The sequence below is a fragment of the Suncus etruscus genome, chromosome 2, assembly GCF_024139225.1.
Source record: "Suncus etruscus isolate mSunEtr1 chromosome 2, mSunEtr1.pri.cur, whole genome shotgun sequence".
Lineage (NCBI taxonomy): Eukaryota > Metazoa > Chordata > Mammalia > Eulipotyphla > Soricidae > Suncus > Suncus etruscus.
Window position 1 is genome coordinate 116756437 of NC_064849.1, and position 576716 is coordinate 117333152.

The following is a 576716-nucleotide window of genomic DNA, read 5'->3' on the forward strand; positions in this document are numbered from 1 at the left end:
CATGCTATCTCTCCGGCCCCAGAAGTACATTTTTTGATCCCTGTTCAAAAGTGTTTTATTATGTTATATCTACCACTAAAGTTATTTCTACCACCAGTGTCCTCCACCTCCACACACAGTGAGCAAATTATTGTTTTTTTCTATATGCATCACAATTCTGCCTTATTTATAAGAAAATAATGAAATCTTTATGATATATTAATCTCACTTAAAATGAACTAAGAAATATCATCAAACATAGGTTTATCTCTTATCTTAATTAAGCCAAATTAAACATAATATATCTCTTATTTAAGCACTGTATAAATTTCATTTGCTGTAAACTGTAAACTGTGGTTATATTCTATTTACAGTAAATGGGAATTGATTCAATTGTGACATGACTGGACATATGTTTTTAAGTGCCATTTAAATAGAAATTATCATTCTACCAGCTCTGTAAATTTATATTATAAAGGTAACAAGATTAAGTGATATTGGTTAGTGAAATTTTTCAATAATCTAGAAGAGAGTTGACAACCAAAAGAGATCAGATTTTGGATTTGATTTAAATAGTCAATTAGTTTTTCTAAGTGATTAGGTCCAGGGGTCCTCAAACTTTTTAAACAGGGGGTCAGATCACTGACCTTCAGACCATTGGAGGGTCTGACTATAGTAAAAACAAAACTTATGAACGAATTCTTATGCACACTGCATATATCTTATTTTGCAATGAAGAAACAAAATGGATACAAATACAATATGTGGCCTGCGGGCCATAGTTTGAGGACCACTGATAGACTATGAGGAGGTCAGCCTTGAATACAAAATGTTTTGCTTCTGCTATTAAAAGCATAAGCAGGAGTGATGTATTCATGGGCAAATGTATTTTGACAGATTAAACATAATAATACCTGCTGACCACTCAGATGGACATGGAGATCAGTAAAACACCTGCTGTTATAATTCAAGTAGAGGATCATCTACTGACAAGTGATAATGATCCTATAGAGTCATCTGTCTAGAGATGATATTGAAAAGATGAGGCTAGCTTAACCTCTTCTTTGAGGGAATATAACTAGTCTGAGTCCTAAATATGCCCTCAATTAGTGATTGGAAATTGTGCAAAATAGAAGGAAAGAAATTGAGTAGAAGAGTGCAGTGTTGTAGCAGAATAAAAAGGTATAAAAGGCCGAAGTTCAAGTTTTAGAACCAGAGTGATAATACAGGGTGTCGGGCACTTGCCTTTTACAGAACTAAACTGGATTGATCTCCAGTACCCCCAAATGGTCCAAAATCTAACCAGGAATGATCCCTGAGCATAAAACTAGGGGTAAACCCTGAGTACCATAAGTGTAGCCCCCCCCCCCAAATGTTAAGTAGCAAATAACTTTTCAGCAGTAGGAAAAGCTTAAAGAAAAATACATTAATTTTAGCAAATTTAAGATAATGGATAACTTCAATCAGTGTAATTGTAATCTGTTACAGTGGAACTGTAATCAGTGTGATCTAATAGGATTGTATTCAAAAAGATAATGGTGAATTTATAAATAAAAACCCTTACAGATAAAATATACAACACAAAAATGTGTTCAAACTTATAAAATATAAAAATACATTTACTCTTACTTATAATGGGTAAAATATAAAATAAATAATATTTAAATACTATAAGAAAATATGTGAAGACTAAAAAACAAAAATAAATGATATCTTTGAAGGAAAATATTTTGATTGCTAGAGAAGAAATCATCTGTAAAAAATAACTCATAAATGTACTTAGTCATATAAAAGAATTATACAGTGCTATCACATTAAGTAAACAGAGCTTCTTAAAAATATAAGGGAGAAAAAAATAAGAGTAAAAATCACTAATTTTATTGATAGAAACAATACCTACTAACCCTATTTATAAATAAATAGCAGATATGTCAAATGTGATATGAATCTATAACCTATTTATTTAGATTCAGTTAGTTCAGCAAAATAACACCCACATTTATTTTAACTTATCAGTAATATCAATATCATAAGTAGACTGAATTTTATTTACCTGTTACAGTATATTTTAGAATATTTATTGTAGACAGTAAAATATCAATCTGGTGACATTGTCTTAACAAAGCATCTTAAACTGTATGGCATACTATAGAAAATATTCTTTTATGATAGAAAATAAAAATCCAAGATCAATGTACCGCCAGAGTTATTTTCTTCAAAGGGTTGTAAGAAAGGGATTTGTTTCAGACCAGTTTACTTGTCTTCCTCTTCCTCTTGTCATTATTTTCCATCTGTGTATGTTTCTTTATTTAAGAATTTTATTCATATAAGATTAAGATCCACCCTGGTGACTTTTTAAAATTTCCTTATTTGCACAAGAACCCTACATAAGGAACCTACAGAAGCATAAGACCCTACAAGGATTACATTCTAAGGAAAGTATTTTTTTAAGAAAAATTCAAACTTATGCACTATCTAAGTATCTGACATAGTGGCCACAATTATTTTCAAAACTTGTTCTGCTGACTGCACTGATATTTGCTAATGGTTGCATTGATGTTTTCTTGTCAATTGACTGTGTGAGTCTAGTCATTTGTTTATTTAGATATTTGGTTTGTTTTGAGTTAAATTGATTTGGGGGGCATAAACCCTCAGATACTGAGACCTCAGCTTCAGTATGATAAGGGTACGCTACAATCCTTTGGAACCATCCCCTTAGTCCAATAAGTCTAATCCTTTTTGAAAATTACTTATGTCACGCTTAAAAGCCAGTATCACATTCTTCTGAATGATATCCAAGTCTTTCATTCATTTCACATGAGCACAGTCCATCTCAAAATGAATAAAGCACATTTTATTTGCTAAATCCAATATTTCCACAGTTGTTTAAGAACAATCCTAATGTGTCAAAGACTCCATTATATCACCTAACAAGGACTGCACACCTTAACAAGAGCAAATCATAGCATACATGGCAGGTTTGTGAAAATATCTCTCCACCCTAGTTCAATTAGTTGGCAGATGTTAATAAAACCCTATTATTAATTTAGAATTATTCATCTAGCCCCTTTTCTAGAATGTCATAGGTATCAGATTTACAATAATGTTAACCATACTTTTCATGAAAATATCATTTCAACACCACACCCATCGTCAGAGTGCTAAGTTTCCTTCATCAATGTCCCAAAGTCACCACCAGCCATCCTCTTAGTCCCAAGTAAATTCAGTCCTGTGGAAATAACTCCAGCTCTAATACCTTTTGCCATTTTTCCTTATTATGTTTCCTCACATCACACTTATGAGAAATATTTTATTTTATTGTGAAGTTGATGAAACTTACACACATATCCAGTTAAACTTCTGAAATTCCATGAAATTGTAAATTCATTATGTTGATAAAAATCTCACTAAAAGTTGTAGGGTTTTTTTTTACAGGTATTTACATTTTTAATTTACTAGTATAAATTCTTTTTGTTTTTGGCCACTACCTGGAGTCTAACTCGTAGGTCTGTGCTCATGGATCTTTTGTAGTTGTGCTCTGGGGGACTGTATAGGGTGCCAGGTATAAAACCTAGATTAACCACTTGCACCCTGCCTGCTGTACAATATTATAATATAAATAATTCTTTGCGATTCCTGATTCTTTTGGTTCTTTTGCTTACTGAATCAGATCCACCAGAGATAATTAAGTATATTATCTACTGAAATTTACTTATGAACATTTATAATTTCTAAATACCTTCATACCAATATTCAGATTATGATTTAAATGACTTTGAACCATTTTATAGCTAAGTTGATGCATCAAACTAACCATCATCAATATGTTTTTCAGAACTGAGGTTGCTAATTTGTCAACTTCACTAGCAGTTCTATATTCTGAAGATCATCTTTGCCTATCCATACTCTCCTCATCACCCTCTTCCTTTAAATGGTGGACTCCTTTGTACTAATAGGAACCATATCTAATTGTGACTATCACCCTTGTTAATCTCTATACGCCCCAAATTCTTTTTACTTCACTACACTATTCACAAGTTGTTAGGTGGTAAGTTCGCTTGTTTACAATTTGTTTATTTGACAAATTTGTGTGTCACTTGGCTGCTGAGGCTCATATTTGTACAGCACTATATGCTGAAGAGTTCATTGTTATGACTGTCACATAATAGGAGCTCAATTAATATTGACTAAATGAGTGACTGTCATCAGAGGTTATTAGACTGAGAGACAAAGGCTACTTGGTTTTTGTTGTTTTTTTGTTTTGTTTTGTTTTATTTTTGGGTTACACCTGGCAGCGCTCAGGGGTTACTCCTTCCTCTATGCTCAGAAATTGCTCTTGGCAGGCTCAGAGGACCATATGGGATGCTGGGATTTGAACCATCCTTCTGCATGCAAGGCAAATGCCCTACCTACATGCTATCTTTCTGGCCCCTACTTGTTTTATTTTCCTGAAGTTACCTTAGATTGAGAGTTTCAGTTAATCAAAAATAGTGGTTTTGAATGAATAAAAGTTTAGTGTAAACATGAATAAATTATAAATTTTGAAGAAAATCTCTTAGAACTAGAAAATTTTACCTCAGGTCTACAATGTCAGTTTTCCCCACTATAAGTCATGTTTATTTGTATACAGATCCCTGCCTCAGTCTTATATATAATATCTTACCAAATTAATTCTCACTATCAAAGGAACATTTGTGAGAATTTCTGCTGTGATATTAAATAGATATCAGAAAAATAACATTGACAAAATTTTTGAAGAGATTTTAGTAAGTAGCATCACAACAGGCCCTAAAGTAAATTATATTATATAGCAAAATGAAGTAATAAAGTAGAAACTTACTACTTGGCCTAAATCTTATCCTCTACCATAACATCTCATAAAAAATCGAGAGTCTTCCAAATTGCTCATTATTTTATTCATTCACTCTTTTCCAATTAATTCCCGTTTCTTTCCTTTTAAATAACATGTTTAACAGCTGATTACTTTAGCTTTATTTTTCTTTGCTTGTAAAATTAGGCACAATGCCTCTATATTAAGAGACCTCCTCATAAATTGAAAAATTTTTGTGGCATTTCTTGGATACAAATATTTTATCTTCACTTCCTAACTAACCCAGTATTTCTAAGTCACCAGTCAAAAAACCCTCAAGGAGATATATATATATATATATATATATATATATATATATATATATATATATATATATATATATATATGTTTTAGTGTCTTTGCATCATTCTTTTGTCTTAGGATAAAGCAATTAGTAACTGCTTATTATCTTAGAAGAGCTTTATAAAATTTAGGGAAAACTGAAAATTTTAGATGGTAATAAAACAATATCTCAAACAGAATTTCATGGCTCTTTAAGATATAATGATTCTTGATGGAGAAAAAGAGTGTGGCTGAGTTATATACTATTCCACATATAATCTGAAAAAAAAAAAAAAAGAGGTAATCATTTTCATTTGATATTCCTTCCATTATCTCTTATCTAAGCAACTGACTTCTGGTTTTATTTGGGGGGGGGGTTTCACACCTGGCAGCACTCAGGGTTTATTACTGGCTCTATGATCAGAAATCACTCCAGGCAGGCTCGGGGGACCATATGGGAGGCTGAGATTCGAACCACCGTCCTTCTACATGCAAGGCAAACATGCCATCTCTCTGGCCCCCTAAGCAACTGATTTCTAATTTCAGTCAATGTTTATAATCTGTTTGCTATGGAATCTTCAGTAGATGATGATATGCCCAAGGTTAAATAGAAGAACAAATTTAACTTCTGTTTAGTCTAGAAAAACGTGAACTTCTGAAACTATGATTAACCTATGAAAAAGTTTGCAAATGCTGGAAATATCCTGCCCCTCACGGAATATTTTCTCTACTATGAAGCATAAATACTTGCCTGTGATAAAAATGTGAGGTGAGAAAATGTTAAGTTTCCACAATTCAAATAAGAACTAAGTCTTTACTTAAAATGTTTTTGTGTTTTTTGTATCAAAACCAAATATTCTTTGTACTTTGCCTTCAAAATGCACTTCAAATTCTCATAATATTATCCATAATTTCTGCACCTTATTGAAAATTTGTATTTAAATATGCCACTTGCTTTGTTATTTTTACTCATAAATTACCTTTCCCTAAATTCAAGTATGAATGCCTAAAGGGCAAAGCACCACTCTCAATGTTTTTATTTTTTCACAAATATTTTTACCATTATCTAGTAGACCAATAATAGTGAGTTATGGTTAATATCATTTTATTATTCACCAATATTTTACTTTATTTACAACTAGACTGTACCTCCTAATCTTGCCTACAGGAAAATGTATCCCTGTTACATGTTGTATCTTTTTCAAATAGGCTTCATTCAAACATTTTGCTTTCCTTGCTTGCTTTTTTTGCCTTCTGGTAAAAATGAGTCCTTAAGAATTAGCAATGCCACCAGATAGAAGGAGCTTATATTCCTGAAATAGTAATGTTGAGGAAACTACAGACTAAGGACATTTGCCTTGATCCAATAAATACACAGTAAATAAACATTGTGCTTAATTAAGTTGTAACATATGTGTAGGTCTACTGGTAATAGAGTTACTAGGAATCTATTGCATTTTGTAGATATTCTTGTAGAAGGAGCTTGAACTAAGTTTAAAACTTAGTTCTACCTCAATAATTTGAAGATGTTATTTTATGGATAAATAATGTCTTTATCCTGGCAGGGGATAGGGAGGAGACTTATGAGAGGGACACAACACTTCCAACAGCAACTATCAACAACACTGCCAACATAACAACCACGTGATTGTGTTTTATGTTCTGGCCCAGTGATTCTATGCTGATTAGATCCAGCTCCAAATAGGGTTATACCCAGTAGTACTAAGGGGGATGTAAAGAAGGTGTCAGAGTATAAATTTGGGGGCTCAAACATGTTAGACATGTACTCCAACTGTGAGCTATTTCTATGACTTCTTGTAATTAGTTCTTGATGTGCTAAATTTATCTTTCAAGAGACTCCAGAAAACAGATTAAAATAATTTATTTTAATGTTCAATCTGTAACAACTATAGTTAAAATTCCTTAAAGAAATACGACTGGGTATGGACCAGAGTGGTGGCACAAGCTGTAAGGTGTCTGCCTTGCACACTTTAGCCTAGGACAGACTGTGGTTCCATCCCCCAGCATCCCATATGGTCCCCCAAGTCAGGAGCTATTTCTGAGTGCATAACCAGGAATAACCATTGAGCATTACCATTGGGTGTGGCCCCAAATCAAAAACAAACAAAAATATATGATTGGGTAAAGAGGAAGTGTTAAGCTAAATAATACAAAAATATATTTTAAAATACTCCTTGAACTTCATACCTGGCATAGGGCTTAGATTTTAGTTTAAGAGTACATAAAGACTTTACATACACTAGGCTGTGTCTAAACAGATAATTAGGGATACATCATTATGCTGCTATTCAGGTCAAAGTTATTCTCATTTCTAGGCTAGGTTATTCAGTACATAAGGAGTTAGTTTTATCTTCATTGAGTATTGCAGATTAATTTACAAGTTGTTGAATTAAACAGTGGCTACAAATAAAATTTAAATTTGTTTGATTTGGTTATACTTAGCCATCTATTTCTACTGTTGAATCCCACATTATCCTAAGAGTTCTCTATACATAGCAGAATCCCCAACTGCATACAACAAGCAACATGAGACTAAATATAGAAAAACTTAAGCAGGTATCTCTACGGTGAATAAATCTTTGACATAATTTTATATTGTTTTAAGTTCTTGCCTTATATATTTATTTCAATTTGGCAAATATACTATGCTCATATTCAGAATTTGAACATATGTATATTAGCACCTACTTGATTTATTTTATGCTTGTGAGTCAACTTTTTTATTTTAAAAATAGAGGCATGAGAACCTGGAGAGGTAGCACAGTGGGTAGGGCATTTGCCATGCACTGACCCATGTTAGTCCAAGAGATCTTATATGGCCCTGGAGCTCACGAGGAGTGATTCCAAGCCTAGAGCCAGGAGTAAACCCTGAGCACTGCCACATGTGGACCAGAAAACAAACAAACAAAAAAGAAATAGTGACAAAAATAATATTTAAATAATAAGCTATTTTTTGTCAAAAACAGACTTGCCCTTATTTAATTTTTTATATAAAGGAAATATTGACTATTTTTGCATAGTAGAACTTTCTCAGTTCTTCACTCACTTCTAAAAACACAGGAAAAATGTATATATAAGTACTAAAATAGTATAATTTCAAAAACAAATTGAATAAATAAATTAAAAATCCTATTATCCATAAATAATAAAATAGATAAATAGTTGAATAATACATATGCATACATATGAACACATATTTAGAATAAATCTATATTGTAAAAATAAGCAAAACAAAAAATATGAACCAAAAAGCTTTATATTTTTAAATGTACATTCTGGTATAATGTTATATCAACTTAAAATAATAATAAAGCAAAATAAATAATAATAAAGCAATATTTTTTATTTTAAATTGTTCATTGACATGGATAATTGGAGTATGTCAGCTATATTTATGGGTTTTTGTATTGGTACAATAGGAAGGTACAATATTGTACATTAGGTACAATAGCAATTAATGTGACTTTAATTCAAACTCTTCAAAATATTCAATATAAAAATATACTTATAATATGGTATATTCTAGATATCCACAAAAGCAGGTATTTTTACTTTCTATTATTTAACATATTTTTAGAACTAATTATAACTTCTGATTCACATCCCTAAGTCAACAGTTTTTATGTTACTAACATATTCAATGCAAAACCAGTATGAAATATCCAATACTAGGATTGTCATAAAACAACAGTAGATGCATACATTTCTAAAGTAATAAAGAACAAAATATATTAAAATCTGAATATGAAAAGGATAAAAATGAAGTATCATAAAAATATTTTAGGGCCAGAGTGATAACAGTGATAGGGTGTTTAGGGTGTTTACCTTGCACGTGGCTGATCCAAGATGGACCTTGGTTCAATCCCCGGCATCCCATATGATCCCCCAAGCCAAGAGCAATTTCTGAATGCATATTCAGGAGTAAAGCCTGAATGTCACGGGGTGTGCCCCACAAAGCAAAAAAGAAAATAAATATTTTAATTATTACCAAAAATTAATTGAAATTCTATTTATCAATCATAGGATTTAAATTAATTTTTGATCATTTAAAATCTTAAGTAAAAACATCAGCTTTTGTGGAAGGAGAAAGAGAGGGCTAAGGAAAAGAAAAAATAAAGTGAAAGGAGGGTCCCTACTTGTGTAGCTAGCTAGCCATTTCTACTGCTGGAGAGAGAGAAGATCTTAAGGCCTTTCCTATCAAAAGTAGAATAGAATCAGATGCAGTGTCAGGAGCTGAGAGCTTCAGAGCATCCTCTCAAGTTGAGAATAAAGATGGGATGCTCAATTAAGAGGTTGAAGGCATACTATTCTCCCTTATCATGACATAGTATATTTATTGTAACTGGGACTCTAGATTTGCAATTGCTTTACAATTGCCTCAGTCCTACTTCCACATTTATTAAAGATGTGGCCACAGTACAACTGTATTATGCATGAGCATGTAGCATAGTCAGCTGAAGTGGAAAATTACAATAAGCCACATTAGAGAACAGACACCCTGTGAGTTCATAAAATATCTATGGATGTCTCACTTATGACATCCATAAGGCTCCAAATTTACTAACTAAAGCAAGGTGCACAAAAATATATATGTCCCCAGAACTGTAGTGAGAAATAGTTTACCTGCATTGAATAGCAAAGAAATTAACCTTGTGCCTGTACTAAAGAGGGCAAAAGGAATGATTGGAGTGAATCACAAAAGAAAAGGACCCTTGTCTAGCTATTCATATATGACAGAGTATAAAATAGGAGTGTTTTGCATCTGGGGACTTATCTTAAGGAAGTCAGGCATTTCAGCAAGAAAGAGATGCAATTAAAATCAGAAAGAATTGATTTATCCAGTCATTTTTAATTTTCCCCAAATAGAAGCGCATTTTCAGCATAAGTTAGGAAGATTACCCAAATATGAGATGTCAAGAATTGTGATGAATTTATATCCTGGTAAAGGAGAATGGCTATGAAAGGAAAGCGAGTGTTTCTTGGAAGAAGAAACTGGCAAGAATTTTAGATTTCATTTCCAGATCTAATATATTTGCTTAGGGCCAAATGCAACATTTTGTTTCAATAAGGCTCCATCCTTAAGTTCTTTGAGGAGAAGCTTGCCTCCTGAATGGGACTGAAATCTCACAATGTGAGCCAAAACACTCCAGTCCTTTCTGGAGTTAATCAGAGTGAAAATCAAGCCCATCAAATTTCTAGGCTTCATTTTGACAGCACATGCACCCAAGGATAAGGCCAGAGATGGTGTATGTAGCTAAGCCAGCACACTTTGCAAGGAGGCTAACCTCTCTATGACCGGCCTACAGAATTTGATTATTCTTCCTACTTCCTCTAAGGTCATTCAGGGAAGTCTTCCAAGAAGGACAAATGAGAAGCTGCCATTTTTACTTGAACATTGTTCATTTTTTCTGAATCATGTGAATATTTTTTTCTTGGTCATTTGAGCTTTCTACTTGGATCGTTCATTCTTAAAATGATGATAATTGTTTAATATCACAATTAAAAAAACCTATGAAAATTTAACTTAACTATTTAGAACTTTGTTGGAACAAATTAAAATAATAACCATAATTGTTCAACATTTAACTAAGATTTCGTATTGAAATTATAGAGGATAAAAATTTATCCAAGGGCTTTCTCCAAAGCAGAAAAAGTATAGGCAAAAATGAGGCAGAGATGTAGGAAAGAAATATTAAAGTATGAGAAATCCTTTGCTCTCAGTACATTATTCACTTTTTGACTCAATTCTCCATTTCCTATCTACATGCTCTTATTACTTTTTTCATATAAACTTATTTTAAATTGATGTTTTAATTGTATCCAAAGAAAGGCTAGGGGCCTAAATGGCCTAACAACAGGTATGGCATTTAGCTTACATGCTTTTACCCTAGCATTCCATATGGTCTAAGCTTGTTAGAAGTAATTTATGAGTACAGAATCAGTAGTAACCTCTGAGTTACAGAAAAGTGGGGGGGGGGCAAAGAAAATTTAGGAGGTATTTTAAATTGTATTACTTTAAAATAGTAAATGCAGGGAACACCTCTAATCACACTTTAGATATGTCTTTTTATTTGGGGGGGTGATATCATCAGGAGTAAGTGCAGGCACCCTTCCCCATATTTTTCTTCTTTTAGGAGGCTTGGCATCTGAGTACATACCCTAAAAGTCTTTGTATCAGGAATAATGCTTTGAATTTCTGGACAACTTCATTTTTTATGCTCTAATCCCTAATGTAACAGAATGTACAGGTGACAACAAGAATTACTAAACCTTTTATCACTGTATTAATGACTTCATTGAAGATATAGTAATTTTTATAAATGTACTTGCTACTATACTCTTCCTTCCTTCCTTCCTTCCTTTTCTTTCTTTCTTTCTTTCTTTCTTCCTTTTCTTTCTTTCTTCCTTTCTTTCTTTCTTTCTTTCTTCCTTTTCTTTCTTTCTTTCTTTCTTTCTTTCTTTCTTTCTTTCTTTCTTTATTTGGTTCTTTGTTTCTTTCTTTCTTTCTCCTTTCTTCTTCTTCTTCTTTCTTTCTTCTTCTTTCCTTCTTCCTTTCTTCCTCTTCCTTCCTTCTCTTCCTTCCTTCCTTCCTTTCTTTCTTCTTACTTCTTTCTTTTCTTTCTTTCTTCTTTCTTTCTTTCTTTCTTTCTTTCTTTCTTTCTTTCTTTCTTTCTTTCTTTCTTTCTTTCTTTCTTTCTTTCTTTCTTTCTTTCTTTCTTTCTTTCTTTCTTTCTTTCTTTCTTTCTTTCTTTCTTTCTTTCTTTCTTTCTTTCTTTCTTTCTTTCTTTCTTTCTTTCTTCACTTATCTGAAAAGAAATGTATGATCAACTCTGTCAACTATATGATAAATTTTATTTTAATGAATGTATTAATTAAAATAAAATACTGCATGCAAAAAAACTGAAAGTATTAAAATCGTCAGCATGTATAAAACAGTTTTCAATAGCATTAGCACAATCAAAAGACCTCAGAAATATTTATTTACTTTGTAATGCAAATTTAGGTTAAGTTCAAAGTTAGGTAGCTAGATTGGATCTGAAATTTAAAATTTTTCCAATTTTCAGTAGATAATTCCTTAGCTTTCAAGAGAAAACTAATATTCATTTTAACCATGTGGTCCTGGGACATTTTCTAAATCTTTTTATACTTTAGTTTCATAAACTATGCATTGAGAATTATAAACATACTATTATTTCCAATAATTACATTTCTGTGGGACCTCTGCTCAGGGATTATTTCTGTCTCAAAAGTCACTGCTGGCAGTGCTCAGAAAATCATAGGTAATGCCAGGGACCAAACCTGGATTGGCTGCTTACAAAACAAAGTATATTATCTGTTGTCCTCTCTCCTTCTTTAATCCCTTATATTAATTTTTAAGATTGTTGTGAGGATTAGAGAAATTAATATATTAAATTATATAGAAGTGTCTGAAAGATGGTGAATACACTTAAATACTGACTCTGACTTTCAATTAATTTATTACTTAAAATACTTTTAAAGTAAGTTTTTGAGTGTTTATTATAAATGTGGAATTAGGTAGTAGAGAATCTTCAATGAGATTTAAATTTTTTTCATTTTACAAAATGATATTTTTAATATAATTTTTATTTTAATTATAGTGGCTTATATATCGTTCACAGTAATATTCCAGGTACATATTTACATTGAATCAGGGGAATTCCCACCACCGAATTGTTGTCCCACATCCGCTCCCATCCTGCCTCCCATATCCTCCACTCTCTCCTCAGGGGCTGATAGAATGCGTGGTTCCTTCTGTGTCTTTTATTACTTAGTGGTCTTATGACTGTTTGGTCTTGGTGCCTCCATTATTGTCCCCTCTAATTGGGAGGCGGGACTAGAAAGTTCAAGTTATGTGGTTTTGTTTGAGGAAGAGAAAAATAATATAATGGGGTAAAAATCGACTACACCGACTATGAGGAGAGTCATTCTAGAGGCTCTCATCCTTGGTTTGAGGGACAAAGGGGAAAAGAAGAAGGTGAAACACCACAACAGCTCAAAAAGAGGAATCAAATAAGCTATCCAGTGAGCACTGCAGCAATAAAAATATGCCCCACATAGTTGCCATGGCCTTGAGATAGGAAATATGACACGGCGCATAGAGGAAGAAGAGAAAAGAAGAAAGAAAATGTAAATATATAAATTTAAAAAAATGGAAAACTACTTCAATATCTACCCCAAAACAAAGAAATTGACAAAAACTAGATAAAAAATAATAAAAAAATGAAAAAGAAGCAATTTTTTTCCTCTTTAAGTCCACATTACTTCTTTGATTATATAGTTTGTAGCAATGAAGTAGACAGCCTTTGGAAGAAGGTCTATAATTCTCTCTTGCTGTAAACTGGACACTGAGATCAGGATGTGCTACTTATTGCTATCATAATTATAGAAAACTGATCAGTTTGGAGTGTTAGCACAGCGAGTAGTGCATTTGCTTTGCATACTAGCGGATACAGATTCAGTTCCTATTTCATATGGTCCCCTGAGCCTGTTAGGAGCAATTTCTGAGCACAGAGCCAGGAGTAAATCCTGAGCACCATTGGGTGTGGTCCAAAAATAAAATCAAACAAACAAACAAACAAAAAAGACCCAAAAACTTGATCAGGAATATATTGAACTAACACATTAGTCTAGAGAACAATGCTTTTCCATTACTCATGCATCACTTCAAATACCATCTCCTCAGTGGAGTCTTCCCCAAACCCACCCATCAGAAGTAATTGCTCCCTAATCAACGTTCCAATGTAGCTTTGTTTATACTTCACTTTTGACATTAATCATATCAATCCTGTGCAATTATTCATCTACTACACTAGACTGCAAACTCCTTGAAAGCAGTGTCATGTTTTTATTAACCTTTGTGTTTCCACAGTTAAGAATACCTCACAGCAGTTTGAGAGGTACACATTATCTGCTGAATTCAGAGATCTCATCTAAAAATAAGTGAAAATATAATCTTATAATTTTAAAATGCCACATTTATGGAATTTATTTACTTGGGATTGTGTTTGGATTGTATAATTCAGAGTGTAAAATTATTTATAAAGTATTTGTCTAGATTTTGTGGATCAAAACCTTTTAAAATTTCATAATAAGTATATAAAATATACTTATTTTATTGTATAGGTAAGAAAAATTGATGGTTGCAAAGGGCAATTACACAGGCAAGGTCACACTCTGAGTGGCAGAAATATAATATAAATCCCAATACTATCTAATACTATGCCATGGAAAAAAGAATGGGTCACCTGACTTGTATTATTCAATCCCCCAGAACATATATTAATCCCTACTGAAACCAGCACTGATTTCTGGAATTCATCACTTTTGCCAGAGTTCCACAGCAGTTTCTTAACAAAATTTTAGTTCTGGGTGTTTTAATGATTAATGGCACCATTACAACAATTGCTTGTACCATCCCACATTAGGAGATAATGCAAACCCCACCATTAGCCCTATGAAATCTTTGCATAGGTAGACATGAATTTGTATAGTTGCCTTGCTTTGTTTTGTGGCTATCCATGACTTGCTCGTACATCTGTTATGATACACCTTAAGTAGGCTATCACAACAATATCTATACTGGTAGAACTGGTCTGAATATGCTCATGGGTTTGGCTTCCAACTCATTCTCCTTAGAACTGCAAGATGAACCATCTCTTTTCCAACTAGATAGCCAACCACTCTTGCACAAAGGTGATGCATTAGTACTGAGACAAGTCTGTTAAATTCCACTGTGACCTTCAAAGGCTGTAATAAAATTAAAGCACACAGAGTGATTCTTTAAATACGCTGCTTTTGTCAATATTTTCAATAATGCTTTTTTAGCAAAGCCATTTTTTTTAATTCTCTTAACTTCTTTCTAACATCCTATATGTTCTTCCTATGGCTGCAATTTTTTGCCATATCTGACATAGGTAGCTTTTTAATCCTAAGAAAAATGGGAGTTTATTTTACTGTGTGTATAGTGAACAAGTTGAGTTCCTATTAATATAAAATCAAAGTAGCGAATATGGTAACAGTGTTTTTAAATTTTTTAGTCTTCTCATTTCCATATCCAGCTACAAATTTCTATTTTCTCAAAATATTATGGCTACCTGACCAAACTGTTGGAACTGTTGGAAGTTTTAAAGTTGTGAACAAATAATGCATAAGCCATTTCCTACTTGCAACTTTCAATCAATGCAAAATTAAGATAATCATGCAAAAGGGGACTATTAATTGCCCTGGGAGATGTAAAATGATCATGATTAAAAGAAAGGTTGAAAATATAAACTCTCAATATAAATGCCAGCACCCTCCTCTTAAAAACTAAACAGGGCCTCTGAGCAGACAAGTATAGAGCTGCTGGGCAAATGTTTTTAGCCTCCTGGAATCCACTCCCCATAGAAGCCAGGTCAAGACTTATTTATAGTGATTACTACTCAGAGCAGAGAAGCAGCTCCCTAGACAGCCCTACACTTCTTTCTCAGTGGGCTTGTTCAGCTCCATTTCCTGGAGAGAGCATTTCCTCCCAGGAACTTCATTCACATGCTGTGAGCTTTTATGTGTCAGAAGCATGACATGATTTGCAGAAAAATTATGGGAACTGTGGAAGAAAACTCAGAGAATCTAGTAGCTGCTTTTCCCTATGGGTTGTTTTCTCCAAAGAGACTCTGTCCTAGATCTTCAAATTCCAATAATGTAAGGTTTGACACTGATGAGACTTTCCAATGGAAAAGCATCAAAGGCATTTTCTCTTCCTAGTCTTCCTGTTCTCATAAGTGTATGTCATGTCTAGGTTTCATCTGGGGAAGGGAACAAAGTGAGGAAGGGAAGAAATAAATACTGTAAATGCACAGAAAGCCCAAAACTTCAAAAGCACTTTCATTCAGATAGCAGCAAAGTTCTGTGAGCTGGAAAAATACATCTGGTCTTGGTCATTGTTAATCTGCCATAACCCTCTAAAGATAAACTAAAAAGTAGTTCTTTCCTAAAGTTCCTATAGATTTAGACATCACTGTTACATAGATGTTGCGTGACTATGAATAGCTTAACCAAATACTGTAGCATGAAAAAAAGGTAAGTGAGTCAAGTTTTGGATTCTAAACACCATTTTCTTCTCAATTTTAAATTGCCACATTCATTCCATAGTTCAGTTATTTTCCATCTGTATGATGAAAGTGACAAAGATTTGGATAGACAGCACTATTTTTTGCAGTAAAAATAAGAATCATGTAGAGAATGCATTCAACTGTGTACACACTAACTATAAAAGATAGCATTTCTGAGATCTGGGTAAATATGTAGGAAGCTTTTCAACTGTGAGGACTTCTAATATCTAAGATTTGAAAGGATGATGAACCAGTTATCCTGGTTACATCTGGAATGTGTGTGTTCATGTTTTTATGACTGCATATAAATCCAACAGCTTCATATACTTTTTTTCAAAGTACTTAATTTAACTAGTATGGCCTCTTTTTAACTTGACCCTAATCCTCTTCCTTTATGGGGATATTTTGGCATTGTCCACATCTGGTCATTCTCTTTAGCTCAAATATATCCTAGTGTTGAATGGGTAAAGAATTCCTACTTACTTTCAATTGTAGGTTAATTTTGTGTTATTTTTAGGAACAAAGGTATGTTACATTTATTGAATCTTATTCAAAGCTATCTATTTTTCAAACCAACACATGCTCCCTATCATCCCACTGCCCTGCCTAGTTTCTTCAGCAGCATGTTCTCTCAAGTTTATCCTTTCCTGCACTGGAACACATATAGAAAGCATGTTTTGAGCACCGTAACTAAAAATAGACATCCCTATCCAAAGGCATCTATCTACTCTTGTTTAACCTGATATATTTCAGAATATTCTCAGTATGTGGGAGCATTTAGCTACCAGAGTGCTAGATGTCAGAGGATTACTTGAAGAGATAATTTATTATTAATAGGCAGCCACAGATTTTGGTAACACTGAGTTCATTTCTTTTGAAACACATAGGAAATACTTGGTGACATGACAACGGGCAAGAACTCTGCACTCACAGTCTCTGTTGCATGAGAAAGATTCATTAGAAATAGAAATATGGGGGCGTGTCTCCTTGTCCTTGCTGTCTCTGAACTGTCCTGCCCAGCAGGTGCCACCTCCTACTCAATTGCAAACAAGGAGCTCAATAGTTCTTCAGTCACAACTCTGTTGACATAATCACCAAGCAAGTTTGGAGCCAAGTGGCCCAAATGCCATTCTAAGTTTGTAAAAACCTGCAGGGATATATTGGACAAAATGATTCTGCAGAGGCCAGCATGCAGGTTTTGCAAACAGTGAAATCGGGTAGAATTCATTTCTAAATGATTGTAAGTGGGCTCGGAGGATCCCTTAAATATAAAATTGATATGATCAATTGAGAGAAGGAAAATTATGATGGTTCTGAGCATCATCAGAGGACTTATCTATCCCTTTTACAATTTAATTTACAAGACAATTGTACATTCTTCATAATATCCTGTTTATGCTTCATTCTTACTTGCGATCTGCCAAATATTATTTGCTATGCTTCAAAATATGTTGTCTAAAAGCCAACTTGACTACCTTATAGAAACAGGCAACTACTAACCATCGTAGCAGCACAACTTCCTATATAGGAACATGTGGAGCAAAGTCATAGAACAGCAGGAAGGGCTTTGCCCTTGCACCACTGCATTTGCCTTGAGGATGACCTAGGTTCAAACCTTGGCATACCACATGGTCCACCTAGCCTGCCAGGAGTAATTCCTAAACTCAGAGCCAGGAGTAACCTCTTAGCACTGCTGGGTGTGGCCTAAAACCAAACCAAAACAAAACAAACAAAAAAAAAAGAAACATGTAACTCCTTCAAACTGTACCAAGTTCAAAAGAAAAGAATTAAAACAAACCTTTTATTCCCAGTGCTAAACTAACCAACCTAGTATATTATCATAGGTTTATTTTATTTCTAAGCATATTTTATCAACTTTCAATATATATGAAATCAGTTATTTATTGCAAAATTATATAAAAAGCTACTTGCAGACTCATAAGAGCATAACTTATGCTTTGTATAAACTAGCTAAATGTGTGCAAAATTTGAATAAATAATGGCATTATTTATCATCGCTATATCTATTGTGATATTTATACTAAATTATACTACTAAATTATACTACTTTGTAAAGTTAAATTTCTATCAAAATTGTATTATTAACTGCCATTTAAAACACATTAAAGTATTATAATTATGCACTAGAAATAGTAAGTTAGTATTTGCAGAAATGTATCTTCTACTGGAAAATTTGGAAACAGACAGTGGAAACTACCAAACACTCAAAATAAAGTATAAATTTTTTCATAGTTTAGTAAGATATATATGGCCCATTCAAGTGCTGATTAGGATGATCCTGAAAGAATTCATCAATGTTATTATATTTTAGTTACATTACAGATAATCTTAAGTTCTAAGTTAATTTAACTCAATACCAATCAACTTATTAACATGTTTAACAAAATAGAGAAAACAGGTAAAAACACAAGAGTAAAACTCTTATAAAGTCCTAAAGATATCAAACTTTAAGATTACAATCACAGATTATAGTTAGTGCAGTAGAAGTTTCTTAAGTGTTTTAAAAACAATGATCTTAAGGTACTGTGACAAAGAATAGAAGAATGAATCAGAGAAATAGAAAAGTAGCAGATAAGATGCTTGTCTTACTCACTGTTAGCCCAAACTCGATGCTGGAACTCCATATGGTCCCCTGAGCCTACTAGCAGTGATCCCTAAAATTCATTCAGGGCACCATTGTTGATGGTGATGAAAATGACAAGATTATTTTAATTAAATGTTGGCACATAAAACTAGGATTTGTGTATTATTTGGACAATGAACAGGAATATATTTCTTCTAGATATGCCTGTATTTAAAAATTAAGCTAACTGAACTCAAATGCTATTTAATATCTTTCCCAGACTTTAAAAGATGTTCCATGGTTTGGTGAGTAAACAGCATCTTATAGATCCCAATACTCTGTGTTTTTTTTTTTTTATTATTATTTCTTATGCCTTGCAAACGGGTTAATTTACAAGCATAGATTTTATTTACTTATTTATGTTTGACTTTTGGGCCACACCCGGTGACACTCAGGGTTTACTCCTGGCTATGTGCTCAGAATCGCTCCTGGCTTGGGGACCATATGGGATGCTGGGGATTGAATTCGGGTTCGTCTTTGGTCAGCTGCATGCAAGGCGAACGTCCTACAGCTGTGCTATTGCTCTGGCCTCATAGATTTTATTTTTTAAAAATACTTTTCTGGAACGTTGGGGAATGTGAACTTGTAACATTGCCTGAAACTCTATTATTAACAATCTTGTAAATCATGGTGCCTAAATTAAAATTAGGGGGAAAACACTTGGTGGTGGTGTTGAGAAGATGAAATTCTTGCCACAGCTCTCATTTCAAATACATGTTTGTCTATTAGCCCAGTTGCTCATATCTAGAATGATCATAGTCTCAATTTGTCTATGGCAGTCTGAATTTGTCTATCATCTATGTGTTCTTCTATTTTAACATGCCCTGATTTAATAATAAATTTCATTGTCAATCTACCTATACATAATATACTAAATATAATAAGTCTCAAGAACCAGAGGTAGTATAGGAAGTAAGACATTCGCTTTGCATGCAGCTGACCTGGGTTCAATCTCTGCCACTACATATGGTCCCCTAATCCCTGCCAGGCATGATACATGAGCACAGAATCAAAGAACAGCTAAGCATGGCCCTAAAAACAAACAAAAATGTCTTAAAAAATACATGTCAATTTACTCAAACTCTTATTTGTGGTCTATCTGCTTCTCGGAGAAACCCTTAGATAAAAATTTTGCATATGAACATTCTCTTTTTTTTTTTTTTTTTGTCTTTTTGGGTCACATCTGGTGACACTTGCAAAGAATGTCAATTATAGAACACCTTCTTATCTCCAAAGGCCAATAAAACTTTTGGTGATAAAATATATCTTTTATTCTATGTAATATGCTATTCAGTTTAATTTAATTTACATGGTATATTTCCAAGAGTCATTACTGAAATGCTCCTTTCTCATTATGCGAAAAAATATAACCTTCATCTGAATGAGTGTAGCACCAAGAATGTACAGTCAGCCAGAAGACAAGGGTGGTGCAATCTAGACTCACTCAGTTCTTTAGATGACACATGCCATGCTGGGGAAAGATAGTGTAAATCTTCCATATTCCAACCTAAGCACACTAAATAAATAGCAATACAAGGTCAAAATACTTAAAACTTGTGTTCTTGGGAAAGAGGATATGCCTCCTTGAAGTAGAAACATTCAAATGCAACATTCTCCTGTTAGCAGCAATATCAGTAAGTTGTTTAGTTATACTACAGCTCATTTCTAAATACTAAATTCTTACTCAAAACAGCTAGACCAAATGGGGTCTAGAAAATCTAACTTGAGCTTCTCTGTTGGAAAAAAAGAAACCAAAAGCAATGTCTTCACATTGTTACAGGGATTTTATTCCTGTTTAGTGAGTAGGTTAGGCTATTATTTCTTTCAAAGAAAAATTAAATCACTTCCCATTTCTGGTTTTGTTACTAAGGTATTTTATTCATACTCTTTCTTGTATATTATAAAGCTTTATTATAAATTAGATTATGTGCTAGTCTATTAATTTAATTTAGAATTTTTCTTTCAACCCTTATCTAATCATGAGCCCTGATCATTAGAGCTTGAAGATTTTGTGTTCCTGGCATAAATATGACAAGGACATTTAGACATCTAGTCGGTTCTATTTGACTAGGTTTCTGATATTTAAAATAGGAAAATTGATTGTTTCCTCCCAAGCCTGAGATAAAAATGGAGTATAATTCTCCTCCTCTTAGTTTACCTTTCAACAAATAAACTTCAATGGATTTTTATACACTGCTCAGATCTAAACATTATTTCCTATAAGTTGGACTGGACCAAGGCATAAAGTATCATGATGAGCAATTCTATTATAATATATGTTTCAGAATCTTGGGCCTCTCCCTCCCCATTCCAAGTTTAAATAACCCATCCACCCTGGGGTGGCATTTTCAATATTCAGTGGGATTTTCCATTCCACATGTGGCTGATGCAGAACTATTAAGTATTCACTACTCTCCACATGACTGGAGAGGCTTAAGAATTATCTGGAAAGAAACCATACTCTCTTGTATACTAATAAGGTATTTCACAGAATAGCATTAGATGCCCTTAAAGAATTTTTTTTATTTCTCTAATTATAGGTGTTATGTTTACTTTAAAAATGTCCCTATACCGACCAACAACAACAACAGCAGCAGCAACAAAAAGCTCTAGCCTAGTTTTTGGTCTACTATCTGTTCAGCAAACAAGATCTCAAATTCCAGAGGTCTGACTGAGACAACCGCAACTGAATGGGTCTTCCGGAAACATAACAAAAGACTTTATCCCAGGCTTCATCCTAGGAGCAACATAATGACCAAGACCACCAACTGCAGAAGATGGATTAAAACGACACTGAAGAAGCATAACTGCTAGAACCACAAAGAAAGACTTCATAAGCTCCATTCCTTGAGTGCACAGCCACCAAGATCTCTAGATACAGAGTTCTGATTTTACCATCCAAAACAAAACAGAAGTCTTCCATACACCACGAAAGCAACAAGGGGAGCGTAAATGATCATGCAAGGAGTCTATAGTTAATCCCATGACAGTATACTTCAGGGGTGGAGAAACCTTATATCTCCTAGGCCAAGGAAATTCCCTCTATAATATTCCCAATAGTTACTGTGCCTATGCAGGGGGGGGGGGGAAGAAAAGGGAAAAAAAACAAAACAAAACAAAAAACAATCATTTTTCCACATATTTATTGATTTGATTGATCGATTTTTTTGACATCTTTATTTTGGTGTAGAGATTGAAGTTGATATCTCCAATATTATTTTATTTTATTTTATCTTATCTTTTTCTTTCTTTTTGCACTCGAGCATGCTTTGATTTCAGAACCGAGACTATTGTGTGGTGCCTGTCTTTATTGCTGTAGTGCTCACTGGTTATTTAATTTGATATTTCTTTCTGTATTGTTGTGGTGTTTCAATTACCTTTTTCACTTCCTCTCTCAAACTGAGGTTGAAAGCCTCTAGAGGTACTCTGCCCATTTTCAGCGTATTTGACTTCTTTTTTTTTCTCTTATTGTGTACCCCAATCTATTGCTTTTCTTTCCTTCAAACAAAACCACATACCTCGATTTATCTAGCTCTGCCTCTTAAATAGAGGGGGAAACAAGGGAGGGTTACAGGACCAAACAGATATATGATCACTAATAGTAAGCCAGACAAAGAGGGGTCCACCTACTCTAACAGCCCGGGGGGGGGGGGTGATGGTGGAGTATATGGGCTGTAGAAAGGGAACTGGAATGGGGGGAGGACAGACATATTTGATGATGGGTATTCCCCTGATTCAATGTAATTTGTACCTAAAATACTACTGTGAAAGATATGTAAGCCATTATGAAAAAAAATTGTGTTTTAATCAGAAACTTTCTTTGACTTACATGTATTATTATATTATATTAATTATATTAATATGTTACTATATTATGCTATGTTAGTTTACCTCATTATGTTAATCAATTTTGTCTCTTGAATAAATTCTTACAATAAAATAAAAGAAAAAAAATGTCCCTATACTTATTCTAACCTCAAATGTGTATGTGAGGTATGGAGTTCTATATAATCTGTTAAGGTCATTTCATTTTGAAGTTGCATTGATTCTCATAAATGTTCTATACTGCAGGGTTTTTACTCTCTACTGATTTTTCTGCAATGTCATAATTTTTATAACCATAGAGTCTTAATTTTGCTGATCTGTTTAGGTTTTTGGGGGGGAATCACAACCAATGCTGTTGAAAAGATATTTCTGGCTTAGAGCTCAAGTCACTCTTGGTGGTGCACAGGAGAGCATGATAAACTGGGGATTGGATCTAAGCTACTTATATACAAAGCTGTACTTCAGTCTTCTATTTTTCTCACTAGCCCTAAAATAATTTCTGTTAAAGATAGTTTAATATTTGCAAACTAGACAATATAGGCAGAAATAAACAAATTCTTTATGTTTGGGTACTATAACAGTTCAATTTTAAACTGAATGTTTCCAGAAGTAATAGCAAACCACTTTAGTTAGAATTGTAATAATATTTACCCTGAATTGCCACTTAATAGAAAAATAAAAGACTATTTTCTATCAGCAAATTGCTGAAAACATTGAGATATAATGACAAAGGAATTCCTCATTTGAACGAAGTTATATCAAATCTACTATATTTCTTGATCTAAGGCTAATGAAACACATCAGGAACGGTATTACAGAATATGACCTTCTTGAACTAGATACATGTAATTATAGTTTTCTTCAATAGTGTGCTTTGATAAGGAATTAAGTGTCATATTTCAAATACTTAAGAAATACAAATTTTATTCAAGTAGAGATACATTATAAATCAAGGTCCTTTATCTTATTATTATGGAACTAAAATTTTAAAATTGAAAATAACTGTCAAATGTTTTTATATTGTAATATTGTAGAACTGTTGTGGAACTTTAATAATATTGTAAAACCTTTAGGAGAAATGGGTCTTTATTTCCTCAATTATGAACTCAGTTTTTTTGCTATAGCAATAATTTTAATCTAATGTTTCTCATATGCAGTACTACTACATTTTTTTTCTTGGACTTATACATTATCATATATTCACAAGCTAAAACTTTTGAGGTGCCAGTAGAATAATGCCCTTTCCAGCCAATTGTAATAATAAAAGAATACTTATAGATACTTATAGATACTATGCCAGAACAATAATAGAATAGAACAATAGAACAATTCCAGCCAATTGTAACAATAAAAGAATACTTATAGATACTATGCCAGAACAATAATAGCACAGTAGCTAGGGAACTTGCCTTTCAAGAGGTTGAAGAGTGTTTGATCCCCAGTATCCCATGTAGTCTCCAAAGCACAACCAGGAGCGATTTTAAATGCAGAAATACAGGTACCATTAACCTAAGTATACTGAGAAAGGGTAACAAGGATAAAAGGAGAAGAAGTGAGAAAAAATATTGAGAATCAGGAAGAACTGGGGCATTGCACATATGGTACCAATAAAAGCATATGTTGTGGCTGCCACATTGGGTGGTAAAAGGTAAGCATGAAAAAGGGGCAGGCACAAGGGTTATGCCAGACCACCTTCTTGAGTTTGTTCCTTGAGAATTAAATCTGCAACTATAACTGATCATGTCAAATAATTATTTAAAAAGTTATATATTTAGGGGTTGGAGTGATAGCACAGTGGAAGGGTGTTTGCCTTGGATGTGGCTGATCCAGAATGGACCTCGATTCGATCCCCAGCATCGCATATGGTCCCCCATGCCAGGAGCAATTTCTGAGTGCATAGCTATGACTAATCCCTAAGTGTCACTGGGTGTGGCCCACAAAACAAAAAAAGGTTATATATTTAAGCAAGTAGAGTATCAACAATATTTTTGTAGAATAATTGAGTCAATTTTATGGGTTATTTTATTTCTTTAGGTATAATACGTATTATTTTTTCAATATTGATGACATTTTGCTTTTTTTCATATCTACTGGAAATAGGCCATATCCTTATGTTATCATAACTTCATGCTATAGATATTTTTTCTCAACAAGTGCATTAGTATCCTAGTTGGTTTCTAGCTATACTTGTTCTTTCATCAAAATACTAGCTTTGACTGACAAAATTTGAAAGAAGCAATTTATCTGTTTGCAGTCTATTTCAGGCAGAGCTATCTACTTCAAGAACAAAACACTTGACCTACATATAGCTTCCTTACACCCTGTAGGAGAGCCACAAAAGTTGGGCCTTTAATTCTAATAGAATCAGTAGTGACTTTCCTAGGAAAGAGAAATTTAAATAGATTGATGCTCCAACTACAGCATTTTGTTATCTTCTATTGAGTTCTCTGATAGTTCTTTAAAAGCAAGTAAAGTAACACAATAAGTAACAGAGCCCATTAGATTCTGAAACAACCCTCATTTTTTTTCACGCAAGAAACCACCTCTTGCTATATGTTATCTATTCTTAGTCTCTTCCAAAATAAAGAATAGAGGAAAATTTGGAGCCAGAAAAATAGTACAGTGGGTAGGGCACTTGCCTTGCACACCACTGTCCTGGGTTCAACCTCCAGCATCCCACATGATCCCCTAAGCCTTGCCAGGAGTGATTCCTGAGTGCAGAGAAAGGAATAAGCACTGAGCACTGCCAGATATGTCCCAAAAGTAAAACAAGATATAGGAAAATTTGAGTTAAGTTTCACAGATATTTATGATATTCACTGTAAACTAAGCACTTACATATAAATCCAACCTAATTAATAGAAAGTATTTAAAGGTCTAATACAGAGTAATGTGTGTGTGTTTGTGTGTGTATGTGTGTAATAGAAACATCATTTGGAATCATCCCCAAAATAACTACCCTGAGCTTATCTGTGAAACAGAGGAAGCTGGTTGTTCAGATAGAGACAAGACGAGAAGCAAGAAGAAGAAAGAAAGTCACAGGGTATGTGACCCAGCCTACAATCGTTAAGTGATAAATGTGTGAGGAGATAGAAATTGATACCAGAAGTTCCCTCACAGGGATGGTGACATTTTTTTCTGTAGATGATAGGAAATTGATGAAGGGTTAGATTAAGTGACAGAGTGGTGTTTATGAGAAATAATTCCAGTAGCTAGGTGGAAAGTGGTTTTAAAAGTGATTTAGTGAGGCCAACCCGAATTCTATCCTCAGCATCCCACATGGTCCTCATGAGTTGCTAAAATTAATTTCTGAGAATAGAGCCAGGTGAGGCCCCTGAGCATCGTTGGATGTGATGCCCTGTGCACTCTCCCCCCAAATAAAAGTGATTCATCCAAAGGTAAGTAAACTAGTTAGTGGTAGTTTATTGCAATTTGTGCAAATCAGAAATGGCATAGGTCTTTCTATGGAAGAGGAATAAAGAAGCTGTTTAAGAGATATTTAATAGCCTGGCTCAATGACTAGATGAACTTCGAGATTTTAGAGCTGGGACCAAGAGACAGCACAGCGGTAAAACGGTAGAGTGTTTGCCTTGCATGAGGCCAATCCGGGACTGACCCAGGTTCGATTCCCTGGCATCCCATTTGGTCCCCGAGCCTGCCAGAAGCGATTTTTTTGAGGACAGAACCTGGGGTGATCCCTAAGCACTACCGGATAAACTCATGAATTGAATTCATGATTTTAGGAACTGTTCGTCATTATGGAGAAAGGTGGGAATTAGATTTCTTAAGGACAAATTAAGTTAAAGTATACTACCTGAAAACAATTCATGTCATGATAAGCACTAAGTCAAAAAAGAAAAAAACTAAGATCAACAGAGGAGTACATGGGATGAGAGCAGGTTGTGGGAAGGATAAATATAAAATCAGTATCTAAAAAGTAAAATAATGTATATGAGTAATATAAATATACCTTTATTATAATTTCCAAAGATTAAATATGAAGCATGTATGTAAATCTGCACTTGGTTTAAATGAGAGTATTTAGACCTATTTAAGAACTCTACTAAAAAGTAGCATTTGACACTGAATCATGGACATAAGACTAAATAGAAAGTAGAAAAAGATAAGGATAGAAAAATGTGTAAAAAAAACTAACCTACATAACAGCAGAAATGCTAAAGTGAAGATTTTAAGAAAGGACAGGGATATAGAGAGGTAGAGAAAAATTCCTGGCATAGGTGAAACCTTGAGTTCAATCCAATACTGCATGACACCCCCTTAGTACTTTTGGGTGACGTGTATATATATATATATATACATATATGTATATATAATATACACTTATATACATATATATATACATGAGTGTATATATACTATATATGTATATATAAAATAAATGGAGAACAGAAAAGATGTTAAAAAGCATTGTTAGACACTGAGAAATAATAAAGAGATCAAGAGCTGGAATACTGGCTCCATTATTTTGTTGGGCTCCTGCTACTACAAATGAGTAGCTGTATGAACTACTTTACCAGCTTCCTTGCCTGCTCTTGAGTCTTAACGTCCTGAGAGAGGACAGTAAAATAGAGGAAATGTTGAAATAGTAACTCTCTCATTAAGTGAGTTTTTGGATTTTTTTTTTCCTGTGTGGGTTTTTGCTTTGATTTTCTGACTACATCTCTCAGTGTTCAGCAATTACTCCTGGCTCTCTTAGTTATTTCTTTTGGTGGTGTTTAAAACTGTATGTGGTTCTGGATATTAAGGCTGGGCCAGCCACATGCAAATCAAGCTACCTACCCACTGCAATGTCTCTCCAGTCCCTCTCATTACATTTTATGAGAATTAAGTGTTTATGTGCATAGAAGCTGCTAAGAACAATGTCAGCTATAAGATAAGTATAATTTAATGTTGACTCTTATTAATAATATCAGAGATGATGCTTGTTGAATATAGTGATATCTCTTAATGTTCTGCCTTACTAGTTGTTTTGAGAGGAGATTGGAACAGAATGAAGTTTGGGGAGGTCAAATAAATGGTTTTGAGGAACTTACTCTAATTTATTTATAGCAAAGTCAAATGGCAGTCCTACCCTACTCCATAAGGTGCAGATACTTTGATATGACAGGTAATCCACAAGGAATGCCCTGTGCTCATAGCAGCACCATGATGCAAGAGAGACTACCTGTTCTTCCATTGGAAACTTACTTCCCAGTCATTTTGCAACTGCAGTCAACAGGACAGAGAAGAGTTGAGATATGTTGTGTATTGGTGCCAAAGTTTTCTGAAAAGACAATGTAGTATTCTCAATCAAACAAAATACAATAACCATAATTTTATTTAATTAAATTTAGTCTATTTAGCAAAGTATTGGGAAAAAGAGATCATCTTTGGCAGTTGCAGACAGACTGTGAAATATTAGGCATACAAGAACAAATTTAATTCCATTGCACAGACTCTGCAAATCAACATTTAAAATAAATGAAATAAAGCCTTTGAAATAAACTACTGCTGAGTCCTAACATTGACTGCCATACACATGCAAAATGATCCAGTTTGAAAGGATTATTTCTGCACTGAAATATCAAGGTCATATAGCATTTGCATTAGTGTATTTGATCGTCTCAAAATGCTGATGCGGGAGAAAAGTAACATTTACAATCTACAAGACAAGGGAAAGTCTACTATCAAATGAATTATTTTAAAGAGAAGAAAGAGAATATAGTTTTATGTTGCCTTAGTTTGAGATGATGCAATGAATGAAACTAGAATAACTCTTTTGAATAATGAGATTTTTAACAAGAATCAACTGCTCACTTAGAAACACATGTAATAAAGCTACAGATTAAAGATATCATTTCATGTATTAACTCTATTTCTACCTTTTCCAGGACTTTCCAATTACGATGCTTTCAGCTTCTCAGAGCTTATGAGTTCCCTGAGAAGTGTAATATATGTTACATTTCATTAAAATTTTATAGTGTGAGTACTGTTGGCACACATGTGGTTTGATTTGTATTTAGTTTAAAAGTAGTATCAGACAGGATGCTTGTTTTCTGGTTTGTTGCTTTGGTTTTCAGGCCATAATTGCTGGTGCTCAGGGTGACTCTGCACTCCTGATAGAGTACAGGAACATCATTTGGGGTTTTGGGTATTTAACCAGAGTTGGTCCTATGCAAGAAAAGCACCCTACCTTCTGTATTATTGCCCCACCTCCAAGATTCCTTCTTAAATTATAAATTTTATCTTTCTTTATGAAAAATGTTACTGGGGAGAAAAGAGAAAACTCAAATTTGTAATTTGCATGTTTGAGTATTATTTCCTCCTAATGAAAATTAAGCACCCCCAGAGATTATCACAATAAAAATAGTTTAACCTGTTAAAATATCAGTCAGCAACAACATAGAATGAATTTCACTGTTCAGTAAACATGTCCTTATTTTCTGACAATCTCAAATGTGCTTCTCATCTCATTTCAAATATCTGTCTCATACTACGGCCACTTTTGAAATTCCTAAATTTCTTCAACTGACTTGCCTTTTTTTCAATTCTTTTTAAGCAAGCATGGTTAATATAATTGTGATAATGCAATTTTATAGTTCTCAAACACTTGCAATCAATATTACTGAGACCTGCACTGTGTTCAACATTTCAGGGTATTCTAAAGAATGATCCTTGTATTCAAATTGCTTACATTTTAGAGAAGAAAAAACAGAATATGTGTTAAATTACAAGTTATAACCACTCTGCAACAAACTCTAATTCAGTCTCTGAGTTTTTTTTGGATAAGAAGATTATTTCCATAACAGATAAGGATTTATTAGGAATAAGTTCATAAAACACAATGTTTTAAATAAAACATAAAAGTATCTGAGACAAACATATACATCTATTTTTGACATATAGCTCTAAAATTTAGTTTTCACTATTGTAGCTTTTTAAATATTATGTATGCATCTTCAATTTTTTGGGGGGGTCACACCTGGCGGCACTCAGAGGCTGCTCCTGGGTCTACACTTAGAAATCACCCCTGGCAGTCTCGGGGGACCATGTGTGATACTAGGATTTGAACTATTGTCCTAGAAAAAAAATAAAATAAAATCTATTTCCCATTTAGGTTGCTTATGTTAAATTGACTAGTCTTTCAAAAATGACCTTCTCAGATAATAGACATTTTCTAAGATCAGGTAATATTACTAACACCCGTTCTTCTGAGTCTATGATTTTCCTTGAGTTATCTATCCTTTGGCAATATAACTCTCAGAGCATAGTAGCTCCCAAATGTTCTTTTCCAACTGAGTTCTTTCTGAGTTTTATATATAAGAATGCATTTACTTTCTGTCTTACAATCCCTTAGATTAAATCATTTTCCTAGCCTACCTTTTATCCCAATTCTTCTCTCCTTTTCTGGGTTCTCATTTTTAATAACACTTCAGCTCCAAATTTGGGTTAACCAAATTGGGTTGACCAAACTCGAATCATCCTGATATCTACTTCTATGTGATTATTAGGGATTCTTACAAATCATTAGGGAATTTTAGTTATTTGAGTACTATTAAAAAATAAAATATTTTTTCAAAGAAAAGTAGTGCAGGGTAATTTATCAATTAGATTGGAGATTGGCATAATTAACATAAGGAGAAAAGGTCATATTTTATAAGTAACTATAAAGATAGAAATTAAGAAATAAGTGGGTAATTTTTTGGAGATAAAATATGTGAGAGAAAAGAGAAAATTATAAAGAATCAATAGTACAAGTTATATGTAAATATAGTATAATGAATTATCAGCTTGATGTGTTATCACTAGCCATTTTAGCATTTTTAATTTATGACATTCAATAATCAATATCTTGAATTTCTCTTTCTATACTTTGCTTCCAATTATCCTAAAATTAGTAGTAGATTTGCTCTTGTACTCACTTTATTCCCATGTTATTTCTGTGGTGAGTAACAGGGGAAAGTCTCAGGTTCTCTTAAAGGATATGAACTTTATTATTCTTATGCTTTACTTTGAATATGACTTTATATGCAAATAATCTTCATGAGTAGGAAAGTCTACCATAAATTCAAACTGTAACTTTTATGACATCAAATAATTGTTGGCTAACTTTAGTACTTATCCTTAATAGGTGCACTATATTAGGTTAAAGAAATCATGAAAGTAATAATAAGAGCAAACAAGAGCTGAGAATCTTTCAAAAAATTCACAAATAAGAATACAATTTGCTTATTGATTGGAGTGTTGCTAACAGGTACCAAGAGGATATTTTAATAGTTGGATAAGCCTGCATAAAAAATAGGATTAATTCTCATAGAATTTAAATGTAGCTAAGACAAGTTAGTAAAATATCCCTTTGAAAAACTAATCTTTGAAGCTTGAATATACCATGGAAAATAAAAATTACATAGCCACAGAGAAATAGAGGTCAGAGTTACTAGCATGAATGCTATGGATGGCATTTAAGGAAGCAATGTGTTCAAATTTTATACATGATAAAATTTGAGCAACTATTTCTGAACTGCAAGAAAAAAAGGTGTATAACTTAATAATGAAAAATTTAAGTAAAACATTATATAAATATCATATGCCTAAAAGTTATGTGAGATGTGACATTTGAATACTGCTGCAAAAACTTTCACTTAATTTTTAAAAATTTGATCCTAATGAAGTATATGTATTCAAAACAAAATTTAAGAGAATTTCATGATCACAAATGAATAAAATAAAATTAAAAGAACATTTTAACTTGCTTCAGACTCATATAAGTATAAGGACTTCCAACTAGAAATTCTAATTTTTTTCTTGCAAACATACTATATGGCAAACTTCAGATGTACTAAACTATCATTGCTTAAGATTAAGGTACAACTGCTATAAAATAGAAGGGTGAAATCAAACTAAATATTCTTGATGATGGGATCATTTCAATGCAGTGGCTTTATTTCTGAAATAATTCTAAATTTAGAACTAGTAGTTCTGGCCAAACCTTAGGTCATCATCTTCAGTCATATTTTACTATATTTACCTCATTCATCAAATTCAACTATACTTTGGAGTATTCTGAAAAATTCTCTGTCAGACTCTAAGATTATGTTTTTTTTAACAATATTTTTATTTAAACACCGTGATTACAAACATAACTGTAGTTGGGTTTTAGTCACAAAAAGAACAGTCCCCTTCACCAGTGCAACCCATCACCAATGCCCCCCATCTCCCTTCTCCCACACCCCCTGCCTGGGTTAGAGACAGGCATTCTACTTCTCTCACTCATTAACATTGTCATAGTAGTTAGTGTATTATTTCTCTAACTACACTCACCCGTCTATGAAGTGAACTTCATATCGTGAGCCGGTCCTTCTGGCCCTCATCTCTGGGCATTATTAAAATATTGTCTTTTATTTTTCTTAAAACCCATAGATGAGTGAGACTATTCTCTGTGTGTGTATCTCTCCCTCTGACTTATTTCACTAAGCATAATAGTTTCCATGTCCATCCATGTATAGGAAAGTTTCATGACTTCATCTCTCCTGACGGCTACATAATATTCCATTGTGTATATGAACCACAGATTCTTTAGCCATTTATCTGTTGAAGGTCATCTTGGTTGTTTCCAGAGTCTGGCTATTGTTAATAGTGCTGCGATGAATATAGGTGTGAGTAAGGGGGGTTTGTATTGGATTTTTGTGTTTCTAGGGTATATCCTTAGAAGTGGTATAGCTGGATCATATGGGAGCTCAATTTCCAGTCTTTTTTAGGAATCTCCATATTGTTTTCCATATGGGCTGGAGTAGAAAGCATTCCCACCAGCAGTGAATAAGAATTCCTTTCTCCCACATCCCTGCCAGCACTTATTGTTCTTGTTCTTTGTGATGTGTGCCAGTCTCTGTGGTGTGAGATGATACCTCATTGTTGTTTGATTTGCATCTTCCTGATAATTCGTGATGTGGAGCATTTTTTCATATGCCTTTTGGCCATTTGTATTTCTTCTTTGAAAAATTGTCTGTTCTTTGATAAAGGGCCAAAAAAAATGCAAAGTGGAGCAAGAAAAGCCTCTTCAAAAAGTGGTGTTGGGGGGGCCAGAGAGATAGCATGGAGCTAAGGCATTTGCCTTGTATTTAGAAGGAAGGTGGTTCGAATCGTGCATCCCATATGGTCCCCCGTGCCTACCATGAGCGATTTCTGAGCATAGAGCCAGGAGTAACTCCTGAGTATTGCCAGTGTGACCCAAAAACCAAACCAAACCAAAACAAAACAAACAAACAAAAAACAACAACAAAAAGTGGTGTTGGAGCAACTAGTCAGCCGCTTGTAATAAAGCAAGCTTGGACCTCCATCTAACACCATGCACAAAGGTCAAATCCAAATGGATTAAAGACCTGGATATCAGACCCTAAACCATAATGTATATAGAACAGCAAATAGGTAAAAACACTCCATGACATCAAGACTAAAGGCATCTTCAAGGAGGAAGCAGCACTCTCCATACATGTGGAAATAGAGATAAACATATGGGATTATATTAAACTGAGAAGCTTTTGCAGCTCAAAGGAAATAGTGCCTAGGATACAAAAGCCACCCACAGAATGGGTGAAACTATTCAGCCAATACCCATCAGACAAAGGACTAATATCTAAGATATACAAGGTACTGACAGAACTTAACAAGAAAAAAGAAATCTAACCCCATCAAAAAAATGGGGAGAAGAAATGAACAGAGAGTATCTCTGGGATTACTTTAAAAGACAGTCTAAGTAACTGGTCCAAAGACAACCAGTTAAATAGAACACCATATACTACTTAGCTACTGATATATAATATCTTTATAATTGAATAATCAAGCAATGTATAGGTGATTTGTAAACATGTATGATAGAGAATAAGGACTGTCTTTTTTCTTCTTATTTTTTATTTTCTGACTTCTCTAATAAAAATGAGCAATTATATCCACCCATTGTAATTTTAATTAATAAACTCAAACACAGATATATGAAATATGTTCTGCATTTATCTTACTGAAAATAAAACCAACTATTTTACCTTTAAGAACTTAGTATGGGAACCTGAGCTATATATAGTGCAGCAGGTAGAGCATTGAACTCTCTCCTGCTGCCAACCCAGATTCAATCCTGCATTCCATATGGTCACCTGAACTGCCAGGAATGATTCCTAAAGTGCAGAGTTAGGAGTAACCTCTGAGCATTACTAGTTGTAGCCCCTTCAAAAAAGATATTTAATAAAAATATAAAACAAATAGATAATATTCATTACTTACCTTAAAAAAATGAATGAAACTGGAACTGAGAGATAATTTAACAGGCTACATCCATATTTTGTATGCTAGAGACCCTAATTTGACCCCAGACATCACATGGTCCCTTGAGCAAAAAGCTGAAAGTTGCCCCTAAATACTGCTAGGTGTGACTTTAAAATATTAATCAACCAATGATAGATGAGTGCATTCTGAAGTATTCTATTCACAATAGAATACTGCAGCTAAAATAAAATCATACGATTCACTACAACTTGGATGAAGTTGGAGGATATCTTGTTAACTGAAGACAGAAGAATGACAAACCACAAGATAATTTTATATATCATAGATAAATATTAGACTATAGGAATTAAGTTATCTATTTTGGGTGGACAGTGCATGCTGCAAAAAAAAGGTCTTCAAGAGTAGAAAAAGTACAACTATTTTCTCTCAGATTTTCACACTGCCTAACATACTATGTTCAGACAGCCTCAGTCTGCTTGGAAATGACTGAACAGCAATGTTATGTTTAGAGCCTTAGACAGGAAGCCAGGGCACACAGAGATGAACTTTTGAATTTTCTGTACCCTTTCAGTTCTCTTTCGGAACTGTGTCTTTGCCAGGAAGTATTCCTCAGTAGGAACTACATTATACAACTTCCCATTTTAGTTTTCAACAAATATCCCCATTCTCCTAAGCTTCTATAAACAATATTTTCTCCCCAAAGAATCCCTTAATAGTTCTCTAAAGCTCTATTTTCAATCCTTTTAAGTATTCCTTTCCTAAATATGTAATATAAATATACTCATGAGACTGAGATACACCTGAGATAAAATATATCTACATATACATTTAGCTATATCCATTAATTTTCCCTTATTGACTTCTGTTGCCATTCATAGCAGCATGCCAAAAATATTCAGATGCTCCCTAGTTCCTCTCTGGGAAACACCATTGAGTAAAACTCGTTCTCAGCAACATTTATGAGGCTATATTTTAATCCTTCCCCAACCCCCTGATTGGTGTCTGTCCTGTACCTATTTACTTATACTACTTCCTATACCCTTCCTCCAAGTTCTCCTAGAACTAGGCTCTCAACCTCCAACAATCTTGTGAAAATACACTGGAGCTGTCCTTTGTTTCCTCTGTCTGATGTTTAACTCAGCTGGCCTGGTATGCCAGTTTGTCTTGTTTCTCCTCTTGGTATGGGTATTTTTACATTTTCAAAGGAATTTTCATCAGTTCTAATATAAACAACTGATTTAAATGGATTATAGGATAAAATACCTCCTTCAGAGGCATTATAGAGACGTTAAAGTGAAATCGGGTCATGTGCTAAGACTTTGGAAAAATAATAAAGCACTCAGCCGATCTAAGAGCTCTTGTTTTTATTTCTGTCACTGGCAGGCAAATAAAGAGAGCATTTAGTCAAATAGATTTCTTTATACCCCTGAAGGCACAGCAGTTAGGCAGGCACTATCAATGTTAAACACAGGAACTAGGAACACAGGTGGTGCTCTAGTTCCCGGAAAAGTGCAATTAGAGGAAAATTAAAACCAGGATGGAGCTGGAACACAAGATGTATACCTGCAGGACTTATACAGAAGTCTGGGGAAGACATTTGAGATCATCAGTATGGTTTTGTTTTCTGAATTTATTAGGGCTCTAAAAAATGATCGCCAGAAAGCACACACAAAGAAATCATCTGAATTTGGGATCCTTGAAAGCACTATATCTGAAGATCACTCTGTTCCCTCAAAAGAGTAGCCTGGAGAAGGTGATGCTCACAGAGGTGGGAAGAGAACAATGAATGATGTTACTTCTGCCATTACCTACCATTCATTCATAGACATGTTCTATGTTGATCTTTTCATCTGAAAATTATATTTTATTTTAAAATATTCATATTAAATATTTATTTTAAAATGTATTTTAAAATACATATTTATCCTAGTCATAAGAACAACCACATAATCAAGAAATCATTACCATCATCTCCAAAATATAGACAAGATTTCAAAAAGAGTAAATACACTGAATCCAGCAAAGGAAGAATAGTGGCACAGCAGGTTAAATTATTGAGTCAACTTTTGAATGACTCTGTGTGTCTGTGGCCTTCATCATAGTTCTTCCCACCTAGAATAAAGTAAACCTTTCTACCTGATTGACTTTGTCTTTAGCTCTATAAGTTTTACAGTCAAAGGAATGTGTGAAGAAAAGACAATACACCTTTCTAAACAGGACCTACTAGATCCAATATGTTTACACTGACTCTCTTATCATTTTAGATATCACCCTGAGCTTGTTGCCTCCTCAGTTTTCTCCTTAGAATGATTATGCAAGGAGCTTACTGAATTCTCTCTGATAATTAATTGAATCAGTAGTTTGAGATATATTCACCTAGAAATCCTAGACAAGTAGTCAAAAGTCTTCCAGCTGAGACATAGACATTTGAACAAATCAGTTGTGATCAACAGAACCATTTCCCTGAGAACCTGGGTAGTTGTTATTCATCCAAAGTGCATATTGGTTTCTATACAGCTTTACTGTGGAAGAACCAACTATTACAGAAGCAAAACCAGGAGTAGGATTTCAGAATCTTGTGCTCTTCTTTGATCTTATATATATCAAAGATACTAGAGGAATTGAGTTTTAGAAGAGGAGTAGCCATCATAAGTGGATGTGTAAAAATAAATAAGATAGAAACTAAGTCAATTCACAAATCTTTGTAAATTAGTTTGAATCATAGTGGGATACTTCAGCAAACCCATAGATAAACCCATAGATAGTCAGTGTGAGAGAGAAGCAGATGTAATAAAAAAATATATATGATATATAATGTAGTTATATATAATCTTATGATATATGTTATATCATATAATTTATACAATATATATTTTATAACTACATATACATTAAAATATAATATAAATTATATAATGTGTAATTATATTGTTTTTGTTTTCTTTTTATAATATTTTTTATTTAAACACCTTGTTTACAAACATGATTGTGGCTGGGTTTTGTCATATAAGATGACACACACCCCCCATCACCAGTGTAACATTCCCCTCACCAATGACCCAAATATCCCTCCTCCCCTCCCCGCCCCTATCTGTTTTGGGTCACACCAGCAGTGCTCAGGGGCTACTCCTGGCTCTATGTTTAGAAATCGCCCCAGCAGGCTCTGGGGATCATATAGGATGCTGGGATTTGAACCACAGTCCTTCTGCATGCAAGGCAAATGCCTTACCGCTCTGCTATCTCTCCAGCCCCATATTATATGTATTTTTTTATATATTTTTATATATCCATTAGACCAGCCTTTTTCAACCACTGTGCCAGGGCACACTAGTGTGCCATGAGATATTGTCTGGTGTGCCTTGGGAAAATTTCTAATTTCATCCATAACATGTGGCTTCAGCTCACAAATAGAACAATCATTAGATTATTTCATAATAAAATAATTATAAAATAATTCCTTTGTGTTTATTTTATTCCTATTCAAGAAAATTACTTTATATATAGTTAATATAGGTACAAAGTTAAAATTTTTTTAACATTTTCTAATGGTGGTGTGCCTTGTAATTTTTTTCCATGAAATAAGTGTGCCTTTGCACAAAAAGTTGAAAAACACTGCATTAGACAACAAGCAGATGGGAACTATGGCTGTATGCACATCATGAATTTGGCAGTTTCTATGGATTCCATCTCTAAATCTGGAACACCTGGCCATGAAGATTGAAGGGAAGCAACTAAGTAACACCAAATGTGGAACTCAAGCTCGACCTGATTTTCTATACATTAATGTTGGTGCCCAGAAAACTTGCCTTCAATAAAGTTTAATTCATGATCAGTCACCATATAAGCAATATATAATCTTAAATATAATGAAGCCAAATAGTTCTCAATATTCTATCCTTTTCATTAAACCATTGTGGAGTAGACATTGTAATATAATAATTTTAAATTGTTATATTTCAAATGTTTGTAAAATAGCTTAAATTATGTAATAAGATCACAAAATTATTTCCTGTTTGATATAATGTGTATATTTTGCTATTCTGCATCTTGGAGGTCTCTAGTCATCAAAGATTTGGGGTAATGAAAAGGACTTTGAGACTCTATCCAATCTCTATCTATTGGGGAGGAACATGAACTTCTGTGAACTACCTCCTTAGTTGATTCAGAGGCTAATTTAACAATAAACAGTATTTTCTGATATAGAAAGAAAATCCCTACATCTGAAAGTACAATGCTGAAGAAGATTCTAGATTATGGAAAGATTAGATCATCTTATCCCAAGCTGTTGTAATCAAGAATACTCTGTAGCAGTTTCTAGAGGGTTAATGAAGCCAGTGTTTCCCTATAGATGGAATTCTTAACAGTATAACCTATTCATCTGACCTGGACGAAATACTTTTAAGAAGTGAGAAGCTAGAAAGATAATAAAATTTGGCCTTACATATGATTGACCAGGGTTTGATACTAGGTACACCATATGGTCCCCCAAGTATGACCAGGAATAATCTTTTAGTGTAGGTTCAGGAGTAAGTCCTGAGTATTGCTGAATATGACCAAAAATAAAAAAGAGAGATCCTTGCAATGGGACAGAATACTACTCCATCAAAAAGATACAAAATGGCATAGCCATAATTTGTACCTGACTTTAATTAAAAAAAAAAGAGATGGTTGAGCTGAGAAAGAAAAATCATGCAGAGAAAAATGACCATCTGACACTATATACCCTATTCTTATTTCCATCTTCTTTTCAATTATAGATGCTGCATAATAAACTAGCAATATAGTTTTTTTTAATTTATGTTTCTTTCACTTAAATAAGTACATTTAATGCAACCTAACAAAATCAGAAAGAACTGCAGAGATAACACAAACATTAGAGTACATGATTTGCATGAAACCTGGGTATGATCCCAGGCACCACATAAGCACTATAGGGAATAAGAAAAAAAGAGAGATGTGTGGAGAAGGAAAATAAAATAAAATAAGGAAAAAACAAAGGATAATCAAAACAAGTTTTGGGGAATTCTTTTTTCTTTTTGGGCCACACCCCATGGCCCTCAGAGGTTATTCTTGATTATGCACTCAGAAATTGTTCTTGGCTTGGGGAACCATATGGGAGTGGGAGATAGATCCAAAGTCCGTCCTAGGTCTGCCGTGTGCAAGCAAAATGTCCTACCGTCGTGCTATCACTGCAGTGCCAAGTTTTTGAGGAATCTACAAATAAACTTATCTTCATTCAAGAATAGATAACCAGGAAAACTGAATCTATGAAAAAGTTTCTGTAACATGGAGTGAGATAGACATAACATGGAAGGATGAGTAAAGAGTTATTTCTGATGTTTCATTCCAGAGAATGAACACTTTATTTTTGTGTTTGTTAGTTTGCTTTGAGGACCACACATAGTAGTACTCAGGAATCACTCCTGGCTCTGCACTCAGGAATTATTCCTGGCAGTTTTCTGAGAACTATATTAGATACTGGGGATTAAACTGGGTTGGCCACATGCAGAGCAAGTGTCCTGTGTGCTATATTATTGCTCTGGCCCCAACAAGTAAATGTTTTAGCTATAAATGTTTTGCAGTAAAATAATTGAGAAAATGACAATATAAAATACTTTGCATTTTTTTGTTGGGAGGGGGCCACACCCATCGGTGCTCAGGGATTAATCCTAGCTCTGGGTTCTGGAATCACTCCTGGCAAACTCAGAGGAGGAGGGGCAGAGATCATATGGAATGTCAGCAATTGAACCTGAGTTCCACATGCAAGACAAATGCCCTACCCATTGTACTATTGATCTGTTTTACCTTGTAAATATTTTTTTTAATTTTAAAGAAAAATTTTAGTGTGGTACAATTTCATGAAAATACATAAGCAAAAACTTGAAATCATGTGGACAGCTTGCGCACAGCTTACCCAGGCTTAATCCCTGACATCACGTATGGTCCCCTGAGCTTCACAGTGGTGATTCCTTAACCTACAGTCAGAAATACACCCTGAGCATCACTGGATGTGATCCATAAACAAAAACAGAAAAGAGAAAGAAAGGGTTTTCACTGGTAAAGTTAAGGCAAAATTTTAATTTTTGAACATGGAAAATCAAATATTTTTTAAACTTTTTCTAATTATTCTTCTGGTAACTTTCTTTCAACTTATTTAAAAATTAAAATTAAATTTTAATTTTAATTAAATTTTAATGTAAATTATGTTTAATTTATTAAATAGGGAAACAGACAAAGAAGGAATGAAAGTGGAAGTATTATAGATGTAAATTATATATATATGTGCTTTTTATTGAAATTCATCTTTAGTCCTGCCTTAAACTGTCCTTCAAGATATCAGAACTTCCCAATATTGCCTCTCGCACATTTTCTCTGGCTAACTGCATTTAGAAACTTGACTCTATAATAAGAACACTCGGTATGGGAGCTTTAAGCTTTTGTCTTCAAAAATGGCATGCCATGTTCTGGCAGCAAGTACAATAGAGGAGCACATGGAAGTTCAAGACAAAATGCAAACCCCAATCCCAGTGAGTCTCCACCATTATTTCCTAAGAGCACTTACTTCTAAGATAAATATTTAATAATTAGCCTTACCAAAGATAGTCTGGAGCATTTTCACTGTTCCATATGGCCACTGATCCTATTACTTTAAGTTTTATCCCTAAGAAGCAACTGTTAGCTAGCAAGCAACCTTGATTTGGGATAAGAAGAAAACATATTCATTCTGAATAACAGGTGAAGAATAACCACACAAAATTTAAGTTGGCAGTCTATTAGCAATTCCAAGAAAAGTAAAGTGGATTGTTTGCTTCATGTCTAACCCATATTAAAAAGACATTAGTTTGGGGTCAGAATGGTGGTGCAGCAGTAAGGCATCTGCCTTGCATGTGCTAACCTAGGACGGACTGCATTTCAATATCCCAGTGTCCCCAATGGTCCCCCAAGCCAGGAGCAATTTCTGAGCACATAGTCAGGAGTAACCCCTGAACGTCATGGGGTATGGTTCAAAAACTAAAAAGATTAAAAAATAAAGGCATTAGTGAAAAGAGTGTTTTTGTTTCTCCTTGTTGTCCAGCTAATTTATACGTTCTTTCTGATCTTAAATTTCCTTTGAAAGATTTTTTTATCCCAATAGAGTGAAAATCCCATCATGCTTCTTAAAGAAAAGGACCGTCAATATTGACAACTTATACTCTTACTTGGTTACTAGTTTTTTTCTCCTTTGATCATATTTGCTACTTTGTTTTGTGACATAATACAATGTTTGATGTTCAATGAATATTTGTAATTTTGACTCAATTGTAAGTATATTTGAAGTTTATACAAATGCAACACTATGCAAAAATGGTTGTCATTTAGTATTTTCACTGAACCCCCAAAGGAGTCTTTGAATTTTGTTTTTAAGAGGAATGGCCTACATGGGGCGAGAAAGGGGGCAACAAATGAGGCGTTAGGTGTTACATTAATTGAGTTTTAGTAAATCCTCATCGAAAAGCTGTTGAAATCCCAAATAATCTGCACAGTTTTAGTCAAGAGACCAACATACTTTCAACAACTTCAGAAAATATCACCTGTGCCAACCATGAGATTAAAAATATTTTCAGAATGTTAAGGCTTTGCATGCTCTAACATTTGCCAGGAATTGAATTTCCAAAAGAACTATTAGTTTTGAAAAAGAAGTATGGGTTTTCTGACAAGTAATTCACCCAGATTGTGAAAAAAACAAAACAAGTAAAACATCAGTTGATGGCCCCTTGCTTTTTCCATGTTGACATGCCAACATTTCAACTACAAATTTTGAGGATTTGTAGATTTATCTGGCAAATGCATGCTTCAGCTTCTCTTGGAAACATGCTATTATGTTACAGAGAAAAAAATAAATAAATGCTCAAATTTTTACATTTTCCTTAATAGGAAAAGGATACTTGGAAAAACAGACTGGAAAACATTAGATCCTAACTCTATTATCCATAGAACTGAAGAAAAATATGGATTCAGAAAATGTGGAACTTTGGAGGGTTTGACATCAGTTTGGGGGAAGTCCCCAATCACCCTTACTTACTCTTGTTTTGTAGTCAGTAAATGTCTCTAAGTGATGGGCATTACTGATTTTGTAGCAATATCAAGAGGTGTTTTTTTCAGAACCTCTGCAGGCTGGTATCAATTATATTCTAGTTCAAATCAAGTAAGTTTTATGTCTTATGTCCTCTCACAAACTGTTTTTGTAAGATTTTGCTAAATGACTACAAATTTGTAAATTAGATTTATACAGAACTAAGACCAAAAGGTAAGTCTCAGACCACATTGTACTTTAGAGAGATGATCAGCATTGTCAAACCATGACTATCCAGGTATGGACTGCTATTGTTAGCTACTTATTGATCCACAAAATAGACAATGTCTTAGGAACATATCTGGAAGCTAGACGGGATTTATCACAAAGGATACATACAGAAAAGGAGATATCTATGTGGTTCTTACTAAAGAAAAAAAATTCTCTTTCCAGCCATGATTCTGAAATTTCTTTAGGTCACTTGCTACCTCAGGTCCCAGTGATGAAAATCTATCTACTTTCTCACTCTTCCTTCTTTCTCCTACTCTAATTGCAGACTCTTCCAGTCTAGCTTTTTACTAATGTTCACTATGGTCTGAGAACACAAAAATACAGAAAATGTATGTTTATTCAAAATATCTGTACTCAAGATCTTCTTAAAGGAAGTATAAAAAGCAACGATGAACAATCTCTTCTTCACAACCGAGATTTTGTTCCTATAATGAACCCCAACAAAATTCTGAGAGCCATAGATATAGAATTAAGAATGAGGAACAACGGACTTGATCATCAAAATTACTATAAGTTTCTTAGAAGAAAATACCTTAGTTTTATTTTTTATTTTCCAATATAATTTTAGAAAGTTTTAAATTACATCAAGAAATATTTGTACTAGCATGTTCCTGTGTTAGAATTTTGTCACAAAGGGGATGTGAAGTGACACCCCAGCAATGCACAAGACATATTCTTGGCTCCTATCCCCAGGGATTACTCCTGGCAGCGCTTGAGGACACTATTGGGTGCCAAAGACCAAACTCAGGTCAACTTCATTAAAAGCAAGCACCTCTTTCTAGTCCTGAGAACAGATTAGATTTTTTTCCCCATTTCCTTCATTTTTTCCTATCTCTAATAGGACATTATATGTAGCACTTCAGCTGAATTAGCATTTAAAATATCATCTCAAAATCTTCCCCATTCACCTTCACGTGAGTCCTATCTAGAAGTCCAAGAACCAATGCCTCTGTGTGTTTATAAGATTGCAAGAACTGGGGTGGAGCAGTGGTGCGAAGTGGTAAGGTGTCTGCCTTGCTGGCGCTAGCCTAGGATGCACTGCGGTTCAATCCCCCAGTGTCCCACATGGTTCCCCAAGCCAGGAGTCATTTCTGAGCACATAACCAGGAGTAACCCCTGAGCGTCACCGGTGTGGCCATAAACAAACAAATAAATAAATAAATAAATAAATAAATAAATAAATAAAAGATTGCAAGAATTCTAGTATTGTACATACTGCTAAGATAAATTAAAGATATGGATTTAACAGGAGATAAACAGGTAGGACACTAAGTATTATCTGAGTAAATGAAAGAAAAATAAGCTGTCTGTTTTGTTTTGTGTGTTGCATAGTTATTAGTGATAAATATTATTTCTTGATGCTTTACCTTTGTGCTAAACATAGTAGAAGTAATCCAGAGTAACCCTGGACTACAAGACAGGAATAACATAATCTATATTATAGACCATTAGACTGTGTCCAACATTGCTCAATAGACTCCTGCTGTCATGTTACTAATTTTTAAAAATTTTTTGAGACCATCATGAATTACAAGTCTTTTATAGTTGTTTTTCAGGCATATTGTAACAGTGAATTAGCGCCATTCTCACCACTACTGTTGACCTCCTTCCACCAGAGTTCCCAGCATGCATCCCATATCTCCACCTTTAGCCCCCGGTCTACCAGTGTAACAGGTCCATTTTGTGTTTAGCCTGTTGTAGTTTGGGTCTCTTGATTCTATTGTCATGACTTTGGCTTTGGTATTTATTTATTTTTTGTTTGTTTTGTTTTTTGTTTCTTTTGGGTCACACCCGGCAGCGCTCAGGGATTACTCCTGGCTCTACACTCAGAAATAGCCCCTGGCAGGCACGGGGGACCATATGGGATGCCGGGATTCGAACCACCGTCCTTCTGCATGGGAGGCAAACGCCTCACCTCCATGCTATCTCACCGGCCCCTGGCTTTGGTATTTAATTCTGACCATTTTATTTTCTACCCAATGCACCAGAGACTATTAGGTTCCCAACCACTTTTGTTTTTCCTTTTCTTTTCTCAATTTTTAGAAAGACATGAAAATATGAGGAAAAACAAAGTGATTTATGTTCCAAGGTTCTATGAAAAAGGCATAAGTCCCTATCTAGAAGATATAAAGAAAATTTTAAAAAGGGGGGTCTGGTATGGCAGGTTTTTTGTTTGTTTTTGCACAGGAGCAGTAAACATTGGTGAAATTATAAAGACAATTATCTTGGCCTAAAAGAAAAACTGTGTTTCTACCCATGAAGCATACTGTCGTAAGACTGACTACTGGCTCCAGGCATGGTAATTGTCCAACCTCAAGGTCTTTCTTTATGGTCTTAGGAAAAATTCTACTTGCAGTCATTGTAGTCAGTCTTCTTTCATTAGATATCTTGGCTTTTGCACAGATCCTAGGACGAAGACTGGATGTCATGGAATGTCTTCTGATTACATCTCACCATTAGGTGGTGAAGTAGGTAGGCCTGTCCTTAGATCAAGTTGTTGCTATTTCCTCATCTTCAGGGTGTCATATGATCCTACCCTGAAGTAAGTTGGCACCAGGCAGTTGGGGGTGGGGATTTGATTTCTGGTACTGGTGCAGAAAACTGTGGCAGTTCTAAGGTTGGGATCTGAGGTTCAGGGTTGGACAGTCTATGTCTGATCAATTGAAGCCTAAGTCAAGTACCCATGTCATGTCACCAATTTATTTTCAAACATTAACTTTACTAGTTTCTGCTTTTAAGACTCAGGAGAAAAAAAGACATAACACATTGAGTAATTTTATGTTCCTGTGTTGTTTTAAGTGGTAACTTAAACTATAGTCACCCCAATTGTAAAACCAATACAATTAATTTTAAAGTTCTTTGCATGATCTTGTAGATTTTTCTTAAGGTTTTTCAATGTAACTTAGTTAAATCCCATAGGCTACTTTAAAACCTATTTCTTTCAAGGTTAGGAAGCGTCAGAGACTTAAACCCATTAAATTTCACAGCTGTGGGGGATGATATGACCTTAGATGACTCCTGATTTCCAAAAAATGTATTTAATGAATTTATATGTGTGTATGTATGCAAATATGTATGTCTTACAACTTTCCACAGAGAGCCACAGCTCTGTACCAGACCTTTACTCAAAATTCCTTTGAAATGTGATCAATCGAACGGCCAACCTACCATAACTACTTGAAATACTATCAACAATAAATTTCTTTGCCTACAAATGAAGAAAGTATTTATTGGTGAATCTCTGAAAATTTGACTTATCATGAGTCCTAGTCATCAGTATTGGAGAGGATAGGGAAAAAATGGATACCCTCTTTTAAGAAATACAAAACATTCTTAATATTCTAGAAACAGTTCCAAAGAAGTCTTTGACAAGTAATTTTCCAAAGGGGCATTGCTATCATGTATTTCTGTACTTGGTTGCCCCAGCTACTAGTCACTATCATGGATGAGCTTCTCTTTCACATTCAGCTACAGGACAACATCTTGGCCACTGACACAAATAGTTATCCCACAATCTAAGGGCTAAGAGTAAAACTTTTCTCATACATATCTTAATCACAAAGGATATGCATCCCATGATATCCATGATTTTAAAAAGTAAGAATGACACAGTTGGTATTTGCCTACCTCAATGGAATTTGTGTATTTAGAAGTCAGAAAGCTTTGCATGTTGTTAAGAGTTTCATACCCAAAACTACCTGGCAAATAAGACAGGTTAATACATGAATCATTATGAAATAATTCAAATACCTTAATGATCAGATCACAAGTGGAAAGGATATGTATGCTCTGATTAAAACTCTGTTGTATCACTCACAAGTATAGAACCCTTCAAGTTGCATTTTGTCAACTAATTAAAATAAAAACACTGCTATCTTCCTGAACCTTTTAAGTGCATAGTGTTGAGAACTATTTCTCATTCTCTATTTAATGTGTCTAAGGGGTGAAAAAAAAAGTGTGGGTTTATACCTTTAAAACATTAAATTGTTTCTTATTTCACACCAGAGTAATTAAGGAGGGCACTTGCCTTGCACAGCCAGCCTAGATTCAATCCCTGGCAACCCATATGGCCTCTCAAGCACCACCAGTAGTGATTCCTGAGTGCAAAGGTAGAACACTCCCACGTGCATCCTCCAAAATATTGTTTCCTATTTCACATGTGTCTATTATTTAAATATTCCACTGGTTTGATAGAAAACATATATTGTACTTGTTTAGTGGTGTGAATTCAGCAAAAGGAAGCTACTTCTACCAATAAACAATTTAGCAATAAATGTCAAATTTATAGAATATTGAGTTTTTATGTTTTATTTTTTTTCTGTACATTTTCTCTAATGATTAATTAAAGACAACTATGATCAGTTCTTGTCAAATCACAAGCATGTGGCTACTACCCACGACCCTGAAAAACACAAATAACTTGTGATTCATTATAGCCAGAAATACCACATTTTGGGGGATCAGAGAGATATCATGGAGGTAAGGTGCCTTTCATGCAGAAGAACGGTGGTTCGAATCCCGGCATCCCATATGGTCCCCTGTGCCTGCCAAGGGCGATTTCTGAGCGTAGAGCCAGGAATAACCCCTGAGCACTGCTGGGTGTGACCCCAAAACCAAAAAAAGAAAAAAAAAGAAATACCTCATTTTATTTTTTATTTGGACTTTACTTATTTGAAGATATCTGTACAATTAAGTTGTTGGCGAATATAGCTTTTCTTGTACTGTCATTTTTGACTAAGAGAACAAACTGTCTGCCAACAAGAAATACCAAAGCCCCACCCAACGGTAATCATCACTCGGTAGCTTGACACAGTGATTTACTGGAAAGATGATTATCTACTTCAGGGAATAACCTTTTTAACATGTGAAATCCAGATGGTTTAATGAACAAAAGTGCAACCTTTTCAGCAGCACATTGTTTAAATAAAGTCATGGAAGGCTAGTAAATCGAGTGCACTATTAAATGCAACTACCAGCATATGGCCAACAGGGAGAGGACTGGGAAATGGGTTGTCAAGTTTGGCAAGTCTAATTCTAGCAAAAACAAAATTAATTTGTAATAGTAGTGATTAACTTGGAGACCATTTCCCCAGGTTCACTTGAAAAATGAAACCCAAGAGAATCACTTTCAAAGGCTCTTAGAAACAGATTTTCTTGGAGTTGGTTTCTTTAAAGCAAGAAAAAGAGAGGGACCTGGTAGGATCCTCATGAGATGATTTTGGCAGGTTAGGAGTCCTCTTTTGCCAGGGAGCTTCATATTTGCCTGCCTGTGCAGGTAATTGCTGACTTCAGTGAGGAAATAAGGTAATGCCTGCAGCAGGTAAAGAACCAGCTCTCCAGCCTTTCTCCCTCTTCCTATATTTCCACTCCCTTCTTCTTGACATTCTTTGCTGCCAAGAAAAGCATGTACATGAGACAACAAAAAAGTAACTCCATGACTGAAGTGAGAGCAGCAGCTGTGGGTGTAGATCTGATAGGAAAGTGTTATTTTTTACCATGCAACTTCCCTTAATATTTTCCCTTTTCACACACACACACACACACACACACACACACACACACACACACACACACACACACACACCCCACACACACACACAGAGAGAGATAAAGCACATTCTTTAATCCCCAAGAGAAAATAATTGTTGTAATATGAAAAATACCCAAAATCTAAGAGTGCTTACTTGTTAATTAATGTTACAAAGATCTTGTTTCTAAGATGTCTGTGTCTATTCTCTCTTCTGAGTTTAACTTAGGTGACAAGAATCTATATTTATATTTCAGTGTTCACATTTCTTCTCGTTTTCATAGACTGTGCTGTTTTTATCATTATTACTTAAGACTTCCTAAGTTCCTAAATTGACAATAGACTGAATAGGAACAAAGTTCTCTGGCCTTCCAAAATTTTGGATCTCAGTTTTAGGATCTGCCACTGACTAATGGAAGTCCTTAGATAAACTCTTTAGTCTTTGAATGGTGAATGGTATCATTCACTTATGTAATGTAAAAGAATTTTCTAGACATTTATTTCCAATTCTTTGTTTCCAGGTGATGGTGATTTCTTCAATTCAATATGAAATAGTTTACTAAGCTTTATTACTGAAAGTTTTCATAAGAAACAAATTTGCAAAGCTATGAAAGATGTGAAAGGATTGTACAAATAATATAAAACTGCAAAAGTACAAAGTGATAAGGGCAATAATTAATGCTGTCTCTGTGTTTTGTTATTCAGACCATTTATTTGCATTTAGCCAGTGTTTGTGAATCAAAATTTCAAGAAAGTTTCTAATAGTGAAATGTCAGTTCTGACTGACAAGTGTGACTGAAAAACGTTTAATCTGGAATTCCTGAAAACCTCTGAAAAATTAATGGACTGCTTGGTCCTATGAGTGTGCAAGAAGGGTCTAATCCTGCCATGCAGTCCTGCATTGCATGAATATGCTGGAAATTGAAGTGCTACTGTTTGCTGTCTAACTTGAATCACTAAAAAAAAAAAAATGTCTTTCTCAAAAGATGTCTAAGAATTCACTTTGATGACAGACACGCCCTGCTATTTTACAAATCTCATTTGAACAAAACGCTGAGAAGAGTTTCTTACCCTATTTCCTGTTTGAGTCAGCAAAAATCCTGGAACATTAGGTGTTGCTTACTTTCTCCAAATATTGTCTCAGCCTGATTACTAATGCAAGTACAATGGTTACCTGCTCATTCATTAGTATACCCCGCATTACAACATACGGTTTGCCAAAAACCACTTATCATAGTAACATTTTTTAACTTTAGTTATATTTTAAATCATTTAATTTTTTTCACTATTTACCTAACTCATTGATTTTGCCAAGATTTCTATTAGCTGTACCTTGATCAAAAATTGCAAATATTTTGATAAAGGGTCAGTCTTATTGTGATTATAATTCTAAGATACATAGCTTTTATTTCAAACTAGTGTTTTTTTTTTTTTTTTTTAGAAAATACTTTGTTTTGTTTTATGTTTTTGAGCTACATCCAGCAGTGCCAAGAGGTTACTCAGGCTCTGAACTCAGTAATCACTCCTGGCAGGCTCAGGGGACCATATGGGATGCTGGGAATTGAACTCAGGTTGGCTACATGTAAGGTAAATACCCTGCTCACTATACTATCTCTCTTCCTTTTTAGTAAATACTTTTGATGAAATATTTTCTTAGTCTTTCTTCTTAGTTAGAAAGAATAAGTAAACTGGCCATTACAGACTACAGTGTAACTGGATACATTTGCAAAACTATAAGGGATTACTCAGTGTGGTATTAGCACAAAGTAGGGGAGACAAGGGATTGGAATGTGAGACTGTCTAGAAGATGAAGGGTTGGTAAAAAGATGAAAAGGGTTGGAAGGATCTTTGTGGTGGGAAGTCTGGTAAAGGGCAAGTATGCATTTGGATAAGGGAATATGGAGGCTGAATGCATACTTTCCCTTCAAAAATTTAACCACTCCCTTTCCTATTAATGTATGTCCATTGATGAAAGAATAACTTCCAACTACCCAGGCTTGCAACCTTTGATTCATCTTTGAGTCAGAGATGCATAGAATTTTAGAGCTGGAGAAAGTCTTAAAGGATATAAATTCTAATTCCTCTTCTTTTCAGACAAGGACAGAGTTGAAAATGATCCTGAGTTCTGAAGAGTTCACATCATAAGCACAGAGCCATTAATATTCTATCTCCTAAATCCCTAACAAATATTTTTTTACTGCACTCTGCCTACTTCTTTTCTCTTTGTCCTATTGCCAATTGAACATTAAATTTTATTTATTCTTTATTTTAAAAAAATCTCTTAAATCTATCTTTTCCTTTTAGCAACTATCTAAATTCTACTCAAGCATCACTTTCTTAAAAATGCCCCTATATTGATGCTCCATTCTATTATATTCATTATGGTTATGTGTATCTTCCTTTGTCATTATTACATATCTCATAAGTCCCTTCTTTAAATATTCATGGCATAGAATAATTTAAAAGTGTTTCAGTTTTTTAGGGCTGGAAAAATAGCATAGCGGTAGGGTGTTTGCCTTGCACGCAGCCAATCCTGGATGGACGTCGTCCTAATCCCGGCATTCCATATGGTCCCCTGTGCCTGCCAGGAGCAAATTCTGAAGGCAGAGCCAGGAGTAACTCCTGAGTGCCAAAGGGTGTGACCCAAAAACCAAAAAAAAAAAAAAAAAAGTGGTTTAGTTTTTAAATCTGATAAGCGTGTATTAATCTGCCTAATCTTGCTCTACCTCTGAAGTCAGGTACATTACTTTCCCACCCTGAAATTTATTCTTCTTGTCAATAAAATTAAATTTTTAATTATAATTAAAAAATAAATAATATCATAGATAACATAAAATTACATGATGCCTATCATTTTCCTAAATATAAATCATTTTCTAAATGTGCGATTTTCCTTCCTAGTATTCATGACCCTTTGTAATGTGTCTCTTTCTTCCCTTCCCACCTTGCTGGTGAAGTTTAACCCTCACCAGACAATGAGATATTTTTAGTTTATCTAATGTCTTTGTTTGTCAGTATAGGCAAGACTAGGCCATCATTTAAAGTTAATAAATTCTAGTTATTATAACTTTATACTGAGTTCATATAATGACTTTCCTACAGAGATGATCTCAAACCAAAATACTGTAGTACCAGATGTTAAAGGCATTATATTAATTGAAATATTCAATGCACAGTCAAAGAAAGTGCATTGTAATCTAACTAAACTCATAAATTTTATTTTATTTTGCTCATTAACTAGATAAAAATGTGCCATTCTATGGTCAGTCATATTTATTAATTATTGAAACTAATTATTTTCTTTAATAGAGAATCTATGTCTTGCTTTAATTTTAAGACACATTATCACTGACTTAGTAGACTTCCAGGTTAACTAATTAGCACCTTTTAGTCCTTCAGAGATATTGTTAGAGTAACAATAAGGCATAAAATATTTATTTTGAACAAGATTGAGAAATAATATGGTGTTTTATTAAGATGAACAAGAAAATAGAAGTGTTTTCCTTTCCACTATGTAAGCTGTACAATGAGATTCTCAGACATGACATCATCAGTTTCTGGTTTCACAATGAGGAATCTTAGTCCAGAGACATGGTCAGGGAAAAAGGATGAGTTGGTGCAACTAAAACCACGAAGGTCACTCCTCTAACATTTAAACTTTTTAACCCTGGAGAACAGTTGCTTTAGAAATATATGTTCACTTGAAATAAGCTGCCCAGAAATATAAATCTTTTCTTGGGAACAAAGAGAAGATTAACGTTTAAATGAAGCAAAATATTCAAGAGTTATCTGACTTATAATACATAATTATAATAAAATGTGAACTACTATATTTCCATGCAAATCTTTGCTTTAGCATCAAGGAAATTGAAGTCATTAAAGTAGTATAAAGAAATGGCTAAGTTCTATTGTTTTTGAATATTTATAAAGTACACCACCATTTTTAATGTAGTAGGAAAGATACAAATTTTTGAGTTTCAGAAGCAAACTTTTAACATTTAAACATTTAACATAAAATGTTAAACATTTAACATTTAAAATGTTAGTGAAGTTTACTACATTCAGATTCAAGAATTTTAATAGGGGCCCGAAGAGATAGCTTTGCAGCGTTTGCCTTGCAGGCAGCCCGATCCAGGACCAAAGGTGGTTGGTTCGAATCCCAGTGACCCATATGGTCCCCCGTGCCTGCCAGGAGCTATTTCTGAGCAGACAGCCAGGAGTAACCCCTGAGCACCGCCGGGTGTGGCCCAAAAACCAAAAAAAAAAAAAAATTTTAAAAAAGTTGTTATGGGACTGGTAACACATAGCTGCAATTCAATGGAAGAGGAATGGTAAAGGAATAGACTTCATAGCGTTCACAGTTCACAGTGCATTTTTATAAGCAAAAGGTATGTTCCCTCCCCACTTAAATGCATAACAAACAAAAAAAAAGCACAAATACCACTTTCACAAATCTATCTATATAAAAAAATCTAAAAGACATCAAATATCTTCAAATTTAATCAAATCTACCAATTGATGGATGCTTCCTGCTTCTTGTACTGGTTTACTATTTACTCCCAACCCAAGTTTTATCCCCTGAATCATATAAAATCCCCAAGTACTACCAAAAGTGATCCCTGAGAACAGTACAGGAATAAGTCCTTAACAGAGCTGGGTGTGACACAAAAACAGAAACAAAAATAAAGAATATACATCCATTTCAAATTTTAACACACAAAGAAGAGATCATGTATATTAATAACACAAAAATAATTAAAATGTTTATAACTACAACCATAAAAACAGTATAAATAAAATAAGCTCAAATTAACATCTGAAATAAAGCTTGATATTATCTTAACTTGGCTAAAATTACTTGGAAGATTAGAAACAGACACAAACACAAACCCACAAAAACACTATTAATGGCATTACAACTTAGTATTATTGTTCTCAAGTGAAATGTGACAATATTAAGAAATAATTATAAAGGCCCAGAAAGATAGTGCAGTTTGGTTTGCACATGGCTGACCCTGGTTAAATCCCTGGCACCCTATATCATCCCCCAAGCATGGGTAGGAGAGATTCCTGAGTACAGAGCCAGGAGTAACCCTAAGCATGCACTGCTGAGTTACACTTGGTGGTCCAAAAAACAAACAAACAAAGGATATAATTTTAATTTTTTGCTTCATTTTTATTTCTATTTATTTCTTCTTCTTCTTCTTCTTCTTCTTCTTCTTCTTCTTCTTCTTCTTCTTCTTCTTCTTCTTCTTCTTTTCTTCTTCTTCTTCTTCTTCTTCTTCTTCTTCTTCTTCTTCTTCTTCTTCTTCTTCTTCTTCTTCTTCTTCTTCTTCTTCTTCTTCTTCTTCTTCTTTTTCCTCTTCTTTTGCGTTTTTAGGACATATCTAGTGACACTCAGGTGTTGCTCCTGGCTATGCTTCAGAAATCACTCCTGCTTTGGGGGAACATACGGGACGCTGAGGGATCAAACCGCATTCCATCCTAGGTTAGCGCATTCAAGGCAAATGCTCTACCATTTGCACCACTGCTCCAACCCCCATTTTTTCTTTTTTAAACTATTTTATTTTATTTTTATAAATAAATAATTTTATTCAAGCACCTTTATTATAAACATGATTATAGTTGGATTTCAGTCATATAAAAAACACCTCCTTCACCAGTGGAACATTCCCATCACCAATGTCTCCAGTCTCCCTCCTCCCCTCCCCCTGCCTATATGCAAAACTGACATTCTATTTCTCTCACTCATTAACATTGTCACCATAGTTGTCAGTGTAGTTATTTCTCTAACTGCACTCACCACTCTTTGTAGTGAGCTTCATATTGTGAGCAGGTCCTTCTGTCCCTCATATCTATTGATTCTGGGCATTATTACAGTAATGTCATTTATTTTTTTTAAAACCCATAGATAAGTGAGACTATTCTGTGTCTATCTCTCTCCCTCTGATTTATTTCACTCAACATAATAGATTTCATGTACATCCATGTATAGGAAAATTTCATGACTTCATCTCCCTCAAGACTGCATTTTGGTTGTTTCCAGAGTCTGGCAATTGTACATAGTGCTGCAATGAGTATAGGTGTGAGAAAAAAATTTTTTGAATTGTATTTTTGTGTTCCTAGGAGTGAATCATATGAGAGTTCAATGTCCAGTTTTCTTAAGAATCTCCATATAGTTTTCCATAAAGGCTGGACTAGTCAGCATTTCTACCAGCAGAGACTAAGAGTTTCTTTCTCTCCATATCTCTGCCAGCACTTATTGTTCTTGTTCTTTTTGATGTGTATCAGTCTCTGTGGTGTGAGATGGTACCTCATAGATGTTTTGATTTGCATCTTTCTGGTGATTAGTGATGTGAGCATTTTTATGTGACTTTTGACCATTTGTATTTCTTCTTTGAGGAATTGTCTGTTAATTTCTTCTACGTATTTTTGATGGGTTTAGTTTTTTTTTTCTTATTAAGTTCTGTCAATACCTTGTATATCTTCGATATTAGCCCCTTATCTGATGGGTATTGGTGAATAATTTCTTCAATTCTGTGGGTGGATTTTGTATCTTAGGCACTCTTTCCTTTGAGATACAGAAGCTTCTCAGCTTAATATATTCCCATCTGTTTATCTCTGTTTCCACCTGTTTGGAGAGTGCTGTTTCTTCCTTGAAGATGCTTTTAGTCTCAATGTCATGAAGTGTTTACCTACGTGTATATACCTTGTGGTTTTGGGTCTGATATTCAGGTCTTTAATCCATTTGCATTTGACCTTTGTGCATGGTGTTAGTTGGAGGTCTGATTTTACTTTTTTGTAAGTGGCTGACCAGTTGTGTCAACACATCTTGTTGAAGAGGCTTTTCTTGCTCTATTTTTTATTTATTGCCCCTTTATCAAAAATTAATTGATTGTATGTCTGGGGAACATTCTCTGAATACTCAAGTCTATTCCACTGATCTGAGGGTCTGTTTTTATACCAATATCATGCTGTTTTAATTACGTAGTTTTGTAATACAATTTAAAGTTGAGGATAGTGATGCCTCGCATTTCTCAATAGCTCTAGCTCTTTGTGGGTGTTTATTGTTCCAAATGAATGACCATGTAGGTTTCATTCCAGGAATCTAAGGATGGTTTAATATACATAAATCAATCAACATAATACACCATATCAACAAAATGCAAAATAAAAACCACATGATCATATCAATAGATGCAGAGAAAACATTCTATAAGATCTAACACCCACCTACTCTAGCAGCCCAGGGGCATCACGATGGTGGGGGATACGGTCTTCAGAAAGGAAACTGGGGTGGGGGGAGGACATATTTGGTGATGGGTATTCCTCTGATTCAATGTTAATATGTACCTAAAATACTACTGTGAAAGATATGTAAGCCATTATGATAAAAAATTGTGTTTTAATCAGAAATGTTCTTTGACTTACATGTATTATTATATTATATATTATGTTACTATATTATGTCATGCTAGTTCACCTCAATATGTTAATCAATTTTGTTTCTTGAATTCTTACAATAAAAAAAGATCTAACACTCATTCTTGATAAAAAAAAAAGAAACTCTAGTCAAGATGAAAATAAAAGGAACTTTCCTCAGTATAGTCAAGGCCATATACCACAACAATGGTAAATATGATTCTCAATGGAGATAAACTAAAAGCCTTTCCTCTAAATTCTGGTACAAGACAAGGCTGCCATCACTCACCACTCCTATTCTATATAGTGCTGAAAGTTCTTGACACAGTGTTAGGTATGATAAAGATATCCAGGGCATCTAGATAGAAAAGAAAGACATCAATCTCTCTGTTTGCAGATGACACAATACTATATTTAGAAAATCCTAAAGACTCTACCAAAAAACTTCTAGAAACATAAGATTCATATAGCAAATTGGCAGGCTACAAAATTAACATGCAAAAATCAATGGCCTTTTTGTATGCCAATAATGATAGAGAAGAAATGGACATTAAAAAAAAGGCAGTCCCATTTGCATCAATATCACACAAACTCAATTATCTTGGAGTCAACTTGACTAAAGAGGTGAAGGACTTATACAAAGAAAACTACAAAACCCTTTTTCAAGAAATAAAAGAGGACAACAAAAATGGAGACTCATACACTGCTCATAGATTGGTAGGATTAACGGCACTAAAGTGGCAATAATTCCCAAAGTATTGTACAGATTAAATTAATTTGATTAAATTCATCTTTCTAAAGAAACCCACAGTATTCTTCAAAGTGGATCAAACAAACCTGAAATTCTATTTTATTTCTTATTTATTCTAAGAAAACTTTAGAATTAGCCAAAGTACAAAATTTATATGTCAACAGATGAGTGTCTAAAGAAACTGGTACATATACACAATGGAATACTATGCAGCCATCAGGAAAAATGAAGTTATGTAATTTTCCTATACATGAATAGACCTGGAAACTTACGCTGAGTGAAATAATGATATGAAGCTTACCATAAAGATTGGTGTGTGCAGTTAGAGAAATAATTACACTAACAACTATCATGACAATGATAGTGAGAGAAAGAGAAATAGAATGCCTGTCTCAAATAAAGACAGCTGGTAGGTGAGGTGGGAGATTAGGAACAATGGTGGTGGGAAGGTTGCTATGTGAAGGTGGATGTACTTTTATGACTGAAACTCAACTACAAATATGTTTGTAATCGTAGTGCTTAAATTAAAAGTTTATTATAATCAAAAAAGGGAAAAGTTAATTTGCAAGGGGGAGGGTGATGCCAAAGATTGAAAGCACTCAACCAACCACTGCACTCCATCCCAGGCCCTTCCAGTTTAAAATTTATCTCCGTCTTTATTTTCCTTTCTATTTCTTCCTATTGCTTTTGTTGTAATGGTTGGTGGTGTACTTGCTCCCAGCCGGGGTGCTCAAAAACAACTGTACGCTTTAGTTTTGGTGTTAGCATATATGCCTGTCAGAGACAGTAATCATTTGGTGGTTGTGCTAGTGAACTTCTTGTTATAGAGTGCACATGCTTGCCAAGGCCACACTTCCTGGCTGCAACACTGCCATATATTTAGTATTGCTACACACCAAAAATCACAGAGCTGCCAGGGTATTCAGGAGGCTCTCTGTTCCAGAGCTGCTCAGTGTGTTCAGGAGGCAATAGAAAAAAAATATATATATATATATGTCAGATTATTAGTTGGTATATTTCTTATAATGATCAAATATTCAAGCACTAAAACATTTGTCTATAATTAATGTTAAAATAAATTACAGTTTGCAACATGATAAACTGTTATGCAGCCACTCAAAAGAACCCCATTTTAGTTATATATGGAAAATAGGGACCTGGTCACATTTTACTATGAAAATCACATAGCTGCAAAATTAAATATTCATGAAAATTTTTAAGAGAGTGCAAAATATAAAGTTGTATCTACTTGTATTGTATCCAGAAGACAAGATTATTAAATATTGACTATAGGTACCTCTGTATGATAGAATTAGAAGTATCTAATATAAAAATATGTGGGCAATTTATATGTCAGCTGAAATATTATGAAATGGTTGTAATGCTTTGTTATTTATTTTCTGGACACTGAAAATGATATTTAACTCTTCAACTGAGAAAATGCAGACAGGGTAATGCTAAATAGCTTGAAAGGCTTTGAAGAAACACCAGTGACCTAATAAACAAATAAGGTGTGGTGGGAACCAAAGTGGAAAATCAGGATCCCAGACACCACCTCACAGCATGTTCTCTGTAATAGGACATGCTAAGCCAATCTCAATCAAAAAGAGCATTAAAAACTACAGAAGACTAACCCTGACTAAGAAGAAAAGGAATGTCTCACCACAGAGTAAGATGAAGAAACAGAAAAGTAGTTTTCCTGTCCTCCAGGTGGAGAGGGCAACCATATCTTTTAATTCCATTTGAGTTTATCAAGACTCACTGCATAGCAAGCATAAATGCCTCTACCTTCTAGTCCTGTAAATTCCAATCATGGAAACACTTGAATTAGCTAAAAGTTTTATTCTTTCCTATAACATATCCAACATCCCAGATTTGGTACAGTAGCTCAACAACAGAATCTGGTACCTGCCTGCTTCTAGCCTTCTGTAAACAATGTGATTAATGTCCTATAATTATAATATGCTTTGTCCAAGCAGGAAGGACAGAAGGAAATGAGAGGGGAAGAAAAGTCATGCTAAGGAGAATTGATGCATTGCTTGAATAACTTTGCTATTCCTAGATTTTTGTGCAAAAAGGTGGGCTGTTGGTCATTTCTCTGCCCAGAATGATGTCACATGATCATGTCTTGCTGTCTGGGAAACTAGAAGTATAATATTTTACCAAAGCACAGAGCTTCTCCTTGCTGAGTAATAAAGAAAATGGAAGAGAGTGGAAAATTGGCAGGCAAATCACTATTTACCACACCCTTTGACCCAAGTCAGTCATTACCAAGGGCAGACATTAGGAGTGAGCCTACAGGTTACTTCTCTAACCAATTCCTGTGATCTGACCTAACAGATTCTTTTCTAAGTCTAGAATTAATATTTTAACTTCATAGCAGAAGAACCTAATGCAAACTTAGTTTTTTAAAAATGATATATAGAATATGCCTAGAATGCTTTTATCTTCTATTATAGAAGCAATTAATTTTACCCATGATTCTCTCTGTTCATTCTTGCTCATAATCAAATCCAAAGGTGACTTGGCTTCAAGGTTTCAATATTGGTAAACAACAGAGAGGGCTCAAGTGTTCTCTATTTTGTCATTATTTTTTTTGAAATACAGTAAATCCCTAGCTATAGAAAAGATGATTATTCTTTGATACAATGAGGATGAAGCTAGAGGACATCATGCAAATCAAAATTAGTCTGAGAACAGGGATGATAATATTGAATGATTACATTCATTTGTGGTACATAAAGAAACAAGTAGAAAAATATATAATATCAAATGATAAAAACACTTGAATTTCAACTTTAGAACTGAGGTACCAAACACTGAAGCACAGAGTAGCAGAAAGAGGTGAAGCATGATTATTCAAAGAGCTACCCAATTATTTATTTATTTATTTATTTATTTATTTATTTATTTATTTATTTTTGTGGTTTTTGGGTCACACCCAGCAGTGCTCTGGGGAAACTCCTGGCTCCAAGCTCAGAAATTGCTCCTGTCAGGCACAGGGGACCTTATGGGAAGCCGGATTTGAACTGATGACCTTCTGCATGAAAGGCAAATGCCTTACCTCCATGCTATCTCTCTGGACCCCCAATTATTTATTTTTAATCAAATTCACAGTACTATGGTGTTAAATACATGTAATTGTTTAATTGCAAAGCATCCAGGCTCTATTTTGACTGAACAATCAGACTTAAAGTATTATCACTTTATATCTTGAAGCACGTTATTTGACTTATCTAAAAAATGAGGGAAAATATTCAGACCTCATAAATTTTATGATAACTAAAAGAAACTCTGAATGTATTGATCTGCTGATGTTCAATAAGTGATTAAAAATTGATTCTTCTTTTTTCTTTGCTTTTTATTTTCATTTTAATTTGTTATACCGGTCATGTACCAGAGAACTACTCCTGGCTCTGCACATACACATAACTCCTGACAGTGTGAGAAAACAGATAAGATGCCGAACATTTGTACCCATTTCAGCTGTGTGTGAAGTAAGTGCCTTACCCACTGCATTACCCATATCTCTGGCCCTACTATCTGCTTTTTAAATATATCTGTATAAATATGCTTATATATTTATTGTATATAACTGACTTTATTTAAAGACCAGGTATGACATAGTTGACATAGATGATGAAGCCATTGCTAAAAGCTCTTGTTGCTAGTTGATCATTTTGTAACTTCTCTTGTTTCTGAACATTAGGTGGCTTCAGATACACATTGGAGTCTAATGGGTGTGTTTTTACAGGGACAATAGTATTTAAAAATTGAAAAACATTAAGAATCTGGAAATAACCCAGATGCTCAACAAAAGGTGAGTGGCTAAAGAAATTGTGATACATCTACACAATGGAATACTATGCAACAGTCAGAAAACATAAAGTCTTGAAATTAGCTTACACATGAATGGCCATGGAGATTATTATGCTGATTTTAATGAGTCAGAGGAGGAGAAATAGACATCGAATAGTCTCACTCATCTGTAGGATATAAGAAAATAAAATGCAATATGGTAATAATATCCCAAGTCAATAGAAATGAGCATCAGGAAGACCTGTTTATGATACAAAGCTTGCCACAAAGATCATTGAGTGCAGTTAGAGAAGGGTCAACTATGAAAATAATAGTTGGGACTGATCACTCTGGACAAGAACTTGGTCCTGAAAGTGGATATGGTGACATGTATGGCACCCCTTCATTAACAATAGTGCAAATCACAGTGTCAGAAAGGAGAAAGAGAGAGAGAGAGAGAGAGAGAGAGAGAGAGAGAGAGAGAGAGAGAGAGAGAGAGAGAGAAACAATGTCTATTCCAGTGGCAGCTGGGTGGTGATAGAGGGTAGAAGGGAAATGGTGGTAGCAGGAAAGTTGCATTGGTGAAGGGTGATGTACATACTATAACTGAAACCTGACTATGTAACCATGGGGATTAAATAAAACTATTACATAAAATTTTAATTGGAGTTGCCACACATTCTGTCTCTTAAAGGGCATTTACAAATCAGTACTGTCTAAAGAGCAGATGTATTTGTGCAGAAACAAACTCTTGTTGCTGATGCCAATTATTAGTTAAGAAACAAGGTTAAGGTAGTTTGACAGAGACTAAGCAGTCAACTATTAACTATTACAAATGTGCCGTTTCTTAGGACCCAAATGAGTTGTTTGGGTTTTTCCCATGAAAGACCTAGTCCGTTCTTATTGACTCTGTAATTAATATAGTAACACAGAAAATGAGGACATAAGAGAAGACACTTATAACAAAGCATACTCATTATGTCTTAGTATGTGTACTGGCAGTTCTGAAAGCATAGAGGAGGAATATCAGTTGAGCAGTATGTGTCACAGAGAACTATATGGAGTAGAGATAGAAGATTAAGTCTTAAGCTGGGGGAGCCAAAAATACTTTCAAGTTCTATTAAAGCATACCTGCCTACTCTTTGAAGGTCAATTAGTAGATCAGACATAATAGGTACATAGTACTTAAGTTTTAATGTACAATTTTTTAAATTTTTATTTTGCCCAAATTGGATTACAAATCTTTCACAGTAATTTTTAGGCACATAGTGACATTGAATCAGGGGCTTTCCCACCACCAATGTTGTCTTTCCTCCACCCCTGTTTTTAGCATGCATCCCATATCAACCTCCTTTACCCCCGGGTTGCAAGTATAAGTGGTCCCCTTTGTGTCTAGCATGTTGTAGATTGGATGTCGATTCTGTTGTTGTTGGCTTTGGATTTGTTGTTTAAGTCTGATCATTTTTTATTTCTACTTAATGTTCGTAAGACTGTCTGGTCTTGGTACCCTCCATTATTTCCCTCTCAATTTGTGATAAATTGCTTATAAAGTTCATTTACTGCTGGGGTATTATAAAATAGTGCCTCAGATTTTAGATTCATATAGATCATGCTTCAAGAATTGCTGTCATTTTGTTGACTTTTGATTACTCAGTTGGTTAGTTAGTTTTGGGATCACACACAGTGATGCTCAGACCACACACATGGTGCCAGAGATAAAACCAGGCAAGCTCCAACTGTACTATCCATTCAACCCTCGCTGTTGACTTCAAACAAGGTTAATTTTACTTCTTGTTTTTTTTTGTTGTTGTTGTTTTTTGGGTCACACCCGGCAGTGTTCAGGGGTTACTCCTGGCTGTCTGCTCAGAAATAGCTCCTGGCAGGCACGGGGGACCATATGGGACACTGGGATTCGAACCAACCACCTTTGGTCCTGGATCGGCTGCTTGCAAGGCAAACGCCGCTGTGCTATCTCTCCAGGCCCCTAATTTTACTTCTTGAAACTAAAAATATTTTATTTATAAAATTTATTTATAAGAGAGCTAGAGCAATAGCACAATGGATAGGATGTTTGCCTTGCATGCAGCCAACCCAAGTTCTATCCCTGGCATTTCATATGTTTTCCTGAGCCTGCCAGAAGTACATTCTGAGTGCAAAGCCATGAGTAATCCCCGAGTGCTGCCGAGTGTGGCCCCCCATATGTATTTGTAACAACAAAAACAACAATAAAAATAGAAAAATCATGAGACTAATTTTTATTTTTAAAAATGCTAATTTTAGATATAAAAAGTTCTCATTCTGCGATTAGATTTTATAAGTATAATATAGTAATAGTATATTTTGTCTTTATATTCGAGCATTTTAACTTCCTCTTTCATAATTATTCTACATCAAAGAGACATAGATAGTCTTGTCATGGACTGATTCCACTAATTAGGATGTGTTCTCAGCTAAGTTCTGCACATGAATAAAGCTAACTCTTTTTTTTTCTTGATGCCATGAAATTTAACATCAGGAAGTTAACTAGTATTTGAGCACAAAAACGAACCCTAAACCCAGGATATTTTTGAAACCAAAGCTGTTATGTAAAAGTCTGCTATTTAGAAGCATTCTAAAATTCGACTATGATGTCAACAACACATTTTGAATATCGTTATCAAAATCTTTTCTTTTATGATTGTGATAGTAGTGTCGCTGAAAGATCATGATGAAGGCAACTATTTGAAAGTAGAATTTACTTCTCAGCAGCTTAAATTAAGTAAAAACATCACATATTTTTATTTTTATATACTAATTAAAATATGATATTGCTTCTATATTTTCAGTTCTTTTTTTTTTTTTTTTTTTTTTTTTTTTTTTGTTTTTAGGCCACACCCGGCGGTGCTCAGGGGTTACTCCTGGCTGTCTGCTCAGAAATAGCTCCTGGCAGGCACGGGAAACCATATGGGACACCGGGATTCGAACCAACCACCTTTGGTCCTGGATCGGCTGCTTGCAAGGCAAACGCCGCTGTTCTATCTCTCCGGGCCCATATTTTCAGTTCTTATCTAAAAGGATTCAATAAGAGAGATTTGTGAGGAGAGACATAGTACTCAAATACTCAAATACTAATTAAGGCCTGGTTGGGTCTATCTCCCTTAGCATTGCTAGCAGTGATCCCTGAGCACAGAATCAAGAATAATCCCTGAACATAGGTCCCAAAACACATTATTTTTTAAAAACAAATATTTTTATTGTTTTGGTTTACACAGTACTAGACTTGATGGCAGAATATTTGAAGATTAAAGCAGGATTTCTTCACCAGTCTTCTACAAGATGAGTCTTCTAATCATGGTTTTCTATATCTTTTGGGGGCACACCCTGTGCTGCTCAGGGTTTACTCTTGACTATGCACTCAGAAATTGCTCCTGGCTTGGGGGACCATATGGGACACTGGAGGATTGAACCGAGGTCCATCCTAGGTCAGACACGTGCAAAGCAAACGCCTTACCACTGTGCCACCACTCAGGCCCCGTTTTTCTATATCATTTTTTTTAGAATTAATATTTGCATAAGCTCTTAACTTTCATCATATTAATGTGTTAAGGTAAATTTTTGAATCATCTTATTTCATATTTATAAAATTAGTCAATAATTGGTATGATACTCATAGCTACAGAGCCCTGTAAAGTTTATATTCTTTCTTTAGTTCTCACTCATAAATAGATGAAAGAAATATAATTACAATAAAAACACACTAGTTTTAGAAATGGAGTGATAGTACACTGGGTAGACTATTTACCTTACATGGAACCTCCTATACAGTGGTCCCTAAGCACAGAGCCAGGAATAAGCCCTGAACACTGCCAGGTGTTCCCTCCTCCCTCAAAAAATACAGTTGTTTTATAAAAGAAAATGCTAATCTGTATTTAAGTAACAAAATAATGATAAAGCCCCTTGTATTTCCTTGATTGCAAGAAAACAAATCTTATTATTTAAATTATAAGTAAACATTCAGACTAAGATATCAGCTTATCTTTTCCCTTTTATATAATAGCCAAATTAAATTTTTGAAATTGTAAAACTACTTACAATGCTTAAAAATCAAAACAAAGTATGTATTACTTTATGAGTTCACCTCTAAATATCCCTTTTAGTAAAATGCTGAATAAATTAAATGAAGTATTGAGAGGGTAAAGTTGTCACTTTGAGAAAGTTATATGAATTTCATTCTCTCTCTGAGAATCAGGTGCTAGAGTCATAGTGTCCTGACTAATTATCTAGAAAAGGTCAAAAAAATATAAACCCCAATTAATCAGGAAACTGCCTACTGAAGTGTCCGAGAGAAAGAGAAACTTGAAATTTTTATACATGAGGTGCATATGTTCATTTCACCTTATATTGAAAGAAAACACTCTGGGTGGAAACGTCTGACATGGCAATAATTTCTATGAGCATTTTATGAAAGATAAGAGAAAATTTTCATCTAAGAGGCATGCGACATAAAAAAATGTTGTAGGCTTCCCAAGATATCTTCCTGATTCTGTCTTTAATCAGCCCGGTAAGGGCAGTCATTGTGTTATTGATAGCACATTTCCTCCATCTAGCACAAGAAAGGTTTTTCTAACATGTATCTTCATAGTTAAAACATTTTGTCTTAAAGTTACAACTTTAATTACAAAATAATGAGAACTTTTATATAAGTGACTTTGAAAGAGTACAAATTTACAGAGAATGGTCCATTTCACAATTTATTGATTAATTCTTAAGTACATTGATTTTTTTTCCAAGGTCATGATAGCAACATTAAAAGAGCAGAGTCAGTTCATGACTAGAGAATGTCAGACCTAACTAACATTTTTCCCCAAATTCACAAATAGGACCGCTATAAATGATCCCTCCTTACCCAGCAGAATTTGATTTGGAAATTAACAGCTGCCTCTGTGAAGAATTCTAGCCCCATGAGAAAAAATAATTTATTAGAGAAGCAGCTGCTAATTACACCATTGTAGTCCCCTAATCTGTAAATGCTTCTAAAGTACAATAGTCTCTTTTTTGTATACACTATTCCAAAAGTAGAACATTGCATTCTGAAAGAGACTCCAATTTTGTATTTAAAATGCAGTCCTAAAGTGTCCTAAAAAGTTCAACAGATACCTGATTCAATGACCTGTATTTAGTGCTCTCAGAATGATAGTTTTGAATGTGTTGTACTAGTTAATCTAAACTCACAGTTTTCTTTTCTTTCTGCTGCTTCCCTAAACCAGTGCATTAATACGGGAATAAGGAAATACTAAATATTTCCTATGCCATTCATTACAATTTATTAAACAAATGGCTTCCTTTCCACAGCATGATAGAAATGGTCAGAAAGCCATCACCATAAGTCTAGTCTCCAGTTTCTATTAAAAAAGTTCTCCATTTGGGGCTGAAGCAATAGCACAGTGGGTAGGGCATTTGCTTAGCACGCAGCTGATCCAGGTTCAATTCCAGGCATCTCATATTTTCTCCTGAGCCTGCCAGAAATAATTTCTGAGCTCAGAAGAGAAGTATCACCTGAGTGCCATTGAGTGTGGTTCAAAATCAATATATATATATAATATGGAGAATATTTTTATATATATATTCTATTTTTACAGCAGATAGGACATTTGTTTTGCACACAGCCAACCTGCATTAGATCCTTGGCATTCTATATGGTACCCAAGCCAGTCAGGAATAATCTCAGAGTGCAGAATAATTAGTAACCCCTGAACACCATTGGATGTATCACAAAAAGCAATAGTAATAGTAATAAGAATAATATAACAAAACTTAATTAAAAATAAATAATTCTCCATTTGTTTAAACTTATTTGAGTTTTTTATTTAAATACTTTAAATAGATTTTTTAAGGTTTTTTGTTTGTTTTTAAAATGTGGATGATTCTTCTCTTCCTTAAAATTTAGGATTTGCTCCATTATAGACTTTTGTTGTTTTTTTTTTTTGTTTTGCTTGTTTATTTTATTTTTGGCCATACCCATTTGATGCTCAGGGGTTACTCCTGACTAAACGCTCAGAAATTGCCCCTGGCTTGGGGGACCATATGGGACACCGAGGGATCGAACCAGGGTCCTTCCTTGGCTAGCGCTCACAAGGCAGAGACACCTTACCTCTAGCGCCACCTCACCGGCCCACATTATAGACTTCTATGAATATCAAACACTACACTATTTTTTAAATAGAAATAAAATTTATCTATACTTTATTTTTTATAAATTATTTTTATTTAAACACCGTGATTACAAATATAGTTGTAGTTGTATGATTACAGTCATGTAAAGAACACCCCCCTTCACCAGTGCAGGATTCCCACCACCAATTTTCCGGATCTACCTACTCCCCACCCCACCCACACCTGTACTCGAGACAGGCTTTCTTTTTCCCTCATTCATTCACATTGTTATGATAGTTTTCAGTGTAGTTATTTCTCTAACTGCACTTATCACTCTATGTGGTGAGCTTCATGTCATGAGCTGCACCTACATGGGAAGATAGGGGGAAATAAGGGTTGGGACTGAGGCAGTAAAATATTAGAAATGAGATTTGTAGGGCAGTATCAAGGTCACAATACAAGATGGATGTTATGGATATATAAAATATATGCATACAATAATATCAATAGGAAAACAAGGAGAAAAAAATTCCAGTGACTGTCCCAACATAAACCAGTGCTAGAACGGCCTGCCCTCCTCCCTCCTCCAGGCCTTCCCTGGGTGCCAGCTCAGATGGCCAGAAGTGGGTTCAGGTGGACTCTTAGTGGTCTTCAGGCTTCCCCCCTACCTATCTATACTTTAATTGATTAATTGAACTATAATTCAAGTAGAGTGTTCCAGGGAAAAAACAAACAAACAAACATGTCATCTCCCTGAATCTGACTAGTGGCTCTGAGCATTGCCAAGGGCTCCACTTGCCTGACTTTGTATTTTCTTTCATTTAAAGTCTCTCACTCTGCACACCACGTCATCAATAGTGGGCTAAAAACCGTCTTTAAGTGTTTGTTTCATTTGGGAGTTTTTTGAGTCTTCTAGATAGTAATGTCCCAATGAAGTACTAGATTATTATTTATGAAAGAATGAGCTTTTTTTTAAAACAATAATAACCTTTCAGAAATTTCTAACTACTTTGTAACTGCATGATAACCTGGTGATGAAAGCAGTTATTAAAAGTCTACCTTTTCCAAAGAAAAAGAAAGAAAAGTAGCTAAAATAATATTCAAAGTCTTTAATATATGTGTAACACATATTCTATATGTCTATAAATACAATATACAATAGCAAATAGATTATTTGCATAATTTAGTCTGTTGATCTTAAATATAACCCAGGATCAACTCTTGGAAATCTAATAGAAATTAAACTTTTTTGATTCTACATCAGATTCACTAAATCAGAAGACCTAGGGTGGAAAACTATCCCCATATTATAATAAGCATCAAGTGATCTGAAAGATGCTTTATTTTTACATCTATAGTTAGCCTTTACTTACCTGGGGTGTTGAAATGAATAGAAGCATCCTATTTTACAATTGTTCTGTAAAGAAACTTTTTAATATCATCTGTATCTCTTGAACTGTACCCAGAAAGGAGCTAAGCTAATGATTTTGTTGATTGATTCCAGAGACTTATTCAATTTTGTTCTGAGAATTGTGTTTGTTCTGACATTTATTTGGACTTGGCTACCATCCTAGAATAGGAACTTTCTCAGATTCCATAGAATTTAATAGTTCACTGTCAGAACCAAGATGATGAAAACACTGATAGCCATTAACAACTGCCAGTATTCCTTAATGCTGTTTTTTATACCAACTGAGAGCACAAACTTTTATTTTCTCTTAAAGCTCTTATGTAAATGTTGCATCTTTGCATATTTTCAGCTGGCCGTGTATGCTAACTCAACTCATATGTAGCTCTATTTAACTAATTTTCATAGCAAACATCAGGGCAGGGAGCTTTGATAATTCTCTTTTATCCTCTATCTCAGTGTTTCTCAATTGGGGTCATCCTTAAGATATTCCAAGTAAACCACAGGTGAAAACTGCATAAATTAAGTGTATGGCAAGAGATTAAGGAAGCAACTGATAGAAAAAGAACAAAGTTAGAAGCTGACCATGGTTGGGAAAAAAAAATGTTGAGAAACACTGCTTTTAAATCAAAGCAAAAAGCTTCAAACAAAAATATCCACTATTTCTAGAGAAGTATCTCTCAGAAAGTACTTATTAAGTAAGCATCCCTAAAGGATAAGAGAAATTACCCCTGCTATATTAAAGAATTATTTCTCAGGATATGAGAGGACTTCTAAAATCAACTCGGAAGAAAACCTTAACCTTACTTCTGAATGTCCCTGAACCTACCAGTTGAAAGCTGTGTCAGACAACAGTACAAAGAATCCTTATAATTGTACTTCCCTGTTTCTTGAAGAGGCTCCTGGTCTTTACTGACTGAAGGGATAAGAGAAGTGGTTTACAATTTTATTTGTACTTGAGAATCCCCTGGTAATATGTTAGAAGCTATATGATTCACTTCTCTATAGAAATTTTGTATTGGTAGGTCTTAGTAAAGTAAAAAAAAAAAATCAAAGTTTGGATCAGTGTTCAGAAAGATTCTGATTTAGAGCTGTGGATTACATGACAATTAAACACTTTTTAAAAATAATTTTTATTGTGACCAAAGTGGATTACAAATATTTCACAGTAATATTTAAGTTACATAGTGACAATGAATCAGGTCTATTCCCACCAGCAGCGTTGTCCTCCCTCCACCACTTGTTCCCAGCATGCATCCCATATCTCCCCCTTTGCCCCTTGAACTGCTACTATAACTGGTCCCCTTTGTGTATAGTTTTTTTGCAGATGGGTACTGATTCTGTTGTCATGGACTTTGGGTTTGGTGTTTAAGTCTGATCATTTTTTATTCCTATTCAATGTTCATATGACCATTCGTTCCTGGTCCCATCCACCACCCCCACCCCCTCAGTTTATGAGGCAGAACAAGATGATTCAAGTTCTGTGGTTCTGCTGGAAAAAGAAAAAACAGATGGGAAGAATCCATCTATAGGCTATAAATATCAATTTTAAAGAAGAAAGGAACAAAGAAGAAAAACAAAACAAACAAAAAAAAAAAAACAAAAAACAAGAAGTGACTGGAGCTGTGGCGCAAGCTACGGTAGGGTGTTTGCCTTGCTCACACAACCCTAGGACAGACCACGGTTAGATCCCGCAGCGTCCCATATGGTCCCCCAAGCCAGGAACGATTTCTGAGCAATTAGCCAGGAGTAAGCCCCAAGCGTCACTGGGTGTGGCCCAAAAACTAAAAAAAAAAAAAATTAAATTAAAAAAGAGCAATGATAGAAACATTTTTTAAAAGAAAACAGGTTCACTATAACTACTTACCTGACACCTGAATGAAGTAGCAGGAAGAAAGATTTATCACCAGTTTAGAACTACATTAAGTGATTGTGCAGGTGGTAGCATGAAAAATGCTTGCATGCAATTATGCAAATATTGACATATTATTGTTTGTTTAGTAAATGTAACTGAATATATAGCCAAACTTGTGTTTGTCACTACAATACTCTGAGGGACAAAGTATTTTCAGTTATGAAAAAGGCAGGTATCAACCATATTAATATCAAGGAGTTAAATATAAATACTACAAAGGGAACCAGAGAAATGGTAAATTGGATAAGGTGAATGCCTTGCAAGCAGCTGGCCTGAGTTCAATCTTGGGCACCTCACTTGGTACCTGAGCTCTCAGCCAGGAATGGTCTCTGAAAGCAGAGCCAGGAGTAAGACTTAAGAACCACTGGCTCTGACATAAAACCAAAAATCAAAAAAATAAACGAAAGGAAGTGACCAGAAAAGAAAAACAACAACAACAACAAAGAATTAGCCTGGTAGCCAGTCTAGTTCCTGGTAAAGACAGGAAATAAATAGAAAAGGTTGAAGCCTAAAAACATTTTATACACTTAGATAAAACTTCTACTGATTTAGAACTACTGAGGGATAATGAAGAAAATCACAGTATTATTTTTGTATCCTCGTTTGAAAACAGAACCTCAAGCAATATAAAGTCCTCCTGATAATTGGTTAAATCAAAATACTTTAAATTTTATTAAATGTACAGTCAGTGCTTGGGAAGGAAGTCCTTCCTTCCTGGGAGCCGGGAGGTTCTGACAGCATGGCGTTTGGCAGCCCTCCGCCATGCCAAGGCCTCTTCAACCAGGCCTAGGAAGGGGTGCGGGACATGGGTCACCCCAGCACCCCTCTACCTCCTTCTCCAGAACTCCAGGGGCTTTATGACTTACGAGGGAAGTTTCCTTATTAAAACTGTCCATCGATATAACAAATATTTGGATATCATTGTGTTTCTGCTTGTCATAATCTGAAAGACATCCAGGAGCTCGTTTGATTCCTTTACTTCCTCACTCCCATCTCTTGTTACCCCACATTTAACCATTTTTCTGTACTAATGATTTTTGTTTTGGCCAAGGTGGATTACATAGCTTTCACAGTAATTTTTGGGTGGAGTCTGAAGCTTCAGCAGGCAACACATCACGGCAAGGTTCCATGCTCTAGGCTTTTTGGCCAAGATAAGGTGAAGTTGCAGCCTCGGCTGCCTTCCACAGCCTTCTCTCTCCTTCCTCCCCGTCCCCAGGGTTATTCCTGGACACCTGCTCAGGGTCCCAGCAAGTGGGTTCCGGCGAGGTACAATTTAAAAAGAGACCCCGGGCTTCCTTGTTCCTGCAAGGGGCTGGGAGGGACTTCTGAACTTTCAACTTCCAGCAATTAGGAAGCAAACGCCTCTTAGGGAGTCGGAAGCTTCATCAGGCAACAAGGGAAGGACATGGCTCATTTGCTCTTAGCTTGTCCAAATCACAGACCAAAGTGGTGTTTCGGAAACAACCCCCCTCCCTTTTGACTATTTCTAAAACATAAAAGGGACACATGTATCTCCTTTGTATATCTCAGATATATTTCCTTAACATCTATAACTCTTTTCGAACATCCTCATATAGTAATAATTTTGCCCACTGAACTTATTTGATTGCTTGATTTTTCCCCCCTTTGAGATCTGTTTTATAAGCAATACTGGTAGAAGAGTATCTCTATAGATTTCAAGTTTGAATCAAGTTACGGGGAATGTTGGACTTTATTCATCGGCTTCCAGATGCACCAACAATATCTTGTGGCATTGCTTCTCTTTTGCATAGGCACATTAAAATGGGAAAATAATATATATATATGCAAACAAGTTCTTATCTAATAGAGATGGGAACACAAATTTGGTAATGTAATTAGGCCTTTTACCCTGAATATTGGCATAATGATTTGGCTTAGGCCGCAGAAGAATGGACATCACCCACACACACCTGAACAATGGATGCCATCTATGGAAACAACCGCAATTGTCTATAACATTACCAGGATCCAAGCCTCTACCAGAGAAGACCTACCACTGCTCTGGCATTGACTTACTCCAAAGAGTGCTCCCAACACCCAGACGACTCAGCAACAGTCTGCATGCAGGGCAGATCCCTCCGCATTTAATGGTATGCTGAAACTAGAGGATGCTCCACATCAGCCTAACATCGATGAAAGAAATGCACAGAATCCAGAGTCTTTAAATATAAGAATCTAATACCAACAATAGCTAAAGTGTAAAAAAGTTTCACTGGGACCACGGAATATGACTCGGGTTTGATGGACTGGTATGCCTGGAACCCAGAGTTGGTCTTATGCCAATAAACTTCTGGGGTGAGACCTTTTTGTAATCAGACCAAGGATTTTTTTCCATTTTCTCCATTTTTCTGGACCTATACAAACAACAGCAATTGCCACTATCACACCTTTACTGTATTTTTTTACTCTTATCCTTCAAGGAAAAAAAATACAACTTACTGAACTTAAAAACAAATAACTGTAGTAGAATGCCTGTCTCTAATACAAGCAGGAGATGGGAAGTGGGGGAGGGGTAATGTTACACTGGTGAAGGGGGGGTGTTCTGGTTATGACTGTAACCCAACTATGATCATGTTACTTAAATAAAAAATATATTTAAAAAAAGAAATATATTTGTTCAAAAACAAAAGACTAAAGAACAAAAATGGAAATGTATTCTTAAATCAAAAATTTTACATAGATTATTGTGAATATGGTCATTTCTATTTTTTTCAAGTAGTCTGTATTTTACATATTGTCTACAATTAACTAACTTATATTTATCATTAGAGAACTTTGAAAACAAAATTAAATAATATTCAAAAGTAGAAGCTGAAACTATTCATATAGGTAATTATGAGAAATGTATTAATTTTAAATATAGGTGATTTTTTTTTTGTTTTACATTTGATTTGGTTTTTGGGCCACACATGGTGGTACTCAGGAGTTACTCCTTATTCTGCACTCAGAAATCAACCCTGACAGGCTCAAGGGACCATGTGGGATGCCGGGGATTGAGTCCAGGTATGTCCTAGTTCTGCCATGTACAAGGCAAACCCCCTATCAATGTGCTATCTCTCTGGCCTTTAAATATTGTTTCTAAAACTTTTACAGATATTCCTTAAACCATAGTACAAAGATCCTTCATTTATTAATCATTCACCCCATAATACCTTTCTACGTATTTAATTATTCTATAAAGTATTTTATTTTCATCATTTTGGCCATTTATAAGAAAGATAAACATATTAATGTATCTTAAGTACTTAGAATTTGACTCTGGATAAGCTTTCAGTTAATATTGGCTATTACTCTGGTAATGGTTTTATCTAAATAGTTTTTATATCATTCATTTGTGAGTCATCAGTGTCTTTTAGAATCAGAGACAAGGAACTCTTTCTAAAGTAAACTTTTAGATAGTTGAACATTTCTACTTATTGTAAACCTTTGCTTTATGCTGAAGCACTTATCTGTAATTTCCATTTTATTTCAGCACAAGTAAAAATAGTTCTTCTCTTCTACATGTGATTTCTTGATATATGCAGATTACTGGATTTGCTTCTCTCAGGCTTCTCTTCTTCAAGATATGCAATTCCTCAAATTAAATATATCCAGAATAGTAACACCCACCTTCCTCTTTATACAGCTCTATCACACAATTTCTGGAAATTTCTCTCTCCATACCCAGGTTACATATTTGCTTGTTATCTTTTAATACTTACATGTGGAAAAGACTACTACTTAGTATTGGTATCATGAATTAAATACAGGATACATCTAGATACAAGCCTTTTTATGCTCTAGTATTTTTTAAATTATGAATTAAGAATAGTAGTTTGGGGGTGAGGTGGCGCTAGAGGTAAGGTATCTGCCTTGCAAGCACTAGCCAATGAAGGACCGCGGTTCGATCCCCCTGCGTCCCATATGATCCTCCCAAGCCAGGGGCAATTTCTGAGCACTTATCCAGGAGAAACCCCTGAGCATCAAATGAGTGTGGCCCGAAAAACAAAAAAAAAACAAAAAAACAAAAAACAAAAGAATGAAAAAAAAGAATAGTAGTTTATTTATATTTTGATTTTTAACAATTACATCATCAATTTTAAATTTATTCTGTCAAAATTCAACTAGAAAAGCAGAAACCATTGCATTACCTTCAAACATGGGAGACAATAATAGGAGAAAGTGGATTAACATGTAATGAAAGACCTTCAAAACCAAACATAAGATACAAAAGGAAGTAATAGATTAACAAAAATTAGAAGCCACTACCATCCCCAGAACACAGAAGAGTCAGAACAAGGAAGGCACAATAGAAGATATGAATCTAAACTTAGCAAGAGCTATCTATGGGAATGCAAACCACAGGATACAAAGAAAGGAGAGTTAGAAAAACTTTCTACTTACCAGTTTTCAGTCAGATCCCAACCTCTACAAAGAATTATCAGAAACTAAGAACCAGGGACTCTGCTGAAAAGAGTCCTTGAGGGAAGCAGTGGCTGGAAGAATTGAGAAAAGGTCTGAGAACTATTTGACTATAGTCTCTGGAGAATCACATTATACTTCTAATCTATATTGTTTGTTATCAAGATAGACTTAGATCATTTTCACATTTCTCATAAAAACATTTTAAATTTACATTTTAGGCCCATGATGCTTTTAATAGTTTTTTAAGCCAATAGTTTTTGGAAAACAATATGGATATTTCTCAAAAACTAGAAATTGAGATTATATATGACCCAGCAATACCATTCCTAGAAATATAACCTAGGGAACCCAGAAACACAATACAGAAAATCCCTTTGCATTCCAATATGTTCATTACATCACTACTCATAATAATAGCCAGAATCTGGAAACAATCCAAGTGTTGGAGAATAGATGAGTGGGTAAAGAAACTTTTGTATATCTACACAATGAAGTTCTATGCAACTATTAGGAAAATGAAGTCATAAAATTTGCTTATACGGGGCCAGAGAAATAGTACAGCAGTAAGGCATTTGCCTTAGATGCAGAAGGACCGTGGTTTGAATACCGGCATTCCATATGGTCCCCCGAGCCTGCCAGGAGCTATTTCTGAGCATAGAGCCAGGAGTAACCCCTGAGTGATGCCTGATGTGACTCAAAAACCAAAAACAAACAAAAAATGTTTGCTTATACATGAATAGATATTGAGAGTATTATGCTGAGCAAAATGAGTCAGAGGGGAGAGATAGGTATAGGATGATGATCACACTCATTTATATACAAGGCCAGGAGGACCAGTCCATGGTATGAAGCTCGCCACAAATAGCAGTGGAGTGCAATTAGGATAGAGAAATGACAACTATGAACAATGATAGTTGGAAATTATCACCTAGAAAATAATTGGGTGCTGAAAGGATATAAAGTGATATCCATGATACCCTCAGTAACAATATTGCAAACTACAGTGTCTAAAAGGAAGGAGAAAGGGGGAGACAGAGCGCGCGATCGAGAGAGAGAGAGAGAGAGAGAGAGAGAGAGAGAGAGAGAGAGAGAGAGAGAGAGAGAGAGAGAGAGAGACCCAGAAATGAGGGGGTGGACTGGAGACATCGATGGTAGGAAATATACACTGGGTGAAGGGTGTTGTACACTGTATGAAACTGAAACATGAACCATTTGTACCTGTGAGAAATAAAAACTATATTATGAACAGTCTTATAACCATGTTGTTTATATAAAGTAATTTTAAAAATTAAAGCAAACTTGATTTAGAAATTTGGAGAAAAGGTAAGATTAGATCTCTCTCTCTCTCTCTCTCTCTCTCTCTCTCTCTTTTTTCTTTTTTTTTTTTTACAGAATTTGGTTATAAATGGGAGTAGAAAGATGAACAGCAAGTACCAAGAGGGGAGTTTTTGGTTTTTTTCTGTTGTTTGTTTTGGGGCCACAACCAGTGATACTCAGATCTTACTTTTTGCTCAGAACTCAGGGATCATTCCTGGTAGTGTTTGAAGGATCATATGGAAAGCTTAGAATTGAACCCAGGCCAGCTGCATGCAAGGCACACACTAACATATAATTGCTCCAGCTCCCTATTTGTTTTAAAGAACAGATCTGAAATTTATAAAAACAACAAAATTGGGGCCAGAGGGTAATAATGCACAACGGACCCAGGTTTTATCCTCAACATCCACCTAGTCTCCTGAATACCACAGGAATGATTCCTAAACACAAAATCAGTAATAAACCTCGAGCATTCCTGTGTGTGACCAAAAATACCAAAAACATCCAGAGGTGAAAAACACTTTTATGACATCATCATAAACATTTGATAAAGGACTGACATAAAATAATTTTAAAAATATTCATTGATTTTGGGGCCAGAGGAGTAGAGCAAGCTGTAAGGCGTCTGCCTTGAGTGTGCTATCCTAGGAAGGATGGCTGTTTGACCCTCCCTCCTCCCTGACCCATATGGTCCCCCAAGCCAGGAACGATTTCTGATCGCATAGCCAGGAGTAACTCCTGAGTGTCACTGGGTGTGGCCGAAAAAACAAAAATAAATAAATAAATAAATAAATAAATATTCATTGATTTTGCTAAGGGGATTTAATTGATGTCTTATTTTTAATTATCTAGATGTATAAATTACTAAATAAAATAGTATCTTGGATTATTTTTTTTTAAAAGAAGACAGGATCTACAAGTGAGAATATGCATTTTTTTTTCCAGCTCAGGCTGCTGTTACTTTTTCCCTTATGCTCTAGCCTGACCAAGCTTTATTATCTTCTACTAAATGATAAGATAAAATACTTTGTCAAATATCTTTAAGAGTTTGGTAAATATTTTTCAGAATCTGGGGCCAGAGAAGTGGCACTAAATGTAAGGCATCTGCCTTGCAAGTGCTTGCCTAGGACAGAACGCAGTTCAATCCCCTGGCATCCCATATGGTCCCCCCAAGCCAGAGGCAATTTCTGAGTACATAGCCAGGAGTAACCCCTGAGCATCAAACAGGTGTGGCCCAAAAAAACAAAAACAAAAAAATATTCCAGAATCTATATCACTAATTTTCTGACAGTGTAGAAAATGAAAAACTATTCCATCAAATCTGATAGTGATACAAATTGGGGGAACATGGTTTCTCCAAACCACTAAATGTACCCAACTGCACATGACTATATGCTGAATCCTCCAATGGGGCCACTCCAAGGGGGCAAAGTATGAGACATGGCAAAAGATGATGTTCTTAACTGATTGTGGCTCAAATTATTTTAGAGACTTTACAAAATGCACATTCTTGTGAATGTGTTTTTCTCCTTTGAAAAACTGTGGAAGAGACAATTACAAGCCAACTTTTGCTAATTTCATGATGAAACCACATATGAATTTAGACAAAATTTTTAGTAATCACTCCTGCAAAGCAAATAGTACAAACAGTTTCCATTGTGCACTGTTGTACAGATCTAATTTCTTGCTCAACCAAATCATATCTTGTAAAGAAAATCACTTGTCCTAACAAAAGCAAATAGGAACAAATGGTTTTGAATTTGGGACGCCTTGGCTAGCGCTTGCAAGTCAGATACCTTACCTCTAGCGCCACCTCACCCGCCCCGGTTTTGAATTTCTTGTCTAATTTTAAAATCATTTTAAATTTTGCTGCATAAAAATTGGGGCCGGTAGGGGCCGGGCTGTGGCGCTAGAGGTAAGGTGCCTACCTTGCCTGCGCTAGCCTTGGACGGACCGTGGTTCGATCCCCCAGTGTCCTATATGGTCCCCCAAGCCAGGAGCAACTTCTGAGCGCATAGCCAGGAGTAACCCGTGAGCATTACCGGGAGTGCCCCCCCCCAAAAAAAAAAGAAAAGAAAGAAAATAGCAGATAAATAAATCGTTAGTAAAAAAAGAATATGAGTAACTAAGAAGTGACCAATATTTACCTAAAGATATAAGCTTAAAACTATGGGGCCGGGCGGTGGCGCTAAAGGTAAGGTGCCTGCCTTACCTGCGCTAGCCTAGGACGGACCGCGGTTCGATCCCCCGGCGTCCCATATGGTCCCCCAAGCCAGGAGCGACTTCTGAGCGCATAGCCAGGAGTAACCCCTGAGCGTCACCGGGTGTGGCCCAAAAACCAAAAAAAAAAAAAATTGGGGCCGGTGAGGTGGCGCTAGAGGTAAGGTGTCTGCCTTGCAAGCGCTAGCCAAGGAAGGACCATGGTTCGATCCCCCGGCATCCCATATGCTCCCCCCAAACCAGGGGCAATTTCTGAGTGCTTAGCCCCCCCCCCAAAAAAAATCAGCTATTTCAGGAGTTAGTCCTGAACAAAGATGGCAATAGAGCTAAACAAGATAGGCCTTTTAAATGAAAGTACAGAGATAATATATACATTATAGACATTATGGGGTTTGCCTTACATGCATCCAACCCAAATTTAAACCCTAACATTACATATGGTCCCTTTAGCCTAATGTTGCCTACATCTTCTCCTCTCTAACCATCCCTCACCCCCCAAATAGGAGTGATGTTTGACTTAGCAAGAAGAACCCTCAGGATTTTTATTATTGTTTGTTTTTCTTTATTAAACAAGGCAAATAGAAACCAATATAGGGTGTAAAAATAATCGTGCATTAAATATTTTAAAAATTAATATCTAAAAATATTTAGCCTAACCATTGTTTCTTAATAAAGAAGAGCTTGTCTAAAAATAAGTCAAAATTTCTGATTTAGACTGTGGGTTTTATGAAAAATAACAAACCCTCCAAAATGTTGTAACTCAGACCCATGCTTGACCTATGTTTAATGGTTTAAAATTGTCTCCTGAAAATAAAATTTTTGCTTTAAAAATAAGTTGGGGATCTCAGAGAGATGGCAGAGCAGTAGATTGTTTGCCTTGCAAGTGGCCAGCCTGGGACAGACTTGGGTTTGGTCCCTGACATCCCACATGGTTCCCTGAGCCTGTCAGGTGTGATTTCTGAGTACAGAGCATCCTGAGCACCTCCGGGTGTGTTCCCAACACCAAAACAAATAAATAAATAAATAAATAAATAAATAAATAAATAAATAAATAAATAAATAAATGTTTTTTTAAAAAAATAAGTTGGAAAGAGAAGGAGGGTGGAGTTGTGAGCTGGTCTCTTCTAGTTACATGCGACAAAAGAAAGATTCTAAAATGGTTGATATTGAGAAAGGCAGGAAGATTTCTGTCCAGAAGTTTGCTCAGTGCTAAACCGTGAAGAAGGGAGGCAAGTCCAAAACTGCTCTATTTGGGCAGAAGACTGGTCAAGCCCCTGGATTTCTTACACTGATGCTAACAAGAATAATGCTATCACCTGAGGAGATGACACATTGATGGAGTAATTGGAGAATCCCAAAAAGAACATCCCTGGAACAAAATGATCTTTGTGGGCATTAAAAAGACTGAAAGAGCAAAGCTGATAGCTTACCTCAAAAAAGCTACTAATGAGTAATAGTTGGCACTGCCTTATTTATTACAAAAATGTCTCATGTCTTGTTTATGTATGCCATATTTAAATCCATCTCATCCATCAGAATTCAGACTAAGAGTGGCTGGTAGTATATTTTTGTGGACAGTCCTGATTTAAATAAGATTGGCTATTTAAATGACAATGATCAACTTTTTGAATTTTGATAATTATAGGTCAGTAAGTGCAAATCATTACTACTCCCTTTGAAAGATATTATTAAATTTGGTTGGCTACATTCACCTTTCCAAGAGATGGGGATTGCCATCACATACCTGTGGGAGACCAGTTTTCTATTCAGATTTATATAACTGGATCTATTAATATATCTAAAGATTGAGGAAGACCCATCTGTATGATTTAGGTTGTGTTCAATAGCCTGGTAAAGGGAAAAATTTGAGAATAAGCTGACAGTGACCCAATACCATATTATTCTTAATTATTCCAATTAAAAATTCCCTGTCTCTAAAATGTTGCCTTTCACTTAATGAAAAATATTTTAGTGTGATGTATGTATAATATCAAATAAAAATAGCTAACATTTAAAGTAAATGAATAAATAATAAAAATAGGTTAGACACCAAGAATAGTAAATCACCCCAAATTTAATTTTTTAATTTTTAAAATTTATATTAGGATCAGAGAGATAGTGTAAAGTGGAGGGCACTTGCTTTTAATGTAGCTATCCTGAGTTTAATCCCTGCCATCCTCTATAATTTTCTGAGCCCACTAAGCATGATCCCTGAGTGCAGGACCAGTAGTAAACTCTGAGCACTACTGGGCATAGTCCCAAAACAATTTTAAAAATTAAATAAAAATTTTGTAACTAAAAGTCACAAATTATAGTGAGATATATATATATATCTTTCCTAAAAGATAAAATAAAATATTACTTTAGCTTTATTTACTATTAATATATCTGGAAAAAAGTCTGTAGGTATGTGAAGTCTGGAAACCAGTTATGTCCCTCTTAAAATTGTATTATTAAGTTTAGGCAATAAGATTAGAATGGAGCTGACATTTATAATTTTGATGCACATAGTTCCCAGAATGAAATACTCAAAACTCTTTACTACTGTTCTTTTATTTCTAGTCTGCTCTTTCCTCCAGTCTGCACCCCTCCATTCCCCCAGTGCTTGGTAATCTGAGTTCTGTGATTCAAGCCAATTTAGTTTGGCCCTTATTTTGTTTCTCTATATGCCACAGATAAATGAGGTTAGTATTTCTTCTCCTTCTCACTTATTTTATTAATGTGATACCTTCTGGGTCTGAAAAAATATAATTTAGTGGTTAAGGCATTTGCCTTGCACATGGCCAATCAGTCTGGTTCCATCTCTGACACAGTATATTGTCCTCCACAAGAACCACCAGAAGTGATCTTTATGCACAAAGACAAAAGTAAGCCCTAAGTACCTCTGGGAGTACCCAAAAGTAAAGAGAAACACAAACTATGATACCCTTTAGTTCCATCTAAATTGCAGTGAAATTTAAGATTATTTTTAAATTTTGAATAACAGTCAATATTTTCGGAAATAAAATGAAATGGTAAGAAAACCTGAATAAAATGACTCACAAGTAAAAATGATATTCTAGGTTTTTAATGTTGAAAAATGATAAATACCTATTTTATATAGTGGCACAGTCTGAATCAGCTTATCTAAATACTTTTTCATTTGCTTAAAACCACCCACCAGCAGAGACAGATTTTGCTCATCACATAATAAATTTTCAAATCTCTTTAAATTTGTTAAACTGTCAGTTGACTCTAATAAAATATAATCAGCATAATTTCTTACAGCTTGATAGTTAAACACCAAATATGGTTATTTGATTGATGCTGATATTTTAACTGCTGGGTTTAAAAGACAAATTAAAACCTTAAGACTTGATAGCTTAGAAGCATGAAATCCACAGTAAAATATAAAATAAAACCTATGTCATTTTAACAGAAGTATTATTTTGTCATTTTAATAATACTTTGAGTTTTTTCATTCACATATAAATATTTCTTTTAGTTAATATGTATTTTAATAATATTGTATGTACATTGTGCAATTATTTTATTATATTATATTATATTATATTATATTATATTATATTATATTATATTATATTATAAATATTATAATTATTTTGGTATGTTTGCCCATTATTTGATCTTTGTTGTTTTCTGTAACATCTTTAAAATTTTATTCACTGCTAGTGGGAATGCTGTCTAGTCCATCCTATATGGAAAAAAATATGGAAATTCCTCAAAAAACTGGACATTGAGCTCCAATATGATCCAGCTATATACCACTCCTAGGGATATACCCTAGGAACACAAAAACAATACAAAAATACCTTCTGCACACATATATTCATTGTAGCACTATTTAGAGTAACCATAATCTGGAAACAGCCCAGATGGCAATAACAGATGAGTGGCTAAAGAAACTGTGGTACATATGCAGCAATCAGGAAAAATGAAGTCATGAAATTAGATAGACATGGAAACTATTATGCTGAGTGAAATAAAGGGGAAATAGAAGACACAGAATAGTCTCACTCATCTGTGGCATTTAAGAAAAATAAAAGGTATTATTATTATAATACCCAGAGACAATAGGCTGGAAGGACTGGCCCACGATATGAAGCTTTACCACAGAGTGGTGAGTGCAGTCAGAGAATAACTACACTGACAACTATGGTGACAATGGTTATGAGTGAGAGAAATAGAATGCCTGTCTAGAATACAGGCAGGAGGTGCAGAAGAGGGAGATGGGAGGCATTGTGGTGGGAAAGTTGCACTGGTGAAAGCGTGTGTTCTTTTTTCTATAACTGAAACCTAACTACAAATATGTTTGTAATCATGGTGCTTAAATAAATATATTATGAAAAATAAATTTAGTAAAATAAAATTATTTCTTCTTCATAAAAACTATACTTTTTAAACAGTACATATTAGCAATAATTGTATAACCAACTCATAACCTAAAACCATTGACTCATCACTATGGATAAATATAAAGAAAACACAAAATGTATTTTGGTCTGAGAAAATAGCATCCAATGGTTTCAATGGACCCAAATAGAGGAAATGTTCAATTTTTTAAATTGGCTGTAAGTAGGGACATTTGTACAAATATATTGCACAAAGCACTTGTAACAACTTGATTCTATGTGGTCTTGTTTATCCAAAAGAGGTCAAGAAAATTAATACTCTGTTCAGTTCAGCATTTACATAGTGATAATAACAAAGTTCTTGTCTGTATGATATTCAATGTTTGAGGATAGAACAAGATATATATTAACATATTCATCATTATACTTTGTAATAAAGTTGACACTCATTAAGAATAAAAGGATATTGATGCAATGAAATCATTTGAGACAATTTTAATAGCTCAAGAGTTTATTTCCTCAACCAAAACCTTTCCCTGCTAAAGCACTCTTTGTATTTAAACATAATGTTCAACGTCTGTATGTAAAAGGAAGATGAGGCTTAATTTTTGAAACCTTTTTTTTCTATCAAAATATCCCTATTAAGAAGATTCTTCTTCAGACCAAACCATGCAAACTTAACTAACTAGGCCTACCTCCCAGTTAGAGGGGGAAATTAGGGAGACACCTAGACCAATCAGATGCAAGACTACTATGTGGAAGGATAGATACATAGGGGACCACATATTCTAGCAGCCCTGGGGGTGAGGGAAGTGGATATGGGAGATAGGACAAAAACGGAGGTGAAGGGAAGACAATTTGGTGATGGTAATCCCCCCCTGATGTTATGTAAATATTTAACTAAAATATTATTGTCATCATGTAAACCACTATGATCAAAATAAAAATTATAAAAAAAATAAAAAAATAAAAAAAAATAAAAAAAAGAAAAACAACTTTGCTACACACACAAAAAAAAAAAGAAGATGCAGTAGATGCAACTCAGAAGATGTTAAAAAAATCATTTTTTGTTTTGTTTATGATGATAGAAATGTCTAGATTCTTATTCTCACTGCAATTTATTTATCTTCCGGGGTATGTTAAGAAAAAAGAATCAGCTATCAAATCTGTCTTGCGCAGACGGTAATTTCTTCTCTCTGTGATACTGAATTTTTTTTAATATGCTTGTTCTCTGTTATAAAGTGAGTTCCTTAATGGTTATTACCATAACTCATTATGTATAGAGTACTTTCTAGTTCAAAGTATTTCAAAGAGTTTACTAGTCAATTTTAATTGTATTTTATGTCATTGTATAATTATTTTCCTTTGATAAAGAAAATTAGTAACAGAGACCTGCAGGCTTTTTTTATGCTGCACCAAAAGTATTGCTTGGGACCAGAATTAAGACAGTAGTTAAATATCCTATTGACCCTGGTTCAAATCAACAGTCCCCTGAGAATCCTCAGGGGTTATTTCTGAGCACAGCTGTGTATGCCTCAACTCTCATATACCACAACTTTCCACCAGCACAGTTAATCTAGTTGCAGAGGGGGAAAAAAAACAACTTGGTTAAGGCATTCAGCACTATAAAAAAAAAAAAAACAACTAAGAAATCTATACATACTTTTAGAAATGTTCTAAATAAATGTACTGTAGTTATCTAAGATAAGCCTGTCACAAAACTTCAGATTTAGCTTCTGCCCATGGACATGTAGTAACTCATGGACATGAGATGAGAAGGAAGCCTACCTTTTTCATTATGAAGATGTAAGTACATTCAATAATGTATTTTAAAGTTTCTGTAAAACTTATTTCATGTTCATTTTACATTCATTTATCCCAACTTTTCAGATTAAGAATTTGATTCCCAACAACAACAAAGAATTTGATTCCCAGACTGAATATTTTAAAGAAATAATAGTTGATTCTGAATCTCGAGTCTGATAACAAATATCATAGAATTGTTTTAGAAAATTCTCAAAAGATTCCTATACAGTAATACATATTTATACTAATACTAATTTATACTAATACTAATTTTATACTATACTAATGTATAGGGGATATTATAAAATTTCCTACAGATATGTCATGAACGTGTCTACTCAAACATTAGTTTTTAAAAAAGCTCAGACTTTGGACACAGTTCTGATTCTGGAACCAGTATGCTTTACTATTTAATTAGATGAGGGAACTAAGTTCAACATGATATCTGCCATTTATATTATTCCCTGATTTGGCTACATTGACCTTGATACTGGGTAGACAGGAAAACCTAAAATTATTCTTACTTACTACTCAAAGATTAATAATACTTCAATGACAGAAAACAGTGCAAAATGGAGATATGTGTGGTCATGCCTTAAACTTCATGATATTAACATCTGAAGTTTCCAGATGGCTTGGAGGCAAAAGCAATACATTGCTTATGACTAGATCTCACAATTCTTTTTGAATTTTTTATGGTATCTAGGAGTACTCAGTGGTGGATCTGGTGAAGCCTGGAAAATTTTTAGAAGATCAAAAATAACAGAAAAAAACATGTGCCCTCTAGCTAAAGCAATTAGAAGTAGGAGAAAATGTTAATAAGATAGCTGCTTTGAACTCCATACATTAGTAAAGAGAAAGAAATTGTACAGGACATTAGAAATTGAAGGTTTTGTAATAACAAGTTGAAGTGAGAGTCCATAAAATCAACTTCAAAAATCCATTTCACTTTATGTTTAACTGCCAGCCTCCTCCACACTACAAGGCAGGGGTGGTATAAGAAAATACAAGCTATGAATTAGTCACTTAACAATATCCTTTGTATGCTAACTCTCAAAAGTAGCATTTTAAACATTTCTCACTGTACTTTTTTGACTTCATGTCTTTGATTTTTGTGTTTTCATTACATGTGGGCTTGCTGTACATTATCAGTAGTTTGTCATACTGTGATTAGCAAGGCCAAAGTTTATCTCTTTAATACAGCATATAATTGTCTTTAGGCAAAAAAAAAAAGTAAATTGACATTGTAATTATATTCAAAGCTAATACATAGGCTTAGGAAACAGTCCAAAGAAAACAGGGCAACACAATAGCAGCCATGTTGGTGCCAGGAAAGGGTTAGGCAAAAGGGGATCCTACACAAACCTAACTATTTTGTTCTACATTTTGTTATGTGTTTTCAGCCTTTTTAGGTGCCTATCTATGAGAAAGTTTTATTATTACCCTTCATATTTATGACCATTTCTAATGACATAGACTAAATCAGAGTCTATCTAATGACACAGAATAGACAGAGTCTAGATCAATGAACTATTTTCACTTTGTCTTCATATTCTGCTTAACACACAGAGCGCCATGATGAGTGAACCATTTTTTGCTTCTTTGAAGATCCATGATTCCTAACAGAAGTGCAGGTATACAACCTGAAGGACAAATAGAGATAGGTTAAAGAGGATACATTGAGGAGAAAAGTTACACACTCATTCACGTGTATGTGTATGGTTGAATGTGTCTTGAAAGAGGGACACAGATTACTTTGCTAGATATCAACAGTATCACTGTAACATGAATGGTCACACACAGTAGAAAGCTAAGACAAAAGAAAAATAAAGAATCAAAATTAAGATTCATCTTCTGAGTTTCCACCAATCATATGGAGGTTAACAATCCTCTAATATATGGTAGCCCACGTCTGAGATTCACTTTAGAAGTGCACTCCCCAAGGAGCTGAGACAATAGCTCAGGGGTTGGGATGAATGCTTTGCATATACAAGAACCAGAGCTCAAGTCCTATAATCAAACTACCCCAACACCAAATGATAATGCTCCTAATTATTCCTTAGAACACACTTGTGTGACTCTGGTGACTGCTAGCACAACTGGATTCAAGCAGCCTGCATCAGCAGGCTAGCTCTGAACTGTCCAGTCTTGTTACTCACCTAGAATCAGAAGTGATTCTGTGATCATTTGATGTCTGCTTGAAAGGCCCCAAAACATGGCTGGAATAATCAGTGATGAGCCAACCTTCTTTGGCTTTATTGAAAGAATAAACTTTATATCTTCATATGGTAATTCTCAAAAAAAATTTAAAGAAAAAAACCTCCTTTGTCATATGTTTTGTTTATGACACCCATAGTAATGATTAGTAATAATACAGTATTGTGTTGGTTACTTCACATTGTACAGATATTTTAAATCTATTACCTAGTCTAATTCTCACAGGGTTTCTGCTATTAAATGATCATGTTAGTAGCCTTGGTTTGCAGAGAATACAAACTCTGTAAAGTATTTAATCTAAGTCAAACCAGTTAGTAAATAACAAAGCCAATGCTTATGGTTTCAAGTTAGTTCTTTTGTCATAGTTCCCTGTTATCTTTTCAATTGTGGTTGAGTTTCTGAAAAAAAAAAAAAAAAATCCCAAGGTTGCTAGGAAAATTCTTTAGGTTTAGCTTATTCCAATGGATGCAGGAATAGCATGCTGAACTGGGCTGAGGAGATAACTCAAAGACCAGAGTGTCATACAGGAACCCAGTTTCATCAGATTGACCTTTATTGTCTCTCAGTCTTGCTGGGTCCCAGCAGCACTGGGCTTAGTATCAGCAGGAGTGAAACCAGGGCCCTCTAAGCACCTAGGAAGACATCAAAAAGTTTTAATTAAGTGGCTTAGTTTTTATTTTTAAGTTTTAGTTGAGGTGAACAAATAAATGATTATTATTTTATTTGCACTCAGGTTTTACTGATGAACACGTTAACTTCTTTGACAATCAATTTTTTTGCCTTTCAAATGTAAAAGGTATTTTTTAACCCAGTGATAATAGTAGAATGAAGAAATTCTGACCTCGAAACTAATGTGTGTAATTTTTCTTTAATCTTGTTTTATTTTGTTTTGGGACCACACCAGACTGTTCTCGGGCTGTGTGCAGGGTTATTCTGGGAAATGCTTGAGGAATCATATACAATGCTGAGAACTGAAGCAGAGTTGTCTGCTTGAAAGGCAAGGAGTTTGTCCCTTGTATATCTTGTTAGGAAAGATGAAGCTAATGAGATGCTCCAGAAATAGAGATAAAAACTTATATTGAATACAAATAAATGTGATTTTTATTTTGGTATTTGGGCCACACCCAGTAGTAATCAGGAGCTATTTTTTGGCTCAATGCACAGAAATTAGTCCTGGCAGGCTTGGGGAACCATACAGGATGCCTGGAATCAAACCCAAGTAGGCTGCATGCAAGGCAAATACGCTACACACTGTCCTATTACTCTGGCCCCACATGAATGTGAAAGGTTCAAATTCTTATATTAAATTGAAAATTATTTGCATTATTTAAATTAAAAAAAAATTAAGTGGGTAAGTAGTAAAAGAACTTTCCGGTGTTACACATTCTCCCATTTTACAACTGAAAGCCGAAGCCCTATATGTTCCATTAATCTTCATTTTACTTGGATTCTATAGGCTAAGAATATTAATGTTATGTACCTTGCTTACTGAAGATAACAATGGTATCATTAGATATTTGCTCAGAAGGAAAAAAAAAAAGAAGTAGTATTAGATGATAAAGCAGGCTTTGCTCCAACACTTATTTCAAGTGTCACTTTGCTCCATAACCCAGCAAAGTCAGAACAGTTCTGCTGGCCTCGTGACTGTCGCAGCAGTGACAGTCTTCATTAGTCAGTCTGGCAGGTCTTCCACTCAGGGGAACTCTAGGATGTATAATCTCTCCAAAGAGAGCCTGAGGTAAAGCACCCAGACAGCTAAAGCGTCTTAATGAATAACTCTGCTTCAATAGGCCGGTGTGAAAACTATTAACCATGGAGACAGTGATAGCTTGCAAATTTGATCTGGTTTGTGTATTCTTGAGAAGTCATTTTTAGATAAGAAATGCAAACTTTTGCACTGACTTGGATTCTAAAGCACCTGAGCCAACAAAATTTGGCCCTAGAAGGTGCTAATTTTGACTGTCAAGATTAAAATGACACTAAAGCATTTTTTTCTGAAATGTACAAATAAGGAATTTCATGAATGATAGTATACTTTGTTAACTGTTTCATAGAAAATAAACCTTTTGTAAATTATATTAACATTTTTTATTTTTCTTCTTTTCAGGACAATGAATTAATCTATCACTGAAATACTTAAACATCTGCCTTTTATTACTTGTCTTACAAAAGCTGTCTAAATATTTTACTTAGCATTAATAAATATGCTGTACACCTAAAATTAAAAAATTAAAGAACATATAGATGTTTATTTTAATTGTTATGAGGAAAAGCAAGTCAAAATGAGTGAGATATTATCTCATATCAGTAAGAATGGCCTTCTACCAAAGAAAGGTTGGAAACAACTACTCTTGACAGGGATGGGAGATGTGATTAAAAAAATAAACTCATTCATTGTTGTCTGGTTTAGTATATATGGAAATTAAGATGGACATTTATCAACAAAATAAAAATAGAATTCCCCTATGATATAATGATTCCACTTATTTGCATCTACATCCTGAATATACACACACATTAATCTGAAATGACACATACACACCAATATTCATTGTAGCACTTAGTGCAATAGCCAGAATATAGAAGTAACCCACATGTTCAACAGAAGAATGGATAAAGAAAGTGTGTGATACAGTAGTCTTGTAGTTTGTTTTAGTCTTGTAGTAATTTGGATGAAACAGGAGGAAATTGTGTTAAGCAAAATAAGTCAGAGAGGACAAATATTGGATGATCTTATTTATATGTGGTATATAGAAAAACAAAAGGTAATTGATAGCATCAAACAATATTTTAGCTTTGTTTTACAAAACTGATATTACTAAGTGTGAGAATGGAGTGAGGATAAGGAAGATGTGGACTAGATATAACCAAAGGACGCTAGTGGAATGTCTTGGCCATTTTGGTGGTGGTGTCATATAGTTAATTGTAGATAAAAAATATAAGATGTGTGTCAAAAATAATAATAAGCTATGTTCTGACATAATAAAATATACATGGGACATGAAGTTATTGTCATGATTATGCATGTAAATCATTATTCTTATCCTCAGATAAACACTTTTTTGGATTAACAAAAACAGAAAACATAGCTAATAAAAACATTACATTTCACTAAATTTTTTGCTTATTTATTTTCTTAGATAATGAGAGTTCTAGCTCAGCACTCACAAATGTTCACTCTTCCTCTTGGTACCTGTCTTATATTTTGGAAATCTTGTTTAAGAATGTGTTTTGCTTTCTAAAGTGAATGGTGTTCTTTCACTAACATTTAGGAAACTGTACTTTCAGTTATCTTTATGGCCTCTTAAAACAAGCATACTTTTGGAAATAACCCACAATAACTTCAGTAGATGGGAAAATAACCAATGTCAAGATGCTTTTTACTTTATTGATCTAAAAGTTACTTCATGTTGACAAGAAACTTGTCTCTACAAACACTCAATACATTCCATTATCTGACTACTCCTGTGGCAATTGTGGTATTTAAATAATGTCAATAAGTTTGTGGCATCCCTGTGGGGGGGAAAAAGCCACCAGAACACAAAGAATTTAAGATAAAAAATATGATGTTAAAAAATATTACTTGATCCTCCTTTTTTATTGTTTGATTGTTGGGCCACACTGGTACCTCTCAGGGGTTACTTCTAGCACTGCTCGTGGCAGTGCTCAGAGGACCATATGGGATGCTGAGTCTCAAATCTGGGTTGGCCACATAAAAGCAAATGCCCTACCCACTGTACTCAGGGTCCCACTTGGTCTTTTTGATGTTGAACTAGTAGGAGTAGAAAAACAAGAGGGTCTTTCAGCTACTAATTCCTGAAACTATTTAAATAATATAAAAAAGTCTCTTATTTGTAATTATGGTTCTTAATTGTCATCCTTGTTTTTTCTTCTTTACATTATAATTAATAGATATCTTCAAAAATCAATTTTTACTCTTTATTTATAAACATTAAGAAAAATAAACTTAGAATCTGGTAATTCCAATGAAAATAAATATTTATGTCACTAAAGCAAACCAGCTGTTATGTGCCTGATATGATGAGCATTTTTACTTTTTATTCATAGCTAATTCCATAAAAAGTATCAATACAACTGCAATCCTACTTGCATCAGTACATTCACTATGTTCATAAGTTCTAGATAAAACTCCTTTGATTATATAGAAACTCAGAAGATTGCTTTATAACTTCCTTTCTTAGATAAATAGGAATGACATCTTTGAATGTTTACATAGTATTGGTATTTCAGCTAATCTTGACCAAACAAGCTAGTGGGTATATTTAAACTTTCATTTCCAAAAGTGTTTCACCACACTCCACAGAATTCTTTAAAAGGTCAAATTGTGAGATCTATATCTCAGAACACTTTCAAATTCATTCATTTTTCCTTTGGCTTAGCCAAATAGAAGAAATCACTTTTACTTAAAGCAAGGTTGTAGTTCTATTTAAGTCCTTCCTCTTTGAAGGCACAGTGAAATCATTTCACTGTTTAGTAAAGTCATATACTTCCAAGTGGAAATGACAAATAATTGATTATGAGTCAGAGTCTATAAAACAGTAGTGATTAGAGAAACCATATCCTTCCCCAATGCTTCTTTCATCTTCACTTTCCAGATGGTACCTGTGTCACTGACTTCCATTAATACTTTTTTTTAGCTCTATTGTGTGGTCTTAACAGCACATAAAGTGAAAAAGCATGAAAAATATGTAGTAGAATCTGAATAAATATATATAGTCTGAACTCATCAATAAATATGGATGCAATAAAAGTTCTAGATCAACTTGTTATAAAATTTCACCTTTTTACTTCAATTATAATATTCACACATTGGTATATTTGAAATAGTAAATGTGGTTTTAATATTGGGTCTAATAGGTAGAGATTCTTTAACAAGAAGGATTAATTTTATGCTATTGGCTATCTTAAACTTTTATGTGCTTAATAGTGTTCAAAAATACTTCACCACTAACAAAACTATCATGTAATCTAAACAATTTTATTTATGCCTAGACTGACAGAGGTTTCATATACAAAAAAGAAGGTATTTTCCTATATCACTGTCTTCATGTCATATCAAACTCCATTAATTATTCATAACATCTGAGTAATGTAGCTCACATAGCCTGTCACATCCACATCCCCATGTTCGAGTGGTTATTGCTACTATGGAGTGAGTGTATACAGGCTAGTAGTAACTGATAGTTAGATTTTCAAAATTTGTGTAAGCTAACCGATAATTAAACTGCCAATGAAATATAAAACTTACAATTATATAAATAACAAAGGCAATACATTCTATCAAAACTCATTAAAGTTTTACTACATTTTACTATTGTTGATTTTTGTTGCAAGTCAGCCCCTGAAGAGGTTGACTGATGGAGGGATGGAGGATGAGGCCTTTCTCTTCCAGCTCGGAGCATGCGTCTGCCACCCTGTCTAGCCTACGGTTCTGAGGTGAAACGGCGGGTAAACAGCTCGCAGGCATTTAGGCTCGTGGAAATATTAGCTTTATTCGGTAGACAAGACTGAAGTCCAAAGACTCAGCTTCAGTTCCAGCAAAAAAGCCTCGGCCTTCCACAGACACTTGTTTTTATCCCCCAGAGTCAGGTACCACCCAATGGTGGGATCAGATACCAACCAATGGTGGAAGCAGAATCAGGTACTACCATAGGGTGGGGGCAGAATGCCAGGTCACACCCTAGGGTAGGGCACAATCACCAATCAGTTTAGGGTGAGTAACATAGTAATCCCCCAAAATATTTACATACACAACAGATTTGTGAAGCTTTTTTTTTTTTTATTGTATGTGGATATACACTTGAATGTGAGTTGCTGTGTATTTCTTTCCAATTTCACATTCAGGGACATCATAATAGTACTTCAGATCAGCTGTGTTGTAAGTGTTTACACCATAGGAACCTGCAAATACAACATATTGGGTTTCTTTATACCTCTAGTCTAGGAGAACTAGATGCTAAACATTTCATTTTCAGGGTTTTGATTTAGTTTTTGAGACATTAAAACATCTTCGATAGGAATTGTTATGTTCATTAAAATTTACATAATCCTGCATATATTTACCAAAGAAAAAAAAGAAATAAAGTGACATTTTAGGAAGCAAAAATAGATGGTAGATATGAAGATACTTGGGGCTGGCAGAGAGCCAGCGGCTAAAACCATTGCTTCAGTCCCCATATTCCCATTATCATAGGCTTTGTGGTTTATATGGTGTACAGAGCACAGATCCCTGAGCACAAAGCCAGGAGAAAGCCCAGAATATTGCCAGATGTGGATCACAAACAGCAACAACAAAAATACACTTGCCTTGCATTTGGCTGCAGCTGTAACTTTAGTTCAAATTTTGGCACCTAATGTGGTCCCCCAAACACTATTGGGTATGGGTATGGTCACACCCTGAATTAAAATTTTAAAATTAAATCTAAGTTCATATAATCTTGCATTTTACATATCCTTTCTGTTTAGTACTAGGACCATTCAAATCAGATAATCAATATTCTAATAAAACTTTTTTGTACATATTCAGTGTAGGATTCTAACAAAGATCATCTTGCTATCATTGAGAGAGAAGTATAGAGAAAGTGGTAACTTTATTTTGAGACCTGTTGCATGTTTTATTGTATTCCTAAATTATTTATAACTTGCATGGTTGTATTAAAATATCAAATTTATGATAGATATTTCATAGCATTTTATAGCACAAATTGTTCAGTAATTAATGTTTATCTTAACTTGAAAGTTGTTATTGTATGTCAATTATTAAAAACCATTTTATTCTCTCTATATATATTATCATGCTAATAGTAGGACAGAAGTTATATATTCAACTAAATTTCAAATATTGATGAACCATGATATTAGATTCTAACACTATCTGTATGTTTAACTTTTCAATTTAAGTTCACTAATATTATCCAAATGTAGCAATTCAAACAAAAAAGATATTTCTCATTACTAATAAGGCATAAAGAAGTACCAGGACAAAACATGAATCTAAACATGCATGCATAGACTAGAATCTCTTACGAGGGGAAAAAAATGGAATCTACAGGTTTATAGAAGAATTTATTTCAAGCCTCAGAGATATATTGACACTCATGCATAAAACTGTGAGTTTATCTATCATCTGTAAAACCAATAATTTCCGTTAAATTCCTTCTCTTTGAATCTTCAAAGTGATGTTTGTATTCCTGACTGGACTATGACTGTCACAGAAGGAAGGGCTGGAAGGGGAGAATGACTCAGCTATTTTCTTTACCAGGTAACCAAGGTAACTACTTTTATTGGTGTGAAAAAGTCAGGGAAACAACAGCCCAGGGAGCAAATATTTACTGAACACCTTTGGTGTGCAAGCGTTTCATTATCATTTAATCATCACAGACGAGGAAGCTGAAGTGAGATGAATTTACTGAGATCACATTGTTAATAAATGGAGTAACTGGAATTTGAACTCAGAACTGATCTTATAGCTTTTCCACTAAAGAGATTTTGTTTCTCTAGAAAATAAAGGTTACATTTAGAAATTATCCCTCAACAGTTGAGTGAATTAAGATATAAAAAAATAAATATCAAAAAACAAAATCTGAGATCTTGTTTATTGCAATCCTCTGTTTAAACAAAGGTGTCCATTCCAAAATCTCAAAACTATATAGCTTTAAAAATTTCCTTTTATATGCCAGGCCTTAGGATGGCTGATAACATTAAGTGTTAAATAAAAGCACATCTATAGAGGCCACAGATGAGATTCAGTAATAGAACTTGTGCTTGCATGATTGAGACCATAGGTTGAAACCTTAACATTACATACAGATTTTATTTAAAGTAGTTTTAATAAAATTCTTGATCCTCAGGTTTGCAAAAATAATTTATTTCAGAAATGTTTGTTCTTCTTTCCCCAGGCATTAATAACAGTTATATTTTACAGAGATGTGCTCAGTAAAAAAAATGATGCTGGGTAGAAGGCTGTAACAAGGCCAATCCTTCTGCACCCCTTGTTATGTTATCCCAAGGCTGGTTACTCCCAGTTTTTATTCTCTCTTGTGATGTGAGCATACATAGCCACTAGCTTTCTGGATCTATTTGACCTCCTCCTACAAGTTGAATTCAACATGCCTTGACTTCATTGTTTTCAATGAAATTAGTCTTTTCCATCTATGCTTTTAAATTCTTTCAACTAATAATCTTCAAATTATACTATATACCCCAATAACTACCACAATATTATTTCCTTGGGTTTCATTTTTACATCCCACTAAAATAAACTTTCTAAATTTCTCCCAACTTATCTTTTATTTATTTGTTGAATATTCAACTATTGATGTCAAAAGCTACAAAGTATTTAGAGGATATGAAAATAAAGCAGATGGAGATAATGTCTGTTTGTTAATATTTTTATTAAATTTTTCTCATTTAGATCATGGTATTAGGTTGTTTCTCTTCATCATCTTCCCCATTCATCTCAAATAAACCTTATACAACTGAAACACTAGATCATTCAAAAACTTTTTTTTTTGGGGGGGGGGGTTGGGTCACACCCAGAGTGCTCAGGGGTTATTCCTGACTCTATGCTCAGAAATCGCTCCTGGCAGGCTCAGGAAACCATATGGGATGCCAGGATTCGAACCACTGTCCTTCTGCATGCAAGGCAAATACTCTACCTCCATGCTATCTCTCCGGCCCATTCAAAAACTCTTTTGGAAACTATTCATGGCCTTTATTCAAAGCCTAAAGACCTTGGGGTGGCATATAGAGCATAGTATGTCTATTTCCTTAAGACCTTATTTATTTTACTTTAGACTTGCAGAACCCACTGCTACTACAAACTACTTCACCTTTGGTCAGGTATCTGTTTATATTATTCCCACTGCCTCTAATTTCCTTCTCCAACTCACATTTCTACTCCACTCTCCCCAAATCCGAATCAATTTTCAAATTAAAAATTCAAATTACAAAGAAAATGAACTTCCTCTCTAGTATCTGGAATCTAAGCACCCCATGCCTGGGGCTCCTTCCTTATGAATCCTAGTCTAGGTTCCCACAACACCCAATGCATACCTTTAGCATTGCATCATAGCACCTATCAGACTAATAGGCAAAGGCACTGTCACATTCATTCCTATGACTTCCTTGAGGATTGGGAGAGGCTAGAGCTCACTAAACTTCAATATCCTAAATGTGGAATACAATAGCTCCACAATTTATGTAAGAATGGAAAAGCATGTATTTTTGAAATTGGGAATAATTATACTATCTTATAATTTGAAGCTCAAGAAAGGTTTTTAGGGGTTTTTTTGTTTGTTTGTTTTGTTCTGCATTGGGAGGTTTCTTTGTGGGGGAGGGGTGAAAGAAAATAACTTTTTTTTCTCCTCTTCAAAGTAGAATTTACTTTTGCATATTCAGGTATGTAATATACTTGGATAATGTTGATTATCTGGGGACTTGGGGGAGAGGTGTTGGGGGCCACACACACAACAGCGCTAAGGGGTTATTCCTAGCTCTGCTCTCAGAAATTACTCCTGGCAGGCTTGGGGCACCATATGGAATGCTGGGGATAGAATCCAATCAATGTCATGCAAGGCAAATGCCTTACAGCTATTGCTCCAGTCCCTTATTGTCTGGTTTTCTTCAGATACTGGTACAAGGGAGGCTAGAAAGACTGTACAATGGGTTGGACACTTCCCTTAAACATGGTGGATGCAGGTTCAATCCCCAGTACCCTACATATACCCACAAACATTGCCAGGAGGGATCCCTAAATGCAAAGCCAGGAGTATGCCCTTCGTACTGCTAGGTGTGTCCCCAAAATAAACAAATATACTATTTTAAATCATTGAACAAAGACTCAATCTGTACACTTGGCCAGAGAACTCCCACCTGAATGGAGTTAAATTACCTTTGAAATGATTGGAACTCTCTACATTTCTTTAATTAATAAAGTATTCTGGGGACAGAGCATGTAATAATTTAGAAAAATATGAAAGTGCAGCACTATCGCCACACTACACTCTACCAAACCCTAGGGAAAGTTTACTGCACAAACTTACTGCTTTGCTTGGAGTAGTGTTTTTTCCCTTTTAGTGGGATTACAATTAATTTAAAAAATTTAATTAATTAATTAAAAATTAATTTTAAAAAACCTTCTACAGGTCAATTTAAGTTCAGGATGTGCAGCTTTTTACATGTCAAAATGAATCTACTTTGGGGCCGGTGAGGTGGCACTAGCCAAGGAAGGACCAGGGTTGGATCCCCCGGCGTCCCATATGGTCCCCACAAGCCAGGGGCAATTTCTGAGTGCTTAGCCAGGAGTAACCCCTGAGCATCAAATGGGTGTGGCACCCCCAAAAAATGAATCTACTTTTAGATAATTTGTAATGTTAAAAGATGAACTTAGAATAATTTGAAAATGGTAAAAGAGTAATTTGATATGGTAAAAGTTGAACTTAAAAGTTATAACTTGAGTCCCCATGCCATTCTTCCTCTACTGCTCTACTATGCACTAAAGTAAATGACTTCTATTTTTCCTTTTGGTTTTTGGACCATACCTGGCAGCGAGGCTCAGGAATTACTCTGGGCTCTGTGCTCAGAAATCTACCCTGGCAGACATGGGGAACCTTATGGGATGCTGGGGATCAAATCCAGGTCAGCCAAGTCTTGCAAGGCAAAAGCTGTATTTCTGTGCTATTACTCCAGTCCAGTAAAGGACTTACTTGTGCTTCTCACTACAAGAATTATGTTCTAGTCTTGCCAGTAGCACTAGAATTGTCTAGGTAGTTTTAAGTTGAGTAATACATTTAGGTCATAATATTATAGTAATTTTTTCACTATGTTAAGATAAACTTCCTGTAACTATTGACTCTTTAGAATGCAGATGTTTACACAGAAATAATTCAAGATGCCAATCAAATGAAGTTTGAGGAAATACTCCAGAGAGGAACCTAGTTTAGGGTTCAATAAGAGACCTATGTTTTTGTTGTAACTAGTGCTACTTTTGCTATATTCTTTTATTTAAATAGACCTAGCTAGGGTGATTATATTATCAGGTGAAATGACTTCCTAGAAGCTATTAGAAAAGCTAAGGTTCTAATTTTCTGGTATGCTACTATATGCAATGCCATGCCAGAGAGCCAAGAGTCCATGATCAATGAATGCAGTGACGTGTAATATCAGACAAGAGACTATCAGTTCAGCTTTTCCAAACTTTATTGCCAACAGTTTAAAATGGTCAACATAAAAAAAAACTTGATAATAAATACTGCTCTTTGGGCTGTAATAAATAAAAAGTTTATTAACAAGGAATGCACTTTTCCAGCCACAAGTGTCTTTCAAAAATTAACCAAAAAAAATTATATATGGCCATAGTTCACAGTTAAGCAGCCAAAAGCTGCTCCAATTACACAACGTGGGAGCTTCCTCCCTTCTCCCTCCCCTTCAGGAAGTAAATTCACAGTTCCATGTCCTCTGTCTGAAATGCTCTCAACAGAGAGAAGTTGAGTATATGCAACTTTCTGCAAAATAATCTGAAAAAACAAAACAAAACAAAACCTTTAAAAACAGGTACACAAAGGCAAACTGCATTCTGGTTCACTCTAGGATTGTCCAAAGGCAAAGACTGTATGTCTTAGTCAGCTCTGTCTCCATCCAGTCAGCAGGCCACAGAGGAATTGTTTTCGTACCACCACCTGTCCATCTTCTTCAACATGCTGTAACTCATCCTACTGGCTTCCCTGTAGATCTCACAGTGGAAAAGAGGAGTCCCATAGGGTCCGTTCAAAAGTCTTTAGTTACATCTCTGTAAGAGCATGTTCAGAGCATATTCCATTCGATTTTTCAGTTCTAATGAACAGCCAGACATAAGCAGGGTTGTCAGTCTGAATGTTGTAGATATTCTGTCCTCATTGATATAAGTGAGAAGATATTCTTCATTTTGGTTACAGATGATTATTTTCGTGTGGTCATGGTAGAAATTCACCTTCAAAAAAAATAGACATAGGCATTAGGTTTCTCTAAATATTCAAAAGAATTTACATGCAATCAATAATGCAATCTATTGATTGGATTAAAAAAAAACTTGTCTAGATCCTAAGCATGCACTTTCCTAAAGGGGATATTTACCTGGAAGGTGCCATCATTGAAGAGCATCATTAAGGCCTTATCAGATTTTAACCACTGAAGGAGGTAGAGCCGAGGTCTTCGAATATCAGTAACACTGGGAAGATCTCCACCCTGGAAAAGAACGAGAATTGCACCCATGAAGAATTTTCAGTATGCACTCATTCTTCTAAGCAGATACCTCTCGTTCTAAAGGAAGCTTCAGAAAGTTCTAATTTTCCTGTCCCACTCCTCCCCTGAGATCCTGATGCAATTAATCTGGCAAAGGACATAAGCATCTGCATTTCTAAAAGGCTTTAATTCAAGGTTGTGTAGATGTTATTTGTATGTAGACTACACTTCAAATTTCACTATTCATGAGCCACACACATACAGTACTTACATCCATGAGGTTCTCCTCCATGTAATGAGAGAAGTACTTCAGCACTGTCACTTGACTGATGAATTGTTCGGGGGCATCTGTCGCTGGGAAAACAGAGCATTGGCCAAGCTCTGCATAATAGTGAACAGTTCTAAAAACAGGAACAATAAAGAAGAGGGGAAAAGAAGCAATTAGTCACTGTTCCAAGATTTCTTTTGTGCAATATTACAGAAATTACAGAACTTTGTCAATTGGATATACATACTTTTTGTCAGGAAGAAGGCTCATGTGAGCACCATTGTTGAAAAGGACCCCAACGGTGTGGTCTGAGAGCTGGTACCCAAAGCCGTATTTGTTCGAGTAATCGACCCACTTGGTGACCCACTGAAAGGATGTGCTCAGCTGCTCTTTGGGAATGCTGTCCGCTTCAGGCATGTTTTCTAGACATCCCCGAAGGACTCTTGCCACTGTGTCTGCAACACTTCCCATGGTACTGTCTTCCAGGCCTGAAAAGTCAAAGACAATTATAAAATGATTAATAACAAAACCTAAAGCTTTAGGAGACACTGAGTTTCCTCCACTGATTCTATACAGAGAAATCAAATCCTCCCTTGTCTTTTTCTAATTCCTCAAGTTTTGCTTTTGCTTTGTTAAAGCCATAAAACAAATTGACTTCAATCATTTAGTATTGAGTATTGGCAATTATAGTTTCATCATGTAAAAATGCAATTGACACTTACATTCACTGCTACTGCTACAGCTGCCAAGAGTCCCTCTGACTATCATTCGAATAGCATCTCCAATCTGCTGCTTGTTTTCTACTGCAGGTGCTCCAGATTTGGTAACCGTACTGCTAGGTGGCTGGAGCTCCTAGAAAAGAGAAGAGCCAGACAAGGAATCAATCAAAAATCCATCCATTCCAGGTGGAGAATTCCAGGGTAATATGAGATTGTGGCACTTTTTTAGAAAAATGTATCAAAATACGAGTCAGGTAAAAATAATGTCGAGTAACTCAACTGCAAACATTGTTAATCTAAAAGACAAGCGTCTTCTTTTTTAGAGTTAAGGGGAATGCATTAACGATTTCGCAGTTTAACTGTGATAATAATAGGTCTAGGAATAATTAATAGGATGGAAATGATAGAAAATGTGTTTCTTTTCTTCATTTTAAGCATACCTCATCTGCCCTGTGTTTGCTAGGTTGCTGAGTTATTGACGTCTTTTTCAAATCATGCCTAAGCTTGTAAATTTCTTCATCTTCTTTGGGCACTCTATCTGCAAATCAAGGAAAAGAATTATGAGCATCATACTAACCTAACAAGGTAGGAACAAAGCCAGTCATATTTCCTCCTTTTGCATTAACAAGTTGCTTATGGACATTCAAGGCTAAACAGTGTTTTTATCATTGCCATCAGTTGCAATTATGCCACAAGCACGCATTAGTGCATATGAAACAAAAAGCTAGCAATCACAATTCACAGTGTAGATTTATTTATTAGGCCATAAAATGGTCATTAGTATATAAACAAATCTGGTGAATTGATGCCAGTATGAAAGTGTTTCTTAACTTCTCTAGTATAAATATAAGACGGATATAGAAGAGGGAAAGAAATCACAGAACTTACTATGTGTGTCAATATATCTGGCTTTGTCTTTTTTGCCACCAAAGAGAGCAGCCGCTGCTTTCTTAAAGAAATTCTTAGCTGGGCTTGACAAGTGGAAATCTGGTACTGTATGACAACAGCTAGAAGAAAGTCTGTCTGGCGTGAAACCCTGTGGAATATCAGAAAACATTTTGAGTAACCTGCTGGATAACTGCATGTTAATAAAATAATAATAAACCAAATTATAAAAAGCAAAACTAACTTGCAAGAAACACACGAACCTGCAAAAAAAAATCGTGCCGAATGATGTCATCCAAACTGGGCCGATCCTCTGGATTTTTAGACAGCATACTAGCTATTAAATGCTTCGCAGGTGCTAACAATGACGATGGCATTGTATACCTTGCTTCTCTAATACACCTGTAGGTTTCTTTCAAATTCGTAGTTTCAAATGGGGGTCTTCCTAGTAACATTGTATACCTGTGTGCAACAAACACTCCATTATGAATGATCATAAGACAACTCTTTTCTAGTGTTTCAATCTAAATCCAAATTTTCTTTTTTATCATTTAGAGCATTTACTTACATGACGCAGCCTAAAGCCCAAATGTCTGATTCACAGCCATGCCCTTGTTTGTTGAGAACTTCAGGGGAGAGATAATTTGGGGTGCCACATATCGTTCTAGAAAGACAAAAGATGGTATCTCATTGAAACTTATTTTTTTAAGACTTCGTTTTTTGGACAAAATCTAAAGCACTACAATGGATTTCTATTTGGAATCATGTGGGCTTTGAACTTGGCATTTCACCTAGTCGTTTGTAAATGTTTTAAATGCATGTACAAGTTTTTCAGCCTATATGATAGTATATCTAACTGAGGCCAGGTACATAAAGTTATTTTTATATATTTTCGGCAAAAATAAGTCAGATTTCTTTCATAATCAACTTTTAGCTGTAAGATACTTTGTCTAATCCATAGAGGGCACTATATATTTCCTCAAGTGAACACTTATGGTTTATACATTTTATTATCAACTCTCTCTGAAACACTAATTGAAAAATCATAAGGGCACATTTGATCTCCACAATACTGTTGTAAAATATATATTGCTTTTTTGGGGGGGTTAGGGGGAAGGGCACATCTGGCGATGCTCAGTGGTTGCTACTGGCTCTACAATCAGGAATCACTCCTGGCTTAGTCAGGGGCAGGGGTGGAGTTTGGACCATATGGGATGCGGAGATTAAAACCAGGATTCGGCAAGTTCCTGATGCACTGTACCATCTGATATGTATTTCTGATGCTTACCTCCTTCTGTGTTCCAAAGGTTCCAGCCTGGCTGCCAAACCGAAGTCCCCGACTTTGAGCTCCATGGCTTCATTAATAAAAAAGTTCCCTAGATGATAAAGTAAAGCAAAACCTGAATCCCTTGAAAGAGATATTCTAACCAAGCATATACACAATCAATTTGGAAGCAGGCAGTCGCTTGTTTAATATTAAGGTTACACATTCAAAAGCAAGACTGCATCAACAAGATCCCATATTTACATGCATTAATTAATTAGCAACATTAATATAGCAAAGAATTAAAGTTAAAAATATTTCCCAGTGTAACGCAAAAATAATTGGGAGTTCAGGGCTTACCTAGCTTGAGATCTCTGTGCAAGATTTCTTGTTCATGTAGGTACTTCAATCCAGACACAATCTGCCTGAGGTAGTATCGGACTTCGGGCTCTGTCAACACCTTTCTTGCTTTCAAAATATGAGCCATGGACTAGGAGGGGGAAGCAAAGAAGAAAAATCTGTCACAACAGTGATCAAAAGCAGCGGTTTCCTTTTGCATTGTGAGTGAAAGTTAATATTGCATTCTAATACACTCACACAACTGCACAACTCAATATTGGATAAAATGCAATTTGAATTCTATATAGCTGGTGTAGGTTTTTTTTTTTGGGGGGGGGGAGTGAGTAACTCTACTAAAATGAAAGTGAATACTTACCCTTCTACTACAGTACTCCAAGAGAATGTAAATGTTCTCTTTGTCCTCAAAGTAGTGGTAGAACTGCACAACATGCTTATGATGAAGAATCCTGTGGAGCTCTATTTCTTTGTCAATCTAAAAGAAAACGCAAGAGAAGCCTTCTTAGTCTACCTTCACCCTCTGCAAAGCAGGTGCTTACACATGCAGAAGACATTTTCTTAAGAGGGAAGGGCCATCCCGGCACACAAAGAAAATACTTTACTCAACAGTCATACACACCTTTTCCCTTTGATGAGGTTTAGATACCCGGCTGTGAGGAATAATTTTGGCAGCATAGACTTTGTTGTTTGTCAAATCTGTCATCTCATAACATTTTGCAAAGCCACCCTGGAAGGAAACAAAAGCCGTGACACAAAATTGAGTATGGCAGTCAAAAGATGGACCGCTGATATTAAAAAAAAATATATATATATATATATATATATATAGTTAAAGTCCTCTGGGGTGGGGTGATGGGGGGCACGGGAGAGAAGTGTCCAAAATATTCAAATATGAGACGACTGGGAGGGCAAAAGGGCATGGTTCGCCTGCCTTTTATTTGTTTATTTATTTATTTTTAAAGAGCTTATTTAGGAAGGGGAAAAAGCAATTCCTGAAAACAGCCAGTCAGTAAATACAATTTTCTGTCTCCCCCTGGTACAAGAGGAGCTAGCTCTGTGCTGGGTGGGGGGCTTGGGGTCGAGCTGATAAGAAATCCTATCTGGAGACGTTGTCAAGAAGCAATGTTTTCCAGGGAGCAGGTGGAGGGAGCAAGGGGGGTGTCTTAGAAAGACCTCTCATCGGGCCTCCAGATTCATTGGGGGGGATTAAGGGGGTGCAGCAGGAGACTGGCAGGGATGGAAAGAAAGAAATGCCCATCCCGGCGCTTGCAGCCAGAGCGCAACAAAAGCCAGCGGAGGGGCAGGTGAGCGGGGTCTCCAACGTCCTGCTCGCGTGGAAGGTTGATTTTGGGGGGCCGCTAGGAGCCCTCCGGGGCTGCCCTCCCTGTGATCCCTCCCTCCCTCCCTCCCTCCCCTCTGGGTGCAACGCAGCCCGTTCGCCCGCTCGTCCGTCACCTTTCCCAGCACTTTGCCCCGGCAGTAGCGCTTCCCCGTCGTGGGATCGACGATAATCCGTGAGATCTCGGCGCCCGAGTGCGAGTGGTGGTGGTGGTGATGGGGGGCCGCCCCAGTCTGGCCCGGCGCCTGCGACAGCTGCGCGTCCTCGAGGGGCTGCTGAGCCCGTTTCTTCTTCGAGTCGCCGCCGCCAGCCTTGCCCAACGCCTGTTCGCACATCTTGGTGCCGCCGGCGGGCTGGTAGGTGATAGTCCGCAAGAGCTCCATACGGGGTGGTAGCCTCCGGGGCGCCGCAACGGTGCGGGTGCGGGCCGCTGTCACCGACCGCGCTCCCGAGCTGGCCCCGACCGACCGACCCTGGCGCTCAACCACCCTGGCGCCCGACGACTCCGTCCGTCCACTTGTGCGAGTGCGTGCGCTCGGCCAAACCTTATATAGGCCCGCCCGGGGTGGGCGGGGTCAGGCGACGTCACGAATAAGCCACGCCCACACCGCCGCCTGCTCCTCCCGGGACCCAGCTCCGGCTTCCAGGAGGACCCGCCACCCGCGTCTCTTTCTCACTCTCGGGTGCAACTTGCAAAGGAGAGTGCTGCAAGGCCCGAGCGGTGGTGCGCGGCGGTAAGGCGTCTGTCTGCCTTGCCCGAGCTAGCCTAGGACGGATCGCGGTTCGATCCCCCGGCGTCCCATAGGGTCCTCCAAGAAGCCAGGAACGATTTCTTGAGCGCAGAGCCAGGAGTAAGCCCTGAGTGTCACCGGGTGTGGCCCCAAAACCAATCAATCTAGAGAGTGCTGCAAACAACCGGGGCTCAGAGCGGTGGGAGCCGGGAGCCCTGGTTTCGACGTGGAGGTCCGGATCACCTTAGATCACCTGTCGACTCTAGATAGATCAACAACCCCATTCTTCGAATGCTCGGGCTTTGGGGCTGAACACTAAGCTTAGTCCCAACCCCGGCAGCGAGGGGATGGGTAGTGGGGTCTTTGCTTCAATCGTCGCAGGCAGGTTCCTGACCCCCACACAGTGTCTCTCCTCCAGTGTCAAGGCGAGAATGTGCCCAGATAGCTTTGCACGGGCCTGAAAGCCTCAGGCCGTCGTGGAGTGAATTTCTGTGCTGCTGCCCAAGGAGACTGCCGCCCACCCGGCTCTGCTGCGTGCACCCTCATCACCACCCCGGCTCATCGGGGAGGTCGTGCATGGCATCAAAGGAGGGTGTTCGAACTCACCCACCGCTGCTTCTGCAGGAGGGGGCCTTAGGACGAACCGCTAAGCGGGCTCCAGCCCCTCTGGGGCGCGTGGGTCCCAGCCCATCACCCAAGAGCTGGCATCTGTCCGAGGTCAGGCCCTTCACCTTGGAGAGGGAACTGACAAAGTTGCAAAGGGCTTCGAGAGTCTGGAAGAGACTTAGAAACAAGGGTGCCATCTCGTGGAATGTGCCAGAAGCACACCAGAGGTGTGAGTGGCAGTCATGAAGAATTGTTTGTCTTTTCTTTTTTTATATAACTTCATTTATTGATTGATTGGTTTTGGGGCCACACCTAGCTGTGCTCAGGGGTTACTCTTGTCCCTACACTCAGAAATTGTCCCTGGCAGACTGGGGACCATATGGGATGCCGGGAATCGAACCAGGCCCCTCCAGGGTCGGCAGCATGTGAGGCAAATGCCCTACTGCTGTGCAATTTCTTTTTAACATTGAATGAAAATAAAATATTCCTTGCACTAATGGTTTAACAATTGAACTTTTTATTTCCCACGCATCTCCAAATGATTTGTGCAGAGTACCTGTAAACGACTCGGCAAGCCTCATGGCTGCTATTGGCAAATGAATTAAATTGTTCTCCTTCTTTCAGATTTGACTATTCAAATTGTTAATACAGAAACACTTTCTTTTTGTTGTTGTTGTTGTTGTTGTTTGTTAGATCGACAACCGTGTGATATTTGTGTGTAGGGCATCATTTTAGCATATTTAAATGTATTATTTAATCCTACAAGAATCTCAAGTAAAAAATAGTTAACATTATACAAAGGAAACTTAAAGCTTGAATATTTTAACTATTCTCTGCACTTTATTAGACCATCGAATTGTGCTTCTTTTTGTAGCACACAGGTATTTTTGAGCTGCATTCGGAGGATGTGTTAGAGTGTTTTGATAATAAATTCCAATGCTATTTAGAATTCCAGAAATACAGATATCAAATTAAGGGTTATATGGTATCAATTAAGCAAATATTTACAAAAGACAATCGGTCTCAAACACTTCCAGTATAGTTCAAAAACTTTTATTGACAATACAGGACAAAAAAGGAAAAGTCCCTTTTCCTCTTTCATTCTTTTAACAGTTCAGGGCAAGTCCAGGCATGTTTCTCATGAGGGAAAGTAGACTTTACCCAGGGGTGGGCTGGGAGTTACATAATCCTCCCTTTGATTCAGCAAACCCAGAGAAACCTTTTCTTCCTAGATTTACCCTAACAATTCCCTAGCCTTAAGTTAAAAAAGTATGTATTAAAAAATGTAAAAATTACAAAAAAAAAAATTCACCAGCCTGAGTAGATTTGCTGGTTTAGGAAACACTAACTTACAATCTAGAATTATTGTTTACCATGTTTTTAGTTGGTTAATTGATAATAGCTAGCTAGATTTTCTTGGTTTTTGTTTGTTTGTTTTTGTTTTGGGGCCACACCGGGCGGTGCTCAGGGGTTACTCCTGGCTGTCTGTTCAGAAATAGCTCCTGGAAGACACGGAGGACCCTTTGGGACACCGGGATTCGAACCAACCACCTTTGGTCCTGAATCGGCTGCTTGCAAGGCAAACACCGCTGTGCTATCTCTCCGGGCCCTAGCTAGATTTTCTTATGACCTTCTTCTTTTAGATGACTATGGATAGGTTGAATTTTTTTTTATTATTTAGCTGGTTATTAAATGTTACTGTATATATTTTAATATTCTGTTACAAATAGAATATTAAAGTTCTATCATAATCAACACTCTATAGACTTTTGAACATCGCATATAAAATTCTGATGCAGGTATTTATGGTATGCAGATATTTAACAAGATTAACACTGTAGTGTTACAATTTCTTCTTGCCAACTGTGGAAATCTAACTTTTTTGTTTGTGGTGCCACCTTATGGAAAGAAGCAAGAACATACTCCTCAGATAAAAGGAAATAAAAGTACTTTGCAATGGAAAGGAATCTTTTATTATAAAACATTTCTTTGTAGTTTTGTATATGTAATGAAAATACATTTAAATCCGAGTAGGATTTTTAGTGAAACATGGACAGCTGATTATCAAGTTTGAGGGGGATCTGGTCTGATCAAGTTAGAAGTGGAGTCCAACCTGAAAGTTCCATGCTAGGACCTTTCCATTTGTTTTTAGGGCCAGAAGATGTGATACTGCTCAAACACTGCATTGGCAGGATCTACCCGGTCATCTTTAAGGAGAGAAAAATAACAGATTTTTTTTTAAAATGAATGAAAGGAGGGATGAAAGACTATCTACAATCTATCAAGACTCATAGTCAAGTTGTAGCACTCAAGAAAACTTGATCCTGAAAGGGAAGATGACTTCACAGAGTTGGAGCTCATGCTTGCAGAGGTCCTAATTTGATCCAATTTGACTTTGGAGCACCAAAATCTCCTGGGTGCACCCCTAATAGCCCCAGCACTATGGTCTGAGCAGCATCATACTGAACCAGAGTAATGAAACTTCCTTGAGGAGTCCTTGAGAGACCCACGTCCATAACAAAAGAGAATAAAGAAGGAAAAAAGAAAAAGAAAACTTGATTTTATTGTGCTACTAGAAAAGAATAGAAATAGATTTATATATTGTATGTGTATATTTTGAACATCTGCAAAATATGATACGACAAAAATGCATGATAGGACTGTAAGGAATGCTCACCATAAGAGTTAAAAGCAGTATTTACTACTAGGATGAGATTTACTTTCATAGTAATTCTCAAATATATGATGGTTTTCTTAATTATATATACAATGCTGTATGTTGCATTTCTAGGATTAATTCACCTGCAAACTAGAGACTGTTACTCTACTCTTTCCCTTATCTTCTTTTGATGTGGTGATGATAGGATCACACACACATTCTTCTGTGATGCTCACACTTCCGTTGGTGGTGGTATTGTTACATATCAAGTTGCAGGGCTCACAGGTTTGTCCCTGGCTCTTGCAGAGTGTCTCAACACTTTAGTTGTGATGCATGCACTTGATGAGAAATTCGCATGCGAAAGTGGCTGGAAATCTCTTGCTGCACAAGGGAGCTGCCATTTATTGTATGCTGGGGGAACTGGGCATTGAATTCACAGCCATTTTTGTATGCTGGGGGAACTGGGCATTGAATTCACAGCCAGCCTTGTGTTTGTAAGGCAAACACAGTTAGCTAGCTATTTGAGCCATCTTCTACTCCAGAGAGGTTTTGAATCTTCTGACCACCTAGTTCACCTATCCCACTTACTCTTCTGACAACTTCCAGTTTGGCTCTAGTGAGTCTAGTTTCCGTTTTGTTAAATCCCTTATGTATAAAAAAAAATATGCAGCACCTGTCTCTACCTGATTTAGTTTATTTAGTATAATCCCCTCAAATTCCACCCATTTAGGTGCAAATGAAATGATTTCACATTTTATGGATAAATAACATGCTGCAGCATGAGGATATACACATATACATTCAAAATATAAGCAAATCACACATTTTAATCTATTTATTAATGTATTTTGTTTCGATGTCTTATCTTTTGTTTGTAAAATCTCCTCAACGTGCCTTATTTCCAACCCCAGGTGAACGAAACTAAAGCACAGTCTCTGTATGAAATGATCCTGACCAGGATTAGGGTGAAACACTTGTAGTCTGGCAATTGGGGTCTCAATCTCGTGGCCCGTGGGCTGTTTCTGGCCCTTTGTACAACATTTTGTGGCCCTGCCCTTAGAGGAATCTTTTTTTGTTTTGTTTTGTTTTGTTTTAGTTGTTTGGGTCACACTCCCCAAGTTCAAGGCTTACTACTGACTTTGCACTCAAGGATCACCCTGACTTTGCCTCCTGCAGGCCCCCAGGTAAATTGAGTTTGAGACCCCTAATAGCGTATCAAGAGCGAGTTGCCTGACAGAATGGTTGTTTTTATTGAGTACAGAGACCACGCCTAGGTGTGGTGTAAGAACAAATAGCTCATGCTATCCTGAGCCAGTCATGCCCAAATTTACACATAAGACAAGCTCTGTTTGGGGGTAAAAACAAGTGGTAAACAAACAGATACAAAGAAACCAGGGATGGTCTTTATTTTGGGTAAAGTAAGGTGTAATCTAACACTTGTGAATAAAGTTACAATAAACATGAAAGTACATTTTTTTATTTCAAATGATAATTTTATTTCTCCATGGTGTTACTAAAATCAGCATTTAAGGATTTACTGGGCTGTGGTTGGTGCTAGGTGAACCTTCTCTGTAACTGTTTAGGTTCACTGAGCTTGTTGGATTACCATGAAACTTTCCCATAAGATTTCCTGTGATATTCTTGGACTGACACTACTATAAAATATTGAGGTGTCATGAGTGCGTACAGCATCACAGCCCAGGATTTATAGAGGTAAAATAAATGTGGTGTCCTGGGATTTTGATAAAGTTAAAGCGCAGAGCTGGGTTGTTTCTGTCAGAGGGTTTAACATGTAGGGCTGGGCTGTTGTAGTTTATCCAGGTAGGGAACTTTGCTCCCACCTTTCTGAGAATGCCACAGAGGTATCAGCTTGGACCTGGCTACTTAGGAAGTCTTAACTGCCCTTATTTTCTTTTGGATCTTGGTGGAGGAGCCTGGAAGTATTACTGAGGAGAAGAATGTGGCTGTAGGCAGGGGCTGCTGAGTTTTCTATGGTGGGGTATTTGTGGTGAGGCTTGGCCTAATCCTCTTTAAAAAGAAAGTCTCAGAGTTATCAGACCTGTAGTCCTATCTCACCTGAAAGGATTTACTTGCTCATATTATCTGATTTCGGTTGCAGAGCTAAGCTGTTTCTGTCAGAGGCTATATGGTATGTGTGACCTTGGGTTGCAAGTAGTTCATGCAGAAAGGGGAATCTGTGCCCTTCTCCCTTTCTAAGCATGTCACAGAGGTATTAGCCCTCACCAGGCCCTCTGGGAAGTATCAGCAGCCAGTATTCATTTTCACAAATTCTTTTCTTAAGTTAAGGGTTTTCATTCCAGAAATAGAATTACTGTTCTAATTATTTGAGAACTTGTCACACTATATTCTACAGTGAATAGAATTTAACATAACCAATTTTGTTTTGGAGCCATTCCTTAAGATGCTCAAGAATAACTACAAGTTCTGCATTCAGAAATCACTCCCTGAAGGTGCATGGGGAAACATGTGGGATGCCAGGGATCAAACCTGTGTTCGGTGCAAGGTAAATGTCCTATCCTATCCACAACTATACTATCACTCTGGTTCCTTGAATAGAGCTTTTTTAATTTAATGTAGTTCAATTCCTTAGTTTGGTTTTGTTGCCTTCACTCTTGCTAGATTAAGAAAAAATACCCCAAACCTGAGGAGTGGTGGCGCAGAGTGGTAAGGCATCTGCCTTGTCAGGGCTAGCCTAGGACAGACCTTGGTTGGATCCCCAGGTGGCCCATATGGTCCCCCAAGCCAGGAGCGATTTCTGAGTGAATAGCCGGGAGTAACCCCTGAGCATCACAGGGTATGACAGAAAAACAAAAACAAAAACAAAACAAAACAAAACAAAACAAAAGACCTTACATGGATTTTAGGTCACGCATTTAAAATTTTAGTAAGTTTGTAATTTACTTTTGTGTATGGTGTAAGACTTTGGTGTATTTTTTGCATACAATATTCAGTTTTCTCGACACCACTCATCATCCAAGAAAGATAGATTTGTTCAATACGGAGAACTTCTTTAACATACATAAAAGCTGTATAATAAATTATTTCTATATTTAAATTAAAGTAATGACGTGATATATTAAAAGATATCTTAAATTAAAACTCAGGGTATAAATGGATAGATGTATAAAACTATATGCATGACCAGTATATAATTAGTATGCTAATATAGAAGTAATTATAAAATTGATGACCATATATAATTTATAGTAAAAAGACCACATGGAAAAATGAAAGACACAAACAAGTTTTTCGTATAAGAGGGACTTCTTATAGCTAATAAACAAGAGGAGATTCTTAGAGTCAATAATATTCAAGGAAAGGCCAAAAAAATTATATAAACTGATTCAAATGGTGAAAACTATGAAGATTAAAAATACTAAATCCTCTATAAAGTGTCGACTAAAAATTTACTTATAAAATTTTTTTGGAAACTAAATTAATTATTTATATACTCTTCTATCCAGCAAGAACAGTTTAAATATTCCATAATATTCATAACAAAATATTATGTAAATATCAATGAATTATAGACATCCCTGTCAACATTAGTAAGTTTTAATATTGAGTCCTAAAAGACAAACCAACAGTTAGCCTTTGGTAAAGTTCAAGAACTAAATCTAAGTGTTTTAAAGTTTTATTTATATATGAATAGATTTAAGTCACTATTTTTAAAAATCAAATAAATGTATTCCCTTGTGAGTGGGTACAAGAGGGGATAAAATAGAGGTTCAACTAAGATAACACAATGATTTATTTCTTGAGTTGTATTGTGAGAATATGTAAAAGTAATATGTATGCAGGGGCCGGAGCAGTGGCACAGCATTAAGGCATTTGCCTTGTGCAGCTAGCCTAGAAAGAACTTCACGGTTCAATCCCCTGGCATCCCACATGGTCCCCCAATCCAGGAGCGATTTCTGAGTCCATAGCTAGGAGTAACCCATGAGTGTCACTGGTATGGCCAAAAAAAAGAAAAAAAAGTAATAATATGTGGAGCTATTGGCAGTTATCATTCCATAAGCAAAGGAGTATAAATAGTCCAAGTGAAAAACAAACATGTTGGTTGAAGAAATAATTTAAAAGGATGAGTTCATTTTTTTTGAGATAAAGAGAGATATAAGATAGAGGGGATAAGGAGAGAGAGAACATTTATGATATTATAGGAAGAATATAAGAGCACTAATTCCATTCATGATGGTTCTACCTCTTGTCATTATTTTACAAAGCTCTGGCATGAGTTCATTCTTTACATGAGAGAAGCTCAGGTTTGATTCCCAGCATTGGATAATCCTTTAGGAACCACTAACTTGGAGAGACTTTTAGGCATTGAACAGGGAATAGCACTGCCAAGTTTGTCCCCCATTCCTGACTGAGGACAAAATGAGACTTTTTGATATACTGAATTTAAGAGACTGCAGGCTCTGGGATGTGCATCTTACGACCATGTCAAAACATCCTACATTTCAATATCAAGGTAAAAAGAGGCCAAATCTCATTTTATAATCACAATATATTTAGTTTATACTATTATATTTAACATTTTAACTCTTTGAAAATAGTTAATTTTTGAAAATAAGGGTAAATGTTAAATATTGTTTATATTATACTCATTTTGACATACTGGTCTTTTGTAAATAATTAAAAAGCCATCAACAAATTCTGCCAGCAAGCTTTGATAAGGATGTATATTATCCATTAATCAAAGTACCTGACAAAGGTCTTTTTACCCACTTACCTACCTCCTTAATTACTTTTCTTTTTATCTGTTTTCTGGCAGGTTTTTTTTTCATTATTTTAACCATTTATTGTTATACAGTTTAGCAGCATAAGCATGTAATATTGCTGCACAACCAATAAGCTAAATGAAATTTTGATTTTACAATATTATGCCTACAGTTCCCAAGCTACATATTATATATATCCCCATGTTTTGTTTTACAAGTTAAATTTTACTTCTTGATCTTTTATTCATCCATTTTATCATCTTCCACTACCTTTTTTCTCTGGCAGCAATGCAGTTTATCTCTGGATTTATGAATTTGTTTTATTTTGCCTGCCTGCTAATTTTGCACTTTAGATTCTAGCTATAACTGAAATCACAACTTATTTGTGTTTATCTGTATGATTTGTTTAATAAATATTATACCCTCTAGATCCATTGATAATGTCAAAAATGTCAAAGCTTCATTTTTCCTTATGGCTCAGACATATCTATTGTGGATGTGTGTGTGTGCGCATGCACACACATACATGCTCATATATTCTCTATCCATTCGTCTGTGACTAAATCTTGCCATATTTGAAAACATTTTAGACATTGATGTTTATGGTCCACTAAGCATTTTGTGCTCTTCACTTAGAAAACATACACATTATACTATGGAAGCAGATGTAAAACAAGATCAAGTCAGGTCATCTGGGATTTTTTTAATTGCAAAGTGAAGCTTATTTCTAACTTTCTGGCAGTTTTTGAGAGCAATTTTCCCCCTTCATTGCAACACAAATACCAACATAATTTATTGCAGTAGGTTTATAGCTCCCTCTACTGGTACATAGTATAAGTATAAGCATTGTAAAACTGAAAAAGAAAAATGACTTTCTGTACCTTTCATGTCTGTTTTTTTAATCATATAATTTTCTATTCTTCTTGCTGAGCCTATTCAAGTGTTTTTAAATTACTCTCTTTAAATAATCTATTCTTGATTTGTTGGGGCTTTTTTTGGCTTTTTGTTTTCGTTTTTATTTGTTTTTTTATTTTTCTGTCACACAATTGACACTCAGGGGTTTCTCCTGGCTATGCGCTCAAAAATCACTCCTGGCATGGGGGACCATATGGGACGCCAGGGGATAAATAGTGCGCACAAGGCAGATATCATACGGCCTGCGCCACCACTCTGGCCCCAGAGTGTTGGTATTTTTTAAACAGTTTTTTGGCCCTTTAATCTTTTCTTTTTTGATTTAATTTAAATATAGTTTTTCTTCTGTTCACTTTTGGTTTTGTTTGTTCCTCCTTTTTTTTAGTTTTTTGGGTTTAAGGTTGTTTTTTTTTTACACGAGAGATTTTATAAATGATATGAGACTATTGTAGTGTTTATGAACTGCTTTTTTGTTTGCTTGTTTTGTTTGCTTTTTTTACTTTTTAGTTTTCTTTTTTAAAAAAGCTTTATTTTAGGCACTGTGGTTTACAAAACTGCTAATGGTGGTTTCATGCATAAAACATTTCAGCACACACCCTCCACCAATGATCGATTGATTACTTCCCCTGCTACTGAAGATCAGTTCTCAGTTTCTGCTGTACCTTTGAGCATTTGTTATTCCCCTACTGTTTCTTTGTGTCCTGCATACTAGACTGATCATTTGATGTGTGTCCCTCTCCTTTTGACATGCTAAATTATCATACTAATACTCTCCAAATTCATCATGTAGTACAAATTACCTGAGTTCATTTTTTCTTATAGCCAAGCAGTAACCATTATAGTTTCTTTATCCAGTGATCTGTTCTTGAATGTTTGGTTTGCTACCAGATTTTCACTAATTTAAATATTGCTTCAATGAGCATAGGAGTGAAAATGTCTTTTCTGAGTAAATTGTTGGCACCCTTGGGAAGTATCCATATTGTTTTATACAAGGCTAAATCAGTCAACATTTCCACCAACAGTGGATGTGGGTCTTTTTTCCTCAAATCCTCAAAACATGTCAATGTTGTTGTTTTTTTTTTTAAGTTTTTGAGTCACACCTGACATTGCTCAGGGGTTACTCCTGATTCTGCACTCAGGATATTACTCCTGGAGGGTACAGGGTATCATACAGGGATTAAACCTGGGTCAGGTGTATGGAAGGCAAGCACCTTACCAGTTATACTATCTTTCCAATCCCAACACTGTTTATTTTTGTTCTTTGCGCTGTTCTCACTTGTGTTAAATAATATCTAATTTCCATGATAATACATGATGCAGAAATCAGCTGAATGCATTATGGCTTTCTATTGGTAAGCTGAGTTCAGATAACACAGATTTAAAGTAGTTATTGCTATATGGACTGACTATAATTCTACACTTTTTTCTGAATGTTTATATTTGCTATTTCTTGTGCCATTTCTATATGGTTTTTAATTCGAGTAGGTCTTATTGATAATGCTCCCAGTTTTATCTTTTCTTATTTTCTCTGCTCCAGATTTTATTTTGTGGTTATCAGAAAAATTATATTAGATGTAATATAATATTTTATATTATGTTTATTATATGTGTTTATGATATTTTATTTTTACTCTTTTGTTTATTTTATTTATATTTGGATAATGCCACTACTATTATTTTACTCTTGCAATGCTGCTACACAACACCCACCAACAAGATGCTAACATTCCTCCGCCATTTTCTTAGATTTCCATCCCACACTGTCCCTTTGGTATCTTAAATCACAATTCTATTGACAATGTTTCAGGATTTGTTTCTATTGAAAAAATTTAATTCCTTGATTTGCTTCTTTACATTCCACATATTAGTGAGGTTAGCTGGTATTTTTCTTTTTTCTCACTCATTTTTTTTTAACCAGGAATTCCTCCAATTTCATCTATGTTGTTGCAAACTCCAAGATTGCATCTTTCATTATAGTTGAGTAGTATTCATTCATTGTGTATATAGACTACTATTTATTTTTCTATTTGCTTATGAATTTATGTCACCATCCCAGAAGTGCATAGGGTTGACTCCTGACTCTGTCCTCATGGATTACTCCTAGCAGTGCTCAGGGAACCACGGACAGTCCTAAGGATTGAACCCAGGTCTGCTGCATTAAGGTAAGTGCCTCACCTGCTATACAATCTTTCTAGTTCAAGACCAAAATTTCTTCTTCCACTCATGTTGTCATATGTTGTCAGGCAGTTGGGTTGTTTATAGGTCTTGACTGTTACAAATAATGCTTAGATAAATCTTGGTGTACACATGTTCTTTAGGTTAATTTTTTTTGTGTTCTTGGGGTAGATCCAAGAGTGAAATTACATGGTTATATAGTATTCCCATTTTTTATTTTTTTTAGATTTCCAACTGTTTCCCATAGGGGCTAAACTGAACACTCCAACTAGAAGTGAAGTGAGAATTCCTTTTTCAAAACATCCCACTTTGTTACTATTTCTGGTCTTTTTTTTTTTTTTAATATATAGATCATTCTAGTTGGTGTGAGGTGATAAGATATTTTGTCTTGATAATATTGACTGGTCATATTATAGTGCAGATATGGTGCTGGTTAATTTCATTTACTTTTTATCCCCCATCTTGGGGAGGCTTTATTTATATACCATATATGAATGCCAATTTTTAGGATATTGTTTTTGGCAGTTAAGATTTTCTCTTTTGGAATTGTGAATTTGGCATCCCATTCTTAGACTATTTGGTTTCTGCCTGATTGTGTTACTTTTACATGTCAATTTTTTTCTTTTCCTAGCAGCCTTTAATACTATTTCTGTTTGATTTTTGAAGTTCTAACAATAAAGTGTCTTGGCATCTGCTTTACACATTTTGGGAGTTGGGTGTTCTGCCGGATTCCAAGATTTATATATGTATTTATTCCCATCCTTAGACTTGGGAAGTTCTCAGCTATCATTTTATTGATTATGTGCTCCAGCTCCTTTTTTCTCACCTTTTGGTATTTCCATTATCCTAAAATAACTTCTGTTAATAGAGCTTGTTATTTCTCAGAGGATATTTTCTTTATTTTTTCCCTATCTTTAAATCTCTTTCCTCTTACATTTGAGTTATTACCAGAATTTTAACTTGTTTCACTTACACATTCCCCATGAGATTGAGCCTATTACAACTTTCCACAGTTTTAAATATCTTTCTTTCTTTCTTTTTTATATATGTTTTGTATATCTAATACATCTGAAGCTTTTTTTTTTAAAAAAAAGAATTTAAATCTCTGGTGAAGAACCATTGTTCATTCCTTTTATTTCATTATATTTCATTAATGTTTTGTTCTTTGTTAGTATATATATGATGTATTGCATTTATTTTATTCAAAGTAGTTAGTTAAAATTAATTTTTAGCTTCCCCCATTTTTATTATATTTACATTAATTTCTGAAAAGCTTTCTTTCTTATTCATTCACTGAGATGGAAATTGCAGTATTTGCATATGTTTACACTCTGGTTTGAAGATGTGTTGTTTTTCTGGATTTTAGAGATGTGTGTGTGGAGGGGGAATTCTTAGGGGGCAATTTGGATTTTTGTTGTTTGCTTGTTTATGTAGAAAAGCAATTTATTCTGTTATAATACATATTTAGTTATGGGTACACAGAGAAGGGTCAATTTAAGTATTCTTTAAAAACTACCCAACTTAGGACAGGCAGCCTAATTCTGCTTTTTCCTCCTTCTAATGACCAGTTCAGTTTTCTGTCTGAGCTCAATAGTCCTCTTCCTAGGCCCCATTGCATTGGCACATCTCTCTCTTTCTCTTTCTCTCTCTCTGCCTGTCTGCTTGACTGTCATTCTCTCTCTCCTTTGTCTCTATATCTCTGTCTGTCTCTCTCTGTCTCTCTCTATCTCTGCCTGTCTGTCTAACTGTCATTCTCTCCTCTGTGTCTCTGATTCTGTCTCTATCTTGTGTCTCTCTATCTCTGTCTCTCTCTTTCTCTTTCTAGGTCCTGGACTACCTGCTAAAATTTTGTAATCTAAAACTAATGTGATGATTACTGATACTGATCAGTGATTGTATGGGGCTCCTGCCAGCTCTGACAGATTCCTCCAGCCTGATTCTTTGTCTAACTACAGAACATGCCTTTGTAGCTACATTGCTCTTTCTCTGCAAACCTAGAGAAGTCTCCCCAGATTTCAGAGATTTGCATGACCCTGTTCAGGGAGCAGATTCTGCTTGGATCACAAAACAACGCAACTAAAATGATCCTCTTTACTCTGCAGGGGAAATCTAACTTGAGGCTCATATTTTGAGGTTTCACACTGAATTTTTGAGGACTTCGGAAGGATTCCTGTGCAATCCCATGGATCTCAAAATTTCCAACTTTCAGAATCCAATCAAGGTCCCAGTCTTAGAAGCTTGAGTGAATCTTTGCCACTGGGTGCCCATAGTTCTGCCATTGCCCTGCTTGGTTATTTTTTTTTTCCTGTTGTGTTATCAAGAACATTTTTTATCTAAGCAGCACAAATTTGACCTTTTCCTTTTTCTGCCAACATCAAGAGCAATTAGCTTTCAAAATGCAGGTTTGAGTAGACATTCTTTGGTGATAAATGGGCATATATTGTTTGTCATATTTTTTTTTTATTTTGTTTTGTTTTGTAAAGAGTATTTTCCTGCCAAAGTCGTAGTTTTCTACTGCTGGTCTATGGCCTGATGTTAGTCTGCAGAAATTTCCTCTTGTAATAAGAAAAAATAACATTCTGACACCAACATGTGTCAGCTTTGATGTGACATCCTGACAATGAGAAAATGGCAACACCTTGATCTAAGAGCAGGTTGTCTTACCTCACCAACTAATGATGAATTGAAATTAGAAGACATGTCATCCTTTGATCTTTGCAAAAGCCAAGATTGCTAACTTCAGAAGTCTGACTGTGACAACCATGACTGGGCAGAACTTATCATCGGACCAATAAGAAAGACCCTAGTCTAGGCTTTGGCCTACGATCTGTAAAAAAACCAAGATCTCTAATTCCAGAAGTCTGACTGAGACAACTGCAAATGAGCAGAACTTCTGGAAACATAATGAAAAACTCTGGGCCCGGAGAGATAGCACAGCGACGTTTGCCTTGCAAGCAGCCGATCCAGGACCAAAGGTGGATGGTTCAAATCCCGGTGTCCCATATGTTCCCCCTTGCCTGCCAGGAGCTATTTCTGAGCAGACAGCCAGGAGTAACCCCTGAGCACCGCCGGGTGTGGCCCAAAAAAACAAAAAACAAAAAAACAAAAAAACAAAAAAAAAGGAAAGAAAAGAAAGACTCTATCCTAGGCTTTGTCCTAGGATCAGGGCAAAAACCAAGACCAACAACTACAGAAGACTGATTAAAACAACAATGATAAAACAGAACTTCTAGAACTGTAAAGAAAGACTTTGTCCTAGGCTCCATCCGAGGACTTGTGCAAATACCAAGATCTCTAGTTACAGAGGTCTGATTTTATCATCCACGACTGAGTGGAAGGTTTCCAAACACCACTAAAGGACCTAGGGAAGAGTAAAAAACATGTACGGAGCTTGTAGTTATTCCCATGACAGTATACTTCAAGGGCAGAGAAACCCTGCATCTCTTAGGCCAAGGGAATCCCTTTCTAATCTCTCCAATATTTACTTGCCTATGCAAAAAAAAAAAGAAAGAACAAATTTTTTTGTTATTGTTGTTTGTTTTTTGTTCTTTTTGCTTTGTTTTGTTTTTATTTCGGGATCGTGGTTATTGTTTAATTGTTGTCTTTATTGCTGTGGTGCTTTTCGATTTTTAAAATTTTTTTTGTACTGTTGTTTTTCTTCCTTTTTCCCTTTCTTCTCTTAAATTGACATTTATAGCCTCTAAAAGGATTCCACCTGGTTTTTTGTTTGATTTTTGCCTCCCCATTTTTCCCTTCAAACATAATGACAAAACTTAAATAATCTTGTTCTGCTTCATAAATTGAGGGGGAAGTAATGGGTGGTACCAAGATCAAACACTTCTATGAACATTGAGTAGAAATAAAAAAATGATCATACTTAAACAACAAATCCAAAGCCGACAACAACAGAATCAATACCCAATGTACAACAAGCTAGACACAGAGGGGACCTCCTATACTAGCAGCTTGGGAGGCAAAAGAGGGGGATATGGTATGCATGCTGGGAACAGGGGTGGAGGGAGAACAACATTGGTGATGGGAATGCCCCTGATAGGAATGCTCATCGATGTACCATGTACCTAAAATATTACTCTGAAAGATTTGTAATCCACTTTGGTCGAAGTAAAAATTATTTAAAAAAATAACTTATTGTCACTCCATGATAGTATATGTTGATTCTGTAGCAGTAACTACAAATATTTATATATTATAGACATATAAAGTTGACAAATAGGTATTTTTATGATAGATTATGAGTTTTGTTTTACCTTAATGGTCTGTAAAATGTCTCTCCTATTTTCACTATCTGCAGAACTGAAAAGATTGAAAGGCATAACACTGTTCCTCCATGTTCAGTGGGGAATTGCCTATAGGATTTTACCTCAGATTGAGAGGATTTGAAGAAATATCTTTGCATACAAATTTAGGGACTTGTTGTTATGCTGACTATAAACTGAAAATCTCCAGTGAAATGTGAGCTTTTCAGCTTTTCAGAAAGAAACATCAGATTGATAAAGAATAATAGATTTAAGAGTCTTTTACCTAAGAGGTGATTTAAAAAAGTAATTATGTGAGGTGGTTGACCTTTTAATGCAATGATGGGTTTTCACAATATACACATACATTGAATTATTACATTGAAAGTATATATAGTATATATTGATAAAATCTTAATAACAGTAAAACCATGTCATGGGCAAATTCATGGAATTACATAATTGTAAGTTAAACAATGGACTGCTGAACTCTGTTGTTTGTTTTTGTCATTACAAGGTTAGTAAAGATGTCGACTTTCAACAAGTAGACAAGTATTTTCAAGCCATCTCCCAATAACTAAGCAGACCTGCTAGAGTAGTCAATCATGAACTCAAGGTCTAGGTAGCTTTTAATGATAAATTACATAGTAAGTGTGTTATATTAGTGATAACTTCGCAAGTGTGAAAAACTGGGCATGACAAGAGAGCTCATTGCCAAACTAAGATTTTGTTTAACCAGAAGAGGGCAGCCTTCTCTAGGTTTTCTGTTCAGTCTTTTTTTTTTTAAGAGAAAATTAAAAAGAATATATAATTATTTTATTTAAGCACCATAGTTACAAAATTGTTAATGACTGAGTTTCAGTCATACAATGTACACCACCCTTCGCAAGTGCACATTTCCTGCCACCAATATCCCCAGAATTTCTCTCATGCTCTTCCACACTCTGGGGTAAGTATTTCATCTCTCTCTCTCTCTCTCTCTCTCTCTCTCTCTCTCTCTCTCTCTCTCTCTCTCTCTCTCTCTCTCTCTCTCTCTCTCTCTCTCTCTCTTTGACACTGTGGTTTGAACTACTGCTAATGAAGGGAATTCATACATATCACTTTATTCACTTTCAGCACCCTGTTCATGACCAAACAGCTCCAACTTATTTTCACAACTGTTCACTACCCTTACTGCAGTCACCACTCTTCCTACAATTGACTGGTCCTCTGTATCCTCATCTCTATTGACTTTGGGTAATATTACCATTCTATCTTTTATTTTCCGTATATCCCACACATGAGTGAGATTGCTTTATTTCTATCCTTCTATCTCTGATTCATTTCACTCAGAATAATAATCTCCATATCCATTCACATATAAGCAAATTCATGACTTCATTTTTCTTAAGAACTGCAGAATATTCCATTGTATAGATATACCACAGTTTATTTAGCCATTCATATATTGTCAGGCACCTAGATTGTTTCCAGATTATGGCTATTTTAATAGTGCTGCAATGAGCACAGGAATGCAGAGGGCATTTTTGTATTATGTACTTGTATTATGTAATGTGTATTGTATTGTGTTCCTAGGGTATATCTTTAAGAGTAGTATTAATGGATCATATAGAAGCTCAATTTCTAATTTTTTTTTTTTTTTTTTTTTTTTTTTTTTTTTTTTTTTTTTGGTTTTTGGGCCACACCCGTTTGACACTCAGGGGTTACTCCTGGCTATGTGCTCAGAAATCGCCCCTGGCTTGGGGGGACCATATGGGACGCCGGGGGATCGAACCACGGTCCGTTCCTTGGCTAGCGCTTGTAAGGCAGACACCTTACCTCTAGCGCCACCTTCCCGGCCCCTTAATTTTTTTTTAAAGAATATCCATATTGTTTTCCAAAAAGGCAGGACCAGTTCACATTTCTACTAGCAGTGAATGAAAGTCTCTATCTCCCAGCATCTGTACCAGCATTGGTTGTTTTTGTTTTATGTGATGTGTGCCAGTCTCTGTGGTATATGGTGATATATTATTATTGTTTTGATTCGCATCTCCCTGATGAATAGTGATGTGGAGCAGTTTTTCATAAGTCTTATTTTGCCCATCTGTATTTCTTTGAGGAAATATCTGTTCATTTCTTCTCCACATTTTTGAATGGAGTTAAATGTTTTTTTCTTGCTAAGTTATATTAGTGCCCTGTATATCTTAGATATTAACCCCTTATCAGATGGGTATTGGGTGGATAGTTTCTTCCATTCTCTGGGTAGTCTTTGTATCCTAGTTACTGTTTCCTTTAAGGTACAGAAGATTTTCAGTTTAATGTAGACCTATTTGTTTATCTTTGCTTCCACTTGCTTGGAAAATGGTGTTTCATCCTAGAAGATGCCTGTAGTTTCATCATCATGGAGTATTCTACCTATGTTTTTCTCTATGTACCTATGTTTTCAGCTCTGATATCAAGATCTTTAATCCATTTTGATTTGACCTTTGTGCATGGTATTAAGGAAAGGTCTGTATTCATTTTTTGCATGTCATTGGTCATTGCATGTCCAATATTATTTATTAAGAAGGTTTTCCCTGCTCCCCTTTGTATTTCTTTCTCATCAAAGATTAATTTATTGTAAACTTGTGGGTTCATCTCTAAATATTCAGGTCTTTCTATTGATCTGATGGCTTTTCTTTATTCCAATACCATGTTGTTTTAATGACAACTGCTTTATAGTACAGTTTAAAGTTGGGTCTATTGATGTCTGTCTCCTATCTTCTTTTTTTGCCAAGGTATGCTTTAGCTATTTATGAAAGTTTATTGCTCCTTATGAATTTCAAAAGAGTGATTCACTTCTTTGAAAGATGTCATGAGTATTCTCATAGGATTGCATTGAATCTGTACAATGAACCTAATCCATTAGCAGGGTATATGTTTCTATTTCCTTGTGTCCTCTTTTATTTCTTGAAACTGTTTTTTAGTTTTCTTTGTCTAGGTCTTTCATTCTTTAATTAATTGATTCCAAAGTACTTGGTTTTCTGAGGCACAGTTGTGAATGGGATTATTTTTAGCATGTTTTTTCTTTTTCATCCTTATTTTATTATTTTCTGATTATCACTAATGTTGCTGTCCAATAAAAGGTACAGATAGATACCAGGTAAAGTGAAAATGACAGGATATAATTTGTAATATATTTATTGTAATGACAAAGCAATGCAACATGAATCCAATTTCATTTTATACACACATCACTGGGCAGATTTTTGGAAAATGAGGGGCTTACAAAGTGCAGAGTGAATATTCAATCAATTAAGCAAAGTGAAAACTTAGAAAAACTTGGAAGGAAAAAAAAAGAAAAAAAAAGAAAAACTTGGAAGGGGTGTGTTTGGTAAGATGGTGAAACCCATCTAAGTTTGAAAGATAGAATCCTATCTTCTTTCAGAATCTAGCTGTCCATGTTGGCTGAAATAAAGAGTAAATTCTTTAGACTGCATTAAGGTTTCTTGAACAGGTACTTTAAAAGCATCAAGAAGCATCACTTAACTATTCTACTAAATAGGAGTAGTTAAATATTCTGTTCGTGTTTGTTTAAGTCTTTACTGCCAACATTAAAATCTAATTAAGAAAAAACTGATTCGTTTGCTTAAGAAGATCTTTGTCACAAGAGAGGGGATTAATAATAGTTTTATTAACAAAATCACAAATATATTACCTTATTTTACCAGTAGAGAATGTGAATGTTTGTCAATGACTTATTAACTGTTAATCCACATTAGCACTGCACTGTATCTCAGAAGAATTTGGGAAGCAACTCACTAAATAGCGACACCTGAAGAAAACTGATTTAACTTTGCCCTTTTACTGTAAATATTTCTCAGGAGTTGAAGTGCTAACTTATGTTTTTCTTTTCCAGTTTACATAGTACCCTTTTATTAATCAGAACACCAATGTATCCTTTGGCAACTCATGTCAAGACAGAAGTGAAGTGGTTAGTCTCATTGTTAACAGGTGAGTTTTCCCTGACTCATCAGAGCACCATGAATTTCTAGACAAGTAGTTTTTCTAAGAATGGCTTAAACAATTGACTCTAGCCCATTGCTGATTCTGAGACTTCAGAACTATTAAATAGATGACTAAAATAATTATTGGCTGATCACTCTAGAGTTGAGGATTCCTGCCTGGGAAAAGCAAGAAAGAAGTCTGAGCAAGAGGAGAAACCAGTGCTCATGACATTCTTGAACCCCCGAATCTATTCTCTTCACATTTGTCTTGTTCTAATTTATTATGGACTATAGGAAGGTATTAAAACGAATTTAGTGTTTATCCCTGTATTAGTATGTGTATATTCATGTACAACTAGTTTCATTGCTAATAAAATTAAATATTTAGACTCTTCAATTATGTCGGTCAATAAATTCACTTGTGTTAGTTTGAATATGAATTTCTCTTTTACAAAAAAATAAAAAGAAGACATCCAAGAAATCTATACCTATTCAGTAAAGTCTGACCTAAGGTTGAAATAATATAACTATTTTTATTTTATGCACATATATTTATGTATCAATAAGAGTTTTGATTTCAAGTAATATATACTGTTTAATCTGATTTATATCTTAATGCTTCATTTTAAGAGTCCTTTTAGGGTCACAGTATAATTAAAGAAAAGATTCAGAAATACTCCATCCCAAATTCATCACTCACTGTACATATCCTTCACATTACATTTGACTCAGTGTTGTACATTCTGTGGGTTTACCAGAGGCCCTCAAACTATGGCCCATGGGCCACATATTGTATTTGTTCCCATTTTGTTTCTTCACTTCAAAATAAGATATATGCGGGGCCGGAGAGATAGCATGGAGGTGAGGCGTTTGCCTTGCATGCAGAAGGTCGGTGGTTCAAATCCCGGCATCCCATGTGGTCCCCTGAGCCTGCCAGGAGCGATTTCTGAGTATAGAGCCAGGAATAGCCCCTGAGCACTGCCAGGTGTGACCCCCAAAAAACAAAACAAACAAACAAAAAACAAGATATATGCAATGTGCATAGGAATTTGTTCATAGTTTTTGTTTTTACTATAGTCCGACCCTCCAATGGTCTGAGGAACAGTGTACTGGCCCCTGTTTAAAAAGTTTGAGGAACACTGGTTTGGACAAACTTAAACATACTTCCATGGCTATAGTATCATTTTGCTGCTCTAAAATCCTTTGTGCTCTCCTTATTTATTCCCTCTCTATAACTTCAAACCCTGGAAAATGTTGCAGGTCAGCCCTGGATGGGGCTGGATGATGGTGGGATGGAGGATGAGGTCTTTCTTCTCCAGCTCGGACCACCATGCGTCTGCCACCCTGTTCAGCCGGCGGGTCTGAGGGTTCAGGATAGCAGCAGGTAGAAAATTCACAGACAGTCAAATTTCAGGAGATATCAACTTTATTCAGTGAATAAGGCTGAAGAAAAAGCCCTAGCCTCCCTCATACCCTTGCTTATATAGATAAGAATCTGGTACCACCCTAGGGTGGGAGCCGAATATCAAATAAGGAACAATCCAATATTCTATCACCAGGTCACACCCTAGGGTGGGTACAATAATTTATTAGGGTAGGATCAGTATGGAAATGTTTTCATATATAATAGAAACTTCTGATCTTTAGAGACATCTTCATAGGTTTGTCATTTAGTTGGAATTCTAAAAGATGTTTCTTTTTGGGGTCTTCAGTAATAGTACACAGTAGGCAGAGTACTTATTTGCATGTGGCCAAACTGGGTTCAATCCTCAACATCCCATCTGGTGCCCGGAGCACCTCCAGGAATAATTCCTGAATACAGACAGGATAATTTCCTAAGCAACACAAGATGGCTGTAAAACAAAACAAAGGCAAAAATGTTGCCTTTTCAAATTGGTTTCTCTCTCATAGACATTTAAGTTTCTTCCATGTACATTTATGACTTGATTGTTTATATTTCTTTTATTTTTATTACTAACAAATATTCAATTATGTGAATGTTCCATAATTTACTCACTGCTTTCTTCAAAGATATGTTAAGTGTGAGAAATAAAAAAATGCTATTAACATCTCTGTGCATGAATTATTTTGGGGGGGGTGTTTAATTCCATTGGTAAGAAATAAGAAGCATGATTTCTGAATTGTATGTTAGCAGTATTTCAGTTTCATAGGAGACATCCAAAACTTTACACCCCTTTCTTTTTTTTTCCTTTCTTTTTTCTTTTTCTTTCCTTTTCTTTTTTTTTTTCGGGCCACACCCATTTGATGCTCAGGGGTTACTCCTGGCTAAGCTCTCAGAAGTTGCCCCTGGCTTGGGGGTGGGGGGACCACGTGGGATGCCGGTGGATCGAACAGCAGTCCTTCCTTGGCTAGCTCTTGCAAGGCAGACACCTTACCTCTAGCGCCACCTCTCAGGCCCCATACCCCTTTCAAGCCTAAGAGAAGAATATCCTAGTGGATTTGACCCTGACTATCTTGCACTTGGCTTATCTTGACAATGTGCTGCCCCTTCGTGTATAGAACTTCTCCTTGCTGTACCCTGAAAATCAATACCATACAAGCAGAAAATCCCATCACTGGCTCTGACCTTGTCTCTAACTGTTCATCCAGGTCTGGCCCTCATTCTACATTCTGTCAGCTTCCTGACAGAAAGCTGTATGTTTTCATGTCACTTCTGAACCTCTCAAGAGATCGTCATCTCACAAGGGAATCTTGCCATGTTGTGTTATCTGAGCCTGTGCTTATTCTCCATTTTGTATATTTTATGTGTGTATTATATATTTATATATGTTTAATTATGTATGTTTAATTTATTTATGTTTAATTCCCCCCAAATCTTGTTTTAACCCATTTTTCTCCAAAAATAAACCCTCTTTCACTAATTCAGTCAGCATTTATTGAACTCTGTCCATATGACATGGCAGACATTATTAGAACTAGAGCAGTGAACAAGAAAGGCACAGCCTATGTGCTCATAAATTAACTGTACAGGTGAAGGACAAAGAATAAATACACATGAAAGTATTAGACAATACAGTACGCTATCATAAAAATAACGGAGGGTGGTGTGGGAGGAAGGGAGAATGTGAAAGGGGGGTAAGAATGAGATAAATGCCTGGGAAGATCTTGAAGAATAATTCTTCGTTAAATTAAGCAGCTTGTGCAAGGCCTTGAGGCAGAAAGAAACCAGATGCATTAAAGAACAAGAGAGAAGCTAATTTGTTTGTGATCTAGATAGTGAGCAAGGAAGCTGTTGTAGATGATTACAAAAGAGATGGGTCAGATTATGAAAAGCCTAATCACCCATAATGAGGTTTGAGGTTAAATTCCATGAATATAGGGTGTCATTTACTGACTTTTCTTGTTTACTTTATATTTGTTTAGTTTATATTTATATCACAGTGCCAGCAGTGCTCAGGGGTTACTTTCCACTTAGTGCTTAAGGGTCACCACAGCAGTGCTTGAGGGCACATGGGACAGGAGACAGGTGTCAGGTGACAGGTGAAAGGCCCAAGTGCTCTCCCTCTGAATCACATATCCCTGAACCCTCAGATCTTAAGTAGGGCTAGATAGTGTGTTTCTAATATTTGATCAGTATCAGTCTATAAGCTTTGTATTAAGGCTTTATTAGGCTTGAATAAATAATGTTATTCAGATAAATGATGTGATGTATGCTGAAACAATAATATGTCCTGGTATATAAAGAAAAGTGGGAAGATTACATTTAGAACAGTTTACTAAACCCAGCTCAAGACTTCATTTTCATCATTTTTCATAATAGTCACAGGGTCACCTTATTCATGACCTATTTTAAGCACATCATTCACTTTTATGAAAAACGTAGAGGGTAAATCTTAATCATGGGCTTCATTATTTTGCATTTTAGTCTCAAACTTAGATTTTTACTCCATCTCTATTAATTACCCAAAAACTTAATGTTTAGCTAAATTCAAAGCAGGAGTTTTTTTCCTACTCTTTAAACCTACCAACCCTTTCTCCTAGGGTCTCTGTCTTTTGTTTAGGTCATATATTCTGCACTACATACAGGTTTGACTTTGCAACATTACAATAAAACAAATTTTAACATCAAAGTGATTTTATTACATAATTAAAAAGTAAGAGGGCAGAGTGTTGTACTTTGACAGTTTCTATTACCTGCTCTAGATTCAAGCCACATAGGGTCTGAGATTGAATTTAAGCTCTAGTTTAAACTTTATGGATTCTTCTGTTTCATAACTGGACTTGCTCAAAAGGAGAAGTAATAATCTGGCTAGGTATTTTTCCTCATATCAAACTAGTGGATAATATCTATCCCTCTGTTTGTAAGTAAGAAATGACCTCTAAAAAAAGAAATGACCTGAAAAATAAAGGAAATGACCTATGTAGAGAATTCAAGAATATTCAAGAGTGCCCTCAATATAAATTTTTTAATTTGTTTTAAAGCCACACATAGCAGTATTTCAGAGGTCACTCCTAGTCCATGTTTGCAGGTTGCTTCTGAAAGTGCTTGGGGGAATCATACAGTGGCAAGGATCAACCCCAGGGCTCCTGTCCATTGTTGTAAATATTAACATACTCAATATTTTAGTCAGCATGGAAATTCCTGTTTTTAACACCATACTTCTCTGAAAATTCTTGAGCACTTTGTAGACAATTTTTACTTGAGATGTTATCTCTAACATTGCTTTTTTTGGTGAAGAGTAACAAAGTAAAAAGTTAAATGTTTTACTTAAGAGCATATAGCTTATAAACATAACTTTAAAATAATCATTAATTCAAATATAAATATAAATATAAAATAAAAAGATAGGTGCTGATAATAGCTAATAAAGATTTTTCAGTACACAAAATACAAAAAAGCTGCTCATATATATTGTCCCTTAGAAGTTTTGCTTTAATTTTTGTGATGTGGATTCCATACATTATTATTTTTAAATAACAATTAACCAATTCAACTTCATTGTGTAGTTGAGGAAATCGGAGGCCTCTATCAAATGACTGGTCTAAATAGTTGATATTAGAGATAGGGATATATTTTTAGGTGAAGATATAGTTTTAAAATTCTGGAAAATTGGGACTGGAGAGATAGTACAACTAATATGGCACTTGCCTTGTGTGCTGCAGACCTGGATTGATCCCTGAGACACCATGTGGTCCCCAGGAATGCTCTTTAAATGCAGAGCTAGGAGTAAGCCCTTAGCACTGTTGACCCCCAAAACAATTAAATAAAATTTTGGTAATAAACTAATAAAATTATATATAATTGGGCCGGAGCAGTGGTGCTAGCCTACGACGGACCACGGTTCGATCCCCTGGTGTCCCATATGGTCCCCCAAGCCAGAAGCGATTTCTGAGAGCATGGCCAGAAGTAACTCCTGAGCATCACTGGGTGTGGCCCCAAAACAAAAAAATATATATAGTAAAATTAGATAAGGCTACAGAAGATATATATGGTTTAAGAGAGAAAAAATAATTTTGGCTTCATGCACTATTAATGTAATCTCTATGGGAGTACAGAAAATAGGTTTCAGTAAAGCAGGTCTCACTGGAGAATCACCCTGGCTTACTGGCAGCGATAACCATTTATGTCTACGATTTCTGGGTAATGCCTCAACTTCTAGGTAAATATCCAGTGTTTATCTGAAGAGAATGGGGTTCTAAAAATATTCCCAACAGAGAAACAAGGGGACTCTATCAGGACACTAGTAGACTAGTCCTCTGCCCCACTCACTCTGTTACTGTTTGTAATTTTATAATTCACTGTAGCAGTGTTTGGAAAGAAAAACTATCTAAGGCAGTTATTGTTGTCTACCTCTCCTAATTCCATATTTAGAACCAGTGTACAATTGAGATCGCCCAGAAGGTTAAAACAAAGGGCTTAGAATAATACTTTGGGTGGGGAAGTTGGGCCACGGTCGGCAGCACTCAGGAGTTACTTCTGGCTCTGGTCCCAGAAATTGCTCCTATCAGGCTCAGGGGACCATATGGGGTGCTGAGGATCAAGCTTGGGCTGTCCTGGGTTTATCATCTGGAAGACAAAAGCCTTACCACTGTGCTATTACTCCTGCTCTAGAATAGTACTTTCTTTAGTTGTGTTAGCTCCCCCATTTTCTGTTCTCTGCCAAAGTTGAAATAGCAATAGTTATTGTGCTTCTCAAAATTTATTTAAAAAGTTGGCAGAATCAAACAATGACTCACTCACTTGGTCTTTATTTTTATTCTTCATTTATAGTACTATTGAATTCAAATGTATAAAATAATTTGTTGATTATTTGACTCATGAAATTGTATGCACAATTTAAGGTGAATGTTATATCTTTCCTAGAAATGCTAACTATGGAGCTTCCAATATTATTCATGAAATAAAATGTCTTCTACTATTTTTTCATTTAATTACTAAGTTTCTCAAAGTGCATTTATTTAATATAAAGGAAGAAAAGAGGAAAGAACGGGTGAAGGAGAAGCAGTGAAGCTGAAGCAAGCTTCAAGCCCTGTTATCTGATCTGTGTAACAATTAAGAAATAGTTATGATGAAAATAAAAGAGTTGGACTAAGAGGAAGTATATACTAAGCATGATAGCTTATTTAAACAACCTCTTCTGTACATGATAGTCATTTCACATTATTGGTTTCTTGTTGGCAGAATTTGGAGAAATATTAGAATTTCCCAATCTATTTTTGCCTTACAGATAAGAAAACAAGACTGAGAAATTGTGATACTTGCTCAAGCGCCAGAATTGTTTCCTTTAGGTATCATTATTTAATATCCATGTGTTTTTAGGTTAAACATCATTTTATTGCAATGCATTCCTAAACACAAATTGTAACATAAAAGTTCTTATTCATAATGCAAAAGTAAAACTCCCCTGTTTTGCTGGGTAGGAGCTCAGAATTTATTAATGTCTTCCTTATTTCTTGCTTTCAGCAATATCAACCTAAAGACTCAGGTCTTTTTCAGCTACTGAAAAAGTTATAATTTTTCCAACTCAAAGTCTGCCTATAATTTGGCTATAAACTTTACTGCCCAAACTGAAATGGCCTGCTTATGAAAGAAGATGCTATCCAAGTGAATTAAAAATAAAATATTTTTATAATAAGAATGACCTTATTGTTTATTCCAAAGCTATTTTAAAACTTACAACATAATTGACATAAAGTAATTAAATCCATTGGGGGAGGCCAAACCCAGCTGTGCTCAAAATTTATTCCTGACTTTATGCTCATGGATTTCTTCTGGTAGACTTAGGAACCATATAGCATGCCTATGAATGAATCTGGGTCAGTTGTGTGCAAGGCAAGAGATTTATTCATTGCACTTTCTTTCTAGCCTGAGAGATCAAAGCTTAAATAAATACTTATTATTCGACTATAAGTACTCAACTATAAGTAAAAACGAAACTATTCAATTTGCTTCTATGTAGATGGAATAAGAGAGTAACCTGCCATTCAGTGGGAGAGGACAACTACAAAATGATATATCCTATATGTGGAATATAAAGAAATGGGCAATAACAAATGTCCAATGGGAATAGTCCCTAAAGTTGGCCTCCATAACTGTTTGCCACAGGCATGGTGATGTGGAGTGGTGGTGGGAAAAAAGAAAATTTGGGACATTTGTGTTTGGACAAAGTCACTTTTGTTTGCTGGACATTTTATGACTGAAACTCCATTATTAATAATACTGTAAATCACAGTGCCTAGATAAAAATGGAAAACAACAACAAAAGCACTTTATATAAAAAAAATACCTACCTGCCTCCACAGTTTCTATTATCTCCCATTTTCCCATTTTCTAAACCAAGTCATCCAAATTACAACATTACAACCAAGAAAAATAAACTGTCTCTAAACCTTCTAGCTACACAAAGCACAAAGGAAAAGAAGCAGAAACTATATACAATTATTTAAAAGAGAATTATGTGATGACAAATAAAAATGTGTCTTGCTAGGCCAAAGACAGGGCATTAGGAAAATAAACAGCTCAAGACTTTGCATTTGATCCATACAACTGGTAACTCCAAAAACATATTTTAAATATATATACAAATAATATATATAAAATATATTTCTCCCATGACCTCTGATCATTAAAATACCTATTAAATTGTTTTTTTCCATGTAGAGAAGAGGTCAAAGAATACACTTCCATTTTATTTATGTATTGAAAAATAAATGATATGGGGTAAAACATTTTTCTATATATGAAAGTTAAATCTATATGAGCACCCATTTATTCTGCCTTCCAGAATAGATCACATGATTATATATATATATATATATATATATATATACACTATTTACATATAGACTATCTATGCTAAATTACATGTAGATTTTGAAAATGAGTGTGTTTTTAATAGGAAAATAGCTAATGTAGCAGCAAATATACTGGTAAAACCATAAGAGCATGTTTGAGTTCATAGGTTTGCAATACTATTACCTCCCTCCAGACACTTCGTTTGAAATGCTTCTATTATTTCTTTTTTTTTTTTTTTTTTTTTTGGTTTTTGGGCCACACCCGTTTGACGCTCAGGGGTTACTCCTGGCACACCCGTTTGACGCTCAGGGGTTACTACTGGCTATGCGCTCAGAAATCGCCCCTGGCTTGGGGGGACCATATGGGACACCGGGGGATCGAACCGCGGTCCTTCCTTGGCTAGCGCTTGCAAGGCAGACACCTTACCTCTAGCGCCACCTTCCCGGCCCCTATTATTTCTTGACTTTTCTATTCCATGATGCTTATTCCATGATGCTTTTCTATTCCATGATGCCTTCCTTTCTCTAACTACCCTCAGCTGAATGGATCCTTTACTTGCCCACTCATCCCTTTGCATAGACATGCCTTTTTCAGACCTTACCACCTTGATCTGAAGAGATACATTTAGACAATAGCTTCTTACTGTAGGTTTTAGGTACAACATAAGGATTCATAATTACAAACTCATTGGTTAGCACAATTCCTGTTACAGCTTCAGTGCTCAATCTATATGGAAATTATTGTTTGATTACTTTTTGGTATCTCAGTAACAGTCTTTTAAACCAATTGGCTTACATTCAGAATTAATCTTCTGTGATTAATTCTGATACAATTTAAAAGGCAAATTTTCCATTACTTTGTCATTTTATTTGTCTAATTCAGCAGTTTCCATTTACTGTTGCACAGGAAAGTGTCAGATATCATTAAGCAGTTCTGTTTAAAAATGTATTACTCCACCTAATAAGATCAATAGTCTATGATTTATTTTGTTTCTTGGTTTGGGATTTGGGGGCAAACCTGGAGATTATCAGGGATTATTCTGTCTCTGTGCTAAGGGATCACTCTTGTTTGTGCTCAGGGACCTATATCAGAGATCAGATCAGGGTTGGTCACCTCAAGTTAAGCCCCATGACTTTTGTACTATATCTCCAAACCCCAATATATGGTTAGCATAGAGTCAGGTTACTTAGGGTGGCTGGTTTCTTGTACTCAGCTTTTATTTCCTCTTCTCTAAAAAATGTTGATCAGCAATCTTCCCCTATTGGGTTGACAGGATGTATCGAGTATGCACAAAGGTTTTAGAATACAGAGTAAGTGTTCAGAATTTTATGACTACTAATATTAAATAAATTTGAAATTATTTTTATATTTTGTTTTTTTCCCTTAATATAGAACTTCTCACAGTCATTAATATGTGGAGTCCTCATGAATCTCAAAGTAAGAGGTATTTCCCAAGTATCCTCTATGAAAATTTTACTACAAAATTTCAGAATTGCTTACAATTCAAAATGTCTCAGGAGGAGTCAGAGGGAGAATACAGTCAGTAGAGCACTTGCCTTGTACACTGCCCACCCTAATTTGATCCCTGGAACAATACATAAAGTCTCCTGGGCTTGCTACAATTAAGCCTTTAGAATTTTGGGGAAAAAAGAGACAGAGTTCAATAAGATTCAGGTATATTGGTGGTGTTATGGAGTACATAAATAAATATACAAACCACAGAATCAACAACACTGAAATTATGAGATCCACACTTTAGAAATAAAACTTAATAAGGTGCCTGTTATAATGGCAGGCTTTGGGTTGGGACTGGGAGAAGGTAACGGGATACACTCTGGTAACACTGATGGAGATAAGTTGACACTGATAGGGAATTCGTGCTGAAACATTGTATGTCTAAAACTCAACTATAAATAACTTTGTAAATCACAATACTTTAAATAAAATAATTTAAAAAAGAATTGAGCCTTTAGCAAAGAGTTAATAAGTTAATAAGCCCTGAGTCACCAGGTATGCCACACTATATATGTATATATATGTATATTCAAATATATATTCAATATATATGTATATATGTATTCAAGTACATATAGTGTATATGTGTATATATTCAATATATATTGCATATATTTAATGAAATTTTACTTTGTCAATTTAAAATATGTTTTTCCTCTTCTGAGATAAATTTGGGGAAAATTATTTAATACAATGGGTATAACCAGGGTTATTCAGGAACGGTACATAAAATAGAAACATTCTTGCAGTTATATAGGTAAACAAATCAATAAAATAAGACCCATGTCTCACTACATATGAAAATCTTTTAACATTTTTGAAATGCAAGTGAAATAAGGTTTGCTTATTCTATTGTAGGGAACTCAACTATTACCAAAAAAAAAAAAAAAAAAAGAATTCTAGAAGATGGATAAATAGTACAAGGGTTCAGGCATTTACCTTCTATACAACTGAATGTAGTTTTATCTCTGCACCACATAATCTGGAGTACAGATCTGGGAGTAGTCTCTGGGTGCAACCCTAAAACCCCAAAATTTAAAAAAATAAAGCACTATCTAGTCTCCTTGTATTAGTTTTTGTTATCATTGGAGAAAATTGCTCAAGGTGTAAGGACTCACTTCCTTATTCAAAAACTGGGGCATTTATCTCAATTCTGGTATATCTGATAAGAATTTGCTTTAGATAGAGTCAGGAAACATTGCAAATATGAAATAACCTAAAAGGAGGAGGTAAAGAAACAACTTATCAAACTGAAAAAGAGTGAGAATTAATTTTTCAAGCAAATCAGGCTTAAAATACAGCCAAACTGACAAGAGAACTTGGCATACCGATTTCAAGGTAAGAGCCTGATTTAAGGTATATTGGTAATAAAAGAAAACTATAAGTAAAAGCAAGTTTGTTTTTGATAATCTATGACTATCTTCACAAACAACTTTTAGGTGTCAATAAAATTTTAAAAAAGCAATTTATTAATTGAGTGATACTAATGTCCTTTGCAGGGTGTATGTTCATAAGGAAGAGTTTGCTTTGTTTTCTTATCTTCAAACAAGCAAATATATGACTTTGGAAATTGTAGAATCTTGACAATTTAAAAATAATTTTAAAGTCATTTTAAAAGAAATAACTGATTGTTCCTATGTAAATTGTAGGAACTATGAACTGTTTTTCAAAACCAAAAATATGTCTCCTTTCAAGTTGGGCAAAGTGAAACTTGGTTATGTATTAAATTGGTTTTAAAGAGCTGCTGTTTGATACATGATTTTCATTTTAGTAGCCTCATAAGGTCTTGACTGTTATTTTTGAGAATGGAAAAGGATGAATTTAATTTTCTATAAAAAGTCTTATCTTTATTACACTGAGTACTTCCTGTCAAAAACCTTTAATATGTTGAATATACTGAAATATATACTCTATAGATAACAACAAAGATAGCAAAAATAAATTTTTCTGTAATTGAGAATGCAATTTATTGCCCTCAGGGAACAATAGCAAACTTCTATTCTATTACAAGCCTTACACCTTTAAAAATACTTAATTAATTTAAATTTTAATTTTAATTCAAGTATGCTGACAACTAATTGCTGAAATAATACCATAAAATGTCTTTCATGCAATTTGTTCACTTTTGTTTAAGAAAGTAAATGATATTTTGATAGACTCTTTGAACACAGCATTTTATCTGGCCTCGTGAAGAAAGGACTTTCTAAAACTTCCAAAAAATTAACAGATATCTAGATCTTGAGTTTCTGTATCTAGTCTTATTAATTAAATGTGTACATTAAGGGCACTTTATATTGAATTTTTATGTAAAATGCCAAATTAAAATTTGCAATTAATGTACTGTAACCTTGAACAAACAGAAAGTCTAGTAAATAATTTCTATCTCTCCATTAAAATTGAAAAATCTTGATATAGAAAACATAAAATTATCTTAATTGAATGAAATTTAGCTAGATATTTTATTATGTCAAAGACCTCTCCTTTTAGGTGTAAACTATATCCTTTAGACATCACATCTTTTTAACTATTGACTTAAGCAGTTTGATGCTGAGATTTGGAATATTGTTTGATTATAACAAAAAATAAAGTGCCTATACTGTGTAGGTGTTTGTTTTGTCCAGAAACACAAAGATAAAAATATCTAATTCCTGATCACAATTGAACTAGGTAAGAAGACACTCAAGTTTCTGTAATTTTAATGAATAATAATTAAATAAGAAAATTAATGATTCACTGATCATTCTAAAAAGGAACGGGGAGATCTTCAAAGAAGACCATAGAGACAATATAAAAATTGTACTTGACCTTTTTCTCTTATATATACCTTTTGCTTAATGTATTAGTAGAGATTAGAACACTTGTATATTCAATGTAACATATATGAATATTGTGTTTCCCAATTAAACTAGGTTTTTGGATAGCAGATCATTCAACCTCCTATATATTCTACAACAACTTGTTTTTTATTTTGTTTGATCCTCTCCTCACTCATTGCTATTTCATTTTGTGACTCAACAGTTGAAACGGAAGTGGATTTAAAGAACATCACCCTGAGACAGTACAATTATCCACTGATAAATTTTTAATAAGAAGCCTTATGTTCAAAGAGAATGAGAACAAATTTTCAAATCTAAACCCACTCAATTGCACAGGACTTTGCCAAATGATCTTGTAGATCTGAAAAATAAATGTGTGAAAGAAAGTTCAAAATCACCTTTGAACAATACCATACAAGGAATTACATTGATCTATACCTGTGAATTCATTCAGGAATATACCATTCAGCAACATTGCTTGTGCTAAAATGATAAAAAGTTGTGCAAACACTAAAGTGGTCATTTATATAGGAATTTCTCTTTTTTTATTTTTGGTAATGTGTATAATTGGGTGCTTTTGGCACTGGAAACGCCACAATACAAGAAAATTTACCTTACCAACTATTTTGCAATTGGAAAGGAGAAGGAAACCCTCCTCTAATTCCCGTATTATTAAACCAAAGCAGAAAATTTTAGTTGAAACTGAAGTCTACATAGATGCTAATGGAGAAAATAAGGTAGAAGGAAACTATGAAAATGTGAATGTGCGCTCTTTTAAAACTGAAGAAGAAAAAGATGATAAACTATATGAAAACTCTCAGCAGCCTAATTTTGAGGAGCATGTATATGGAAATGAGACTCAAACTGAATATTGTAACTTCCAGAAGACTAGTGCTTCTGAAGATTGTCAAGATGAAGACATCTATATTCTTCCTGATGCATATTGACATTTTATTTTATTTTATTTTGGTTTTTGGGTCACACCCGTTTGACGCTCAGGGGTTACTCCTGGCTATGCTCTCAGAAATCACCCCTGGCTTGAGGGACCATATGGGACACTGGGGGATCGAACCGCGGTCCATCCGCTTGCAAGGCAGACACCTAACCTGTAGCGCCACCTTCCTGGCCCCGCATATTGACATTTTAAATACTGATTTTAATTATCTAATAATAAATGTTCACTGGATACCTATTGTATTAATATCATTACTAATCAAGTTATCCTGATAAAACTCAGTGGACTGCTATCTTTATCCTTTACAGAATTGTCTCTGTGTATTCCAATGCATTAAATTTCGTTATCTTTTCTCTCCTATCTCTGGAATAAATCTATTTTGTGTTCTATTGATTTATCTCCTTTTATGCATGTCTTCAATTTTTTCTGCCTCAGGTTTATTGTCACCTCACCAAACTAATCTTTCTAGTTCAGTTTATACTTATTCAATGAATTCTACTTATAGATTATATGTATATATTAATCTTCAGATTAATTTTATAGATTATTCTTCAGAAAGTATTTCCTAAAACATCACTTTCTTTGCTCAAAACCTTTAATTATTGTCATTATTTAAAACAAACAAAAATGTCTGAAGTCACCTTTGTAATATATTTAGAATTTTGACATCAGAATTCATAATTTTCCAATTGGTTCCAACTTTCTTCCAATGACTTTGCTCATTGTAATCACTCACCTTTCTGATTTTATTAGAATCATCTCCAAGTCTACCCAACATACGCCCTTCACAAAGCTTTGATAACTTCTTCTGTAAATCTTTTATCATTCCAATAAATTTTATTTTTATATATTTTTCTGCTTGCTTAATTCTTGGGACATTTAATTATATGAATGTTTTCTATGGCATTTTATTTCTTAATGTTATGTGAGGATGTCTTACATCCCTTGATAAATAGTAAATATTTGCCTAGATCAATTTTAGCTCAATGCCTAGCATCATATGGGGTACTCAATATTTTTTAATTAACAAGAGTTTATATATATATATATCTTGATAAGTAGTATTGAAAAAAATCTAATACATTCATTCATCCAAGAACTATTTTTAGTACCTTCTACCTAATTTTTACTGTGTTGTGCGTATGGAAAGTGGTAAAATAGTAGAATAAGATAAATGAAGTAGGTACTGCGGAATATGAAACAAGACAAAAACAAGTAAATATTATATTTGTTTTTGAATGTTATCTCTAAGCCCACTCTTGAATAACATAGTTTTGGGGTTGTTTTTTGTTTGTTTGCTTGTTTGTTTTTTTGTTTGTTTTTTGGTTTTTGGGTCACACCCGACAGCGCTAAGGGGTTACTCCTGGCTCTATGCTCAGAAATTGCTCTGACAGGCTCGGGGGACCATATGGGATGCCAGGATTTTAACCACCACCCTTCTGCATGCCAGGCAAATGCCCTATCTCCATGTTATCTCTCTGGCCCCTGAATAACATAGTTTTTAATTAGTAGGACTAGAACTCTGAAAACTGTATTTTCCTTTTGTCAGGTATACCTATACCTATACTAGGTTGTGCTAGTAGAGGAATAGGCACTAAAGTGGAATAGGAAAAAACAATTTTTTTAAGGAGCTCTTTCTCCTAGTCCTCAGCAAGTCTTTTGCCATGGAATTTATACCAACATCAATGAGAGTTGCTGATTAGTCATTTCTTCCTGAACTCTGAGAATCATCTTTATTGCTACCAGAGATCTTTACTTCAGCGAAGGAGCATCTTCTCCTTAGAATATAAGAACCAGTACCCCGGCACCCTCTTCCAAGATCCTAAGATAAGAGACAAATGACACCCTCAACTGCAAATCTTACAGGGCAACTTCTAGTTTAATATTTTTTTGTTTAGTTTTGTTTTAGGACCATACCTGGTAGTACTTAGGAGTTACCATTTCTAGCTCTAAACTTAAGAATTATTCCTGGCAGGGTCAGGGGAATCATTAGGAATGCCAGGGATCAAATTCAGATCTGTCATGTGCAAGGCAAATGCACATACTATCAGTATAGAGTAGAAGGGAAATTGATCTTTACTTTTTTGGAGGGTGTTTGGACCACACCAAACAGTGCTCAGGAGGTACTCCTGGCTCTGAGCTCAAGAATCACTCCAGGCTGGCTCACAATGTCATATGGATGCCAGTAATTGAACCTGTTGGCCACATGCAAGGCAAATGTCCTACCCATTGCGCTATCACTCCAGCCCCTGATTTTTTAATTTTGACATCCTTATTGAAGTAAAGGCACATGAAAATGGATTCTGTAATTAGAATTTAATCAAATTAAGCTTTAGCACTTTTCCAAAAAAAAAAAAAAGAAAATAATCTTTAAAATTTATTTATCTTGACATTTCTAAATAGATCCAAAATAGAAATATTCAGTTTATTAAGGGTCTATAGTACACTCGGTAGGGCACTTGCCTTTCATGTGGCCAACCACAGTTCAAGATCCAGGTTCAATCACCAGTATCACATATGGTATACTGAGCTATACCAGGAGCCATCCCTGAGAACAGAGCCAGGAATGATCCCTAAGCATCACCAGGCCCTAAAAAATAAAAAACAAACACAAAAAAATATACAGTTTGTGGTTGATATATACTTTATATTTAAGGGAAACAATACTAGATAAATATGTTCATTTTAATTCTGTCAGCATTTTTAAATATTTATATGAACACATATATAATATAATATATATTTAATATATTATAATATATAAGCACATAGAAAGAAATGATTGGGAACCACGTGAGATTTGAAGGGGAGAAATTCAGAAGACATCTCAATCTTGAGCTCTACTACCACTCTTGTGTGGTTGATAATGGCTGATATATTGACAGATATTTATCACTAATTAGAATAAGTATCTGTGTTTTGTCTATTATTTTTGATCAGAAAGTTTATATAGTAAGATACTATATAGAAATATGTACTTCAGTCATCCTTCACCTGATTACTTTGTCAAAGAGGACAGAAGTGAAGAGATTGGGACTGCCTCCCAGGTTACCTGGCAGATAACTCCAGGCTCTGCTAAGCTATAATGCTGCTCAACTGACGAGTTGGGGGCTACTGAGACAATACCCTGCTTCCTACTAGTTCTGATGTTGACTTTATGATTTTTAGTGACTGTTCTGGGCGAGGAATGTAGATTAATAATAGATCACTTGCTGTATGTGTGTGTGTGTTTGTGTGTGTGTGTGTGTGTGTGAAACCCTAGATATCTGCCAATTTTTTTTTCAAAAATAAAAATTTCTTGTTCTTTTTCAATTAAAAATGTATTTGTACTTACTTTATCAGCAGTTCTTTGCTTTGGGGAAAAAGACAGAGGGAAATAAAGATTGCTGTCTCATTTCTATTTGTAGTGTATATATACTTTATAGTTTTAGTGTGCGTGTGTGCTCGTGTGTGTGTGTGTGAGAGAGAGAGAGAGAGTAAGAGAGAAGCAGAAAGAGAGAGAGATGGGTGTGTGTGTGTGTGCACACTATGCTGTGCTCAAGCTCTGAACTCTGCATTCAAGGATAACTTCTGGTTGACTTGGGAAGCATCATGGGTAACCAGGCACTCAATCCTGACCAGCTGTGATCAAGGCAAGTACTTTACTAAATGTACTCTCTCTCTGGACCCCATATACTCTCCATTCTTTACCTGCTTCTATTATCTATTACCTTTCTCTCTCTCCTCTTATATATCTTTACTATTATATATCCTTTCTTCCTCATATCTTGTCTCCCTCTTTCTTCTTCCTCCTCTCTCCCCAGCTTTATATTCCTATGTTGTATCTATTATTACAATATTTCTCTTTCTTCTTAAAATGCAAAAGATTATATTTACATATATATATCTTGAGAGTTAGCTGTAATAAATTTGTCTATACCTGTTGAGAGCAGCAGTTTCTATCATCCTATGTTATTTTAATAGCAAAAGTAACCATATGTACCACAATAAAAAGAGGAAGGATATTGAGGGTAGAGAAAGGAGGTGGTATATCAACTGTAATGGCCATGTTTTTGTGTATATTCATAGAAACATAGGCAATTTCACATCTTTCATCTTCTTACTAGACTGTAAAACTCTAAGACCAACATTCTACAACAATGAATACTTATTGTCCTAACCTTGATCTCAGTCTGAAATGAGCTATTTCATCTTAATTGGCTCTTTACTCAAAATAAGGATAATAAGAGTAGGGTACAATCCCTAATCTATTACTGCTCTCTACTACAAATGGCATTTGCTTAGTTCATTAAAGCATTATTTTATCAGCTTGAAGTTACTTTTCAGAGCAGACATTTAAGGCCATATTTCTATATCCATCCTCTAGCTCCTCATATGGATGATAAACGTCTTTTCCCATAGATACTATCATTTAACTGTTCTAGGTTAATTTTCATTCCTCCTAGACTGATTTTCAGGATGCTACCAATATATAGGCCTCTGAGTATTTCCATCAGATTCCTTCCAACTTATGTTAAGCTATATGTAGGATAGTTCCATATGTAGATTACACTTGCAAATAAAGGGAAAAAGTAAGTTCCCATTCTAATCCTTAAACTAATACTCCTTGTACCTGGAAAAATAATTGGTGACTTAGAATATCTACATTGCAAACAGAGGGCCAGGTTTAATTCCTGGTGCTGCCATAGGTACCACACAGGGGCAAGGCAACTCTGCTCTCTGAGACTGGAAGCTTTGCTGTCTGTGAATCCAGGTATCAAAAATTATTCCATTAGCCACACCACAACTAGATATATGTAAGCACCACAAATCAAAGAGGTCTGAGCACTATTGATGAGCACTGCTCTGTGTTCATCAAATACCACAACCAGGAAGTGTAGGCCCCTATGATCACTGCCACTATAAGGGAAGCAAACTTTGAGGAACATCGCTAAGCATAAGAGCACCACAATTTATGTGGGGTCCCTGGCAAACACCACAGCAAAACGTGTGCATATCACAGTCAGGTGTATATGCCACCTTCTGTAATGACAATAACAGAAATAATGAGGAGAAGGAATGGTAGATTTAAATAAATACTTTTTAAAATAAAATTGACATCCTCTCAGCTTCTAGGCCAATCAGAAAACTTAATGCAAATCCTTTCCTTCTTTAGAAGAAGAATGGTAGCTATTTTAAAGTGTGTCCTGATTTTTGAATTCCCCATAATAAATGGTGAGTTATAGAACAAAAGTAGGATGGTGTTTTGCTCCTTTGGTGAAAATAAGCATCATAAAATCATAATGTCTACTTATGTTACTCTTAAGAAATGAGGACTGGAAAACAGAAGTACAAAAGTGTGTTCAGGTTTTAATGCTACTGATTGTGAAACTTATCTCTATTAACACAAGACAGAGTGGTTTATATAGAATCTGTGCTATTTATTTATTTCTTACCTGTTTGGTAGACTATATCAGTGAGATCATGAGAGTCTGGAATTTTCCTTGGGAGATTTAAAAATAGAATTTCAAGATTTAGTGGCATTTAGAAATAAAATGAAATAATATTGGGGTAATGTTACATAAAAATAGGGATGGCCAAAATAATAGTAAAGCAGATAGGGCATGCAGCAGACTCGGTTTGATCCTTGGCATCCCATATAATCCCCTGAGCTTGCCAGGAATAATTTCTGAGTGCACAACCAGAAGTAACCAACAACTGCTGTCAGGCATACTCCTGATCCAAGAAAAAAAAAAAAGAAGTAAAAGAAGGCAGATTATCAAAACTTTAGCAGCACAGAATATGTCCTGTTCTGCCCCCCTGATATGAAAGTGTCTACAACCTGACAACAGTTTCTGTGAAATAAAGGTTGTTCAAATAAAAGCTTCAATACTGAAGACCTCTTGTGGTTGTTGTGTTAGTATCATATCAATCCACAAGGACCCAGAAGTAACAATAAGACAAGACTCAGAGATGAAAGGAAATGAAAGTTTGATGATTATTTTTAAAAGTTTGAAATGTCCCATTGTCAAAATCATCAGCCTCAAGCTATCATGGTTTCAGTGCACCATGTACTGAATGACTACATCAAAATCCATGCCTGATTCAAAATCTGCATCTCTGAGATTCCTAGTCACTGATGCCACATGGTATTTCCTTTGATCTTCTCTTGACTTCTGAATTCTGAGCTAACTTAGTTCACTTTAAGAATATGATTGCTACTTATTTTAAATTTTAAGATAGCTATATTAAGGAAAATAGTAATATTAATAATCCAATAAAGTAAAGTAATTTCTGTTATGTAGCAAGTATTTGTCAAGTGTTTATGGCACGTCAAACACTGAATTAATATAGGAAATATAGCAGAACGGTTGATCTGTGGAGACACACAACCTACAGCAGTAGATTGACAGTACAAAGCCATTCTGATGAGGACAAGCCACAGAACTAGACTGAGATAATGATATGGTAAGAAAACACAGTGTAATGAAGGAGTAATCAGACTTGAGTCAGCTCTTGGGTTAAGACTGAAGAAAATTTGGGGCTTAAGAGATAGCGTAAGCCTTGCTTACTATGGCAGGGTTAGCCTTGCACACAGCCAACTTTGGTTCAGTTACCAGCATCCCATATGGTCTCCTGAGCCCCATCAGGAGTAATCCTGAGCACAAAACCAGGAGCCAACCCTGAGTATGTGGTGTGTGACTCAAAATAAACAAAAAATAAGGTTTTCTTTATCAAAGTAACAGATAAATAGAAACTTAAAGGAAAAGTCGAAGGGAAATGAGTAAAGAAGCTAAGGAAATAATTTTCTGAAATGCAGGGGTAGCATATTTATGAAGGCAATGAGAATAGAATGTGTCCAAGAACTTAGAAGATAAGTAGTAGGCTAGAGTGGCAGTCCAATAGATAGGATGCTTGCCTTGAACTTGGCTGACCCATATTCAATGCCTAGAAATCCATAAGGTCCCTAAGTCATGCCAAGGGTGATCTCAAAGAGTAGATTCAATAATAAGCTCTGATCACCACCATGAGTTCAAAACCAAACAAACAACAAGAAAATAAGTAGTGTAGATCGTAATGGAGGACAAATGAATGCAGTACCTAGGAGAAAGTCAGATAGCACTGGACTTCATGAGAGGTTGAGGACTTTAGATTTTTATCCTAATCAAGCTGATAACTGTGATAGCAGAGTATGGTCTGAGAAACAGAAATGATGCAGATATTTCCACAAACCAAATCTTTTTTTTTTTTTTGGGGGGGGGGGCACAACCGGCGGTGCTCAGGGGTTACTCCTGCTGTCTGCTCAGAAATAGCTCCTGGCAGGCACGGGGGACCATATGGGACACTGAGATTCGAACCAACCACCTTTGGTCCTGGATCGGCTGCTTGCAAGGCAAACGCCGCTGTGCTACCTCTCCGGGCCCACAAACCAAATCTTTTACTGACAAATAATTTCTAAACTAAAAGATGTGGGAAGCAGTATTCCAAGTCATAAGTCATAGGACTTAATTTCAAGAAGCACATGCCTATGAGTTATAAAATAACCTATGCTGATTTTTTAATAAGGCTTTCTTAGCTTTTTAATTTAAATTCAGCTCCTATATTTTTGTCTTTTGTGATTATCCAATAGATATGGGAATTAAACAAATAAAAGAAGCTCAAACAAAAGGAAGTGCAAAGGATGGTAAATTGCCAGATGCAATCAAGACCAGGGAAGGTGTGAGTGCAGCTATTGACCTATGCTGTTACCATGGGAACCAGAGCTCTGTAGTCCTGGAGTGCTTTCCCTTTTAAAAGATAGATTGGCTTTAGTGAATAGTTAAGACTGCAAAATTATAGGACTTGTAACATCCACTTCCACGCATATTCTAAGTTCTTATTAGTGACAGAAAGTATGGTTGGCCAGATCTGAGAGGCACACTTCAGAGGCTGTCAAAGTTGGGAGGAGGAAGCTCAGGAAAGAAGAGTGTTTAGCTTTTGCCTCAGGCACAGCTCCACTCTATTCTAGGCTGACATATCAATTGCCATACTTAGAATTTAGGAAAAGGAATAAATTACATAATTTTACCTATTCACATATGCTTTCTGGAATATTAAGTGATTAGATCTGAAGTTCATCCACTACCTGAAGTACATATAAATACACATTTTTCTTCTTTCTGTGTGTTTTGAGAAAACAATAGTCCATTTTATACTGAGTCATGAGCTACACAGATAAATTCTGTTTATTTTCTTTTTTTTTTTTTTGTACTTTTGGTCACACTGGGTGCTAGGAGCTCTTCCCTCAATATATGTAGGTGTTAGAAATAAATCTAGCTCTCTTTGAGCTAACTACATAGCCCTAATTTTCTTTCTTAAATCACTCACAACCCCATGACACAGAAGAATGTTGTAAACGCTTTTTCATAGACAAGAATATAAGTGATACAGAAGTTCAATTTTAATCAAAGAACTTGAGTCAATATCAAAATTGAGGTGCTATTTGAACCAGTTATTCTGATAACAAAGTCTTGTTAAGATTATTTTACTATATTATTATTTCTATTACTATTATTTTTAGTGGACAGTTATATTTCTGTCCTACTGTATAAGTTGACTCTTATATCTTAAAAGTAAAGCAATGAACCCAAAAAACTATGTAGCTTTTTGTAAATTAAATTACCAAGACCAGAACTCAGCAACTTTAACGTGATTTGTTCTTTGTTATTATGATGTATCTTGTCTTTGTTATTGCATGTAAAAATATAAACGTTATTTTTTGCTTGCTTTTGCAGTGATGGGAAATAAACCTACCTGACTCTCCTATATGTAAGGCAAACACTTTACCCCTGAGCCACAACACTAGAAAGTTGTCTCTTTATTTCTTCTTCTTCTTATTACTATTATTATTAATAATAATATTATTATTTGGTTTGTGGGCTTAGTAATCAGGGCTTATTCCTGACTGGCCTCAGAAATCATGCTTGGCAATGCTCAGGGGAGCGTAAGGTGTCTAGGGATCAAACCTGAATCGACTATGCAAGGCAAGTGCCCTTTCTGCTCTGTTATTGCTGAAACCCTAGGGGATGTTTTTTGAAATTTAAGTATTCCCTCAAAGCATTCCTTTGAGTCTCAATCTTATTAAAAAAAAATAGAAAAGAACTTGCTTATTTTTTATTTTAGCTGCACATTCTCTTCTCTACAACTGAAAATGCTGATGATTGTTCCAAATGTTTAGCAAAAATAGTCCTAAAGGAGCAGCATATACAGATTTCTTCATGCTTGTGGCTTTTTCATGGCCTGAGTTCAATAATGAAGGCAATCAATCAAAAGTGAAATGTGCAGGATGTTTCCTTTTCTGGTCATCATTTCTTAAAATTGTACTCTTTTATCATAAGGCCTCATCTGGCAGAATTTGTTTAGGCTATATACACTTTTAACTTAATTATCTGAAAAGAAAAAAAGTAAAACCAACAGAACAACATTAGGGATGAGAGAAAGAGAAAGGAGAAGGAGGGGAAATGTTTGTGATCACTTCAATTCAGTGGGAAGGCCAAGAACTCATTTAAAGGAACAGCTAATGACAAAGTCAGTATCCCCTAGGGGCTGGCAGAGGAAAGGCCTAGAAGCTATTTCAGTCTCTTTGTTCCAGGAGATCAAGAATATTGTGAAGCATCTGAACAAGGGCAAATATGAAAGAACATTTAAGAGAGAACTTTTTTTCTAAATCAAAGAATGAAAAAACAAAGGCAAAGCAATCTTTACTTTTTTCAGGGGGAGACACATCCTGTGGTGCTCAGGTGCTATTCCTGGCTCTATGCTCAGGGATCACTTCTGGCTGGGCTCAGAGGATCAAACCTGGGTCAAACAGTATGCAAGGCAAGTGCCTTACCTGATATACTATCTTTCTGGCTTCTACTTTTTAATTTTCTAGGTCAACCAATTAAATCTTAGAGCAAAGATAGGGAAGGACTAGAAAAGTATATGAAAGAGAATTAGGAAAAAGTTAGGTATAAAAAGATGCACAAAAAGGGGTCAGAGAAATAGCATGGAGGTAAAGCGTTTGCCTTGCATGCAGAAGGTCAGTGGTTCAAATTCCGGCATCCCATTTGGTCCCCTGAGCCTGCCAGGAGCGATTTCTGAGCATAGAGCCAGGAGTAATCCCTGAGCGCTGCTGGGTGTGACCTCAAAAACCAAAAAAAAAAAGGCACTAGAAGAAAGTTTGAGATGAGTTCTAGAATTCTCTTGATAGTAATTAAAAGAGAAATTTTGGGGACAGAGAGATCATTCAAAAAGCTAGAGCTGTGTGTGAGCAGAAAATTGCTGCTCAATACTGCTGAGAGTGGCCTAAAAAACAAAAGAGAAAGATGGAGATATAGGGAGGGAGTAAAAAGGAAGGGAGTGAATGTGAGAAAGACAGAAACAGTGACAAAGAAAAAGAGAAAGAGAGAATTAACACAGATATCTAAAGAGATGTATTGACTTAGACATCTGAAAGGCAGGGGCATGGAGAAGCTTGACATTGCTCAGCAAATGAGCAAAAATATACCAGTTCTGATGCTTTTTCTTATGTTCAAACAATAAGATGAAGCTATTTGTTGCTCTTTTCTGTTTGTTTGTTTGTTTGAGGAGGGGCACACTCAGCAATGTTCAGGACTTATTCCTGTCTCTGCACTCAGTATCATTCCTGACATGTGAAGTGCCAAGATCAAACCTGGGTAAGTCATATGCAGGACAAGGGCCCTAACCTTTCTAATCACTATTGCTACTTTAATATACAATATAGGTATGTAAAAGGGACCTAAATTTTACTCTTTAATGTAAGTTATTTCTTTCTTCTGTGATACTAATTTTAAAATTGGATTAATAAATTTATTTATAATTAAATGCTTGAGTTTATAATTGTTTATGCTTTTACAAACAATGGGATAGCATTTTGTAATGATTAATATTTTTCTGAGTGTTTTTTTTATTTAAACATCTTGATTACATATAAGATTGTGATTAGGTTTTAGTCATGTAAAGAACACCCCCTTCCCCAGTGCAACATTCCTACCACCAATGTCCCAAATCTCCCTCCATCCCACCCCACCTCCACCTGTACTCCAGACATGCTTTCCAGTTCCCTCATTCATTCACATGATTATGGTAGTTCTCTGTGTAGTTATTTCTATAACTGCACTCACCACTATTTGTGGTGAGCTTCATGAAGTGAGCTGAGAAGTTCCAGCCCTCCTCTCATTGTCTCTGAGGATTGTTGCAAAAATGACTTTTATTTTTCTTAAAACCCATAGATGAGTGAGACTATTCTGCATCTTTCTCTCTCCCTCTGACTTATTTCACTCAGCATGATAGATTCCATATACATCCATGTATAGGAAAATTTCATGACTTCATCTCTCCTGACGGCTGCATAATATTCCATTGTGTATATGTACCATAGTTTCTTTAGCCATTTGTCTGTTGAAGGGCATCTTGGTTCTTTCCAGAGCCTGGCTATTGTGAATAGTGCTGCAATAAATATAGGTGTGAGGCAGGGATTTTTGTATTGTATTCTTGTGTTCTTAGGGTATATCCCTAGGAGTGGAATAACTGGGTCGAATGGAGCTCAATTTCCAGATTTTGGAGGAATCTCCATATTGCTTTCCATAAAGGTTGTACTTGACAGCATTCGACCAGCAGTGGATAAGAGTTCCTTTCTCTCCACATCCCCAGGACTGATTGTTCTCATTCTTTATGATGTATGCCAATCTCTGTGGTGAGAGATGGTAACTCATCATTGTTTTTATTTTCATCTCCCTGATGATTAGTGATGAGGAGCATTTTTTTCATGTGTCTTTTGGCCATTTGTATTTTTTTTTTTATCAAAGTGTCTGTTCATTTCTTCTCCCCATTTTTTGATGGGATTAGATGGTTTTTATTTCTTGTAAAGTTTTATCAGTGCCCTGTATATTTTGGATATTAGCCCCTTATCTGATGATGAGTGTTGGGTGAATAGTTTATCCCACTCAGTGGGTGGCTCTTGTATCCTGGGCACTATTTTTTTTGAGGTGCAGAAGCTTCTCAGCTTAATGTGTTCCCATCTGTTGATCTCTGCTTCCACTTGTTTGGAAAGTGCAGTTTCCTCCTTGAAGATGCCTTTAGTCTCAATGTCATGGAGTGTTTTACTGACATGTTGTTCTATATTACTTGGGTATTAGGTCTTTAATCCATTTTAATTTTACCTTTGTATGTGATGTTAACTGGGGGTCTATGTTCGCTTTTTTGCAAGTGGCTAACCAGTTCTACCAGCACCACTTGTTGAAGAGGTTTTCCCTGCTCCACTTAGGATTTCTTGCTCCTTTGTCAAAAATTAGGTGATTGTATGTCTGGGGAACATTGTCTGAGAACTCAAGCCAATTCCACTGATCTGAGGGTCTGTCAATACCATGCTGTTTTGATAACTATTGCTTTGTAGTACAGTTTAAAGTTGGGGAAAGTAATGCCTCCCATTTTTCTTTTCCCTAGTAGTGCTTTAGCTATTCGAGGGTATTTATTGTTCCAGACGAACTTCATAAGTGTTTGATCCACTTCTTTGTAGAATGTCATGGGTATTTTTAAGGGGATTGCTTTAAATCTGTATAATGCTTTGGGGAGTATTGCCATTTTAATGATGTTAATCCTGCCAATCCATGAGCAGAGTATATGTTTCCATTTCCATGTGTCCTCTCTTATTTCTTGGAGCAGGGCTTTATAGTTTTCTTTGTATAGGTCCTTCAAGTCTTTGGTCAAGTTGACTCCAAGTTATTTGAGTTTTTGTGGTACTAATGTGAATAGGATTGCCTTCTTAAACTCCATCTCTTCCCTATCATTATATAAAAGGCCATATATAAAAAGGCCATTGATTTCTGTGTGTTAATTTTGTAGCCTGCCACCTTGCTATATGAGTCAATTGTTTCTAGAAACTTTTTGGTAGAGTCTTTAGGGTTTTCTGAGTAGAGTATCATGTCATCTGCAAACAATGAGAACTTGACTTCTTCCTTTCCTATCTGAATTCCCTTGGTATCTTTTTCTTGCCTGATTGCTATAGCAAGCACTTCCAGTACTATGCTGTAGAGGAGCAGTGAGAGTGGACAGCCTTGTCTTGTACCAGAATTTAGAAGAAAGTCTTTTACTTTTAGGCTTTTTAGTTTTTTGCGATTGGCTTGTGGTAGATGGCTTCAACTATATTGATTATTATTATATTCCTTTCCCATCTTGCTGACAGTTTTGATCAAGAATGGGTGTTGGACCTTATCAAATGCTTTCTCTGTGTCTATTGATATGATGATGTGATTTCTATTTTTCTTGTTGTTGATATTGTGTATGATGTTGATAGATTTACGAATGTTAAACCATCCTTGCATTCCTGGGATGAAACCTACTTGGTCGTAGTGTATGGTCTTCTTGATGATGCATTGGATCCTTTTTGCCAGGATTTTGTTGAAGATCTTTGCATCTGCATTCATCAGGGATATTGGTCTGTAATTTTCTTTTTTGGCAGAATCTCTGTCTGGTTTTTATATCAAGGTGATGTTGGCTTCATAAAAGTTGTTTGGGAGTGTTCCCATTTTTTTCAATTTCATGGAAGAACCTGGCTAGGATTGGTAGTAGCTCCTCTGGAAAAATTTGAAAAATTCATTAGGAAATCCATCTGGGCCTGGACTTTGCTTTTTGGACACATGTTTGATTACAGTTTCAATTTCCTCAGTAGTGATGGGGGTGTTTAGATATGCTACATCCTCCTTATTTAACTTTGGAAAGTTATGTGTCCAAGAATTTTTCCATTTCTTCTAGGTTCTCATGTTTAGTAGCATAAAGTTTCTCAAAGTAGTCTCTGATTACCCTTTGGATCTCTGCAATATCTGTCGTGATCTCCCCTTTTCATTTCTAATACGAGTTATCAGATTTCTCTCTTTCTTTGTGAGTTTTGCCAATGGTCTATCAATCTTTTTTATTTTGTCAATGAACCAACTTCTGCTTTTGTTGATCTTTCGGGTTGTTTTTTGGTTTTCCAATTCATTGATTTCTACTTTCAGCTTTGTTATTTTCTTCTGTCTCCCTATGTTTGGTTTCTTTTGTTGGTAGTTTATAGTTTTTTGAGCTGCGTCATTAAGTTATTCAGGTATGCCCCTTCTTCCTTCCTGATGTGAGCTTGTAGAGCTATAAATTTTCCTCTCAGAACTGCTTTTGCTGTGTCCCATAGATTCTGGCAGTTTGTGTCTTCATTATCATTTGTTTCCAGGAAAGTTTTGATTTCCTTTTTGATTTCATCTTGGACCCACTGGTTGTTCAGTAGCAAGATGTTTAATTTCCAATTGTTAAAGTTTTTCTTCTGTGTCCCTTTGTAGTTCACATCTAATTTCAGAGCCTTGTTGTCAGCAAAGGTAGCCTGCAAGATTTCTATTCTCTTTATTTTTATGGAGGTATGTTTTATGTGTCAGCATATAGTCTCTCCTGGAGAATGACCCATGCACATTGGAGAAGAATGTGTATCCAGGTTTTTTGGGATGAGTGTCCTATATATCTACTAGTTCTCTTTCTTCCATTACTCTTTTCAGGGCTAGTATGTTTTTGTTGGTTTTCAGTCTGGTTGACCTATCAAGTGTTGATAGGGCCGTGTTGAGGTCTCCCACAATTATTGTGTTATTATTGATTTCTTCTTTCAGATTTGTCAGTAACTGTATTAGATAATTTTCTGGTCTCTCATTGGGTGCATATATGTTTAATAGTCTGATTTCTTCCTGTTGCACATATCCCTTGATTAGTACATATTGTCCATCTTTGTCCCTTACCACTTTTCTGAGTATAAAGTTGGTGTCATCAGATATTAATATGGCCACCCTAGTTTTTTTGAGGGTGTTGTTTGCTTGGATGATTTTCCTCCAGCCTTTGATTTTGAGTCTATGTTTGTTCTATTTAGATGTGTTTCTTGTAGGCAGCAGAAGGTTGGATTCATCTTTTTGACCTATTTTGCCACTCTGTGTCTTTATATTGGTGAATTTAGTCCATTGACATTGAGGGAGATGATTGTCATAGGATTTAATGTCATCTTTGTAGATAAGTTTGCTGTGTTTGTTGGTCTCTCTTGTCTTAGAGTAGACCTGTCAGTTTTTTTTTAAGGCTAGTTTTTCATCTGTGAAGTTTCTGAGCTGTTGTTTATCATGAAGCTATGTATTCTTCCTTCAAACCTGAACACTGAGTCAGGTAAGGTGAAGTATTCTAGGTGAGGCATCATTTCATTCAGTCTTGTTACAATATCCCACCACTGTCTTCTGGCCTTGAGAGTTTCTTGTGACATGTCTGCTGGAAGTCTTAGGGATGCTCCTTTAAATGTAATTTCCATTTTTGATCTTGCTGCTTTCAGTATTCTATCTCTATCTGTGGAATTTGTCATTGTAACGAGGATGTGTCTTGGGTTGTTTTTCTTTGGGTCTCTTTTAGCTGGTACTCTTCAGGCATGCAGGATTTGATTGCATGTAGTCTTTAACTCTGGGAGTATCTCTTTGATGATGTCTTTGACAGTTGATTCTTCCTGGAGATCTCCTACCTGGGTCTCTGGGACTCCAATGATTCTTATGTTGTTTCTGTTGAGTTTATCAGAGACTTCTATTTTCATCTGCTTGCATTCCTTGAGTACTTTTTCCATTGCTTGTTCGTTTGTCTTAAGGTTCTTTTCTAATTTCTTCTGCTGTGTTGAGTTTTCTGCATCACATCTTCCAGTACTCTGATTCTCTCCTGAGCTGCTGTTACCCTGCTGGCGAGGCCATCCATTTAGGCTTTCAGTTGAGCTATCATGTTTTTCAGATCTGTTATTTCGGTTTGGAGTTTTCTGATTTCTGTCTTTGTGTTCTGTTCAGATCGATCTGCTTTCTTTGAGTTCTACAAACATCTTCTATATTGCTATTTTAAATTCCTCGTCCGAGAGGTTAATCAGATGGTTGAAATTTTTTAGGTCATCCGAGCTTTCGTCTTCATTCTCTGTGCATGGTGTTTGCCTGCGAGGTTTCCCCATTGTCAAGCTTGTAGTGTGGTTTTTCCTGCGTGTTGTGGTGGGGTTCACTGGTTAGAAAGAGTGCGCTGCCGTGAAGCCTCAGGTATTCAAGAAACACAGACAGGCACAGGAGAAATTTCCCTTGAAGTCCTCAGAGTGATCAATGCAGGGCGGAGCATCTGCAGGCCAGAGAGTTCAGCTTAAGGGTTGACAACCCCCACAGCCAGACTTTACTCACTGGGCAGCTTCAAGATGCAGTTTTTTGGGGTGCACTTCCTAGGCCTCTGAGGAGACCTTCAGGTATTCAAGAAACACAGACAGGCACAGCGAAAGTTATTTCTAATAAAATATAGTTCCAGGATATCAATCATTTAAGGAAACCTTGGAGGAACCAGAACTCTCTTAAGAATAATTCTTATTTTATTTTTTATAATAACCAGTATTGCTTAATATGGCAATATCTTCTTTACTCATGCATATGTAAAAAGAAATCTGGGGATTTAATTAAGGTTGTAGCACTTTTTTAATAGAAATAAAAGGGGCAATAAAAATGATAAATGTCAAAATGTTGGTTGAGTTCATTCTTGTTCTTTCTCTAAGCCCATTCTAAATATGAAGTTATTTATAAAGTTTTCTTGACTACCAGCAGTCCAAATAACCCACCCATTTCTTGATGACTTTCTTTAATTGTTAATTTAATGACTTTCAATTGAAGACCTATTAACTATTAAATGCCATTTACATATTTACACAAAGAGTTGCTAGCTATAAACTATTTAGTTCATTGTGGTACATACTAAATTCTTAATGGTGAATAAAAGCATGTACATCAGAATTAATGAAATAAATGTATTTCAGTTTCTCTTAGTATTTTTATAAGACATTTCTGACAAATATAGATTTTTCAAGCAGAAGATATTAAGCAAAGGAGAACTGTTGAAAGGTGTGAGAAGACAATGATAACAGAAATAGTAGGCAGTTTTACTCCACTGATGAGTAGCAATTGCAAGAATCCATACCCTCCCGACAGCCGATAGCAGAAAGGCTAAAAGGAAACAGAACAGCCTTGCAATCACAATCACTCTACACAAGATTGCTGCTTGGGAACTGAGTTCTGTCAGCAGGAACCCAGGAAGTGATATTTACTGTCAAGGTCATCTCAGCTAGAGGTATCAGCATCAGGTGGAAATAACAGCATCTCCTTTTATCCCACCTTCTAGTCTAACAAAAATGACCTGAAATGGTAGTTTGGGAGTCTGAGAAATATAGTGTGCACGTTCTTATCAGCCGTATAGAGAAGGTAAAAATAATGATTGTGGAGTGGAAATGTAATGCTCATTTCCATACTTTCATCATGTCCTGATTTATGAATTTCTTGCATTGATCCAGAGACATAGCACATCTCTCCAATAAGGTGCTTGCCTTGCATGCCATTGACTAAATCTGGATTTGATTTCCAACATTCCATGTGGTCTTTTGAGCTTGCCTGGAGTAAATAGTGAGTGCAGAGCCAGGAGTAACACCTTGAATAAGGCCAGGTTTGACCCCCAAAATGAATTTCTTCTTTTTTCCTCCAAATCACCTTTCCCTCTAACAGGTCTTCATCAAAAAAATACAAGGTATAGTGTCAACATACTTATTCTTATTTTCTTCATCACCATCTATTTGCACTGTTAGGTCTGCACAAGAGAAGTGGGGAATCAAAGTATCTGCTAAAAATAAATTAGAAAAAAAAATTGATCCAAAAGGAGATGCAGTAGGGTGTTTGCCTTGCGTGCAGCCGAACCAGGACAGATGGTGGTTTGAATCCTGGCATCCCATATGATCCCCTGAGCCAGCCAGAAACAATTTCTGAGTGCAGAGCCAGGATTAACCACTGAGTGCCGCTGGGTATGACACCCCTCCAAAAAAGGAGATATATAGGTTTAGGATTAAACCTTTTAAAACAAAGAAGACTAGGTGAAATATCTCAGAAAAATAATTGTCCCCTCTATGCCCAATCTTTCAAAAATACAAAGACAAGGCATATGATATATTTTAGATATTTGTTTGCTTTTTAATTTTTTGGTCACCATGCCTACCCCCACTAATAAAGATTTAAATAGAAAATAAATATTTTCCCAAGCCAACAGTTAGTAACAGAATGTGACAAAGCTATCTCTAATGTGCAGCTATTCAAAGCATTTAAATATGCTCTATTTTATTCACTTTAATAGAAAAACAGATATACCTGTTTCAAAAGGAGATTAAATGACTAAAGATTATAGAACAATGGAAACTGGAAGACTCATCTAAACAGCAAGCACAGTAGAAAAGTTACATTTAAATTTAATTTATAAAGAAATTCTATTTTATTTATTTGCTTTTTTTTGCCATACCCACAGGCACTCAAGATTTAGTACTGGCTCTGTGCTCAGGGATTACTCCTGGCAGAGTTTGAGGTACCATATGTGGTGCCAGGGATTGGCCACATGCAGCCTCAATAATTATATTTTATAGAGAAAATTAATTGCATTAATTACATTTTTTGCTCTTTTAAATGATTTATTATTGTTTTCTTCTTATATATAATCTTTATATAAGCACCATGATTACAAGATTACATGACTGTAGTTGGGTTTCAGTCATAAATAGAACACCCCCCTTCACGAGTGCAACATTCCCCCCACCAACTCCTCTCCCTCTTTTCCCACCCCTACCTGTATTTGAGACAGGCATTTAACTTAACTAAACTTAAAGTTTAGTTTAAAGTTTAGATAAATATACCCTATTTTTGCTTTTAATTTCTATTTTCTCTCTGTAACATTTAATTTTTTTGGGGGGGTCACACCCAGCAGTGCTCAGGGGTTACTCCTGGCTCCACACTCAGAAATCATTCCTGGCAGGCTCGGGGGACCATATGGGACGCCGGGATTCGAACCAATGACCTTCTGCATGAAAGGCAAACGCCTTACCTCCATGCTATCTCTCCGGCCCCGTAACATTTAATTTTTAAGCCTACACATAGTACTCTACAAATATACAGCGTTTGGAATATATTTATATGATAATTTATGTACTTGATTGAAAATTGGATTCCAAGAGTGCAAAGCAAACTTTTCACCCTATAATTAAATTCCAAAGCCATAGACTATTCTATAACTACTAGATATTTTGTGAGAAATTTGCATGGCATTGATTGTTTTTGTTTGTTTTGGGCTTTGGGTGAAGGGTCACACAGTCGTGTCAAGGACTTATTTCTGTTCTTGTGCTTAGAGATCAATTCTGGTGGGCTTGGGGGACCATATGAGTTTCTGGGATTGAACCTGTGTGGGTCATGTGCAAAGCAAATATCCTAATCACTGTACTATCTCTTCAGTTCATGGCATTGATTATTAATAGACATACTTTAGAAGTAGTGTGAAGTCTTTCATACCTTTCCTATGGTTCAAGCTGATGATGTTGCTTATAGTGCATATTTTCTGCATCTATCACCCAGTGTTTCATGGGCATGGCACACCTGCAGTTTTACAGGTCCATCTGATTAAAAGGATCCATACTAGCTTTAGTGCTCTGCTGTTGTGCCTTAAAATCTTAAACATTTTTCAATAAGAGTTTTAATCATTTTGCACTAGGCCTTTAATTTTCTCTCTTTTTTTCAGTTTCTCTTGTTTAGGTAAAATGAGTATAATTATGTTGAAATTTATGGTTTTGATGTTGCAAGTTATTGTACCTTCAACACTATCAATATTAGGTCTATAAATTATATATCCAATCCTCTTCATACCAGTTAGGTAGAATTTGGGGTGTACTAAAGGGGACTCAGAGGCTCCTCCTGGTTATTCTTGCAGTACCACACAGTCCTGGGGATTGAATTGAACAATTTCCCTGGTATCTATTTACCCCTCATTTGGGCAAAAATTTAAATGCTTATTATTTTATCTTCTATTCATCCACAGTACAGGAAAAAAGCTTTGTTTGTCCTTCCAATGGAAAAAAAAGTGTATTAAATTCAATAAATTTGCCATCCCCACATGAAATTTATGCCTAATACAAAATTTCTCATCATGTATGGAAAAATCTGCTTAAAATGGATATCATAGTTGACTAAAACACCAGATTTCTTTGATTTTTCCTCAAACTAAATACAAGTCATTTTAAAAAGAACAAACCAGTCCTCACTCAAGACTCTAGGATGTTAATTTCATTGGACTGTTAAATTTTATGATGTAAGCCTAGTTCCCAGATATTAATGTAATAATGCTTCTTCAGGTATCAAATCCAATGTCATGGTATCCACCTTCAGGGAATCAACATTTTCACTGGCATCCACAGTGTGTACAAGAACAGTCAACTACTCAGAATCAAATTCAACTGATATCTCTAGGGAAGAATTAGCAGAACAAATTATTTCTAATTTTATCATCACCTGTCCTTTGCCTATTTCTTGTAATAACTGTAAGTTCTCATTTAATTATAACAAATTTTCCTTTCATTATAACAAAATTTTTCTTTCATTTCCCTATGTCTTATCTTTATTACAGTGGTTACTATTTCTCTATTGAAGCATATCACTTTTGTGGAGAAAGAGGTCAGATCACAGAGACAAAGTAGAATCAGAAGGACCATCTTGACTAATTTCTGGAGGGTTACTGGCACTGTCATGACAATGCACTGGGTTCTGAAATATTTCTACCTGCGAGTTGTCTCTGAGGTATAAAGCCCAAAATTTGAAAGGTCTTCAAGGAACTCAGAACTATAGACAATCAACCAAAAATGAATATCTTGTCACCAAAGTATGCAAAATAAAACTGAAAAAATTCAAAATTAGTACCTATTATTATATTTGTTTGTTACTATTATAATCATGAAATTTAGATCTCATTTTAAAATAGTTCTTCCTCACTCACAATATATTACTGCAGAAAAATTGTGACCATATTTTCTTTCTTTATAGTTTATCTTTTTAGTTTTTTAGTTTATTAATTTTTTTCATTTTTAGATCAACACCTCTCCATTTCTCTCTTTTTCAATCTGCTTCCCTCTTTTGAAGTCTTTTATCTCTTTTTTTTAGATCACTTAATCTTGGCACCAACTGCCATACAGGTGATTTTCTTTTTTCTTCTTTTTTTTTTAATATGTATTGAGATCAATGTGAATTACAAGTCTAGTGCTAGATTAATCTCAGCTCCTTAATTATCTTGGACAAATTGTTTAATTTCTTATACTTCAGTTGAAAAAAGAACATCAAACTATTGTCTATACGTGGTTGACTTGGGTGGATTAAAATACTTGTGACAGTTTCTGTTTGGGAAATGTTAGTTAACCTGCAAAAAATTGTTTTGCTTTTGCTTTCAATAGTAAGAATGACTTATATTTTTTCCATCACAATTTTCATTTCCTACACTTCTTTTATGTTCTCTGATAGTTTTTTTTTAATAACCTCTTGTCATGGTTTGTGGACACAATATCTTCTTGAATGTCTCTGAGTTGCTATTTCACATTCTGTTCCCAGAATGATCTTAATTACTTCCTGAATTGTTCTCAAAAGGTCTTTATTTTCTTCTTTGCTTTTTGTCTAAAAATCTTACTTAAAAGATCTGCTGAGCATTGGTTGACTATTTTATAGTCCAGAATAGGTATCAGAGAGGATAACTTTGGGTACCTCTAGAGTCTTACATTCACCTAATTACTATTAAGTAAGGGGCTAGAGAGCTACACACTGGATATTATGTTGGATGTCACCCAATTCCAGGAATCACTGAATGTGGCTTTGATGTACCATCATTCTTCTCATTGGTAACTCTGTTTCTTCCAGTCTTGTTTGTTAAACTTCAGTTCTCTTTGTGTTACCTCTCAAAGATCAATGCTTGTGTTCTGATAGAACTGACGAGGTAGTGGAAGCCCGTCATTCTTTATACACTTTCCATTAAACCGCCTAACTTTCTATCTCCTTTCATTTGGGCTTTGAATAGGATAAAGCAATCCCAAGACACTTTGGGGGGCAAACTATTCACTGTTTTGGTGGTAGCATGAACAGAATGCAGTATAGAAGAATACATCCTCTCATCAGTTTTAGTCTATACCATTTGTATTTTTTTTTTATTTTTTTTGGGCCACATTTTGATACTCTGGGCATGGGAGGAGGTAGCAATGTATTTTTAAAGTGATTCTTTGTTTTATTTCAATTCCATTTTGAATGTTTTTTCCTAATTCATTAGCTCCAAGTAGTTTTCCGGCATAAAATATTATATGTGAAGAGGAACACTTACCAGTAAAAATGTTTGCCTGAGAGTGCAAATATTAAGAAGTAGTGTGACCCCTCTCTCTCCGAAGTTACATCTCAAGAAGTTATTCATTGACTTCCTTCCTTATTCAGTCTCTAACTTGTTAGTAATTTATAATTTGTTAACATTGGTAAATGTATATTATTATTTCAAAATGATATTCTTCATTTTCCTTCCTCCCAAGACCTTATTAAGTCTCTTATGGGTTAGGCACAAGTATTTTTTCACAGCACAATTTCATAAATCCTGAAACAGAGCTATCCCTAAGAAACTCACTTGTTATTTTTTTACTAGCATAAACAAGGCTTTGTATTCATTTTAAAGTATGGAATAAAGAATGTGGAGAAAAATTAGAAATTTATATGTTTATTCTATATAATTATATTTTTTTTGTTTGGGGGCCACACCACCTGGTAATGCTCAGGATTGAATTCTGGTTCTTCACTCAGAGGACCATATGGAATTCTTGAAATCAAATCCAGATTAGCCAGGAGCAAGGCAAGCACCCTATTTACTGTCTCTAAGATCCTACCCTTTAGAATGTTTTTATTCCAAGTTCATTTACTTCTTATAAGCTTTTCTATTTTGGTCACCTGTAAGTAGAGTACACTAAAGTCCACTTATGTTGTAAAAGGGAAAGGAATCAGTAAGAGTAATATAGAAGAAAGATTTTTTTTCACCACTTTTACCAAAGGGTCTTAGTCTTTCTTTCCTATTTTCTTAGGTCCTTCTTGAATTGGTGAGAGATGTTGGTGAGAGAAAAGTAATTTTTATTACAAATTTTAAAAATATGGAAGCTTTTAAAAAACTTACTTTACATTTTTATTTTGACAAGAGTGGAAAATAGAGTTACATTTCCTAGGATATTGCACACTATCTCTTTTATATTCATCAAAGAACCTCCTATGGTACTAAATCCATGAAACTCAGATTCCATTGCTCTTTGAACAAGTCAGTTAGGTGAGAGAAGAAGTGACAGATAAGAACAAGCCTTATTAGACAACAAGCCAACAAGTTGAAAGACTAATGCTCTAGAGTACTATTTTGCCTGCATAGTCAAAAAAAGCACTTACATACAAAAATGGCAAATAGTTTTGTTTTGTTTTATTTGTTTTTGATATTATTTTTCTTCTCCTTTTCTTCCACTTTTTTCTTTCTCTTTCACTCTTGTGGATATTATTTGGTGATTTTTTTAAGTAGTTGATGCCAAATTTTTCTTCTCTTTTCCTTAACCTTTTTATCTCTAACAGAATACCATAACTGGAATCATTTAGCCTCATAAATTGACGGGGGGGTGTGGAATGATGATACAAGGACCAGTCATATGAACATGTAGTGCAAATAAAAAGTGATCAGACTGGAAAAAAAATGGCAAACTAATTTTAGAAAAGGTAGGTATCAGGGTGGTCAGTATATTTCTTTACATACTGGTCCCCTAAAGCAAACTCCACTGTGTTTGCAATGTGTTCCCTCCAATGGCTCTGGGGGAAAGAAAGACAGGATAAGAGTAATATTCTTTACATTCTTAATAGCTCAAGCCTAGAAGAAATTGGGGTTTTACCTCTAAATATTGTGTCCATTTCTTAATTCCCTTGGATCGAGTTTCAGTGGCAACTCAGTAGCATATACAAATAAAGTGAAGAAGAACTAATGTCTATTTCTCTCTTATAGACTTAATTTATCTTTTAGTCACTCTAAAATTCCCTGTCACAAGAAGACAGTTTCTTAGGACTATCATGTTTTAGAGCAAAAGCTTTCAGGGCTAAAGCTTTTCAGATGACATAGCAGTTGTTCTTTTTTTTCTTTTTTCTTTTTTTCTTAATGAGTCTGACAGCCACTAGAGGCCCTCCAAGTCCAGAACTCAACAATGGAATCAGAATGCTAAAGAGCTCTATGCAGCTTAGTTAGCCCAGAGGTAACTCTGGGAGTGATTAATCTCTCTGAAAGCTCGTATCTGCCATTCACATTCACAACTGGCATATTAAACACCTGCAATCTGTTATGCAGCCTACGTAGCTCTTTTCTGTTGAGCACTGTCAGAAACCAACAATCTTTTCTATGTTTATCTTTTGCTTTTTATTATTTTTCATCATTTTTCCCCCCTGAATATTCTGTCTTAAAATAAACTCTCAGTGCTCTATCTCTTGTTAGGATGATCACAAACCAGCAAAGATAATTCTGCTCTCTTAGTGCTGAAAATACTCATTGCTATTCAGCAGAGGGTCCACAAAAAGATTATATTTCTGTCTTCTGTCCCATGATTAGTAATGCTGAGCTTTTAATTCACTCAGTCAAATTGGTGATTGAGATTGAGAAACCCAAGTTACTTAAACCCATGTAATCTTTCTTGCTAGTTATCTGTGTACCCAGAGATCTAATAATTCGATGGTTCAAAGCAGAATGTCTTGCCCTCACATAAACTCCAATAACAGAGATAATCTTGTGTATACTTGATTATATAAATATCAGAAAAGAGTGGGGACAGACCACCTTCTTAACCTACCATTGCTGGCAAATTTATGGACCAGAAGAATATCTTAAAACCAAATCTTTTAAGTTAAGAATAAGAAGGGTACCAGAATATCTTGCATAATAACTAAGTTTCCTACTAAAATTTATTCATCTGCATATGACCCACAGTAGATATATTCTCAATTGATTTTTAACACCTCTTTAAAGATAGCATCATTTTATATATGTTCATAAATTATAACATGCTACTTATACATAACATATATATCTCATAATAAATATCTATTATCCTGAAATCAGTAGATTATCAAATTAATCTTCTGACTCAAGCACTTTGCTGCCACTTCATTAGCATTTGAATAAATTCTATCTTCCTATTTAAGAATTTCCCCTTATTCAAAAATTTCCTTTTTTTCCTTCCTATTCAAAACTTTTCTGATGGGGCACAGGGGGGATTGACCTCAAAAGGTTGGAGTACAAATTTAGCATGTGAGAACTTTTTCCTAGTTTGATTCCTGAGACCTCAGGTCTTCAAGAACTACTGGGAATAGTTCTCACACCTACTGTGTCCATCCCCCAAAACAAATACCCCAAAATGTTTTGATGCATTTTCCACTTCTTTCAAAGAACATTTTACCCAAAATCCCATAGTTTCTGCTTGAAAGTCTCCCATTTGTATTTGTGTCAAGTTTCGGAATTCAGGGGGTCGGAGCAGTGGTGTAATTTTAGAGCGCATAGCTAGGAATAAACCCTGAGCGTCACCGGGTGTGCCCCCCCCCCAAAAAAAAAAAGAAAGAAAATGTTTAGGATTTCAAAGGTGCCAGAGCGATAGCAGAACTGGTAGAATGTTTGCCTTGCATGAAGTCAACCAAGGTTTGATCTCTGGCATCTTATATGTCCCCAGCCTGCCAGGAGCAACTTCTGAGCACAGAACCAGGAGTAATCCCTGAGCGTCACCTGGTGTGGCACAAAACCAAACCAAAAGGTTTAGGATTTTGGGGGCAAGGGGGTAAAATTTTTGGTATTATTTTTTGCCTTTGTGGTCACACCCAGTGGTTCTTAGGGCTTAATCTGTTCTCTGTGCTCAGGGATCACTCCTGCTGATGTTCCAGGGGTCAACTGGGTATTAACTGTGTGTAAGACAAATCATTAGACTTGGTTCTCTCTCTGAGACCTATGAAACTTAGCTTTCAAATCAAGTTCTCTGGGTTTTTTTTTAAGAGTAGGAGTGAGTCCAAGGCAAGAAGAACAAATTATCTTCGAGAGTGGCAATTTTTGGGTAAGTCTGGTTAACAAAATTAAGTTCTCTGAAAGAATAACATGTGAACTACCATTGATTTCTATGTCAGGCTCACAATGGAACTGAAAAATACAGCATATAAATTATGATGTTGAAAATTTTCATTATTAGCAGTTTACTTTAACTTTCCAAGGTGACAGACATTTGTATCTCAAGAATGTAGAATATGCCAAATCACTGCTCCTGTACTATAAAATTTAATGCAATGATCAAACATTTTATTAATGCCATATTTCAGATTTGTCTAAGATGTTTTTTGTTTGTTTGTTTGTTTGTTTTGTATTTGGGTCACACCCAGCAGCACTCAGGAGTTACTGCTGGCTCTATGCTCAGAAACCGCTCCTGGCAGGCTCGAGGGACCATATAAGATACCAGGATTTGAACCACGTCCTTCTGCATGCAAGGCAAACACCCTACCTCCATGCCATCTCTCTGGCCCCATGTCTAAGATGCTTTTAAGTAGAATAAGAATTTGACGTATTACTCTAATCAAGGAGCCTTAACCTATAAATTCTTGAACTTTGGTAGCTCAAAGCCATAATTCTTCCCAGCCTACAAATTCTTAAGGGCAAGCTCATATATCTGACTTTTTGACTACAAACTCTCCCCATCCCCAAGCAAGGTAGGGGCCTTCCTAGCTCACATACTGGCACAACCTATCCTTCTTATGACTGTGCCAGGGTGGTAGTAATGAGCAACATCACCATCTTGTGATTTGTGCAGTTTATCTCTAATCAATGGGCACTCTGGTGTAGAATAATATGCCACAGCAGACCCCAGTTAGGCATGTGCAGATCAGTGACCTTGTGCAGCAACAGCAAGAAGGGATATATTTCGTGGTATTCATTGATCAAAGGATTTGCTGGATTTGCTGACTGCATTCAAACCCTGCCCTGATTAAGCTTTTTCAAAAAGCCACTATTCTTTACTGCCTGCCTCCCCTGTGCTCAGTCAGACTCAATCCTTCTTCCTTGTACTTCCACAAGCCCTTTCCTAATAAATTTTATCCTGGAAAGAGAGTTCTGGTATGTCATAGCTTCTTTTTCATTTGTTATTTTTTTGTTTGTTTTGTTTTGTTTGTTTGTTTTGGGTTACACCCAGCAGTGCTCAAAGGCTACTCCTGGCTGTACACTCAGAAATCACTCCTGGGCAGGCCCGGGAGATTATATGGGATCCTGGGATTCAAACCACCATTCTTCTGCATGCACGGCAAATGCCCTACCTCCATGCTATCTCTCTGGCACAATAGCTTCTTTTTTTTTTTTGCAAGAAAAAAAAGTATTTGTTCAGAATTCCTCCTGAAGAGGATTTTTATATCTTAAAAATTAATGTAAATCTAGTTCCTGGCAAAATATTTAAATATAAAAATTTTTATATTTAAATATAAAAAAGCAAAGTGAACTAGATCTGAAGCAAATTTAGATAAAGAATGCCATCCTGTCCCCTAACAGGCTGTGAAAATCAGGAGGGGTTAGAGAAACAGGAGAGTAGGGAAGGTGCTGCTGGCCTTGTAGGTGGCTAATCCAGGTTTGAATCCTCAGCACTGCAAAGAGTTTCTTGAGGTCCCCCAGGAATGATCTCTGGGCACACATGTGTGGGCCCCAAACAAACAGAAAGCAAAAGAACAGTTCTGTCTGTGTTTCTCAGGCGTTCCTCTTTTTTTTTTTTTTAATTGTTTTTGTCTCTGCACTCCTGGCCCTGAACTCAGGGATCAATCCTGGCAGTGCTCCAAGGACCATACAGAGTTCAGGGGATCTAATATTTGTCAGCCACATGCAAGGGAAACATTCTATTCACTATACTATTTCTCTGGCAATAGAGACATTTTCTTTTTAACATTAAAAAAATTCAATGTAAAGAACCATGACTTACAAAGTTATTGATTATTTTTCTTAGGCATATAATAGCTCAACACCAATCCCACCACCACATCCTTCAACCGTGCTCTCACACTCCATCAATCCCCCATTCCCACATCCACCCCCTCATCCTTTCCCCCTACCTGTCACCTTGACAGTCACATTACAAAATTCTGTGGTTGCAGCTTAGATCTCATGTTTCCAGTGTTTAGGATGTAGAGCTGGGCTATTGTCCCACATCACCATGATGATTGAAACCCTAACCCTGTTCTCCCATTCCTTCCCTTTCTCATCTTCCTTCCTTTCTTATTTTCTTTCCTCCTCTGTCCATATCCTTCCTAAGCTCTGGGATGTTTTATGAAAAATCTTGTAACCACAATGTTTAAATAAAATAAATTTTTTAAAAGAGAGGATGTTGGGCAAAACTTTCAAGTGCATTAAGTTTTTGAGTTGAAAACTCTGGGGTCTTCTTCAGAGTAGGTGTGGACAGCCTCCCCACCCTTAATACTTCCCAAAAGCCCAATAGCCACAGTTATATCTCACAGTTGCAGCCAGCATCAATTTCCACAGATCTTGCAGTGACACCTCCAAATTCCTCACTACTGACAGCCCAGTAGGAGCACAGAAAATTAGATGAGAAAAGTACCACAGAAGCCACCTAAGCTCAATAAACAAAAACAATAGCAAAGAAGCCTCAACTAGCAGCAAAAAGCTCAGTAAATCATCAGACAGTGACTTAAAGATGCCATTGTGAGATGAACAATTTTCACAAGTTTTAATTTTACTAAAATATTTTCAATAATTTTATTAGGGGCCGGGCGGTGGCGCTAAAGGTAAGGTGCCTGCCTTGCCTGCGCTAACCTTGGACGGACCGCGGTTCGATCCCCCGGTGTCCCATATGGTCCCCCAAGCCAGGAGTAACTTCTGAGCACATAGCCAGGAGTAACCCCTGAGCGTTACTGGGTGTGGCCCAAAAACCAAAAAAAAAAAAAAAATTTATTACCTATTTAGTTTTAACAAGCAATATAAAATAAAAGTTGGTTTTTTGGGGGGGGAGTTTTTTGTCACTCCCAGCAGTGCCCAGGAGTTACTCCTGGTTCTGTGCTCAGAAATAACTTCTGGCAGGCTGAAGGAAGGCATATGGGATGCTGGGGATTGAACCTGAGTTGGCCACACTGTGCTATCACTTCATCCTTAAGAGAAATTATTTTGTGCCTATCCAGGGGACAGGCTTGAAAGAGGGTGGGAATTGGGACAGCGGTGGAGGAAAGGTCACACTAGTGTGGATTGGTATTGGAACACTTAATATCCCAGACAACTGTATATGAACAGCTTTGTAAACTATGGCATTTAAATAAAGCAATAACAAAAAAAAATAGGTGGAGGGTAGGGCACAGTGGTGTGGATTGGTATTGGAACAATTAATATCCCAGACAACTATATATGAACAGCTTTGTAAACTATGGCATTTAAATAAAGCAATAACAAAAAAAATAGGTGTTTGTTCAGAATTTATCCTGAAGAGGTTCTTATATTTTAAAAATTAATGTAAATCTAGTTTCTGGCAAAATATTTAAATATAAAAATTTTTATAAACAAATGATTTTATTACTTTAGTCTACATTACAAACTTGGAAATGTCTATTCAACTTCTCTTCTTAAGGGGCCAGCGCAATAGCACAACAGTAGGGAGTTTGCTTTGCAAGCTGCTGACTTGGGACAGACCTGGGTTCAATTCCTGGCAACCCTGAGTCTGTCTGGAGTGATTTCGGTCCTAAGCCTCCAGTAAAGTCACTTTAAATATTTTTCCACTCTATAACTTCCGCATAGGCAGAGGGTGTTAGCCTAAAGATAAAACCTCAAAATGTACTCTGTAAAGAGCAGGACCCTCTTTGTTCAGCTGAAATAGAGGAACTAGGTGGGTCCAAATGTTCCATCAGATAAGGACATGTTCCACCAGACAAGGATCCCCTGACACAAAGTTGAGTCAGCAATAAATTGGTACATCCACTCTAAGCATGATGTGACTTTTTTGTTTGTTTGTTTGTTTTTGGTCACACCCAGCAGCACTCAAGGGTTATTCCTGGCTCTATGCTCTGAAATATCTCCTGGCAGGCTCAGACCATATGGGATGCTTAGATTCGAACCACCATCTTCTGCATGCAAGGCAAATGCTCTACCTCCATGCTTTCTCTCGGGCCCACATGATGTGATTTTTTTGGGGGGGGGGGCCACACCTGGCATTGCTCAGGGGTTACTCCTGGCTGTCTGCTCAGAAATAGCTCCTGGCAGGCACAGGGGACCATATGGGACACCGGGATTCGAACCAACCACCCTTGGTCCTGGATCGGCTGCTTGCAAGGCAAACACCGCTGTGCTATCTCTCCGGGCCCGATGTGATTTTTGATGTGATTTCTGTTTAAGTGGATGAAATGCTTGCATTATTGTGCCAGTCAATAAAATGCTTGAATTATTAAAGCCTGTAAAGCTCTCTATATATATTGTTTGAAGATTTAACTCAGGGTCCTTGTCAAGACTTCCTTGGTGGAATGAGACTTGTATCTCGACTAGTCAAATAAAATCCCGTTTGCATCTGGCATTATTAGAGGTGGTCTCAGATTCTCAGCGCCGACTCGGTGGTCAATTTGGACACTAACATTTTCTTAAAACACTACTAGTCTGATGTTATCTAAATTCAAAGGAAAACATTGGTGTTTGTGGATTCCACCTTGATTTGGATAAATTTGTACAAAATTGACCTGTACAAAATTTGAAAGACCTTTTAGACTTCCCAAATGTTAAAAAAAAATGACTTGTGCATTAACTTTAGTAACCTGACCCCTATAATTGATAGTGAATAATTGAGTACTTGGTTTATAAATGGTTTTCTTTTTAAAAAAGTTTATTCTTTGTTTTTTCTCTTTTTTCTTTTCTTTTGTTTTATTTTTCTAAATAATATCTTTACTTAAACACCATAATTACAAACATGATTGTAGTTGGATTTCAGTCATAAAAAGAACAACCCCCTTTACCAGTGCAACATTCCCATCACCAATGCCCCCCACCCCGCCTGTATTCAAGACAGGCTTTCAACTTCCCTTACTCATTAATCATGTTATTATAGTTCTCAGTATAGTTATTTCTCTAATTGCATTCACCACTCTTTGTGGCAAGCTTCATATCATGAACTGATTCTTCCGGACCTCATCTCTGGGAATTATTTCAATGATATCTTTTATTTTTCTTAAAACCCGTAGATGAGTGAGACTATTCTGTGTGTGTGTGTGTGTGTGTGTGTGTGTGTGTCTGACTTATTTCACTCAGCATATAGATTCCATGTACATCCATGTATAGGAAAATAGAAAGCCTCTTCAACAAGTGGTATTGAGACAACTGGTCAGCCACTTGCAAAAATTGAACTCAGATCTAACACCCTGCACAAAGGTCAAGTGAAAATGGATTGAAGACCTCGAATCAGACCCAAAACATAAGGTATATAGAACAACATATTGGTAAGACATTAAACTAAAGGCGTCTTCAAGGAGGAAGCAGCACTCTCCAAACAAGTTGAAGCAGAGATAAACATATTAATAACATATAATAAGCTGAGAAGCTTCTGCACCTCAAAGAAAACAAAAAATGCCCAGGATACAAAAATTTATTCTTGTTTTTTGTTTGTTTGTTTTTTAGGGCCACACCCAGTGATGCTCAGGGATTACTTCTGGCTATGCATTCAGAAATCACTCCTGGCTTGAGGACCATATAGGACGTCAGGGGATCAAACCGCTGTTCGTCCTAGGCTAGCGCTGGCAAGGCAGATGCCGTACCGCTTTGCACCACCACTCCAGCCCCAAAAGTTTATTCTTAAAATCAAAGATTCATATAGATTGTTTTCACCAGATGCAGACGTAATGGCTTTGGCAGAATATAGTAATATAGTATAGCCAAATGCTGTACACTAAAAGATCATTGGAAGGGCATTTGCCTTAGATGCAGCTGATTTGTGTTCCATCTCCAGCATTCCATATGGTTCCCCACGACCATCAGGAGTGATTTGAGTGCAGAACCAGGAGTAACTCCTGAGCATTTCCAAGTATGGCTCAAAAACAAGCAAAATTAATCTGAAAAATTGACATTGATTCACACTAGCTGCTGTTTTTGTGAAGTGGTAGATGCTGTTGCTGGAAAAGTAAGTGTAAAGGATAAGAGAAAATCAATGTTTTTATATTTTCAGCTTTAAAATATGTAGAGGGAAGAATTATTGCAGAAATTTTACTCTTTTTAACTTGACTTACTGTAGGTGTGATACAAGTTATCTAAGTATTTATAATGCCCATATTAACATTAGTGGTAGTCTGTTTGATGAATCACGTATGGAGCTGAGCATTTAAGGATTTACTTAATATTCAGACAAAATACAGACACAGATAGATGCAGACACATGGTTTATGAATCACAACTTCTTCCAGAAAGTATAGTTAAATTTCTGCAGAATGATAATGTTAAATATTGGTTACCGAGGGATATAAAACTTTATTACTAAAACTGGGATGCACTTATAAATTAAAAGTAGTCCTAATGTATAATAATTTGTACAAAGAACTGCTGTTAAATGCACTAATGGCTGCTCTATGACACTACTTCATCTTAATAACTCAAATTTGCAGGGTTTTTTTTGTCATTGAAAGCATGCATTTATCAAGTTCTTAGCAAAGATCACAGTGTCCTAGATTAATTTACATTTAAGGATAAGCTTTATTTAGTTATTTTTTGGGGTCACACCCGGCAGTGCTCAGGGGTTATTCCTGGCTCTATGCTCAGAAATCGCTTCTCGCAGGCTCGGGAGACCATATAGGATGCCGGGATTCGAACCACCGACCTTCTGCATGCAAGGCAAATGCTTTACCTCCATACTATCTCTCCGGCCCCAGATAAGCTTTACTTTTGTAATAAAAATTCTATCTTTCTCAACACTAATCCTAAATAAGGACATGAAGTTTAAAAAAAAGTTCTATCTTCCAAAGACATAGATATATTTTCCTTTCCACATAACTAAAATGCATTTAAGCCCAGATTAAAATCATCTAGAGAATGACACTCAGTGATGGTTAAAAATCATTACTTTGTGCTGTATATATTTTAGCACAATAATAAGTGAATACTTTTTAATTACCTAGACACAGAGTATTAAAACAAATGAATATTAGGAAAATAACTGAACCCAAACCCAAGATGTTAGGATTTAATTGCTTCTGTGAGTAAGGCATATGTGTTTATTAAATGCTCTACCAATTATTACAATTTGCCTCCAAGGTTACTCATTCCTGACCTAGTTGATTCCTCTCTCTGTTAGCCTTTATACCTGGCATGTCATTTTACACTCTGATGTCATATCTATGCCTAATCACTGTTTTTATCTTTTCACTCCTCTATATCAGTTTCTTCACCTGCTCTCCATCATTGCATCATTATCAACTATTTAGACTGCACCTTCTTAAAACAGAACAGACTCTGTTGTGTTTAGTAGCCAAAATTTCACATTCATTTTAGTGTTGAGATATACTACATGGGATTAAAATGGAGCAGGATATCTGAGTTAGGTTTTCCAGATATCAGCATTAAGGCCATTACTTGTATATGTTTGTATATGTTTATTCTAGTGGGAAACTGAAATTCCAATAACATTTCTTTGCAGGAAGTGAATCATTTTTTAAGTGAATCATTTTAAAAATACAAATTTTTATAAGGTGAAGGACTGACATGGGATTACCTTTACAGTTTTTATAGGAACACTAACTAAAAGGAAGATTTAACAGGAAATTGACAGAGAGAACTTGGGAATTCTGGGTATCTCCAGGAACACCCAAAAGACCATATTAGGAAGTAAAAATGATGAAAATCACCTTTATTTACTTTGCTATTTTTCTATAATAGTCGAGTATAGCATGTTAATGGGTGTATGTGTGTGAGAAAAAAGAAACATGATGTTTGTATATATGTAAAATATGCGTTAAATGGAAATATTTGCACTTAAAATTTTAAGGTTTCAAAGATTAGATAGTTCTTACTTAAACAACAACCATCAATTCTTTAATTCAAACATTTTTTTAATTGATGGCAAAGGAGAACTTGCTCAGTCAAATATAGCAAAAACACTACAAAAAATACCCCTAAGATTTTAGGCCAGGGGAGTTGCTCAAAAGACTAGACTAGACTAGACTAGACTAGAGTTGCTCAACAGTCAGAGGACTCAGTTCTATCCCTAGCACCACCTAGTCCCAAGAGCAAAGCACCAGAAGTAGAGTTCCTCTTCCTCCCACCCCCAAACTGTTGGGTAAAGCACAAACCAAATAAACAAAGCCCAAGCTATTATGGTAAGAGCATATACAGCAAGATGAAGGAAGAGGAATTTACATTTAAATACATGTATGTGTTTATTTATTATTTAGAGAATGATAAAATATGGCACAAAATCATGAAGTCATTCATTGAGAACAAAGATTAATTTCTCAAAGGCATTTGACCAATCTTGGTTCCAATCCAGCAACTAAAAGTTCCCCTGGCATTGCCAGGTGTAGGCCTAATGTCTTCTGATTTCCTCCTGGGTCGCCTAGTAAATCCCAGTACCAAAGGGCCAGAGCAGCAGCACATCAGCAGGTCTTTTCATTGGATACCTGGCCCAGCTGATTGAGTATCTCCAGAATGGACCCCTGGGCTGCCTGAGTTGTACTCCTCCTGAGTCCCACCCAACCCTATGAGTTTAAATAAATTTATTTCTTTTTATTTATTTATTATTATTATTATTTTTTTGTGGTTTTTGGGTCACACCCGGCAGTGCTCAGGGGTTATTCCTGGCTCCAGGCTCAGAAATTGCTCCTGGCAGGCACGGGGGACCATATGGGGCGCCGGGATTTGAACCGATAACCTCCTGCATGAAAGGCAGACGCTTTACCTCCATGCTATCTCTCCGGCCCCAATAAATTTATTTCTAATAGAAAAATTTTCCTCTATCTTCTTGGAACATCTGACTTATTTTGAAAATTAAACTAACAAAGACAAATCAACAAAAGGAAAATGTACACATTTTGTTGAGTTTTTTTATGTATGTGGAAGTTTTTAAAAAAAAGAATGAAGAACACCAGATCAGGAAGTTTTCCTACATTTCAGACAAAGAAATAATAGATTTCAAAGAACTGACAAAGGCAAAGGAATTTGAGCTACAAATATGATGAACTAGTAAAATATTGACTATTATTAACCAAATATTTATACAAATATCTTGGCCCCAAATCCCTTGTATTGTATATGAAGAATATCTTCCAACTGGTCCAGAGAAATACATTTAAGGTGAGAGATTCATGAATTTTTTTCCCTTTTTTTAAATGAACAATGGTGAAAAGAATTGAGAGAAGTTCAAGCATGAAGTTCATATTTTATAGATAGCTAAGATTGAGAAATTCAAGAAACAATTGAAAAGTTATTTGTAGATGTTGGAACATCAGGATGTTTAAATTTTTCCTTTTAGTTATCTGAATTTTAAAAATATTATACTCACAGGATTTTTATAAAACATTTTCTCATTTTTATTATTGATATAAAGCTAAATCTTAAAAGGTTTTGCTTTTATGTCAGATATATATATAAATTATTTATATCATTTTATAATTACTGTCGCACTTGCATGACCTGAAATTGATTTATAATTGTACAAGTCCTATGGGGCTTTGGAGATGTCTCAAAATGGAGGAGTTTGTGCTGTGTATATGGGAACATCATATTCAATTTCCAGCACCGCAGGCTCTCTCAAACATTGTTGGGTATGGCCAAGAAACAAATAAATACAAAAGCAAAATAAAATAAGTATAGGTCCACATCTAAACAGAACCCCTAAAATACCATTAAAATTTCTACATGTGAAGTAAGTGGTAGGCTTATAGAATAATATGAACAAATGAATTCTCTTTCAGCTAAGTGACACTCTTGGTAAAACTTAAAAAAATGTATCAAGGTCTTAAGAACTTTAATCTAGATTTCAAAAATGTATCAATATTTCAAGCTTAAAGAAGACAGAATAAGGGTAATTTTAAAAAATGTCTGCAATTATCTCTATCTTTTCCCAGGGACAACTCAGCAAAGATTGAAAATGTGACTAGAATATTATCAAAGGTGGTGGCAATATAGCCACAACAGTGAAATGAACCAGGAGTCACCCAAGATAGAAGCAGACATATTTTCAAACAAGCTTGTTCTTCCTTTGCAAAGGGAACTGGGTAAATCAGATAAATGCCACACTCGTAATTCACAGTGACACAGCTTTTATACCAGCCCGGTCAATCTAATTATCTCAGACAGGAAAAATGGGAAGAGTGCATGAGGACATATAAGGCAGTTTTCCACTAGCAAAAAGAAATATAGAAATGCCACATCACTGCCTTTTGGGTAAGCTCATATGCAGTCAACTGAGCTTCTAACTCTTGTCCCTGAGCCCAAATTCATCTTTTCTAGACTTTGGCTCCATATCCATTTTGAACAAGAAGAGTTATTATTTAGTTTTGTTCATGCTACACCATTATTCAAAATTAAATTATTTGTAGATATCTGAATAGCTCAATAAAATTAATAGCCAATTCTTAAGAAAGAATTTACAATATACTGACACTATTTTACATCATGTGTAATTATTCACTTACTTCATGCTCATAACTCAAGGCAATTGGTAATCTACTACATTTCACACACGAGTAAACAGGCTCAAGGAGATTAAATAACTTAAGATCATATGATCAGTAAAGAGCAGAGGTGTGTTACAAACAAAATCTCTTTCTAGCACATCTATAAGCAAAAAATTAGATGTGTTAATGTTTTGGGTTGTTCATACAGCTCCAACCATGAAATAGAATCAAGTAAGTGTCCTCAAATTGAGACAGATGATCAGGAAAACAAAAATGGAAGAAGAATAAAGAAAATATATAAAATCATTAAAAGCAAGGTTAACAATTGATAAATGAACTATAAGACATCCATCATATCTAAATTTACAGAAAGAGGAACAAAATACTCACTGAACTATAGCAACATGGATGAATATAACATTATAAGATTATGCCAGGTGATAGAATGCCAAAAAATTGATTCAGAAAATAGCTTTCTATATGATAAAATATAGATGTCATTCTGAAAATGCAAAATTTGGGACTGAAAAATTGGCATTGACTATACAGTTTTATAGGATAATTTGGGATACTGAATCATTTATTTCACAGGTGGAAAACTGTCCAATTTGTTTGTATTCCTGAAAAAGAATCCATAAAGACCACAAAAATTTCTTTCTATCTGCCATAGATGTGAAAACTGTCCACTCTCTACTTTTAGATCTTGTCCAGAGTGCCTTGCAAATTGTCAGCTCCTATTATGGAGTCTGACAATTTTAATTTTTTCCTATAAGTTCCTGCTATGTCTATCTAGCTTGCTTATTATCATCATCAATAATAATAATAATGTATGTTTAAAACACAATTTTATATATAAATTGCAATATTTTTATTTAAAATACATATTGGAACCTAAACCAACTTCATGATTTATCTTAAAAAAATTTTTTTTCACTAGTCTTTTTTACTCTTCAGCAAATATGCATTGAAAACAGTGTGCATTTCAATTAGGAGAACATTGGGCACACATATAGCAATCTACATTCTGACCTTGAGGAAACTCAAGCTTATTCCATCCATTGAGTGATGCCAATTGATTCTTACTGAAGAAATCTGAGGAAACATAAATAGCACAGAGCATTTAATTTTTTTCTTTTAGGTATACCCTCCAAGCCACTGTAAAATAAATAATAAAATGTTACTTATATGAAATATAAGTAATGTGATAGTGTCTGTATACTTAATAAAAACAAGAATATCTCATTTGTACCTCAGAAGTGATCTTACTGGAAAACAAACTCATGCACTTATTTATTTGACAAAAAATTATTGTCTATGATTCATCCTGACGTATGATGACTAGCTTGTCAATTTTGTTTGTCCTCAGTTGTTCAATCAAGCATTAATAGGTATTACTGTGAAATGTTTGTAGATATGTATAAAGTCCATAATTAGTTGGCTTTTAGTAGGGTATTATCCTGAACATTTGAGTGAAGTGAATCCGATTCAGAGTTGACAGACTGTAACAGTAGAGCTGTAGCTTCACTGAAGAGAAAATTTTGCTTATTTATTGATAACACTTCCAGATCAAGCTTAAGAGTTTCTATCTGCCCTTCCTGATGCCAATCTCTGTCGTTTTAAACTTGTCTAGACAGGCCTTAGAATGAATCACATAAGCTATCTCCTTTAAAAAAAAATAAGCTCTTGATATATATTTTCTACTCATTCTGTGATTGGAACTAAATTTTGTTTAATACACCCAGAGCATTTCTGGGTGCAGTCTAAGTCCTCCTACCTATAGAAAAGAGTCAGGGTGGTCTGGCTACTATAAGCAGCTCCTCATCTTCAAGTGCTAGGATAGAAGTACCGGCTCCGTTTGGTATACTCCTCAGAAGAGTGGTCTTGAGTGATGCCTCCCTACTATAAAACATTTTTTTAATATTAGGATATGCACGTAATATACTTGGCAATGTATGTACTATTTGTGGAGCTGTTTTCTTTTAACTAAAAATGCAGAAACTCTATGATCACAAAACAAACGTCTCTTTAGTGTTATAAAAGATTATCCAAGAACTCTAAAATTAAATCCAGCATACCATTTCTCATACTGCTACAGAATAGAGCTACTTACCTTTGGAAAGAGCCTGGTAGCATGATGGACAAGCATGTAATCCTAGAGTCCTCTCACCTCAATTGGAACCCTGATGGTTTTTATTACAAATAAACATATTCCTTAAACTTTCTAAGATTATTTTATCTATGAATAAAGATCAACTTGGTATCTACTTTGCGGAGAGATAGCACAGCAGTAGGAAATTTGCCTTACATGTGGCCAACCCAGGAGGGACCCGGTTCGATTCTCAGCAACTGGCCTGCCACCAGCGATTTCTGAGTGCAGAGCCATAAGTAACACTTGAGACCCACTGGGTGTGGCCAAAAACAAAACAAAACAAAACAAAAAATCACTCAATCAATATACAAATAAATAAAGTTAAATTTTTTAAAGAGCACATGTTAAAAGCTTATAAAATATTATAGGACATAGTACTAGATATACTGTAGACTTTTATCTCTAAATAATGTAGTGGGCTTAACTTTGTTTACTGCCCATGGTTCATAAAAATGAGCCAACAAAGAAGCTGTTATTTAACCTACAAATTATTTACAAGCAAGACCCATGGGGATTGGGGGGGCAAGACTCATTCTCAAGTATCCACAATGCCTGAATTCCAGAAATTGTTTGAATTGCATGCATTAAAGTAAAAATTATTCTGCAAATTTCAAGATAATGAAAATGTTGAGTAAATACCACTTTTTGGCTTTAAGTGTTATATTAGAAAGTACTTCCTACATTATATATTCCGAAATAAATAATTAAATTCCTCAAAATCTTGCCTGATTTTTATCTTGGTTCTAACTTTTCTTTCTTCTCTCTTTCTTTCATTCATTCTTCCTTTCTTTCTTTCTTTCATTCATTCTTCCTTCCTTCCTTCCTTTCTCTTTCTTTCTTTCTTTCTTTCTTTCTTTCTTTCTTTCTTTCTTTCTTTCTTTCTTTCTTTCTTTCTTTCTTTCTTTCTTTCTTTCTTTCTTTCTTTCTCTCTCTCTTTCTCTCTCTTTTTCTTTCTCTCATTCTCCCTTCTTTCTTTCCTTCCTTCCTTCTTTCTTTCTTTCTTTCTTTCTTTCTTTCTTTCTTTCTTTCTTTCTTTCTTTCTTTCTTTCTTTCTTTCTTTCTTTCTTTCTTTCTTTCTTTCTTTCTTTCTTTCTCTCTTTCTTTCCTTCCTTCCTTCTTTCTTTCTTTCTTTCTTTCTTTCTTTCTTTCTTTCTTTCTTTCTTTCTTTCTTTCTTTCTTTCTTTCTTTCTTTCTTTCTTTCTTTCTTTTCTTTCTTTCTTTCTTTCTTTCTTTCTTTCTTTCTTTCTTTCTTTCTTTCTTTCTTTCTTTTCTCTTTCTTCTTTCTCCTCTTCCTCTTCTTCTTCCTCTTCTCTTCTTCTTTCTTCTTATTATCCTTTTCTTTTTTCCTCCTCCTTCTTCCTCCTTTTCCTTCTCCTTCTCCTCCTCCATCTTCTTAAAAATTACTTCTGGCAGACTCAGGGGACCATATGGGATGTTGGAGATCAAACCCAAGTCTGTCCTGGATTAGCATCATGCAAGACAAAGGTCCTAATGCTGTGGTATCACTCTGGTCCCCCACGTGTATTTTTCTAAAGGAATAAGCTAGGAACCTAGTGAAGGAATAATGGAGTAAATGGACCTGAAATTCAATTCACTTGAGTTAAACTCAAATAGTGTTAATGTACTTGTGAATGAATGCTAAATTCCAAACCAGTATCTCTTTTGATGGATGAAGATAATATTTTCTCAAGTAGCTTCTTCTAAAATTTAGAACAACAAAAACCCTTCCTATGAATCCATTTGTAATGACACCTAAAGAGAAAATGGTTGAACATAGAGTTCTCACAGTTGTGTCACCAGTTGTAACAGGTGACTTGGAGAGAACCAATTATTGTGGTATGTTAAAAGCAGCATAAATTAAAAGAGCCTATGAATGATCAGTCTGGAATGATCATTTCACAGGGTGAGTGCTCTTATATTCAAACATAATGTTCCATTAGTCAAGAGGTAAAAAACTGAGAAGAGAAAGTACATTTAACTGCACTCGTATAACCCAAATAGAGCTCACAGGAACAAAGCATGGTGCAGTGAGGAAGGTTATTACTCTGTTTTTATTTTGCAGTAAGATGTGGTCAACTCTGCCTAGTTTTCTGGTTACTTTATAATATTCAACTCTCAAAATCCAATATATCCAAAAATCCCCATAAGTTCTGAGGAAAATGAGTAAGTTGGTCACTAATTCTCAGGCTAAGTCAATCTTACCTCCCACATACAGTGTAATTTTTGGTTTCAGAAATCTCTCAAAAAAGCAATTCCTCAGCTTGAAATTCAGAATTTGAGAAAAGGTATGTAGAATCATATTAGTAAAATAGCTTAAAAACTGCTCTGTAACATATTAGCAGTTTCATAGTTAATAATAAATTATATGGGCACTTCAACGATTTCATACATACTACCATGTCATGAAGAGAGATTAGACTGCAAGTCACATTGCTGTGATGACAAAAGCTCTGAGCACCTTTGGAACCCATACAAGTACCCATTTGAGTCTATGAAAGAGGCCTATTAAAAACCTCCTGAAGGTGGTGGTAGCTAAGCTGACATTTTAAAATAAATAAATAAATTCTTGACTTAGGGCTGGAAATTGCTGGCTGAAGCTTTATGTTGTGGAGGAAGGTTAGACATGAGTTATTTATGAGCTCAGAGACAGGATAGAATGTAAGTTCTTCCTGGGTCTCTGGACTCCAGTGATTCTCATATTGTTTCTGTTGAGTTTATTGAAGACTTCTATTTTCATCTGTTCACATTCTTTGAGTCATTTTTCCATTGTCTGATCAATGCCTTAAGGCTCTTTTCCAATATCTTCTGTTGTATGGAGTTGTTATGTATCTCATCTTCCAACTCACTGATTCTGTCCTCAGCTGCTATTACTCCATTGGAGAGACTTTCCATAGACTTTTTTATTTCATCTACCAAGTTTCTCAGACCTGTTATTTCAGTTTGGAGTTTTCTGATTTCTATCTTTATATCCTCCTGATTCTTGTTTGTATTTTACTTGATCTATTCTTTTTTGAGTTCTATGAACATCCTCCATATTTCTTCTCTAAAGTCCTTATCTAAGAGACTAACCCCTTATCTGAGAGACTAATTAACTCCTAATCTGAGAGGTGGTTGGCTATTTTCGGATCATCAGAGCTGCCATCTTCATTCTCTATGCCTTGTGTTGGCCTGTGTTTTTTCTCTATTGTCATGCTTGTAATGTGGATTTTTCTATATGTTATTATGGTAGTGTTCATTAGCTAGAAGATGCATGCGCTGCAAAAGCTTCTTTGGCTCCACTGTTTGTGGGCAGGACAACTCACCTCTGAAGAAAAGCCCTTGGGGAAAGATGGGCAGAGAGCATCCAGTTCCAGGGCACAGGAGGTTGTCCACGAGATTAGGCAGTCCACAAGGTCTAGCCGTCGATGGTGAGCCTATGGCACTCGTGCCAGCAGTGGCACGCTAAGGCCTTGGAGCTGGCACACAGGAAGGGATCTGCAATTAAGATATGCCACCCGGTGGGAGGCGAGTGTGCCGGTGTCTGCTTTGCATCTCACCAGGCAACAGGGCCTGACTGGCCATTGGGAGGACTGGGCATTGTGCAGCAGTTTGGGCACTCGGGCTCAATAAGGTTAACCATCACTGGTTGGCAGTTGGCAGAGGGGGAAGGACATTGCTGCACCTGGCCAGAGAGGAGGATGTAAGTTCTGAGTATAGCTGAATGTGGCCCCCCAAACCGAAAATGAATGAATAAAGGAATAAAGTCAATTAATGCCAACCTTTAAACTATAGCTCAATATCTTATTGAAGAGGTATCTATTTGCACAATTTTTAAGTTTCCTGTTGAGACTTGTTTGTAAAATAATGTTAATACTACCATGTAGAATATACTAAGGTAGAAGAATTAATATAGTCAAATTGCCTACCAAAGAGTAATGAAGTAATATTAGCTGTCATTAATTCTGTGCTTCCCACTTCTCTGAAGCAGGATTCATTGAAATCTTCTATCTGGTAGCGAATAATTGTGAATATATGTATATATATGTATATATAGATATATCTTATAGAAATAAAATTCATTTTTTTCAGTTGGAGTACTTTAAATATTTTTGAAAAAAAGAATCTTACTTATATTGGTTATTTGTGAGGTTGCAAATGTCATAGATATGGCTGAGTTGAAACAAATTTTTCCTTTCATTAAGAAAAAAATCAATAACATCATGGGAATGTTTAATTTCTTTCAAAGGTAACACAAGATAATCAATAGCATTTCTCAGCCCGGATACTGTATAAAACTGAAATCAAAAGCAGTCATAACACAGTGAGTCGGCCAGAGGTAAAAGGGCCCAAGCCAGAAAATCTCCTGCTTGATTGTAAATGGCCTAAAAGTATCTAGATCTGACATGTTCTCCTTATCCTTTTGCTGTGTATTGGGGTATGATTTGTAGAAGACAGTCAATGACTTCCAGGGGTATTCTTAATTCTTGTACTGTCATAGGTTTTTTTTTTCTTTGAAAGGAGGGAGGTGGTTTCAGTTTAAATCCTAGCACACGCAGTTAACAGTGGTAGAAACAAAATGTCTATTTTGAATTTAATATAAATCATCATCATTATTATTGAATTCTTTTAATTGCTCTTTACTGTTTTTAGCTCAATTTTACTGTTTAAAAGAGCTGTCAGAGACCCAGTCTTAAAAGAAAAAGGAAGTAAATAAACAGTAATTAAAAGCAAACAACAAAGTGAACACTGGTAAATATTAGGGAAGCAGAGTAAAATAAAAAGTGCCAAGCAATAATAAACAGTGGTGAGAGACAGTGAAAGGAAAAAATAATGTGAGAGATCAAGATAAGGCCACTAAGTTAAGAGCCCTCACTGCAGTCCTCCCTCTGATGTTGAGGAAGTCACCTTGTCCTCGGGACCTTGGTGACTCTCCTGCATTCTAAAATGGTGATTTAATCACATTCAGTTGTGGTGCCCTTGCCTTCTATAGACCATATTCTATCTTTAAAGCTCTTTTGAAAATCAAAAAGATTGGAGAGATTTTACAGGGGTTAAGGCACTTGACTTGAATGCAGGAACTCTGCCTAGAGTACTACTGAGTAAACTCCCATTCTCCCACCCTCACAGTCTTTTTCAAATCATATTCTTCATTCTGGAGTGATATTATAGCAGGTAAGATACTTGCTTTGCATATCTGCTTGTCTTAGTTGCCAGTATCCATATGGTTCCCAGAGCACTGCCAAGAGTGATTCTTGACTACAGAGCCAGGAGTAACCACTGAGCATTACTGGGTATAAACAAAAAACAAAAACAAAACTAATATTCTTATGCAAATGGAAAAGACTTTATATTTCCATTTTCTTTTTTTAAATGAGTCAATAGATTACATTAAGTTATTGTGTGGTTTTAATTTTTAAACTATATTATATTTTTTAATAAGGTACTACTTACTGTGTAGTTCTACGGACAATTTTGTGTAGTTCTAAACACAGATTTCCCCATTCAACTAATTTTACTATTGTTGTCAACATTCTTTCCAGGTGCTGGCAGAAGATTAAGAGAGGTCACTCTTGTTTGTTTTCTGTGAAGATGCAAGTAACTATCCACAGGGAGAGACCATGCAGGCCTATGATATTGAGGGGAATATAGTTGAATTTTTTAAAAAATACTCTTAATGATAAAACAATATAAGCATAGTGACCATTGAAAATGCTCACTTCTATTTATGCTCCAGGGTCCTTGAGCAATTGTAAGAAGAAAAAGAGAGATACAAAAAAAATACCCTCTATTTTCTGACAAATCAATTGATATAGGATTTTGATTGCTGTTGAATTACAGATATCTCTGGGGATGGGTATATTTTTAATTTGCAAAGTGTAAAAGTATTCCCTGATAGTCTCCCTGCTATTTTGTAGAAGAGGCAACAGTTGGCTTTCCATACTTGTTCTTCTTGTCTTCCTTTGTAATAGAATGTCTGATTTTCAGTAGGGCACATATTCACCTTGAATAAGGAACTACATTTCCCAGTCTCATTTGCAATTGGGTATAATCAGAAGATTAAGCTCTAGGCACTAAATATAAGATCAATTGTGAGAAAGAGAAGGAAGTAAGTGTAAAAGGAATGGGAAGGGGAGGAGAAGAAGAAGGGAGCCAACTGTGGGAAAAGGAGAGAAGAGTAAGTAGGAGGGTAGGGAAGTGGAGGAGAACAAAGAATAAGGAAAGGAAGAGACAGGAGAAAGAAAAAGCAAAGGTATACTTAACGCTATGTGGGAGAGTTGTGAGGGAGAAATAAATATTCTTTGTTTTTCCAGAAGATAAATTCAAGACCTGGCACTGCTATCAGACTACTGACCTTAGGAATAAAATTCATAAATAGTAGCTTGATGGCCTTTCTTCAAGTAAAGCTATAATGTCTTCTGCTCTGACAGGGAGACATTCAGCTTCAAACTATTTTTGTGTTTAGTTGATATCTGGCTAGTTTGTTTTTATTCCTTCCATCCATTTAAATATCCAAGTCAGACACAAGAAACAGGACAGAACTACACTTCTAAAAACATTTGTAATTAATTCAGTTTTTATGGAATCCTTCCACAAGTAATGAGCATTCTAGAAAACTGATCAGTTATATCATATTAGTAAAATTAGGAAATTTAACTACCTTAAAAGCGAGGAGATAAATTTCCTAAAGAATTTGTAACAGTTAAATGTGTGTAAAACATGTAAACAGTTTAATATTTGAACTATTTAACAGGTTATTTATGACTAAATTCTAAGAATTTGAGAACGTACTGATAGTACAAAATTCACAAGAACTTCTGAAGAAAAACAAGCTCTAACTAGCTGTGTAAAAATTTTATTATGTGAAAAGCAGCAAATTCTATTAAGCCACTACCACAAGAGATATTGCTAAGTTTCTATTAAATCTAATGAATCTAATGAACAAAACCCAACAATAATATAAAACAATTTAAAATTAAAAGGCCGTTGTGGATATGATGGGTTTTCATTTCGTTGTTATGTTACCGAGTCAAAACTGAACTTTCCTGAAGTTTCTATCTTTGAAATTAACCTTCCACACAAGATACAAGGTCTTTATTTCTCGGAATTACAGCCAAAGAGCAGTTGCATTACAATTGCTGAAGTGTTTGTTTAAAATCAAAGCTAATTTCCCTGTGGCCTAGAGCTCCAGAAGTTAAAGCACTTTCCTTGCATCCAAGCACCGCATATTGTTGCTGGAGCACCACCAGGGGTCACTCCTGAACACATAGCCAGGAATAGCCCCTGAGCACTAATAGGCGTGGCCCCACATGAATGAATAAGTAAATATACTTAAATACGTCAATATATAAATAAACAACTCCCGCCCTCCTCACATTCAGTGCTTTAGAATTCGTAGACTTGCGTCTTTAATATTAAAATAAAGATAGAATTTTAAGCACACTTAAGTTTCTGATTCTACTCTTTCCTCTAACTGCAATCTATTTTCAAACTGATTTAACTTACTGTTTGCAAGTCTCTGTGTCAATAATACTAGATTGACATCTTTTCCATTCTGTCTCCACTGTGATCCTTTGTACCCCTTGCAAAAAGGCAGGAAGGAATCGTTGCTGGACTAGGAAAGGGAAAGTGGATGTCTGGAGATAGGTACTGAGAACTCAGAGATTTACAAGTATTCGCGAAACGAGGATAAAAGATGTAGAATCAAACAAAGTACAGAAATGTCAACACCGTTTTGGAAGTAGACCGGGAGGAGGAGAACGATGCTACAGCAAGGACGGTTCAAGACTGGAAGAAAGGTTAACTTAATAGAGATCTTTGATCTCATTCTGTGACGCTGTTTCTGGGCTCTGGCAAGGAACGTGTGCGATTTGTAATGGGACTTACGTGGGGGTAAATAACCCGGGGCCCTATCAGCTCTCAAGCTGGGGCCCGCAGCCTGCCCCCCTGCACACTAATGACTGCAGGTGCCCGGGGAGGGGCTGCCCTGGCACTTCCTGAGCCTCTCAAGCCCTTTCTCTGCAGCTGCCGCTTGAAGACACCATCCACGTTTTCCCTCTTGAGGAAAAAGCTCCATCTCTCCAAATCACTGCTTCTTGCCTTCCTTCCTTCTCCTACTCCGTTTCTCCCTCAACCAGCCTCTATCTACCCCCTCCTGTCCCCAACCCCAGTCCATTGTGCTGGGCCTTGCTCAGTCCAACTCCGCTTGCTGCCCAAGACCTGAAATCCTCCGGCGGGGCAGGTGGGGTGACTTGGGAGAATTTCGGAGCCCACCTCGACTTGCAATGGAGCTGTATGGAAAGGTAAGTTCTTTCGCATGTGCAGCTTGAAATCTCGCTTCCAGGGATTTAAAGCCTGGGGGAGGGGGTTCCGCGCGGGTCGGTGCGCTTTCTTCAATGTCATAGGCGCTAGTTGAAATCACTTTTCTTTTTGTGCAGACTGTTTAATCGCGATTATGGGTTTGTTGAGGGAGAGAGTAAAAACCATCTCACTCTACGGTCTGACTTGTAGAAACTTTCACCATTCGGGATGGGGGTAATGAGGGCGGTGAGTTTCAACCAAGTCAGACACCAAGCATTGAGTTTATTCTTTTTTAACCAGTCTAGCTTGGAAAGATGCGAAGTAGGAAAGAAAGATCCAATTGCAAAAGAGCACTTTTGTCTGTCTTGCGTGAGGAAAGGGGCTAGCGGACTGAGAGCGGCCAGCACCGGTGATCCACAAGGAGGTGAAGGGTGGCTCCGCGGCCAAGACCTCGAAGGGAGGAGGCAGCCGACTTGAAGGGGAGGTTGCCGGGAGATGTAGGTTAGTGGCTCTCGGGTTTGCAGGAAAGGTTCCTTAGAGCAAACTACAACTCCCAGAAGCCACGGGGCCGCGGACCGGGCAGCGCGTGCGGCGTCAGGAGGGGACAGCTCCGGTGCTGATGTTGGAGCGGTTAGCAAACGAGGGTGCTGAGCTTGGAGCGCGCCTTCTTGTACTCGCTTGTGGGGCGCCCCTGGCCAGCGTTGTCCTAGGCAGCGAGAAAGAACATTTTTGCCAACAATGAGACACGAAGCTCCCATGCAGGTGGGTCTGTACACTTGAGTGACTGGGCACTGAGGAAAGAATTAGGAGAGATGCTTTTTTCTTCTTATTCCTAGCACCTTTGCACAAACTATCCTACCTAAGGGGATGCTCTAAAGACAGCTTGCCAGAGAGATCTGGCTCTCTGACTTAGTCCTCCCAAGAGTTGGGTTCCTCTATACTTTGTGTGGTTGTGAATGGGTGGGGGGGGTGTTGTGAGTGATTGGGGATATTTATGAGTGAGAAGGATATTCAGGGTCGTCCCTGACTCCGCATGTATGGAAAGTGAGGCTGTCTGCCTAAAATGCCAAGCGGAGCAAACAAAAAGTCAGAGGTGAACGTGGATCTGGTACTGGCATTGATCTCTGTGTAAACACACGGATGTAGAGATTGAGAGCTCTCTTCTCGAGGCTAAAACAGTCATTTATTTTTGGTTAAGAGCGTGGTGTAATAGAGAAGCCAATGTTAGGTTCCCTGAAGTCCTTTTTCTTTGATGGCTTTCCGGATAGTATCAGTATAAAAGTAAAGACATTAGGGTTTGACTCATCTCAGAGGTGTACTTAGCCCTTTTTCAAATGTATGGGACTGGCTTAGTCCTTTAAGACAACTACCACTGAGCTTTTCTGAGTGTTGTACCTATTTTTTTTTTAATTTCATACTTTTCCCATTTCTTGGGTTTGCCTCCTTAGGAAAATGCATACGTCTCCTGTGCAAAGGTGTCTCTACCCAAGACAAGCCTCTTGCTTAAGTTTTGTTTTAAAGAAAAGTGAATCATTTCTTTTCTGTAGAATTGTGATTGTTCAGTTTCAATCTGTGTTCATTAGTCTACCAAAGTGATCCCATTGCGTAACAGAAAGACACTTTATGAATGGGATTGATAGGAGAATGCGACACACACACACACACACACACACACACACACACACCATTTGGAGCGTTGTTTCTAATGAGAGGGTCCATCTCTGCCACCAGATTTAACAAAATAGTTTCCTTTAATTCTTACCTAACGTTTTCCAGCTGTTTTTTAATGACTCAAGGACTTTAAACGTATTATTTTGTTTACTTTTAATTTATTTTATGGGCTATGTATATTAAGATACACATTATCTGTGCTGTTGAAATGATAAAGCTGTAGAATTTAATTGTGTATTGAAGGATTATATAATGGAAGCCTTCAAATTACCTTATGAGTTATTAAAAATTTGATTTGTTCAGAGAACAGTGGTCTCATTCATTGTGTATCCTCTAAGATCTGTGTTTGTGACTTAGCTTTTCATTATAGATCTGATGTGAAAAGAATCTGAACAGACAATAAAGGTACAGGCTATTGCAATCAAGATATATTGGTTAATGATAATTCCCATTATTGGAGGCACTGCCAGGAATCAACTGACTAAACTAATCATATTTGATTATCAGTAAACATTAGCTATAGACTTAAAAGTAGATTGTTAATATTTAAAGGCAACCTCATATGTGCAGTGGCTGAAAAAATAACACTATGCATCTTGATTTGTATTTTTTGCAACAGTTGCCTAGAATATCCAGAAGGGTCATTGTGTTGTAAAACTGTAAAAAAAATTAATAACTTAGGAGATGTTTCAAATTATTTTAGGTCAGCTATGTAGTAAAGACTATAATTTATGTTTTTATCATAACTTTAATGTAGGATTAATAAAAATTAGGTGGTACAACTAATTTGTATATGAATTTTTAAAAATTGTGTATATTTGGGTGAATATTGTTAATTTCATAAAATATTTGAAATTTAAATTTTCATAATTTATGATTAATCGTGTGCATTTAAAGAAGTCAGACTATTTTCTCTAGAATACTTACAGTCTATTTATTAAGTGTGGCAATTAAATTATCGTTATGGTGACCCATTATTTCTTTTACATTTTCAAACATATCATAAGTGGTATAAAAACTATATTATGCTATATATATATATATATTTGTAATTGGTAAGTAATGTCTCAGTATCCATCCCTCTGAATCATAGTCACATCACAAGTGACTTTGAAATGTGAAAGGCAACAAGATAATAGACAGATTTTTTCCATTTAGAATTGAACCATATATATAATCACTTAAATGTATTCCCTATCTAACCTCCCCACTATTTTACTTTGTATTTTTGTAAAATAGTCATATGCCTAACCTCATTTTATAATTCTATTATTCATAGAAAATATTTGGTTTATTTGTTGATAGGAAGCAAAACCAATCCTTTAAGTAAATAGTTGATTTCATAATTATTATATTTGCTGAAACGATGTGGTCCTTTAAAAATTATGTAATGTCTTAGTAAAGCATTTTATGTGCCTGTGTAATTAACTTGATGTTTTGTTCAAGGTAGTTGACTGTAAAATGTACATATTTCCTAAGGAATATTTGAATGAATTGATGCGAAATATAATTGTTTTTATAGAGAGTGCTAAAATGATACACAGCAATAGTCTTTGTTGTCTGTATTTCCATTGTGCTTACACAGCCAATAATAGAATTCAGTAAGTGTCCTATGTAATGAGTTATTAATTTAGGGCAGGAGGTGGTCATTTTGTGTTTTCTAATTTAGTGTTTCCATTAATCCTGGAGAGCGAATAAATGGGTAATAGCAGTGCTCATTGACAAAAACTGATCAAATTGTCATTTCATTCACAAACTAAGTTGAAAAATTCCAGAATATATAGTGCTTTGTCTGTGTCAAGCACTGTTCAAATATTATTTTGTGTAAAAATATAAAACGACTTTATCCAATCACAAAGAACATATCTAGAAATTAATAAGATAAAATAATTCCAATGTGGCAAGAATCAAAATTCTATTAGTTATCTATCCACAAGCCCATAATCTTTCCTTTATTATCTTTGGTTCTCCAATAACATGCAAAATAAGAGCACTATAGATATAATTTATTCTTTTGCTTCAGAAAAATAAAGGTTGTTCTTATGGTATGTTAATGAAATAAACTTGTGTGAATTTAAGCAAATATTTGAAGAAAGCTAATATGTTTTAATGATTGCTTTTAGTTTTCTGACTTATTATTTCTTGCAGGTTTGCTAACTCTTTTGAAAGACCAAAATGGAAACCATTTTCTCTGGTTAAATGCTTAGCTGTCAATTTTTTATACACCAATATGCTGGGTCATCTTTTAAATGAAGTCTTCTGATTATTTAGTAAGCTACAAAGATAAACAACTACACTATTTATGGAACAGAGTACCAAAACTGGCTCATTGGTGAAAAATGAGAATTGAAGAAAGTATATACATATAAGCAAAATATGAAAATTATAGAAAACTGGGACCAGAGAGATAGCATGGAGGTAAGGTGTTTGCCTTTCATGCAGAAGGTCATTGGTTCTAATCCTGGCATCCCATATGGTCCCCTGAGTCCGCCAGGAGCAATTTCTGAGCATGGAGCCAGGAGTAACCCCTGAGCGCTGCCGGGTGTGACCCAAAAACCAAAAAAAAAAAAAAAAAAAAAACTATTATATGCAGCCATGCTGTATACAAAGGGAAATAAGTCTATATATTACTGTTTAATTTGACTATAAACATTTAATGAATTCTTGATTTTCATTATTGTTGAATTCCTGACTGAGATATTTTTAATATAATTTATATTTTGATCACAGGGGCTTACATATTGTTGACAATAATATTTTAGGTACATATTTACATAAAATCAGGGGGATTCCCATCACTGATTTGTCCTCCCCACTCCTCCGTTCTCGTCCTACCTCCCATATCTTCCTCCCTCACCCCCGAGACTGCTAGAAAATGTGGTCCCTTCTGTACCTAGCTTACTACTTAGTAGTCTTACACCTGTTTGGTCTTGATGCCTCCCTTATTTCCCCTTCTAACTGGGAGGCAGGACTAGATAGTTCAAGTTATGTGGTTTTGTTTGAAGAAGAGAAAAGTAATAAACTAGGGTAAAAATCAAATACGCCGAAAATGGACGGAATCCTTCTAGAGGCTCTCATCATCTGTTTGAGAGATGAAGGGGAAAAAGAAGGTGAAATACCCCAACAGTACAAAAAGAAGTGTCAAATAAAATATCCAGTGAGCACTCCAACAATAAAGATAAGCACCACAAAAAAGCCATGGTCTTGAGATAAAAAACATGGCAGAGCACATAAAGAAAGAAAAGAAAAGAAGAAAAAAAAATATAAATGGAGACAACAACTTCAATAACCACACCAAAACAAAGAAATCAACAAAAAGTAGATAGGTAATATATATATATATATATATATATATATATATATATATATATATATATATATATATATATATATATATATTTTGCCTTTTTCCCCCCTTCTGCACAGGCACAGTAAATATTACAGTCATTCGAAAAGGAATTCTCTTGGCCTAAGTGATACGGGGTTTCTCCACTCTTGGAGTATATTGTCATGGGATTAACTATAGACTCCATTCAGGTTCATTTACTTTTCCCTTCGTGCTTTCGTGGTGTTTGGAAGACTTCTGCTCCATCCTGGGTGATAAAATCAGACCTCTGTATCTAGAGATCTCAGTATCTGCACAGGTCTAGGAGTGGAACTTATGAGAAAGTCTTTCTTTGTGGTTTTAGAAGTTCTGTTCCCTCACACTGAGATATTTTTAAGGAAAAAACATTTAGTTTTCTTTCTATACATAAACAGAATCCTCCCACAAGTTGACATTGGGTAAACAAAAGTTTCCTATTCTATTTAAGAAAAATCCTAAAATAACTATTGTTAGTCTCAAAAGGAAGAATAGAAGGGATATTTAAGCAATACTAAAAACAAAATTTCATGTTAAGAATGATTTCCCAGTTTTTTTCATTACAAAAAATTCTAGGTATGTTATGTGATATAGTGATAATTTTAAGCTTTTATTGAAACTGAAATTTTCTCTTTTGATTATAGCAAGAAAGAAATACATTTAATGTATTATAAATACCCAGTAAAATGAACAGTTGTTGAAAATGTTGTATATCTAATTATTTCTCCTTTATTTCATTCACTAATTATGAATTCAGCAATTTTAGAGGAATCTCTTAGGAGGTTCCAGTTTAGTACTAAGAACTTTATGACTGAAATCTGTCTTTTTGATTTGAAAATATATAGATTTTTAGCATTTCTTATTTGTTTACAGATTTTTTAGATCTTATATACATTTAAATTCACATGTCTGAACACTTTATAAATTTGGATAAGTTTATAACTTAATGCATTAATGCATGCTTTTATAAAGATACAGAACATTTACAACCAATGTAAAAAGTTTTTCAATTTATTCCACAAACACAATGAAAGCTTGGGCTTTTGAAAGCATAAGTTAACTCTGTTTATTCATAACTTCATGCATAATCTCATAACATGAATAGGTTATAAAATATAAAGTATGTATTCTTGTCTCTGGTTTATTTTGTTCATGTAATATATGTAGGATTTTCTTATTGGTAGAAAATTGAGGTTATTTTTGACCTAGGACTATCATATATAATTAATATGATAAATATCCATTTGTTTGGTAATAGTATATTTGGTACCTTTAAAATGATGGTTTGTTCATATTTCTGCCAGATAATTAAAAGTAGACTTGACAGAGAGTAAATGTTTTGTTTTATAAGAAACAGTCCTATATATTTTACCCTTTCAATGTATTTGTGGTTTCTTTGACTATATCCATTTAAGGATATTTAGTGTCAGCATATGTATTTTCTATGGTGTTCATCATATATATTATCGATGTTGTTCTTTGAAACTGTAATGAGGCTTAAACACAATTCTAATGTCTATACTACCAACAATATCAGCTTTTCTTCACTGACGTTCCCAAGTTCCCTTCCATCCCTCAGTTTGCCCCATTGACCAGCACATTTTTAAGTTTGGTTATTGTAATTTGAATCTCATGCTTATGGTGTTATTGGCTCTGTGGTTTAAAAGTATACACATTCTTCACCTCTGCACCATTGATATGTAAGAGTCTCCTGCCCCTGGTAGCTCTCTCATCTGCCTCTTCTTACTTCTTTCTTGCTTTATTTCTATCCCTGACCATATCATTATTTTAATTTACTCTAATTACAAACATTTTAATAACTTTTAATAATATCTTTATTTAAGCACCATGAGTACAAACATGTTAGTAGTTGGATTTTAGCCATAAAAAAGAACACCCCCTTGATCATTGGAACCTTCCCACCACCGCTCCATCTCCCCCCCCCCCCCGCCTGTATTCAAGACAGACATTCTATTTTGAGACCCACGACCATTGTTATGATAGTTGTTAGTGTAGTGATTTCTCTAACTCTTTGTGTTAATCTTCTTATTATGGGCTGGTCCTTCCAGTTCTCATCTCTATTGTCTCTGAATATTATTACAACATTATCTTTTATTTTTCTTAAGTCCTATAGATGAGTGAGACTATTCTGTATTTATCTCTCTCCCCCTGACTTATTTCATTCAGCATAATAGTTTTCATGACCATACATGTATAGGAAAATTTTATGATTTCATTTTTTTGATGACTGCATAGTATGCCATTGTATATATATATATACCACAGTTTCTTTAGCCACTCATCTGTTGTCAGGCATCTGGGTTGTTTTTGTATCATGTTTTTGTGTACCTTGGGTAATCCCTAGGTATGGGAATAGCTGTATCATATGGGAGCTCAATTTCCAATTTTTTGAGGAATCTCCATATTGTTTTCCATAAAGGGTGGACTAGACAGCATTCCCACCAGCAATGAATGAGAGTTCCTTTCTTTGTACATCCCTGCCAACACTTATTGTTCTTATTCTTTGTGATGTGTGCCAGTCTCTGTGGTGTGAGATGGTACCGCATAGTTGTTTTGATTTGCATCTCTCTGATGATTAGTGAAGTGGAGCATATTTCGTGTGCCCTTTGGCCATTTTTATTTCTTATTTTAGGAAGTGTCTGTTCACTTTTTCTCCCCATTTTTTATGGGGTTAGATGCTTTTCCTTGTTACATTCTGCAGTACCTTTTCTGTCTTAGCTATTAGCCCCTTATCTGATGGGTATTGGGTGAATAGTTTCTCCCACTCTGTGGGTGTTTTTTTTAATCCTAGTCACTAATTCCTTTGAAGTGCAGAAGCTTTTTAGTTTAATATAGTTCAACTTGTTTTTCTCTGCTTCCACTTCTTTAGACAGTGGTATTTCTTCCTTGAAGATACATCCAGATAGGAAAGGAAGAAGTCAAGATCTCACTGTAGATGATAGCTACTATATTAGAAAACCCTATAGGCAATCACAAAGAAACAATAGATTCGTATAACTAATGGCAGCTAAAATTAACACGCAAAAATCAAAAGCCTGCTTATACACAAATAATAATGAGGAAAAATAGACATTAAAAAAACAATCCCCATTCACTTTAGTGCCACACAAACTCAAATGCCTTGGAGTCAACTTAGCTAAAGGGATGAAGAACCTATACAAAAAAAACTACAAGACTCTGCTTTAGAAATAAGAGGACACAAGGAAATGGAGACACATACATTGATCATGGATTTAGAGAATTCACATTATTAAAATGGCAATACTTCTCAAAGCAATGTACAGATATAATGCAATTCCTCAAAATATACCCATGATATTATTAAAAAGAAATGGATCACACATCTTGAAATTCATTTGGAACAATAAACACCCGTGAATTGCTAGAGCAACTCTTAGGAAAAAGATGGGAGGTATCACTTTGACCAACTTTAAAATGTACTACAAAGCAATAATTATTAAAACAGCATGTTACTGAAACAGAAAAGACCCTCAGGTCAATGGAACTGAGTGACTTGAGTGTTCAGAGAATATTTCCCAGACATATACTCAATTATCTTGGAGAAAGGGGCAAGAAACACAAAATGGAGCAAGAAAGCCTCTTCGACAAGTGGTGTTGGGACAACTGTAAGCCACATGCAGAAAAGCAAACTTGAACCTTCAGCTAATCCCATGTACAAAGATCAAGTCCAAATGAATTAAAGACCTTGATATCAGACCCAGAACCATAAGGCATATATGAGAACACATAGGTAAAACACTCCATGACATTGAGACTAAAGGCATCCTGACCATATCATTTCTATAATTTAGGATGAAAGCTAATCTGTCATCCATATTTTGCCTATATGCATATACTTTCTTCAATTCTCCTTTTCACCAGTGAGCCAGATTTTGGTACTCTGTTCCATGAATTTGTGTAGTTGTTTTTCTTTGTAGCTTGCTAAATAGTCAGAAGACTTCATTTAAAAGATGACCCAGAAAACTTGTGGATGAGGAAATTGGCAGCTAAGTATTTAACCTTTTGCTTCCTTCTTAGCTGAGAATATGTGCTTTTGATATTAATGGGTGTTGAATTTTTTCAGTTACTTTTTTCTACACCTATTGGGAGTGATCACATGGCTTGTTTTTAATTGATGGATTATACTGGTTAATTTTGTAATTATGTGGTATTCCAAGTTAGCCTTATGTATATTTTTGGATTCATATTGAGTATATTTTATTAAAGAAAATGTTATTTTGTTGTTTTTTTTGTTTGTTTGTTTTATGGTCACACCCAGTGATGCTCAGGGGTTACTCCTGGCTATGTACTAGAAATCACTCCTGGCTTGGGGGACCATATGGGATGCCGGGGGATTGAATCTAGAAATTTATGGTCATGAATATAATCCATGACTTTCTTGAAAAGCTTTTAAGAGATTATAACATTATTGTTGTCATAATTATTGTTATTAATAATTGTTAGATAGGCCTTACAAAACTGATAAACAGTTTTTACTCTATTTTCTAAATAATTTATTTATATGCATGTACTTAAAAATTTGGGTTCACACCACTGGTGTTTAGGGCTTATACCTAACTCAGCACTAATGGATCAGTCCTAGTGGTGCTCAGGGGACCATATATTGTGCCTGGAATCAAAGCAAGATTGGCTGCATGCAAAGTAAGTGCCCTACCTGCTGTAATATTTTCTGGCCCTCAAGATGCATGCATTTATTTCTTGATTAATTATTTAACAATGCTTAGTATTGTATCCAGAACCTTTTACATATGATGTGTGCTTCATCACTGAGCCACATAGTGTTCTTAGTAAAGTGCTTAATCCCCACAGTCTGAGTCCATTTAACATGTTTAATAGAATTCATCAATGTAGACTTTGGATCTTGAGGTTTCTTAGTGAAACTTCTTAAAACAGACTTTAATTTTTTATATGCAAGTTTTCCTTCCTTCCTTCCTTCCTTCCTTCCTTCCTTCCTTCCTTCCTTCCTTCCTTCCTTCCTTCCTTCCTTCCTTCCTTCCATTTTAAAATATGGGGACACACTTACTGGTGCTCAGGATTTACTTCTGGCTCTCTTCTTAGATATCAGTACTGGAAGTGCTTGGAATTCATATATGCAGTGTCAGGATCCAACTCAAGTTGACCATATGCAAAGCAGGCACTTCACTTCATATACTTCCCTCCCTCTCTTCCTTCCTCACTTCCTCCCTCCCTCTCCCTTCCTTCCTTTCTTGCTTCCTCCCTTCCTTCCTCCCTCTCTTCCTTCCTCCCTCCCTTCCTTCCTTCTCCCTTCCTCCTTCCATCTCTTTCTTTTTTCCCTCCTTCCCTCCCTCTTTCCTTTCTCCCTTATTCCTTACCTCCCTACCTTCTTTCCTTCACTCCCTCCCTTCCTCATTCCTTTCTTCCTCCCTTATTCCTTCCCTCCCTATCTTCTTTCCTTCCCTCCCTCCCTCCTTTCTTTCTTTCTTCCTCCCTTCCTTCTCTTTTCCTCCTTTCCTTCCCTCTCTCCTTCCTACATTTCTCCCTTCCTTCCTTCCTCCTCCATCCTCCCTTGCTCCCTTATTTCTTTCCTTCATCCCTCCCTTCCTTCCTTCCCTCCATCATCCCTTCCTTTCTTCCCTCCCTTCCTTCTTTCCTCCATCCTTCCTTCCCTCCCTTCTTTCTTCCTTTTCCTTTCCTCCATCTCTCCCCCTCCCTCCCTTCCTTTCTTCCTTCCTTCCTCCATCTCTTTCTCCCTTCCTTTCTTCCCTCCCTTCCTTCCCTCCTCCCTCCCTTTCTTACCTCCTCCTTTCCTTCCTTCCCTCCTCCCCCTTCCTTCCCTCCTCCCTTCCTTTCTTCCCTCCCTCCCTTCCTTCTCTTCTTCTCTCCCACCCTTTCTTCCTCCCTCCCTCTCCTCCCTCCCTCCCTTCCTTCCCTCCCACCCTTCCTTCCCCCCTCTCTTCTTTCCCTCCCTCCCTTCCTTTCTTCCCTACCTCCCTTCCCCCTTTTTCCTCCCTTCCTTCCCTCCTTTCCTTCCCTCCCTCCTCCCTTTATTTCTTCCCTCCCTCCCTTCCTTTCTTCCCTCCCTTCCTTCTTTTCTTCCCTCCCTTCCTTTCTTCCCTCCCTCCCATCCTTTCTTCCTACCTTCTTTCCATCCCTCCATCCCTCCCTTCCTTTCATCCCTCCCTCCCCCTTCCTACCTTCCTTCCATCCCTCCCTCCCCCTTCTTACCTTCCTTCCCTCCTTCCCTCCCTCTCTTCCTCCCTCCCTCCCACCCTCCCTCCCTCCCTTTCTTCTTTCCTTCCTTCCTTCCTCCCTCCCTCCCTCCCTCCCTCCCTTCCTTCCTTCCTTCCTTCCTTCCTTCCTTCCTTCCTTCCTTCCTTCCTTTCTTCCTTCCTGTATCCCATTCCTCACACTTGATATCTGTGGCCTAATTTCTGAAACATTAATAAATTATATTACATAATAATAGGATGTTGGAAATAAAATATGAAGACTACTGAGGAATTTAATAGCATCATTGAGGTAGAGAGCTTTATCTGACTAGAGTCAGTGAGATAGAAGGAATAGGTAAAGTTTTGAAACATGAAGATTTGGGTCTTGAAAATAAAGAAGAATACACATCTGGGAAATAGGGACCTTATTTCTACAACTCCCAGATCTACAACAAACAGAATGAGTTTAGAAATGAGAATGTTCCCTAGAGCCCAAAAATCCAGGTGAGAATTAAGTCTAGTCCACATTGATTTTGACCTTGTAAAGACCTAAGCAGAGTGAACAGAGAGTCTAGCTGATTCACACTGTGTCCAAAGGTATGATTCAATAGATGATAAGTCTTATTGTAAGAATTTACAATACTATAGATGTTTTGACAACAAACTCTCAGGTTTTGTACTTGACAATGTCTTTTATTTCATCTTTACTTTTGTTTTTTTGGGGGCTTCCTCCTTCTCCTCCCTTGTTATTATTGTCACAAGGAGCATTCTGAGGATTGTAGATACCTGGTTGCGATTCTCATACACTCAGTCATGGTGCTTGCTGGGTGATGCATACTTTAGTCAAAGTGCATATGAATGTGCTCACTAGGGACTACATTCAGTTTCTTTTTGTGCACCTTCTGAGTTTAGTGCTCACTTAGAGTAGTACTTATAACTGTAATACACATCTTTCTCATTTTGGTGTTTGGCAGAAGTTAGGAAGTTATACTCTAGTCAAAATGCTTGTATATATCTGCTGTATTGGAAATCACATTCCTTTTTGCAGTTCTGGGGTTGTCTCAGAGAGCAGAGATGCTGGGACTATACTTGGCACGTGTGGATGGCACCGGGGATCTGTTTTTGTTTTGGTGTGTGTGTGTGTGTGTGTGTGTGTGGCAGATTTGTGCTCCAGCACTATCTTAATTTTTAAGTGACTGTGTGTGTGTGAGGGGAGAGAGAGAGAGAGAGAGAGAGAGAGAGAGAGAGAGAGAGAGAGAGAGAGAGAGAGAGAGAGAGAGAGAGAGAGAGAGAGAGAGAGCAGTGCTCAGGATATCCTGGATGCCCACTGTCAATTTATAGCAATTCAGGCAAGGGTATGAGAATGCTATATTACTTACATTCAGGTGTCTACTACCCCAATGTTGCTTTTGGTCCTCCGAGGACACATCCCATGGTATATGAGGTTCTGTGGAACTGCTCCTGTGATTTTTTTCAGGGGACCACATAGTGCTAAAGATTGAACCCAGGTTGGGCATATTCGAGGCATTTGTTCTGAGGTATATATTTTCTACTGGGTCCTTGAATGATAGTTTTGTTTCCTATAAAATTTCTTGCTCATTTTTTTTTTCAGTAAATTGAGTTGCTTCTTTATCTACTGATCTTTACTATGATGTGAAGTCAGTTGTTCTAAGTACTTTACCTGGGCATGTAATATGTTACTTTGAGTCTATTTTCAAGATTTTTTATTCAACTTTAAATGTGCTTTGAGGTAATTGTATTTATTCAGCTTAGAGTTTGAATGAGCTTATGTAAGTCTTTGTTTTCATCAAAATTGGAGAAACTTTGGGTCCTTTTATCTTTAGATATTTTTCTGATCCTATTATTCCTTTTTGTTTCCCATCTGAGATTCCAATTTATGTTAGACTTCAAAAACTGTTTAACAAATCACTGAGATTCTATTCATTTTCCTTATTTCTCTTTATCAAATTATACAATGACTGTTGGTTTATCTTCAGGTTTATTAAATATTACATATTCTGTCTACATTATTTTGTTTAATCTATTGAGAAACTTTTCTCCTCAATTATTTGCTTTTCCCATTTTATGTTCAATGTTGGCTTCTTTTACATTATAAGCTTCCTAGGTTGCCAAGTGAAGATAGATATACTCTCTTGGGATGAGGTAATAGTGTATTTAGTGAAACTTAATTGGGTTCATTTACAGTATTCTGCAGAGCCAAGAAACTACAGTGAGCTTCTTATAGAAAACTGATACATAAACATAAAAATATTAATGCCTTAATTATTTATAGATTTCTTGGGAAATTATTTATTTACATTTTAATTTCTACCACCTCATATTTCTGTTGATCATTGTTTCTAAATGCCCCTAATTTTCTTTGCATTTAAAAAATTGTAGGTTTCATGACACTAAATATTTTTTTAAAATGTACATAATTGGGTTCTAGGGATATACCCTAGGAACACAAGAATACAACACAAAAAACCCTTCCTCACACCTATATTTATTGCAGCACTATTCACAATAGCCAAGCTCTGGAAACAACCAAAATGCCCTTCAACAAACGAATGGCTAAAGAAACTGTGGTACATATACACAATGGAATATACACAATGGAATATTATGCAGCCCTCAGGAGAGATGAAGTCATGAAATTTTCCTATACATGGATGTACATGGAATCTATCATGCTGAGTGAAATAAGTCAGAGGGAGAGAGAGAGACGCAGAATAGTCTCACTCATCTATGGGTTTTAAGAAAAATAAAAGTCATTTTTGCAACAATCCTTAGAGACAATGAGAGGAGGTCTGGAACTTCCAACCCTTCACGAAGCTCACCACAAAGAGTGGTGAGTGCAGTTATAGAAATAACTACACAGAGAACTACCATAATCATGTGAATGAATGAGAAAACTGGAAAGCATGTCTGGAGTACAGGTGGGGTTGGGGTGGGATGGAGGGAGATTTGGGACATTGGTGGTGGGAATGTTGCACTGGTGAAGGGGGTGTTTTTTATATGACTGAAACCTAATCACAATCATATATGTAATCAAGATGTTTAAATAAAGAAAAAATTTTAAAAATGTACATAATTGGGAACAATGAATAATGTTAACAATTATTTTCTTTAACCAACAATAATTAATAGTTTCAGTCCTTCAGAATCAATATGCCTTTTACACCATCATTATGTTCACTATATCATGTTTGATTGGGGTCATGAACTATTTTTCTGTTAAACCATGAAATCATATTCTAAATTCCAGTTATTTAGTAGCTAGTTATTTTAAAAGGCAAACTGATTAGATTGGGTCGAACATTAGGAATCTAGGTTTAACAAGCCTAAGAGAAGTTTTATTTTTTGTCCAGTTGCCTCCTATTTGAGAAAAAATGGACATCTGCTAACCCATCTCTCTGCTCTTATAGCCTAGAATTCCAAGTCTGTCTGCCTTTAATTTAACTCTCACTTATTAATGATGAATGGTTATTATTTGTTTATCATCTGATAATCAGATGCATATAAGTTCATCAATTTAAGAAAATTATAAGCTAAATTAACGAATTTTATCTGATCTGATGCTTTTATGTGGCCTAGCCTTAAAGAGCTTGACAGAGGCATGCATTAGGTACTGAGTGGCAATGACTGATTCTCATTTACCTCTTATCCCAGTGTCAACAACAAAAGAAGGATTTTAATTTTGAATGTTTGCTTCACTGAACACCTGTCTAAATGGAGATTGTCGAAAAGGAAAAAAATAAACCCAGTGCACCTGTGGATATGGATGTTCTTTTGTTAGTATGTATGGGAAGGATTGTTCTTTATAGTAAATAGTAGTACAAGTAGCTTTTGGATGAAAAACAAGGATAATTAAAACATGTGTGTTGTGTGTGTAGTGCTTAGGATTAGTTCCAGGGCCTCATTCGTTCAAGGCATGTGTCTTCCCTGAGCAAAATCCTTGTTCTGGGGATGATTATAATTGAGTCACTTTCCAGGTGGTGGATATTGGGGCTGAAGAGAATAGTACTTTCATGTGGCTGATCCAGCTTTCAGCCCTGAAATTTTATACCATTACCCAAGCCTTGCAAGGAGTTAATTTCTAAGTGCAGAGCCAGGAAGAACCTCTGATGATCCCCAAGTAGGGCCCCCCAAACAAACAAAACTAAGTGGTAGATTTTAAAAGTCTAGAAAAGCATAAAAATATGTTTGACAGTCTAGGCTTTTAAGACTTATATAAATATTCCCTTTGTTAAATATGTGTTATCTCTATTTAACCCATCTACATGAGTGGAATAGGAGATGAGAAAGGTCAAGATTTCAAAGTAATTATTATTACAAATCTCTGGAACCTCAAGAGCTTCTGTATTTTAAAAAATAATATCCAGAATATTTAGGGGGTAGGAGATAATACAGCATTTAAGTAAGGCACGTGACTAATATACACCCTGCCACCCTGAACACCTCAGCCCTGGAGGCTCTACACAGCATCTAGGTAGCATTGCAAGGGCTGAAGAGTATCTAATGTTTGGACCCTTGATTTGAACCATTGGCCAAGTGTCTAAGAATCACTAGTGAAGTTCATTGACTGGGCCTCTTGAGCACTGCTTGAGAGGCCCCCCCAATATATTTATATAGTATATGTAATTATTATGGCTATATACTCTTTAATATACATAAAATATATAATAAGTATTTTTAAATGTTTAATAAAAATGCCTTGGGAAACACTTCAATTATTATTAAAGTTTAGTTTCTCCCCGAAATAGAAATTTTAAGATCATTTTAGGTTTGATTTTTCTTTTTGTTTTGCAAGTCCCACACCCAGTATTACTCAGGCAGCTTACTGCTCTCGCAATCTCCCTAGGAGCAGATGGGCCTGCACTGTGCTCCACAGCTCCCAGCCCTGCCAGGGGACCAAGTCAGGGAACCCACTCACTGGTACCCTATTTTTCTCTAGTAATCTCACTCTTAGGGCTTACTTTTTAGATTCTGTGCTCTGGAATCACTCTTGAAGGGCTTAAGGGACCATATGAGGTGCCTGGAATTGAACCCATGTTGGCCATGTGCAAGGCAAGTACCCTACCCACTGTACTATCACCCTAGACCCATATTTTAGTTTTTTAAAGACAATGTTTTTCCTTATACCTCATATTTTAGGATTTGGTTCTTATTCCCCTGCCCCCCTCCCTCCGAGGGAGAAAGCATTTTTCAACAAATATTCTTCATTTTGTGATTTCAGTTTGGGCACCAAATTTTCGTAACTGCCATGGGGGATATTTTAATAGTGTGAAGGAAAGGAAAGTCCAATTGTCTGCTTTTTTAATAAATATCTGTTCAGAAAAAGCAAGGCTATCTTCCACGGAGCTTAGCAGAACACAGTGCACGCATATATTCTAGGAATGCTTGACTGCTCCTTACTCAGTTGATTTCAACTGGGACTTCACATGAACTAAATACCACCCGCAGATATCTTTTCCCAGAGCAAAGATAATTAACACATTTCTCAGAAGTGAGATTATCAGAGGAGGCTAGGCTTTCTAGCATATAAATTCTTGTCTGCAGAGTCAATAATATGCTGAAATCTGCTGTCATTCTTGGAAGAAGGGGTATCTGGTCTACATCTGGGATCTCAGCTGAAATGTCGGTTTTTCTACTCTCTCTAACAGAGAGCTTTAAGAGTGACATATACTGGGCACACTCTAAGTACTTTTTTTTTTAATTCACTGTGATATACAGAGTTAAAAAGCTATTGATAGTTGAGTTTCAGTTAATGTTCCAACACCTATATCATCACAAAGTTCATATTCTGCCACCAATTTCCCCAGTTACCATCCTGTCCCCCACCCTACCATTTTTCTTCTCTCTTTATCTCTCTTTCTCTTTCTCTTTCTCTCTCCCTTCCTCTCCCTTCTCTCTCTCTCTCTCTCTCTCTCTCTCTCTCTCTCTCTCTCTCTCTCTCTCTCTCTCTCTTCCTTTTAGGGACTGTGGTTAAAAGAGTATCATGCATATCACTTTATATCCTTTCAATTCCCAGTTCTTGTTCAGAGTAGTAACCATTCCTAATTTTCATTGTCATATTGGTCTCTTCTCTGTCTTAAGTGCACCTCCCGCCACATTTGTTTGCTTATTTGTTTGCTTGTGTTCTATCCCCCAGAGGCACTCAAGAGTTACTCCTGGCTCTGTGCTCAGAAATCAATCCTGACAGGCTTGGGGAACCATCTGGGATGTCAGGGATAGAACCTGGGTTGGTTGTGTGCAAGGCAAATGCCCAGCCTGCTGTGCTATCGCATAGGCCTCCCAACCATCATTTTTATTTCCTTATCAGTATCCTAGTTCTGAGAATTTGGGTGAAATTTCCTAGATCTGGCTATCTTTGACCTAGTGGACCCTCAGAGGATTTTGAATTTTTATTTCTAAATAAAGATGTATTCAACTACAGGGAGTAGATATTTGAGAACACACTCTAGTATTTCCATTAAAACAAGTGATAAGAGATCTTATTCGTTTCTATGAAAGACCCATAATGGCCTCTTTACATTTTTGTTTTGTTTGGTTTGATTTAGATTTGGGGTCATACTCATTAGTGCTCAGAGATTAACTACTGCCAGCACTGTGCATAAGGATCATTTCTAATCATGCTTGGGGGCCCATATAGGGTGTCAGGGATTGAACTCAGAAGGTTGGCTGCTTGCAAGATAAAAGCCATATTATCTCTCTGGTACCTCTATACATTTTTGTTCTAAAAGAGATGCCCTTTCCTATTGACATACACCTACAGGAAAATTGACTATCACAAATACTTGATGATTCTAAGAATATTTAAAATTTTTTTATTGAAACTAGAACTGGGAACTAGAAGTGTCTGGCAGATGGGAGGTGGAGATATGGTTCAATGGACGGGGTCTTGTCTTGAACATGGCTTGCCTGGGTTTGATACTGGCACTCCGTATGGTCCCTTAAACTTGACTAGGAGTGATCTCTGAGGAAAAAGCCAGAAGTAAGCCCTGAGAACCTTTGGGTGTGGCCCAAACACACACACACACACACACACACACACACACACACACACTGAATGATGAGTGTGTCATATAACAGAATATATCTTCAATATATCTACATTATCCACATTCTGCTTACCTGCTCTAGTTTCTCTAGATCACAGATACATCTTCTCCATACAGACCCTCAGCTTCAGCATCCACATCAACAAGTAATTTTGTTGCATTCCAAAATGTTTGAAACAGGAGTTTAGTGAAAGTTGTGGATAGTGATAGTGAAATAGGAGGGAGATAGTGAAAGACGTGGGTATCATTTTAGTGGATGACAAAGGTGATGTATTTAGCACACGCCACTAATTTGCCTTGATGATATTGCTATTATTACTGTTTTATATTCTCCATATCCATCATTATAAGAAAATTTCATGACTTCAGTTTTCATAACAGCTGCATAAAAGTCCATTGTGTGGATGTACCACAGTTTCTTTATCCACTTATCTCTTCTTGGGCACTTGAGTTATTTCCAGATTCTGGCTGGCTATTATAAGTAGTGCTGTGATGAAGACAGGAATGCAGAAGACTTTTCTGTTATGTGTTTTGAGGATGCAAGGGTTATATCCTTATGAGAGGTATTGCTGGATCATAGGAAAGCTCAATTTCTAGTTTTTTGAGGTATATCCATATTGTTTTCCAAAAAGGCTGTACCAGTTGATATTCTCACCAGCACATATGACGTCCTACTTCAGAAACCCGGCTTGTCTTTAATGAGGTGGAATACTCTGTTGTTTCTAGCATTCTACCATCTACTGGGACTTTGCCATCTCCCCAAGAAAACAATGATTAATGTCCAGTAAATAATTCATTGGCCACATGAGGCAGTTGTGATAGTGTGATATAGAAACTGATTTTCTAATTTTACTTATACTTAACTGTAGTTAATTTAATAAAAATAGTGTATGTAACTTTTGTGGCTCTCATATTGGACAGCCTGGCAATTATAAATAAATTTATATTATCAGAGATAATGATAAGAAAATACACTAATCAGGGGTCAAGTGGTGGTGTAGCATTAGGGCATTTGCCTTGCATGCAACTGACCTAGAATGGACTGCAGTCCATGTGGTCCCCCAAATCAGGAGCAATTTCAGAGTGCAGAGCCAGGAGTAACATCTGAGAATTATGGGGTATGGCCCAAAAACCAAAAAAGAAAAAATGAAAATACACTAATCATCATTATTTACCATTCTTAAATTCCCCTTTGTAAAATATAAATGACAGAAATTTTGTATTATTTTTATTTTTCTCTTTTCAGCCCTTTGTTTTTACAGTAACTAGGTTTGCACAACATTTGATTTCAGTGATTGTATGCTTTTGCTTATTGATTTTGGCATTAGGGGTCAGACCCAGGAATTCACATATTTAGGGCATGCATTCTACCACTCAGCCAAATCCCTAGCCCCCTGCTTGCATGCTGTACATAACTTTAGTTATGTACATTTTAGTTGTAGTATTCGCCAGGGAAAGTACACTCTGTTATGGTGGTCAGACACTCGGTAGAGCAAATGCTTTAGTTTCAGGTCTGCACAGACCTGGATGAAGATCACAAACCAGCTGTAACACTGGGGTTCTAAAAAACAGAACCTAACAGGTCCATCTGTGATGTATATGGGTGGCACTGGAGATAGTAGTCATGGTCTCATGCTTTTAGTCATACACCATATCCAAGGCACCTCATACAACATTATTTGTTATGTTATGATAATCATAGAAATCCATCTAGACTGGAGAGAAAGTGTGAGGATAGGTGCTTGGCTTGCATGTAGCTGATCCCAGTTTGATCCTCAGCACTATAAATATTCTTCCAAGCACCTCCAGGAGCAATACTGTATGTGGCCCCAAAACAAAGAAGCCTTTCAATGCACACATAATATCAGAAATTATTTTTATCTATGATGGATACTTTATATATGCTTTATAAGTGTAATCTTTTAGTTTTACAAGTGCCGCCAAGTTAGAAAATAACCCCCCATTTTATTTAAGAGAAGAAATTGAGGAACACCCATTTAAAAAGTACAGGAATAGGGATATAACTCAAGGGATAGAGCAAAAACCTAGCATGTATAAATAATATTCTGAGTTTGATTCCAGTACCATATGGTACTCCAGACATTACTGAGTGTATACATAATGGCCTCTGAATATTTCTAGGATATCTCTGATGATTCCCATCCCCACCCAAAAGAGCAACACTGCCAGAATGTTCATAATGGTTCTGAACTCCACTGGGCTCATCACTTACCATTAGGACTGCACTAAGGGAAATCAGCGCTTCTAGAGCACAATTTGAATAGCACTTTTAAAAAGAATTTAAGGGAAAACTATATGTCTAAGACCACATTTAGTAAATATTTAACTCCATAAAGGTCTTCTTTGAAGTATTTTATTTTATCTTTTTCGTTGTTTTTGGACCACACCTGGCAATGCTCAAGGGTTTCTTGATTCTGCACTCAGAAATTACTCCTGGTGCTTTTAGGGGACCATATAGGATGATAGGACTGAACCCAAGTTGGCTGCATTCTGGGCAAGCACCTTACCCACTGAACTATCACTCTGGCCCCTTCATTGAAGTATCTTATTCTGAATATTTTTCTAATCATCTTTTAAAGAACAGATATTTATTTCCTAGACAACTGGGAAATTAAATATTGATTATAAACATGTTCCTGGTGTGAATCCTGCCCTTTTTCCTCTATATTTTACCTGGTGAATTTGAGAAAACTACTTAATATCTCTGTACCTCTTTGCACTCATTTGGATATGGATGTAAAAAAGGAACTGTTATGCTAAGATTTGTGACAGTTAAATAAATACACCATTCCTGGAACATGGTATTTACAATTTTTTTTTAGTTTAGAGTACAGTTTATTTTTGGATGATGTTTTAATAGATTTAATATGATGGTAATAGATGGATTAGATATGCTTTATGCTTTGGGTATACATTTCTTGAAAATTAGAACAACTAATATTCTAATAAAAGACTTCCTGCTGTTCAGTCTCTTTGGTGTCTCCATCGCCGGGATCATAAAGTTTTGGTGCTTGCATGCCCCAGACAGTTCTTCATGTCTCTGCTTTTTATGTTACCCTTCTAGACATCTCCTTTGGTGTCTTTGATTGGTTCTGAATGCTGAACAGTGACAAACACCAACACAGCTGGATAGAACTGCACGATTTGCTGTTCTGTCTTCCAGCAGGGAATTATTGCCATGGTTACCAGCATCAGAGGAAGACTGGGGAGCATACTCAACTTGCCTCCTGAGTGGTTTGACATCTGTTTCTGGCAAGGCCAATAATGAATGTGCTGTTAGCTTCATATCAAATAGGAAACTCATCCACACCTCTTTTGTTTTTCACCACAGATGGCCTCTGCCCAAGATGCCAGGTATGGCCAGAAAGACTCCTCTGATCAGAACTTTGACTACATGTTCAAATTGCTGATCATCGGCAATAGCAGCGTGGGGAAAACATCCTTTCTGTTCCGTTATGCAGATGACTCCTTTACATCTGCATTTGTCAGCACAGTGGGGATTGATTTCAAAGTGAAAACTGTATTCAAAAATGAAAAGAGAATCAAGCTTCAGATTTGGGTAAGTCACTTTGAACTGACAGTGTTCTCCCCTCTAAGACATTGAACAAATAAGTGTGCAAGACAAAAGCTTTTGGCCCTGTTCAAGTCCTTGTGAGCTGTAAAGCCTCCACTTTTAAGTTCTTTACTATAGAGCATTTTGTTTCAAAGATAGTAGTGATACCTCTTTAAAGTATAGAAACTGAATTTTCCTCATTGTCAAGTGATGCTCCTGGAGTGTATTCAGGAGAAAGAAAATCCAAGTATCTATTGTGTTGGTGGAAGAGTATTCAAGAAGTGTTACTATATTTTGTATGATCTTGGTAACCTTGAAAAGTATATGAGTTCTTTTTTTACTCTTGGAGTCTTCAAAATAAACAAAGTGGCTCCAGCCTTTTTTAGGTTGCAAGAAGCATTGCATCCTGCAAGGACATTTAAAAGAAAGGTAAACAACCAAATATAGACAAAGCTTAGGTTTAGTCCTTTCATAAAATCCTCACTGTAACTTTGAACATGGTCTATTTGTATTTCACAGACTTTGTGTTCTCAGTGTCAAAGTTTGTGTTTATCCACATAGTGAAAAAAAAGGGAAAAAAATCTTAGTTTTATAAGACTTTTCTTTGAGCTAACTGAAAGTCCCCCAATAAGTTTTTTTCTAACTTTATGCATTTTCCCATCCCCTGAAGAAAACCATAGGTTTATTTAAAAATTGTTGGAATAAATCAAGAGAATCCAATGAGAAGTGGAAAGAAAATATGAGTGATAGGTTAGAACTGGTGACAAATAATAGTTGTTGCAAGAGAGATTTATGCAGTGGGCATTTTACCTTTATTATAAAACATGAGTACAATGGTGTTGATTAAAATAATAAAGAAGGCCCTTAGGATGGAGCCAGATGGAGATGGATGGATGGAGGGACTTCTCTCTGCCATCTCAGGACACGTGGCTGCATCACCCTCCAAATGGCGGGTCATCAGGTTCAGGTAGAGGCGAGTAAATCATTCACACAGGTTCCAAGAAATATCAGCTTTATTTGCCCTGGCCAACATGTGTGGCATAACCATTTATGCTGTATATCTATTCAGCCCTGCATTGTACTTGTCTCTCAGCCATCTCTGCTCCTGCTACCTCTTCATGCCGGCAAAATCCCTCTTGCTCCTGAGGCCAAATCTTTTATAACCTTCCCAAGTCCCCTCCCAGAAATGGGAGCATCTTGTATGTAAGGTTACACAAAGAATAGGTATAGGGTTACACAATGGTAGAGTATTTACAGTGAATTTGGGCCCCCTTTCCTGTGCATTATTTACCTCTGCCTCTCAAAGTTATTGGTTCAAAATAGGCCTTTCCTAAGATGTGTCATCTATCCTACTCTGATATAATTTTCATATCTTTTCTTTGGTTTGGAACCTACATGGATCTGTAGGACTGATCTACTTTCAATATTGAAAAATATTTCAATATTTCATGTTGAAGGAAAGATAAACTTTAAGTTAAAACATTTAAACTCCTTTAAAAATAAAAGTTACATACTGAAATCCATTAATAGTTATGACATTTTAATATTTTAGAATTCCTAGGACTGAAATTTAACTAAATTAACTAATATATTCCTTTAGGATGCTTATAATAAATTGTTTCTATTTTACTTATTCAATTCCCTAGAATCTTCAAATTTAATTTCTTTTTTTAAAAAATTAGGACCATGGGCCCCTGGCCTGGTTGAGACCAACCAACATGGCTTTTCTGTGACCTCCACCCCAAAGCAGAGGATTTGGGGGACAACACTGACCTCAGTCATAACACTGTGGGGTCCTCAGGTCAGAGTTGTTGTTTGTTTTGGGGGGCTACACCCTGAGGTGCTCAGGGCTTACTCTGAACCCAGCAGTGTTCAGGAAGTCCATACGGGGTGCTGGAGATTGAACCTGGGTTAGCCATGTGCAAGGGAAGAGCCCTCCCTGCTGTGCTATGACTCTGGGTCTTTAGAGCAGTCTGGGATGGACACTGTATGCTCCCTCGCATTTTCTCCCAGACTTGGAACACAAATAGCAAAAACTTTCTTGCCTCTCCCTATCAAAGCATCAAGATGGGGAAGGAATGTGCGGACAGGGAAAGCAGCTCCAATACCTACCTACTGTGAGTAGATAAGAAGCACATGTGGGCTTCCCTGGGACGGCAGAGGGGGTAGGAGACCAGCCACGGCCCAAACTTCCCCCAATCTCCACACACACCCAAGAGGGCTCCGTTGGGTCCCCAAGAATCAGATACAAGATCACTGTTACTGATGCAGGACAGGTACAAGCACCAGTTTACTTCCCATCCTATTCAGGGCGCCTTGCAACCTCCCCACCTCAAAAAAAAAAAAAAAATTAGGACCAGGTCCTTTTCCCAGACTGCAATTACCCAAAGCCATTTTTGTAGGGAAGATCTCTCTGTAGGAACTTAAACATACAGCCCTATTTAGTTTATACAGGTACATTCATGGTTTTGCATCATATTTCTTTGAGCTTAAGGCAACTAATTATCATATCATATCATATTATATGTGTCATTTTCGTTTTGTGCTTAAGAAAGATCCTATGATTCTGAGAAACTTTGGAGAATAACAGTTATATTAATTTTTCTAACTACTTATCAGTAAACAATACTCATGTTATTTCTGATAAGACAGGAGCATGTAGATCATCTTCTCTGCTTTATATCTGAAATGTGGTCATTTGGGTCATTTGGGACATCAGCATTTTGTCATAAATCAATTCTATATTCTAGTAACTCTTCGACAATTTTTTGACAGACATTCTTTGAAGTGGTACAAAATTATTATTTGTCTCTAAAGTAAAACAGATAAAACAGATATATTTCAAATAATTTTTGGGAGAGAATTATTAAATATTTTCAACTAAAAAGATATTTTCTTTGAGGTACTCTCTACTGATTCTAGGACAGTTCATTTTTTTTAATCTTTTTTAGATATTGGAATAATTTCTCTCTAGATTGCCTTTGTGAATGGGAAATGTACTTCTTTGGGCCCAAACCTAATTCACATCTTTAAACTGCCTCTAGTCTAATTCATCCTTATATATCTCAGTTTCTGTATCTTTATTCAAAAACCTTGTGCACATAATTTTGCCAGAATTTTCTCTCATCATCTGTAATCTGCCATTTTTATACATTCTTTCATTTTCTTTACAGTCCAGTCTAGATTATCCAGAATATCATCCTAGGACTTCATCGGCTCTTCTCTGGACAGCATGAACATCCTCTTCTGACTCCACTGCTCAGAAACCCTTCCTTTTGCTCTCTCCCAGTCATATCAGCAGTTTTGTTGCCACTGGTCTCTTTGCAATTATGGCTATGTAGATTTTGTCTTTAATGATATTCTAAGCTCTTAAAATAGTTATGCTTCTATATGTTTAAATAGATTTTACATCAATTATCCAACTAGTTTGCAAAATATGTAAAAGACAGAAATATAAGTCCTCATTTATATACCTCTATAATCAGATGTCAAGCTGTATAAAACATTATAAAGACCTAATATTTATTGACATATTTCCATGGCCAGGCAAATGAAGAGAAAAATATTTTTCTGAGAAAAATATGGGGGTAGATAACAAGTTATTATTTCCTCTCTGGGCATAATAGACTCTCTGCACCTTGATTTATTTATCAATCTGAATGTTTTTCAAATTTTATCAGTTTATTTTTAATAGAATTTTTCATATTGACCATGATTGATTAAATCACTGTATGTTAGTAATTAACTCAATCTCCAGTGGCTTTCTCCTCCTTTTGATGCTAGAAGTTCGAAGATTCTTTTTTCTAGTAACTAGTTCTCATTCTGAGTAAGCTCATTAGCATAGTCAAGTAGGTTCAATGGGATTTTATAACTAACTGAAAAAACTTTAACATTCTGGAAATTCCAAGGGTTTTGAAATCTCTGTACCAGAAATCAGGAGATAAATCAAATATGCTTTTTTATTTTATCACAGTATCATGACCATATAAGGGAGAATCAAAATGTTTTCATAGTAGTGAAAGTCATCTTAGATTAACCCATTATATTGTTACTTTTAGTCAACAAATATTGAAATGATTCTGATGACTATTAGTTTTAAATGTTCATAAACAGAACTGTTTCCAGGATAGAAAGCCAAGATATAGGTAAAATAATTGATATTATTATTATCATAAGAGTAGAGTCTAAATTTCAGTTCTTACAGCTACTGTACTAAGTTAAGATACATGTAAGTGCTGTGTTGTGAAAAGTTTGATAATACACCTGGTTGTCCTTTGATTTTATCAGGCATAGAACACTTGAGGCCAGAATATAAGGAGTAGTTTCTTTTCTTAGGGGGATGTAATATAAAGGGTGAAATGTGGCACCCCTGGTTCTTTTCAAATTTTATTCTGGGCTATGCACTCAGGGATCACTTATAATATTGCTCAGGGATCAGGCCTGGGTTAGCAAGTACCTATTCTCCCCCCCCCAATATTATCTCTCTTGCCCCCAAGTAGTATTTTAACAATACCAGGAGGGGAATGCCTGGGTAAAAATTCTTTGATATTTTTTTATGCTTAATGGGTTTATTTTAGCAGGTGCTCTATAAGGTTTTATGAGTCTACAACTGGATTGCTAGACTTTCAACTGTAAAGTATTTGGACAACTATTAGAAGCATTGACATTTCTCTCTGTACCTGCTAGATATCTCCTCTATGTGACAATTAATTATGAATTTAGTATTACTTATCTAGAGAAATATTATTGTTATTTGTACTTAATTGAAAATTATGTTCCATTAGTACATTTATGAGTCCCCTTGTTGTTAATTCTTTTATCAGTTATTGCTGTTTATTTTATTATCACTTTGATTCCCAAGTCAAAAACTTTAAAATTTAGAGCTTTAGTATTTGAGCTTATGCTTTATTATTATTATTATTATTATTATTATTATTATTATTATTATTATTGTGGGAAGCTTCCCTATTGTGCTTGGAGATGTATAGGCTACTCATGATTATATCTGGCCTGGACTCATTTCTCCAAGTTAGTGATGCAATGCTACTCAGGGCCACCTTAGTAGGTGCTACTGGTGGTTCTCTGAAAATCATGAAGTATTAAGGGTCATTGTCTTGTCCTTGTGTATGTCAGGCATACATTCCAGAATTTTGACCTATCTTCCCATTCTGGATCTTTGTGGTTTTATGTTTATTTAATGCAACTATGTATAGACTGGAGGGAAATTTAGTACACACATTTTAAAATTTAATTACAGGGTATTTTACAACTGAAGTCATTAATATTATTTGTTTCTAAGATGTTAAACTTAAAAATTAGTCTAATTATTGAAAAGCTATGTAGAATGGATTTCCCTAGCCTCAGCAAAAAAATTAAAAAATACCATCCATTAATAAGATTAATATAATTTGTATTTATTTTCAGTATCTAGATTTTTTTGGAGGAGGGTATACCTGTCAATACTCAGAAGTCAACAAATCTGGTGTTACTGTGTGCAAAGTTTGTACACCAGCCCCTTGGTTCATCTCCCTAGTCCTTACTTTCAGTATCTAAATTATTACTATCAGAACATTGGGGTTTTTACCAATCTACAAAATAAAGGATACTGGCAAGTATTGAAATATTATCATGTGATCCATGATATCCATTAGTTAATCCATTAGTTAATGGTAATTTTCTATTTTTAAAGAAAGTGCATGGATAATCTTTTTTTTTTTTTAAGTTTTTAACACTTAAATTTGTCTGCCGATCTTTTTATGTTGAATCTACATAGTTTAAGTCCAGACTTGACTTGGACTATTTAGCTTGAAATAGCCATAGCTTATATATATATATATATATATATATATATATATATATATATATATGTATATATATATATATATCGAATAGATTTTGAATAGAGGCAAGTGGGAAGTAAGAATAACATTTTCCTAGGAATTGGAATATTTTACTTTCTTTGGATTTTCCCTCACCTTCCCTTGCTTTTAACTTTTTCTTGTTTTTTCTTCCCTTTTCTTCGGTCTTGCCCCCCATACCTCCCCCTTTTTCCTCTCTATTTCTAAACTCTGCTGATAAAAACTCATCCTCAACATGCTCAGAGACCAGGATGGCAGAAAATTGTCATATTGTACACTGTATGAGGACAACAGCCAGGGGTAAAGTGGAGTCATTCTCCAAATGAAGCATGATTTGAGGAACTATGCAGTTTCTGGAAGAGCAGATCCTAAGCAGCCATCAGTGTAGGCTATAATTATACATTAAAATGATGCAGGAAATAGATGATAAAACCAGAGGATAGAAGCCCTGCTTCCCTAACAGAATACTGACATAAGAAAGTACTTTATTTCAATTAATTTTTTTTAACTTGGAGCTCACCTGACAAAGCTCAGTGCTTATTCTTGGCTCTTCACTTAGGGAGTCACTCTTGGTGATACTCAGAGCATCATTGGTGGTTCTAGGACTTGAACCCATGTTAGCTTCATACAAGAAATGTATTTTACCCACGATGTTATCTGGCCCAATGGATTTTAAAATAAAGGCCTTGTTGTTAATTAGGATAGCAAGACCAACAGGTTAGCAGACAACTGTTACTAGAGTGATAATTTATTATACTCACGGGATTACAAGAGAAGGGAGCATGGGTTTGTGAAGGGGGCATATGCTGAAAAATGGAGACCAGATCACCATTGCAGGTCAGATGGCAAGCAGAGGGGAAAAGTGACTTTTGTGGCTACTGGTGGCAGAAATGTGCTGTGTCAGCTTAGTGGGTTTAAGAATGACTCCTTTGAATAAGTTTAGCAACTGGCCATGTAGGGGCTGTCCTTGGTCTGTGAAATCTGACCTTGGAAAATTCTGGATAGTTAAGCTGCATCTAAGAAGAGAGATGCTTCTTCATGGTAACTTGTATATTGTTTCTAAGCATTGGATAATTAGAAGGGGAAAGTCTGGGAGAGAAATAGTCACTTCAAGCCAAAGTATCAGAAGACAAAATACACAGGTTCTTAGTTAGAGCTCTTGGGCAGGATTCAGTCACTAATTTAACTATGACAAATTCTGGTGACTGCAGCACTCTTACCTGAAGTGTAATTGTTATGGACTTGAGGATATGAATATCTAAGAATATTGAGTCTGAGTAAGATCTAGTAAATATTCTGGTCCTCTCATTTAAAGATCCTGCTGGTAATACCTATATGCATACAGGTACTAATGCCATTAAAAATAAGTACTTTATATGCAGTATAGAAATTTTTGCTTTCAACAGTCTCCTGAATGAAGTTGGTATTATTAGCCCTATTTGGAGACGAGAAAATAGAGAATTATAAAGACAAAGGAATTTCCTGAAGTTCACACATAGTATATGGGAGGAGCCAAAATTCTAATCTTTGGAATCCAAAGACCATGTACATGACCACACTATAAATGAAGTACAGGAGTGCCAAGGGATTTGTCAGGACTCTTCATGAAATCTTGCCTCACTTAGCACTTACATACATATTTTTTCTATACTCTGTTTTTGCCAACTATTTTTTAAAATCATGTGTTACCTGTTCCAAGAAGTAATTTATAGTTGATAAGGAAGAATTTGTTGATTTGCTTGAAACTTACTCTCTATCATCTTAAATGAGTTATGCATGATCTGTTTTGTGTTTAAAACATATAGAATATGCCCTGTAGGAAGGACTGGAACTGATTCAATAACTGTTTCCTGACATTTCTTGAATTCAAATTTCCACTGGTGGGCAACACGCCTTATAAAGGTGGAGGGAAGAGTGTGAATAACAGTGAACAAATACTGGAAAATGTTTCCTCCTGTCATCTGCATGGTATGCTCATTTAGAGTAGTCTTCCTGTCTGTTGATTTCAGGAGGGTGTTAAATCCTCCAGTCTGTGTAGAAGGAACAAACATTTTCTGCCTGGATGAACTCCTGAGGAGAATCACCAGAGCCAGTGACAGCTGCCAAGACCAAGGCCATTGCTGGTGCTGTCATGCTACCACCATAGCTATATTTCTTCTAACTGAGCATCTGCTTTTTCCTTAGAGATTGTGGAAAGCGAGATTTAGTTTCACTCCTGAGAGGGAGCTGATTCTGTGTGTGAAATGTCAGGATGCATGAAAACATTCTCTGTGTGAAACAGCTGAAAGTAGCAACTCCTGCACCACAGGGCATTTCCATCCGCCACTAGTCTCAGCATTGCCAAAATGCAAAGGACAGTAAAACCTATATTCCTGCCTACTTGTGAGCCACTTATAAAGGATCAGCCTGCAGGCAGTTGAGTGTATACCACCAAGAGGAGAGTGACCCAGTGGTATGAGCAAGGAATTCAGAGTTGAGTATCGTAGTTGTTGAAAGTCAGCCCTTGATGGGTCTGACTGATGGAGGGACGGAGGATGAGGTCTTTCTCCTCCAGCTCGGAGCATGCATCAGTCACCCTGTTCATCAGGCAATTCTGAGGTGAATGTGGCAGGTATAAAGCTAATAGGCAGTCAGGTTTCAGAAGATAACAGCTTTATTCAGTGGACATGTCTGAAGCCAAAAGCTCCAGAATCAGCCCTCAAAAGAAGCCCCTGTCTTCCACAGACCCTTGCTTTTGTACATCCGAATCAGGTACCACCCTAGGGTGGAAGCAGAATTCCAGGTCACATCCTAGGGTAGGGCACAATCACTGATCAGGGTAGGATCGGTAACATAATAATCCCATGGAAATGTTTACATATACAACACTAGTTTCAAATGCTGACTCTGATCTTGCTAGTTATGTGACCCCATGTTCTAAATTATTTGAGTCTTCCTTTACTCATTTATGAAGAACAAGAAAACACACTAATCATCCCTTATCTACTAAACTTATAATCAATATTCAGTACTAATTCAATATTTGGTAAAATAATCTAATTTTCTATAAATAGCTTTGTAACTTTTAGACTTTGTTTGTACTCAAGTAATTTGACTCAATAAGACATTCATTACTCTGTACTATTATGTGTTAGGTATGTAATGACGAGGATGTATAGTTTTAGCTTCCGGAGACAAACATCTAATGGGGAGATAGAATGAACTGAGACTTCCATCTGATGTGACAAGAGGTCTGAGTATCATACATCAGAATGATGCCTCATGATGCCAAACCCAGTTTAGGGAACTTTGGGGAGATCATTATCTAAGCTGAGAATGGACAAATGAAAATAATTTTTTTATTTTCCCACTTATCACTCTATCAACATTTATTTATCTTTTACTATATGCTAAACATGGTGAAAAAATTTAATTGAAGACTCAAAAATAGAGATTGTGGGGGCTGGAGAGATAGCACAGCGATAGAGGGTTTGCCTTGCAAGCAGCCGATCCGGGATGGGTGGTGATTCAAATCCCGGCATCCCATATGGTCCCCTGTGCCTGCCAGGAGCGATTTCTGAGCACAAAGACAGGAGTAGCCCAAGAGCGTGCCAGGTGTGACCCAAAAGCCAAAAAAAAATTAGAGATTGTGTAATGCATGGAGATATCATTAGAGCCCTTTGATGAAAACAACAATCATGATGAAATACCCAATGCTAGAAAATAAACTGTGTTTTTATTTTGGACAATCAACATGAAGAACTGACCTGGTACATAGGGAAAAGAAGGTCCTAGAAATAAGCAAATACCTTTTGTTTCATTTTCTCTATTTATTTCTCTTTCCTTTCAGAAGGTTATTGTTTTCTGGTTCTTTTCTACCATAACATTTATTGCGAGAGCTTACTTATCAAATTTTGACTTTCCTTCAGTTTTTCCTTCCATTTATGCAATGCTGATAGATTAGATAGCTAGATTATATTAGCTTGTTGGGGCATGAAGACTTCATGATTTGGCAGTTCCTGAGAAGGAAAAAAACAGAAAATACTTTACTTTTGCAAAAGTAATAAGAAGCATATAACCACAAGAACACAGTGCTTAAATGTCCCCATAAGAAACATAAAGCTTTAATTAGCCTCATGATAAAACACCTCATCAAATGATTTTCAATTTTACCCACATGTTTAAAGGGGGAGAGAGTAAAGTATGTCTGATGAGAAGCAGCCACAGCACAAGAGAAGAATATTCAATGGAAGAATGTTGGAAGTGTGTGAAGGCAGTGGGAGAGAGAAGGGGCAGGAGACCAGACTCCTGGGACATACCCAACTTCATGTATCTGTACTTAAAACTAAAGGGATAAGTAGAAATGACACATTAGGCAATCCCAAATGAGCAGGTACAATTACCTGCTTTTAGGTAGTGAGTCTATCTAATCCTCACAAATACTTTATGAGATAGATACCTTCTTGTCTTCTGTTTACAGAAAACAAAACTGAGACACAAATAACCTGTAAATAACCTGCTCAAAGTCTTAAAGCTAACACATAGTCTGTAGGTCTGAGTATGTGCCATCTTTTCTTTAAATGCCTTTCTGACACAACTTTCTCTTTTTAATTGCTATGATTTTGTGAGTATCACTTTTGAGTTACTTTTCTGGACAAGCCACTGAGTATATTTTGTTTTTAATCCTTGCAACAAAATTTTAAATGTTGGTATTAATAGAGTTTGTTTTAAAGATAGGAAGAAACTGCCACCCAGAGCTTAAATAATTTCTTCCTAGTCATGTGACATTTTCTACAGTTTTTATAGTCACTTTGAATTTTATAATTCTATGATTTAAATTTATTCAATGACACAATACTTCCTAAAAATGGGAGTACTACTTTGATAAATAGAATGGGACTTCTGTGTAAATGAAGTTCCCAGTAGCTGAATATTTAAATTGCCAGAACTTGAAAGAGATTTGATATTTTAATGAAAATCTTCCCACTGTGTGTTGTATATTTATTTACTTAGAAGGACAAAGTAGCTAAGATCCTGAAAGTAAGCCAACTATTATGGACTTGAGTAGCAGTATTGAATAGCAGAGTATGTCAGCAGTGATTACTCCCCTCAGTGGAGAGTAGATGTCATTTTCTATTTTCTCCAGTTTGGGGTGTATATGTAATTGTTATAGTTTTTTCTTTCTGTGTCACCAGTCTGTCAGCCTTCATGTTTCTCACTGATTTCCACTTCCATTTTGATTTTTAACTTCCTTTATGATGTTTCTACATTTGCAGTCCTTAGCTAAATTGAAAGCAGGAGGTTCAGAGAAATAGATAATCTTTTCATGAATATAAGCTTTAGTATATAGCTACTGCAAAGTCTAATTTGATGCCAAAAAATCCCTATGCTGCTGGATCATTATCTCCATTTATTTATCAACTGACATGCTACATAAGTCTCTGAATATTAGTTCGATTTTAGAATTATTCTGTACTTGGTTAAACTGAAATTCTTCTATGTGAGAAATGTGATATAGTTACTTTATTATTAAAAGTGAACTCTAAATTGCCAATTATAATGTGAGCATATCCATAGGAAGAATGTATTATTATCAATAAAATAATAGAAGCATAATAAAAAGGTTAGATATCTCTTGATACCTGGGTTCTTCTCACCCACTGATACATTTGAAAATGCACTGTATATGTCAACTGTGATAAGTGTTTGGGAGTCATTCTTGCATTTATATGAAATTATCAACTACACAGGGAAGCCAAAACCCTTCAGTTTGTTAATTAAATGCTCATAAAACTTATGTCCTTTCCTAAAACAAAACAGTTATGAATCATTGGTGCCATGGAGAGCTGTTATTAAAATACTGGGATGTAATTTCCTCAATATAATGCCTCATAAGACTTATATAAAATTTAGACTGTCTCTACAACAAAGTTTTCATTGCTAATACTGAACTGACCAGTTGTTCCAGCATCAGATAAATAAATGTATCTTAAATCTGAGTACAAATTAATCATTTAATTACTCACATTCATTTCTGAAGTCAGATTTAAGTAAAAAAAAGTACAGTATTTTTTAAGTCTAGATTTATTTTCAGTATTAATAATAATATTTTCCTTATGACTTGCCCTAATAACAATAAATTTGTTAGTCCTGAATATTGCTGCAGTGGCAACTTAATCAGCCAGCAAAAAATAAAAAGCAAATGTGAAACCAATTGATATGATTCACTTTGTGTAAGTTGTTGATAGATCCAAAGAAATGGAAAATAGCTCTTTATCTTCAGTTTTTTTTGAGACAGTCTTAGAAAGTACCTGAATACATACGATCACACACAAAACTAGAGTATAAACTAAAGATAAATATATAGATGCTAGGGACTGGGACTATAGTACAGTGGATAGGACATTTGTCTTGCACATGGCCAACCCAGGTTCAATCCTCCACTTTCTATATTGTTCCACAAACAGAGCAAAGGAATAATAGTGCAGAACCAAGAATAAGATCTGAGCACCACCACATGTGCTACTATACCCTTGCCCCCCACCAAAATACAAAAATGAATAAAATTTAAAAACAATAGAAGTAGGTAAAAGTTTTAGGTAAAGTTTTAAGGAGAAGCCCACAAATTTATTCCAGTTAGTGCCTTTATATGTATAGGGTTTAGGAAAACAATAATGAATGGTATAGACCCCTCTTTTATTCACTTCAGAGCCATTCTAACCAAGGGCTGAGGGGAAACAGAGATTAGGAAAGATCTCAGGAAGTTATAGGGCCTAGAATTTGGAGTCGTCCTCAACTAGAACAACTCCTGCCAGATCTTGGCTCACTCAGCAGTGAAGACCCATGAAAGGGTATTTCATACGGTCTTTCATATGTCTCTCCTTCACTTAACCTTTCATGTAGGCTCTCAGTATAGTATCTCTGCACAGTAGTCTGAGACTGAGTGAAGAGTGGGTCTAACAAGGCATAGACCAGCACAATGAAAAAAATTTCTTTGGATGAAGGATGTTTTTTCTAATAAAAAATTTAACTATTGAATAAGAAGATAGAGCTTATGAACACAGATTTTGAGAATTTCATCATAGATGTTTTGTGGAATTGTCTTAATATATCAATATAGCTAATAAAGAACATTAGTACTTTTATTGCATGATTTTCTTTTTCTATTTAGTAGGTATCATTGGATAATTCAGGTGAGGGCTTAAGAGATTGTTAGTGTTTGTTACTTAGAACAAATCTATGGCTAATAATGTATTTTTCATAAGTAAGTAAATATTTTTCATTCCTATTGGTTTCCTGTTTGAAAATATACCAACAAAATGGGGCTGGAGTGGTGGTACAAGTGCCTTGCCTGCACTAGCCTAGGATGGACCACGGTTTGATCCCCTGGTGTCCCATATGGTCTCTCAAGCCAGGAACAATTTCTTAGGTTGTTTTTTTTTGGGGGGGGGGAGTCACACCCGACAGTGCTCAGGAGTTACTCCTGACTTTACACTCAGAAATCGCTCCTGGAAGGCTCGGGGGACCATATGGGATGCCAGGATTCTAACCACCATCCTTCTGCATGCAAGGCAAATGCCCTACCTCCATGCTATCTCTCCAGCCCAGGAGCGATTTCTGAGCACATAGCCGGGAGTAACCCCTGAGCGTCACCGAGTGCGGCCCCCCACAAAACATATACCAACAAAGTTAGGTTCAATAGCTATGTGCTACAAAAACATGGGCACTTTCCTTTTGCTCTCTCTTCCCCACTGCATAAAAGACAAGCCAGTGACCCACACTAGTCTTGACCTATGTGTCCTCAAAGATGAACCCAGAAACATATTCCCTGGTGAGACTAAATATAGGGCTGAAGAGATAGCTCTGAATGGTGAAGCACAAGATTGGTATGTAGCATCTTCACCTCGCCATTTCTCCTTCACCTGAGTACCACTGAAGTAGGCTCTGTTGGCATCCAAGTATTTCCGGGGAAAACATGGCAATGACTGGGATGGAGAAATATCACAAGGGTTAATACACTTGCTTTGCATGCACCCTAAAATTTTCTGGTTTCATTCCCAGTACTACCTATGGTCTCCTGAGTACCCTTGGAGTCATTCCTGAGCCAGGATTATATCTTGAGAACTGCTGAATGTGGTATAAAAAAAAAGGCAAAAAGTTTAATCAATAAAATAATTAAATTTCAAGAACTTGTAAAATAATTTATAACCTAGAATATTTTTAACTCCTTACTCTTTTTGTTGTTTGTTTGGATTGTTTTTTTTTGTTTGTTTGTTTGTTTTTTTTTGAGAAGTTACAAGGTCTACTACTGAGTCTGCCACTCAGGGATCACTTCTGCTGGGCTTAGGAAACCATGTTGGATGCTAGGAATCGAACCCAACTTGGCTGTATGCAAGGTGTCCTTACCCATTATATTATCTATCCAGCCCCCTCCTTTCTATTCTTTTGATAATCAAACTGATGATAGGATCTTTTAAACTTTATTGGTAAAATAACAAATCTCTCTCAACTTCTCATTTTAATGTATTTATTAGTAGTAGTATTGTTGTCTTTGTAGTAGTATTGTTGTCTTTGAAGTACAGGTGTCTGGAAGTCCATATTGTGAATAGGTGTGGTAAACACTGTAGATATCTAAAAGAGATCAAAATGATTAACTTAGCTCTCATCATGCTTTGTCTTGCCAGATGTCTGTGTTTTTACAAAATAAACTGATGGGGCCAGTGGGATAACATAGCAGGTAGGACCTTTGGTTTATACATGGATGACACGGGTTCAATCCCCGACATCCTTTATGGTCCCCTGAGCCTGCCAGGATTGATTTCTGAACACAGAGCCAGAAGTAACCCCTGAAGACTCCCAGGTGTGGTCCCAATGGGATGTATGGTCAGAATGAAGTATGGAAGTAAATCAACATTAAAATGAGAGTGAAGTCTCTTTAGGCTGAACTTGAGGGAACAACGAAAGGAGCTCTGGTCATTTTTATTTTGGAAGAGAATCAAAAGTAGAGTGGGAAATTTTTTTGGCAGGTAGAGCGAAGATTCAGATTGTCTTGACTGGAGGATGCTGGCCAGGGAAACTGCAAGCCATCTTAATTGAAAGCAAGCATCTAAGTTAGAAGTGCTTATTTGGTTTTCTCTAAATGGTGCTAAGTTGGATGAGCAACAAAATTGAAGGAAGGCATAATATTTTCAACTCATTGCCTTTTTGAGCAGTTGTTTCAAAAGCTAATACTTCCTAGATTATATTAGAGAATGAAATTTAGCTTCACTGCGAGTCTGACAACCTCCTAACTTCCTGTTTATTGTAGTTAGATAAGGGTGTTGTTTTTGTGGGTAGGTTGCTGGATGATGTAAGTCAAAGTTCTGCTTTTATATATAATCTGTTCTTTGTTCATTTGTATTTTCATGTCATTTTTAAGGCAACGGCAAAAGCAGTTTTAATAAGGGAGGAAAAAAGAAAACATAATAAGAAATGAGGCTGTTTGGTGTACCATAGCTTAACTCTAAGAAAATTAACTCTATGTCTTGGTTCCATTTTCTATAATAGGATAATATTTTCTCAGCATGGTTGTATGAAAGAATAACAAATATTTATGATATGCCTTATAAAGTATTTTTATATATGCTCTGGACTTATTTATACCCTTAACAATTATTGAATATTCCAAAGAGCTTCAATGTTTGTAGATTATGTTGATTGCCATTTACTATCTTAGAAATTAAAAACAAAAATTTAAGTATGTGTCAATTCATTTAATATTAGCAATTGCATGCAAAGAATGCACATATAGTCAATAAAACTAAAACATTTTGGGTAAAAAAAAGCTAGTGAAAAGATGAACAATATTTACAATTTTTACAAATATCTTTTATGTTTGGCTTAATAGAAGACAGTCTGGAAAACTATTTTATGCTGAGAAAGAATAAAAGGCAAATAATAGTTTTACATACTTTTGAAAGTAATTTTGACCTCTGAAGTCCTTTGAAAATGTTAGGGAATCCTGAGAATACCTTTCCAATATAGTCCTGAAGGCCTGAAATAAATTATTAATAACATTAGCAGAGATAATACAAGGGTTAAATTGCTTGCTTTGCATGTGACTAATCTCAGTTCAATCCCTAGTATCATGTGGTCTCCTGAAAACCCCAAAGAGCAACCCCTTAATCCCCAAGCGCAGATCTGGGAGTGACTCAGAGTGTTTCAGCCCCAAAGAAACTATAACAATAGTAGAGAACTTTGACATAATTAACATATATGCAAAAATTTGCAACTTAGTGAGATTTTGTCTGATTGGAAAATTCCCATATGCTGTCAGGTATAAGGGGATTTTGCCATAGGTAACTTTTCTAGAAACACAGGTTTGAGGCTCAAAGCAAAGAATTAGATGATAAAATGAAAGCTACACTCATTTTTCAACCGTTTTAAATGAGAGAATGTGTACACAAAAGAGTAAGCATTCCTTTAATACTTGGCTATATGATTTGCTCTATGGCATAATAAGGACTAATAAAAGCAGAGTATTAACAGGTAAGTCCTGCTCAAATTCTTCTCAGCTGAAAAACGATATCTGTTTGTTCTGGGAAATAAGTGTGAGAAAAGTGAATCTTTCCACTGCCTACCCACTTAGGTTACAAGTTGAGTTAGGTGACTAGAAAAACCAGTGGATTTCCTGACAAAAATCTCTGAGATATCCTATAAAGAAAATCAGCCCCTCAAGTCTGAAATCCTAAGTTTTCAAACTTTAGAAACCAAATATTCATTTATGTTAAGTTATGCATGACCAGTAACCTAAATTCTAAAATATTCTAGGGATTTTTGACTTTTAAAATAGTAGCATGTTAAACAAAAGAATTGAGAAGCTTTAGCAACAAATTCACCATGGGACAATTTCCCTAAAGCTTTTCATCCTGTACCACCTGTGTGAAGGCTGAGCTAGACTCCCAAGGTGCATTTTTGACCCAGTAGGGTAATTGAGGGGGAGAAATAGGCTGATAGAATTCATTTCATGTTATTTTAGCTAGTAGAGCTACTGTCCTCTTTGAAGAATGGGCACTGTGAGTTCCCCCTTCCTCTTTAAATTTTGCAAGACAATTAACCTCTGGGCCAAGAAAAAGCTCAGAAGATTTTATCTCTATCCTTTAATTCTCAAGAAATGTTCAATCAGTTGGAAATAAGAGAGTGAGAATTAAAAGTATTCTTCTCCCTTTGCTATTTGGCAAATTTCTGAGACAGCTATTGCAAGGTCTTTAGGTCTGTTTTGGAAAGCAAAATTCTAAATTGAGTTTGTAACAGCACAACAACTATAAAGGGCTAAAAGCAGAGATGAAAGGAGGAAACTCACACAGAAGTGGAGAAAATGCAGATGGGCCAAGACCCTTCAGACCTGTCTTGTTGCTAGCATACAACTCATCTGCATAAAGGTGATTCTACAGTTTGTAGGTACATGAGTTGCAGTTGGGATAATCATAGAATATAGATGATTGAAGGATTTTGTTCCATTTGGGCTCATCAACACCATTGTGAATGATTTCAGTATAGAGAAGCCATCAAGCTATAGCTTCAGACAAACCCTTAGACATAGTTGAAGGAACTGAATAAATGAAGGAAATATAAATGTTAAACCTCTTTTTACGATCTTGGGATCAGAATCTACTTTTAAGCCAAGTAGGGAATCTGATATCTGCAAGGGAAATTTATTGTGTATTGTTTAATTCTTATATTTTTATCATACTAAATTAAAAGCTCTTAGGAGTTCACGACTTGTATTATTTCATTCAGGTTTTTAGGCACCAGTAAATGGGATTATGGGAAATATTTATAAGTGTTGAATACATAAATGAATATTTGTGGCTAATAAAGTTACGCCCATATTTATTTGCGCTATAGATTTGTGAGTGTAAAGTATAATTAGTATTTATAAATTTTTTTCACATGTTTTTTTATTCTATAAGTATCATCAATTTTTATTCTTATTATTTCAGTTGTTCAAGTGGAAAAGTATTTATTCTGACCTTTACTATGTTGGAGGAAATGTTACAGGGGGGAAAATGATCATTTAGTAGACTTGTCAGGAACACAAGCCCTAGAAATAATGACAAATGACCTGAGTGCAAATCCTGACTCATTAATCCCTGGTAGTTTAATCCCAGTTTCTCCTGTGTAATAAGCACAAGTAGAACATCTACCCCCATTATATGATTATTAGCATCAATAAGCATGTATTTCATTTACCATAGCACTGTATAAAGGGAAGGACTCTGTAAAGGTTAGTCTTACTACAATTTGGGGCTTGGACCAAGTAATACATTCAACATCCAATCTCAGAAAATTAGAATTTTTTCTTCTGAGACTTTTCTGTATATATATTAAGGCTAAGATAGAATACCCCACTCACTGTTACCATGCCTCTAATAACCCTCTAATAACACACATCTCTGACCTCACCTACATGAAGAAACATGAAGTTCTGCAAAATATCTGGGGTCACCAGATTTTGTGACCTTTCAGGCCTTGAAAAACTTGGGTCCAAAGCAATAGAATCAAGAGACCCAAACTATAACAATTTATACTTAAAATGGGCCTGTTCCACTGGCAGGTCAGAAGGCAAAGGGTGGTGGTTTTGGATGCATACTGGGAACTTTGGTGGAGAGAAGTCAACACAGATGGTGGGAATGGCCCTAATTCACTGTCACCATATACCTGAAACCCAACTATAAAGGCTTTGTAAATCACAATGGTTTCAATAAATTAAAAAAAAAAACAACTGGGTCTACCTTCATTTTATACTAGGTCCTGGCTTTACACTCAGGATTACTCCTAGTATACTTGGGGGAACATACAGGGTGCTGGGAATAGAACCAAAATAGGCTGCATACAAGGCAGATGCCCTACCTGTTGTACTATGCTTTGGCCTTGGATTCACTTATATTTAGACATTTTTCTGGAGCAGTCAAAAGATGCTCTTGGCAATGTAATTAGAGGTTGTTATTTTCATAGAAGAGAGAACAATTGTTTAAAAAACAAGACTTTTAGACTAAAATAGTGAAAGAGACAGGAAAGAATAGAAAGTGAGCTAATTTATGCAAAGTAACAATAATTTTGGGTAAAATGCAGTGCTGAACTAAAGTCACTTTATTTGGATGCCCACAGTCAGGGGGATGTTTGATGAAAAAACATTCTGACAAGTGACAAGAAATTTGCTCCTCTGTTTAGTAAAAGTTGAAAGGAATGAGACAGTGGGGTCATTCATTCTGGATGGCTGGACACACTAGAATACTGATGTTTATTTAAAGGTGAGTGACTCTTTTTTTTTTTCTCCAAAGACACAAGAGAAAGAGAGTACTAAAATGGCCAAAGGAAAGGCAATAGTCAAATGAGTAAGGAAGAATGACTTATTTTGTCTAACATGGGGAGAATTATCCATAAAGGAAACTTGCCAAGTGAATACATTTTAATCTTGATGTAATTAAGGGAGCAGAGTAATGAACTGATGATTTAAAAAGATTGATCCTCTCTCTCTCTCTCTCTCTCTCTCTCTTTTATTTGGGGGTGGCACACCCGGCGTTACTCAGGGGTTACTTCTGGCTGTATGCTCAGAAATAGCTCCTGGCAGGCATGGGGGACTATATGGGACACCAGGATTCGAACCAATCACCTTTGGTCCTGGATCGGCTGCTTGCAAGGCAAATGCCGCTGTGCTATCTTTCCGGGCCCCATCCTGTCTCTTAAAAAAAAAACTCGTTTTAAAAAGGTTGTGTTATCTGGCATACAGAACAAATCTCAACATTTACAAAAACAAAAACAAAAACAAAAAAAAAAAAAACAAAAAAAAACGCTTCCTCAGAAATTGTATAGTTTTAAGCTAGTGGAGAAATATCTTCTTAGAAATCAAAATCAGACTAAGTCTGCACCTGGAATCCTCTTTTGTCTTGGTTGGCACAGATGCCTATCAGGGTATATTCATTCCCAGAACCTCTCTATATTCCTCCCTTAATCCCCGAGGTTGCTCTCTAGAGATTACTTTGACTCCTATATATATCCATCAGCTCTTGCTTCTTTTGCTGACACTATGGGCAAGTAAAATAGCCTTTTTGCTACTGCTATAGAAAGCAGTCCAGGATCACCATACTGCCAGCAGAATGCTCAGGAGTGGTGCTTACTACGCAGCAGACAATACGTGGAATTTGATCATGTGAACAGCAGAAAATCTCAGCAAAGCCTGCTATTTACAGGCAATTTAATCCTATAATCTAATTTATAGCCGTAGTTTATGGATTTTTTTTGTTTTTGTTTTTGTTTGGCCACACCCGGTGACACTCAGGGGTTACTCCTTTCTATGCGCTCAGAAATTGCTCCTGGCTTGGGGAACCATATGGGGCGCTGGGGGTTCAAACCGAACCGTGGTCCGTCCTATGCTAGTGCGTGCAGGCAGACGCCTTGCCACATGTGCCACCGCTCCTGCCCCAGTTTATGGATTTTTATTAAAAGATTACATGGGAAATCTCCAAGTAGATAAAAAGAAAATAAATACAATAAGGAAAATTAGAGGAGCATATAAAAGATAGGTAGTATTATTTACTTCAATGTATCTATTACACTCAGACTTGAACTTTTTGTACAGCCGACATAATTGTTATTTATTTTGATCCCACCTCCTCCTTGGACAGAGGGAACAGATGACATTCAGACATGCTTGCTCACTTTCTCAATTTCAAAGGGTCTTTTACTTGGTCCTCTAAGTATCCCTGTTATCTGATAATCAAGCTTCTTTGTCTTCCATCTCAGATTTCTTTCTTTTTCAATAGATTAGTCCTTTTAAAAATCACATTCCTGCCCGAGTGCTAAATTCTGTATAGTCAGATTCTGCCTTAGCACACCTTGAAAATTGAGTCCTATCTTTTTTAAAGAGAGTTTTAAAAGATCTTTTAAGAAAAGGAGTCTCCTTTTAACATAAAGACAGCTGTTCATTTTTTTAAAATTATTTTATATCTTTATTTAAGCACCTTGATTACAGCCATGATTGTAATTGAGTTTCAGTCATATAAAGAACAGCCTTCTTCTCCCGTGCAATATTCACATCACCAATGTCCCCCATTTCCCTCCTCCCACCCCCTGCCTGTATTCGAGACAGACATTCTAATTCTCACACTCATTAACATTGCTGTGATAGTTGTCAGTGTAGTTATTACTCTAACTGCAATCATCACTCTTTGTGATGAGCTTCAAATCATGAGCCAGCTCTTCCAGCCCCCATTTTTGTTACACTAATGTATTTTATTTTTCTTAAAACCCATAGATGAGGGAGATTATTCTATGTCTATTTCTCACTTCCTTTGACTTATTTCACTCAGCATAATAGATGCCATGTACATTCATGTATAGGAAAATTTTATGACTTTATACATTCAGATAGCTGCACAATATTTCACTATGTATATTGTGTATATGTACCTCAGTTTCTTTTATTCTGTTTTTTTTGGGGGGGGGGACCCTAGTGATGCTCAGGGGCTACTCCTGGCTCTGCACTTAGAAGTTGCTCTTGGCTCCGGGGGCCATATGAACTGTGGTGTGTCCAGGGTCAGCTTCATGCAAGGCAAATGACCTACCATTGCGCTACCTCTCTGGCCCCATACCACAGTTTCTTTAGCCATTCATTTGATGAAGGGCATCTTGGTTGTTTCCAGAATCTGGCTATTGCAAATAGCACTTTAATAAATAAAGGTGTGAGAAAGGCATTTTTCTATTGTGTCTTGTGTTTCTAGGGCATATCCCTAGGAGTGGTATAGCTGGATCATATGGGAGTTCAATTTCTAGTGTTTTGAGGAATTTTCATATTGTTTTTCATAAAGTTTGTACTAGCTGGCATTTCCACCATCAGTGAATGAGAGTTTCTTTCTCTCCACATCCCCGCCAACACTGCTTCTTCTTGTTTTTTGTGATGTGTGCCAGTCTCTGTGGCATGAGATGGTACCTCATAGTTGTTTTGATTTGCATCTCCCTGATAATGAGTGATGTGGAGCATGTTTCATGTGCCTTTTGGTCATTTGTATATCATCTTTGAGGAATTTTCTGTTCATTTTACACCCCATTTTTGATGGGGTTAGATTTTTTTTTTCTGTTAAGTTCTGTCAATACCTGGTATATTTTCAATATTAGCCACTTATCTGATGGGTATTGGATGAATAGTTACTCCCATTCTGTGGGTGGCTTTTGTATCCTTGACACTATATTCCTTTGAGGTGCAGAAGCTTCTCAATTTACTATAGTCCCATCTGTTTATCTCTGCTTCCACTTGTTTGGAGAGTGCTGTTTCCTCCTTGAAGATGCCTTTCGTCTCAATGTCATGGAGAGTTTTATCTATGTGTTGTTCTATATACCTTATAGTTTCAGATCTGATATTAGGGTCTTTAATCTTTGAATCTGACCTTTGTTCATGGTGTTAGATGGAGGTCTGAGTTCGCTTTTTTGCAAGTGGCTAACCAGTTGTGCCAACACCCCTTGTTGAAGAGGCTTTCTATGCTCCATTTTGCATTTCTTGCCCCTTTATCAAAGATTAGTTGATTGTATGTCTGGGGAACATTCTCTGAATACTCGTCTATTCCACTAATCTGAGGGTCTGTTATAATGACTATAGCTTTGTAATACAATTTAAAGTTGAGGAGAGTGATGCATCCCATATTCCTTTTCTCAAGGGTTTCTCTAGCTACTCATGAGTGTTTATTGTTTCAAATGAATTTCAGGAGTATTTGATCCACTTCTTTGAATAATGTCATGGGTATTCTTAGAGAGATTGCATTAAAACTGTATAATGCATTGGGGTTTCTTTTAAAGGTAAAATCTATTATAATGAGTTTTATGTAGCTTAATATGAGTTCAACATGTAATTTATACAAAAAGTGATTTATAATGTATTTTCCAATTAGGTAGATTTTGGTCTGTAATTTTTATATCAAAGTTATTTGATTTGGACTGTGCATTAATTTTTAATATAAAATTTTATTTAAGAACCATGATTACAAGCATGTTTGTAATTGGGTTTCAGTTATAAACAGAATACTCCCCTTCACCAGTGCAAAATTCCCACCACCAATGCCTCCCCTCCACCCTCAACCCTGTCAATATTCCTGACAGGCATTCTACTTCTCTCATTCTTTAACATTGTCATGCTAGTTGTTAGTGTAGTTATTTCCCTAACAGCATTCACCACTCTTTGTGGTGAGCTTCAATTTGTGAACTGTATTGCCATTTTAATGATGTTAATCTTCTCAATCCATCAGCAGGGTATGTGTCCTTGTATCTTCTTTTATTTCTTAAACTAGGATTTTGTAGTTTTCTTTGTATAGGTCCTTCGTCTATTTAGTTAAGTTGACTCCAAGATATTTGAGTTTGTGTGACACTAATTGGATTATTTTTTTAATGTCCATTTCTTTTTTATCATTATTGTACAAGAAGGCCATTAATTTTTGCTTGTTACGTATATGTATCATAGTTTCTTTAACTGTTCATCTATTGAGGGGCATTTAGGCTGTTTCCAGAGTCTGGCTATTATAAACAATGCTGCAATGAATATAGGTGTGAGAAAGGGATTTTTGTATTGTATTTTTGTTTTGCTAGGATATATCCCTAAAAGTGGTATAGCTGGATCATATGGGAGCTCAACTTCCAGCTTTTGGAGAAATCTCCATATCACTTTCCACAAAGGTTGGATCAGACAGCATTCACAACATCATATTATGCAGTCCATCAGAAGAGATAAAGTCATGAAATTTTCCTATACATGGATGTATATGGAATCTATTTTGCTGAGTGAAATAAGTCAAAAGAAGAGAGATAAACACAGAATGGTCTCATCTATGGGTTTTGAGAAAAATGAAAAACATTTGTGTAATGATTCTCAGAGACAAAATAGAGGAGGACTGGAGAATCCAGCTCCTGACATGAAGCTCACCACAGGGATTGTTTAGTGCAGTCACAGAAATAATTACACTGAGAACTATTATAACAAAATGTGACTGAATGAGGGAAGTAAAAAGCCTGTCCAGAATACAGGCCTGTATGGGGTAGGGAGGAAGGACACTTGGGATATTGGTCATGGGAATATATATATATATATATATATATATATATATATATATATATATATATATATATATATATATATATATATTATATAATAAAAAAGAAAAGATAAGATTTCCCAATTATTATCACAGGCTGTGTTCTTTACACTGACTGTATAGAAAGAGGAGGTACATTAAATGTACCCCATATACACCTCAACCCCCCTTTGCATGGTCTGTATTGTGAATTGGGGGACAAAAAAATTTTTATGTGTTAATTTTTTCTGCCATTTTTCCCAAGTGACTTTACTGTTTCTAGAATTTTTTGGGTACAGTCTTTAGGGTTTTCTAAATATAGTATATCATGTCATCTGCAAACAGTGAGAGCTTGATTTCTTCCTTTTCTATCTGGATGCCCTTGATATCTTTTTCTTAACTAATCGCTATGGCAAGAGCTTACAGTACTATGTTAAATAAGAGTAGTGAGAGAGGGCAGCCCTGTCTTGTACCAGATTTTATAGAAAAAGCTTTTAATTTATCTCCATTGAGAATACTATTTGCCATTGGCTTGTGGTAGGTGGCCTTGATTATATTGAGAAAAGTTCCTTTCATTTCCATCTTGAGGAGAGTTTTTATTTTAATCAAGAATGGTTGTTGTGCCTTATCAAATACTTTCTATGCATCTATTGATATGCTCATATGGTTTTTATTATTCTTTTTATTGATATGGTGTATTATGCTTATTGATTTATGTATGTTAAACCATCCTTGCATTCCTGGAATGAAACTACTTGTTTGTGGTGTATGACCTTCTTGATGGATCTTATTTCCCAGAATTTTGTTGAAAATATTTGCATCTGTGTTCATCAGGAATATTGGTCTGTAATTTTATTTTTTGCACCAACTTTGTCTAGTTTTGGTATCAAGGTGATGTTAACTGCACAAAAACTATTTGGAAGTGGTCTGGTTTCTTCAATTTCATGAAAGAGCCTGAAAAGCATTGGTATTAGTTCCTCTTGAAAGGTTTGAAAGAATTCATTAGTGACTCATCTGGGCCTGGGCTTTTGTTTTTGGAAAAACTTTTGATTACCATTTTAATTTACTCAATAGTGATAGGGCTGTTTAGATATGCTACATCATCTGTATTCAACCGTGGAAGGTTATAAAATCCAAGAATTTATCTATTTCTTCCAGGTTCACATGTTTAGTGGCATAGAGTTTCTTAGAGTAATCTTTGATTACCCTCTGAATCTCTGCAGTATCTTTAGTGATCTACCCTTTTTCATTTCTAATCTGGTTTATTAAGTTTCTCTCCATTTCTTTGTGCGTTTTGCTAGCAGTTTATCAATCTTGTTTATTTTTTCAAAGAACCAACTTTTGCTCTTGTTGATCTTTCAAATTTTTTTTATTTCCACTTCATTGATTTCTGCTCTAAGCTTCGTTATTTTCTTCTGTCTACCTATTTTTGGTTCCTTTAATGATCATTTTCTATTTTAAAAGATCTGTCATTAAGCTTTTTATATAGGCCCCATCTTCCTTTCTGATGTGTGCTTTCAAAGCTATAAATTTTCCTCTTAGTATTGCTTTTGCTGTGTTCCATTAATTCTGATCATTTGTGTCTTCATTGTCATTTGCTTCCAGGAATGTTTTAATTTCCTTTTTGATTTCATTTCTGATCTACTGGTTGTTCAGTAGTAAGCTATTTAATTTCCAGGTGTTAGTTTTTTTCTGTGTCCCTTTGTAGTTCACTCCTAGTTTCAGTGCCTTGTGTTCTGAGCAGGTAGTCTGCACAATTTCTATCCTCTTGATTTTATGGAGGTATATTTTATGGGCTAGCATGTGATCTATACTGGAGAATGACCCATGTACATTGGAGAATAATGTGTATCCAGGTTTCTGGGGATGGAGTGCCCTATATATATGTACTAGGCTATTTTCTTCCATTTCTCTTTTTAGGGATAATATATGTTGAGTTTCAGTCTGGTTGACCTATCAAGGGATGACAGGGCAGTGTTGAGATCTCCCACAATTATTGTGTTACGATTGATATCTTCTTTACAATTTGTCAGTAATACTATTAAATACTTTGCTGGTCTCTAATTGGGTGTGTATATGTTTAGTAGTGTTATTTCTTCCTGTTGTACATATTCCTTGATTAATACAAAATCTTTGTCCCTTACAACTTTTCTGAGTCTAAAGTTTGTGTCATCTGATATTAATATGGCCACTTCAGGTTTTTAAGGGTGCGTTTGCTTGGATGATTGTCCTTCAGCCTTTGATTTTGAGTCTATGTTTATTGTGACTATTCAGGTATGTTTCTCATAGGAGCTGCAGGTTGGATTCAGTTTTGATCCATTTAGTCATTCTGTGCCTCTTACCTGGTACATTTAGTCCATTGCATTAAGAGAGATAATTATCATAGGATTTAGTGCCATCTTTGAGTATAAGTTTGGTGTGTCTGTTGGTCGATCTTGTCTTAAAGTAGACCTTTCAGTTTTTCTTTTAAGGATGGTTTTGAGTCTGTAAAGTTTCTGAGCTGTTGTTTATCCACGAAGCTAAGTTTACTTCCTTCAAACCTGAAAGTGAGTCTTGCTGGGTGCAGTATTCTAGGCGAAGCATTCATTTCATTGAGTTTTGTCAGTATGTCTCTCCACAGCCTTCTAGCCTTGAGGTTTTCTTGTGACAAGTCTACTATAAATCTTAAGGATGCTCCTTCGAATGTAATTTTCCTTTTTGATCTCGCTATTTTCAGTATTCTATCCCTGTCTGCGGGATTCGTCATTGTGACTAGGATGTGTCCTGGGATGCTTCTCTTCGTGTTTCTTTTAGCCAGTAGTCTTTGGGCATGCAAGATTTGGTTGTATCTCTGGGAGTTTTTCTGCAATGATATCCTTGACTGCTGATTCTTCCTGGGGATTTTCTTCCAGGGTCTCTGCAACTCCAATGATTCTTATGTTGTTTCTGTTGAGCTTATCAAAGACTTCTATTTTCATCAGTTCACATTCTTTTAGTAATTTTTCTATTGTCTGATCATTTGCTTTATGGCTTTTTCTAACCTCTTCTGCTGTATGGATTAGCTATGCATCTGATATTCCAGCTCACTGATTCTTTCCTCAGGTGCTATTATCCTGTTGGAGAGGCTTTACATTGAGGCTTTCATTTTATCTACTGAGTTTCTTATTTCTTTTTTTTTCAGTTTGGAGTTTTCTGATTTGTATCATTGTGTTCTGTGCAGCTCAATTTATGCTTTATTTTTTATGAGGATCCTCCATATTTCTTCTTTAAACTTCTTATCTGAGAGGCTAACTATGGTTGGCAGTTTTGGGTTATCAGAGCTTCTAACTTTATTCCAACTTCATTCTTTATTCATGGTGTTGGCGTGTTGTTTCCCCATTGACATTCTTGTAGTATAGTTTTTTCCTATATGTTATGGTGGGGTTCATTTGCTAGAAGATGCCCCTCTGGCTCCACCCTCTGTGGGCATGACAGCTCACCTCTGAAGAAGGTCCAAAATGTCTGACGGGCTTTCAGTCACATAGCAGAAATCAGCTCAACTTTTTGTTGTCAGGACAGCTCACCTCTGAAGAAGGGCCCTCAGGAAATGATAGGCAGAAAAGATCAAAGCCCAGGCTACAGGAGAGCCAAGAGAAGGATCAAAATGTCTGCCATACTTCAGGTCACACAGCAGAAATAAGCTCAACTCGAGTCCTATTTTTTGACACGTCCTTGTGTGAACACTTACTCATTAACAGTCACTTTGGTTTTGCACTCTTTCTCCTTCATTTCCTTCTAGCTTTTCATCTTATTGATCTTGGCTACTCTGTCTGCTCTTGTGTTTTCTCAATTTGATTACCCAAGATGCAATACTATTGTTTGGTCTCCACATTCAGCAAATGTTTTCTTCAGTCTTTGTTCAATTGTATTAAGATCATTTTCTCAGTCTCTGTGAAGAGAAATAAAACGAAGAAGAGAGTAAAGTACCAGACCTGGATGACAAATGAATCACCCACAAAGTGTTAAGTCATAATCTTTGGAACTGTGTCCCTTTCATTTCCCAGTGGAACCCAGTAATAGACTGCCAAAAAGAAAGGGCATTTAGCAACTTCAACCTTTGCAATTCTTATGATGTCAAAGCCTTTTATACATGGGTTTCATTTATTAAAGTTTTTAAAGTAATTTTTATTATAGGTTAGGTGACATGGTTATAATTATGTTAGTATTTCTGAATTTGATGTACAAATTACTGCTCCTCACCACTCATACATACATGTTCTTTTTAATTTTGTCTTTGTATAATTTTTATATATTTCACAATTACCTTAAAGTGTTGGGAAATTGAACTAAAATCTGAAAACTGAAGTTGTAACTGTGAATAAGAAGAAAAGCCTAAGATATGCTCTGTTCCAACTCAGAATGTGTAATTTCTCTTTATTTTATGGAATACTCCCTTCTCTCTCTCTCTCTCTCTCTCTCTCTCTCTCTCTCTCTCTCTCTCGCCTTTATCTCAACTTTTTTCTTCTACCCCTCTTTTTAACTCTTCCTCTCTGTATATATCTTTATCTCTTTTATTTTCTAAATAAAATAGCTTTGTCTAAAACATAGAAAGAAAATCTTTTGGTAATAAATCAGTTAGAATTTGTGGATCATATGCATTCATGGGAAGAACTTGGGAATGTGGAGAAGAATTTATCATTTACTTGGTTAAAATAATAATTTATCTATTTTAATTTCCTGTTTTAAGGAAATTTAAATTTAAATTTAAATTTTTAATGTATAAAAGTGACATTTTTGGAAAATCAAATGTTTAATGGTATTTAATTGCATCTTAGGGTTTTAGGACTTATGAAAAAAATAAAATTAATACCAACTTACTAGTTATATTATGTAATTCTGTAATTGATTTTAATGTCTCTTTTTTATTTCTTTCATCCTCTTTCCCCTTTTCTACACCTACCATCACTCATCATAAATGTCTCCAGAATTCATTATTTTGTATATTCCTATGCTAGAATTATAGAGATTTGGGATTTCTCTTTCTGCAGCACCAAATTATTTTTAAAATTTTTCAAGAATGGAATTAAAGAGTCAGAGTGATGATGCTAGAGGTAAAGTATCTGCCTTGCACATGCTAGCCTAGGATGGATTGTGGTTCGATCCACTGGCGTCCCATATGGTCCCCCAAACCAGGAGCAATTTCTGAATGCATAGGCAGGAGTAACTCCTGAGCATCAATGGGTGTGGCCCCAAAACAAAAAACAAACAAAAAGAAAACAAAAAAGGAATTAAGTGATAAAATATAAATTTATAGTAATTTTTATAATTAGGACATACTATGGTAATATTTCCTTAGAAGACAAAAATTTTTAAAATGAAGTAAGAGAAAAAATAGGTGTAGTCACCAACTCAAAGTTAGTCATAATTAATTTTGACACTGCATACCATTTTTTGGGGGGGGGTTTCGGGCCATACCCTTTTGATGCTCAGGGTTAAGCGCTCAGAAATTGCCCCTGGCTTGGGGGGACCATATGGGACACTGGGGGATCGAACCGCCGTCACTATCTTTCCTTGGCTAGCACTTGTAAGGCAGACACATTACCTCTAGTGCCACCTCGCCGGCCCCATCACTGCATACCATTTTTGCAGTCACTAGTACCTATTAGAATTTTAAAAGCATGTATATACATTTCATAAATGTTTAAATAATGAAAATAATAAAGATAATAAGATATGTTATTGTTGTGTATGTAAATATTTTAGGGGATTATTATGTTACTGACCCTACCCTGATCAGTGTTTGTGCCCTACCCTAGGGTGTGGCCTGGCATTCTGCCCCCACCCTAGGGTGGTACCTGATTCTGCTTTCACCATTGGGTGGTATCTGATCCCACCATTGGGTGGTACCTGATTCTGGGGGATAAAAACAAGGGTCTGTGGAAAGCGAGAGGCTTTTAGCTGGAACTTATGCTGAGTCTTTGGACTTCAGTCTTGTCCACCGAATAAAGCTAATATTTCCACAAGCCTGACTGTCTGTAAGCTGTTTACCCGCCGTTTCACCTCAGAACTGTCGGCTGGACAGGGTGGCAGATGCGTGCTCCGAGCTGGAGGGGAAAGACCTCATCCTCCATCCCTCCATCAGTCAACCTCTTCAGGGCTGACTTGCAACAGTTATTACTGAGTGATAGCTATTAATAGTTTTTAATGTATAACTTTTCATTTTTTATGAATTTACATTCATAATTTAAAAACTAAATACGTGTTATATTGCCAACCAATATAATGTAATGTTATAACTTATATGTTATTAACCTTTTAAAAAATGCTTTGAATTCATTATTTTAAGTAGCAACATAGGAATAATTTATTTGACCAAGTTTTTGTTACTAGATTTCCTTTTTCCCTGATTTTTATTTTTGGCATTAGTGTTGGTAGATAAAATCAAGGAAATATATTTTTTCACTCTAAGCTTAATCTTAAATTTTTGTTGCTATATTGACTATAAATATGTCTGTCTGTGTGTGTGTGTGTGTGTGTGTGTGTGTGCTGTGATTTTATATTCTCTCACAATAGAAGTGCCTATTCTCCTGAATGCCATAGTATTTACCATGATCATTTTTGGTTGCTAATTTTAAATGTACTTTCACTATTTTTTTTTTGTGTCTTTTTCAAATATTTGTTTTGTGTTTGTATTTTTTCTTACATAAGTTAATAATTTTTACTCTAGCTTTCTTTTCCCCCACAACAAGCTTGGCTTTTCTCCCACAACTAATTTTTCTCCAAATTGTCTTTATTTTTTGTGGGTGGTATGATTTGGAATCATGGTATAGTTTGGACTCATTTTATATTTTTTTTCATTTTTATAAAGTCACGTGCCTCAATTATCTCTTAATGTGTTTCAAAATATAAGCTATGGTAATGCCCACACATGTCAGAGGAAATCCTATTCTTTTGCAATTATAACTCTTTATTTCAAATAAATACATCATTAGACATATCAACTTCTAAAAAGACTAAGAACATGTAAAGTATTCCTGTCTGAACAGACACAATGTTCAGAATGAAGGTAGCAGGAAGCAGATATTGTATGTCATCTAGGTATTAAATGTGTTCACACTGTCTAAGGGAAAAATATGATTTTCTTTTCCATGCTCTTAATTCAGTTGACATCATCACTCCAAAATGACATCTCTTTCCCCAGAGGCCTCTTCTAATTCCCTGGACCTGCTTTTGATTTTCAGCCTTAGCAGTGTTACATACTAGAGTCCCCATCAAGCATACCACACTTGCCTTTCTGTATTCTGCTAGAGGATTTTTTCTGACAATGCAGTACACACCACATTGTATCTTGCATGCACAGCCAAGAAGGGCAGTGCCAACCCCCACTCCACAACAGTCCTTTATTAATAGGAATTAAAGCAGAAATCTTTCATTTTTCTATGGACACTTTAGTATTTTTTTAGAGGATTGTAGCAGTATTGAGATCCCATTACTCACCACAATGATCTCCTATAATAGTATCCTAATCATATCATTTTCACTTCTCCAAGGCCTTCTCTCTATTACTTCACTCCTTTTCTGGGATTACTTCCTTCATAAATCACTACTCCCAGGCTTTACATTTTGGGAGAATCTCAAATTCAAGCAACAGCTTCCTAAAAACAAACTTGTTAATTGTGTTTAATTAAAATAAAATCTTAATTTCTCAGAGATCCACTTAATAAATATAATGGTGTTTTCCTTTGCCAATTCTGCTTAATTATTGGTACTTCCTATTATTTGCAATGTTTGATTTCTCAGATTATGTCCAATAATCAATAATTTTTAAGTGTACTAGAGACATTTACTAAGAAACTCTACTGTCCACATAGCGTCCAATGCAAAAATTCACTCATGTTGCTTATTTATGAAAAAAAAATTCTTCTGTTCTTAGTGCATTCATCAAGTGTACCTCATTTTCTTTTCTGCTTTCCATCTAACCCAGAATATAGAAGGGAGTAAGGGGGCTCACCTCATTCATCCCTTTCCTAACTCAGCCTCATTCTGGCTCATGGAAAGAACAGGCTTCCAGCTGTAGCGATAAATTTGTCTACCTGCCCAGGAGCTTTTAACACCAAGCTATATCCTTGCCAAAGAGTCACTGTGAGAATGTCAGAACTTCAGAAGTAGAATAATCATCACTTCCCTTGCCCCACTTCCCCAAACCAAACGCATTTAAAATAACCTCTAATACAGTCAGGAAGGAATGATTCAGGATGGACATGAAATTACTTAACTACATTATTTCTATTTGGGTAAGCTTTTATCCCACAAATACCAGAGAGATTGGCAATCACAGTTGCAGAGAGTGCCATTAAAATACATGAGCCAACAGACCATGAGGAAATAATTATAAATAATAATTACTGTGGTGCTCACTGCCGTTGTTATTTGGAGCTGACTTGCTTCAGATCTTATATAAGCTGACATATAGAACTCTAAAAATACCCTCATATACTTAGTCTAAGAATTCTTGAAGTGGAAGAAAAATAAAATATTTGTTGTCTTTAGTGGAAAATATGGTCAGAGAAGATGCCCTTTCTCCTAGAATCTTAGCCACACTCATCATTATAAAATAGTTCTTTTGCTGTAAACTGGTAATGTAGCACAATGTCAAAATCCCAACTTTCCAATAATAAAATCAGGAGAATTCTTAAAGAAAATATTAGTTGAGTTACATTGTGTATTTTTCACTGTTTTGGGAACAAGGAGCTATTTTCCTTAGATCTTTCCCTGGATTATAGTTGATCGATCTCATCAACTGATTCCAGGAATCATAGTAGTGAGTAAACTACATAGGCTGCTTTTCATCTCCCTTGAAAGCTATATGTCATCACCTGCAATCAACTCCATAGAGTAGAGTCCAGCATGTTTTGTCAATTTTCTGTTACAGCAAGGAAAATGAATTGGCCTGTGAGTGAACAGAGGAGCAGCACGTGCTGCAGTTATAGGGCGATCTCAGTAGTCAATACAGTGTGGAGTCGGAGGTCATTTGAAAACTTTCCTATTTGTTATACTTCTTCATCTCTTCACTTTCTTATTTGATAAAAGGAAGCTCTAGACCTGCCAATTATAGTAAAAATATGCCCAGAATAAAGGTCAAAGATGAATCCATCTAAACATAGCAAGAGAAGAGGTTATAGAAATTTGCCTTAATTGCTCTCTTCAGTATTTGTGCATTATTTTCATAAACCCAGAAGAAAAGCTTCATTATAGTATACAATCAAAAATCAAAATCAAGATTCCTACATTTTTTCTTAGATGCAGATTCTTTAAAATGTGCAGACTTTCAAGTGTTAATTGTGTCATATTTGAGATTTAGAACATATAAAATACTTTAAGATATATCAACAAAGAATCGTTAATTTCTAGGTAGTGCTACAAAGCTAGACACAGAGGGAACCACTTGTACTGGCAGTCCAGAGGGGATGAGGGTGAAGGATAGGGGATCCAGGATGGGAATGGGGGTGGAAGGAGGAAAACTTAGGGGCTGGGAATTCCTCTGATTCAATGTTAATATCTACCTAAAATATTGTTGTGAAATATATGTAAGATACTGTGGTACACTAAAATAAAAAATTAACAATAATTCTACTTAAATGAAAGCAAAATGCATTCTCTCACCTTGGATTTAAGTATATCATATATGTCTACTACAACACAAATGTAAAAAAATTGCAAAAATTAAGAAGCTGATTTATTCTTTAGGGAATTTTGTTACTATAAAAGAACCTGGCCATAGTGTATATTAGGAGGTGGGGAACAGAAGGTGAAGGGAGTGGAAGTCTGTGGATTTATTTTTTAAACACTCTCAACAATAACCAAAGTGCATTTTGTAAGATGTCAGAATAAAATTGAACTTTAAAGCCCCAAGCACACAGATACACAGGATATGGTATCAAGGCTGCATGGAGCCATGGAGGAAGGAACCTTAACAGACCCACTTAAGCATACCCACTTCTTTAATGTTGACTCTATATGGAAACACATGTCATTATGTTATTTTGGTGAAAATTGGTCAAAGGTCTACACCTAACCTCGAGGCTAAGAAACAGAGTCTAGATCTAGAAAGAAAAGAAAACAGATTTTTATGAACAGCTACTAGACTGGCCCAATACCACTGTTGACTTTGCTCATTTCCTCCCAAGCTAACTTCCATGGTTTCCTTCATCCCTATCAAGTCAGGCTTCTTGAGAGTGTGCGGATTTCCTCTTTCTGAGCTTTCAGTCATTCATCTCTTTCATTCAATTTTATTTACAACCCCAATCATTTCTCCTATACCTGAAAATTAAGCCAAATTCACAATTCAATACAAAGATTTTTTTTGCCTCATCCTGACAATCTCTTCTGATCTTTCTTTGTATTCCATGACTCACCCTGTCCTTGGATCTCTAACCAATTTTTGTTTGTCTATTATTAATTATACTCTACCCATCGCCTTCATTTGAAGAGTTCTGAATTTTTCCTTTGACATACATTTTTCCTGTCCTTCACCATCATAGATGAGTTGTATCAGCTACTAATGAATCCAAAAATGTAATCTTTGCTTCTGATTTCTGTACTCAGCATGAGACTCACAATTTCAAACTCAGACACTTAAACAAAATTTAAATAAAACAGTTTAAAATAACACTAAGGTAAATTTGTTAAACTACTCTTTGTTAACATCAGATTTCAAAATAATGACTGTTTAAAAAAAACAGGTTTTGTTCTACAATGTAGGGAAGGGGTTGGACTTTTACTTTATTTTATTTTATTTCTATAATTACTTTACTTAAGCACTGTGGTTACAAAATTGTTCATGACTGAGTTTCAGTCCTAGAATGTACACCACCCTTTAAAAGTGCACTTTTCTGCCACCAGTGTCCCCAGTTTTCCTTCCACACCACCTGCCTCTGGGGCAGGCATTTTACTTCTCTCTCTCTGTCTCTCTCTTTGTCTTTCTCTATTTCCTTTTTGACACTGTGGTTTGCACTGTTGTTAAGTAAGGGATACCATGCATATCACTTTATTCCCTTTTAGCAACAAGCTCTTGTCCCAGAGCAATCAGTTCCATCTACTATTGTCATAATGAACCTTTCTCTACTTTAAATGCACTCACCCACTATATTTGTGGCAAGCTTCCTACCATGTACTGGTCCTCCTGGCCCTCATCTCTATTGTCTCTGGATATTATTACCATGTTCTCATTTAGTTTTTCTATATTCCACAAATGAGAAAGATTACTCAATGTTTATCCCTCTCCCTCTGACTCATTTCACTCAGCATAATAATCTCCATATCCTTCTATGAATAAACAAATTTCATGGCTTCATTATTCCTAATGGCTACATAGTATTCCCTGTGTATATGTATCACAGTTACTTTATCCACTCATCTGTTTGGCAGACACTTGGGGTTGTTTCCACATATTGGCTATTGTAAATAGTGCTGTGATGAACATAGGATTGCAAAGGACTTTTCTACATTGTGTTTCTTTGGGTTCCTAGGGTGTATCCCTAGGAGTGGTATTGCTGGGTCATATGGAATCTCAGTTCTAGTTGTTTATTTGTTGTTGTTGCTTTTTGAGAAATATCCATGTCGTTTTCCAAAGGGGCTGGACCAGTCTACATTCCCACTAGCAGTTAATGAGAATCCCTTTTCCCCACATCTATATCAGCACTGGCTACTTTTCTTTGTGATGTGTGTCAGTCTTTGTGGTGTGTGATGCTATCTCATTGTTATTTTGATGTGCATCGCCCTGACAGTGATGTGGAGCATTCTTCATGTCCCTTTTGTCCATCTGTATTTCTGGTAGATAAAAATATTGTTTAGCTAATTTAAAAAGCAGTTTGATATGGATGAAATTGATGCTGATTATCTTCATTTTATATTTAATTCAGTTAGTTCTATAACTGTGGAACATTATGTCCAAAGTAACTTGAATTATAAATTCAATAAGTAATCAAATTGAAGAATAATTTCTAAAAATATGTAAAATGAGAAAGTGTTTGGTTCTAAAAATAGCCACCATGGTTATGAGTAACAGAATAGCTGACTATACCTGAAAAAAGCCTGGCTAAGCAATACATATGCCACTTGTCCCGAATTCACTGAAAAGCATTATTTTGCATTGAAGTAATATTGGAGATTATAAAGAATGCTCTCTTAGCTGTTATGATGTTAATTATCTACTAGTGTAATAGGCCATATGTCCTAAACTTGGGTAATCTCCGACCATAATATGACACGCATCAGGTTTCCAATGGTGTATAATTGGTAATTAGCTATCCAGACAGACTATTGGCAAGTGTGCCCCATTTTGCTTTTGGAAATGCAGGCAAATTGCACTCAGTTAAAAACATACATTAAAATGTCTGGTTTGGCTTCCAGGTTGATGCATGATTGAAAATAATGATTTTCTACCTTCCAAGCCATCACATGTGACCTTCTCAATTCCCTATTGTAAATCGCCTGTTTCCAAAGTCATGCTGTTGTGTGGCCACATCCAATTAATTGCGACACCACTCTTGAAAAGGTTTCCTGCCTCACTCTCCATAAAATAGTTCATTAGTTTCACAGGGATTTTAGTTTAATACTATATTTAGTTTGCACTTTTTTGTATGTTTCAAACAGAAATATGAGATCCCTTAGGGTGAAAGGATGTGAAACAATGGGGTTAGATGAACAATCAAGAAATAAAAATCTGGCTTAGAAACATTCTGGGTTGTAAAAAATAAATAAATACAAGGTTTCTAGTAAATCAACTGCACCACTTTTCTTTCCTTTTTTGAATATTTTGGGCCACACCCATTTGATGCTCAGGGGTTACGCCTGGCTAAGCGCTCAGAAATTGCCCCTGGCTTGGGGGAACCATATGGGACTCCGGGGGGATCGAACCACGGTCCTTCCTTGGTCAGCACTTGCAAGGCAGACACCTTACCTCTAGCGCCACCTCACTGGCCCCGTACTGCACCACTTTTCAAAAGGGCATTCTGTTATATGAATTATCCCAGAAAAGTGAGATTTTAGTTTTTTTTAAACAAAAAATTGTACTGTGAAACTCAGGGAACAATATCTATTATTGTTCTTACAATATCTATATTACAATATCTATTATTGTTCTTACTGTTACAATAGATATAATTTATCCGTGTTATTAAATCTTCATAAGTGTAATGTGGTTGGTGAGTAGACTTAATAAATGTATTAAATGGGCAAGTAGAGTAAAGGTAAGATGTGCAGTTAATGAAAAATAAAGTAATGAGAGATAAGACAGGGGAAAAAAATCAATGAACCTGGAGTCAAAGAGCTAAAATTTCCATCTAGAATTTGCAATCTCAAGTTAATTTTATCTCATTTTCCTTTGAAAGAGAACCTAAAGGCAAACATTCTTAGTTCCTTTTTATACTTAGTATTTTTTAGTTAGCTATGACTCAAGCCAAATAATTCCCCATGTTTAGAATCAACATTAGGCTAACAGCCAAAACATCCTATCAAGCAGATGGAGTGGTTTAATGATAACAGAAATAGCTCAATGATCCATTTTCTACATGATATCAGGTGCAATAACTTAAAGTATCCCCAGCAGTAGGCATTACTATTATTTTTACAATTTTGTAGAGGGAGAAGTATATGGAAGAATTATATGCCCAAAGATACACAATTTACAGTTGGTAAATATCAAAACTAGGATATCAGCTAAAGTAGCTTGCTTACTGGAAGGAAGCTGCTAGGCAACATTTATGTCAGAAACAGAGCAACATAAATGACTGAAACAATATTTTTCTCTGGGTAGGTAAAAATACAAACTAGATAGAGATAAAAGAAAATTAATTATCTTAACCAATTCTAAAAGCAAAGAGAAAACTTTCTGCAAGCAATTTTGGGGTTGAGAGAGAGAGAGAGAGAGAGAGAGAGAGAGAGAGAGAGAGAGAGAGAGAGAGAGAGAGAAGCATGCAAAATGCCTGCCCAAGGGGCAAGGGGGAGGGGTGGATGGGAGGGAAATGGACACTTTGTGGGAAAGTCCACCAGTGAAGGGTGGTATACATTGTATGACTGAAAATATGGTATGAACAATTTTGTAACCATAGTGCTTAAATAAATAAATTAGTATTTTTAAAAAAAGTACTAAGTAGACAACTTGAAGCAAAGGTAGCTAAATGCCCCTCCCTGCTGCAAGTACTTGGTTAAGGGAATAAAATAAATTAATTGCTTGATTGATTGACTGAAAAAATAGAAGTTACCCCCTGGAGGTTCTGGATGCTAGAAATCGACCCTGGATTGACTGTGTGCAAGGCAAACACCCTACCCACTGTACTATCACACTTGTCCCTTTGTAAGCAGCTTATTTTTGTTTTTTTCCTTACTCACTGATTAAATGAATCACTGGCAAATGAAGTGAGAAAAGAATGGCCAGAAATACTACCCTCACTGATTGAAGAAGTAGTAAAGAATGGTAGGGAAATGAAGAATAGTGGGGCAATATTTTTGTCCTTAAATTTTTTCCTGTTTCTACATTTATAATTAAGGTCCTCATTTATACAAGTTTTTGTTTATTTATTTGTTTGTTTGTTTGTTTGGTTGGTTTTGGAGGGGGCACACCTGCTGCTCAGGGGTTACTCCTGGCTCTTTGCTCAGTAATCACTCCTGGCAGGCTAGGAAACCATACAGGATGCCAGGGATTGAACCCAGATTGGCCACATGCAAGGCAAATACCCAAACTACAGTGTCACTGCTCCAGCTCCCATGGTTTCTATTATTTTGATATTTTCACATTTTGAAAGTAGTTATCAGCAAAAAAGTACCAGTAAAGTTAACACAGCAATGAAAGTCTGTTCTTAAATGTCATACTAAGTGCATAAATGAAAGGCTTATTTGGGTCTTTGCTGACTAATAACCAAACTGAGTGGTTCAAAAGCCAATATCCAGAAAGTAAGTCATGATTAGAAATACTTCTTGTTATGTTAATGTGGTTTACAAGACAGTGGAAACCATTAGAAAAGGAAAGAAGGAAAGCAGACATGATTTGGATAAAGCTGCTTATGGCTACAAACAGTCAGTATATGTTAGAATTATTCAAATTTAAGTGTGATTAGGCACATTTCTCTCTGCAAAGTTCATTAGTCTGAAGCATGCCAGCAAAGGCCAAGGGCTGTTTATTAATATCACAAAATGCAAATTGAGTGATCACTGGATTTTAATTTTCTCTTGCAGCTCTCTAAATGAATGTGCAAAGTAAGTATTTCCATGATGAATCATTTGTCTGGCTTCTAATAGAGAAAACATGCTTTGTATTTACAGAAAAGTATAAATACAACTTGACTAGCTGAAAATATAAAAGGAGCAGCAACATCTTTGACTTTGAGTAATAACTAGAAGGGCACTAAAGATTCTCTGAAGACAATAGAAAATAGTAGCACAAAAATAATGCATTCAAACACCTGCCTTCTATGTATTAGTACATATACATAGGCAGTCACTACTTCCCAGACACTGTACAAAGAAAAAAACAACAGTCTCTCTTTTTAAAATAGACAAAAGTAAAAATATAACCATCGGTTATTAGATTTACAAAAGACTAGAAGTAAACTATTTGTATTGTACAGAAAATTGATGTATTATTGGCAAAGTTATAGAAATGTTTTATGAAAGAATTGGTATTTATCTAAGCCCTACAGTAAAAAGGAATTAGTTGGAAATTTAAGAAAGTGGGGAGAAAAGTATGCTGGGCAGAAGGGACAGAACTAGTTTGAGATTCCAGGAAGCAGATACTGAGGCACCACTATACAGGGCTTCATAATGAGAAATTAAGTTTCTGTGCCACTTTAGGAGAGGACAAAGTGATTCTAGAAACAAGCAAAATATGGCATGGAGCTGGAGCATTTTGGACTACATAATAACTGTGCTCTGGGCTGATGCCTAGTTTTATGCTCATTCCTGGTGGTGCTTGAGAGAGCGCATGTCATACTGGGGATTAAACAGAAATTGTCTGCATACAAGACAAGTGCCTTAACCACTGAACTATATTATCATTTTTGCAGCCCCAGAAACAAATTTTATACACATCGGTTTTGTGTGTTGTGACTTATGTTTTCAGGCCTAAGTGATATTCTGCCACTTAAAATATCAAATCTTTCAAATAGGTTTCATGACAAAGTATAATATTTGATTCTTCTGTTCATGGCTATCATTTAAATGTTTCAAGTCCTAGAAACAATTTATATTATACAGAGAGTAGTTGTATAATAACTTACAATTTTATAAATAATATAGAATAAAATGAATAATGCAATCATCAAGAAACATTTTAATATTTATATAAACCACAGCATATATTTTAGTAGGCTGTTATTTAATAGTCTATAAATTTAAAAGTAAAATGCCCATTTCTTATTCCTATACTATAATCTTCCTTTATGTCATTGTCAGTGGATCATCTATTTGGACTGGACTAAATTGCATGGCACTTATTTTTGTTAAGACAAATGCCCTACCTACCGTATTATTGTACTTTTTTTAGATGAGTCATTATGTGATACAGTTAAAAATTGATGATGGTTGAGTTTCAGTCATAAATGTTCCAGCACCCCTCCTTATCCTGTATCTATATCCAACCATCATTTATTTAGTTTCCCTCCAGTTTCTCCACCCTTTTGCCTTCCTCCATAGCAGATACTGTGGTGGTGGTGGTGGTGGTGATAGTGGTAGTCATTGTCCTTGTCTCCTCCTCCTCCACCACCACCTCCTCCTTCTCTTCCTCCTCTTCTTTCACTCCCTCCTCCTCCACCTACCCCCCCTTTTTTTTGGGGGGGGGACGCTCAGGGGTTACTCCTAGCTATGCACTCAGAAATCGCTCCTGGTTTGGGGGACCATATGAGATGCCTAGACTAGCGCTGGCAAAGCAGACTCCTTATGTCTCCTTGCCACCACTCCAGCACCTCCACTTCCATCATGTTCTCCATCTTCTCTTCTTCTTCTTCTTCTTCTTCTTCTTCTTCTTCTTCTTCTTCTTCTTCTTCTTCTTCTTCTTCTTCTTCTTCTTCTTCTTCTTCTTCTTCTTCTTCTTCTCCTCCTCCTCCTCTTCCTCCTCTTCTTCTCCTCCTCCTCCTCTTCCTCCTCCTATCCTCCTCCTCCTCTTCTTCTTCTTCTTCTTCTTCTCCTCCTCTTCCTCTTCTTCTTCTTCTTTTTCTTCACCTCTTCCTCCTGTTCCTTTTTCTCCTCCTAATTTTTCTTCTTTTCTTCTCCTCCTTCTCCTCTTTCTCTTCTTCCTCTTCCTCTTCTTCCTCTTCCTCCTCCTCTCCTCTTTCTCTTCCTCCTCATCTCTTCCTCCAAGTTTTTCCTTTTTGAAACTGTGATTTGCAGTATAGCTACTGAAATGATATTATGCATATCACTTTACTCCATTCCACATTCGGTTCTTGTCCAGAGAGATCATTTCCAACTATTATTGCTAAAGTGGTTAATGGTTGTGTGACTCTCAGTATTGGTTATATTCTCTCTTACATCTTTCTTGGAGTTGGAGGAATATAGTTTAATTTTCCTTTTATTTTCTCTCTGGTCCTCACTAAGGGAATTTAAATTATAACCTCTTAATGTTGCACACTAATTATAATGATACATTTTAAAACAAAAATTAATAAAGCAACAAAAATAAACTAGTAATTGCAAGTACAGATTGTTACTGAGCAATTGAACTCTCAGATTGTGATGATGAAACTATGAATTATATAGCTTCTTTTTTTGTTGTTGTATTGTTGTTTTGGTTTTGGGATCATGCCTGGAAACACTCAGGGTTTCTTCTGGCTCTGCACTCAGAAACCACCTCTGAAAGGCTCAGGGGACCATATTGGGATGCCAGGGGTTGAACCTGGATCAGTCAAGTGCTATCTCTCCAGCCCCTCTATAGCTACTCTTAATAATAGTTTGATAGTTTTTTGGTAAGGAGAGATGAGATACTGAACTGGAGGTGGTGGTGCTTCATGGCCCATGTGGTGCCAATTTGTTTATCATAGCATATTTTTTTAATTTTATGTACTTTATATTTTCTTTATTTAAAGAACATGCATCACATAGTTGACTATCATACATTTGTTTCCAGATAAGTGAGAGCAAAATTATTTTTAAAAAAAGAATAGAGAGAAAACAAAGGAAGAGAGAAATAAAAGAAGTACAGCAAGAAGCAAATCTGTAAAAATTGTTATATTTCCAATGAGGTCATTAAGTCATTGTCAAAGATTTAGTAAGCTCTGACACTAGCTGACAATTCTTATTTCATTTGTTTCTAAACATTAAGTGACTTCAGCTACACATTAGCATCTAAATTGGTCTGTTTCTATGGGTATGACATTATTAAACAAAAGAAGTTTGTCGCATGGTCGTGAATGTAGCAATGCGGTTTTAGGAATTCAAAACATAGTTACTGGTACAGAAACTTTTGTGGGATGCATTTTTGGCTTCCAGGTCTCCCAGAAATATGAGAAGGCAGTTAGAGGGTGCCTGCACTCATTCCAAAACAGTCCTGGTGATATCAGTCTAAATACTGGATTTGGTCAGATTGGCAGAAAATCTTAAGAGAGTGATGAAGCAGGGTCCTAGGCAAAGTCGTGTTTATGGGTCCATAAACATAATATTTTATAGCCCTCAGTAGGAAACAATTAGCAATACTTTAGTGAGTAGTAATTTAACAAATTGTACTTTCTTCACGATGCAGAATACTTCCAAAATGTCATGAAAAAAGTTCAGAAATTTGGTGGTAGGAGTAGTGATTTACAAAAAGAGTTGGGATGTTAACCCTCTGAAATTGCATACTATCATAGATGAATAATAAGTAAATGATAACAAGGAAATTACCAAAGAAGGATGCAACTGTAGGTAACATGGAACAACCTGGATGAGTAGTCAAGGATTTGTGCTAAGTAAGAAATCTGGGGATATCCCAGTGGTTGGGATACTGTTGAATTGTTTGAAACTTTGTATTTGATCCCTGTCACTGCTCTACCTCATATAGTGTGATCGATGACACTTCCATGGTGGCACTTGAGTGTCAAAACAATTAATACTTCCAGTGTATTACAACCCAAGTTTGTGACCCCTAGATATTACTACCACAAAAAATTTTAAATAAAGGGAAGGAAAGAGAAAAGAAAAAGTTCAATTCCCCAAAGTCACATGGAATCAGTGTTATGTGATTACATTTAAATAACTTTCTTGAGATGACAAAATTATAAATATTAATTAAGAAATATTTGTCGAGACTAGGCAGAGGAAAGAGTGAAATGTGAACAGTACTCTAAAAGGAGGCATCAGTCTATCACTGTCAATATTCTGGTTGTGATATTGTTTTATAAAATGGAGCACTGAGGGGAACACATGAACTTTTTATAACACCTTTTCCAACTAATTGTGAATGTGCATTTTTTTCTAAATAAAGTTTATTGCTTCTCGGCCTTTGGGCTAAGTTCAAGTGTAGTAAATAAACAATTTAATTTTTTTCTTGATTACTTGTTTAACTATCTGAACATTTTAAAAATATCTTTATTTAAACACCCTGGTTAATACATGGTTATAGTTGGGTTACAGTCATAAAAAGTACACCCCCCTCCACTAGTGCAACCTTCCCACCAATGCCCCCATCACCTTCCTCCCCCACCCCTTCTGTCTTTGAGACAGGCATTCTATTTCTCTCACTTACTCCATTGTCATATAGTTATTGTTGTAGTTATTTCTCTAACAGAACTCACCAATTCAATTTTTTTTAATAAATAACCTTATTAGTGTTTTACTTTATTGTGTTTCACAGACTCTTTTTGGTAAGTTGGTCTGTGTGTACTTAGTTTATTAGCATTATTTTCTCAACAGCTCACTTTGTATCTCACATTTGGTATTTTTCAAAATACTTCATAATTTTATATTGTTCTATATATGTCACGGTGAACTTTCAAATCATTTAAAATACATTTTTGTGAATATATGGAAGAAAATCATGCAATTTTCTCTAGGTGGATGAATCTGAAGAATATCATGCTGATTGGAATGAATTAGGAGAGATATGTGTATAGAATGATCTTTCTTAAATGTGGGATATTAAGAAACATCATAAGGAAATGTTAAGTGCCCAAAGGCATCAGGGCATAAGAACTGGCACACAGAATTGAGCTTACCATGACAAGGTGATGTCAGGTATCTTGAGGTGGGAGAGACATTGAGACAGTGGGGGAGGGAAGTAGACATTTTAGTGTAGAGTGTGGTTTGGAACTTTCTATGCATAAAACTCTATGATGAACAGCTATGTAAATCTGAGTGTCAATTAAAAAATAATTGCATTAGGCTATAGCTGTTACAAAATTGACAAAACATTAATTGACAAAACATTAGCATTCAAAGTGTTCCCAGTGCATGAACAAAGAAAGTTTCTTTCTTTCTTTATTCTTAATTTGGGGGTCTTCTTAAAGGGTGTTCAGAAAGCCCAGGAGTTCCCCCCAGAGTATTCATTCAACTGGGCTGGAGAAATCGTACAGTGGATAGAGCACTTGGCTTTGACTTGAGAAACATGTTTTAAAAACATAATGCTATTATATGCTTAGTAAGTTAGAGTATATTATAAATATAACATTTACATACAAGAGAAAACAAAAATATAACTAATTTTTATTGAAATAGTCTACAATTGAAGCTGCAGTATTTCTGTGATGTTTCTATACATGAAATCCTAGCTACTGTGGTCTTTTTTAAACTATTATCTCCCATCACACTGAAAATTCCCCAAACTTCTTAATATGTCTCCTTCAGCTTGTCTGATTTGGCATCTGCATTCCTTTTCAGATTATTCTTACCCTTATTCTTTTAGCTGACTTATCACCTGATTACACTCGAATAATTTTTATTTTCAAGTACCACAGGCTGTTCCCACCTATGTATATTTATACTTGATGCTCAGCCTCTGAAGCATTCTTTTCCAAGGACTTTACAAGCATTATTTCACTCTTAATACAGTGATGCAAGTGTCACCTCTTTAATTTCATTTTCTAATTTAATGTCATTTGCTAAAATATCACCCCAAAAGAGAATTTCTCTGATCACAATAACTAAAGTATTATATTCCTTTCTCATACCATTATTTATTGTCCAATGTTGCTTAATTGCTCTTTGGATATTTCTTTTTATTAGCAACATTTTAGTGTCATTAAGTAACCTGACTACACAACATAAGCATCTAGAAAGGACAAGAAAAAGGAAGGAAATTATTAGGTATGGCCTTATCTTCTCGATTCACTACAGGATCCCCTGGACTTCGAGTAAATATTTTTGTATTAATTATAATTAAATTTTTGAGTAAATGAGTGAACAAAAGCACTTTGGAAAATACATGTACTTCTATGATAGCAATTGTATGTAAAATTTAACATAAATATTATTATATATCATTTAGTTATACTAGTAACTGCTGCTATGCTACTGCTATTATGGGAGGAAGTTAAACAAAGTACTTAGTTGCCATTAGTGTTTTGGATATGAAATGGAAATATGACATAAAAATTTGGTGTATGAATTCATTAGAGACTTCTTTCAGCCTGCAACTAGTTTTTTAGTTATTTCCAGGTTTTTTTTTTAGTATATCCTGATAAAGAAGTACTTACTCAATCTTTATTAAAATACACCATAGTTTAGTTATTTGGCATTACTTGAACAAAATATGATACAATTATTTTTTAAAAATACTAATTATTTCAAGTTGAAGCTACAAAATAATTGGGTAATTAAATGCTATTAAAACAATGTTCACTTATTTTACTGTTGTTGATTAATTTCTGAACAAATTCTTTTTCTGGAAATATTATTCCTATTATTCCCTTTTTGATTTGCCATATGCAGAAGTGCATGGGGTTCTGTTCTTGACTCTACGCTTAAAGATAACACTTGGCGATGTTTAGACGACCCAAATGGTTTTGCGATCTGATCAAAGCAAGGTTTACCACATGTGAAGCAAATGCCTTAGCCCCTGTGCTATCTCTCCAGCCCTGAACAAAATCATCTTGTTAATTCAAGACCAGAACTGTTTAGTTTTCAAAGGTTACTCAGTTAGTCATTTTATATTTAATGGTTTCATTATAATATATTGTACACTAGAGGTTTCCCAATGTATTTTTATTAAAAAGGGATGACTAACTATAAATTGTTTGTTTCTATTTCCCATGTCTGAAAACAAAAATATTTAATAAACTTATTTTCTCTTTAATTCTTTTCTCTCTAATCATAGAATTCTACAGTCCTAGAAATTTGAGATAGAGGGACTTGCCACATCTGGTTGTGCTCAGAGCTTACTCCTGACTCAGGAATCATTCCTGGAAGTGCTCACAAGGCTATACATAGTATCAAAGATTGAACAATCTTTACCCTAGCCTCTGTATTATACATTCACCCTCTCCTAAAATTATTTAAATTAAAAAGTTAAGGAAAATATGCCCGTCTATCAAGGTCCATGAAGGTTCTCACTTCCTATTAAATTCTTGTGAGGTACAGCAAAATAGTGCCTGAATTGCAATTTATTTTGATGAATGGAATATGACTGTATTGTATTTTAATTTGCGCTTCTACATATTAAGACACTATGTGAGAAGGTGAACCAATAAGTAGGCAGCCATGATTATTTGATTAAGGGTTGTATTGGGTGACATCCATTATCCCTTGGGAAATCAGTAGAACCCAAAATGACTGACTTTTATTGTGTTTAGTGTTTATGTTTCTCAAAGCTAATGGTACTCTCTCAGATTGCAATTAACCAAAAATATTTAAGGCATTTTTGCCTGTAAATAGTTGCTGACAGAGAAGCCAAACAATCTGTTACTCTGTATGACTCTATATGATTGGGGAGCCCAAAGTATGAACATTATTACACTGATTAGGTTAGAAATGTGCCTAAAACCAGTGAGATCACAATGACAGCATTTTTCAAACAGGTCATGAGTAAGAATTGCACAGAGAGTTTCTTCAAAACCAATATTCCAGGGCCTGAATACCTACTTTCTAACTTCAAAAGTTCAAGGGAGTCGCAAGAGGTTATATGCCTAACAAATTACCAGGGGATATTGGTTCACCAGATTGGCAAAACCTTTGCAAAGAACATTGCAAAACCTCAGAGGCCTGAGTGATCCACAGATGACTAGAACTAGATATAAATGTTGCTAATAATCCACTTGGCTGCTATTTAGGTGCTAATTAGCTGGACAACTTTGCTTTGATAGGAGCAAACAAATAAACAAGAAAAATACTCGAGTGGGTGAAATCTGCAATTTTGGAAACAGTATATATGTAAAGCTAATTATATGAGAGATGACTCACAGGATAATGGGGATGATTCATAGAAAGTGGTGCCGTAAAATTGAACAGAGTCACGGAAACAGTGGTGACGTATATGCGACGTCAGATCAGAGCCAATGATTGCTTTTATTGCTGTGAACCTTTAAGAGTATTTTATCTTAAGACAAGCAGTTGTCATAAATATTGGAAAATAAAAATGGGATGGCGCTTTTAGATATATTATATGACATGGAAATTCAGTGTGGTTGAAGCTGAATCAGACTTTACCAGCATCCCTTCACCCACTCCTCCTTAGCAACAGAACCACAGTAAAATATTAAATGTCTACAAGTGGGAATTGTGCTTATACTCTCCTGGTGGCCTTAAAAGTGAGGGAGATTTTATGGAGTGCAACGGTTTTTACCTAGTTATTACAATTCGATTCCTCAGCTCATTTTCAGTTATGTGGAGTCACATGATCCAGTTGAGCAGAAGGGATATGCCCAGAGTTTATTAAGCAGAGTTCTGGGATTACTATTGTCTTACGGGTTTAAAAAAGTTTTTAAGGGAGAGACTTAGACTGAAGAAATAGTATAGAAGATAGGAGAGTTGCCTTGCATGCAGACAACCTTGATACTGTTTGTGGCACTACCTTATAATCTCACAAGCCTTACCATAGTGATTTCTGACTGCAGAGCCAGGAATAATCCTTGAACACTACTAAACATGGCTCAAAACTTAAAAGGCTGGAAGAGGGCAGACAGACTTAGCTGCATTATATTCTTGGCCATTTCTTCTCACTCCTTTCCTGAAATGTGCATAGAAGGCCTGGAGGCATAGGAACCCTATTTTGGGGCAATAGAATAAAAGCCTAATGGAAACATGGAAAGATCCTGGTGGTAACATGGAATATTCATGTTGAGATTGTACTGCTGGCTATGCCTTTTTGTCGTGGAAACCAGAACCTATTTGGAGAAGTATTTGCTTTTGTATATCTCTTATATGGAGTCAAATAAAGTTCCTAACTAATGAAATGGGTATTATTTCTTGTTGAAGTTTTACTCTATGTAAATCCCAACTGTTTTTTTTTTTAAGAATTTTGTATGTATTTTATCATTTAACACTCACAACAGCCCCATGAACTATGTTATTCCATTTTACCAAAAGCTATTAATAAAATTCTATACTATTTTAAAAATGTATCTTTAGTAATGCCAGTATGGATGTATTTGAATAAATTTGATTAGAAATCACTTCTGGCAGTACTCAGAGATGCCATACATATGGGATGCCAGTTCGACTGTGTAAAAATCACCTTACCCACTACACTATCTCTCCAACGCCAGCAAAAAATTTTTTAACCTGGATTAAGTCATAAAATGGTTTCTTGACACCTAGTTTACAGTGATATTTCTCATATTTCATTTTTTAATGTTCAGTTTTTATTTATAATTAAATATTTTTTATTCTTATAATGAATAGAGGCTATGAAGAAATGCTGGCTAGAAATGACCCTGTTGTACAATGTTACCTAGCTTACCTATCCACATACTGAGTTAATATTATATCTCAGTGGTACAAATAGTTTCATTAATTTTTTCATTGCAGTTGTCTGCCTTAAAAGCTTGTCTGTACTGTCATGTTTCTTCCTTTCCTCTTTATAGAAAAGTGATTAGAACATTAATTGGAAAAAAATCAACCTAAGCCTAAGAGATAGATAAATTAGCCTGCAAAAATATTATATTTCATACTATTTAAAATTTATTTGCAGGTTTGATATGAGGGTGGGAAATTAGGAGTCTGGGAGACAACTTGGTACTCTAGTTTTAAATTAAATGTTCATATCAATCTGAAATTCTTGTTTACCTTAAAATGACAGAAGGGTTCTTTGGTACTTGAGCATTTTACAGAATTATTATTAAAAATCAGTAAATATTTCTAATGAAGCCTACATCAATGTCTACTCTAAGGATAGGATTATAGACGTTTTTAAATTATGTCTTCTGAAATGTCAAGAAATAATTAAGAAACATATCAGAGTGAAAAAGTATAAAGCTCAAACTTTGAAGGTGTCAGGGCATCTTGCTTAATATTCCAACTTATAAACAAAGACACTATAGCTGAGAGTTTGAAGTAGTCCTTGCTGAGAAAAGGAGTAAAAGAAGGGTCCATAATTCCTAATTTGAGATTTCTTCTGATTTTCTTTGGTTTCCTGGAAAGGATTCCCTTAGTATATTTTTATGTTTTAATATTTTTTTCATATCAGAAGACATAAAATTTTTAGATGTAGGCTCAAGCAACTGATGATTTTAAATATGTCCCTTCTTGTTGAAATCAATATCCATCTCATATGTGGCCACATATAATAGCATTTTCCTTTGGCAGGTATAGAAAAAACAACAGTAGCAACAACCAACACTCTTCTGAGGCAATCCTATGCTCGTAAAGCCTGCTTTGTATGTTGTAGCAGACTATATCCAAAGACTACTGGAACATGGAGTAGAGTTAGCACTGAGAGACAGACTTCCCACTAATTTCTTGATAAACTCCTTAAACCCAAAGATTAGATCTTTGAGTACTTAGATCATTAATCAAAATCCAATGATAACTAGTTTGTATTGCTGTTTTTTGTTTTTTTCTACATTTACTTATTTTTATTATAGTTTAGGAAAGATGGTTACAAAGGTATTAATATTTATGGTGTTGATGTATAAAGATATTGCATCCTATTATCACCCAATGCACATATATCATCTTTAATCTACTTCTTCACACACACACCACACCTCTTCCTTCACTGTATATTCCTTTGTTTTGGTTTCAATTTTTAAATTGATCTCAAAGCTAGTGCCTGATCTCTGTGCTTTGGTTTTTTTCATCTGAAAAAAAAATCTAATAAAATAACTATCAATCATTGAAAAGATGAGGTGAATGTGTAGCATCCTTGCCTAATTCTAGGTCTAGAATTCTCTTAATAGGTAAGATTGAAGTCCCAGTCAACCAGAAACATACTCAAGTGCTCAACCAAGATATATTCTTTATATTTTTCCCCATCAAACAACACTTTTCTTGATATTTGGGTTAATTAATACATTTCCTTTGCTCTCATTCGCTTTTGTCTAGACCAGGGGTCTCAAACTCGCGGCCCGCAGGCAGTTTCCGGCCCTCCATACAACATTTTGTAGCCCTGCCCTAGAGGAATCTTTTTTTGTTTTGTTTTGTTTTGTTTTAGTTGTTTGGGTCACACCCCCCAATGTTCAAGGCTTACTACTGACTTTGCACTCAAGGATCACCCTGACTTTGCCTCCTGCGGCCCCCAGGTAAATTGAGTTTGAGACCCCTGGTCTAGACATTTTGAAATGCTTCCACTTGCACCCTGTACATGAAAATGGCACATTAATGTAAATATCAGTAGATAATTTTTCTTTATTTTTTCAGGACTGAGTAACTTAGGGTAGTGGAATAGGTTGTCAAGAACCTTGTGAGAATCTAGGGACCTGAGTGATAGTACTATGTGTAGGGCATTTGCCTTGCACACAACTAACTCGGTTTTGATCCGCTGCATCCCATATGGATCCCCGAGCCTGCCAAGAGTAATTTCTGAGTGCAGAGCCAGGAGTAACCCTGAGCACCGCTGGGTGTAGCCCAAACCAACCAACCAAACAACAACACAAAAACAAAAACAAAACACCCAGAACCTTCTGAGAATCTAATAGCAGTTATCATCATCCTTTCCTTTGTCAACACTACCATTACCACATGCATCTACGTGAATATCTAAAGAGTTGACATAGAACTTTAGAGACTATACCTATCCCTTTTTTCTACTCCTGGTCATTTTGGGAATGCTCGCCATGACAAAGCATCTAGTCTGAGCCTAGATGCTCTTCTTCTTACAGGGAATTTTGCAAGGCATAGGTTTAAAAAAGATTTTAAACCTTGGCTCAGATATAACTTAGGAAAGAAATTGCTATGCAGAAGTAATTTATGTCTAACATCCATGAAAAAGACACATTTATCTTCAATTAACTTTTCCTTTTTAGTAACTTTGGGCATCCTAATTTATGCTGGATATGATAATATTCTAAGTAAGCCAACTCCCTTTTAAGTATCTGCCAAGTAGTAAAGCAATGTTAAATAATTATGTATTCCAACATAAGAGAATGTTAAGGTGCACACAAAATATGTCCTAAAATGTAGAGGTGTTGTTATTAAGAAGCAGATGATATAAGTTGACTTTTTAAAAGTTCAGGTAATATAAAAGTATATTTCTTATTTGTTTAAACTACCTATCTGATAGTTAAATATGTGAGGGTACAATGAAAAGAGTCCTCGTTCTATATGACATAAGGTTCATTTTTTAATTTTATTGAATACTTTATAGAACTTGGCCAATTTCATGATCTGAATGAGAAGTCCTACTTTTTCACTTTGGGTTTACTCTGACCTTGCCCTATTAGATACCATGACAGGTCAGTGTGGAATGATATTTTTAAAATCATAGTCACTCTAAAGCTCTGGCTATCATATAGTTTTTAAGTGAGCAGAGCACAAAGGACCCACACTGTGTTTCAGCAAGCACAAACTTGCTGTATCCCAGGCTATTCATCTACCAAGTGACAGGCTGAATCACTATATTGAAGGTCCTGTTGAGTGCTCATTTTTCTTTTCCTCACTAGTGATCAAGAGTAGGATGCTGATTAATTGTGCATTGTTTCCTTACCTAAAGATACAAGTAATGAGTACCCAAAGTCTGACATTTATTGATGCCAGGCATTGGCATTAAATGCCTAATTTTAAAAATTAATTTTCATGGGGCCGGGCGGTGGCGCTAAAGGTAAGGTGCGCCTGCCTTGCTTGCGCTAGCCTTGGACGGACCGCGGTTCGATCCCCCGGTGTCCCATATGGTCCCCCAAGCCAGGAGCAACTTCTGAGCGCATAGCCAGGAGTAACCCCTGAGCGTTACCGGGTGTGGCCCAAAAACCAAAAAAAAAAAAAAAATTAATTTTCATAATAACCTCATGAGTACTAGTATTCTTACCCTTTTAAAGATAAATTGACAATCAGGAATGTTAAATAATTTGGTCATTGTTGTACAGTTAGCAAATGCAGAGTAAAATTTCAAATCCAGGCCTACTGTTCCAGAGACAGTATGCATAATGACTACTATTGCAGAAAACAGTTTCTAGTTAGTATCTTTAAAACAGGTTTTTTATGTTCCAATTCTTAATATATTTAACTAGATTTATATAGGTTGAATTTGGAGACATTTAAAATCCCCAAATAGGCTACATTGAAAATGTATAAGGTATAAAACTGGGAAATGTGACCATCTAGCTCTAGCATACATTCTAGCTTCTGTTGAAGAGTATATATTAGGTCTGTGGTTCTTCAGATTGATGTGATCCATGAGAAAATCTAACCCACTTAGTTTTTGGTAATGTCCTGTTACTATTCTTCTATCTCCCTCTGGCCACATTTATGTGCTATAAAAAGATTAAAATATGTATATTTATATAGTAATTTATTGAACTTTATCTTTATTCTGTTATTAAGCTGTTTTAGTTTTTTCTAAAGTTATCCAAAATATATTATATGTAAGTATGTCATTTTTATAAATGTATTAGGTTTCCGAAAAAATCAGGGAGACATTTTTGTTGGAAAAGATATGTGTGGACAAAATTATCATATGAATATAGAAGAGTTCAAAGAATGTTTATTGTATTTTAGGCATTAGTTATATACATTGCTTTGAGAAATCCAGTTAGTGAATATTCGATTAAATCCACACCCTCAAAATTTACCCTATTTCTTTCCTTTAGCCTATGTGAGATTTATTAAGACCCCAAATTATCTGATTATGTTGAGGTTTAGTGATATCAACATTTTGCATTAGAAAGTCTGACCTGGTTTCAAGCAAAATTTTTTCTGAAATTCAGATCAGAGCCCTCTCGCAGCCTTGTAACAAGACTGATAATTTGAGAATTTGTGGTGTGAAAGTGGGGCTGGGTCTTTCTTTTCCTCAATAGCTTACATATTGTAAAAGCAATATGATGTCTCTTAAAGTAGACCTGACTTTTCCCAATTCATAAAAAACAAAACTGGAGAAACATATATGTTATAAGAGTTGACTCAGGAATAACTAATTATATTTTTAACATTAAAAAGTATATAACATATTTAATCATTATAATTTAGTTCACATATTTACAATATTATTAACATGTTTTTATTTTGCTGTACTACAACCAACATCATTAAAGGACTAAAGACTCTCCCACTGTCCTTACATATTCCTAATTCATTTCTTCATTTCTCACAGTTTTCCCCATTTGCTTGAGTGTCTCAATTTTGTATTAAGGATAAAAGGTTTGTCATCATTATCTTCTCTTGTTTTGTCTCCATTTGTAGATGCATGAGATCTATTATGTGTCCTCCCTCTGACTTATTTCCACATAACATTATATGCTGCCGCTTCATGCATGTTGCACCAAACTACAAATTTTCTTCTTTTCTATGGTAGCATGGTATTCTAGTGCACAAGTACCACAGCTGTTTTTGGACATTTGGATTGGTTCCATATAGTGGCTAGTTCACTAAGTGCTACAATCAAGAGAGATGTAAATATACATTAAGGAGAATATCAGCAAAGCTCTCTAGGATATGAGCCTTAGAGATTTCAATGATTTGACTTCATTAACAAAGATAACTAAGAAACAAATGCGTCAAATTAAAATAGTTTTACATGAAAAAATACTACTCTGGCCAAAAAAAAAAAAAGACATCTACTGAATGGGTGAAGATATTTTGATACAATGTTAGATTATTGCCTACTATCTAAAGTATATAAAGCATTTACAAAGCTCAACAACAACAACAACAACAAAATATGGGATATTAAACAAGCCCAAATGTCCCAAAAGATGAATAGATAAAAAAGTTATGGTGTTGGAGCTGGAGTGATAGCACAGCAGTAGTGCGTTTGCATTGCATTTGGCTGACCCAGGACAGACATGAGTCCAATACCCATCATCCCATTTGGTCCCCTGTGCCTGCCAGGAGCAATTTCTGAGTGCAGAGCCAGGAGTAACTGCTGAGTGTCACTGGATGTGGCCAAAAAAAAAAAAGTTATGCACAGTGGAATGCAACTCTACTAGTGAGATAAAAAATAGGAAGATACCGTATTAAGTAAAACAAATCAGATGTAAAAGGGAAAATATTGCATGATCTCACTCATATTTGGTACATAGAGAAAAGGGAATAAATACTCTTCATCAATAACAGATGGTTGAACTTGGATTAAAAATCAGATTTTCAAGGTTTTAATTGGGGTGAAGGGGGAGGAATGAAGAATGTACTAGAAAAGGCATAGGAATAGAAGTGGGTGGCTTTGTGCATTTTAGTAGTTCTGCGTTTGTGGTAACTTTGTGCATCAATATCACAGATGTTAACGTTATTGTGATCATGTATTCTAAAATATGTTTTTACTTTTATATTTGCTCGTTTTGGGACTACACCTGGTAGTGCACAGGAGTTAGGAGTTACTCCTGATTCTGCGTTCCGAGGTCATTCCTGGCAGGTCGAATGTTGGAAATCGAACCTGGATCAGTAGAATGAATGCAAGGCAAGAACCCTACCTGCTGTGCTATTGCTTTGGCCCCTGAAGTATATTTTTAAATGAGATCAGATGAATGGATACCTCCTTGAGGAACATATGGATATGGATGTCCAGTAGTTATGTGAATAAATGTGTCTGATCATTTATTAGGGAAATGCAAGTAAAAGCATCAATGAAGCATCAGCTTTCACAAGTGAGAAAGGCATAAGTTAAAAAGAGAGAGATTAAAACAACCATTTGATGGTAATACTGGTGAAAAGGAATCCTCATTCACTACTGGTGAAATTGTTTTCTAATTCAACCTTTATGGAAAACAGTGTGGAGATTTCTACAAATAGAACTTCTATAAAAACCAGGAATCCTAATTTTTTACATATTACCACCGACAAAGAAACATTAATTTGATAAAGTATGTCTTTTTTACTTTTTAATTTATGATGTCTATTTTTAAAGCAAATTGTCTTCAGGGCCCTATGTTGAATTTACCTTTGTGGTGCAAATGCATCTGTATGTATATTTTATTTATAATATGTCCAAATAAAAGATGATTTGAATTTTTAGTTATGTTCAGATACAATGAGGTTATTTTAATCTTTGGTACAAAAGTATATTGGCTGTATTGTAACTCAGAGGTATTCAATGATAATGCAAAAAGAGTTAATTGACCCTGAAACAAAATAAGTACACTTTCTTTTTTTTTATGCTGAAAATATTTTATTTATTTATTTATTTATTTATTTTACATTTTTTTATTTAAACAACTTTATTGCATACATGATTGTGTTTGGGTTTCAGTCCTGTCAAGAACACCACCCATCACCAGTGCAACATTCCCATCACCAATGTCCCAAATCTCTCTCCTCCCCACCCAACCCCCACCTGTACTCTAGACAGGCTTTCTATTTCCCTCGTACACTGTCTTCAGCACTGGCTCATGCACACAAGAAATATATGAATCAAATAAATATGAGTTACACATAAATCATTTCATAGATGACATAAATCAATGAATTATTGAAGTGCACTAAGCAGATTAAAGAAGAGGTCAGTGAAATCACAGACAAGTTGCTGAATAGATAGCAGAGCAATAATATGGGGAAAATATAGGGTACTGGCATTTTTCAGAATAAAATCTTACATGTATTTGAGAGAATATAGGCAGAAGATTTAGAAATGGTTTTAGAATAAAAAGTAAGATTATTTCACAGTATAATAAATATATATTTGAATATTCTGAATCACTCATATATATATTACAAATAGATTTGTACTTTATAATGTATTTTATCTTATTTTTCAGGAAACACATTTTGAACTTAGTTGTTATTTAATGATTTAAAATGTACACTAATGTATTTTTTATTCAATATGGTAATTGTAATTAAAAACTCTTTAAGGAATATAGTTGAATAAAAACTAAACAATGTTTAGCCAGAGCAATAATACATAGAGTAGGGCATTTGCTGTGTGCATAACCCATATGGTACCCTGAGAACCAACAAAAGTATCAGAACCAACAAAAGTTCAGCAGATGCCTTCTATCCTTTTCCAATCTTCCCCTAATGTAAATCTCAGTTGTGTATAGAATTGAGTTTATTTTCATGTATGTTTGTTTTTATTACTTTATACTTCTATATTCCACTTGAGTATGATCATCTTGCATTTTTCTTTCTTCATTTGACTTATTTGCTTAGCATGTCACTCATCATTCCCATCAATCATAGACGATTTGTCACAAAGGTAACATTTCATCTATTCTTACTGTGTATATAAATTTCACATCTTCTCTAGTCATTCATCTTGTCGCTGGGCACAAGTTATTACTATATGTGGCCATTATAAATAGCACTATAATGAACAGAGGTATGCATATATACTTTTAATTAGTGATTTTGTTTTTAATTCTGTGATAGACACCTAGGAATAAAACTGATGACAAATTATGATAGTTCTCTATTTACTATTTTGAAAAATTCCCACAGAGATTGGGCTAACTTACATTGCTACTAGCACTGTCAGAGGGTTCATCTCTACACCTCTGCTAGTACTAATTGTTTTTGTCCTTTTTAACATTGGCTGTGTGAATTTGATGTAATACTGAAGTATTTTAAATACTTTGCTATCTTTTTCATCAATTGATTCTACACGCCTTTAGTGCAAGTGCCAAACACCAAAGAAAGTAAAGACAAAGTGTAAAATTTCTCTTTCTTAATCATAGGAATTTGAATCCTTAATGAGATATTGCTATGAACAAGATGCATAAAAAAATAAATCTTTATAGGGGCCAAAGTGATAGCAGAGCGGTAGAGCGTTTGCCTTGCATGCTACCAATCCTGATTGGATCCAGTTTCGATCCTGCATCCCATCTGGTTTCCCTAGACTTCCAGGAGTGATTTCTGAGCGCAGAGCCAGGAGAAATCCCTGAGTGCTGCTGGTGTGCCCCCCCCCAAAAGAAACCTTTATAAACTTGCAGTCTGACTTATTCCTGGATGATGTAAGAAGCAACTTAAGTATAATAAATTTCCACTAATTTTTCTGAAACGAATCTTTTGGGTGCAGACAGTAAATCTAGCACCTTGGAAACCCAATTAAGGTATTTTGTATTGAATCTAAATACTAAATCACCGTAATCCAATGTTGTTTTTCCAGTAGCTTTGTCATGCTCACCCACCCTACCATTTGCTTCCACCTTAAATCGGTCAGTTTCGGCCTGCACTCTCTACCCTATGCATTTGTACATGAAAATGGCTTTGCGTACATCTCTCTCTCTCTTTTTTTATTTTTATTTATTTATTTATTTATTTATTTATTTATTTATTTTGGTTTTGGGGCCACACCCGGCGGTGCTCAGGGGTGACTCCTGGCTGTCTGCTCAGAAATAGCTCCTGGCAGGCACAGGGGACCATATGAGACACCGGGATTCGAACCAACCACCTTTGGTCCTGGATTGGCTGCTTGCAAGGCAAACGCCACTGTGCTATCTCTTCAGGCCCCTGCGTACATCTCTTATCCCAGCTATTTAACCTTGACAATAAAATTTTAACTGATGTTCAATATTACTATGTAAAATGAGAAACATTTTATTCCAAATCTAATTTTCTTCTCTCTTCTTGGCTCTATCTTTTATCAACTTTCATTTCTGTAATAACTCTTTTCAGAAACACATGTAGTTTTCTATGAAAAATATGCAGTTTAGGTGTTTAGTAGATTGTAATTTCAATTTTCTGTTTCATTTTCCCATCTGCTATTTAAATGTTCTTCTCACAGAGCAAACCTTGCCATTGCTTCATTTTCACACATGGCAGGCACTCAAGCATAGAAAATTGGAGTCATAGTTCTATTGAAATAAGAAGGAAATGTGCTTTCCAATACCCTTTCCACATCTCCCACCAGAGGCCATTTGTCTTTTCTATCTTTTATTTTTATATTTGCCTTTTAAGCAAATGAATACCAAAAGGAAATAATCAAAACTCAAATCATTTTTGAATAACCCACTTGTGTTGAACCCTCAACCATTGTTACACAAATCACCTTTTGAAGGCTAATATTTCCATTCAAAATATGCTTCACAGTAAATAGGAAGTGAATACCTTCACTTCGTTGGTAAGTGTTTAGTGATACTCACCTGTCTTTCTCGAGCCTCTTTACTGCCATCAAGTTCTTTTGCAGGCTCTTATTCTGGGTTGGGTTCCTGTCTGTTCAGCTCAAACCTCGCCCTTTTTGGGATTCACCATCTGGCCCCATAGAATTGCTTCTTCAGAGCTAAACATGGCCCTTTCCTGGCCCAGTTTAACTCTAAGCTTCACCAGCAGCTTGCTCCTGATAGCCTTAGCTTTATTTCAGTAAGTGGTTCCTGTGCTCAGCTTATTGTGCTAGTTCTCTGGATCTTATTCTAATTTCCTGAGAGAGCATTCAGATGGCCAACAAGACAGAATTATAACTTTTGTTATTTTTGTTTACTTTCATTTTACCACATACAACCTTCCTAAAACTAATTTTTAGCATAATGAAGAAGATGAGTGCAAGGATAATTTAAATATTTTCTGGAATTAGCTAGTACTGATTATAGCATGGTATCTAAGCTTGTATTTAAGAGGCTGGAGAGAAAGCACATTGGGTAAGATACTTGCCTTTCATATGACTGATGTGGGTTTAAATTCCAGCATAGTACATGTTCCCCTAGGTCCTCTGGGAATGATGTCTGAGCACAGAGCCTGGACTAAGCCTTAAGTACAGGTAGGCATGGCTCAAAATCCAACCAAATAAACAAAACAAAACAGAAAACAGTCTAGCTAAGTGCTTGAAACCTAATAAAAGCTTAATAAGTATTCTCAAATGGAATACAATCCTTAGCAGAAGTCTGAGTTTTTAACTTTTTAATTACCCTATTGCTTCTCTGTAGGTTTAAACTTGTACAGACTATTTAGAAATTTGATCTTAAGCTATGAAAAGATCTTAGAAAGTGAGAAACACTATATCTGAAGTGATATAAAAAACTTTGTATTAAAGAAATATTAAAAACGTTTTGGGTTGGAGAGACAATACAGTGAGTAGGACACATGCCTTACAAGTGAATTATCCCAAGCACTGACAGGGTAATTTTGGATACATTGCCAGCTGTGGACCCAAAACAAACAAACAAATGAAAAAACAAACCCAAACGCCATCACCTACAACAAAGTAGCATGAAAATGCATGGAAATTTTTTTTATTTTTATTTTTTATTGTTGTTTTCTGGTTTTTGGGCCACCTCCTGCAATTTTAGGGGTTACTTCTGGTTCTGTGCTGTGGTAGGAAAATTACACTGGTGAAGGGTGGTATACATCTGATGACAGAAACCCAACTTCAAACATTTTTGTAACCATGATACTTAAATAAATTATTATTAAAGAAAAAAAAGAAATCGCTCCTTGCAAGCTGGGGGAAGTGGTAGATCTTATGGGGTGCTGGGGATAGAAACCAAGTTAGACACATGCAAGGCAATCCCCTACCTGCTGTCTTATTGCTCCAGCCCTGGAAAGATTCTATTTACTGAAGGAAATTGACTAAATCTGTGGCACAGCTTGAATATCATAAAGGACTGAATAATGGGATATAATTACAACTATTTTATAAATAGTCTTCAGGTACTGGTGGTAATTAAGTTATTTGGTGTGTTTCTGTGTTTGTGTTTTGTATACCTATCAATCCACCATATCAGATCACTGAAGTTGCCCTAGGCCCTACTGAGTACTGTTTTTGTGGTTCCTATTAAAAAAATACTGTCGATTCATTCTAAAACTAAATCTAAAATCTAAGAGCAAGCTTCCTACCATGGCTTGGTTCTCCTGGCCCTCATTTCTATTATTGCTGGATATTATTACTGTACCATCTTTTATTTTTCTTATATCCCCAAAATGAGTGAGATTATTTTATGTCTATCCCTCTCCTTCTGATTTATTCATTCAGCATAATATTCTCCATAGCCATCCATGTATAAGCAAATTTCATGTCTTCATTTTTCTGTCATCTGCATAGTATTCCATTGTGTAAATCTACCACAGTTTATTTAATGACTCATTTGTGGTTGGGCTTTTTTGTTGGGCATTTGGGCTGTTTCCAGATTCTGGCTTGTAAATAGTACTCCAAAGAGTGGGGAGTGCAGTTAGAATAGAGAAAGGTCAACTATGACAATGATAGTTGGAACTTATCATCTTGGACAAGAACTGGGTGTTGAAAGGGCATAAAGTGACATGCATGGAACCCTTTCATTAATAGTGCAAATCACAATGTCACAAAGGAAAAAGAGACAGAGGGAGAGAGTGATAAATAGAGAGAAAAGCAAAATGCCTGCCCCAGAGACTTTTAGTAGTGGGTGGATGGGAGGGAAATTGAAGATACTGGTGGAGGAGAAAGTGCACTGGTGAAGAGTGGTATACATTCTGTGACTGAAACTCAATTATAAACAATTTTGTAACCCTGGTGCTTAAATAAAGTAATTATTAAAAATAAGTCTATGAATGGTCAGTTGTTATTAATTTTTGTCCTGGGTTTACACAGTTTGTGGTACCTGGGGTGAGTCCTTCTCTAGCTCTGTGCTTTGGGGTCATTCCCAGCAGTGCTCAGGGTATCATGTGGTGCTGGGAATCTAACCTGGCCTCCCACATGAAAAGCATGAGTTCAGCTCCTCTTTTATTCATAAGTATAATAATAAAATAATAATAAATATTAAGAGCTTTATTTCTTGGCTGATAAAATTTATAGGTCATATTTAATATTTGGTAATATAGTTATAAATGTAGTATTAAACTACACACAGCTGAAATTCATAACATATAATTTGTATTAGTGTTAAAAGTGTCTATGATTATTAATTTATATTTGAAGGGAGTAATAGAGTGATACAGATAATTGATTAACTTCCTTAAGAAAAAATGTTTCACAGGATAGGAATAGAAGAAATAAGTGCTTCTTGGGGCCAGAGAGATAGCATGGAGGTAAGGCATTTGTTTTGCATACAGAAGGACAGTAGTTCGAATCATGGCATCTCATGGTCCCCGAGACTTCCAGGAGCAATTTCTGAGTGTAAAGCCAGGAGTAGCCCCTGAACGCTGCCAGGTGTGACCCAAAAACAAAACAAAACAAAAAAACAAAACAAACGAAAATAAATAAATGCTTTTTATCTTACTAGCAAATAATTTTTCCTAAATCTGCCTAGGAGATTTATTTTAAATTAAATAAAATCTAAATCTATTTGAACAATGGTCTACCTATAAACCATTCCAATGTAACCATTTTAAAGTTTAGAATAATAAATATTGTGCTAACATACTTGATCATTGACTTAAGAAAATTATTCTTACATTTTTAATGTTCTTCTAACTATGCATATGGAGAAACACCTATCCTTATGGACAGGCTATTATGAATATAAATAAGACTTTTTTCTCCTTAAGAGTCATTATCATTTTAGATTTACCTAAAATATACTTCCTTGCTGGCTATATTGTATAGCCTGTCATTTAACTAAGTCAGAACAAGGAAACGTTCAGTTAGGTACAGTGAATAAGTCATAGAGTGGCAAGGAAAGCAGAAAGGGACAATGTGAAGCGAATAAAGGTGGAATTAGACTTGTGGTGAATCTAAAGAGAGAAATGCAGCAAATGCCATCCTCTTGGGTCTCTATGTAGGTACATTTCTATGAAGACTTGGTTAGATGAATTAATTGTTTCACATCTCAAAATTTAGAAGAATAAAAATATCGTTGTGTATCTTCCTGGAAAGAGAAATCTGTCTTTCAACTTTTGGAATTTTTTTATATCAGAATTTTTGAGGCAAACAACTCTGTTATGTATTGAGCTTATGTTCTTATCTACAACACATACTCTCTTTTGATTTTGTTTTGTTTTGCTTTTTCTAGTGGTAGGACATATTTAGCTTCTTGATAATGTCATAGCTTTCTGTTTCTATTTTTCCAATTAAAATAGGTTCACGTCTCCAGATGCTTCTCACTGTATTTTAATGCTTTAACCTCAAATTATGTGCTAAAATTCAGAACCAGAACTAGAGAATCCAAATGTTTATCTGTTAACTAGCTCATACAAGTCTCTCTGTGTGGCGAAATAAACAAAAGCAATGTTTTTGTTTGTTTTGAGTCCATGAACAGCAGACATATCCTTTAGGAAACGGAATGTTTGAATTTGGTACAGAAATGTGTGTTAAATTCAGTCTTTTATTTTTTTATTCTTATTTTTTGTATGTTTTTTGGTTTTGGAACCACACCTGGTGGTGCTCAGGGGTTACTCCTGGCTCTGTGCTCAGAAATCTCTCATGGTAAACTCGGGGGACCATGTGGAATGCTCGGAATTGAACCCAGGTCCAATCTGGGTAGGCTGCATGCAAGGCAAATGCCCTATCATTGTGCTATATCTCTGGCCCCTGAGTCCAGTCTTTTAGCAGTTTCATTAGTGAGCAGATTTTTAGTCATTCTGATATTTTCTTATTTCTTTCAAAATCTATAATTCCTTTATTTGAATATTTTGAATGACTGATGGTTGCAATTTTACAGACAGAAATAGACAAATTAGCTTTATTTAAAAGTGATACTCAGTGAAATGTGGCACTAACCTATAGCAAATGAAAGTTTCAGTGACAGAGAAGGAATTATGCTATTTATGAGAATTTTTAAAACTTTACATTAATATGAAGTGTGGTACATTAAAACAATACCCTCCATTTAATTCTGGGTTATGTGGGCTCCTGAATTTGCTCCCTTGAGATCCTAGAATCTAAGAATTTGGTAATTTTGCCACCTAACCAAGAATAAAAACATATGATAACTGGAAGTAAGGTAATGTCTTATATAAAAGTTTATGATTTTGAGTGCTTATTTAAGCAAATCGTGAAATGAAAATTATCTAGATTATAAACACAATGATAAGCTACTTATTAGGACTAAGAATCAGTTATCTCCTATATTTGATACTTAACACTGATGATATAACAAATTTCCACAAACCTTTTTATAACTATTTTGGGGGAGTCAAGCACAATGGGACTCAGGATTTACCTCTGGTTTTGGGCTCAGGAATCACACCTAGCCATACTCTGGGGACCTTATGGATGCCAAAGCTTGGACCTGTGTTGACTGAGTACAAGGCAAGCATCCTACCATTGTACTATCACTCCAGCCCTTACACATCCCAATTGCAACATAAAACAACACAGCTGATGACATTCACAAAGCTAGAAGTCAGTTTCACTGGATGACATTCAAGGTGTCAATAAGACTTCACAGTCTTTTAAGAAGCTCTAAGGGAGACTAAATTTATTTGCTTGTTGAATCATGGAGTCTTCTTCTAAATGCCTTTATTTTAATCCTTTTAACTGTTACATTTTACTTTCCTCTGATACTTCAGACTTTTGTGATTGCAATGGGTTCACAGAGATAACTAAAAAGGATCTGCAGATCAAGAAACTCCCTTCTGCCAGAAAAGTAACACTGGGATAAGTGGGAACTAGGATATGGTTATGGAGGAGGGAGGTATTTGCTATCCTGCCTGCCTTCATTCTGCTGTTTAATAAGCAGTGATATAAATCGTAAGAAGAAAGGTATCTTTAAACACATTAATGAATCTAGGGATTAACAATTATGTTTGTGAGAAAAGTACATTATGTTTACATAGCATTACTTGTATCAAGACGTGTTTGTGATCCTTAAAATAGATTGAGGATAGCAGAAAATAGATGACCTCTGAAGGAAGTAATATTAAGCTTAGATGTGATTTTGAAAAATTAAAGAAGCATTAGGAACAGAAGGAAAATTGCACTGTGATGCAGTACCTTTATTTCCCCTGAGAGAACTTTCCATGTAAATGACTGCCATTAGGCAGTCTCTGCATAAATTAAAATGAGGTAGTTTAGAGCACCTGTACAAAGCAATAGAATTGTGTTGCTCTGTTTTCTGCAAGAAAAGACTCACAGTGGAAGGAGTGATGGCACAGCGGGTAAGGTAAGGCAGCTTTGCACACTGCCAGTCCAGGCTTGATCCTCAGCATCCCATATGGTTTCCCAAACCTGCCAGGAGTAGCTCATAAGCTAGGAGTAATCCCTGAGTGCCACTGGGTATAGCCCCAAAACAAAACAAAACAAAAAAGAATAAGATTCACAGAACAAATGTGTAGTGTGAACTTAACTTATTACCTTAACATGCATAGGAGACTAATGCTTGGAGGATACATGGAATGAAAAGGTTCTTTTATAAAATTCCAGGCTAAAAAGTGATAGTTAGTTCATTAGGAAATGAAGGAAGATTGGGGGTTTTGAACTATATCGTGAGATTTTGTGAAGCGTTATCTGGCCGCTAAGTATTAGTTGATTAGGAAAATAAATTAGCCAGAGGCTGATTAGATTGTGACATTAAGACATAGATTTTAATCAATGTAACTATGTTATTCCTAATTCTGTATTCAGGGATCTTTCCTGAAAATGCTCAGGGGACCATGTGTTATGCCAGGTGTCTATCTAGGGTTTGCTGCATACAAGGCAAATGCCGTAACTCCTTTACTATCAATTTAGCTCCTTAACTTTGAAACAAATATTTAAGAAATAGAACCATGGCAACTGTTATAACTGTTTTAGTTATTTATTAATATATAACAAATGGTCCCAGAGAGATATCACAGCTATAAGGCTGTGATATAGGCAAGCAGCCGATCATGACAGATGGTGATTCGAATACTGGCATCCCATATGGTCCCTCATGCCTACCAGGAGTGATTTTGAGTACAGAACCAGGAGTAACCCCTGAACACCACTGGGTGTGACCCAAAAACCAATATATATATTTTTTTTTCTTGTTTTAAATATATTTTATATAAATTATATTATAATTGTCCTTATATATAAAACAAATTGTCCTAAACTAGATTACTTTTAATATCTTCCTAGTTATAATGGTATAGGCCATATATTTTGAAAGAGTACAGTGAAGAAAGATCCTTTCTCTTCTCATCTTGACTGCTGTACCTGTACCCAGAGTTTCCGAAATAGTATCTGTAGGCACAGCTAAAATATCTTGGACAGCTGGACTTGATAGGAATTACTCAATTAGAATATTACTAATTTTTATTACTTATAACTTATTAGTATTAATTTTTGCTCAATTACTTTCTTTGTTACCTGAACTCCTTTATTTCTTCCTTGTATATTTGTGGTCTTTCCCACTCTTGAGTTCTTCAACAGAGCAGCTCTGCTTTACAATTTGGCAACTTAAGGTTACTGAAGAAAAATAAAAATTCCTGATCTTCTTAAAACATTAGCTCAGAATAGCACAAGGGTATTGCTGTACATTTGCAGTTAAATCAAGACATGGCCTAGTCCTTTATAATGGATTGTATGTAGAAATGTATAGTTGGCAAGAGGTACCATTAATTGGAGACCAGTGATTTTATTGCCTCAATTCTATTAAGTTATAAAATAGTGATGTGATTAATAAAAGTTTTAATAACTCATAAGCCCAGTTGCCACACTTAAATAGTATAGCTATTGATTAGGCAATGAGGTCATTATTGATGATAATTTGCACAAGTAAACTTCCAGTGTTAAATGATTATTAAACCTTTTTATACCTAGCTCATTAATAATAACTCTGTATTTGTCACAAAAGTCCCAGAAATTATGATAGCCAACTCCATTTCCACTTTCAAAATTTAACCTAAAAACATTTGCAAAACTCTAACTGGTTATTCTTTTAGAAATCTTATTCATTAACTAGGGAGGGAAGAATAGGGGCAGTGTTTATGCTGTAGTGTGCTTGATTTCTACCATCAGTTTTGTTAATGCAATTTGTGTGTTATCTCTGGTTAGAGGGAATGCTGTTTTTCTAAGTAATAACATTAAATAAGTGCTGCAACTTGATAGGCAATAAGATAGGTTATTACTTTTAACAAAGTCATAGGACAAAATGGGGAAAACTTACATATAGGAAGAAGTTCTTTTTTTCCCCCATATTTTTTAAATTTTATTGTGATCAAAGTGAATTACAAATCTTTCAAGTAATATTTAAGGCACATAGTGACAGTAAATGAGGGGTATTCCCACCACCAGTGTTGTCTTCCCTCCACCCCTATTCCCAGCATGTATCCCATATCTCTTTCTTTTACCCCCCGTAATGCTAGTGTAACTGTTCCCCACTTGTACAGCTTGTTGTAGATTGGGTATTATTTCTGTTGTTGTTCACTTTGGGTTTAGTGTTCAAGTCTGATCATTTTTTTATTTCCACCAAATTATCATATGACTGTCTGGTCTTGGTACCATACATTTTTCCCCTCAAATTATGAGGCTGATCAAGGTGATTTCAGTAATAAGTTCTGTTGTAGTAATATGAAAAGATATGGGAGAAGAAAAGAAAAAACAAATAAAATAAAAGACAAACAAAAAAAGAAAAACCAGGAGGAATTCGTCTAGGTGTTTAAATAACCATTTAGAAGAAGAAAAATGTAACAAAACAAAACAAAAACAATAAACAATAAGGCAATAACAACAAAAGTACAAAAAGAACAAAAAAAGAATAAACCAAAAACCAAAACCAGCAACTATGAAGAAACAACCAAAAAAAAAAACCCCAAAGAAAAAGAACAAAAACAAAACAAATAAATAAATAATAAAATAATAAATAAAAAACAAAAACTAAAAAAAAAAAACAGACAAGCAATTACTTAAAAAGGTTTGTGTTTCTTCTTCTTGTTCTTCTTGTTCTTCTTCTTGTTCTTCTTGTTCTTCTTCTTGTTCTTCTTGTTCTTGTTCTTCTTCTTCTTTTGCATAGGCACGGTAAATATTGAGGAAATTAGAATGAGAATTCCTTTGGACTAAGAGATACAGGGTTTCCTCTGCCCTTAAAGCATACTGCCATGCAAACAACTTCAAGATCTATACATGCTCATTTTCACACCTCAAGATCTTTTTATGGTGCCAAGAAACATTCCCCTCAAATCGGATGATGACATCCCTCCTCTGTAGCTAAAGATCTTGTTATTTGCGTAGGTCATAGGTTGAAGGCTAGGAGAACGTTTTTCTTTATGATTCTAGAAGTTCTGTTCCATCACTGTTGTTGTAACTAGTATTCTGTAATTAGTGGTCTTGGTTTTTGCTCAGATCCTAGGACAGAGACTAGGATATAGTCTTTCATCATGGTTCCAGAAGTTCTGCTCAGTTACAGTTGTCAAAGTCAGACGTCTGGAATTAGAGATCTTGGTTTTTGTATGAATCCTAGGTCGAGGCCTAGGCTAGGAGCTTCCTCATAGTCCCTTGATAGGTTCTGTCCAGTCCATGTTTGTCAAAGTTGTCGAAGTCAGTCTTCTGTAGATAGCGATTTTGGTTTTTGCATAGGGCAAAGGATGACGTCTCCTGATTCCATCATACCCTTAGGTGATGAGATAGGGCAACCCTCTATTTGATCAAGTTGTTGCCATTTCCTCATGTCAGGATGTCACATTAAAACTGGTGTAAGTTGGTGCCAGGCAGGATTCAGAGTTTCCCTGGGAGGAGTTTGGTTTCTGGTGCTGCAGCTGGGACCTGTGTCAATTCCACGTCTGGGATCTGGGGTTCTGAGTTGGATGGTGGCTGTCCAATCATATGGAGTTGAAGATGGGTTCACATGATACATGTTCAGGGTGGGAGGCATCCCTGTATTAAAAAAAGTATGGGTTCTTATTCCTAGTAGATGAGAGCTTGTTTTTGTACATAAGATTTCCCTTTATTTAGAATGCCTATGCAAAAGGGGATGGTGCCATATTATATTCTGGTGGATTTGGAGGTAAGAATGATAGTCTGCACAATCTCTATGCCCTGGTGTTGACCTGAGCTTGTATTTCAGGCAAGACTTTTTCTTGTAGGTCTTCATACCAAGCAGAACCAAAACAGGTGAAGTTGGAGAGAGAAAGAGAAAAAATAAAATAAATATATATATAAATATGTATAATAGAAAAAATAAATTAAAATAAATTTTTAAAAGGAGTTAAAGAAAAATGTTGTTTACGAGGCTAATTTACAATTGGGAATAAACAGTATGAGGTATTATTATAGAGGTATTAAACATATAAAGGAAATATAAGTTTCCCCATTAAGTCTTTTGGGATATTCTTGTGGGGGGTGGAATTTAGGGCATTTTTTCATCACATATCATGTCTTGTTGAGTTTGTGAAATGATTTAGAGTTCGAAGGGAAGTGTCCTTGGGCTGGGGTCCTTCTGGGGCTGAATCGGTAGCATGCAACAGTCCACGATTAGGAGGGTGAGAAGAAGGGCCATAAAGCAAGAGTCAGCAGGAGTGTTGATTGTAAGTTCTTGCCGATGCATGTGATGTGGACTGAGAGGGTGTCCTTTCAGTTTGGGAGCTTGGTAGTGGTTTATAGGAGCAGGAGGTTGGTCTTGGTACCTAATGGGTTAAGAACTGAGGGTAAAGAGGGTTAAATAAGGAAGGATAATAGATCAGGATTGGGGGATGAGAGGATAGAAGGATTTCTAAAGGGGGGGAGGGATAATATATAAGAGGAACTATATACATTTTAGTCATGGCTTGTTTACATTTTAGGTTTAGCACTCAGAGGTTTAGCACTCAGTCCACTGTCTACAAATTCATGCTCACATAAAGACAGATGTTAGTGTTCTATTCTTAGGTTGTTGTTGGAGGGCTAAACCTCACAGGCTGGATCTGAGCTCTTAAGAGATAATTGAGTAAGAAAAGATAAATAATTGGTTAAGATACAGCCTAGGAGAGAAAGAAGGGAAAAACAAAAGATAAGAGAGAAGAGAAGAATAAGTAAATATAGTAAAAATAAGTTAAAGAGGATTGGGCCAGTGTGTTGTTATCGTAGGGTTTTCCACTTTCAAGGCTCTTTGTCACTGATGGGGTTGGTCTTTGCTAAATAAAGGTTTCTGGATTATATAGTGGCTGGAGCTTTATAGGATAAGCACAGTTTTCACATCTAGAGTACTAAGCAATGTGGTGGTGAGGACTATGAGATATGGCTGCCCTATGTAGTATTGTCCGCTGAATCTTAAGTAGCTCCTTTCCTAAGGAGCAACTGACAGCAAGAGCTTTATTTAGCATAGATTGAATTGATGATGAATTGATGATAAAGGAGAGACGGAAAAAAGTAGAGAAAAGAAAAGAGAAAGAGAGAAAAATAAAAAACAAAAACAAAGCAAAAAAAAAGGAAGACTTGCAAAAATGTGTTCAATTAGTGGGACCTGTAACATAAGTCTGTGGTGCACCATTGACTGTTCCAGTGGTCTGAAAGATCATATGCTTTGGGTCCTAATGGAAGACATACATAAAAGGAAGTGGGTAAATTAGAGTATTTTATCAAGACATTGTCATAATGGGCACTGTGTATGGTATCCAGTATGATTGAATGCCGAGGTTTAAAATTAGGGTGTCCACCCTTTGTTTCCAAGACCCCCTGTGGACAAAGAAGCTGAAGGGTTATTTTATGCTTGGTAAAATTAAGGCATAAAAGCATATTGTTAGTAATCACTGCAGCAGGAGTCCAGGCTTCTAATCATATTCTGCACCTGGTTCTGTGGATAATACATTAGGACATTATTATAAACCTTTGTAGTTAGAGACTGTTTGCATACCTGTTCACTCAAAACTGCTGTTTCCATTGTTGCTGGTTTCTTTAGGTTATAATGGGTATTCGCGTTCGCGTCTTTGTGTTGCCCCCCTTCCACTTCATTTGAACACTTCTTCTCATTATATGCTAGTACCTATGGTGTTTGGATTTTTTAACCTTATGACCCTTGTATTTGTTCATGGATTACTATATGTATATGTGGTATATATTCTAAATACCTCAAAGAAGTGTTATCATTCTGTATTTATTCCTTTCTTCTGACTTACTTCGTTTAACATAATACTTTCAAGTTACATCCATGTTGCTGCAAAAATCCATGATTGTATCATTTCTAACTGCTATGTAATAGTCTATTATGTATAAATACCACATCTTCATGATCCATTCAGCTGTTGCTGGGCATCGAGATTGGTTCCAAATCTTGGCTATTGTGCTGAGTGCTGCAATAAATAGTGATAGTCCATACATACTTTGAGATGAATTTTTTTTCTTGGGGGTAGATACTTAGGAAGAAGTTTTTATCTTAAAAAAGTCATAGAACATGGAGATTAGAATATAATAAAAATATAATGGAAATTTTATGCCACCATGAAAATAAAAGCTCTGCCTCAACAGTGTGGTCCTTCTCACCAGTTGGAGCTGGGGACTTATCAGGTCACACTGGCCATGCTCAAGGTCATGTCAGATTTATAGCTGACATTTCTATAGGGTAATGAGTCCTTTGGGTTTTCATTTGGAGGTTATAGGGTTTTAGTGGTGCCAGGGTTGGAACTTGGGTCTTATGCATGCCATGTATCACCACTGAATTATTTCCTAATCTTAAAAGAAAAGGATCAATGTTCAACAGTTCTGTATGATTTAATATCTTCCATAAATGAGAATATATGTTGAAAATATGTGCCATATGTTTTTAGAGTTAGAAGACTCAGTTCTTAACCTGAGCAACTTATAGTAATATTTAATATAAGCATAAGACTAAATAGAATCTTTTCATAGATGACATTTATATGTCTGGTACATAAACCAAATAGTGATCTTTTAAAAGTTTTCTGTTGTAGAACTAGTATTTTTTAATTTAAAGATTTTTCAATAAATGGATAATTTTTATTAACTAATTTTTGTACTTAATCTATAATTAAACTTAAAATATTGAAAATAGCACTTATGTTAAAGGAACAATGAATTGCATTCATATTTAATACTACTTTCTGTATGATTTGATACCTTTTTGGTATTTTATTCTTACTGATTCATTTTTACAGAAATTATTCTATTTTATTAATTTAACCTAACACTTGAAGTATTTTATTTTATCATATACCATTGTCTGGCTTTAGATAATTTTTTGAGTCAGATTGAAAAATATCAGAGTGAGGTCATCTCTTCCTTTAGTGGATGGCTATATACTTCATGAGATTGGAACACTGAAGATCCAGGTTCAATCCTATATGGTCCTCAAAGTACCAACAGGAGTAATCTCTGAGTGCAGAACCAGAAGTAAGCCTCTCTTACTGAAATAGATATAAACCAAGCCATAAAAAATTATGGGTAGAATAGCCAGGTAGCTGAAATAGAAAATCTCTGGAAGAGAGGACAGGCCAAGTCCTCGCCCTGCAAATCCACACCTACTGCACTCACCACATACATTTGCTGCTTCACCAATGGCCCTGTTTCACCACTCCTCTATGACTCTCTGAAGATACACTAATCTGGCCAAAACTTCCAGCATCTGGACTGACATCCCCCAAATCCAAATTATAGAGTAAGTGTAGGCATCCTCCCTCTACCTTCTGTACTTCCAGAAGCCATTATGATTCTTTTGGGAACTATGTTTTTAGTGGAATCAATGTTTTGTACAACATTTTGCAATGGTAGTAGAAAGAAATAAAATGGAATACACTTGAATTTTGTAGTCTGGAATGGATGAAGAAGTAGAAAAGTGTGCAGTGTAACCTTTTGGTTTTGAATCAACCTATTCAAGCAAGGAAGCTATATCTTTATAGAATATTCACATCCTCTTTACCTTAGCACCTTTATGGCATTGAATTAAGAGTAATAAGACAGATATGTTTATGTTTCATTAGAAAAGAGTTCACAGAAAATAAAATATTTATGGATGAACTTGGTTTAATCTTGAATTCAGAGATGAAATGTCATATTCATTTCTGCTGTTGGATTTAAATATGTGAATAGGGGAAATGAACAAATAGAAGTGGCTTCAGTGGATAGAGTTTCTTCTTTGCTGTGTCTACAAGGATGCTTTCTTCATTTTAATGTTGTTCCTACTATTTGCCAGACTATCCATTCCCTGCCAAGCTGACTGGTGTCTACCACAGGTGATAAATTTGTGATGAGTGGATTTGGACTGGTCAAAATAATTGGTCAAGTGTCTGGGATGCAAATTACCATCTTGCTAAGGGAGGGATAAAATTTTTCTATTTTATTTTTATACTGTTCAAATACAATAAAGCTATTAATTAACTATTTGATACATGTAATTTTACTTCTCTATCTTTTCACAGATTCATCACATTTAATTTCTTACATTTTAATTTATCCTTCCTCCACCCTATCTTTGAATGGCCTTTAAGCTGAGTGGTCACATGACACCCACTGTTCTATCTTTCCTTTTTTTCATTGATACTATTTATTTTATATTTTTATGTATTCAGAGATTAATCCAAGGGTTCAAGTCTTTTAATACTAATACAAATCTTCCTGTGAGAGATAAATGTCCCAAGTTGTTGTACAACTATGGAAAAATCATGAAATACTAACTTATTTTTATTTAATATGGAAGAACATGTGTTCTATCTTCCCTTACCCACCACATCTCCTCTTACCTAGTTGATCTTGAGTAGTTCTCTATGTGGTTTTGAGTAGGTCTTTATTGTAGCTCAAGCAGGAGTTTCTGGTTAATTTCTTTAATTAACATTATTTCCTCTAAATATGAATGAGAAAAACAATGGTTCCTAAGTCAAACCTGTTTTCATTAAATATATCTTCTAGCCAAGCAAGATGATAATTAAAGTAAATAAATAAATACACACATTCATATATTGTGACTTATGGTTCTATAAAACCAACTGGATTTAAGTAAGAAAATTTGCATTAAGTGGTGTATCTCTGAGGAAGAATATCAGGTGTATCCTAAATTATAAGAAGAAATCAACTTTGTGATATTCTGGTAGAAGAGGACATCAGACAGCTGTTTTGAGCACTATATAAGATGGGACGAGGCAGCAAGAATGAAGGAAAAAGGAAATAACATGAAATAAGTACCTAAAAATTAATTACTTATTCTCTTACATAGCCTGTTCAAAGTTTGAATTGTTATTTATTTACTTTCAAGAGAAATGCAATAGAGATCTTTAAGTTTTAGAGAATATCAGTCTTTTATAGGTGAATATTTAATGGAATTGGTTCTGTACTTGTTCATAGATAGGCTGAGATTTATTTTCTAAATAGAAAAGACTACTAACCAATCAGTGATTATTGGAGACAAATGTAAGTAATTTGAAACAAATTATTAGAGTCAAATAATTATGGGAGAACTGCTTGATTGAATAAACTCGGGAAACAGAATACCAGTGAAAGATGGAAGGAACACAGGAAGAGATATTCCTCTGTGCTCTATACAGAAGCTCAGAACCAACAGAGATGGGGTTGGGTGGGGGGCGAGCACAAAATGAGGGAATGAGGGAATAAGACAAGTCAAAGAAACTTTACCATATTTAAATTATATAATTAAGGGTTTAACTGAAAGAAAAAATAACACCAGAGGAACTAGAGTAATAGCACAGCAGGTGCGTGTTTGCATGTGGCCAAACTGAGTTTGATCTCTGGCATCCCCTGTAGTCCTCTGAGCCTGTTGGGAGTGATTTCTCAGCACAGAGAGAGAAACAATGTCTGAGTGTCACTGGATATGAACCAAAATTAAAAAATAAACACCAGACACTGTATACTAAACTTGGGCATTCTGCTGACTTGTTACAAAATGCCTTTTCAAACATAGGTACTTCAACAGGCAGTAATAATGATTTCTGCTTTATTATTTGTGTGATGTCTAAAACACAGACCATGAACACTAAGTATGTGTCCACCTCCTCAAACTCTTAACTCTCTTATTTTATGTTTGTTTCTATCACTAGATAGATATGCCTATATGTGCATAATTCAGGGAAATTTATTTTCTTCTACTTCATGCTTACCTATGATGTCATACAGTGATTTGATTAGTGTTTGGAACTGGTCATCTTGTTCTTTTAGCATAAATGAATCATTCAACTCTTCTTTTTACAAAATGTGATTGTGTTCTAAAGATTGATGGATCCAAACACGTTTTTTAATTTTTTTCTCCAAGCATATTTTAGACTGAAAGAATTACAGAGTCTAGACTTTAGCTAAAGCAATAAAAGATGCTTTCTCTTCAAGGTCAAAAGATGAGTAGAACTGATGCACAAGTCCATTATATTATGACTGGCATGAAAAATACCTTCAAAAGGTAGGATAATTAAGAAATAAAATTATGTTAATACATAAGGTGAGAGAAAGTTGTATTAATAAACTAGATATCCCTCCACACAGATATTTGCATTTTATCATTTTATAAACTCATAATTTGGCTAATAGCATATTCAATATCTGCTTAACTATTTAGAAAATGTATATTTAAATAATGAAATATATGTATAAATATCTAGTATTTGAATTTAAGAAATACAAATATATATTTGCTAATACAAATATAATGCTAAGAAAAATAGACATGACTTTATTGAATTATTAACTCAAGTAATAACTTCTGTTAGTAGTTAGGATTTCATTTTGATGTTTAGCATAAAGAGATATTTAGAGAATTATCACCAATATGTATATTTCATTGAAATGAGAAAATAATAACAGTTAGAAAATGTTATACTTGCTCCTAGGTTTTGATTTATGTTTATCTTTTATATTGTAGTAAACTTTAAGGTGACGATGACAGCCCATACAAACAACACCCTGTAGACAATTTCCTTATTGTTATAATGCACTTAATGAGATCTTTTTCATCATTTCTTTTCCATGTCTATTTATTTACGATCTACTTTCTTCCAAATAAAGTTCTTGGGTAATGATTATAATTCTTCAAATTAGCCAAAAATTTATAACTCTTTACATATTCAAAATATAATTTCTTAAAACCTGAGTTTAACTGAGTTAATGAAGCTGAATCAGGATTTTATGAGACCAGTGCTCTAACCCCTGAGCTACGAGGCCCCAGCTGAATCAGGATTTTAAAAGGTATAACATAACTTGAAGTTCACATTTTTATTTTCAAACTGTCAGAAAGAGGAGAGAATATTTAGAGCTTATTAGTTAAAATAGCCATTGATTCAGCAGTAGGATTAGGTAATTGGGAGATGAATATAGGAGATTACTTGTGCAGCTTCCCTAACCACTTCACCAGGAAGTGTTTGTGAATAATGTTCATCAGAATACAACCCCCTGAGAGCAAGCTCTTATCTTCTGTGTGCCCTGTATCCAGTGACCCTACTGTGGAGTACTCTATATATATTTTTCTAATGTTATGTTCATTCTAGTAATGAAGTGGACAGGGCTCTTTCATGAAAGCCAGGGTCATATGCTTCTAGAGCTTTCCTGCATCAGCTCAACATAAGGTCCTTGAGACAAAGGCTTCGTTTTTATGGTTTATTTTATAAATCTGTAAAAATTTATTTTATGCCTAAAAGTGATGTTTATATTTAAAAATTAATGTTTATTTACATATATATTCACCAAATGAAGAGGTATCAAGTCTTATAAGTAACTATTTATAGGTCTAATGAGATACATGAACAGCAGCCCAATAATATTAGAAAATATTAATATCATTCTAAACATTGGACAAATCAATAGGGAAACATGAAGTTTTGAAAAGGTGAGTTGAATAGACATTTACAGAACTCTCAAACTTCCCCAAAAAGCTGCATACACATTACTCTGCAGTGCACCTGGGACATTCACCAGTATAGACCACATTATAGTTCACAAAACATATGTCAATAATTATAAATATTTAACTTACATCAAATATATTTGTTTGTGGGTTTTTTAATTTATTTTTTGGTTTTTGGGTCACACCCAGCAGCGTTCAGGGGTTACTCTTGGCTCTGTGCTCAGAAATCATTCCTGGCATGCTCAGGGGACCATATGAGATACCAGCAATCAAACCGGGGTCCATCCTGGTCACGTGCAAGGCAAAAGCCCTATCACTGTGCTATCATATCACTCCAGCCCCAAATATGTTTTTTTAATAATACAATTTTTATTTTAATCATAGTGGCTTACATATCGTTCACAGTAATATTCCAGATACTTATTAACATTGAATCAGAGGAATTCCCACCACCGAATTGTCCCCCCCCCCCACCTCCGCTCCCATCCTGCCTCCCATATCCTCCACTCTCACCCCAGGGGCTGCTAGAATGAGTGGTCCCCTCTGTGTCTAGTTTATTATTAGTGGTCTTAAAACTGTTTGGTCTTGGTACCTGACTGTTGCTGGATACCGGACTTAGTCCTAAAAGGACTCCCAATGCAAGAACTCTACCCAAGATCCCCCTGCCTCAAATCTTTTACCAATCTCAAGAAGGCAGGGTGCGCAATGAAAAGGCCCCTGGGAACCCACACCCCAAAAGAGAATCTCAGAAGACAATGGGGAAACCTATACTTCCATCATAAGTATAAGACCTGTATAACACTACCTCTTTATATCTTATTTCATTTTACTTAAAATCATTTTTCACTATACATATGTGAGCAAATATATATATTATTTATTTTTATTTTTATGTTTTTTGGGTGTGTGGCTTGTTTCTATGTTCTTTTTTTTTTTATCTTTATTTAAACACCGTGATTACAAACATGATTATAGTTGTATGATTACAGTCATGTAAAGAGCACCCCCCTTCACCGGTGCAACATTCCCACCACCAATTTCCCAGATCTCCCTCCTCCCCACCCCCCTACACCTGTACTCGAGACAGGCTTTCTACTTCCCTCATTCATTCACATTTTATGATAGTTTTCAGTGTAGTCATCTCTGCAACTGCACTCATCACTCTATGTGATGAGCTGCATGTCCTGAGCTGCACCTACCAGCCCTCATCTCTCTTGTCTCTGAGATATTGTTAAAAATGTCCTTCATTTTTCTTAAAGCCCATAGATGAGTGAAACCATTCTGCGTCTTTCTCTCTCCCTCTGACTTACTTCACTCAGCATAATAGATTCCATGTACATCCATGTATTGGAAAATTTCATGACTTCATCTCTCCTGATGGCTGCATAGTATTCCATTGTGTATATGTACCACAGTTTCTTCAGCCACTCATCTGTTGAAGGGCATCTTGGTTGTTTCCAGAGTCTGGCTATTGTAAATAGCGCTGCAATGAATATAGGAGTAAGGAAGGGTTTTTTGTATTGTATATTTGTGTTTCTTGGGTATATTCCTAGGAGTGGTATAGCTGGATCGTATGGAAGCTCAATTTCCAGTTTGTGAAGGAATCTCCATATCGCTTTCCATAAAGGTTGTACTAGATGGCATTCCCACCAGCAGTGAAAAAGAGTTCCTTTCTCTCCACATCCCCGCCAGCACTGCTTGTTTTCCTTTCTTGTGATGTGTGCCAATCTCAGTGGCGTGAGGTGGTACCTCATAGTAGTTTTGATTTGCATCTCCCTGACGATTAGTGATGTTGAACATCTTTTCATGTGCCTTTTGGCCATTTGCCTTTCTTCTTTTTCAAAGTGTCTGTTCATTTCTTCTCCCCATTTTTTGATGGGGTTAGTTGTTTTTTTCTTGTATAGTTCTGTCAGTACCTTGTAAATTTTGGATATTAGCCCTTTATCTGATGTGTATTGGGTGAATAATTTCTCCCACTCAGTGGGTGGCCTTTGTATTCTGGGCACTATTTCCTTTGAGATGCAGAAGCTTTTCAGCTTAATATAGTCCCATCTGTTTATCTCTGCTTCCACTTGCTTGGAAAGTGCTGTCTCCTCCTTAAAGATGCCTTTAGTCTCAATGTCCTGGAGTGTTTCACCTACATGTTGTTCTATATACCTTATAGTTTCAGTTCTGATATCAAGGTCTTTAATCCATTTGGATTTTACCTTTGTATATGGTGTTAGCTGGGGGTCTGAGTTCGCTTTTTTGCAAGTGGTTAACCAGTTGTGCCAACACCACTTGTTGAATAGGCTTTCCCTGCTCCATTTAGGATTTTTTGCTCCTTTATCAAAAACAAGGTGGTTATATGTCTGAGGAACCTTCTCTGAGTACTCAAGCCTATTCCACTGATCTGAGGGTCTGTTTTTATTCCAATACCATGCTGTTTTTATAACTGTTGCTTTGTAATACAACTTAAAATTGGGGAAAGTAATGCCTCCCATATTCCTTTTCCCAAGGAGTGCTTTAGCTATTCGAGGTTGTTTGTTGTTCCAGATGAATTTCAGAAGTATTTGATCCACTTCTTTGAAAAATGTCATGGGTATCTTTAGAGGAATCGCGTTAAATCTGTACAATGCTTTTGGAAGTATTGCCATTTTAATGATGTTGATCCTGCCAATCCATGAGCATGGTATGTGTTTCCATTTCCGCGTGTCCTCTCTTATTTCTTGGAGCAGTGTTTTGTAGTTTTCTTTGTATAGATCCTTCACATCTTTAGTCAGGTTGACTCCAAGATATTTGAGTTTGTGTGGAACTAATGTGAATGGGATTGTTCTCTTAATGTCCATTTCTTCCCTATCATTATTAGTGTATAAAAAGGCCATTGATTTTTGTGTGTTAATTTTGTATCCTGCCACTTTGCTATACAAATCTATTATTTCTAGAAGCTTTTTGGTAGAGTCTTTAGGGTTTTCTAAGTAGAGTATCATGTCATCTGCAAACAGTGAGAGCTTGACTTCTTCCTTTCCTATCTGGATTCCCTTGATATCCTTTTCTTGCCTAATCACTATAGCAAGTGCTTCCAGTGCTATGTTGAATAGGAGTGGTGAGAGAGGACAGCCTTGTCTTGTACCAGAATTTAGAGGAAAGGATTTTAGTTTTTCTCCATTGAGGATAATATTTGCCACTGGCTTCTGGTAGATGGCTTTGACTATATTGAGAAAGGTTCCTTTTATTCCTATCTTGCTGAGAGTTTTCATCAAGAATGGGTGTTGAACCTTATCAAATGCTTTTTCTGCATCTATTGATATGACCATGTGATTTTTATTTTTGTTGTTGTTTATGTTGTGTATTATATTGATAGATTTACGGATGTTAAACCATCCTTGCATTCCTGGGATGAAACCTACTTGATCAAAGTGGATGATCTTCTTGATGAGGCACTGGATCCTGTTCGCCAGGATTTTGTTGAGGATCTTTGCATCTGTGTTCATCAGGGATATTGGTCTGTAATTTTCTTTTTTGGCAGCATCTCTATCAGGTTTTGGTATTAAGGTGATGTTGGCTTCATAAAAGCTATTTGGAAGTATTCCTGTTTTTTCGATTTCATAAAAGAGCCTGGCCAGAATTGGTAGTAGTTCCTTTTGAAAGGTTTGAAAGAATTCATTCGTGAATCCATCAGGGCCTGGGCTTTTGTTTTTGGGTAAATTTTTGATTACAGTTTTAATTTCCTCAATAGTGATGGGGGTGTTTAGATATGCTACCTCTTCTTTATTCAACCGTGGAAGGTTATATGAGTTCAGAAATTTATCCATTTCTTCCAGGTTCTCATATTTAGTGGCATAGAGTTTCTCAAAGTATTCTCTGAATACCCTTTGAATCTCTGCAGTATCTGTAGTGATCTCCCCCTTTTCATTTCTAATACGCGTTATCAAGTTTCTCTCTTCCTTTTGCTTTGTGAGTTTTGCCAATGGTCTATCAATCTTGTTTATTTTTTCAAAGAACCAACTTCTGCTTTCGTTGATCTTTCGGATTGTTTTTTGGGTTTCCACTTCGTTGATTTCTGCTCTCAGCTTTGTTATTTCCTTCTGTCTCCCTATTTTTGGGTCCTTTTGTTGAGCACTTTCTAGTTCTATTAGCTGTGTCATTAAGCTACTCAGGTAAGCTCCTTCTTCCTTCCTGATGTGTGCTTGCAAAGCTATAAATTTTCCTCTCAGTACTGCTTTTGCTGTGTCCCATAAGTTCTGATAGTTTGTGTCTTTATTGTCATTTGTTTCCAGGAACCTTTTGATTTCCTCCTTGATTTCATCTCGGACCCACTGGTTATTGAGTATGAGGCTGTTTAACTTCCAGGTGTTAATTTTTTTCTTCTGTGTCCCTTTGCAGTTCACATCTAACTTCAGAGCCTTGTGGTCAGCAAAGGCAGCCTGCAAAATGTCTATCTTTTTTATTTTATGGAGGTATGTTTTATGTGCCAGCACATGATCTATCCTGGAGAATGATCCATGTACATTGGAAAAGAATGTGTATCCAGGTTTCTGAGGATAGAGTGCCCTATATATATCTACTAGGCCTCTTTCATCCATTTCTCTTTGCAGGTCTAGTATATTTTTGTTGGGTTTCCATTTGGTTGACCTATCAAGTGTTGACAAGCCTGTGTTGAGGTCTCCCACAATTATTGTGTTATTATTGATATCCTTCTTCAGATTTGTCAACAATTGTATTAAATACTTTGCTGGACCCTCATTCGGTGCGTATATGTTTAGGAGAGTGATTTCTTCTTGCTGTACAAATCCCTTGATTAGTACATAATATCCATCTTTGTCCCTTACAACTTTTCTGAGTATAAAGTTTGTGTCATCTGATATTAGTATGGCCACCCCCGCTTTTTTAAGGGTGTTGTTTGCTTGAATGATTTTCCTCCAGCCTTTGATTTTGAGTCTATGTTTATTCTGACTATTCAGGTGAGTTTCTTGTAGACAGCAGAAGGTTGGCTTCAGTTTTTTGATCCATTTCGCCACTCTGTGCCTCTTAACTGGTGCATTTAGTCCATTGACATTGAGAGAAATAATTGTCATGGGATTTATTGCCATCTTTGTGTAGAAGTTTGGTGTGTTTTTTGTTCTGTCTTGTTTTTAGAGTAGATCTTTCAGTTTTTCTTTTAAGGCTGGTTTTGAGTCTGCAAAGATTTTGAGCTGTTGTTTATCTGTGAAGCCGTGTATACATCCGTCAAACCTGAAACTTAGTTTTGCTGGGTGCAATATTCTTGGCGAAGCATTTATTTCATTGAGTTTTGCCACTACGTCCCACCACTGCCTTCTGGCCTTGAGTGTTTCTGGTGACAGGTCTGCTGTAAATTTCAAGGATGCTCCGTGGAATGTAATTTCCCTTTTCGATCTTGCTGCTTGCAGTATTCTATCTCTATCGGTGGGTTTCATCATGGTGACTAGGATGTGTCTTGGGGTGTTTCTACTGGGGTCTTTTTTAGCTGGTACTCTTCGGGCATGCAGGATTTGGTCACATGTTTTCTTTAGCTCTGGTAGTTTCTCTGTGATGATGTTCTTAACCATTGATTCTTCCTGAAGATTTTCTTCTTGGGTCTCTGGAACTCCAATGATTCTGAAGTTGTTTCTGTTGAGCTTATCAAAGACTTCTATTTTCATCTTCTCATATTCTTTGAGTAAATTTTCCATTGTCTGATCATTTGATTTGAGGCTTTTTTCTAATCTCTTCTGCTGTGTAAAGTTGTTATGCATCTCGTCTTCTAAAGCACTAATTCTATCCTCAGCTGCTGTTAACCTGTTGGAAAACTCATCCATTATGTTCTTCAATTCGTCTATTGAGTTTTTCAGACCTGTTATCTGATCTGATATTTCAGTTTGGAGTTTTCTGATTTCTATCTTCATATTCTCTTGATTTTTATTAGTGCTCTGATTTATACTTTCTTTGATATCTGTTAGCAACCTCCATATTTCGTCTCTAAACTCCATTTCTGAAAGACTGCTTAGGTAGTTGGTCGTTGTTGGGTCATCAGAGTTTCCATCTTCATTCTCTATGGTTGAAGTTGGTCTGCGTAGTCTCCCCATTGTCTCGCTTACGCTGTGGGTTTTTCTACGTGTTGTGGTGGTACTCATTGGCGAGGTGGAGTGCGCGGCCGCGAAGCGCAGCGGAGCGGCTGCGCTCCGGCCCCCAAACACTCACCTCAGCCGAGGCAAGCCGTCAGGGGATGCCTGGGGAGGCCCCCAAGTGTCTGCCAAGCAAAGGAAACCAGCACAATCCACAACTCCAACAGAAAACACAGCCTCAGCGAGACACGCCTTGAAGAGATTAATGCTGAAGGTGGTCAAAGTTCCCAGGTTGATGCAGGCTGGGGGAGGTCCCAAAATATCTGCCGGGCCTAGGGGTCCAGCAGTCAGCCTGATCCGCAACTCTGGCCCCCAAACACTCACCTCAGCCGAGGCAAGCCGTCAGGGGATGCCTGGGGAGGCCCCCAAGTGTCTGCCAAGCAAAGGAAACCAGCACAATCCACAACTCCAACAGAAAACACAGCCTCAGCGAGACACGCCTTGAAGAGATTAATGCTGAAGGTGGTCAAAGTTCCCAGGTTGATGCAGGCTGGGGGAGGTCCCAAAATATCTGCCGGGCCTAGGGGTCCAGCAGTCAGCCTGATCCGCAACTCCGGCCCCCAAACACTCACCTCAGCCGAGGCAAGCCGTCAGGGGATGCCTGGGGAGGCCCCCAAGTGTCTGCCAAGCAAAGGAAACCAGCACAATCCACAACTCCAACAGAAAACACAGCCTCAGCGAGACACGCCTTGAAGAGATTAATGCTGAAGGTGGTCAAAGTTCCCAGGTTGATGCAGGCTGGGGGAGGTCCCAAAATATCTGCCGGGCCTAGGGGTCCAGCAGTCAGCCTGATCCGCAACTCTGGCCCCCAAACACTCACCTCAGCCGAGGCAAGCCGTCAGGGGATGCCTGGGGAGGCCCCCAAGTGTCTGCCAAGCAAAGGAAACCAGCACAATCCACAACTCCAACAGAAAACACAGCCTCAGCGAGACACGCCTTGAAGAGATTAATGCTGAAGGTGGTCAAAGTTCCCAGGTTGATGCAGGCTGGGGGAGGTCCCAAAATATCTGCCGGGCCTAGGGGTCCAGCAGTCAGCCTGATCCGCAACTCCGGCCCCCAAACACTCACCTCAGCGAGGCAAGCCGTCAGGGGATGCCTGGGGAGGCCCCCAAGTGTCTGCCAAGCAAAGGAAACCAGCACAATCCACAACTCCAACAGAAAACACAGCCTCAGCGAGACACGCCTTGAAGAGATTCTGTTTCTATGTTCTTTTCACCCCCAAATGCACCGGCAATATAATGAAGCACCATTTCTCCCTGCAAAGGCACACTAAAAGGGGAAATCTCACGTATATAAACAAGCTCTTATCTACTAGGGATAAGAACTCATACTTATTTACAATACAGGGGAATCTCTCACCTTGAAAATATGTCATGTAGACCCATCTTAGACTCCAGGGATTAGACACCGACCGTCCAGACTTGAACCCTGAACCCCAGACATAGAAACGAAACAGTTCTTCATAGCAGCTACAGGAACCAAATCCCATCTGGGACATCCTGAATACTGCTCGAACACCAACACGTGCCAGTTCTAATATGATATCCTGACAATGAGGAAATTGGTTACCCTACCTCACCAACTAACGATAAAACAAAATCAGAAGACTTGTCACACTGTAGGCTGTGCAAAAGCCAAGAACGTGATCTCCAGATGACTGGCTGATAGAACCATAGACCGGGCAGTACATATTCTGGGACCAACAAGAAAGCCCTAGTGTAGGGTTTGTCCTACGACCTGTGCAACAACTATAACCTCTAATTCCAGAGACCTGACTGAGTCAATTGCAACTGAATGGGTCTTCTGGAAAAATAACGAAAGACAATATTCCAGGCTCCATCTGAGGTTCAGCGCAAGGGCCAAGACCACCAACCACAGAAGACAGATTAAAATGACACTGAGGAAACAGAACTTCTAAAATTACAAAGAAAGTCTTCATCATAAATTCCACTCCTTGACCTGTGCACAGACTGAAATCTCTAGATATAGAAGTCTGTTTTTATCATCCAGATTGGAGCAAAAGTCTTCCATACACCACAAAAGCACCAAGGGGAGAGTAAATGAACTTGAAAGGAGTCTATAGACAATCCCATGACAATATATTCCAAGGGTGGAGAAACCCTATATCTCTTGGGCCAAGGAGATCCCCGTTTCGAATGACCCCAATATTTACTGTGCCTATGCAGGAGGGAAAAAAAAAAGAGACAAAAAGCACAAAATAATCTTTTTTTATCTTCTTTTATCTAGTTTTTGTCGATTTCTTTGTTTAGGGGTGGATATTGTAGGAGTTGTCCATTTTTTATTTATATATTTTTCTTTCTTCTTTTCTCTTCTTCCTTTTTGCACTCTGTCATGTTTTCTATCTCATGACCATGGCTATTCTGTGGTGCATATCTTTATTGCTGCAGTGCTTACTGAATATCTTATTTGATTCCTCTTTTTGAACTGTTGTGGTGTTTCACCTTCTTTTTTCCCCTTCGTCTCTCAAACCAAGGAGGAGAGCCTCTAGAAGGACTCTGCCCATAGTCAGCATAGTTGATTTTTACCCCATTTTATTATTTTTCTCTTCCTCAAACAAAACCACATAACTTGAACTATCTAGTCCCGCCTCCCAATTAGAGGGGGCAGTAAAAGTGATTTTTTTAAGTTCTGAATATTTTTTTTAAAAAAAATTTAATTGCTTTATTTAAGAACTGTGGTTACAAACTTGTTCACTGTTTATTTTAGTTCTAGAAAGTACACCACCCTTCACCAGTGCACCCCTCCCAACCACCAATGTCCCTGGTTTCCTCTCACTCCCCACCTTCACCCATCACCCCTGCCTATCTCTGGAGCAGGCACTTTGCTTCTCTCTCTCTCCCTCTTGCTCCCTTTCTCTCTCTTTCTTTCTCTCTCCCTCTCTCTCCCTCTCTCTCTCTCTCTCTCTCTCTCTCTCTTTCTCTCTCTCTCACACACACACACACACACACATACACTCACTCTCAACCTCTCTCTCACTCTTTCCTTTTTGACACTGTGTTTTCCACTATGCTAATGAAGGGATGCCATGCCATGCCACTCTGTTCCCTTTCAGAACCCAGTTCTTGTCCAAAGTGATCAGTTACAATTATCTTTGTCCTAGTAGAACTAGTAGACCCTTCTTTTCTCTAGTTGCACTCACCACTCTTTGTGGCAATCTACTTACCCTGGGCTAGTCTTCCTCAAACTTATCTCTGTTGTTTCTAGATACTATTAGCATACTGTTTTGTTTTTCTTATATCCTGCATATGAGTGAGATTAATCTATGTCTATGTTTCATTGGACTCATTTCAATCAGTATAATAATCTCCATCTCCATCCATGTATAAGTAAATTTCATGACTTCATTTTTCCTAATGGCTGTTTAGTATTCCATTGTGTAGATAACCAAGTTTCTTTAGCCATTTATCTGTTGTCGGGCCCCTTGTTCAGTCACAAAGTGAGATCCACAGAGCTCCTAAATCAGGACTTCCCAAGCGATATTCAAAGTATAGATTTCTATGCTTACCCAAGTCCTATTGAATTCATCTTCAATAACACGTCTTTAATAATTTGTTAAAGTAAAATTCTTAAATTTTACTCTAAAAAGATTCAATTCATTATGAAGTTTTAGAATTGCTATACTGAATTGACTAAAACTCAAAATATAAAAACCATTGTATTAAATAGCATCCCCCACCTGTATGCTTTCATGCCAATTCTACCTAGACACAAATTACTTTCAAAGGGCACAATCTTGAGGTTTTTTTTATATTTGTAAGTGATTAAATCATATCACTCTACAAGTAAAAAGTTCAGAAGGTAAAATGACCTTCCTGGAGTCTCAGAGCAAAATGTTTTTTTTTAATTTTTTTAATTTTGGGGAGAGGGCTCACACCCGGCAGAGCTCAGGGGTTACTCCTGACTCTATGCTCAGAAATCGCTCCTGGCAGGCTCGGGGGACCACATGGGATGCTGGGATTCAATCCACTGTCCTTCTGCATGCAAGGCAAATGCCCTACCTCCATGCTATCTCTCCAGCCCCTTACAGCAAAATTTTAAGTCTGTCATCATGGAAAAACTTCTGGCTCCAAGTCCCAACCCCTTTCCTTCTTCCCAGATCAGAAGATGCCTGACTCTAAGTATCCAGCTCGTAGATACTTAAATAAGGCACTATTTCATACAGTAAATTTCATTTTTAATCCTTGCTTATTTACTTCTTAATTACAAATTATAAAACCAATTTCACTATAAAACATGAAAGGCTTTAATGTGATTCTGAAAACTGTGGGGCCATGAAATCGCCTTTGTTAACTGCATACTGTTTGGGATTGCATGGAATTTGTGGCCCATAATTCTTAAGTTCGCCTGCTGGTATACTCAGATAAGAGTAAGCAGTAAGCGCTTCAAATGATAGGACTCTGTAAGAACAGTCTGCATAGATATCTTCATCCCCCATACCCCAACACCACACCCACACAAAGGAAAGAATTCTGCTTATGCTTAGTGAGGTGAAAAGTAATCTAAATAGCTCAACCTTACTTCAACCCAGAATTCTTGAGAGAGCTAAGAATTGTGTAGAATAGATATAGAAAAAAATGTTATACAGATATATGTGATATCACTTATATGTAAAATCTGAAAGAGTTCAAACTCAAATCTAAAGGAAAAAATGGTGCTTTCTAGGAGGCAGCAGAACGGAAGGGCTCTTGTTTGAGAATACAGACTTGAAAATAATAGATAAGTGAGTCTTGGAGCTGTGATGCACAGGTTAATATTATTGACAACATTAGTGTATTATAAGCACCAAATTTGCTGAACAACTATTTAAAAAAAAAACCAGCACTATTATGGAAATGGTGTGCTGAATATTTTGGGTACTGAGATTCTAGTTTTATTCCTTTCTAGATCTGTAGCCATAATGAAGGACTGTTCTGAATGGATAAAATTATTTTTATTTTTGGAATTACTTTGGTAGCTGTTATTTTAGAAGCCTAAAATAAGGGCAACTCTCCTCTTTTGTCACTGTGACCTTCTTTTACTTTCTGTACATTTTTTTTCAGTTTAAGTTACAAATAGTGTTCCTGGGAAGGCTGATTTGTTGGCTAAGATTGTGCTCACCATTAGTTATCATGATAAGAAACTCATATTACCAAATTACAAAAAACTTCAAGCAAGTACTTTAACTGAATGAGTTTCCTGTTGCTTCATTTCACAAGTGATACTACCAAAGTGAGTATGATAGGCCAGTAATGAAATCCAGAACTAATGTCATCATAGGCATGAAGATACTAATTTATTATTTTTGATAAGCACTGATCATTGCTTTTTCTTTGGTGCTCATTGATGGTTTTATTACTATCTGGTTATTAATATTATACATACATTAATATATATTAGATTATATTCAGAGGATTTCTGCTCTCATAATTCTTTATGACAATGAATAGGGTAACACACATCACATATAGTATTTTTCAAGTTCTTATTTTGTACTTCCAATTTTCCACTTTCAGGAAGAAAGCAGCTTTCAAAATATATTTCATTGCAGCACTTGGAAATGAGTGTCCAGTCCAAATGTGAAATATATTTATCTGTGTATGGAGAAATTTTTAATATAAATCATTGGCAGACCAGAAACCTACCATTTGCTTCTTTTTTAGCTTATATGTAATATTTTAATATATAGGTATTCATAATATATTGGTAGATATAGATATATAGTAATATGTTGGTATATATGTTGGTTTGAGGCACACCTGGCAGTGCTTAGGGATTACACCTGACTACATTCAGGAATTATGCCTGGAGCTGCTACAGAGACCTATGGGATACCAAGAATCAAACCCTGTTCAGCTTCATGCAAGGCAAACACTCTACCCACTGTGCTATAGCTCTGGTCCCTGCTTTGTTATAAATCTATTTAATAATATTGGTGAGTTTGGCATTGTGGGATTTGAAATTTTTGTTTATTTAAAGAAGGTATGAGGTACTTAAATTCTAATAAAAAATTAAATGAGTATGTTTGAGTGAATATTAACAAAGTTAAGAAGTCTTTTTTTTTTTTTTGAGTACATTAAGTAAAACTAGATGAAACCAAATGTACTATTTAAATGAGTTCATGTATACAATTACATGTTCCCTGGCAACAGACAAAATAGTTTAAAAGACTTTAGTATAGACTGTATTTCAGGAGGCCCATGTTTTATCCCCAGAATCACATGCCCCACCAAGAAAAGGAAGGAGGGAAGGAAAGAATTGTAAAATTAAAATATCCACGAGTGGCAAGACTGCCCCACATGTTGTGTTTCTAACCCTTTTGGCGGATGGGTCTGATGAAGCAAGGTAGCAGCGGAAAAATAACACAAAGCCAGTCAGGAAAGTCAGAGAGTCTCTCTGCCATGTACTCTCTCTGTGGAGCCCAAAGCAAGCACTGCTATCTCTTTATTCTCCAGAACCAAATCACCAGGGTGGGGAAAGTCTGTAATCCAGGTGGGTATTTACATACCAAAAGAAGAGATTTAGGGAACATGGAAGTAGAGGGAAAACTTTTGTTTAAGGCTGTTAGTTAGTATTATTTTACAGGAAAGAGTAAGAGAAAAAGACAGACATACAGACAAAATAGAGACAGGGAGATAGAAATTTTTGTTATTCCCAATTATTTTGGCCTTCTTCCATTTGTTCTAATGATGTTTCTCACGTTTTTGGAGAGGTCCTCTGTTTTCTAACCTGATATAACTTGTTTCTGGAAAGAGAGTAAATTAAATTTTACATATTAATGAACTTATTTATACCTGAACTCTCTTTTTTCCTATGATGAGATTAGTCTTCACTTAATACTGTGTTGGTAATTTCCTCAAGGTACTTTCACATTCTTCATAACTACTATGCAGTGCAGTTAACCATCAGTGAAATGATAAATCAATAATTATCTAAACATTTTTGCAAGTAAAGGTAAATAAGCATTATTTCTTTTCAAAAATATCTGCTTGGATAAAGGCTCAATAAATATTTTAATCAAAATTTGTTTTCTCTTCTTTCCCTACCTATTTCAAATTTTTGTCCATATTTTAAAGTTTTATTCTGTACTCATATTAAATTAGGTACTCTAAAAATATTAGTGATATTATCATATCAACTTCAAGCAGATCAAAAGAGCACAGTGTTAAACACATTTTCATATGAGAAAAAGATTACATTTTAGCAATGATAATAACAATCTATAAAAATCTATTTTTCTCCTTGGTTACTTATTATTTTATTAAAATCAGTGGCTAATAGTGGTTTGTAGTTTCCTCTTTGAGGATGATAGTCAAAAGTTAGATCTAGGGGGCTGGAGCAGTGGCGCAAGCTGTAAGGTGTCTGCCTTGCAAGCACTAGCCTAGGACAGACCTCAGTTTAATCCCCTGGCATCCTATATGGTCCCCCAAACCAGGAGCGATTTCTGAGCACATAGCCAGAAGTAATCCCTGAGCGTCAATGGGTGTGGCCTAAAAACAAAACAAAATAAAAGTATATCTATAACACAAATAATGTTTTGATTACATGTGTACTTATATATGTGTGTATATATAATGTATGTATATTTCTACTTTCAAAACCTAAGCAGCAAATGTAAACCATATTGAAATACAAAGCATTGGAAAGGAAGAAGGGAGGGAGAGAGGAATAAAGGAGAGAAAGGAAAAGAAAAGAAAAGAAAAGAAAAAAGAAAAGAAGGCATCTCAGAATATAATGACTAAGATGTATTGCTTACTTCCTATAAATGAAGTCTTAAACTAAGCAAGTAACTGTTAGTATATTTACTATTTATAGCAACTTTGAGGTATATGATGATAGCCAGTTTTCATTTCATAAAACTGATATATAAAGGGGATAGTTGATTTTTCTATGGATCATATAAGTGAAGGGGCCAGAAAGTGAATGTAGATCTCCAAACCCACCATTCCTGCTTTTAACCATTATCTATTATTAGTTACTAACCATGGATGTTTGAAAAGACCACAGACTCCCAGAATCCACCTCCATGCTTCAAAAATTCAAGGGGAATTTCCCAGGGATGATGATACGTTAACTTGTCAAACAAGTTAAGTTTGTCCCTAAAATTTTTGTGAAAGTGTGAGATACCTCCATTGAATTTATCCTTTTCAGCCTACTCTGTGCTACATCTGAATTCATTGTTTTGGCACCTAGAGAGGGAAAACAAAAACAAATTAGCAAAAATAACCTGCCCATCTTAGTTCAAATCTCTTAATCTTCAAGTACAAAGGGTTGCATTTCGTCTTTCTGTGAATGCAATGAGAATGAACATTATTACATTCTTGACCATCCACCTAGCTCTCTTATTTGTGAAATAACTTGCCAGGTTCGACATGTAATCAGGCACAGAAAAGAACACACAGGGATCAGACCTGACCTTATTATCACAGCATGATCATCAGACCTGGCATAATCCAGCCAAGTGGTGCCCAGCTGGAGAGGATTCTATCTTTCCTGTAAGAGGAGATCAGGATATGCCAGTGCATCTGCTCCTGATTCTGCTATCAAACTATTTGAACAGCAGGGTTTGTTGGGTGTGGTAGAAAAATACATTTGTCTAGCTGACAAACCCTAAAAGAATTTTCTGTATAGAAAACAGAAATTTGAACTCTATTCAGAATGCTAATGCCCTCTCAAGCTTATCATGCCAAGCAACCAGTTTGTCAGTGAAATAAATGTAGAAGAAATATGTTACAGGCTGCCAGATTGGTTGGCAAGTGACTTAGGTCTATTTGATCTGTTTGCTATTTGTAGTATAGGCAACCTTTTATAATAAAATAATAAAAATAAATGTTGCTTAATACAAATATTTTATTTTCCTTTTCAGTAATCAGTTTACTAATACTATTTTTTTAATTAATGTGCTGATATAAGATTGTTTAAAATACGTTATAGCATAAACCTACCTGCTTTCTTCATACTAATCAACACAGGCTCCTATTCATTTAATTTTGAAATAATATAATTGGTTTATTTAAAATGACTCCTGGAAACTTGCCTTATCTGATTTAGAAGATTTAACTCAAAGTTCAGACTGAATAAATTCTAGATTACTACTAGCTAGATTTATTGCCTATTCCATATTTGTATTTTATTTCAATGGATTAATCATTGGTTTGCAATATTTTATAAATTGTAGGATTGCTCTGACATGACGTATAGAGGTATATAAGAACATTCTTACCTCTAAATATCTAGTAACATTCATCACTATTTAACTGATCTCCTCTAGCATGTTCTCCCATTGACCTTCTCCTTTCCCTCTGGTAATTGTGCTTGATTAATTTTGATTATTTTTTTTAATCTATGAGTAAAAAAAAAAAACACTATTTTTCTGACTTATTTCATCTGCCAAACAAAAAATCATCTCAAGTTCTATCCTTGTTGTCGCAAAGAGCAAGATTCCATGTATATAAATTTAATCTTATAAATATTCATGTGAATATACATATGTATGTACCTATATATGTAATATATAGTTAATATATATATAGTAATATAGTTAATAGTCATTGGGTATGTGTACTGAATTTTCCTTATCTAGTGTTGGGTAATGATGGGGACTTTAAGTGGTTTCTATGCCCTAGATATTATCAATAATAGTACTGTAATGGACATGTAACTGCACATATTTTGTCCAAAATAGTGATTTTATATCTTTAAAAAAGATTGAAGAATTACTGGCAGGTAGTTGTATTTTTTAAGTTTTTGAAGAATCTCCACCTGCTTTCCTTAGAGGCTATATCAGTTTATATTCCCACCAAGTGAAAAATTCCCTTATATTTTAGAAACGGATAAGCTTACTCTCCTATTCATTTTGATATAAGCTATTCTCACAGGAGTGAGGTGAACTTTTATTACAATTTTGATTTGCATTTTTTAATAATAAGTGGTGTTGAGCATTTTCTCATATTCCTACTAGCCATCTTTGTGTCCCATTTGGAAAAATAGTCATATTTGCCAGTTCCATTGGAGTGTTCGATTTTGTTGTTTAATGAGTTGTTTTTATGTCTTAGATATTCTCTTCATCAAATGTGCAAATATCTCCTTTTATTCATTAGGTTGCATTTTTTGTGTGGTAATTTGAATTTTATTTTTTATTTTAATTTCATATTGTTTCCAATTTATCTATTTTTCATTGTTTCCGTTGCTATTGGAGTTGAATCTCTAAAGATATCTCTGAGAGCTTGTTTGGAGGTTCTAGCAGGGGAGCACAGCTACTAGTATACCCTCGACTGAAGAATGGTCCTTCTCTATTCAGGGAAGGCTGTCCTCTTCAACTGAGTGTGCAGCTTCAGGAGGGTTGCACATGAATGGCTAAAGAAACTGTGGTATATATACACCATAGAGTATTATGCAGCCATCAGGAGAGATGATGTCATGAAATTTTCCTATACATCGATGGACATGGAAATTACTATGCTGAGTGAAATAAGTAAGAGGGAGAGAGACACAGAATAGTCTCACTGATCTATGGATTTTAAGAAAAATAAAAGACATTATTGTAATAATGCCCAGAGATGAGGGCTGGAAAGACTGGCTCTCAATATGAAACTTACCTCAAGCAGGGGTGAGTGCAGTTAGAACACTAACAACTACCATGACAATGTTAATGAGTGAGAGAAGTAGAATGCCTATCTTGAATACAGGCAGGGGTTGTGGGTGGAGGGAGATGGGGGTGCATTGGTGGTGAAAATGTAGCACTGGTGAACGGGGGTGTTCTTTTTGTGACTGAAACCCAACTACAGTCATGTTTGTAATCATGATGTTTACATAAAGATAAAAGAAAAGAAAAAGAAGAATTTACAAAAAAAATATTCACCTCAATTTTATAACACAAAAGTATGAGATGCCCTTAACTAATGCTCCTATGTTTCCTTCAATCCACCTTTTCTCCCCACACTCTCCTCCCTGCCCTCTTCCTTGACATCCTCATTTCTGTAGTCCAGGGTCAGGGGTTCACCTACAATTGACACCTTTCCTTCCCTTGTCTTGTAACTCCATATACTACAAATCAGTAAAAAACATCCAGGTTCTCACCAACTTACTTCACATAACAAGATCCCCTCTAGTTTCCTCAAACATACATACACACACACACACACACACACACACACACACACACACACACACACACACACACACACAGATCTCTAAGGCCAAAATTACAGGTCAAGTTTTAAAATGTGTTTTGTCTCTCATATATTTTGTTTACTTATAGCTCTGTGACTTTTTTTTTTTTTTTTGGTTTTTTTGGGTCACACCCGGCAGTGCTCAGGGGTTATTCCTGGCTCCAGGCTCAGAAATTGCTCCTGGCAGGCACGGGGGACCATATGGGGCACCGGGATTCGAACCAATGACCTCCTGCATGAAAGGCAAACGCCTTACCTCCATGCTATCTCTCCGGCCCCCAGCTCTGTGACTTTTTAAAATGTTTTTCTAAATAAGCACCCACAATAATAGAGTTAAAGGAGCCCTGAGTGTTTGTAGGGCTCTAGTCCCTTTCCATTTTGTTCTATCTCTCCATGGAAGAGTCAATAGCATATTACTTGGGGCCCCAACCAGTATGCCTTGACTTCTAGTTACCTGATTTTCAAACCAATGTCTATACCTATCTTTTCCTCAAAGAGTCTAGTTGTGGCTTGTCTGAAGAGTAATATAAAGGAAAGAAATCCTTCCTATGTTCAATAGACTTCTATATCCTCAAAGTTTCTAGGAAGCCACTTTTTGGGCTTCTGAGGCTTAATAAAGTTGCCTTTAATCCTTTTCCATGAGCAACTCTAAACCCTTTGGTTGTCTTTATGGCTGGTTTCTGACCTTGTCTCTGATTTTTGCTCCAGTTATAGAACTGAGATTCAAACTCAGGTGTAGAGACACATTTGTGTTTTCTCAGCACTGAACAGAAAAGAGAGAAAAATCTTTCAATGGTTTCAGCCTTACCAAACATACAGATCAAGAAAAAAAGCAGATTTGTTTTCTTATTATCTATATGATTTTATAGCTTTATTTTTTTATTTTGTGGGAGCCACACCTGGTGACGCTAAAGGGTTACTCCTGGCTATATGCTCAGTAATCACTCCTGCTTGAGGACCTTATGGGATGCCAGGGAATCGATCTGCAGTCCATCCTAGGTTAGCGCATACAAGGCAAACGCCCTACTGCATGCGCCACCACTCTGCTCCCAGTTTTATTTTTATTATCCATGATTTTAGAAGGCTCTGAGTATCTTTGTGTCTTGTAAAATGTGGTTCTATATAACCCTATACAGAATTGGGAGATAAAGTCACATGTAAAAGTGAATGAAGTCCAAATCTAAGTATAACTATTGTCTAAACTTTAGAAAAATGGCTGAGCATTTTATACCAATTTCAAATCTTGTGAGAATGCTTAACTGTCCTCCAAACTGCCTTTGATGTAGATATTCCAGTAAGATATAATATCTCATCACATTTTTAGAATCATTAAATGGAAGTTATTTGTAAAGGAACAACTATATAAGTTCACTTCATAAAAGAAAAAATATTATTCTACTAGTATTCATACTGGTCAAGAAACCTTTTCAAAATAGACATGGTTTCCCTGAATAACTTCTCCCAGGCATTCTATTACACCTCTCAGTGTCTGATAAACCTTTTATCCTATTGTTGTCACACCTTTTTAATAGCTGCAAGTTTGCACTCTTTGTAAATGGAGCACATAATGAGATGCTGCACTGACTTCTAGTGCTTTAATAGATGGTTTTTGCATTCTCAATACCCTTTGTTTCCTGGTGTATTCTACATTTCATTCTTTAAGAATAATACATATTTGTAAATAATTTTTTTAAACACAGTGAGCAGTAGTTTGAGCTCTGGGAATCACTGCTTTAACCTTGAAAACATCCTTGTAATTGATTAGGCCATTTGTCTCAAAGAAGGCCAAAACAGTAATTTACATAAGAATTGCAAGGCATCTTAAAGACATCAGTAAGCATAATCAACAAATAGTCCTGATGTAGATTTAATTGTGCATTTTATCTTTAGGTTATGTTTCCTTTTGTGTAAGGGGCTGTGAACAAAATGAGGACATGCATATTCTTAGTGATTCTAAAGGACAAATAACTTCCTCTAGAGTATGGGATAAATTAGGAGCAGTGTTCTGTTAAACAATGGATAATAGTAACAGGCACTTCTATTGGTATTTCACATTTTAACTTCAATTATTTTACTATTATTGACTCAATAGTAATATTTGTGGTTATTAGTAAATATTAGTACACTAGAAAATTTCTAATGAATTTGAAAATCTCATATGAGAAGGAAAAAGATATTTAAAGATATTCTCTGAATTCAAAGTGGAACAGGCCTAGACATTTTAATTTTTCATTTACAAATAATGAATCAAAATAGAGAGCACAATGTGCTAGTTTCATGCTGATGCTGCTGACAGATACAAATATTAAGCCAGAACCCAACTTTCAATGTGATACTCTGTCAAATTATAGGTACTTTTTCCTTTTAACAAAAATGTATTTAATCTGTTTTTTATTTATTTTCGGCCTTGTCCACAGCACTCAGTTTTCTTACTCCTGACTCTGTACTCAGGGATTATTCCTGGCAGGTTCAGGGAACCAGATGGAATGCCAGGGATCAAACCTGGGTCAGCTACATGTGAAGCAAGTTCCCTACTGCTATACTATCTCTCAATTGTATCTCAAATTGTATTTAATGATCTCTCCTTTCTGAAGATAATAGGTCTGCTTCCTTTAATGACACTTTTCTTCTAGAAGGCATAGGATATGATCGAAAATAAGTGTAAATATCTTTTAATAAAAATAGCAGGAGCTAGTCTACCTGGATTAAGGTACATGCCTTGCATAGGGACAACCAAAATTTGATCCTTCAGAACATGATCTGTTGATTGCAGCCCTGGAAACCATAATATTACTACTGGGGTAGCCCAGTAATTTCAGGCACTGCAGGAACTGAGCAGCATTAAGTCTGTAGCTTCCACATTCAACAGGTTTCTCAGTTGATGAAGAATTAATGGGAGGAAGACACCTAGGCCTCCAAGGTAACACTTTGTTTTGTTTGGGGTCTTGTTTCTATTGACTTTCGGGAAGGGATATTGGACCATACTCAAAATGCTGAAGAGCTGTTCCTAACTCTGCTCAGAAGTGACCCCTGATTGGTCCTCAAGGGTGCCATATGTGATGCCAGGGATTCCAATCTCAGCTACCTATATACAGAGAAAGTGCCTACCTCCTATACTATCTTTCTTGCCCAATACTTTCATAAAGTGAGCAAAAAAGACGAATTTGCATAGGTAAACTGAAGAAGGTTCAAAGAAGCTAAAATTTTCAGAACCATTTCCTGGGAGAATAGATTTTAAAAAATAAGGATTTGTCATTTGGTTATATATTCATAAAGTACAAGAATGAGAACCAAAAATCAGACTACTATATGTGAATATGAGGATAATGTTGGTTACTTTAGCATGAAAAATTCAGTAGCATATTAGGAGTAAACAACTATAATTGCTTGAAGAAATTGCTGATGAAAGGTTTGCTTTCACATAATTTCTGTCATTTCATTGCTTTGGATTAGAAATGGCACTTAACATCTGTACATTTTACTCTAATCATCTATGCGATATAACTTTTGGATGATTTAATGAAATTAAATATATCTAAATATTCTCAGAATTGAGTGAAGTCCTAAGTAAATCTGTATTCTTAATTTGCTTTTATAAAATAATAAAAAATAATTAAATAATTAAAATAAATGCAGTGCTTGTTAAGTGAATGTCTCAAATGTTGATATTAAATTTCATGTATTTTTAAAAAATTTTCAGCCCTGTTTTCAGTCAGATTCTACCAAATGCCTAATGACTATCCATTGCTTATCAGATTCTACTTCCAAACATTTTATTGAACAACAGCAGCAGTAAAGACCAGCTAGGGCAAAGAGGATTTTAGGACAATAAAACTACTCCATGTGATACTCTATTTGTGTATGGTACTTTAGTAGCATTTACATTATATTTGTCCAGACATTTTTAAGCAGTGCTAAGAATGAACCATAATATAAACTCTGGACTTCGAAAATTACATGTAATTGTAAGTTCATTAATTAAAATTGTGTTGAGAGACATTTAGGAAATGTCTTGTGCTTTCAGCTCAATAACTAGAAACTTAAAACTGCTTTAAAAGGTTCTTTAAAAACTCAAATATCATTGAGCCTAATTTAAATATCCTTTTCATATCCAGTTTAACACTCATGTTCTTTCCCTATCATAACTTTGGCTTTGTTCCCAAGAACTGGAAGTTTACTAGGAAGGGGGGGCAGTTGGTTTACCCCTTACCTTTTCCATTTTTCCCTTATCTGTTTCTCATTCTTTCCTACGTCAGGGCTGAAGAGAACCAAGAGATGAGGAAAGAACCAAGAGATGATTCTACCTAATAGGACATGAATTTTTAGCTCTTCCTTGCCTTTTCTAACCTTGTCTACTGGCTATGAACAAGTATTGAATGGTTCCTTATGCAGGGTGTTTAGGGAATCTTGGAAAAAAATCCAGCAGCAAAGTGCCATAATCTAGATGTGCTCAGGTTACTTTCTTTCTGGCATATATCCACTTGTCCTTTCATGTACCTCATAGTCTCCCACCTTAATAATAAAACAGCCCTCTCAAAGGTAAGTTCATGGCAAGCTGTCTCAAGTACATCTACCTGTTGCAGTGTTTAATGATCTAAGGGAAATTCACATAACTTAACCATGCAGACTTGTGAGAAGTCGAACTCTCAGCTGTCTACTGGATCTCAGCATTCATGCCACTCTAGTTCTCAAATATATTTGCACAAATGCAGATTAACAAATCCCTTATCTAAGTATTAATCTCACCAACCAACTTGACCTGCAGTTGTGAGTGAAAGCTACTACATTTTTTGTAAGAAGTCTGATAAGTGTGCTCAGTTGAAGGCGATAATGAATTTCCCTCAAAAATCTATAACTCTTTGAGAAAATAAAGCGTTTGATCAGCATTTTGAATTGTGTTCTGTGAAGAAAAACAGTCATTAACCTTGACTAAAAGTTCCAAGCTGCCTACATTTAATATTTATGCTCCAGATTCTGACAACTTTAGCATAATCAAAATCCTATTGGGAAGAATATGTCAAAAAGATTGATTAGTTATAAAGCAAAAGAGTGTCTTTCTCCTGACTTTGTGTTAACATGCTTAGAAAATCAACTCAAATGAAAAAGATGAAAATGTTGTTATGCTGTTTTTTTTTTATCTTAAAGCACCATGATTTACAGTCCTTTCATTAATGCTTACAGTGTTCCAATTTCAGGACATTCACCAATATCTGCTTCTCTCCACCACTGTCTCAGGTTCCCTCACCTTTATTTAGTAAGCTCAGTTTAATAGACCAGTTCGCAGATTCTGTTTCCTTTGACCTTAAGTAAGAAATATGTTTCCTTCGGGTGAACTGAACTCAGCATGTTTGATTGTAAATTTTATTACTATTTTGAGCTTAATTAATCTGAAACTTTAGGATTTACTTAAAAATGACCCCAACTTTCATCAGCTTATCCATACAGCATAGATATGTTAAGATCTAACTGGCAATGCAGTAAAATAGTCCACCCCACCCTCGAAGTAGCTGTACACGAATGTTTCTCTCTTCCAGGAAAGATGAATTGTCATGGTAACACTGTCAAGAAATAATAGGTCAAGTTTTATCTGTCTGCCTCAGGCTTATTTTATTAGGTTTTAGTTAGAAGTGGATGACATTGTAAAATAGAGGTTTGAGTATTTTAAAACTAAATATCATGGCAAGGAAATATGATCAATCAAGTCTGTTGGTATGAGTGTGAAGAGGATGTGTAGAGGACAGTTAGTAGGAAGAGCTTCTAAATAGAATGTAGAAATATTTAGAGACTAGATTACAATTTTAGACTTGATTTACAAATCCTTGTATAACTACATATAAATGAATTTAAATAGTGCACAACATCAGAAGGGAGAAGTGGTTTGTAAATTTATTTTAATGGGAAATCAACAGCTAAAAAGGAAAAAAGTACTTAATTCACTCTAAAAATAAACATGCAGCTAAATATCATAAAATATTTAAGATTCCTGTTTGGTTTACTATTTTTATGAAGCCATATTAAGTGCTGCTTTATGCCTGCTTATTTATGGAAAAAGAAATAAATAATGCAACTTGAGGGTAAGTAATTATATCAAAATGCTGTGTAGTTTATCAGCAGTTTCTTCTGTTCCTATCTTAGTATACATCATAACTTAAAATTTTTCTATAGCACTACAGCCATTTTGGGATAAAATTCTAACATCAAAAACTATATATTGTTATTTCAAGTAACATGCATATGTTTATAGGTATATTAATGTTATAACCTATTAATATCTAGTTTTATAAAGCTGAAGAATATATATAAATTTGCTTTAAATTTTATCTTGGCAGGAAGATTTCCAACTTGTATTCAGGAGGTCTTAAAGCCCACTCCAAAATTAGCCAACCAGATGGGCTGAGGCTTCAGTGCTAGGGCCCAAGTATATGGTGCTGCTCAGGTCCTGTGAGACACTTACGAATTACCATAACTGTCCTTGCTATGCTCAGGGACCTCCAGGTCTGTACTTGGCAAAATATGGGAGAACAAGTGGTTCCAGAGACCAAACCATGATGTGGCTCATGCAAGCCACATCACCGGTCCCCTGTACTATCCCTCTGACCCCAAAATCCTTCATTACACAGAAACACTTTTATAATTGTGTTTAGTAATATTTTTCAGCAGAATTTATGAATTTGTACACTGAGACTATATTAGTTTACACTATATGGCTACCTTTACTTTTCTGCATTTCCCTTTTGTGTAGGTTGAAGTAAGAGGTATGTGTTTAGCTGTGAAATTTATATTGCTTTCTTCCTGATCATGAAGATTGCAAACTGAAATCAGTGCTTGATTTCTGAGTGCTTCTATAATAAAGCACTTAAAGTTGGCTGATTTAAAAACTATGTAAACTAGGGGCTGGAGTGGTGGCACAAGCATAAGGGCATCTAACATGCTAACCTAGGATGGACAGTTCGATCCCCGGCGTCCCATATGGTTCCCCAAGTCAGGAGTGATTCCTGAGCACATAGCCAAGAGTAACCCCTGAGCATCTCTGGGTGTGGCCCAAAAATCCAAAAAGAAAAACAAAACAAAACAATGTAAATTTGCTGTTCTACAGCCGTAAAGTTTGCAAATCACAAATTAAGGTGCCAGCAGCACTATAACTTCCACAGACTCTAGAAGTGAAAGTATTCTCCCTTTCTCTCTTAAAGCCTGGTTTCAACAATTCAAAACAATCCTTGACATCCTTGGTTTGTAGATATATCATTCCATCTTAGCCTCTGCTGTCCCCTGGTCTTTTTAGTTTAGCATCCAGCCTCATCTCATATGTACTCATCTTAACTTGATTATATTTACATATTCTTTTTTTGGGGGGGAGGGTTACACCTGGCGGTGCTCAAAGGTTACTCCTGACTCTGCACTCAGACATCTCTCCTGTTAGGCTCAGGGGACCATATGGGATACCGGGATTTGAACCACTGACCTTCTGCATGCAAGACAAATGCCCTACCTCCATGCTATCTTTCCGGCCCCATATTTGCATATTTGCATATTCTTATTTCTAGATAAGATAATTTTCACAAGTTCTGAAGCTAAATTTTAAGTTATCTTTGTTGGGTAAGAAAATATAAAGATACCCATAATAGAGATTATGAATCAGAAAACCTCACTACTGAGTCTTCAATAATAATTTTTAATTGCTCTACTATCTGGTTCTTTAAAAATGATATTTTTCATGATTTTACATAGTCTTATACACATGTAGGGAATATGATATTCTGATTAGTGAATTTTGAAAGAATTGAGTTCTGTTTTCAATGGATTAATTTTTTTGTTGGTTTGTTTTTGGGGTTACACCCAGCAGAGCTCAGGGGTTTCTGCTGGCTCTACGCTCAGAAATTGCTCCTGGCAGGCTCGGGGGGACCATATGGGATGCCAGGACTCGAACTACCATCCTTCTGTATGCTAGGCAAACGCCTTACCTCCATGCTATCTCTCTGGCCCCATCAATGGATTAAATTTTGAAAAAAATTATATATCTAAAACTGACCAGATAAATGTAGACTTACTATATTTATATTATATGCCCCATTATATAGAGTCCATATATTATAAATTTAGCCTATAACCTAATAAGATATGTGGCACCAAGTGTTTACTGAATTTATTAATAAATCGGTGGTAAAACTAAACTCTACTGAGCATAACTTAATCCTGTTTCAATGATGATTTAAAATAATTTCTACATATTAAAGGTAACAAAATACAAGTTGAAAGTTACTTAAATTAAATAGCTGAGCATTTATTCCATTTTATTAGAATATATTTAGAAATTCATTAAATTATATTCTATGTTGTAATATTCTTTTTTTTTTTTTTCTTTTTGGTTTTTGGGCCACACCCGTTTGACGCTCAGGGGTTACTCCTGGCTATGTGCTCAGAAATCGCCCCTGGCTTGGGGGGACCATATGGGACGCCGGGGGATCGAACCGCGGTCCGTTCCTTGGTAGCGCTTACAAGGCAGACACCTTATCTCCAGCGCCACCTTCCCGGCCCTGTTGTAATATTCTTATTTCCCATTTCTATTGACTGTATTTGGGTTATTATATACTATTTCCTTTAGCATAAATGAACAATTTCCATCAATGTGTTTTAGTAACATCAAAACCTACTTTATCATGTACCAAATTTTGTATTTTTATCTTGGTGCTATTATCTGAGTTGTTTTTTTATTGATGATTACTTTCACTTCCCTTTTAACCAAATGCAGAAAACAAGTAGATTCTAAAAAACTTTTAGCATAGATATTGCAAATTTCCTCAATACTAAAACTATATAGTATCCCTGCATGGCTTCAGAAGGACTTAAGAATGGAGTATATACAGTTACATAAATTAAAATGTTTTATCTGAGAAAAATGTTAATGCAAATAAAGACAACTTATTCAAAATTCAGAATAAAAGTTTCCAGTTATTACTGATCAAGCTGCTACTGTTTTCCATTTTGCAGTTCTTTCCTTGACAGATATTCAAGTATTTGCTAAGCAAACCTATCATTAAAGCCAAGGTTTTCCTTTAAAAACAAATTTAAAACATATCAAAATATTATTTATTTATTTATTTATTGTTTTGGGGCCACACCCAGTGGTACTCAGAGTTTACTCCTGGCTCTGCACTCAGAAATCACTCCTGGCAGGCTCAGGGAACCATATGGTATACCAGGGATTGAACCCAGATCTTTTCTGTATCATCCGTGTGCAAGGCATACCCTACTGCTGTTCTATCACTCCAGCCCCAAGAAATCAACATGTTTTAAATCAACTAAAATAACTTTTAAAGAGAAGAAATGAAATCTCTCATGGAAGAAATTTCTATTAGTTCCATTCTCATCATACATTTATTCTATAAGATATTTTTGATTATGTTTTTCATTAACAGGAGCTTACCTTTATAGGAAATCACTGATTTTCCCAGTTATTAGAATCACAGGCAGAGAAACAAAGCAAAGCTAGGATTTTGAGCCATTGCCTGGGCATGTTGAGAAGAGATAATCATTTCAGTTAGTTACTGTCTTAGACTGTTCCCATTGTATTTCATTAATGGCACTTGGCATTATAAAATGATCTTCTCTTTTTGAAATAGCCATCTATCATCATTAGTAAATGTCAAATGAAGTGTTTGACTTTTTTTTCTTCCTAAATTCTGGGGAAGGAAATTTGTTTGTTTGGTGGCCACACAGTAGTTCTTAGGGCTTTGCACTCAGGAGTGACTACTGGTGGGCTCAGTGAAGCATATAAGGTATTGAGCCTGGTTGACCACGTACAAGGCAAATGACTTACCTTCTATAATATCTCTCTAGCCCTTGAGAAAGAAAATATTAATGAATTTGTAAGCCTGAAATTGTTTACCAAACAATGGAGAGCCATTATGGTGTCTCAGTCTTACTCTGAATATACATTTTTACATTTGGAAATGTAATTTACTCTTTGGATTTGTTTTTTTGTTTGTCTTGTTTGTTTTGTTTTATGGCCACATATGTGGCAGCACTTAGAGAGGTTACTTCTGGCTCTGCACTCAGAAGCTACTCCTGGAAGGCTCGGCCCACATAGGGTGCAGTGGATTGAATGTAGGTGGTTCCATGCAAGGCAAATACCCTACCCACTGTGCTATCACTCTGGCCCCAACTTCTTGTATTTGTTATTATACATCTACTACCTGGTAAAATTTCTTATTTTACCTGAGAGCTTGTAGGTGACTGACCTCCGATTAGATTGTGCTTCTGATGGTCTTATCTCTTGCTGGGCATAAATCCCTCTGCAAACTTCTTTCTTCCTTTTTCTTTTCTTTTTTTAATTTTGGGCCACATCAGCGGTGCTCAGGAGTTACTTTTGGCTCTGTGCACAGGGGTCATTCCTGAAAGTGCTTGAAGAACCATGTGCATGGAGTGCAGGGAATCAAACCAGGGTCTGCTGCATGCAAGGCAAATGTTCTACCTGCTGTGCTATCACTCTGACCTGCAAACTTCTCTTTTCTCCCTTTGAAATCTGTTTTGCCCCATCTTTTTAAATGTTGATACCAAATATCTTTTAAGCCCTGTGGTTTCCGATAACACATCATTTATATACCCTCAAAGATTAAATACACTCTCAGTGAGAAATTGATTTGTTTTATAACACTAGACTAGTTGCTTTACTGTCAAAATAAAATTAAAATCTTTTGAAAAGGGAAGTCATCATTGAAAGAGGTTAAGAGGAAAGAGAGACCTATGTTATTATTTTTCAACACAACATTATTCAGTGTCTGTGTTGAAAACATGGTTGACAGAATGGGCCTAGGTTATCTTTTAGCAGTGCGCCAGTATTAGCTGTTTTCTACTCTTCAGAATTTAGGGGAAATTGACAATTGTATAGAGAAAACATATGGAATAGAGTTACAAGCTATAGAAAGGATATTCTTATAATGTCAAAAAATATCTTAGCAAGATAATAAAATAAAGTCACTCTGCAATAGGCAAAAAAGAAAAAATATAAATTTTCTGATACAGTTTTCTGGAAAACATGTTTCTAAGTTAAAGTGGCACTTTTATGATAATATAACCAGGTACAAAAGATTTTGCTCACCAGTAAACTAAAAGAAATGGCCTGGTTATCTCATGATTTTTGTTTATTTTATGTGTAAAGTGTATGGGCTAGTTTTCAAGCAGTGTTTAGGAATCCCAGGAACTCCACAGTGATGCTCACCAGTTCTTTTCTTAATTAAAATTTTTCTATTTTATTTTATTAATATTATTATAGAAGTGTTAATGGGGCCAGAGTGATAGCACAGTGGTAGGGCATTTGCCTTGCACATGGAAGATCCAAGACAGAGCTGGGTTTGATTCCTGGCATCCCATATGGTCCCCGAACCTTCCAGGAGCAATTTCTGTGTGCAGAGCCAGGAATAACCTCTGAGCACCACTGAGTGTGGTCCAAAAACAAACAAAAAACCCCACTACCACCAACAAAAAAAGAGAGAGAAATGTTAAAGTTTATGGTATTAATGTACAAAATTACTGCACTCCACCACCATCAAAGTACATATGACCTCAACTGTTCTTTTATCACCTCTGGTATGATCTTTATTTCCTTATATTTTCCTCATTTATCAGTTTTATAATTCTAGGTCAAAGATGGGTTTGTTATTGCTTTATACTAACATTGGCTGAGGTTCACTGCGAGTGTCTGAAGATGTGATGCTCAAGTCCTCTGGTACCCAGGACCACAATGGTGGTCCTAAAACACCACAATGGTGTTTTAGGGCCCTGTATAGTACTGGGGATCTAAGCAGGATCGGTAATGTGCCTTTACCTATGTGCTCTCTTTCTCTCTGGCACTATTCCATGATTTTTAAATTGGCCTTTGAAAAGTTGGTTTTCTATTTTTTTTCATATTTATTTTGCAGTTGTACATACTATTAACTAAATTAAATCCAGTGAATAAATAGTTAGATGATCTCAACTGCTTTTTCTTGCCTAATTTACATATTCCCCCAGTTACTTGAGTTTATGATGTTCATTTCTGACAACTATTTTTAATTTAATATATAAAATGGTAAGCAAAGTACAATGAAATATTCAAGTAATGACCAAGTGACACCATTATATTGCAGAATTGCATTTCTTATTATGCTTGAGATTCAACTGTTTTAATTGAGTATTATTTACTAGTTGTTTTCCTATCTATAAATATTTTAATTACAATAATTTACATTTCTTTGTGATTTTAATACTACTTAGCATATTAAATTTATTAACTGTTCTGTCTGGTGTAATATAAATCTGTTTTTCAGTTTATCATTTGATTATGCTTTTCAATGTAACACTATTTTTAATATATTCAAGAAAATGACAAATTTTTATTAGGAGAAATTGATACCATCACTTCTGTCACTCCAAATATCTGCCCTGCTGGCTCTATGGTTTGTTTTTTTTTTTTTTGGTATTATTACCATTATATCATTATTATTACACTTTTTAGTATTATAATCTGTGTTTTTTTTGGTATTACAATTTGTTTTCATTTGACTTTATAAGCCTCATTCAATTAGTTATTACCTAACATCTTTAATTAGTTATTATCTAGCTAACATTTTTTTTTTTTGGTTTTTGGGCCACACCCAGCAGTGCTCAGGGGTTACTACTGGCTGTCTGCTCAGAAATAGCTCCTGGCAGGCACGGGGGACCATATGGGACACCGGAATTTGAACCAACCACCTTTGGTCCTGGATCAGCTGCTTGCAAGGCAAATGCCACTGTATTATCTCTCTGGGCCCTCTGGCTAACGTCTTTAAATGAAATCAGCTTTAACTCTGCTCTAAGAGTAGAACAAAATTGTTAACTTCGAAAAGTCTCACCTTTAGCTAATTTTCAAGTGCTATTTCACACCTCACATTTTTTTGGAATCTATTGCTGATTTTATCAGCCTTTGATTACCCTTCTCTAAATTTGCACGGGTAAAATAAAATGTAGCACATAGTATATAATTTTCTATTAGTCCAAGGAGTATAAGAATCCAAGCTAGAGAATTCTTATAGGTGAAACAGCATATCCAATTTGAGTCTGCAGTGAGACTTGAGAGATGTTAGCTTCATTTTGATAATAAAGAAAGCTCTTCTTTTACCACCTCCTTTTAAGTCCTATTAAATCTGAGGAAGCTAGAACTCCAGATGTATACAAAGGAGATATCTATGAAAAAGATAGAGGGTAGACACAAAATACATAGAGTACTTGGAAACAGAAATTAGATAATGAAGAAACATAGGAGTCAGGTGTTGTAAGATGTTGTAAGCCCTGGTTTGTAAGATGGCACTGAGACAAGTGTTTTGAGATGAAGAATAATTTCTTCAGTTACATTACACGGTAACTGTAACATATGCAGGTTCTTTCAGCGACCTATAACTTTATGATTTCTAGTTTTACAGGTTATGTGCTGTCTCTTTTGTAGGACTAAACCCTTGGATTTGTAAACTGCTTTATCCTATCTAGTGTTAAATTGGCCTCATCAAATTCCAGGGACAGCAACATTGCCATTATATTCACCACATTTTTGTGTCAGACTCTGTACTTTATAAGCATTATGTGGAGTTACCCTGACAAGCAACTAGACTTGAGAGGGTTTACGTTTATAAAGGTTCAGTGACTTGTCCCAAACAGTGGCATTTATCCAGTTTTTTAAACAGGAGAGCAGAGATTCCATTTCTGTCTGGCTTAAACAATCACTCACACACCATAGGTATTTTTTTACTTCGTATAAATTTGTGTTAATGTTGTCAGCCCATTCTTCCCTGCTCCCTAACCCCCTCCACCACACACACACACACACACACACACACACACACACACACACACACACACACACACATATCTCAGGAGCTTTTTTATTCATCATTGTGTCTTCCTTGCTATATTGTATATACATTAGATGACTGAAATCAACTAGCATTTGTCCTCCTGATTTATTTTGTTTAACATGATACCATTTCTGTTCAAGTTGTGAATAAATTTTTATCTACATTTAGATGAAATAGTAATATTCTGAGTGGTATTCCGTTCTGTATATATCACAGTTGTCATATGTATGTATGTATGTATGTATGTATGTATGTATGTATGTATGTACATATATACACATTGTGTATATACCACAGACCACAATTTATTTATCCACTCATCTATAACTTGAGTTGTTTCCATGTAAATAACAACAGATTTTTTTTTGGTGGGGGGAAGGACACACCAGGTAACGCTCAGGGATTACTACTGGCTAGGCACTCAGAAATCGCTTGGGGAACCATATGGGATGCCGGAAGGATTGAACCGTGGTCCATCCTAGGTCAGCTGCATGCAAGGCAAATACCCTATCACTGCACCACCACTCTGGCCCCAACAATGGATGTTTTTATTCTCACTTTACAGCTCAATAAACTCACACTAAACTGTATATCCCTATTTCCTCCACAGTGACTAATACTTAGTAGACAGACAATAGATATGAAATGTGTAATAATGGAGTTAATATACCATTTTAGTTTTAAACAATACACACCACACGCCATAGATTTTAACAAGAATAAAGTTTGTTTTGTGATTTGGGGGATTGAACTATGGGTCTCACACATAGAGGCTGAACATTCTAGTACTGAGCTATATCCCCATCAATGAGAGTGACCACTGTTTTAATTTTATTTTTCATGACTGCATGAAGCTTAATGGAAAAGAAGAAATGCAGAGGGTACCTTAAACTTCACAATATGATGAACTGTAACATGAAAAACAGTAGGAAAGTAAACAAGTCTGAAGAGAACATCTAACAATATACATACATAATATATATATATATGTTGCAAATAAAATTAAGACAACTTTTAAGGCTGGAGCAATAGCACAAAGGGTAGGACATTTTCCTTGTATGCAGCCATCATAGGTTTGATCCCTGGCATCCCAAATGGTCCCTGGAGCTTCCAGGAGTAATTTCTGAGTGCAGAAACAGGAGTAACCCCTGAGCACTGCTGGGTGTGGCCCCTCCCACCAAAAAGATTCCAACTTATAAAAATCATTATTTCCTGAAGGATACATTTCTTTATTCATAAAGAATTACTGTTATTTATTTTTAGGATACAGCAGGCCAGGAAAGATACAGGACTATCACCACAGCCTACTATCGTGGGGCCATGGGCTTTATTTTAATGTATGACATCACAAATGAAGAATCCTTTAATGCAGTGCAGGATTGGTAAGTAAGAGCAGATATTCTTACTGCTTCTTTTTTCTCTTTCTTGCTCTTCAAATCAGTGCCTAAACTGCAATGTAGTGTTTTTTCTTTAACTATATATTAAATTAGTCCAACTGTGCTTTAAAGTAAACAAATATTATTTATGCACTATTATTTCAATATTGGTTAAAAAGTTATTTGAGTGATTTCTTTGACATTTTAATATTAATTTCTGTACTTTATATCTTGTCACTCATAGTTCCATGGGAACTAATGATTATTTTTGTTTTTAAAATGGTAATAGTGAGTATTTTGAATGTGTACTGCTTTATAACAAGGAACTGGAAAATATAAATGATGGGTCAAAATATCATTTGTTTTTCAGCAATAAAATTTTGTTAGAATACATCCTGACTTATTTATTTAGTATCTGAGAGTGCTTTCACACCACTCCAGAAAACTTAAGTAGAACCTTGCAACCTTCAATTTTTAAAAAAAATTGGCTAGTTAGCCAATTGCAGTAAAAACTTGTTTCTTTATTATCTCCACAAGTTATTAAATAATATTAAGTTTTTCTTTCAATTGAAGGGTTTCAGAACACTGGGATAATGTACAAGATGGAAACTAAAATCCTTTTGTGTCACAGATAAGTCAAATCATCTGAGAAAACCTATCTGTAATGAGAGTAGGGACTGGGGCTTTTGCTAGCTTTCTGCAAACTATTGAAGCTGAACAATCATCCCTGTCAAATGAATGACAAAGCAAAACACTGTCATACTGTTTGATAAAAAAAGGATTTTGTTGTTGTCCTAAGTGCAATGAAGGAAGGAGAACTCTCAGCTCTCCTCACTGCTCCTTTATTTCAAGAGGTATCAAACGCAGTTAGAAGGCGAGTTTGAAGTTTACATTTTGCCCATTTCTTGAGAAACAAGTGGAGAGTTTAGACACAAAGAAAATGGGGGCCTTAAAGTTAAAAAGAAGGTCTTAGGAGAGAAAATGCTTAATGTTTTCTCTGAATCTCTTAAAACATCACTTAGAGTCTAATAATTTTTTGACTGTTTTGAAGGTGAAAAGCAAGAAAGAATAAGAGAAGGTGTTTGAGTCTTTACTATTTTTTCCATTGTGAAAAACAGATAAATTGTATTTATTGAAAAAGGTTTCCATAAAGCAGAGTGTAAAAGAATGATGATACTTTGTCTACTTCAATTTAGCAGTATCAAGTAGGTCTTTAGAACCAGACTTTTACTATTCCATCAGAAAATGGGAGAATGCATTGAAGAATCAATGGCTATGATCATATCTAACAACAGGACCAACAAAACTGATCTTTTCTTCAGAAAGAACCAGAATCTAATTGAGCTTTATGTGCTATTGGGAGGAAATTATCTTTTCCCACAGGTGTAATAATATCTGAAAAGATCATGTTTTTTCCATGTATAGTCATCATTTGCCCTGTGTTGGAAATTATTAGCAATACAAAGGCAAAACAAATAGCATTCATTGTTTTCTGTTTTATGTGTTACATCAGCCAAAAAAGGTTATTTTTTTTATAAGTGCTACAGTTCTGTGAAGGACTCAGTCTACTAAAAACCTTAATTTCTTTTAGATGTTTTTATTTTAATTGTTATTCTGGAAAAATCATCTTTGTCCAAAGACACAAATGAATAAAATGACAGTAGATGTTCAAAGAAAAATATATACTATAGACTGGGAAAGACGAGTTTAGTAACTAGATGGAAAAATATTACATTCCACTAATAACATAAAAAAGGCTTATGCACATTTATTTTCGGGACAGAATGTTGTAAAAGAAAAAGTCATTTATTTTCCGATTAAGTTATAAAATCAAGGCAATCTCCATTAAATCCAACATGTCTTTTGCAAAGGGGAATGAAACAGGTCAAATATAGACACAAGGTTATATGGAGTTTTAGCTCATGATAAAGGTGGTATTTCAAAGTAAGTTTCAAAAGATCTCTTCATTTAGGACTGTGGTTAATTGCCACACACAATTCTTCCATATGTCTTGTGCAAATGCTTCTTTTAATTTAAACTGTTTCCTCTCAGGGATTATTGAGATCGATTGTTCCAGACAAAGTGTCATGAATCCAGTTCTAAACTTTAGGTTCTCAAATGCTGCTTGCATTTCCATAGTTCTCGTTCTATTGTTTAAATAAGCATTATATGATTCTTGAAATACATAGAATGAGGATTTGAGTTCATTAAAAACAAATACAGTAGCAGCAAATACACAGCCACAAAAGCTATGTCTTCATCCCTTTATTTTTGCATCAGAAATGATGGGAGGACATTTACCTTCATCGTGCCTCTATCAAACTTCTGCTTTGTGATCCCAATCTAAGTGTGAAACTTCCTCACCTGCCAACAAATGCATTGGCCTCTCAGACCTCTTCAAATTTGATATTTCACTCTATTTATCCCTCCCTTTTAAAACAATTTTTTGTTTTCTTGGAGGTGTATTTTCTAGACTATTCTTGTCTTTCTGATTTCTCACTTTATTGATTTTACTTTCTTTCTTTACTTACAAAGGTAGGTATAACCCTGTAACCTTTTTGTTTATGATTCTTCTCAGTTTCCTTCACCTGAGTACTGCAACAAAAGCATTTGTTATTTATACCAGATAGCTTTCAAGTTCCAATTCCTGTTTCAAGTAAGTTTGGTAAAATGCAGTATTGGATTTCCGGATTCCCAAATTATTTCTCCACTTGGACATCTTGGCATGTGTTTAAGAATAAATTATATTCACCTAAGATATCTCACCTTCACAACTTAATTATTTCTGTACATTGGTACTACAACACTTTGTCATCCAGGTCTTCTTTGAATACAACTCTGACTTCCAACATTTCTGACCAATGGTCTGGTTTAACATGTTTTTGCATAAATTTGAATTTTTATGTTTCTTCTGTGACCATCATTGCTCACCCTTTACTAATTTTACATCTATCATTATAGTAGCATTCTTATTAATCATTCATCCTTTATATTTCTCTTTATCCCAGTTCATTCCATCTACTGTATCTATTCTATTATATCTTGCATATCTATCACCAGATATGTGCCTTTGGAACAACACGATCCTAAAGATCATAGAGAATTCCAAGTACTTTCTAGTAAAAGGGAGAAGAATAGGGGCTGGAGTGGTATCACAGAGGTAGGATCTTTGTCTTGCACTCGGCCAACTCAGAACAGACCTGGTTCGATTCCCAGTATCCCATATGGTCCCCAGAGCCAGGAGCAACTTCTGAGCATCGCTATATGTGCCACCCTCAAACCAAAACAAACAAACAAACAAACAAAAAAAACAAGCAAAACAAAGGGAGAAGAATATATGAAGTGGCTTTCTCTTATATTGCTCTGATGTTTGTGTCTGACCTCTAACCAAGATAGACTTCATTTCTTCCCAATTCTGAGTTTTACATGTTTGGATGAAACTTGGTAGTAACAGAAAAGCTTCAGTGGGGAGGCAAAAGTTTTAAGGTATTGACTTAAGGTGAGTTTCTTTGGGTTGTGCTTTTATCACTTTAGTATAAAAAGATATAGTTGAATATGGCCCTTGAGGAATTGGTTGGTAGAGGGGTCCTTCAGGGAAGTATGACCAAGAGACATACTAAGGGTATGTCAAAATTTAAAAATTTACAGGGACTAGAGCAGTGGTGTAAGTGGTAAGGCATCTACCTTGCACGCACTAACCTGGGATGGACCTCGGTCCAATCCCCCAGCATCCCATAAGGTCCCCCAAGCCAGGGGCGATTCTGAGCACATAGCCAGGAGTAAACCCTGAGCGTCACCGGGTGTGACCCAAAAACAAACGAACAAAATTTAAAAGTTATGAAAGCCCAGCAGATAAAAGTTATTGTGTTTAGAATTAATTTTGATTCTGAAATTCCTGGAAATCCAGGTGAAAATCAAGACCAAAAGCAAGAATTTCCTTCTTTCTGAATACTTATATTTAGTGAAAATGTCCACAAGAGATTAAGCAAATAGAAAACAAGATTATAGATCTTCTTTGGTCTCTAATGATTCAAGAATTGAATGGTAATGATTCAAGATAACATACTGAGCATATGCTACCTAGATTATCTTCTTTAAGTTTGATTGATCCTCATATACCTTAGATAGAAGGAGGTATAAACCTATGCTTTCAGCCTTGGGACTTATATATGGTATTTTGGAAACAATATGTTTATATATATAATGTTTGTTAATGTTTTTTTCCAGTTTCTAAACATTTTTTAGTTCTTGAAATTTTCTCAGACCTATTTTGCAATCTACAGAAATTCTATCTCTCCAACTCCCAATCTAATCACAGTAATTTCAACTCATCCTGGAAGACTCATTTTGGCCATCATTTACTCTGAATTATTATTTCCAAGAATAAATCCATTTAATTGTTTCTGCAGTAAAATTTTATATTTTATATTTATAAAATATTGCAAATGCATTTTTATTTCTGTTTTTCTACTGTGTCCTAATTTCTTTGAAGATAATGACTGCACTTGTCTTTTTCCCCCCTTTCTATACCAGTGACAGCCATATGGCCTTATTAAGAGACTTCTAAAGAATTATTATTGAATGAGTTAGTGATACTACCATGGAAAACATACTCCATGAATATGTAGTAGGCTCATCTGAATTGATAGACACATTTTGTAAAAATACATGGAAAAGCAAGGTGACTAGCAATAATCATATTGGAAGTGGCAACTGACTTCAAATGTCTTTGATTTCTCTGTGTATGACAACGTATGTGATGATCTGCTTAACATAGTTGTTTATTAAGAACAAAGCTATTAAGTTATAGAATCAAGAGCTCCATAGTTTCTAGACAACAAAGATAGGCTTTAGTTTTGATAACAATGTCAATGATGTAGTATGAATTTTTTTATTTTATTTAAAAATAAATTGAATTTTTTCATAGAAAAGAAGGCTCCAAATAGAATTAAATAATTTTGTGTGTGTGTGTGTGTGTGTGTGTGTGTGTGTGTGTGTGTGATGATTTAAATAGTACTTGAAGGATGAGATAACCACTGAAAATATCACCCTTATTTTTGTTTTTGTTTTTGGGTCATACATGGCATGTACTCAGGGGTCAGTCCTGGTGGGGCTTGAGGAACTCTATGGAGTGTGAGGGATCAAACTTGGATTAGCTGTTTGCAAATGTACTGTCTTTCTGATCACATCCTTTTGATAGATTTGTCAAATAAGTGTGCTCAGAGAACTTCTTTGGTATTATTTGGAACATGACTGAGTATATACAATTCTCAGTATTTGTCCAGACTCTTTCTGAACATCTAACCACCATAATTCATATTACCTACATGCATTTTAATGCATTATAACTTGATGTAAAGTCTTCCCCATTTCTGACTTTGCATGTATTTCTGTTCTGTATGGCATGGCCTTAGGCTTCTGCTTCTTTTTTGCAGAAGAGTGTCATTGACCAATCTACCCCCAATTTATTTGTTTACATTCTACTTTTATGACACAATGAGAAGCTATAAATAAAACTTTTTAAGTCAAGAAATCTGGTGAGCAGATTGATGTTTCTAAAAACAACCAGATTGAGAATAAAAGTCTGACACCATCTTCCCACCAGTTTTAAATAATTTATTTCTATGACGTGTAGAGCAGAACATTGCAGATGTGTTCAAACTAGAATGAAGTTTTACCTTCAGATACCCTTTTCTCTTTGTTCCCTTGATAATTAAAAAAATATATATTATATGATGGTTTTAAATTAAGGTGACTTTATGTTAAATATGATAAACTTTTAACTTGACAATAACAAGTAAGAATAATTACTAAATGTTTGCTTGGGGATTTCTAATTTTATTACGGGGCTTAGCAACTGTAAAATCTGTTCTGTCACAGCACAGAGGGGCCAAGGTAGAATTATATCTGACATTGGACCTTCAATTTCTATTAACAATGTACTGTGGGCTGTGATGAAAACCTCAGACTCCAAATGGATGCAGGCCAAGATGCAAATGTCAACTCAAGAAATAAGCCACACAGTGAAAGGGTGCAAGAAGGGGTTCAGGAATTCTAAGCCTAGTGCTCCTAAAAACGAAAACAGCTTAGGGGAGAAAAACCGAAGAATGAGTGCCTGCTTTCCTGAAACCCAGGCTTTTATTAGCAAGAACCAGACCACACCCTAGGGTGGAGAAGGAATACTAAGTAGGGAGGGATCCAGTAATCCAACATCTCCCCATAATTGACTTTTCTAGAAAAACAAATTCACATCCCATGGTTAGAAAATAATAAATTGAATCAGTGTTCTCAATTTCAGTCTTCTAAGATGATATTACCAATTTTTTCTGAAACTTTTACGTGTAATAAAATCCTCCTCATCCATTTCCCAATATAATGGAAAAGAGAAATGTGCCTAAAATTGATAAAGTAATCAAAAGGTATCTTTGTTATTTTTGGGGAAAATAAATTAAAATTACCTGGTTAATTTCTTTTGTATATTTCATTCCCCTAAATGGTTTTGTTTTTGTTTTGAGGGAATAATATATCAGAGAATAGGTGAGTAGCTAAAATTATAGTACCTATACTGTAGCTGAATATATCAAACTGCATTTAAAATGCAGACCTATTAAAAAGTATACAGTCTTGAATTAAAGACAACTTCATTAGATTTATTGTTTATTTGGTATCTTTCCTAACAAAAGAGGGAAAACCTAGGCTTATATTTTGATTACAGATTCTTTTCTCCCTCTGGTTAGTCCATAAATAGAAAAATCTTTAGGCTAAAGCATGAAGCATATAGGAACAGTTAATATGTTGCATTGTACAGAAAATGATGTAAGGAAATAATATGTCCATTTTATATAACTAATCCTAACTGCATTTTGGGGGTATTAATCACTATTCCATAAATACTGACAATAAAGTAAATCCCAATAGGTCCAGACTTACTTCATTCAGACAGACTACATAGGGAATATCAAGATTAACTAAAAGACATGGATTTTGGATTAAATGTATTATATAAATGATTATTGTTTGTTCTGCTTTCCTTACACTCTGAAAATAGATTACTTGGCAGCTCCTGATGTGCTGTTTTGTGTCACAACATTTATTGCAAATAGCAGTATTTTCTCTCAGAATTTCCTTGGTTTCATCTATTTTAATATACCTCCTTTTCTTTTAAATTAGTTGCCTGCCTCTGGGGAGTAGATTTGACTTGAAGGATGATAATTATACCTGTCACATATCTCCTCAGGGAAGGAGATTGTGAGGATCATATTTTCCAGTCCTTCATGGTTAGCTTGGTTTGTGGGTGGTCTTGTTAATGACAATAGAAGCAAATCTATAAGATTGTTGATGACCCAATTTAGAACACAGAATTTTGGGTTTTAGAAATGGACAGTTATACTTGTGACTTACACCTTATCAGTGTTTTCTGGTCCATCATGAATGTGATCACCATCAAGTTAACTTTGTAGCCTCAGCGAATATATTTATTGTTTCATGATGCATATTTTTGTTCATTTTCTAGTTGTCTCTTCACAAATAGTAGCTAGTCGTGCCATTGTGAATTGAGATTAGAAAGGCAAAACATTTCTAAGTCTAAACTGATACAAGCCTAGTATTCATCTGTTTCTAAATCTCTCAAATTGACCTCATTGTTTGCCTGATAGAAGGCTCCTTACTGTAACTAGAGAGGTTGAAAAATCCAGTTGTTCTTTCCCACTGAGGTTCCTAATATGGGTCATTAATCTGTGCACCAGAGACTGTTCTATGTATGGCAACTGATTCTATTAAATTTAGATGCGATTTTTTAAAATATTTATTGTCACATACTTTATTTCCCATTGCTCATTCACAATTTTTAAAGAATTTATGGTGTAAATAGGGAAATCTCCAACTGGCTCCACCACGTGTCTTTTGACATATGTCAAGTCTCCAAGATCTCAATAATATGTGCTTCTTCTTTTTTTTATATTTTTAATATAATTTTTATAGTGGCTTACATATTATTCACAGTAATATTCCAGGTACATATTTACATTGAATCAGGGGAATTCCCTCCACCGAATTGTCCTCCCACATCCGCTCCCATCCTGCTTCCCATATCCTCCACTCTCCCCCCAGGGGCTGCTAGAATGCATGGTCCCTTCTGTGTCTAGTTTATTACTTAGTGGTCTTATAACTGTTTGATTTTCTTGTGGGGTGTGGATTCCAGGTGCCTTTTCATCGCACACTCTGCCATTCCTGAGATTGGTAAAAGATTTGAGGGGCGGTCTTGTGTAAAGTTCTTGCATTGGGAGTCCTTTTAGGGCTAAGTCCGGTATCCAGCAACAGTCCACGTTAGGATAAATTGGTAGGGAGGGTCACACAGCATGAGTCAGTAAGGGTTTTGGTTGTCTTTTCCTGCTGGGGATGAGGTGTGGGTTTGAGTGGATGTCCCTTTGCTTGGGTGCTGGGTACTGGTTCGTTGGGGTAGGAGGTCAGTCTTGATGCCTAATAGGTTAAGAACTGAGGGTGAAGAGTTATAATAAGTTGGAAAATCTGGATGGGATTCTTAACAAAGAGTAATTCCTCATCAAGGACTGTTTAATATATATTGTATCTTACTACTTACTTTAAATTTATAAATATTATATGCATTTAAAAAAATAACTTTCCTGCCCATGTATATTGAAAGTAGCTACTATTCGCTGGCATATAAGAGATATCACAAGGCCTAAAATTTCCTAGGTTGTTTCCAAACATTTATTACACAAAAACTCATAGAAATTATAACATTTTGAGTAGTTATTCTGATGTGTGTCTACCTAGAGTATCCATACCTACAATAAAAAAAAAATCACTGTCCTATAAATATTGACTTCACTTTGGATATGAGTTAAAAGTTTGGATTCCTCCGTACCATTCTCATTTCTCCCCAGATAGTTGTAACTTTGTGATATTCTATTATTATTATTATTATTATTATTATTATTATGTTTTAAAATTTACTAGAATTCATAGAACTCAGGAAATGCAATACTTACAATAATGGTTTTATTGTGGAAAAATTTGATATCCAGAATTATTTTTGGAATTTCACTGAATAAGATTATTTTCTCACCACTTCCAACTCAATCCTCTTTCTCACATGGTGACCAGATACGATATGACTCAAACTGCCAGCCAGTTCTCATGATTGGACTCTCGAGCATGGCCATATCACCTTATCCTGGTTCATGTTCTTATATAAACTATCAAGTCTGCTCTAGCAATCAATCATGAATAATAAACACTCCCTTTTTACTTGGGAGAAAAGCAAGAAGTTAATAATTACCTCCCAAGAATCAGGGACAAAAGCCATTATAGTAATCTGAAATGTATACTATCAAACACACATATTAAAAACTTAATGACGTATCTATAATAGGCTTCCATTATTGTCATTCCAGCACCTTTGTGGAAGATCACTTTGTAGAAAACTGCCTTAAATAGTCCCATCAAGAAGTTCTAGAATAAAAATCTTATAAATACTGTAAAAAAAAAAAAAGAATTTTTGTAAGGCTGGGTGTCCCTTCCCTTGGGTGCTGGGTACTGGTTCGTTGGGGTAGGAGGTTAGTCTTGATGCCTGATGGATTAAGAACTAGGGGTGAAGAGTTTTAATACGGTGGGAGGTCTGGATGGGATTGAGGGGTGAAGGGGTTGTTGGATTTCCAAAGGGGGGAAAGGGGAAGGTATATGGAAGGGGTAAGGAAGAAGAAAAAATACATTAGAAAGAAAGGGAGAAGAGAAAAGAAAAAAAGAAAAGAGGAGAAAAGAAAAAAGAAAGTAGTGAGAAGAGAGGAGAAAATAGCAAGGGAATGCTAGTTTGCTTGAATGTGTTCGATGAATAGAGCCTGTAATATAAGTCTGTAAGTCACCGTTGCTGCTTCAGTGGTCTGACTGGTCACATGCTTCAAATCCTAAAAGAAGGTATAACCTAGAGATAAAGTGTATGTTAAAGAGTTTTCTCGGGACCTTCTTGTAGTGCAAGCTGGGTATGGTATCTCGTGTGACTGAGCCCCGAGGTGCCATCTTAGTTTGTCCACCCTTTGTATCCAAGAATACCTGTGGACAGAAAAGCTGAGAGGTTATTTTAAATATAGTAAGAATAAGGCATTAAAACATAGTGTTATGGGATGTTTCCTTTGGAGTCAGTGATTTCCCCATGTTATACTTTACTTGTGGTCCTGTATAAGATCCCTAAGGGGGGCCGGGAAGGTGGCGCTAGAGGTAAGGTGTCTGCCTTGCAAGCGCTAGCGTAGGATGGATCTCTGTTCGATCCCCCGGAGTCCCATGTGGTCCCCCCAAGCCAGGGGCGATTTCTGAGCGCATAGCCAGGAGTAACCCCTGAGCGTTAAATGGGTGTGGCTCAAAAACAAAACAAAACAAAACAAAAAGATCCTAAGGGATTATTATGGGCCTTTGTAGTAGAAGGCTGATTACTTACCTGTTCTCTCTATTCTGCTGTTTCTACTGTTGCTGGTTTCTTTGTGGTATAATGTGTAGTCAAGAGTTTGTGTTGTTCCTTTTTCATGTAATTTGGGCACTGCTCCCGAGTATACGTTGAGTATTACCATGTTTGGAGTTTCTACCTGTTATTTGATTATTGAGTATTAGTTTTATATAAGGTGTATGTTCTAGATGCTTCAGAATAGTGCTATTATTATGTGTTTATCTTTTGTCTTCTGATTTACTTCGTTTAACATAATATGTTCTAGGTCCATCCATGTTGCTGCAAAGTCTGTGATTGTATCATTTCTGACTGCCATGTAGTATTTCATTGTGTATAAATACCACATCTTAATGATCCATTCATCTGGTGTTGGACATCTAGGTTGGTTCCAAGACTTGGCTATTATACTGAGTGCTGCGATAAATAGTGGGGTGCACACGTACTTTGGAATGAATGTCCTTCCATCTTGAGGGTATATACCTAGAAGAGCAATTGCTGGGTCAAATGGCAGCTCAATTCTGAGTTCTTTGAGCACTCTCCAGACTGTTCTCCATAGGTGTTGGACTAGGGGGCATTCCCACCAGCATTGGATGAGAGTGCCTTTCATACCGCATCCCCACCAACAGAGGTTGTTCCCATTATTTTTGCTGTGAGCCATCCTCACTGGTGTAAGGTGGTATCTCATTGTTGTCTTGATTTGGATCTCCCTGATGATGAGTAAAGGTGAGCATGTTTGAAATGCTTTTTTTAATGAGCAAAATAGTCAAACAAGTACATTTTGTTGCCTCCTGCTCCTTCACTAACCTCCTTGCTAATCAAACACCTTCCTTAAATTTTAATTGTATAGACTAGATCCTAAACTTGATCTCTCATAGATATGCTACCTATTACTTATGGAGTTAACAAGTAAAATTCAACTGTTCACCCTTCCTCAATCTGTACTTCTTAACAAAAATTCCTTAGAAAAAATTCCTATCAAATATTTAGCAACATAAAAACATACTTTACTACATTGAAATTATTTTCTTATCTTTCTGTTTCTGATTAAACTGTGAATATTGCATATATGAATTGATATGGTAATTTATGTAAATCACCTCTTCCTTCGTAATTTATATTCTGGAGTTGAATTCATTCTGAATTGCTAGAGCACAGCATTTTACATCCAATGACCTTATAATAGGTATTAGAAGATAGCAAAGATGACTTATGTGGCTGGATAGAACAGCTAATTTTAGAAGAAATTTCCTTATACTAGAAGAAACAAATCAAAATGTTTTTATCAATTTAAAACCAAAGGATTTAGGAAGCTGAAGTGGAGGGGCTGAGAATGAGAAAGGCAGAAGGAGGGACCAGGATTACCAGTAAAATCTCTCATTTGAGAAGGGCAAAAGGCATAAAGCAGAGAATTCTGAAACTGGGAAGGAGAGTTGCAAAGATTTTGCAAACACTTAATTAATGTCACTTGCCTCGAAGTTAGATAAATCCAACAAAATAAAATCTATAACCTTTAAAATTAAAGTATTTAACCTTGTTTCAGTCATACTTGAATATAAAATGGGGAAAGAGCTCTAAAATTACAAGATAGCTGTGAGAAACTAGGGGAAAAGTGAATGTAGCTGGTATATTCAGCTGCTTAAAGATTTTGTCCTGCCCATGCTTATATATCACACTGTAGTTTTCCACCCATGTTGCACCTTAACATCACTTAGACCTCTTCTCAGGAGATAGTGTTCTCTAGCTAGTCCAGTCATACACTTCATCCATTTTGAAAATTCCCAACACTGGGATAAGGACGTTAACCTAGGCAACATTTTAGTAACATACTTTTGGAATTGGACTTTTAACTTCCGGTACATTTAGATTTTTCAGAATTATTTTTGTTCCTCTAACTTTACTACCAATTCATTAAATTTAAGTTATATCTCAGGTATTATCACTTTAGACTAGAACTCAATGCGACATTGTTTTTTTGTTTTGTTTTTACATATTTTTATTCAAACACAATAGTTACAAGGTTATTCATATACTACAGATTTTTTTACAGATAAAGTTGTTCATTATTGACTTACAGTCATACAGTGTATAATAACCTTCACCAATGTGCCTTTCCTGCGAACAATATCAACAGTTTTTCTCTCAACCTCCCTACAGCCTTCTTCCCAACTACCCACCCTCCCACCTGCTTCTGGGGCAGGCATTATACTCTCTTTCTATTTTTTCCTCTCTCTCTCTTTCTCTCTCTCTCTCTTAATCTCTCTCCTTATTTCACATAGTGGTTTGCACTACAGTGAAGTTCAATGAAATGGTTTGTTAGTGAAGGGATGCCATGAATGTTCCTTTCATATAAGATCATATATATCCTCTCTAGTCTAACTGTACTCTCCACTGTTTGTGGCAAAATTCCTACCATAGGACTTGTCCTAATCCTCATTTCTGTAGTCTCTGGATATTATCCCTATGCTGTATTTTTATTTTTCTTAATCTTACATATGAATGAGATTATTCTGTTTATTCCTCTCCCTCTGAGTCATTTCACTCAATATATAATACTCTTCGTATCCATCCATGTATAAAAAAACTTTATTACTTCATTTCTCCTAAAGACTGCATAATATTCTATTGTGTAGATATACAACAGTTTCTTTAGCCACTCATCTGTTGTCAGGCATCTGGGTTATTTCCAGATTCTGGCTATTGTAAATAGTACTACAATGAACATAGGAATGCAGAGGGCATTTTTGTAATGTGTTTTGTGTTCCTAGGGTATATCCCTAGGATTAGTATTATTGGATCATAAGGAAGCACAATTTTCAGTTTTTTAAGAAATATTCATATTGTTTACCAGAAAGGCTGGACTGGACAGCATTTCCATCAGCAGTGAATGAGAGTTATTTTATCCCCACATCCATGTTAGCATTAGTTGTTCTTGTTCTTTGTGATGTATGCCATTTTCTGTGGTATGAATTGATGCCTCCTTGTTGTTTTAATTTGCATCTCCCTGATTATTAGTAATGTGGAGCATGTATCTTTTGGCCATCTGTATCTGAGGAAATGATTGTCCATTTCTTCTTCACATTTTTGATACTTTACATTTTTTTCTTATTCAGTTCTGCCATTGACTTATGTCTTAGCAATTAGTCCTTTATCATATGGGTATTGGGTGAATAGTTTCTCCCATTTGGTGGATAGCCTATGTATCTCAGTTACTGTTTCCTTTGAAATTCAAAAGTTTAATGTAGTCCCATTTATTTATCTCTATTGATTAGACAGTGGTATTTCCCCCTTGAAGATGCCTTTAGTCCCAGTGTCCTGGAGTGTTTTGCCTATTTTTTCCGATATGTACCTTATGGTTTTATGTCTTATATAAGATATAATATTAAAATGAAAAATCCATTTTGATTTGACTTTATGCATGGTGTTAAAGAGTTGTCTGATTTTATCTTTTTGCATGTAATTGATCATTTTTCCCCAACACCATTTGTTGAAGAGGCTTTCCTTGCTCTATCATGTATTTGTTCCCTCTTTATCAAAGATTAACTATTTGTATACCAGGGGGTCAATATCAGAATATTCAAGATTATTCCAGTGATCTGAGAGTCTGTCTTAGTTTCAATACCATCCTGTTTTAATGACTATTGCTTTGTAGTACAATTTAAATTTAGTCGGAGGAAGTGATGCCTCCTATCTTTTCCCCATGGATTGCTTTAGCTATTTGTGAATGCTGATTGTTCCAAATAAACTTCATGATGTTTGCTGGGGGTCTAAGTTTGCTTTTTTGAAAGTGGATAGCCAGTTGTGCTAACACTACTTGTTGAAGAGGCTTTCTTTGCTCCATTTAGGATTTCTTGCTTCTTTATCAAAGATTTGGTGATTGTATGTCTGGGGAACACTCTCTGAGACTCAAGCCTATTCCACTGATCTGAGGGTCTGTCTTTATTCCAATATCATGCTGTTTTGATAACTATTGCTTTGTAGTACAGTTTAAAGTTGGGAAAAGTAATGCCTCCCATATTCTTTTTCCCAATGATTGCTTTAGCTATTTGAGGGTGTTTATTGTTCCAAATGAATTTCAAAAGTGTTTGATCCCCTTTTTTGGTTTTTGGACCACACCCAGTGATGCTCAGGGGTTAGTCCTGGCTATGCACTCAGAAATAGCTCCAACTTGGGAGACCATATGAGATGCTGGGGGGGTCAAATTGCAGTTTATCCTGAGTCAACAGCATGCAAGGCAAACACCCTACCACTGTGCCATAGCTCCGCCCCCCCTTTTCAAAGTTTAGGTTTCTTCTGGTATAGTTAAGTTATTTCTCACTCTTTTTTTTGGGGGGGGCACACCTGGCAGTGCTCAGGGGTTACTCCTGGCTGTCTGCTCAGAAATAGCTCCTGGCAGGCACGGGGGACCATATGGGACACCGGGATTCGAACCAACCACCTTTGGTCCTGGATCAGCTGCTTGCAAGGCAAACACCACTGTGCTATCTCTTCGGGCCCATTTCTCACTCTTTATTCCCATAACTAAAGGGAATCCTTATGATGTTTTAGGGAGATAGATCAGTTGACATAAATATATCCAAATTATTTACAGCAAATATTAATAAGATGAGCTTTTTGTTCCTTGTTGCAGATAGAAAACCAATGAGATGAAAATAATCTTACTTTCTTGGCAAACCACCATCCTTACTGTACTGTGTCTGTGGAATGTACACACGACCACTAATTTATCTGTACTATTCCCTTATTGCCCCCTCCTTGACATATTTTGCAAAACTTTGTACTGAGGACATAAGGAAAAAAATATTCGAAAGGGGAGAGAGGATGGGTCATGTGCTGACTGTTCCAACTAGAAATCAGGAACAGCTAACTTCCTGAGTTAGGCAATCATTATGTCTGTGTACACTCATGCAGCCAATGTATGTTATGTTATATCTATTGCATGCGGTAACTTGAGCTTAACATTAGGGACTTTGATTTATGACTCCTTATTAGCAACCACTACACATCAGTGGTATTCAGTAGCCTTTTTCATAATAATTAATTCATCCATAAAGTACATATTTGACAGCTGAATGGAAAGCAATATTTGATACTAGTTCTGCAATTGCAGAGGGAATTCAAACTATTTTTTCTGAGGTCATAACGTTCACATATATCTCCTTGATAGTATAAAATGTTTCATAAAGCTAGGTTCTAAAAGTCTAAACTCATAAGTAGTAATCTACAAAAGTAAACACTTTTTCCTTTATTAATTACTACATTTATTTTATTGATTCCTACCTCTGAATCTGAAAACTACTTGATGGATTCCTTGAGTTTGATGTTAATTTTTCCATCAGGAGACATATACAAAAGCCCACAAGAGGAGAATAAAACTAAAATGGAAGCAATAGACTGTAAGAGTCTTAATTATTCTGACAGGATGTTGAGCTTCTCTTATTGCTCTCAGGAAATAATAATATACTATGAGTAGAAACTGCTTTCAAGAATCCAGCACTTAAAGCAATCTACATTTTCTCACGTTGTTTCTGACTAAATCTTTTTTTTCCTTTGGATTTGGGCCATACATTGTTCTCATGGAACTATATGGTGCCAGGCATAAAAAATCAGGGGCTCCAACTGCAAAACCTGTGCTCTGACCCTACCCCTAGCCAAATGTATTTTCCTGAGACTTTTAGGCAACAAGGAACATTATTATAGTACTTGAAGAATTCTTTTTTTTTTTTTTTTGTCCACCAATTCACAATACAGACCAGGCAAAGGGCCTGGGTTGAGGTGTATATGGGGTGCTCAGTGTAAAGAACACAGCCTGTGGTAAGAATTGGGAGGCCTTATCTTTTCTTTCCTTTTTTTTTTTTTTTGATTTTTTAAATATATATATATATAAAATCCTTCACCAGTGTAACATTCCCATGACCAATATCCCAAGTGTCCTTCCTCCCCACCCCACACCAGCTTGTACTCTAGACAGTAGTAGAAAACTTGAAGAATTCTTGCTAGAACTCTTTCTAGGTCTGAAAAACATAGCAAATAAAATTCCTTCTTAATTTTAAATTTGGGTAAGTAATGAAATTATTTATGAATTATTAAATAATAAAAACTTATAATGAATAAATGTTTAGGTTAAGTTAGCTCATGATGTATTTGGGACCTACTAGAACTAAAAAAGTTGTATATTATTTACAAAATACAAGCTTAAATAGCCATCCTGTATTTTATCTGGTAACCTTACATTTTAGAGACCTATTTTCAGAAATCATTTCAAAAGGGCTGATAATTGTTATTGTAAACTATAATGTAATTGAGTTGAATGTTAAATAAAACTCAATTTTGAGTTTGGAAAGAGTCATGTCTTAGAATTTTATTTGCTTAATTGTTCTAGTCTGAAAATAAAGATTTGTAAATTATGTGTGCATTGTATGTGTACATTTTAGAACTTAAATATATTTATTTATATAAAATAAATTATATGTGTATGCATGTGCTTGTGTGAGCACTTTAGGGAAATCAATCTCATGATACTTGTCAATTTTGTTCAAGACTTGGGAATTAGATGCACAAAATGTGTTGCATGTTAAATCCTTGCTTGCTTGCTTGGCATTGGTTAATTTCTTTGTTTGGTTATGGTTTTGGTTTTTGGGACACATCCAGCTTGCTAAAGGCTCACTCCTGGCTCAATACTTAGGAATTACTCCTGATTGTCCTCAGGAACCATATGGGATGCTGGGAATCAAACCCAGGTTGACCTTGTACAAGGCAAGAGCCCTGTCTATTGCACTACCACTCCAGTCTTTGCCTCATTTCTTACATGTTAATTGATTTAAGAATCAGCATAAAAAGACTTATATAATTAGAATTTATTTTAATAGGTACAGAAAATAAAAAATTTTTGGAATATACTAAGATTCTTTGGTTACAAAACTTTGGTTAAGAAAATAAATTCAATCTCAAACTTTTTGCATTGATTGGCTAAGAAGACTCTATTCCTTTTAATATGTATGAAAAATTTTAATGTGTATGAAAATTTCCACAACAGTCTTCTTAAATAGAAACATCATGTTTTGCCTCATATAAGCTTATTATAACTCAGGCCTTCACTTTATTTTATTTGTGGGTGTGGGGGCATACTCAGTGGTGCTCAGGGGTTACTTTTGGCTTTGCATTCAGGAATTACTCCAGGTAAGGTCCACTGAACCATATGAGATATCCAGGATCTAACCCTCATTGTTCACATCTAAGGCAAAATATGCACTGTACTGTGACTCCATAGCTTCATTTTAAACTAAGGTTTTAAACTAGATTAGATTCAAAAAAGGGAATAGATTTATAAAAGTAACAATTTTGGCCTTGTATATTGAACTGTTTGCAGGTTTGCAAAAAATAAAAATAAAAAGGTCTGAGTCATAGCTGGTACAGGAAGCCAAAGAAATACTTGAATATTTGCTTCATTCACTTCCATATAGTTTGAAGATACATACTAGGCTCTCAATAAACTTTTGTTGAATGTAATGTCTCAAGCATGAATAAAACTGAAAGAGTAACAATAGATCTATCTAAGTCAGGAAGGCTAAGAGGAGGTCAGGAAGCTTAGCATGTGATAGATTATTGCAAGGGAGTTGAATAAAAGCCATGGATGAATGCACAGAGGGGTGAGGTGTTCTACTTCCTGTTTTTAGTTAGAATATTGTGAATAAAAGACTTATTTAGCTGGCCTAACCTTGGAGTAGTCGATTGCTTTTCAAAATGATAAAAAAGGCCCGGAGAGATAGCACAGCGGTGTTTGCCTTGCAAGCAGCCGATCCAGGACCAAAGGTGGTTGGTTCGAATCCCGGTGTCCCATATGGTCCCCCGTGCCTGCCAGGAGCTATTTCTGAGCAGATAGCCAGGAGTAACCCCTGAGCACCGCCGGGTGTGGCCCAAAAACCAAAAAAAAAAAAAAAAAAAAGATAAAAAAGCTTGTTGTTTCAGTATTTTTTTAGTAAATCTATGCATGGATATAAACTTACATCAGAAGTATAATTGTTTACTTTTTGCAATGTAATTTCTCTTAAACATTGCTTTTTTTCAACTATAGAGCAAATCAAAAATAGCATAGTAAGCACTATAAAGTGGAAATCATCTTTCATACTTAGTACAGTTTGATTTAGGCGTGTTGAGTTGTTTAAATTTTTTTGATTGTGATTCTTAAATTTCAATCTTATTTTTTTCATTTATTTAAACACCGTGATTACAAATATGATTGTAGTTGGTTTTACCTTAAAACAAAACAGTACACAATTTTCCAAACAGAGCTTTAAGTTTGAGTGCTAAATTTGAAAATTTTGAAATGATCAAACCTACCTCCTTCCAAAAGTGAATTCTAAAGGAAAGCTTTCAAATATGCTTAAAGCACATGATATTCCTAACTGGTGCTTGGTGAAGATCAGAAGCCAATACAAGATTTTAATTTATATTTATTTTATGACTTAGAGAATAGTATGTTTAGATCTTAAACTTTTATTGAACTTATAATAAAATCATTTGGGAGGTAACACACAATTCACTTTTTGTTAACTCAAACTATGTTGCATACATATGGGAAACTGTAGTGAAATGATATTTTTTTCCCTTTTGATCAGAGATTGAACCCAGCATCTCATACATGTGAGTCATATGGTCTACTACTGAACCACATTCCCTGTCCTTAAATCACATCTTGAACCTACTTGGTGATTTTCAGTTTCCTAAACTTTAAATAGGCAGCAGTAAATCAGTTTATTAAGCATCATACTCTACTAGAATAAATAACAGTGCAGTTTACAAAATACTACTGCTATACTTTAGTAATATAGCTGTACTTCAGAGTTGGAGAAAATTCAGAGATATCAGCCTCTAATAATCTATATGAGATGCAAGAACTTGAGCATACATGAAGATTTCAGACTTGGTCGTATCCCAAAGAAAAATTCTTGAAAAGGACTATTTGATTGTTTATGTTAAGATAGATCAGGAATCATAACTGCAGAAAATTTATTGAATCAAATGCAAGAAAAGAATTTGCACAAGTAAAGACATACTGTCTGTGTTGAGCCTTTGCATATATTTATCTTTTTTTTTCTCTTTTTTTTTTTATTTAAACACCTTGATTACATACATGATTGTGTTTGGGTTTCAGTCATAAAAGGAACACCACCCATCACCAGTGCAACATTCCCATCACCCAAGTCCCAAATCTCCCTCCTCCCCACCCAACCCCCGCCTGTACCCTAAACAGGCTCTACATTTCCCTCATACATTCTCAATATTAGGACAGTTCAAAATGTAGTTATTTCTCTAACTAAACTCATCACTCTTTGTGGTGAGCTTCCTGAGGTGAGCTGGAACTTCCAGCTCTTTTCTCTTTTGTGTCTGAAATTTATTATTGCAAGAATGTCTTTCATTTTTCTTAAAACCCATAGATGAGTGAGACCATTCTGCATTTTTCTTTCTCTCTCTGACTTATTTCACTCAGCATAATAGATTCTGTGTACATCCATGTATAGGAAAATTTCATGACTTCATGCCTCCTGACAGCTGCATAATATTCCATTGTGTATATGTACCACAGTTTCTTTAGCCATTCGTCTGTTGAAGGGCATCTTGGTTGTTTCCAGAGTCTTGCTATGGTAAATAGTGCTGCAATGAATATAGGTGTAAGGAAGGGATTTTTGTATTGTATTTTTGTGTTCTTAGGGTATATTCCTAGGAGTGGTATAGCTGGATCGTATGGGAGCTCGATTTCCAATTTTTGGAGGAATCTCCATATTGCTTTCCATAAAGGTTGAACTAGACGGCATTCCCACCAGCAGTGGATAAGGGTTCCTTTCTCTCCACATCCCCGCCAGCACTGGTTGTTCTCATTCTTTGTGATGTGTGCCATTCTCTGTGGTGTGAGGTGGTATCTCATTGTTGTTTTGATTTGCATCTCTCTGATGATTAGTGATGTGGAGCATTTCTTCATGTGTCTTTTGGCCATTTGTATTTCTTCTTTGTCAAAGTGTCTGTTCATTTCTTCTCCCCATTTTTTGATGGGATTAGATGTTTTTTTCTTGTAAATTTCCGTCAGTGCTTGTATATTTTGGAGATTAGCCCTTTGTCTGATGGGTATTGGGTGAATAGATTCTCCCACTCAGTGGGTGGCTCTTGTATCCTGGGCACTATTTCCTTTGAGGTGCAGAAGCTTCTCAACTTAATATATTCCCATCTGTTAATCTCTGTTTTCACTTGCTTGGAGAGTGCAGTTTCCTCCTTGAAGATGCCTGAAGTCTCAATGTCCTGGAGAGTTTTGCCTATGTGTTGTTCTATATATCTTATGGTTTGGGGTCGGATATCGAGGTCTTTAATCCATTTGGATTTTACCTTCGTACATGATGTTAGCTGGGGGTCTAAGTTCAATTTTTTGCAAGTGGCTAGCCAGTTGTGCCAACACCACTTGTTGAAGAGTCTTTCCTTGCTCCATTTAGGATTTCCTGCTCCTTTATCAAAAATTAGGTGATTGTCTGGGGAACATTTTCTGAGTATTCAAGCCTATTCCACTGATCTGCGGGTCTGTCCTTATTCCAATACCATGCTGTTTTGATAACTATTGCTTTGTAGTAAAGTTTAAAGTTGGGGAAAGTAATTCCTCCCATATTCTTTTTCCCAATGATTGCTTTAGCTATTCTAGGGTGTTTATTGTTCCAAACAAATTTCAAAAGTGCCTGATCTACCTCTTTGAAGAATGTCATAGGTATCTTTAGAGGGATAGCATTGAATCTGTATAACGCCTTGGGGAATATTGCCATTTTGATGATGTTAATCCTGCCAATCCATGAGCAAGGTATGTGTTTCCATTTCCGCGTGTCCTCTCTTATTTCTTGGAGCAGAGTTTTATAGTTTTCTTTGTATAGGTCTTTCACATTTTTAGTCAAGTTGATTCCAAGATATTTGAGTTTGTGTGGCACTATTGTGAATGGGGTTGTTTTCTTAATGTATATTTCTTCCTTATTACTATTGGTGTATAGAAAGGCCATTGATTTTTGTGTGTTAATTTTGTAGCCTGCCACCTTGCTATATGAGTCTATTGTTTCTAGAAGTTTTTTGGTAGAGTGTTTAGGGTTTTCTAAGTAGAGCATCATGTCATCTGCAAACAGTGAGAGCTTGACTTCTTCCTTTCCTATCTGGATACCCTTGATATCTTTTTCTTGCCTAATCGCATTAGCAAGTACTTCCAGTGCTATGTTGAATAGGAGTGGTGAGAGAGGACAGCCTTGTCTTGTGCCAGAATTTAGAGGGAAGGCTTTTAGTTTTTCTCCATTGAGGATAATATTTGCCACTGGCTTGTGGTAGATGGCCTTAACTATATTGAGAAAGGTTCCTTCCATTCCCATCTTGCTGAGAGTTTTGATCAAGAATGGGTGTTGGACCTTGTCAAATGCTTTCTCTGCATCTATTGATATAATCATGTGGTTTTTATTTTTCTTGTTGTTGATGTTGTGTATTATGTTGATAGACTTACGGATGTTAAACCATCCTTGCATTTCTGGGATGAAACCTACTTGATCATAGTGGATGATCTTCTTAGTGAGGTATTGAATCCTATTTGCCAGGATTTTGTTGAGGATCTTTGCATCTGCATTCATCAGCGATATTGGTCTGTAATTTTCTTTTTTCGTAGCATCTCTGTCTGGTTTAGGTATCAAGGTGATGTTGGCTTCATAAAAGCTATTTGGGAGTGTTTCCACTTGTTCAATTTCATGAAAGAGTCTTGCCAGGATTGGTAGTAGTTCCTCTTGGAAAGTTTGATAGAATTCATTAGTGAATCCATCTGGGCCTGGGCTTTTGTTTTTGGGCAGACTTTTGATTACCATTTTTATTTCATCAATGGTGATGGGGGTGTTTAGATATGCTACATCCTCTTCTTTCAACCATGGAAGATTATAAGAGTCCAAGAATTTATCCGTTTCTTCCAGGTTCTCATTTTTAGTGGCATAGAGTTTTTCAAAGTAGTTTCTGATTACCCTTTGAATCTCTGTCATATCAGTAGTGATCTCTCCTTTTTCATTCCTAATATGAGTTATCAAGTTTCTCTCTCTCTTTCTTTGTTAGGTTTGCCAGTGGTCTATCAATCTTGTTTATTTTTTCGAAGAACCAACTTCTGCTTTCGTTGATCTTTCGGATTGTTTTTTGGGTTTCCACTTCGTTGATTTCTGCTCTCAGCTTTGTTATTTCCTTCTGTCTTCCTACTTTTGGGTCCTTTTGTTGAGTACTTTCTAGTTCTATTAGCTGTGTCATTAAGCTACTCAGGTAAGCTCCTTCTTCCTTCCTGATGTGTGCTTGCAAAGCTATAAATTTTCCTCTCAGTACTGCTTTTGCTGTGCCCCATAAGTTCTGATAGTTTGTGTCTTTATTGTCATTTGTTTCCAGGAACCTTTTGATTTCCTCCTTGATTTCATCTCGGACCCACTGGTTATTGAGTATGAGGCTGTTTAATTTCCAGGTGTTAAAGTTTTTCTTCTGAGTCCCTTTGGAATTCACAAATAATTTCAGAGCCTTGTGGTCAGCGAAGGTAGTCTGCAAAATTTCTATCCTCTTGATCTTATGGAGGTATGTTTTATGTGCCAGCATGTAGTCTATCCTGGAGAATGTCCCATGTACATTGGAGAAGAATGTGTATCCAGGTTTCTGGGGATGGAGTGTCCTATATATATCCACTAGGCCTCTTTCTTCCATTTCTCTCCTCAGGTCTAGTATATTCTTGTTGGGTTTCAGTCTGGTTGACCTATCCAGTGTTGACAAAGCAGTGTTGAGGTCCCTCACAATTATTGTGTTGTTATTGATATTGTTTTTCAGATTTGTCAACAGTTGTTTTAAATATTTTGCTGGCCCCTCATTGGGTGCATATATGTTTAGGAGAGTTATTTCTTCCTGCTCTACATACCCCTTGATTAATATAAAATGTCCATCTTTGTCCCTTACAACCTTCCTGAGTATAAAGTTTGCATTATCTGATATTAGTATGGCCACTCCAGCTTTTTTATGGGTGTTGTTTGCTTGGATAACTTTTCTCCAGCCTTTTATTTTGAGTCTATGTTTGTTCTGACTATTCAGGTGCGTTTCTTGTAGGCAACAGAAGGTTGGATTGAGTTTTTTGATCCATTTAGCCACTTTGTGTCTCTTGACTGGTGCATTTAGTCCATTGACGTTGAGAGAAAGAATTGTCCTGGGATTTAATGCCATCTTTATATCGAAATTTGGTGTGTCTTTTGGTCAGTCTTGTCTTAGATTAGGTCTTTCAGTTTTTCTCTTAAGACTGGTTTTGAGTCTGTAAAGTTTCTGAGCTGTTTTTTGTCTGTGAAACCATGTATTCTTCTGTCAAACCGGAAAGTGAGTTTTGCTGGGTACAGTATTCTAGGTGAAGCATTCATTTCATTCAGTTTTGTCACAATATCCCACCACTGCTTTCTGGCATTTAGTGTTTCTGGTGACAGGTCTGCTGTAAATCTCAAGGATGCTTGCTTGAATGTAATTTCCCCTTTTGATCTTGCTTTTTTCAGAATTCTGTCTCTATCTGTGGGATTTGTCATTGTGACTAGGATGTGTCTTGGGGTGGTTTTTCTTGGGTCTCTTTTGGTTGGTACTCTTCGAGCATGCAGGGTTTGATCACATATATTCTTTAGCTCTGGGAGTTTCTCTTTAATGATGTTCTTGACCGTTGATTCTTCCTGGAAATTTTCTTCCTGGGTCTCTGGGACTCCAATGATTCTTAAGTTGTTTCTGTTGATCTTATCATAGACCTCTATTTTCATCTGTTCCCATTCTTTGACTAATTTTTCCATTGTCTGTTCATTTGTTTTAAGATTTTTTTCCAATCTCTCCTGTTGTATGGAATTGTTATGTATCTCATCTTCCACAGCACCAAGTCTATTCTCAGCTTCTGATACCCTGTCCCAGAGCTTATCCATTTTGTCATTCACTTCGTTTACTGATTTTTTCAGGCCTGTTATTTGACCTGTTATTTCAGTTTGGAGTTTGTGATTTCTGTCTTCATATTTTCTTGATTCTTATTAGTGTTCTGTTCTATTCTATTCATGGTTTCTTTGAGTTCTTTGAGTATATTCCATATTGCTACTCTAAAGTCCTTATCTGAGAGATTGATTAGTTGGTTGGTCGTTAACTGGTCATCAGAATTGTCATCTTTATTCTCTATGTCTGATGCTGGCCTGCGTTGTTTCCCCATTGTCACACTTGTATTGTGGGTTTTTCTACGTGTTGTGGTGGTATTCATTGGTTATATGATGCAGGCAACACACTTCTCTGGCTCCGCCCTTTCTGGATGGGCCGACTTGCCTCCAACGTAGGGGAGTCCTCCGTGGATGAAGCCTCAAACAGGATCAAATCTTAGGCCCAAGCACGCAGCCGAGAAGACAGTCTGGAGAGAAATTCTTGCTTCTGTAATCCAGCACAGTTCTTAGTGTGGTTTTTTTTCTTCTTGTGATGGTGTTCTTTTTTTAGAAAGAGCGCACGGCTGCGTAGCGAAGTGGAGCTAAGTGCCTTCTGGATCCTCTTTTCAGCCCACTCTCAGGAGGTTCACGCAACAGGATAGCAGAGAGACACACACAGGCAGCACTCACAGTTTTTCACAGTCGGGCCCCACTGGTCAGGCGTAGTTTTCACTCGCTCGCTGGGCAGCTTCAGAATGCTGTATTTTTGGGGTTCACTTCCCAGGACTCTGAGGAGAGTCACTGGCTCGCTGGGTAGCTTCCGAATGTAGTTTCTTTGGGGTTCGCTTCCCAGGGCTCTGAGGAGAGCTTCCAGAGTTCAGAAAGACAGAGAAGGGTAGGACAGGGCTCCCTTCCGGTGCTCAGTTCCTCAGAAGAAGCACAGCCCGGTAGAGACTCTGCAGGTAGAGCAATCAGCACTCTGCCTGGAAACCCCCACATGCAGCCATTTCTCACTCACTCACTCACTGGCTCGCTGGGTAGCTTCCGAATGTAGTTTCTTTGGGGTTTGCTTCCCAGGGCTCTGAGGAGAGCTTCCAGAGTTCAGGAAAGACAGAGAAGGGTAGGACAGGGCTCCCTTCCGGTGCTCAGTTCCTCAGAAGAAGCACAGCCCGGTGGAGACTCTGCAGGTAGAGCAATCAGCACTCTGCCTGAAAACCCCCACATGCAGCCATTTCTCACTCACTCACTGGCTCGCTGGGTAGCTCCCGAATGTAGTTTCTTTGGGGTTCGCTTCCCAGGGCTCTGAGGAGAGCTTCCAGAGTTCAGGAAAGACAGAGAAGGGTAGGACAGGGCTCCCTTCCGGTGCTCAGTTCCTCAGAAGGAGCACAGCCCGGTGGAGACTCTGCAGGTAGAGCAATCAGCACTCTGCCTGAAAACCCCCACATGCAGCCATTTCTCCGCATATATTTATCTTAAAGTCCAAGATCTTATTATCTACTCTCAGGAATTCCAATACATTTGAATTCTTATTACATGTATATTTTTCTGTGTGTGGCATTTTTCATGTGTGTTTTCTTTTGTTTTATAAAAATATACATGAACTTTTGTTTGAGGCCTAGTGAAAATATGATTGGTAATGAACTTTTTCAACTACTAACTCAAACAAGAGAATTTGTAGTGTTGAAGGAAGGTAGAGAACCCTGAAATCCTTTGACTTTCATTTCATTACTTTTTCAACTATTATGTAATAAATGCAGATTTATTCAGCAGTTTAAAATATAATATAGCATCTGAATAATGTAATCATATATCAGCTTGCCAAAAGATTAAATTATGGAGCTTTCTATCCAATATGAAAATCGTCAGTGACTTAATTGTGTAAAGAATTAGGCTAAATGCCTTGTAACTTTTGAGATGAGAGCCATCTTTTCAGAATCCTAGATAGGGTCAGTTGTAACTTGAACCTTAAATAGTGAAAAGGGATCATTAAAATAAGTTCCTATTAGAAATATGATTAATGGAATGTTTTGAGCTCATTTAAATTTCCTCCAAGACTCATAAATATTCATTTAATCAATTAGTTATTTGAAGCTTGATGTTTTGCTGCTGAGCAAAAATAATTATCTGCTAAGGAGTGTCCTATCACTTTCCTGCATCTATTTTGAAATATGTGAAGAAAACTAGTGGCGATTATCAGCTTGATCTTCCTCTATTTGGAGGCTTGTTTTCAAAGAATCATAAAATTAGCATCCTTCTACCCCAACAAAACAAAAATATTTTTGTTTAAGAGAACAAATTTTACATGGCTTTTTCTGATTCCCAAATGAAAGATTTTAAGAAATCCTCAATTCTTAGAAGGTTTTTTTAATGCTTTGTAAATGCTCATCTACCTAACGCACAAATCCTGCTCTCCAGAATTCTGTTTTCAAAAACATCTGTATCTCCTAAAATTATTCAGAAGTAATCCTATAATAGCCATCAACCATCCCTTCAGATATCCCACCCACACCCCACCCTCAATAGTCATCTAGCATCTAGGGAAATATTCTTTAAAGAGAACTGAGACTGATCAAAGCAATCTCTGGAAATCAGTTCAGTTTCTAGTTTGCCCAGGGAGAGAATGATGGGAGGGACAGGAGCACCGCACTGACCCTTTCCAGAAAAAATAGAAGAGCAAGAAACCTTGGAGGAGTGCTGAGATATATTTCAACATAATAGAACCCTGAAGGCATAAAGTGATACTATTGTAAAATAAGTAAATATTAAATATGAAGATATCTTAGTAAGTAATAAAATGATAAACACTATAACAAAGGAAAAAAGGAGAGCTGGAAAAATCAGCTTTTCTCTAAGCTCTGGATAAAATGGCCATCCTGGGACCAGTGGACAGCAAGTTATGCATGACAGAGACACAATCCCCTCTGCTGGTTTATGAGACCCTCAGCTCCTCATCTTTCCAAACTCTAGACCTTTAATTATTTCAGCATGAAAGGATTTATTTTCTTTGTTGAGAAGATGGGAAAAATAATTGCTTGCCAACAGTAGTGGGCCATGATTTGTAATTTGTCAGATGTTAGATTTCAGCTTGCAGGGAAGGAAGCAAGGGTGGGATGGTGATAAATAGTGGTAGGCATGTCCATTCTTAAGTTTGAGAGAGGAGAGAAGAGGACAAGACATTTTGAGTAGCATTGTATGACAAAATAATTCAACTCTGGCACTTGCAAGGTTAACATTCATCTCTAGGTTTTCAAAGTGAGTACTTTGTACTTTGTACTTTCTTTCTCCCCGATTAAGACTCACATTTTACAATTCATTTTACTGACCCTGTTATTAACAAAGGCCTTTGAGAAACTGTCACTAAATAATTTATATAACCAGCAGTTTAACAATAGTCATTTTGATATTATGATCAGAGAGACATGTCTCTCATTGGACATCTGAGTCATATATTTTATTATTCTTAACTTAGGTACTACAAATCAGGTACAATACAAAACAGATGTTAAATATATTCTTACTTAACTCAAATAAGATTAGAGTCTGTGCCATCCTTATTATTTCTAGCCTACATCTGATTTAGTAAGGAAGAAACTTAAACAGAGGAAAAGCTTTTGCCTTTGAGAGACAACATGTACTCCCAACCTCCAAGCAAGGTTTGACAGAATATATTCATATGACCACCAGCCTCAAAGCTCCACAGCAGCAAAGAGAAACCATAAATAAATGTCAATATCATGACCAATTTATTAACACAATGTTCCTTCTTGAAAGACAGGAAATGAAGACAAAAACAGGACAATAAATTGCACAATTACAGTACCCATCTAGTATTTGTTAGACTGAGCACATCTTGTGACAATGCAGTTAAATCTAGACCTTCTGTTCTATCTTTTGCTCTCTCTACACATACATACATCTCTTTCCTCTGAGCAATAGTCAAAGCCAAAAAAAAAAAAAAAGAAGGGGAAATGTGAACACGGGGGGTGGACATATCTGCCTTGAGATGTTGAATATAAGACATGCAATTGCAGCTGACAGCTGACATGCTATCAACTAAAATCCACTCTCTGATCACTTACAGAACAAGTCCAAAAGAATGGCACCTCCACAAGGCTGTGACACACCACACGCCTGTGTATTACTGAGGAGGGTTAACAGAAGTGTGTACGTGGATAATTCCCAAAAGAAATGGAAAGACAGTGCTCATTTCTGACTTATTATTCCAGGATGATGCCTTTTGATGTTCTGATTTAATGTGGTCATAAGCCTGAACTAATCTGACATAATAAAAACTTAATTGGCTACTTCCAATTAACATTTCCCTTTAATCTGTCTATTTGTTTTCATCTGACATAGATTGGTGTTCTTGGGACAAAATGAGCTTTGTGTATTGTGCATTGTGGAATTAGGTTTGTATATGGAGTACAGTTATAAACTAGAAACCACCTCTTATAATTATGCTTCTGAATGCTGAAATGTTTATCTCTGTGTAGGCTTCTGAAAAGACTGGTGGCTGCCTACCCAGGACTGGGCAGCAATATAACTGTGACAGCGATGGGCCAGGTGTATCTGGAAAACTATCACAGGGGAGTAAGAGGGCTTCACTGCCGGGGTTAAGGCTGCAGGAAGAACTTTGGTTCTCCTTGGGGATGATATTGCCCATTTTGAAATATCATGGTCTTCCACTCGAAAAATCCCACCAATTAGCATTGTGGAGTACAAAGAATAGTAAAGACTATTGAATGCTATTTTCAAGCTTTCATATAAATCACTGAATTTTATTTTCTTCTCACTTTCAAAATTGAGGCATTATTCAATATTCAAAATAAATAAGATAGCTTGAAAGTTACTTAAGAAACATGGTCTTTAAAAAACCTATATACAGAAAAAATAAATAACCTATACAAGTACTACTGAATAAAATATGTTAACACTGCTATTGATACATTTATACACATTCCTGTCCTCTTTTTCACCTTTTTACTCTGAATTTTTTATTTAAAAATTGTGATTTAAAAAGTTATTTATAATTGAATTTCAGGACCAATCTCACCACCAGTATCCACCTTCCTCCACCAAAGTCCCAAGAGTCCATCTTATGTCACCAGCAACACGCCCCCTCCAGTCTACCATCATAATAGGCACCTTTTTAAGTTTGGTTGTTTAACTTTGGGTCTCATAATTTCATTGTTGTAGACTCTGGCTTGGATATTTAATACTGTACTTTTTGTTTATTTGTTTCTTTGCTTGTTTAGGAATTACCCGGCTTCTCTCAAGATTTACTCCTTTGTTCTGCACTCAGAAATTACTCCTGGCAGGCTCACAGGACCATAGGAGGTGTGTGAGATTGCACCCAGGACAAAATTCTAGATAATTCTAGATAATAATTCTTGATTTTATTAAGTTTTATTTTCTCTACTACCAAAAATACATCTATATATTAGTTTTAATTGTGTTGTTTAAAAGGAGGATAGAGGAAAATAACCATAGGATAGAGGGAAGGGTATTTTTCTTGCATGCATCCCAAGTAGATTAAACCCCCTGCACCCTATATGGTTCCCCAAGTACTGCCATAAATGATTTCTAAGTGCAGAAAGGAGAAAACCTTGAACACCACTGGGTCTGACCCAAAAAAACCCAAAAGGAAAAAAATGAGAAATATAACTGACTCCTATTATTAAAATGTTTTGATGCCATTGAATAAGTGAACTATAAATCATATTTATAACTGGAAAAACTTACATTATTCACCCATTTAATTTTTCCAATTATCTGAAAGCAAGATTGACTTGGCTTGATTTGCCCTGACTCCTGTGGTCAAAATTTAACATCACAGCACTGATTAATTAATGATGAGTCATTTGGCTTATAAAAGCACAAAAACATGATGGTAATTTTAGAGATTGAAAATAGGTTGCTGGGGCCGGGAAGGTGGCGCTGGAGATAAGGTGTCTGCCTTGTAAGCGCTACCAAGGAACGGACCGCGGTTCAATCCCCCGGCGTCCCATATGGTCCCCCCAAGCCAGGGGCGATTTCTGAGCACATAGCCAGGAGTAACCCCTGAGCGTCAAACGGGTGTGGCCCAAAAACCAAAAAAAAAAAAAAAAAAAAAAAGAAAATAGGTTGCAGAGAAGTAATGCATTAAAATACTGCTTTTTGTTATTAAAAGGGTCTCTTGATAGTATGGAAGTAATAGAAGCATCTAAGTGAGTATGAGTTCCTCTGTCTTTAAAAAACAGATACAACATAGCAAAGAGAACCAAGCCCTCAAACCTAATTTAGAGACCAACCTCCAATACTTAGGAATCAATGTATATTCACCTTATTTGATAAGTTTGACCAAATTATTGGCACCTAAAGATTGTGTGATGAATTTTTGCATCATACACTTTGGTATTTATTTGAATAAAGACATTAGCCAGTTACTTGTCTACCATGACAGTACTGAGAAGTCATTAAAATTTTACAATACAAAAAGTTTTCCTATATCACATTGAGGTTTACAATATTATTGCTGAAGTCAGATGGCTGAGTTTGATTCCCAGTGCCACAGCTTAAACCTTGGAATGCTGCATGTATTCCATTTGTAAAATAGAAATTTAAAAGTGCCTATACCAGAGGACTGTTGTGAATATTAAATTAATAATTCTCTGCAAAGAACTTAGTGTAGTGATTCATAGATGCTCTCTAAATCTAATCTAAGCATTATGTTCTCAAAAGTAGGATTGCCCAAATCCTATATTTAACAATTACTGGCCCTGATAAGAAACAGTTATTATTTGTTTTAATTTTTCATTTAAACACTGTAGTTACAAAGTTATTCATAATGCAATTTTCTTTTTACAGATAAAGTTGTTCATGATTGAGTTACAGTCATACAAAGTGCTACAACCTTCACCAGTGCACATTTCCTGTATTCAATGTCTGCATTTTCTCTCTCAATCTCTCTTAGCTCCTGCCTTCTCTTGTCTCTGGAGCATACATTTTTCTTCTCTTTTTCTCTTACTGTTTTGTTTTTCTTCTTCCTTTCTTTCATGTCTTTCTTTTCTTTCTTTCTTTCCCTTCCTACCTTTCTTTCTTTCTTTCCCTTCCTACCTTTCTTTCTTTCTTTCCCTTCCTACCTTTCTTTCTTTCTTTTTCTTCCTACCTTTCTCTTTCTTTTTCTTTCTTCCTTTCTTCCTTTCTTCTTTCTTTCTTTCTTTCTTTCTTTCTTTCTTTCTTTCTTTCTTTCTTTCTTTCTTTCTTTCTTTCTTTCTTTCTTTCTTTCTTTCTTTCTTTCTTTCTTTCTTTCTTTCTTCCTTCTTTCTTTGTAAAATTTATTTTAGTTAAAACCATATAAAAGATAATTCTCTGAAGAAAAGAAAGGTTCACATTAGACCAGAGAGGATGTAAAGGGGTAGCATAATTGTTTTGTTCATGGCCAACCCATGGTTGAACCCTGGCACTGCATATGTTCCCCAAAGCTATGACTTATGCCTAAGCATAGTCAGGTGTAAACTTTGAGTACTGCCATTGTGGCCACTCTCCCAAAATAATTTAATTTATGTCTCAGATTAATGACTTTCAACCTGATGTTAACTATTTAATCTATGCATCTAAGTTACTCATAGCAATTTTAATTTTATTTTGAAGTTATGTTAAAATCAATTTTACTTCCTCTAAAGGGGTATAGGTCAGTCTCTATATCATATCTGATACAAGAATTTGAACTGTTTCCAAGGTTATATGAGTCATACTCATATAGTAATACATATATAGAAAGCTTACGCAAGCTTGTGCCTTTTACTTCATTTTGAAAGCTCAGCTCTTTTCATTTTCTCATGAAACCTTGAAATTTTATATATACACATATTCTCTCTCCTTTATCACTTTCTGCCAATTGTAGGTAGATTTATGCTAACTTTTAAATACATATATAAAAAAGCCATTTGAGCTTTTGCCTTTATTTATTATAAGTATTTGCTATATTATATAATTGTTCATAGAGAAAAATAGTTTTGTGTAAATTCCAAGGTTAATTTTCTATATGATCTTCTTATTTTTCTTATTTTTTCAGTATTAAAATTTAGGTATTTATACTTAAGAATAAATAAAAATTAAATGAAAATAATTGTTTTCATATATAACATCTCTCCTAAGTGACCATGAATGTGAATATTTTTGAGGTTATGTATATTGTAGGTTAATTCAGCAGGCCAAACTAATCCCAAAACAGCTGCTCAGTAAGTGAAGAGCCTATTATTAGAGGCTAGAAACCTAGCAAAGTCATTTATGCAATGGCTTCCCCTCCACATGGGAGATAACAATACCATACAGTATTCTCAGGACTTGTTTTATTTAGAGTAATTTTCAGTTACTGAAAGATGTCCTAGCAATAACAAGTTCAGGAGCCATTTTCTTTTGTCTTGTTAGTTTAGTGTTTATTTCCCATGCCTAAAAAGTATTTTGTATACATGAGCCATCTCCAATTAAACATGATTAAAGTATTTTTCTGCCATTTCATGTTAAATATTTATTTTAACTAGTGAAGTTTTCAAAGCTAAAGGATCATCAACTTACTGTCTGCCAGATTGGTGATGCTACTTTCATACAATATTTTTATTACCCTGGTTTAAAAATATCCTGCTGTCTGTAATTTAGTGTATTTGTGCTATCTTTTCACCCAGATATAGAGTAATTTATATCTGGGTATCTTCATCTGGATACTTTCAAGGCAAATATTTCATTTCCATGGAATGATTTTATCAATGATTGCTTTTTTCTTTTTTTAATAATACCATTCCCTATTAGCTATTATGATGTTTATCCTAAAAGAAGGAAGCAATAGGGTGAATACTGGCTCTGAGACTTCATTTTTTGACATATTATCAGTTACTATTTTAAAGCATTTCTTAAAAGACATCCTTTTGAATGATTCTATTTTGAAATATACTTATTCAAACTGTCAATAAAACCAAGCAGGAAAATTCTTGCAAAAGACATTCTGGTTTAAAAATTCAGGATCATATATGTTAAAATAATGTATTAATAATGTTACACTTAACTTCCTGATTATAATAAGCTGCATTGATGACCATCACCTTCTGCTCTTACAGGGGGGTATACCCAGAGTTTTAGGGTGTCCTTGGAGGTCTCAAGTTATTATCCATTACTGGTACATACTTTTTTTTTTCATTTTTTTGAACTGAAATTTTCCTTAACTTGCTTTTATGTAGATAAAAGAAGAAATGGACATGATAGTTCTCTACCATTACATTTATCATTTCTTTTTGGTAAAGGAGGCATCTCAAGTGGTGTACTATGTATGTTGTTGGAATTAATTCCCAGTGATACTTTGTCAACTGTGCATACTGGCTTAAAACTCAGGCCCATGATGTGGTGTTCTTAGACCCAATAGTGCTACCAGGGTTTCTTAAGGTGCTTGAGGTTTCTAAGACCCTACTCAATTGTACCTTGAGGGGGGAACGTATAGTGTTAGGACAAAATGTGACCCTGGTGTATGCAAGGCATGCTCCTCTGTTCTTTGGCTCTTTCCTCCTTTTTATTTGTGTTCCCTATTGCTTGACTTATTCATATTAGAAGATGAAAATAGTACATTTTGTATAGAAAATAGAACACTAAAAATTTTACCACCACAATTTTTTCTTAAACTTTCATGCCTCATTTTATAGATATTTATAATTTGATCTAAATAAAATCTTTATAAGCATATTCTTTTGCTTGTTTTATTAAAATTAATTTCAGGGGCCGGTGAGGTGGCACTAGAGGTAAGGTGTCTATCTGCCTTGCAAGCGCTAGCCAAGGAAGGACCACGGTTTGATCCCCCGGCGTCCCATATGGTCCCCCCAACCCACGGGCAATTTCTGAGCGCTTAGACAGGAGTAACCCCTGAGCATCAAATGGGTGTGGCCCAAAAAATAAACAAAAAAATTAATTTAAAATTTTTATAGAGATTTTGGCATATTTATATAGTCATGTGTCAGCCTTTTTATAGACATAAAATATCTCACTCAGGGGACAGGCCATTTTGTATTGTGTAATTAGTTACTAGCTTACAAGTATGATCTCAAAAGATACAGCTAAATGACTGGAGTCATAGAACAGAGGGTTAGGAATTTATTTGCCTTGCATGCAGCCGAGCTGGGTTCAATCTCAGCATTCCATATAGTGAGCCCCTCAAGGACCACAATGATTGACTTTGAGTACAAGCCAGGAATAACCCTTCAGCACTGCTAAGTATGACCCCAAACCAAAAAATTAAGATAAAGCTGTAATACCCTAAGAAATTCTAGAGATAAAATTGCCTTTGAGAGACAGATGGATATATAAGATAATAGATTTTTAAATAGCAAGAGCCAAGTCAGAAGATGGAATGCCCACAAATTCTGTCAATTATGAAAAAGGGTATTTTGCTACAAAGATAAACATAAAGCTCCATTATGAACTTCATATTACCAGTGGGGTCCGGAGCCTAAGAGGTAGACATAGCTCAGCTAAATATCTAGTCTGTGTTTGTGAAGGTGAAATCAAACAGGTTTATTGTCAAGGGACAAATGCAATAAGACATATTATTATTCATAATATTATTATAATAATTATAATATTATGATTATAATATAATTATAATTATATAATATATATGATTATATATTTATGTAAATATTTTATATGTTTATATAATATATTATGTATATAGAAATAATCATAAATATATTTATATATACTATATTATTATTAATATAATATACTATAATAATGTTATGATAATTGATAATATGTTATGAAATTGAGCTTCCATATGATCCAGCTATACCACTCCTAGGAATATACCCGAGGAACACAAAAATACAATACAAAAATCCCTTCCTTACACCTATATTCATTGCAGCGCTATTTACAATAGCCAGACTCTAAAAACAACCAAGATGCCCTTCAACAGATGAGTGGCTAAAGAAACTGTGGTACATATACACAATGGAATACTATGCAGCCATCAGGAGAGATGAAGTCATGAAATTTTCCTATACATGGATGTACATGTATATTCCTATACATGGAATCTATTATGCTGAGTGAAGTAAGTCAGAGGGAGAGAGAAAGATGCAGAATGGTTTCACTCATCTATGGGCTTTAAGAAAAATGAAAGACATTTTTAACAGTATCTCAGAGACAAGAGAGATGAGGGCTGGTAGGTGCAGCTCATGACATGAAGCTCATCACATAGAGTGATGAGTGCAGTTGGAGAGATGACTACACTGACAACTATCATAACAATGTGAATGAATGAGGGAAGTAGAAAGCCTGTCTCGAGTACAGGTGTGGGGGGGTGGGGAGGAGGGAGATCTGGGAAATTGGTGGTGGGAATGTTGCACAGGTGAAGGGGGTGTTCTTCACATGACTGTAATCATACAACTATAATTATATTTGTAATCACGGTGTTTAAATGAGGATAATTATAAAAATAATGTTATGATAATAATTAATATTATTATTAATATTTTAATAATATATTATTTATATGTTAGACTGTTAGGGTATATATAAACTTGTTCACTTGGAATAAACAGGTCAAAATACTGGAAGCCATGGCAACCAGTAGGCAGTTCCAAGAATTCAGTTGTGGCACTGTAGATACCATGGTGTATAAAGAAAAGTAAACTTTTCTGTAGACTTCAGAGTTTTGGACATATCTGAATCTATAGCAGGTACATAGGCCCACAGGCCCTACAAAACCTCTCAAATTGCAGCCCTAGAGATCATTGCCCTTAGGTAGGTGTCAGGACTTGTACATGGACTTTAAGAAAAACTGGATCTGCTGGTGGGTAAATTTAAAAGAAAGCTGAAATTTCAGTGGCTTCCTCACAGATCCTATAAGAAATAAGCTCTTTGTAGGGAGGTTAAACCATTTCTTGCAATGAATTGTCAGGGATGAATTTAACCTCTCTTTTTAGAGAGTTTAAACCATTACTTACAATGAATTGTCAGGATGCTGGCAGACAAATACCAGAAATCAAGCCAAAATAATTCACTTGACAGAGCTTTGCCCTGAAAGGTGGGCTGTGATGGTGCCAACTGGGGTAGTTGTATTCCATTACTCAGTTCTCCTAAAGGGCACCTAGCCAACACACACTTAGCCTTATTCTAGTTTTTATTTCATTCATTCATTCCTCTAATAAATATTTATTGAACACCTGCTGTATGTCAGAAATGCAGCTGTGTGCTGCAGATAAATAAAACATAGCCTCATTCATTTTAAATTGGAAGACAAATGTACCTCACTGGAAACAAAAGGAATCTATAGGGACATTAAGGTCAAAAGACAAAGTTTAAATAAGTCCAATGGTTCAGGAAGAAAGTGCAGGGGATAATGCCATTTACTCATACCTTGCATGAGGCACAACCAGTTAAATCCCTGATATCTGTATGGCTCCCTCAGTCACCCCTTGAGTGATCCTTGAGAACCAGGAGAAAGCCCTGAACACTGCTTGATGTGGCCCTAAAGCAAAGAAATAAAAAAAAAGCTGTAAATTTATTCTTATAAATTTGAGAGAGGAAGAGATGACCATCCTATGAATATTTCACCAGCACTTCTTATATATTTATTAAATTTAATCCCTAAGCTAGAAGAGTTATATTTACATTTACCAAGTATTTATTGATTACTTATCATATGCCAGACATTGTTCCAGATTTAGGGATATAGTAGGAAACATTAAAAACTTGAAGCCTGATAGTAGTGCCAGAAAATAAACCAGGCCATATCACTCCTGAGGAATATGCTGGGAAAATGACTTTCTGTGATCAGAGAGTGACTGAGAGATTGTTTTGGGTTAAGTAATCATGAAAGAATTCCTTGAGGAATTGTAAGTCAAGCTTAAAAGGCAAAAAGTCACCACTTGAGGATGGAGGGATGGCACAAAGAACTGGAATACATATTTTGCATGGTGAAAACCAGGATTCAAACCCTGCCACAAAATGGTCCCCAGAGCACTGAACCAGGAGTATTCACTGGACCAGTGGATTTTGGAAAAAAAAATCCATGAAAATGAAGTCATCACTTTAATATATGCCTGCATTTGGGTGTGCAGAAGGGAAGTAGAGGCTAGAGTAGAGGTAGAAAGGGCAAGGTTAAGAGAGAGAAGTGAGTGTGGTAGTAAGGGGGCTACCAGGAGTAACCTCTGAGCATGGCCGGGTGTAAACCCTCCCAAAAAAAGAACATGTGATTGCAACCCCAAACTTGCTGACTCCAAAGGGCCATTGGGAGTGGAACAGAGGGCAAGAGTGAGCATAACAGCGGTCTCCTCAGGGTGTGGTGATTTGTCTGATGGAAAATTGCTGTGTCATAATTATAAATATGGGTACAATCACTTGACTACATTTTGGAGATTAGAATATGGGTATCCAAGAAAAGAAGTGTGTGTGTGGGTCTCATTAAATGCTAATACTTAGTTTGTGGGAATTGTGGACATTTATATGGGAAAAGACAAGATTGGAAGAAGAGAACTTGGTCCAATTTAGAATAAAGGAAATGGGAAAAGTTGAAGGTAACACGAGAGAGTAAGCAGCTCCTTGGTTAGACCTGTAGCTCTGGGAAGAGATGAATATGATAACTGGTAGGACTTTCGGTGGTGAGGGTCAAAGTAGTCAGGTTTATAGTAGGTCAGATTTCCTGTTTTAAATGTATCCAAGTGGAGATGTTTATTGGTGGTTAGGTATTCAAATGTGATTCAAGAAAAATATTGGGGCTATAGAGACATAATATAAGGATTATAGCCAGTGTTAAAATGTTTATTTGAATCTATCCAGGGGTCCTCAAACTTTTTAAACAGGGGGCCAGTTCACTGTCCCTCAGACCATTGGAGGGTCTGACTATAGTAAAAACAAAACTTATGAACGAATTCTTATGCACACTGCATATATCTTATTTTGCAATGAAAAAACAAAACAGATACAAATACAATGTGTGGTCCGTGGGCCATAGTTTGAGGACCACTGCAACTGTATTCAGGACTTACTCCTAGCTGTTGCTTGGGTCAGACCTGGAAAGCTCTGGTCATCATATAGGGATTAAACCTGGGTACTATCTGTTCTATGATGAAACTATACTATCTCTCTGGCCTCTCCCTAACAAAGATTGGAGTAGTGTGTGATGAACATATGCCAGTCTTTTACTTTTGATCTTTCTTCCCTAGGAGAGAACAGAATCTTGGAAAACTACATCTTTTTTTATAATATCTTTATGTAAACACATTGATTACAACATGATTATGATTAGGTTTCAGTCATATAAAGAATACCCCCCTTCACCAGTGCAACATTCCCACCACCAATGCCCCAGATCTCCCTCTACCCCACCCCACCCCACCCCACCTGTACTCTAGACTGGCTTTCCAGTTCCCTCATTTATTCACATAGCTATGATAGTTATTAGTGTAGTTCTTTCTCTAACTGCACTCACCACTCTTTGTAGTGAGCTTCATGAAGTGAGCTTGAAGTTCCAGCCCTCCTCTGCAACAGTCAGGAGAGATGAAGTCATGAAATTTTCCTATACATGGATGTAGATGGAATCTATCATGCTCAGTGAAATGTCAGAGGGAGAGAGATAGACACAGAATAGTCTCCTTCATCTATGGGTTTTAAGAAAAATGAAGGACATTTTTGCAAAAATCCTCAGAGGAAAGCTACATCTTATTGGAAAATGAAAGTGAACACAGACAATAATTTTTTTTTTTTTTTGGTTTTTGGGTCATACCCGACAGCACTCAGGGGTTACTCCTGGCTCTATGCTCAGAAATCGCCCCTGGCAGGCACAGGGGACCATATAGGATGCCAAGATTCAAACCAATGACCTTCTGCATGAAAGGCAAATGCCTTACCTCCATGCTATTTCTCCAGCCCCAGACAATAATACTTTTACAAAAGAAAAAAATACTGTCATACTTTAACTTTCCTTAAGAAAACTTCTGAAATACTAATTTAATCTTTTGGTGAACAATCTTATTTTTGGACCTTTTTGTATCTGCTGTTATGAGCCTGCTATTCACAATATCCTTATATACATATAACTCTACAAGGAAATAAAATAGGTTATGCATTGTTCTTTGAGAAAAATTTAATCATCCATGGTCTTCACAATATGAATTTACGTGTAATATTCTCTACTAAGGAATACTACTATGGAACATTTTGCTCATTTATTTGATAGTACATTTGAAACTGAAGTTCGTTAATTAAAACCACTAGCTAAATCACACATCAGAATGCTCTTTTACCTTAAAATTAGATGAAGCAAAACTAAATCTAGGCATATCTAGTTTAGAAAAGCATTAATGCATGGGCAGTGATGTTGCTGTCCATTCTGAAATGCTAATTATAATTGTTCTTGCTAAATTTGTTTCTATGTAATTTAATTATTCTCTTTAACACAGCATAATATTATTAAAGAATGAAAATGGTAATTATTAACATGTTCTGCCCTGGGGTGAGAGAAGATGGTTTAATTAACCAACCACCCTCTTTTACCTTATGGATGACTCATTGATAAGTTGTGTGTTGCATAGCAGGTCTGTTAGACATTCTTTACTGCTAATGGATTATTCAAATTATTTTCTCAACCAGAGTGGAAAAGAAGTCATTCTTTATAACCCAGAAATAATATTGGCAGAGAAGCTGAATAATCAGTGGAGCAGCTTGGAATAGGTTTCGTTCTGGACGACTGACAAAAAACAAAGGAGAAACGTAGTTCTCCAGGACTAGATTCAAGTTGAATTTCATGCAAGTTTCTTGGAAATATCCTCATCTGGTTCACATATTTATCTTATTAATTTTGAGGTTTTTAGAAGAGCAAGTTCTAACAGCTTTGGGGGAAGCTATTCAAGGAAATCATCTCTATTAAGCACTATCTTATACATTTGTCTTTGTTAAGAATATGGATTCTTCAAATCAAGAGGATGAAATAAAATTTGAATCGTTACCATAAAATTGGCCACATTACACAGCCTAACACAATGTGGTTGTGATTAATATGGCTCATAATTATTATGATTATTCATTTTTAAATATGTCATTATTTTATATTTATATACAATTTATATACAATAGCTAACAAAACCAAATATATCAGATCCTCTCGTAATGTCAATTAATCCTGCTTTGTTTTGTTATAAAGCAATATGCAAAGAAACAAGTACATTCCACCATGTAGAGTGCCATGTAGGGTAGGGTGTTTGGTCTTTCAGTGTCCTCCCCTTTCCCAAAGGTAAGCACCTAAAATTCATCAATGAATCTCAGTGTCCCAGTTTGAGTGAACACAGGGTGTATGACTGAGACAAAAATCTCAGATCTTGGTTTGAGTAAGGAATCCCTGGGGGAGGAGGGAGATGGGGAGCATTGGTGGTGGGAATGTTGCACTGGTGAAGGAGGTATTCTTTTTATGACTAAAACCCAACTACAATCATGTTTGTAATCATGGAGACTAAATATGTTATATTAAAAATAAATATTTAGCCATGAAAAAAAGAATCCATGATATTCATAGCCTTATTAAAAGTCACTGCATGCAAAGCTAAAGGAAACTTTTATTTCAACTTAAAATATATTTATTCTTTGTTTTGAGGCACCATGATATTTAATACTGTTCCTGATAGGGTTCCTCCACCAGAGAATGTGATACCCTTCTCTGCTGTTTCAGTGTCCCCTCAAACTTCCTTTCATTTCCATGTAGTAAGTTCAATTCTGTAGACTAGACCTTAGTTTCTGTTGTATGTTACCTTTGTTTTTCCCTTACTCCTAACTCCATTCAGCCTGAAGCTCTGCCTATCCATTCACAAAATAGAAAATTTTATGATTTCAGCTTTTCTTATAACTGAGTTATTTTCATATGTATGTACCATAATTTCTTTATTCAGCTATGTTCTTGAACACTTGAGTTATATTTATATTTGGGTCATTATAAATAGTACTACAAAGAACATAAAAATATAGAAGTATTTATAAGATTGGGGGATTCTTGAAGTAGATCCCTACTATGAAATTGTGGATCATATAGAAACTCAACTCGGATTTTTTAGAAGTGTCCATATTGTTTTCTTAAAGAGCTTTAACTAGTGGGCATTCCCACCAAAAGTAGGAGAGTTCCTTTTTCGGCACATCCATACCAACACTGGTTATTTTTGCTCTTTTTATATGATCTCATTGTTTTTATTTGCAAAATAATCATCTTGATTGCTTAAAATCTTAATTAGATATACATATTTAAATATTATTTAGGGATAAATTCTTAGGTAAAAGAAACAAATAGACATTCAGAGTTGTAAACATTAAAGGTTAAAATTCTGGGAATATTGTAATTTCTGGGGTTCAGATGTCTTATAAACAATAAAAAGCAAAATAATACTTTTCAATTACAGGCTTTAAAGTAGCCTAAATTAGTAAGAAATGGTCATAATTTCCCAAGTATCCACAATGAACAATATGCTAAGATTGATAGTTTTGTGATTTTTTTTGTTCAAAATTCTTTTATGAGACTAATGAATATCTCAAAATCTATGTCTGTGAGTAAGTGGAAACATCATTGCCTTTTTTCCTTAAAGATTAATGTTACTAGAAGATGCTTAAAGAAGAGGTAGCATCTCAGGCTAAGCACTACAATGTTCATTGTCATTATAAAGAAAAATCCAAACTTAAATGATAAATATATAAAATAATGGTGGTGAGCTACTTGGTTAGAGCAAAAGTGTGATTGTTGCATTAGTGACACCTCAGAAATAGTATTCTTCTGGTATTTGCTACATTTTTAATTTCATCAAACTATATTAAAGCTTGGCCATATAAAATATGCTAGTAATAGATGATTAGGAAGATTGATTTAAGAAGAGGCTTTGTCAGTAAACCTAAAATATCAGGATCAATTACTGTGTTTGGTAATATACTCTGCAATTACTGAAGTTTTTTGTTTTGGGGTCATATCTAGCAATGTTCGGGGGTTATGGCTCTACACTCGGGATTTACTACTCCTGGAAGTGTTCAGGGGACCTTGTGGGATGCGGGAATCAAACACGAGCTGGCCGTTTGCAAAGCAATTACCCTGCCACTGTATTACCTTACCCCTTGTACTATCAGTCTGAACCCACAGTTAAGATTTTTAAGTTTTAATTATTTAAGGATCAGAAAAGTATATTAATGCTGTAAAAATATAAACTTAGGGCTAGAGGCATAGTACAGAACGGTGTGCATAGTGTTGGAACAGTGTATATACATGAAGCCCTCTCTTTAATATTTAATAGTATTGTAAATTTAGTTTACAATGTTTTACAATTGTTTACAATTATATAATACATTGTCATTCATAAAATGAATTTTAATCAAATAAATTTATAGCAAACAGGCAGGAAGATAAAGAAAGCAATGTGAGAAAAGTACTTTCCTTGGTGAAACAGGTAATTACTCTGGGATGCTCCTAAATGAACTTGAATTGGATGAGAGTCACTCCCCCAAAGGACTTCAACTGTCTGTTCCAGAAGCTAAATGAATACAGATTCCCTACCAAGTGGGCCAGAAACATCTGCCAGATACTGAAGGATCATGCAGGGCATCCGCCTTGGATGTCAGATAGTAGATAATTCATAAGGACTGAAGTGAGAGAAACCCCAAAGAACATATATTGTTTCTGTTATTTAAAGTTTGTTAAACGAAGTAGTCTAGTATAACACCCCCCTGGGTACACTTGATTGAGACCTATATAATCCTACAAGGAAGGAGGCAATGCTGTCAATCAGTGTCATTCTTTCAGATGAGGGGAGTGACACTAGGGTAACTGGAGAGGAAGTGGATATATTAAGTTCATGATTCATTCCCTCCCCCAGTCCCTAGTCCTCCCACAACACCCTCTCCCCAGGACTAATTTATTCCACCATCTGTTTTTCTCTGTTTCTCCTCTCAAGATGCAAATGCTGCTGGAGAAAATCAAATTCTCATGCCAGTTGGCACAGGGCAGCCTCAGTGGGATTCTCCATACTACTCAGTAGTCCTTTCACATGCCCTAAACACCTTCTATTTACAGTGCCCAGTGCAGCTGTTCAAAACCTTTCATTCACCTCGAGCTTGCTATAGCTCTCTCCTCATGCCCAGTCACTGATCTTGCTTCTGCCTTACGGAGAAAAGAGAAAACATTCCTTCATCCAAAGTGTAATTCCCAACACAGAGGGGAACCGCAAATGAATGAGTAAATTAGTTAAAAGGAATTTTTATGCTTCTGCTTCTTTTCCTCCCTTCCTTGACGTCAGACCTCTCTTGCTTCCTTGACCCCTACCCCTGAGGGACAATTCTCTCTTTTCCTTTTCAAGGCTCACCAGTCCACTGAGGTTCTCTGTTCTATCAGCTCTCATCTCTCCCAGGATCAGGTTCTGTGGTGTCTATCCTCCAGCCTCTACATCTCCATCTGGACACATGCTTCAATCTACATTTCTGTCTTAATTTTATCCAACTAGTATTCTAGTTGACATGCAAGGCACTACCTTTTGCACTGGAGAATAGGATGAAAGCCAAAAACCTCCAGTCCTAGAATGAAGAAGAGGAAAGTAATATCTTAATAGGGAAAAGAATCAACTAAGAGGAAAGAAATCAACTAAGAGGACAGCTAGAAGTGACATGGAGCCAAGAAGCCAAGATCTGAGGGAGGTGAAGAAATAAGACTCAGAAAAATCTACCACAGGAATAGCGAGAACAGGCAGTATGAACGGCCTGAATCAGAGCAGGGAATCATACACTAGGGTAAATTCAGAAGGAGCAAAAGAGGCCATATCTGTAGAAAGAGACATTTACAGGTTATGTGGCCAGAGATTGGATGGGGAGGGGAACCAGGTACTGCAGGCCTCATGTGACATTGCCTATCAGGACTTTAACCTTTTCCTTGAACAGCTTAGGAAGCTCTTTATTATAAGGCTTTTTGCAGAACAATGGAAAGATTTGACTTGTTTAAGAGGATTCCCCCTTGCCACAGGGTTTGGAATTGAATAGCAAGATGGTGGCAAAGAAGAAGCTTGATTAGGAGATGATTGCAATTATCAGAGAGAGCAGCAAGAGGCTGCACACCCCCCAACATCCATTTAGGCCCACCTGCTTTATGTTCTTACTCTTCTGAAAATATTCTTGACTGAGGTCACAGGTGGCCTGAGTGAGTGCCTAGTGCATGCCAGACCTTGGAATTTCTGTTCAAGTGTCTAAGGCTCCTTTATGAAATCCCAGTACCAAAGCAAAACCAACTGCATCTGGACTGAGTAAAAGAAAAGGCCAAAAGGAAGAAAAGGCCTGATTGGCTTAGCAAAGTTATGACATCCATTGAGTCATGAGTCTCTTTCTGGCTTGCTTGTTTTCTGGCTCCCTTAAAGCAGGGTTTACAAGGTGAAATCCAAGAAAGACTGACAGCCAATGAGGATAATTATAGCACCTGTAAGTGGAATGACCCTTTGCAGGTGGTCCTCTTTTCAGAATCCCTCTACTGTATACCTTCTGGAATAGAAGCTCAGAACTGCCACCAGATATTTTCAAGGATTACTTCAAAACTTTAAAATCTAAAATCCTGTGTTATTTTTTTATTTCATTTCTGGAGGGGGGGGTATTTTTAAAAAAATGTTGGTGGTAGCTTTACTAAGAAGTCCTCTGCTATTCCCTTTTTATAGTTGTCATAATGACCAGAGGTTGCACACACTGGGTTGCTGTTAGGAGTGTCAATTTGGTACATAAATTAGTGAAAGAATTCATAGAGAAGTCAGAGTGATAGTACAGTGGGTATGGTTCTTGCCATGCACAGAGCAGACCCAGGTTTGATTTCCAGCATCCCATATGGTTTCTCTAGCATTGCCAGGAGCAATGCCTGAGTACAAAACCAGGAGTAACTGGGTGTGGCTTTCCTCAAAAAAAAGGGGGGGGGGGACTTACAGAGAAATTAACAGGCATTGAAATAAGACATTTATTTTTAAAAAGGGGTGCAAATAAACCTTTACTCCAGAGTGAAACGGCCCAGTATTGTCCTTTGTCTGGGTTAATGTAGCCTTTCTTAGGTAGGGCTCCTACATTCATGGGATGCTGCCTATGTGTTTTAGACCTGAGAGTCAGGATTGGGATAGTTCCTTACTATTTACATGCTACCTGAATTCTATTAATAAGTATATTTCAGAGTTAGAATGTGGACCTTGTCTCATGGGAACAGAAATCTATGAGACAGAAATATTCAGGGCTTACTCCTAATTTTGTGCTCAATCTGTGTTCCAGTCACTTCCAGTGGACCAGAAAACCATATGGGATGTTAAGAATTAAACTTAGGTAGTTAACAAAACAAGTGCCTTACCTGCTGCAGTAGCTCTCTGGCCCTCTCTGTAATGTCTCAGCACTTTAAAACTTTGAGCACAATATTTAAATAATAATTTCAGATGTGAGTACTTATTTTGTCCATTCTTATCATATGTACAATTGCTAGTAACATTAACAGTGACTGCCAAAGAAACATTTACTCATGTACTTAAATTTTAGGTTCCTTTCTCACAGCTAGCACATACTGCTTTTCCTGAAATCAATCCAAACATGAACACTAAGCAATTTTCCCTGCTCAGAAATTTTTCACCAGTAATAACCATATTTAACTTTGTATTTCTAAAGTACATTTGTGTTGGAATTTTAAAGTACTGTTGGAACATAAATCATGCAAATATATGAATCAGTCAACACTTTACTAGAAATATCACTTTATATCTGTAAGGATTTCATTGCCTTCAGCACCTGATAGATAAAGAAGTGTAAGAATTCTTGCCCACAAGCCAGATATTTTTTGGGGGGGCCACACCTGGCATTGCTCAGGGGTTACTCCTGAATGTCTGCTCAGAAATAGCTCCTGGCAGGCACAGGGAACCATATGGGACACCGGGATTTGAACCAATCACCTTTGGTCCTGGATCGGCTGCTTGCAAGGCAAATGCCTCTGTGCTATCTGTCCGGGCTCCACAAGCCAGATTTTATGGCCAAGTTCCAAATATAAAATGGAAAGATTTTTGTCTGTTAATATTATTTCATTCCATATAATTTTATGTATTCCAATTCCTTTAATACTTTCTAGTAGGAAATTCTTACTGATTCCTATTGATTTCCTAAAGTTGTTGCTTGTAGGTTTGTAAATATTCATAGATATTGCTTTTTACTTTCAATATTTTGGGGGGGTTCACACGGTGCCGCGCTCAGGGGTTACTCCTGGCTCTATGCTCGGAAGTCGCTCCTGACAGGCTTCAGGGGACCATATGGGATGCCAGGATTCGAACCACAGACCTTCTGCATGCAAGGCAAACACTTTACCTCCATACTAGCTCTCTGACCCCTACCTTCAATAATTTTATCAACAAATTCTGGTACTTCCATAACTATGTTCTACATTTATTCCATATTCCATCATCAATTTGTTAAAAACTATCTTATTAATACCCAGCATACATATATATGTACTTATATACATAACACCGATATTCTCTGAAAGTGTATCCATAACAGAGATAAGATTTTAAAGAAAATACCATATGATGTGCTTAAAATAATGATATGATTGCCTAAAAAAATTAGTCAATTTTTTTCAGATTCAAAATTAAAATCTATGCTTTAATATAAACAAAGTAAAAAGATATTATTTTGTGGTTTGGAGCACTAAATCGTACAGTAGATAGACTACCTGCCTGAACTCTTTCAGGCATGATCTCTGAATGCAGATCTAGGAGTAAACAGTGAGTACTGCCAAGTGTAACCCAAACAACAGAAAAAGGTTTTCTTAATAGTAAGAAAATTCAAATTATAATTATTTAGAATAGTGAATAAAAGGTAGGAACAGAGAGAAATGTGAATATTTTAGTACAATAAGATTTTATTTCACTGTCTGATAAACCAAAGTGATTTCGTATTTTCTTCTAGAGAATTATAATATTTACAGGAGGTTATATTTCAGATAAATAATTTTTTCTTTTTCTAGATATGATACAAGTACCCCCAAAAACCATTATTTGTATTTTCAGTAATTTTCTCCCAAACTACTGATGGAACAGAAGAGAAAATAAGCAATGTATTTCTATATGGAAATTACTTGAAATGAAATTATTTTATAGTAGATGTATTAATATGTGTGCCATGATTCTGTGAAGGTGCTAAGCCTAGTTATCTATTTGGTAACCTAACCAGGCATAACCTAGAAATAAAGGGAGAATTAAATATTGTTAGAGTCTCATTTTTCTTTATCTTCATTCCTTAACAATTTACTTCCATTATTTTTTTAGTAAACCAGACCTTTCTTTGTTATAATTTTTGACATAAATGTTGGCTGAGTTCTATCCTCTCTTAGTAGAGCTTTATTTTGTCAATGTAAACCATGGTAAAAGGCAATGGGAAGACCCAACTGTAGGTATGGGAAATATATATTGTTCTGAACAAGAACTGGGCAAAGTGAGAGAAGACACATACTAGAAGCCTTGGATGTGTTTCTGTTTCTCAACTTAGATGGAAAGATGTGGCAGGTCCATTGGGGCAGACATATTATCCAGCCATTCCAGATTGGTAAAAGTTCTTTTTACCTTTCTGTTTAAAAACTGATCTTAAAAATATATGGGTTACGGGCTGGCACAGTGTCATGGAGTGGTAAGGCATCTGTCTTGCAGGCATTAGCCTAGGACAAACTAGTTCAATCCCCTGGAATCCTATATGGTCCCCCATGCCAGGAGCAATTTCTGAGTGCATAGCCAGCAGTAACCTCTGAGCATCACTGGGTGTGCCCCCCACAAAAAAAAACCAATATATATATATATGGGTTAAGAAGCATTGTCTACCTCAGAAATGATAAGTGTCATGCATTTTACTTTAGAGACAAGTGAGTTTACATATATGACTACTCTTTAATTAAAAAAAAAAAACGCATTACAGGGCCAGCTAGAGAACCTGGTTTCTATCAGCAATATATATGGTCCCCTGAGAATGCTATGATTTATCACTGAGCAGAGAGCCCAGAGTAAACTATGAGCATAGCCAGTTATGCCCCCCCCCCAAATAGCCATTAATAAATGACTTTACATGTGCTACCAGATTTGTAAGATTTATAAGCATTCCTTAAAGGAAATGATGAAAGGGAAGATTCAGTCTGACTTGGGAGAGAGGAAGAAAGGACCACCTACCCATGCTTTTCTTCTTTATTTACTACTTTACACTTAAATAGAGCTGATGAAGAACCAGAGAGATAGTACAGTGGGTAAAGCATTTTCCTTGCACACAGCTGATCTGAATTTATTCCCCAAATCCCATATTGTCCTCCAAGCATTACTAGGAGTAATTCCTGAGTGCAGAGCCAATTATAATCCCTGTGCTTTGCAGGATGTGATCCCAAATAAATAAGGAGAGATGATAAGCTTTGAATTATAATTTGCATAATTCTACATACTGTATGAGATGGAGATAACCATATTAAAAGTGTGTCTCAGTTCTTAAGGAGAGCCATGGGGATATGTTTTATGAGTACCTGTGAGAATGCCTTCCACAGGCTGCTCTTCATCCACTCTGCATCCCACAGAGAACCAGGAAGAAATATAAGCATATATAAAAATGAGAGTCACAATGGAATATTATGCAGCTGTCAGGAGAGATGAAGTCATGAAATTTTCTGATACATGGATGTACATGGAATCTATTATGCTGAGTGAAATAAGTCAGAGAGAGAGAGAGAAAGACGCAGAATGGTCTCACTCATCTATGGGTTTTAAGAAAAATGAAAGACAGTCTTGCAATAAAAATTTTCAGACACAAAAGAGAAAAAAGCTGGAAGTTACATCTCACCTCATGAAGCTCACCACAAACAGAGATGAGTTTAGTTAGACACAGAGGCCTGATTGTATCACCCAGGACAGAGCAGAAGTCTTCCAAACACCACAAAAGCACTACCGGGAGAGTAAATGATCCTGAACAGAGTCTATAGTTATTCCCATGACAATATACTCCAAGGACATAGAAACCCCATATCTCTTAGGCCAAGTGAATTCCTTTCCAAATGACCCCAAAATTTACTGTGCCAGGCAGGAGGGAAAAAAAACAAAAAAGCAAAAAGCACAAAACATTGTTTATTTTTATATATTATTTTATCTTCATTTATTATTATTTTTTATTTACCTATCTATTTTTGGTCAATATCTCTGTTTGGGTGTGATTATTGAAGTTGTTGCCCCATTATAATTATTCTTTCTCTTCCTTTCTGTTCTTTCTTTATGTGCTATGCCATGTTTCTTATATCAAGACCATGGCGTTTTTTTTGTTTTGTTTTTTTGTGGTGCTTATCGTTATTGTTGGAGTCCTCACTGGACATTTGACACTTCTTTTTGTACTGGTGGAATGTTTCACCTTCTTTCTCTCCTTCGTCTCTCAAACCGATGATGAGAGCCTCTAGAAGAATTCCACTTATTTTCGGAGTATTAGACTTTTACCCCAGTTTATTACTTTTCTCTCCTTCAAACAAAACCACATAACTTGAACTAGCTAGTCCTGCCCCCCAGTTAGAGGGGGAAATAAGGGAGGCACCAGGACCAAACAGGCGCAAGACTACTAAGTAGTAGGCTAGATACAGAGGGGACCACATATTCTAGCAACCCTGGGGGTGAGGGAAGAGGATATGGGAGGTAGGACAAAAACGGAGGTGTAGGGAGGACAATTTGGTGATGGGAATCCCCCCTGATTTTATGTAAATATGTACCTAAAATATTATTGTCAACAATATGTAAGCCACTATGATCAAAATAAAAATTATATTAAAAAAAAGAAATAACTACGTTTTGAACTGTCCTAATAATGAGAATGTATGAGGGAAATGGAAAGCCTGTCTAGAGTACAGGCGGGGGTCGGGTGGGGAGGAGGGAGATTTGGGACATTGGTGATGGGAATGTTGCACTGGTGATGGGTGGTGTTCTTTACATGACTGAAACCCAAACACAATCATGTATGTAATCGAGGTGTTTAAATAAAATATATATAAATGAGAGTCAGCACTTCTATGTTTTAAGGTGGCTTGGATTTTCTACCTGCCAAAAATGGAGGGGACTAGATAAATGTTTTAGTGTACCCAAGTCTGAGAGTAATTCCTGTGAAGGAAATACTTTACTTTAGAACCAAAGTCTTAGGAACATTGGAAAAATGGACTACCCCTGAAAGCCTATAACTGATGATTCCAAGTTTTCTAAACTTACAAAACAAACTGCACATTGCATACATCTAGGGAGAATTAAAAGAAACTGAAATTGGCATCCTCCCACCAAGAATTTTTGGTCTGAGAAGTTGAAAATTATTAGGATTTCTTAAAGCTTTGCATGCTGCCCAAGTGCTTTGAATATATTAAAACTATTTGAGAGCACTCCACTTAATTATTTTGACAAATTACTTAACTTCTTTTAGCCTGCTAGTATTTTTCTTTTGGTATATATTTTATTAAAAAAAAAAAGGTATTTCTGCTATTTCTTTTCTTTTTCTTTTTATTGTGGCCAAAATGAATTACAAATCTTACACAGTGATATTTAAGGTACACAGGGACAATAAATGAGGGCCTTTCCACCAGCAGTGTTGTCCTCCCTTCATCCCTGTTCCCAAGCATCCCTTATCTCCCTCCTTTATCCCCCAGAATGCTAGTGTAACTAAAAGCATCCCCCGAAATACTAGTGTAACTAAAAGTAACTAATGTAAACCTTTTTTGTTCTTGCAGTTCCAGATATTTTTACTAGTGGTTTCTTAAAGATTTGGAGTCAAAGGAGCACTGTAAAAACAATGTTAGTGTGGCAATTATCGTTTGCATGGGCCCACCAAAGTATGTGGGTCATGGAAAGGAAAAACTTCGGCCTAAGTACAAGGAGACCCTACCCCTGAAGTTTCCTGACATAAGACCATTTCTAGGCTCCAGTATTTCTGCTATTTCTGCCTAATATTCTTTTTCTTTATTTATGTAAACAACTTTATTACATACATGATTGTGTTTGGGTTTCAGTCATGTAAAGAACACCACCCATCACCAGTGCAACATTCCCATCACCAATGTCCCAAATCTCCCTCCTCCCCACCCAACCCCCGCCTGTACTCTAGACAGGTTTTCTATTTCCCTCGTACATTCTCATTATTAGGATAGTTCAAAACTTAGTTATTTCTCTAACTAAACTCATCCCTGTTTTTGTGGTTAGCTTCATGAGGTGAGCTATAACTTCCAGCTCTTTTCTCTTTTGTGTCTGAAAGTTATTATTGCAAGAATGTCTTTCATTTTTCTTAAAACCCATAGATGAGTGAGACCATTCTGTGTCTTTCTCTCTCTGACTTATTTCACTCAGCATAATAGATTCCATGGTGAGCTTCATGAAGTGAGCTAGTGTTCCAGCCCTCCTCTCATTGTCTCTGAGGATTGTTACAAAAATGACTTTTATTTTTCCTAAAACCCATAGATGAGTGAGACTATTCTGCGTCTCTCTCTCTCCCTCTGACTTATTTCACTTAGCATGATAGATTCCATGTACATCCATGTATAGGAAAATTTCATGACTTCATCTCTCCTGACAGCTGCATAATATTCCATTGTGTATATGTACCACAGTTTCTTTAGCCATTCATCTGTTGAAGGGTATCTTGGCTGTTTCCAGAGTCTTGCTATGGTAAATAGTGCTGCAATGAATATAGGTGTAAGGAAGGGATTTTTGTATTGTATTTTTGTGTTCCTAGGGTATATTCCTAGGAGTGGTATAGCTGGGTCGTATGGGAGCTCGATTTCCATTTTTTGGAGAAATCTCCATATTGCTTTCCATAAAGGTTGAACTAGACGGCATTCCCACCAGCAGTGGTTAAGAGATCCTTTCTCTCCACATCCCCACCAACACTGCTTGTTCTCATTCTTTGTGGTGTGTGCCAATCTCTGGGGTGTGAGGTGGTACCTCATAATTGTTTTTATTTGCATCTCCCGATGATTAGTGATGTGGAGCATTTTTTCATGTGTCTTTTGGACATTTGTATTTCTTCTTTGTCAATTGTGTCTGTCCATTTCTTCTCCCCATTTTTGATGGGATTAGATGTTTTTTTCTTGTAAATTTCTGTCAGTGCCTTGTATTCTACAGTAACATTTCCATGATATAGAATATTCTAAACTAGTGTGAAGTGTGCGAATCACCTGGGGGTCTTGTTAAAAAGCAAATTCCAATTCAGTAGAGAATTTGCATTTCAAACAAGTTCACAGGTGGTAATGATGCTCCTGATCCATGGACCACCATTCAAGCAGGAAATAGAAATCAAAGGCTGAGAAGAATTAATCAAAATAATTTTCACTTCTTTGAAGGATTGTGGAAGCTATTCAGGAAAGGGAGGTGTGCTATTAAGGGAACCAGGAAGAAATGAATATGAGAACTTAATGAGTAGGAGCTGGGTGAGAATGGCTATCTGATAAACAGATTTATGTCCACATCTTAATCCAACTTGGAATAAAGGTAACTTGAAATAAATGTTTTGTTAGATGACAAAGGTTGCAGGTGAATTAGGCTTGCCAATCAGCTGACTTAAATAGGAAGAGTACCCTAAACTTAGCCCAATATGTGGAAGGACACAAAATGTTAGTGTCTAGATATCTAGCTGTGAAAATAGTGCTACTTCTCATTGCTGGCTTTGCAGGCAAAAAAATCTCAGTCTAGGAAAACAAGCAGCTATTCTGGAAACAGTCTCTGCACTAGAATCTCCAGGAAATCACTCAGCGTTGCAAAGGACACATTAATTGTCACCCAGCAAATCTTATGGCAGATGCCTAACCTAACCCAACCACAATCATGTTTGTAATCAAGGTGTTTAAATAAAATATTAAATAAATAAATAAATAAATAATAGAGAATCAAAATAAATGGAGAAAGAAGGAAAGAGAGTTTATTAGCAGTAATAGTTGTGAAAATTGTTGTATCACCAATAAATTTATTAATACAAAATAAAGAATTTTAAGAAAATGAGCTTGTGTTGTTTTAAGTTTGCAGTGATTTATTGTTGCAGCAATAGGAAAATTATTCAATTATGTTATATATATTATATATTACATATTATTATATAACTCAGGGACAATGAACATAATTTTAATCTTTAAAAAATAAGATTGCCAGGAGTGGCTCAGAGCCACTGAGTCCTGCTGGGTGTACCCAATTCCCCCAAATAAATAAAATATAAAGTTATAAATTAAAAAAATAAGATTGCTTTATAAAACTGTTGATAATGTTTCAGACACTCAATGTTCTAATGCTAAACCCACCACCAATGTCAGCATCACACCACCTATGAACAGTTTTGGTTTTTGTTAGGTGAGTTTATGAGTTTTCTTTTCCCTAGATCTGGAACGAGAGCTTTGACTTACATTTTTTCTTGGGGTTTGGCAAAAATCTTGGAGTATAGAGTTTAATGAATCACTGGGAGAAGGTCTGCCATTTTCCTTTTCCCCATGTTCATTGGTGGATGGTGTCTTGCACAGGCCCATGGTTGGCCTAATACAACCAGAGCTTGTGTGTCTTAGGGGCTCTAAAGCTTCCAGACAAACTGAGATTGGAGGAACAAGTTTCATTTCTTTCCCTACCCCAGCTTCTCTCCATCCTTGGTTCTTCTTTCTTGTTTGATTTCTTGGGGGTCACACCCAACTGTGCTTAGGACTTACTCCTGGCTTGACCTTAGGGATCACTCTGAGTGTGCTCAGAAATCAAATGTGGTTTGAATCCAGGGATTCAATGTATTATATCTGTCAGGCTCACCTTTACTTTTGCAGAGTTGTTCTTCTCACTCTTGCTACCAGGTGTAGCCCAAAAATAAAAACAAAATAAAAAAAAAATACCTTGAGGATTGGAGGGAAAGCTCAATGGGTTGAGCTTTTTTGTTTTGTAAGTAAAAGGTCCTGAGCCAGCAGTAATCCCCAGCTCTACAATGCATATTTCTTAAAAGACTTTTTGGTTTGGGGCCACATCCATCAGCTCAGAGGTTACTCCTGGCTCTGCACTCAGAAATTACTCCTGTCAGTCTTGGAGAACCATATGGGATGCTGTATCTAACCCAGATCGGTTGTGTGCAAGGAAAACACTCTACCCACTGTGCTTCTTAAAATTCTTACGTTACTCTGGCCTCTTCAATAATTTTTAAAATTAAATCACTGTGAAATACACAGTTACAAAGTTGTTTGAGTTTTAATCGTACAATGTCCAATACCCAGTGCACATTTCCTGCCACCAGTACCCCCAATATCTCTCCCCCAACACATACCTGCCTCTATGGCAGGTATTTTTTTTCCTCTCTTTTTTTCTCCTCTCTCTTTTTTCCTTTTAGATGCTGGTTTACAATATTGTTACTGAAGGGGTATCATGCATCTCCTTTTAGCACCCAGTTTTTGTCCAGAGTGATCATTTCCAACTAGCATTATCATAGAGGTCCCTTTTCTGCCCCTAACTTAACTCCCCTACTCTTTGTGACATGCTTCCTAACACTGTTCATTCTGGTCCACATCTCTATTATTTTGGGGTAATATCATCATTCTATCATTTTTATATCTCACACATTAATATTATTGTTCTGTTTTTATCCCTCTCCCTCTCATTTCACTCAGCATAGGATTTTCCATTTCCATCCATGACCAAATTTCATGACTTCATTTTTTTCAAGAGAATTCCATTGTGTAGATGTACCATAGTTTCTTTGCCCACTCAACTGTTGTTCTAGGGCACTTGGCAGACAGATTGGCTTTGAATGTATATGTTTAAGAATTTTGGAGAGTTTAAGCTCGATTGTTTGCCACAGCCTTAGGGTAGTATTCAGAAACATGAGGAGCCACTTTATCTGACTACACAGGGAGTATCTGCTCTGTGCCACAGCTGTGGAGCAAGGGTTGTTGCAATAAAAATGATTATGTTGTTGGGGGAGTCCTGGCATCATAGTGGAAAACAGCATAATTCTCTAGTGTACCGCTGTTTAATGAGCATCTCAATGAAAGTCAGAAGTATCCACAGACCCCACTGTGGTTTCCCTGATTTGGGACTTGATGCCACTAGGCCAGGACTTCTTACACTTATTCAGTTCATGACCACATTTTACTAAAAGAAACGCAACAATGCAAGAGCTGTCAGAAACACTTATCCTGTATTTAATTGTTAAATTAATTTTTGGTCATTGTTCATTCAGAAATCATTTACTACTGCTGATTTTGGGAGCCGATCCCTACATTAAGTTATAGGACCCTGTTTAGGTAAAGGATTCACAGTTTAAGAAGTTTAAAAATGTTAGTTAAGAATCATTTTGTTCTGCCTCATCTTTCTATGTCTTCCTACAAACTGAGGAAAGAAAAAAAAAGTGAATGGGACCCAGGGTCCAAGTAGTCTCAGGTGCATTGAGTGGGAAAAAAATGGTCATAACTAAATATCCAAGCTAAAATCAACAACAATAAAATCAAGAGACCCAAACAATAATAGAGCTAAACACAAGATGGACCTGTTACACTAGCAATTCAGTACAGGGTTTTAAAGGTGGAGGTATGGGATCTGTGTTGGGAACTATGGTAGAGGCAGGTCAACATTGGTGGTGGGTTGGTCCTAATTCACTGTTACTATATGCCTAAAATACAAGTGTGAAAGACTTGTAATTCACAATGGTCTCAATAAAAAATTTTAAAAAAAGTTAGGTCCTAGATGTCACTATCTTGCTGTTGATATGATAACAAATAGACATGAATACAAAGTGAAATGTGTGCTTTTGCTTTGAGATATGCCTCTGTGTATCAGAAAGAGGATAGAAAAGGGATGCCTCATTCCTTTGTCTTTAGGACTTAGAATAATCTAAGGTAGTGAATGATTAGCTGAAGACCTTGTTTGGTCGAAAGCAGTGGTTTTCTATTGCTGTTCTACAGTGCCAGTCTACAGGTGTAGAGAGTTTGAAAACCATTGGTCTACTATCTTAGTTATAACTTTCAGTCTTTGGTACAGGTTTTTGAATGTAGAAAGATTGGTTAATGCTGGTCTAGACAGCAAGAGGTATTGGGGGGTTGGATACTATATGAGGGTAGTATATAACAGGTGAGGGCTAAGGATAGACAGAAAATATGCGTGTTGCTACTATGTGTGGGCGTTTCTGCTGCTTTTTTCACATTTAAAAAAAATAATGTGATACTAGGTAAAGAAGTGCCCAGCAGCCTTTTTCAAGTTGCTCACAACCTTCATGAACCTCTGACCCACAGACCCTGTTATTTGTCACTATCTCCCTTCCCATGATGCAATTCCCAGGCTTTGCTATGACCTGAGAGGCAGGCAGAGGGTGTACTCAGCCACTACTGTGATTCTGAATGAGTCAGCACTATTTAGTAAATCTGGAGCCTCTGGGCTTGACCTGCCCTACTAATGGGAGTGCAGCAGACTGAGAGGGAAATTGTAGTTAAATTATAGTCCCTCCTCATAATCCAAGTGATATGTCTACCAACCTATCTGAGTAGGGATGAGAATCTCCCTTAAATGTTTGGATAATAAACACAGTAATAAAAATTCTAATATACCAAGCCAGATGGTTTTATGTGCTTTGTCATGTCTGAGTATATTTATTGGTAGGGACTATCCAGGGTTCTGACTTAGGCGAACGAAAGCAACTCTCTTATCCTTCAGGTGATGAGGTGCTACTCAGAGTTTATGTGAGAAAGCCCTCCCCATCTCAAGCCCTTTCTAGGTGCTGACCACTCACCTCTTTTCAGGCTGAATAGTCACTAGAGTACCCATTTAGTCACAGTACTGTAAACCACAGTGCCAAAACAGATGAGAGAGAAAGAGAAAGTAGGTGAAGAGGCAGATGGGGGTGGGACACAGAGGTGGAAATGGGAATGGGAGGAAAACTAGGGAAATTGGTGATGAAGGAATGAGTCTTGGAACATTCTATGATGGAAACTCAACTATCAACAACTTTTAACTCTGCATCTCATGGTAATTTAATAAATTTTTAAATATAGGCATCAGGACTTTTCTTCCTATATAAGAATAGGTGCTACCTCTAAATCACTATTGTGAGACCAACTTGGTTCAGCCTCCAAAAGACCCAATTTGTGCAGGTCACTATTTAGTTCTTCATCAAGCCCACTGTTAACAGAAGGCCAGAATGCTTTGAACTTAACTGGTGTATATATCGCAAGCTGTTCTTTTAATCTGCACATTGAATTCAGCCCACTTTGTGTGCTGCTCCAGTCTGGCTTCATTCCATATAAGGAGTTCACGCTGTCTTTCTGCAGCACCCCTGCCTCTGTCTTGAAAACCAGTCAAAGATGGCTGTGTGTTTAATGCATGTGCTGCAGGCCGGGCCTCCAGCAGCCTTGCCATCACCTTGCCCTCCTTCCTGCCAGGTAAGCTCTGTGTGGTTCTTTTCTGATTGTCCTTCAGAGAAGGCATGTTAAATTTTCTAGTATATGGGCCTTTTTAATGTGAATGAGTAGAGTCAAAATGGGTATTAATTTTGCTTGTCTATCAGATTATACCAGGAACAAATGCATGCATGTGTGTATAATTTTCTGCATGTGAAAATGTTGGATGTTTCATGTGTCAAGACCGATTTGATAGAAGCTTTAGGCACAATTTCAGTGAAATCTGCATTTCAAATGCATTAATAAGATTCAAAAGAATGAATAGTGTGATAGCAAAGGAGGAAGGTCCTATCGTGTATAGTGTACTAAATAAATTCTACTAAATCTGTACATAATCATAGTTTTATTGAAATATGCCACTAAATGAAATAGATGCTTTTATTTTGGTATTGTCTCAAATGAGCAATGTAAGCTACTGAAATATCACATTTGGGATAATGGCATGTAAATCTCCCTTATTCTCATTTCTCTACATGGTTTCTGTGGTTTATTGCCTATCGACATTTTGTGAGATATCTGCAAAGCCAGGTGAAACTGCCAGAGTGAAAGTGAGAGGAGAATAAAAGGCCTGTTTCAGAACCTTTACTTGGGAACATGGGCACTGCACAGTGCAGGGCAGGGTGAGGAAGGAAAGAAGGCAGCCTAGGGAAAAGAACTCACAATTAAAAAGCATGAACGAAGAAAATGCAATTATCAATGTGACAGTGGGAGGAAGAGCAAATAAAATTTCATTGCTAAGCCAGGCCTTGGTGGGAAAACACAGGAAAGTGCAGTCCTGCTTGGTTGTGCCTTATCACCACTGCACCAGTCTGCACCAGCTGCCTCATTTAAGATCAGTTCTCATAACGTTAATCAAAGTGACCCTGTTAGAAGTGCCGACAGTGATTGGCAGGAGCCACAGAGGTAGTGTGTATATTTACTCAGGGATGGTGCAGCCCTCAAGCCTGATGCACTTTAGACTTTATCTGCAGAGTAACAGAAACTTGCCCCTATTATTCTACATGGGAACTGTTTGCCTCATATCAGCTCTTATTATCATTCTATCAGTTGAGAAGGATCTATTTCTGTGCTTGTGTCTTCTTTGAATGATCTTATTTTTCCTATGGTCTTCTTTTTCTTTTTAAACTTTATTTATTGATTGGTTTATTAGTTTTTGGGCCACACCTAATGGCGCTCAGTGGTCACTCTTGGTTCTGCAGTCAGAAATCACCCTTGGCTCTGCAGTCAGAAATCACCCTTGGCAAACTTGGGGACCATATGGGATGCCAGGAATTAAACTGGGTCCCTCCCAGGATCAGCGGCATGCAAGGCAAAAACCCTACCGCTGTGTTATCTCTCCAGATCCTCCTATGGTTCTAAAATAAGATTTCTTGAACTTTTTTAAGGAAAATATTTATGACCCAAGTATATAGATATCTAAAATAAGTATGCAAATCAGAAATTTACTGGGATTAAATTATGAACATCTTTTTTTTTAATATAATTTTTATTTTGATCATAGTGTCTTACATATTGTTGACAATAACATTTTAGGTACATATTTACATAAAATCAGGGGGAATTCCCATCCCCAAATTGTCCTCCCTACCCCTCCGTTGTTGTCCTACCTCCCATTTCCTCTTCCCTCACCCCCAGGGCGGCTAGAATATGTGGTCCCCTCTGTATCCAACCCACTACTTAGTAGTCTTGCACCTGTTTGGTCTTGATGCCTCCCTTATCTCCCCCTCTAACTGTAGGCAGGACTAGCTAGTTCAAGTTGCGTGGTTTTGCCTGAGAAGGAGAAGATAAATAAACTGGGGTAAGAGTCTAATACTCCCAAAATGGGTGGAATCCTTCTAGAGGCTCTCATCATCGATTTGGGAGATGAAGGAGAGAAAGAAGGTGAAACACTCCACCAGTACCAAAAAAAGTGTCAATTATCCAGTGAGGACTCCAGCTATATCGATAAGCACCACAAAAAAACAGCCGAAAAACAAAGCAAAACAGACAGACAAACAAACAAACAAAAAACAGAACAAAAACAAACAAACAAACCCAAAAACACGCCATGGTCTTGAAATAAGAAACATGGCATAGCACATAACGAGGGAAAAGAAAAGAATAGAAAAAAATAAGTATAATTGGGGACGACGATTTCAATAATCACACCCAAACAGAGAAATCGACCAAAATAGATAGGTAAATAAAAATAATAATAACAATAATAAATGAAGGTAAAAGATATATATGTATATATATATATACACACACATATATATACATATATATAAAATACTAAGTTTTTGTGCTTTTTGTATTTTTGTTTTTTCCCCTCCTGCCCTGGCACAGTAAATATTGGGGTCATTCGAAAAGGAATTCACATGGCCTAAGAAATATGGGGTTACTCCGTCCTTGGAGTATACTGTCATGGGATCAGCTCCAGACTTTGCTCAGGATCATTTATTCTCCTGGTGGTGTTTTTTGGCGTGTGGAAGACTTCTGTTCTGTCCAGGGTGATACACTCAGAGCTCTGTGTTTAGAGGTCTCAGTATCTGCACAGATCCTGAGGTAGGACTTATGGTGAGGTCAGTCTTTGTGGTTCTAGAGGTTCTGTTACCTCAGTGTCGTTTTAGTCCATCTTCTGTGGTTGGTGACCTTGGTCTTTGCACTGAACCTAGGATGGCACCTAGGTTAGCGTCTTTCTTTGTGCTTCCAGAAGGCCCATTCTGTTGCAGTTGTCTCTGTCAGACCTTTGGGACTGGGGGTCATGCTTATTGTGCAAGTCATAGTTCAAACCCTAAACTAGGGCTTTTTTATTGGTCCCAAGATGTATACTGTCTGGTCGTGGTTCTAGTAGCCAGTCATCTGTAAGTCACGATCTTGGCTTTTGGACCTACCAAAGGGTGCCGAGTCTTCTGGTTTTGTCTTGTCGTTAGCTGGTAAGGTAGGCTAATCTGCTCTAAGGTCAAGTTGTTCACATTTTCCTCTTTGTCAGGATATCATGTTAGAGCTGGTCCTTGTTGTTGACCCCGCAGTATTAAGGCTGTTCCGGATGGAGTTTGTTTCCTGTAGCTGTTGTGAAGAGCTGTGCCGATTCTATGTCTGGGATCCAGGGTTCAAGGCTGGATGAATGGCATCTAATCATCTGAGGTCTAAGTGATTCCACATGACATATTTTCAAGGTAGGAGATACCCCTGTATTGTAAACAACTATGAGTTCCCATCTCTAGTAGATAAGAGCTCTTTTTTTTATATGTAAGGTTTCCCCATTATTTAGTGTGTCTTTGCAGGGGGAGGTGGAGCCACATTGTATTGTCGGTGTGGTTGGGGGTGGACAGAGGGGATAACAGACACAGGTCACATACCCAAAAATGATAAAAAAATATATAATAATAATAATAATAATAATAAAATAAATAAAAACGTATGTGCTCACAGATGTATTGGGTTTTTCTTGTGATGTGTGGGTTCCCAGGCATCTTCCTATCACACCCCCTGACCTTCAGGTTGGTAAAAATTTGCGGCAGGGAGGTCTTGGAAGAGTTCTTGCATTGGGGATACTTTTGGACCTAGGTCCGGTTTCAAGAAACAGTCCATGTTAGGGGGAGTTGGTAGGGAGGGCCTCGCAGCATGAGTCCGCAGGGGAGTTGGCTGTCTTTTCTTGCCCGGGACGAGGTGTGGGTTTGACTGGGTGTCCCTTCTCTTGGGTGCTGGGTACTGGTTCGTTGGGGTAGGAGGTCGATCTTGTTGCCTAATAGATTAAGGACTGAGGGTGAAGTGTTTTAATATAGAGGGAGGTCTGGATGGGATTGAGGGGTGGAGGGATAGTTCCAGAGGGGGGAAAGGGTAAGGTGTATGGAAGGGGTAGGGAGGGAGAAAAGAGAAAAATACATTAGAAAGAAAGGGAGAAGAGAAAGGATAGAAAGTAAAGAAAAGAATAGAAAAGAAAAAAATAACCAAGAAAGTGGTGAGAAGAGAGGAGAAAATAGCAAGGGAATGCTGGTTTGCTTGAATGTGTTCAGTGAATAGAGCATGTAGTTTGGGTCTGTACATCGCTGTTACTGCTTCGGTGGTCTGACTGGTCACGTGCTTGAAACCCTAAAAGAAGGTAAACCTAGGGATAAAGTGTATGTTAAAGAGTTTTCTCAGGGCCAACTCGTAGTGCAAACTGGGTATGGTATCTCGTGTGGTATCCCGAGTTGCCATCTTAGCTTGTCCGCCCTTTGTATCCAAGAACGCCTGTGGACAGAAAAGCTGAGAGGTTATTTTAAATATAGTAAGATAGAGGCATTAATACGTAGTTTTATGGGATGTTTCCATTGGAGCCAGTGGTTTGCCTTGGTATTCTTTACCTGTGTTCCTGTATACAATCTCTACATGATTATTATGGGCCATTATTGTAGAAGGTTAATTACGTACCTGTTCTCTCTATGCTGCTGTTCTGGTGTTGCTGTTTTCTTTGGGGTATAATGTGTAGTCGCGAGTTTGTGTTGTTCCTTTTTCATGTGTTTTGGGCACTGTTCCGAGGTATATGTTGACTATTACAGTGGTTGGAGTTTCTACCCTGTTAGACCCTGTTATTTGATTGTTAAGTATTAGTTGTGATTGAGATGTATGTTCTATGTGCTTCAGAATAGTGCTACCATTCTGTGTTTATCTTTTGTCTTCTGACTTACTTCGTTTAACATAACATGATCTAAGTCCATCCACGTTGCTGCAAAATCTGTGATTGTATCATTTCTGACTGCCATGTAATATTCCATTGTGTATAGATACCACATCTTAATGATCCATTCATCTGTTGTTGGACATCGTGGTTGGTTCCAAGATTTGGCTATTATACGGAGTGCTGCGATAAATAGTGGGGTGCACACGTATTTTGGAATGAATGTTCTTCCAACTTGGGGGTATATACCTAGGAGTGCAATTGCTGGGTCAAAAGGGAGCTCAATTCTGAGTTCTTTGAGTACTCTCCAGACTGTTCTCCATAGATGTTGGACTAGGGGGCATTCCCACCAGCAGTGGATGAGAGTTCCCTTCATACCGCATCCATGCCAACAAAGATTGTTCTCAGTATTTTTGATGTGAGCCATCCTCACTGGTGTAAGGTGGTATCTCATTGTTGTCTTGATTTGGATCTCTCTGATGATGAGTGAAGGTGAGCATGTTTTCATGTGTTTGTTAGCCATCCTTCTGTCATCCTCAGAGAAGTGTCTATTCATTTCTTCTCCCCATTTTTTTATGGCTTTGTTTGGTTTTGAGGGGCTCAGTTTTCTGAGTGCTTTGTAAGTTCTAGATATCAGCCCTTTATCTGATATGTCTAGTGAAAAGATTTTTTCCCATTCTGTTAACTGTCTTCTTGCATTAAGTAAGGTTTCTTTCGCCATGCAGAAGCTTTTTAGTTTGATGTAGTCCCATTTGTTTATGTTTGCTGCTAAGGTTCTTGCCATTGGTGCTCCATTCTCAAAGACCTTTTTGATATATAGGTCTTCGAGTGTTCTCCCTATTTCATTCTCAATAAACTTTATAGATTTGGGTCTGATTTCAAGGTCTTTGATCCATTTTGAGTTGACTTTTGTATAAGGAGTGAGGTATGGGTTGATTTTCACTTTCATACATGTGGTTTTCCAGTTGTGCCAACACCATTTGTTGAATAGGCTTTCTTTGTTCCATTTCAGATTCTTGCCTCTTTTATCAAATATTAGTTGGCTGTATATCTGGGGGTTTATGTCTGGGAATTCTGTCCTGACCCACTGGTCTGAAGTCCTGTCTCTGTTCCAGTACCATGCTGTTTTGATTACTATGGCTTTATAGTATAGTTTCAAGTTAGGTAAGGAGATTCCACCCAGCTTCTTGTTTTTCAGTATGTGTTTGGCTATCCTGGGTCTTTTGTGGTTCCAGATGAATTTTGTTAATGATTGTTCTAATTCTTTAAAGAATTGTGTCTGGATTTGGATAGGGATTGCATTAAATCTATATAGGAGTTTGGGTAGGATAGTCATTTTGATTATGTTAATTCTACCTATCCATGAGCATGGGATGTTCTTCCATTTCTTTAGATCGTCTTCAATTTCTTTCTGGAGTGTTTTGAAGTTTTCCTGGTATAGGTCTTTCACTTCTCTTGTAAGGTTGATTCCTAGATACCTGATATTTTTTGATACTATCTTAAATGGAATTGTATTTTTAATCTCTCTCTCCTCAACTTCATTTTTTGTATATAGAAACGCTACTGTCTTTTGTGTATTGACTTTGTATCCAGCCACTTTGCTGTATTGGCTGATTGTTTCTAGGAGTTTTACTGTGGACTCTTTAGGGTTTTTAATGTATATCATCATATCGTTGGCAAATAGAGATAGCTTGTGTTCCTCTTTCCCTATTTGAATTCCTTTGATTCCCTTCTCTTGTCGGATTGCTATTGCTAGGACTTCTAAGGTTATATTGAATAAGAGTGGAGAGAGTGGACAGCCTTGTCTAGTTCCTGACCTTAGTGGGAATGCTTCTAGTTTCTCGCCATTAAGTATAATGTTGGCTGTTGGCTTTTCATATATAGCTGTAACTATCTTGAGGAAAGTTCCTTCTAACCCTATTTTTCTGAGTGTCTTTAACATGAAAGGATGTTGGATTTTGTCAAATGCCTTCTCTGCATCGATTGATATGATCATGTGGTTTTTGTCTTTCGTGTTGTTGATGTGATGTATCAAATTGATTGATTTGCGTATGTTGAACCAACCTTGCATTCCTGGTATGAATCCCACTTGGTCGTGATGTATGATCTTTTTGATGAAGTGCTGAATTCGGTTTGCTAAGATTTTGTTAAGTATCTTTGCATCTATGTTCATTAGTGAGATTGGTCTGTAGTTTTCTTTTTTGGTGGTGTCTTTGCCTTCTTTGGGAATGAGTGTGATATTAGCCTCATAAAAAGAGTTGGGGAGGATTCCTGTTTTTTCTATGGTTTGGAAAAGCCTATGGAAAAGTGGTAGTAAGTCTTCTTGAAATGTTTGATAGAATTCACTTGTAAATCCATCTGGGCCTGGGCTTTTGTTCTTAGGGAGTTTTTTAATTACGTCTTCAATTTCCTCTGAGGTGATTGGTCTGTTTAGGCTTTCTAGATCTTCCTTTTCCAGTCTTGGAAGAGGGTGTTTGTCTAAGAATCTGTCGATTTCTACTGGGTTCTCTAGCCTAGTTGAGTATAGTTGTTCATAGTATGATCTCATGATATGTTGTATTTCTTGGGGTTCTGTTGTAATCTCTCCCCTTTCATTTGTGATCCTGTTGATTTGGGTGTTTTCCCTCTTTTTTTTGGTGAGTTTTGCCAATGGTTTGTCTATCTTGTTTATTTTTTCGAAAAACCAACTCCTGGTCTCATTGATTTTTTGTATTGTTTTCTTGGTTTCGATGTTGTTTATTTCTGCTCTGGTTTTTATTATTTCTTGCCTTCTGGTTGTGGTTGGATTTCTCTGTTGCTGTTGTTCCAATTCTTTGAGGTGATCTTTTAAACTGTTGGTTTTGTTATTTTCCTGTTTCTTGACATAGGCCTCTATTGCTATGAGTTTCCCCCTAATTACTGCTTTTGCTGTGTCCCATAAATTTTGACATGTTGTCTCTTCATTGTCATTTGAAATTATGAACATCTTTTTAAAATTTTGTTACCCAACATTGCAAACCACAGTGTCTAAGAAAAAAGGAAGAGATAGAAGAAAAAATTCTACCATTGTGGTTGACAGAGGAGAGGACATGGGGGAGGGTGGGAGGAAAACTGGGGACATTATGGAAAGAAATGTTCACTGACTAGTGAAAGATGGGTGTTGGATATTGTATGACTGAAATTCAATCATTAACAGAATTGAAACTGTGTATCTCAGAGTAATTCAATTAAATAATTTATTTTTAATTAAATTTTTTATTTGGTTACCTCTTTATGGGCTTGTAAATCATAATTTAAACACATTGATGCCATCATATACATAAGAGGCTCAAGTGACTGTGGTTTTACAAGCACAAATGGAAGCACTAGATTTTGCATTTTAATAAACTAAGCTCTATAAAGACTTTCTCCATTTTCATAAATAAGGAAAGTTAAGGACTAAGGAAGTTAGTCAGCCAGAATTACAAGAACAACAATTGAGGAAGGCAAACTTTGAACTGAAGTCTGCCAGTTGAGAATATCAATGGAAATTTCATGTTCTTTGTTCTCTTATTCTTGCTCTCAATTTATTTAATTCCTAAATATCACAAAAAGGTAGAAGTAAATGGTAAATAAAATAAAATTAATACAAATGATAATCATTTTCTTAGGGAAAATCACTGTATCTCTTAAATCAACGATTAAACATTAAAGTGCTTTACTTGTTATCTGCTTTTTCCAGTAATTTGAATACATTGAGTCTTTTTTTCTCTTTTCTATTGTTGTAATGTTTGAAGCTCACACACTAGATATGGGTGCACTGGAGATTATATTCTTGTGGCACAAGAATTACAATTAGTGATGGGTGGAGTGTATGTAGCTGCTTGAGCTCAAATTTGAAGCTTTCCTCATGCAAAGCAGGAACTCTGCCAAAGTCCCATCTCTAAGCCCTTTCTAGGCTAATTTTTGAACAATTTAAAGTAAAAAAAAAAAAAGCTTTAATTTTTAAGTACCTTTTGAGTTCTGCAAAAGCAGTTGCTTATCAAGTGAAATTTATACTTTCCAAATATATTATTCTTTATAGTTCACCAATCGGTCTCACTATTTTAAATTTAAAGACACCTTGCCTTGCTTTGCACGTAAACAACCTAGATTCAAATTCTTAGCATCACAGTATGGTCCCCCAAGAATCCTGAGGGTCACTCCTGATAAAAAAACAAAACAAAAATAAGCCCTAAGCATTGCTGGGTGGGACCCCTTCAAAATTTTAATAACAAATAAAATTCATCCTAAGACCTAAGTAATTATATAAAAGGACAGCACTAATTTGAATTCTAATTATTTGTATTTATGTATTTATAATCATTGCACTATTGTTTATATTTTGAACATGTTACAGAAATACATAGAAACTCAGGAATTGTACTATATCTGCCTTCACAATTATCAACTTTAAAACTTTATAAAATGTCTCAAATTACAGTTGAGTCTGACTGTATAACTGGGAGTCTTCAGCTTACTGTATATCTAGGAGTTTTCCAAATTTGCTCCTTGATAGAATAGAATTGTATTAAGGGACATTACGATGATACTAACCAAAAAATGTTTTTTCACATACACATATTTAAGTTTGTATGCATATACACACACGAATGTATTTATGTGCATAAGTACATATTTGTAGACAAACAGCCCTTAGGATGGGCTCAGATGGTGGATGGAGGCCTTTGTTCTTAGGCCCTGGCCACATGGCTCCATCCCCCATTAACCGGTGGGTCTGGGTCCAGGAAAGCGATGGGTATTGAACTCACTCACAGGCAGGATTCCAGAGAGATAACATCTTTATTCAGCCCTAGCCAACAGATGTGGCTGCTAACCTTTTGCGCATGCTATTCTTAGCTAGCCCTGCATCTTACTTCTTTCATCCATGTCACTTCCAACCTCCATCCTGGCAAAAGACCAAAAGTGCCTAATCCTCTCTGGTCAAAGCCTTATCTAACTTTTCCAAGACTCCTCATGGGAATGGGTGGGATCTTGCAGGTAAGATCAAGTTACCTGGGAAGAATGGGGGGATGAGGCCACACATATTAATATATTTAAGTATATATATGTACACACATTATCAAAACTCACAACTGTTTATAATGCCTAATGTGGCTTATAAGGGTATCAATATCATTTATATTTGGATGCCTTATTTTTTGTCATATAGTGGTAATAAGGATAATAGAAAATATTCAATTCAATTTTTTAATTTCTACCAGTCATGCATACTTTATTGCTGAGCTTGACAGAGAGAAACTCAATCTGCTGAGGAGAGATTGAGCAGGACAGGAGAAAACATCTGAACACGATACAAAGAAATACCTAAATCTGGGGTGGCGCAGGCCATGAGGTGTCTGCCTTGCCCATGCTAGCCTAGGACGGACCGCAGTTCAATCCCCCGGCATCCCATATGTTTACCAAAGCCAGGAGCGATTTCTGAGTGCATAGCGAGTAGTAACCTCTGAGTGCCACTGGATGTGGCCAAAAAATCGAAGAGAGAGCTAGAGAGTCAGAGAGAGAGAGAGAGAGAGAGAGAGAGAGAAAGAGAGAGAGAGAGAGAGAGAGTGAGAGAGAGAGAAGGGGAGGGAGGGAGGGAGGGAGAGAGAGAGAAGGAGAGGGAGGGAGGGAGGGAGAGAGAGAGAAGGAGAGGGAGGGAGGGAGGGAGAGAGAGAGAAGGGGAGGGAGGGAGGGAGAGAGGGAGGGAGAGAGGGAGGGAGGGAGGGAGAGAGAGAGAGAGGGAGGGAGGGAGAGAGAGAGAGAGAGACCTAATCTAGAGACCTAAACCTAGAGACCTAAATCCTTCTTAGGCTGTGAGTGTCACTTTTTAGGACACTAAATTGAGTCTCATACTTTATCATGTTACTGCTACTCAGCACATACACCACAAAGAGGGATTTCTTTCTAAATTTATTGCGAACTATTTTTGCTTTTCTTGTGTTTCTTACTACATTGATTTCTATTTATGAATATTTTAGACTTACTCATCCCATTTTTCTTGGACAGACAGTTTAGAATAAATTTGACAGTAGCAGACAAAGAATAACGGATTAGTAATAAACAAGTATATTGCTAATTACATATACATATTTATTAGGGACATAGTGATAGAGGCAGAAATAGTGAAAAAGAGACGGGGTAGAGACATTTACTCTCTTCTTTCTAGTCTCTTACACACCTGTCCAGTTCACAGAGTATGTGTTTATACACATATTCACATATACACACATTAAGTCTCAATGCAAAGAGATTTTAGAAACCTTAATTCAGGGCTGTACCTCTGGGAAGGCAGAATCAGTTTGTCTAAAATAAATTCCTCAAACCTACAAATTTTTAAAATATTCCATGTTTTGATGGTCATTTGGAAGTAATTTGTCATCACTAGTAATCTACTTCTATGCTCATAATATTTGGCTTTAAGGTACTATGGCCATGATTTTGCATTTTATGTTGTTAATTTATTGTCCATGTTATTTTCTCTTCCTAAAGATTATTTTGATAGAGAATTATAACTTAATTCTCTAAAGAGTGGAAAACCTCTTTCTAGAAACCATGAATTCTCACAATTGTACATGCAGAATGCAGTCACAAGTTTGAAAGGTCATAAATCAACTGCAAGTTTCTCATTAGAGTAATATTAAAATGTATGACCTTCTGTTCTCATATCAGATCACTAAAGAGCATTTTGTACCATCAAATGTAGTGGAAAAACATTAATTTTCATGTCTCGTTATGCAATGTATTGCCTATAATCTGCTCAGAAATGTTTAAAACTGATTTCATTTCTTACCCTTTTGGGGTTACCTTTGTTGGTTAGAAATAATAGACAAATACAAACAAAATAGAATAGTGTTGCCCAAAAAACAAATAAATACATTCATAAAATATAACAAAACAGGGGCTAGAGAGATAGTACAGTATATAGGGATCTTGCCTTACAGACAGCCTAGGTTCAATTCCTGGTATTCATTATGGTCCCTCAAGTCTGAGTGCAGAGTCATGAGTAACTCCTGAGCACTGTTAAGTGTTGCCCAAAAACCAATAAATAAACAAATAAAATACAATAAAATCCAGATGCTTCTGTGAAGCCGATTAATTTATTGGTTGGTGTTTCTAATTTGTGTGAAATAGGAAAAATAGTCTAATAATAAACTAGTCTAATAGTGGTTTCTCTGTTGATAGTATATTCCAACTGGCTATTCAGATTTCTAATTAATTATGGAATAGAGGTAATTGTTGGTTTATAGGCTTTATTTAACAGGGATAGTAAGAAGGAGTCTTGAGATGGTCTTGAGATGGTAGAAGAGATATTACTGAACACCAGCATCTATAAATTGTTTAACCAGACTGCAGATATCATTTAGATGTTTTAACCACAGACCTTGAGTAATTATTAAGAAAATGTTGGTTTCAGAGGCCTCTTGTCTCCTAGGTAAAAGATTACATTGGTGATTAAGCTGCTTTTTATTATAATAAATTGATATTCTACATATACAAAATAATCCTATAAAAGCTATCAATTTTCAGATGCTCACATATGTGTTCTAATTCTCATATGTCTTTTTGGGGGTGCTCAATAGGCTATGGTGTCAATTAGCCAATCCATCTGATCCAGTGATTCAAAACAAAGGCCTGAGAATGTACTGATACTCAAGCCCTGAGGTGCTGTGAATTACTAAAGCCCAGGGGCCACATTGGTTGATGCTCAAAGTCTTCCAGATCTATAAATGGTAGTATCTGAGGTTAGACCATGTTGTGCTAGGGAACATACCATGATGGCATGTAAGTCAAACTTCTTAACCCTGTAAAGTCTATCTTTCAGGCCCCATAATTCTCACAATTCTGAAACATTAGATTATAACACATCAAATTTAAAATTAATCACATTGATACCCAAGAGTTTTTTGTACTTTATACTTTACAAGGAAAATAATCTAATTCCACTAAAAATATGGAGAAAAAATATGAACAGACACTTTGTGAAAGAAGATATACAAATGGCCAAAAGGCACATGAAAAAAAAAGCTCCACATCACTAATCATCAGGGAGATGCAAATCAAAACAACTATAAGGAACCACATCACATCACAGAGATTGACACACATCACAAAGAATGAGAACAAGCAGTGCTGGCAAGGATGTGGAGAGAAAGGAAATCTCATTCACTGCTGGTGGGAATGCCATCTAGTCCAACCTTTATGGAAAACAATATGGAGATTCCTGGAAATTGAGCTCCCATACGATTCAGCTATACCACTCCTAGGAATATACCCTAGGAACACAAAAATACAATACAAAAACCCCTTCCTCACACCTATATTCATTGCAGCACTATTTATGATAGCCAGACTCTGGAAACAACCGAGATGCCCTTCAACAGATGAATGGCTAAAGAATCTGTGATACATATACAAAATGGAATATTATGCCGCCGTCATGAAAATTTTTTATACATGGATGTTCATGAAATCTATCATGCTGAGTGAAACAAGTCAGAGGGAGAGATAGACACAAAATAGTATCACTCATCTATGGGTTTTAAAAAAAATAAAAGACATTTTTGTAATAATTCTCAGAGACAATAGAGATGAGGGCTGGAAGGTCCAGCTCACAATATGAAGCTCATCACAAAGAGTGGTGAGTGCAGTTAGAGAAATAACTACACTGACAACTGAATGAGGGAAGTAGAAAGCCTGTCTTTCTAGACCAAGTGGGGGAGAGAAGAGGGAGATTTGGGGCATTGGTGATGGGAATTTTGCACTGGTGAAGGTGGGTTTTCTTTATATGACTGAAACCCAATTACAATTGTATTTGTATAAAGGTGTTTAAATAAAGATATTAATAAAAATAAACAATAAATGTGACTCAAATGAAAAACAAAGTTTTTTGTTCTTTATAAAAAAATATCAGCTAACATTGGAAAAAGTTATAAAATGAAAATATAGTAACCAACTTAAAGGTTATTAATTGGATGCTAAAATCCCTGGAGTAAAAAGCAGTTAAAATATAATATTCACATACTGTTAAAGCATCCAGCCACAGATTAATTATTAGTTATAAAGAAAAATATATCTTAATAACAGAATTTATTAATAATATATTAAGTAAGAAAAATTGCCTGTAATAGAATTAACTGGCATTTTGTGGTGATGATTTGTCGCAGGAACTATTCAACCCTATATGTATAGACTTCTCATTGAAATGTTTATCTTGGGGCCGAGCGGTGGCGCTAAAGGTAAGGTGAGCCTGCTTTGCCTGTGCTAGCCTTGGACAGACTGCGGTTCGATCCCCCGGTGTCCCATATGGTCCCCCAAGCCAGGAGCAACTTCTGAGCACATAGCCAGGAGTAACCCCTGAGCGTTACCGGGTGTGGCCCAAAAACCAAAAAAAAAAATGTTTATCTTGAAGTTAGTCATAAAAATAGACATATTAAAAAAATAGACATATTCAGATTAAAGTACACAATACAAATAGCTGCAAAGGACCATGGCTTCAAAAATACTAGTGATTTATAAACAAAGCTGAGGAAAGTCAAATTCTGACAGAGATGACCACTTTATAGAATTTGTGTGGCATCTTGAATAGGAAAATATTTAGATATTTTCTTTTTCAAGGAGAAAAAATAATGAATACTCATTGGATCCTTTATAATTTTGTAGTGAAGAGTTGAGTTCTATGTAACTGGCTCTGTACTCAGGAATTATTCCTACCAGTGCTTTGGGGGCTATAGGGATGTCAGGCATTGGACCCAGGTTGGCTTTATGTAAGACAAATACCCTACCCACTGACTTGTCACTCTGGCCTGTCATCCTGACTTATCATCTCTGGGCAAAACCTAGAAAACAACTTAGAAGTCAACTATAATAAAAGGTCAGCATAAGAAACAGGTTCTGTAGGCTTGTTAGACAGGTATCACCTATACAAAAGAAGGGTTATGGAAAAGGTATTTCTTCAAATCCACTAGCTCTCTTTATTCAGTTTATTCAGCTGTTCATGAACAAAATCTGTCGTATATGATGTAATTAATCATAGTAATTCATTCAATTAAATTTGGATATATACATATTAGGCAATACCTATTCCACATCATGAATTTAGATTAATCAAAGATTGAAAATAAATGGTGTTTGGCAGCCTACATTTTTTACTTCTGTGTTGCTATCTAATAATATTTGTTAGCTTGTGAGTAATTCCTCCCTACAGTTCTCCAGTTACTATAAACAGACATAAAGGCAATCTCCCTCATGATAGGCATCTCTTTTTTTTCAACCTTTAGTTGCTGACAGGAGCCAGATCTTGTCTGCAGAAAACAAAGGTGTTTTGCAGACAATACAGAAAATTTCACCAAAGGTTAGTGCTATAATTAGCAATTTTGTTCTTTATCAAGGAAAAAAATGGAATCTAGGGGTTTGGAGCTATTAATTCTATAGGCAAGGACTTTCTCCTACTAGGAAATGCTTATTTTCTCCACCTCTGAAAATGAGTGTTTTTAATGTTTAGGCAGATCCCTGCAGGGTCTTTGTCCCTGTAATGTAATGAAAGAGATGCCTGTGGAGACCCACTGACTTGCATGTAGACTTTTTTCAGCTGCTGCTATTGTGGGGTGAAGGGCTGAAAAAGGCACTGTTTATGGGACACTTTCCATAGGTACTTTTTTTCTACTAGAACTAGCCACTTTGAGGGGTAATAAATATTCATAATGGTTGACCAGACAGAGTCGGGTTCCTGGTACTGAGCTTACCTCAGAGTGAACCTGATGATTCCCTCCATCCTTCATGGTATGAAATTGGATGGTCTTTCAGGCCCTTTATAGTTATTGGTAGTGAAAATGTGGCTTTGCCACAGGAATTTGGAGTTACTTATTCTCACCTCTAAGTGATTCTCATTTATATCACAGCACATTTGAGATCATAGTCAGATATTCTCATTTTTGTTTGGTCCCTGTGGGTATAATCCTGCATATCAGACAAAAGGGGGAATGTCCAGTGTATCCAATAGGCTTGAGACTATAGTGCCCCCCTGAGGAATTTGGCTATAAGTCTCTATCTCACAGCTCTCTTCTCTCTTTTTTCTTTCTGTATCTCATTTCTCTCCTCTCTTTCTTCTCTCTCTCTTTATTTTTTCTCTCTCCTCTACCATCCCCCAGAGGTCAACCCTTCTGAGATGGAACAGGTGACCCAGTCATGGGCCAAAACTGATGCTTTAAATGATACAATATCCTTGTACCAGGATCACTTTGCCAAAAGACAGCAAAAACTGGCTGGGGAGATGGAAAATCTGTTCCTCAAGTCAGTCGTGAAAGATTAATAGCCTCCATGCTTCCAGCTTTCTAGCTATCTTCCCCTTAGCAACTGTTAATGACATCTTGCCACAATAAAGAAAATAAAGAGCTGCAATCTTTTCTGTTCTCATTTTACTCTCATTCTTCCTAAAAGTAGAATTCAAGCTGCCTTAGTGTAGAATGTGTAAAAATTTACCTCGGAGTGAAGAACTGGGCAAAATATATTCTCTTATGAATCATTAAAATTACAAAACCAAGAGAAATATATAAATTTTGGAGAAAAATTGTGTCATAAAAATGCTATATTTCTGTTTTAAAAGAGCCTACATTTAGTTATATTAAATAAGTCTGTCTTTTATCCATCCTCGCACATTTTCACTCAGAATAGACCCCATTTTTGCAAAGTGTACCAAACGTATTATAGAAGGCATGTGTCCAAACTTGGTTCGATCTCTGGCATTCTCTGAGCATTGCTGAGTATGGCTCAATATTTTTCCACCAAAAATAGGCATAGAAACAATAGGACATAATAAACATCTATATAATATAAAAATTTGTTTAAGTACCATGAGAAAAAATGTAAACCAAAATCTTAGTAAGATATCACCTTAACTGTTAAAATGGCAATTCTCAAAAAGATCAAAAAATAAAAAGTACTGATGAGAATGTGTAGAAAAGGAAACCTTTGTACATAATGGTGGGATTGATACAGCCTTTATTGAAGACAATAATGGCATTTCCTTAAGTTAAAAACTACATAACATGGGGGTAGGGCGTTTGTCTTGCATGCAGAGTAATAGTGGTTCAAATCCCGGCACCCCATATGGTCCCCTGAGCCTGCCAGGAGTGATTTCTGAGCATAGAGACAGGAGTAACCCCTAAGAACTGCCAGGTGTGACTCAGAAACCAAAAACCAAACCAAAACAACAACAAAAAACTACATTATGATCCAATAATTTTTATTCAAAGAAAAGAAAGAACTCCCCTGCTCGTTTTAGTGTTATTTATTTACAGTAGCTTAGACAGAACAACTTAAACGTTCATGGATGGATGAATTGATATAGAAAAGGTAATTGGAATTGAAGAGATAGTACAGCAGATAAGGCACGTACCTTGTACACAGCCAAACCTGGATCAAACCCTGGTTCAGCATACGGTCCCCAAAGAACTGCCAAGAGTGATTCCTGAGCACAGAGTCTGGAATGAACTGGGTTTGACCCACAAACCAAGTAATTATAATAAAATAGACAAATAAGTAAAAGTAGAGGAAAATGGTAGTGAGAGAGGAATAAAATAGGAAGATATTGGTCAAAGTGTAAAAAAGTTTAGTTATGCAAAAGGTATATTCCATAATGAACCATGTTATATTCTTAAAATTTGTGAATAGACTAAATGTTGATATATGCATACTGTAAAAAATAGTAAAGCTAGTAGCTCACCAATGATTATAATTATAAGGTAACTGCATATTAAATCATCCAATTATATGCCCTACATACATACTATTTTAATGATATATAATTGTATATATTAACTATGCCCCTGAAAATTTGAAAAATATATTCAGAATTATAGAACTGCTTATCTTAATTGTAATAAAACCCATTACTACAATCCTTACTAACATATCAGCTTTATAAATCCTTAATAATAGATTCTTATGTCTGAAAAGCAGGCACCCTGCCAGGTTTCTTTGACGTTTATACTTACTAGAAGATGCATTTATAGCACAATTACTACACATGTACTAAAAAATAAAAATAGAAAATTATACAAAAAGCTCACAATGCAACATTTTCAAGTGAAAATGTCATTTCTTACCTAATGGCTAGCCATGGCAAACATAGGGCAAGTAATAACTAGACTCTTACAATTTAGAAATCACCTTTATTACAATGATGTGATTTATTCACGTCTTCTTCCATACATTTCTGAAAATAGAGCCTGAATTTATTTTTTTCTAACTTTCTGTGACCAGCTAAGACTTCGTACAGTACAAAGAGATTGTTCTAGAAGAGAGATACAGCAGTGGTTGAGTGCACATAATGATGTGTACTGAATTTATCCAAGTATAGGCAGCCCTGAAGAGGTAATGGGAAGCTTAAGCATCTATAACTAAAGCCCTGAAAATAGAAGGCTAGTAACACAAGACACTGACTTCCATCTCATTTTGTAGCACAGCAGGAGTAAGCAAGAAAAGTTTCCATGTTTTATGAGGTCATTCAGGGATACAGAACTAAGGCATTTATCTAAAATGATTGTGATAATACATAACTGAGCTCTTCTAGGAAAACTCCAATATGTTGTTCTGTCAATAAAGTGAAATGACAGAATATTATTATATGAAAGTATCAACTCTTTTGATACATTTTTCTTGTACAACTGTCTTCTCAGTGTAGATCTGTGTACTGTATGTGGTCTGCCTTCGCTCACTAATCTTTTCAACTGGGCTTCAGGCTCCACAATAATCATGCAAACTCTATTCCTGGGGAAAAAAATTGTTAATGGAAAGCCAGTACATTGGAGTAGATTAAGACTTTACAATGGAATACTATGCAACTGTTATGCTGAGTGAAATAAGTCAGAGGGAAAAAGTTAGACACAGAATAATCTCACTCATCTACGGGTTTTAAGAAAAATAAAAGACATTATTGTAGTAACACTCAGATGATAGAGAATGAGGGCTGGAAGGGTGGACCAAGATACGAAGCTTACCAGAAAGAGTAGTGAGTGCAGTTAGAAAAATAACTGAACTAACAACTATCATGGCAATTACCATTGAGAGAAGTAGTATGCCTGTCTCAATTAGAGGCAAGAGGTGGGGGAGGAGTGAGAGGGGGCAGTGGTAGTGGGAAGGTTGCACTGGTGAAGGGGGGGTGTTGATTTTTATAACTGAAATCCAACTATAAGCATGTTTCTAATCAGGTTTGTAATCATTTTGTAAATTTATTTATTTATTTATTTATTTATTTATTTGGTTCTTAGGCCACACCACACCTGGTGACGTTCCGGGTCCACTCCCGGCTATACGCTCAGAAATTGCTCCTGGCTTGGGGGACCATATGGGACACCAGGATCCTAATCATCCTCCGTCCTGGATCAGCTGTGTGCAAGGCCAACTCCCCACCACTGTGCTGTCGCTCTGGCCCCTAAATAAAGATATTATTAAAAGAAAAAAAAAAAGAGTTTAGGTTTCCAGTTTCTCTGGTGAGATCATAAATACCTCGTTTTTGTTTCAGAGACTTTGGTTTTCTAGAAGCAGTATACTACCACAGAGATCTGCAAGACTTGCCAGAAAAGCTTGTGCTGTTCACTCACAAGTTGATTCATTTTCTTAAAAACAGCCTTGTAGGGGCCGGAGCGATGGTGCAGCAGTAGGGCATATGCCTTGCTCACACTAGCCTAGGACGGACAACGGTTCGATCCCGGTGTCCCATATGGTTCCCCCAAGCCAGGAGCGATTTCTGAGAGCATAGTCAGGAGTAATCCCTGAAAGTCACCGGGTGTAGCCCAAATATAAAAAATAAAAATAAAACAGCTTCCTTGATTTTATGTAAATATGTACCTAAAATAATGTCAACAATATGTATAACACTATGATCAAAATAAAAATTATATTAAAAAAATAAAACAGCCATGTAGGTGTAAAAATAAGATCAACTTCTTTTTTTGGGGGGGGGGATCACACCCTTTTGATGCTCAGGGGTTACTCCTGGCTAAGCCCTCAGAAATTGCCCCTGCCTTGGGGGGACCATATGGGACGCTGGGGTATTAAACCTCGGTCGTTCTAAGATCAACTTCTAATTATTGATGTTTGATCCATCTTCTCAGGTAGAGGTTGCCTTCTACAAAAGATCCTAACTCTGTTAGTCATAGGTGCAACATAGACTGAAATGGGGTGATCTACTGTGCAGTCCCATTAATGTGTAAATTCTCGCTAGAACTTGGGAGACCCAGACTATAAAGGCATTTAGAAAGTGAGTTTTAAGGGAAAATAGCTTATCTTTTGGTCTTTGGTACATTTGAAATTCTCATGAACTGGAGGGATATTTAGCTAACTGGGTTTTTTTCTCTGTATCTGGTTATCTGCCAGTGAGTTTCTTCAATGAAATGACAGGTGACTGTCTGATGATAACCAACATTTTATTTCTTTCTGGAATGACTAGTACGCAGCAGTTTTCACATCTTTCTTTACATTTTACCGCTGTGACTTGTTTTGTTTTGTTTTGTTGTGTGTGTGTGTGTGTGTGTGTGTGTGTGTGTGTGTGAGAGAGAGAGAGAGAGAGAGAGAGAGAGAGAGAGAGAGAGAGAGAGAGAGAGAGAGAGACTTGGGTTTTAAGAGGGTTTTTAACTAAAATTTTTTTTTCTTTCATATATGCTTTACTTTCCTACTACCAATGTCCAGGTTTTGATCTTGCAGAGTACCCAGGAATTGCTCCTGTTCTGGCCAAGACTTTTTCTTCTCCAGGCAAACTTCTAACAAGGGAAGAGGAGTAAAGCAAAGTACTGAGTTACACAAGCAATCCCATGTGTTCACAGTTGCTTTGTGATCCCCAAAGAAGTTTTAGTAGTATTTAGCACTCCTGTTAGCACATCATTAGCACTTTATTTGCAAAAAAAAAAAAAAAAAAAAAAAACAAATTTAGGGAAGAATGTTGAAGTTGTTCTGGCCTGAATGCCACAGGAGAAATTCACTATACACAGAAGGTGTTTTATATGTATGTGTGTTTGTTGCCCCAGATCAGCACCATTTCTTTAGAGAGCAATGAAGAATTCAGTTCAGTTACAAAACACAATTAAATTAACATCCCCTCCTGTAAGGTACTAATATATATATATATATATATATATATATATATATATATATATATATTAGTATATTTCTGTCACTTTTTTCTTCTTTAAATGAAAATTAGAGAGGGGTAAAGGTATTTTTCATTTAGCTCTGTGTCCCATTGCACATTTCACTTTCCCAAAGGCCCCTTTTTAGCCCCCTTCTCCTTTCTGGGTCGCCATCATTTTTTTTTTTTTTGCTAGTTAGTTTTGCTGTTTTCATTAGTTCATCTGATTTAATTTTTTGTATTTCATATATGACAATAACTATCTGTTAATTTGTTTCCCTTTCTGACTTGGCTTCTTAACATAATCACTTTGGGTGGTGCCAGGAATTGATTGATTCCTCCCTCACCCCCCTACCCTTCAGTGGTGCCAGAGATTGACTTGAACCCTAGGCCTATAGGCATATAATCTACCACTGAGCCATACCCAAATACTTATTTTTGTTTTTTGGTAGGAGTTAACCCCAGGGGGATTGGAATTCATTCCTGGCTATGCTCATCCTTGTGATACTGGGTGCCTCTGAGGCCACCTGGTGGTGCTTAGTGAGCCAAGCTGTTCTAGGGATCAAATCCAGGGCCTCAGACATGCCAGGCACTTATATATTTATGCTCTATTCCTCTGATTCATTGCTGACTTCCTGTTCTTCTCTCTCTCTCTCTCTCTCTCTCTCTCTCTCTCTCTCTCTCTCTCTCTCTCTCTCTCTCTCTCTCTCTCTGTTTCTGTAGTAATGGCTTTCTTGTGTATTTTCTCTACAAGTACTATTCAACAATTTTCATGTATCTGTGTACCATCTGTATATTTTCCTTGGAAATGTGTCTTTGCAAATCTTTTGCCATTCCATTTTTATTGAGTTACTTGCTTTTTGTTAAGTTATATTTTGTAAGTTATATTTTTTGGATATTAGCCTCTTGTCAAACATAAGATGTACAACTATCTTCTTTCAGCTGTTAGCTAGCTAGGTTTCTTTTTCACTTCTTTTTTCTTTTTTTGGTATGATTAGTTTATTTTATGTGTAAAAAATTTTTATTGAGTATAATCCTTTTTCTCTCTGCCCCATCCCATGTTTGTTTCTTGTTCCTTTGGAGTTGAGTCTCTAAATACATCATTGATGCTGAAATCCTAAAATATATCACATGTTTTCTCCATGCATATTATGATTTAGAATCTTATATGCCAGTCTTTAATTCATTTTAGTTTCATGTTTTGTTTGAGGTTTAAACATGCTCTAATTTTGGTTCTTTTGTACATGGTGTCAAGTTTTTCCAATGTCATTTGTTGAAGATATTTTCTTTTCTCTATGGTTTTGACTCCATGATCATAAATTAATTGCCCTTAGATTGTCAAGTTTATCTCAAAATTATCTATTCTATTTGACTAGTCTCTGTATCTATTTTGTTTCTATACTATACTGTTAGTATTTGCCAGGACTTTGTTTTGCACCTACAGTTACCAAAGATATGTCTATAGCTTTTATATATGTGTTTTCCCTTTTTTCATTGTGATAAAACTGGCATGACAAAATGGGTTTAGGAGGGGCTGGAGAGATGGCATGGAGGCAGGGCATTTGCCTTGCATGTAGAAGGATGGTGGTTCGAATCTTGGCATTTCATATGGTCCCCCAGCCTGCCAGGAGCAATTTCTGAGTATAGAGCCAGGAGTAACCTCTGAGCGCTGCTGGGTGTGACCCAAAAACAAAAAAAAATAGGTTTAAGAGTGTAGTATATGAAACAGTTTCCATAAGATTATTCTTGGAATTGTTGTATATAAAAGTATTTCCTTAGGATTGTTCTGTGACTATTGCCCCACCTAGCCCTTCCAGGTGGGGCGCTGTGGAGTTGGCAATAAATAGCTTGATGGACAGGGGAGAGGGGTCCTTTTGCGAAAGCTGCAGGCTACAGGAGGATTCTTTCGCTCTTTTTGCCCAATCTTTTACACCCTATCCTTCTTGTCTGTGTGGATCATTATTTGCTGCGGATAAATATTACCAAGGTCTCCCCCCGAAAGGGGACAAGGGGATGGGAAGTAATTTCTCATTCTGGGGACTGTTCTTGGATGCACAAATACCCAACAAAGGATTTAACAGCGAGGATAACTTACATAGGAGTTTCCCCCTTGATATTTTTCTTGATTAGTATTATTTTTTGAAATATTCTTAACATTCACTGGTGAAGCCATCTGGTCCTCAGATTTATCAGGTACACATTGATTACTATTTCTAAATTTGAGATTGATCTCTTTAAGCTATCAATTTGTTCAGTCTTAGAAAGCAATGTGGTTCTGAAAATGCCCTTATATCCTTTTGGTTGCTCAGTTTGTTTGCATAGAGATCTTCAGAGTAGTGCCTTATGTTCTTCAGTGTCCAAGTTACATATCTGCTGTAACTTTTTTTTTGTTTGTTTGTTTTTGTTTTTGGGTCACACTCGGTGACGCTCAGGGGTTACTCCTAGCTATGCGCTCAGAAGTTGCTCCTGGCATGGGGGACTATATGGGACGCCAGGAGATCGAACCTTGGTCCGTCCAAGACTAGCGCAGGCAAGGCAGGCACCTTACCTCTAGCGCCACCGCCCGGCCCCAGTATCTGCTGTAACTTTTACTCATTGATTTCTAGTTCTCTTTTCTTTATTTATTTTTGATGACCTAGTTATATTTATCAATGAAAACAGATCTTTTCAAGGAACCAAAGAAGTCTCTTTATTTCATTGATTTTTTTGGCTTCTTTTTTTTTTTTTTTTTTTTTTTTTTGGGTTTTTGGGCCACACCCGGTAACGCTCAGGGGTTACTCCTGGCTATGTGCTCAGAAGTTGCTCCTGGCTTGGGGGACCATATGGGACACCGGGGGATCGAACCGTGGTCCGTCCAAGGCTAGCGCAGGCAAGGCAGGCACCTTACCTTCAGCGCCACCGCCCGGCCTGATTTTTTTGGCTTCTATCTTATTTATTTATGTTCTAACTTTTAGTATTTTATCATTTTGTTGACTTTTGGTTCTCTTTTCTTTTTTGTATAAGGTTAATTATTTATGTGAGAGTTATTACTAATGTGAACCTAAAAGTTTGTAACAAATTTTCATACTCATACTACTTTTACTACTTTTACCAAGGGACCTGATATCTCACATCTTTGTTTTCCTTGTTCTCTTAGCACTTATTGATTTCTTGGTAATTATTGATCCCTTGGTAATCCTTTGTTCTCTGTTGACCGAAGAGTACTCAAAGGCCTATGTTTAGTTCAGAATGAGTGCCTCATTCTGAAAAATGACAGTGTTGTGACAGAGTATGAAAAGTATGTTATGTGGTTTTCTAAATATGAACTGTATGTATAAAGCCAGAGTCTAAAGTTATTAATGAATTTCAAAAACTGAAGTATTTACATTTATATTATGTGAGCTGGCTACATTGGTTTATTTGTTTCCAATCAACTTAAAGAACCTGATTATAGGGGCTGGAGAGATAACACAGCAGTGTTTGCCTTGCAAGCAGCCGATCCAGGACCTTGTGCCATCCAGGAGCTATTTCTGAACAGATAGCCGGGAGTAACCCCTGAGCACCACTGTGTGTGGCCCAAACACCAAAAGAAAGAAAAAAAAGAACTTGATTATAGATGTTTTCTTCCTCCACAAAATATTGAAAATAAATAAAAGGTATCAGAAGAAAGAGGGGCAATCTTTTGAACAAAAGACTTCTGCATAGGTGAGAAGGAGATTCAGGTGCCAAAATCTACCCTGTCTTCCATTACAGGCTATCCTATACTTCTCAGCTTCTTCTGTCTCATTTTATTTAACTATATAATTATATTTTAGTCAAATATAAATGGAGACTCACTGGTCCTACTTTATGGAGTTGTTTTGAATACTAAATGGTACTAAGCATGTAAAAGCCTTTAAGAAGCTAGTGCACATAGTGTTTGATATATTAACTTTTGAGGTTATTCTGTGAAAAAAAGAGAGAATACAGACAGTTTTGAGTGTAAGGGGAAGTGGATATGTGAAAATAGGACATTGGATATAGTGGTGACAAAAGGATATTTAAAATTATCATAAGGAAAAGGAAGGATATTAGAAAATGTAAATATGTTTTACCTAGTCACAGACTATGAACTTGGAAAACATAGGACAAGCAGGTGATTGTCAAATGGGGAAAAATACACACCTCATTCCACCTTTTCTTCAAAATCATCCTCTTATTTAAAAAAATTATCTTCTCTGTGGCAAAATTTCTTTTTCCACTTTGCCAGTAAAGCAGTTATAAGCTTTCAAGTGCTGCTGCTTTGTGCTTCTTCAAGAGCAACATAATAGCCTTCTGAGCTGATTAGTTTTTTAAAGTAATGAACTCATCAAACTCTTCACACCAAGGTAAAGTACAAGCTTACAGAATAAATGATTACTCAAGAAAATGAAATCTTCTGGGGCCGGCGAGGTGGCGCTAGAGGTAAGGTGTCTGCCTTGCAAGCGCTAGCCAAGGAAAGGACCACGGTTCGATCCCCCAGCGTCCCATATGGTCCCCCCAAGCCAGGGGCAATTTCTGAGCTCGTAGCCAGGAGTAACCCCTGAGCATCTAACGGGTGTGGCCCGAAAAACCAAAAAAAAAAAGAAAGAAAATGAAATCCTCAACTTATTAAATCAAGATTTCTTAACCATTACATTTGTCAATTTGGACCTGATAAGCTTTTGTTAGGGAAGCATGGTCAATGTCCTTTACATGAAAGTTGTTTAGCAACACCTCTGACCTCTTTATACAAATACTATAGTGACATCTTCCAGGAAAAGTCTCCAAACAAAGGCAGGTATTACTTGAGGGACAGATCGTTCCCAGTCAAGAATCACTATATTAGAGTGATGAGTTAGAAATACATTACTTGAGCCAAAGTGGTAGCACAGTGGTAGGGTGTTTGCCTTGCACACATCTGACTCAGGACGGACGTCGGTTTGATCCTTCATCTCATATGGTCCTTTGAGCCAGGAGTGATTTCTGAGCACAGAGCCAGAAGTAACCCCTGAGCGCTGTCGGGTGTGACCCAAAAAACCACATACACTAAAAAACACCACACACACAAATACATTGTATTTTTCAAACATTAGAACATGGCCAGAATGGATCCCAATACTTCTGGCCTGTGTCCATTCATGTAAACAGAGTCTTCCATTTGAATAACTTCTTATTATGTGCCAGTAGCAGTGATAGGAGGAAGGAAGAAAAGAAGGAAGGCAGAAATAGAGCTGAGGTATTGGAAATGCAAGATGACTTAGCAAGATTTGAGTAGTGTAATTCCAGTTAGCCACAAATGACCTAGAGATGGTATCACTTCCTATCTGAATGAGAAGTGCTAGGTATGAATATTTGACTGTTAGTCTGTTTAGCAATTATTAATGTGTATTACAAATTTTCATGAGTATTGGGAACAAAAAAAATCACTAGATATACCCTGTTTCTTATTTGCTCTATTATAATGTGCTTTTTTAAAAATCAGGCAGCAGGTCAGGTCAAAAGGGCCTGCCTGGTAGAATCTGGTAGGATACTGCCTGAGAAAATGAGACTTTTCTGGCTGTCACTCGTGATCTGTCTCCTCCTAGAATACTCACAGTCACAAATTGACCATTTAAATTTAAATTTTAAATTCATTTTGGAACCAGTCTCAGTTTGGGGGGTTTCTTGTAGTGTCTGAAATTCTTATATGACTTGTCCATACCTATTTTAACTTTGAAAAAAATGACAATGTTCCCCCATCACGTATTTCTTCATTTTACTCTGCTTTTCTAAGAAGACATGCTTTTGATACTAGTAACTTCTTTTTTATTTTCATCAAAGGCCTTCTCTTGAGGAGGCTTCAGTGACATTCTGAAGACAAAAGTACCTTTTGCAGGTGGAAACAAAGTTCTATTCTTCTTTGGAAAGAAACTATATTTGATTAAAATTAAATGTTTCCAATTCAGAAGAAGTCAGGCAAGCTAACAAAATTTAATATCTTCTTCCAGTCAGCTATATACTTGCTACACTAAGGATTAGTATTCCTGAGATACATCCTGTACTTTTAATTTTGTTCGACTCTTGCCCTTATACCTTATGCTAGAATGTGTTTTATCATAGAATCTTGTGATATTACCATCTAGAATTAAAATGAGAAGATAGAAAGCAAAAGAAAATCATTCCCTCCAAACATAGTATTTGTAATTAGAGTTTGAATCACATGTTTGTCTTTAAATAAAATCTTTCTGAACCTGACTGCTGAGCTATTGAATCTATATAGCTCAGTAATGCTTCAGATGCTATTAAAAATTATCAGATTTGCAGCTAATGCTAGCTATTTTAAAAATATAATATCCCAAATGAAAGCACATCAGAGTGGTCAAAAAGTATTCACCATATTATAGAAAAGAATTCAGTGAACAATAAATCTTTAAAATGGTTAAGTTTAAGTCTAAATACAAAATAAATCCAAGTAGCATCTTGAAAAAATAATTATATTAATCACATTACAAATCATTCAGTTGTGTTATGAGACAAAGAAATAGAAGATTGTAAAGAATGTTTATTTAACCTACCTTTTTGTCAGCATACGTTTTGCTTTATTGATTTATTTTTCAGATAAACCTAAAATAAGGAAGAAGCAGGAAAAGAGGTGTGAACTCTCCAGTTACCATTAAAAATGCTAATTTTGTCTCTTAAGGAAAAATATTCAATTTTCTAATCTTTATTTCATCTTTACTTCTTTGTTTTCTTCTTTGCAGTTAGGCATCATGTCTATTCTTTCTGTGCCCTTTTTCCAAGCTGGATTGTAAATTCTCAAGCAATGCTGTGTCATGTTTTTTTTCCTTATTTATGTCTTTTTTTTTGGGGGGGGGGGGCCACACCCATTTGATGCTCAGGGGTTGCTCCTGGCTATGCACTCAGAAATCGCCCCGGCTTGGGGAGACCATAGGATGACTTATCTCTAGTGCCACAGCCCCCATGTTTTATCATTTTGCAGTATATTTGTTTTGCCCAAACCTAGTTAAAATTATTTTAAATAGCTCCTCAAATGCTAAAACATTAAAATTTGAACAAATTGGTTTTAAGCTAATTTTCTGTTTTCTACATATACCCTTATTCATTTCTCTTTTTTTTTTTATTATTTAAGACCTTTATTAACAGGTGCTTGCAGTTTGTTGACTTTTATTTTTTTTTGAAAAAATTAAGTTGTAAACTTTTTATTACAAATTAAAAATGAGGTTCTTAAAAATCTCAACTTGACCAACATTTGACCAACTTGACCAACATTTCTCTTTTTTTTATTTATTTTTTATTTTATTGAATAATGCCTATGGAGTATCAGTGTATACATTGAATATGCAAAGGTGTTCCTATAACTGACAGAATACAACAATTTAGCTAAATTTTCTCTCTCTTCTTGCATCCACTTTCTTATTTATAGTTCTATTTCAAATTGTGGCTTATGAAGCTTCAACAATAGTTAGAGAAATAAAACAACATAAAAAATTTGGGGGGGAAATCCGCGAAAGTACACCGGCCCAGTGGGGCTCAGCTGTGAAAGACTGTGAGTGTGACCTGTCTATGTCTGTCTACTGTCCTCTTGCGTGAAACTCTTGCGAGTGGGGCAAAAAGAGCCTCCAGAAACCTCGCTCGCCCAGACGCCATTTTCAGGGAGGGACTTCAGAGCATAAAAGCCGGCTATCCTTTGCAAAAGCTGGCTCCCTGTGTGTGACACCAGGCGGGGAAAATCCGCGAAAGTACACCGGCCCAGTGGGGCTCAGCTGTGAAAGACTGTGAGTGTGACCTGTCTATGTCTGTCTACTGTCCTCTTGCGTGAAACTCTTGCGAGTGGGGCAAAAAGAGCCTCCAGAAACCTCGCTCGCCCAGACGCCATTTTCAGGGAGGGACTTCAGAGCATAAAAACCGGCTATCCTTTGCAAAAGCTGGCTCCCTGTGTGTGACACCAGGCGGGGAAAATCCGCGAAAGTACACCGGCCCAGTGGGGCTCAGCTGTGAAAGACTGTGAGGGTGACCTGTCTATGTCTGTCTACTGTCCTCTTGCGTGAAACTCTTGCGAGTGGGGCAAAAAGAGCCTCCAGAAACCTCGCTTGCCCAGACGCCATTTTCAGGGAGGGACTTCAGAGCATAAAAGCCGGCTATCCTTTGCAAAAGCTGGCTCCCTGTGTGTGACACCAGGCGGGGAAAATCCGCGAAAGTACACCGGCCCAGTGGGGCTCAGCTGTGAAAGACTGTGAGTGTGACCTGTCTATGTCTGTCTACTGTCCTCTTGCGTGAAACTCTTGCGAGTGGGGCAAAAAGAGCCTCCAGAAACCTCGCTCGCCCAGACGCCATTTTCAGGGAGGGACTTCAGAGCATAAAAACCGGCTATCCTTTGCAAAAGCTGGCTCCCTGTGTGTGACACCAGGCGGGGAAAATCCGCGAAAGTACACCGGCCCAGTGGGGCTCAGCTGTGAAAGACTGTGAGTGTGACCTGTCTATGTCTGTCTACTGTCCTCTTGCGTGAAACTCTTGCGAGTGGGGCAAAAAGAGGCTCAGAGGAGCACGGCCGCTCCGCTTCGCTACGCGGCCGTGCACTCTTTCTAAGGAAAGAACTCCATTGCAACAAGAAGGAAAAATCACACTAAGAACGGCGCTATATCACAGAAGCAAACATTTCTCTCTGGACTGTCTTCTCTGTTACATGCTCGGGCCTAAGATTTGACCCAGTGTGAGGCTTCATCCACGGAGGACTCCCCTCCCTTAGAGGCAAGTCAGCCCATCCAGAAAGGGAGGAGCCAGAGGAGTGTGCTGCCTACATCATATAGACAATGAATACCACTACAACACGTAGAAAAACCCACAATACAAATGTGACAATGGGGAAACAGCGCAGGCCAGCATCAGACATAGAGAATGAAGATGACAATTCTGAGGACCAGATAATGACTGAACAACTAATCAACCTCTCAGATAAGGACTTTAGACTAGCAATATGGAAGGTGCTCAACAGACTCCAAGAAACCATGGATCGAGTTGAACAGAACACTAATAAGAACCAAGAAAATATGAAGGCAGAAATGACAAAACTCCAAACTGAAATAACATGTCAACTAACAGGCCTGAAAAACTCAGTAAACGAAGTGAATGACAAAATGGATAAGCTCTGGGACAGGGTATCAGAAGCTGAGAATAGACTTGGTGCTGTGGAAGATGAGATACATAACAATTCCATACAGCAGGAGAGATTGGACAAAAAACTTAAAGCAAATGAGCAGACAATGGAAAAATTAGTCAAAGAATGGGAACAGACGAAAATAGAAGTCTATGATAAGATCAACAGAAACAACTTAAGAATCATTGGAGTCCCAGAGACCCAGGAAGAAAATTTCCAGGAAGAATCAATGGTCAAGAACATCATTAAAGAGAAACTTCCAGAGCTAAAGAATATATGTGATCAAATCCTGCATGCCCGAAGAGTACCAACCAAAAGAGACCCCAGAAAAACCACCCCAAGACACATCCTAGTCACAATGACAAATCCCACAGATAGAGACAGAATTCTGAAAACAGCAAGATCAAAAGGGGAAATCATGTTCAAGCAAGCTTCCCTGAGATTTACAGCAGACCTGTCACCAGAAACACTCAATGCCAGAAAGCAGTGGTGGGATATTGTGACAAGACTGAATGAAATGAATGCTTCACCCAGAATACTATACCCAGCAAAACTCACTTTCCGGTTTGATGGAAGAATACATGGTTTCACAGACAAAAAACAGCTCAGAAACTTCACAGACACAAAACCAGTCTTAAGAGAAAAACTGAAAGACCTAATCTAAGACAAGACTACCCAAAAGACACACCAAATTTTGAAATAAAGATGGCGTTAAATCCCAGGACAATTCTTTCTCTCAACGTCAATGGACTAAATGCACCAGTTAAGAGACACAGAGTGGCTAAATGGATCAAAAAACTCAATCCAACCTTCTGCTGCCTACAAGAAACGCACCTGAATAGTCAGAACAAACATAGACTCAAAATAAAAGGCTGGAGAAAAGTTATCCAAGCAAACAACACCCATAAAAAAGCTGGAGTGGCCATACTAATATCAGATAATGCAAACTTTATACTCAGGAAGGTTGTAAGGGACAAAGACGGACATTTTATATTAATCAAGGGGTACGTAGAGCAGGAAGAATTCACTCTCCTAAACATATATGCACCGAATGAGGGGCCAGCAAAATATTTAATACAACTGCTGACAAATCTGAAAAATAATATCAACAACAACACAATAATTGTGGGGGACCTAAACACGGCTTTGTCAACACTGGACAGGTCAACCAGACTGAAACCCAACAAGAATATACTAGACCTGAGGAGAGAAATGGAAGAAAGAGGCCTAGTGGATATATATAGGACACTCCATCCCCAGAAACCTGGATACACATTCTTCTCCAATGTACATGGGACATTCTCCAGGATAGACTACATGCTGGCACATAAAACATACCTCCATAAGATCAAGAGGATAGAAATTTTGCAGACTACCTTCGCTGACCACAAGGCTCTGAAATTATTTGTGAACTCCAAAGGGACTCAGAAGAAACACTTTAACACCTGGAAGTTAAACAGCCTCATGCTCAATAAACAGTGGGTCCGAGATGAAATCAAGGAGGAAATAAAAAGGTTCCTGGAAACAAATGACAATAAAGACACAAACTCTCAGAACTTATGGGACACAGCAAAAGCAGTACTGAGAGGAAAATTTATAGCTTTGCAAGCACACATCAGGAAGGAAGAAGGAGCTTACCTGAGTAGCTTAATGACACAGCTAATAGAACTAGAAAATGCTCAACAAAAGGACCCAAGAACAGGAAGACAGAAGGAAATAACAAAGCTGAGAGCAGAAATCAACGAAGTGGAAACTCAAAAAACAATCCGAAAGATCAACAAAAGCAGAAGTTGGTTCTTTGAAAAAATAAACAAGATTGATAGACCACTGGCAAACCTAACAAAGAAAGAGAGAGAGAGAAACTTGATAACTCGTATCAGGAATGAAAAAGGAGAGATCACTACTGATATGACAGAGATTCAAAGGGTAATCAGAAACTACTTTGAAAAACTCTACGCCACTAAAAATGAGAACCTGGAAGAAATGGATAAATTCTTGGACTCTTATAATCTTCCACGGTTGAAGGAAGAGGATGTAGCATATCTAAACACCCCCATCACCATTGATGAAATTAAAACAGTAATCAAATGTCTGCCGAAAAACAAAAGCCCAGGTCCAGATGGATTCACTAATGAATTCTATCAAACTTTCCAAGAGGAACTACTGCCAATCTTGGCAAGACTCTTTCATGAAATTGAACAAACAGAAACACTTCCAAATAGCTTTTATGAAGCCAACATCACCTTGATACCTAAACCAGACAGAGACGCTACCAAAAAAGAAAATTACAGACCAATATCACTGATGAATGCAGATGCAAAGATCCTCAACAAAATCCTGGCAAATAGGATTCAATGCCTCATTAAGAAGATCATCCACTACGATCAAGTAGGTTTCATCCCAGGAATGCAAGGCTGGTTTAACATCCGTAAATCTATCAACATAATACACAACATCAATAACAAGAAAAATAAAAACCACATGATCATATCAATAGATGCAGAGAAAGCATTTGATAAGGTCCAACACCCATTCTTGATCAAAACTCTCAGCAAGATGGGAATGGAGGGAACCTTTCTCAATATAGTGAAGGCCATCTACCACAAGCCAGTGGCAAATATTATCCTCAATGGAGAAAAACTGAAAGCCTTCCCTCTAAATTCTGGCACAAGACAAGGCTGTCCTCTCTCACCACTCCTATTCAACATAGCACTGGAAGTACTTGCTATAGCGATTAGGCAAGAAAAGGATATCAAGGGAATCCAGATAGGAAAGGAAGAAGTCAAGCTCTCACTGTTTGCAGATGACATGATACTCTACTTAGAAAACCCTAAAGACTCTATCAAAAAGCTTCTAGAAACAATAGACTCATATAGCAAGGTGGCAGGCTACAAAATTAACACACAAAAATCAATGGCCTTTCTATACACCAACAGTAATAAAGAAGAAATGGACATTAAGAAAACAACCCCATTCACAATAGTACCACACAAACTCAAATATCTTGGAATCAACTTGACTAAATATGTGAAGGACCTATACAAAGAAAACTATAAAACTCTGCTCCAAGAAATAAGAGAGGACACACGGAAATGGAAACACATACCCTGCTCATGGATTGGCAGGATTAACATCATCAAAATGTCAATACTCCCCAAGGCATTATACAGATTTAATGCCATCCCTCTAAAGATACCCATGACATTCTTCAAAGAAGTGGATCAGACACTTTTGAAATTCATTTGGAACAATAAACACCCTCGAATAGCTAAAGCAATCATTGGGAAAAAGAATATGGGAGGAATTACTTTTCCCAACTTTAAACTGTACTACAAAGCAACAGTTATCAAAACAGCATGGTATTGGAATAAGGATAGGTCCTCAGATCAGTGGAATAGGCTTGAATACTCAGAAAATGTTCCCCAGAGATACAACCATCTAATTTTTGATAAAGGAGCAGGAAATCCTAAATGGAGCAGGGAAAGCCTCTTCAACAAGTGGTGTTGGCACAATTGGATAGCCACTTGCAAAAAATTAAACTTAGACCCCCAGCTAACATCATGTACAAAGGTAAAATCCAAATGGATTAAAGACCTCGATATCAGCCCCAAAACCATAAGATATATAGAACAGCACATAGGCAAAACACTACAGGACATTACAGGCATCTTCAAGGAGGAAACTGCACTCTCCAAGCAAGTGAAAGCAGAGATTAACAGATGGGAATATATTAAGCTGAGAAGCTTCTGCACCTCAAAGGAAATAGTGCCCAGGATACAAGAGCCACCCACTGAGTGGGAGAAACTATTCACCCAATACCCATCAGATAAGGGGCTAATCTCCAAAATATACAAGGCACTGACAGAACTTTACAAGAAAAAAACATCTAACCCCATCAAAAAATGGGGAGAAGAAATGAACAGACACTTTGACAAAGAAGAAATACGCATGGCCAAAAGACACATGAAAAAATGTTCCACATCACTAATCATCAGGGAGATGCAAATCAAAACAACGATGAGATACCACCTCACACCCCAGAGAATGGCACACATCACAAAGAATGAGAATAAACAGTGTTGGCGGGGATGTGGAGAGAAAGGAACTCTTATCCACTGCTGGTGGGAATGCTGTCTAGTTCAACCTTTATGGAAAGCGATATGGAGATTCCTCCAAAAACTGGAAATCGAGCTCCCATACGATCCAGCTATACCACTCCTAGGAATATACCCTAGGAACACAAAAATACAATACAAAAACCCCTTCCTTACACCTATATTCATTGCAGCTCTATTTACCATAGCAAGACTCTGGAAACAACCAAGATGCCCTTCAACAGATGAATGGCTAAAGAAACTGTGGTACATATACACAATGGAATATTATGCAGCTGTCAGGAGAGATGAAGTCATGAAATTTTCCTATACATGGATGTACATGGAATCTATTATGCTGAGTGAAATAAGTCAGAGAGAGAGAGAAAAACGCAGAATGGTCTCACTCATCTATGGGTTTTAAGAAAAATGAAAGACACCCTTGTAATAATAATTTTCAGACACAAAAGAGAAAAGAGCTGGAAGTTCCAGCTCACCTCAGGAAGCTCACCACAAAGAGTGATGAGTTTAGTTAGAGAAATAACTACATTTTGAACTGTCCTAATATTGAGAATGTATGAGGGAAATGTAGAGCCTGTTTAGGGTACAGGCGGGGGTTGGGTGGGGAGGAGGGTGATTTGGGACTTGGGTGATGGGAATGTTGCACTGGTGATGGGTGGTGTTCCTTTTATGACTGAAACCCAAACACAATCATGTATGTAATCAAGGTGTTTAAATAAAAAAAAAAAATTAAAAAAAAAAAAAAGAAAAAAAAAGAAAAAAAAAAAAAGGCAAAAAATTAAAATAAATTAATTAGCATGAAAAAAAAAATTTGGGGGGGGGGCCCGGAGAGATAGCACAGCGGCGTTTGCCTTGCAAACAGCCAATCCAGGACCAAAGGTGGTTGGTTCGAATCCCGGTGTCCCATATGGTCCCCCATGCCTGCCAGGAGCTATTTCTGAGTAGACAGCCAGGAGTAACCCCTGAGCACCGCCGGGTGTGACCCAAAAACCAAAAAAAAAATTTTTTTTTCTTTTTAAATTAATTTTTATGTTGAATCACTATGATACACAATTACAAAATTGTTCATAATTGAGTTTCAGTCATATAATGTACAACAGCCATCCCTCCACCAGTGCACATTTCTCACCACCAATGTCTCTTGTTTCCTCCTGCCCTCCCCTCTACCCTCCCCACCTCCCCACCCGCCTCTGCGGCAAACACATTCTCTCCCACCATCCTTTATTCCTTTTGTGTTTTGTAATATTGTTACTAAAGGGACCAGTCTTCCTGGCCCTTATCTTTATTTTTGGGTATGATGACCATACTATCTTATTTTTATATCCCACAAATGAGTGTAATCATTCTATGTCTATCCCTCTCCCTCTGGCTCATTTTACTCAGCATAATACTCTCCATACCCATCCATGTATGAGCAAATTTCATGACTTAATTTTACCTAATAGCTGCCTAGTGTTTCTCTGTGTAGATGTACTACTGTTTCTTTATCCATTTATCTGTTCTTTGCTTATTTGTTTGTATTTGGGCCACACCCAGCAGCACTCAGGGGTTACTCCTGGCTCTGCTCTCCAAAATCACTCCCGGAAGGCTCATGGGATGCTGAGGATCAAACACAGGTCAGCCACAGCAAGGCAAATGATCTACCCACTGTGCTGTCACTCCAACCTCCACTCATTTGTTCTTGGGCACTTGGGTTGTTTCCAGATTCTGACAATTGTGAATAGTGCTACAATGAACAGAAGAGTACAAAGGATTTTCTGCATCATGTTTTGGGATCCCTAGGGTATGTTTGTAGGAGAGGTATTTCTGGGTCATCTGGGAGCTCATTTTCTAGTCTTTTGAAAAATGTCCATAAACAACATAGACTTTTGAGTAAAAAAATGGTGTTTTGTTTTATTGGCTATAAAAGATATTCAAATGTTAACAGTGCATTACTATACATTCAGTCTAGAAAAGAAGATTCTCTCATTTGAAAGATTCTAATACCATAATATCTAAAGTCAATAGAAACAAAGGCCAGAAAGACTGGTCCATGGTAGGAAGCTTGGAGGAGTTCAGTTCAGACAGAGAAGGCACCACATTATTGAAAATGGTAGTTGAAATTTATCATTCTGGACCAAAGCTTGATGCTAAAAGGAGGTAAAGTATGCAACTGGTGCAATAGTACAGTGTCAGGCATTTGTCTTGCACACAGCCAACCTGGGACAAACCTGGATTTGATCCTCAGCATCCCAATCTGCCAGGAGCGATTTCTGAGCCCTAAACATCACTGAGTATTGCCCAAAAACAAAAACAAAAAACCTAAAAGTAAGTAAAGTGATATATATGGTACCCCTTTCGTAACAATATTGCAAACCATAATGTCTAAAAAGTAAAAAGAAAAAGACATACAGAGAGGAGAAAGAAGAAAAATGTCTGCCACAGAGGCAAGCAGGAGAGAGAGCAGGGGGAAGGGCAGGAGGAAAACTGGGGACATAAGGGGAAATATGCACTGATGAAGGGTGTTGTACATTGTATGACTGAAACTCAATCAAGTACAACTTTGCAACTGTACATCTCATGGTCATTCAATTACAGAATTTATTTATATAAAAAAGAAAAATACAGAAAAATTCAAATACCAGATATCTTAAGGCAAGGAGATATCCTGGCAATCATCATCCACAACTCAGTCCAAGTGATGTTCCTAAAGCCTATTAACTAGGGTGTGTATTCCCCCCAAGATCTGGAAAAGGGCCTGCTTCTCTTAGACTAACAGAAAGTGATGTGGAGGATTGGGAGGAGACACTTAACTTCTCCCCTTCTCCATCCCACTCCCCTGACAGTTTCTTGCATTGGAAACAAGCAGGCAAGGCATCCTGGTAAATGCCTCCATAAAGAACACAGCTCCAAGACTACTAAGTAGTAGGCTAAGTACCACATATTCTGGCAGCCCTGGGGGTGAGGGAAAGCATATGGGAGGTAGGACAAAAACGGAGGTGTAGGGAGGACAAATTGGTAATGGGAATCCCCCCTGATTTTATGTAAATACGTACCTAAAATATTATTGTCGGAGGAACTGAGCACCGGAAGGGAGCCCTGTCCTACCCTTCTCTGTCTTTCCTGAACTCTGGAAGCTCTCCTCAGAGCCCTGGGAAGCGAACCCCAAAGAAACTACATTCGGGAGCTACCCAGCGAGCCAGTGAGTGAGTGAGAAATGGCTGCAGGTGGGGGTTTCCAGGCAGAGTGCTGACTGCTCTACCTGCAGAATCTCCACCGGGCTGTGCTTCTTCTGAGGAACTGAGCACCGGAAGGGAGCCCTGTCCTACCCTTCTCTGTCTTTCCTGAACTCTGGAAGCTCTCCTCAGAGCCCTGGGAAGCTAACTCCAAAGAAACTACATTCGGGAAGACATAACAATGCTATCTGGGCAAAAGCCGGCTCCCTGTGTGTGACACCAGGCGGGGAAAATCCGCGAAAGTACACCGGCCCAGTGGGGCTCAACTGTGAAAGACTGTGAGTGTGACCTGTCTATGTCTGTCTACTGTCCTCTTGCGTGAAACTCTTGCGAGTGGGGCAAAAAGAGGCTCAGAGGAGCACGGCCGCTCCGCTTCGCTACGCGGCCGTGCACTCTTTCTAAGGAAAGAACTCCATTGCAACAAGAAGGAAAAATCACACTAAGAACGGCGCTATATCACAGAAGCAAACATTTCTCTCTGGACTGTCTTCTCTGTTGCATGCTCGGGCCTAAGATTTGACCCAGTGTGAGGCTTCATCCACGGAGGACTCCCGTCCCTTAGAGGCAAGTCAGCCCATCCAGAAAGGGAGGAGCCAGAGGAGTGTGCTGCCTACATCATATAGACAATGAATACCACCACAACACGTAGAAAAACCCACAATACAAGTGTGACAATGGGGAAACAACGCAGGCCAGCATCAGACATAGAGAATGAAGATGACAATTCTGAGGACCAGATAATGACTGAACAACTAATCAACCTCTCAGATAAGGACTTTAGACTAGCAATATGGAAGGTGCTCAACAGACTCCAAGAAACCATGGATCGAGTTGAACAGAACACTAATAAGAACCAAGAAAATATGAAGGCAGAAATGACAAAACTCCAAACTGAAATAACATGTCAACTAACAGGACTGAAAAAGTCAGTAAACGAAGTGAATGACAAAATGGATAAGCTCTGGGACAGGGTATCAGAAGCTGAGAATAGACTTGGTGCTGTGGAAGATGAGATACATAGCAATTCCATACAGCAGGAGAGATTGGACAAAAAACGTAAAGCAAATGAGCAGACAATGGAAAAATTAGTCAAAGAATGGGAACAGACGAAAATAGAAGTCTATGATAAGATCAACAGAAACAACTTAAGAATCATTGGAGTCCCAGAGACCCAGGAAGAAAATTTCCAGGAAGAATCAATGGTCAAGAACATCATTAAAGAGAAACTTCCAGAGCTAAAGAATATATGTGATCAAATCCTGCATGCCCGAAGAGTACCAACCAAAAGAGACCCCAGAAAAACCACCCCAAGACACATCCTAGTCACAATGACAAATCCCACAGATAGAGACAGAATTCTGAAAACAGCAAGATCAAAAGGGGAAATCATGTTCAAGCAAGCTTCCCTGAGATTTACAGCAGACCTGTCACCAGAAACGCTCAATGCCAGAAAGCAGTGGTGGGATATTGTGACAAGACTGAATGAAATGAATGCTTCACCCAGAATACTATACCCAGCAAAACTCACTTTCCGGTTTGATGGAAGAATACATGGTTTCACAGACAAAAAACAGCTCAGAAACTTCACAGACACAAAACCAGTCTTAAGAGAAAAACTGAAAGACCTAATCTAAGACAAGACTACCCAAAAGACACACCAAATTTTGAAATAAAGATGGCGTTAAATCCCAGGACAATTCTTTCTCTCAACGTCAATGGACTAAATGCACCAGTTAAGAGACACAGAGTGGCTAAATGGATCAAAAAACTCAATCCAACCTTCTGCTGCCTACAAGAAACGCACCTGAATAGTCAGAACAAACATAGACTCAAAATAAAAGGCTGGAGAAAAGTTATCCAAGCAAACAACACCCATAAAAAAGCTGGAGTGGCCATACTAATATCAGATAATGCAAACTTTATACTCAGGAAGGTTGTAAGGGACAAAGACGGACATTTTATATTAATCAAGGGGTACGTAGAGCAGGAAGAATTCACTCTCCTAAACATATATGCACCGAATGAGGGGCCAGCAAAATATTTAATACAACTGTTGACAAATCTGAAAAATAATATCAACAACAACACAATAATTGTGGGGGACCTAAACACGGCTTTGTCAACACTGGACAGGTCAACCAGACTGAAACCCAACAAGAATATACTAGACCTGAGGAGAGAAATGGAAGAAAGAGGCCTAGTGGATATATATAGGACACTCCATCCCCAGAAACCTGGATACACATTCTTCTCCAATGTACATGGGACATTCTCCAGGATAGACTACATGCTGGCACATAAAACATACCTCCATAAGATCAAGAGGATAGAAATTTTGCAGACTACCTTCGCTGACCACAAGGCTCTGAAATTATTTGTGAACTCCAAAGGGACTCAGAAGAAACACTTTAACACCTGGAAGTTAAACAGCCTCATGCTCAATAACCAGTGGGTCCGAGATGAAATCAAGGAGGAAATAAAAAGGTTCCTGGAAACAAATGACAATAAAGACACAAACTCTCAGAACTTATGGGACACAGCAAAAGCAGTACTGAGAGGAAAATTTATAGCTTTGCAAGCACACATCAGGAAGGAAGAAGGAGCTTACCAGAGTAGCTTAATGACACAGCTAATAGAACTAGAAAATGCTCAACAAAAGGACCCAAGAATAGGAAGACAGAAGGAAATAACAAAGCTGAGAGCAGAAATCAACGAAGTGGAAACTCAAAAAACAATCCGAAAGATCAACGAAAGCAAAAGTTGGTTCTTTGAAAAAATAAACAAGATTGATAGACCACTGGCAAACCTAACAAAGAAAGAGAGAGAGAGAAACTTGATAACTCGTATCAGGAATGAAAAAGGAGAGATCACTACTGATATGACAGAGATTCAAAGGGTAATCAGAAACTACTTTGAAAAACTCTACGCCACTAAAAATGAGAACCTGGAAGAAATGGATAAATTCTTGGACTCTTATAATCTTCCACGGTTGAAGGAAGAGGATGTAGCATATCTAAACACCCCCATCACCATTGATGAAATTAAAACAGTAATCAAATGTCTGCCGAAAAACAAAAGCCCAGGTCCAGATGGATTCACTAATGAATTCTATCAAACTTTCCAAGAGGAACTACTGCCAATCTTGGCAAGACTCTTTCATGAAATTGAACAAACAGAAACACTCCCAAATAGCTTTTATGGAGCCAACATCACCTTGATACCTAAACCAGACAGAGACGCTACCAAAAAAGAAAATTACAGACCAATATCACTGATGAATGCAGATGCAAAGATCCTCAACAAAATCCTGGCAAATAGGATTCAATGCCTCGTTAAGAAGATCATCCACTACGATCAAGTAGGTTTCATCCCAGGAATGCAAGGCTGGTTTAACATCCGTAAATCTATCAACATAATACACAACATCAATAACAAGAAAAATAAAAACCACATGATCATATCAATAGATGCAGAGAAAGCATTTGATAAGGTCCAACACCCATTCTTGATCAAAACTCTCAGCAAGATGGGAATGGAGGGAACCTTTTTCAATATAGTGAAGGCCATCTACCACAAGCCAGTGGCAAATATTATCCTCAATGGAGAAAAACTGAAAGCCTTCCCTCTAAATTCTGGCACAAGACAAGGCTGTCCTCTCTCACCACTCCTATTCAACATAGCACTGGAAGTACTTGCTATAGCGATTAGGCAAGAAAAGGATATCAAGGGAATCCAGATAGGAAAGGAAGAAGTCAAGCTCTCACTGTTTGCAGATGACATGATACTCTACTTAGAAAACCCTAAAGACTCTATCAAAAAGCTTCTAGAAACAATAGACTCATATAGCAAGGTGGCAGGCTACAAAATTAACACACAAAAATCAATGGCCTTTCTATATACCAATAGTAATAAGGATGAAATGGACATTAAGAAAACAACCCCATTCACAATAGTGCCACACAAACTCAAATATCTTGGAATCAACTTGACTAAATATGTGAAGGACCTATACAAAGAAAACTATAAAACTCTGCTCCAAGAAATAAGAGAGGACACACGGAAATGGAAACGCATACCCTGCTCATGGATTGGCAGGATTAACATCATCAAAATGTCAATACTCCCCAAGGCATTATACAGATTTAATGCCATCCCTCTAAAGATACCCATGACATTCTTCAAAGAAGTGGATCAGACACTTTTGAAATTCATTTGGAACAATAAACACCCTCGAATAGCTAAAGCAATCATTGGGAAAAAGAATATGGGAGGAATTACTTTTCCCAACTTTAAACTGTACTACAAAGCAACAGTTATCAAAACAGCATGGTATTGGAATAAGGATAGGTCCTCAGATCAGTGGAATAGGCTTGAATACTCAGAAAATGTTCCCCAGAGATACAACCATCTAATTTTTGATAAAGGAGCAGGAAATCCTAAATGGAGCAGGGAAAGCCTCTTCAACAAGTGGTGTTGGCACAATTGGATAACCACTTGCAAAAAATTAAACTTAGACCCCCAGCTAACATCATGTACAAAGGTAAAATCCAAATGGATTAAAGACCTCGATATCAGCCCCAAAACCATAAGATATATAGAACAGCACATAGGCAAAACACTACAGGACATTACAGGCATCTTCAAGGAGGAAACTGCACTCTCCAAGCAAGTGAAAGCAGAGATTAACAGATGGGAATATATTAAGCTGAGAAGCTTCTGCACCTCAAAGGAAATAGTGCCCAGGATACAAGAGCCACCCACTGAATGGGAGAAACTATTCACCCAATACCCATCAGATAAGGGGCTAATCTCCAAAATATACAAGGCACTGACAGAACTCTACAAGAAAAAAACATCTAACCCCATCAAAAAATGGGGAGAAGAAATGAACAGACACTTTGACAAAGAAGAAATACACATGGCCAAAAGACACATGAAAAAATGTTCCACATCACTAATCATCAGAGAGATGCAAATCAAAACAACAATGAGATACCACCTCACACCCCAGAGAATGGCACACATCACAAAGAATGAGAATAAACAGTGTTGGCGGGGATGTGGAGAGAAAGGAACTCTTATCCACTGCTGGTGGGAATGCTGTCTAGTTCAACCTTTATGGAAAGCGATATGGAGATTCCTCCAAAAACTGGAAATCGAGCTCCCATACGATCCAGCTATACCACTCCTAGGAATATACCCTAGGAACACAAAAATACAATACAAAAACCCCTTCCTTACACCTATATTCATTGCAGCTCTATTTACCATAGCAAGACTCTGGAAACAACCAAGATGCCCTTCAACAGACGAATGGCTAAAGAAACTGTGGTACATATACACAATGGAATATTATGCAGCTGTCAGGAGAGATGAAGTCATGAAATTTTCCTATACATGGATGTACATGGAATCTATTATGCTGAGTGAAATAAGTCAGAGAGAGAGAAAAACGCAGAATGGTCTCACTCATCTATGGGTTTTAAGAAAAATGAAAGACACCCTTGTAATAATAATTTTCAGACACAAAAGAGAAAAGAGCTGGAAGTTCCAGCTCACCTCAGGAAGCTCACCACAAAGAGTGATGAGTTTAGTTAGAGAAATAACTACATTTTGAACTGTCCTAATATTGAGAATGTACGAGGGAAATGTAGAGCCTGTTTAGGGTACAGGCAGGGGTTGGGTGGGGAGGAGGGAGATTTGGGACTTGGGTGATGGGAATGTTGCACTGGTGATGGGTGGTGGTCCTTTTATGACTGAAACCCAAACACAATCATGTATGTAATCAAGGTGTTTAAATAAAAAAAAATATGCATTAAAAAAAAAAAGAAATGAAACTTTAAAAAAAATATTATTGTCAACAATATGTAAGCCACTATGATCAAAATAAAAATTATATTATTAATAAATAACAAAATATATATATAAAAAGAACACAACTCAAGAAAGGCCGAAAGATATTCAAGTTAGGCAAGTGAAATTTGTGTGCAACCTGAAAATTACCTGAATGGTCAAAGATATTTTTCTATTAAATAGATTCAAAAACATCTATAAATTACTGGACAAGAAGCAAAATTCTTCAACTGATTACAAACTTGGTGCACACACAATTTCTTAGTTATCTTCATTTTTTGGAGTTCCTTTGTCATTACTTTGAGATGTGATTTTTTGTTGATATTATCTTCTCAGGAAACATGTTGATACTGAACAATATCTCCTAAAACAGAATAAAAGGGCAGAGGTATATTCCAAGGAAATATATGAACATGAAACACATCTTGAATTTAAGTTGCTAGATTGTTTTTACATATACTATAATTTGTTTTCTTTGATTGTTTAAATGATAGACTTCTATAATTTAGTTCCATTAATATGGTACCATGCTGGCCTTGTGAGCCTCCAGTATATATAGTATTTTGATGAAGCCAGAACTTAATCTGGTCATCCAAGTAGGGACAGGGTAAAAGAAAAACTTCGTTACAGTATAATGATGTCTTTTAGTGACATCTAAAAGATGTCTTTTAGAGTACTGTGGTTTCTCTTCAGCTGAATCCATTAACCACCATATTGTTTGCCTTGGAATGTGAGACTGAAGCACAATTGCTCTCAGAAACCGCAGTGAATGTGAAGCTTGGCCTTTTCATATTTACTTATTTCCTGGGGCCAGAGTTCTCTACTATGATCAAATGTCTTTGTTTTATTTTATTTGGAAACACTATCATTTAAAGGGGGATTAAGGAAGAGAGATAAAATTTTAAAGTAAATTTGTATAATTATAAAAATATTACTTCATAAGCACTGAGAGAAAGGGTTTAATAAAGCAAATGTGGTGTTGAGAGTAGAGAGCTATTTTTGATTCTTTTGCGTCTGTCTATAGGAGCCCCAGGACAAGGGACAGTGCAGCAGTCCCCAGCTAATTTCACTACTCAACCTGCAATATTATCTTTACTTAGTTTTTTGCTTATCAGTTACTTTGGCCCCTCACTTCCTTCCTTTCTCCAGTATCAAACTATCTGAGGAGGTATCTTCACTTTTTGACCATCTATGAGTGAGGCATTTTGAACTAAAAAGTGGACCATAATGACAAGCCAAAAGGGCACACCCTGGGGCCCAGAGCAATAGCACAGCGGTAGGGCATTTTCCTTGGATGCACTATTCTAGGACAAACCTTGGTTCAATCCCTTGGAGTCCCCTATGGTCCCCAGAGCCAGGAGCAATTTCTGAGCACAGAGCCAGGAATAACCCCTAAGCGTCACAAGGTGTGGCCCAAAAAGCAAAAAAAAAGGCGGGGGAGGGCACACCCCAAAACCAGAGGTTCCCACCACCATTGCCAGAATTAGCTGAGTAACTTCATGTACCCTTTCTAAAGGCCTCCCCAAACTCTTCACCTCAAAACTATCAGTCTACTCTAGCACCCATGATCTTCTGTTTCAATCTATGCATTTCTCTGTTTGAAGAGTAAATCCTAGATTTATCAATTTTTAAGACCAATGAGTTGTTTTGTTTTGCTTTCTGTTTAAAAATTACTGGTTCTAGCCCCCCCCCCCAAAAAAAACCCATAGAGTTGTAAGAAGGATCAGAGATGAAATTTTTATTTCCTTTCTTCCTTCTATATTGGGAAAGGTGAGGGTGTGGGGAAGTGGGGAGTGGGAACAAATATCTGTAAAAGCTGCAATGACTGTGATCAGAACAACAGGTGGCAATTGGGGGAAGAGCTGTCCAAGAATACAGCCTGAGATTATAAATAGGGTGGGAGAAGGGATACATGCCCTCTCCAGCCCCAATACCATATCTTCATGAGGTATAGAGTGTTGCTCTCTAGCCTTTGGCCACTTCTCATTCCATCCTGCAGTTTCACCACCACCACAATCTTTTCCCTGAGATTCCTCATTGCCACCTATTTTAGCATGAATTTTGCAGGTCAGATTGTTTTCTCTTTAGTAAGCATAATACCTGAAGACAGAAGCCATCCTGCCTATTTCTATCCACTATGTTAGTGCTTTACTGTGAAAACTCACAGCAGCATACTTTGATGCCTGTTAGAAATGAAGTCTAGGGCCCCACTACACAACTCCTGAATCCCAGGATCTGGACATTGAGCTCAAAAATATTTCATCAGTCCTATGATTGATTCTTATGAAAAGTAGCACCATGTAGTATAGACACCAGCTTTGTCCATGCTCCTTGTTGAATAAATAAATGATGACTTTTACTAGAAAGCAGTGTGGTGCCGGGAGGAAGCCTCTGAGGAGAGACTTGTCTATAACTCCATTTCCCAGAACCTGACACCTAGCCATGTGTTTGCTTGGTTAAAATGAAATCAAACAGTATTTTGGTTTTGTTTTTCTCCCACTTGAACCTTTTACAATTAGAGTTTACAAAACCACGGAGAAAATCACAGTGCCGATTGTTTTGAAGAAATATCTCATTGTCATGTAGGTAATTAATGCTTCAGTGTGCTGCTAATAATATGCCTTTGTATCCTGTAGTGATCTAGTCTTCAGAACCTTCCACAGACTTTTTCCTCATTGATCCTTTGAAATACAGAATGAACTACTAGATATTGTTCACCCTCTTTGGGGGAGCCACACCTAGAAGTGCTCAGGGCTTGCTCCTGGCTCTGTACTCCAGGTGGTGCTCAGGGGACTAGATAGCATGTTAAGAATCAAAAGTAGGTTGGTCACATACTAAGAAGGCTCTCCACCCCATTGTACTATTGCTGTAACTCTATTCTTCCTCTTTGAAAAAGAAGCACTAGTGATTCAAAAATACTGCTGACAGAATAGTTCAGGTCCTCTAAATGAGGTTCCCCTCTAAAAAATTGGAACCCTGAGCTCTGAGCTCCTGCTGCTACAGAAAGGGGGGGAGAAAGTTACTCTCCAATCTCATTATAGATTGACTCAGGGTTCCTGGTAACTCCTCCCCCGAGTCTACATTTTGGTTTAACCAGCTATACATTCATTCTTCATTGGGCAAAAAAGTAATTATTTTTGTATTATAGGGGTTAACTAAAATAATGTAAATAAAAACATTGCACAATGCCCAGTAAAAGTTCAAAAAACTGCTCTCCTACTATTATTTATTATATTTGCTCTGTTTTATACAGTATTTACATTATTATTGCTTTTCCTTTTATTTATTCTTTTTTATTTCTGCCATGTGTTTCTTAATACTGTTAATTATAGGTTTTGATAATGACCACTAGCATCATACTCTCAGATTGATCCATGCAGCAAAAAATTACATGATTTCATCTTTTTTTCATTTTATTTTACAATACAATCAATGATTCTGTTTCATGCATACAAATTTTCACCCTTCCCCCCATAATGTCTACTTTCCTCCATCGCCCCAAATCTCACCCTGCTATCTCCCCACCATGATGAACTCTGTTTTTTAGATCAGTTCACTGATTCTATTGCTTTGGACCTTTTGTTATCCCCTACCTATATTTCTTTATATTCCACATATGAAATATATCATTTTTTCTTATACCCAAACAGCATTTAGTTGTGTGTGTATGTGTGTATCAATCACAGTTTCTTTATCCTGTCATTTGTTTTTAGAGGCTTAGGTTGTTTCCATATTTTAACTGTTGAATATATTATATGCCTTAATGAATATAGGAGTACAAATATCTTTTCTGAATAGAATTTTAGGTCCTTGAGATAGACTCTAAGAGGTGGCATTTCTGGGTCATATGGAACCTTAATTGTTAATTTTTTGATAAGTGTCTACATTGTTTTTCTAAAAAGGCTAACTTTGGGCCAGAGCAGTAGTACACTGGATAGGGAGTTTGTTTTATACAAGGCCAATTTGGGTCCAATTCCTGGACATCCTCTCTGGTCCTCCACTCCACTGCAGAGTAATTCCGGAGTGCAGAGTCAGGAATAATCCCTGAGCATCACCAGGTATGGCCCCAAAACAAATAAAAAGGCATATAAAACAATAACAACAGTAAAAAGAGCTAAAGGTTTTTTTCTGTTCTTTACAACCTCTTAATTTTTGCTTATCCTTTTCCTGTAGATCTCTTTATTTATTTATTTATTTTGGTTTGGGGGCACATTCAGCAGCTTGGGGATTACTCCTGGAAGTGTTCTCAGGGATCACTCCTGGATATTCTGGGAAGGTCATATGTGGGGTTAGGAAGCAAACCCAGGTCAACCATGTACAAAGCAAGTGTACTACCCTCTGTACTGTCACTCCACCCTCAAGCTTTTACTTTTAAAGTTTTACAAATTGGTCTCCCTCCTCCTTATTGGAAACCTGCCTACACCACCTAAAGAGGCAGCTCTTTCCTCCTTGGTCTTCTCTTACTTTCTCACAAAATCTAAAGGGGCTTAGCAGATACTAACTCCTAAGTTCAACTTTTCTTTCAGCTCGCTGACTCTTTGCCATTAACCTTAAGAAGCAAGATAGCTTGCCAAAGTCTGTCAATTAACCCCAGGACAGTGCAGTCTTGTCTAATTTACCAAAACAATATTTCTGTGAGCATGACTGAGACTTTGCTCTTATTGAAAAGAAGCATATTCTTGAGCTCAGAAGCTTTTTTCTGAATCAGATAACCACTCTGTGAACTGATGGGGATGAATTGTGTTGTCTGGAGAATGATGCTTCCTCTACCTCACTGCTGTTTTTTCTTTCATCAAAGTAAGAGGTTCACTGAGATTACTTACACATACAATTTTTAAAAATTGTGATTTGGATGGCTGGAGCCATAGTGCAGTACGTTAGGAATTTTGACTTGCATGCAACCAATCTAGGTTTGATCCCTGACAGCCAATATAGTCCCTGAGCCCTCCAATTTTGATCTCAGACCACATATCCAATAGTAATCTCTAAACACTGCCATGTGTGGCCCCAAAACAAGGGAAAGAATCTTGTAAAAACAAAATGAGATTAGAAATCAAAGAGGCCTAAGGCTGGATTTAAAATTACAACTAAGAATGTCATGATCTAAAGTTATTTACTTCAGGACGTGCTGATCAAACCTATATCCTCTTGTTTTTTGTTTGGTTGGTTACTTTGATTTGGTTTGGGGACCATACCCAGAAATGCTCGGGGTTAACTCCTGGTTCTCTACTCAGGGTGATGTCTGGAAGTGCTTCAGGATCCATATGCAATGCCAGAGATAAAACTAGGGTCAGCCATGTGCAAGGCAAGTGCCCAAACCCCTGTGTAATCGCTGTTTGTCTTCTTTAAAGAAATGATTACTGTTAACTTACAACCTCAAGCAGACTCACTACAGAGACACAGAGCAGATTCTTTAGGCTTCATCTAATTCTATTCATTCTCACATGCAGTCTCTTGTATATTATAAAAATTTGAGGTCAGTTTCCATGAGATACTTTTAAGCAATCAAATATTTTAAAATAAAAATAAAATATATTAATGTCATACTTAATTTATACTTTGTATATATTAATTTCATACTTCATATTTAAAAACTTAATTAACACCTTCTTAGGTATCTTTGCTAGATTCAGTCTATTTATATAGCTGGCCACTGATTCCAAATTAATGTTGAAAAGTTTTCTATTTACTAGACATTTTCTTGCCTGCCAAAAACCTATGAGTGAACAAGTCAAGATATTTGTTCTCACGTCACCTTTAGTAAAGTGACTCTCCCAACAAGTGAAAAGATAAGACTGAGTAAAAGGGTATACATAATTTGAAATCCTTAGGAGGAGCATTTAATTTATAAAATTATGTATGCTGAGATAAGATGGAGGATCATAGAATGGCCAATAAAGTCAATAAATATATTAGAGACAAGTGATTCGTGGAGTGACTACAGGTTCATTTCTGTTAAACTCAATAACTCTTACCTCACTATGTACCATTAAATGAAATTTTGGAGTGGTGATAAATTAAAAATATAGAAGAAAAAGTCTGATTTCTAGCATTTGCTTGTTTTCTTACTATATATGTAATTCTAGTGTGTTTGCATCATAGTACATGTAAATAAGCAATCCTCAAACATTCTAAAAATTAAGCATTTTGATGCTTTCATGCCACTACTGTCACTTCTAGTTCCTTGCTAGTACAATCTGAGCTCTTCACTTGAGAAAGTTCCTTCTAATCACCTTAATTGGAGTTCTACAGAAGTAGATAAGAATTTGTAGCAAGAGGCCAGAGCGGTGGTATGGAGCAGTAAAGCATCTGCCTTGTAAAGCATCTGCCTTGCCGGCACTAGCCTAGGAATGACCATGGTTTGGTCCCCCAAGCCAGGAGCGATTTCTGAGCGCATAGCCAGGATTAACCCCTGGGCATCACCGGGTGTGGCCCAAAAAGAAAAAAAATTATAGCAAATAGTTTACTCAGGAAATGCAATAAATAGTCACAAAGATTATTGAAGAGAGTTTGTAAAGGGAATAAAACTATTAAAAATTATCTCTACTATTAGGGGTAATTAGAGTTTGCTCCTGCTTGAAATTCTATAGAATCCCAGAACAAGAAAACTGTGATGTTTATACCAATTCTGTTCTTCTTAGGAATATTTAGTCGTCCCCCCCTTGCCCCATGTTGCTGAGCATGTGGTTTCAGCTACACGTACCCTTCTCTGGTGGGCAGAGTAGTCTTCTATTTCTATTGGAGAAGATCTTAAAGCAAAGAGCTGCAGATACTGCCAGTTGTTAGCCAGCCAGCAAAAACAGAAGTGGTTAAAGCATAGGGAAAATGGGCAGAGTATGATCAGCATCTGCTATAGATTTCCTCAGCACCAAATTCCTTATTTTTACTTTGCATTTTTTCATTAAGTTTGACCCTTAAGTTTTTATTAGTTTTAGGCCTCACAAACCTCAAGGCATTCACAGTGGTAACTCCCACTACTAGAAAAATAATGAAACATGCATGGAAAAATAAAAAGAAATCAATATGACTATATTAGAATCAGAAGGAGGCAAAAGTAACAAGAGATGAAGTTATAAAAGTGAGCTCTGCCATCAACAAGAGGAGTTATGTTGAAATAAATTCTTCCAGATTTGTCTAGACTTTAGCCTTTACTGTACTAATTTTGTTCCTCCTGTTCTTTGTTGGGATAGGCTGACAGGGTAAGTCCCTGCTGCAGGCGGCTTCTGTCCTACAGCATCAGTGTGATTTCAATGAATCCACTTCAAGGAGAGTGGGTTGCATGGGCAGTGAAATATGAAATATGAAATAATGAAACCACACACAAGTATGTGGGGTCAACACATCTTCTGGCAGGAGTGTGACAAATTTAATCTTTAAGCAGGGGGTTTCATAGGGGCAAAGCCAGTTATAAGTACAGAGAAGAATGTTTACAATCACAAAACGAAGTTTAACAGTAGCAGTACTTAAGCTATGGGCATGAGCTGCAGGAATTCTGAGCCACAAAGGTGGTCACTACCCAGTGCAGCTCTTTGCAAGCTAACTTCAAATGCAAAACAAGGATATCAAGAAGTAGAAAAGGTCTAGTAAAGTGGTCCCCACCAAGGTGAACTCTATTGTTTTAGAGGTCAAGGAGCCAAATTCCCTAAGTTACAGTTCCCATTTTCTGAGAAGGGTCAATAGCTCAGAATCTGTATTGTGGCTATGCCCTTGATTACCAGAAACTAAGGCTGCAAGGACATATTTGAAAAAGAGAAAAATATTGTCTTTGATTTTATGGCTAAATATTATCCAGAAAAAATTTTCTCTTAGTAATCTTTGGTTCTGGGTTTTCTGAAAAGAATTTGATTGAGGCCATAATTTTGCTTGAGATTTTACAAAGAAGAGATAGCCAAATAATGACATAAAATGTAATACCAAGCATGGATTTATCTTTTCTGGAATTCCTCAACTACCCACACAGGGAAAAAGACATTCAAAGAGGGCCTTTTGAGGAACCCTATGGGGGTTATTTCAGTTCTCCACACCAAGGAAATCCCAGGATACATCTGGTATGTCTCCTGAGTTCCCCTAAAATGGAGATTTTTATGCATGCCAGGGCAAGTTCCCTTTCTGGATGGGCTGTTTTAATAATTAAGAGCAAGAACTAATGGAACTCCCAACGTCTTTAGTCATGTCAATTTGTGGAAGTAATTGATCAGGCACCAGTGAGGATCTGAGGCACTAGGAACAGAAATAGAGTCCAAACACAGAGAAGGCAGAGGGAACCAATGAGGTCACGACTCTAATCTACTATAGATTTTCAAAAAAAAAAAGTAAATAAATAAAACAATGTAAGTAGCTATTATATGGGAGCAGTGAGATTTGGAAAAATTATAAATTTTTACCTGACTTCTATTTGAATTTTTAGTGCAACTAGCAATCTTATAAGTAACTGTAAGCCAATTTAACATTTTATTCTAAATCTGACATCAGCTGAGATGCTGAGAAGAGAATGGGGCAGAGCTGTCTTAAGGAAGAAGGATCTGCTGTAGTTAAGGACGAGGGTGATGTAAATCATTGTCCCAAGTTTACTTGGGAAGGAAGAATGGATCACATCCTTTCTGATGCTTCACTTCTCACTTGTGTTCTAGATACAAGCCCTTGAGAGCTAAGGTTATGGCATCTTTACATGTATAAGAACTGGATTGTAGAAAATAAAACAAAGAGCAAAAACAAACTTAGAGCCCTTAGAACAACTGACTGTTTTGGGTCATTTAAATACATTTTGTGCAGTGTCTCAGAAAATTCTGCCTAGCAAGGGTTTTCATTCTCAAAGGAAGTAGGTGAACTCATGAAATATTATTTGTATTCTGCAGATCAGAGAAGGAATTAAGATATTATAGAAATTCAGTTTGTTTGTTTACAGCTCTTAAACTATTTTATGTGTGGAATTAGTTCACTTATTTATGTGTAAACTATAGAAATTTCAATAGTCTTCTGCTTCATGAAACAAAAGAAAAGCACAAACCCCTTTTATTCTAGATATAGAGATGATATCTATAGACCTAGAATAATATTAAACTTTCATAGAACAAAATTATATGTAATATAGAAAGTACATAAATATTAAATATAGCAGATTGTTTGGGTTTTTATTCTTAAGTGATAACTGAAACATATATTTTTAGCATCTGTGGTCGAGTATAGTGTGAGTTAATTGCTTTCATAAAGTAACAATGGTGATCAATATTACTTCTAATTCCATTAATCTTGTTGAGATTAGTAGTGAATCCCAAAGGATCCTTTGTAGTGATTCAGAAATAAATCATCTTTTCACATGTATATTATTCAATGACAATCACTTTTTAATGTGTCTCTCTAATCAAAAATATGTCAGTTCTTAATGAGGTTATTAAAAATCTATCCCCCAAATAAGAATTTAATAAAGTATAACAAATGACTAAAAAGGAAAATACAATATTGCATGTGAGGAGTTTCATTTAATAAAAATGTAGCCTGTAGTATACAGACCAGAGGAAGGGATTTATTCCATTAGAGATTTTCCTGGATAAACTTCCATTTTGAGATAGGAATAGAAGACAGAATTTAAGATGCTTTAATGAGAAAAATACAATTATTATGTGTTATATAGATTTGTTAGAATGAATTGAACTGGACTTGTGAAAGGTACATATAGCCACCCAAGCAAGGAGTAATAGTATGTTCTGTTTAGAAAGATATTTTCAAAACTCAGAAAGGAGAGATGATTCTAAAAGAGGGAATACAGAATGTAGTTTTCCTATTTTATGGATTAAAATACTGAAGCTGCAGGCTATAGAATGGCATTCCCATATACTCATTTAGTATTAGAAATTTCTTTTAAACTGGCTGAATGCATTGTTAGGATTCTGAATTGAAAGTGAAAAAGACTGAATTTCCATCCCAATATTTACCTGATGCATTATGCACAATACTGGATTTTTTTTCAATGCATAAATCTTGTACTAACTGATCTATAAGTTTTTCTGAATTAAGGGAATATATGAGTTCTAATTTTAACTCAGGTCTCATGCATAAAAGAAATATCAAGAAATCCATAGCATTTTACAGAATCAAAGATGTGCCATTTTTCATATTTGAATGCCCCTGAATATGTACTATATTGTATAATAAATTACTTATAATTGCTAGGTGGTAGAACAAAGATGGATTTCACTGACTCTATGAATACTTACTTGGTCATAGTTGCATCAGTTAAATAGTATGCTTGTCAGTATATAGGTAGAAAGTTATTGCATATGCAAAGGGAAGTCTAAACCTTATATCAGTGGAGTAAAGGTATTCTTTTTGTTTGTTTTACGTTTGGGTTTTGGGGGCCACAACCAGTTGTATTCAGGGCTCAGGCTTAGTTCTGTGTTTAGGGATCACTCCTGGTGGGACTCAAGAAACCATATGTGGTATTGTATATATAACTTGGGTAGGCTACATGCAAGGCCAACATCTTACTCACTGTACTATCTGTCTGGCTCTGATATCCATTTAATTTTTCATATAAGTATAGATTAATAAGATTTATTAAATATTTTTCACATGACTTCTTTTCACCAAAGAAGTTTTTTTATATAATACTAGGTACACACAAAGATAAAATACGTATACCTGTCAAACATTTAGTGATAAATAATAAAGAAATTTAATTTTAAAGCAAAATTTTAAAACATTTTTACAAATCCTTACATTATATGACCCCATACTGGTCATGACCACAGCTTATGAATCTAATAACTGCTAAAGGACTTAATATTTTTAAAGTTATCTAAAAGTAGACATGTATTATTATTAGGATATTCATAGAGTGATTTATATTTTATATACTAGGAGAAGAAACAATGTAAGGAAGACCCTTAAATCTCTCAGTATTTATGAAGTTCATTTCAAAACACTAAGAAGCAGAACTGTTGTCAAAACATAATATCATTGTTTTATCATCTCATTATTTTTATTCTTTACCATTCATTTCTATCGTAAATTTTACAGTATCTTAAATTCTATGATATGCGTTCATTTTTAACTTAATTAGCTGATTCCTTTCCCTGAAGTACTTAGGTTTTGCCTAAAGCTACTCTGTAGATAGGGTGAATATAATTAAGGTCCAGAGTAGTTAAAAACAAAAGCCTACTAATGAACATTTGCACTCCTTATTTCAGTTACAAAATTAATCAACTCTGATGGCAAATTAATTTTTACTCACCTCAGCACAAATGCTCCAGACCATAAAATATTTACCTTAATTTATTGGTGTAATATTCACTGAGAACATTGTATCAGTTTTAGTAGTACAGTTCACACCTCTTTAAATTGTTGAACACTACACTCACGGGCAAAGTTATTCACTACCATGCAAATACCCTGTTCTACCTCATCCACACCTTTTCCCTCTGGTAATTACTAATTTGTTGTCAAACTTTAAAGATTTCTGGCCAGAGTGATAGTACAGTGATAAGGAGTTTGCCTTGCATATGACCAAACCAGGATGGATTTAGGTTCGATTCCTGGCATCCCATATGGTTCCCCAAGTCTGCCAGGAGCGATTTCTGAGCACAGAGTCAGGAGTAAAACCTTAGTGCCACTGGTGTGGCCCAAAAGCCAAAAAAAAAAAAAAAAAAAAGCAAAGGTTTTATTTGCTGTCTCTTTATTTACTTTCTTTACATGTCACACATAAATAAAATTACACTATGTCTTTTTCTTATTTCACTTAAGTATCATTCTTTCAAGGCTCCTCATATTCTTTGACTGGTCAACACTCATTGTATGTTTAAACCATATCTTTAACCACACAGTCACTGATGGATACTTAGGTTGTCTCCATATTTTCTTTTAGAAATAGTACTGTAGAGAAGATCATGCATAGAATTTTCAAATTACTATTCCCATAGTTCCAAATAGATGCCCAGAATTAGAATTGATGGATCCTTTTTTAAATGTATTCATTTTTAAAAGTGTTCATTTTTTAAAGTAACAATTTTTATTTCACTAAGAGAAACAGTTTATCAAATTTCTAAATGTTCTAGATAATATGAATCTATAATTTCCTGGTAATTGTAGAAAATAATCATTTTCTTTGGCAGTTTAAGAAACTGAAGTGGTTTCTTAACTATACTTAAATCTCTTGTAAGAACAAACAGGAACAGAAATGGTTTATATAATTATGGTAAAAATACATAATTCTGAATGTCATATTTTTTATAATTTGGGTTACATAACCTCTAGAGCAGAGGGCTAATTTTTTTAGAAACTGATTAAATTTGAGTTTCTTTATGAACACCTTGGGACTTTTTTCACTCTGAAGAAGCCCATGTGCTCTCTTGAACATATATCTCTTTCTCTTTCTCTCCTCTCATATCTCTCTAAATTTTAATAGAAACGATTTTGCCTGGCCAGAGCAGTAGGGTGTTTGCCTTGCGTGAAATCAACCTGGGTTCAATCCCCAGCATCCCATCTGGTCCCCTGAGCCTGTGAGGAGTTCAAAAATCTGATTCAGGATTTCTGAGAGTAGAGCCAGGAGTAGCCCCTGAGTGCTGCTGCGTAGGGCCCAACCCCTTCTCTGAAAAAACTATTTTGCTTCGCTAAAATCAAATTTATTAAATTATTTTTTAAACATCAACTTTTGGAATTTGTTTATTAAATTATGTTGACACTTGAGATAAGATTTTTTTCACTTGATTTAATTCTGAGTTTATAATTTTTTAACTTCCCCCACAGATCTGTTTTTTTCTTTTTGTTTATTTTTTTATGTGGTATATATGCCTGATATCAAACCCAGAGCTACATACATGCAAAGCAGACACTCTACAATTGAGCAGTATCTCCAGGCCTTGAATTCTGATTCTATTTTCCCAGTTCGTGGATGCATGCTGACTCTCACTGTAACTAAAGGACTGTATCTATAAAGTTGGAGGTTAGAAGAATCCTGTCTCTAGCTTTCTCTGAGAGGATATACTGTCACTGATGGGAGCCAGATCTTGCTTTGCCTTGCACTCTACCAGTCTGAGTTTGATCACTGACAGTGCCTAAGCCCCACCAAAAATGATCATGAGAACAGTCAGGAGTAAACCCTGAACAATGCTGGGTATGCTCAAAAATAATAGTAAAAAGAAAATACCATATCTTTGAGATGTTCAAATGAAACTAAGCATTTGTTTTGTCAGATAGTCATCTCATTTGAAAACCTGTGCTATGTTTAGGGGAATACTCTAAATTAAAGCCCCAGTCTCCCTCTTCTCAGAAAGGAGAAACAGTAATCACCTTTTGTTGAGAGCTATCCTGATGCAAATTAAACCTATTTGCTTTTATTCTCTCAAGTTGAGAACAGCTCATCACCATTTTCTATTTAATAAAACTCAAGGACTTGACAATTGCTAAGAATATTCCCAAGCTTCTCTTCAAATATTTTCCTTTAAACTAGTATTATTGGTTTAACTTTTCAACAGTTCAGACTCTTTCTCCTGACCAATCATTGAGCAGTAAATCTTCCCAACAGTCTTCCCTAGTTGTTTTCATATGAGAAAATAACTAAAGAATTAAAGAATTAAAGAGTAGCTTTCTTTCCCATCTCTAGAGCCAAGAAGACAACAATTGCACTAGAATTTAATGTCTCTGATTTTGAATGATAGCATGGGAATGCATTTAAGAGCAAACACTAAGATACTCTATATTCTGTTTTATATTCATATCTGCAACTATACTGAGTGATCTTAGGCAAATTATTGAATTTGCTATGCCTCATTTTTCTCAACTGATTTTATTGTTCCCCTGTATTATTAGGATTAAATCAGTGTAGAATACTGGGCTCTCTGCAGCCAAATGACATATTGGGATATTGGACTTGATGACTAAAGCTTGGACCCTCTTAAGCAAACTCAGGTGGTTGGCTACTCAAGCCCTAAAGATACTATGCATGGGTGAGGATAGAAAAGAAGGAGCAACCACAAATTAATCTTATCAAATACAAAAGAGTTTTTGAAAAATTTAGGCACTGTGATTTTGAAGACTGTTAATGATAGTGATGTAGGAGCAGTAATGGCAAGTTTCTTTGTTGGTCCAAGATTCCTAGGTTTCTCAAGAATGTAAATATTGAGTAATAAAAATGCTGAGACTCAGAGTTAGAAGGTAGAAGCATTTAGTTTATTGAAAAGTAGAAGAGAAAGGAAAAGGGACTCCCCATGTGAGGAGGAATTCAGCAAACTACATTTGGGAGGGACGGTAATAGGAAAACTGAGTCTTTGTACATGCCTTAAAAGGCTCTTTGCATCCTTTGTCAATTAATCAGAATGCTACAAAGAATGCAAGAATCCTACTGAGTGGTCTGGCTACTCTGACTGAGTCTTTTTGATTTGGCCATTTGTCTTAGGCATATTCTTACTCTTCTAATGAGCCTGAACTCTGAGGCAGAAGTCTGTGGTCATTGGGAATTTTTTAATTTATTTTTGTCAGGAAGAGTCCAGGAATTCAAAGTAACATTAAAAATATAGGATTGGGACAGTCCAAAAAAAGTGGGGGGACTGCTTACAGCAGCTAGCTAGGGGAAATGGAAATGAAGGCTTCCTCTTTCAAAAGGTTTTTACATTTCAACACCATAGCCTCCACCCACTCAAGCCACCTCATCACTCTCCACCTACAAGGTAAACTTAATTTTGTAGACCAGTTCTCTGGTTCTCTTTCCTAATAAAGGTAATTTTAATATCACACCCTGTTCCCTTGATTTTTGACTCACACAATCCCTGATGAAAATCTGAAAGGTGAAATTACATTGAAGTAATAAATCTAAATGTCAAGGCTTCATTTTCTTTTCCCTTTTATTTATTTATTTTTTTGGCTATTATTATCATCAGTGGAATCTATTTCTTCTGCTTCATTTGTGCTGTTCTGTTTTTTTAAATCATTTTTTCTCCTGTTCTTTTGACTTTTAGGTCAACTCAAATCAAAACATATTCTTGGGATAATGCCCAGGTTATCCTGGTTGGGAACAAGTGTGACATGGAAGACGAGCGAGTCATCTCAACTGAGAGAGGCCAGCATTTAGGAGAACAGCTTGGTAAGTAACAGGTTAAATAAAAGTGTAGTAATTACTTGCAATGATGTGCATAATGCCAAGGAATTGCTAGGGTGGAGTCAGTAATAAGATTGTCAACCAAACCTCCATAAGTAGTCAGTACCTTTTCTCCTCCATATTGTGTGGCGTCATTAAAATCTAAGCATAAGTGCAGAAGTGAAGCAGCCAGAATATTGATCTGACTACTTAAGTATCAATATAAGACTTTATATGTGTATTCCATGAAAAACCATAGAATAGGCCTTGACTTTATTTGATTTATTTAAGATTTTTCTGTAATACAATATAATACTATACAATACAATACACAATATGATATTGTGTATTGAATGTGCTCTTTGTTTTATTGTCATTGTCCTCAGGTTCCCATTGAAAGAGAGTAATGGCACAGAATAGATCACATTATAGAATCTAATTCTAGGGACACCACTGGCAAGCTGTGTGACTGTTACAAATTTCTTTGAAACACAATTCCCTCACCTCTCAAGAATGAGTATCATAACCCATACCAACTTTAGAATGTCCTTGTAGGGAGGATCAACTAAAATAAGAGACATAAAAGGGCTTTAGAGTGACAAAGCCATTTCAAACAGAAAATACTGTATTTAAGAGAAAACGCTTCAGTGAATATAATGGGCTGAATTTTAGTGCAAAGGGGAAGGAATCATAACTGATTTATTGAAGGCACTTTTTACTGATCCTTTGCTATATCAGCAGAGAGGACACCAAAAACTAGAAGATAAAGTCCCTGGACTCATGCTGCTCTTTATAAGGTGGGGAGACTAGAAAATATATAAAGAAGCAGGACAGGGAGACAAAAAACAACAGAAATAATGAGATGAGGCAGTTGTGAGACACATAAATGCCTCAAGGAAAAAAGCAAGTAGGAAAGGGAGGCAGACTTAGGAAGAGAGGAGCTAGTGGAAGACAGTGCAAACGGGTACAGAAGGCAGATAATTAGCAATAAAAACAAGACTCATGCAGAGAAAATGTGAGAATAAATAAAATAACTAGAAAGAGGTAAATGATGAGAAATATTATTAAATAAATATTATGTTAAATGGCAAGATCAGATGGAATTCTCCCTAAAGGAGAATAGAATGTGATAACCACAAAGGAGAGGAAGTATCATGCATATGGGGCAAAGGCAAATAGTACATTTTCAGAAACACAGAGAGGCACTGAGTAGAAAATGTGAGACCTACTGTAATATTGTAAAAGTGGAGAGAGGGTTGGTGGTAAATTTCTAAAGGAAAAGGAATGCTTTCCCTCTCATCCAGTTCTTCCACTTCCTCTTCCTCCACCTCCCCTTCTTCCTTCCCATTTTGTATTCTCCCTTTCTCTTGTTTTTATCTCTATCCTTTAACAAGGTAATACCCACACAGAAATTTGTTTTAATTAAGTGTGAGCCACCAGAAGTGCAAGTTGCCAGTGTCAGCACGTTAAAGGATTCTTTTTTTTTTTTTTTTTTTTTTTTTTTTTAATTTCTGGACCTTTCCCCTCTCCCTACTCTTTTTTTGTTTTGTTTTGTTTTGTTTTTGGGCCACACCCGGCGGTGCTCTGGGGTTACTCCTGGCTATCTGCTCAGAAATAGCTCCTGGCAGGCATGGGGGACCATATGGGACACCAGGATTCGAACCAACCACCTTTGGCCCTGGATTGGCTGCTTGCAAGGCAAACACCACTGTGCTATCTCTCCGGGCCCTAGGGATTCTTATTCATGAGGACGCCGTTCTAGCACTTCTGTTTGTTTGTTTATTTTTTAAATAATTTTTATTGTGACCAATGTGAATTACAAGTCTTTCACAGTTATATTTAAAGTATATAATGACAGTGAAATAGAGACAACACCACCAGTGTTGTCCTCCCTCCACCCCTGTTCCCAGCATGCATCATATAGGACCCTCTTGCCCCCTGGAATGCTAGTATACACCTCTGTGTATAGCTTGATGTAGATTGGGTTGTCTTGATTCTCTTGTCGTTGACTTTGGGTTTGGTGGTTAGTTATAATCATTTTTATTTCCACTCAATGGTCATGCAAATGTTTGCTCCTGGTACCATTTTTCCCCCTTAACTTTTGATGTACACAGTAGAATTCTGGATAATAGTTTACTGATAATATAAAAAATAAATGATAAAAAAAATACCTCAAAAATCTTTCCATTAAACTGTAAGGTTCTTAGCTCTCCTCACACAGATGATTTGTTCAGATTATTTGTAGAAGATTTTGTAATCAAGAGAACCAACCATATTGTAGGAGGTAAATGACTCTCCAAGAATGCACAAGTGCTGGTCACTATGACAACTGCTGGATTTTACCGACCAGAAGAAAAAAGTCAATTAGAAATCATTAAAAGAACTTGTACAGGAGCTAAAAACACATCTGCCTCACAAACTTGGAGTTCTAAAGGAAAGTCCCCTTTGGAGGCATTCCCATCATTCTTGATATCCTGGTGCATGATCTGCTCTTCTCAACATCCACATAATTTACTAGAGTGGTCCAAGAGTAACCCTATAACTTGGCTCTTCTCTACTGATTAAAATAAGCCGCTCATTATTTAGCTCTACCTTTCTTTGACCTTAAAATATTTTTAGATTTCTAAATGGAGACAATTTGGGTCTGTGTAAATCCACCCCCTACCATCTCCCCTTTCCCATTGTTGCAGACATCTGTTTACTCCAGAAAATATCAGAAGGGAAGAGATGGTTTCAGAAACCACCTTTCTGACCATTCTCCCAAGTTTTTTTTCTTCTCATATTTTAGTGACCACCTATTCTCTACATTTGAGATCACATTCCTACATTCCTGGGGTGCTAAGAGACTAAAGAAATGCTTCCATGTTTTCCAAATTAAAACAAAGTGATTATTAAAAATGGAGAGAGTATCTAGAAACAAAATGTGCTCAAATCAGTGACAGAGAGAAAAGTGAGCTGACTTTCTTAGGGCAATTCTAAGAAGGTTTAATAGAGTCTTGTCATCAGTGTTTAGTCAACAAGCTCATTAATCTCTTGAGGATATGTTAGAAGAAATATCTGGGTCCAGAAAATCAGCTTGCCTTGCTTTCAGTGGACCCAGATTTGATCCCTGGAACCCCTCAGTCCTGTCAGGAGTGATCCCTGAGTGTAGAGCCAGGAATAAATCCTGAACTGCTTGTCTGGCAAAAAATTAGAGGCCAAATTTCGGGGGAGCCACAAAATTAATTTTTGTGGCCAAATTAAATAAAACAAAACAAACAAAAACATTCAAACATTTTTTTCTTTTAGCAATACTGACTTAGATGAGGGGGAATATTTGGAAAGGATTGGAATCAGGAACAGCAGACCATCATCATAGGGCTTTTATTATTCTTTGCATATTGGCTTTAAACATTTAATAAATGCATGTAGCTATAACAACATGTGGAAGTATCTAGAATTTTGAAATTTATCAGAGGTATAATAAGGCAAAAAACTAATACCAAAATTTTAATCATTAAAATATTAAATAATAAGGGAAAATAAAAGCAAGAAAGATATAGTTTTTCTTAAAATAGCAATGATTTAACTGGGAATAAGAACAAAGTAAAAATTTATAGAGCAGAAAGAATTTATTGCTCTGAAATTGTAGACGAAAGAACACTTTGAACTATTTTTATAAAGCTCTGAAAGGGCAGAAAGAAAAAGTGGTCTAAAATTTCCTAAAACTGTAGACAGAGAAGCAAAATTGCAAGCAAATTAAGATGATTTCCAGAGGAAAAATGAGTTTTCTCATTATCAATAAAATGTTATTGATAATTTGTGAGGATCCAGTTTCAAAGTATTAAAATTTCACTAATATATCTCTAGAGCAAGTGATAGAAACAATCCCTTTGACTCTTCATTGAAGCAATTATGCTAGATCATATGCTCATACTACTAAATTCCACACATCCTCTGCATCCTTCCCTCTTGTCCAACACAGCACATACATTTCATGAGGAATTCAGATAAGTACAGATGTTCTTACATTTTACATCTTTTCAGACTGTAAAATTTGCCTCCCCTTATTTTCCCATATAAGTATTTTAATTATTCACATGACAAATATTTGTTTAACATCTATCATGAAATAAGGGAATCATAAAATATCTATCTTCCCTTTCATTAGCTTATTGTGTGATTACATATCAGAAATCCAGATATATAGCACATACATCAATTAATCAGGGCCAGAAAACATCAAAAGAAGTGAAAATTGGAGAAAGAATGATTTAGAGTTATTTGTAAGACAATACTTGCTTTTGTTGAGCTATGAATACTAAGAGAAAGGTACATTCTATATCTACAAACTCTGACATATTAATCCTATAAATGCTGACTTAAACATTTTCTTAAAAGAGATAATTTTAAATAAAAACAGAACTTAATTTTTTGTTGTTTTTGGGCCACATCCAGTGATGCTCAGGGGTTACTCCTGGCTATGCACTCAGAAAGCACCCCTAGTTTGGGGTACCATATAGAACACCAGGGATAGAACCGAGGTTCGTTCTGGGTCTGCTGCATGCAAGGCAAATGCCCTACCACTGTGCCATCGCTCTGGCCCCAAAACAGAACTTATTTTGAAAGTGAGAACTAAATGGCAATATTTGACATTTATTTAGAATATGAACAAAATTAGGAAAAATTCAACTATAGATAGAAGGTAGAGGCTATTGTAGTGGCTTAATAGGAATATAGAACAAAGAGGCAAATAGCTGAAGGTTTTTTTCTTTATACAAATAAGCATTAAACAAAATAATATAGTAGCCAGAGTGATTAATAGGGTATTTGCCTTACATGAGGTCAACTCAGGTTCAATCCCTGGCATCTCATATAGTCCTCCAAGTCCAATAGGAATAATTCCTAAGTGCAGAGCCAGAAGTAACACCTGAGAATCACTGAGTCTGGCCCAAGAGGCAAAAAATAATTTTAATATAAAAATTATGTCAAATTATTTCATCTATTTTTTAATATTATAGACTGAGTGTTAGAAGAATTCCAATATGAATGTTAGAATTCCAACATGACAAGTGCTAGTTTCAATATCAAAAGTGCAATAGACAGAATAAAGCAAATTTAAAGAAATGGTTGTATAAGTAAAATGAACCTACAGGCATCTTGAAATTAATTTGGTCAGTAATGGGACAGAATTAAGGAACGTATCATCCAACTTCTTTAAAAGTTAGTGATTTTTGGGCCCGGAGAGATAGCACAGCAGAGTTTGCCTTGCAAGCAGCCGATCCAGGACCAAAGGTGGTTGGTTCAAATCCCAGTGTCCCATATGGTCCCCCATGCCTGCCAGGAGCTATTTCTGAGAAGACAGCCAGGAGTAACCCCTGAGCCCAAAAACCATTAATGTTTCATTAATTTATTTCACGTTACACAATACCAAGTTCCATTCATGTTATTTGAATTAGAAAGATTTCCTTTTCTACAGATTAATTATAATCTTTGTATGTACATATCCACATACTTACATGCATTTTTAAAAACTTTAGTTGAATCACCGTGAATTACAAATTTATTTATAATTCAGTTTTAGATGTACAATGTTCCAATACCAATTTCTTTACCAGTGTCCATTTCTGAAGAGGAATTCTCATGCCCAAATCCAGGATATTGGAGAGACATGGGTCTGGAAGCAAAGGCCAATGTAGGTAATAATTCACACATAGTTAAGAGGATAAAACAGGTTCAGGAACTCCCTCACAGAAGCCTTCCGCTACTAAGCAGATAGCTCAGTGGTAGAAAACAGAAACCACAAACCATTTTTCCCTGACACCCAGGGTCTTTATTAGCAAGCAGTAGACCACAACCTGGGGTGGAGAAAAGGTGTCTAAGGCACCAATCCAAGGGATGCTTCCATCCAAAGATGCTTGTGACCAGTGAGTAACAAGCATATCGTGAATAGAATGGAAGATCCAACACACTTCCTTTCATCAATGTCCCCCATTTCTCTTTAGTTTTCCAGCCTGCTTCTGAAGCAGGCACATTTTTTATTTTCAGACACTGTTTACGATCCTTTTTTTCTATTTGTTTGTTTTGTTTTGTTTTGTTTTGTTTGGGGAGGGTAACATCCAGCAGTATTGATCCTTGCTTTGCACTCAGGAACTACTCCTGATGGGGGCTCAGGGAACCTCCTGGAATGCTGAGGATCAAAGCTAGGTTGGCAGTGTTAACGGCAAGCACCTTAACCACTATACTATTGCTCCCTCAGTCCCTGATTTATAATACTCTGATAATGTATTATGCATATCACTTTATCTTCTGTCAGTACCCAGTCCTTGTCCAGAATGACCATTCCATCTATCAATGTCATCATGGTCCCTTACCTGACCTGTTGCCCCTATCTCTTCACAGTGGCAAGCTTCTTACCAGTTTTTCTGCTCTTAATTTTGATTGCCTTTTGTCACAAGTTAGTCCCCTCAATTTCTATCCATGTATCAGAAAATTGCATTATTTTTTTCTTTTCTTATAGCCAAATAGTATTCCATTGGCACATACATGTTTTACCCATCCATTAATAGGAACTTAAATTATTTCTACATCTTGGCTATTGTGAATAATGCTTCCATTAATGAACTTAAAGGAGAAGGTATTTTTGAGCTAATTGCTTTTATTTTAGATAACCATAAATGTAATTCATCATAGGGTTGTTATTTTTAATTTGGGAGGAATCTCCTAAGCAATATTCTGAGAAACTGAGAGCCCATCATACCAATTCTCAATCAAGTCAATGGTTAAGTGCACAAGCCTGAGAATGCAGTGCTGCTTTGGCCCTGGGCACCAGGAATTATTTGGGCCACTCCTGCACTACTCAGAGGCCTCCAGACCCAAATCTAGTGGCGCCTTGGAGGCTCTTTGGTGCTGAAAATCAAACCAGGGTTGGCCACATACAAGACTTACGTGGGCCTGGAACCTGCCGGTTCATGGGGGTTGCTGAGCCACGTGGCCTGGGATGGCAGAAAGAAATCCTTCACCATCCATCGCCATCCAGCCCCATCGTTAATTATTTAATGCAAGACTGGGTATTAAAAATGAAGTGACAAGGTAATTTTACTTCAGATAATTACCCTTATTATATGCACAAAATTAGGATATTTAAGAACTGGGACACAGAAAGAAAATACCAACATATTTATTATATTATATATTATATCTCAACTGTTGTTTTTTCAGATAGGTGGTATGTTTTATAAGTAATAGCACATTATATAATTTTTACTTAAATGTTTGTGTAATAGACAACGAATAATTTTCATATTGAAGCAACATTACATTGTGACATTATATAAGTTTTTGATTATATCATTTAAAATGAGCATACATATATCCTATATTAAGTTTACCATTTAGCATCTAATTTAATCCTTTTATCTGACTTACCTTTCTCTTTTTATTTCAAGCAATCATTAATTTGATTTTATAATCTAAGTTTTTTTAATCTTTGTCCTGCTTGATTATCTATATATCAGAGGTGTATAAAAGCATAAGGAGTTTGTTTTTCTCCATCTGGAACATTTTAAAACATCATACCCTTGAGGTCCAACCATGTTAGTACTGCAGATGGCAGGATTTCATTGTTTTGTAGCCAAGTAGTATTCTATTGTGTTCATATTCTACATTTTTATCCAGTTATCTGTCAATAGAATCTTAGATTGTTTTAGCTCTTGATGAGTGTAAATAGTATCATATTGTAAACCATATCAAAAACACAAGGATGCATATGTCTTCTTAAATTAGTTTAGAAGTTAATACCCAGTAGTGGAATATGTCATTTCTGCTATTAATGTTTTTGAAGAATCTCCATACTGCTTTCCATAGCAACTGCGCCAATTTACATTTTCACAACAGTGGACAAGTATTTCCTTCTCTTCACAAATTCACCAACACCTATTTCTTGTCTTTTGGATAATAACCAGTCTCACAGATGTGAAGCAATAACTCGTTGCTTTTTTTATTTGCTTTTTTCTAATAATAAAAGATAATCAACATATGTTGATGTCACTGTCGGCCATCTGTATTATATTATATCATATCATATTATATTATATTATGTTATATTAATCTATTGTATATACAATAGTATATTGTATATTTAGATTAAATGATCTTCCCATTTTTAATGGGTTGCTTGTGTTTTTCTTGAAGAATTGTTTGAGATCATCATATACTCTGGCTATTGGCTTCATATATAATGGACAGTATACAAATATATTTTCCAATTTAGTAGGATACTTATCATTTTGGTCATGACTTTTGTTTTAGTTTAGTTTTGTGTTTTTGCTGTGCAGAAGTTTTTTAATATAAAGTTGTATGATTTTATTATCATTTTTCTTTGACAATTGAAATAAATCCCATAAATATTTCTAGGACAAATGTAAAATATGTAAAAATGTAAAATATGTCACATATTTTGTTCAGTTTTACAGTTAGAATCTAATATTTAGGTCTTTAATTTTCTTTGGACAAACATTTACATATGTCAGATGGTATCCTGGTTTCTTGCTCATCGTATAGTTGTCTATTTTTTTTCCCCAGCATCATTTTTTAAAGATATTTTATTGGTCTGAGTAATTTGGAAGTAAATAGAATGTTAACATGCAAAAGAAGAGAAACTCAGTGTACTGGCAGAAGAATGAGGATACAATAGTACAGGACTAAACTAAGGTAAATAAATGGAACAAGATCAAATAAAAAAGCACAATAATTTTTAATTAGCTACTAAAATCCTGAAGTCTTTTCATTAAAGAATACACTAAGCGTGCTCGCTTCGGCAGCACATATACTAAAATTGGAACGATACAGAGAAGATTAGCATGGCCCCTGCGCAAGGATGACACGCAAATTCGTGAAGCGTTCCATATTTAAAAAAAAAAAAAAAAAGAATACACTAAGCTAGAGTTCAAAGGCAACTAGTCACCCCTTTCCTTTACTGTGAAATTTAATGGTGGGATTTTAAGAGTTGCTTACATTAAAAGCATTTTTGTATAAAGCAAGAATTTGATGTTTTATGGAACAAGATTCTCCTTTGTGGCTATACCTGAAATGTTAACCTCATTTGCAGCATTCTATACCTGACTTAGTGCTTTGGTGGGGCACACATTTTTATAGCCAATCTCAATTCTTGGTCTTCAGCCTTAGAGCATCAAGTTCACTTGCATTGGACCACAATGTTAGCTACAATGCTAAAACCAAGAAACTTAAGAAGTTCTGGTGGTGGACTTACTCCCATCCTGGTCATTTTTAAGCTTGCTCTCAAGCTCATATATTTAGTTTTGCCTCCAGCCACTTTAATAAAGGTTGATGTTTTTCCATCAATTTTTTAATCTTTTTCCTTGCCCCTACAAAAACAATTCTGTAATAAACCCAGGTTGAAGGGCCAGAACTCATTAGAAGAGTTTTGCCCTAAGCCTGTTTTTAAATTTGAACCACCTATTCCAAATATGCATTGAGTGTTCTCCAGAAGCTTTTAAAGATTTTATTTAAATCTTAACTGAAGCGTTTATGGAAAGAACAGAGTTTATGCCAAACTCTGGATTTAGTCAGGAGTCTCAGAAATGCTATTTTAGTGCACTAAGTACCTGTCTGTGCACAGCTCTCTGCAGAAGAGCATTACTACCCATGATTTCCTCTGGCTAACCTTCTTTTTTAGCTATTTCCATCGGATATAGAATAAACCAAATAACATTTCTATGTATTTTCTTTGAGTTAACTATGTCCATATTGTTGGAGTGGGAAAGATCCTCATCATCTATGAGTTCTCCAATTTTTATTAACTTTTTATTATTATAACCTTACAAATATAAGTTCCTTATGAATGAAATAACCATGCACCTCAAGTTTTATAGAACCATCCCAATTATGTATACTTTAACTCTAAATAATAATATATCTTGTCCAATGCAAAAATGACTTAGTCTATATAAATGAAATTTGGTCCAACCACCCCATGAATCCCAACTCATTAAGTTTACCAAAATATTCAGTTTCATCCTTCACCATACAATTGAATTCTTTTACTAGATTTTCCCACCTCCCTCCCCGCCCACTTCTAGCAATTACTTATTTGATCTTGTAATTTAAATATTTGTTTTTGTTGTATTTAGTTGTTTCATTTATTTACTTTCACAGATAATTGAAATAATATGTTGTTTATCTTTACCCTCCAAGTCTATCCAGGCTATTGTAAATGACAGGTTTTTTTTTTACAATGAGTAGTAGTCCTTATGTAAATTTGCTATGTATTTATTCATTATGTCAGTAACTTTTAGTAACTCTAGATTATTGTAAACAATTGCAGTAACTATGGAGGTGCATATGTCTTTGAATTAGTGTTTCTGTATTTGGGCATAAAATCTCAGAACTGGTATGACTGATTCACATGGAATTACTTTATTTAAGTTCACTAAGACTCTCTTTACTTCTTTCCATCATGACTACACCTGTTCACATTCCCATCAATAATATACAAGTGGTACATACTCTTTAAATTCCCTCTAACACTGATGTTTGGGAGAATAACCATTCTCAGAGATGTGAACTATTTCCTCATTTCTGTTTATATATTTCCCAAAATAATAGAGATGATGAGCACCTTTTTTTTTTTTTTTTTTTTTTTTATAATTTTGTTTTTTTTTTTTTTTTTTTTATTTTTTTTTTTTATTTAAACACCTTGATTACATACATGATTGTGTTTGGGTTTCAGTCATAAAAGGAACACCACCCATCACCAGTGCAACATTCCCATCACCCAAGTCCCAAATCACCCTCCTCCCCACCCAACCCCCGCCTGTACCCTAAACAGGCTCTACATTTCCCTCATACATTCTCAATATTAGGACAGTTCAAAATGCAGTTATTTCTCTAACTAAACTCATCACTCTTTGTGGTGAGCTTCCTGAGGTGAGCTGGAACTTCCAGCTCTTTTCTCTTTTGTGTCTGAAAATTATTATTACAAGGGTGTCTTTCATTTTTCTTAAAACCCATAGATGAGTGAGACCATTCTGCGTTTTTCTCTCTCTCTCTGACTTATTTCACTCAGCATAATAGATTCCATGTACATCCATGTATAGGAAAATTTCATGACTTCATCTCTCCTGACAGCTGCATAATATTCCATTGTGTATATGTACCACAGTTTCTTTAGCCATTCATCTGTTGAAGGGCATCTTGGTTGTTTCCAGAGTCTTGCTATGGTAAATAGAGCTGCAATGAATATAGGTGTAAGGAAGGGGTTTTTGTATTGTATTTTTGTGTTCCTAGGGTATATTCCTAGGAGTGGTATAGCTGGATCGTATGGGAGCTCGATTTCCAGTTTTTGGAGGAATCTCCATATCGCTTTCCATAAAGGTTGAACTAGACAGCATTCCCACCAGCAGTGGATAAGAGTTCCTTTCTCTCCACATCCCCGCCAACACTGTTTATTCTCATTCTTTGTGATGTGTGCCATTCTCTGGGGTGTGAGGTGGTATCTCATCGTTGTTTTGATTTGCATCTCCCTGATGATTAGTGATGTGGAACATTTTTTCATGTGTCTTTTGGCCATGCGTATTTCTTCTTTGTCAAAGTGTCTGTTCATTTCTTCTCCCCATTTTTTGATGGGGTTAGATGTTTTTTTCTTGTAAAGTTCTGTCAGTGCCTTGTATATTTTGGAGATTAGCCCCTTATCTGATGGGTATTGGGTGAATAGTTTCTCCCACTCAGTGGGTGGCTCTTGTATCCTGGGCACTATTTCCTTTGAGGTGCAGAAGCTTCTCAGCTTAATATATTCCCATCTGTTAATCTCTGCTTTCACTTGCTTGGAGAGTGCAGTTTCCTCCTTGAAGATGCCTGTAATGTCCTGGAGTGTTTTGCCTATGTGCTGTTCTATATATCTTATGGTTTTGGGGCTGATATCGAGGTCTTTAATCCATTTGGATTTTACCTTTGTACATGATGTTAGCTGGGGGTCTAAGTTTAATTTTTTGCAAGTGGCTATCCAGTTGTGCCAACACCACTTGTTGAAGAGGCTTTCCCTGCTCCATTTAGGATTTCCTGCTCCTTTATCAAAAATTAGATGGTTGTACGTCTGGGGAACATTTTCTGAGTATTCAAGCCTATTCCACTGATCTGAGGACCTATCCTTATTCCAATACCATGCTGTTTTGATAACTGTTGCTTTGTAGTACAGTTTAAAGTTGGGAAAAGTAATTCCTCCCATATTCTTTTTCCCAATGATTGCTTTAGCTATTCGAGGGTGTTTATTGTTCCAAATGAATTTCAAAAGTGTCTGATCCACTTCTTTGAAGAATGTCATGGGTATCTTTAGAGGGATGGCATTAAATCTGTATAATGCCTTGGGGAGTATTGACATTTTGATGATGTTAATCCTGCCAATCCATGAGCAGGGTATGTGTTTCCATTTCCGTGTGTCCTCTCTTATTTCTTGGAGCAGAGTTTTATAGTTTTCTTTGTATAGGTCCTTCACATATTTAGTCAAGTTGATTCCAAGATATTTGAGTTTGTGTGGTACTATTGTGAATGGGGTTGTTTTCTTAATGTCCATTTCTTCTTTATTACTGTTGGTGTATAGAAAGGCCATTGATTTTTGTGTGTTAATTTTGTAGCCTGCCACCTTGCTATATGAGTCTATTGTTTCTAGAAGCTTTTTGATAGAGTCTTTAGGGTTTTCTAAGTAGAGTATCATGTCATCTGCAAACAGTGAGAGCTTGACTTCTTCCTTTCCTATCTGGATTCCCTTGATATCCTTTACTTGCCTAATCGCTATAGCAAGTACTTCCAGTGCTATGTTGAATAGGAGTGGTGAGAGAGGACAGCCTTGTCTTGTGCCAGAATTTAGAGGGAAGGCTTTCAGTTTTTCTCCATTGAGGATAATATTTGCCACTGGCTTGTGGTAGATGGCCTTCACTATATTGAGAAAGGTTCCCTCCATTCCCATCTTGCTGAGAGTTTTGATCAAGAATGGGTGTTGGACCTTATCAAATGCTTTCTCTGCATCTATTGATATGATCATGTGGTTTTTATTTTTCTTGTTATTGATGTTGTGTATTATGTTGATAGATTTACGGATGTTAAACCAGCCTTGCATTCCTGGGATGAAACCTACTTGATCGTAGTGGATGATCTTCTTAATGAGGCATTGAATCCTATTTGCCAGGATTTTGTTGAGGATCTTTGCATCTGCATTCATCAGTGATATTGGTCTGTAATTTTCTTTTTTGGTAGCGTCTCTGTCTGGTTTAGGTATCAAGGTGATGTTGGCTTCATAAAAGCTATTTGGAAGTGTTTCTGTTTGTTCAATTTCATGAAAGAGTCTTGCCAAGATTGGCAGTAGTTCCTCTTGGAAAGTTTGATAGAATTCATTAGTGAATCCATCTGGACCTGGCCTTTTGTTTTTCGGCAGACATTTGATTACTGTTTTAATTTCATCAATGGTGATGGGGTGTTTAGATATGCTACATCCTCTTCCTTCAACCGTGGAAGATTATAAGAGTCCAAGAATTTATCCATTTCTTCCAGGTTCTCATTTTTAGTGGCGTAGAGTTTTTCAAAGTAGTTTCTGATTACCCTTTGAATCTCTGTCATATCAGTAGTGATCTCTCCTTTTTCATTCCTGATACGAGTTATCAAGTTTCTCTCTCTCTCTTTCTTTGTTAGGTTTGCCAGTGGTCTATCAATCTTGTTTATTTTTTCAAAGAACCAACTTCTGCTTTTGTTGATCTTTCGGATTGTTTTTTGAGTTTCCACTTCGTTGATTTCTGCTCTCAGCTTTGTTATTTCCTTCTGTCTTCCTATTCTTGGGTCCTTTTGTTGAGCATTTTCTAGTTCTATTAGCTGTGTCATTAAGCTACTCTGGTAAGCTCCTTCTTCCTTCCTGATGTGTGCTTGCAAAGCTATAAATTTTCCTCTCAGTACTGCTTTTGCTGTGTCCCATAAGTTCTGAGAGTTTGTGTCTTTATTGTCATTTGTTTCCAGGAACCTTTTTATTTCCTCCTTGATTTCATCTCGGACCCACTGGTTATTGAGCATGAGGCTGTTTAACTTCCAGGTGTTAAAGTGTTTCTTCTGAGTCCCTTTGGAGTTCACAAATAATTTCAGAGCCTTGTGGTCAGCGAAGGTAGTCTGCAAAATTTCTATCCTCTTGATCTTATGGAGGTATGTTTTATGTGCCAGCATGTAGTCTATCCTGGAGAATGTCCCATGTACATTGGAGAAGAATGTGTATCCAGGTTTCTGGGGATGGAGTGTCCTATATATATCCACTAGGCCTCTTTCTTCCATTTCTCTCCTCAGGTCTAGTATATTCTTGTTGGGTTTCAGTCTGGTTGACCTGTCCAGTGTTGACAAAGCCGTGTTTAGGTCCCCCACAATTATTGTGTTGTTGTTGATATTATTTTTCAGATTTGTCAGCAGTTGTATTAAATATTTTGCTGGCCCCTCATTCGGTGCATATATGTTTAGGAGAGTGAATTCTTCCTGCTCTACGTACCCCTTGATTAATATAAAATGTCCGTCTTTGTCCCTTACAACCTTCCTGAGTATAAAGTTTGCATTATCTGATATTAGTATGGCCACTCCAGCTTTTTTATGGGTGTTGTTTGCTTGGATAACTTTTCTCCAGCCTTTTATTTTGAGTCTATGTTTGTTCTGACTATTCAGGTGCGTTTCTTGTAGGCAGCAGAAGGTTGGATTGAGTTTTTTGATCCATTTAGCCACTCTGTGTCTCTTAACTGGTGCATTTAGTCCATTGACGTTGAGAGAAAGAATTGTCCTGGGATTTAACGCCATCTTTATTTCAAAATTTGGTGTGTCTTTTGGGTAGTCTTGTCTTAGATTAGGTCTTTCAGTTTTTCTCTTAAGACTGGTTTTGTGTCTGTGAAGTTTCTGAGCTGTTTTTTGTCTGTGAAACCATGTATTCTTCCATCAAACCGGAAAGTGAGTTTTGCTGGGTATAGTATTCTGGGTGAAGCATTCATTTCATTCAGTCTTGTCACAATATCCCACCACTGCTTTCTGGCATTGAGCGTTTCTGGTGACAGGTCTGCTGTAAATCTCAGGGAAGCTTGCTTGAACATGATTTCCCCTTTTGATCTTGCTGTTTTCAGAATTCTGTCTCTATCTGTGGGATTTGTCATTGTGACTAGGATGTGTCTTGGGGTGGTTTTTCTGGGGTCTCTTTTGGTTGGTACTCTTCGGGCATGCAGGATTTGATCACATATATTCTTTAGCTCTGGAAGTTTCTCTTTAATGATGTTCTTGACCATTGATTCTTCCTGGAAATTTTCTTCCTGGGTCTCTGGGACTCCAATGATTCTTAAGTTGTTTCTGTTGATCTTATCATAGACTTCTATTTTCGTCTGTTCCCATTCTTTGACTAATTTTTCCATTGTCTGCTCATTTGCTTTAAGTTTTTTGTCCAATCTCTCCTGCTGTATGGAATTGTTATGTATCTCATCTTCCACAGCACCAAGTCTATTCTCAGCTTCTGATACCCTGTCCCAGAGCTTATCCATTTTGTCATTCACTTCGTTTACTGAGTTTTTCAGGCCTGTTAGTTGACATGTTATTTCAGTTTGGAGTTTTGTCATTTCTGCCTTCATATTTTCTTGGTTCTTATTAGTGTTCTGTTCAACTCGATCCATGGTTTCTTGGAGTCTGTTGAGCACCTTCCATATTGCTAGTCTAAAGTCCTTATCTGAGAGGTTGATTAGTTGTTCAGTCATTATCTGGTCCTCAGAATTGTCATCTTCATTCTCTATGTCTGATGCTGGCCTGCGCTGTTTCCCCATTGTCACATTTGTATTGTGGGTTTTTCTACGTGTTGTAGTGGTATTCATTGTCTATATGATGTAGGCAGCACACTCCTCTGGCTCCTCCCTTTCTGGATGGGCTGACTTGCCTCTAAGGGAGGGGAGTCCTCCGTGGATGAAGCCTCACACTGGGTCAAATCTTAGGCCCGAGCATGTAACAGAGAAGACAGTCCAGAGAGAAATGTTTGCTTCTGTGATATAGCGTCGTTCTTAGTGTGATTTTTCCTTCTTGTTGCAATGGAGTTCTTTCCTTAGAAAGAGTGCACGGCCGCGTAGCGAAGCGGAGCGGCCGTGCTCCTCTGAGCCTCTTTTTGCCCCACTCGCAAGAGTTTCACGCAAGAGGACAGTAGACAGACATAGACAGGTCACACTCACAGTCTTTCACAGCTGAGCCCCACTGGGCCGGTGTACTTTCGCGGATTTTCCCCGCCTGGTGTCACACACAGGGAGCCAGCTTTTGCAAAGGATAGCCGGTTTTTATGCTCTGAAGTCCCTCCCTGAAAATGGCGTCTGGGCGAGCGAGGTTTCTGGAGGCTCTTTTTGCCCCACTCGCAAGAGTTTCACGCAAGAGGACAGTAGACAGACATAGACAGGTCACACTCACAGTCTTTCACAGCTGAGCCCCACTGGGCCGGTGTACTTTCCTGATGAGCACCTTTTAATGTGCCTGTTGGCCATATGAACTTCTGAGGAGTTTTAGTTGTGAGCATCTGCCCTAACTTTTAAATTGGGATGCTTGTGCTTTTCATGAAGAGTGAGATCTTTATCTGAATCTTAATATAAAATCCATATTACATGCGATTTACAAATCCCTTTTCAGGCTAATGAGATAGTACACAAGGCCAACAAGGGTTCAATCCTTAGCACCACATAAGTTTCTTTGAGCACCATCAGGAGTGATTCCTGAGCACAACTAGATTTGGCCCCAAAACAAACAAAAACAAACTAAAAAAACTTCCTCCTTTCAGAGTAGGATGTTTATTCTAATGATGATGATTGTTACAGTGTGCTAAAACTTTGTAGTAAGATAATTTTTTTTGTTTTCAAGGTAAGTTTTATTTTCATGATTTACAATAGTCAAGAATTATTAAAAATCAAGTGAAACTGAAGAGATTTTACATACTTTTAAATATTCTAATAGAAACTAGTATGATAAACTACAATGAATATGCAGTGGTGTGATTTTACTTTCTAAAAATAAGTAACTAGTGGTATCAGGGAGATAACTGACAGAAACACAAGCCTTGAAAATGAAAATGTCCATATTTGTTTTCAGACTTTTTAAAGATATGTAGTTCTATATTTCTTTATTCTAAACACCCTTATTTACAGAGTTGCTCATAATTCAGTGCTCTAACACAAATCTCACCAGCAATGTAAAATTCTCTTTACCATTGCCCTCAGTTTCCTAATCTCTCCATTGTCAGGTATGAATAATTTATTTAATATTGCTTGTTACAACTAAATTATAAGTAGTTATCAAACTAAGTGACTAAAAGTATATTTGTGAAAAATCATCATCTCACAATGGGGTCATTCCTTGAATATTTACTAAGTTGTTCATTGATAGTTGAGCATTCTGTGTTGGTTTTGTTTGTTGAGTTTATGTGGCTTTGATGATAATTTCATACCTAATTTGGCATATTCCTACTGCAATAACAGTACTAAAATTATAGAGGTGTCACATGGCCACATATGTGGCTGCATTGTCCAGGACTTTGAGAATCTTTTTCTGAGTTGTTCATAAGATGGCAACAGTAGATTGTAGGACTGGCTGCACAGATTTCTGTTTCAGAGTCCAGAAGCATAGGAGGATACAGCCCACCCTGGCTTCAAAGAGTTCCGGAGATGTCAGCCACAAAGCCAACATAACTAGAGTTTTTCACAATGAAGTATCTCTGCAGAGATACTTGGAAAAGTGCTGAAGTTGGGCCACTGATGTAATGACATTTATTGGGTGTGCCTATGTGTGCAGCAACCAAGTCTTCAGCATAGCAGTGGATTTGCCACACCCCACTCCCGAGAGGCCACAGTGAGATCTGCTGGACACCCGGTATATCCATGAGTTTTTGTGGCTTAATTTGCTTCTTTTTCAAGTATTAGGTGGTCTATGGCAATGGCCAATGGGCAGATATGACAACATTTCTGTTTTCAGACTTTTTTACACATTGTTTTCTAGAGATTTTCTGTGTCTCATCTTATAGCTGCTTGTTGTCCTGAACTGTTGTTATTCTGTTGCTTAGACCTTCTATTTCATCTTTTGTATCACCTACTATAGTCTTTATTTATATCATTCATGATTGTAGCTTTTTTTTTTCATACTTTCTTATGCCTTTCTGACTATCTTTGCCATTGTTTCTTGGGGCTCATTGGGTTTGCTGTGGTTCTGTGGTTCTGGCTTTTCTGCAAATGAATTTTGCAGGGGATGTCTGAGGAATTTGGCTGGGACTTGCTCTTTTTCTTCCCTACCTATCTTCACCCAGTATGAGCAGTGATATTTGATGAAAAGAGCTGTCATGGCTGTGTAGTTCAGAAGCAGGTGGTTGATTCTTGTCAAAAAAAGCAAGGGTCTGAGGAAGGCTGGGGCTCATTCTTTGGTCTTCTTCCACTGAGCTGCACTCCATCGAAGGAGCAGAAAGCTTTTGTGGTTTGAATTCCTTGCTTGAGCACTGGATTTCCTGAACCCATTCTTGTACCTTTTCACTGTGTGAATTATTTTCTGTGGATCTCTACAACTGGAACTGTCCCCCCTGACCTAATCGGACAGTGGAATGGGAACTGCCTTTCCTGTCTGAGAGATTGGTGGTGGGAATCAAACCTTAACCAATCTCCCAGAGATCATGGCACTTCATTACTCGTCCCCTTTTCGGTTTCCCTTGTCATTGGCATCAAGTTCCCAAAGACAACATTGAGACATATCAAGAATATACTATTACTTATGTTTTCCCCTTGCATTTCATTGTTTTATATTCAGATCTGTGTTAAAAAGTATGTCTGCATATATATCATGCATGTATTTTTCATGTCTATTATATATCTATTTTTGTGACTATCACCTTTTCATATTTTTGGCTCTTGGATGCTGAAGAGTTACTGCTGATGATCTCAGCATAACCATATGGATCCCAGGTATCAAACTCAAGTTGCCCACATATAAGGCAAATGCCCTTCCTGCTGTAATATCTCTCTGGTTCCAGGTGACCACTACCAGGAGTAACTCCTAAGCACCACAGATTTGGGCCAATATACCCCAAAATGGAACAGTGAAGATTCTTGGGGAGTAGGTGTTGGGTTCTGAACAAACTCTTGGCTGAAATCTTCACATCAATGGAAAGCTATGAAAAAGTGAGTCAGGAATGCAATAGGAAAGAATTTTTCAAGGAGTGAAAGTACAAAGTCTTGTGGTTCCCATTAGATAACCAAATGATAAAACAGAGAAGATAGGCCAGTGATATAGAAGGGTAAGAGCACATAGAGCTGCTTAAGAAATGAGAAAAAACATGTGTTTTTCATATCATTTAATTGCTGACAAATAAGAGTTCTGAGCAGAAAAGTAATAGCCTCTTTAATCATTTGACTGCTGTATAAAGGATTTAGCAAGAGAATACAAGACAGATAAGCAAAAATGCTGTTCTTACTGTCAAAATCCTATTGCTTGGATCTGGCAGAAGAGATGAAAGGTAGAAGTAGGTAGATTCTGACTATAATTTGAAGATGTTCTTGAGTTGCTTTTAGGTGCATTGCATGCACATTATTGAAAAGGTGACAACATGATTTATTCCTTAGATTGAAGCATGTCTAAGAGCATTGTGATTGTTAGGTATAATGACGACAGGGACAGGGAAAGTGCCCCACCACACCTCAGGTAGAAACTTTCTGTCCTGCTAAAAGGGGCATGGAAAGGCTCAAGTCCTAATATTCAGAATTGCCAACCCACAGAGCCTGCATCAAAACTAATATTCAACCCTTTAATCTATATTTTTCGCACAGTTTTGGAAGTTGAATTTTAATACTATATGTGTTCCCTACACAATTTATAAAAGAAGCATTTCTTGCTTCTTTGTTGTAAATTAACTAATTATATAGAAGTGGTTTATTTCTTTTTTTGAAGATTGGAGTTGGGTCATGCCTGGTAGTGCTCAAGGCTTACTTATATCTCTGTGCTCAGGAATTCTTCCTGGAAATGCTTAGGGCTTATATATGGCTTTGTCCTCAGGAATCTCTCCTGGCAATGGTTGGCATGTTGACCATATGTCAAGCAAGCTTTTTAACCCCACTTCTCCTCTGTATCCCAGTATACTTTATTTGAAGCCTCAATTTTATTCCATTGTGTGTCTGTTTTTTAATGTCAATTCCATGCTGCTTTGATTACTGTTCTTTTGTAGCAGAGTTTAAAATTGGGGAGTATTATGTCTCCATTTTCTTCTCTCTGGATTATTTTAGTTACCAGTGTTTTTTTAGTTCAAGAAATTTTTTTAATTTTTGTTCTCTGTCTCAAAATATCACCTTTGGATGCTCATAGGAATTGTATTGATTCTGTACATTGCTTTTGGTTAAAAGAACAATAAACAATGTTAAAATGTTTTTAGTTCATGAGGAAAAACTCTCATTTTTTGTGTCATGTGTTTAATAGTTTATATTCCTTGCACCTTTTTTTATTTGTTAATTTCTACCCTTTTTGATGGACTATGCATGGGATTAATTTCTCTTCTAATTCAATGCATTAAATATGCAACACCAGTTTGCATATTGATCTTCTGTCCTGTCATTGTCTATTTTTATTGATTATTTCTTTTATTTTTATTTTTCTCTTTTTTCTTTATTTAAACATATTGATTATATATATGATTGTGATTAGGTTTCAGTCATGTAAAGAACACCCCCTTAACCAGTGCAACATTCCCACCACCAATGTCCCAAATCTCCCTCCATCCCACCCCACCCCCACCTGTACTCCAGACATGCTTTCCAGTTCCCTCATTAATTCACATGATTATGGTAGTTCTCTGTGTAGTTAGTCTCTGAGGATTGCTGCAAAAATGACTTTTATTTTTCTTAAAAGCCATAGATGAGTGAGACTATTCTGAGTCTCTCTCTCTTTCTCTGACTTATTTCACTCAGCATGATAGATTCCATGTACATCCATGTATAGGAAAATTTCATGTCTTCATCTCTTCTGACGGCTGCATAATATTCCATTGTGTATATGTACCATCGTTTCTTTAACCATTCATCTGTTGAAGGGCATCTTGGTTGTTTCCAGAGCCTGGCTATTGTGAATAGTGCTGCAATAAATATAGGTGTGAGGAAGGGGTTTTTGTATTGCATTCTTGTGTTCTTAGGGTATATCCCTAGGAGTAGAATAGGTGGGTCGAATGGGAGCTCAATTTCCAGATTTTGAAGGAATCTCCATAACGCTTTCCATAGAGGTTGGACCCACCAGCAGTGGATAAGAGTTCCTTTCTCTCCACATCCCCGCCAGCACTGATTGTTCTCATTCTTTGTGATGTATGCCTATCTCTGTGGTGTGAGATGGTATCTCATCTTTGTTTTGATTTTCATCTCCCTGATGATTAGTGATGAGCATTTCTTCATGTGCCTTTTGGCCATTTGTATTTCTTTTTTTATTAAAGTGTCTGTTCATTTCTCCTCCCCATTTTTTGATGGGATTAGATTTTTTTCTTGTAAAGTTCTGTCAGTGCCCTGTATATTTTGGATATTAGCCCCTTATCTGATGGGTGTTGGGTGAATAGTTTCTCCCACTCAGTGGGTGGCTCTTGTATCCTAGGCACTATTTCTTTTGAGGTGCAGAAGCTTCTCAGTTTAATGTATTCCCATCTGTTGATCTCTTCTTCCACTTGTTTGGAAAGTGCAGCTTTCTCCTTGAAGATGCCTTTAGTCTCAATGTCATGGAGTGTTTTACCGATGTATTGTTCATATATCTTATGGTATCAGCTCTGATATCAAGGTCTTTAATCCATTTGGATTTTACCTTTGTACATGATGTTAACTGGGGGTCTTTGTTCGCTTTTTTGCAAGTGGCTAACCAGTTCTGCCAGCACCACTTGTTGAAGAGGTTTTCCCTGCTCCACTTAGGATTTCTTGCTCCTTTGTCAAAAATTAGGTAATTGTATGTCTGGGGAACATTGTCTGAGAACTCAAGCCTATTCCACTGATCTGAGGGTCTGTCTTTATTCCAATACCATGCTTTTTTGATAACTATTGCTTTGTAGTACAGTTTAAAGTTGGGGAAAGTAATGTCTCCCATTTTCCTTTTCCCTAGGAGTGCTTTAGTTATTCGAGGGTGTTTATTGTTACAGATGAATTTCGTAAGTATTTGATCCACTTCTTTTTTTTTTTTTTTTTTTTTTTGGTTTTTGGGCCACACCCGGCAGTGCTCAGTGGTTACTCCTGGCTGTCTACTCAGAAATAGCTCCTGGCAGGCACGTGGGATCATATGGGACACTGGGATTCGAACCAACCACCTTAGGTCCTTGATCGGCTTCTTGCAAGGCAAACGCCACTGAGCTATCTCTCCGGGCCCTGATCCATTTCTTTGAAGAATGTCATGGGTATTTTTAAGGGGATTGCATTAACTCTGTATAATGCTTTGGGGAGTATTGCCATTTTAAGGATGTTAATCCTGCCAATCCATGAGCAGGGTATGTGTTTCCATTTCCGTGTGTCCTCTCTTATTTCTTGGAGTAGGGCTTTATAGTTTTCTTTGTATAGGTTCTTCATGTCTTTGGTCAAGTTGACTCTAAGATATTTGAGTTTGTGTAGCACTAGTGAATGGGATTGCCTTCTCAACTTCCTTCTCTTCCCTATCATTATTGGTGTATAAAAATGTCATTGATTTCTGTGTGTTAATTTTGTAGCCTGCCACCTTGCTTTATGAGTCTATTGTTTCTAGAAGCTTTATGGTAGAGTCTTTAGAGTTTTCTAAGTGCAGTATCATTTCATCTGCAAACAATGAGAGTTTGACTTCTTCCTTTCCTATCTGGATTCCCTTGATATCTTTTTCTTGCCTGATCACTATAGCAAGTACTTCCAGTACTATGTTGAAGAGGAGTGGTGAGAGCAGACAGCCTTGTCTTGTACCAAAATTTAGAGGAAAGGCTTTTAGTTTTTCTCCATTGAGGATAATATTAACCATTGGCTTGTGGTAGATGGCTTCAACTAGATTAAGAAAGGTTCGTTTCATTCCCATCTTGTGAGAGTTTTGATCAAGAATAGGTGTTGGACCTCATTAAATGCTTTCTCAGTGTCTATTGATATGATCATGTGATTTTTATTTTTCTTGTTGTTGATGTTGTGTATGATGTTGATAGATTTACGGATGTTAAACCATCCTTGCATTTCTGGGATGAAACCTACTTGGTCATAGTGTATGATATTCTTGATGATGCATTGGATCCTATTTGCCAGGATTTTGTTGAAGATCTTTGCATAAGCATTCATCAGGGATATTGGTCTGTAATTTTTTTTTTGGCAGCATCTCTGTCTGGTTTTGGTATCAAGGTGATGTTGGCTTCATAAAAGCTGTTTGGGAGTTTTTCCGTTTTTTCAATTTCATGGAAGAGCCTGGCTAGGATTGGTAGTATCTTCTCTGGAAAGATTTGAAAAAATTCATTGGTAAATCCATTTGGGCCTGGGCTTTTCTTTTGGGACACATGTTTGATTTCAATTTCAATTTCTTCAGTAGTGATGGGGGTGTTTAGATATGCTACATTCTCCTTCCTTAACTGTGGAAGGTTATAAGTGTCCAAGAATTTTTCCATTTCTTCTAGGATCTCATGTTTAGTAGCATAAAGTTTCTCAAAGTAGTCTCTGATTTCCCTTTGGATCTCTGCAATATCTGCCATGATCTCCCCCTTTTCATTTCTAGTATGGGTTATCAGATTTTTCTCTCTCTCTTTCTTTGTGAGTTTTGCCAATGGTCTATCAATCTTGTTTATTTTTTCAAAGAACCAACTTCTGCTTTCGTTGACCTTTCGGATTGTTTTTTTTGGTTTTCCACTTCATTGATTTCTACTTTCAGCTTTGTTATTTCCTTCTGTCTCCCTATTTTTGGTTCCTTTTGTTGGTCATTTTCTAATTTTTTGAGCTGCGTCATTAAGTTATTCAGGTATGCCCCTTCTTCCTTCCTGATGTGTCCTTCTTCCTTCCTGATATGTGTGCTTGTAGAGCTATAAATTTTCCTCTCAGGACCACTTTTGGTGTGTCCCATAGATTCTGGCAGTTTGTGTCTTCATTATCATTTGTTTCCAGGAAAGTTTTGATTTCCTTTTTGATTTCATCTTGGACCCACTGGTTGTTCAGTAGCAGGGTGTTTAATTTCCAATTGTTTTTCTTCTGTGTGCCTTTGGAGTTCACATCTAATTTCAGAGCCTTGCGATCAGCAAAGGTAGCCTGCATGATTTCTATCCTCTTAATTTTATGGAGGTACGCTTTATGTGTCAACATGTAGTCTATCCTGGAGAATGACACATGTACATTGGAGAAGAATGTGTATCCAGGTTTTTTGGGATGGAGTTTCCTATATATATCTACTAGTCCTCTTTCTTCCATTACTCTTTTCAGGGCTAGTATGTTTTTGTTGGGTTTCAGTTTGGTTGACCTGTCAAGTGTTGATAGGGCTGTGTTGAGGTCTCCAACAATTATTGTGTTATTATTGATTTCTTCTTTCAGATTTGTCAGTAACTGTATTAGATAATTTGCTGGTCTCTCATTGGGTGCATATATAATTAATAGTCTGATTTCTTCTTGTTGCACATATCCCTTGATTAGTACATAGTGTCCATCTTTGTTCCTTACCAGTTTTCTGAGTATAAAGTTGGTGTCATCAGATATTAATTTGGCCACCCCAGCTTTTTTGAGGGTGTTATTTGCTTGGATGAATTTTCTCCAGCCTTTGAATTTGAGTCTATGTTTGTTCTGACTATTCAGATGTGTTTCTTGTAGGCAGTAGAAGGTTGGATTCAGGGCCCAGAGAGATAGCACAGTGATGTTTGCCTTGCAAGCAGCCGATCCAGGACCAAAGGTGGTTGGTTTGAATCCCGGTGTCCCATATGGTCTCCCCCTCCCCCCCCAAGCCTGCCAGGAGCTATTTCTGAGCAGACAGCTAGGAGTAATCCCTGAGCAACGCCGGGGGTGTGACCAAAAAAACAAAAAAAAAAAAAAAAGAAGGTTGGATTCATCTTTTTGATCCATTTTGCCACTCTGTGTCTTTCAATTGGTGAATTTAGTCCATTGACATTGAGGGAGATGATTGTCATAGAAATTATTGTCATCTTTATAGATAAATTTGTTGTGTTTGTTGGTCTCTCTTGTCTTAAAGTAGACCTGTCAGTTTTTCCTTTAAGGCTGGTTTTTCATCTGTGAAGTTTCTGAGCTGTTGTTTATCCATGAAGCTATCTATCTTTCCTTCAAACCTGAACATGAGTCAGGCTGGGTGCAGTATTCTCGGTGAGGCATTCATTTCATTCAGTCTTGTCACAATATCTCACCACTATCCTCTGGCCTTGCGAGTTTCTTGTGACATGTCTGCTGTAAGTCTTAGGGATGCTCCTTTGAATGTAATTTGCATTTTTGATCTTGCTGCTTTCAGTATTCTATCTCTATTTGTGGGATTTGTCATCGTAACAAGGATGTGTCTTGGGGTGTTTTTCTTTGAGTCTCTTTTAGCTGGTACTCTACGGGTATGTAGGATTTGATTGCATGTAGTCTTTAACTCTGAGAGTATCTCTTTGATGATGTCTTTGACAGTTGATTCTTACTGGTGATCTCCTACCTGGGTCTCTGGGACTCCAATGATTCTTATGTTGTTTCTGTTGATTATCAAAGACTTCTATTTTCTTCTATTTGCATTCCTTGAGTAGTTTTTTTATTGTCTGTTCATTTGTCTTAAGGTGCTTTTCCAATTTCTTCTGCTGTGTTGAGTTGTTTTTGCATCACATCTTCCAGTACTTTGACTCGGTCCTCAGTTGCTGTTACCCTGCTGGTGAGGCCATCCATTAAGGTTTTCAGTTGAGCTACCGAGTTTTTTCAGATCTGTTATTTCAGTTTGAAGTTTTCAGATTTCTGTCTTTGTGTTCTGTTCAGATTGATCTATGCTTTCTTTGAGTTCTACAAACATCTTCCATATTGCTATTTTAAGGTCCTTATCCAAGAGGTTATTCAGGTGGTTGGAATTTATTAGGTCATCCGAACTTTTGTTTTCTTTCTCTGTGCATGGTGTTTGCCTGTGATGTTTCCCCATTGTCACGCTTGTAGTGTGTTTTTTCCTGCGTGTTGTGGTGGGGTTCATTGGTTAGAAAGAGTGTGCAGCCCCAAAATGAAGCACTCCTCTGTTGCCTCTATTTGACAGTTTTTGGGGGTGCACTCCCTAGGTCTCTGAGGAGACCATCATGTATTCAAGAAACACAGACAGGCACAGGAGAAATTTCCCTAGAATTCCTCAGCGTGATCAAAGGCACAGCAAGGCGGAGCCTCCACAGGCCAAAGAGCTCAGCTTATTGGACAGCGACCCCCACAACCAAAGTTTACTCACTGGGCAGCTTCAAAATGCAGTGTTTTGGGGGGGTGCATTCCCTAGGCCTCTGAGGAGACCTTCAGGTATTCAAGAAACACAGACAGGCACAGGAGAAATTTCCCTTGAAGTCCTCAGAGTGATCAAAGTCACAGCAGGGTGGAGCCTCCACAGGCCAGAGAGCTCAGCTTATTGGATGGTGACCCCCACAGCCAGAGTTTACTCACTGGACAGCTTCAAAATGCAGGTTTTTTTTGGGGGGGTGCATTCCCTAGGCCTCTGAGGAGACCTTCAGGTATTCAAGAAACACAGACAGGCACAGGAGAAATTTCCCTTGAAGTCCTCAGAGTAATCAAAGGCACAGCAGGCAGAGCCTCTGCAGGCCAGAAAGCTCAGCTTATTGGATGGCGACCCCCACAGCCAGAGTTTACTCACTGTTACTGATTATTTCTAGGTTTAATAGAAGATGGGTATAGAGATAAATACCTCTAGCCTTGACAAGTATGACTCCAACACCTCCTCCCAAAATCAATTAGTAATTTTTGGTGGTATTTTGCAGTAATTTTTCACATCAATAATTTTAACATCAATGTAACATAATATTATTACAATATAATCAAAGTGCCTAAACCATAGTTAAAATGTTTTCTAAAAATAATACTAAAACATAATATAAGTTTTATATTTAGATAAGAATCCTTATTTTCTTATGAAAATTTTCTTGTGAAGTTGTTATCATTTTCTGTTTGAGTAGGGTGCTGATGCAAGAATATAAGAAGAATTTGGGGTATGCATAGAACATCCTGGCTAAGAGTGTGATCTAAAGCCCATACTTTAGCTTCTTGTTCTTTAGGACACTCAGATTTCAGTTACTGTCCTGACTTAGCAAGTATATGACTAAATTTCTTCTCAGAGGCATTGTAAGTCACTCTATATAGTTGATTCCCGATAAAGAAGTGCCAAATGCCTGGTACATTTTATATGAAATGCCAAGTATTTGTTACATATAGTAATACAATTTATATTCAATATTATAAATTCAATAGCATTGGCTATTACTATGGTATCTTATTCCTTAGAGGCTTATTTATTGAAAACTTATTATGTTATATGCTCTATTTTGTTTGTATATTTTATTAGAAAAAATAGCTTTACAAAAGCTTACACTTTACATAAATTATATGTTGACACCTCATATTTAAACTATCTGACTACCTGGAAATTGTTTCCTTTGTCATGGAAAGCTTATTAAAATGTTAAATTACAATGAATCATTTAACTTATTTCAGGGAACAAAACTTAAAATAATATCTTAGAAACAATTGCTCTACCAGTCATGAATGATCTTTATTTCTTTAATAAAAAAATGTCAGAATCTCTGCTTCTAACAGTTGCCAATAGTTGTTACTTTAGGAGTTGATATGCAACATCTCTTATTTGTGGGGTTGTTTATTGTGTTACTGTTTTTCTGTCACCATTAATTACATTATTCTTGATACAATTTTAGACAATGTTCCAACATCAATTCTTCATCAGTGTCCGTTTCCCTCCACCAATGTGCATACTTTTCCTCCCACCCACGTCCTGCCTTTCTGTCAGTCACTTTTCGTCCCCTTTAGGCATTGTGGTTTACAACATTGTTACTGTTAGGACATCGTGCATATTATTTTATCACCTTTCAGTACCCCTTTTCTCCACCACTGTCTTATTATCCTCCAGTAGCAAACTTCCTACAAAAAACTGGGTCTCATCTTCTTTGTTTCTATTGACTATTTTTTATTACCCTACAATTTTTATATCATGCATATGCAGTTAATTTTCTTTAGTTATCTGTATTCCAATGATTAAGTGATTGTATTTCACATCTTTATCTCACCTACCATTATCACTTCAGGTTTATCCATTTCGAACCAAAATCCATTTTAAACCATTTTGAATCAAAGGCATGATTTCACCTTTCTTAATGAAGAAGTAATGTTGCATTGAGAAAATATATACATCTCTCTATATATACATATATGATTATTTATTATTATATAGGTATATATACCAGATCATCTGATATGTCAGTGGACATTTATATTTGTCATGTCATTTTGTGGCTATTATGAATCAAGCTAATGTGAACATAGGGGTACAAATGCTTTATTCATACTAGGGTATCATATTCTTTAAATAAATATCTAGGAGTGCTATTTTATGAATCTGAATACAGTTTTCCATAGAGGCTAAGCAAATTTACATCTCTATTTACAGTATATTTGAGTTCTTTTTTCTCTACATTTTCATGAACTCATTTCAGAATCATTTTTATATAGGCCATTTGCACCTGTGTGAAATGATATCTCCTTGTTGTTGTGATGTATATTTCCCTAATAATAAGTGATGTTGAGCATGTTTTATGTGGGCCAACTGTCTATCTTCCTCAGAGAAGTGTCTGTTTAAGATTTTTCCCAATTGTTTTGATTGACAGCCCTACATTTCTTTAAATTTTACAGAAATATATTCCCTGCATGGTTGAATAAAAATGATCTTATTTGTTTCATAGCATAAATTTTCTCCAGATGGGGCAAAAACAGAATGATACTTTGTGGATTTCTGTGCTTGGTGAACTCTACCTAGAAATAATTTGACTGGCAGTTACTCAAAAATATAGTTATTTCATAACTATGCAAAGGGGAAAATTTCTTTGACACTCTTTCCTTTTATTTTTCCATTTTTTGTTCATCCCTTCTCCTAGTCAATTAAGCCAATTAGTTAAAATATGCTGCTCCATTTCTTGCCAAACACTGTTAAATACTACTTAGGGTATAGAAAAGCCCTTACAGCAATATACTCTAATTGAGGAGCACAGTAAAGCTAGTGTGTGGTGGAGAAAGGAGGTGGCAGATTGCTTCATAAATACCATTTCCTTTTAGAATGATGAAGATGTTTTAGAAATACAGTGCTCATTATACAATTTCTTGAATGTATAAAAAGGCACTGAATTACCTAATATAGCTAAAATGGTACTTTTATGTTATGTAAATTTTATACCCAATACAAAACAGTAATTGCACTGTTACTGGGGCCATAACAATAGCACAGAATGTAGGGCATTTGCCTTGCACACACTGTACCTTGGTTCTATTCAGCATCCTATCTGGTCCTACGAGCCTGCCAGGAGTAATTTCTGCACACAGAGCCAGAAGTAACTAATGCCTGAGTACCGCCAGGTATGATAGATAGATAGATAGATAGATAGATAGATAGATAGATAGATAGATAGATAGATAGATAGATAGATAGATAGACAGACAGACAGACAGACAGACCGATAGATAGATAGATAGATAGATAGATAGATAGATAGATAGATAGATAGATAGATAGATAGATAGATAGATAGATAGATAGATAGATAGATAGATAGATAGATAGATAGATAGATAGATAGATAGGTAGGTAGGTAGGTAGGTAGGTAGGTAGATAGGTAGATAGGTAGATAGGTAGATAGGTAGATAGATAGGAGAGAGAGATAAAGATTTTAAAATGAGCAGGTCATTTTCAGTATGAAGTAAGAGTTTTCAGCTGGACGCTATAGCTGACTGGGTACTTTGGTGTCAGACTCAAATGCCTTTAATGGATAGATAGTTAATGTAAACACTTAAGTAGATAAAACTACCAGGCATGAGATTCAAATACAGTTTGCAGATTCAGAATATAGAAAATGTTTCACAAAAGTAAAAGAAATGTTCTATCTCTTGGGACAAGTCAAGTGCTGTGTAACTTCCTTCTACTGTGAGTAGCCATGTAGGTGCTGAGATACATGGATTTTTTGTCAGTGAGACAGGAGTGATAGAGATTGTAAAGACAAGGAGAGGTAGGTCTGAAACAAGTCCATCAGGATGCCAAAATTTACCACCAACAGTTCACATTCAAGATAAAGCTAGAAAAGAAAAGAATTAATATATGGCTTATGGCAGGAAATGTCCATGTTAAAATGTTAAATGTTAAAAGTGGCTCAAAATGAAATAATATCAGTGTGTAAATGTAATACTTAGCAGTCACTCTTTAAGAGGAAAATTGGTTTGACAGTGGGAGAAGATTGAGGAATAGAACTTGCAGAAAAATTTCATGAGCTTTGCACTAAGATGCTTATAATGTTAAAAAAAAAAAAAAAAAAGCAGGAGTGGTGACAGGCAGGTCTCTCTCTGTGTTCATTCACATTCCCAGGTTTCCCAATAATGAAAATATTGAATAATAACAATGCTCCAAATCCAAAGGAAATAAAGTCTATGGAAAATGGTGGAGAAAGAAAAAGGAACTAAGGAACTTCCCAGTGGGAAGGAACTTAGTATAAAAGTAAATCAAAAGTAAGGATTTTTGTGTAGACCCTTGACAAAAATGTTACAGAGAATACTAGAAAGTCACAGATAAGGGGTCTTTATGAAGATCCTTTTAAATGAACATTGGACTCTTTGCATTTCTTATCAATTGACAAAAACATGGAGAATACAAGTATCAAACAGTTTGGTCTGGCTGATTACCGGAGGTACTTCCCACTACTGCTGGTGAGCCTAAACTCTGAGACATAATTATATGGTCCTGGAAAAATGGTAACTTCCTATTTATCAAATATAGCCCAAGAACAGCTGTCAAAAATGAAACTGTTCATAGCAGCTGGTAAGGGAAAACTAAGGCTTTCTGTTTCACTGGTAAGAGTTTTCTCATGTATAAGAGTGTTCTGCTTATAAAAAGAAAGGTGGAAAGCATGGATGAAACCTGTCCATCAACCAGAATGTTTCAGGGTCATGCAGAGGTCTCTGCAGAGCTCAAAATCTGACAAAGCTTAGAAAACTATCTGCTCAGGCCAAGCTAATGGTAAGACTAAAATTCTAGAATACTGGACCATTTATTTTAGCTACGCATTCTGTGACCTGTTTCTTTAGCCCTTTTTCAGGCAAGTGAGTCAAAATTCTTATTGATTCGTCCTTTGGAAGTCTGTCTCCAGACTGACACCCAGCATGAAATAATCTTCTATGACAGCTTGTCCTCAGCTTCTCTGATTCTGGCCCAGTCACCCACCTGGCAGCAAAATGACCATTTCTAATCACTTTCACAGGGAAGGGAAGACAAACTATTGGAACTGCAGCTAGAATTTAGAAATGACATCTTTTAGGCATTGAAGAACAGATAGTAGCATTTTATTTAAACATTAAGAATAATGATGATATACTGTAGTCTGGTTTTCGTAGCTATTTTTCTGATACGAAAAGAAAGCACAATTGTGATTTTTCTTTCAATGTGAAGTTGAAAACAGTACTCCACAAGATATTTAGGATACGATGCCCCAAAATACCCTAGAAAAACAGACTACTTGTGGGGATGGGCAGAAGAGTCCATCCAGCCTTATTCTGGCTCTCAGCTCAGAAACCACTGCTGGCAAATTCCGGCGACTATGTGGGCTGCCTGGCATCAAATTCAGGTTGGCCAAATGCAAGGCAAGTACTCTACCTGCTGTAACTACTGCTCTAACTCCCCCCAAATAAACATCATTTTCTAATGATTTAGACATCGATGTGTAAAAATGGCCTGTGAGAGTTTTTTAAAGTGGTGAAAAAACTAAGGTTATGAAGTACTTATTATTCTCATATGTCAATGCAGTCAGAGGGGCACATGGTCTGTTATGACAAGCCCTGAGAGCTGAGTAACATGAGCTAGAATACCTACCAGAAGCTCTCAATTGAGGGGGTCCCTGCTTAATCTCTGTGGAAAATGCCAGTCGCCCCAGAACCCAGCATTGACAGCTCCTTCAGAAAGCAGTTGAAGAGTTATGCCAGCAAGCCCTGCAGAGAGGTTTGTGCTTCTCCTGTTCACCAGAATGTATTATAACATCCTCTAAATACAGCAACCATTCATCACATCCCTGAGGCTACAGCTAAAATAGTATTCTTAACTCTATGAAGGCTTTGTGGTGGGCATGAAAGAATTCTTTTTTTATTTATTTATTTTTGGTTTTTGGGTCACACTGAGCAGCACTCAGAGGTTACTCCTGGCTCTACGCTTAGAAGTCACTCCTGGCAGGCTCGGGGGGCCATATGGGATGCCAAGATTTGAACCACCATCCTTCTGCATGCAAGGCAAATGACTTACCTCCATGCTATCTCTCCGGCCCCACGAAAGAATTCTAATGGAGGGTTCTGTCTATCTTGGAATGATTTTTCTAGTCTGGCATGGGGTTCCTTCTAAACACATCACTAAGTGTAACATACTTCTTATTTGCTATATATGCATATATAGTAAAAATTGAATTTATATACAGTATGTCATCCATTTTTGCACAACTTTTAAAGCAACCAATTTTGGAATATTTTTATCATCTCATAAAGAAACCCCATACTCACTAAATTTACTTCCCAATCCTCTACATTTACAATCTTTATTTACTTCTTACTCCTTTCCTAGGTAAACTCACTATTCTACCTTCTGTACCTATAGGTTTGCCTATAAGGGACAATTTATATAAATGGAATCAAATACTACTACACAGGTAGTACTTTATGTCTGATTTATTTCACTTTGCATAATGTTCTCAAAGTTAATTCATTCTGTAGCAGACATTAGGATTTTAGTTTTTTATAGTAAATGCTATTTTATTACATGTATATTGTTTTGTTTATACATCATCAGTTGAAAGACAAACTATCTCCACATATAGCCTATTAGAAATATTGCAAAAGAATTGAGTGATAGTACAGCAGGTAGGGATTTTGCCTTGCAGACTACCAACTGGGTTCAATCCCGGACATTCCATATTGTCCCTTGATTCCACCAGCAGTGACTCTAGAGCAGCAGGGGTCCCAAACTCAATTTACCTGGGGGCCGCAGGAGGCAAAGTCGGGGTGTTCCTTGAGTGCAAAGTCAGTAGTAAGCCTTGAACATTGGGGGTGTGTGACCCAAACAACTAAAACAAAACAAAACAAAAAAAGATTCCTCTAGGGCAGGGCCACAAAATGTTGCATGGGCCACAAAATGTTGCATGGAGGGCCGCAAAGGGCCAGCGGGCCTTAAGTTTGAGACCCCTGGCATAGAGCCAGGAGCAAGCCCTGAGGACTTCTGACTATGGCCTATAGCTATGGTAAACATTTGGTATAGGTTTTGTGTAGACAAGTGTTCATTTCCCTTGAATATGGACCTAGAAGTAGAATTTTCTAGTGCAGTTTTTAGTATCACTTTAACACATTGACCCCAGTGCAGCAACTTGTGTCAATTAAGCCACATCCTCATAGGAACCACCAGTTTATGTGTATGTGCCAACATCATCGTGTTAGTCATTTAAGGAAGAAACTGACAGGCTGTTTTACAAAGACACTGTTACATTTTATATCTACACCAGCTGTGTAAAAGGACATCCTTTCAATTGCAGTGTATAACTATAACTTGATTTTTTACCCCTTTACCCATTTTACTGACCCCTCTAGCAATCACTGATCTGTGTTTTAAAGGTGTGACTTCAGTTTTTAAAGATTCCACATAGATACATATAATATGATCTAATATGTCTGACTTCATTTAGCATAGCACCCTCAGGGTCATCCATATTTTCTAAATAGATTTTCTTCTCCTGACTGAATAACCCATAGTATATGGTTCTGTACTACTGCATACTATTTCAGTTAATAAACCACCTATATGGCTTAGGAGTCATCCATCTCAGAACTAATGTTGCTTTAGTTCAGATTAATTCAGAAAGAATTATTTCAGAAAGAAAGAATTTCTCATCAGAAAAGTTCTGATGAGGAAAATACAATAGCTTTTATGGTTAACTGAAAGTGCTCATTGACAAAGATGCCCTTGTATGCTGAAATTATAAATACCAGATGATGTCTGAGGGACAGGTGTCCATGGCTTGAAGTTAAATCAGTAGCCTATTTATCAAGAGGCATCTGTTGGCCTTCACAGTCAACTTTCTCTATGACCTTGGACCACTTATTAGATCTTCCAAACCTCCTGCTCTCCCTAGTAATCTGTAAATGATCTGCAGTTTTATAAGACTGTTACCTTGGTGTCACTGGCTTTCTGCTGATGGTGGTTGTGTATGAACCTGAGGATAGAGAAATTTGAAAATAATAGTGATAAATTCTAACAGTAAAGTCACAGTGGAGATTGTTAAAAAAAATCTAGGTTGAAGCTTTTTATTTTGTAGATAGAAGTTACCTCAAACTTTTTAAATAGGGGGCCAGTTCACTGTCCCTCAGACCATTGGAGGGTCTGACTATAGTAAAAACAAAACTTATGAACGAATTCTTTTTTTTTTTTTTTTTTTTTTTTAATTTTTTTTTATTTAAACACCTTGATTACATACATGATTGTGTTTGGGTTTCAGTCATAAAAGGAACACCACCCATCACCAGTGCAACATTCCCATCACCCAAGTCCCAAGTCACCCTCCTCCCCACCCAACCCCCGCCTGTACCCTAAACAGGCTCTACATTTCCCTCATACATTCTCAATATTAGGACAGTTCAAAATGTAGTTATTTCCCTAACTAAACTCATCACTCTTTGTGGTGAGCTTCCTGAGGTGAGCTGGAACTTCCAGCTCTTTTCTCTTTTGTGTCTGAAAATTATTATTACAAGGGTGTCTTTCATTTTTCTTAAAACCCATAGATGAGTGAGACCATTCTGCGTTTTTCTCTCTCTCTCTGACTTATTTCACTCAGCATAATAGATTCCATGTACATCCATGTATAGGAAAATTTCATGACTTCATCTCTCCTGACAGCTGCATAATATTCCATTGTGTATATGTACCACAGTTTCTTTAGCCATTCATCTGTTGAAGGGCATCTTGGTTGTTTCCAGAGTCTTGCTATGGTAAATAGAGCTGCAATGAATATAGGTGTAAGGAAGGGGTTTTTGTATTGTATTTTTGTGTTCCTAGGGTATATTCCTAGGAGTGGTATAGCTGGATCGTATGGGAGCTCGATTTCCAGTTTTTGGAGGAATCTCCATATCGCTTTCCATAAAGGTTGAACTAGACAGCATTCCCACCAGCAGTGGATAAGAGTTCCTTTCTCTCCACATCCCCGCCAACACTGTTTATTCTCATTCTTTGTGATGTGTGCCATTCTCTGGGGTGTGAGGTGGTATCTCATCGTTGTTTTGATTTGCATCTCCCTGATGATTAGTGATGTGGAACATTTTTTCATGTGTCTTTTGGCCATGCGTATTTCTTCTTTGTCAAAGTGTCTGTTCATTTCTTCTCCCCATTTTTTGATGGGGTTAGATGTTTTTTTCTTGTAAAGTTCTGTCAGTGCCTTGTATATTTTGGAGATTAGCCCCTTATCTGATGGGTATTGGGTGAATAGTTTCTCCCACTCAGTGGGTGGCTCTTGTATCCTGGGCACTATTTCCTTTGAGGTGCAGAAGCTTCTCAGCTTAATATATTCCCATCTGTTAATCTCTGCTTTCACTTGCTTGGAGAGTGCAGTTTCCTCCTTGAAGATGCCTGTAATGTCCTGTAGTGTTTTGCCTATGTGCTGTTCTATATATCTTATGGTTTTGGGGCTGATATCGAGGTCTTTAATCCATTTGGATTTTACCTTTGTACATGATGTTAGCTGGGGGTCTAAGTTTAATTTTTTGCAAGTGGCTATCCAATTGTGCCAACACCACTTGTTGAAGAGGCTTTCCCTGCTCCATTTAGGATTTCCTGCTCCTTTATCAAAAATTAGATGGTTGTATCTCTGGGGAACATTTTCTGAGTATTCAAGCCTATTCCACTGATCTGAGGACCTATCCTTATTCCAATACCATGCTGTTTTGATAACTGTTGCTTTGTAGTACAGTTTAAAGTTGGGAAAAGTAATTCCTCCCATATTCTTTTTCCCAATGATTGCTTTAGCTATTCGAGGGTGTTTATTGTTCCAAATGAATTTCAAAAGTGTCTGATCCACTTCTTTGAAGAATGTCATGGGTATCTTTAGAGGGATGGCATTAAATCTGTATAATGCCTTGGGGAGTATTGACATTTTGATGATGTTAATCCTGCCAATCCATGAGCAGGGTATGTGTTTCCATTTCCGTGTGTCCTCTCTTATTTCTTGGAGCAGAGTTTTATAGTTTTCTTTGTATAGGTCCTTCACATATTTAGTCAAGTTGATTCCAAGATATTTGAGTTTGTGTGGTACTATTGTGAATGGGGTTGTTTTCTTAATGTCCATTTCTTCTTTATTACTGTTGGTGTATAGAAAGGCCATTGATTTTTGTGTGTTAATTTTGTAGCCTGCCACCTTGCTATATGAGTCTATTGTTTCTAGAAGCTTTTTGATAGAGTCTTTAGGGTTTTCTAAGTAGAGTATCATGTCATCTGCAAACAGTGAGAGCTTGACTTCTTCCTTTCCTATCTGGATTCCCTTGATATCCTTTTCTTGCCTAATCGCTATAGCAAGTACTTCCAGTGCTATGTTGAATAGGAGTGGTGAGAGAGGACAGCCTTGTCTTGTGCCAGAATTTAGAGGGAAGGCTTTCAGTTTTTCTCCATTGAGGATAATATTTGCCACTGGCTTGTGGTAGATGGCCTTCACTATATTGAGAAAGGTTCCCTCCATTCCCATCTTGCTGAGAGTTTTGATCAAGAATGGGTGTTGGACCTTATCAAATGCTTTCTCTGCATCTATTGATATGATCATGTGGTTTTTATTTTTCTTGTTATTGATGTTGTGTATTATGTTGATAGATTTACGGATGTTAAACCAGCCTTGCATTCCTGGGATGAAACCTACTTGATCGTAGTGGATGATCTTCTTAATGAGGCATTGAATCCTATTTGCCAGGATTTTGTTGAGGATCTTTGCATCTGCATTCATCAGTGATATTGGTCTGTAATTTTCTTTTTTGGTAGCGTCTCTGTCTGGTTTAGGTATCAAGGTGATGTTGGCTTCATAAAAGCTATTTGGAAGTGTTTCTGTTTGTTCAATTTCATGAAAGAGTCTTGCCAAGATTGGCAGTAGTTCCTCTTGGAAAGTTTGATAGAATTCATTAGTGAATCCATCTGGACCTGGGCCTTTTGTTTTTCGGCAGACATTTGATTACTGTTTTAATTTCATCAATGGTGATGGGGGTGTTTAGATATGCTACATCCTCTTCCTTCAACCGTGGAAGATTATAAGAGTCCAAGAATTTATCCATTTCTTCCAGGTTCTCATTTTTAGTGGCGTAGAGTTTTTCAAAGTAGTTTCTGATTACCCTTTGAATCTCTGTCATATCAGTAGTGATCTCTCCTTTTTCATTCCTGATACGAGTTATCAAGTTTCTCTCTCTCTCTTTCTTTGTTAGGTTTGCCAGTGGTCTATCAATCTTGTTTATTTTTTCAAAGAACCAACTTCTGCTTTTGTTGATCTTTCGGATTGTTTTTTGAGTTTCCACTTCGTTGATTTCTGCTCTCAGCTTTGTTATTTCCTTCTGTCTTCCTGTTCTTGGGTCCTTTTGTTGAGCATTTTCTAGTTCTATTAGCTGTGTCATTAAGCTACTCAGGTAAGCTCCTTCTTCCTTCCTGATGTGTGCTTGCAAAGCTATAAATTTTCCTCTCAGTACTGCTTTTGCTGTGTCCCATAAGTTCTGAGAGTTTGTGTCTTTATTGTCATTTGTTTCCAGGAACCTTTTTATTTCCTCCTTGATTTCATCTCGGACCCACTGGTTATTGAGCATGAGGCTGTTTAACTTCCAGGTGTTAAAGTGTTTCTTCTGAGTCCCTTTGGAGTTCACAAATAATTTCAGAGCCTTGTGGTCAGCGAAGGTAGTCTGCAAAATTTCTATCCTCTTGATCTTATGGAGGTATGTTTTATGTGCCAGCATGTAGTCTATCCTGGAGAATGTCCCATGTACATTGGAGAAGAATGTGTATCCAGGTTTCTGGGGATGGAGTGTCCTATATATATCCACTAGGCCTCTTTCTTCCATTTCTCTCCTCAGGTCTAGTATATTCTTGTTGGGTTTCAGTCTGGTTGACCTGTCCAGTGTTGACAAAGCCGTGTTTAGGTCCCCCACAATTATTGTGTTGTTGTTGATATTATTTTTCAGATTTGTCAGCAGTTGTATTAAATATTTTGCTGGCCCCTCATTCGGTGCATATATGTTTAGGAGAGTGAATTCTTCCTGCTCTACGTACCCCTTGATTAATATAAAATGTCCGTCTTTGTCCCTTACAACCTTCCTGAGTATAAAGTTTGCATTATCTGATATTAGTATGGCCACTCCAGCTTTTTTATGGGTGTTGTTTGCTTGGATAACTTTTCTCCAGCCTTTTATTTTGAGTCTATGTTTGTTCTGACTATTCAGGTGCGTTTCTTGTAGGCAGCAGAAGGTTGGATTGAGTTTTTTGATCCATTTAGCCACTCTGTGTCTCTTAACTGGTGCATTTAGTCCATTGACGTTGAGAGAAAGAATTGTCCTGGGATTTAACGCCATCTTTATTTCAAAATTTGGTGTGTCTTTTGGGTAGTCTTGTCTTAGATTAGGTCTTTCAGTTTTTCTCTTAAGACTGGTTTTGTGTCTGTGAAGTTTCTGAGCTGTTTTTTGTCTGTGAAACCATGTATTCTTCCATCAAACCGGAAAGTGAGTTTTGCTGGGTATAGTATTCTGGGTGAAGCATTCATTTCATTCAGTCTTGTCACAATATCCCACCACTGCTTTCTGGCATTGAGCGTTTCTGGTGACAGGTCTGCTGTAAATCTCAGGGAAGCTTGCTTGAACATGATTTCCCCTTTTGATCTTGCTGTTTTCAGAATTCTGTCTCTATCTGTGGGATTTGTCATTGTGACTAGGATGTGTCTTGGGGTGGTTTTTCTGGGGTCTCTTTTGGTTGGTACTCTTCGGGCATGCAGGATTTGATCACATATATTCTTTAGCTCTGGAATTTTCTCTTTAATGATGTTCTTGACCATTGATTCTTCCTGGAAATTTTCTTCCTGGGTCTCTGGGACTCCAATGATTCTTAAGTTGTTTCTGTTGATCTTATCATAGACTTCTATTTTCGTCTGTTCCCATTCTTTGACTAATTTTTCCATTGTCTGCTCATTTGCTTTAAGTTTTTTGTCCAATCTCTCCTGCTGTATGGAATTGTTATGTATCTCATCTTCCACAGCACCAAGTCTATTCTCAGCTTCTGATACCCTGTCCCAGAGCTTATCCATTTTGTCATTCACTTCGTTTACTGAGTTTTTCAGGCCTGTTAGTTGACATGTTATTTCAGTTTGGAGTTTTGTCATTTCTGCCTTCATATTTTCTTGGTTCTTATTAGTGTTCTGTTCAACTCGATCCATGGTTTCTTGGAGTCTGTTGAGCACCTTCCATATTGCTAGTCTAAAGTCCTTATCTGAGAGGTTGATTAGTTGTTCAGTCATTATCTGGTCCTCAGAATTGTCATCTTCATTCTCTATGTCTGATGCTGGCCTGCGCTGTTTCCCCATTGTCACATTTGTATTGTGGGTTTTTCTACGTGTTGTAGTGGTATTCATTGTCTATATGATGTAGGCAGCACACTCCTCTGGCTCCTCCCTTTCTGGATGGGCTGACTTGCCTCTAAGGGAGGGGAGTCCTCCGTGGATGAAGCCTCACACTGGGTCAAATCTTAGGCCCGAGCATGTAACAGAGAAGACAGTCCAGAGAGAAATGTTTGCTTCTGTGATATAGCGCCGTTCTTAGTGTGATTTTTCCTTCTTGTTGCAATGGAGTTCTTTCCTTAGAAAGAGTGCACGGCCGCGTAGCGAAGCGGAGCGGCCGTGCTCCTCTGAGCCTCTTTTTGCCCCACTCGCAAGAGTTTCACGCAAGAGGACAGTAGACAGACATAGACAGGTCACACTCACAGTCTTTCACAGCTGAGCCCCACTGGGCCGGTGTACTTTCGCGGATTTTCCCCGCCTGGTGTCACACACAGGGAGCCAGCTTTTGCAAAGGATAGCCGGTTTTTATGCTCTGAAGTCCCTCCCTGAAAATGGCGTCTGGGCGAGCGAGGTTTCTGGAGGCTCTTTTTGCCCCACTCGCAAGAGTTTCACGCAAGAGGACAGTAGACAGACATAGACAGGTCACACTCACAGTCTTTCACAGCTGAGCCCCACTGGGCCGGTGTACTTTCGCGGATTTTCCCCGCCTGGTGTCACACACAGGGAGCCAGCTTTTGCAAAGGATAGCCGGCTTTTATGCTCTGAAGTCCCTCCCTGAAAATGGCGTCTGGGCGAGCGAGGTTTCTGGAGGCTCTTTTTGCCCCACTCGCAAGAGTTTCACGCAAGAGGACAGTAGACAGACATAGACAGGTCACACTCACAGTCTTTCACAGCTGAGCCCCACTGGGCCGGTGTACTTTCGCGGATTTTCCCCGCCTGGTGTCACACACAGGGAGCCAGCTTTTGCAAAGGATAGCCGGTTTTTATGCTCTGAAGTCCCTCCCTGAAAATGGCGTCTGGGCGAGCGAGGTTTCTGGAGGCTCTTTTTGCCCCACTCGCAAGAGTTTCACGCAAGAGGACAGTAGACAGACATAGACAGGTCACACTCACAGTCTTTCACAGCTGAGCCCCACTGGGCCGGTGTACTTTCGCGGATTTTCCCCGCCTGTTGTCACACACAGGGAGCCAGCTTTTGCAAAGGATAGCCGGCTTTTATGCTCTGAAGTCCCTCCCTGAAAATGGCGTCTGGGCGAGCGAGGTTTCTGGAGGCTCTTTTTGCCCCACTCGCAAGAGTTTCACACAAGAGGACAGTAGACAGACATAGACAGGTCACACTCACAGTCTTTCACAGCTGAGCCCCACTGGGCCGGTGTACTTTCGCGGATTTTCCCCGCCTGGTGTCACACACAGGGAGCCAGCTTTTGCCATGAACGAATTCTTATGCACACTGCATATATCTTATTTTGCAATGAAGAAACAAAACAGATACAAATACAATATGTGGCCAGCGGGCCATAGTTTGAGAACCACTGACTTAGGCAATTAAATAAATCCACCTAGGCACACATAGGAAAGGGGCATAAGTGGTCATATATAGCTTATTGCGTAAGAATGTTGATATTTCCATAGACATTTAATTAACTCTGTTTTTCCTAAACCCAGACAAGTTAAATCCAAAATGTTGATTTTATACTTAATGTTTTATGCTGAACAGAATACCTATTCAATGAGGATAAGGCAAATTACCAGAGCCTTTATATCTATAATTCCAAATAAAAACAGAATTGTGCTGACTTTTAAGCAGCACAAGTTAGAGTACCTTTGAAATCATTAAATTTCAGTTGGTCCAATGACTGTGTTAAGTCTACATTCAAACAATTTTATGGGATATATAATATATATTTAATTATATAACTATATACCACATAGCTTACATATCTCTACTCCCCACTATATAGTGGCATTTTCTCTAATCACATGGGATAAATATTCTTATTTTATGCTATTTTAATAAGGTATTTTCTAGAAGCTGGAGCAATAGCACAGCAGGTAGGGTGTTTGCCTTGCACCCAGCCAGCAACCTGAGTTCAATTGGGTACAATTTCTGGCATCTTATATAGTCTCCCAAGCCTACCAGGAGCAATTTCTGAGTGCAGAGCCAGGATTAGCCCCTGAATGCTGTTGGGTGGGTGTCCAAAAGAATAATAATGATAATGATTATGATGACATAATAATATAATCATGATAATGTCTTATTTATCTGAGTTTCAAGATTAAGGCCAAGATGCTGAGAGCTTCCTAGTTGTTGGTATAACACACTCCAGCATAACAGGCAACTCAGATAAAGAGAAATGATGTCCGGGAAGGTCACCAAATGATTTATGAGAAGTGGGAAAGAGAGAGGCAGCAGCCCCAGAAGGAAATATACCACTTTCTTTCTCCCTGTCTCTGCCACCCTGTGACTGATATAATCTGCAGTGAGCAGACTGGATGGCACATCCCACCAGCCCCACTAGGCAGCCTTCAAGTTATACATGACATCCACATATTGTTCCCAATATGGAACTTAATCCCCACCACCTGAGATTTTTCTCAGGGAGCCATGGACTCAGACTGGAACAAATAATTTGCTCTTTACAGGAAAAGAAAAGTCCGTCCTAGTTCTAGCCCTGGTCTTTCAGGTTCATTGCCTTCCCTTACAGAAAAGAATTCCAGGAGCAGTGAAGTAAAAACAAATTTTATTCAGAAGTACTGAAGAAAGGGAGGGGAAGAATAAGAAAGAGAGAGAGTAGTGAGTAATATGCTCAAGAGAGAGTAAAGCTTCTCCAAAGGCACAGAGAGCCCAAGCATGAAAGACCACATCTCAACAGGGGAGATACAGGCATCATGTTTGTGCAGACACCACAATCATCTGCTGGAAACAACACTTGTACACTTCTTCTTTATACCTTGCTGAATTTTATAGGGTTTCTCCCTACCTTCCCCACATGGGGCTTTCTCCCTAAGAGTCCTGTTGTTAGGGTAGTTGCCAGGGGATAATTGATGATCTTTGATATTCCTTTCCTGGCCTTTTTTCCCAATGGAGCTTTACTTGGTAAGGGGCCCACCATCTTTCTTCTTTGGGCCTGCAACATCTCCAGGTGAAACTCTTATCAAAGATTAAATAAATCCCATTAAATCAAATCTCATCTCTTGGTTTTATTATATTCCAAGAACTCATTGCTTTGGAGGTTCTTTCCCTATCTGCCTGTCTGCTTCAGGAAACAATTGACAAAGGTTTGCACAGATTGCCAGTCTTTCTCAATAATGAATTCTTTTTTAGGATACCTTCTAAATTCAGTATATTACATTAACAAATGCTAGAAAAGTACTAGTGAAGTTACAAATGAAGTATTATGGGGGAAAGCTGGAGTGATATTCAGCAGATATAGCATTTGCCTTGCACATGGCTGACCCAGGTCCAATCCCTGGTATCTCATCTAGTTCCTGATTATCACCAGGACTAATTCCTGACCACTGTTGGGTATGCCCCCCAAAAAAAAACCCTAAGAAAAGAAATCTTGTACCAAATTCTATATTTTGTCCTTTATACCTCATTTAAGATTCTTCTTCAGTGGATTTGGTATCATGACATAACCATTTCTTAATTACCTACAGATATCTCCATAAGGAGTAACATTTGTGACATTTTATCACTATGGTTAAATACATATTTTCTTCCTTTAAAATGTGTGTGGACAGCCAGGTAAGCAATAAAAAGTCAAAGTCAACACAAGTGGACAACTGATCCATGCATGTAATTAAGTGGGTGTGGTATTGCAATTATGAGCTTAGAAAATAATTATTAACAATACTGTAAATTATAGCATCACAATTAATACTTTTTAATTCAGAAATAAAATATGTGTGGGAGCATTGTGAAGGAGAAATTTTAATGCTAAATGACATTATCTGTGGATAAAAAAAATACAGAATGTAAGAGCTACATGAGTACTGTCCGAAGTGAAAAATGAAAGAACTATGTAAACCAAAGACATTTGAAACATCCACCATAAAAATAATATTGATATAGTGTAGGTGATGTAGTTACAACAGTATTAACATTTCACATTTGATAAACAACTTTACTCCCTTTACACTGTCCACCTCTTTACCACCCACTACCTGATAAACTGATTTTTCTAATCTAAGGCCAAGGGTTTGTTATTGTTCAATACTTCTATTATTTACCTATAAACCACTGATGAGGAGTATGAGCAATAAAACAGCGAGTAATGCATTTGCCTTTTATGTGACTGGCCCAGGTTCAATCCCCAGCATCCCTCATGATCCTCTGAGTCTGCCAGGAGTGATCCCTGGGTACCACTGTGTATGGCCCAAAAGACACAAAAATAAAATACGTGAGATTGTGTAGTTTTGTCCTTCTTTCCCTTGCTCATTTCACTTATTACCTTGATATCAATAGTACAGGGAACTGCAAGATTTTATCTTACTGCTGCTGAGTAATGTTCATTGTGCATATCACCATTAATTTAAAAAAATAACTCTACTGATGTCCCTTCAGTTTGAATCCTACAATCATTCATTTGGATTTTAACAATAGAGTTCAGAGTAGCTAGAAAAATTCAGGCTCAAATATGATCATTTAGCTAAATAGTTTCATGACTAAATTAGCACAGAAATGCCTACCTTAAGAAAAAAAATTATCAGGAATTTGAACACAGATACAAAACAGTAAAAGATTCTATCTTTTTTGGTCCCCAGAGCTGAGATGAAATCACATGATTTAATCATTCTGCATCCATGTGGCTCCTCTGAGATAGGGCCAGATGTAACCAGAAGGATTTATAGGGTGTAAAATGCACAATGGATTAGAAAAGCATTTCTGTGCTCAGCCCAACACATTCTAAATCAACATCCCTTGAATGGACCAGAGCAATCCCTAGTTGGCCTAGCAGGGAGGTTGTCATGGCAACTGACAGGCAGAGCTGCCAGTGGAATGTGAATGCAGACAATAGAGTGATAGGATTGTGTATGGAGCAGTCTACTCAGGCTGCTTTGGCCCAGGTACAATGCACATCAATAGGCATGGGGAATGTCACTGCATTTTATATCTTCTTATAATTCTGGCATCTCATTTGAAATGTATCATGTCCTTTCCCAGATGATGGTAAAAAAAAATGAAAATACTGTGCTGCTAGATAACAGCAGCTCTGGAAAACTAATCAGCAGCTGTGGATAGATGCAGAGGTTATGCAAAGCCCTGGAGGGCTGTTAAGCTAACGGGACTCAAATTTGTGAAAGAAGGTTGAAGCATGTTTAAAGTAGATTCGGTGGTTCTTTAGTGCCACCTTGTGTCTGCTTGCATACTGGAAGTTTCCTCAAAGCTCATTCTCCCAAGCCTTCCTTGAGCCACGGGGCAGACATGGGAAAAAAGTTGGAACTGGTTTCTGAGTATGAGTTTAGCAGATCCTTTTGCAGTAGAATATACATATAAGGTCTTCTAAGGCTTAAATTATTGAAAAATCATTTGCATCGAAATAAGGAAAGAAAGTACAAATAATGCCAATTGTAGGAAAGATTACCAGGGAAATAAGGTAAGTTCCTGTGGAGAGGAAATAGTGGTGTAATAAACAGCCGCGCTGTAAGGATTCTCAGTGCTGCCATTACTACGTCTTGCAGAGAAGTTTTTAGTCTATTCAGACATGATAGCACAAATAATAAGAATAAGACACGAACTCCCTCTCTTGATAACTCCCTCTCTTAGAACACTTGTTTTCAGTTAATAGGATGCAAACTGCAAGTCCTCCTAGCCTCTGAAAGTCAATTATACATAAGTATGATTTGACAGATAAAATGTTATTTATAATACCTATACAATTATTATTTACTTATAGAAAGATAACAGTCCTTCATTTCAAAACAACCTACAAATCAAATCACCTTTCTGATAGTGGGTGAAACCAGTTGAAACCATTTGCCTCAAATGGCACTTTCTACCCCCTCTCAAATGAAACCTCGTATCACCATTCATAATTGTGAGCAAGATTCATTGTCATTTCAGGGGTATAAAGTGACCATGTGCTTCTGTTTCTTCCAGGATTTGAATTTTTTGAAGCAAGTGCCAAGGATAACATTAACGTCAAGCAGACCTTTGAGCGGCTGGTGGATATCATCTGCGATAAAATGTCAGAGAGTTTGGAGACCGACCCAGCCATCACTGCCGCAAAGCAGAACACAAGACTCAAAGAAACCCCCCCTCCACCACAACCCAACTGTGGCTGTTAATGCCCCCACGTGCTCAGGCAGCTCCAGGGGGCTTGGTTGCCAACAAACAGCCTTTCTAAGTGGTCAATTAGCCTTCATTGATACTGCCTAATAATCAAGGAAAATCTTTGATGTCAAAGGCTCATCCATGTGTTCAGTTTGGGGGAGATTTCCGTGTTAAATATGTGGCAAATATGTGATCTTAAGTTTGTAAGGACTATAACATCTGGTATTGCATGTGATTTGTTATTTGTCTTCTAGGCATTTTTTTTTTTTTTTTGGTTTCTGGTTTCAACTCTGAAAAAGCTACTGCTGGAACCTCTGAATATAATTTTACTACTAACTTTGTGCCATGGATTCAAGTGACATTATTTATAGTATGGACTGTAACCAAGAAAATTGCTTGTGAGCACTGGGAAATCTCAGGATACATTATCTGCTTTACTCTTCATTGAAAACCAAGTCAAAATAATACTTATTAGGGAAATTTTCTTGGTTCCAGACACATTACTACTAAGAAAAGATGACTGTTTTTCAGTCTTAGTAACCAAGAAGACCATTATTACTAAAGAAATTGAAGTATCGTCTTTAAATATTCTTGAAATATTTTTAAATATTTCTAAATATTGCTATTTAGAAAACTGGAATTAGATTTAAATAAGCTGGGCTCTTTACCCAGGAATGTTTTCCCCAATCATTAGAGGAAACTGAACATCTATGACACCAACCACTATCACTTAGAGCTGGGCCTTTTTAAGAAGAGAACAGGCCCTGTCGGGCAGATATCAAATTAGCACACCTTAAAGTGGACCTTATCTTTTATCTTGGTAGCCACCTCAAAGATATTTAAATAGATATCTAATTAAATACATTTTAAAATGCTAACTATTTCTTTTTATTAGAGATTCTGCCCATGAAATTATTGAATATAGATTTAGTGGGTCAGGTTTATTGGTGAAACATTTGAAGATATCTTTGGAAAATAAATGTCTATAAGCCAGGCATCTAAGTCATCTTAATTATAAAATAAAAATTATAAAATTGGAATGGTGGTGGCAAAAAGATTGGGGTCAGAGCAATATGTACCAGATCCCATGTTCAGTACCCGGCATCCCATATCATTCCCTGAGCACTGCCAAGAGTAATTTCTCAGTGCAGAACCAGGAGTAACCCCTTTGGGAGTAACCTCCCACTATGGCACAAAAACAAAAACAAAAATAATATATAAGATCATTTGGTAGGTTTTAAAATGTCATTTTTCACCATAATATGAACTAATTGGTGGTAAATTTCTACGTTAGCACTCTGCAAGCTTTACCTCCATTAAGCCTAAGCTTAATAAACAAAACATTGTTTTATTCCATATTTGTGGGGTAACTAGCTTTAAAATAGCACAAAAATAAAAATGAAGGAAAAGAGGTGGGCCGAGATGAGAAACAAAATTTGTTTGAAAGCAAATTTAGTTGCATAAGACTTGTTTTGTGTGGCACTGTAATATTCCTATCACTGGACTAGCATGTGGCCAGGATCAGTGATATAGCTATTACTCTCAAAGCCAAGAGAACCTTCTGTCCTCATTACTAGTCCTACTCCGTAAATTCATACAGATATCAAGGGCTTCAGATATGCTGTTTCAGATGGGTTTTGTTGTTTATTTTTATTTTGGGCCACACTCAACAACACTCAGGGCTTACTCCTGGCTCTGCTCTCAAAAAAAACTCCTAGCAGGGTTGAGGGATATTATACAATGCCACTTGCAAGGCAAATGTTTTATCTGCTTCTGTGCTATTCCTCTGGCCCTTCAGGTAGTTAAGACCTTGGTAGGTGTTTTTGTAATGTGAAAAAAAAAAAAAGAAAGAAAGAAAGAAAGAAAGAAAAATACAAAGCAAAGACTCGTTTTGCTCTCTTATAAACCATTTTATTGTAGATTTGGTTTCCAGTGCTCCTAATTAGTGCAGTCATTAGAAGGTCTAACCCAAATAATGCTCTGTCAAATTTACTAGAGTTCAGCTGTCTTGGTGCCAGTCAGGGAAGTGTGATGCCAGTCAACTCAAGTGTGGTTATGAAGGAACATTCTATACTTTCTCCCTTGGTCCTCACTGCTAGTGGAATCTATTCCCATTCTTGAATGACTTTCATTGAGAAGGTTTTAGGAATGATCATTACAGATAAAATTTTTCTTATTTCTGCTCTAAATCATGTGGATAGAGAACATGCTCCATTCTTAATCTCACCAAGAGATCCCAATAAATAAAACTGGTCAAAAAAAAAAAAAAAAAGAACCACTCCAGAAGTTACTTAACTTCTGATGATGTCAAACGGGAACATAAATTATAGCAGCACTGTAGCTATTAGGTTCCTCAGATGTTTTGACCTACATAACATACCTCCTCCACATTTGTCTACATCTGCCAAGAACTCAAATATTCAGGTTGTATTGTGGTATAATCAAGTCTTTAATAGTGTGTGCTTGTGTTGGTAAATTCCTTCTTCTAATATTTGACAGATAATTTGACAATCTCTGCTTCCATTATGAATTCTTCTTCAGGCACCTCATCTCAATACCCTACTCCTCCAATTAGTTTTCGTAACAAAGCTCCAAATATTTGATCAGAATTCTACCATGGTCTTTGGTGTTGATACTTTTAATTCTTCTTACTGTTTAAAAATTGAACTTGAATTTATTTCATTACAGTTGTCATGCCTGAGAGTGCATCAGTATTTCACTTTGGGGTGATAAGAAAGTGCATGACATTTCCTAAATTCTAAATTGGCAACTTAAAAGTAAGCATCACAGCTATGGATTTCTTTTTTTTTTTTTTTTTTTTTTTTGGTTTTTGGGTCACACCCGGCGGTGCTCAGGGGTTACTCCTGGCTGTCTGCTCAGAAATAGCTCCTGGCAGGCACAGGGGACCATATGGGACACCGGGATTCGAACCAACCACCTTTGGTCCTGGATCGGCTGCTTGCAAGGCAAACGCCGCTGTGCTATCTCTCCGGGCCCAGGTATGGATTTCTAACAAAAACTGCCTCAGGCTAGTGAATCAGCCCATAGCTGCTGAACAGTTCCCACTGAACAGTTTCTACAGAATGGACAAACTTTGAAAGTCTTGGTTGCTGGGTAAATAAGTGCTAATTTTTTTCCAGGAAGAAATAAATGCTATGATAGAAAGCTCCATTGTTTTATTATATTAAAAGGGAAGTATAAATTTTACAGAGTTAGAGGACCAATTATATAAGATACAAAACAAATATATTTTCAACATTAAATTATAGTCCTTTCATTTATCATCTGGATCATTTCTAGAAATTAATTTAAATATCTCGCTTTAAAGACATCTCTGCTGAGACTAGACCATCAGGTGTGTGTGGTTTTTTTTTTACAAGCAGAATAGCTTCTCTAGTAACAATTTCTATAAAACAACATTAATTTTGGAGTATCAATAATCAGTAGTTTTCTGCAGCATTTTTATCGAACATGGGTTTTAATGGACACAAAGGATATTCTAAATCACACTTCAATCACTCCTGAGGCATCTGTAGAATGTATCCTGAGTCTACCAAACTATTCCTAGGCTGAGGTAGTAGTTGCATGAAAAAAAATCTGTGTTTTTTTAAGAGTTGACTGGAAACCCTTGAGACCACAACATGTTCATAATTTTTTTAGTGCTGTTAAAATGCTCTCAGGTATTTTTGGTGTGGCATACTTGAAAAGTGGCCTGTTATTCTAGCCGAAGAATCCTTTCTCTAAATAGCAGTTTGTATGACTTGGAGCCCTTTGTTCCTTTGTGTGTAGACTACATGTGCTCTGACAATGTGGCAGAGATCGAGAACCCTATGGCCTTTCCAGTCTCCTCATGAGAAATGTAGAGCTGCTTAGACATCCATTCCTATTTGTGTGCACTTTCCAGGCTCTACCAATTTGCTTGATAAAAGTGTTGTCTTTCTGATGAGCTGAACCAGGTAGCATTTATTAGATTCAGCTTTTTAAAGTCCTTTATATTTCAAGTGAATTTTCTACCACAGCCAATTAAAGACATACTTGTTTTAGATTCTGGGATGAATCTGCACAATTGAGTTAAGAGATGAAGTTTAAGAACAGGTAAGTGGGGCCGGAGCAGTGGCGTGGAGAGGCCCATGCTAGCCTAGGATGGACTCTGGTGTCCCATATGGTCCCCCAAGCAAGGAGTGATTTCTGAGCACGTAGCCAAGAGTAACCCTTGAGTGTCATTGGGTGTGGCCGGAAAAAAAAAAAAAAGAACAGGTAAGAGAGGGAGGAGGCCTAAATGATTCCAGATCAGAGAACTAGAATACCACTGAGAAAAACTAAGTCTGGGAGTCTAAACAAATATCTTATGGCTATTTTAACAGATGTTAGTTTCTTAAACACTTTGCCAAAATGTTTAACACTTCAAACAATGTTTCCCTTTGGTTGGTTGAACTATTTACTTAGGCGATTGACTTGAGATCATGGCATGCCTCTTTCAACGCCTATTGTTTATGAAGAGAAATCTCTAATTTCCATCTCTGGTATGTTTTCAGTGCTAGAAAAAAGAGTGTTTTTCCGTTGCTTGAGCTGATTCCATTTTCAAAGTTCTATGAAGTAGTTTCTTCACACTGATTATATTTAATTTGTACATATTATTTTTACTCAAAGAAGGCAAAGTTAAAATATATTTTACAAACACTTAAGGTAACTTATTTTAAAACTCATTTAGAACTCAAGATATATATATATATATATATATATATATATCTTCAATTTTTATCATTTTGGTTTTATAAAGCACTATCCCTACAGAATGACAGGCCCAAGAATAGAAATGACTCTTGTTTGGCCTTTTGACTCTTGTCAGTATTCATAACAAGTCATTCTTTGCTGAAATGAAATTGAGGGTTACCTGTGCATTTCATTCACCTGTGTCATATATTCCCCTATTGTGGACAACTGAGAATTTGTTATAGGTTTCTTTTCTTTCTAGTTGCAATATTTCCTGTTTCATAGTTAGAGCTAAGGGTTTCTTGGGTCATGAATGCTGGTTTTAAAAATACAAATTATGAGCTACACAGACACTAGGCCTTTCAGGGACATAAGCATGACCAACATCCATTGATTCCATATTTTGTATAAAAGTGAAGTCTGGGATTGTTTGCTGTAACAATGTATTTTTTCATGCATTATATCATCAGCCCTAGGATGTATACTGAATGAAACCTTTCTGTATTTCCTGTTTAATATTGTTAATGTCAGATGTGATGTGATACCGTGGGAACTCTCCAAATGTACAACTATATAATGGTGTTTGTGGAATTGAAATGTCTTAAATGTTGCATGAAACTTGTTATAAAAATAGATTTGTTTTCTATTTTCAACACCTCAGAACTGAGGGTTCATGGGCCAATAAGTGCAATATTTAATGACTTATCCAATGTATATAATCTAGTGTGAAAGAATGAACCATAATGAGTGTGTGAAATGCTTTGACAGCTGTGTGACTTAATTCAAATTATTACCTGTAGCTCTATGTGTCTAGTGGTGCAGTGTAAACAGTAAATACATTTTTGGTGTCATGTGAAACTCTTCTGTGCCTATTTCAAAGTAATTTTTCCTATAAAACCAAATGTTTAATATCTGCAAATATATCAATTTTATCTTTGAAAATTGTGGGTTTTATTTTCAAGGCAAAACAGATGTTTATTTTACAAACATTTTCCTATTTTAGTTTACAACTCCCCTTTTGCTTCTATAAGAGGCTAATTTAGGTACTGCACATAGATAACTTCACTGTGTGCATTTCTATATATAAAAAAATGCATCTAGAGAAGTTACTTTCATTCTCAGAAATGTTGAGATATGATATGTCTAAAATTTCCCTTGTATTTGGATACTTTTCATTACTGTTTTATTATTTGCAAAAACACTGTCAGTCCCAAGCCTAAAATATTTATATTCTTTTCAATTGTATATAATGATATGTTCACTTTCAATTCTCAGTTGTCCACACTGGTGATGCAGAAGAAACAAAAGTCAAAATCCTTAAGTCACTTTGGCATATTATCATAGGCTTGTATATTCATCCTTAAATTCCCTTAGTGAGTTATTATAAACTATGGTTTAGAACTTTACTGGTATTTTTAATTGGGTCTAGTTGTTGGATTTTCACTCCAAATGTTATACATTTCAGGTAAATCAGCTCCCTTAAATGCCTATTTGCCATTTTTGTTTTTTAAAGCAAAGTACTCATAATATTGTGCATTGCCTTTTTGTTTAATTAACGAGTTACATCATGACTACCTTAGAAGGAAAAGTTATTTTTAATTCACTCTACATGATAGAGAATTTTATTTTAGATAACTATAGCCATCTCCATGTTAGATGAGGCCTGCATTCCTATTTATTGCAGGTACCTGAAACTGACATGTGAAGATAAACCAATCAGGTTCAATGGCTCTTTGTTACCACCAAGAATGTGTGGTCATATTAAATGTGTCAGCCTGAAATTTATTTTCATCTTCAACCCCACTGAAGAATGTGAAGATGGGTGGAATAGGGAGGTTAAAGACAACTTTGTGCCAAATACTTTTTAACCAACCACATACTCAACATTAAAATGACAACTTAAAGGTGTTTAAAAGTTAAACAGCAACCTTCAGGGTAACTGCATGTGATGTGTTCATCACTAGGAGAGTCAAACAGGGAAAAGATACTGCTTATCCCCAATAAACTTAATGACCAAGTAACAAAGAGAAAGATGCCATTATGTAATCAAAATGCTAGATGAAGTTCTAATATAGGAGCACAAAAAAAAAATCACAGGGAATGTATAAGAACTGGAAGAGTTGAGAATGCCTCTACTGAAGAAAGTCTGATAATTTCCAGAATCAATGGGGAACTAGGCAAGTGAGAAATGCCATGGAATGTTCCTTATAAATTGTTGGGTGACAGAGCTGGCAACTATAGCTTTGTTTTTCCATAAGTAATCCCCCAAAGGCCTTCTGAATCTCTCTCTCTCTCTCTCTCTCTCTCTCTCTCTCTCTCTCTCTCTCTCTCTCTCTCTCTCTACTCTCTCTCTCTCTCTCTCTCACACACACACACACACACACACACACACACACACACACACACACACACAGTCCCCAGTTTCTGATCCTATCACCCTGGGGATAACCAATTCTTGTTATTACTCTGTGATGAGCAGCTCCAGACTCTGACGCAAACTATCAATTGCTTGAACTGCACATTAGAGCAGTTCACATTTTGCCCATGTGCCAAACCATGATGCAGTCTAATATCTAACCCAATGTTTCCCGGGCAGATGTGTGCCAGAGAGTTTTCTGGAGTTCGTTTTTGCATAAAAAGTATCAGGAGTGTTCAAATGCAGCCTTACTCTGTCACCAGACACTATGGGCTCCTTCTCAATGACTATGTTGTTGAGCTCTGAAGAAAACATTGAGTTAACAGCTTACTGCTTTCCTCTAGTGAGTTAACAGCTTACTGCTTTCCTCTATATTTAGTTGAAAACTGCTGCACAGCAAAATAGCAAAACTTTGTATGTGTCCACAGAAGCTCTTGTCTGGGTTTAAAGCTATAAAAATGTATTCACCTTGTGAAATTTTAACTCTTTATTGAAATTGTGTAAAAAAAAAACTGTATGTGCTCGATTAGACATTAAGTTTGTATGTGACTTCTGTATAGAAAGTGGTTTTTGTTCTTTGGATTTATCTTGTTTTATTTTTTTGGAGATTACAATAAATATCTGAGAGATTATATTCCTGAATGTCTCAGCCTCAGTCTGATGATTTTTTTTCATCTCCCATTATTTTTGTTCCCAGGTTGCCTGTTTCCAATTCTTCTATCACCCTAAACATAGAACATGGATGATGGACAATGTGAAGATACCTTTTAGATCTATAGCTTTCCAAAATGTAACTTTGGATTTAACTTTAGTAGATGTTCGTCCCAATATTGTGATCTTTTATGTAGTTAACTTTGAATATCTGACAGCATTCCAGAGTTACAAAATGTAGTTCTAGGATAAAGAATGGCTGGGGGTGGTTAGAGAGATAATATAGGGGTTAAGACAGTTAAAGCACTTGCTTTGACTGTGGCTGAACTCACTTTGATCCCCAGCACCTCATCTCAGAGAGAATGCTAACTCATTCTCTCCTACATTTTTTGCTAGACTTGGAAAAGATTCCTTCTAAATAAAATACCTCATGGTAGGACTTTTATCAGGTTACTCCTCCACTCATAGTTTTCCTCTAATATTTTTCTCAGTTCCATCCCCATTTCCACCAAATCCAAAACCTCATTCATCTGGTGGGAAGATAGTCTTTTTGCACTCAATATTATTATACTGTCAAGGCCTTTAGCAATAATATTATTTGTTCATTTCAAACCTCAAGCAATTTCAACAAACAACAAAAATTCATATTCTCTATTTAATGTAGTATCTCTTCCTTACAGCTTCCTATTTATTTGTTGAATGGAAGAAAGACAAAGAGGTTGATAAGAAAAATAATTGTTGGAAAAAAATATGGATTGCTATGTCAAGATAATTTCCTAGAAACTAACAGCATTATTTCTGATAATTGCTAATAAAAAGGTTAAATCTAAAATATTGTGAGAGCATAGAAAAAAGGCAATTATACTGGTTTGAACATAAGAATAGGAATCTTTCAACACTTCCTGATAGAAATAAGATCAGAGTTAAAACATACAGAAGAGAAGAAGTTATACAGTTGGAGTAGATAGATGTTCCAAACAATAAGATCAACACATGCAAACCACATAAGTATAACAAACAGCATAGTATAATTATGAAGAACTTCAAAGGCATTCATGACCGTGATCACAGAGTGGAAGAAAAGAATCTCAAGGATGACATCTTAATGTTTTTCTTAAATGCTTTAAAGGCCTGGACTTCATTTTCCTACCATGAAAATTTTTGATGAATTTAAATAAAAATGTAGTTTAAGATTTGAGTGTTTGAACAAAGATTTTATGGTAAATGGACAAGAAGTAGTAGAAATGTCAGCATTAGAAAGCAGTTATGACAATCTAGCGTTAGATATCCAAGTTAAAAGTGGCTTACCAATAAGATTCCAAAGAAAGAACTAGAAATCCAGAGTGACATTGAGGTATCTGAATCAGATTCATTATCTCTAAATAGGTACTAGTGTCACTAAACAAACCTATAAGTTCAAAATAGCAGCACAGGAATATTCAGGTCTAGACTTCTCCCAAACATTTTTATCTGGAAGATTTTAATTAAAAATTAACCAAAGAGCTGGTGAGATAGTACAGTAGGTAAGATACTTGCACACAATAGAGCAGAGGTTTATTCCCTGGCACCCCATATGGTCCATTTAAGTACTTTCCAGGAGTGATCCCTGAATGCAGAGCCATGAGTAAGCCCTGAATATCAACACGGTGATCCCAAAAACAAACAAAAACTTAGAAGTTGTTTATATGACCTTTATTTCCTACTTAAAACAAAACTCTCTTGCCTGGGTGAGAAGGACATTCCAGGCAGCTCTTGCTCCCAGAAATTCTTCCATAGTCAGAAAAAAAAAAAAAAAAAAACCTAGAAATCTCCACTTTCCCCCCATAATTCTCTAAACCCTAGTTAAAAACCAAGATATCTAGCAGAAAAGTCCATTCATTCTCTTGCTCTGGGTAAAACCTGCTCCACTGAAAAGAGTCGGACAATCTAGGAGAAAACGGTGGCTGGGCGACTCCTGTCCCTATAATAGAACACCCTGGGGGAAATCCCACGAATCTTTCCAGAGATGACACCTGGACCCCCCCCCCACCAAGGGTTAAATGCTACCCTGAAAGAAGAAAATTCTCAACCCACCTGGTTGCCCAGGGTCTTGGCATTCCAAAACCAACCCATAGCTACTTTACCAGGACCCTTCACCATGCCTCAGTACTCCCTGCCATCTGATGAGGGTCAGGCCTTGGAACCCTCCCCAATGGCAGGTTACAGCCGCTCCTTATACTCTACTTTTTTTATCCACCTATGTTTGTAAGAGGACAAATGAGCCAACACAGACCCTCCGAGCCAGACGCTAAAGTTCCGGGTAGAATTGGCCCGGAGAGCAACTTTACTGTACATCTTGGAGAAATGCTCCTGAACCAGCATCGCATTAAGGCGCTGAGTGAAGCCACGGTAGAGGGAGGCCCCACCGCAGACCAAGAGGTTGGAGACAAGATTCGGCTGCAAGTTCATCGGGCAAGACTTGATGGAGTTGAGGACAGCCTGGGGGAGGCTGGGCCCTGACAAGTTGAAGATATGGGGGTTGAAAAACATCTCGGGAGCTGTCCTGTGGTTGTGGCCCAGGGTCACGAAGTTGCCATCAGGAAGCTGGAAGTTGCTGCCTGTCTCCGAGTCTGGCCCCATGTCCTCAACAGACTTAAACTCCTCTGGCACATGGCAGGCTTGCATCTGGATGATGGAGACTTTCCTTAGCTTCGCCGCTTGGCTCTCACGGTCCATTTCTGTAAAGAGGTCTTCGAGGAGGTAGGTAGATATGTTCTGGTCCCCCCATTTCATCACCTGCTTGGTCTTCACTAAAGGTTTGCCCCGAGAAAAGCACTGCACCCGGGTGAGGCCAAAGCCACAGTCCATCACCGCGCCACAGAGGAGGCCCTGCCCAAACAGGGACAGCTGGAGCTCGTCGGCCAGCAGGATGGAATGGACTCCCAGCCGCTCAAACATGATCTCCAGGGTCTTCTTTCGCTCCTGCGCAGTCCTCAGGGTGGATTCTGCGAGCAAAACGCGAGTCTCCGCCACATTCCACGTGAGCTTCTCCAAGATAAATGACCAGAGGAATTCCATGGCCTCCCAGTTGTTGATACGGCCCTGATGGATGGGGTGGCTAATGGCATCGGGGTTCTGCTCATTAATGCCAAAATGCATCCTTGGTCGGTCCTTGCTGGAGCAGGGGCCCTCGTAATTTGCCGTGAAGCTCACGATGCTCGGCTGGATCATCTGGGGCTGATTGTAGCCGCTCCAACCAGCCTTCAGAAAGCCAGAGCCGATATCTATGACAATCGTTTGTTCCGTCATGCTGGGGCCCCGTGGCTCCTCAAGGATGTCTGCAGACTGGGGGGGCTCCTCTGTCTCACACAGACACGCCCTGGTGGAGACGAGAAGGGTCAGGAGTTGCCCGCAGAGGTGAGTGTGACCAAAGAAGACTGATCCCAGACCACCTGGGCGCAGGTGTGTGCTTTATAGCTACTGAGTCCACAGAATAGAAACCTTAAAGTGGGGCCAGCTGTGGGGCCTGCACATGTGCCCGTGGATTTCCGCTGCTTTCTTCAACCACCTCAGGTGCACCAAGGTTCACCACCACAGTTCTGCGCCTCGGTTGTAAGTGGGATCCATGAACCAGGAAGCAGGTCAACACTGCCCATAAGCAGTGTAGACAGGTGGGAGAGAGATGCTCTAAAGGGCCTAGTAGAGTGTGACGGTGCTTGATGCAAGGTGGGTACAGGTGGGCCCACTGAGGGACTACAGAACAGCAAGTCTCTCTCTCCCTCACCCCCCCCCCCTCTCTCTCACACACACACACACACACACACAGTTTAATGTTGTGAATATACAAAACCAACTGGCAATGGCACAAATTGATATGAATTTGATAAGCATAGAGAAAATAAGTGGTTTTTTTCCCATCCAGGTTCAGACAGCTCTTTAAAGATCATTAGGGTTGTTTTCCACCTGTTCCCTGTTCTTCATCCAACCAGAAATTGTTAAGTCCCAAATTAACATCTATTTCTTGACTTTATGCTTAACATTTGAGAATGTAAATTCAGTCCTAGAAGGAGTTTCTTAAACCATAACACCGTCACAAAGAAACAGTCCACAAAACAACCCCACAAACAATATTGGAGAAATAAATACATTCTACATTCAGACATCAGACCATTTCTAATCTGTAATGATGGACCATGAAAATGAGTTTTCCCATTTTTCTGGCAACAGTGCAGGTGAGACATTGCATTCATTTTTCTCATTGTTGGGGTTGGCAGAGAGAGCTCCTTATTCCCAGGGAGCCAGGTATAATCTATACATGGACAAGAAACACAGACTTTTTCTGCACAGGTTCAGTGTGTTAGGCAGCCCTCTGATAATCCAATCCTCTACTACCCATATTTTAACAGTATATAGTGCTGTCATAATATATTACAATAAATTCATCAATGTAAAATATCCAAATATCAGCACACAGTTCCCTAAGCAGAAGTCTAATCCATCTGACCATTCTAAAATAAGCATGTTGACAGAGGCATGTTATTTATCTAAGATTATAGGGATGAATCAAGTTGTTAATATATCCAGTTCCTTGTTTTTGTAAGATTGAAATACCTACATCCTTGCAGGGTAGGCTTTGTAAAGTAATTTTTACTCCCACATCCTATCTGTGCACCTTCTTTGGGTAAGCTCCTGAAGCCTTGTTCAAGGCACATAGCTATATCTTTCCACTTAAGAGTTCCTCTGCCAATTCCTATTGCTTTTCTTGGTTTTGTTTTGGAGTCACCTTCAGTGATGGTCAGGGCTTATTCCTATCAATACTTGGGGGACCATATGAGATGCAAGAAAATTGCCTTGCCAGCTCTGGCCCCCTACCTGCTGCTTGTAAGAGCTGGCACAATCTATCATATTGGCTCCACCTGTATCATCCAGACTAATTTCTTTCATTTCTTCAATACTGAATCCACCTGGATAATATAAATAATTTCCATCTCTATAGTCATATATGCAATGTCCCTTTTGCTCTAAAGCACGCGTATGCTCTAGGAATTAAGGAGTATGGAAGAGGAGCCATTATTACACCTATTCTAACCCTTTTCTATGGTTCCCTCCCTTTGAGTGAAGTATAAATATTGAAAATAGAACACAACAGTTATTATGGAATGTCTCTGCAAAGGCCAATTTTTAAAAAAGACTGCAGCTCCTATCTGATTACACTCTTTACTAGCCATTTGATCTGTGGAAGTTACTTTCCATGTTGTGAATTTGACTTACAGTTCTGAAGTCCATGGGATTTAGCTTGGGAGCACATCTTTATAGACCAGAAAATAGTCAAGGGAAGATCAGCTTTCATTGAAAATGTGATACCTATAAGTCTAGCCAATTCCCTGATTGCATTGTGGTGAGTGACCTGAACCTGAAATAACCAGCTAAGTCATTTCTGGATTTCTGACAGGAAATTTAGATAAAGTTTCTTGTCTTAAGTTAATAAATTGTTATGCAGCAATAGAGAATAGAATCAGCACCCACTTCCTCTCATATTAAGCTTTTCTAAAATTAGGGAAAATGTAGAAAGAGATCTAGAGATTAAAAATTCCTAAGAGGCTGGAGTGATAGTACAGCAGTAAGGCATTTGCCTTGCACACGGCCAACAAAGGACAGATCCCAGTTTAAATCCCAGCATCCTATATGGAGCATCCCCCAGAGCCTGCCTAGAGTGACTTCTGAGCACAGAGCCAGGAGTGACCCCTGAGCACTGCTGGGTGTGATCCCAAAACAAACAAAAATCCTAAGATCAGGGTCAAGGTAATAAATATAAGACTGGAGCACATGCTTTTCATGTAGGAACCTGGCTCTGAACCCCACCACTAGCATCCCATAGTTTCCCAAGCATGGCCAGGTGTGACCCCCCAAAAAAATATATCCCTAAATTGAATTATTATGAACCAGAAAAATGTTAAATATGTGAAAATAGACATGAATATGTTTAGGTATTGAACAAAAAGTATCTGTATGTCAGTGACCATTTAGACGTTATCAGATGCTTCAAGCAATATTTCAAAATGAAAAGGTAGAATTTAAATAAAGTTCTGTTATGTTGCCTTTGGACCTTTATAGAAAGATGAGAAAAAGGTAAATATAGTGGTAACAGGTGTGGTGTTGGAATTATGTGCTGGAGAAGCCATCATTAATAGCATTGAAAGCCACATAATATCAATTGAAAAGTTTTAAAGAAACTTAAAATTTAGAAATAAATTTTTAAAGAATTCAAATAAAAGAAACCTATGTTAGTATAATTTTAGATATATAAAACCTGAATTGAAGGAGACTAATTTATAAAAACAAAGAGAAAAATATGAAAATTACAAAATGATTGGGCACAGTAAGGGTGGAGAGTATTATCAGTAAACCTGAATCAGTGTGCCCCAATGTGTGGAACATGACCCACTTATATCAGAATCACCTATTCTATTTCTTTTTTAATTAATACGTTTTATTTACAATCATGATTATGGTTGGGATTCAGTCATGTAAAAAACACCCCCCCTTCACCAGTGCAACATTCCCATCACCAATGTCCCAAATCTCTGTTTTGGGTCCTTACCTGTTAGGGCTTACTTCTGATCCTGCATTTAGAGATTACTCCTGGTCAACTTGAAGGACGATATGTGGTGCTGGGTATTGACCTTAGATTGCCCGTATGCAAGACATACAAAGTCCTATCTGCTGTACTACCTCTCAGTCCCCCTCATTATTTTATTACAGATTCCTGCTTCCTAGTGTGACCCATGGTTACCATACTTAGAAGCATCTCTGATGTGGATTAATTTGCATATTCTAGTACCTTCTAAATAAAAATCTCCAAGAATATGTGTACCATTAATATGCTTCTCTAGTGGTATTAACATTCTAGGGTGAGAACCACTATTACCTGGTTTGAAAAGCAGATTAGATCATCTGTGCTCAATATCACCTTTTTTCCTATAATCCTAAGTGAATAAAGAATTAACGCTTTCTCTCAGAACCTACAAGATACCTGAAGAACTTGTTGCTTTAAAAAATATATATTATTTTTGCAGGAGCCAGAGCAAAAATACAGTGGGTAAGGCATTTGTCTTGCATGTGGTTGTGGGGTGATCCCACGTATGCATCCCCCCAAGCAAAGGAAACTGAGTTGAATGCAGTATGATATAGCAGAATGAACTTGGGCTTTATATTTGGAGATCCTTTGACGTTCATATTCTCATTTTGCCCTTATAAGCTAGTTTTTAAATTCTATGATCTCTCATTTTCTTATGATAGCATCTCAAATTTTTATGAGGTTTAAATGATACAGTGTCTGCCACAGTATTCAATGTGATGTTTAATGCTATTATGATACATTATGATTTATTTTATCCTATAAAGTATAAACTTTAAACTAGAAAAGAAACAAACTAGAAAAACATCAAACTACAAAAAGAAACATTACATCCACTAGAGGGCAGGATGAGCATTAATTTTTTTCCCTGTCAATTTTTAATTGGAAAAATAAGATGCAATGAATTCATAATTTAAATATCACTTAATAATCTTTAAGTGTTTTTGTTTGTTTGTTTGTTTGTTTTTGGGCCACACTCAGTGACCCTCAGGGGTTACTCCTGGCTATGCACTCAGAAATCGCTCCAGGCATGGGGGACCAAATGGGAAGCCTGAGAATCAAACCAAGGTCCATCCTGGATCAGCTGCATGCAAGGCTAACGCTCTACCGCTGTGCTATCGCTGAAGCCCCAATCTTTAAGTCTTAAAAAATGAGCTTTTTTTTTAAGGGAAGCAAAATGCATAAAGAAAATACAGGAATAATAATAAAATTATTATTTTACATTCTAATAAATATTTTCAAATATATTCAATGATGTAATATCATTGAAGCAAAAACTTCTGTAGTGGTGACAAATATGAAGTAATTCAGATAATTTTTAAATTGTAAAAGCAATTAGCAATGCCCAAAATTGTCCTATAATATGTTGTAGAAATACAAAGAAGAAATAAATAAAAATTATACGATAAGACAGCTCTATCTATTAACAATACATGTAAGGGCTAGAAAAAAATGCAGCAAGTAAGGTGTTTGCCTTACTCACACTGGCCCAAGTTTGATTCCCAGCATCACACATATGGTTCCCTAAGCACTGCAGAAGAAACTCCTGAGCACAAAGCTCCGAGGAGTAAGCCCTGAGAAAACTGGATGTGGCACCAAAATAAACCACAAAAAGTTCAACTCGTGAAATACTTTCTAGAAAATAATATGCTTATTTTTAATTCATAGAAGAGTATGCTAGAGAGAAAGACACTAACCTATTTCAGATTGAAAACAGTTCCTTAAATATAGACATTCCTGTTTTTTTCTTTTTTATATATTTTAAGAAATTTATTTTTATTTTTAGAAAATTATGGTTTCATATATAGTAACAATAACATATAAGAACCAGATTTTTCCCATAGTAGTAACATCTTTTTTTAATTTTTGTTTTGATCATATTGGCTTATATATCTTTCACAGTAGTATTTTAGGTACATATTAACATTAAATCAGGGGAATACCCATCACCAAATTTGTCCTCCCCCCCATCAGTGTTCCCTTCCTGCAACCCATATCCCCCACCATCTCCCCCCCCCAGGCTGCTAGAGTAGGTGGTCCCCTCTTTGTCTAGCTTACTGTTAATGATCATATATCTGTTTGGTCCTGGTATCCTCCCTTGTTTCCCCCTCTATTTGAGAGGCGGAGCTAGATAATTCGAGTTATGTGGTTTTGTTTGAAGGAAAGAAAAGCAATAGAATGGGGTAAACCCTGAATTGTGCTGGGGATAGTAGATGTAGGAAAAGTATTATAGAGACAGATGGTCCATTAGGAGTTCCTCTATCTCTTCCGATGGCCCTTTGCAGGTATGCACACCATTTTATGCCTGTAGACCATGCTGGGAGAGCTCCTCAGTTATCAGTTATAATTAGAACTCAGCTCAAAGGCACACCCCTCTAGGTATCTTTTCAGTGGATCCCAAAGTCCCACCTATTAATCCATTGATTAATGATTCAAAATTACCTGGAATGGGGGGGCTATTACAATTATATATTCCAGAAACCAACCTCAGTCTTCCCACTAAGTAAAATTCCCTTAATACAATGTCAAGAATTCATATTTTAAATTATTAGATGAATCTCAGAACACCAGATTTCATAACTCAAGATGAAAACTGCAATAAATTGGATATAATAATGATAATAGCAAATAACTCCTCACAACATTTACCATGTGCAAACTTAACCCATATTTTCCCTGAATCATTCATTATACTTGGTCTCCTGAAATATTCTACTGTTAGCTTTGGCTAATAGTATGTCTGTGCAGGCATTCCCTTGTGTCCTCTAAGAGGAAGTTGCTGTTATGAGTTTTTATTCTAGATTAGTTGAGGAAGGAAAATTTTGAAAACTGATTGGCTTTGAAGATCACATTTATGAAGCTGAGTTGAGATCTTCTAACTCCCACTCTTTCTACCACAAAACACTATCCTCATTTCTGAGGGAAACAAAACAGGACCTTACTCCTTCCTAGTTATGACATTTAGACGCAGAAGATCTGAAACATTAAGATCCAATTAATTTTTAAGATTGATCTTAATTACTTGATAAAATATTCTTCCAAGTCAGCTCTAAATTAATTTTTCATTCTGCTTAAAGATGTTTTTCAAGTATCTGCGTTTGAAACTACTTTCCAATTTATTTCCAAATCATTTGTAAATGGTTTAGGATATCCACAATGCTATAGGTATTTTGGTTTCTGTTTGGTTTTGGTTTTGGTTTTAGTAAACAAAATTGTTTTATTGAATGAAACTTACTTAGAAAGATGTGTGACAGGGTGAGAAAAGGAATACAGTGCAAAAGAGAACACTAGTTTTCCCAGAGTAGAAAAAAGAAAAGAAACAAATAAAAAGCAAAGAAACATAGAAATAAGCATGTGACATACCTGAATAACAGAAATCATGCATCCCAGAGGTATTTTTTAACATCATCTTTCAACTAAGATAGAGAAAGAGATGGAGATATTGCACTGTAGCCATCGACAGCAACCTCAAAGAAAATGGAATTCCACTAACCATAGAAAGTTATCTGGTAGGCTAAAGGCCTTAATTTTCTAAAATGTACACAAAATTATTTCCAGGTCCACTGTTTTTTCCAGGATCTTGCCACTAACCCAAGATTTTGAGTCTGTATCTCACTTTTTTCAATCTTTATCAGATTTTGAATGGTATACTCATATTAGATACTTAGAATATATATGAATGTTATATGTGTATGTATAGGATATATATCAGAATTGAAGCTAAATGTAATTAGACTACTAGACTATCTTTTGGGGACATTTTAGTGGATGCAGTGAGGAAATCCAACTTCAGCCTATGGTGAGAGCTGACAATCACAGCTTCCAGGCAACACTAGCCCCTAGATGCCTAAATTAACAGGCACTGGAGAGACTCCAGCTTTTAGAATTGCCAAACATTTTCCAGATGAGACCTCAGCATCTGTTTTTGCTGTGCTCTTTCTAAATTCCTATCCCACAATGTCTATGAGCTAACACATTGTTTTACATCAATAAATTTTATATGATGTCCACAATTATAATAAGTAGAACCCTGATTAGAGTCAACCCCATATTTAGACTCAACTAACATTCAGTGAACAGTGAATATTCAAGACAGAAAAAATATACCAAAAGGTTCCAAAATACTCCTAAGCAGAAAATGAAATGCACAGAATTCCCTAGTAAGTTGGATTTTATCCCATATCTTTTTCTTTTAAGCCATCTGGTTAAATCTTTTCTCCAGGAGATAATGGCATAGATTTTTTTCCCCCCTGGAAGCTTGCATAAGGGAACAATTATCTCAGCATTCGAAGCTTACATTTGCATACTATGCCTCCTAGAACTGCTGGTATTTCTATACAAGACTGCCCCTGAGATAGAACAAATCTCTTGCCAGAGTGTAATGCAAGCAGGCATTTTGAGAAACAAATATGGGGAGGTATTGTTTTACATTTCTGTAAAATCATGTAACACCTAGATTACTCCAGGTTCATTCTCAGGATTCACAGCAACCTTGATGCCTTTTAATCTGTGGCTAAGAAAAAAAGAATCTAAATGATGATCTAGTCTTTCTTCACTGGCAAATCTGGATTACTCAGAATAAAGTCCTTTTAATATAGCAAGACCTTATTAAACTATTGAATACGTTTGTTGTTGTTGTTGTTGTTGTTTTGGGGGGGTCACACCCTGCAGCGCTCAGGGGTTACTTCTGGTTCTATGCTCAGAAATTGCTCCTGGCAGGTTCAGGAGACCATATGGGATGCCAGGATTCAAACCACCGTCCTTCTGCATCCAAGGCAAATGCCTTACCTCCATGCTATCTCTCTGGCCCTTATTTAATACATTTTAATTTAACTTTGGAGAGAAAAAATTTTACATAACTAAATATTAGGTACCTAAAGTTTCCAGTGCCATAAAGAAAATAAAAGAACCTACAAAGTACAATAGAAGAATGTTGTGATGTATTTCTAATAGTTTTACTAGCTGGTGTATTTTGGGATTCTATACATAATCATGTCACCAACATAATTTATGTTAAGACACACCTCTCTTATTCTTACTTGCATATCAAACACAGAAAACGTAAACCACCTGGATTTCTCAGTCTACATCTCATTGGTTTTGGGACCCCGACTTTGACTTTGCCAAAAATCTTAAATATTAGCAATTCCTAGAGAGGACCACATCAGAAAACTCTTTATGGTTTTATACCAGGAATAAACTAGCCATTGCTGTATCATTCAGGACAATTACTTCAACCATTGGAACATTACTCAGAGAATTGTCAATCAAAGAAAGATAGAAAATTACTGATAGTGTGTTTGGTTACAAATAATAAACTCTAATGTAACTTTACATGTTAATTGTGGGCGGGGGGGTCATAGCAATATTTTAGTAGGTAGGCTGCTTGTCTTGCGTATGGCTGATCTTGCTTAGATTCTCAGTACCCCATATGGTCTCAAAAGTCCTGCAAGGACAAGGAGTAAGCCCTGAGACCAGCCAGGCAAAAGAAAATAGTTAATTTTGATGTCTGAAGATAGTACAATAGGTAAGAAACCTGCCTTGAGCACAAAGCCACAAATAAGCCCTGAGTGTCACTGGGTGCAATTCAAAACAAAAAAGAGAAAAAAATATTAATTTTGTAAAATCCAACATAAATATCCAGAAATATCATGGCAGATACAGTAACTTAAACCAACAAACACCTTCTAAGATTTTCTGTTCATCCACAAACAAGATTCCAGATAGAGTTAGTGAAAGCAAGCACCAAAACCAGACCAAAGACCACATGAAAGAAAAAGACATAGCTCCTTCTGGAGCATACTAAACAATAAGACCCTTTTCCAGGATGACATTATTGATGTCTCCAAGCAGCAGTATTAGATAGACTTATCTCACTCACCAAAACTATTGTTAGTTCCAGCCTAAACTTAATGTTGGGGAGGATGAAGGTCCCTCACTGGATTAGCTGAAGCATTTAAACAGATAGATGTATGATACAGCTGAGAGTCAATAACTCCATCTCTCCCTGGATAAGCACTAGCCACTGCAACTTTGTTTGTCTATTAAACATCAGAGAGAAGGACCAGAGAGCTAGTTCAGTGGATAGAACACTTTCCCTACACTGAGTGGATCTAGGTTTGGTCTCTGGTACACCATATGGTTCCATGAGTTCCACAAGAAATAATTCCTGAGCACAAAGCTAGGAGTGAATCAAGAATGTAACCCCTGAGCACTGTGGAGTTTGGCTTCCAAAACTAAAAAATAAATAAGCCAGGACCAGTGAGACACTTGCCCAGCACACAGTTGACCCAGGTTCAGTCCCTGGCATCCCATATCCTTACCTATCAGAAATGATCCTTGAGCACAGAGCCAGGAGTAAGCTCAGAGTACTGTCAGGTGTAACCCCCAAACCTAGATAGACATAGATAGATATAGATAAATAGAGGGAGATATAAAGAGATAGATAGAGAGATAGATATAGATAAAATAGACATCAGTGGCAGCTAAAACCAAACAGCGGGGGCTGGAGCAATAGCACACTGGATAGGGCATTTGAATTGCATGCAGCCGATCTGGGTTTGATCCCTGGCATCCCATATGGTCCTCCAAGCCTACCAGAAGTGATTTCTGAGTGCAGAGCCAGAATTAACTCCTGAACTCTGCCTGGTGTGACAAAAAACAACAACAAACAACAAACAAACAAACAAACAAACAGTGGTACAGCAATGGCTGTACAGCAATCCTATTGCTTATATTTATCTGGGAAGTATTTTTAACCATATTGAGTCTAGGAATCTAGGCTTTAGTTTTTTTCTTTTCCAATTCTCTTTATTTTTTTAGATCTCTTATTTTTATTTTTAATATTTTTATTTAAACATCTTGATTACAAATATGATTGTAGTTGGATTTCAGTCATATAAAGAACACCCACCTTCACCAGTGCAACATTCCCATCACCAATTTCCCAAATCTCCCTCCTTCCCACCACCCCGCCTATATTTGAGGCAGGCTTTCTTTTTTTATAATTATCTTTATTTCAACACTGTGATTACAAATGTGATTGTAGTTGTATGATTACAGTCATGTAAAGAACACCCCCTTCACCAGTGCAAGATTCCCACCACCAATTTCCCAGATATCCCTCCTCCCACCCCACCCACACCTGTACTCGAGACAGGCTTTCTACTTCCCTCATTCATTCACATTGTTATGATAGTTTTCATTGTAGTTATTTCTCTAACTGCACTCATCACTCCATGTGGTGAACTTCATGTCATGAGCTGCACCTACCAGCCCTCATCCCTCTTGTCTCTGAGATACTGTGAAAAATGTCTTTCATTTTTCTTAAAACCCATAGATGAGTGAAACCATTCTACATCTTTCTCTCTCCCTCTGACTTACTTCACTCAGCATAATAGATTCCATGTATATCCATGTATAGGAAAATTTCATGACTTCATCTCTTCTGATGGCTGCATAGTATTCTATTGTGTATATATACCACAGTTCCTTTAGCCATTCATCTGTTGAAGGGCATCTTGGTTGTTTCCAGAGTCTGGCTATTATAAATAGCACTACAATGAATATAGGTGTGAGGAAGGGATTTTTTGTATTGTATTTTTGTGTTCCTCGGGTATATTCCTAGGAGTGGTATAGCTAGATCATATGGGAGCTCAATTTCCAGTTTATGGAGAAATCTCCATATCACTTTCCATAAAGGTTGGACTAGACGGCATTCCCACCAGCAGTGAAAAAGTGTTCCTTTCTCTCCACATCCCCACCAGCACTGCTTGTTTTCCTTCTTTATGATATGTGCCAATCTCAGTGGCGTGAGGTGGTACCTCATAGTAGTTTTGATTTGCATCTCCCTGATGATTAGTGATGTTGAGCATCTTTTCATGTGTCTTTTGGCCATTTGCATTTCTTCTTTTACAAAGTGTCTGTTCATTTCTTCTCCCCATTTTTTGATGGGGTTAGATGTTTCTTTCTTGTATAGTTCTGTCAGTACCTTGTATATTCTGGATATTAGTCCTTTATCTGATGAGTATTAGGTGAATAATTTTTCCCACTCAGTGGGTGGCTTTTGTATTTGGGGCCACTATCTCCTTTGAGATGTAGAAGCTTCTCAGCTTAAAATAGTCCTATCTGTTTATCTCTTTTTGTTTGGAGAGTGCTGTTTCCTCCTTAAAGATGCCTTTAGTCTCAATATCATAGAGTGTTTTACATACATGTTGTTCTATATACCTTTATAGTTTCAGATCTAATATCAAGGTATTTAATCCATTTGGATTTTACCTTTGTACATGGTGTTAGCTGGGGGTCTAAGTTCGCTTTTTTGCAAGTGGCTAACCAGTTGTGGCAACACCACTTGTTGAATAGGCTTTCCTTGCTTCATTTAGGATTTCTTGCTCCTTTATAAAAAAAAAAACTAGGTGATTATATGTCTGGGGAACATTCTCTGAGTACTCAAGCCTATTCCACTGATCTGAGGGTCTGTCTTTATTCCAATACCATGCTATTTCGATAACTATTGTTTTGTAAAACAGCTTAAAATTGGGGAAAGTAATGTGAGGCAGGCTTTTTACTTCCTTCATTCATTCACATTGTTATGATAGTTGTCAGTGTAGTTATTTCTCTAACTGCACTCACCACTCTTGATGGTGAGCTTCATATCATGAGCTGGACCTTCCAGCTACCATCTCTTTTGTCTCTGAGAATCGTTGCAAAAAATGTCTTTTATTTTTCTTAAAACACATAGATGAGTGAGACTATTCTGCATCTATCTCTCTCCCTCTGACTTATTTCACTCAGCATAATAGATTCCATGTACATCCATGTATAGGAAAATTTCATTACTCCATCTCTCCTGATGGCTGCATAATATTCTATTGTGTATATGTACTGCAGTTTCTTTAGGCTTTCTTTTACGAGTAGGCTTTAACCCACATGCATGTTTCAAATTTCATGTACTACACAAAAATTGAATGTTTCTAGTTTGGCTTGATTTGGTAGGTTTTTATGTAGCTCTTTTAGAAATGGCCAAATTTTTTTCATATATATATATATATATATAATGATTAATTAATTGGTAATTCCAGTCCCAAACCTCATTCTGAGACTTTTCTTTATTGGACAAGGAACAAACTATTTATTCCTCACCCCATGGTCTCTTCCTCAGGAAAGAAAAAAACAACAAGAGTTTAAAATCTTAATCACAATATGAAATCAGATGGATTTAAAAAATGTCAGCACATCTTCAGGACATTTTTGGAGTGAATTCAGACACCCTCCACCCGCCTTCTTTTATTTCTGATGTCCTGGCAGCAGAAACCAGGCCCAGCAAATGAACCACCATGTCTACATTTGGCCAGCTTCATAAACTCACTCTGTATTCAAAAGAGATGTATACCAAACCATGAAAAATCCTGGGCACACAAACAGTTATTTCAGGATTAGAGGGAAGTCAAGTCCCAACCTGTGCAAGCACCCATCACCCACAACCACTACTTCAACAATGGTGCTCTCCTGAAATGCCATAAACAACCTAAATTCTAGGTTTGCTAGTATTTGGGCTAGTATCTCCAGGAATTTTTTTGGAGTGCAGATACCCTTTCTCCATCTTCTCATACTTCCTGAAGTCCTGAAAGCCAATAATAACATGCCTCACAAAAGCCTCAATATCAGCCTGACTACAAGGCCACATACATGAACTGTGTAACAACTCCAATTTTTTTTTAAAAACTGTCATCCCAGTAGAAAAACACCAATTTAGACATCAACATGATTGAAAGACACCTAATGTTCAGAAACAAAACAAATAACAGAAAATCAACTAGCAATAAATCACTTAGCAAACAACCTTCTGACAATGATTTAATGATCTTATTACATGATACATTAATTTCCACAAATTTTCTTATTACTGCATTTTTAATAATTTACTTTCCACCATAAACAAGAAATATGACATTATTTAGTGCCTGCCAACAGGGTAGGCTTGGAAATGGGTGGGAATTCAGCAGGGATAACGATGGAGGGAATTTTTATATTGGTGGTAGAATTCTTCTTAGAACAAACATTATGAACAACTATGTAATGCATGGTCTTTAAATAAGTTACATTATATAAAATTTATAAAATGATCAAATGACCAATAAAAATAGTCAACAGTGTTCTGTCCAAGAAAAATTTTCAATGGTTTATTTTAGTGTCTCCTTATTTCATCTCAAAATAGGCATAGTTTACATAAAGTTAAAATGTTGGGGGCCAGGGAGAATATTACTTTATTTTCTTTTTTCTTTTTTGGTTTTTGGGTCACACCTAGTGACACTCAGGGGTTATCCTGGCTATGCACTCAGAAATTACTCCTGGCTTGGGGGGCAATATGGGACGCTGGGGGATAGAACTATGATCTGTCCTAGGTCAGCGCATGCAAGACAAACACTCTACCACTTGAGCCACCTCTCTGGCCCCAGGATATTATTTTCTCTAATGAATTATAAAAGAGTAGATCAATTAGAAAGAGTAATAAAAAAGAATAAAGAAAAATCTTTTTGTTTTTGAGCCTACCAAGTGCAAGTTTATCCTTCTAGAAACCACACAGAAGCAATAAACTTACCTGCCAATGAGTAGAACTATGGAAGGACAAAAAAGACCCACATTACTTAGGTTCACCCAAATCAAGACAGATGGAAATAACATACTCATTAAAAAGACTCCTCAATATTTAATTGGTTGGGTTTATTAAAAAAAATCAACCTTTCCTACCTTTACAGAACCAATTGCTTTCAGCCTTTTGCTTTTCTTATTTCCTCTACAAAGCCAATATTCTTCCTCACACAGATTTAACTCTTATACCCTAAGCAGCTTTATACTGCCTGCTAACACCATTTTTTTTTGGTCTCAAATGCAATGTCCATTACTAGACAACTTCTGATCTAGTTCATCCTCCAGATTGTTAAATCTCTCTTTAGAGTCCGGGTATGTGGCTCAGTGGTAAGGTGCATGCTTTGCATGTGTGAGACGCTGGTCCAATCTCTGGCATCACACACGCAAAATACTACTACTACTACTACTACTACTCTTACTACTACTACTACTACTACTACTACTAATAATAATAATAATAATAAAACTTTCATGACAAAATTTTCTCTGATAAAACCTAGGCTTAAAGCCATTCACCTATGCCTTATCTTGAAGACCTGGTTCTTGTCACTTCTTTTTTTTGTTTTGTTTTGTTTTGGTTTTTGGTTTTTGGGCCACACCTGGCAGTGCTCAGGGGTTACTCCTGGCTGTCTGCTCAGAAATAGCTCCTGGCAGGCACGGGGGACCATATGAGACACTGGGATTCGAACCAAGCACCTTTGGTTCTGGATCGGCTGCTTGCAAGGCAAACGCCGCTGTGCTATCTCTCCAGGCCCTTCTTGTCACTTCTTGCATCATTGTTGCTCCAAGTAAGAAAAGAACCTAAATTTGGGGTGTATGTGTGAGGTATCTCCCCAGTCTTGTATAGTTATTTTATATACCCAGAGCCATCTATAAATATCACAGGCAAAAACAGTTCCATGAGTGGGAAATGTTTAAGAAGCCTTGTTTTATTGAACTCAAATATTTCAAACAAATAATAAAGAACATAAAAGAATACTCTAATAAATCTTTCACCCACTTACATCAGTTATAAACATTTTGTAAAAAAAAAATAAATTGGGTAAGAAATAGGTAGAATGATTGCCTTTTTACGCAGTCAACTGGCTCAAGAGATACAAATCATGTCTTGAAAGGGATTTTCCCCTGTCTGTCCACATATGTGGTGATAACTCCCTTTCAGAAAACTACTTTTTTTGTATTTTTCTTTTATTTAAACACCATGATTACAAAGTTGTTCATTATTGAGTTTCAGTTTTACAATGTACACCACCCTTCACCCATGAATATTTCCTGCTACCTGTGTCTCCGATTTCTCTCCCACCTTCTCCACTGCCTGCTTCTGGAGGAAGCATTTTGCCCCCACTTCTCTGTCTCTCTATCTCTTTTTTTAACTTTTAGACACTGTTGTTTGCACTCTTATTAATAAAAAAGATACCATACAAATCACTTTATCTTCATTCGACACCCAGTTAGAGTACAGTGATCCATTCCAACTATCATTGTCAGAGTGGTCCCTTCTCTATCCTAAATGCACACCAGGAGAATCTTTTCTATAGCTTCAGCTCTCACAGATTTCATTAATCCCAATTATTCTCTTTAACATTTAAGTCTAGGCATAGGAAATACTTCTAGCTTTTCCACTAGCTCTTGAACATGTTAACAACTCTCTAGTCCCATTCACCTATTACACCAGTGGATATAATCTCTTTATTGAATTATCTTCAGTTAAACTCTATAAGTGCACCATGCTCTCAGATGAAACCCTGACAAACTTGTTTCTCCTGACATATGTCTTATGGTACATTCATGTTGATATATATATATATATACACACATATATAGCTAATTCATTAAACTTAACAGGAATATATCATTCTATTGCATGAAACATATTGTATTCATTCTCCTACATATAGACTTCTTTCATCTATTAATTTTTCATATATGTGTGCATACTTGTGTGTAAAGTCATGTTTTCTCCAAAGTGTAAAATTGTAGGTAGAATATTGGGTTGCTGCTATATACAATTTTCAATTATATAAGAATGATCAGTTGGTTCCTTGCCATCTTTTAAATATGTATGCATTGAAATTCTGCTTTTTTTAAAGGTGCCTTGCTTGAATCCTACCTTCTCAATACAGCTTTCTTTACTCTTCCAACTGCAAGAAGTACCATTACTTCTGGATTTCCACTTTACTTTCTAGGTATCACACATATAGCTCTTAGCATTTCAACATTTTTCCCTGTCCTGTATATGTGTCTCATATTTTCTAAAACTAAAATTATGTCATTCTTCTTTGCATGTAACTGCAGTTGATTATACTTTCTTGTAACCTGCAAAGCCATTAGTAATTCCTTTTTCCATCAAGTTTTTCTTATTGACACCCATCTACTAAAGGCATCAAAATTCTAACAGCAATAAAGTCTTGAGGCCTCAAGCTAATAGAGTTGCTTGTTATAAGGTATGTAGTGGTTTGGGATCAAAATAACCACCTCTTCTTTCAATTCCAGGCTTGACCCTGCTTGTTAGTGGTCTCCAAAGAAACTTCAGCCTTTACTTTAAAGGCTAAACATAAAGTCACATCATCAGCATTATTTTTGACCATTGGAATTTGATTTTGTTAGAAAAGACAGACTCAAATGGCTTAAAAAGGAGAAATTTTATTTTAACTTGCAAAGTAAAGGACATAGAAATAAAATAATAGGCAAAGTCCTCAGGGACCACGACCACAGAAATGCCTTGGAGGACTTGACTAACAATGACAAAGAAAACAAAAGCAAAAATAAATAGAACATCAAATAAAAAAAATCACCAAAATGAAAAGTTCCCTTAAGGACTGGGGGAAGATATTTACTCATCGTAAGTTAAACAGAAGCTCAAATCCATTTATAACTATATATAAGAGAATTCAACTCAACAACAAACAAAAACACAATTAAAAAAGACAGATTTGATTTGGACAGTTCTCCAAAGAAGATATACAGATGGCTGACAGAAAAAAAATTTTTAATTTAACTTCAATTACTATTCGGAAAATTACAAGTTAGAATTGAAAGGTGGTGGAATAGAAGAGAAAGAGGCATGGGATTGTATATCTGCAGTTGGTATTAAAGAGTATAAGGGCTGGAAAAGGTATGTGCTAATCCTTAGGTAGGTTGTAAATTCTCCATTGATCTTGCAAACTGGTTAGTTGTTGTATGGCTGTGGTGAGGCTTAATGCCTTATCTTCTGGGTAAATGTCCCAGACTGTAAGAAAAATACTAAAAGAAAAAAAAAAACTTTTTCCAGTTACAACCCTTACCTGGTATCTTCAGTCATGACCAGACCCTTTTCTTGTTGAGGTGGGGATTGCCTGGTTTTTAACCACAAAGAGCTATTACCCCACACCACTGAAAATGGCCTATGACCAGTTAAAAATGTAGTGTGAGGATATGAAATAATAAGAATTCTGATGCACTATTGATAAGAATATAAATTGGTGCAATCTCTATAGAAAATGTAATGGAGGTTTTGTGAAAATATAAAAGTAGAAATACCAGATGAGCCAGAAATGTCCAAAAAATATGAAACCACAAAATTGAAAAAGATATATGTATTCTAATATTAATAGCAGTGTTATTCATAAAACAAGTCATAGACATTTTCTAAATGCCATTAATGGATGGATGGCTAAAGAAGCTGGTATAGACACTCAATGGAATACCATACCATTCATGTACTGTAAGTGACTTAAGTTTTCTTTTTTTGCAACAACATGGGTAAAATTTGAGGTGACTGATCATGTTAAGTGAAATAAACAGAAGGTGCATGACAATTACTGGGTAGTTCATCTCAGCTGTGGACTATAAGTAAGTCAGATAAACAAACGTGGTACTTAGATTCAAAAAAAATATGTTAGAAAGGGAAGAGGTTTGGAAAGATGATGGGACGAAAGAATCAGAAGAAAGGGCTCAATTGCATCATGGCAATAGCACCCAAACTTTGGAAGTTGAGATGCATACAGGTGTGGACAGGTGGAGGCTCTACCTCCACCATTTATAAAATAAAGTGATAATAAATCAGTACAATTATAATTAAAAAATTAAGTCACTTGTGCCACCTCTAATATTACTCTTACAATGTGAGTTGCTACTGTAACACAAATAGGACATACATGATCATATGCACTTCAGTTGTTTTTATTTTAGGCCACACCCAGATATGCTAAGGGCTTACTCCTGGCTCTGTGCTAGAGATCATCCCTGGCAAGGACTGGGAGGACCATGGGATGCTGAGCATTGTGCTCTGTGCCTTCTAGAACCCTTCCATACATGTCCAATAAATCCAAGGAACTACAGAATGGATTCCAATATTTTTTGTTCATCAGAATTACACAATGACTGGACAAAGTGATTTGATTTTGACCTATAGATTCCTTACAATGGGCAAAACCTCTCAACCTGTTTCAGCTAGGGATGTAGATAACAGGCAGCTTATAAAATTAAAAATAAATAAAATAAAATAAAAATAAAAATAAAAATGATCCCTACTTAAGGTAGAACATGTGGTACAGAGTCATGAGTGCAGTAAACAACACATGGTAATCATTACAGTTTTAATATATCTTTGCTCTTACCACTAACCAACACCCAATTTTCTAACTATCAGAATTAAACTTTATCTGGTTAAATTCTTTCATTTTATAGATAAGGAAATTGGACTCCAGACTTGTTATGTGCCTACTCAGGTCCCACAGCTCCTAAAACGTAAAGCCAAGGGCAAGCCTGATTCTTTTGGACTCTCAAACCAGTGTGCTTTTTAGACGTCAGGAATCTAGTTCTCCAAATAAAAGAGAGGGTTGCTGATTGGATTGTAAAAATAGCTTCAGGTCTTCATTTTCTAGGAAGTCTTTCAAAAATCCAAAGAGCCATTCAAGTTGTCTGCAGAAATGGTTGTTAGGAAAAGAATAAGAATAATGATATACTTTTTACATTTTAAATAGGAAGAAACTGAAAAATGGAAAAATACTTTAAAGTATAAATCAGTACCTCGATAGCGTAGCAAAATTAAGTCTAGAATCTTGTGTAAGGTACTTGCTGTATCTTTTGACAATTCACAAGGCTACTCGTGAATAAACTGCGATTCACAATGGTGATTCACCAAAAAATCTAATTGCTAGTGGCAGAATCTGTGAAGTGTTCCCTTGGAGCTGAGAGACTGGTGTGATACTGGAAGAAAGGCTTTTGAATGGAGGAGGGAGAAGGCTGGGTCCTGGGGTATTCAGAGTCTGCTCTTCCTCCTGTGATCTTGACATATTCTTAACTTTCTCTGTGTTTAGTTCCTTATTTGTAAAAATAGGGGGGCGGGAAATAGTGAGAACTCATACATAGGACTTGATAGGCTTTAAAAATAATCAATGATCAAGATAAATCAACAAAAGGATTGTCTTTGGAATTTCTTCCTACATTTGATAAGGCAGAAATGAAGAGTCTATTCTCCAAATAGCCACTAGAGGAAGCGCTTGGGCTAGGCAACAACAATAGAGGTGGCCAGGCACAGACTTGCAGAGATGCTCTCCTTTGGTACCAGCAAACAAACAAAAAACTCTGCTCTGCAGGGAACCAAACCCCTAACCCTATGGACTATGTAGTTTATATATCTTTCCGGAGCTGAGATTTATGTGTGAAGGCCATTAAATTCTCTCCTGTGTAAGAGGTCTAAAACTTTAAGAGGCGAGGAATGTGACACTTGAACTGACATGCTTTATCTATATTTTACTTAAAAATATATTCACAATTTTCTTATTTATAAAACTCTTGAAATGTATACCAAATACAATAACAAACACATGATAAGTATACATGCAGACAAACATCAAGATTACAATGATTGCCTTATGGTTGAAAACACATGAAAAATGAGGGAAATAAATATTTTAAAAATAGGACAGGAATCTTTTCAGACTAGTAATAATAAAGAGCTATGAGTTGATAATATAACAAATGTAAGCCTCTGCAGAAGAGAGTTTATACAGCAATTGAAAGAATAACTAAAATAAAGTTCTATCGCCCTGTGGCATTTATGATTAATTCTATAATTTAAGCAATAGGGGAAACAGAACAATATGAAAAAATACTATAGAGAAAATTATTTTTCATTAAAATATACACTTCATGGTAAACTAATTGTGCAGACATTGTAAGTATTTAATAATTTATGCCTCTATCCCCAGAATAGTGCTATTAGAGTTAAAAAGCAATGTTTGATAATGTACTTCTTTTCAAAGAATACAAACAGTTTTGAAGTAAAAAGAAAAGTTTCTGAAAATTAGGGAAACCGGTGGAGATAAAACATTTAAAACTTAACTCAAGGTCCCATGTGATATAGTATTATGTATATTTATTATTATAAATTCGTGAAGTCATTTGTCCCATAATCCTTTCACAGGACAAATATTTTACCATTAGTTAATATTGCTGAATACTGCCCCTCTTCCTATCAAACCCTATGCTGAGAGGTAAAAATACACAGGGGCTTCATGAGGTGCTGGCAGTGGAGAGGCAGAACTTCAGACCTAGGAGAAAGACAGGATAGCAGGTTACATGCAGGTCAGGGCTACTTGAAGCTTCATAAGAATCTATAAGAAGACATTTGCTTTGGGGTCACACCTAGCTGCTCAGGTCTTTGTTCTGTCTCTGCACTCACTCTTGGGGGTGCCAAGAATGGAACCAGGTCAAGTGGCATGCTTTAAATGTATGGAGACATGGTGTGGATATGCCTACTCTGGAAGAAAGGGAGCCCAAGTGGATGTTTAAATCACAGTTACTCCCTTACAGCGTTACCACAATTGTGTTTATAATGAAGAAATTTCAACAAACACTTTAAAACGTGGCCCATGGTGTGTTTTAAAGGTAAATACAGACATTTGGGAGTTGGTCCTGAGGAAGGGAAAGCTCATCTGGATCCCAGCACCACCGGGACTCATAAGGATCATCCCTTGGATTCCCCCTCTTCTCCAGTGTGTGTGTGTGTGTGTGTGTGTGTGTGTGTGTGTGTGTGTGTGTGTGTGTGTGTGTGTGTGTGTGTGTGTGTGTGTGCCACACCTAAGAGCTTACTTTTGACTGCTCAGAAATCACTCCTGGAGGTATTAGAAGTGGGGGATCCATATGTGGTCCTGGGGATACAATCTGGGTCAGCAGCTGGCCTGCTTACTCTCTCTCTGCCCCTATTCAAAAAGTAGGCGCCATCAAGGGAGCAAGCCCTCTGAACTGAGGAGGCAAAGGAAAATGACCAAACCATGGCCCGCGGGCCACATATTGTATTTGTATCTGTTTTGTTTCTTCATTGTAAAATAAGATATATGCAGTGTGCATAAGAATTCGTTCGTAAGTTTTGTTTTTACTATAGTCAGACCCTCCAATGGTCTGAGGGACAGTGAACTGCCCCCCTGTTTAAAAAGTTTGAAGACTCTACGGTCAGCATCCAGAACCTCTGGATGTCATCTCTATCCGCCAGAGTCAAGACCTTGCTATGGTCTGAAGGGCCCACACAAGCTGACTGCAGCTTTCAATTCTCTAGCCCGGTGGGCAGATCCCTGCTAGCCTCGCATCCAATCTCTTGAGCCTCTGACAGTAGATGCTGCCTGTCGATATTCACCATCTCCACTAGGAGGCGCCCCTCTGTCTCTGCCTGGGAGAAAGGCTTATCTGATTTGCCCTTCTGGTCCTTTTCTCTCCTCTCCCAGTTCTCTCTAATGAACTCAGGGACCTATTTAGCCTCTCTCTTATCTCAGAAATATCGGTTCTTTAAAAATCTATTATTACCCCTAGAATTTCCTAGAATTCCTCCCATGTATCTGAACTTAGAACAGGTACACATGTCTTCTGCATGGCACAGTGCATGCAGAAGACATCCTCAGTTTCCCTGGCCAATCTTGAGTAGCTCCTTTTCATGTTTTACAAAGAGCAGAGCATCTATTTTTTCAATAGATCCCGAAATTCAATTTATTTTTTTAAAAATGCAACCTGCAATTCCTTCCTAAAATGGGATACCATTGGCTGATTCCTTCTCAGTAACTAGTCCCAGTCACTTCTTCACCAGACACATACCACAGGAGAAGTAACGGCGCCCCTAGAGGTTACCACTTGGGATGCAAGAGGATTCAGTTTGGTTTGGTGCAGAATAACTGAAAGCCCCTCTTGACTCCCCCACACTCCATACTCCACTCTTGGGGCCACACACAGTGATGGGAGACTCAAGGGTAGGAATAAAATGGACTCAACCTTTCCCCCATTTACTTGGTGACTCTGAAAAGGGGCCAGTGCAAGCATATTGTTGCTTCGATGAGTAGTTTCTTGCCAATAATTTTAGGACATGCAAAATATATCATTTTGATAGCACTTTCACTGCAGTTTTCAGTAGTAAATGAGGGAAAATTGAGCAAATTTAAGGGGGAGAGTTGTTTCTGTAATACCACGCACACACACACACACACACACACACACACACACACACACACACAAACACACACAAAGAACTATCTTCCAGGCAGCACCCAAAACCAGTTTTCTCTCTTTATCTGTCAGAAAAAAACTACAACTCCACACTCACACTCATGTCACCCGTGTATTCATTTCTAGACCACAAAGCAGGGTCAGGCTGAGTGAGCAGGGCTCTGTGGGGAATGTAGAGAGTTTCTGTACTGCAGCTCTTTCTAAAGTTGACAGGCCTGCCGCTCCTGCTCAGAAAGCCACCAGAGCCCAGGCACCTCCTGCTCCCATCACATCACTTACTACTTTGCTGCTGTCACAGGATACTGGGACACAATGGGTCACAAGTGACCGTGGCTTCCTCACATCAGCGCTGTCTTCTCTGATTTGTCATCGTCCTTCATGGTGACCAAGAGCAGAGCAAGGAAAAAAATGAGGAGCTGTATGAAATTTTGAAAGAAAGAGAGAGAGACAGAGATGGAGACAGAGAGACAGAGAGAGAAAAATAACTCCAATAAATTCATTCAACTTTTGGAACAGTGGCAGCCTTTGATAAAATGTGGTCAGGGGCCTGGAAAGATAGTACAGCATGGCTCTTATCTTTCATGCAGCAGCCCATATTCAATTTCTAGCACATTATGTGATTCCCCCAAGCCAGCCAGGAGTGACCTGAGTACAGCCCAGTGTGGTCCAAAAAGAAAAAAAAGCATGGTCAGATGTAATTAGGTCCCTCGTCACCAGGGGCATTTGGGATCAAAAGACAAGCACATTCAGTTTTCCAGACTCTCTTCCTTACCCAGTGGCACAGGGAAAGAAATCTGCTGTATGTGTTTGGGGGGGGAGGGGAGCCTGCTTGCCACTACCTGTGCTCCCATTGTCTGTGTGGGTTTTCTCAGGTTTGCATCATTGCCCAAAGATACACAAGCTAGTTTGCAAATCTCTGAGCATGGTCCTGTGAGTATTTAGGGTCTGGAAGGCACTTTGTACCATGAACCACTAAGACAGGTTAGGCCACTCTTGGCTCTGATCTGGAATCAGAGGGGTGGGAATGAATATAAATGATGATTTAATATGAGAGATGTTTGGGGCATTTATCTAAAAGTGTGGTGGTTTTTGAAACCTCAAACACAAATATGCCACACAAATATTAACTTATTTGAACCAAACAGCATTGGTAATACTGATTTTCGTATGCCTGGATTTTATTTTTCTGAATGTCAGTTGATGCCAGTAGGTGAGGATTTAACTCTATGCCCAGTAGACAAATAAAGAACTGGGAGAGTAGAATAGCAGATAAAAGGGGCTACAGAACTCGCTGGGCAAGATGGAGGCCTGGATTCAACCCCAGCAGTAACCCAATGACCTTTCAAGCATAACACTCTTCTCAGGCCCAAAATTGGAAAGGAAAGGAAAGGAAAGGAAAGGAAAGGAAAGGAAAGGAAAGGAAAGGAAAGGAAAGGAAAGGAAAGGAAAGGAAAGGAAAGGAAAGGAAAGGAAAGGAAAGGAAAGGAAAGGAAAGGAAAGGAAAGGAAAGGAAAGGAAAGGAAAGGAAAGGAAAGGAAAGGAAAGGAAAGGAAAGGAAAGGAAAGGAAAGGAAAGGAAAGGAAAGGAAAGGAAAGGAAAGGAAAGGAAAGGAAAGGAAAGGAAAGGAAAGGAAAGGAAAGGAAAGGAAAGGAAAGGAAAAAGGAAAGGAAAGGAAAAAGGAAAGGAAAGGAAAAAGGAAAGGAAAAAGGAAAGGAGGGGAGGGGAGAGGAGGGGAGAGGAGAAGTGGGGAGGGGAGAGGAGGGGAGAGGAGAAGTGGGGAGGGGAGAGGAGGGGAGAGGAGAAGAGGGGAGAGGAGGGGAGGGGAGAGGAGGTGAGAGGAGAGGAGGGGAGGGGAGAGGAGAGGAGGGGGGAAGAGGTGGGGAGAGAAAGAAAGAAGAAAGAAAGAGAGAACGAAAGAGAGAACAAAAGAAAGAACGAAAGGAAGGAAGGAAGAGAAAGAAAGAAAGAAAGAAAGAAAGAAAGAAAGAAAGAAAGAAAGAAAGAAAGAAAGAAAGAAAGAAAGAAAGAAAGAAAGAAAGAAAGAAAGAAAGAAAGAAAGAAAGAAAGAAAGGAAGGAAGGAAGGAAGGAAGGAAGGAAGGAAGGAAGGAAGGAAGGAAGGAAGGAAGTTAGGAAGAAAGAAAGAAAGAAAGAAAGAAAGAAAGAAAGAAAGAAAGAAAGAAAGAAAGAAAGAAAGAAAGAAAGAAAGAAAGAAAGAAAGAAAGAAAGAAAGAAAGAAAGAAAGAAAGAAAGAAAGAAAGAAAAAGAAAGTAGAAAGCAAAGAAGAGAAGGAAAGAGGGAAACAAAGTGGAAGGAAGGAAGGAAGGAAGGAAGGAAGGAAGGAAGGAAGGAAGGAAGGAAGAGAGGAAGGAAGGAAGGAAGGAAGGAAGGAAGGAGGAAGGAGAGGAGGGAGGGAGGGAGGGAGGAAGGAAGGAAGGAAGGAAGGATAAAAGGAAGGAAGGATAAAAGGAAGGAAGGATAAAAGGAAGGAAAAAAGATAGGAAGGGAAGGAGGGAGGGAGGGACTGTAGGGTTACAAATGGGAGGAGAGGTGAAGCCAACCCCAAATCCAGATCCCAGACCCAGGACTCTTCCTCCCACCTGACTCTATCAGTGAATGTCTAGCACGGTCAGTGAAAACCTTAGGATCGCCACAGCTTGGCTGCTCCCACCTCCCTTCCCAGACCCCGAGTCAGGAGGAGGATGGTCTGAAAGTATCACTGGCGCCAGGGTTCTCCTGCAGGGTCTAAATCCCCCCTCCCTGGCACCTCCTTGGAGGCTGAACTGTCTCCATGCTGCGGGCCCCTTCTCCTGCCCTTTGTTTGAGGGTGGCGGAGCTGCAGGGCCCTACCAGCCTCCTACTTGCTATTGCAATGAAACCCTTGGTCCCTTGCAGGGGGCCCCGCCTGGCACCCCTTCTTGCCCTCTCCCCTTTCTCCATTGGGCTCGCGTGGTCCCGAGTACCCTCTAGGGGCGGAGAGGCTGCAGAGACGAGCTCCCGGCGCCCCGTCTCCCGGTCCAACCGTGCCCCAGGGCACATCAAGGACACCGGCCCGGCCCGGAGGCGCAAGTGGCCCTAGGAGCCGCCTTGTGACGTCACCGCGATGACCTTGGGCCGCCCTCCACGGCGCGGGGACGCAGAAGCACCGGGAGTGCCAGGAAGGAGCAGGAGGGATCAAAGGAGCAAAAAGCCTGGGTTTGGTCGAGGAGGCGGGTTCCTGCTGGCAAGACCTTGTTTTTTCCTCGGAGATGAAAGTCTCTTGCTTGTGCGGTTGTTAGGAGACTTCCCAGCTCCTGCAGGGGGAAGGCAGGGCATGGCAGGGCAGGGTTCAGGCCGTCCTGCCTCCAGGCCCTTTGTTATGATGAAAGTAGATTGGTCCACCTATGCCCCCATCCATCGAGGTCTTTCTCTGGGGTTTTTGAGGAGAATGGGGGGGCACATCCAGCAGTGCTCTGGGCTTACTCCCGGTTCTGTGCTCAGGGATCACCCTGACAGGGCTCGGGGGGTTATATGGGGAGTCGTGGGGATGGAACTCAGGTGGTCCGGATTCAAGGCAAGCGCCTGCCCACTGTATTATCTCTTTGGGCCCCGTTTGCAAGCTGTTTCTGGACTAGACACTTAGGTTTTCATTCTCATGTCTCTTTTGTCATCTTATTTGTCCTTCTCTCCCTTTCCCTACTTTCTGATTCCTTCTGATTTCTGAGCTTATCTGGGCCTGATAAGCTTTTTTTCTCTCTCCGTGAACCTTTGCTGCTGCTGGATTCTAGTTTCTCTCCACCCTGCAGAGGAGACCCATCGGGGAGAACAATCAGGATCGATACACATTGCAGGTTGAAGGAGCCACCACCAGATGGCACTCAGCGAAATGTTCCTTGAGAAACTTGCCCTAGAAAGAAGTAGCAGTTAGAAAGTGGAGGGAGGGAGGGAGAGAGGGAGGAAAGGGAGAGAAGAAAGGGAGGGAGGGAGAGAGGGAGGGAAGGGAGAGAAGAAAGGGAGGGAGGGAGTGAGGGAGGGAGGAAAAGGGAAGAAGGAAGAAGGGAGGGAAGGAAGGAGTAAGAAAAGGGAAAAAGGAAGAAGAGAGGAAAAGAAGGAAAAATAGAAGGGAGGGAGGAAGGAAGGAAAAATGGAAGGAAGGAAGGAAGGAAGGAAGGAAGGAAGGAAGGAAGGAAGGAAGGAAGGAAGGAAGGAAGGAAGGAAGGAAGGAAGGAAGGAAGAAAGGACGAAGAGGAGGAAGGAAGGAGGGGAGGAAGGAAGGAGGGAGGGAAGAAAGGAAATTCTGTGAAGGTCAGAACAACAGGCGTACAGGGTCAATCCAGAAGTGATCCAGCGAGTACCTCCAGTTATGGACCCCCCCAAAACAGTAAATCAGTTTTTTTTGTTTGTTTGTTTGTTTTTTGGTTTTTGGGCCACACCCGGTAACGCTCAGGGGTTACTCCTGGCTATGCGCTCAGAAGTTGCTCCTGGCTTGGGGGACCATATGGGACACCGGGGGATCGAACCGCGGTCCGTCCAAGGCTAGCGCAGGCAAGGCAGGCACCTTACCTTTAGCGCCACCGCCCGGCCCCAGTAAATCAGTTTTTAATCACTAAAAAGTAACTCAAGAAGTCACTCATACAAGTGACCTTCATATATTTAGCTTCATCAATAACTTTTTGATCACACACAACCACACTTATGTATCTATATTAGGAATTAGCAAAACTTGGTAAATATATATATATTGGCATTAAAGTTACAATGTCTATATCAACACCCTCATACTTTGTTCTTGCATTACAGTGGAACATTTTATCTACCTTCTAGGAAAGTCTTGAAATTATCTAGCTCATACATCTTTTCTACAAAAGAAGCACTTTTCGATAAAACAAGTATTTCTTTCATCTTCTATTATACATTAAGCACTATGTATGGGGCAAGAAATGAATCATGAAAGAATAAAAGATGTTCTTTATCTACAAAATGCTATTGCTCTGAGACTAAACTATAGCAGCAGACATAAAAGTTAAAGACTAGGCATGTAACAGCCAGTACACTTGGGAACCACATAGCTCACTCTTACTAGTACAATCATAAAGAAATGTATTAGGCAGTTTGCAGTATCTCAGATAGAACCAGATTCCAGTTTCAGGGGCTAAGTAGCAATCAGGCAAAATAACCCAAGAGCTATTCTGGTGGAAATCACTCTACAAGGGCTGTCCATTAGCACCAATGAACACCTGCTGTATCCTGATACTGGGCATTTCCTAGAGAAGCTGGGGATAAAGGAAGTACCTCCAGCACCGTGGAGAGCAGAGATGTTATTGCAGCTACAGGGGTCCACTGTGGAGCAAGGGATGGATCATAATATTCTCCTCAGTACCCTCCTGTCTGCTCCAGAGAAGAGAGTAAAGCACCTTTGTGGATCAGGTTTCAGTAATGCTCGCCTAACACTGATGTGAAGAAAGCAGACAAGGACTGTAATGGGATGTGAAGTCTGTGTGATTCATTATGTTAAAGTAGTATCTACTCAAGAAGGAAGTCTAACAGGCACCAAGAGGTTGGCTTTGGTTCTGCCATCTGCTCTCCCACTTTAAGAAAACCTCAGTCTGAATAGGCCTAGGTTGCACTAAGAGATGGCCAGTTGAGGGGCCAGAGGAATAGCACAGTGAGTAGGGCATTTTCATTGAATCAGCAGAGCCCTTTTCAATCCCTGGTATCCCATTTGGTCCCCAGGCATGCCAGGAGTAATTTCTGAGCACAAAGCCAGGAGTAACCCCTGAGAACCACAGGGTGGGGTGTGCACACCCAAAATAAAGGACCGCCAGTTGAAAGCAATTCCAACTTCCTTCCAACTATTTCTTGCATTTGAGGGAAGTGTCTTATTTTTCCCCTCCTAAGTTCACAGTTGGATTTTATTACAAATTTTCTTTGAGCTCAATTCTGTACTGACCTCCATTTCTTTCTGCACATGGCATTTAAACTTTATCTTGTCCATAATCTTTCTCTCCAAATCATTGACAGATATGAACTAAATACCAGCTCATTCTTCTCCTTAATATTTTCTAGGCCTCTGCTACAGACCCCACCCCAAAGTTCTAGAAATTGGGTGATATAGACATTTATGAAGGGCATTCTCCATGGGAGATAATTGAGAACAGTTGATGCTCATTGGCTAGCCTGGAGAAAGAACTATTGATGGGAGCATGAGAGAACCTAGGTGAAGAAAAGAGGGAAGATATTTTCATATGGAAATTGAACTGCTGAGACATCAGTTAATGTCTTAGATTCATGAAGTATGACAAAAAACTCCAATACGTTTAAAAAGCTCAATGTGTGTCCTTTATCTAGAAAGATTGAGCTGATAGTAAAGCTCTTCTCAGAATAGGCTCAGACTAAGCTTCAATATAGGTCTGAAATAATATTATTCATGAAGGACATAAATAGGAGGGATCTTTTTCCCTTTAAAGGTGATACTCAGGCATTGCTTTACTTTCTCTCATGTCCACCAGAATCTAGTCAAGGAAAGCTAGGCTTGCATTGGCTACTTGCCCCACTAGAATTTCTGCTTGTAGGTAAAAGGGGATGACAGAGTATTGAAAGAAAAATGTACAAAGTTAGATTCAGAGAATGCTCCTGCCAGAAGGAAATGATTGGCCAGGATTAAACCATATCCCAGTCTCAAGAGAGGGGATACAGAGGCAGGAGTGATAGTAGAGCAAGTAAAGCATTTGCATTACATGCAACCAACCCAGGCTGGATCCCTGTTACCCTTAATGGGTCCCTGAGCCCACCAGAAGTGATCTCTGAGTGCAGAGACAAGAGTCAATTCTAAGGACTACAGAGCATGTCCTTCCAAATGAAGGGGCAATGCAATGCAGTCCACTAACTTGACCATCTTGTTTAAGAATAAGAGGTAAGTTGCCCAATGACAGACAAGCAGATAAAGAAGCTAGTAGGTATACACATTGGAACACCTCTAGCTATCAGAAGAGGTGAAATCTTTGTGCTGCAACTCAGAGGGAACTAAAGTTTTTATGTTAAGTGAAATAAATCAAAGGGGAAAAGACAAATGCCAGTTGATCTCACTCATATATGGCATATAAAAATAAATTGAGGAAATGAACTGTCTGATGACTAAACTCTGATAACAAAACCCTAACCAACTGAATGGGGAGGGGCAAAGAGAAGATAGGGTACATTTGATAGGAGGTAAAGACAGAGGTGGATTTGGTCACTTTGATGATGGTGGAACAGGTGTGGTAACTATACTAAAAGCATAACTTGAAGAAAACTCTTGTTAAATAGTGACTTCAATAACAATAAAAATTATATATATATATTAATTTTAAAGAGGGAGAGTAACATCCTCATAAGTAAATAAGATGCCCCATGCACTTCCAGGAGTGATCCCTAATGGCAGAGTCAGGAGTAAACCCTGAGAACCACTGACCCAAATTAAAAAAAAAAAAAAGTTAAAATAGAAAAAAATACTAGGAAGAGAAAGCAATAAGTTTTAAGAACCCACAGAATTTTTTAGATCCTGCTATTTAAATCCAGAAGATCATTCTGGCTTCAGTTCTTCTATAAATGTCTATGTAAATATCAATGTCTATATAAATATGTAAATATATGTCTATATAAATATATCTTCCATGGCTGTGATAATTTGAGATACCCACTAATGAGAATTAACAGCAAAATGTCTGAAATTTACTTTTGAGTTTTATTTACTTTATTTATCAAAATAAATTTAAGAGAGGCTGTCGCTCATGGCCAGGAGCCCTTGCCGCTGCGTCCCTACCCATCCCGTCCCTGCCTCAGCCGAACCTCCCACCCACTGCCAACCTGAGGCCCTCGTGGCAGCCCAGCAACCCAGGTGCCAGCAGGTCATTGAAAGGGGACTCAAAAGAACTTCACTCACTTGTGGTTTCTACAGCTTCGTAAGTGAATGGGCACTAGTAATAGTTAATTCCGAGGGGCCAGAGAGACCGCGAGGGGGCTGTCAGAAGACTATGATGAAGAGATATGTCTGAGACATCTGAACTTTGGTAGATAAATTTGGTGTTAGGGCTCTTCAGCTCCTGAAATTATTAGGAGCAACTGCGCAACCACCCAAACATTCAGGAATTGATCCTGGCTTTACACTCAGAAATTACTCCTGGCTGTGCCTTTGACGACACTGAGGACTTCAAGGGAAATCTTTCCTGTGCCTGTCTGTCTTTCCTGAATACTTCAAGCTCTTCTCAGAGGCCTAGGGAGCACACCCCCAAAAAACTGCACCCTGAAGCTGCCCAGCAAGTAAGTAAAGTCTGATTGTGGGGGTCACCAGGCAGAGCTGAGTCCTCTGGCCTGCGGAGTCTCCACCCTGCTGTGCTTTGATGACTCAGAGGACTTCAAGGGAAAACTTTGCTGTGCCTGTCTGTCTTTTCTGAATACTTGAAGCTCTCCTCAGAGGCGTAGGGAGCACACCCCCAAAAAACTGTCACCTAAGACCACAGAAGAGGAGTTTAGAATAGAAATATGGAAGATGTTTGTAGAACTCAAAAAAGCATAGATCGATCTGAACAGAACACAAAGACAGAAATCAGAAAACTCAAAACTGAAATAACAGATATAAAAAACATGGTAGCTCAACTGAAAAACTCAGTGGATGGCCTCTACAGCAGGGTAACAGCAACTGAGGACAAAATCAGCGTGCTGGAAGATGAGATGCAGAAAAACTCGAAACAGCAGAAGAAATTGGAAAAGCCCTTAAGACAAATGATCAGGCAATGGAAAAAGTACTCGAGGAATGTAAACAGATGAAAATAGAAGTCTTTGATAAACTGAACAGAAACAACATAAGAATCATTGGAATCCCAGAGGCCCAGGTAAGAGATCTCCAGGAAGAATCAACTGTCAAAGACATCATTAGAGAGATACTCCCAGAGTTAAAGACTACATGCAATCAAATTCTGCAGGCTCAAAGAGTACCAGCTAAAAGAGACCCGAAGAAAAACACCCCAAAACACATCCTCATTACAATGACAAATCCCACAAATAGAGATAGAACACTGAAAGCAGCAAGATCAAAAGGGAAATTACATTCAAAGGAGCATCCATAAGACTTACAGCAGACATGTCACAAGAAACTCTCAAGGCCAGAAGACAGTGGTGGGATATTGTGACAAGACTGAAAGAAGTGGATGCCTCACTGAGAATACTGCACCCAGCCCAACTCACATTCAGATTTGAAAAAAGGATACATAGCTTCAAGGATAAACAACAGCTCAGAAACTTTAAAGATGAAAAATCAGCCTTAAAGGAAAAACTGAAAGGTCTACTCTAAGACAAGAGAAACCAACAAACACAGCAAACTTATCTACAAAGATGACATTAAATCCAATGACAATCATCTCCCTCAATGTCAATGGACTAAATTCACCAACTAAAAGACACAGAGAGGCAAAATGGGTCAAAAAACGAATCCAACCTTCTGCTGCCTACAAGAAACACACCTGAATAGTCAGAACAAACATAGACTCAAAATCAAAGGCTGGAGGAAAATCATCCAAGCAAACAACACCCTCAAAAAAGCTGGGGTGGCCATATTAATATCTGATGACACCAACTTTATACTCAGAAAATTGGTAAGAAACAAAGATGGACACTATGTACTAATGAAGGGATATGTGCAACAGGAAGAAATCAGACTATTAAACATATATGCACCCAATGAGAGACCAGCAAATTATCTAATACAGCTACTGACAAATCTGAAAGAAATCAATAGTAACACAATAATTGTGGGAGACCTCAACATGTCACTATCAACACTTGACAGGTTAACCAGACTGAAACCCAACAAAAACATACTAGCCCTGAAAAGAATAATGGAAGAAAGAGGACTAGTAGATATATATAGGACACTTCACCCCAAAAACCTGGATACACATTCTTCTCCAATGTACATGGGTCATTCTCCATGATTGACTACATGCTGACACATAAAACATATCTTCAAAAAATTAAGAGGATAGAAATCTTTCAGGCTACCTTTGTTGATCACAAGGCTCTGAAATTAGATGTGAAGTACAAAGGCACACAGAAAAAAACCTTTAACAATTGAAAATTAAACAGCCTGCTACTGAACAACCAGTGGGTCTAAGATGAAATCAAAAAGGAAATCAAAACTTTTCTGGAAACAAATGATAATGATGACACAAACTACCAGAATCTATGGGACACAAAAAAATTATTCTGAGAGGAAAATTTATAGCTTTACAAGCACACATCAGGAAGGAAGAAGGGGCATACCTGAATAACTTAATGACACAGCTCATAAAATTACAAAATGACCAACAAAAGGAACAAAAAATAGGGAGACAGAAGGAAATAACAAAGCTGAAAGCAAAAATCAATGAAGTGGAAAACCAAAAAAAATCTGAAAGATCAACGAAAGCAGAAGTTGGTTCTTTGACAAAATAAACAAGATTGATAGACCATTGGCAAAATTCACAAAGAAAGAAAGAGAAACCTGATAAACCGTATTAGAAATGAAAAGGGGAGATCAGGACATATATTGTAGAGATCCAAAGGGTAATTAGAGACTACTTTCAGAAACTTTATGCTACTAAACATAAGAACCTAGAAGAAATGAATAAATTCTTGGACACTTATAACCTTCCACAGTTAAGTGAGGAGGATGTAGCATATCTAAACACCCCCATCACTACTGAGGAAATTAAAACTGTAATCAAACATCTGTGCAAAAAGAAAAGCCCAGGCCCAGATGGATTTACTAGTGAATTCTTTCAAACCTTTCGAGAGGTGCTACTACCAATTCTAGTCAGGCACTTCCATGAAATTGAAAAAACTGGAACACTCCCAAACAGCTTTTATAAAGCCAACATCACCTTGATATCAAAACCAGACAGAGATGCTGCCAAAAAAGAAAATGACAGACCAATATCCCTGATGAATGCTGATGCAAAGATCTTCAACAAAATCCTGGCAAATAGGATCCAATGCATCATCAAGAAGATCATACACTACAACCAAGTAGGTTTCATCCCAGGAATGCAAGGATGGTTTAACATCTGTAAATCTATCAACATCATACACAACATCAGCAACAAGAAAAATAAAAATCACATGATCATATCAATAGATGCAGAGAAAGCATTTGATAAGGTCCAACACCCATTCTTGATCAAAACTCTCAGCAAGATGGGAATGAAAGAAACCTTTCTCAATCTAGTTGAAGCCATCTACCACAAGCCAATGGCTAATATTATCCTCAATGGAGAAAAACTAAAAGCCTTTCCTCTCAATTTTGGTACAAGACAAGGCTGTCTGCTCTCACCACTCCTCTTCAACATAGTACTGGAAGTGCTTGCTATAGTGATCAGGCAAGAAAAAGATATCAAGGGAATCTAGATAGGAAAAGAAGAAGTCAAACTCTCATTGTTTGCAGATGACATGATACTCTACTTAGAAAACCCTAAAGACTCTACCAAAAAGCTTCTAGAAACAATAGATTTATAGCAAGGTGGCAGGATAAAAAGTTAACACACAGGAATCAATGGCCTTTTTATACACCAATAATGATAGGTAAGAGAGGAACATCAAGAAGGCAATCCCATTCACATTAGTGCCACACAAAATCAAATACCTTGGAGTCAACTTGACCAAAGATGTGAAGGACCTATACAAAGAAAACTATAAAGCCCTGCTCCAAGAAATAAGAGAGGACACACAGAAATGGAAACACATACCCTGCTCATGTATTGGCAGGATTAATATCAATAAAATGGCAATACTCCCCAAAGCATTATACAGGTTTAATGTGATCCCTCTAAAGATACCCATGACATTCTTCAAAGAAGTGGATTAAACACTTATGAAGTTTATCTGGAACAATAAACACCCTCAAATAGCTAAAGCACTCCTAGGGAAAAGGAAAATGAGAGGCATTACTTTCCCCAACTTTAAACTGTACTAAAAAGCAATAGTTATCAAAACAGCATGGTATTGGAATAAAGATAAACCCTCAGATCAGTGGAATAGACTTGAGTTCTCAGACAATGTTCCCCAGACATAGAATCACCTAATTTTTGACAAAGGAGCAAGAAATCCTAAGTGGAACAGGGAAAACCTCTTCAACAAGTGGTGCTGGCAGAACTGGTTAGCCACTTGCAAAAAAGTGAACATAGACCCCCAGTTAACATCATGTATGAAGGTAAAATCCAAATGGATTAAAGACCTTGATATCAGACCTGATACCATAAGGTATATAAAACAACACATAGGTAAAACACTCCATGACATTGAGACTAAAGTCATCTTCAAGGAGGAAACTGCACTTTCCAAACAAGTGGAAGCAGAGATCAACAGATAGGAATACATTAAGCTGAGAAGCTTCTGCACCTCAAAAGAAATAGTGCCCAGGATACAAGAGCCACCCACCATGTAGAAGAAACTATTCACCCAATACCCATCAGATAAGGGACTAATATCCAAAATATACAGGGCACTGACAGAACTTTACAAGAAAAAAACCATCTAATCCATCAATAAATGGGGAGAAGAAAGGAACAGACACTTTGATAAAAAAAAAAAAATACAAATGGCCAAAAGGCACATGAAAAAGTGCTCCTCTAATCATCACTAATCATCAGGGAGATACAAATCAAAACAACGATGAGATACCATCTCACACCACAGAGATTGGCACACTTCACAAAGAAAGAGAACAATCAGTGCTGGCAGGGATGATGTGGAGAGAAAGGAACTCTTATCCACTGCTGGAGGGAATGCCATCTAGTCCAACCTCTATGGAAGGCGATATGAAGATTCCTCCAAGAAGTGGAAATTGAGCTCCCATTTGACCCAGCTATTCCACTCCTAGGTATATATCCTAGGAACACAAAAATACAGTACTAAAACCCCTTCTTCATACCTATATTTATTGCAGCACTATTCACAATAGCCAGGCTCTGGAAACAACCAAGATGCCCTTTAGCAGACAAATGGCTAAAGAAATGTGGTACATATACACAATAGAATATTATGCAGCTGTCAGAAGAGATGAAGTCATGAAATTTTCCAGATGTATATGGAATCTATCATGCTGAGTGAAATAAGTCAGAGGGAGAGAGAGAGAGACGCAGAATAGTCTCATTCATCTATGGATTTTAAGAAAAATAAAAGTCATTTTTGCAACAATCCTCAGAGACAACGAGAGGAGGGCTGGAACTTCCAGCTCATATCATGAAGCTCACCACAAAGAGTGGTGAGTGCAGTTATAGAAATAACTACACTGAGAACTACCATAATCATGTGAATGAATGAGGGAACTGGAAAGCCTGTCTAGAGTACAGGTGGGGGTGGTGGGGTGGGATAGAGGGAGATTTGGGACATTGATATGGGAATGTTTCACTGGTGAATGCGGGTATCCTTTACATGACTGAAACCTAATCACAATCATATCTGTAATCAAGATTTTTAAATAAAGAAAAAAATAAATTGAAAATATTTAAAAAAAAAGAAATTATTCCTGGTATTTTGAGGGGCTATATTTGAAGCTGGGTATCTAACTTGGGGTAGTCATGTGCTAATGCTCTGACCCAATGATGTGTAAATATTTTTTCCAATTTATAGTTGGCTTTCATTCTCCTTAGTCTTTCACAAGTAAAAAATATTACATTTCTCCTAACTTTCTTTAAAGACCATGGTTTACCAAGTTTTTCATAATAAAGTTATTTTGGTCAATCAAAAAAAAAGTTTAAGAATGTATGGACTCATGTTTTTAACAGTAAATAGTATACATAATGGGGAATTTAGTACATTAAAAAAAATTAGAAGATAATCTAACAAAGATCTAATGGAAATGTTAAATTTATGTAGCCAAGCCAGAATTTAAAAATAAAACTTTCATATGATACACTAAATCCATTTCTGGAAATCTATTTAAAGAAAATTAAAATGTTAATATGAAAGCTATATCCACCTGATATTTATTACAACATTAATAATAGCTAAAAAATATAAATCAAAGAGCTGTCAATAAATAACTGAATGAAGTGTGTTACGTAGTTGTAATGAAATACTGTACATTTATAAAATAGTTGACATTTTGTCATTTGTAGCAAAATTTCAGGACCTGAAGGAATAGTGCAAAATTAAACAATTTACAAGGAAAAAGACAAGTGTTGGATAATTTTATCCATATCTACAATATCAGGATATGCTAATGAACCAGCAATATAAAAATAAGCCACTGAAGCTGTTAAAAGGAGATAAAGTAAAATGCGTTGTACCCCTTCATTAGCAATAGTACAAATCAGTGTGAAGAAGGAGGAGGAGCAGGAGGAAAGGAGAAGCAAGAGGAAGAAAGGAGGAACAGGAAGAGGAGGGGAGGAGGAAGAAGAGGTGGAGGAGAGGAGAAAGGGGAAGAAGGAGAGGAATATGAGGAGGGAGGAGAAAAAGGAGGAGAGGAGGAAGAGGAGAAAGAAGTAAAGAAGAAGAAAAGAGAAAAAAAGGAAGAAAGAAGAAAAGGAAGATGAAGAAGATGATGGTGATGATGATGATCTACACAGGCAGGCAGGGGAGAGAGCTGAGAGCGAAAGAGCATTGGAGAGTGGTAGAAAACTGGAGATATTGGTGTCAGTAAATACAGATGAAGGGTGTTCACATATATGCACATATATGAGTGAAACTCACTCCTGAACAACGTTGTAAGGGGGAGGGGGGGAATATCTGTAATATGAATAACCTTGTAAGCTATAGTATTTAAATTTTTAAAATAAAAAAAAAAACTAGTCAAGAAAAAAAAGCCAGTGAACATTGGCAACAGAAATAAGGTTGTTTGAATAGAAGAAGGTAGCTAGTTAAAAAAGTATTGAGTAGTGGTAAGAAAAGCTGGTGAACTTTGATTTTCATTTGAAAATAGAAAACAAAGTGGTAAAGATATTCTAGGAACATAGATTTGTTGGTGGAAATTAGGAAAAACCAACAGACCCCAAGTATCTGAAGTCAAAGGCAATGAGCATAGTTGGAAGACAAAAAGGAAAGGAACTAATTCAGAACATTGAAATGTTGTATAGGAAGGGCTAATCAATGAATGATGCATTAAGAAAGCTGAAACTATCAAATTATTCAAAACGTTCATGTTAAAATTGCTGCATTCTTACTTTTTCCAACATGACAAGAATTAGCCAAAATAATAAAGAAAATTAATTCCACACTGGCTGGTTCTTCATTACAGCATCACAATAGTTAGACAGTGTTATTGGTTATTTGTTATTGGTATTACCTACTTATTTCTTCTACCTTCCTCAATTTTTAATGTTCAGGAGGAGGACAAAAAAATGTTGTATTTGCTCTAGTCCTCATGAATCTTAAGTTGTAGGAAACCTTAGATCTTATTCTGTGTGATATTTGACTCAAAGAGTATAAAAAATCAGAGAAAATATTTGGTATGAGAAGAAAGTACTTCTATGTTTATGTTCATGTCACTTTATTCTTAGTAGAGAATTGGAACTGCATGTGTAAGATATATTGTATGATTCAGATCTGGCATTATTGCTCAAGTTGAACACTAAGGAATGAGTGCTATCTTGAAATTTAATCATTTAAAAGTCTTTAGGAGAATAAATGGGCTTGTGTATTAAATAATAATTATCATCATCTTCAAAGTCATTAAAATAGCTATTTTATAGCTATTAATGTCATGCATGCTATAAAGTTACTTGAAATAGTTCTAATTTATTCTGTAGGCTGGGTATCATGCTAAATAATTCTTGTGTCTAATTTTTTAGATAAAAAAAAATGTAAGGCTGGGCCCGGAGAGATAGCACAGTGGCGTTTGCCTTGCAAGCAGCCGATCCAGGAACAAAGGTGGTTGGTTCGAATCCCGGTGTCCCATATGGTCCCCGGTGCCTGTCAGAAGCTATTTCTGAGCAGACAGCCAGGAGTCACCCCTGAGCACTGCCGGGTGTGGCCCCAAAACAAAACAAAACAACAACAAAAATAGTAAGGCTGAGAGCACAAATATTTTTCTCAAAGGGATAAATCTAGAAAGTTTCAGATCCAAAATTCATATATCTGGCTATTTATTTTGACTAATACCTCACATTCATGGTGACAAACCATAGATTAAGTATCTCTAAGAACTCACTATTGAAGCAAAGTTCTAAGGCCAAAGTTTTTTTTTCCTTGTCCTTTAATTGAATTACTCAACAAAGAACCTGAACAAAAATATGTTCAGCTACTAAAACTCCAGGTCATGAGGTATACAGATGATCAACATTATCTATCTTCTTTAGGAAGCCTGGCATGTGATTATTTTATAATCACCAAATAAAATGTCTGGGAATTTATTGACTGCCCTCTCTATGCACGGCTTTGAGTTCACAACTTCAGAAAGAACCACAATGCAAGTCATTGATCATTCTATGCAATAATGCATTCTAGCTATGTAATTGATCATTCTACCTGTAGTGGTGCAGTCATACATCATTCTAAGAACTTGTATATAATGGAGCAAGGCTGGGAGAGGTGAGAGAAGTGTATAGAAACGCCTGAGTAAAACAAATCCAAATTTCCAGAACACCATAAAAAGACTTGACTTGAAAGAATGCACAGGGGAGAGGAAAAAAGATGGTTGGTAGTATGTGATCTGACAAACACTTCATTCACATGATAAATGAAGAATCCTGGTTTGACTAGAAATCATGAGAAACAACAGTTACAGACACTGCCTGAACTTTATGTCATGCTGAAAAGCTGGGTTCGTTTTGCTAAGCCATAGGAAAGACCCACCAATTACAGAGCAGAGAGCAACTGCACAGGATTAAAATAAAAACTTTTTTAAACACACCAAAACTCCACCAATTCTATTGGAATGGATGCGACCACAACAAACAAAATACTTAGGCCAATGTTTCTCAAACTTCAAAGTGCTTAGGAATCACTGAGGGAACTTGATAAAATGCACATTTGGATTCAGTCCTTGTAAAATGTAACCTGTGATTCTGCCTGCTGTCATAGGCACCCACGTAAGACTGATGCGGTTGGCTTTACACCAGAGCTCAAAAACATTGCTGTGGAAAAGGAGTCATAAGACAGCTGCAGGCATGCTGCCATCATTTGTTCTTCCCAAACTGTTCTCTGCCCAGATTCCTTTGTACTGTTTCTCATTTTCAACTGAAACCCCGAAAATTCCACCTGCATCTCCTCCAATCCAGGACTGGCTCCCCCACCCTTTTTTGTGTTTAACTCCTTAAATTCAAAAGTGTAGAACAGGATCAAGCAAACAGATTAAATGAGGTCATGTAAGCAATCTGTGGTTTCAGCGGCAGATTTTTGTTATCCTAAAGGGAAGTAGAAAACATGTGGATGTATAAATAGAGGTGTAGAACACAAGTTCACGGAAATTTATCCTCTCACTGTATAAGGATGAGCTCACATTTAGAATGCAGGGCTCAAAGCCTGTGTGAGAAGTGGGATAGTGGTTACATAGAGGACGACTTGGACAATTTAGGTCTTTCTGTCATTTGCTGACGACCAGAGAGAGGCCAGAGTGTTGGCCTCTGGAGCAAATTCAACTGACGGCACTTAATAGCAACCTACATGTACCAGGCTGAAATAGAAAACACCACAGAGGACTTGAAATTAGGTCAAGGAGGAAACTGCTAACCTGAAATGGTTGACTTTCAAACATGATTAGTATAATTTTGTGCATTAGTCATTTCTAAAGAAAAGCAGTTTCCCAAGTGGGCTCCTTCCTGACCCAACACACACAGTAAACCATCACACTCAGGGGCAAAGCCAAGCAACTCTGACACCTTTCTTGTGTTGCTGACCCTTCCACTCCAATAGCTTCTGAGTTTCACTACCTCAGAGTCTTGGGCCTCGTGTGCAACAGAGGGAGAAGAACTCAACAGGCACGAGAAGTCTTCTCAAAGAAACAGATCAGTCCATAACTAGAGGTCACCACAACAGAGTCTATTTTAGATAGATTGTTTGGTTGATTTGACTGACAGGACAGATGGTGGTGGTGTCCTTGCATAAGTGCTAGCCAGTCCTTGACTAGTATCCATTCAGACAACCAGCAAAAGAAGAGCTTCCTCTATACTTTCTACAATCCTGGCAGTATCTCTTACTCGGAATGGCATTTCTTTCTAGAAGGCAGAACTGGTTTATCCTACCTGAGTCTCCCCCACACACACACTTGTAATGGAATTAATTTGTGAGTAAAGATATATAAAGTTGCTGGTGTCACCTGCATAGCTAGAAGGGAATATAATGAATTATGGAAAAGAATATATTACCAAGTGAATAAGCAACCCTCACTGTGTCAAATGAAAACTTAAGAGTCAAGATTTACTGGAATCCTGGGCCTGGAGAGATAGCGCAGCGGTGTTTGCCTTGCAAGCAGCCGATCCAGGACCAAAGGTGGTTGGTTCGAATCCCAGTGTCCCATATGGTCCCCCATGCCTGCCAGGAGCTATTTCTGAGCAGACAGCCAGGAGTAACCCCTGAGTATCGCCGAGTGTGGCCCAAAAATGAAAACAAAAACAAACAAACAAAAAAACATTTACTGGAATCCTGGCCCTTTTTATTTATTTATTTATTTATTTATTTATTTATTTATTTATTTGTATTTGGGCTACACCCATCAGTGATCAGGACTTACTCCAGCTCAGGTCCTAGGCCATTTCATTTAAATTGTGTGTTTATGGCTAACAATCCTTGTGTGGAAACACAACAGACTCTTAAGAGATCTGTCTCATGAGGGCAGGAGCCCCACAGAGCATCAAGGGTCCAGACATGTGTCTAGCTTTGCCTCAAAACCATTCCTACCCAGAATGGAGTGTGACCTGTAATGTGCTCTCTCACAAATGTCTGTGGCCACAAATGACAATAATTAGGTGGCCAGTCAGACCCTCCCTTGAAATTGGAACTGGAAAATGTGAGGAGAATCAGCAGTAGGGAAAAAGGCAAGAAAACACAAAGATGGGGAGAAATTGAGAGAAGCCAAACCCACAGGGAAACCAATGGCAGATTAAGGAGATGTCCTGTCCTATATAGCTGGGGTATTTGGAAAAGCTTGGGTTGCCAATTCTTATGGGCGCAGGACAGTGGTAAAGCACATACTTTGCATGCATGAGACCTGGGTTAGATCTCTAGCACCACACACACACACACACACACACACACACACACACACACACACACACACACACACACATACACACACACACACACACACACAAATAACAAAAACCAGAAACTAGCCTCAATCTAGCAATAATGCCCAGGTTTATAATAAAACCTGCCTTACAAGTTCAAACCATGGTTGGCTTAGACACATGAGGTATGGTTTGGGAAGCTGTGCTATTCAAGGCTGGCAACTCTGCTGTCTGATCTCTGGTGCTGCAAACAATTTCAATTCGCACTATGTCAGATGCATGTAAGCACTACAATAAAAAGGGGATGATAGGAGCTGCAAAACTATAAAAACGGCAACCACTGATGAGCACAGCTTCTCAAAGAGATGTGGGTACCAAAGCCAGGAAGTGAGACCTCTGTCAAGCACATGTGTGAGCACCACAGCCATAACTTGTGTACACAACGAAGAGTGTGAGTCCCATAAGAACAAACAAACAAGCAATTAATGGGATATGAACCTTGGTGAGACCATGGCGGAGTGTGCAAGTACCAGCAAGTACTGCAGCTGAAAAAATATGAGTGCAACATAATCCAGTCATTATCATCATCAGCAACAATAAAATCAACAAGGAGAATAAGAAATAAATATTCTAATTTAAAAACACACACATATACACAACCATCCTGGCCCATCCTTGATGTTGTAAAGCCCTTCATTACCAACCTTTCCACTTCTTTGTGATTTGGAGGTGGTCATGTTCAGAAGCCATAATGAAAACCAGAGCTAGGACGGACCTCACACATGCAGGACACTTGTTTTACCATGAATGCCACAACCCCAGCCTACTCAGTGTGGAGCCTGGTGATTCAATGCTGCCCGGTTTTCTGCAAGACCCAGCTACATGCTGAGATTTCCATCAGCAGCACTTCAGTTTCCATTCACCCTCTCCCCACACAAATGAAAGAAATCAAATACTTATCTGATTTGAAGATAAGAAGAAATGGCTAGAGGGAGAGAAGAACAAAAGTGAACTGGAGCACAGAAGCAAAGGAAATTTTAAATAATTCAAGAATTTGTTCATGAATAGAAGTCATCAACATTTCTGTCAGGCAAGACCCCAAATTCCAAAAGCCTCTTGCTAAAATTAATCAACTATTGCTGAGAGCAATAAATAAAAATATGAGTATTTTTTAAACCTTCAAGAGATTATTTTTTGGGTAAATTCCAACATTACTTTCAGAACTCTTAAATACTTCTTTGGCCTTCTTAGTCTCACTTTTTTTTTTTTAATTTACAGATCAATTTTGGCATGATTTGTCACTCAGAGTAATAGAAGTACCTCTCAGACTTAAAAATACTATCAGGTCAGGTATATATCTCAATAGTAGAGCTTGTGTCTCCCAGGCATGTGTAAAGACATGCGGTCAATCCTGACACCAAAATATTCAACCAATGAGCCAGCCAGCCAACCAGTCAAACTCACTGGCCACCATCCCCTGCTTCTGGTCAAAACTCTGAAGAAAAATAAAGTGTTTTGGAGCCAGAGTTATAGCACAGTAGTAGGGCTTTTGCCTTGCATTTGGCTGACCAAGGACAAATTCAGATTTGATCCCTGGCATCCCATATGGTCCCCCGAGCCAGGAGCAATTTCTGAGTGCTGAGCCAGGAGTAACCCCTGAGTGCTGCCATATGTGGCCCCAAAAAAGAGAAATAAAAAAAAAAACAAGCAATAAAAGAAAACTCAAGTGTTTAGATAGATAGATGATAGACAGACAGACAGATGGTTGGATGGATGAATGGATGGATAGGTGGGGGATAGATGGATAGAAGGGAGGGAAGGATGGATAAATAATGTGTGTGTCTATTCATCAGTATGTATGACTATATATATATATATATAGTATATATACATATAGATACACACATACACTTTTTTCATCTCATTTATTCAGCCCTCTGATTCTCTCAATCTATTCCCAAATTAGGAAATCAAAATCAGTATTTTCTCAGAATCCAGAGAGAGCTTGCTGGCAATGATGACAGATAAAAAGATAGTTCTTTGAAATTCCAAGATTATTCAAAATTCAAAGAAAAAAGATATCTTTACAGAAATGTACTTTTGTGGGTTACTCCTCTGTCGCTTTCCATTCTATTAAAAGTTTCAAATGTCATCAACTGCAGGTACTTGAATCACTGATGAGCTCTGACACTGAAATAACTCTAGTGACTGTCACAAGGAGAAAATCCTCCTTGAGCTCCATTGTCTCTAGCTCCTGTGAGTGTACAGATCACCATGGCAACACGCACAGGGGAAAGAACACAAGTATTGTTCCCTCCTGCAGCAATGCTAGAAGAAGAGCCTTTAGCACTCAAACATATCCTCTTCTACATCCTGTTAGATCTCTCACCTTTGGCTACAAGTCACCTTCTCCTTCCTAGTATCCACATTGCATTTGACACACCAAAAGCTCTATACATACATTAGATAGATCTATGAGTCACCACTATTCATTTGAGCATTCCTAAAATACTGCCTAGGCCCAAAATAGAGCCTGAAGGGGGAAAAGGGGCCTAATACTTCGAAATCATTTTTCCAAATGCTTGTCCTTCAATCCTCATAATAAAAAAGAGAAAAGATTGCAAGCATTGTGATTTCATGTGATACAGCATCTTGTTCTTAAAGACAATTCAATATTTCTATTTCAACCTTTATCAAATTCCTAAAGACCATTTTTCTTGTTACCAATAAAGAATGGATTATGGTGAGGATTATGATTTTCTTGTTATCAATAAAGAATGGATTATAGTGAGGTAGAAGAGAGAAGTGCCTACCTCAAGATAAAATCTGAGCCAGGGTAAAAGTACAGTGCTCTTGCCTTGCATTCGGCTTTGCCTTGCATTAGAGTTAAATCCACAGCACCTCATATGGTCCCCTGAGTCTTTCCAAAAGTGACCACTGAGATACAGCTAAAAATAAATCATTGCCAGATGTGGCCCCCAGCAACAACAACAAAAAGAACATGATGAAATGTAGAGGGAGAAATTATTTGCTTTCCTCATATTATTATGTTTAATTAAACACACCACACACACACACACACACACACACACACACACACACACCCTGGCCCATCCTGGGTGTTGTAAAGCCCAGCATTACCAATCTTCCTACCCCTTTGTGATTTGGAGGTTGTCATGTTTAGAAGCCATGATGAGAATCAAAGCTATATTCTCAAAGGAATAGACAGGATTCAAAGATGACAAACCTTTGATTTGTACATCAAAATTCAGATTACCCAACAGTAGGAGGAGGAGTGCAAAGAATATAGGGATGAACTACAGGTGCCAGAAAGACAATGGTGGAACATCTTGGCACTTTGTTGATAGTGGAGGTACAATAACTTTGTACATCAATCTCACAGACATTAACATTATTGCACCATGTTGTCCAAACTATAATAAAAGGGGGGATTTAGCTCATGTGTGTGTATTTGTGATAAAACACTTACTTCCCATGTATGCATGAGGTCCTGTTTTCAATAACCAATCCCATGATATAAACAAAAAGAGTATATTTTCTTTTCTGTCACCAAGAAATTCCCTAATTAACTAATTTAATTCAAAAAGACAACTGAATATTTTAGTAACTAAATTATTTAATTGGATTGGCATGATATACAGTTACAAAGAAGTTTATGATAGAGTTTCGGTCATACAATGTACAGTACCCTTCACCAGTGCACATTTCCCACCACCAATTTCCCCAGTTTTCTTCCCACCCTAGTACCTACTCTCTCCCATGCCTGCCTATGTGGCAGACATTTTTCTTCTCTCTCACCTCTTTCTCTTTCTCTCTCTTTATACACATATAATGCACATATATATATGCATGTATACATGTATATATATATATATATATATATATATAGCTTTTTTCCTTTTTGATACTGTTGTATGCAATAGTGTTACTGAAGGAGTATCATGCATATCATTTTACCTCCTTTCAGCACACAGTTCTTGTCCAAAGTGATCATTTCCAACTACCATTGTCAGGGCTGGAGTGATAGTACAGCACTAGGGCATTTGCCTTGCATGTAGCTGACCAAGGACAGACCTGGGTTTGAGCCCCAGCATCCCATATGCTTCCCCAAGCCAGGAGCGATTTCTGAGTACATAGCCAGAAATAATCTCTGAGTGTCACAGAGTGTGGCCCAAAAACAAAACAAAACAGAAACAAAATAGCATTGGCTAGTGGTCCATAGTGGTCCTAGTCTTCCCTAACTATGCTTTCACATTATTTGTGGCAGGCTTCCAACCAGATCCTCCTTCCAAGGTCCTCCTGAACTTCATTTCTATTGTCTTTATATGTTAATACCACAATGTCCCACAAACTAGTGTGATAATTTTATATCTATTTCTTTCCCTTTGACTCATTTTGCTCAGGATAATACTCTTCATATTCATCCATGTATAAGCAAATTTCATGACATTTTTCTTAGTAGCTACATAGTATTCCTTTGTATAGATGTAACAAAGTTTCTTTATCCACTTATTTGTTCTTGAACACTTAAAGGAAAACCAGATGTTTTAACTTAACATTCTAATATATATGGAATCTATTATGCTGAGTGAAATAAGTCAGAGGGAGAGAGATAAACACAGAATGGTCTCACTCATCTATGGGTTTTGAGACAAATGAAAAACATTTGTGTAATTATTCTCAGAGACAAAATAGAGGAGGACTGGAGGGTCCAGCTCCCGACATGAAGCTCACCAGAGAGATTGTTGGGTGCAGTCACAGAAATAATTACACTATCATATTACACTATCATAACAAATTGTGACTGAATGAGGCCGGTAGAAAGCCTGTCTAGAGTACAGGCTGGTGTGGGGTGGAGGGGAGGGACATTTGGGATATTGGTGATAGGAATGTTGCACTGGTGAAGGGTTTTATATATATATTAAATATATATATTTATATATATATAAATATATATTAAATATATATATTATTAAATATATATATTTACATATATATATTTCTTTTGTTTGTTTGTTTTTGGGCCATACCCAGCATTGCTCAGGGGTTACTCCTGGCTGTTTGCTCAGAAATAGCTCCTGGCAGGCACGGGGGACCATATGGGACACCGGGATTCGAACCAACCACCTTTGGTCCTGGATTAGCTGCTTGCAAGGCAAACACCGCTGTGCTATCTCTCCGGGCCCGAAAAAATAGTTTTCAAAGAAGGTTCTAATTTGCTGCAAACAATATGACATTTTGATAATAATCAAATTATATAAGTATGTTCAAAAAAATCAAGAAAACTGAATATCTTTAGTTAGTCCAGATACCAATTTCTTCTTCTTCTTCCATTGCTATATTTCACTAGGATTATGGTGTAAAATAAATTTTAAAAGAGTTGGGTCAAAATTGCTTGATATATTCAACTCAAAATGACAACTGTAAAAGTGAAATAAGAAGATAAACTTGAACTATGGTTTCAGTTTCTCCACACAACTCATTATTAGAATCATACACACAAAGTAAAGTTTCTCTCAGGTATTGTTTCTCAACCAGGGCCAAATGGTTTCTTGTGGGTCCCCAGAATATTGCAAAGGCATCAGAAGTGAGAAACACATAAACCAAAGATACATTATGGCACAAGTCTAGGAGGACAACTATCAAAGCAGAGGGACCACAGGAAATAAACAAAGTCAGAAGGGTTTGTAGTTGGAGAACTCTGATCTCAGGTGAACCTTTGGGAGAAATTCTATTACTATATAATTGGAGCCTTCATAAATGGGATCTGTTACTACTCCTATGAAAGAAACCTCAAGGCCCTTATCTCCAAGAGGAGGATTTAATGAGAAGTCTACTCTCTAAAGCAGGTCAGCATCATGATCTCAAACTTCTAAGCTTCTGAACAAAAGAAGTAAATATTTATTGTTAACAAGCCACTGAGTTCAGCAGCCCAAATAGATTAAGGTGACTCCCACTCTTCTTGGCCAAATTCAACTAAAGCTATTAGGACTGGAGTCAAGCATCAGTCTTCCGCCACTCCGCACCATCCTGACTTCAATGCAGAATATACAGATTCCAGGACCTTCAATACAGAAACAGGATACCAAGAACAGAGACTGTGAAAAATATAACTGTATAGGCACTACAGAAAATGACCAGGATTGGACAAACTAGTTTTCCTGGAGCCTAGAAATGGTCTTATGTCAGGAAACTTCAGGGGTAGAGTCTCCGTGTACTTAGGCCAAATGTTTTTCCTTTCCATGACCCCCATACTTTGGTGGGCCCATGCAAACGATAATTGCCACTCTAATATTGTTTATACACTGATCCTTTGACTCTAAACTTTTAAGAAACCACTAGTAAGAATATCTGTAACTGCAAACAAAAAATGGTTTAAATTAGTGTTAACATATATGCTTTTAGTTAAACTAGCTTTCTGGGGGATAAAGGAGAAAGAAAGGGATATATGCTTGGGAACAGGGATGAAGGGAAGACAATAGTGGGGGTGATGGATATTCCCCTGATTCAATGTTAATATGTACCTAAAATACTACTGTGAAAGATATGTAAGCCATTATGATAAAAATTGTGTTTTATTTAGAAATGTTCTTTGACTTACATGAATTATTATATTAATTATATGTTATGTTACTATATTATGTTATGTCAGTTTACCTCAATATGTTAATCAATTTTGTCTCTTGAATAAATTCTTACAATAAAAACAAAGAATCAGTCTTCATGAAAGCCATTTTTCTAACTCTAGTCCACTAGTCTTCTCCATCATTTCTTGTAATATCAGGCCTCTAAGTATCCACTGTGGTTGGTGTAAACTATATTAACTTGAATGGTTACGTCTTTCTTGTGCCTGAGGCATTTCTCCTGAAGCTGATTGCAAAGTTCATGAGAAAAAGATTTCACATCTCTGTATTTTACACTATATGTGATTTCATGAATATAAAACATCAATTGAGGTGTCAGAGCAATAGCACAGTGGGTAGGCTGACCTGGGTTCAATCCCAGGTATCCCAAATGGTCCCCCAACTCTACCAGGAACAACCTATGAGTGCAGAGCCAAGAGCAGCCCCTGAGTACCACCCAGTATGGCCCCCAAAAGACCCATCCAAACAAAAAATTTAATGAAAGGATACTCTTTAATAATGGGGACTTATTGAGAAGCACAGAAATCAGATTAGCACTGAAGTTGTCTCCTTACAATGGGCTAAAATAATTCACTAAAATGGCATATTCTTTTTTTTTCTTTATTTGAACATCTTGATTACATAAATGATTGTGATTAGGTTTCAGTCATGTAAAGAACACCCCCTTCACCAGTGCAACATTCCCACCACCAATGTCCCCAATCTCCCTCCATCCCACCCCACCCCCACTGTGCCCCAGACAGGCTTTCCAGTTCCCTCATTCATTCACTTGATTATGGTAGTTCTCTGTGTAGTTATTTCTATAGCTGTACTCACCACTCTTTGTGGTGAGCTTCATGGAGTGAGCTGGTGTTCCAGCCCTCCTCTCATTGTCTCTGAGGATTGTTACAAAAATGACTTTTATAAAATGGCATATTCTAATCTTTTTCTAATTCATATTTTAATGTTTCTTCTAACACCATTGATATATAAAAGATCATCAGGGATCTTGAACTAAGGAAATTATCCTGGGTTGTGAGAATGATCCCAAAAGGATAGGACACTTGCCTTGCATGTGGATAACTTGGGTTCAGTTCCTGGCATCTTTATGATATTCCAAGCCCTCCCAGCAGTAATCCCTGAGTGCAAAGCCAGGAGCACACCTTGACTATTGTGAGTGTGCCCCCAAAACAAAACAAAAAGAAAGCAGTTAGAGATATAGCACAAAAAGACCATAAGATGTTATTGTGTCCAGGAAAAGAGAATTGGAATACAACCAACAAACCAAGAAATGGCAGTAGCCATAGAGTTCTGGAGGAAGCAGAAGATTCCCAGAGCGCACACTGCTTGACTTCGCCTAGTGATTCTGGTCTTTGATTCCTAGACTCCAAATTGTGAGAGGATTTATTTCCATGTTCTTATGCTACCAGTTGTGTGATAGCTTGTACAGTCTCATTAGAAATTTTTAATATTTTATATTTTAAATGTATGTTACAAGTACAGTGTTATCCAGCCACCAAAGTGCAAATGTCCCTCCACCATTATTCATGGGAATTTCTTCTATATATACCTGTCAAGGCATGCAGCATGCATTTCTCTATTTATTAGAGAAGCATGCACCAGGCATGGCTTTTGGCTTTCCTGGTGCAGTGCCTAATTTTCCTCCCAAGAAATATCTGCCAGAAAGCCCATTGGAGAAGTCAATCATTGACCCTTGCATGGATTACTGGCTATATTTCTGACATGGCTGTGACATTACATTTTCTCTTTTCCTTTAATTTGATTTTTGTCTTCTTTTTTACTACAGAAATTCGGCCTTAGCTATCCTGCAGTCACAAAGAAATTTCAGTACCAAAGCCCGCCAAAAGCTCCCCGCTGGCTAGTTTATTTGTAACTCATACTTCGAGTATAACCTGGAGCCAGCAACTTGTTTTTCTGAGTCTAGCGCCATGATGGTAAACAATTATTTCTGTCCCCCCAAAAATCCATTTTCCAGCCACTGCAAATATATTTCTTCCAAAACCTGTCTCTCTCCTCTTGTTTTTTGAAAAACCAATTTTTTGCTTACCCAAAAACATCTTCAACTCATGTTTCCCCTTACCTCTAGCAGGGCTCTTTCTCACCTACATCCGGTAGTTATTTGATATGTAGATTCTAGGGTCCTGTACCATTGTGTTGTCCCTCCTAATGATCCTCTGCCCTTTGTTTTCCCTGAAGACACTTGCATACCAGAGTTGTGCTTATATCCGTGAGTTTTGAGTTAGGAGTAACTCCCAAGGTGTGGTCCCAAAACTAAAACAACAACAAAACTATTCATCTCTTGGTGGGAATTTAAGTTGGGAATTTCAAATCTTGAAAATTATAAATAATGCTACAGGTATTATATGGGGTTATTCTGGGTTGAAGTCTAGCCAGAGGCTCAATGCTTCTTCATTGCAGTTTTCATAGTGGTGTTGGGGCTCACACCCTGGTCAATGAGTGCAAGGTACCTTACTTTCTGCACAATTGTATTGGCCCTACTATGTGTTTAAGTGTCAGAAAGGATCTGAAAAACTATGTTTAGAAAAGCTTTCCTTACATTTCTCTTTCTTTCTCTAGTTTCCCCTCCCTCATATCTCCGTTACCAGTCAGTGACATCTGCCTGGTAGGCTGGTTGAAAACATAACTGTGGGTGTTGTAAGTTGGAGTACTCAGCACTGGCCATGAAGAATTCACTCTCTGTGCCTGTGGTTTCTATTATTCACCATCCTTAGTCTCTGCTCGGGTTCTTGCTTCTAGCTAACTTCAGATAACACAGCAGTCTAGCATGTCTGAAATGTTTAGAAAATTCACAGGGCATTCTCCAAGTTGTATGGACTTACTCAGAGGTTTTGGATTTAAATGATCAAAATCTAGGCACACTCTTTCTAACAAATGAACACTACAAGTGTGACAATAGGGAAACCTCACAGGCAAACACCATGCACAGAGAATGAAGACGAAAGCTCGGATGACCTAATAAATTCCAAACACCTGATTAACCTCTCGGATAAGGAACTTAAAATAGCAATATGGAAGATGTTTGTAGAATTCAAAGAAAGCATAGATCGATCTGAACAGAACACAAAGACAGAAATCAGAAAACTCCAAACTGAAATAACAGATATGAAAAACATGTAGCTCAACTAAAAACCTCAATGGATGGCCTCACCAGCAGGGTAACAGCAGCTGAGGACAGAATCGGTGCACTGGAAGATGTGATGCAGAAAAACTCAACACAGCAGAAGAAATTGGAAAAGAACATTAAGTCAAACGAACAGGCAATCGAAAAAGTACTCAAGGAATGCAAAGAGATGAAAATAGAAATCTTTGACAAACTCAACAGAAACAACATAAGAAACATTGGATTCCAGAGACCCAGGTAGGAGATCTCCAGGAAGAATTAACCTTGTCAAAGACATCATCAAAGAGATACTCCCAGAGTAAAAGATTACATGCAATCAAATCTTGCATGCCTGAAGAGAATCAGCTAAAAGAGACCCAAAGAAAAACACCCAAGACACATTCTCATTACAATGACAAATCCCACAGATAAAGATAGACTACTGAAAGCAGCAAGATCAAAAAGGGAAATTACATTCAAAGGAGCATTCCTAAGACTTACAGCAGACATGTCACAAGAAACTCTCAAGGCCAGAAGACAGTGGTGGGATATTGTGTCAAGACTGAATGAAATGAATGCCTCACTGAGAATACTGCACCCAGCCCAACTCACGTTCAGGTTTGAAGGAAGAATACATAGCTTCATGGATAAACAACAGCTCAGAAACTTCACAGATGAAAAACCAGCCTTAAAGGAAAAAATTACAGGACTACTCTAAGACAAGAGAGACCAACAAACATAGCAAACTTATCTACAAAGATGACATTAAATCCTATGACAATCATCTCCCACAATGTCAATGGACTAAATTCACCAATTAAAAGACACAGAGTGCAAAATGGGTCAAAACAATGAATCCAACCTTTTGCTGCCTACAAGAAACACATGTGAATAGTCAGAACAAACATAGACTCAAAATCAAAGGCTGGAGGAAAATCATCCAAGCAAACAACACCCTCAAAAAAACTGGGGTGGCAATATTAATATCTGATGACACCAACTTTATACTCAGAAAAGTGGTAAGGGACAAAGATGGACACTATGTACTAATCAAGGGATATGTGCAACAGAAGAAATCAGACTATTAAACATATATGCACCCAATGAGAGACCAGCAAATTATCTAATACAGTTACTTACAAATCTGAAAGAAGAAATCAATAATAACACAATAATTGTGGGAGACCTCAACATGGCACTATCAGCACTTGATAGGTCAACCAGACTGAAACCCAACAAAAACATGCTAGCCCTGAAAAGAGTAATGGAGGAAAGAGGACTAGTAAATACATATAGGACACTCCATCCCAAAAAACCTGGATACACATTCTTTTCCAATGTACATGGGTCATTCTCCAGGATAGACTACATGCTGACACATAAAACTGACTCCATAAAATCAAGAGGATAGAAATCTTGCAGGCTACCTTTGCTGACAACAAGGCTCTGAAATTAGATGTGAACTACAAAGGCAAACAGAAGAAAAACTTTAACAATTGGAAATTAAACACCCTGCTACTGAACAACCAGTGGGTCCGAGATGAAATCAAAAAGGAAATCAAAACTTTCCTGGAAACAAAGGATAATAAAATCACAAACTGCCAAAATCTATAGCACACAGCAAAAGTGGTCCTGAGAGGAAATTTATAGCTCTACAAGCACACCTCAGGAAGGAAGAAGGGGCATACCTGAAAAACTTAATGATGCAGCTTAAAAAATTAGAAAATTACCAACAAAAGGAATCAAAAATAGGGAGACAGAAGGAAATAACAAAGCTGAAAGCAAAAATCAATGAAGTGGAAAACCAAAAAACAATTTGAAAGATCAACAAAAGCAGAAGTCGGGTCTTTGAAAAAATAAACAAGATTGATAGAACATTGGCAAAACTCACAAAGAAAGAGAGAGAGAGAAATCTGATAAACCATATTAGAAATGAAAAGGGGAGGACCCGGAGAGATAGCACAGCGGCATTTGCCTTGGAAGCAGCCAATCCAGGACCAAAGGTGGTTGGTTCAAATCCCGGTGTCCCATATGGTCCCCTGTGCCTGCCAGGAGCTATTTCTGAGCAGACAGCCAGGAGTAACCCCTGAGCATCGCTGGGTGTGACCCAAAAAAAAACAAAAAAATAAATGAAAAGGGGGAGATCACTACAGATATTGCAGAGGTCCAAAGGGTAAACAGAGACTACTTTGAGAAACTGTATGCTGCTAAACATGAGAACCTAGAAAAAATGGAAAAATTCTTGGACACTTATAACCTTCCACAGTTAAGTAAGGAGGATGTAGCATACCTAAACACCCCCATCACTACTGAGGAAATTGAAACTGTAATCAAACATGTGCCCAAAAATAAAAGCCCAGGCCCAGATGGATTTCCTAATGAATTTTTTCGAATCTTTCAAGAGGAGCTACTACCAATTCTAGCCAGGCTCTTCCATGAAGTTGAAAAAACGGAAACACTCTCAAACAGCTTTATGAAGCCAACATCACCTTGATATCAAAACCAGACAGAGATGCTGCCAAAAAAGAAAATGACAGACCAATATCTCTGATGAATGCACATGCAAAGATCTTCAACAAAATCCTGGCAAATAGGATCCAATGCATCATCAAGTAGATCATACACTACGACCAAGTAGGTTTCATCCCAGGAATGCAAGGATGGTTTAACATCTGTAAATCTATCAACATCATACACAACATCAACAACAAGAAAAATAAAAATCACATGATCATATTAATAGACGCAAAGAAAGCATTTGATAAGGTCCAACACCCATTCTTGATCAAAACTCTCAGCAAGATGGGAATGAAAGGAACCTTTCCCAATCTAGTTGAAGCCATCTACCACAAGCCAATAGCAAATATTATCCTCAATGGAGAAAAACTAAAACCCTTTCCTCTAAATTCTGGTACAAGTCAAGGCTGTCTGCTCTCACCACTCTTCTTCCAACATAGTATTGGAAGTGCTTGCTATAGCGATCAGGCATGAAAAAGATATCAAGGGAATCCAGATAGGAAAGGAAGAAGTCAAGCTCTCATTGTTTGCAGATGACATGATACTCTACTTAGAAAACCCTAAAGACTCTACAAAAAAGCTTCTAGAAACAATAGACTCATATAGCAAGGTGACAGGCTACAAAATTAACACACAGAAATCAATGGTCTTTTTATACACCAATAATGATAGGGAAGAGAAGTTAAGAATGCAATCCCATTCACATTAGTGCCACACAAACTCAAATACCTTGGAGTCAACTTGACCAAAGATGTGAAGGACCTATACAAAGAAAACTATAAAGCCCTGCTCCAAGAAATAAGAGAAGACACACGGAAATGGAAACACATAACCTGCTCATGGATTGGCAGGATTAACATCATTAAAATGGCAATACTCCCCAAAGCATTATACGGATTTAATGTGATCCCCTTAAAAATACCCATGACATTCTTCAAAGAAGTGGATCAAACACTTATGAAGTTCATCTGGAACAATTACCACCCTTGAATAGCTAAAGCACTTCTAGGGAAAAGGAAAATGGGAGGCATTACTTTACCCAACTTTAAACTGTACTACAAAGCAAATTATCAAAACAGCATGGTATTGAAATAAAGACAGACCCTCAGATCAGTGGAATAGGCTTGAGTTCTCAGACAATGTTCCCAGACATAGAATCACCTAATTTTTGACATAGGAGCAAGAAATTCTAAGTGGAACAGGAAAAACCTCTTCAACAAGTGGTGCTGGCAGAACTGGTTATCCACTTGCAAAAAAGCAAACATAGACCCCCAGTTAACATCATGTATGAAGGTTAAATCCAAATGGATTAAAGACCTTAATATCAGACCTGATACCATAACGTATATAGAGCAACATGTTGGTAAAACACTCTATGACATTGAGACTAAAGTCATTTTCAAGGAGGAAACTGCACTTTCCAAATAAGTGGAAGCAGAGATCAACAGATAGGAATACATTAAGCTGAGAAGCTTCTGCACCTAAAAAGAAATAGTGCGCAGGATAATAGCGCCACCCACCAAGTGGGAGAAACTATTCACCCAAGACCCATCAGATAAGGGCCTAATATCCAAAATATACAGGGCACTGACAGAACTTTACAAGAAAAAAACATCTAATCCCATCAAAAAATGGGGAGAAGAAATGAACACTTTGATAAAAAAAAAATACAAATGGCCAAAAGGCACATGAAAAAGTGCTCCTCATCAGTAATCATCAGGGAGATGCAAATCAAAACATCAATGAGATACTATCTCACACCACAGAGATTGGCATACATCACAAAGAATGAGAACAATCAGTGCTGGTGGGGATGTGGAAAGGAACTTTTATCCACTGCTGGTGGGTATGCCCTCTAGTCCAATCTCTATAAAAAGCGATATGGAGATTCCTCTAAAATCTGGAAATTTAGCTCCCATTTGACCCAGCTATTCCACTCCTAGGGATATACCCTAATAACACAAGAATACAATACAAAAAATTCTTCATCACACCTATATTTATTGCAGCACTATTCACAATAGCCAGGTTCTGGAAACAACCAAGATGCCCTTCAAAAGACAAATGGCTAAAGAAACTGTGGTACATATACACAATGGAATATTATGCAGCTGTCAGGAGAGATGAAATCATAAAATTTTTCTATACATGGATGTACATGGAATCTCTCAGGCTGAGTGAAATAAGTCAGAGGGAGGGAGAGAGACTTAGAATAGTCTCACTCATCTATAGGTTTTAAGAAAAATAAAAGTCATTTTTGCAACAATCCTCAGAGACAATGAGAGGAGGGCTGGAACTTCCAGTTCACTTCATGAAGCTCACCACAAAGAGAGGTGAGTGCAGTTATAGAAATAACTATACTGAGAACTACCATAATCATGTGAGTGAATGAGGGGACTGGGAAGCGTGTCTGGAGTACAGGTGGGGTGGGGTGGGATGGAGGGAAATGTGGGACATTGGTGGTGGGAATGTTGCACTGGTGAAGGGGGTGTTCTTTACATGACTGAAACCTAATCACAATCATATATGTAATCAAGATGTTTAAATAAAGGGAAAAAAATAAAATAAATTCACATAGCATATAATTCAGAGTTTTGGTTATTTTAATGTGTAAATTATTTTTATAATGTACAATTGTCACCACTGATGGTTCCAAATAGTGGATATTCATGATAGTTGATTAATTAATTTAATTTGACTGGACCACTAGTGTCCAGATAAGCATTATTCTGTGTCTTTCTGTGATGGTGCTTCAGATGGAAATTCAAAGCAAGAGATCTGATTGAATATTCTCAGTAACTTAAGGGCATAAATATCTCACAAGAATACAGTCATGAGTTCAGTGCCTGGTATGCCCACATGCACTGAGCATTATTCTGGCTACTCTGCTGTCTGTAATCCCAGCAATGTATATGTTATGACCACATTGCTGCCACATGTGTGTGAGCACCACAAAAAAAGGATGTCAGCCCCAGTGATCACAACTAAAAAAGATATGCATGCATCACCACCAAGAACTGCAATCCCTGGTGAATCACAGTGATCTCAGGAAGCACTACAGCAAGATGGTGCATCCCTGATCAAGAGAAAGTCTCCTGGAGTCTACATACATGGGCACACAACTAGAGAAACACAAATCTCAGTGAACATCATGGTCAATTCTGCAACTTGATGTGCAATCCCAGCAAAAACTACAAACAGCTAAATGTGTAAATCCTGCAGCCTTGCTTATGACACGGAAGCATTCAACTATAATGCCAATAACAACAAAGTGAAGGGAAGTGAGAAGGGTGATGAAATTTAAAGAAAAATTCTGAAAGATATATTCAGTGAAACTGGATTTGAGGGAAAGCCAAAATACCATGTAAAATATTCATAGCACAACTTAGATTAAAAGTTTATAGACATTACCACATCACCTATACCTTTAAGGAACATACCAAGAAATCTGTAGAATTAAAATTCTGAAAGAAAACCTGGCAAATCAAAAAGAGAGTGAAGAGAGGAGAGATAAAAGATTAAAGAAGAGCCCAGAAAACAAGTATATATCAAGACAAGGCCTGAGATATATTCTGTTCAGATGGATCTCTCCCATGTAGGATGGTCCAAATCCAGAGAAAAATTAGGACAAGATTCATTAAAAAATAAGAGATGTTGAACCAAGGAGATAATTCAATGAGCTAGAGCACATTCTTTATACCTTGGTATCACCGATAACAAACTGTAAGAACTGAACATGGAGAAGCTACCAGCAGCTACAACTTAAAATCTATAGTATGATTTAAAACTAATATTTGCATTGGGAGGCAAAAAAAAATGTATAACAGGGATAGATCAGGGTTTAAGTCATTTGCCTTGCTGTGACCAACTCTGATTAGATCCCTTCACCACTGCTCAGAATGATCACAACCTCAAAACCAGGAGTAAGCCCTAAATACTACCAGGTATGGCCTTAATCCTCCCTCCACCCCCACCCCCCAAAAAAGAAGGGAAGGGGTCTTGTCTGAGGAAGAGTCAAGTGTCAGAGATTACTTGAGGAGAGGGGTGATCAGATACCAGAGTCATGAACAAATGAACCCCTGAGAAGATGCTACTCAAGGTTTGGAATTTCCAAAGCAACCATAAGCAAAAAGAGTGCCCCCCCCCAGCAGTATAGTTTATTTCTGAACCCCAGGGATACAACTTCAAACTCATCAATCAGTACTTTGTTCAGGAAGCTCTTGAACAAAGTGAGGAGCAGAAGGAACCTCCTCCAGACAGCAAGTCTTTAGGCTGAAGCAATTCCAAAGTAAGAGGTTTTGGGGGTGAGGAGGGTAACTTGACAAAGAATAGAAAATACGGGGCCGTAGAGATAGATGGAAGTAAGGGCATTTGCCTTGCACGTAGAAGGACAGTGGTTCAAATCCTGGCATCCCATATGGTCGTCCGAGCCTGTCAGGAGAGATATCTGAGCATAGGAGTAGCCCCTGAGTGCTGCCGGGTGTGACCCAAAAACAAAAAAACAAAAAAACAAACAAAAAAACAAACAAAAATATATATATATAGAAAATACTTGCTCTACCACAAAGATTAAAAATAATAAACTATACAGTCTCCCAGCAAAATACTTGATGTGATAAAAAGCAGATTTTATATTAATTATTAAAAAAAACTTCCCATGCATGAAAAATTTCTTTGATTTGGGGCAGAACCAACAGTATTCATATCTTATTTCTGGTTTTGTGCTCAGGGATGGCTCCTGGTGGTGGTCAAGGAAACCTGGTCAGCAATGTGCAAAGCAAGTACCCTACCTGCGTTGGCCCTGAATTAAAACAAAATTTTATGAACAATTATTGAGGGGCCGGAGTGGTGGCTCAAGCAGTAGAGCATTTGCCTTGCAAGTAGCTCACCTAAGATGGACCACAGTTTGATCCCCGAGGCATCCCATATGGTCCCCCAAGCCAGGAGTGATTTCTGAGCGCATAGCCAGGAGTAACCCAGCGTGTCACGGGATGTGACCCCAAAACAAAACAAAACAAAAGAACAATTATTGAAAGAATCTGGGTCAGCACATGAAGTGCCCGAGTCAGTTGCCTTGCACATTCAAGGCTAACACTCCACCACTTTGAGCTTTCTACTTGACTGCATAAAATAATCTTTTGACCTTGAATTTTGTACGATAGTAACTCAGCAACATAAATCCCAAATGGAAAACTACCCAATTAGCTGACAGTAGAGGAAAAGTGGCTCCTGCTATTGCTTGCGGTGGCCCCTATATTTTTACAAAGACTATCTACTACTAAAGTCTTCAGAAATGGATGTTACTGTTGCTCTCCTAAAGAGAATTGTTTTGCTTGGCTTCTCTTTCAAGAAGAAAGGAATTCAGTTAGATGGAAACTTCGAAGCACAACCATTACACAACACTTTTTTGTAGAGGTCTATAAACTTTAAAATACTTGCCATTCTGTAAGCCAAACTTAAATTTGTTACTTTCATGAATCACATTTACTTCCATGAATCAGAGTTACTATTGGGTGTAGGAGGGAGACAGTCTCCCAAGCACTGCTCAAAGAGGCATTGGTGATCCTTCCCCAGAATTCTCAGCAAACCAGACCTGTGCTCCAGTGCAAGGGTTCAGTACTGCACAAGGCCAGTGGTGCCAGAAATTAAACACCCTTAAGGATACTAGGGGTCCTTGACACAGAAATGCCAATCTCGAAATGAAAGGCTGACCCTTAGTACTGATGATCAAATCATAGTCAGCCACATGAAAGGTATCTGTCTCACCAACAGAATAACAGATCTAACAAAAATTTTCCTTCCCCTAAAAAAAGTTTGTTTTAATTTTATTTGTTGGGCTATACCTATTTGTGCACAGGGACCACTTTTGGTGGAGCCAGAAACTGAACCGAGACTGAGCCTTGTGTAAGACAAACACTCTACCTACTGAACTGTCACTTGGGCCCCACAATATATGGTCCCACAGATTTTAGTATATAAATTTTCCAGTGAAGAAATGCATAATAGAACAATATTACTCTCTCCCTTATTTATATATCCACAATCTAATTACTTGTAAGTTACTTACATTTCATCAAAAATCATACTTACCCCAAAAACCAAAAAAAAAAATTATACTTAGTTACATCTATTAAGGGTGATAGTTCAAGAAACATTTCCTCTTTATTTATCTAAAGTCTCCCTTGTGCTAAAGTCAAATTTCTTTACAAAGACTTGCTACTCTACTTTGGACATTTTGACTAGGGTGAGCACACCATTTATTGTAAAACAGAGACACTGGACATGAAAGTGTGTAAGCCAGGACTTCCAGAAAAATCTGGTAACCGTGTGTATGACATTTACTCAATGACCTTGTGGTGTTTATGACTTATTTTATGAACAGAATGAATGCTTAATTAGCCTTCCAAATTCTGAGTCAAGTTTTCCTTGTTCAAAATAACTGAAACACCTTCAATTAGCTTAGCCCAGAAAAGAAAAGATCAAAGCTTGGGAAAGAGAGTTGAGTCTGGGGACAGACTAACAGAGCCATGAGCCATGAGGTAATCAGAGACACTTGGGAAATCAGGACTCATACAGAGAACCCATAATACCACCCATCATCTTCATTTTTCTGTGCTTATCTATTTATCTTCTTATGAGATTCCTCTGTGGAACTCAATGGAAGTGAAAAATCCAAAGTTCTGGGTTCAAAGTGATGCTTCCTTAGAAGAGGACCCTGTGAAACTGTAACTTTTCCTCCTAACTTGGCTCTACAAGATGCTCACTGCCTTTCTCCTATAGGGCTTCTTAAATACTTTTCCAGCAGAACATTTCACTCTTGATGTTGGGGAGGGATTTGTTATCATTTAAGAGGTATTGGGGAGCACATACTACTATTTATTCCTAACTGCCAGAGACCATACTGTGCAGTGTATTGCCTACGCCAGTGGTGGGCAACCTTTTTTTTTTTTTCAACTGAGCCAAATCTCGCCCAAACCACGATTGACATTTATTTTGAGAGCCACATTTTTAAAACCAAAAATATATAGGATAGTACACTGTTTTTAATTTGAGTAAGTTTTTATTGAGAATATTCTGCATGCAAGTATCCACATAGGTCTGGAGGATACAAATAACACAACTAATAAAACAAAAACTTTAGAACGATAATTATTTATCGATAATGTTAAATTCCGTAAAGTTTGCCTTACAATGTAGAGAAAATTACATCCTGACAATGACTGACAAAGTCACAAACACTAATGTGAACATTGGCCTTGGTTCTGATCAGAGCTGTGTGGAGCCGGCCACAGGGGCTGCACACACAGAGCACACTGACAGAGGCTAGGAACAGAGTCCTGACTCCTGGAGCAGCCGCCCAGCACACAGAAGACCCGCATTAAAAAGTGGAAAGAGCTGCATGTGGCTCGCAAGCCACGGCTTGCCAACCACTGGCCTAAGCCCATGCCTGACTTGAAAAAATAAAAATATGCCAACCAACCGTATCCCACTGAGGAACTGAGATGCCATCTGTGTAGCAGAGGTTGAGTGTGAAACATGCAACTCAAGGAATGAGAAAAAACAAAGACTTGGGGGTTCTGATTCTGCCAATGTTTCTGCTTCTGTTAGTGGGCCAATATCCTTAGTGGCTCTCTGTGGTTTTGGGTAGATAAATAAAAACCATAGAAGAAGAGTGTTTTTGTTGCTGTTATATGCAATTATGCACTAAACACCAGCCAAATGTCACTCAGGAGCCATTTGTGGTTCAGGCCACTCTGAATGAACCAAATCTCACCTAACAGGACTGAAACTGCTGCCACTTATGCAGCCTGCAGATTTATCATTGACCTTCAGGAAGTTAAAGTCTCCCCACCTCCATGAAGAGGCATGTCCTGTGGATGCTGACAAGACACCAGATGTTCAAATCAGCTTATTTTGGTCCATGGGGTATTTCCATCTTATTGACACCTTTTTTTGGGGGGGGGGAGTGGCTTAAACTTTTTTTTTTTAATTTTTATTTTGATCATAGTGGTTTACATAGTGTTGACAATAATATTTTAGGTACATATTTACATAAAATCAGGGGGGATTCCCATCACCAAATTGTCCTCCCTACACCTCCGTTTCTGTCCTACCTCCCATTTCCTCTTCCCTCACCCCAGGTCGGCTAGAATATGTGGTCCCCTCTGTATCTAACCCACAACTTAGTAGTCTTGCACCTGTTTGGTCTTGATGCCTCCCTTAGTTCCCCCTCTAACTGGAGGCAGGACTAGCTAGTTCGAGTTGCGTGGTTTTGTTTGAAAAAGAGAAAAGTAATAAACTGAGGTAAGGGTCTAATACACCGAAACTGGGCGGAATCCTTCTAGAGGCTCTCATCATCGAATTGAGAGATGGAGAAAAAGAAGGTGAAACACTCCACCAGTACCAAAAGAAGTGTCAAATATCCAGTGAGGGCTCGAGTTATATCGATAAGCACCACAAAAAAAAACAGGCAAACAAACAAACAAACAAAAGCAAAACAAACAAAAAACAAACAAAAACAAACAAACAAAAAAAACACGCCATGGTCTTGAAATGAGAAACATGGCATAGCACATAACGAAAGAAAAGAAAGGAAGAGAAAATATAAGTATGATTGGGGACAATTTCAATACTCACTCCCAAACAGAGAAATCGACCAAAATAGATAGGTAAATAAAAATAATAATAACAATAATAAATGGAGGTAAAAAATATATAAATAATAACCAAGGTTTTGTGCTTTTTGTATTCTTATTGACACCTTTTTAAGTGCCAAAGGCAGCTGTCTTTTGGATTTTGTTGGCTAACCAATCAGCTATTTCCCAAAATGAATTGAGGGAACATTTAGTTTAAAGTTCCCCAAAGCTTTGAACCCCAGAACGAACTGAACTGAACTGAACTGGCTCTGTGTGTTCTGCAGTTATGTCCAAGATGGGTTTTCTGGCTCTTCCTGTCATGTGCATGCCCATACACATGTGTGTGCACATCTGGCCTATGCCTGATCTCTGAACTACCCTTGACCCTAGATCATGGATTCCTGAGTTGGAGAGCTCTGAAGTTGGAGCCCCAGCTGAGACCTGACTCTGAGTAGCCTCGCCCACCCACAGGCACGCAGTGCTTTCCTCCTGGGAGTCACACTCGTTCCACCCTGTGGTTATGGGTGGAAACTCGGCTTTGTGCCCAAGTACATCCTGGGAGACAAATTCAAACCGCTCCTCTCCAGTGTCAGAAGACAAGTAGGGCTTACATCGATGTCTTCCGGGGGTGGTGGTGGTGGTGGTGGTATCTAATAGCTTTCCTGAATGACGGAGGAAGCAGAAATCCTGAGGCATCAAAATAAAGCCCATGTGCATCATCAGAAGAGCTTCTCTCACTTTATTATTAATGAAGTCAGAAGAGTCTGCAGCTTCGATCCAGGAAGCACCCAGGGTCAGTGTGGGGAGCTGTCTTTCATGTGGAGCTGAGCTTGCAGCCCAAGAGGATAAACTGTTGGGTGCAGAGCATCCCCTGCATGGCCAGAGGCCTATACCAGCTCCAGAAGATGGGTAGTTCATGGCACTATGTCCCAAGCAGAATTTGATCAAGAACCAAAAATCTGCACAGCCATAGATTGTCCTGGAATTCATTGTTAGCTCTCAACCAGAGGAGCACTTTCATTTTTTTCTGGAACATTGAAGTCTATTTTTTCTATTTTTGTCCTAAAAACACGTGTTATTTCTGCTAAGATTATACTGCTTGGGCATTGCTCAGTTTTCACTGAGATCTCGCCCTCTGTTTCTGAGCTGAGAATAAAGAATGGGGTGTTCTATTGTGAACATGCAATTCAGGTTTATCTTAGCTACAGTCAGTGGTGTTTTGTTTTCAGCTTTCCGTTCTTTTTCCTCTGAATCAGACATCACTGAAGTTTTTATTTAAGCACTTGGATTTTAAAACGTCTACTATTACTTTCACAAAGAGTTGAGAGAATGTCGAGACCATAAAAGGAAACTGAGAGAGCTCAGTTGGCTCCTGTTGCAGTACTTAGAGCTAGACATCATTCGCTCCTGAAACACAGACACAGCTTATAAGCACAAAGTCAGGCTACCCCCATGCCACCTCTGGTCAGAGATGAATCCCCACTAGACCTAGTAGAACCTGAAGTCCCAGTGGTGAAAAGGCACTGCTTGAGATTCTGACAGTTTACTGTCTGCTGGTATCCTGCATAGCCATTGTTGGGGAAGAAACTTACTGACCTTTGGGTTCCAGACCAGCTCTAGAAAGAGCTTTGTTCTGAGTGAAACTGGAAAGTCGAAAAGATATTCTTATTTTTAAAAGGCCTGCATAATTAGCACCAGTAATCTGACTGCAGAGTCTTAGCTCACTGCAAATGCCTTTTGATTTCTTTATTTTTGAATGAGGGTTTCCACAGACGTGGTGGGGTGGAAGCATGGAGTATATGGGACCAAACTCAGAGCATTGCATATGCTTGACACTGCTAATGCTCTTTACATACCTGATCAAGATACCTGTAAATCCCCACTAGGCCCTGTCATACCCTTCCCACCTCACCCCACTATCTCCAGTATTTTAGAGTTCTAGGGGCAATCCATATATGTAGAGCCTTCAAAATTATTTGAGGATTTACAAACTCATGGAAAGATGTGTAGAATGTAGAACACTCGAACTCTGAGCTAAACTTGGCTCTAATAACATATGGGAGAGAAATTCCCTTGAGGGGATTTACCTCCTTGAGATTTTAACAAGAAACTAAAGGCCACGCTTGTCAGTGATTCAGTTATATCAGCTGTGGGTAAAAGTAAATACAATTAATGAAGGATATTTTGAGGAGATGATGATCCATGGTTACCGCCTTGTTGGTAAGCATCGTGAGCCTCATGCCAGCAGCCACAGTCAACCAATTTAGATCTTAGGAGACATAAGACTGAGCCTGAAAGTGGGTGCTGTGAGTCAGTGCTCTGGTAGGGTGTGGGTGGATGGAAATCTGTGCCCTCAGCCAGGATCCCCCATTAGAGGCCAAGGGAATTACAAGGTACAAGAACCCTCAGGCCAGCAAGTGTGACCCTTTCTTCATCAAGTTGGCCTCTGCTATCCACCTTTCCGGCCTCACCTCCTTTTCTTTGTTTTTGTTTTTTGGAGGTTGTTTTTTGTTTGTTTGTTTGTTTGTTTGTTTTGTTTTGTCTATTTTGGAACCACACCTGATAATGCTTAGGAGTTACTCCTAGCTCTGAACTCAGAAATTACACCTAGTGGTGCTCAAAAGAACATATGGGATGCTGGGGACTGAACCCAGGTTAACAACATACAAGACAAGCACCTTATGCTTTGTACTTTCGCTCTAGTCTCCCACTTCCCACTTTATGCTAATCTCTACCTGCTTTTCCATCCTTGTTATTTTGTTTTGAGTCCATACCTGGATGCATACAGGCTTAGTCTTGGCTCTGTACTCAGGGATCACTCCTGGTGAGGCTCCAGTGCAATGCAAATTCCTAAATTCCTAAATGAACTGTCTTTCCAGCCTCCAGCCCCCACATCTGTTATAGTACCTATAGCACTGGTATTATTATATCAGAATATATTTTACATATTATAGTCTGATATTGAAGATTTACTTTTTAGTGTTCTGATTTAAGGATTTTACAGTTACTTTTGGGGAGGGGTAAAGAGGGACAAAATTTCTTACTAGTTAAGTATTTTCTTTCAATAGCAGTCTTTCCATTCACACTACTCTAATTGCTACCTTTGCTTTATAAAGGCCCAGAAGTAGAATTATGAGCATGGAGCCAAGAAGCTTATTGTACATGCAGAAGGGTTGGTCTGGAAAAAATAGTAAATTAAAAGATGAGGGGAGAGGAAGGATTGATAACATAGAGATGAGAATTCTTTAAGCTCAGTTTTTAGATGGTTGCCTCATAAAATGGGGCATGCTATCCAGTTAGTCACCTTATAATTTATGATTTTGGGGGGAAAAAGTGTTTTCAAGGCTTTCTCATAGAATTTCTGCTTCTTTGGAGATAAACATAAAAAGGTGCAGCAAGGCCCACACTTTGCTGCGGTCTGTCTCTACCTCTGTGTGAGGTGTGAGGACAGTCTGTTCTGTGCTAGGTAACTAGGCAGGAAAGCAGGAGGGCCTTAGCAATAAAGTTCCAAAAGTCTAAAAAAACAAACTGTGACTTGAAATAAAGTATGTGAATGGTCCTAACCTCCCAATGGAGCCTAATTTGAAGTTCAGATACCTTTAGGTGAGCTCACAGTAAGAACACATGCCCTAAAAAGACTTAATAAAAGGGGAGCCTGAGTGATAATACACTTTTTTAAGGTACTTTCTTTGTCCATGGTTGCTTGAGTTTAATCTTCAGCATCCCAAATGGTTCCTCAAGTACTACCAGAAGTGATTCCTGAGTGCAGAGCCAGGAATGACCCCTGAGCATCACTGGGTGTGACCCAACAGGGTGGGGGGAGGATTGAATGAAGACCCCAGAATGAGAGGTGACCAAAAACATATGGGGGGAGGGGAACTGAACAGAGACTTCCAAGTCCTCTTTCTTAAACAATACCTCAGCATATACTCTTTTTACTGGGAGGGTGGGGTAGAGGTATATCCAGTGGTGTTCAGGGCATATTTAGGGCTTATCTCTAGCTCTGCTCAGGAATCATTCCTAAAGGTATTCTGGGACCATATGAAGTGCCAGAAATTAAACCTGAATTGGTCATAGTCATATACAAGGTAAGCACCTTACCAACTGTATTCCTCCATTGCCCAGAAATGCATTATTTTATTTATTTATTTATTTATTGGTTTTTGGGCCACATCCTGTGAACCTCAGGGGTTACTCCTGGCTATGGGCTCAGAAATCACTCCTGACTTGGGGGGACCAAATGGGATGCCAGGGATCAAACCAATGCCTGTCCTAGATCAGCTGCATGCAAGGCAAAGGCCCTACTGCGATGCTGTTGCTCTGGCTCCAAGAAATGCATTCTTACCTACATAGAAAGACCATGCATGAGAACCAAAGAAATATTAAGCTATTCATCTTTGCATGTAGCCAACTCTGGTTTGATCCCCAGTAAGGCATTTGATCACCAAGCACTGCCAGGTTACAGAACCTGGAATCACTCCTAAATATCACCAGGTGTAATCCCCAAACCAAAAACAGTCATAGCCTAAGCCTACATGGATTTTGGTGGGGTGAGGAAGAAGTATCAAATCAGCTTTGCAAAGGCAAGTAAGAACACTCCATTGAGGCATTGAGGAGTGGTCTATACATCCCCACTCAGAATAGCATCATTTCTCCCTTTACCTTATGAAGACATACCTGTCTCTGGAAAAGTCTACATTCCCAATTGACCACATGTACTTTTTTTCTTTCCTTTTCACAAACCTTAATAGAAGTTTGGTTCATTGTCATCTGGAAAATCTTTTCTATGAGAATAGACACTGAACCTAGGACCTTGTTGGAGGTGGAGACAACTTCTCTTCTCGATGCTGACCTTTCCTGGGGTTGAAGGTCAAGTAGACCAGCTACTCACTATAGAGGCTCCCTCCCCACTGATTCTGAATTCCTCACTCACATGGGCAGCATCAAGAGATTTTGCTGAGAGGGTCCTGAAATGGCAGAGGGGGTTAAAAAGGATTGAGTGTGGCCAGGCTTCCCTGACACACTTGGCCTCCCACAGTCCTGCCCTGGGCAAGCTCCACTGAGCTCCTTGTTTGTGACCTGTTACATGTCCCAGCTACGTCAAAGGAGTCCCCAGGCAGCTGCCCCAGGGAACAGAGCAGCAGCTGCTGGGAGCTGGGCTGAAGTCCAGGTGCTCGTGGCTGCCAACACAGCAAGCCAGCCCACCCTCTCAGCCCACTCTCTTCATTAGGAAGTCAAGGGCAGACCCAAGCCCTCCCAGCATCCTCTCTGCCTACCCCCAGCAAGGTATTAGGGCTAACCTTGGGATGGTTCTCTGGCACAAGTCCATTGCTGGCTTCTTTAGAGCCGGCTTTGGGCCATGAGCTGCCTGAGGCTCTACTGGGTTAAATTTATGAGGGAGAGGGAGAGGAAACTTGGGTAGAGGAAGCTGGCACTTAATGGTAAACCTGGCTCCCTCCAAAGAGATTTATAACTGGAGAATTCACAGTGGTGCTTTGAGAAAGCATTTCCTGGCTTGAGTGAGGAAGAGAAACTTTTGTGGAAAATGCTTGTCATTCATGTTCCTGGCAGATCTGCCCACGGTTTTACAGCTCAGATACAACCCTGATTGCTCACTACACAAATGCAGACAGAACCCTTTGTAAGGACACTGACTCTAGTGTGTGCCAGTTGGCAGGCTGGCCTGGCAGAACTTACACCCAGAACTAAGGGTAACTTCTTAACCTCGAAGAGGTGAAGGCATCTTCCACACCCTGGCACACCCTCCAGTATAAACACCTCCTTAAGATAAAGAGCTTTGTGTAAGATTTAAAGCACCCTGGTGGCACTGAGGTAAACAGATCCTTAATGTTATATGTTGGATCTTGTCCCCCACCAAATGCATGACCTTATAGTTGAAAATGTAATCCATGTTTGAAGATGTCATTATTTAAGATAAATTCTATTGGAACAGAATAGGTCCCAAGTCTGAGAGGACTAGTGTCCTTATAGAAAAGAGAGCATCCTGCAGAGAAACAAGACACACAAAAGAATGAGGGCAATGAATGGGCAAAGCTAGAGAAAGGACTGATGCATTGACAAACCAAGGAATGACACAGAGGCCAGAAAGGCATTAGAAAGGAGGTTTCTCTAAAGTCAAGGAAAATATGGCCACTCCAGCACCTTCAACTATGTTTCTAGACTCCAGAACTGTGAAATCATTTGTATTGTTGGGAGTCACTGAGTTTGGAGCATTTTGGTGTAGGGATGCTAAGAAATAAGGATACCAAAGAAATGTTGATTTGATAACTATTCCCTTGAGTTGACTCCATGATGAGGTAAACTAGTAGAGAAAGAAAGAACACCAGGCAAAAACTCTATACAAATGTCTTTATTAGGAGCTGGAAATGTGGCCCAGTATTAGAACACTTGCCTTACATGTATGTCTAAAACACTAGGTTCAACTTCCCTTACCATTATTGAAGGAAGCAGGTAGATGGAATGAGTGATAGTGGGAGGTTAACAATGAGTTCTTGGGAAGTAATAAAACCCAGATGATATGTATCACTAGTCTTAAAGCAGCAAAACACACTATGCGGGGCCAGAACTGCTGTATAGTAGGTAGGGAGATGACCAACCTGGGTTCAACCCCTTGCATCTCATCTGGTTCCCAGAGCCTGCCAGAAGTTATTTCTCGATGCAGAGATAGGAGTAACTGCTGAGCACCACCAGGTTTACTACCACCCCACCCCCTACCACCCACCCCCTACTAACAACAACAAAATCACACTGTGGCCAAACCCACTTTGTGAACTAGAAACTGGAGTCTGATAAAACTATAACTTGTGCCAGCACAAGCCTAGAGAAGGCTATACACCTTTCTGAAAGACATTCCAGCAGGAGCAAACATTCTACGCTCTTCCTCTTGACAATGCATTAGTAACAGATTCTATCTTCATAGAAAGTGTTCTTTAGGGATAATTTGTAGAAAATATTATAAAGCAAACTCTGCAAAGGCAAGAGGGACACCACCATTCTAGAGGGTGACCTGCATCTCACTCTTGAATTTCTGCTCCAGAGAAGCAATCTTTTTCTTTCTAGAACACTTCTCTCTCTCTTTCTCTCACTCTCTGTCCCTATCTCTCACACATACACTCTCTTTTTCTTTCTCTCTCTCTCCCTGTATCTTTCCTCATAAAATTTTACTTCATTATATGTCTCCTCCTAAAGTTCTTTTCTGTGAGGGAAAGTGATGTCTGAAGAAAATGTAGAATTGTCTGACTTTCCTGCAAGGAGTGATTCCTTGCTCTAGCCTGGGTTCTGCAGCAACCTAAGAAATCTGGGCAGAACAAGTGAAAACCAGATACAGTTTGATAACTGCCTCATGGGTCTGGTGAGACCTGACCTGAGTTCTGTATTAGATAAGTGCTCCTAGCAAGATCTTCTCAATTCTGAACATCCCCCACACTCTTCCCCAGGTGCTGAAGTGGCAAGAGAGGGAAGTGGCAAACTCCATTCTCGAGACTGCGGTTTTTCTCCTCCCACTCCACATAAGTCACCCGCAATATAACTCCTTTGTCCTTAAATGGACTTTTAATTATTTTTTTTTGTATCAAACAAAACCCAAGTGTCCATATTTATTTCATCTGATAATGAATGTGCTAACCTCTTGAGACTTTTTTTGCCCTGTGATTTAGATTTTGGCATAGAAAACCTCTTGGGAGCAGGAAACTCAACATTTGGTCTAAAGGGCAAATGTTCTGATCATTACAGAAGAAAACCACCCAGAGACTGAAGTACGTATAAACACTTGAAAAGTGGGGTACCCTGCACAGGGGTTTTAGTTACTTTTAATGAAAGCTAAGTACTAGATGGTCACAACCTCAGCCCCAGCAGTCAGTGACCGAGCAGACCTTTAGTCATCTATAAAGGAGGTGGACTTGTCCTAGTACTTACTGAGGATTAAATGGAGGGGAAAATTGGCTGCGGAGGGCAGTGGGATGGAGAGTCTGTAATCTAAGCATGTTAAAACCACACTGGAGCCAAGACTGGGTGGTGAAGGTTAAGGGGACAGAGAAGCCTACAGACAATGGTAGCAACTTGAACATCAAGAGAGTGCCAAAGATTCTAAATATCTGGCAAATTAAGGTAAATTTATGGAAGTCACCTTATTTTCATTCAGCAAAGGGTGAATTTATTAAAAGAATTTAAAAATGCCTAGCTATCCAGAAATATTTCAGATTCACACATAATTAAACATTATGAATATAGGACCATTAGAGATTGAAAACCAGAAAATTTATGATATAGAAAAGACAAAGGGGTAGGCACTACCAGGTACCTCTATAAAAGCAACTGCTGAGATTGTATACCACAGCAAAGATAATCTATTCTGCTTCTCCCTGAACACATATAGTTACCCAGACCAATGTTTTCTTCAATGCTTGAAATGTGTTGTTGTTGGGTTACATCCTGCTTCTTGGGTTTACATACCAGCACATTAAGCTTTACTCTGATCCCTAAAGGTGTTTTTATCCAATTACTCTATAAAGCACTTTTGAAGGAGTCCTGGTAATAGCACAGCAAATATGTCCCACCTGGATTTGATTCCTGACACCAGAGCATTGCTGGGTGCATGTATCACAGACTTTGTGGGCCTAAGAAGCTTTTTATGTTCTCAGGTTCTTTCAAGGAATCTCTGGTCTGGTTAGCTTTGAATTTTCAGTGGGGTTCTGTATGCCCCCAACATGTCCCACCCCAACACAGACCATCACTTGTGAAGGATGTGTATGTATGCATGAGTGCATGTATGTGAGTGTGTGTGTGTGTGTGTGTGCGTGTGTGTGTGTGTGTGTAATTTCAGAATATACTGGACTGAGACTTGAAAGATTATAGAAGGCTGGAACATGGAGGCACCTGAAGACATCAATCCCTCACTCTGATGCAATCCCCTGAACACTGCTTGGATGTGTTTCCTCCACCCCTACTCCACCCCCACCCCAACCTCAGCCCCCACCCCCCAAAAAGAAAAAAGCTTTGTGGACTGGAAAGAGGATTCAGGTTTACAAATTCGTTCTGACTTCCTCTATTATTTCCCTGTTAAGAAATCTAAGGCCTGCAGTAAAGAGTCAGAGAAAGTGTGGTTTTATACACAAATCCCCCTAATAATTGTCAAGACTTAGAATCAAAGTAAAGGGTAGTAATTGAAAGACAATCAGTGTCCTGATCTTACACAGTGAGAAACAAAGGCAATACCTTAAATCCTCCAGTGGTGTCATTATTTCATGAAATACCCGCCAGCGGAGAAATCTTGCTATTATTAGATTTCTTTGAGTTTAGGATGTAAGTAGATGCTGAAAGTCATTCACAGAAAACTGCAGGTTTCTTCATCAGTGTGTTTGAAATTTGGAAGGTGTGCTGATTAATTTAGTTCTTGAGCTTGGTGAAACTTCACTTTGGCTCTCCCTTCCTACCCAGTTGGATTCACAATCAAATAGCAGCAGGATCCTTTTTCTACCTTTGTGCATGTTCCCAGAAACAGTAGCTAAACTAAGCTAAAGATTTTTCTAAATTCAAGACTTGGTTCCATTGACTGTTCTTCCCTTCAATAGTTTCAAAGGTTTTTAGTGGTATTTCTTTATCTATGTCATAACCAAAGCTGTGAGTGCTGACCAATTGCCAACTCAATAGAAAGCTTTTGATGATGTTTACGTGACCTCTGTTTTCAATAGTATATGTTGAAGGGGCCAGGAAGGTGGCGCTAGAGGTAAGGTGTCTGCCTTGCAAGTGTTAGCATAGGACAGACCTCAGTTCGATCCCTCAGTGTCCCATATGGTCCCCCCAAGCCAGGGAAGATTTCTGAGCGCATAGCCAGGAGTAACCCTTGAGTATTAAATGGGTGTGGCCCAAAAACCAAAAAAAAAAAAAAGACTATATGTTGAAAATATTTTCAAAACTATTTCTTTCAACAGTAGACAACATTACTGAGCTTTAAGTCCAGGGAATTAACAAAATTAATGATGAGAAATTTTATGTAACTACAACATGAAGAGCTGTGCAAATGCTTTTCTCCCTCTCTCCACATATATAAACACATGAACTTACTGGCTTAAAATACACCAAACTTCTACCTTTACTAAGTGTACACTCAAAATAACATGGGGAAGGCCATTTTAATGATTAGTGGTCAATTCTAACATTTATTGGGGCACTTCCAGAAGCAAGGCATAGCATACCTTTTTCAAATCAGTGGTTTTTTGCCCTTTTTTACACATGCAAATTACTGATTTTAGAATTGGCAGTTGAAAATTATGGACACAAGTTATCCTAAGAAACTACTAGAATACTTGATATTCATTTTACCAATGTAGAAAGAAAACTGAAAGTGAGGTTCCTTACCAAAGACAGTATTTCCACTTGTATTTAACTAACAATAGGGAACCACAGAGTGAGTTTAAGGGTCTGGAGCTTACGTCTTGCATGTGTGAGGCCCCCAATTTGACCTCTGGTACCACTTGGCTACCTCCATACCGCCAAGTGTGGCCCTGGTAGCCCTCAGTACTACTGGGCCTGATCAGCCTCATCACCTGCTCTTAACATTGAGCCATCCAGCCCAGTTGTCAAACTATTACTGGAAATAGCTCCTGGTTTTTTTTTTTTTGTTTTTTTTTTGTTGTTTTTTTTTGTTTTTTTGTTTTTTTGGGTTTTTTTTTGCTCAGAAGATACCATCAACTAGAAAAAAAAATAATGTGAATATCCATCTCTATCTCTCTAAATTATTTTCTCACTCTCTATTTTCCCACTGGATACTGATAGCACTCTCCTAACTAAAAAAAAAAAATAACTGATTTCCATAACACATATATGATAGCTAGTGAATAAATGAAAATTCTTGTAGCCTCTTGGAAATTAACTGAAGTATCATCAGTGCTGAGGGTTCACTGGCACAAATTAAATAAGCTTTGCTGGGGCTGGAGCAGTGGTGAAAAGTGATAAAGTGTCTGCCTTGCCAGTGCTAGCCTAGGATGGACCTCTGTTCGATCACCCAGCATCCCATATGGTACCCCAAGCCAGGAGCGATTTCTGAGCGCATAGCCAGGAGTAACCCCTGAGCGTCATTGGGTGTGGCCCAAATAACCAAAAAATATAATAATAATAATAATTAATAATAATAATAACAATAAGCTTTGCTAATCCAGCCCATCATTATTTTCCAGCAAAATAATATTTAGACTGAGAACCTTCCTCCTCATTCTTTCCTTTCTGAGAGTATAGCAACTTTGAATGCTATTTCCCAACCTGTCCCTCTGCTTTTCCTAGGATTTTGCAAATGAAAATTTGGTTAGCTCACTGACTCATAAAAAAATTCAACCTTGGAATACCCTTGCCTTCATCCCATATAAAACTCAAGCATCTGGAATTTTTCAGTAATAGAAATGAAAGCCTGTAACCAAATTGACCTATGATATCAGAGACTAACTTCATCTCTTTTGGGTGGTTTCATGAGATGACTGGGAAAATGTCTGCTAGTCCTAGAATCACCTTTAAGCTCACCTGAAGGGGTTATTACTCACAATTGCATTCTCCTGGGGATTCTCATTTCCTCTTTCCCTTTCCCCTTTTCTTCCTCCTCTCCTTTCTTTCTTGTTGTTTTTTGTTAAATGAAATTCATGTGTAGAGAATTGCTTTACTCCTAGGTCTTTATTTATGGTACACTATTATCATGGTTCCATACACAGTCTCTTTTTTGTTTCATCTATCATTTTCTTTAACACCCTTAACACTGTATATTCCTTTTCAGGTTTCTCCTCAAAAGAGCATGTTCTCTCTCTCTCTCTCTCTCTCTCTCTCTCTCTCTCTCTCTCTCTCTCTCTCTCTCTCTCTCTCTCTCTCTCTCTTTCTCTCTCTTTCTCTCTCTCTCTTTCTCTCTCTCTCTCTCACAAACACACGCACATATATTTTGGCAGTAAGCACTGCTCCTTGTACTCTATATAACAATAAATTGATAGATGGTTGCTTAATAGGAACATAAGTAAAAATGATATAAGCAAAAATGATCAAGTTCTAGGTTGACTTGTAGGCAGAGATAAATCCATTTCCTCCCCTTTATCTTTTGCTACTTGGCACATGTTGATTGTATATTAGTTCAAACAAACACAGAGGACCTGAGATAAAAAGTCATGAGCAGATGGTAGCAAAACAAAATGACAGAAATAGTATGTGTCAGAGCAGATGATTTGTGACAGAAGCAAAGGATTCTGAATCACAATTCCCTGCTGAATTGCTTACCTGAATTTTCACATTTGGGGAAAAAAAAAATACCACTATCCAGTTGAATCCACTAGTATTTCGAATGCTTCTGTTATAGACATTAGCCCCATTTCCTAAATAAATACAGCATCCTTAAAAACTACATAGTAACATATGTCTGCATGTGTTTCACATTTAAATGGCACAGTTCTGTTTCTTAGTTTTTTTTTCCACCAAATACTATTTTTAAAAATCATTCCCTGTTGCTATGAGTACATCTTGTTCCTTCTTGCTCCATAGTTCTACAAAGTTGTATGTCTGCATCATATTTTTCATGCACTTTCCTAGTGATAGTCACCTAGATTTTCTTCCATTTTCCACTATATCAAATACCATGATGCTGTCCTTGGTGACATCTCTTAATGAAGCTTTAAAATAATTTTTTGTATTTGCAGAAGAGAATGATTAGTGATCATGTAGTATTTTCACATTTAATTCCATTAAATTCTGCCAAACCCCTTTCCAAAACAGCTATAACAGCTCTACATCTAAATTAGCATTCTACTGAACCCTGACCAAAGTTTCCTGTTATTCAAATTTTACCAATACCCAATGATTCATTTTTGTTTGCAATTCTATTAGTGTATATGTAGTCATATTCTTGTTAGTCTTCGGTTTTCTTCCTTCCAAGAATGGCTTCTTTATTAATCATTCATAATAATTCATGTTATATATAGTCACTTCTAGTCATGATCATTTGAAGCAGATATCTCATCCCCTTAATTATTAAAAATTTGTTGCCATTTTAAGTCAGTTTCCACACTGGCCTGCACCACAGTTTCTAGTCCCAAACATGTGGATGCCAACTCTAAGTCTAGTTGTGAGTGCCAGTGTCATTAACCAGACAAGTTAGGGAACCATCTCCCCCACCTTCCTTGCTCTATACTTTGGCCCCTACTCCAAATGTGGCCAACAGCAGTAATTTATATTCTTTCCTATAACCTCTTTTTATTACATTAGCAGTTTTAGAGAAGAAGGGAAAAGGATAGCATTGGGATTATTTAGTCAAAGTCTAATTAATATTCAATATTTCAAGGCAGGAACTGGAGCTTTAGGTAGAAATTTAAGTGAGACACTTGTAAGACCCTCCCAACTCTAAAATACATACATGTTCAAAGTAGCCATGGGATTTTGCCTTGTTTTTACTTAATATTTAAACCAAGAGCTATCCACTGACTATCTGTCTTAGTTTCAGCTTAGTTTTACTGACCTTTTTCATCTACAGGCCATCTTCCCTCTGGATTTGATAACACTTCCCTTCATCTCAGCAAAAAATAATGTGCAGCCATTTACATCAGGAGGCCACAGAGCTGTCAAAGCAGCAGTTTTTCTTTGCAGAGTCCTAAGAGAATGTCAGCTCATGAAAGTCGGTGCAAAAAATGTCCTGCAGCTAAATAGAGGAAATCCTTTAAGAACACTCTGCCAATGAGCAAGTCATATAGGGAATAAAGTAGGTTTTATTAATAGAACAGAAAAAGGAAGGCTGTGATGTGGTGATGGGGTCCCTAGGGCTGACCAGGGCTCTTCAGAAGAAAATGATCTCTTAGCTGCCCTCCTTGTGCTAGTCGAGCTCACTGCTCAACTTTTAGCTTGAGTGTCAGTGCTCTCAATATCCTACTCTGTTATGCATCAGCTTTACCTACTTAGGAAAACTCTGACCTTAGCCTGAGATGAGGCTAGGCATCCGCTCCCTCTGCTTCCAAAGATGAAGTGCTATTGATTACTTCTGCTTCTCATACTAAATGAGTTCTTGGCTAAGTCATGTTCTGCAACTGCAGCTGCAGCTGGGCCTTCCCCATTCCCACCAATTCTCCCAAGGCTCAGGGCCCTCAGACAGCAACCCATTCACCAGAGGGAACCAGGTAGACTCTTCTCTCTCTCTCTCTCTCTCTCTCTCTCTCTCTCTCTCTCTCTCTCTCTCTCTCTCTCTCTCTCTCTCTCTCTCTCTCTCTCTCTCTCTCTCTCTCTCTCATTTATAGAACTTTCTGCTTTCTTTCTTTTTTGGTTTTTCGGGCCATACCCGTTTGACGCTCAGGGGTTACTCCTGGCTAAGCACTCAGAAATTGCCCCTGGCTTGGGGGGGGGGGGCATAGGAGATGCCGGGGGATTGAACCGCAGTCCTTCCTTGGCTAGCGCTTGCAAGGCAGACACTTTACCTCTAGCGCCACCTCGCCGGCCCCATGCTTTCTTGTACCTTCACTTTGAACACATCTCTTCTCTACTTGACAGAAAATGAAGGGCAGGAGCAGTCACTTTGCCCTGTCTTAAGTACAATTAAGTATTTAAGTACATCCTCACCACCTCCTCTACCTTCTCAGGGCAGCACTCAGTGAATGATCAGATTTGATCCCCAGCATCTCACAGTTCCCTGAACACCACTGGTGTAACTTTGGAGACCCTGAGGACCACTGGCTTGGCTCTGAGATTTCAGCACCACAGAACCCAAGTTGTTGACTCATCTTCAGACCCTTACACTGAACGCCTTCCCAGTTGGCTGAATATCATTGAAGCCAGGTTTCCTGAACATTGTTTAGAGGCAAAAAAAAAAAAATTTACATCTTGTTTATATGAAAAGAGTTAGATTCCAGGCTTCAGTCATTCTAATGTCTCTACTTTTCTGATGGGTGGGTCATGTGAAAGCTGTTCAAGATGTTAAAAATGTTCTCAACCCATAGTAGAACCAGCCACATCCCTGCACTCTGTCACTTATTTTCACAATATCCAAAATCACTGTGGCATCCTCAATCATCCTATAGACTTAAAAAATGCCTCCTGGGGCAGAAGAAACAGGACAGAGCCAGTGCACTTACCTTACACTGGCCATCATAGCTTTGATTCCTGGCATTCCAAATGGTCCCCTGTGCCACTAAGGAGTGATCCCTAGACACAGCGCCAGGAGTAAGCCCTGAATAGAGCCAGGTATGACCCCAAAACCCAACAAAAAAGCTTCCTCAGAGCACTAGCCTATAATATCAAGGAATGTTTTTCTGTGCTCTAGCTTTTCATCAATTATTCCTTCAGTTCTGCAGCTGTGGGAGCAGAGAGCTGCCAGCAATGCTCAGGAGGCCTGGGGGCTACTCCTGGTAACACTCAAGGAGAAAAGCAGGGTGCAGGGGTTTAAATTGGGAGCTAGAGATACAGCTACTCAAGCTATGAGTGCCAGGAACTACCAGAGTCCCATGCATACCAGATCCCTGTACACTCTCCTGGCTCTTAGACCTTCATTTAACTTTCATTCAGACCATGTCTAACCAGATTTCTCTCAACTGTGCCTCATGGTAAGATCAAAGTAAAATTCCCTCCCGCCACTGAACACTAGTCCTCCCTCCCTACTACTCTGCTCTCAGTAAAAGCCAGCTCCTCTTACTGCAACCGGAAGCCTCACATCATGTATCATGACCCCACCAATGAACAATGATGGCCTTCTAAGTTACAAAGTCTGTCATCACCTAGCTCCTGGGGGCCTTCTTACCTTAGCTGTTTGCTTGCTTGCTGGTTTTCCATCTTTCTCCCCAGTTCTACCCTTCCTGAACCCTTCTGTCAGTATCACCTGTCTTCAACACCATTTACCTCCCAGTTCCCAGCATTCAGCCAGCTTCAAGCTTTGGACCTTCTTGAATTTTGCTTACTTCTTTTCTCTTTCTCCCATCTATGCTAAGCCTGTCTTTCACTTGGATTGCTATCATTTCTGGACCCACTTTATATGAGCACTGATCCTAATAGTCTTTAAAAAACTTTCAATAGCTACAGAATAATTTCAGGACAAAAGCAAAATCTTTAAGCATAGTAGAACAAAGCCTGAGAAATCTGTTGTTAGTCTGCTTGCCCAGCTTCCTGCTTGCCACATCTCACTGTGAGCTGTGTAGTCTACATATGAATGAATTGCTGGTTGTCTCTGTCATGTATCAGGCACTCTAATCCTCCCTGCTGGTGGACCATGCTGTTGTTCTTGGATCACTCCACATCCCACTTGCTTCTATTCAACTTTATAGATCCAGTATAGGTTTTCCTCCTCTAGAAATATTTCCTTGCATTAGTTTTCTCAGCTTGCTATAAAATCTGGCACCATCTTTCAGCTCCTCTCAGCATGGCAGAGCACCTAACGGAGTGTAATTGCTTATTATTATTATTCCCCTCTGCTAGGTGAATTTCTCCACCATTTGTTTGCTCTGGAATCCTAGTGCCTAGCATATCCATGGGTATATAGTAAAAGTGTATGGAATAAGCAATCAACCAAATACAAGAATAAAAGTCCAGATCTAAACCATGTCACTCACTTGCTTGATTAAAAGAAATGAAATTGTCTCCACTGATTAGTCATAGATTTAACAGTAGATCTAAGTCCACAAAGGACATGTTAGTTGATCAAAGATTCAGCAGAGGGGCTGGAGCGATTGAATAGCGGGTAGGGTGCTTGCCTTGCACACGCTTGACCTGAGTTTGGTCACAGGCATCCATCCCCACCTCCCACCCCCGCCCTAGCATGACAGGAAGGTGTCCTGAGCTAGGAATAGCCCCTGAGCATAGCCGGGTGTGGTTAAAAAAAAAAAGATTCAGCAGAACCAGCATTCAGATCAATTCCTACTGTACATGTTCCCCATTTCAAGACAGGATGCCATTGTTGTACACAATAAACCAAGGGGAATCTTGCATAAAGATGTGAGAAGGACCAGCTAATACCATGTAGAGAAGTGGCAGACACACTCTGCAGCAGATAAAAAGTCAAGAAAGATTTCAGATGGGGCTTCCATTAACACTAACTTGTTAGGGCCAGAGACATAGGACAGAAGTCAAGGTGGTTGCCTCATTTTCTGTCAACCCTGGCAGGCAAACCTCATCAATACTTATGATCTTAGAATATTACCAGGGGTGACTTCTGAGCACAGAGCCAGGAATAGCCACTGTGCACTGATGAGTATGGCCACAGAGCCCCCTTCAAAAAAACACCAGACTAAACCCACTGGCTTATAGTCAAATTCTAATGATGCAGAATAGTATCTAAGAGAAGAAGATGCATTATCACAAAAGCAGGAATTTTGTCAATGATTGTATGTATATTTAGTAACTGGTATAATGAAAATATAAATTAATTCTGGATTGGAAATATAACAAAGAGGGGCCGGAGAGATAGCATGGAGGTAAGGCGTTTGCCTTTCATGCAGAAGGTCATCGGTTCTAATCCCGGTGTCCCATATGGTCCCCCGTGCCTGCCAGGAGCAATTTCTGAGCATGGAGCCAGGAATAACCTCTGAGCACTGCCGGGTGTGACCCAAAAAACCACAAAAAAAAAAAAAAAAAAAAAAAAGGAAATATAACAAAGTATTAATGGTTTGTTCTGAGAGAGATATTCTGTCTTTTTCCTGCCTTTTAATGCTTGTTTCTGTTAAGTTTTCAACTGAACATGCATTCCTCTGTGTAATTCCTTTTATAGTCAAAAGTACTCCAGGCAAACAAAAGGGTTGACTGTAATGTGGCAATAGGGTGGTGAGGATGATGATACTGATGTCGACTAAAGTCTCTTCCCACTCAGGATTTCCAATCCTCCTAGGGGAGGGAGGATGCTGAGTACAGAGCAGCTCAGATTAGAAGGTCATCGTGGGACACACAGCCTCATGTACTCTCCCTCCCTCTTTCCCTCCCATCCTCTCTTTCAGAAAGCAACACATTGTGTGGGCAGAGTGTGAAAAGACAGGAAAATGATAGGGGTTTTCCATATATTTTTAAAAACAGTGTGGGGATTCATTCTTCCAAGCCAAGGAAAAGCTATTTAAAAGGCAAACCCTATTGTGAATGATGCTTTTGGGTGGATCTCTGAGGATATTCCTAGTGTGTACAAATGAAATACTCCCACGAGTCCCTGAGCATCCAGAGAATTCCCACATGCAGGGGCACTAGTTTTAAAGGCCACTGACTTCTGAGAACAGCATTCAGTTCTAGCTCCTCCCCACCCATCCCAGCCTCCCTAAGCACAAACCACTGAACACTTTATATAGTTGTCAACCAGGAAACCATCATTAAGGATTACTAATATTAAGCACTGTAGCATGAAATAATTAACGATGGGGCTGGATGGCGATGGATGGTGAAGGATTTCTTTCTGCCACTCCAGGCCACGTGGCTCTGCAACCCCATTTAGCCCGCGAGTTCCAGGCCCAGGTAATCGGTGTAATCACTCACTCACAGGCAGGCGTCAGGAAGCAACAACTTTATTCATGCCCTATCCACCACATGTGTGTGGCCTACTCATAACCTTTCAAGCATTCAGCCATTCTTGGCTAGCCCTGCGTCTTAACTCACTTCAGCCATCTTCAGGGCCAAAGGAAACGGCCAAAAGGGCCGAATTCCCTCAGTTCCAGCCTTACCTAACTTTTCCAAGACCCCTCCCAGGAATGGGAGGGTCTTGCAGGTAAGGTTACACCTAATATTCAGTTCCCAAGACCCCTCCCAGAAATGGGTGGGTCTCAGGTACACTACAAAGCACAAGAAAATGAAACCACAAATTAAAGAGTATAGGGTATGGAGAAAAAGAAATGCTTTCAGCTGCCATTTGAGAAGATCTGGAGTTGACAGACAGAGGAGTCAGAGAGAAAGAAGATGAGGGACACATAGAATCAAGCACACAAGATTCTAGTGGGGAATTAGAAGTGATTAGTTCAATTATCTGTTCATAATTGGCCTAACGAAAGTTGGGTCCAACTTTTGAGTTATTCCAAGCCAAGAAGACCCTTTGGTCTTACCGCCAAGAAACGAAGAGTAATGCTATCATTTCCAAAAATGAAGTCCCTAAGAAGGGAAAAGAATTCCCCTTTGATACTAGTGCAGTTTTCCCTAGTTGGAACCTCCTCGTCCAGCTTGAGAAGTAAAGTTCATTTGTGATCTCAGGTCACTCATCACTGCAGTCACTTTCTGCTATTAGATTCTAAATATGCACATTTTTCATGTTTTTGTGAAGCTCCTAATGAGGGTGAAGGAGCCTTGCTCCCATGAAATACCAAGTCAAAAATCACTAAGGTACCCACATCTTGACTATGACCAAATATAAATCTGATCTCCCTATTGTTGCCCTTTGTGGTTTCTGTTCAGATCTGTCTTCCATACAGAATCATTTCAGTCAGGGTCATAACTTAAAGGACTAGGATGCATACTTTGTATACAGAAGACCTACTATACTGCTTGGTCTTCCCAAGCACTGATGATGGATGACTCTAAGTACTGAGCAAGGGATAGCCTTAAGATATGGCCAAAAAGCAAATAGCAATTACTACCTCATTATGCAACTAACATAGGATTACAGGGTATGATATTTTCCTAAACTGATTTCCTAATATGATTTTTCCTAATTCCTCTGACAACTTCTTTATGATCTTGACACAAAAGATGTCCCAAGATCTTTCTAATAATTTATCTAGATTTTCTTTCTTGGGCCGAAGAGATAGCATGGAAGTAGAGCATTTGCCTTGCATGCAGAAGGATGGTGGTTCAAATCTCGAATCCCATATGGTCCCCTGTTTCTGCCAAAGGGCGATTTCTGAGTGCTGCTGGGTGTGACCCAAAAACAAACAAACAAACAAAAAGATTTTCTTTCTCTATGATCCTTTTCTCACTACTTTTCAGCCTCTTTAGTTGTTTACTTAGGATCACAACGTCTAGATTTTATCAAACTCTCATAGTATTAGAATCTTGTATGTTATACCTTATTTTATCTGAAACAAAGATCACTCCTGGTTCTTTTGTATCTATTCCTTACAACTTGGTTTTACACCAAAACAGAGATTGTCTTACATGTAAACCGGGTGGGATTAGCTCAAGAAAGCCTGAGCTATCTGTACTTACTCTGTCCTTACTTCCCCAGCTGTTAGTGGTGGTTTCTGTACTCAAAAAAACAAACAAACAAAACATTCTGGAAGACATTTGGCTCTTCAGAAGAGATAGAAGATTGCCAGACTACATGTGTTTCATCCTCCGCCTTGTCTAGATTATTTTGTGCAGCAACTCTGCTTTAGACTTGTTCACCTGGGGTTGGTGATACAGTACATGCAGTGATTTTACATTTGCCCAATGTTTCCAAACACTAACAGCACTTTATGGAGTGGTCTTTCAACATTGCAAGAAACATTTTCTTTCTTTTTTTTTCTTTTTTTTCTTTTTTTTTTTGTTTTTTGGGCCACACCCGTTTGATGCTCGGGGGTTACTCCTGGCTATGAGCTCAGAAATCGCCCCTGGCTTGAGGGGACCATATGGGATGCCGGGGGATCGAACTGTGGTCAGTCCTACGCTAGCGCTTGCAAGGCAGACACCTTACCTCTAGCGCCACCTTCCCGGCCCCGAAAGAAACATTTTCATTCCTTCTGCTGCCCCCATTAGGCTGTGCTTTCAATTATTGTAATGTTCATCTCTAAGGTTTGATTTGAATGACAGGGCAAAAACAGCAATAATTTCCTTTGATTAAGTGCTTTGTATATCAGATGCTATTCCAGTGGTTAGCTATGCAACTTTCATGATCATGTATCCTGGGAGGTTCTAGAAACAAGATGGTAAAATCTAAAGATTGTGCAGAGGAGCACATCATGGCCACATACTGAGCTACTACCAAGGTCTAATTCATTTCTATATTATTCTTTTTGGAGAAGAAACACTCAAATAGTGCACAGGACCTGAGCAGATGGAGAAGCTTGAGTCCACTGGTAGTTGAGAACTTGAGAGCCAAAGCATTGCTCTCAGTACCCAAGGGCCTCTAGGGCCATATCCAGCAGTGCTTAGGGGATGGAACATGTCAGGCTGGGACTTAAAACTTGTGTCCTGACATGTGCATAGTATGCACTCCTGAGTCCAGTGCTACTCTTACTTGACCCATGGTACATGCTTTTTTAGAGTATTTGCTCCACCACAGATACAGAAATAAATTCAGTGGCTGGGGAGGCAAGGTCTATAGCAGATATCATGCTGTATACCAAAGTGCTATTTCCTGTGAAGGTGGCTTACTTCCTGAGTCATGTGAGTTTCTACATTTTTGTAAAATTCCTTTCACTTCTCTCTGCAGATGACTTGCAGATTTGCCCTTTTGGGCCCTCATGGATCCTCTTGGGTGTCATTTATCTTCTTCACATATAGTCACATGAACAATGCTTGGGGAGTGTTTGCTCTAGGACAGGCCAAATGATTTTAAATATATCATTTCTAATTTTCATGTAAATTCCCTGAGGAATTTCTACTTAAACATAAGAAAATTCATTACACTGATATTTATATTTACCTGCAAAAAAATTACAGACAGCTGGAAAATGAGAGAATTGGGCACCTGAAAGAGGGTACAGGTGGGTTCTAAAAACAGAGAAATTGGTTATAAAATGGGTGACAGAGAAATAGTGCAGAAAAAAATATCCTTGTCTTATATACAGATTTCCCAGTTCAATCCCTGGAACAACATATGGTACCCTGAGCACAGAACCACGAATGGGGGCACTGCTAGATATGGCCCAAAGATTTTTAAAACATTCAAGAAAATAAAGAAAAATACTATCAGATCAGTGATACATGAAAAGGTAAAGACCAGTATTGCACACAGGCAGAATTATGTCTTCAAGCATCTGGGCAGAAATTATTTTCAATCACAAATTCTATACTCACTATAATAGTATAAATAGTGTCACTTTGACAATGAAAATGACAAATTTACCTTCTGTGTACAATTTCTTTACTTTGGGGTGACAGGAATCAAATCCAGTCCTGTAAGTACTCTAATACAAAGCTTCATTCCAGTTCATACATGCATTTTCTTAGAAATTAACTGGTGTGTGAGCCACTGTAGTAGTATAAATAAATACAAAGACACAAAATTATATACAAAAGAGGTCACATGAGTGGTCCTGATCCAATTTAATTGGCATCTTTATAAGTCAAGAACATTAACTCTGGGGCCAAAAAGAAACAAAACAAAACAAAAACACCAGGGCCTGAGCAGTGGTGCAGAGTCACTGAGTGTGCCCCCCCCAAATATACAAATGACAAATAAGCATAAGAAAAAATGGTTAGCAGTACTAGTTATCAGAAAATGCAAGTCAATGGGGCCGGAGCGTTGGCACTGCGGTAAGGCATTTGCCTTGCACGCAGCTAACCCAGGATGGACCTTGGTTTAATCCCCCGGTGTCCCATATGGTTCCCCAAACCAGGAGTGATTTCTGAGCACATAGCCAGGAGTAACCCCTGAGCATTACCTGGTGTGGCCCAAAACACAAACAAACAAACAAACAAACAAAAAAGGCAATTCAAAATTTCAGGAGGATCCAGCTTCACATTCACTAAGATGGCCCAGATCAAAAGTTCAAATAATAGTAGAGATAATACTACTGGTAAGGTGTTTGGCTTGCATTCAGCTGACCTATGCTCAATTCCATATGGTTTTCTAGTTCACCAGGAGTAATACCTAAGTCAGAAGTAAGCCATGAGAACAGCCAACTGTTATCCTAAAACCAAAACAATTAATAAAATAAATAGAAAGCGGAGCAATAAATCAAATAATAGCAAACGGCTGTAGAATCATCTCCCCAATCCCAATCCCCACAGGGAAATATGGAAACAATCTGGCAGTTCTTCTAACAATTTAATATGGCATGTCCGCATGACGTTGCAACCCTGTCCGACACACACACACTCTGAGATAAATCCCAAGAGAAAGAAAATTTTTATCCATGTAGAAACATGTTAGTAAATATTCATCATAGCCTCTTGATGGAAACAACATAGAAAATTGAACAACTGATAAATAGATTAACCAAAGATCTGTGATCTCTCCACATGAGAGACGCTTACAAGCTGAGAATGAGCTGCTGATTCTCTGATATAATTGGTCCTAGAGAATTTCTGTTTGTTTGTTTGTTTGTTCTTTTTGGTTTTTGGGTCACACCTGGCAGTGCTCAGGGGTTACTCCTGGCTCTATGCTCAGAAATCGCTCCTGACAGGCTCAGGGGCCTATATGGGATGCCAGGATTAAACGCCTTACCTCCATGCTATCTCTCAGGCCCCACCTAGAGAATATTTTCTGAGGCAGACAGAGCCAGTTCAGACGGCCACATAAGCCTCCATTTATATGAAATGTCTTGAACAGGCACAACTATAAATAAAGAAAGGAAATTTTTGACTGTTAGGAGCAGGGTGACTGATCACTAACAGGTACAGGATTTTTTTTTGTGGTGATGAAAATATTCCTGGGGGCTGGAGCGATTGCACAGTGGGTAGGGCATTTGCCTTGCATGTGGCTGGCCTGGGTTTCATCCCCAGTAACTCATATGGTTCCCTGAGCCTGACAGGAGCATTTCCTAAGTGGAGCTAACTCCTGAGTGCTGCTGGGTGTGGTATAATAATAATAATAAAAATAATAAAGAAAATATTCTAGAACTGCCACCATACATGTGTACCATACAGAATGTTAATAGATTTTCAGGGGGTAATTGCAGTTTAGCACAAACAAGGATTCACATGAGCACAGAGGCAAGAGAAAGTCCATCTCACAAATCAAGCAATAAGGACTCTAGAGAAACCAAGAATGTTGGCATATAAATCATGGGCTTTCAGCCTTGCATACTCTGAGAACAGGGAGAACAGAAATGCCTATAGTTTTGGTCACCCACTTTGAGATATTTTGTCATGTCAGACCTAGCAGACTAATACTTGAAAATAGGTCCATAAAATTTTTGACTTCATAAGCAATATAATTGTTGAGCCAACATAATCTCTTATAGCAGGTAGGGAGAGAACACACTTTTCATGAAGTAGATTTGGGTTTGATCTCTGGCATCCCATATGGCCTACCCAAGTGCCACCAGGAATGATCTCTGAGTGTAGACCCGATAGTAAGTTCAAAGTATCACTGGGCATTACCCAAAATCTAGAAAGAAACCCCCAAATAATCATATTATTTCTATAAAAATAATAAATAAATGAACTTAGAAAATAACCAAGTGAGGAAGCCAAGGAACTAACAAATGGGAGAGTTCATGCCAGGCAACTCCTGAACAATATTAGCTATAGCCCTGGGCCCAACTGTCACTGAAGTGCATCCTCCACCCCTTTAGCACCATTACATGTGGTTACTATAATAAAATAACCATGTGAGGAGTTGTGTGGAGCAATGGAACAGCAAGCAGGGCATTTGCCTTGCACATGGCCTACTTGAGTTTGATCCCCAGCATCCTCAATGGCTGCCTGAGGTTGCCAGGAGTAATTTCTGATCACAGAGCCTGGAGTAACCAAAAGGTGTGGTGTGCTGAGTGCTGCTGGGTGTGGTCCAAGAAATAAAAAAAAAGAAAAAACACACTAACCATGTAAAGTAGCTCATAGAAAAAAAACACTAAAGCTCAGGTTCAAGAATATGCCCAGAGCCCAGCTGCTCACTGCTCTGACATTTCATCTGAGGCTTGCATCTCTCTGGTTGACATCATGGGCTTAATAAAGAATGAAGGCAGAGCCACTCAATAGCAACTAGGTCCCAGCAGCCTGTATATTTAACCTGTGTCAAACAACTGAACCACACCACAACTTCTTAATCAAGACAGATCTACTCAACAAATTATACACTGATCAAAGTTATTCTTCCTGTCACTTGGTGAAGTCTGGTAAGAAAGAAAAACTTCAGCTTAATCCCCCAGTATCTTCCAGGGGTCTAATTATAAAGACTCACCCTCAAAACAGCAAGAACACTAGAAAGCAATGGGGGAAACATGTTGGAGTCCACCAACCTCAATGTGCAGAAGCAATTTTATTGAAGGCATAAATATAATAAAGATAATATCTTTATTGTCACTATAATGAAAATATTCAATGAGTTCAAAGAAAGGATAGCACAGGTAGTCAGCAAAGCACATGAAAGTATAAAAGTCAAAAAAATAACTACAATGAGAAATGAAGAACATGATGGGTGATATAAATAAGTCAATAAAAATTCTGAATAGAAAAATAATAGAAGTTGAACAAAATATCAAGGAACCCCAAGATGAGAAGAAGGAAACCACTAGAAAATAGAAATTGGAATATAGTCTGAAAAGTAATAGCATAACCAGAGAACTATTACATGAGTTCAAAAGAAATTTAATTTGAATCATCAGAATCCTTGAAGAACAGAAAAGCCAATTTGATGAAGAGACAATGTTAAATAAATAATTGATAAGAATTTCCCAGAGTAGAAGAATCAACAAGCACTGAGATTAAGGAGGCCCAAGTGGTCCCAGTGAAGATAGACAACTAGAAAAACTACAGGACAATTGGACACAGAATAACATAAGCCAAAGATAGAGACAGAATACTGAAAGCAGAAAGATCAAAAAGGGAACTACATACAGAGGAAAATCTATAAGATATATAGCAGAAGGGCCAGAGCAATAGCATAGTGGTAGGGTGTTTGCCTTGCACTCGACCTATCCAGGATGAACCTGGTTCGATCCCGGCATCCCAGATGGTCTCCCTAGACAAGAGTGATTTCTTAGGGCATAGACAAGAATAACTCCTGAGTATCACTGGTAACACCTCACCAAGAATAGTCTATCCAGCTAGATTATCATTCATATTTGAAGGAACAATAGAGAACTTTATTGACAGATAATAGTTTAAGGAATTCATAGCTTTGTAACCAGTTTTGCAAAAAGTATTAAAAGAGTTTCTCTAAAAGACTGGACAGATTTCCGAGCATGTAACACTGAGTATGGAACTAATAATTGTTTTCTACTATATTAAAGAAGGAATGTTTACTTCTAGTTTGCTAAGGGATTTTATGCATTTTGAATAATGAATTAACTTCTTTATTTTGGCAAAATTACTTAGCAACCAATCATCACAAAATGACTTTCACTGATTTATTTTTGGATAATTCCATTTGCTATCCCATTTTGTTGAAGCAAATAATAGGAAATAAATTTGTTATATGCTTATCTAGGGAGTAGGCTGATGAGTAGCTGGGAACCTAAACAGGACAGTAGTGGAGGGATTCTGTATTGGAATATTGTATGCCTGAAACATGAACAACTTTGTAAATCATGGTATCTTAATAAAAACTAAAAAAAAAAAAAAAAAAAAAAAAAAAGGCCATATGAGTCAGAGACACAAGGCACCTTATTTGCAAGTGTAAGAATTGGATTTTTTTCTATTGTTGTAGGTTGTTTTGTTCTGTTTTGTTTTGCCTTTGCTACACTTGATAGTTCTCAGAGCTAACTCCTTGTTCTGCATTCAAGAATTACTCCTGGTGGTGCTTGGGACCATCTGGGTTGCCAGAGATTGAACCCAGATCAGTCATGTGCAAAGCAAGTGCCCTACTCACTGTACTATCATCCAGCTCCCATGAAACCAAGAGTTTGATCTCTTGTGTTTTTTCACATGCACCCTGTATAGTCACAGCAATTATGCAGAATGGTGCCCCAGCATTTCAACAGAGCCATGATCTCTGGCTCAGAGGAACATGAACACCACAATTGAAGTGTGCAATCTCCAGCAAGCACCAACAACATGTGATCCTTACAGCAATCCCTTGCAAGTAGCACAAACAACCTAAAGCTCAAGCATCCTAGGCCTCTCATTCCCCCCTTCACTGCAACCCAAAGCAAAATAAAGAGTCAAGAACCAAAAAATAAATATATGACCAGGGCAACACATCTGAAACCAGGCGGGTCTCTCTCTGCCCCTGTTATTACCCACATCCTCCAAAAGGGCACCTTGGCAGCACTTTTGCATCACAGACCTGGAGATTTGTAGCACTAACTTGGCTGGCCAGGAGCCCCTAGAATATCCCCCAGAGGAGAGCAAAGGCCATGCTCTCCTCCAGGTCCCATTCAAATCTGTGTCTTTTCTGCATACAATTCGAATGTATACCCATCTGAAAGGACAGTCCAGGGAGCAATTCTGGCCACTGCAGAGTTGTTTCTTGCCCCCAGAGACCTGAACCTGAAATTCTCTTGAGGTCTGCAATGATGGAAGTAACAGTTGCATTTTGCTCATTAAAGATCTAGAGTTCACATAAGGCAGTCAAAGGGCTTTGAACCTAAGCCAAATCGGGAGCGGAGGAAGTTACAAAACACTCTAATTTCAGGGGAACTTTCCATTTCTCCCTAAGGCTCTCTGAAGGAGAGAGAAAGTTTTAGCTGTGGGACTGAATGTTGGAGGCTTCCCAGGCAAGGTGATGCAGTTTTGAATACAGGTGCTTGTTAGTCTATGAGTGAATTACACAAAAATGGAAAATGTTGGCAGGAGCCCAAAACTTGTT

At 36.9% G+C, this 576716-nt stretch overlaps 4 protein-coding genes, 2 non-coding genes and 1 pseudogene across 7 annotated transcripts; 5 read left to right on the forward strand and 2 right to left on the reverse strand.

Annotated features, from left to right (window-relative positions):
- Positions 1-78424: 78424 nt before the first annotated feature.
- Positions 78425-78722, forward strand: LOC126001544 (cytochrome c-like; annotated as a pseudogene).
- Positions 78723-96857: 18135 nt separating this feature from the next.
- PLK2 (polo like kinase 2) lies at positions 96858-103216 on the reverse strand. Its single transcript, XM_049768764.1, has 14 exons — positions 102832-103216; positions 101996-102103; positions 101735-101851; positions 101380-101509; positions 101044-101131; positions 100324-100419; positions 100019-100217; positions 99759-99906; positions 99311-99408; positions 98874-99003; positions 98399-98639; positions 98155-98284; positions 97776-97886; positions 96858-97632 (listed from the first exon to the last, which is right to left on the reverse strand). Exons 1-14 carry the CDS (start codon positions 103096-103098, stop codon positions 97441-97443), a joined length of 2055 nt encoding a protein of 684 aa, XP_049624721.1. The 5' UTR covers positions 103099-103216; the 3' UTR covers positions 96858-97440.
- Positions 103217-135837: 32621 nt separating this feature from the next.
- GAPT (GRB2 binding adaptor protein, transmembrane) lies at positions 135838-136296 on the forward strand. Its single transcript, XM_049769062.1, has one exon. The coding sequence runs from the start codon at positions 135838-135840 to the stop codon at positions 136294-136296; it is 459 nt and encodes a 152-aa protein (XP_049625019.1).
- Positions 136297-183059: 46763 nt separating this feature from the next.
- On the forward strand, positions 183060-476099 carry RAB3C (RAB3C, member RAS oncogene family). 2 transcript variants are annotated; one of them, XM_049768818.1, is made up of 5 exons: positions 183060-183271; positions 204930-205157; positions 313431-313549; positions 429390-429514; positions 475399-476099. In XM_049768818.1, the coding sequence occupies exons 1-5, from the start codon at positions 183254-183256 to the stop codon at positions 475584-475586; spliced, it is 678 nt and encodes a 225-aa protein (XP_049624775.1). In that variant the 5' UTR covers positions 183060-183253; the 3' UTR covers positions 475587-476099. The 2 variants fall into 2 exon arrangements, with proteins under 2 accessions (XP_049624775.1, XP_049624774.1); XM_049768817.1 differs by lacking the exon at positions 183060-183271 and adding an exon at positions 183879-184031.
- On the forward strand, positions 229179-229308 carry LOC126002662 (small nucleolar RNA SNORA51). Its single transcript, XR_007493340.1, has one exon. It is a non-coding gene; the product is annotated as a small nucleolar RNA SNORA51 (small nucleolar RNA).
- LOC126003053 (U6 spliceosomal RNA) lies at positions 438294-438400 on the forward strand. Its single transcript, XR_007493597.1, has one exon. It is a non-coding gene; the product is annotated as a U6 spliceosomal RNA (small nuclear RNA).
- A 9452-nt stretch (positions 476100-485551) lies between the features above and the next one.
- LOC126001853 (actin-like protein 8) lies at positions 485552-486640 on the reverse strand. Its single transcript, XM_049769063.1, has one exon. It carries the CDS (start codon positions 486638-486640, stop codon positions 485552-485554), a length of 1089 nt encoding a protein of 362 aa, XP_049625020.1.
- Between the last annotated feature and the right edge of the window lie 90076 nt (positions 486641-576716).

Excerpts from the sequence above, each read along its gene's own strand:
- PLK2 (XM_049768764.1), bottom strand. The coding sequence starts at position 103,098 with ATGGAGCTCTTGCGGACTATCACCTACCAGCCCGCCGGCGGCACCAAG. Across the intron at positions 98,640-98,873 it reads CTGTAGCAGTAGCAGTGAAT|GCCTGGAAGACAGTACCATG; the intron begins GTAAGTGTCAAT and ends TTGACTTTTCAG. Across the intron at positions 98,285-98,398 it reads AGCCTTCTTCCTGACAAAAA|AACTGTTCACTATTATGCAG; the intron begins GTATGTATATCC and ends TCCTGTTTTTAG.
- GAPT (XM_049769062.1), top strand. The coding sequence starts at position 135,838 with ATGATAAAAAGTTGTGCAAACACTAAAGTGGTCATTTATATAGGAATT.
- RAB3C (XM_049768817.1), top strand. The coding sequence starts at position 184,008 with ATGAGACACGAAGCTCCCATGCAG. Across the intron at positions 313,550-429,389 it reads TTTAATGCAGTGCAGGATTG|GTCAACTCAAATCAAAACAT; the intron begins GTAAGTAAGAGC and ends TTTGACTTTTAG. Across the intron at positions 429,515-475,398 it reads GCATTTAGGAGAACAGCTTG|GATTTGAATTTTTTGAAGCA; the intron begins GTAAGTAACAGG and ends TGTTTCTTCCAG.
- LOC126001853 (XM_049769063.1), bottom strand. The coding sequence starts at position 486,640 with ATGACGGAACAAACGATTGTCATAGATATCGGCTCTGGCTTTCTGAAG.